The following is a 576716-nucleotide window of genomic DNA, read 5'->3' on the forward strand; positions in this document are numbered from 1 at the left end:
GTAGTCACTTTACTTTGTGGACGTGTTCTGGATTCTGTAGTGGTTAGTATGTGATCCAAGTAAATACAAATTGTAGAATATTTGTGGCTATAATGGTAAACTTTCTTCTGGCATTCTCATTTTTAACAATTTTTCTCTTAAAAGAATCGTGGAATAGTTACAAAAGACCTTAAATGCTTATGTACACTGCATAATCATTTAATATCAGTACCTGCATATCTACAAATGAGTTCTTAAAAGGAAAACAAACGTCTGCTGAAACCTACAGCCTCTGTTCTCCTTGGAACACTCCACCAGTTTTGTTGCCCTCCAATATTTTTGCCTTCAAAGCGTCAACCTATGAGAAATTGGATAAACAATTCAATTTATCTCATAGGTTCTCTATAGGATTGAGGTCTGGGCTTGCCAGTCCAACTGTTCGTGTCGTCGAAGCAACTTGCCACAACGCAAGCAGTATGACTCTTAGCGTGTTCTGATACCGGTATGTTCCTTCCTCGACGTGCTGTCACAACTTTGGTAACGCATTGTCCATGACATCTAGATGGAATTTGGCATTAATGTTCCTTATCCAAGAAACTGTCTAGTCAAACTCTGAAAACTTAGTCGATACAATTCTGCAGGTAGCTTTCTCCTGGCATCAGCCACACCCAGGCACGTCCTCAGACACTTTGAACCATGATTGGTTTACAGCGTGCGCCATGACTGGTCACTCTAGAACGCACCTTTCCATTGTCTACAGTCCAAGATATTAATGGTAGCACATTGTATCCAACCTAATGAAAACATGCATAATTGTCATCCACAACTTCAGGAATAAAGCGTACACTAATATAGCATGCCCCAACCAATACCGAACGAAATCCCATAAATCAATTAGCAACATTTTACTGTTGCCTCCATAAATAAATTTATAGTCATGTTCACTAATTGAAAGTAAGTACGATGTAAACGCGCTCTCTAGCTAATGACTATATTGGGGCAGCGCTTCATGCCAATAGAACTGAGTTTCTGGTGATTGTTTTGTTTAGATTAATTTGTTTAATGATTTGATTTTGATCAAAACGCTAATGTTTTGATTAATTTATTTCAGGTCTACATAGAAGAAACTAGTAAAACTTCACTCTCCTGCAATAAGAGTGATCATCGAGTTATGATACCGTTGATTCACTTCCATCCGGTGAATTCAAAGATCTTCCCCTGTCATGAATAGATCTTTCCATCCACTGGTAGGAAGTGGAATTGAAGTCTTCTTGACTATCTTCAGGAACTTCATGATAGCATAACTTCCAAAAATAAGGTACCAAACTTTTTCCCCCCACTGGAAAAATGTTTTTCAATTAGAACATGAATATTTGGTCACCTGTTTTCAATCTACTTCAAATCTGATCAATATTTTTCTTTTGGTTAGGAAACTGAAGATTTTTAGTACAATCAGCTTCACGATGACAAGAACGTACAAGAACAAGTGGCTTATCCTTTTATTGATGAAGACCACATAAACTAACGTTACGTATTTTGCTTTCATAAGCACAGTCAATCTTAACGTATGAGTGACATTTCTCGTAACGGGAGATTCTGAGCGAACAGATGCAATAAATGCATTTGCTCTGTATAATGTCGAAATCGTTCCTCTCACCATTGTCTCTAAACATGAGACATGCCCAAAATCCAAAGGGCAGCGTACAGAATTTGGTCTATTGGAGAAAGGAACGACAGAGCCAAAGGGTTAGTTTAAGACTTCATAAAACAGATTTGTGTATATGTAAGAGTAATTGTACTGAACTATACTATTGGACAATATTAAGAGTATATTTGTAAATAAAACTGCAGTTGATTTTAAAGTTTTTATAATTAGAACCCTTCCTATCAAACCGTACTAATTTACCACCTACGCAGATGATATTAAGTTCTTCATCATCACAAAATGCCTCCAGTCTATTACCGTGAGCTCCAACCGACAGCTACATGAACTGGAAAACTACCTTCATGCGATTGGACTCTCGATTAATGAGAAAACTGCACAACTCTATCACCAAGAAGAAAAATACCAACGATGTGAACATCATTATAGCGAACTCTCCAGTTAAAAAAAAAAGTCACCCAACAAAGATTTGGGTATCATCTGGGACAAAGACCTCGCCTTCTTGCCTCACTTTAATGCCACTCGAGCGAAAACATATTCGGCTTTATGGGCAGTAAAACAAGAGATCTCCAACTTCCATAACCCGGACCTTATCATCAAATACATTCTTCGTTGCATTTTCCCAATTCCATTATATGCCTCGACTATATGGTCCTCAGCACCCTCATCATACCAAGCCAGGTTCCTCTCCTTGGAATTCTGGATCTTGAAATGGCTAAATAGGGTTGCCTGGCTTAACACCTACAATCTCAATCTGTTCTGGTCACCAATCTTAATACGCTTCCTTGAAGGTATCTCATCTCTAGGAACCTTATTACCCTCTCTCAGCTTCTATCCGGAAAACTGAAGTCACCCGATATATGGTATATCATCGCCAGACCGTCCGACAGAGATGCCAGTCCAACACCTCCCCATACAGATCGAAGCTGCGTAGCATGTCCTCCCTCTACAAGTTTCCACATAACTCCTTCCAGATATTTAATAGATTAGCCATAGACCTTGAGAAACTTTGCAAGGGCAGAACATACAGAGCTTCCATTCTTGCAGACATGTATTCCTTAGTCATGCTCTAGGTGGACTCTGATGCCGCACTATCCACGCTCCGATGTATCCGTATGCACTTTTATTTGTAACTTTATGTTTTTGTATCTTCACCAGTGGCTGTTTAAGGCCGTATATTGTATCTGGCTCTGTATACAATGCATACGTCTGTATTTTATGTTTTATCTCTGTATGTAACTCATGTCCTATAGCTGTAAAGGGACATTTCTTCGGAAAATAAATTGATATTAATAATAATTTCACCAATGTTTACTTCGTTTTTCAATAAAATGTGTACAACATTTATATACCAAAGTCGCAACTAATTTTTTAGGTTTACATATAGATTGGCAGAGAATCGTTTTTTAAAGAAAATATCCTACAGTTTTTTTTTTTTTTCTTCTCCTCCTTACATGAAATAACTGATAAACAAGTTTGTTTAGTCTGAGTTTGCAATTTAGAGAGATTGGAGAGGTTACTTCAGACTATGCACTTCATTGGGTACATAAATACGGGCGACCAGTCCTGGCACGGAACAGGTGTAGAATTTATGGCACATGCATGCTAGTCCGTATTGACTCAATTGCTTCCTGGCAGGTTGCAAATTGTGTAGTTGCAGATTTCCACTCCTGTAAACTCGTTTCATCCCACAGATGCATAGTTGGATTGATCTATCTAGAGGAGGCTACTTCACTAAATGAATTCAGTCGTTTTCGTGGAACCACTGCTATAGTTTCTCTTGATATGGCGCATTTTCCTATTGGAGAACCCCTCACAGCTGGATTCATTGCAACGCGAAGGGATGCCCCTGGTTGGTTGAACTTCCAGATGGCCTGTGGTATGTGTTGCTCGACTGATAGCAATTGACCCAATATGTGCCACAAAGACACTGCCACCACCTTAAATTTTTGACACACGGCAAGATAGGTCCATGGACTGTTGGTTTTGCCATATTCTAATCCTATCAGCGTAGAACTCTGATAAACAAACTTAGAATCCAGTCTATAATTGTTCCCCCTTAATTTTAATTTATGGCATATGCTTTAAAACAACTTATAAACAATATTTTTATTGTTCATAAACTTGAACCATAGCTGCAATCAAAATAAAATGGGCCAAGCCTGCTTAAATAGATTTATAAGGAAGAAAATCAAATCAATGCCATTATTAAAAGATTTTCCATTCAAAGTTCTCGTCAGCGCAACCAACTGAAACTTTTTGTTTTAAGGGGAACTACAAACGATGCCACTGCTATTATTTTGGATAATTCTACCCTCTATATGATGCGGAAGTTCTTTGGTATAGACCCATGTTTGTTCAATTGGACAGTGTCCAATTCATAATTCTGGTTGTTTCAGACTAATTCATGGATATGAATGTATAAAAGTTGGAAATGCAGCCTCAGACTACCTACTTGAAACTATGGAACTTCTGTGGAGTATATCGACAGAAAATCAATTGGTACCTCGTATAGCTTGAAATGCAGACCAACTGATAATAGGGTGTGGAGCGCAATACGCACCGCAGTCCAACTTTGGTTAGTGGAAAAACCTACCTACAACAGTAGCGTTATATCGGCCAAAGGTTGACCAGCATGCTATATCATGGCAATATGGCGTTTATCTGGATATTTTGAGTGGTAGTTTACACTAAGTTCTGCATGTAAACAACACTTGTTACAATAATTTGCTAAGTATTTGGGACTTAGCGTGAAACCGAGAGAAAATCTTGATTGAAACATTAGGATAACATAGCAACTAAATGCAATTTGCCCACCATGATCCTAGGCCAGGGTTCACATGTTAAGCCGTAAAAAGAACAGCAGATTATATACATACGGTATAGTTAAGTACAAAGGGTACTAGGAAAGTTTTGCAATACAGCTTTGTTTATTTAATTTTTTTTCAAAGTAATTTCCTCTACATTCAATACACCTCTCCATCCTCCGAAACCAATCTTTAAACCAGTTCTGCCAAGTTTCACTAGGGAGTAAAGCACACTCGTTGTCCCAAGCCCGTAGAAGGTCCTCATCACTGGAAAACCGCCTCCCTTTTAGCTTAATTTTCACATGCGGGAACAGTGCAAAGTCGCAGGGAGCAAGGTCTGGACTGTAGGGAGGGTGCTCGAGAAGTTTCAGTCCTGTCGTGGTCAAATATTCGGTGTAGGCTTTGGCGCGGTGAGCTGGAGTATTTTCGTGATGGAGGTACCAGGTGTCCATTCTTGACTTTGGCCGCAGGTTCTTCATAGATCCAATGACTTTAGGCAGGCATTGTTCAGTATACCACTTAGCTGTGACTGTCTTCTGCGTGTCCAAAACGACACGTTCCACAATTCCACTCGATTTGAAAAATACAGCTATCATTTTCTTCTTTACAGATCGGGATTTTCTGACAATTACGGGTGTGTCGTCATCAAAGACCCAAACTTTGTTTTGAGCCTTGGTCGGCAGATCGTAATAGTACAGCCAAGTCTCGTCACCTGTCACGATGTTGTTCACATACCGAGATTGTCCCTTATCAAACTTTTTTAACATCTCCCGGCACCAAGTCACACGTCGTGTCATCTGCTCTTCAGTCAGTTGATGCGGCACCCAGAGAGAACAAAGTTTCTTCACGTGCAAATGATCTTGCAGAATCGAACGAATTGCTGGTGCATTTAGGCCCAAAGTATCCTCTATCTGTTGGTAGGTCACTCGCCTGTTTTCGTCAAGCATTTTCCTCACAGCAGTAACGTTTTCCTCCGTAACTGACGTTCGTGGCCTTCCCGGCCTCTCAGAATCCTCCAGAGTGAAATTTCCCCTTTGGAATTCTCTATACCACCTGAATATCGTTGTACGATGTGGACAATCATCATCTAGTGCAAGAGTCATTTCTTCTAAGCACTGGTCTATGGTTAAACCACGCACGAAATTATACCGCAAAACTGTCCTTATCTCATTTCGTGACCACGATGCCATCGCAAGCACTTTACACTCTCACTACTAATGAATAACTGAGCCCATCGACTTGGCGCGGCGGCTACTATGCACGTATGAACATGTCTCAACATGCAGCAACAAGCAGCTTCCTGTGATTCATTGTTGCGTCATATTGCAAAAATTTCCTAGTACCCTTTGTATTAGGCTTTTACACTCGCTGGACAAAAACCTTTAATACGTATATTCCACCTTTTCTCTGAAGTAGTCCTACCATCAACTCCACTAGGTGTCTGAGGGAATTTAGCTCCAGATTTGACCATTCTTCCATCAGGAAAATTACTGGCTGCTATATTTCGGTCACAGAGGACTGGTACTGCTCTTTCCAACACACCCCAGACATTCTTTCCTGCATTCTGGTCTGAATATTTGGGATGTGTTGGAAAGATAAGATACTTTTAATAATTCGACCTCTATACCGTCATATCCCGGACACTTACTGGAACGCGTAGTCTTCAAAGCAAGATCTGTTTAATCAGATGTAAAAACAGATTCTTCCAAAGAGCAATTAATAGTTGGAATTCCTACTTTTAATTTCTTCTTGTAGCGGAGAAAACTCCTCACGTTCTTTGTATTATAACATCTAGTATCCTTTCCATGGGTGAAACCAAAGAAGTGGTATCCTTGTTATCTATAGTCTTGACAGAAGTGAAAACTTACCCGGCCGAAATTTTGTTTATAAGTCACCAGGGATCATTGTTTCCTTGGGTGTCAACGAGGCTCTCCCGGGACTTTCTTGGTTGATAAATTTCCTGGTGATATTTCCTTCGAGCATCCTTATAACTACCTGAATGATGGAGCGAGACCTATCCCGTTTCGCCCATTGATATTTTCGTCTCGCATGCCTAGTTTCCGATTTTGGGCGTGATAGATTTGGAGACCACCATGGAACATAAGGCCTCTGCTTCTTAAATTTCATATTATTCACATGCAGCGATGATATTATTTTGAACAAATCTTACTTGCTCCTCTACACTAAGTGTTGTCAGTAAATTTAAATTTTCCTGAGAAAAGAATTCCCTTATTATAGCATCAAACTGTTCTATTTAGCATGTTTAGTATTAAATCTGGGAACATCCACTGGATCTACAAAAGTCGGTCCACCTGGAAAGTAATGTGACCACTTGTTGATAAACCTGTATGAAGTTTAGGAGTGACAGGAGATGAGAAAAGAGTGAAATCTATAAAAGAAGAGCCCATTGGCGTAACACATGTGGGAGATGGATAGGAGTATTCAATACAGTTAAAACGGTGAGAAAGAATGACGTCTTCTAACAATTCTCCTTTATCATTGGTAATGGCACTCTTCCAGAGAATGGATTTAGCATCAAGCATGACTATTACATTTTCTCCTCTGAGAGAATTTAGTGTGACATCTAAATCAACAAATGGTTGAATTGGGTCTCTGTACTGTGAACAAGGCCTCCGTAGCAGAGTGGTCGGGAGTGCAGTAGCATACGTTCTTTGAGTAGACCGGGGTTCAAACCCTGTCTACTCAAGCGCTGCTAAATATGGTCGATCTGCCACCCCGCACTGGACCAGCGTGGCAGATTATGGTCCGTTTCCCTCAGCATGAATTGTTGAGGAGGCTTCCATCCTGCAGTGGGTTGGTAATGGCTACAGTTTTTACTGTGAAACAAGGACACAAAAAAAAACTCACACCAGCTCAAGTCGATCGTCGGTAACATCATCATGATACGGAAGAGCGAAGGTACCACAGCTGTCTAGCAACACATAAACTATTAAAGTCACCTGGAAAGCTACTACGCTTGAGAATGACTAACTTAGCCACGAAGTGAAAAAAGCCCATAAAAGTTCTTCGCGTCATCGAGGGGATTTGATATCCTCCTCCTCCCCACACTGGGGAAGGAGGGGGCAGTGCTACTGCGCAGGCATCTACCAACACAAAGGAAACTCACTTCATATTAGTTGTTTTTGCAAGGTTTTAGGTGTATGAGCAACTTAGATCATATTGCGCAGTACAATGTCTGTAAATCTCATGTGGTCGGTCGGTTTTCTGTACGAAAACCGGAGTTTCCGGGAGAAGAAATATGCTACACCCGCATGACACAAATAATTCTGCCACCTTGTAAAAAAAAGCCTATCAAAATCCTCATCGCTGAAGGGATTCGAACTCGGATCATTTTTACTCACACATCATAGTCATGGGTAGGATCGCCACCCTTCCCACACCGGATGGAAAAGACCTGAGTTGGAGTCCCGTCGATGACACGAGGAACATTTATGGGCATTTTTCATGTCGTGGCTGACATAGTCTGTGTCAGGGGTAGGTAGCATGCTGTTTTCTCCCTGAAACTCAGATTTTTAATCCAGCAAACAGAAAATCGATTATAGAACACATGCAATTTACATACAGTACACACAGAACAATAGCACGTTAGTCGCTGATGTTCCTAAAACCCCACTATAACAACAACCTTTCCATCCCTGTGGGGAGAACGGTGATTATACCAACTGCACAACCACGCGAGCTACCAGACAGTTCTCAGAAGGTCAGTCAGACCCCTCAGAGATTCCCGCAAAACATTAATCAGTTATTTAAGGTTGAACAAGGGTTGACATCAGTAATGTGGCAGTACATACGCCAAAGATATCATCCAGTTCAGTTTATATCGGTAGTAGGTCGTGTTATCTCCAGTGAACAACTTTTGGTCGTATCGGAGCAACTTCACCTGTGTTTAATTTTTCCCCGAATTGATATGGAGTCTTTCAACACAACTATCCAGCGTGCATAAATTGTATCTGAATGGCTCTCGAAACCTTCCCAGGACTTCTAACATATACTCCTACCTTTCTCTAAATCTGTATCCATTTGAGAATGCCAAGGGTACGTTGGAGAGGGCAGTTCGGCTTCGCAGTTCTCTGCTTACCACGATACCGCCGCTGACAAATATTGTTGCCTACAACAGTATTTGGTCAAAAAACCGAAGTTTCCAGGAAAAAAACCACGCTACCATCGCCTGAGACCGACTAACTCGGCCACATAACGAAAAAGGTTCTTAAAAATTCCTCACGTCATCGACGGGAGTCGAACTCGAGTCTTTTCCATGGGTGTGGAGAGGATGGCGATTCTACCGACCATGCTATTCATGAGGGCCGCTGAAAAATGTCCTGGTGGAAGAAAGCTCAAATCTGGAGCTGGACTCCCTTAGACATTTTGCGGCGTCTATGCCTACTACGCGCACGGACTATAATTTGGCAAAAGATAGCCCTAATAGATACTGAATAAAGGTTTTTAATTTTTTGGACAGTAAGTGAATAGTTCACTACGCAGCTATGGGCTGCGTAGTGAACCAAAAGAAAATGCAAGCTGTAGCACGCTGTCAGCTAACTTCTCAGAAGGAGATAATATTTCATTGTCATAACCTAATCGACGTTACGGGTATATGCCACACTGCTCCAATTTGTACATGGAAGACTGCAGTACAAATTGGAGCAGCGTGGCATTGGAGGCAAATTGCTGATATGGATAAAGGGATGGTTGAGTGGCAGAAGATAGAGTGGTAATCAATGGACACTGCTCTTCGTGGACTAATGTTATTAGTGGAGTCCCACAGGATTCGGTGCTGGACCCATTGTTGTTTTGTGTATTCATCAATGATATTGATGAAGGTATATCAGGCTTAATATCCAAGTTTGCAGACGATACAAAGGTTGGCAGTGTTGTTAATGACATGAAACTGGATCTAGAAAAGTTGGGCAAATGGGCTGGGATGTGGAAACTGAAGTTTAACATTGACAAACGTAAAGTACTGCATATGGGTAGCAGTAACCCCATAGAAATGTATCAACTGTGTGGTAATACACTCATGGTAGTGGAAAATGAAAAAGACTTGAGGGTAATTGGGCACTCAGATATGAAGTTTACTGATCAGTGCAAACAGGCTGCCAGAGCAGCTGGTGGGGTCTTGTCAATGATTTACAGAAATTTTGCTAGCAGGGATAAGGAGGTGATTACCGTTGTATAAGGCATAAGTCAGGCCACACCTTGAGTACTGCATACAGCTCTGGAGGCTTCATTTTCGGAAGGATGTAGAGCTACTGAAACGAATACAGAAGGGCAAGGAAACTGGTGAAAGGGAACAAAGGGTTGCTCTTCCCAAGAAAGGCTTAAGTTTTGCAAATTACAGTGTCCTGAGTCTAAGCACCTGTGAGGTGATCTGATTGAGGGGTATAAAGCCTTCAATGGTTTGAGCAAGCTCAATGCTTATGGGATTCTTCCTCTTGCTCAGGTTGCGTACCTGAGTGGACATAAATTCAAGTTGAGGAAAGACAGTTGTTGAATAGATGTGCGGAAATTTGCCTTTAGCCAGCGGGTGGTTGATTTCTGGAACACACTTCCATCGGTTCCACAGAAATTTAAATAGCTTCAGTGAATTCAAGGAAGAACTGGACAAACTTTTGGAGTGAATGATGAGTGAAATAGGAAGGGTTTTTCTATTGCTCTATAAGCTTGCTTTCTTGCGCCATATGCCTCTACTAAAGGTAATGCTGTAAGATATTCATTTCATTTGCAAATACCTTTTCATCCATACACATTGACAGCTCCTTTTACCATTTCGCATTTAAGATAAAATGTACTATTCTTCAAATGTTTGCACTTTGCCTTTTAATCCACACTTTTATTTATACTGATATAAAATCTGAATATTGTTGGTGTGCTGTGTTTTAAATGTTTAAAAAAAGAAACTTAATGGAAATATTTAAATAATCATTGATTAACATATTAAATAATATATGGGTATGGTAACAAAAGAATACTTCTCGATTATATTACATGTGTGACACAAACACAACGCACATGTAATATAATCGAGAAGTATTCTTCGCTCCAATGTTAAATTCATCAGGTGTTCTTTACCAGGCTATGGCTCATGGAACCCTGTCTCAGAGTTCCAACCTTTGAAACTAAGAAATATTTCATGTTTTATGTAGGATCAACATGAATCTTGATTTGTGCTAAAAAGCACAGTCTCTTTTATGAAATAAGTTACTTTCCTTTAGATTTCTTTCGACAGTCAATGTGAACGATAGGCTTAACGGATCGGGCTGGAAGTGCTCTCAAATTTAAGATATTTCTTCCTAAGTACGCAGAAAGTTGTTAAAATTTAAAAATTCCGAATAGGTTTATTTTACGGAACGGGCCAGTTTTGTAGTACAAACGACATTCATTTCATAGATGGAGCTACAGGAAGATGTTAACTGTTAAACAAACAGTTGTTTATGTTGATAAACCATTTTTTTCTGATTAACAATTTGCACTTTAACTGATTAACAATATGCACGTTTGCACAATCGTGTCCTTTGTTCCTAAAAAAAAAAATAATAATAAAACTCTACTACCAATTGCGAAATTGTGCACCTTAAAAAAAAAAACTAACTGTTAGGATTCCATTGCACTGCTCATTATATGTACCCACGTTACGCATGCGAGCTCATACACTCGATAGGCTTAATTCGTTATATTTAATACGTTCATAATTCATCATTTTATCGTTATCAACTTCGAGTTTATTTCTTTTTTGTTTTGGGGGTAATTTAAGGTAAGTAATTCGGAAGACCTATACGTTGCCATGCTACTCTGACTGATCGTGTTGAATTTATCTCGTTGCAAAGAAAAAATACGCCTTTTCGTGTTTCTGCAAATGTATTCAGGATCGATCTTTCAGAACGATTCTGAATACATTTACACGTTTATATTAATACTACATCTCTTTAGGACAGCTAGAGAAAAACTTTGCTACCAATTGCAAAATTTTCACAACGGGTACAGCTGTAGCAATTGCGTACGATAGGCCTAACTGATTTGGTCTCAAATTGAAGATATTTTTTCCTAGGTGTGCAGAAACATGGGAAAATATAAAAATCCGAATAGTTTTATTTGACAGAATGGGCCAATTTTCTCTACTAGCGCTGTCTACCTTAAAAGAAAGAATAGTTTTATTTTACAGAAATAAGAAAGGATCCACGCGTCCTAGCTTACCTGCTCACGATCAAACAGGGTCTACATTTCGTTAGGGCAGCTAGAGAAAAACTCTGCTACCAATTACGAAATTTTCGCAATGGGTACAGCTAGTTCTTATAAATTGTTACATAACATTACCTACTTCAAAAATAGGATTATAGGCAGATAATAATCACCATATGTTTTTTTTCCCTAAGTGATAGCAAAAATCAGTCGAAAAATTACGAAATAACGGTTATTCTTTCTCACTGCGACCCATCCTTCCTACATAAAACTAGTATACATTCTGACCCTTCAAGGGAATCCCAATCTCGGTTTGTTCTTAATATTAATATAGGTGACAGCAACGTAGAAGAAATTTGATTTTCGTTGCAACCAAAAATCCCTGAAGAACTTCAGTGCACGATTTATGAGAACCTACTGGAAGCAGCAATGCTCAGTCGTTGCCGTGAAAAATGCATTCAAATAGGATTGGTACGAGGTGAACTGAAATACCCATAGATGCTCATTCTTAATATTAAATTACGTGCAGTTGTATCGAGATTTAGAAGAGAAAAGTGCTTAGGTTAAGAGCTTAATTCTACTGGCAGTAGCAAAGAAAGGCAGTCCAGCGAAAGAGAGGAAATCAGAGAAAGTGTTTCCAAAACTGGAAATTCTACTTCCAGTAGCAACTTCAGAGCAACTAATCTCAAACACTTCGGAATCAACTTAGTACTATACCGCCAATAGTTAAAGGTACTCGTCGCAAACATCCATGATCAGCAATATGGCATTCTCAAACACTACAGGTGAACAGACCTAATCGCTTCTAGCATATGAATCTCAAGAATACAATACCACGAAATCTCAAGAATAGAATGTCATGTAGTGGTCCATGAATGAGAGCCAGAATTATTATTCGAATCATTAATATGGATTTTCTGATGGCGATGATAACGCCTGGCACCCTAGTCAGTCATTACTATATCCTATTGATACGAAAAACACCTCAATGGGACCATTTATCATATTCTAATGAGGCAAATAACACCATTCATTGAAATTATGGGCATCAAAGACTAAGCCATATTGCTCCGTGTATACTGTTTGTAAATTGCGTGTATTCTGAGTTCCATTTTCTGTTTCCTGCACGAAAAACCCGAATTTCCCGAAGGCGAGGCATGGTTTTTCTCCATGCTGCCCTCGCCTGAGACCGACTAACTCAGCCACGTTGTGAAAAAATGCCCATAAAAATTCCTCCCTTCACCAACGGGGCTCGAACTCAGGTGTTTCCCACCCGGTGTAGGGAAGGATGGCGATCCTACCAACTGCTACCATTAGGGCTCCCTTCTCTGGTGAACAGAGAAGGTAATCTCATTGCTATATAGTTCTTGGAAGACCAGCAGAAAAGTCTGTAAATGCACTTCTGAGAGATCAAGATGCCATGAGAACTTTAGATATTCGAAGCTTGCGAGGTTGAGTCATGATAATCGAGAATGACATAAGAGGCATAGGTGACCGTAAAGTGCTGTTCCATATAAAACCGCTCCACATCCTTTCATAGTACAGTATTTCGGTTTGTAGTTTGCTCTCAATCTTTGTAAAGAGGACAGAAATAGAAAGAAACTTCGGTAAAATGACAATAAGATTTGAAATGTAAAATGACATAAAGACACAAAAGAGAAAAAGGTTTCGAATTATAGATTCTTTGTAACGGCAAATCAGGGCAACTGATAGCTCTGCTTTGTGTGAACATAAACGTTTGCGATTTGACTCTGTTCAATGCCTTCATTCATGAAGAATACGTGTGGTCGTAATCTTACTAACAGCGGAACCTCAAACACTACAGATGAACTAGCCCAATTTACTTTAGCTTATGACTATGGGTAATATTCTCCAATAAAACTATTAGGGCATTCGATGTACATGTCCAGGTTTGCCATAACGTGTGAAATTGCAATTAGCCCTCAACATATCGCACTCGCGTGTAGAATCGCCATCCACCCCACACTGTGTGGGAAAGACCTGAGTTCGAGTCCCGTCAAAGACGTGAGAAATTTTTATGGGCCTTTTTCACAGAGTGGCTGAGTTAGCCGGTTTCAGGCGAGGGTAGCATGGTTTTTTCTCCCGGAAACTCGGGTTTTCGTCCAGCACAACAGAACACACGCAATTTACAGAAGTTCGGACACGGAGCAATATGGCCTTAGTCGCCGATGCTCCTAAAGTCCAATAACAACAACTCAACATATCTTAATTGTAAGGATAACAAGTTTTATTGCATTCATTCATTACCATATCGAATTTTGAATACCATATTTGAAGAAAACTTTGCTTTTTATCTTTTACTTCACAGTTGCATTCGTAAATAACTTGGTGATAATATTTAAATAATTATTGATTAACACATTAATAATACAAGAGTCATGTAATAATCATTAAATATTCATTACCAACGTCAGTACAAACAGTAGTTCTTTAAGAAATTAATGAAGAAACTCAAAAGAGCTTGAGTTTCTTCATTCAAGAAGGAACTCAAAAGAGCTTGGAAGGGGGATGTCTGATCATTTTTCACAGTCGCAATGAACTCTGTCACACTTTAATCACAACTACTTCCGGCTTTCCCATATTTCGGATTTTTATTTTGTGAAAATCACTGTTATTTTACAGGCAACAATCACTTTCCTGGGAAGCACACACACCATGGGTGACACAATGCAGTCTAGCCAGTGACTAAGGGACTTGTAGAAACCCTGGGCGATAGGCTTCTGGCCGAGCCGAGCATCACAATATTGCTTCTGCAATATGGTAACTAACTTGATTCCATGGTGGACTCTTTCCATGACCAACCGAAAGTCTGACACCCAGGGTTTCTCCAAGATACCTTCCACCCCTTCAGGCGTATTATAAATTTCGGAATATTTGGCACCTGTTTCTCAATTTCCTCTTATATGATCGGATGTGTGATATAATTGGTCGAGAGACATGTGACTATAACACGTGTCATCTAGGAGTGCATTTTTTGACGAGTTTCTTTTGTAGTCATTTTAGACTGATGGATGAGAGACGTTTAACATAAGAGGCCACGATCACGGCTTTTAAAAACGTCATTTTTTTTATTATTACAATTTAGTTTTTCATTTCACCCGTATTACTTGACGAATTATGGTTAAGAAGACAGACTAGTCTTTTGCTTACCTTAGTGAGTTATGTTTTAACTTCAATTCCATCATCCTACCTTCTTTCTGTTCTCAGTTGCTCGATGTTCGATTTAAAGGGTAAGTTCAGATTCCTGTACGTTTTTACTGTTTTAACTTGTTAGTAATGTTCTGTCAACTTGTGGCTCTGCCATAAAACAAAAAGTAAGACTTTGTTTAAGCAAAAGTGCCCAACTATAACTGTTTTCAATGGTTTTAATTTGTTTCTGAAAAACTAGACACTTTCACAAAATAAAGCAGAATATCAGAAACTACAAAATGATTGTGGTTAAAATTAGACGTGTTCACTGGGATTGATGGAAAACGATAAAACTGCCCCAGATCTCTCGGTTTCTTCATTCATTTCCATGCGATTCTCAGTGAATATAGCTGAATTGCAGATGAATTTTATTCTTATTCAAGGTTATCCGCTTAGAAATTAGAAGCTTAATTTTTCTTAAGGTATCTTTAAAAATAGGTATTTTTACTATACATTCAAAATATTAGTATTATACTTCAATAATGATGCCAAGGAAGTGAACTTATTCTACATCTGCCAAAAATAAACTCCTTAATTCCGACCATCAAAAAGTTCTTATCTAGTTCCTCCTCGGCTTTTGCTAAACTTCCACCCTTCCAGATAACATATTCCAACGTTCCATACACGCAGCCCGAGGGTTAATTTTATAAAATTTGGTCTGCTACTCTCGAAATTTTAGTTTTTCCCCCTGGTTCTTGCCTTCCTCACAGTGAGAACATTTTTGCCCGATTCGCTTCATTCGTGCCCTCAGGGCCTTTTACACTTCAGTCAAATTTCCCCGAAAGTGTGTAGTTGCTATTCCTCATTGGTATAATGCTTAGCGTTCTTCACAAATCTAGTCTAGAATTCTACATCTTTCTTTATATGCCGCATCGTGACCTTGATGCAGTATGGTCCCAAGTCTAGTCTTACCATCGCTCTGCTTGATAAATTCCAATAAATCAAAAGTACCAGAGCCTTAGGATGTACCACCGCACTGGCAAAAAAATATGAACCTTGTTACTAAGACAGTAACAGACAGAAGAAATGCAAATAGATGCAAAGAAAACTGTGACATGGGTTGATGAGTTGTTGCCTCGTTGAGTATGAGACTTGCACAGGCTGTTCGACTCCAGTAGTTTGGAGCGAGAATGGTGAAAATCCATAATCTATTAGGCTAGAAAAGTGTCTTATCATGGGCACGTTTAGTAGGAGCCACGATTCAAGAAACGAAAGACAACTGGTTTCTTAAAAGTATCCATCTCAATGGTTTTAATGACTGAAAAGAAGCGGTTCCTCCATATCTCAAAGGCGTAAATGTGGTAGAAAAACAATACCTCAACAGCGAAGTCGTCGTACTCTAAGGAGCACTTTACGGAAAAATACGATATCCAGTATGCAGCACATTGAACCAAGCCCATAACTGCCCTATTTCAACCCACAATTCGCAGCAAATTGGAGAAGTTTGGTATTGGCAGTTAAGGCAACTGACAAAGTTTCCTTTAGGAACCTTTTTTTTTTTCTTTTTTGTCTGGAAAAAAAAAAAAAAGAAAAACTTGTGGTCAGATGCACTTTGTTTTGCGCTGATGGTAGGCAGAAAGTGTGGCGAGAACCTCTCGAAGTAATGGACACTGCTTGTCTTGTAAAGACAACCCTAGCATCTGTAGGCGGTAACATGGTATGGGGAATATTTAATTAGCACGGACTGGGGGTGCTTAGTTGTCAATGCCCGATAAAAAAAAAAAAACTCCGTCCGCTGAATACTGGTCGAAAGTTATCCAGTAAGTATTTGAATTTTGTATCAGATTCACTGCACCTTCTCTTCACCTGCTATGTTGCACTTATAGCCAGAAAGTGATGCCACTTTATGATTGACAATACAACAGCGCATCATGCCAGAAGAGCATGAATTTGTTGAACAGAGTGTTTCAGCAAGGGGGGGGGGACACCAAGCAGTGACCAAGCGACTTAAAGTGAGAAAACCTTTGGTACCGGGATAAAGACCTGTGGGGCGGGGAGAGTGGATATCATGCATTGCAATGATTCCACAAGGATAACGAGTCGTGCGTGTTCGACTCTAGCCTGGCACCTAGAGTAAGTTCATTTTCCATCAGTATGTGCATTGCGCATGCCTCTCCCCACTCCCTCTTAATCTTTGTTTCCATATGTTTATGACACTCCCAACCTTGCGTTTTTAACTTCAGTCTAAATTTCTTACCTTCAATTAGTGTACTCCAGTTCTGATACTTACAAATCCTACTTTCAATATTTGGCAGGATTTATTTATAACTATTAAAAATTAAATGGTTGACTTCATGCTATTTATGCAATTTTTAAATAGTTTTGAGTCACTAAAGTAGAAATTAGATAATCTATGCCGAATGGCAAGCCCAATATACACTGTTCGACAAAATGAACAGAACAAAATGGTTTTCATGAATATTTGATATAATAGACATCCCTAAGACGGCCTCCGTAGCCGAGTGGGCAGGAGCGGGAGGCGGCACGTTGCCTCAGAAGGAAGCAAACTATTACAAGAATAGCAAGTTAGCCGAGGACTACGTCAACCAGAACTGAACGCTATCTGGCTCTAATAGCAAGTTGGAACTATACGATGTCTTTTCATCAACTGTCTCTTGGCGCTACTGGGGCCACAAGTGAAAACATTTCCAACCGGACTGTTAAGCAGGCTCAATTCAAGTGGACTCTACGCAAGGAATCCAGTTGCGTTTTCTACGTGTTCTGTTACAGATATTCAGGTTCACTCAGAAGAAATAAGCCCAGGGGTGGTTAATTTCCCAAATGAGGACATTGATCTTAATATAGATAGTTCTTCCATAGTGGGAGGGAGGAAAAGTACGGGGACGAATGTGGGGGAAAGTGACATTATTGTAAGCAGCACACAAGAAAGAGATCGGTATGGAGATGTATCCACAGTATATGAATTAATGACGACTTTAAAGAAACAGATTGTAGACTATACCGCCAACGAGGGGAACAAGGTAACCAAGCGGTCTCCAATTATATATTCGATAAGTGGATTGATATGGAAGTTATCACAACTGCCCTAATTATAAAAAATGAACGTTTAAAGCTAAGCTAGAAGAATTACAACTAAGAACTGATTTATTTGATGATATTAGGGAATCCAAAAATTTCATTACTTCATACAGCACGTTCCACTCACTTTTTCTTACTATTGAATACACCATGAATTGTCAAACTAATAGAGCAAGCTTATCTGCGAAAAGATCTAAACCTCCCAAACACTTCCCTAATTCATTTCACAAATATACGTCGTCTCAGTTCTAACCTCAACGATGTCCATTTCCACTTGCAGTCTGCCAAACCCCATTTACTTTTTTTTGGCAGCATCTCAGTTATCGGTTGATTCAACCACTGCTTATCTCAGTTGCCCAAATTATTCGCTGTATGATTCCTTTCCCCTCAAAGGAGGTACTTGTGCATATCCGTTCCGATATTCCCTGTCAGAGACTTGGCAATTTGGAATCTCCTCCTTTTCTGTCTCCTCTGACTTAAAATATCTATCTCATTCTGTAAAATTCATCTGTCTCTACCGTTCTCCTAACTCCACTAATCACTTGGAGCTCTGACTTCCTCTCTTTGCAACTTTTCTAACAGTGAGGTAACTTTCCTTGGTGATTTTAAAGTTCACAACTCTAGCTGGCTTTCGTTTTTATGTCACACCGACCCTACAAGAATACCGGACAAGAAAACCTACAAGAATACCGGAAAATCCCAACCATACAGCCAACACGTTGATCTTTTCCTCACAAACAACCCTTCTAAATACACGGTCGAAGTGAGTGGACCTTTAGGCACCTTAGATCACAACTTGGTGATTCTCTTCTCCAATGAAGCCTTTATCTCATGGCTATTCCCAACCTCGTGTTGTTCGGAATTACAAGAATGAAAAATGGGATGATTTCTTTTCCTGCGAGTTTTCTTTTCCTTGGTCGGATTACTGTTTCAAAACTTCTGATGTCAACGTTTGCTCAGATCGAGTCAGTGAAATTATTCTTGTAGGAATGAAATCCTTTATTCCACACTCCACTTTAAAATCTGGTGCTTTATCTAAACCTTGGTTTTCCAATAAATGTGCTAAGGCTGTTCGAGAGAAGAATGTTGCATATCATAATTGGCTTGTTTCCAATTCTTCAGTTTCATTTTCTGCCTACACCAAAGCTCGCAACAATTGTAAAGCAGTTATTAATCAGTCCAAACTAGAGTTTGAACAGGCTAACAGTAGAAAACTTGCTTCTTGCCCTAATGGTAGCCGAGCATTCTGGTCTCTTGCCCAAGCTATTGGCCGCAACTTTTGCCCATCTCTGCTCCCACCACTGTCCAAACCAAATGGTTCTGTTGTCACTTCAGCCAAGGATAAAGCTGACCTGCTAGCATCCCATTTTTCTTCCAACTCATGTATCAATGATCTTGGTAAAACACATCCGACCATTCCTAACAAGCTCCATTTAATGCCTCCTGTGGCTTCCGTCAAAAGGATGTCAGAAGGATTTTGACGAATCTTGATGCTAAGAAAGCTCCGGGTCTTGATGGTATTTCTCCACTTGTTCTCAAAACCTGTGCTCCTGAACTTACTCCTCTTCTTTGCTGCCTTTTTTCAATTTCTTATTCCAAAGGTGTCTTTCCTTCTGCTTGGAAATTTGCTCATATCCAGCCAGTTCCTAAAAAGGGTAACAAATCCCTCCCATCCAATTATCGTCTCATTGCAATTACTTCTACTCTTTCTAAAGTAATGGAGAAATCAATTAACCGCAAACTCTTAAACTACCTAGAAACCTTCCGTCTGATCAACGATCACTAGTATGGATTCCGTCAGTGTCGATCCACTGGTGATATTCTGGCTTATGTTACCCATTTATGGGTAAATTCAATGGAAAGGTTCAGTGAAACACAAGCAGTTGCTCTAGAAATCTCAAAGGCTTTCGATCGTGTTTGGCATAAAGGTCTTCTAAACAAGCTTCCATCTTATGGTTTGCCAACTGTTTTTAGTAATTGGTTATCCAGTTTTCTCTCTGATCGCTCACTGAGGGTGATGGTAGATGGCTCTTCTAACTTTTCCACCAATGCTGGCAGTCGGGTTGTTTTTATTTATTTTTTTTTTCCTGTCACCTGAGTGCGGGATTCAATTATTATTTTTTTTTTTATTTATTTATTATTTTTTTTTTTTTTTTTTTTGCTAGCTTGCAGTTAGGGCACTTGTGAGCAGGAAGGCTGGCACCCACCAAGCTTGCACTTCTTCTGGTGGGTGGGGGACAGATAGTAGATTTGGTCTGGGCTCCTCGTGACAGGGTCGGGCACCAGGGAGCATTTGCCCATGTGGTGACTGCTCCCTGGTGGTGAAGAGGCCTGACTAACAATAACAACAATTACTTTAACATTCTAGCATTTCACACTTTTCAGTCCCCTTGTAGATGTTTTACACCAACTACAGAGCACACAGGTGGAGATGAGAGGAAGCCTAGGGGCCACCATCGACATACGCGTTCTGTTAATTTTATGGAAAAGTGTAATGAATATCGCATTTCTGCGGATCACGGTTGCGGATCCCTATTTGGGAAGTCGCTATTAAGACAAAATTGAACAGGTGATAATTCTATTGCAAATTTTTACTGGTTATACTCCGTGGAACATTTTAACAAAATTCGATTAAACTTGCCATTTCTTTACAGAAGAGATATCTGAGAACGCATCAGTTAGTATTTACGGATCGTTACAGTTTATTTCCTCTGATGGAACAGTCAGTCCGGTTCAAGATGGATGGCTCTTCATTTGTGAGGATAATTCCCAAGAATTGACTTGGTATTTATATCTGCGACTTGACTACTCTCCTGTAGGATATTGTTGTGTATTTGAGGTAAGTCTGATATGCACAAGCTTTTATTTTCCACGTTTCCTTAGCAGAGCTGATATTTGCTAATGAAAATAGCAAAAATAATTGTCATGACCATTTTTGCTTTGTTTTTTAGATTTTCCCAGGAGAAGTAGAGGGTCTGTTTCGGAAAGTAAACTTTGAAAATGAAGGATGGCGTGAAGTGGCAATGATTAAAGTTTACCAGCGTTCATTGTGGCTGAAGGAAAATAATAAGACAGTACCAGGATCTTTTGAGTTGCTTCAATCATTTCTAGTAAATCTTGAGGAAGGCTTTGAGATTCGTAAGAAATATTTCAATAATTATATTATTGATGTACTAATCCATGTTATTTAAATGTTAGCACTGCTTTTTATGCATTTAAAAATAGGAATCCAACAATGGGCACGAAATTGTGAACTGAATTAAAATATGCTTTGAAATATGTCAATATTCCACTCAATCGTAACTGGGAAACATCGTGAGAATGAAATGATCATCCGCGCTTGTATCATGCAATTACTCGTGACAATCAAATGGATTCTACACTGTCCTTCTAAGAAGTCTGGGACAACTCTAATTATGAACAAAATGTGGTTTACTCAAAAGAAATCAATAACAGGTTGGTTCACCTTTGATTGGCTCCACTTACAAAAAGCGCTATCTTGCTGTTGTCCCAATCTGTTTCAGTTCATCCCTAAATATACAGTGTATAGTTAGGTTTAAATTGACTCTCACCTGCTCACTGCAATGTGTCGATGTTTTTCTCTTCAAACTGAGTTCAGTCCTTGGTTTGTTATGGCGTGTTGGAAAGTTCAAAGGCCACTTTCATAAAACTGCCACAGTGTAGAATAAATTTTAAAAAAATAAATAAACTGCAACGATTATCAATCCGCTGCAGGATGGAAGCCTCCTCAACAACTCACGTTGATGGAAATGGATCATAATCTGCCACGCTGGTCCCGTGCGGGTTGACAGATCGACAGTATTTAGCAGTCAGTCTTGAACCCCGGTCTACTCAAATAGTGCGTACCACTGCAATCCCTCTCCTGACCACTCTGCTATGGAGGCCCCTGTAGTATAAATAGTTGCCCAAAACATCAATGTAATATACAGAACATGGTTCCATGCCCTGGAAGAGCTTTTAAAATTGAATGCTTAATTTTTTTTTAACATTAAAATCACAATACTGTGTTCATAAGTAACTAAGTAAAAATAGGGATGTTTCCATTTCAACTTGTATTGATACTTGTATTTTGCTCAATAGGATAGGCTGATTAATAATTGAATCTAAGGTTCTGTGTAATATGGCATGTAGCTTTGCTTTATAAAACCATCCAAATTAGAATGAAACATCTTTTTGAAATGAATTTAAGAGTGAGGACCATTGGATATACTTAAATACTTTCCATTTATTCCAGAACACAAAGATGTGAAAGACGCAGCCACACAGACGAATTTTTCACCAGCCATTAGTGAAACGTAAGGGAAAAAAACCTTCATTAAGTGAAGCATAGTATTATTATTATCGAAATACTAATCATAAATCACAGAACAACTGAAATAAATCTCTAAAAGGAAACATTTAAAGCAGCTGTTCAAGCAAACCTTGAATCTTTTGAACAGTTGCTTTAGAGGCTAGACAAACTAAGAAATGCAATTTTATCAGTTCATCTTGGGTGATAATATGGGTAGAAGAAATCATTCGTTAAAGTAATTTAAGGGTGATGTTTAGCAATCATGGCGGCCATTGTAAAGAGTCATCAATTATTGTACTCTGTATTTTAAAAGTCAATCATTTCGGGACAAGTGGGCTGTGGCATAATCGTACATAAAGCACACGGTTTTCAAGAAGTCTCACATGGTGGAAAAAAAAAAAGGTTAGGTTTTAGATGCATCTACAACCCAGGCCATATTGCCGTCGATTTTTTTTTTTTTTTTTTTTTTTTTGTTGGCTCAACGAAAAACCAGAGTTTCTTGGAGAAAAAACATGCTGCTATCTCAGTCAGATGAACTCGGTCATGTTGTGACAAATACCCTTAAATTCCGCCCGTTACCAGCGTGATTCGAACTTGGTTCTTTTCCAACCGGTGTGGGGAGGACAATGATTATACAAACTGTGCTTGCCACGAAGGCAACAACAAACAAAAGAAAATGTATATATTTAATGAGTACTAACCATCAGCGGTCCAATTATGAGAGTTTGGAGAATTGAATTCAGTCTCTTATAAAACAAGATTCATCTGCAACCAGAACATGACTTCGAAATTGGATCACGCCTACCTTGAAAAATGAGCCACTGACCAAAGTTTCTGCATTTATTCATATCTCGTGGCAGGTGGACTCAAACAGATGCAATTGATCATATAATGTCCTCCATACATTTGAAAATGAAACATTTATATGGCATGACAGCCTTGTGGTAGGAGACTGTTGAACAGCAGAAAATACTTGCTTGTCAACATTTCTAGTTCGTCAAACCTAAAACCCCTACATTTACTGGCAAGAGTAGACGCTTGTCTTCCTAGCATCAGTTTTAACAAATGCTGTGCTGTAAACAACGACATTAGTCATTCTGGAACCTGAAACTTCAGTAATGGACATGTTGACATTGCTAGTGTGTACTCTGCTCCATTGGTTATTTGCAACCGAGTAATTAGTATAATTCAAGCAGTTACACTTTAATGACTTTTGCGACATGTTTATAGGGAATTTTCCCCTTTATTTTTAGTAATTGTTATATTTAATGGAGTAGTTATATTTAATGTTTCTAATTTCAGGTCGGATATAGAGTATTCGAGTCTTCTGTTGCGACGCGCTTATCGTCGCCTCGCAACTAGCGCCACCTATATCTTAAATTATAATACCAAACTTCATTGCGTTAGTAATTTTTCATATGTTTTATTCTAATTCGAATTATGTCAATTAATCTTTTTTAGTTACCAATATCAGTTAGCAGAAAAATAACCAATATTAGAAATCATGGGAATATAACTTTAAATGTTATCATCAGATAAAGCTAAGAATGAGACGAAGTTTCATTTTGATACTCCTATTGTGTGATACTATCAGTGCTCTTATAAAATAGTTGAAAGGAATATTATATAAAGAAAGTTATATAAGAGGAATTACTTTATTTCTTCTGTTTTTGTGCAGTATTTCCGTGTGGGCAACTGCCCTTGAAAAAATAGATTCATTCCTGCTTCCTAGCCAATATACCGGCCTCCCCCCCCCCCTTTCTCTCGGCCTGCAGTTATACCAAAAAAGTATCTTAAACGTTCTAATAACATAAGGAATGAGACTTAAAAGAAGAAATTATAAAGCTGACTAAAGGAACTTAAAAGACGAAAATTGATAATTAAAAGTAATTAATTGATAATTAATTGTAATTAACAAAACTTAGAATATGAAATGTTAACATAAGGAACGAGATTGAGAAGTTAAAGCAGACTAAAGGAACTTAAAAGACGAAATTCGATATTTGAAAGTATACTATGAATTATAACAAACGGAATTTAGAATAAGAAACGTTTACATTGAGAGCATATTATAAAGTTATATAAATGGAACTTAAAGGGATAAGTCTAGCTAGAACCCTCAAAAACCTTAATGAATGAAACTTAAAATAAACTATTTATCTGATCACTGACGCCATTCTTGAGTTCCCAAGCAATTTTGATTACATTACAATTTTTAATGTTTGAATTCATAAGAGTAAGAATAGGGACCTAATTACCTTATCTTTTCTTGTAGTAGAAAAGGGAAATTAGCGACCCTCATTGATTCAGTAGACTAAAACAAGCCAAATGAATGTAAATCGAACTAATTCTCTACTAGTTGTCTAGAGGTCCACATTGATGAAATCTTGTGCTAGAATGTTACTTTTAATGATATTTTTGTATCAATTACGAGCCATTGCCTTGTCATTTTTTTTGTATTTATTTTCCTGATCTATTAAATATGTTACTTTTTATAGTTACCATATTGTTTCTTTCTCTCATTTAACTACCTAAGTGAGTTTTACTTTAAATGAGACCAGAAGGGTCTGTTTCTAGAAAATACCTTGAAAATATCTGGGTAATTGCGGGCTTTATTCCCACATTAGGTCAACTTTTGAAGGAATAAAGTAAATACACAACGCTACCTAATAGATCTGACTTTGCATGGAACCATTTTAGGCATTCCAATAGAAAGCAGACCTGTCCTTAACTCATTAAGAGTTATAACCACTATTCCCCCATTGTCACAGGTTTGTGTCCCCTTTTGATCACGCCACCTCAGCGTAATGATAAATAAATAAGCATCCCGTAAACCCCCGAACCTGTAGTGACGTTTATTGGTGCAAATCAATAAAAGCCACAGACACTTCTATTATTGAGACTTCCTCTCCGTCAACAAGAATGGATAGAGTTGTATGTTGCCGTTACTCCACTTCCTTCGGATGATGAACTGACAAAGCTTTTCTCATCGATTGCAGGAGAAAATGTCAGTGAAGGCGTGAGTCTTTCAAAACTTGACAAAGTGAATGGTCCACAATCAAGCCCCAAATCTTCTTTTTTTTTAAAGAGCAGAAAGTATGATTAGTATCTGATTATTAAAATGTGTTAATGGAATTATTGCTCCACTTTCAATCTATTACATTTTTTTTTTTTTTTTGACAATAGGGCGAATGATTCACAATCAAGCACCAAGATCCACAATCGAGCACCTTTCTTTTTAAGGAGAAAAAGGTAAGATTAGAATCTGAATTATTAGCATTTATTAAAATGGACAATTACTGCTCCATTTTTGATCTATTACAAAATTAATGATTTTTTCTTTCACTAGGAAAATAACGGCAAAAGTGTCACATTCACCCAAAAAGAAAAAGGTGTCGACCTTTCATTACGAGCTCTGTCATCTTTGCTGATTAGGCAAAACTCTTGATTCATCCACTAAATCCCTTCCAGGAAGTTCCAGAAAATCGAGGCGACTTCAGTATCAGCAATTCCTTTTGAATATTTACTGAGAGAAAGGTTAAGGACATCAAAAGGAGAAATCGTAACCTTTGTTACCTCACCTGAATCCCATCAATGGACTTATCTCATAGTGGCTCCCACCTTCATCTTTCACTCGAAGATGATTGGGGAGTGGAAGGGATAGTGAAGCAATTTACTTTTTTTAGATAAATACGTCTTTTTTAATGTTAATTTTTAATTTGTTGAATGTCATTAGTGAATTTTTACATAAAGGACTGTTGTGATACAGTTTACTTGTATAAATTTCAATTAATTAACTCAATATTTTGAGACTGGGATCGACAAGTGGTCATCAGAGTGCACAGAAACGCTGTACATTATCAAAACTCTTCTTGAATGTGAATATTCACAATATTGACCTTGACTTTAAAATCTACAAAAAGATAAATGATATTCAAAGATTCTCATCAAAATAGTTTGATGGCAATCAGAATTTGATGTATTTGTACAAATGAGTTTATAAGAAACACTTAAATTAGGATATTTCAAAAACAATGCCACTGTTTGAATCGGTGGTACAACGAATAAAACGATTGCATCCACATTTTTATTACTTCAGACAAAATGTAAAAAAAAAAAAAAAAACTGGTAATCATGATCAAATCCCCAATGAAGGCATTTATTTATTTTTTACCTTTAAATTTTCCTTTTGGTAGAAGAACTGAACAAAGAAAAGTCGAGATACTCAGTGAGTGATCATTAATTATTACCACTTATCTAATATCATGTTTGGCTATCATTCGCAAGGATGTCTTCACTGTGTTCCTTGAACCACTTGTGCAGTGCAGGCTCGATGACACGTCGTATTATCGTCTTGGAAGATCCTTTTATCTATCCGGAAAAAATTATACAACATGGCAGGGTACACATGGTCTCCTAATAACTGCTGGTAGACCTCACCAGTGAAATGTTGGTCCATACGTACCAGTGGTCTTAGTGCTTTTGCAACAAAACATGCCCCATATTAAGTAACTACCGCCTGAATAGTGTGGTACACAGACTCTGTTGCTTGCGCCACACACTATGTCCGTCGGCGTGTTGCACAGTAACCTGCCGTGCAACACGCTTTGCTCACCACGAACATCCACCTTGCACAATCCTTGACAGTTATGTCATGGAGGTTGTTTGACTTATTCAGCACAATTCTTTTGCACCTGGTCCACAGTGCGCCATGAGCACAAGAAAAAACGTGCCGTTTCCAACATGGAAGCACCAACACACAAGTTCTTAGAATCGTGCCCTTTTGAAACTCTGTGATATCTTTACTACATCCCATAACTTCATCACTTTGACTTGCATGACCAGATGCAAATTACCCCTGCTCTAGTGTATTGAGCTGTTTGGCTTTTTATACTGCTAACTATGCGACATAGTGCATCACGGATGAGGTGATCATAATTCTGTGATCACTGAGTGTATAAAAATCATAAGACAGTACTTTAAATCTTACATCTTGGAACATTGGTTAGGTCAACTTATTGGGGGGAGAGCACCAAGGGATTAGTCTCACTACTTTCGCGATTTAGCTTAATAATTTTTTTATTTACTGATTTAATTAAGCTTAATTCAAATTTTTATATATCTAATGTGATTTCTTAAAATTAAAAAACAAAACATTACTACATCTACTAAATGAGGTGGAATCGGTGAATCATTCGATCAGAGTCCACCTCATTTTAATTAGGACGTGGTGCTCCTTCCAAAAATTCATTATTTATGCAGAATTCTATTTTGTTCTACTTCAAAGTACTGTTCAAACCTTTACTGACGTAGGCAGAAGGATTGCACTTCCAGATGGACCAAACTACATTGTACAACAGGACCAAACCACATTGTAGGCTGCCGGTGGTGATGTAACAATGTGGCAGTGTTTCCGAAGCGTATATCTTTGTCCCCTTCAGGCTAATCAGAAACTTTCTGATGTGCATATCTTCTTAGCTGCATCCTATCGATATGGGAAAACATTTTTCCAACATAATGTCTGTCAAGGCCACGATTGTACAACTGGTTTCAGCAACAAGAAAATGAATTCATCTTACCATGGTTTTGCCCCAAATCACCAAGTTTTCGCAGTCCAATTGGGATGAGGTGAAACGAGCATTTCGAAGTGATTCGCAATCACTCAATTTGAAACAGTTGTGGGAAATATGGACCCGCATTCCTCTAGCTTGCTCGTTGAATCCAGGCTGTTCCAAGGACTAGAAGGGAGGGTCCTACCTTCTGTTTATTAGGCATTCCTAATAAAGTGGTTTCCCAGTTATTAGATCGTATAGTTTTAAGACCAGTCAGTAGAGAAGGAATTTGGCTGTAAGCGTGCTAGTGAATCGGGGATCGACAAGTGGTTTCGTTTGTAGTAACGCTTATTCACTCAGAAACAGTTTCTTCTTTGGCCAATAGTCATGTGCTAATACATTCGTCTTTCTATTCAATTTGAGATAGTCTCAGATCTTGTATGCCTATAAGCTATCTTTTCTGTAAGACTGCAGTGTTATCCAGGGAACTGGATATCTCTCTGGTATAAGTCTGTGTATGTTAGGCTGTCCTCACAATCAGGAATGTCAAGTTCAGTATCGAAAATAAGCCGGTACAGTGGACTTTAAAAAAAAATAAATAAATAAAAATCTATATACACAGGGTGTTTCAAAAGTGATGGTCAATAATTTAAAGGTGAACTGTACAGACTACAATTTGCAGAAAAAGCCTAGTAAACATGGGTGCTTTAGTGAATTGTTTTCGAGATATTGCACATTTCTAGTTGGGATTCACCACTGATTGTTTGTTTGTTTAGGTTAGGTTATACTCATTCTCTCCATTCTCGATGCTCTGAGATGTAGCAGGCATACCAGTACTTTTCAAAGGATAGTCAACATGGAAAGAAGTTACAGTAACGAAGAGTATGCGGACATGCACTTCACATATGGTAAAGCCAACGGCAGTGTACTCGAGGCTGCATGTTTGTACCAAGAAGCATTTCCTTGCCGAAGGCAGCCAAACAGGAGCACATTCAACAGCGTATATCAACGCCTTAGAGAACATGGGTGCTTCGCACATGGAGTACGAGCAGGTAGGTCCAGAAGCATAACACCTGATGTTGATTAAAGGGTGTTAGAAAGAATAGAATAAATTTCAGGAATTTCGACAAGCAGGGTTGCTTTGCAAGAGTGTGTACTGAGTCATAGCAGTGTGTGGCGAATTTTACATAGCCAATTACTGTACTCCTACCATATGCAGAGTGTACAAGATCTCAGCAATACAGACTACCCTCCCAGAGTGCTCCATAGTCAGTGGTGGATCTTAACCACCGCTGACTATGGAGAGATAATGCACATTTTCTTAACAGAAACAGAAAAATTTTCTTAACAAAAAATGTGCATTATCTCGAAAGCGGTTCATTTGCGGCCCGATGTTCACTGGGACTTTTTTTGCATATTTTAGTTTGTACCTTCCACCTTTAAATTATTGACCATCATTTTTGAAACCAACATAATTCCAATATATATATATATATATATATATATATATATATATTGGAATTTTAGTCAAATGACATTTAGATTTAAATATTAAATGGCGAAAATATTGGCTCCAGCGTTAATGCTATTGTCTGTGGACAATGTCTAAATTGTCCACCGACAATAGCATTAACCACCCTGTTTATTTAAAATTAAGTACATATATTCAATAAGATTACTCTTATAATTCCAAATTATCCACCAAGTAATTAACCTAGCAAAACTGGTCTGGAGATTACAGAAATGGGTATGTTTAATACATTCCTCTAGTATGTCTGCTCAAAGCCCCTGAGGAAGTAACAGAGGTATGGCTATGAGGAAGAATGTTAATTTTCACTAACTTTTACTAATTTCTCCAGCTTTCTTTAAAATTTCATTAATTTTGTTGTTTTTATATATGTATCTTATAATTTTATAATACCAAAAGTTTTTTGATTTATTTTGAAAACAAACTTATATAGAGCTGTATAAGTGGTATTGCATTTATAACCAAGTATATAAAAAGTTCTGTGTATAAAAATATCGTTAAATCTGCGATTTTTCTAATGGGGAAATGGGTGCAGCATTACCAACTGCGTGGACACGAATTTTCTGTATTTTTTTAATTCCTTGGATTAGGAATTAACAGTCAAATGAGAATTTTTCCGACATGTGCATCATATTAATATAAGCACAATATAAACTTTTAATATTGTTGTACAATTAATATTCTTTCTTTTGTGAAGTGTTTAAATTATAAATTTTATAGCGTAATACTTAAATTATTATGTAACTTTATTTTATTATCACATGAAACAGCTCAAAGCAATGGGGACACTTTGGCTTGGAATGGACTGCTTTTTTGCAGTGCTTCCATTGGTTTGTCGGCCATCTGTGAAGGAATAGTGAGATTTCTCATGCAAAAAAAAAAAACAAAACACCAAGTGTATATTGTGCTGTATTAGACAATTAGAGCAAGAACAGGTGTACACATACTTACACACAAGTACCATTAGATTGAATTCAAACTACTGCTCAAATCATCACATTTTAATATTAGAAACATAATGGTATCTCTCTCTCTGACAGTGGGGTTGCCAAATTTGAATGATTATAACTTGAATAAAAAGGGAAGTGTTATGCCATTGGTTAAGAAGCGCATAGCATCTAATGTAGTCCACTCAACTGACATGGGTAGCCAGTTTAATGTTCAGTCGTTCTGGTTGTGACAGTCAGAGCATTATAGGCCAAACAATTAAGGAAAGGAAAAATGAACAACTACTGACAAACAGTGGGCTAGTAAATCAGAATGTCTTATAATAGGTGATTTTAACCGACTGGCACTCGTGGTGGTCACATTTTTCAATAGCAGAAAAATTACTGGATGACTGTTTTCTGTACCAGCAATAAGTGAAAGCTTTATTTGATTAGAGGTAGACTGTTAATGCATTAAGAATTTTTAAGTAAAGGAACCACTAGGTTGCAGTGACCACAGGGTACTGATTGGGAGATTTACTTAAAGATATAACTGTTGTCGTTTTATGCATATCAGCTACTAAGACCATATCTTTCCATCTATATTATTCTATAAATAACACATGCTCTGTAGTTGAGGAGTTTTTGTGGGAAAATCAACCACAGATGAGATGTAATGATCGCAGGTGGCCTTCATGACCTTTTGTCCAATTATATTAAAAGAATCAGCAAAAGAGATAAGCAAATCATAATTATGACACCATCCTTTGATCATTTTGACAGGAATCCGGTTATCTGGCAATCCTGGCAAGATGCTAAATGAGAATCTTCCCCCCCCCTCCAACTCTAACAAATGTAATGAGGTACTCTGACATAGCCACAAAACAAATGGATGCGAAAAATAATTTTGACATACATTCCAGCAAAATTTCTAATGCTGCCCCATATGAAAATTTCCTGTACGAACTTCAGCAGCACAGGCCATTGCTCTTCATTGACTATTGCTATTAGAAATATGTATAAGATTATGTTATTAGAATTATGAGAAATTTTGTTTACCACTTAACAGTTTCCAAATGAGCAAAAAACATCGCTTTTCAGTTGGAAACTCCCATTCCCAAGTAGCATCTGTAAGACTTCAGAGACGGTTATTATTATTAGCCATATGGTGCAAGGAAGCCTGAGGCATATGCTGCACCAGCCAAAAAAAATTCCCGCATAATCCTGAGAGAGAGTCAGAAGTAGAAGGGAATCAGCAAGAAAGAGAAGAATGGTGATATCCAGCTCAGGACCCTGGGTTTGCCAAGTCCATACTCACCAGATATGAGCTCCTGGAGTACTTTTGTCTAATCTCTCTGTAGAACTTTGGCTTCACTGGCTAAACACGAACAGCTGACAAAAATATGTCAGTGCTATCTGACAGATGTAACGTGAATGTCAATTTGTTTCAATTCAGAGTAGGAAAATAATGGGTAGCAGTGAACAGGCGTATTGTAAAATATAACTATGGGAGCATTTTTTTTTTAATAAAAAATTGAAGCTTTAAAAGATGAGACAAAATAATTCATTATCACACCCTTCCCTAAATTTTCCACCTTTTCAATGATCGTGGTTTTTTTTTTATTTTTACCTCAGACGTATCCACACTTTTGATTGCTATAGTTGAATTTTTATACACTGCTCGTCAAAATTAACAGAATAAAATGATTTTCATATTTTATTATGAACAGTGTCTCTGAAGGCAAATATTTGTTATAATAGGCATCCTGACATGCAAATTCAGACTATCGAATAGAAATCGATCTACCACTTTACAGTACCGTACGTTATCCATATCTATAAAAACACGGGTTGCGACCACGTCTCTAGTACTCAGGATGGCAAGTCATTGTTTAGGTGATCCTTTGAGATGGTGAGTCGTTGGATGACTTGAAGCCGGATAGTCGCAGGCAGAAGTGACACGGCTTAATGTGTCATGCAGTGTCGTCTCAACACTATGGAAGCAGTTTCAGGAGATAGGAACCATTATTTCAAGAGTAGCTGGCCAAGGGCTACATCAACCAGAATAGACCGATATCTGGCTCTAGCAGCAAAATGGAACCCTACGACGGCCTGTTATCAACTGTCCCTTGAGGTTGCTGCGGCTACAGATGAGAACTTTTCCAACCGGACTGTGTTAAGAAGGCTTAATTCAAGTTAACTCTGTCCCATTTGTATCAAATGGTTAACCTCAAGAAACTGCAGAGCTTGTCGAAACTGGTGCCATGAAGACCGGTGAATGTGACTTGGAGCTCTGACAAATGGGGTACAGTGACTGATGAGTCCCGTTTAAGCCTGCTAACAAATTCTAAATGTTATTTCATCTGGAAGCAATATGGTACTGCTCCCCTAAGCTCAGAGAATGGGACACTTAAGCTGAAGGTCTCGTGTGTGTGTGGGGGGGGAAATAATGAACAACAGCCGCATCCCTCTTTATGTTTTTGATAGGGGTACCGTTACTGTGCAGAAGTATACTGATAACAGGTCCTGGAACCCTGAAACCTTTAGGATGTGGTTGGCCCAGATTTCTTTCATACACGACATCACTGCCCACAGAGCTCAAATGATGGAGGAATATCTTGAAATTGAAGATAATTTCAGGAAAGAAAACTAGGGTGGCTTAAAGTGGTACATGGCCTCTATTAACTGAGTAGTATCTCACAGAGAACGAATATAATTGAATTATGGTATACCTAAAAACATTAATCACAGAAGCCGTGAATGCATATATACCATTAAAAAACACTCCACGAGAGAATTTCAAGTTGGATGAATAATGAATTTTCCAGGTTACTTGAGCAGAAAAAAACGGCATAGAAAAGTTAGAGGAATAAAAAGTACTGAAGCCTATAACAGCTATAAATTGATCTGTAATAGTACCTCAGAAACGGTTAGGCTGGTAAAGGCAAATTATGAGAAATCGCTAGCAAAAACAGCAAAGTGTGAGAATAAGGAATGCTTCACATATATAAATGGAAAGAAGAGGCCAAATCAGATTGTACTCTTATGTAATGGACGTGAGATAGTGTTAGATATCCCAGCTGACATTGCAGATGAACTCGATATTGAAATTTCACATGATTATTTAATGAAAAACCCAGTCTACAGGCGAGTAAGGTATCATCAATACATAAAGGCGGTTATAAGCTTAAGTGTAGTGGGAAATTACAATCTGGTCGGTCTAACTTCAGTAGTAAGGAAACCATGGAGGCAATGATCAAGATAGAATTCAGGACCATTTGAATAGAAATGGAATTCTAAAGGATACACAGCATGGTTTTTGTAAAGGGAAAATCATGTTTAACAAATCTGGTTAGCTATTTTGACAGGGTCACTCATGAACTGATTTAGGAAATAATTTCGACATTGCTTATTTAGATTTCAGCAAAGCATTGGACTCAGTCCCACATGAACTGTTACTTTATAAGCTGGAACAGGTTGGAATCACAGGGAAAATCCTTAGATGGATGGTTTCAAGGCAGGAGACAAGAGTTTTTGATAAATGATTATTCTTCAGATTGGGTTAATGCAAGAAGTGGGTTTCCCCAAGTATCATTATTGGGACCATATTTTTTTCTTAAATTACATTGATGAACGGATAGAGGGCATGATGTCTACATTTGCAGATGATGTAGATTGGTAGAGTAGTTAATGATCACTACCAAACAAAGCTTTTCACAGTGACTGAGACAGACTTTAGGGATGGTCAGTAAAGTGGTAGCTATGTTTTAATTCAGCAAAATGCAAGGTCTAACACTTGGGGAACAGCAACCCCAAAATAACTTATAATTTGGTGGAGTTGAACTAAAGTCAGTATGGAAGAAGGGACTTGAAAGTTATGATACGGTCAGACATGAAGTTCTCTGAGCATTGTAGACATGTTGAAAGGAAGGCCCACGGTGTCCTATCGATGATTTACCAAAAATTTGCTAGTTGAGATAAGGATGTCACAATCCCATTATATAGGGCAATTGTTAAGACCATGCCTAAAAACAGACATCAAGCTGCTTGAAAGGATCCAAAGATAGGTAACTTGTCTGACGAGATTGGCAAAAGGGCATCCATATGAGGAGACTTCGAACATGTAGATTGCACAGCCTGGAAACTAGGCACCTTAGAGAAGACTTGATTGTGGTGTTTAAGGCTGAGAGGCAAAAGTAAAATGAATGAGGACAAAATTTTCATGGTTATAAATTATTCTAGAACTAGGGGCCATAAATTCAAGCTGTGGTGGGAGATGTTTGGATTGCAGAAAGTTTTCTTTTAGTCAGTGAGTTATAAATTACTAGAATAAGTTCCAGTAATTTATAACTCGCTGATATTGTCATATTGTCAGCCTTGAATTTCCCCATATTGTCATATTGACAATATGGGGAAATTCAAAGGTCAGCTGGATAGTTACCTACAGGAGAAGGGAAATGCATAGGTTGTCTATTTCCTCTTATTTTGTTTATTTAATTTAATATTATTATTTTACTTTTTTGTTTTTTTTGCCTGGCAAAGCATAACCCTTAGGCTTCTTTGTACCATATGGCCAATATTAATATTCAGTGACTGCCATGACCAGCACAATCATCAGACTTAAATCCGATTGAACATGTGTGGGATGGCCTTGGGCATTGCATACTGATAGCCAACTCCTCGGTCACTTGGTCAGCTAAGGTCTGTGCTGGTGGAAGAATGGGATTTGTCGCCACAGAACCTTATAGACATCCTTATATCGAGCATGGTTCACCACTGTCAGGACTGTTTAGCCATTGGGAGATGTTAAGCTATACTGGCATCATGTGACCATATTTTTTGGAATCTTGTATTGATTTCTGTAAGTGATCTTTTTGATAATTCTAATACAACTATAAATGTCATGTATACCTATCCAAAGTTACTTGCTGTCTCCTCATTTCATCGTTATTCTATGGTACACCATACCAAATTTTGTCCCACTTCATCACAGCTGCAAGAGTTACACCATGTTTTTCTACACGTTCTGTTAATTTTTTTGAGCAGTGTATTAAAGCAAGGGATGAAGCTAAACATTAAAAACAATTTGCATAATTAATATGCAAAAAGTAAATTATTACTCATATATTAGAAATAATTTCTAACAGCAAAATTTATTTATAAAAATGATTCATTTCAAATAGTTCTGTGATATTCATTAAAACAATTTCAGCACAAAAGTGAATCTTCCATCTCCATAAGGTTAACAGGATTTTACTGTATTTGGCTTAAATACATTGTGGTTTTCATAAACTTTTAAATCATATTTCAGCTTGCTCAATATCTGAAAAATAAAAAAATTTTACTATCATCTTTCATGGCATAGAGTTTCATGGCATAAGTGGCTTTTCTGAATTAAAATGAAATTATTATTATTATCATCGTTAACATCTTTTTATTATAAATAAATAAATTTTTAATATTTTGTTTTTATTTACTTATTTATTAAATAAAATATAAATTAAGTAGTCACCGAACGTTTTTTGTATATGATTTAAATATCTCTTTATGCTCTTCAGTAAATGCCATGAGTAAAAAATGTGTCGAATTCATTAAGTTTCGACAAATTTTCACAAACATTCAAGTATGATTTTAACTTCTCTGGTATCTGTTTCAAAATCTTAGAATTAATTGATAGTTCAGCCATTTATCTTCAAGAATTTATAATCTTTTTATTCCTTATTGCTGTAGAACAGTTTTAATACATGTAATTACAAAATATAATTTTCGTACAAGTTGCAATGTTGCTCTTATATTTATTACTCAAAATAAATGGAGACAGTATTTCAAATTTTTCAGAAACTTTACATAAGGAGAAATAGCATTGTATTTTCTTTATTAACTTTGGTATAAAGACTAGTGTTTAGCAAGAATTGATAATTTATCAAAAAAACAAGCTTATTAGGTGATTAGCAGAGGTGCTTATTAGCTTAATGGGAAAAATATAATTTACCAGTTCATTCTTTCAATCTAAATTGAATCACACTTCCATTGCAAATTTATGCTTGTTTGCATAAACAAACAGTTCACATTCTCTTGTATCAATTTTTATAATCAAATGCTTGATTGCTAATAGGTAAGTTTAAGTTAAAAAGAAAACTCACACCTTTCTGAAAATAACTTTTTATATCCTTGTTTTCAATGAGTTTCATGTTTTGGTCTAGTAAAATTTTAAAAATTCAATTTTTGAATTTTATTTAAAAAACAAAACAGTTTTTAGCTATTTTAGATTTGTTATTAGATTCGGAATTAGAAACACTTGATTCTTTTTCCCAGTGCATCACAAACCATCTGAAATACTAAATGCCCTCTGTACCATATTTTATCCACACAAGATTTGTGCCTACAATCTGTGACACTGAAATTGCAGCATTCTGAAGGAAAAGGAATATAGAGTGCATACTTGGGTAATGATAGCCAAAAGGTTAAAGAACACATGATAAAAGTTGCAGATGTTAATGTGTGTGAACACATTTAATGACACAAAATGATGCTTGCAACGGAGAAATCGATATGATTTAAATCCACCACAGTTGCAGATACATTGAGCTAAGTGTCTGAGCTTTGACTCATTCAGGTGCCTGCAGTAATTCCCACAGTCTTTTGCACCAGATCCGGTAGAACCTTGGCAGCTTGAGCTAGCTGTGGGCATCTCTATAGATGGTGTCCAATCATAGCCCACACATGCTGGATGGGGAGGGGGAGTCCATGGACTTGGCTGGTCATGACAGTATGCACACACCACAAAGACACTCAGAGGAAACCCCTGCAGTTTGTGTTCAGGCATTATCCTGCTGAAAAATGGTATCAGGCATGCCAGTAAGAAAAAGGTCCCTGAATCTCAGCACCATAGCAATGAACAGTCAGATTGCCGCTGATGAACACCAACAATGACCATCAAAATTGATTACCCCCCACAATATTCGCAGGATATGCAACATGACATTAACGATGGCTATAGGATTACTGCATTCAGCACATGTGTGGGGTGATAATTATCACCCTATACATGTGCTGAATGCAGTAATCCTATTCTTCCCACACTGTAGTTCATCGTACTCCACTACCCATTCGACAAGCAGTTGTACCTTCCCACAGCCACTGTTGTCAACATCTGTGCACTGTGATGGTACTGTCATAGGCCACACATTTCACTACACAATGAAGAGGCCATCCAGCCTCTCTAATTATTTATTAAAAGACCACTGAAAAACACAAATCTTTTATTATTCTTTAATAGCTGTAATTTGACTTTACACTTAATATTACTATTAACTAATTACTAAAAGTTTCTGTACTTAATGTATGACATCTCAAATAGTAACCCACCAAGTTTCATGCAATTTTAATAAAATATTTTTTTAATTAAGGGCCAGAAGTCAACAAAGTTGTGTGAATGATGAAAGATGGACAAATCAGTCACCGTGCAGTCATTCAGTATTTGGCAAAAAAGGGACTAATAGCAAAGGCAATTCATGAGGATATGGTTACAACACTGGGGGAGGATGCTCCTTCCTATTTCAAAGTTAAGAAGTGGGCAAAAGAATTTAAACAAGAGAGGGAGAGCCTGGAAGATAAACCATGCTGAGGAAGACCTACAATGTCCATCACTCCAGAAGTTAACAGTGTGGTAATGAGTGAGTTTAGTACACTACCACCATCTTGGGTATCTCATCTGATTATGTCTGCCACATGGTAACAGAGGTTCTCACTATGAAAAAGGTGTCAGCACAATGGTTCCCAAAGTTGTTGACAGCAGATCAAAAAAGCACAAGAGTTATCAAGTTAAGTGGATGTTTGCATTATTTTCAAGCAGATCCAGCAAATTTCTTGCAAAGACTTGTGATCACGGATGAAATGTGGGTCCATTCCTTTCACTCAGAGACAACAGAGCAGGCCAAACAATGGAAAATAGCTCTTCTCTCTCTCTCCAACGAAAGCCAAGTCAATTCCTTCTGCTGGAAAGGTGATGGCATTGCTTTTTGGGATGATGATGAAGTATTGATAGTGATTACCTTCAAAAAAGCTAGACAGTTACGGGGGCATATATAAGCAAAAAAAAAACTGGAAAAGTCAGAAAGTATACATTAATATTCCTATGCCTCTATCTATTCACAAGCTTTTTGACTTTTAATTTTGTTTTTTTTTTCCTTCTTCTTTTCCTCTTGATTCAGACTAAATTATTCACTATTCACTAAATTATTCACAGGCGACAACTCAGCGTTGTTATGGGCCTATATGAGAGCTTGAAGGACAGGGTGGATGCCCTGGAAGGATCTAAATTGAGGGGCCCATCAAGCTTTCAGCTGCCCACATCAATGCCAGAGCTTGCACTTGGTCATCATGCAACACAGCGGCAACCCCCAAGGCAGAATACACTGGTCCCACAGGAACTAGTAGTTGTTGGTGACTATTGTCAGGGAAATGGGGAACATGCTTTGTAAAAAGGATAGGTGGAACAGGACTAGGGTATGTCTGCCAGGGGCAAAGGTTGATGACATTGAAGAGCAGATATCATCTTTTAAGGGCACAAAAGGTGATATAGTTGTACATGTTGGCACTAATGATATTAAGAGTAGGAGACTGGCAGAATTACTTAACAAGTACAGGTCACTGTTGAAAAAAAGCCATGAATTAGATATAAATTTGAAAGTGTCTGCAATTCTGCCCAGACACAATAGGAGGGAGCATATGAAGAGAGCCTTGTCGATCAGTTCGGCCCTGGAAAGATTGTGCAAGGCTCAAGGGGTAGAATTTTTTTCAGCCTGGTCTGTACTTGTTAACAGGAGAGACTGCTTCTACAGGGATGGGATACAAATAAATAGAAAAGGTAAAAAAATATTTGCTGATGCTATCGAGGCAGTGTTAGGTGGGTCAGAAAACTGCTAGATTGGAGGGACACAAGGATTAATAGATTAACAGTAGCCACTGGCAGAGGTGAAAGTGATTCTTGCACTGCTTCTATTGGAATGAGCAGCAGCCTGGAAAACAAGCTGCAGGATATTTCAGTGACTGCTGGGAGTCATTGAAGTACAAATAAACACATGGGTTGTGTTAGGGTTGCTAAGAATAGGAACAGGTGCATGTATACTTGCGTGTACACCAATGCTAGGAGTTTGGTAAATAAATTTGATGAATTTGAGATATTGTTCAAAACAACAAAGGCAAATATTGTTGGGATATCAGAGATATGGTGTCACACAGATATAAGGAATGCAGAATTGGAATTTGGGGAGTACAATGTGTACAGAAAGGATAGACAGGATAGGAAGGGAGGAGGGGTTATGCTATTAGTTAAGAAACACATAAAATCCAAGGAAGTGAAGCCAGTCGACATCGCTCGCTGGACAGTGCAGTGTCGAGTCAGTTTGGTGTGACATAAGCATTGGGAGTAGGAGTGTGCTATAGGCCTAATGACTCTGATGAGTATAATAAGAAACTGTACAGGGAAATAGAGTGAGCCAGTAAATCAGAGAGTCTTATAATGGGGGATATTAATTTCCCAGATATTGACTGGAATTTGTGGGTTGGTCACTCGCACACTAGCAAGGCTTTTGTGGATTTATTGGATGATTGTTTTCTACATCAGTATGTTCGGGAGGCAACTAGAGGGAGTAATACTCTTGATCTGATTATCAGTAGTGATTCTTCATGCATTAAGAATCTGCAGATAAAGGAACCACTAGGTGGCAGTGATCACAGCGTGCTGAAGTGGGATTTACTCAGAGGTAACTACCATCGGGGGTAAATGGAAGGGTTTTTGTTTCATAAAGCATTGAAAGAACTTATGTTGGAACTACTAGGCTTTACATACCAACTAAGAAATATTGTTCAAGGTTTGGGCCTAAATGGATGTCAGATGAACTGAGACATTTGGCCAAGAAGAAAAATGCATGGGATACATATAAATTAATTGGTGACATGGAAGCCTATGATAGATATAAGCTGGTCTGTAACCAAGTCATAAAGAAGATTAGGCAGGCAAAGGCAGATTATGAGAAATCCTTGGCAAAGGATGCAAAGAAAAACAGAAAAGAGTTCTTTACCTATGTAAACTCTAGAAGGAAAAGAATGAATCAGATTGGTCCACTGGATATTGATGGTTCAACAGTTGAGGATCCTGCTCAGGTGGCTAACAAACTAAATGAGTATCTTGCATCTACATTCACACATGAGGAGTTATTCAGGAAGGGGAATGCCAGAAATGGAGTAAACTTGCAGTGAGCTAGATGATTTTGTAATAACTGAGAGGAAAGTAGAGGAGAAATTGTTGAGGATAAACATAAAAAAGGCACCTGGGGTTGATGGGATCTATCCAGTTATATTAAAGGAGGTGGCAAAGGAAGTAAGCAAACCCTTAGCCATAATTATGAGAGCTTCTTTGGACTCGGGGGAGATTCCCACGGACTGGAGATGTGTAAATGTATCTCCAATTCACAAAGGGGGATCGAAGGGTGACACGAGTAATTATAGACCTGTTAGTTTAACTTCTGTTCCATGAAAATTAATTGAGGCACTGGTTAAAGAAACACTGCAGATCATCTAGACAAGACTTCAGTTATAGCTCGAACACAGCATGGTTTTGTTAAGGGAAAGTCTTGCCTGACCAATTTGATTGGATACTATGATGCAGTCACAAAAGAACTGGATGCAGGGAATAACTTTGATATTATATATTTGGATCTTAGAAAGGCTTTTGATACTGTTGCACATGGAAGACTGTTGCATAAATTGGAGCAGTGTGGCATTGGAAGCAAATTGCTGCTGTGGATAAAGGGATGGTTGAGGGGGAAAAGACAGAGTGGTAATCAATGGACACTGCTCATCATGGACTAATGTTATTAGTGGAGTCCCTCAGGGTTCAGTGTTGGGTCTATTATTGTTTTCTGTATATATAAATAAATGATATTGATGATGGTATATCAAGCTTAATGTCCAAGTTTGCAGACGATACGAAGGTTGGCAGGGTTGTCAAGGACACTACTGACACTATGCTGCTGCAACAGGATCTGGAAAGGTTGAACAGATGGGCTGAGAGGTGGCAAATGAAGTTTAACATTGACAAATGTAAAGTACTACATATGGGAAACAGCAACCCCAGAGTGACGTATCAACTCTGTGGTACTACACTGACAGTGATAGAGAATGAAAAGGACCTGGGGGTAATTGTGCAGGCAGATATGAAGTTCTCTGAGCAGTGCAGACGGGCTGCAAGAGTAGCTCATGGTGTCTTATCAACAATATACAGGAAGTTTTCTAGCAGGGATAAGGAGGTGATTATTCCCTTGTATAAGGCAATTGTCAGGCCGCACCTTGAGTACTGTATACAGGTCTGGAGGCCTCATTTCAAGAAGGATGTAGAGTTGCTGGAACGAGTACAGAGAAGGGCAACAAGATTAGTGAATGGAATAAAGGGTTGCTCTTACGAAGAAAGGCTTAAATTTTGCAAATTACAGCGTCTGGAGACTATGCACTGGCGAGGTGATCTGATAGAGGTGTATAAAGCCGTGAATGGTTTGAGCATGCTCAATGCTGATGGGATTCTTCCTCTTACTCAGAATAATCACCTGAGAGGGCATAAATTCAAATTGAGGAAAGACAGATGTAGGATAAGATGTGCAGAAATTTGCCTTTAGCCAGCGGGTAGTTGGTTGGTGGAACAGACTTCTATCCCTTGTTGTTGAAGTTGATAGCCTAAATAAATTTAAGGCTCACCTGGATAGGTATTTCAAATGAATGGAGGGGTGAAATGGAAGTGGGTTTTTTTTTTTTTGCTGATGCTGCATAAGCTTGCTTTCTTGCATCATATGACTCTACTAATGCTATAAAATTTTTGTATAACAATCTTTTATTAGAACCTTTCTTTCTTATAATACATTAATTTTATTAACTAAAATGATTAAACCTAATTTACTATTTCTGCAATGCAGGCTGTAGAAAGATTTTCATTTTTTAAAAGTTTTCTTGGATTTAAAATTTTTTTTTTTTATCAATTTAAGCATTTTTTAAGTTTTCAAGCACAATTTCATCAAATGAAAATGCTATTTTAATTTGGCTTTGAAGATAATACTCCGATTAGATTATATGATGATAAAGGCTAATAGTAACTTTTGGAAGGCTGCAAAATTTTACCTATTTAAATATATTTTTATAAGAAGAAATTTTATCTGTTTATATATTCAGAGCTTTACATTAAAAATTTAGAGCTGAAATTGCACAAAAAGAAAGGGAGACAAATATCTTAAATTTCATACTAATGTTTTAAATTATTTTGGCATTATTACAACAACTGTTTCTCAGAATACACCCTGCAGATATACAAAACTAATTCTTTTCCCATCACTTCCAATGATGTGATCCGTGTATGGCAGTAATATACTTCGATAACCTCATATTTGGGATTTCTATAAAAATAAAAAATAAAAAATTTATAACTGCAAAAGCATGTTAAGTTCAATAATATATAATAGAAAGTTCATAACACGAGACTTATAAGTCTGTAATAATGAAGTGATAAAAATCAAAATTTGAAACAGGAATTGTAGCAATAAAGGTATTGCCACTAGCATGGAAAAATAACCAATAAATGCTAATGAAATACAAAAAATTAACTGTCTCCCAGAATAGCTATTGTTTATTCTTGAAATTATTGGCTTTCAATCCCTACCATTCCTTGAAAAATGATCACTGCAGCGGTGCAAAATATAAAAATATAACAGTTTATAATAAACAGGTGAATTGCTCTTCTCATCTTACAATTATATATTATATATATGAATTTGAATGAATGTGCACTATACTGTGTAAATAAAATTTGGGAAAAAATAGCCATAAGTTATTCTGTTTTTTTGGGCCCTTCTTGGGACTTAAAGGAAAGTTTATACTTGTAATACTTTACAATTCCACTTAATCCTTACTTACAAAAAAAATGGCAATTTCCACTTTATTTTATTCAAATATCTACTAAAACCTATATTAGTTTAGGGCTGCAAGGTCTCAGGCTTACAAGACTTTACAAATAAATTAGTACAAAGCACAATGTCCTTATAATGAGCTGGTAACTTGTTTAGCTTTTTTAAATTTGCTATGCACTAAATTATATATTTCTTAAATATCAACTTAAAAAAAAATAAATAAAATGATGACATATGTGAATACGTAAAATTACGAAATATTTTTACTACAAAAGTAAAAATATTTTCTTCAGTGTTATTTTGAAAGCATATTTTATTATAAGAAATAACTACTCATTCAAAATACAATGTAGTAGAGACAATATATTGTTAACTTTTTAAGTATTAATGTACAATTTTGTTTTTAATTAAATACTGTACTGCAATTTATCAAGATAGCTATTTCAATAATCGTCAAGATAGCTATTTCAATGGAAGAACGTTAGATATTTGAAGTGCAACACCTAACAACCTGTTAGTGATCTTTAATCATAAAGTAGAAATGAGATGCCAAAAGGTTTTGAAATCAATTCCTAATGGTCAGCTTACAGGTCCTAGTTTACAATCTATTCAGCTTGTGCTGCATACCTTTCTCATAGCTATTTCCATGGACACTGGTCTTCTGATTTGGCAGCTGTAATTCTATCCTTTTTCCAAACCATTCCAAACATGTGCCTCAACTATTCAACATCCATTCACTGTTCAATTCCAAACTCATAGAATTAACTTTATCCTTTTGACTTCTGTACTTTGGAACAGCTTTCCTTTACATGTATTTTCTGAAAATTACAATGTACAGAAATTCAATATCAATGACTACCTCCTGTCTTCTCATCCTTCAACCCATATACTACACTTCTAGTACTGTACTAAATGTTTTTGATATATTACTGTTAGTATTGTACTAAAGTAATGCCTTTTACTTTTGTGATCACCAAAAAAAAAAAAAAAAATCAGCAAACAGCATCACAACCTTATACATGAACCAAGCCAAAACTATTTTCATAGCTAAAAGTATAAAAAGGGCAAAACTCTACATTTTGAAAGTCACCAATATAAATTATGAATTTTATATTTTAACAATATCAGACATATAGGAAATTGTTTTGAAATACTACATAATTTAAAAATTTTTTTATCTTCTTTACTAAATGATATATACTCTTCCATTTTCTATAGCCTTTTAGCCAACAACTTGTTAATTGTTGGAATAATTAACAAGTTGCTGTTAATACGAGTCTCAAGCTGCCTCTACGAGTGGTTGTGGCTGACAGCTTGGGGAAATGCAAAGTTCAGCTGAATAGATACCTATGTGAGAAGAGAGTCAAATAAGCAGTTTATTAATTTGTTTTGGCTGGTGCAGCAAAACCAGCCCTTCCTTGCACCATACAGGTAATACTAACCAGTAATGATATATAACATTTTTCATCTTTTTATGGTAATAGTATCATCCAAAAACAGTTCAAAAATACACAAGTGTTGATCTATATTTCAAATTTGTGGTAGGACATATGAATGCTAAAGTTTAAAATGAATTGGGTTCTCAAGCCAGCTACATGGAAACTGAAGAATGGAACGTGTTGTTGAAAACCTCCAAAATACACTCAATGTTCACATTCAAATTCTTGCAAAAGATATGTATCAGTGTTTTAAGTGTAAAAATTTTAGAAAAAAAATTTGCAAGGTAACTGGATAAATCATCGTCTGCCATAATAGATATGAATTGTTGTGATAGTTAAATGAAACATACTTTGGGAATATCTTTCAAAGCCTGACTCAGATCTTCTATCAAATCAGCTTTAGATTCCAGTCCTACAGAAAGCCGGATTAAATTACTTGTAATTCCAAGTTTCCCACGTTCATCTTCAGGAAGAGCAATATGTGTCATCACACATCTGAAATTTTTAATAAGTTTAATTTTGAAATTGGGCTCACATACTTAAAGAGAAAATTTAACTATGTTATTAATGTTATGATTTAAGTATTTTAATTAATTACATCTATGACAACAAGGTTAAGCTATGCATTACATCACAATACACATTACTTGTACATATCATTTATAGGATAATATACCTATCGCAATGTAGTCATGATTTAGTAACTTTTACAGTATATCATCATTATTTTGATATCCGATTATTTGAAATGCGATGTATTTCAAAGTTACTAGTCCCAGAACTAACCATACTGGGTTTTGTGTGCACATTATTATGGATAATTCAAAATACATCTGCAGTGAAATTTGAAGTCTAAATTGGTTCCCATGACTTGAGAGTAGCCTGTCTAATTTGAAAAGTCTGCTAAAACCAACTAGAGTCAAACATCATCATAACAAAAATTTGCTACTGTACAGTATATTTTATATATGTCATCTTTAAATTATATATTTTGTCTCACTTCTTCCAGAACCATTTGCAGAATCATGGAGGAGTTCCTTAAACTCTGACACATCTAATCACATAATACATTTTGTTCACACATTCACACTCAAAAGTTCACACTCAAAATACACTCAATTGCCAATGATATGAAATGTGTGATTTCCTAACACAGCACGTACATCTTTAAAGCATTGCACATATGTACATGCTAAACATCAGAGAGAATGACAATGAATGTGCTTCAGAGAAAATATACTTTCACCAGGGAAAACAAAAAATAAAATTACTCTTTTTAATTCAGAACGAGGCATGTACAGTCTTTCTCAATTTCCCACATAACAAAGATTACTGCGTTGCATTTTTGCCACCAAACTAAAATGATTAGAATAATATACATAGCATAACATATATGAGCTATATACAAGTTATATATGAGCTGCATACAAGCAATATGCTGCTTATTATGTATAATTGTATTTCAGCTATGTGCAAAAAAGGGTGAAATTTCTCTCTTAGTACCATCAGTTATTTACTAAATTTCATAACTTAGCATAAACTGGTCTTGGAAATTACAGCTATGTAAGCTGGTCATAGAATGCTTGGATGAACCCGTGATCATGTTTATCGTTACCTTAGAACAGGTATGTGTGCATGCGTGAGAGAGAGAAAGAGAGAGATCGAATTGGGATTAAATCTGTTTTTTGTGCACACAAATCAAGGCTATATTTACAGATTAAATTAACTATGGAACACACTTCAGCAATTTCTTCATATTTTCAATGCTATTTTGCTGAGCCACATTAAAAGACAAAAAATATACTCCACTCCACTCCACATTCAAATTAGACAAAGTGCACTAATGTAACAGCTGCATGCAACCTTTTCCTTTCAAGCAGCTTCAGTGACTCACTCACTCACACACACACACAGATTTAATCCCATATAACCAAATTAAAACAATGAAACATATACAGGGTGGTCATAATTAAAGTATCCCTATTCAGAGCTCTCTGTAGCTCTAAGTAATAAGTGGAATGCCACCAAAATTAGTAAGTAAACTATTCAAGGCATGGAGAGAAGGATTCTGTGAAAAAAAAATTAGTTCCAAAATCTGCCGATAGAGGGTAAATGGCACTGTACAAGAGGAAAGACATGACAAAGTGCCAACAAATAAATAACTAGGATAAACCTTAATGAAATTACAAATTTTTATTTGTGTTCTTTGCAAAAAAAAACAAAAAACTGTACTAAACTGCCAGAGGAAATGGTTTCACAGCTCCAAACTCACTCACAGTTTACTCCCGATGGCTGATGATGTCGCTGATGGTGGAATTAGCTTTCGATGTGATTACTATTGTTCTGGACCAAAAATTGCATTCAATGCACAGTGTGCTCAACTGCAGAATGCAACATCTCTTTAATGTTCTGCACATGCTGCTTTATGTTGTCCTTTAAGACAGCCAGGTTAGGTACACTTCCTCAATAGACATTGGCCTTGAGATGACCCCACAGCCAAAAATCACACAGTGTAAGGTCAAGCTAACGTGGTGACCATGCAATGGGAAACAAGCAACTAATGACTCTTTCTGCAGTAAAGTGATGCTGGAGAAGCTGCTGTACTGGTCGTGTGATATGAGGAGTCCCAGCTTGCATAAAAATTGTCTCATCCAGGCATCCTCTTTGCTGCAGTTGAGGAATAATGAAACTGCTCAGCATGTGATGATATCTTTGTGCTGTAACAGAACAGGTGGCTACTCCTGCTGGGTACAATTCCTCAAAAAAAGTATGGCCCTAGGATGAAATTTGAAGTCACACCACACCAGACGGTGATTTTTGACGAGTGCAATGGGATTTGCTAAATAGCATGCAGTGCTTCTAAAGCCCATATTCAGCAGTTTTGAGCATTGACAGTCCCATCAAGATAAAAATGGGCCTCATCTCCCCAAAAAACGTTCCATGGCCAGATACCTGGCCATGGAACATTCAGTTAACAGTTAACTGAATCATTCTGGCCAAAAATGTTAGAGCAAATGCCATTCATTTTTCAGGATCATCTCTTTGCAGCTGCTGCTGCTGGCGACTGATCTTGTATGGATAATAGTGGATTAGTTTCCGAAGAATTTTCCACACAGTGGAATATGGGACATCCAATTTCTTCGCTACCCCCCCCCCGTATGCTGTTACTAGTTCCAGCAGCTGTATCCATGGATTAGTCGACAATAGTCGTTGCTACTTCCTCTGTTGTGATCTTAAAATTGCTGAGGTGAAACAGGCTTCCTTCATCTTCCAGGCTTAACAACAAAAGACCCAGTTTCCTCAAATTTGTTAATCGTCCTTCTAACTGCCGCAGCTGATAAAGGACCATGACATAGATTCTTACTTCTAAATTCACGCAGAGCAGCTGCTGCATTGCATCCATTAATGTAGAATAACTTCGAACTTTAATTGCAATCAGGTAGAGTGAGACACACTGTTAACAGTAAACTTACAGAATGCACTTGTGATGTTCGCGTTCTGCCTTTATAGCTCTCTGCTGCTGGGAAAATTAAATTAATTCAGATTTATGCAAATTTTCTGCTTTCTTAGGTGTATAATTTTTTAGTTTGGATTTAAAACTAGTGCAATTCAGTTTCTTTCTGTTTTTTTCAAAGAGCACAAATAAACATTTGTAATTTCATTAAGGTTTGTCTTAGTTATTTATTTGTTGGTACTTTGTCATGTTTTTCCTCTTGTACAGGGCCATATTAGATTTTGGAACAAATTTGTTTTTCACAGGATCCTTCTCCCCATGCCTTGAATAGTTTATTTACTAATTTTTGGTGGCATTCCGCTTATTATTTAGAGCTACAGAGAGCTCTGAATAGGGATACTTTAATTATGGCCACCCTGTATTTTTCTACTTGCACCCACACAATGGGCATTTTCTCTCTTCACTCATAGCTGTTCTAAAGTGCCAAACTTGGTCATCTGTTCACACATGTGATCTATTTATGTAGCTGTAATTTGCAAGAGCATTTTATGATAGGTTATAAAGTAATTCAGTGAATAAGCAATAGTGATAAATGAAATGTCACCCTTTTTTTTTCATGGATTACAAATATTAAACAGAATTTCCCAAATATGGAAACTTTCATTAGCAAGTATATATAGTTATCCATAAACAAAATTGCATTTTAACTTATACATTGAGCTACATCACTGTTATAGTGGCAAAAACAAAACTTAGTAATATCTATTATTACATGCAAGAAATTGACTGAATTTCTCCATAGTACAATTATTATCTTTCTAATCGTAACTAAATTAATGTGTTAACTGATTATAATTCACAAATTTCCACCACAGCAAAACTAAAGAGATTCTTAAAATTTCAATTGATTAATAATTGATCAATTCATCAAATGATTAATATTGTGTACTAATCTTGTTAGAATACTTTGAATTCTGTGAAAAAAAAATTAGTTCCAAAATCTGCCAATAGAGGGTAGTTTAAATCAAAATGAACATAATTTGATCCCCTAAACTTTGAATGAGGATATACTGTAATGATTAAAGTTCTATTTAGATATTATAAAGTAATAATAAAAAAAAACTGGAAGTGATTTAATGCACAAAGTAATAAAAAAAAATAAAAAAAAACTATATGTTGTGTAATCTGCAGAGATTATGTAGCCATCATCAAGTAATTTATTTTTGTTTCTTTAAACATATATAAAATACAAATTATGTAAACTTACGGTATGCTTACTAAGCTTTCAGTTGAACCCAAACTAGGAGCTAGTGTAAAAACTTTCAGTTGTTTAGAAAATTCTTCAGCTTCAGATAAACCTCCTTTGATATAGAAGGCAACCATTCCACTAAATCCAAAACATTGACGACATGCCAATTGATACTGTGGATGGCTTGGTAGACCTAAATGTAATTTTTAAGAAAACATATTAGTCGTAGTAGTGATGGCAAATAATGCAAGAAAGCAAGCTTATATAGCATCAGCCAAAAAAAAAAAAAAAAAAAACACCAACAAACCTACAAAACAGTTCACCCCAAAATACCATATACTAGGAAAAGTCAACTTTACCCCCCCCCACACACACACCACACACATACACAGTATGTGTATGGTGTGGGGGGGGGTAAAGTGTATAAGGAATGTATTGTGATCATGAAAATTTTCGAAGTCAAATTTTTTACATATTAATTTTTACTAATTAATACATAAAAATATGTGGGCGGAATGTCAGCGGATCTACTGATCCAGATTTTTTTTATGTATAATCAAAAACGTTTAGTATTACTTAATATTTTATTAAAGAAGGTAAAATATGAAAAATTAAACATTTTTTTTTTTTAAATTTATAAACTATTTTAATAATGCATTAAAAAATTGTGATTTTTCCTAATATTTCTTAATAACTTCATTTACAAGAGAAGTAATAAAATTCTTTAATTGTAAAATTTTTCAGATAAAAAATGTCCAAAAGAAAAATTGAAGACATAAATACTGTAAATAAAAAAAACCTTACAAAACATTTAAAACGGAGTGGCTTTTAAAACAAATTGATGCTGAAATTCAATCATCAAAAAAGCAAAGCCTAAACTAGGAGATATTTTTCAATACAATAAAGGAAATGGTGTCATCTTTTGTACTTTTTGTGCAGAAGCAAAAGTTTCAAGAGAATTTAGTACAGGAAGAAAATGGGAAGATAAGAAACCAGTTTTTTTAAACAGTCTAAGTCAGAAGATACATATAGATGCAGTTACCAAGTTACATAATCTGAAGGAAAGGAAGAAGTGAATAACTTAAATCAAGGAAAGAAGGAAAAAGGAAAGAGGTGAACAACTGAAATCAAATTTTGATATGGTTAAGGTTTTAATTAATGATGTGATATTAGCCATAAAAATTAATGCATCAATGAACTCTGTACAAGAAATTCATGAACACATGGAAACATTTATCCTTGAGGTTGTCACAGACAATCTCTCAGATATGCCAGACAAGCTGTACTTGCTACTAGGGAGTCTAAAACGCTGATGGAACTGATATTCGGGTGACACTCAAGTCAAGTGGACCCAATTTTGGCGAAGTCCGGACGGTCTGTGACAGCCAAATCCTCTGCTTGCACCTTCATATTAGTCATAGTAGTGACCAATATGAAGTGTTACATGGTGGCACTGTTAGTAATCCTGGGTATAACCTCCATGCACAAGTACATGGTGGGTGACCACCCAGGTGTGAACCAACGTAAGCAGGGATCGAGGTGTGGCGCCCACACCACATGGAGGAACGCCGCCCCTCTATGTTATCAGGCAGTACTAGGTAGTAGATGACTCTCATCAACCAGTGAAATACCACCACTTTGCTTATTGGAGGCTTGAAATGGTGGAACCCATGTTTAGTCTCTAGAGCTAAGTTGCGGTCAACCTTTCCCTATCTCTTCCATCATGCAGTATGATTGATGACTTTTGAGGTTATGATGAACGTCGTGGTGAGATCCAATATTCCTTACATTTCGAGGATACAGCTCTAAAACGGTGTTTGCAGGCCGGCCGCTAGTTAGTACACCAGACCGAACCTATTGGTAACTCTCTAGGAGGTTTCCAGATCAGCTAGTGTATAATCTTGCTACCCCTACTCTGCCAGATAGTGACTGGAGGGAGTCCAAGTAGTGTGTATGCGGGGAGCATTGTCAAGGCCACGTTATGTTAAGGATCTGGGTATATTCTTACCACATGTACGCCATATCCAAAAATTTCATTACTTCATACAGCATGTCCCACCCACTTTTTCTTACCATCGAATACACCATGAATTGTCAAACAAATAGAGCAAGCTTATCTGCGAAAAGATCTAAACCTCCCAAGCACTTCCTAATTCATTTCACAAATATAAAATTTGTATGTGGTCTCAATTCCAATCTCAACGATGTCCATTTCCACTTGCAGTCTGCCAAACCCCGTGTACTTTTTCTGACAGAATCTCAGTTATCAGTTGATTCAACTATTGCTCATCTCAGATGCCCAAATTATTCACTGTATGATTCCTTTCGCCTCAAATGTGGTACTTGTGCATATGTCCATTCTAATATTCCCTGTCAGAGACTTGGCAATTTGGAATCTCCTCTCTTTGATCTTCTCTGGCTTAAAATCTCTCTCCCTCATTGTGTCAAATTCATCTGTTGTCTCTACCGTTCTCCCAACTCCACTAATCACTTGGAGCTCTTTGACTTCCTCTCTTTGCAATTTCACTTTCTCCAGTCCAACTTTCCTAACAGTGAGGTAATTTTCCTTGGTGATTTGAATGTTCACAACTCCATCTGGCTTCCGTTTTCTAGTCAGACCGACCCAGCAGGTCGAGATGCTGAGGCTTTTGCAATTACTAATGACCTAGCACAGATTGTTCATTTACCTACAAGAATACCAGACAATCCTAATCATACAGCCAATACGCTCGATCTTTTTCTCACAAACAACCCTTCTAAGTACACAGTCGAAGTGAGAGGTCCTTTAGGCACTTCAGATCACAACTTGGTGATTGTCTCTTCTCCAATGGAACCTTTATCTCATGGCTATTCCCAACCTCGTATTGTTTGGCATTATAAGAATGCAAAATGGGATGACCTGTAGGACTTCTTTTCTTCTTTTCCTTGGTCGGATTACTGTTTCAAAACTTCTGATGTCAACGTTTGCTCAGATCGAGTCAGTGAAATTATTCTTGCAGGAATGCAATCCTTTATCCCACACTCCACTTTAAAATCTCGTCCTTTATCTAAACCTTGGTTTTCCAATAAATGTGCTAAGGCTGTTCATCAAGAGAAGAATGTTGCATATCGTAATTGGCTTGTTTATAATTCTTAAGTTTCATTTTCTGCCTAAACCAAAGCTCGCAACAATTGTAAAGCAGTTATTAATCAGTCCAAACTAGAGTTTGAACAGGCTAAGAGTAGAAAACTTGCTTCTTGCCCTAATGGTAGCCGAGCATTCTGATCTCTTGCCAAAGCTATTGGCCGCAACTTTTGCCCATCTCTGCTCCCACCTCTGTCCAAACCAGATGGTTCTGTTGTCACTTCAGCCAAGGATAAGGCTGACCTGCTAGCATCCCATTTTTCTTCCAACTCATGTATTAATGATCTTGGTAAAACACCTCCCACCATTCCCAACACGCTCCATTCAATGCCTCCTGTGGTCTTCCGTCAAAAGGATATCAGAAGGATTTTGATGAATCTTGATGCTAAGAAAGCTCCAGGTCCTGATGGTATTTCTCCACTTGTTCTCAAAACCTGTGTTCCTGAACTTACTCCTATTCTTTGCCGCCTTTTTTCATTTTCTTATTCCAAAGGTGCTTTTCCTTCTGCTTGGAAATTTGCTCATATCTAGCCAGTTCCTAAGAAGGGTGACAAATCCCTCACATCCAATTATCGTCCCATTGCAATTACTTCTACTCTTTCTAAAGTAATGGAGAAATCAATTAACTGCCAACTCTTAAACTACCTAGAAACCTCCCGTCTGATCAACGATCGCCAGTATGGATTCCGTCAGTGTCAATCCACTGGTGATATTCTGGCTTATGTTACCCATTTATGGACTAATTCAGTGGAAAGGTTCGGTGAAACACAAGTAGTTGCTCTTGATATCTCAAAGGCTTTTGATCGTGTTTGGCATCTAAACAAGCTTCCATCTTATGGTTTGCCAACTGTTTTTAGTAATTGGTTATCCAGTTTTCTCTCTGATCACTCACTGAGGGTGATGGTAGATGGCTCTCTGTCTTCTAACTTCTCCACTAATGCCGGTGTCCCCCAAGGTTCAGTTCTTTCCCCCACTCTTTTCCTCTTGTATATTAATGACCTTCTTCCATTGACTGGGAATCCTATCCATAGTTTTGCCGATGATAGCACATTGCATTCCATTTTCCATTTTGAGAAACCTTGTCCTGCTCAATCAGCTTTAACTTCTCGAAAATCTGCTACCAATTCCTTAAATGCCGATCTTCAGGTAATTCTCCAGTGGGGCAAAGACAACTTAGTTGATTTCAACCCTTCTAAAACTCAGTCTTGTCTTATATCTCGCAAAAAAGGATTCTTCTGCTGCTATGCTTATCTTTAGTAACACTCCAATTTCTAGGCAAAATGATATATCTCTTTTGGGGATTACCCTGACTTCTAACCTCTCTTGGCACAAGCACATTACAAATATTGCTTCCTCTGCATCTAAAAAACTTGGTTTTCTCTTTCACTCTCGGCATTACTTTTCTTCCAAACAGCTGCTCACTCTGTATAAATTGCAAATCTGTCCTGCCATGGAATATTGTTCCCACATTTGGGGTGGTGCCCCCAAAACCTCTCTCAGGCTTCTTGATTCCATTCAGAAGAGGGCAGTTAGGTTAATTAATGATTAATCTCTAACAGAGTCTCTCCACTCGCTTTCTCATAGCCGTACTGTTTCTGCTGCATGCCTCTTCTACAGACACTTCCATGTGCACTGTTCTTCTGAATTGGCTTCTATAATTCCCGGTCTCTCTCTTTCAAAACAGTCCGAACAAGCGCTGCCACCAGCCAACATCCATTTACTGTCCAACTTCAAACCCACAGAACCAACTTTTCATCTTCTTCATTTATTCATTCAACTGCCGTTTTCTGGAACAACCTTCCTTCATACGTATTTCCTGAAAATTACAATCTACAGGAGTTCAAGTCCAATGTCAACAAATATCTTCTTTCTTCTTCTCAAACTCCAACCCAAGCACAGTACTAAGTACTATAGGTTCTAATACCTCTTGTGTTTGGGGTTCACATAAAAAAAAAAAAACAAATTGGAGAAGCAAAAATTATTCATTGAATTTGTTGAATGTATAAATTCTGTTCTCATAAAAAATATCATGAACGAAATAAGAGAATCTACTTTCCACACATTAATTGAAGTTGAAAGTACTGATATTTCAATAAAAAAGTATTAATTTTGTATTTTAAATTTCGAGTGAAAAATGAAACATATTACAAAACAGTATTTGGAGGTATTTTGAAGCTTACAAACTGTAATAGTATATCCATTTTAGAAAAAATAAAATTATTTTACAACGAATATAATCTTGATATTTAAAATATGATAATATTCACGTCAGATGGAGCAAATGTTATGCTTGGAAGGAAAAATGGAGTATTATTATTATTAGCCATATGGTGCAAGGAAGCCTAAGGCTTATGCTGCACCAGCCAAAAAAAATTTCTGAATTACCCTGAGAGAAAAAGAGAGAAGTAGAAGGGAATCACCAAGAAAAAGAAGAATGATGATATCCAGCTCAGGGCCCTGGGTGTGCCAAGCCCATACTCACCAGATGTGAGCCCCTGGGGTAACAGCAATTCTCAAAAAGGAAATATTACATCTATCTGAACAACATTGTGTTGCACACCGAGAAGATTTAGGATTGGAAAGAAGCATGGAAAAATGTATCTATTACGCAAGATATAGAGACGTTGCTTAGAACTGTATACACAATGTTTAGCAGGTCTAGCATAAAAAAAGGAAAATTAGAAGAACTAGCCCAGGTTACAGAACACGATGTTGTATCTTTTAGACCATTAAATAAAGTCAGATGGTTATCGAGACATTTTGCAGTTGAGGCTTTAGTAAAAAATTATGAAATATTAATTGAATATTGCAATGAGCAGGTTAATGAATGTAATGATCCTATTAGTAAACACTGTTCACAAATTTTGACAAATTCACAATATCATATGGCATTAATTGTGCTCAATGATGTATTAGGAGAGCTTGCCATCACTTTGCAAACATCTACAAAAAAAGTTGTTTAAACATTATTGATGCACATCAATATGTTAAAGCTAAAATAAACAAATTAAGAAGCCAATATCTTGGAAAAAATATTTTTTGGAGTGAAAATGTGAAAGAAGTATTATCAAAAATTCAAAGTGATGGTGACACTGCAGCTATAATTCGCTTTATCAAACGTGTATGTGATCACTTAGATAACAGATTTTCTGATGATGAATTAAACGATTGGAAAGTATTTGATATTAATGCTATCACAAATGAAAGCAATAATTTTGACTTTGGGAAACTTAATGTGATATACTTTGCAAAAAAATATTCACGATTTAATACAAATAATGAAAGTGATGTTATTTCTAAAATATCAAAAGAATATTCGGAATTAAAATTTATAACTGTGAAAAAACTAAAACTGGAACATTTAAAACTTTCAGTGACACTTTAAATTTCATACTTTTTTGTAACATATCCATTCTCTATGATATTATAGGAATATTTCAAGCATCAAGTCCAGACTGCGAGCAAGGATTCTATGAATTCAATTAAGACAAAAAATCGAAATAGAATACAGTAATACCCCGAAGTTACGCGATAGGTGGGTCCGACGAAAATCGCGTAAGTCGAATTCGCGTAAGTCGGGGTACAACTTTGCATATAAATACATATAAATTTTGCTTAATTGGGACCAAGGACTAACAAAAACACTAGTTTAGAAGAAAAACATTAATAAAATTGCAGTTCTTTATACATATTAATACAAAATATGTATTAAAAAAACAAATGACTTACGTAAAAAAGTTATTTCGATGTCGATGGCTTCATAAAATCTAACAAATTCGTCTGACGACACAGCGCCTTCTTTTTTTCACGCAGAATTTCTTCGTAGCAAGCTAATAATTTTTTTATTCCTTGCTTTGTAGCTATAACGCGTTCTTCGTTGGAGTCTATGCTTTCTAAAATTTTTAAGCCCTTTACAATTGAGCCCTTTTAAATTTTCAACCTGTCAAGTTTGCAATTGTCATGTGCTTTTCGCCGTTGCTTCATTTAGGCCTGTAGCACGTGCAATATCACATGGTCTTTCATTTCGCTCAAAGCGTTTCACAATTTCATATTTTTTCTCTATCGACAGAGGCGGACTGGCCATAAGCCTTACCGGGGAAACCCCGGTGGGCCAGTGTGATTTTGGCCATAAACCATAGTATGAGGCCACTATAAATTTTCCCGGGTAAGAATTTTTGATCCAGTCCGCCTCTGTTTATCGATAATTCCTTTTCTTTTTCTCTCTGAATCTGCAGTGTCTTCACCAGGACGCTTCCTTTTCACACCTTTTAATAGTGTATCTCTGCCTTTATGGTGTTGTTTATTCAGTTGCTACATGCGCGCAGCTTTGTTTATGCGTATCAAGCGTGCCTCCTCGTTTTGTAATTGTGCTTTGTTCCCTAAAAATGAGTAAAATACTTAATTAACACCTCACATTTCTAGGGGTTACTACCATAAAACAATAAAAATCCAGTTGCGTTTCGGCTAGTGAAATCTGTTATAAACTGGTACTAAACTCGATCTAATTGCATTTGCGATTATACCGATAGCTGGAATTGTGTTGGTTTTTACGTTATTATGGTGAAATGTGTTTCCCCTTCACTGATATAAAAAACATAAAAGCAGCAAAGTTGAATTTTGTTCATCTTTCGCTCTCATTCTCCGCCGTCGCACCGTATATCGATAACATATGAAAAACGACCTTGAAGATAGTGGGCGGCAGCGTTGCCAAACGAAAAAATCAAGAACCGCGTAACTCCGAGTTCGTGTAAGTCGGGGTAGCGTAAGTCGGGGTATTACTGTACATGAAGATCATTTAAGTGACCTTATGAGAATCAAATTGCATTTAGCTAATGGCACAATAATAAATGTAGATGATGTCTACAAAGTATGGACTTCTACAAAGAACAGAAGAGAAAAATTCCAAGAAAAATAATTAACTAATTGTAAAGTGTAAATTTATTGTTAACCTTTTTTTTTTATTATTATGTATGTCCCTACTTATAATGAAAACAATTTTTAAAAATATTGAAAACATATTTAATCTTTTCTGAAATTTTTTTTACTCAGGTGTATTTCTGCACTGCACTGCACAGCTATAAGAAAAATTAGCGGGAACATTGGTGCCTAATGCACCCTTTTGTTCCCTTCACTAATATGGTTGCCCTTCTCTGCACCCATTCCAGCAGATCCATAATCTTCCTAAAATGAGGCCTCCAGAGCTGTATACAGTACTCAAGATGTGGTCTAACCATGGCTTTATAGAAGCGAAGCACTGATTTCATTTGGAAAAATAAAAATTTGCAAAGGTAATCCTGTTAGGCTCATTATTAGCAGTAAATGCAGACCAAATCAAAATTTAGGCAAATCATTAGTTTAAATTTTACACCCATGAAAATAATCATGTAAAAATTTGATTGACTTCATCAACATTATAAAAGGACAAAAATTTAACAATGCTATCATGGTGAGTTTGGATATAGAAGACATGTTCACAGACATTCTGGTGAGAGAAGCAATAGAGATGGTAAAAACTAAAATAAAGGAGGAATTAGGAGTTAGAATTCTGCAAAAGAATTAGATATAATCTAATACAATGATAAATAAATTATTACAATTGGTCTTGGAACCTGCTTATTTCAAATTCAGAGGAAAATTTATATATGGATCTGGATCAAGTATGTGGATCTCTTTTTTGTCATTTGTGGCAATCTTTTTAGAAGATTTTGAAGAAAGCTTCAAAATCTTCAAAAAGAATGATATTTTTCTGACACGAGAACAAGAGTAAATACAATTAAAACGATTTTATAAGTATATAAACAGTAGGTATAGAACTATTAAGTTCAAGGAACAAGAAGAGAATAAGAAACTGTCATTTTTGGATGTGTTGGTGGAGTGAGAGAGAAAACAATTCTATTATTACTCAAGTGTATAGGAAAAACACAGACTCTGGACATTAATTTTAATTTACCAATGAATATCAAAACTAGCAGCATCAACAAAATGCTAACATGCAGAGCTATAAGAGTTTGTCGTCCAAAAAATTAGATGAGAACTTAGACACATCTCCGTACCCTTTTATAACAATGAGTTTCCACACAGTTTTATTTAGCAATAAAATTGGAAAAAAAAAAATTCCAAAGACTTTTCCAACTGACTTTCAAATCCTGAAAATTGATTTAGCTCCCAGTGAAACTAATTTGTTGTTTACTTTGAAGAGAAGACAATTTCTTATGGTCAGATTTTCAACAAACTTACCGTTTTTGCTCATGGACAATTTTGCATAGCAGTTTCCAGGTCTAGATAATTTTTGTGCAATAACTAATTTTTTTAAAGGATGATATAGTCACACATGTAAAAAGTTATCAAATTGCATTTTTACCAAAGTTCTGTCCCACTAACATCTTAGCTAGTGGTGAAGGAAGCCTAGAAAATGGTTTTTGTAATTACTTTGAATTAATCTTTACTTCTCTAAAATATTTTTGCAAAATGTTTGCTATTGGTACTCAGTATACCTAAGTAAATAAATGCTTTTTAATATTTAAATTAAAAAATATATAATTGTAGTGGCCTTACCAGATTTCTGAACCTCCTCTGAGTGGCTAGCTCAACACACTAACTGAGCAGTGTTAGTGTGTTGAGTTACCTTGCCCTATAGCAAAAGGAGTAGTTTTTTTAAGCCCTAATAGTGACATAATAGGGAATAGACTAATGGTGTCTCACCCAGAAATAAGGAATGACGAGTTTTACTGTTTCCTGTACAATGTGCCAAGGATAAGTGGCAGATAAGCTTTGCTTAAATTCTTCAAAAGGCAAGGTTTTATTCTTGGGAAATAATTACCTCCAAATAATTTATACACTTGGAGGGATTGAATTAAAAACAGTAGAGGAAGAATGAGATTTGGAGATTACGATGTAGACAAACAACACAACTTAAGAAAAGACGTGAGTTTCTTTAAAAAGTACAAAGATGGTCAGTGTGCCTTGCAAGGCTGGCAAAAGGGTGCTTATATGAGGTAAGACTCGAAATATATGGGCTACAGGGTTTGGCAATAGGATACCTTAGAAGAGGATCTGATTGAAGTTTATAAGTTATGAGATGGGACAGTCAAATGAATCAAGGTGAAATTTTAACAGTATTAAGAGGAAGGCTTCCTTTAGAGCAAACTTATAATAATTGGAATAAGTTGTCTCTATATAAAGTTAAATCCAATAGCTAAGTGAAATTTGACCAGGTCCACTACTAGTAAACCAAGAAGAGGATATTAAAACGAATATGAGGGAATAGTAAAATGAATATAGTTAAAATTTTTACATTATTAAAGGAAGGGAGGTTAAGACTAGGTTGTAGAATGTTTTTCTTTACCCAATGAGTTGCTAATTAGTGGAATAAGTCACACTTATGTACCCACCGGGTTTAAAAATTATTGGAATAACTAATAAGAAATGGAATAAGTTAATAAGTAATAAGTATAACATATTCAAATTTTTTCTAATTTGTAGCTAATGGCTTATGGCAATTCAGTCAACTGGATCAGTAGTAAAGAAAGACAAGCTTCTGCTAATATAGCAAAATTACCCTCTGTAACAGTCTGGTTAGTATGATACATTGTCATCTTCCACTCATTTGAAGAGGTCTAGGTTTGATTCTCATTGATGACTAGAGGAATTTCAAAGTCCTCTTCATTCAAGACTGTAGTTAGCTGATCTGGGGTGGGGGATGTAGAGTTATTTCCTGTGAGTTATTGTGGGTTTTTCATGCAAAACATGCAAATTAATCCATGAATACAAAATTCTAAAGATATACATACTACACTTACAGTTATGAGCAAGTGCTTGGGAGCCATTAATCTCAATATATAAAATTTATTTAATATTACTACTACTGCTACATTGTCAAACATGAATTATGTTTTTAATCTTTCACAGTGCGAGTGAGTGCAAGTACGTACAAGGCTGTGCCTGCCTGACAAAAAAAATTTCATTTAACCTTAATGAGTAAATAAACTATAAAACAAACACTTACCTGGATAAACAACCCTTTCTACAGAAGGATGATTTTCCAAGAAATGAGCTACAGCTAAGGCATTTTCCATGTGCTTTTCCATGCGAAGAGCAAGAGTCTTTAGACCACGCTTTACTAGGAAGGAGTCAAATGCTGAAGGGACTCCTCCAAGTTCTAAAATCAAATGAATATTTTTATAGTAAAAAAATATCAATATATTTATTTTAGAAAACTTATTTTTTAATGACACAAAAACAGAATTTATTGTATCTTAATAATTATTACATTCTAATAGTCAGTCTTCATGATACTCTTTTCTTTTAAATAGTCAAGCTTATTTATTAATGCAAATCACTTGGCTTCATAATTTGAAGCACGCTTAAAAATGTATCTCCAGATGCTATTCATATTTTAGGGTCAGTTTATGAAAGAAATATTGCAGCAAAATATGTGAGTTTATGTATATTATTCTATCAAATGTAGCCAGACAACAGCAGTAAAGGAAAACAAGCTTTTGATAGCACAGCAAAACTTGGCTTTCTCCACATAGTTAGTACTGCTATTATTTTCTCCATAGCAGTTTAGTCAGCATGATATAAGGGCTGTTCAATAAAGAGTGTCATACTTTTTATTAATCATCCATATTTTTATTGTCCTTTTGAAAGTAGTCCCTATTTGAATAAATGCATATACTCCAAAGTTTCTGCCATTTTTTGCCATGCATTTGAAAATTGCCTCTGATAACTTTACGACTTCTTCTGATGACGAGAAATGTTTTCCTCCTATTTCTTTTTTCAAATTAGGCAATAAAAAAAACTGTAGGGTCACAATGGATGAGGAACACACCTGACAAGCTAAGTACTCCATGACAGTATGAGTAATATGAGGTCTCGCATTATTGTTATGCAGCATCACCCAACTGCATGCAGTTATGGCTGTTTGTGATGAACGTTATTCCCAAAAAATGTGCAGTACAGTTCACAATTCAGTTCCCATAACAGCTGTATTACATGGCACAACATGCTGTAAACATTTCCTTGAATGTCAAAAATAATTATAGGGATAGCAGAGACACTGTGTCATGCAGACATAAGTGATGCTGAATTTGAATATGGGGGGAACAATGTATGCAGGAAGGACAAACAAGACAGGAGGGGTGGAGGAGTTATGCTCTTATTTAAGAAGCATATTAAATGCAAGGCAGTGTGCCAGTCGAAATCAGTGACCAGTGCAATCTTGAATCAGTTTGGTGTAATATAAGCACTGGGAAAACAAAACTGAGAGTAGGAGTGTGTTACAGGCCTAATGACTGTGATGATTATACCAAACAGGTATACAGAGAAATAGAGTAGACCAGCAGGTCAAAATGTCTTATAATGAGGGATTTTAACTTTCCAAATTTGATTACAGATTACTTGGTTACAATTACAATACTGATTACAGATTTAAGGCTTGGTCACTCAACAACTAGCAAGGTTTTGTGGATTTCTTGGATGACTGTTTTCTACAGCAGAATGTTAAAGAGGCAACAAGAAGAAGCAATACTCTTGATCTTGTTATCAGCAGTGATTCTTCATGCATTAAGAATCTACAGGTAAAAGACCAACTGGGTGGCAGATATCATAGTGTACTAATGTGGAATTTAATTCAAGACTTGACTACTGTCAAAAGTAAAAGGAAAGGCTTTTAGCATTAGGAATGCATAAGATGCAAGAAAGCAAGCTTATACAGCTAGCAAAAAAAAAAAAAAAAAAAAAAACCACTTCCCATTCACTTGCTGGCTAAAGGCAAATTTCTGCAACTATCTTTCCTCAATTTGAATTTATGCCCCCTCAGGTGTGTAATCTGAGCAAGAGGGAAGAATCCCATCAGCATTGAGCTTGCTGAAACCATTCAAAGCTATATACACCTCAAGTAGATCACCTTGCAGGTGCCTAGTCTGCAGGTGCTGCAATTTGCAGAACTTAAGCCTTTCTTAGTAAGTGCACCCTTTTGTTCCCCTCACCAATCACGTTGCCCTTCTCTGTACTTGTTCCATCAGCTCTACATCCTTCCTAAAATGAGGCTTCCAGACCTGTATGCAGGACTCAAGATGTGGCCTGACCATTGCCTTATATAAAGGGATAATTACCTCCTTATTCCTGCTAGTAAAATTGCTGTATATCATTGATAAGACTCCATGAGCTGCTCTGGCAGCCTATCTGCACTGCTCTGAAAACTTCATATCTGACTGCACAATTACCCCAAGGTCTTTTTCATTCTCCAACTACCCTGAGTGCAGTACCACAGAGCTGGTACATTAATCTGGGGGTTACTTCTACCCATATGCAGTACTTTGCATTTGTCAAGGTTAAACTTCAGTTGCCACTTCTCAGCCCATCTGGCCAAATTTTCTAGATCCTGTTGCAGTAGCACACTACCATTACTGTCATTAACAACCCTGCCAACCTTTGTATCATCTGTAAACTTAGTCATTAAGCCACTATACCTTCATCAATATCATTGAAAAATATAGAAAACAACAGTACTAACACCAAACCCTGGGAGACACCACTAACAACATAAGTCCATGACAAGCAGTGTCCATTGGTAACCACTCTGTCTTCTCCCACTCAACCATCCTTTTATCCATAGCAGCAACTTTCCCTTAATGGCATACTCCAATTTGTACAGCAGCCTTTTATGTGCAACAGTATCAAGAGCTTTCCTGAAATCCACGTATACGATATCAATTTTTTTTTTGCATCCAGTTCCTTTTTGATTGGATACTACACCGTAGTATCTAATCAAATTAGCAGGCAAGATTTCCCCTTAACAAACCTGTGCTCTGTCTGAACTATATAACTACAGTCTTGTATAGATAATCCTGTCTTGCTTTTTTAACCAGTAACTCCATTACTTTCTCTGGAACAGAAATTAAACTAGCAGGTCTGTAATTGCTCGTACCCCTTTGTGAATTGGATACAGATTTGTACTTCTCCAGTCCATGGGGACCTCCTTTGAATCCATGGACGCTCTCATAATTATGGCTAAGGGTTTGCTTACTTCCTTTGCTGCTTCCCTCAATATAATTTGATACATTCATCCAACCCAGGTGACTTTTTTATGTTTAATTTCAATAATTTTCCCTCCATTTTCTCCCTTATTACAAAATCATTTAGCTCCTTATCAGAGTTTCATAAACTTCTGATCTCCACTTTTCTACAGAATTTCTCATGTGTGAATGTAGATGCAAAATACTCATTCAATTTGTCAGCTACCTGAGCAGGATCCTTAAGAGTCAAACCATCAATATCAAGTGGACCAATCTGATTCATTCCCTTCCTTCTATAATTTACAAGTACATAAGTAAAGAAGTCTTTGCTATTTTTCTTTGCATCCTTTCCAAAGATTTCTCATAATCTGCATTTACATGGCTAACTTCTTTTTGGGACTTGATTACAGACTAGCTTATATCTACCATAGGCTCCTGTGTTACCTGATAATTTACATGCATCCCATGCATTTTGTACATTTAATAAATTTAGGCCTAAACATTGAACAGTCTTTCTTAGTTGGTATGAAACACCTAGTAGCTTCCAAGATTAATTCCTTGAATGCTTCCCATTTAGCATTTGTTGTTGGTAACGTCATCAGTTGGTCATAATGTGTAGAATTTAAAATTGTCTGAGACCACCATAGTCACCTTCAGGAAAGCAAAAAGCCTTCCCTTTACCCCTGATGGTAGTTACATCTTTAAGTAAATCCTATATAAGTACACTGTGATCACTGCTACCTAGTGATTCTTTTATCTGCAGATTCTTAATGCATGTATTTTGCTTTTGCAAGGGTGACTAGAGTAGTCTCAGTTTTTAAATTCTGTGCAGTGGGACTAACTGAAGATAAGACAAATTATGAAAAGTCTCTGGTAAAGAATGCACAGAAAAGCAACAAAGGATTCTATCCTTATATTAGCAGTAGAAGAAAGGGATTGAAACACTTTGGGTCACTTGATGTCAATGGGTTTGTTGAAAACCCTGCTCAGGTTACTGAAAATTGAATACATATTTTGTATTTACATTCATACACAAGGAATTCTTTAGGGTAGGGGATGCAGAAGTTTATCAAACTCTGATGGAGAGCTTAATGACTTCGTGATTACTGAAAGGAAAGTAGAAGAGGAACTGTCACAGCTGAGCATGAAAAAGGTACATGGGGTGGATGGAATCTATCCAATTATATTAAAAGAGGCAGCAAAGGAGGTAAACAGATTGTCAGATTCACCAACAGATTGTCAGATTTTAAAGGGGGTAAAGAGAATATTATTATTCATGTGGGGACTAATGATATTAAATGTACACGATTGATGATTTGTTGAAAAAATACAGGACCATGCTGAGGAAATGCCGCGAGCTAGCCCACAATGTCTGTGTCTGCAATTCTGCCCAGACACGATAGGAGGGATTACATGTTAAGAGCCTTGTGGATTAACTCAAGACTTGAAGGAATCCACAAGGCTTTAGGGGGGGAATTTCTATCAGCATGGCCCACACTTGTAGGTAGAAGGAATTTGTTTTGTAGAGACGGGATACACTTAAACAAAGGTGGTGCAAAAGTTTTTGCCAGTATTATTGAGGATACCTTAAAGTTCAGAGAAACTGCTAGTTAGGGTTGGGGGGGATGTGGGTAATACTGACACGCGTTTATCTGATAATATTGGTCAAAGTAACTCTTGCACATACCTTAAGAGTTCTTATCTGTTACCCCAACTGAACGTATTATCTAGATGTTCTGGGGGCAGAAACGTTTCACGTGAGCGGGTAGATAATATCAGGGAAGAGAGCCTAAAAAACTTCAAGGGTTGTGTTAGGGTTGTTAAATATACAAGAACAGTAAATCTTAATTGTTTATACAGTAACTTTAGAAGTGTCATCAATAAAATGAGTGAATTCGAACTGCTGGTTAAAACAAGTAACGCGGACATAATAGGGCTTACAGAGACGTGGTGCCACCTGCAAATTGGGAATGATGAGTTTACGTATGGCTTGTATAATGTATTTAGGAAGGATAGGGTAGATAGAAGGGGTGGTGGGATAATGCTTCTTATCAGAAGCAGCCTGAGTGCAACAATAGCTTTCCCAGATTCAGACATTTCACATGCTAGTATAGAGTCTGTATGGTGTGAGATAGTTGGAAACAAAGGTATAATGCGAGTAGGAGTAATCTACAGACCTGGTGATTGTGAAGATTATGACAAAAGCCTCTACATGCAAATGGAATGGGCAAGTAAGCGTCAATGCCTAATTATGGGTGATTTCAATTTGCCTCTAATTGATTGGAGTAAATGGGAAGGAAACTCGACATGGGGAACAAAATTTTTAAATCAACTAGATGACTGTTATTTGTATCAACGTGTCAGGGAAAGTACTAGAGAAAAGAATATCCTAGACCTCATCATCACACATGAATCAGATGACATAACAGGGCTGACAGTAGAGGAACCAGTAGCAGGAAGTGATCACTGAGTTCTACGGTGGATGATGACAAGAGAGGTAGCAGAAGTAAAAGGCAAAGGAATGGGTTTTAATTTCAGAAAAGGAAATTATGATGCCTTAAGGTACTACATGGCCTCTATTAACTGGGTAGATATCGTGCAGAAAATGAATACATTTGAACTGTGGTACGCTTTTAAAACATTAATCACATATGCCTTGAATGCGTATATACTATTAAAAAAATACTCCACGAGGAGGGTTCCGAGTTGGATGAATAGTGAAGTTGCCACATTACTTGAGCAGAAAAAGGTGTCGTGGAAAGGTTACAGAGCAATAAAAAGTACTGAAGCCTATAATAGCTACAAGGTGATGTGTAATAGAGCCACAGAAAAGGTTCGACAGGCAAAGGCAGTTTATGAGAAATCACTAGCAAACAGAGCAAAGAGGGGGTATAAAGAATTCTTCACATATATAAATGCCAAGAAGAGCAGGACAAACCAGATTGGACCTTTACATAAGGGAAAGGGGATAGTATTAAATACACCAGCTGCCGTTGCAGATGAACTCAACAGTTATTTTGCATCGATATTTACAAATGAAAAACCTTTTGTGGCAATGGGAAATTGTGGGAGCGAAGTTAAAAAATATGTAATTAATGATATTGAAATTTCGCAAGGTTGTTTAATGAAAAAACTTTCGAGCTTACAGACCAGTAAGGCTCCTGGAGTTGATGGAATATACCCTATAATCTTAAGGGAGGCGGCAAGCGAGTGCATTGAACCATTGAGTCTAATTATGTGAGCATCACTAGACTCTGGGGAGATTCCGTTGGATTGGAAAAGTGCAAATGTATCTCCCATACATAAGGGTGGCTCTAAAAGTGAAGTTGGAAATTATCGACCTGTCAGTCTGACTTCAGTAGTAGGGAAAATCATGGAGGCAATGATCAAGGGTGGAATTCAGGATCATTTGGATCGAATTGAAATTCTCAAGGATACTCAGCATGGTTTTGTAAAGGGAAAATCATGTTTAACAAATCTGGTTCGCTATTTCGAAAGGGTCACTCACGAGCTGGATTTAGGGAATAATTTCGACATTGTTTATTTAGATTTCAGCAAAGCTTTTGACTCAGTCCCACATGAGCGGTTGCTTTATAAGCTGGAACAGGTTGGAATCACTGGGAAAATCCTTAGATGGATAGAAGGATGGCTTCAGGGCAGGAAGCAGAGGGTTGTGATAAATGGCTATTCCTCAGATTGGGTTGATGTAAGAAGTGGGGTTCCCCAAGGATCAGTATTAGGACCACTGTTGTTTTTAATTTTCATAAACGACATTGATGAAGGGATAGAGGGCGTGATGTCTAAATTTGCAGATGATGTTAAAATTGGTAGAGTAGTTAATGATCACTGTCAAGCTGAGCTTCTTCAGAGAGACCTAGATAGACTTCAGGAATGGTCAGAAAAATGGCAGCTATGCTTTAATCCAAAAAGTGTAAGGTTTTACACCTGGGAAACAGTAATCACAAAAAAACTTATTCACTTGGTGGAGTTCAACTAAACCCAGTACTGGAGGAAAGGGACTTAGGTGTTACAATACGGTCAGACATGAAATTCTCTGAGCATTGTAAACAGGTTGCAAGGAAGGCCCATGGTGTCCTATCGATGATCTATCGAACTTTTGCAAATAGAGATAGGGATGTGATAATCCCATTATATAAGGCTTATGTTAGACCACACTTGGAATACTGTGTACAAGTATGGAGACCGCACCTAAAGAAAGACATCGAGCTTCTTGAAAGGGTGCAAAGACGGGTAACTTGCCTGGTGAGATCGGCAAAAGGGCATCCTTATGAAGAAAGACTTCGAATATGTGGGTTGCAGAGTTTGGAAACTAGACACCTTACAGGAGATTTGATTGAGGTGTTTAAGGCTCTGAGAGGCATCAGTAAAATGAATGAGGACGAAATTTTCAAGATTATAAATGATGCTAGAACTAGGGGACATAAATTCAAGTTACGGGGGGAAATGTTTAGATTGGACTGCAGGAAGTTTTATTTTAGTCAGCGAGTTATAAATTAATGGAATAAGTTGCCTTCATGGGTGGTAGAGGCCGACAGTTTGGAGAAATTCAAAAGGTCATCTGGATAGTACTTTCGGGTAAGGGAAGCGCATAGGATGATAGGTTTAATTTCCTTTTTTTTTTATTAATTATTATTTATTTATTTTTTTTGTTGTTTTTATCATTGTTTTGTTCATATTTTTTTTTTTTGGCTGATGCACCATACGCCATAGGCTTTCTTGCACCATGGGGCCATTACTAATACTAATACAAGCCATTAGCCACAATTATGAGAGCATCCCTGGATTCAACTGAGGTCCCTATGGACTGGGGATGTGTGGATGTATCCCCAATTCATAAAGAGAAATCAAAAGGTGACATGAGTAATTACAAACCTGTTAGCTTAACATCTGTCCCATTGAGAATAAACGAGTCACTGGTCAAAGAAGTAATGCAGGATCATCTGGACAGGAATGTAATTATACTGCAGTCAGAGCATGGATTTGTTGAGGAGTGGTCTTGTCTAATCAATCTGACAGTAATAGATTAATATGATGCAGTGACCAAGGAACTGGATGCAAAAAAAATTTTGATAATATATATACTTGAATTTCAGGAAGGCTTTTGATATTGTTTACATAAGACTGCTGTATAAACTGGAGCAATGTGGCATTAAGGGCAAGTTACTGCTATGGATAAAGTGACGGTTAAGTGGAAGAAGACAGAGAGTGGTTATCAATGGGCACTAATCTTCATGGACTAATGTTATCAGTGGAATACCCCAGGGTTCAGTGCTGGGCCCATTGTTGTTTTCAATATTTATTAATCAGTTTTCAGATGATACAAAGGTTGACAGGGTAGTTAAAGACAACAGTCAGGGTGAGCTACTGCAACAAGATGTAGGAAAACTGGGTCAATGGGCAGAGAAATGGCAGTTGAAGTTTAACATTGACAAATGCAAGGCACTACATATGGGTAGCAGTAATTCCATAGTAACTTATTAATTGTGTGGTACACTCAGGATACTGGAAAATGAAAAATACTTGGGGGTAATTCTGCGGTCAGATATGAAATTCTCTGAGCAGTGCAGATATGCTGCCAGAACAGCTCATGAAGTTTTGTAAATGATATACGAAAACTTTGCTAGAGGAAATAAGGAGTTGATTATCCCTTTGCACAAAGCCATGATTAGGACACACTTAGGTCTAGAGGCTCACTTTAGGAAGGATGTTTATCAACTGGAACAGATACAGTTTACTGTATCTGTTCCAGTTGATGGGCAACCAGATTGATGAAGGGAACAAAAGGGTACTCTTACCTAGAAAGGCTTCAGTTCTGCAAATTGCAGCTTCTGGAGACTAGGCACCTGCAGGGTGATCCAATTGAGATGTTTGAGGTCTTGAATGGATTGAGTAAGCTGAATGTAAATGGCATTCTTCCTCTTGTTGAGACTACACACATGAGGGGCATAAATTTGCAATGAGGAAGGATGGTTGCAGGATAGATGTGTGAAAGTTTTCCTTCAGCTAGCAGGTGGTTGATTGTTGGAATAGGCTTCAATCTCTTGTGGAAGTGGATGGTTTGAATAAATTCAAGGAAGAACTAGACAAATTCTTGGAGTGTATGGATGGGAAAAGTGTGTAGTGTTTTTTGTTTTTTTTTCAGCCGATGCTACATAAGCTTGCTTTCTTCCATTATTTAGTGCTACTACTACTAAAAAAAGATGTCCATAACCTTTCCTGCAGAAGTCACAACTTTTGCTTTTTTGGTGTTAGTGATGATATAAACTTCCAAACAGAGCTTTGTTCCTTACTCTCTGGGTCAAAATGAAGAAGCCAAGTCTCATCCGACCTTATCACCTTGTGCAGAACCTCACCACCTTCAGTAACCATCTGTTGCAGCTCCTGACAAGCCTTCATGACAACTTGCCATTGCTCAGGCGTGAATAGTCTTGGAATCAGTGTGCACAAACATGTGTCATAAGCAAATGGTCATGGAGAATACTGTGTGTGCTTCCCACTGATATTCTCAACATTTCTGCCAGTTGCCTTGCTGGTATACAACAATCTTCTCTCACAATTACTGAAGCTGTGTTTATGGTTTTCTGTGGTGACAGCAGTGGTTGAAACTCCAAGATTGACAAATTAATCAAGAAATATATTTATAAGGATCCTGAAATTTATGTACATATATTGCAACTTGTATAATTTTTGATATTCAAACAATTATGGAAATTCTTTTCTTTAATTTTTTTTATTTTGTGGTAAACTAGGGAGATTTCTCCTTAACCATATCACCATATTATTCTATAAAAACAAAAACAATGTTACTACTTTCATCTCTCTAAATTAAGAGAATAATAATCAAAGATTACATTCACATAAGTCAGAATCTACCTGTTGAAATTCAATCAGATAGTTTTCAGGCAAACAAAAAAAATTTTTTCCTAAATGAATAGGCAGAATATGTCCAAATTATATCACTCTATTTAAAGAGCAATACTAACAAAGGGAAGTGCATATTCGTGTCACCTCCTATTTATTCAAAACTTTTTAGGATAAAATATTCTTTGAAAGAAGCAAAATGAGCAATCAATATAATCTCATATGCAGAAACAGCCAATATAATTTAAAGGTGATTGACCAACAACAAAAATAATTCAAAATGAAAAGTATATTATTCTGTTCAACACTTACCATACTGAAGAAATTTCAGTTTCTCATATATATCTTTTGAGTTTATGGCTAGTGCACCCATTACTACATCAGAATGTCCTAAAAATATATAAAATTTTAATATATACAATATTCATATATAATATAAAATGATTCAAATTTATGAGGTATAAACTTAACAATAAACAATTTTGCTTAACTGTTGAAACTATCGTTTTTTATAGTTTATTACTGACAGAGATAACACAACAGCATAATTTATAATTTACTTATATTCAGTATATTTATACTGCTGTGCAAAAGCTAAACAACATATTAAATTTCATCAATAAATCCATAAGTTAAAATAAATAAAGAGAAAAGTAAAAAATGTGCTGAACATAAAGGACTGAACTGACTTACATAAGTATTTTTAAATGTGAAAAACAAATGAGCAAATGAAAATACTTGTAAAATGATCTTCCCGTTTACTTTGTAAAAACTGTCATCTTGGTCATTTAAGCATTTTTGAAATTGTCACAACAACATTGATTTAACAATTCTTGTGAGAGTGGGGATATGAAGAAAAGTGAGGAAGAATTAAATTAAATTAATCTTCTTGATCTGATGAACCATCTCAAATTGATTGATTGTATCTATTGCATTAGTGTTTTGTATTTATTTTATTAACTGATACTGATAATGATAATAATATTACTATAGCTGCAAGATTCTATAGAATATTAGAATATTCTATAGAACAAAACTGCTAGCTTGGAGGGAGACAAAGACCAATAGATTGACAGTAGCCACTGGCAGAGGTGAAAGAGATTTTTGCACTGCTTCTATTAGAATGAGCAGAAGCCTGAAAAACAAGATGCATGGTATTTCAGAGACTGCTGGGAGCCATTGCGGTACAAGTAAACACATGCGTTGTGTTAGGGTAGCTAAGAATAGAAACAGGTGCAGGTATACTTGTGTGTACACCAATGCTAGGAGTTTAGTAAATAAATTTGATGAATTTGAGGTATTGCTCAAAACATCGAAGGCAGATATTGTTGGGATATCAGAGACGTGGTGTCACACAGATATAAGGGATGCAGAACTGCAATTTGGGGAGTACAATGTCTACAGAAAGGATAGACAGGATAGGAAGGGGGGAGGGGTTATGCTATTAGTTAAGAAACACATAAAAACCAAGGAAGTGAAGCCAGTCGACATCACTGGACAGTGCAGTGTGGAGTCAGTTTGGTGTGACATAATCATTGGGAGATCAAAATTGAGAGTAGGAGTGTGCTATAGGCCTAATGACTCTGATGAGTATAATAAGGAACTGTACAGGGAAATAGAGTGGGCCAGTAAATCAGAGTGTCTTATAATGGGAGATTTTAATTTCCCAGATATTGACTGGAATTTGGGGGCTGGTTACTCACACACTAGCAGGGCTTTTGTGGATTTATTGGATGATTGTTTTCTACATCAGCATGTTCGGGAGGCAACTAGAGGGAGTAATACTCTTGATTTGATTATCAGCAGTGATTCTTCATGCATTAAGAATCCGCAGATAAATGAACCACTAGGTGGCAGTGATCACAGTGTGCTGAAGTGGGATTTACTCAAAGAGGTAACTACCATTAGGGGTAAAGGGAAGGGTTATTGCTTCCGTAAAGGCGACTATGATGGACTGAGACAGTATTTAAATTCTATACAGTGGGACCAACTGATGATGTTACCAACAGCAAATTCAAAATGGGAAGCATTCAAAGAACTTATCTTGGAAGCTACTAGGCTTTACATACCAACTAAGAAATATTGTTCAAGGTTTAGGCCAAAATGGATGTCAGATGAACTAATGAGGCATATGGCAGAGAAGAAAAATGCATGGGATACATACAAATTAACACATGACACAGAAGCCTATGATAGATACAAGTTGATATGCAACCAAGTTACAAAGGAGGTTAGGCAGGCGAAGGCGGATTACGAGAAATCCTTGGCAAGGGATGCAAAGAAAAACAGCAAAGAGTTCTTTACTTATGTAAACTCTAGAAGGAAGGGGATGAATCAGATTGGTCCACTTGATATTGATGGGTCAAGTGTTGATGATCCTGCTCAGGTAGCTAACAAACTAAATGAATATTTTGCATCGACATTCACACATGAGGAGTTATTCAGCGAGGGGAATGCCAGAGGTGTATTCAACTCTAGCAGTAAGCTACAGAATCTTGAAATAACTGGGAGTAAAGTGGAGGAGAAATTGTTGAAGATAAACACAAGAAAGGCACCCAGGGTGGATGGGATCTATCCAGTTATATTAAAGGAGGCAGCAAAGGAAGTAAGCAAACCCTTAGCCATAATTATGAGAGCTTCCTTGGACTCAGGGGAGGTACCCATAGACTGGAAATGTGCAAATGTGACCCCAATTCACAAAGGAGGATCAAAGGCTGACACAAGTAACTATAGACCTGTGAGCTTAACTTCTGTTCCAGGAAAATTAATGGAGGCACTGGTTAAAGAAGCACTGCAGGATCATTTAGACAAGACTTCAGTTATAGCTCAGACACAGCATGGTTTTGTTAAGGGGAAGTCTTGCCTGACCAACTTGATTGGATACTATGATGCAGTCACAAAAGAACTGGATGCAGGGAATAACTTTGATATTATATACTTGGATCTTAGAAAGGCTTTTGATACTGTTGCACATGGAAGACTGCTACACAAATTGGAGCAGTGTGACATTGGAGGCAAATTGCTGCTATGGATAAAGGGGTGGTTGAGCGGGAGAAGACAGAGAGTAGTAATCAATGGACACTGCTCATCGTGGACTAATGTTATTAGTGGAGTCCCTCAGGGCTCAGTGTTGGGTCCATTATTGTTTTCTATATTTATAAATGATATTGATGATGGTATATCGGGCTTAATGTCCAAGTTTGCAGACGATACAAAGGTTGGCAGGGTTGTCAAGGACACTACTGACACTATGCTGCTGCAACAGGATCTGGAAAGGTTGAGCAGATGGGCTGAGAGGTGGCAAATGAAGTTTAACATTGACAAATGTAAAGTACTACACATGGGAAACAGCAACCCCAGAGCAACGTATCAACTCTGTGGTACTACACTGACAGTGGTAGAGAATGAAAGGGACTTGGGGGTGGTTGTGCAGGCAGATATGAAGTTCTCTGAGCAGTGCAGACGGGCTGCAAGAGTAGCTCATGGAGTATTGTCAATGATATACAGGAATTTTTCCAGCAGGGATAAGGAGGTGATTATTCCATTGTATAAGGCGATGGTCAGGCCACACCTAGAGTACTGTATACAGGTCTGGAGGCCTCATTTCAAGAAGGATGTAGAGCTGCTGGAACGAGTACAGAGAAGGGCAACAAGATTAGTGAATGGAACAAAGGGGTGCTCTTATGAAGAAAGGCTTAAGTTTTGCAAATTACAGTGTCTGGAGACTAGGCACCAGCGAGGTGATCTGATAGAGGTGTATAAAGCCTTGAATGGTTTAAGCATGCTCAATGCTGATGGGATTCTTCCTCTAGCTCAGAAAAATCACCTGAGAGGGCATAAATTCAAATTGAGGAAAGACAGATGTAGGATAGACGTGCGGAAATTTGCCTTTAGCCAGCGGGTGGTTGGTTGGTGGAACAGACTTCCATCCCTTGTGGTGGAGGTTGATAGCCTAAATAAGTTTAAGGCTCAGCTGGACAGGTATTTTGAACGAACAGAGGGGTGAAGTGGAAGTGGGTTTTTTTTTTTTTTTTGGCTGATGCTCCATAAGCTTGCTTTCTTGCATCAAATGCCTCTACTAATGCTAATGCTAATTAGCTTGGATTGGAACATATTGCTAACACAGGAGGCACTGTTTCGAGGCAGACTATTTAAGCTGATGAGTAGGATAAGACTGTATAAAAGGTGACCAGTAATATGTACTCTTCAACCTTAGCAAAAAAGAACATTCAACTTGAACTGTAGCTAGTAGCTATACTGAGGTGACAACAGATGGCACTCTGCTTTTCACAGATAAATATTATCCTCTTGCAGGTGTGCTCTGTGTACTTTTATTATTATAAAGACAAATGTGGTTATGTCTCCAAGGCTACTTAGTTACATTAATTATCAAGAAACATACAGCAAATTAATACTGCAATTAGGGTTATGCTTTGGTCCTCTTATGTTACCTGAGTAGCAAGATATAAAAAAAAAAAAAAAAAAAAACCACTAACTACCATGATAAAAGTGCAGCAAATTTAAATATGCTTACCATTCATGTATTTACTGAGAGAATGCATCACAACATCTGCCCCTAAAGATAATGGTTGCTATTTGGGAATTAAAAAAATAAATTTTACAATCTTTATATGAATTTATGAGCACTTTAAACTTTCAAATTTAAATGTAAAGCAGTCATGATGAATAAATATTAGGACACACAAAGTCAATATATTACTTCATTTAATTTTCAGAATTTATTTTTCATTTTTATATTTATAGAATTTATTTTTCATTTTTATATTGTATTAATAAAGATTTTAAATACATGTTTACCATTGTATTGTTAATTTTTTATTTTTACCAAAACAAATATTTTCAGGGAGGTCCACACTAAACTTTGCATTGAGACCCACTTTTTCTGGTTATGCCGCTGATTATACATTCAGTTATTTATTGTATTTTATGTCTTTTATAATTCAAGACGCAAAAAAAGATGTTGGAAATGAGAACCACTTTCTCTTATAGCCTTAACGCTTTTTACCAGTATTCAGTTGCAGTTCTTATATTGTGTAAGAGTTATTTGCAGCTATTTTGTTTTCAGTAATCACAATGGAAAAGGTCAAGTAATAAGAGGTCCAGAGATTTAGGTGTATACCAATACTTAGAAATACGATCACCAAACAACTCTTGAATTTACAGTATACGAGGCTATTTCCCCATTTTGTTCATTTTATTGGCAACCTTCTTTGCCAAAAGAGTAAGAAAATTCCTGATAATTCTTTACATTTCAAAACAGAATCAAATTTTCAAAGGATATAATAGCTATTCATGAAAACTGTGGCGCTTTTTTTCACTCCATGTTTTTCTGTTAACCCACTCAGATCAGGTCACTGGAAACTCATATTCTGTACACACTGTCTGACCCTTAACTATGTGCACTGTTGTCGTTCCACATTGTTCCCTGTTGTTATTTTCCTTATCAAAAGGTTCCTCACTGTGATAAGACTGTAACCTCCTTTGGGGGCGATCTCACAAAAGCTGAATCTATCTGGGGTGAGATGGTTAGTAACAAAGAAAAGTTGAGAATGAGGATGTGCTACGGACTCACTCTCAACTTCCAACTGGAATTGGTATGTTGAAATCTCCTTTTATAAGGGAGATTTAAACTTGCCACTTCTTGATTGGAAATTGTGGACTGAAAACTCACCCATGGAATAAATTTTTTGGATCAACTTTTATCTATATCAAGGGAACCGACATGAAAATCATAGCAAAACCCATGAACAAATTATACACATTCTTCAGAAATTGACCTTCAAACACCACATTCCAATCACAGCATGACCTAGTATACAGCATCCCATGCAAAAATTGTGATGCTGTTTATGTAGGATCTACCATGGGAGTGGCACAGCTTCGAGCAAAACAACACAAAGCTTCGGTGCGGGCAGGTCATTCAAATGCATCGGAACTTTCATTCCACGCAAAAAATGAACGACATTCATTCGGCTTTAATAAAACAAAAATTATAAATATTCAACACAACTACCACAAATTACTTATTGCAAAAACCTTAGAGATGAAACTACGTGAAAATGAAAATTCAATCAATATCCATAGACCATTCCTATTGTCCGATGATTGGTCACTTATACGCATCCATGAAAAACAAACACTATAACATAAGACAAAAGTTTTGGATTAATTGTGAGTTGCTCTATTCCTGTGAACATGACACCCAGAAAAGTTCTAGTCCGACTTAAGGAATGTAAAGAATAATCCTCCCATATCCATTAAGCTTTTTAGACCACTAAATTTTAATTCTAATGTCAAGCTACAGGACCGAAGAGAATAAGTGGGTCCATATTTATTAAGCTTTAGACCTTCAAAATTTAATTTTATGCCAATCCATGTAATGGTTTCCTTGCTGCCAGAGGTATGGTGTTTGAAGACAGAAGTCTTGAGTGCTCAATGTTGAAACCGAGGGGTCTGAACACTAAGGTTCTGACAGTGGGGAAGATGTCCCACATTTTTTATAAAATTGATATCTCCTTCCCAAAGAATTATTAACGTGTTGGACTAGGAGAGTTGGCTGGAAAAGAAGCTTCCTATATCTAAAATAAAGGTAATCCCTGTTGTTTTCATAATATAATAGAATATAGGAATTATCGAGCACTTAATAGCTCTCTATTATCAAATCTGTATCGACATATGAGGGACAGTATAAGAACATCCCTGATCTGATCAGATCATTAGTAACTTGAGTAATATGATGAATATCATAAATATGATGGCACAGGATCATTAGTAACCTGAGTAATATCATAAATATGATGGCACAGGAACTAATAGTGGCAAGTGATCAGTGTCCTGAAGTGGTCAACAACAAATTAAATTTCAGTAGTTCAAGGGGCAAGCTTTTAATTTCAAGAAATGTAATTATTGTAATTATTATGGACTGAGGAGGTTCTTAGCCTCTATCAGTTGGAACAACCTATACAAAAACGAAAGTACATTTTTATTATGGGGAACTTTCAAGGCATTCATCAATGAAGCCACATTTGCATTCCATTTAGGAAGTATAGAACAGGGATGCCAAGATGAATGAAAAGGGATTCAGTGAGCTTTACAGAACAAAAGGCAGTATGAGTTTGCTAAAAATCAACCTATAATTATTGAAAGTTGATTTGTAACAAAACCACAGACAAGGTGTGTAAGTGAAATGAGTACAAGTAATCACTAGCCAAGAGAGTCAAGAGTAAGTACAAGGAGTTTTATTCATAAACATAAATACAATGAGAAAGATTAAACCAGGACCTCTGCACAACAGAAAGAGTACTATAACAGATGATCCAGTTGATGTGGTTGGTGAGCTGAACAGACACTTTGTATCGATTATCACAGTGGAAAGTTCCTTTTGGACTGATAATATCACACTACTATACCTGAACACTGTAGGACAAGTAATATTGATATTACAGAAAAGAACAGAAAACTACTAAGCTGGAAAGTAAGTATTAAGTTCGAAAATAAGTGGAGTGAGTGTGCCAATGGTATTTACCTGATCGTATTGAAAGAATACATCAAACCATTGGACTTATCATGAGGTCATCAATGGATTGGGCAGTAATCCCCTTGGAATGGAAAAGTGCCAACATCTCACTAATCCACAAGAGGGAGTAAAGGATGTCATAGGTAAACACAGACCATTTACTTTGGTCCCCAATAGTGGGGAAGTTAATAGTGTCTATGGTCAAGGGTGCAATCATTTTAACAGTGTAATATTCTAAATGGATCACAATATGACTATGTAAAGGGAATATCTTACTAGACCAAACTTATAGACTACTATGACATGGTCACACAGGACTGGAATAGAAGTGGAAGGATGTGAAATTGAGCAGAAGGGCATAAAGGAAGAGACCAGTGTTATGATACAATGAGAAGTGAAGGCTACCATGCAGTGTATAGGAGTGTCCAGATGCACAATGTCTTTTCAGTGATTTACTGTACCTTTGTAACTAGGAAGAAGGGGGATTTAGTTCCACTACACAAGTTAGTGGTGAGACTGCATTCAGAATATTGTATTCAGATTTGGAGGCTGCATCTAAGGAAATGTGCTGAGCTTCTTCAAAGGTCCAAAGACAGGTGACTTGTCATGTGAGAAGAGTAAAGAGACATCCATATGAGGAGAAAAAAGGGTGGATTACACAGATTGCAAGCTAGGCATCTTGATGTGTGGGGAGTGAATTCTGATTGAAGTATATAAAGCACTGGGGAGGGTGGGAAGCAAATTAAAAGATGGCAGAGTTTTCACAATGAAATTGGAAAACTCCACCATCTGAAAACCAGGAGGCACAGAGTTAAACTTTTTTCTTTTCTTTTTTTATTGTAGTGCATAGTTCCAGTCAGCTTTCCCAGCAATCCTACACCCTATTTACAATGCTGTACCACTGAACAATGTTAATGCACAATTATCCCTCATAGAGGATCAATTCATTCTCAATGTAATGTCCATATCACAATGCAATACTATGACATATCTAACACTATAAAGTCCCAACATAAGTTTGTGATGATCTCTAAGGATCCAACTGACACCAGTAGGCCCACCATGAAGATTCAAAATGAGTAGATGTCCAAACCAGGAATTGTGGTCACAAAGAAGAAGTAAATTTTTTCTCAAAGTTTGAAACTATTAAGGGAAACTAATAGATTAAATCTCAGAAAGCTTATGTTTGGTTAGTGTGTTGTTGATCAGTGGATAAACTGCCTTCTTGGGCAGCTGATATTGATAATATGAACATAGCGAATTTAAGGGACAGTTGAAACTTCTGGCAGTGGGAAGAGTATAATAAGGATGGATATCAATTGTGCAGACAAGTTTTTTTGCTTGAGGTTGCTTGAGGTTGGCAATAAGAATACTGTTATGCATGCAGACATGGTGAATTAACCATGTTTGCAAAAAGCTATAATTGAATCAGAATCTTCTGCTGGTGGGAAGAGTATGATAAGAGTGGATATAGACTCTACCACAAGTTTTTTCATCCTTTTTCTCTGGAACTTACTAATAAAGATCATTTTGAATAACCCTGTATATACAAAGATCGTTATGAATAATCTTTTATATATTTTCAAATGGTAATTTTTTTTAAAATAATAATTCATCCTAAAAATCAGTAATCTTATTATGGTAATATTATTATGGCACATACTAGTACAACGTTAAGCAATACTTACCTGGAAATAAGGTGTCATAAAAGTGTTGTCAACAACCAAAATGATTCCAGAATGTTTTCTGACAATTTCTGAGATGGCTTTAATGTCTGCAAGTTTTATAGTTGGATTAGTTGGAGTTTCCAGCCATACCATCTAGAACAGGGAAACAAAACAAGACCACATAAGCTAATTGTTCACAAAGAAACTAAATTTTTTTAGTATATACATATATAAAATAGAGAGAGAGAATGGTTAAAGAGAGAGATGGGAGGAAAGAAGGCAGCTAGCTAGCTAGCTATAAAAGCATTACAGTTAATCATAAAGGCTAAAAAGTGAATACTGCAACTCAAATAACAATACCAAGCAGTAATTTTGGATAACTTTAATTTTAATTATATACCAATATAAGTCCAAAAAGGACAGAAATCTTATTTTTAAATTAGCATTAGCATTAGCATTAGCATTAGTAGAGGCATTTGATGCAAGAAAGCAAGCTTATGCAGCATCAGCCAAAAAAAAAAAAAAAAAAAAAAAAAAAAAAGTAACATAAATAAATAAAAATAACCACTTCCACTTCACCCCTCTGTTCGTTCGAAATACCTGTCCAGCTGAGCCTTAAACTTATTTAGGCTATCAACTTCCACGACAAGGGATGGAAGTCTGTTCCACCCACCAACCACCCGCTGGCTAAAGGCAAATTTCCGCACATCTATCCTACATCTGTCTTTCCTCAATTTGAATTTATGCCCTCTCAGGTGATTTTTCTGAGCTAGAGGAAGAATCCCATCAGCATTGAGCATGCTCAAACCATTCAAGGCTTTGTACACCTCTATCAGATCACCCCGCTGGTGCCTAGTTTCCAGACACTGTAATTTGCAAAACTTAAGCCTTTCTTCGTAAGAGAACCCCTTTGTCCCATTCACCAATCTAGTTGCCCTTCTCTGTACTCGTTCCAGCAGCTCTACATCCTTCCTGAAATGAGGCCTCCAGGCCTGTATACAGTACTCTAGGTGTGGCCTGACCATTGCCTTATACAAGGGAATAATCACCTCCTTATCCCTGCTAGAAAAATTCCTATATATCATTGACAATACACCATGAGCTACTCTTGCAGCTCGTCTGCACTGCTCAGAGAACTTCATATCTGCCTGCACCACCACCCCCAGGTCCCTTTCATTCTCTACCACTGTCAGTGTAGTACCACAGAGTTGATACGTTGCTCTGGGGTTGCTGTTTCCCATATGTAGTACTTTACATTTGTCAATGTTAAACTTCATTTGCCACCTCGAAGCCCATCTGCTCAACCTTTCCAAATCCTGTTGCAGCAGCATAGTGTCAGTAGTGTCCTTGACAACCCTGCCAACCTTCGTATCGTCTGCAAACTTGGACATTAAGCCTGATATACCATCATCGATATCATTTATAAATACAGAAAACAATAAAGGCCCCAATACTGAACCCTGAGGGACTCCACTAATAACATTAGTCCACGATGAGCAGTGTCCATTGATTACCACTCTCTGTCTTCTCCCCCTCAACCACCCCTTTATCCATAGCAGCAACTTGCCTCCAATGCCACACTGCTCCAATTTGTGCAGCAGTCTTCCATGTGCAACAGTATCAAAAGCCTTTCTAAGATCCAAGTATATAATATCAAAGTTATTCCCTGCATCCAGTTCTTTTGTGACTGCATCATAGTATCCAATCAAATTGGTCAGGCAAGACTTCCCCTTAACAAAACCATGCTGTGTCCCAGCTATAACTGAAGTCTTGTCTAGATGATCCTGCAGTGCTTCTTTCACCAGTGCCTCCATTAATTTTCCGGGAACAGAAGTTAAACTCACAGGTCTATAATTACTTGTGTCAGCCTTTGATCCCCCTTTGTGAATTGGGGTCACATTTGCACATCTCCAGTCAATGGGTACCTCCCCTGAGTCCAAGGAAGCTCTCATAATTATGGCTAAGGGTTTGCTTACCTCCTTTGCTGCCTCCTTTAATATAACTGGATAGATCCCATCCACCCCAGGTGCCTTTCTTGTGTTTATCTTCAACAATTTCTCCTCCACTTTGCTCTCAGTTATTACAAGATTCTCTAGCTTACTGCTAGAGTTGAATACACCTCTGGCATTCCCCTCGCTGAATAACTCCTCATGTGTGAATGTCGATGCAAAATATTCATTTAGTTTGTTAGCTACCCGAGCAGGGTCATCAACAGTTGACCCATCGATCTCAAGTGGACCAATCTGATTCATCCCCTTCCTTCTAGAGTTTACATAAGTAAAGAACTCTTTGCTGTTTTTCTTCGCATCCCTTGCCAAGGATCTCTCGTAATCTGCCTTCGCCTGCCTAACCTCCTTTGTAACTTGGTTACAGATCAACTTGTATCTATCATAGGCGTCCGTGTCACGTGTTAATTTGTATGTATCCCATGCATTTTTCTTCTCTGCCATATGCCTCATTAGTTCATCTGACAAATGTTGATGAATTTCTCAAAACTGAAAGTAAAATATGAAACTTAAAATTTTATTAAAGTAAAAATTTTCTGGACTGAAAAATTCCTTGTATTTTATGGTAAAAAATAAAAGATGCCATCCTTTTGACATCAAAAGGAAACTGGGGGAAACAATGGAGTAAAAATTTAAAAATGGAATCTTGCTGGAATTAAGATAGCAGTTTCACTTAAGTTTTATTTGATTTCATTTATAAAATCACACAATTTTCACATTAAAATAACTGAAAATATTTCATAAGGGAATGTGGCCGCTGCAGATATGGTTCAAGGGACAAAAATCCAGTCACACATCTTCCAGTAGTAACAATCTAGCTCCAGAGAAATCAAATCAAGAAGAAATTCAAAAAGGCTTCAGTAACAAAAACGAAAATAGAAAAGGGTCTCAAAGTACATGAATTCAGTGTATGTGACCTGACCCCACTCTCATCTCAGTCAGACAGACCAGTTAGTCTGATTTCAGTGGTAGGAAAAATCTTAGAGGCAGTGATTCAGAGTGCAATCCAAAAACATTTAGATAGATATGGCATTCTGAAGGATACACAACATGGCTTTGTTAAGGGTAAATCATACTTAACTAATATAGTAGGCTATTTTGACACAGTTACTCATGAGCTGGATTTAGGGAATAATTTTGACATAGTTTATTTGGATTTTAACAAAGCATTTGATTCGATCCCTCATGAGAGGTTGCTGTATAAGCTCGAACAGGTTGGGATTACTGGTAAGATTCTAAGATGGATTGCTGGGTGGTTAACAGAGAGCAGAAGGCAGAGGGTTGTGATTAATGATATTCTTCAGATTGATATAACAGGGTCCCGAGCTGGATATCATCATTCTTCTTCTTCTTGGTGATTCCCTTCTACTTCACTCTCTCTCTCTTGGGGTAATTCAGAAAATTTTTTTTTGGCTGGTACAGCATAAGCCTCACGCTTCCTTGCACCATATGGCTAATAATAATAATAACATCAGGAGTGATTCCTCAAGGATTAGTTCTTGGACCACTGTTGTTTCTCATTTTCATAAATTACATCGACAAAGGGTAGGTGTGATGTCAAAATTTTCAGATGAAGTAAAGATTGGCAGAGTCCTTAATGATCAGTGCCAAACAATACTCCTTCAGGATGACTTGAACAGACTTCAAAGATAGTCAGAAGAGTGGCAGCTATGTTTTAATGCTGCTAAATGCAAGGTCTTACACTTGAGGAATAGCAACCTACAAATAAACTATAGCATTAGCAAAGGCACATGATGCAAGAAAGCAAGCTTATATAGCATCAGCCAAAAAAAAAAAAAAAAACCCTTATTTCACCCATTCATATACACTAGGTGGGGATGAATTAAAAATATTGGAAGAGAAAAAGGATCTGGGAGAGTTTTCTGAACAGTGTAAACAGGCAGCCAGGAAAGCCCATGGTGTCCTATCAATCATCTATTGAACACTGTTCTGTATAGATAGGGAGGTCATAATCTCACAGTATACGGTAATTGTAAAACCACATTTGGAATACTGTGTTCAAGTATGGAGACCTCATTTGAAAAAAAGACATCAAGCTTCTTGAAAGGGTCCAAAGATGAGAAACTCGAATGGTGAGATTGGCAGAAGGATGAGCATATGAGGAAAGGCTCTAATTATGTGGGCTACAGAGCTTGGCAACCAGGCACCTCAGAGATGACCTGATTGAGGTTTATAGGGCTCTGAGAGGGATCAGTAAAATGATTGAAGGTGGAATTCTCACTGTTCTAAACAATTCGAGAACTAGGGGTCATAAATTAAAATTATAGGGCTTAAGTTTTAGTTTAGATTGTAGGAAGTTTTCTTATAGCCAGTGAGTTGTTAATAGCTATATTTATTCAAACTACCCTCACAGGTAGTTTGAATAAATTCAAGGTCTACTGGATACTTTCCTGTGTGAGGAGCGAAGCATATAATTTATGTTTTCTTATGTACTTGGTTGGTTTTTTGCCAGTATAGCAAAAGCATGTGGCTTCCTTGCACTATATCACAAATACTCTTACTATACATATATATACCTTTGTGGAGGGCTGAATGGCATCATCTATATTGCCTGGGTTTCTTGAATCAACAAATGATGCAGTAATTCCCATTTTACATAAAACTGTACGGAAGTACCTCTTTGTACCTGTTAAGAAAACAAAATTAATGAATATTAATAATCCATGACTAATGACTTAATGATGACTACAAATAAAAAACAAAAGATTGCCATTATATGCTATATAACAGCTTTGAGATAACAGAAGAGTAGAAAGAACAGTATGTACTGGAACTTAAGAACACGTTTGAGCTTCTGCAGACGTCTCAGAACCAAGATATCGACGAGGAATATTACAAATTTCTGAAAGTGATAAAGCCCAAGAAACCTATAGGGTAAAAGAAATCCAAAGAAGAAAAAATTAGTCAAGAAACACTTGTTATGATGAACCGAAAGCAACAAATGAAGAGCAAGATAAACACTGACAAAGAGAAAATTTAGCATACTGAGTTATGCAAAGCCATTAGAAAGAGAATCAGAGAGGACATAAGAAGGTTTAACACAAGAAACGTACAACAAGTATTAAGGGAAAACAAAGAACTTAAATCAGCAGCCATGAGCAGTAATACAGAAAGACAAATGATACTGAAACTGAAGAACGGTGATGGTGTACTTATAAATAGCAGAGAAGGCATAATTCAAATAGCAGAAGACTACTATAGAGAATTATACAAGGAGCGAAGGAATGATGCCAGCAGTGGGGAAGATGGATCGGAAATTAGCAACGCATACAACATACCTGATATTCTTCCTGATGAGGTAGAACATGCATTGAAGAAAATGAAGAATCAGAAAGCCCTGGGGGAAGATGAAGCTACTATAGAGATGTTAAAATTGGGAGGAAGAGACATAACACAAAAACTGGCAAAGCTTTTCACAAAATGCATTAGAAAAGGTGTGATGCCTAAGCAGTGGAATAATGCAATCATAGTTTTGCTGCATAAGAAAGGAGATAAATTGGAAATTATAGACTGATTAGCTTGTTATCCCATGTCTACAAGTTGTTCACAAGGGCCATTACTAACAGATTAGAAAGAATACTTGATGAGAATCAACCGAAAGAGCAAGCTGGCTTTAGGACAGGATTCTGAACTATAGATCACTTTCATGTAATATCACAACTAATGGAGAAAGCAAATGAATGTAAAACACCATTATGCCTGGCATTTGTGGATTATGAAAAGGCATTTGACTCCATACAGCATAAGGCAATGTTTTGGGCACTGGAAAGACATGGCATAGGTACCCCATATATTATGATTTTGAAGAAAATATATGAGAACACTACCTCCTTTATAATACTAGACAAAGACAGTACCAAATTTAAAATCGAGAAAGGAGTTCGACAAGGAGATACAATATCTCCGAAGCTGTTTACTGCTACCCTTGAAGAAGCTTTCAGAAGATTAGACTGGTCACAGAAAGGAGTCAATGTGAATGGAGAGTACCTAAACCATTTACAGATGACATTGTGGTCATAAGCCAAGATCCTAAAGAATTACAGGAAAATCTTAATCAGTTATGCACAGTTAGTAAGGATTTTGGACTAAAGATGAATATGGCTAAAGCAAAAGTAATGATGAACAAGTATGCCACCGAAAGGGACATAATGATTGAAGGAGCAGTAATTGAAAAGGTGGAGTCATATACTTATTTGGGACAAGTTATTAGCTGTAATAATGATAAATGGCTGGAAGTCAAGAGAAGAATAAATTTTGGATGGATAGCATTCAGGAAATATAGTCACATACTGACTATATTTCCTGAATATAGTCAGTATGTGACTATATTCCAGTTTGTCTGAAACGTAAAATAATGAACCAATGCATACTCCCCACCATGACTTATGGAAGTGAAACTTGGGCACTCAACAAAAGAATGGAAGAGAAGCTGAGAACTACACAGCGAAGAATGGAATGAATTATATTGGAAATCAGACTGTTAGATAAGAAGAGAAACACATGGATTAGGCAGTAAACTCAAGTAAAGAACATTCTTATCAAAACTAAAGAACTAAAATGGTCTTGGGCAGGACACGTAGCTCAAAGACATGATGACAGATGGACTAAGAAAATAACAGAATGGTACCCAAGAGGAGCTAGAAGAAAACCTGGAAGACAACGGCAGAGATGGATAGATGAAATTCATGAGTTTGTGGGTAGTAAATGGATGGCCATTGCACAAAACAGAAGGAACTGGAAAGTTGCTGGAGAGGCCTTCATCCTGCAGTGGATTGAAAATGGCTGATGATGATGATATATGCTATAAATATTTTAAAAAGTCAACTCTCTTTGGTAATTACAAAATCTTTTTAACCAAATACCTTTATTTTTAATAACAACTGTACATACAGCATTTTCTGTTACTAAACAGTCCACAATAATTAATGCAATCATTAAAATCAATGAAATCATCAATGCAATCATTATGTAAACACCGATGCAATCATTATGAAATTACTGTGTAGTCATTATGCATTCATCATGTAATCATCAATGCAATCATTATGTAATCATCAATGCACTCATTGTGTAATCATCAATGCAATCATCAAAGTTGCTGTGTAATCATCAAAGCAATCATTAAAATCATTATGTAATATTCTTTGGCAGACAAAAGAATATTACATATTTAACATACCACAGAACACAGGCAGTAAACAGAAGCATATGGCTAAATGTGGCTGTAGATTATTAAACAAGCTGTTCCTTATAATTTATTGATAATATTTATCCGTACAAGCATCAACATGATTGGTATTAAACAATTTACTTCTAAAATTTTTCAGTCTCTGAACATTCATCCTGACAATATATGCAGTTTATTATTTGACTAATTGAAGAAAGGTAGTGGGAAACTACATTTAAAACTGAAATGCAGAAAGATATCAAGAACTGTTGACTGAAATAATCACCAAGAAACGTCTTTAACAGGCCAGGTGATACAGCCTTAAATGCTAAAAACACTATGCTAGGTTCAACGGTGTTCCTGGTGAAAGCATTATTTTAAGAAATCATGTGACCTCTACAATCATCTGATTAACATTTACTTTTTTTTTTGTTTAGAAATACATACAATGTAATTATATTCTAACAGTCCTCCTTCATTAGCAAAACACAGACCAATAAGTTTTTTAATTACTTTCACACAATTACTCCTACCTCCATAATTTAAGCAAACGAGGATAGCAATAAATGCATATCACAAAAAAAGGGAAACACTAATAAGCAAACAATGACACTAATAAGTGCTAAAATACTGAGAGTTGAAAGGCCATAAATGGAAATACAATTTTTTCTTTTTATATTACAGTGCATTCCCAGTTTTGAAAGCCTGGTTAGTCTTTACAATCTGGTATCCCCTTCCAATTGATCGGTGCGAGTAGCAGTGATTGACATGCCTAGCCCACCATGATTAGGCTTAGTTAAGGTGTTTATTCCCTCTTTCCGCTAATTTTAAGGGCTTGCACACACTGTTCCATACATTTCGTCCAAGCACAGAAATGTTTATGAACGTCATCTCTGTAAGTCCTTTTAAAACTTTGATCGTCATTTTTCCTGAATGTCTTCAACTGACTGCAAATGGGTTCTCTTAAGTACACTTTTCAGTTTAGAGAAGAGAAAAAAGTCACAAGGGGTCTAGTGAGTAGGATGCATATTCACACAGAGGGATTTGTTTTTGGCCAGAAACTAGTAAACAGAGAGTGCATTGTGATGGGCCATCACAATGCACATCTCTTGATGGGCCATCCAACCATCCTTCCACAATTCAAGTGTCTTCCTTCGAACTTTTTTATGCAGCCTTGTCAGAACTTCAATGTAGCATGTTTGATTGACAGTTAGATTTGGTAGGATGTATTCAGATATAATAAGTTCTATAATATTGAGGAAAACAAGAAACATGGTTTACATTTTTGATTTTGACATTCTTGCTTTTTTTTTTTTTCTGGGGTATTGTTTTGTCTTCCATTGCACTGACTGTCTTTTAGTTTACACATCGTGCTGGAACAGCCATTATAAATAATTACAGTACTTAGAAAGTCTGGATCTTCTTCAATTTTTTTCAAAAGATCTTCACAAACTTGGAGTCTTCTCATTTTCGTTAAAAATTTTTGGCACTATCTTGACATACACTTTTCTCGTGCCTAAATTTTCAGCTAAAAATTGCCTAACTGTTTCTTTGTCCATATTGAGTTCTGATGCAACCATTCTAATGTGAAAATGATGGCCACTTCTAATCATTGTCCTTGTCCAGTCTACATTTTCATCCATTTTCATGGATACTGGATAGTCTGGTCTTTCATCATTTTCCACATTCCCTCTTCCTTCTAAAAATCTTTTATGCCAATCAAATATGCAAGCTCTTGACATAGTATTTTCCCTATAAATTTGGCATAACAACTCATAACTTTTGATTGGTGTTTTCTTTAGTTCTGTTAAAAACTAAAGAAAATGTCTGTAGGGACTTCAGACATTCATTTATACTGGTCATAGACGATGGGGCTCCTTCTGGGTTTGGAAGGTGGTTTGACCAAGCTCCCTTGCTTTCTCTGCTATTGGGAGGGTAGTAGATAAGTCAGCACTACAAGAGCCTGGTGCACATAATGTAGTAAATAATTCTTTGATTAAGCAAAGTCTTGCTTCCACTGCTCCATATCAAGCTAGGACTGGTTCAACACTGCCAACTGGGACTGCCAAAGCATTTAAAACTCAAAGTGACACCTCCATGCATATATAATCCCTGTTTCCAAAACTGTCTGATGCAAAAATGAAAGGTGGCATATTTAGTGGTCCAAAAGATAAGCAAATTTTGGCTTACATAAGAATTTAAAGACAAAATGACTGATGCCAAGTGAAAAACCTGGCAATTGTTTTGCCTTGCAGTGAATGGCTTTCTTGGTAACAATCAAAATTACAAAGAGCTAGTTGACAAGTTGATTGAAAAGTGCAGAAAAATGGGATGCAGAATGTCAACCAAACTCTATTACTTGAACTCTCATCTGGATTTTTTCAAATCAAATTTGGATAACATTAGTGAAGATCACAGTGAGAGATTCCACCAAGGCATGCAATCAATAAAAAAGAGGTGCCAAGGAAGGCAACATGAAGCTGTGATGGAATACTATATCTGGTACCTGGTTCAGATGATCACATTGACCACCAAAGCAAAAGGAATTCAAATTTATTGTTTTAAGAAAAAAATTTTGATTAACCAGAAGAGGGTTTTACTTTTTAATTTGTGCTTTTTATAGCTTGTTATTTACTTTAACTAAGGTTAATGCTCTATTTTGTACAAAAGTTAAACATTTAATAAATTTGATATAGTATTATTGTGTATTTACTTTTCTTTTCTTTCATTTCTGGGCTACTCTTTGATATTACACAAAAACTAAGGTCATATTCAGAATCAGCAATCCAAATTCATAAAGGAACACCAAGGAATGCAAATATACAAATCATGTTTTGAAAATTTGTTGCATTTTGTAATTAATATAATAGATTTTTTTTTTTTTTTTTTTTTTTGGTAGTTGTTGGCGCATCGGCTTCTGTGGCCATAATGCACCTCCCAAGGTTTTTGCAGTACTTTGATCCAAGCCCGAGGCAGGATTCGAACCCGCGACCCTTGGGTTGCCAGGCAGGCACTTTATCCACCTGGCTAGCCCAGTCAGCTAATATAATAGAAAATAAGATAAATGTATACTAGTTTATCTAACCTGGATACAGACTACTTGTACCTATTTGTACAAGTTGGTATATATATATAACTGTATAATATAATTAAGTATGCACACTGGCCAGAAAAATATAAACTTGCACACTTGCTGTTGTTTCGAACAACAGCAAGTGTGGCATGGATTCTAAAAGGTATTTCAGTATGTTTTGGTCTAACTGTAACCATACTTCGAACAAAATATCACATTCCTGTAACAAAGTTGAAGAAAGAGGACTATGTTGTCAAATAGCTCTCTCCAGCATATCCCACATATTCTCAATAGGATTGCGATCAGGTGAATGGGGCCATGGAAGATGATGGAAATCAATGTCATGTTTTTCAAACTGTTCTTGCACAATTCTGGCACAATGTGCTATTGCAATTTCATCCATAGAGTGGCCATCATCTTCGGGATAAAAATGTAACATTGCAGGATGCAGTAGATCTGATGCAAAATTCAGGTACGACCTGGATGACATTTGACCTTCCACCAATATCAACAGATCCAGTCCGTGTCAACAAAACATTCCCAATACCTCCTACAGATACTTCGTTTGTCTTAACAAGGCAAGCAGGGCAAGAGAGTGTGATGAGAACCTCACTTTGTGAGCTTCTCATCACACTCTACCATTGGGCGCCTCCGTAGCCAGGTGGGAAGGAGCAGCAGTGGTAGCACACGCTTCTTGATTAGACCGAGGTTCAAGCCCGTCGCCACCAAATACGGAGAATGCGGAAAGGTCAGGGAATGACCACCGCATATCCCGGAGCAATATGGCCTTAGTTGCTAATGCTCCTAAAAACCAAATAACAACCTACCATCAGTGTAAAACAAAGTTTATTCATGATTCATCTGACCATGACTTTCTTCCACTGTTCCTCTGTCCAATCACAATGCACTCAGCACCAGTGCAAGCAGATTTTTATGTTTTTCTCTGAAAAAAGTGGCTTCTGGATGCTTTTGAGAAACCAATTATGTCTTTTGTTTCTTGAATTGTGGCTCCTGCTAAACATGCACCCACAATAAGACCTTTTCAAAGTCTGATAGATCACACATTTTTCCCTATTCTGGCTTCAGATTACTGCAGTTATAACCTGTGCAGCCTTCATACTCAACAAGACAACATGTCATACCCCGACATCACAGTTTTCTTTTCATCTATTTGCATTTCTTCTGTCTGTGACTGTCTTAATACAGAGGTTTTTTTTTTTTTGACCAGTATGTGTGTGTGTGTGTATATCAATATAAGTAACTCTGACATGAAGTAGCCTTCTTTCAACTTTATGGGTAGTACACTAGAACAAAACTATACTAACCTGTATAAAGATCATCACCACAAATTATATGATCACCAGACTTTAACAAATGACCTAGGCAAACAACTGATGCTGAGCCAGAAGAAAAGCAGAGTGCTGTGGCAAAAAAAAAATGAATAAATATACATAAAGCTTATATAAAATGAGTTACACTATTATGTATTTTGTAATGTACATTCTGACTATTCAATAAAATTGCATAGTTCTTGCACTACAATTAACATTCTATTAGCAAGAATGTTTGCTATGAAATATCAGTTAATAATGCATAATATTACTACTAATTTTTGCATAGTCTACAAGTAGTGTGAATTATACATAATTGGTTTAAAACTTATAACAGTTTTCCTCAAATTTTCTATTTCTAGAGACCTCCCCTCTCCACCCAAGGCGCCTCCGTAGCCAGGTGGGAAGGAGCAGCAGTGCGTAGCACATGCTTCTTGATTAGACCGGGGTTCGAGCCCGTCACCACCAAATACGGAGGATGCGGAAAGGTCAGGGAATGACCACCGCATATCCCGGAGCAATATGGCCTTAGTTGCTAATGCTCCTAAAAACCAAATAACAACAATAACAACAACATCTCCACCCAATCTCTGAAAATAATGATGCTCAGCATTACTTTCAAAGATTGGGTGGAGGGGGGAAGGGGTCTAAATTTGAGAAAATAATACAGAGTATAATTATTTTCTCAAACTATTTCAATACCTAAAATACATAAGAGTATTTCATGAATAGCCAAATGGACAACAGGACAAAAATTTAGAGTTTCACCACTGGATGATCCTGAGGTCACCCACTAATACACAGCACCTATAGTCTATTCGTGAAAAAGAAACAGATGTAAACAAACAACATTGTGTGATTATCACATCATCACCTGTCAGTTATAGGATTGCAACTTGGCTGGTTTTTGACCAGCAGACCAGTTTTTTTTAAGTCAGAGGCCAGTTTGACTGTTGAACTGGCTCTATATAATGATTGTTTTTTTAATTATTTAAAATTACTTAGACTATATAAACAAAAATTAATTCAATACCATTTATATGTCAAATTAATTTTTGAATTAATTTGAGATATAATATAGTTAGGGAAGGACTAAGAATCCTAGAATCCAACACAGCCGTACATGCATTCCAATGTAGTGACACATGGGAATTCAACAATACCAGAATCCTTTCTACAGACAACCAGTACAACAGAAGAAAATTTAAAGAAGCCTTGTTTATAAAAATGTTCAGAGAAATTATCAATTAACAGAAAACAAGAAATCGAATTCAACCTTCAATATTTCCACCTATTCAACAAGAAAATAGAAAAATAAATGGAAAAATTGGAAAAGAAAATAGTCCAGATATCCAGAAGAGCAGCCCACATACAATCCCCTCCGGAAGCCCATAACCCGTTTGCACAACAACCACAGATGATCGGAGCACGAGCACACAAAGTTCATCGTAACCTTCCACTCCAACAAGAACTACTGAATCCAGGACAGTAAACCTCCTCAGAAAAACTAGCCACCTCTTGGTTTCAAATGTCATTTACCAACTTCTGGCTTTGCACATTTGCAACAAAGTAGATAGGCTTACTACACAGACTTCCAGTGAAAATACCAAATTTGTATGGGAACTCATCCAGTAAGTTTATAATTTAACTATTAATCTGCAGCTTTTTTTTTTTTTTTGAGAAAGAAAATGTCTTTCACATCCAAACAATTGAGAGGCATATTAAAAAAAAAACAAAAAAGTACTTTGTATAGATCGATGCTGGAACTGTTATGTTCAACTGCCCATAGAAACTGAAAGTTCACTGATATGGTTGAATATTGGCTGATCAAGAATTGGCAAATCAAGAGTTGGTCACCCTACTTATGGCTATAACATTGTTTCAAGAGTGGTATTGCAAGTTTTCTATTTGATAATGATATTTAATTATTTACAATACTATTCTAATTACACTATACTCCTTTACATGTACAGTTGTCATATAATTATTACACTTTTGCTTATAATTTAACATAACCAAATTATACAGGGTGTTTCAGTTAAACGTTTCAGAACTTCTAAGAGGGGTAGGGTACATCCTGACAACTCGAAATCATATAGCAATGTGGGGTCGGAAATGCTTTCCTGAAGCGGTATTGTACACAGAAGTCGTCGTGCGACGTCGTGCAGCACAGATTCGATTTTCGGTCAATGTATGTGCCGGTATTATGGGAGATCACCTCATCGGACCTTACCTGTTACCGTGTCATCTAACCGGACCTATCTACTTGATCTTTCTGCAGCAAGTATTGCCACAACGTTTGAGAGATGAACAGATTTCTGCATCTACGCAACAGACAATGTGGTTCCAACACGATGGAGCCCCTGCCCATTATAGCGGAGATGTTCGTAACTACCTGGATGTCACATTTGATCAACAGTGGATCGGACGTGGTGGTCCTGTGCGTTAGCCTGCTCGGTCACCCGACCTATCATGTCTTGATTTTTATTTCTGGGGTCATATGAAATCGCTAGTTTATGACACCCCTGTTGACAATGCTGAGGAGCTGGTTGCAAGAATCGCAGTAGCTGCCGAAGAAATTCGAAATTCGCCTGGAGTATTCCAGAATGTTCGGATGTCCATGCGTCGGAGATGTGAGGCGTGCATTGTAGCCCGTGGAAGAAACTTCGAACACTTACTTTAATCCATGTACCTTTTGCTTCTTTTCATGTATTATTAAAACGATTTCTCACTTACGGTCTCTTTTCTTTATGGTGCTTCTGTGTACAACACTGCTTCAGGAAAGCATTTCCGACCCCACATTGCTATATGATTTCGAGTTGTCAGGATGTACCCTACCCCTCTTAGAAGTTCTGAAACGTTTAACTGAAACACCCTGTATAATTAAATTATATTATATTAGAGTTATTAAAAATTACAAATTATGCTATATAATTAAATTATAATAAATTATATAATTTAATTAGTTAATTAAATATAAGCAAAAGTGAAATAACTATACCACAATTGTACATGTTAAGGAGTATAGTATAATTATAATACATTGTATCATAAATAATCAAATATCATCATAAAATTGAAAACCTGCTGTACCACTCCTCAAACAATGTTTTTATCCCCCCCCCCCCCCAATGGGCCTGAAGACGGGAAACAGCGAGTTCCCGATATGTAGCCATCCTTTCCGGCTTGCACAATGACCTCATATTCGGCCCTGACACTGCTCTCAATACGTGCAATGCAATGCTAAGGGGGGATAGGAAGAATCCACGAGTCAACTAGACAATCTTTTTATAAATATATATATAAAGAAAATTATACTATTATACATAGAATATTAAAATATTGCATAAAATAATTATAACGGTGACTAGTGTTGAAAGGTCATTCGATAAATTAAAAATTAAAAAAGAAGCTGTATAGAGCAAACCCAGATTAAACGATCTCTCGCTATATTAGCTACTCTCAACACAAAACAGCCGCTAAATGAAACTAAAACCTTGAAGAACCAATTAGTGATTTTGCAAACATAAATACAATGCAGATGAATATTTAAATAAGAACCAAATTTATAATTATAACACAAAAAAAAAAATCCTCGCATCATCGATGCTTTTCGAACTCGGGTTTTTCCGAGCGGTGTGGGGAACATGGTGATATACCGACTGTGTTCTCCACAGGGATGTGGAGTTCGTTGTCGGCTCTGAGTTTATACAGCAAACACTTGTTTCCCCAGTGGTAGCCGCAAATGCAAATAAATGATTTCAATAATCACATTGCCCTTGAAGGTAACGCAATATATATAAGCATCATCTCCCCAACACTTGGTGAAAATGTCTGGGTTCGAATCCCGTCAATGAGGTGTGGAATTTTTATGCACATTTTTGACGACGTGACTAAGTTCATCGGCCTCAATCGAGAGTTATTATTATTAATAGTAGTACTGGAAGGTTATGCGTACAAGAAAGCAAGCTTATACATCATTAGCCAAAAAAAAACACTAATCTGTCCATCTCATCTAATAATGTCTAATTTTTTCTTAAATTTATTTAAACTGCCCACCTCCGCAATAGGATCAATAACTTCCAACAATCAATAGCTCTCTGGCTGAAAGCAAAATTTTTGCACATCTATTGCATAGAGCTTTTTCTGCATGAAAAACTGGGGTTTTCTTCCACCAAACAAGCAATTCGATCACGGAATTTACAGGCGTACCAGGGATCTCACATCTGGTGAGTATGGACTTTGCATACTCAGGGTCTTGAACTGGATATCATTATTTTTCGCTTTCTTGGTAACTCTCTCTCTCTCTCTATCTCAGGGTAACTCAGGAATTTTTTTGGCTGTTGCAGCAAAAGCCTCAGGCTTCCTTGCACCATATGGCTAATAATAATAATATGGCACAGCATAGTCAAAGTTGCTGATGTGCTTAAAACCCTACATCAACATCGATTTCACTCATATTGAGTCTTTCTGCAGTTACCTGGTATGTTTTTTTTTTTTTTTTTCGTTGATTGGACTCAATAATGGCCTGCAGTTCGATATTGTCAATGGTGATTGGTCAACCCTCAAGAAGTCATCAAGTGACTCATTCCGTGATTAAATTTTTCTAACCATTTTTGTGCTGTGGGAAGATACACTCACTCAATCTTCTTCGAATGCCATACATATCTTATGTGGTGTTTCTGCCCAATTAATATTCATAATGTCACCCCAGGGGCTCACATCTGGTGGGTTTGGGCTTGGCACATCCAGGGTCCTGAGCTGGATGTCATCATTTTTCTCTTTCTTGGTGATTCCCTTCTAATTCTGACTCTTGTTTTCTCTCTCTCTCTCTCTCTCTCTCTGGGTAACTCAGAAAAAATTTTTGGCTGGTGATGTATAAGCCTCAGGCTTCCTTGCACACCATTTGACTAATAATAATAATAATAATAATAACCATGCCATAATAACTGAAATTGTAACAGCCTTCAGGGACCTGCACTTGATAGGTATTTACTCATTCAGTGTCACATGTACTTTTGATGTGAATTGACGGATAATCACCATCTACAATGAGTTTCAAATAATTTTTATTAAATTAGTAACTTTGAAAACACCATGCCAACTTGTTTCGGCACCTCTGAGTTTATTCAAACGTTTATTCAAGTTAAACAAAGAAAGACTCACTTTACAGTAGTAGTGGTGAAGAGGTTGGTTTTTTTTTTTTTTTTTTTTCTTCTTTTGATAGTCTCCAGCAACTGACATTATCTGTTCACAAAGCCACTGTGAATTAATTTTATTGTTTTGTTTTTGTTTAATTTTTGAACATTTAACTTTAGTTTTGTTTGATTTGAACTTGTTGATGCTTCAACTGCAAAACTGTTGCTGCTGTTCCCTGTTTCTAATCTCCCATTTGATGTGCCGCCTGAAGGCTTACGTTGCGATCAGCCTGATTAATTACGTAAACGCAAATTAAAAATAACCCACCCAATGCATTTCTTATTTTATAATTTCTCGCACTGTTTTATCTAAGCACTGACCTTGGTTTATCATCGTTGGCGATAATTCAAGTGATCAGCCTTGGATCTTTCTTATCTGTTTTATAGATGACGTCATCGCATGATTGAGCTCTTTTTAACTGGAAGTTACGCTCTTGCAAAAAAATATAAAATTATACTAATACATGATACTTCATGTATCATGTATGAGCATATTTTTATATTTTTTTACTATAGTACTATAAGCACTATTACTATAGTGCTTCCCCAACAGCACTTCTTGAATCTCATACTAAACTGTATTATATTTAGGCCACCCGAATAATTAAATTCATCTGCCGTGCTGTGTCTTATATCTGTTAATTGCGTGTGTTCTATGGTCGATTTTTCTGTTTGCTGGACGAAAAACCCCAGTTTCTGGGATCTACGCCTGAGACCAACTAACTCAACCACGGAGTGAAAAAAGCCCATTAAAGTTCCTCGCATCATCGACGGGATTCGAACCCGGGCCTTTTCCACCCGGTTTGAGGAGGACGGTGACGATACCACTGTCCGGACGCGCAGACTTGAATCTCATACTGTAAACCTAGCAATAGTATTAATAACAGTAGTGACAAATGATGCAAGCTTATACAGCATCAGCCAAAAACACTACCCGCCTCACTGTCCATTGCCTCTAATATTTTGTCTAATTCTTCCTAGAATTTATTCAAACCACCGTCCACAGCATCAGATGGCAATTGTTTCTAGTAATTAATTATCTGCTGGCTGAAGGCGAATTGCCGCACATCAATCCTGCTACCATTTTTCTTTTCAATTTAAGTTTATATCCCCTTGTGTGTGTTGTCTCTCATAGACTGAAGACGCCATCAGCATTTAATTTACTCAATCCACTTAAAGCCTTAAACAGTTCAATGAGGTTTCCTCACTGATGCCTAGCCTTCAAGCGTTGCAATTTGCACGACTGAAGTCTTTCATGGTAAATGTATACTCTCTCTCTCTCTCTCTCTCTCTCATTTATAGGATTATGGGACCCCTTCTGAGTGGGACAAAGCCATACGGAAGGGCCATTGCTCACAGAACGTGATGTAAGACTACAATCTTCTTTGCCGCGAAGGCCATATTGTGAAGCAAATGGGAACGAGTTACTTCTGTATTGCACCAACGCGCATTTTAAATAAAAAAAAAAAGCACTGTTCCATGGTGGTGTGGGGGGGAACACATTGCTGCTTATTTCACGTGCGTCATAAGCCATATGGACTTTTTAGCGCATTTAGGAGCTAGGTAGGATCTTACTTCGCTATATGTGTAACCTATGCATATATATGCAGTATATTATGTTACAGAGTAATTATAGTGCATTGCAATTACGTGACCTTTGTGCAGAAACAGTGGAAAAATCGAAGCAATGGCCTTAGTTGCTAATGCTCCTAAAAACCAAACAACAACAACAGTGGAAAAATGATGTGTTTGAGATCCACGTTGATTCGAACATTTTCGATTCAGATTTTACCCCTGCATTTTTACCGTATCCACACCACACCACCTTCCAAAAGGCCATTCTTAATGAGGATCATTAAGAATGGCCTTCTATGTTTATTAAATGTTTGTTTTGTAGGAAGACTCACCGTATTCAGCGCCTTCTAATGATGCAATACATTCCTCCAAGCATTTCCGAGATGGATTATCAATTCTTGAATATTCATAAGCCTGAATAACAGAAACAAGAAAAAAAAAAATAATTAAATGGAAATTTATTATTATTATAGGGTTGCCCGTAATTAAATACATTAACCCGTATTTGTGTCTGTAAATTGCGTATGTTCTATGGTCGATTTGCCTGTTTTGCTGGACGAAAAAACCCCAGTTACTGGGGAGAAAAACCTTGCTATCTACGCCTGAGACCTACTAACTCAGCCACGGAGTGAAAAAGCCCACTAACGTCCCTCGCGTCATCGATGGGATTCGAACCCAGGCCTTTTCCACCAGCTGTGGGGAGGACGGTGACGATACCACTGTGCTACTCGCGCAGACAATTAAATGGAAAATTAAAAATTGCATATTAAGTTACATATTAAAGGTTTACATAGTAGTCTACAAAAACTGTAGATGAAACGGAACTGATCTTTCGCCATTCACTTGCCTGTTTTCGTGGCCAATCCCTACAAAAGGCTGCTGAGATAAAATTGAATTTTATACGGGATCTAAGCATGAGATGTACACTGCCCTACCATTAATATCCAGACACCTGCCTTTAGACAAAAAAAAAAAAAAAACAGCTTTTATTGTGTAATTTAATATTTTGTGCTGAAACGTTTTCCTTTTATGACGGCCTTCAATCTTCGCGGCATACTCTCAACCAGCTTTTTATAAATGTCAGGTGATATGTTCCTCCACTCGGCCTTTAACTCAGCCACAGGTTGAGCCTTGTTCTTTGGCCGATCTGGATATGCACGTACCCAATGAATCAATACATTCCAAAGATGCTCGGTAGGGTTCAGATCGCTCTCTGGGCTGGCCAATACAACTTTTCCACATCCATGTACTCAAATAACTGTGTTACAACCCGAGCAGTATGGCATGGCGCGTTGTCTTGCTGATACAGGTATGGGCATTCCCCGAAGTATTTCCGTAATGTTGGAAGTGCATAATTCTCCAGGATGTTCTGGTATTGCATAGCATTCATAGTTTTATCGATAACGACTAATGGGCCCAAGCCAAACCATAAAAAGCAGCCCCATACCATGGCACTGCCTCCACCAAACTTAATTGTTGGGACGATACAATCAGGAAGGACCTGTTCCCCTGGCATTCGCCACACCCAGGAACGGCCATCAGACTGGTAGAGTGCGAAAGTCGACTCGTCTGTCCATATGACTGTTTTCCATTGCTCTACAGTCCAAGATTCGCGCTCCTTACACCACGTTAATTGCCCTAGCCGATTAACAAAGCCGAATGGGTGGCTGCGTTAAAAGCCGGGTGTAACTCAGGTCTTTTCCTCTCGGACACATTCAGTGGCCGCTTTATTAGATATATTTGCTAAGAGTGAGTTCTTCCATAAATTATTATAATTAATATACTCTGAATTACTCAAATTGTAATAACTTATTTGTGTAGTACATGGGTTAGCATTAGCAGAGGCATATGATGCAAGAAGGCAAGCTTATGCAGCATCAGCCAAAAAAAAAAAAAAAAGAAAAGAAAAGAAAAAGAAAAGAAAAGAAAAAGAAAAAAAAACCACTCCTATTTCACCCCTTCGTTCGCTCGAAATATCTGTCCATTTGAGCCTTAAATTTATTTAGGCTATCAACTTCCACAACAAGGGATGGAAGTCTGTTCCACCAGCCAACTACCCGCTGGATAAAGGCAAACTTCCGCCGTCTATCCTACATCTGTCTTTCCTCAATTTGAATTTATGCCCGCTCAAGTGATTATTCTGAGCAAGAGTAAGATTCCCATCAGCATTGAGCAGGCTCAAACCATTCAAGGTTTTATACACCTCTCGCTGGTGCCTAGTCCCAAAAACTGTAATTTGCAAAACTTAAGCCTTTCTTCTTAAGAGAAACCCTTTGTTCCATTCACTAATATTGTTGCCCTTCTCTGTACTCGTTCCAGCAGCTCTATATCCTTCTTGAAATGAGGCCTCCAGACCAGTATACAGTACTCAAGGTGTGGCCTGACCATTGCCTTATACAAGAGAATAATCACCGCCTTATCCCTGCTAGAAAAATTCCTGTATATCATTGACAAGACACCATGAGCTACTCATGCAGCCCGTCTGCAATGCTCAGAAAACTTCATATCTGCCTGCACAATTACCCCCAGGTCCTTTTCATTCTCTAACACTGTCAGAGTAGTACCACAGAGTTCATACGTTACTCTAGGGTTACTTGTTTCTCATTTGTAGTACTTTACATTTGTCAATGTTAAATTTCATTTCCCAACTCTCAGCCCATCTGCTCAACCTTTCCAGATCCTGCTGCAGCAGCATACTGCCGGTAGTGTCCTTAACAACCCTGCCAACCTTTGTATCGCCTGCAAACTTGGACATTAAGCTTGATATACCATCATCAATATCATTTATAAATACAGAAAACAACAGTGGACCCAACACCGAACCCTGTGGGACTCCACTAATAACATTAGTCCACGATGAGTGGTTTCCATTGATTACCACTCTCTGTCTTCTCCCACTCAACCATCCCTTTATCCATAGCAGCAATTTGCCTTCAATGCCACACTGCTCCAATTTGTGTAGCAGTCTTCCATGTGCAACAGTATCAAAAGCCTTTCTAAGATCCAAATATATAACATCAAAGTTATTCCCTGCTATGATCCAGTTCTTTTGTGACTGCATCATAGTATCCCATCAAATTGGTCAGAAAAGACTTCCCCTTAACAAAACCACGCTCTTTTTTAGCATTAGCATTAGCATTAGTAGAGGCATTTGATGCAAGAAAGCAAGCTTATACAGCATCAGCCAAAAAAAAAAAAAAAAAAAAAACCCACTTCCACTTCACCCCTCTGTTCGTTCAAAATACCTGTCCAGCTGAGCCTTAAACTTATTTAGGCTATCAACCTCCACCCCAAGGGATGGCAGTCTGTTCCACCAACCAACCACCCGCTGGCTAAAGGCAAATTTCCGCACGTCTATCCTACATCTGTCTTTCCTCAATTTGAATTTATGCCCTCTCAGGTGATTTTTCTGAGCTAGAGGAAGAATCCCATCAGCATTGAGCATGCTTAAACCATTCAAGGCTTTATACACCTCTATCAGATCACCTCGCTGGTGCCTAGTCTCCAGACACTGTAATTTGCAAAACTTAAGCCTTTCTTCATAAGAGCACCCCTTTGTTCCATTCACTAATCTTGTTGCCCTTCTCTGTACTCGTTCCAGCAGCTCTACATCCTTCTTGAAATGAGGCCTCCAGACCTGTATACAGTACTCTAGGTGTGGCCTGACCATTGCCTTGTACAATGGAATAATCACCTCCTTATCCCTTCTGGAAAAATTCCTGTATATCATTGACAATACTCCATGAGTTACTCTTGCAGCCCGTCTGCACTGCTCAGAGAACTTCATATCTGCCTGCACAATCACCCCCAAGTCCCTTTCATTCTCTACCACTGTCAGTGTAGTACCACAGAGTTGATACGTTGCTCTGGGGTTGCTGTTTCCCATGTGTAGTACTTTACATTTGTCAATGTTAAACTTCATTTGCCACCTCTCAGCCCATCTGCTCAACCTTTCCAGATCCTGTTGCAGCAGTGTAGTGTCAGTAGTGTCCTTGACAACCCTGCCAACCTTTGTATCATCTGCAAACTTGGACATTAAGCTTGATATACCATCATCAATATCATTTATAAATACAGAAAACAATAATGGACCCAACACTGAGCCCTGAGGGACTCCACTAATAACATTAGTCCACGATGAGCAGTGTCCATTGATTACCACTCTCTGTCTTCTCCCACTCAACCACCCCTTTATCAATAGCAGCAATTTGCCTCCAATGTCACACTGCTCCAATTTGTGTAGCAGTCTTCCATGTGCAACAGTATCAAAAGCCTTTCTAAGATCCAAGTATATAATATCAAAGTTATTCCCTGCATCCAGTTCTTTTATGACTGCATCATAGTATCCAATCAAGTTGGTCAGGCAAGACTTCCCGTTAACAAAACCATGCTGTGTCTGAGCTATAACTGAAGTCTTTTCTAAATGATCCTGCAGTGCTTCTTTAACCAGTGCCTCCATTAATTTTCCTGGAACAGAAGTTAAGCTCACAGGTCTATAGTTACTTGTGTCAGCCTTTGATCCTCCTTTGTGAATTGGGGTCACATTTGCACATTTCCAGTCTATGGGTACCTCCCCTGAGTCCAAGGAAGCTCTCATAATTATGGCTAAGGGTTTGCTTACTTCCTTTGCTGCCTCCTTTAATATAACTGGATAGATCCCATCCACCCCGGGTGCCTTTCTTGTGTTTATCTTCAACAGTTTCTCCTCCACTTTACTCCCAGTTATTTCAAGATTCTGTAGCTTACTGCTAGAGTTGAATACACCTCTGGCATTCCCCTTGCTGAATAACTCCTCATGTGTGAATGTCGATGCAAAATATTCATTTAGTTTGTTAGCTACCTGAGCAGGATCATCAACAGTTGACCCATCAATATCAAGTGGACCAATCTGATTCATCCCCTTCCTTCTAGAGTTTACATAAGTAAAGAACTCTTTGCTGTTTTTCTTTGCATCCCTTGCCAAGGATTTCTCGTAATCTGCCTTCGCCTGCCTAACCTCCTTTGTAACTTGGTTGCATTTCAACTTGTATCTATCATAGGCTTCTGTGTCATGTGTTAATTTGTAAGTATCCCATGCATTTTTCTTCCCTGCCATATGCCTCATTAGTTCATCTGACATCCATTTTGGCCTAAACCTTGAACAATATTTCTTAGTTGGTATGTAAAGCCTAGTAGCTTCCAAGATACGTTCTTTGAATGCTTCCCATTTTGAATTTGCTGTTGGTAACATCATCAGTTGGTCCCATTGTATAGAATTTAAATACTGTCTCAGTCCATCGTAGTCGCCTTTACGGAAGCAATAACCCTTCCCTTTACCCCTAATGGTAGTTACCTCTTTCAGTAAATCCCACTTCAGCACACTGTGATCACTGCCACCTAGTGGTTCATTTATCTGCAGATTCTTAATGCATGAAGAATCACTGCTGATAATCAAATCAAGAGTATTACTCCCTCTAGTTGCCTCCTGAACATGCTGATGTAGAAAACAATCATCCAATAAATCCACAAAAGCCCTGCTAGTGTGTGAGTAACCAGCCCCCAAATTCCAGTCAATATCTGGGAAATTAAAATCTCCCATTATAAGACTCTCTGATTTACTGGCCCACTCTATTTCCCTGTACAGTTCCTTATTATACTCATCAGAGTCATTAGGCCTATAGCACACTCCTACTCTCAATTTTGATCTCCCAATGCTTATGTCACACCAAACTGACTCAACACTGCACTGTCCAGCGATGTCGACTGGCTTCACTTCCTTGGTTTTTATGTGTTTCTTAACTAATAGCATAACCCCTCCCCCCTTCCTATCCTGTCTAGCCTTTCTGTAGACGTTGTACTCCCCAAATTGCATTTCTGCATCCCTTATATCTGTGTGACACCACGTCTCTGATATCCCAACGATATCTGCCTTTGATGTTTTGAGCAATACCTCAAATTCATCAAATTTATTTACTAAACTCCTAGCATTGGTGTACACGCAAGTATACCTGCACCTATAACTCTGTTCGAGTTATAACTGAAGTCTTGTCTAGATGATCCTGCAGTGCTTCTTTAACCAGTGCCTCCATTAATTTTCCTGGAACAGAAGTTAAACTCATAGGTCTATAATTACTTGGGTCAGCCTTTGATACTCCTTTGTGAATTGGGGTGACATTTGCACATCTCCCGTCTATGGGTAACTCCCCTGAGTCCAAAGAAGCTCTCATAATTATGGCTAAGGGTTTGCTTACTTCCTTTGCTGCTTCATTTAATATAACTGGATAGATCCCATCCACCCCGGGGGCACTTGTTATGTTTATCCTCAACAATTTCTCCTCCACTTTCCTCTCAGTTATTACAAAATCATCTAGCTCACTGCCAGAGTTTACTGGACCTCTGGCATTCCCCTCGCTGAATAACTCTTCATGTGTGAATGTCGATGCAAAACACTCGTTTAGTTTGTTAGCCACCTGAGCAGGATCATCAACAGTTGAACCGTCAATATCCAGTGGCCCAATCTGAATCACCCCTTTCCTTATAGAGTTGACATAGGTAAAGAACTCTTTTCTGTTTTTCTTTGCATCCTTTGCCAAGGATTTCTCATGATCTGCTTTGCCTGCCTAATCTCCTTTGTGACTTGGTTACAGACCAGCTTATACCTATCATAGGCTTCTGTGTGACATGTTAATTTATATGTATCCCATGCATTTTTCTTCTCTGCCATATGTCTCATTAGTTCATCTAACATCCATTTTGGCCTAAACCTTGAACAATATTTCTTAGTTGGTATGTAAACCCTGGTAGCTTCCAAGATAAAGTCTTTGAATGCTTCCCATTTTGAATTTGCTGTTTGGGTTCTTAAACTATGGTCGCAATCCCCAGGAAGATCACCAACAACGTACAGGGGGTTAGTTTATGGGAATATATGGGAAAATATTAGTTTATGGGAAATATCAAAAGAGACATACCTAGATAAATCTATGGAGAGCACATAAGTGAAGTATGTTACATATACACAAAGGATAATATACAAAAACGTATCGCTATATACCTACAGTATCGGTGACTTCTCCGGGGTTAATCACCCAAATTGAAAGAAAAAAACAACGATAAGGGTTTCTCGGTGTCTGTAATGATCAATGTGCGCTAAGGCAAAATCAAATTTGAGATTATATAAGAAATAATATATATATATATAGTCGAAGAGGGGAATATATTATTATTATTATTATTATCATTAGCCATATGGCGCAAGGAAGCCTGAAGCTTTTGCTGCACCAGCCAAAAAAAATTCTGAGTTACCCTGAGAGAGAGAGAGAGAGAGAGAGAGAGAGAGAGAGAGAGAGAGAGTCGGAAGTAGAAGGGATTCACCAAGGAACAGAAGAATGATGATATCCAGCTCAGGACCCTGGGTGTGTCAAGTTCATACTCACCAAATGTGAGCCCTGTATATATAAATTTTTTTTTTTATTTTGTCTCAGGTTTTAAATGCGATTGTTTTTATTTCTTCATTTATTTATTTCCAATGTAAGATTTTTATTTTATAAAGATTTAAGTTTCTATTATTGTGTTATTTACTATATAAATTAAAATGTAATTAATAAGAGTGAATGATGTTTTTTTAATCTCTTTTAAACTTTGACCAAAATGAAATAATTAATTTTATTTATAGGGGCGCTGGGGTGGCGCAAATTTATTTATTCATTTTAGGTTGGCTGCAGGAATTCATACACTGGTGTGCAAAATTTAAGAACTAGTGAGCTTTCCACTGGTTCTTAAATGGCAACTGTAGCTTCTCATAGGAGTAGCCTGGATATGGGAAAAGCATATCAAAGGAACCTCGTAAGGTACAGAAATGATGAAGGAACCAACACCGAAACAAAACGGTACAGAGGGAATTTATTGAAAAATGACAACATAGCACTGGCTGCCATGATACAGATGCATCACTGCCAAAAATGGAACAAAGGGAAGAGGTGGTCCTCAGTAAGAGATATGGCCACCCCTAATGTCGATGCAGGCTTTGCACCGCCTGTCCATACTTAGAACAATGTTTTTGATAAGTTCTTGCGGTAATATCGTCCATTCCTCTGTCAGGGCCATCTTCAGCTGGTGAACATTTTCTGGTGGGTGTGGGCGTGCCGCTAGGCGTCTCCTCATAGCGTCCCATATGTGTTCGATGGGATTTAGATCGTCGAACGGGCAGGCCAATCCATACGAACAATGTCCTCGCTTTTCAAAAGCATGTCAACAGCTGCAGTGCGATAGGGTGTGGCGTTATCATCCATAAACACGAACTCAGGGCCAATGGCACCTCGGAACAGACGCACATGGGAAAGGATTACCTCAGTACAGTAGCGTGCACCGATTACAATATCGCCTTCCAGTATCTGGAGTTGTGTACGTCCATCCAAGATAACGCCTCCCCAGACGAGAACACTTCGACCGCCATATTGATCCCTTTCAGTGATATTTGAGGGGTGATACCGTATACTAACCTCTCGCCAGATTAACCGACGTCCAGAATCGCTGCTGAGACTGAATCTACTCTCATTAGTAAAGAGTACCTTAAATAAAGATTTTGTGGTTGTAACCTTTAGAAATAGTGTTGGTCCTTAAGTTTTGCACGCCAGTGTATATCGTATTAAAGGATCACTGTATCACAAAGTTTTAAACCCACAACGTCTTATTTTTTCTAACTTGCCTCATCGAAAAACAGCGAAAATTTCGACAACTCAGATGAGCAGTTGTTGAATCAACCGATAACTGGGATTCTGTCAGGAAAAGTACAAGGGGTTTGGCAGAGTGTAAGTGGAAAGGCCACCATTGAGGTTGCAACTGAGACCACATATATTTGTGAAATGAACTAGTAAGTGTTTCGGACTTTTAGATCTTTCGCAGATAAGTTTGTTCTATTAATTTGACAATTCGACAGTTTCTTCTATTAATTAGTTTGACAGATTGTTCTATTGATATAGGCCGCCGTAGCCGAGTGGTCAGCGCGCGATCATAAGTACACGTGCCTTGAGCGACCGGGGTTCAAACCCGTGAGTGCTGAATACAGTGCTGTTTCTTGTATTCTGTCCATTTTTTGTGAACTCCTCTGACCGTTTGGTCGTCGCGGAGTATAAACAGAAAATTTATTTATTTATTAATTCATGGTGTATTCAGTAGTAAAAAAATGTGATGTGAGGGAACAAGCTGTATGAAGTAATGAAATTTTTGGATATGGCATACACATGGTAAGCACATACCCAGCTCCTTGACATAACGTGGCCTCGACAATGCCCCCCCCCCACGCAAACACACTACTCGGACTCCCTTCAGTCCCTATCTGGCAAAGTAGAGGCAGTGAGATTATACACTAGCTGATCAGGAAGCCTCCTAGAGAATGACCAATAGATTCGGTCCGGTAGCCTATCTAGCGACAGGCCAGCGAAAACCGTTTTAGAGCTGTACCCTCGAAATGTAAGGAAGATTGGATCTTGCCATGATGTCCATCATAACCTCGAAATACATCAATCATGCTGCATGATGAAAGAGATGGGAGAGGGTTTGCCAGAACTTTGCTCTGGAGACTAAACATGGGTTCCAGGATGCAACTAGTATACTTGCAAATATAGAATGCAACTACTGTAACCTGTAACTAGTATTCTAGGATGTACTTTGTATCGTTGGCTCTATAGTAGCGCATGTGCAGAGTAAAAAGACAAGCTATGCACAGTGCACTACTGCGTCACGGATAATGCTTAAATGCTTATCGAATGGCCAAATACTACACATGGAGCATTTGGAGATCTGAGTTATGCGGAAGGCAGAAATCAGGCAACCGGAAGCCTTCGTGGACGCTCAGAAGAATGCTCAAAATTCCGTGGACAGATTGGGTAACCAATGAACAAGTCCTTAAGAGGGCAAGGACCACAAGGACACTACCAACTACAATTGCAAAGAGAAAGACTGCCTATCTCGGGCATATTATAAGAGGTCCACAATATGACCTGCAGAGACTAATCTTGCAAGGGAAGATTAAAGGCAAAAGAGCAAAAGGAAAACCAAGAAAAAATAGGCTTGATAATATCAAAGGATGGACAGGGATCTTACGACACAAGAACTATTTCACAAAGTAAGAGACAGAGTTGGATGAAAAATGTTAGTCTCCAAAGTTCAAATTGAACACGGAAGGAACCTGAAGAAGAAATATTATAAAAATTGTTGAAGATAAATGAACCTAAGTTCCAGATAAAGGAAAGAGTAAGTTGCGAATCAAAGAAACAATAAGTTACAGATAAAAGAAACAAGTTACGGATAAGCGAAATCGATGTCCTCCGGTTTCGTTTATCCGTTTGTAAAGTTGATAACCCTACTCATATCGGAAATTCGAAAATAACATTCTTCACATTATGAAGAAATTATTCCGTGAGAAAGACTTAAAATAACCAAGGCACAGGGTTGGCAAGAGTGAGGGATGTTAGGGGGGTCTACAGTGTCTGGACATCAACGAGGCCTAGCAGAGACCTTAATGTTGAATTTTTTGTAGATTATTAAAAATTAATTTAATTACATAAAAATGTAATATTAAGGTCTATGCTGGGCCCCCTTGAAGAATAAAATAATAAAAATGATTTTATTTTATTATTTTTTTATCTTATCTTATTTTAACCTTGACATCTACATGTGGACACAGATGCACACATACATACAAATTTGTATATACAAACAGGGTTAGCTGGCTTTAGTGGGTCAAGGTGAGAAGTGCATAACAAGCCACGCCTTATGTTTTCCACTTCGGAAAATATTCTTCCAGTTCCAAGGAAGAATATTTTTCCGAACTGGAAAATGTTTATAATGATTATTCTTTGCACGTGCAGAATAAACATCATTCTTTATAATGTAGACCATAGTTACTTCGAAGTTTGAAATTGTGGCTTCAACTACGTTTACATCTAGATACATGTATGAGATCAGGGGCGTCAAGAGCTTAGGCCCCCTTGTGTTTGCATGTATTCTAGTGTGTCCATATATAGCCGAGAGGGTTAAAAAACAAGTTCTAACGTAATAAATCAATTAGATAAAAAATAAATAAACTAAAAACATTTTCATTATTAGCATTAGCAGAGGCATATGATGCAAGAAAGGAAGCTTATACAGCATCAGCCAAAAAAAAAAAAAAATTCCCATTTCACTGATCCATTCATTCCAAATGTTTGTCTAGTTCTGCCTTGAATTTATTTAAGCTATCAACTTCCACAACAACAGATGGAAGTTTGTTCCAGCAATCAACTACCCGCTGGCTAAAGGAAAATTTCCGCACATCTATCCTACAACTGTCTTTCCTCGGTTTGATTCTACGCCCCCTCAGGTTTGTAATCTGAGCAAGAGGAAGGATCCCATCAGCATTGAGCCTACTCAATCCATTCAAGATCTTATTTTAAGGTTGTAGAATGTTTTTTCCCCGATTATTAAAAATTAATTTAATTACTTAAATTAAGGTCTTCAGAGCCCCTTTGAAGAATTGCGGGCCCGAGTACTGTAATATAAATTCTTTATTTTTAATATTAAAAAATATTAAACCATTATAAACATTTGATAAAATCGTAGAATTAGTGCCAAGCATCATTTTAGTTCGTAGTAAACCAGCAAATTAGGTGAAATGGCATCGTTTTTACATCTCATAATATAAATGACTTCACAAAGAGTTGCCCTGATATTGCACTACCTCCAATAAGCAACTGTTCGCCAATGGAGAAGACTAATGTTACTCTCGGCGAATACCAACACCCAGAGGTGGTGGGGGTGATGGTATCCGCTGAGAATCTATTGGCGAAGTGTTGCCTATTCGAGAATCCATTGTCGAAACGTTGCTTATTCCAGGTACAATATCAGGGCAACTCGTGGTGAAGGCATACACAATATGACAACCACACGAGCTTGCCGCACGGTAAGCACACCTGCACTGCAGGTGCTTGCTGGCGCGCTACCCCTGGATTTAGAAGCTGTGAAAGCAGGACTGCTCTACTTGCACTCAAAGGGAGTGGCCGCAAATCATCAGGACTTCACAATCAACCCAGCAAGCAGTCAAAAAACGGAAAGAGCCCGACTACAGACCTACCTCCTTCAGGAGTGGCAGCAAAGATGGACAGAGACGACAAAGGGCGAGATCACTCGTAAATTCTTTCCAGAACTGAACAAAATATACCCAAGGCAACCGGGTTGGTTCTTCCCGGGCTTGCACCTGACCTCATTACTCACAGGACATGGACCCTTCAACCAGAAACTGTTCAGCTTCTGCCTCGTCGATGACCCAAATTGCACGTGCGGGGAGGTCGAAAGCTGGGACCACCTGCTTTACGACTGCCCACAATACGAAGACCTCAGATGCACCCTCATCACGAAAATCCATTACCTCCCCAAAGGACTTGAACATCACTTCATTGACACGGAAGAGGAGTACCGAGCGCTCTCCCAGTATGCACAGGACCTCTTCACAAGGAGAAGGGTGTTAATTGCTATACATCGAGACTGATAGTACAGTAACATAAATCGCATAAGACAGAGACAATTCCTGGAAAAGAAAACTGTGGAAGAAAAGAAAATGAACGGAAAAGAAAGGAATAAAGAAAATAAGGAAAAAAGAAGAAGAAAAGAGAATCAACGGAGAAAAAAAAAAAAAAAAAGGGGGGACAGGGATTGCCTCATGAGTGTCCCAATCTGAATCAAGTGGACAAGAATAGAGACAACAAACTGCAGCCTAGCTCCCAAAGCCTCACGGCAGCCTGAAGAGGGCACCCTAGCCCCCCTTCACCTTTAAACCCTACTCCCCCGGGGAGACGATTCTCTCGTCGCCCCCCCCCCCTCATTTCCACTCTGGTGGGGCATGGGCATGCCACACTAAACTTGGGGCTGTCTTCCCTATTGGCTCCATATTTCTGTCTTTCTCCCCCCAGACTTCAGCCTTCCCCCCCTCTCTATCTTCACGCTAGCGAAGTCCCACACACCTAAATTTAAATACATCCAAAATATCTTCACCCACGTTCTGGCCCAATTCAAGCGACGTCAACCCCACGATTGACGTTGGCACATGTATGCACGTTGTGTGTACATATATGTGCTTGTATACATGCATATATGCATGCAATATAAATACATTCTTTTTTTTTTTTCTTATTATCCTTTTATTTATTTATCCTTTTATTATTATTTTATTTCTTTATTTATTTTATTTTCTTTTATTTATTTATTTATTATTATTTTTTTTTATTATTATTATTATTATTTATTTATTTTTTTTTTTTTTTTATTTATTTATTTATTTTATTTATTTATTTATTTTATTTTTTTTTTTTTTTTTTTTATTTTATTTATTTTTTTTTTTTTTTTTTTTTTTTTTTTAGGTCCTAGCCACTGAAATCTCAGGAAATTAGGTGGCAGGACCTGCCAGAGTAACTTAAGTCTACTGGGTTCCTGGTCTGCCTCCACGGGGCTAAGGTGGGGCAACGTTGGGCCTCAGCAGGGGTCCAGCGGCTAAACGACCAGATGAACAACGGTACACGGCACTACACATATACAATATCCATACACTTTTAAATCTCTGGCATTTCCAGTGAACTGGTACACCCACAATGAAAACTACGCGGAGATGGGGGGAACCCCTGGTGCCGTCTGACACTAAATACACCTTACACCTTACACCTTACACAATATGAGTTATCACAAACACGATGCCACCTACTTCGGTGATTTACTACAAACTAAAATGATGCAACGCACTAACTTGTTCGATTAGTCAACTTTCAGATGCTTTCAGCCTTAAAACCTTTTTAATATAAAAATTTTGATATAATGGAAGTGACATATTGCAATTGTTTTCATCGATATCCATCGATATCGATTGCTTCGACCCCGTGAAGCACAGTGAAGCATTTTCCGTTAAGTTCTGATGGTTGTGAACAGTTCTGAATTACTTAGTGGATTGTTGCTCTGACTGATTGTAATTGGGACCTTTTAAACTAAGTTGAAACTCCAAAGGAGCACATCCTTCCAACTTGGTAATGTATTTAATGAACAGATTGTTAATTATCTTTAATTTATGTATGCGTATCTTTTCATTTTTATTTGTTTAGTTAATATTTCATACCCTTAGGGTCATTTTTTCTTCTAAGAAGTTCTAAACCTCCAGTCCCTTGAAAAACTTATTATCCGGGTTCTACAGTAAATAAATCAGATTCTGAGTTGGCAAATGCATATGGTAAAATACCATATACAAACTACATATAGAAAAATCAATGTGGGCAGCATCTCATACAATTTATTTTTATTATTATTATTATTATTAGCTATATGGTGCAAGGAAGCCTGAAGCTTATGCTGCACCAGCCACAAAAAAAAAAAAAAAAAAAAAAATTCCCCAGTTACCCTAAGAGAGAGAGGGAGGGAGAGAGAAATAAAAGTAAAAGGGAATCACCAAGAAAGAGAAGAATGATGATATCCAGCTCGGGACCCTGGGTAGGCCAAACCCATACTCACCAGATGTGAGCATCTGGGTTTATGAGCTGAAGGACACAAGTTTTCAGGTATCCCATACATATATACAGATGTAAACGCTGCTTTACAATAATGTTACAATGTATTATTATTTAAAACTCTAATTGCATTAATGTTTGCGACTACTTACGGAATGATCAGCTGGTTCCGTTTGCTGATATATCGACGAAACTGATATTGAGGGTACGACATCCCTACAAGTCCATTTTGCTGGATTCTGGCCTACATGAATTGCATTTGTTTCAAAATGTGGGTCTACATTTCCTTTTTTTGCTGAAGAAGTGAGACCAGCGTCTTTTGTTGCGTCCAGTTCTTTCGAATATTCGAGATGGTAATTAATAACTGTCTCTTTAAGAAGACGTTCTAATCCGGCCATTTGAAAACTAGAGATACAAAGCAGCAGTAGTGGGTTGAAAAACACACTCTTCTCCGCAGGTCCAGCAGTGTTACTACTTCCTCAAAAAGAGATCAGCTACTATTGCGTGGCCTTCGTTGGTCATGCGTTCTTTTGACCTTTTATTACCGATACGCTGTATCAGTTTTCATTTCTTTTTTTTTTTTTTTCTTGTTTTGTTTCTGAATAAGTTTTTCTTCTTCTTTTTATTTTTTTAATCTCTCCAAAAGTAATACGATTATAATTCAGACAAACATTTATCTTAATTTTCAGCATATACTGACATGACAATTTTCTATATTTTAATTAAATTCATTAAAAATTGGATTTAAAAATTTTGAATGCGAAGTGGTCGTCGCTGTAATTCTCAATAATAATTGACTTTATTTGCTTCTTTTTTTTTTTTTTTTTTCAAACCAGATATAAAAATTATACATTTAATATATTATTATTAATATTATATTATTTCTCCCTGATTGGGGGTTACACCTCGTGACGGGTATTGCTATCAAGTACACAGGGTGGTTGTTTTTATGTCTGGTGTTACTGCTGGTCGAGGAAATCTCTGACTATCCTACAGGTGTTCAGGATTGCGACTTTCTGTAGTTCCTTGTAGGTGTTCTCTGGGAGACCTATTGCTACTAGACTGCTATGTAGAGTCTTTGGTACCATACCGGTGGTTGACACGATGATAGGGATGGTTGATACTTCTTGCATATGCCACATCTCCTTGATCTCATGTCTCAGGTTCGTGTACTTCCTAATTTTTTTCTCATGGGTTTTCTGGACATTGCTAGTGTTCGACACACGCACGCACACACACACGCACGCACACACACACGCACGCATGCACATTCTAATTATCAATGCTATCGCTAATTTCAAAAATTCTGAAGGAAATTATGAAGCTAAAATTGAGAGATGTTGAAGTTGAAAGAATTTGATGGAATCGAAAGTAAGAACACATTTAAAAATTACCTCGTGACACATTATTAAGAATAAGTTATTAATGCAACAGAGTAATTTTAAATTAAATAAAGAAAATAATGATACTATTGACGATGAGGAATTGAAAGAAATTTTAAACGTATGCTACCTGGAATCGTGGAATACGAAATAACTTTCGTCTGCCGTGGCAAGAGAGTGAAAAACGAATAAGAAATTTAAGTTTTCTGATAAAATATGAAATAAAAATTAATGATTTTAGAGATTTTGTCGAAGACAGTTTATCTTTAAAATCGAGTGAAATTCACTCTTCAATTAAAAAAGCGAGAAATATCTTTGAAACCACCGCGATTAGCAGTGCTTTCAGCGTAATGAATAATATTGTTTAAATGAATGAATAATGTTGACCGTACATCTAAATGGAAAACCATTGCTTCAATTTGATCCGGATCGTTACGTTAAATCATTCCTCTGTAATCATCACTCAGCTTGAGCAAAGCAGATCGACAACAAATATTAATAAAGAAGTAAATTTATATATGGCAATTTTTAGAATAAATTTTTCTTCAATATTTGTGTAATAATTTTTTTTATTTAATCTGTGATTTAACCAGGGGGCTCACATCTGGTGAGTATGGGCTTGGCACACGAAGGGTCCTGAGCTGGATATCATCATTCTTCTCTTTCTTGGTGATTCCCTTCTACTCTCTCTCTCTCTCTCACAGCGTAACTCGGGAATTTTTTTTTTTTTTTTTTTCTTTTTTGGCTGGTGCAGCATGAGCCTCAGGCTTCCTTGCACCATATAGCTAATAAACAACATACGCAGCTGTTTGGAGCACTTAACAATGGAATGTTACGAAAATGCGAGACGAAAAAATAAATTGTTTTGCAAATATTTGTATTGTTGCAGTCATACTTACTTCAGGAAGTATGATTGTGACGTAGAAGTAGTAGTGGCATGTGATGCAAGAAAGCAAGTGTATGAGCTTATGCAGCATCAGCCAAAAAGTGTCTGATGCTTCATACTGATGCTGATGACGTTATACTATTAAAAAAATCTAAACAGTTAGAACTCGAGATACTATCGTATACAGGTATCATTGTAAAGAGGGGTGGGTGGCATGATGACCAGGCTGACTCGAGATATCATACCGGTAACGAAAAATGCGTCACGCGTTCTAATCACACTACTAGTGAATGCTCGGCGCAGACTAGTAGTGTGAACGTGGGAAGTGCCTCTGGCTTCCGCCAGAGGCACTTCCCACGGATTCCTTCCTTGCGGATTCCTGCCGCGGATGACGTCACTTCCGTGACATCATCCGCAAGGGCTCGCAATTTGCCGACTTTTTGATGTGAGACATCAAAAAGTCGACAAAACTGCGAGCCCATTGTTAAATTATTCACAGCTCACCACTGCATATACTCATATATGTATTATGTCTTTAAGTTGCGTGTATTCTCTGATCGTTTTGCTGGACGAAAAAAACCCAGTTTCTGAGGGAAAAAGCTTTGCTATCTACACTTGAGACCAACTAACTCAGCCACGGAGTAAAAAAAATGCCATTAAAGTTCCTTGCGTCTTTAACCGTGAATGAGTCAACTGCTGTCAAACAACTAGTTAAAAGTTACACTGTGAGACTACCATGTAAAAGTGTAAAATGTGTTTAGGGTCAAACGGCACCGGAGTTTCCCCAATCTCCACGTTGTTTTTATTGTGGGTGTACCAGTTCACTGGAAATGCCAGAGATTTAAAAGTGTGCAGATATTGTATTTATTTAATGTCATGTACTGTTATTCTTCTGGTCATTTAGCCGCTGGACTCCTGCTGAGGCCCAACGTTGCCCCACTTTCGCCACGTGGAGGCAGACCTGGAAACACCAGTAGACTATGATTTACTCTGGCAGGTCTTGCCGTTTAATTTCCTGAGATTTCGGCGAAAATTACCATGAAGACTACCCATGTGTGGGCATTTTTGAGGCCACATTTTGAACTTTGGGCTCCTTTCATTCAAGAATCGGCATTCAAAAAATTAGATTCTAATTGCTCGACTAACTTTATGCCTTCCCCTACACTTTTTAGTGTAAAATTTTAAAGTTTACAATTTTAATCTGAGATATCATGATCTAAATTGATTTGATTTTACCTCCGATGCCATTTGCACCAAATCCGCTACGCCAGCTTCTTCTTCTACCAGTAATTCTTGAACGTCTTCAGTAATCATATATTTTTTAATTTTTTAGGAGCATTGGCGACTAAGGCCATGTTACTCTGTGTATATTGTTTGTAAATTGCGTGTGTCCTGAGGTGGATTTTCTGTTTTGCTGGACGAAAAACCCGAATTTCCGGGAGAAAAAAACCATGTTACCCGAGACCGAGCCGACTAATTCAGCTACGTTGTGAAAAAGACCCATAAAAATTCCTCCCTCCATCGACGGGATTCGAATTCGGGTTTTTTTCAGCGGGTGTGGGGACGAGGGCGATTCTATGAACTGTGCTATTCACGAGGACTTCAGTAGTATCATCAAAACCTTCCCTTCCTACCGACGTAGCAAGTTCTACTATCACACCGATTCCGTTTTCTGCCCGTTCGATCATATTTCCTGAATGAACTGAGTCTGGCCATACATTTTTCCACACTATGATTCTATGATTCTGATACAGTCCACAATTGAAAGATGTTTCCATGCCTTCATTACTTCAGTGGATTCGGAATCATTTTTTTCCAAAATCCATTGTAACGATTTTCTGATGGAATGAGTTTTAAAGGTGGATATAATGCCTTGATCTGATCTAACTGCTGAATGAAAGAAGTTGTATTAACCCATTACAACTGTAGCGGTAGGAACACATAACTTCAACGTTTGGATGACTTAAATCTGTTGGATGGCTTCGGGTGCTATCCAATAGTAATAAAACTTTGAAATCTAGATTTTCCACAAGTTCAATAGCACAGAACGTAACACGGAAATTTCCCAACAAAATAAAATACACGGATTTTTCAATATACATATATATATATATTTTTTTTTTTTTCAATAGCGAGTCAATAGCGGGGATTCAAAAAGAGTGGAAACGTTGAAAAATTACATCCAACATAATAGCAGAGTCACAAAAGCTGAAAAATTCCCTCTTATGCGAGGTTTACCGAAATTCTCTAACCGTGTTAGAGCGAAACCGTGTTATATAAGTACCGTGTTGTGCGAGGATTGCCCCAATCCATCAATCGTGTTAGAGCGAAACCGTGTTGTAGAAGTACCGTGTTATACGTGTGTTGCCTGTACTTTAAAAACAGTACTCAGACAGTTTTTAAATTCTGTACAGTGGAATCAACTGATGATGTTACCAACAGCAAATTCTAAGTGGGAAGCTTTCAAGGAATTAATCGTCGAAACTACTAAACGTTTCATACCTATTAAGAAATAGTGTTCAAGGTTTAGACCTAAATGATTGTCAAATGAATTAATGACACTCGTAGCAGAGAAGAAAAATGCATGGGATGCATATAAATTATCAGGCGACACAGAAGCCTATGGCAGATATAAGCTAGTCTGTAATCAGGTCACAAAGGAGGTTAGGCAGGCGAAAGCAGAGGATGGATGGCAAAGGATGCTAAGAAAAACAGCAAGGATTTCTTTACTTATATAAACTCTAAAAGGAAGGGGATGAATCAGATTGGTCCACTTAACATATATGGTTCGACTATTGGCAATCCTGCTCAAGTAGCTGATAAACTGAATGAGTATTTTGCATCTACATTCACACATGAGGAGTTATTAAGGATTGAAAATGCCAGAAGGTTATCATATTGTAGAAGGGTACTTAATGATTTCGTAATAACTGAGTGCAAAGTGGAAGAGAAATTGTTGAAGTTAAACATAAGAAAGGCACCTGGGGTGAATAGCATCTATCCAGTTAAATTACAGGAGGCGGCAAAGGTAGTAAGCAAACGCTTAGCCATAATCATGAAAGCATCCTTGGAATAAGGGAGGTCCCTACGCACTGGAAAATGTATCACCAATTCCCAGAGGAGGATCGAAGGGTGACACGAGAAAATACAGACCAGTTAGTTTAACTTCTGTTCCGGGTAAAATAATGCACGGAAGAGAAGTTAGTTCTGTTCCGGACATTATTTTACTTGTTAAAGATGCATTGCAGGATCATCTAGACAAGACTACAACAATAATTCAGACACAGCATGGGTTTGTTAAGGGAAAGTTTTGTCTAACAAATTTGATTGGTATTATGATGTTGTTACAAAGGAACTGGATGCAAACAATAATTTTGATATCATATACTTGGATTTCAGGAAAGCTATTGAGACTGTTGCGCATGGAAGACTACTGTAAAAATTGCAGCAGAATGGTATTAAGGGTAATTGCTACAATGGATAAAAGTATGGTTGAGTGCGAGAAGACAGAGGGTGGTAATCAATGGGCGCTTCTCTTCGTGGACTAATGTTATTAGAGGAGTCTCACAGGGTTCGGTGTTGGGTCCACTGTTGTTTTGTATATTTATCAATGATATTGATGAAGATATATCAGGCTTAGTGTCGAAGTTTGCAGATGGTACAAAGATTGGCAGGGTTGTTAATGACAGTAATGGTGGTGTGCTGCTGCAACAGGGTCTAGAAAATTTGGGCAGATGGGCTGAGAAGTGGCAACTGAAGTTTAAACTTGACAAATGCAAAGTACTGCATATGGGTAGAAGTGACCCCAGACAAACGTACCAACTGTGGAGTACTACACTAAAGGTGATAGAAAAATGAAAAATACCTGGGAGTAATTGTGCAGTCAGATATGAAGGTTTCTGAGCAATGCAGACAGGCTGCCAGGGCAGGTCATGGGGTTTGGTCTATGATACATAGGAATTTTGCTATCAGGGAAAAGTAGGCAATGGTGAGTCCACGCCTTGAGTACTGCGTACAGGTCTTGAGGCCTTATGTTAGAAAGGATGTAGATTTGCTTGAGCGTGTACAGAGAAGGGCAACAAGATTGGTGAGGGGAATGAAGGGATCCTCTTACCAAGAGAGGCTTAAGTTCTGCAAATTGCAGCGGCTGGAGACTAGGCACCTGCGAGGCGATCTGATTGAGGTGTGTAAGGCCTTGAATGGGTTGAGCACGCTGAATTCTGATGGGATTCTTCCACTTGTTCAGATTACGAACCTAAGGGGCATAAATTCAAATTGAGGAAAGACAGCTGTAGAATAGATTTGCGGAAATTTGCTTTTAGCCAGCGGGTGGCTAATTGCTGGAACAAAGTTCCATCTGTCGTTGTGGAAGTTGATAGGTTAAATAAATTTAAGGAGGAACTGGACAAACATTTAGAGTGAACTTGTGTAATTTTTTTTTTTTTTTTTTTGGCTGATGCTGCATAAGCTCATCCGCTTGCTTTCTTGCATCAGATGGCACTATTACTACCACTACTACTACTACTACTGTTCCACGGATCTCGGGATCCTTACTTTTCAACGTATTTTCTCCACGACATAATCTTGGCAATTTGAGGTGGTTTATTTTTGATATTTTTAATAGTATGAAATAGGTTTCCTTTCATCTTTATTTTTCACTTCGGATAGAGGAAGGAATCAACCTGCGCTAAATCTACTGAATAGGGAGTGGAACTAGGCAACACCTTTTTGCGAGAGAAATCTTTGAACAGTTAATATTGATTATGCATTTGCATTGCAGTGCAAAAAAAAAAAAAATATCCAGCCTTTGTTTTCGTGAAAGTTTTATCTCTATGATCTATCGAATTCTTTGCAACAATCAGACCAGTCCTGTCGATTTCATAAAATAAGAACATAAGAATTGGCGTTTGTTACACGACAATGCTTCTGCGCATTCTGCGCTAACTGTGTGAAGAAGTGTTTTGAATATTGAGATCAGTCCCAGTCTCCATTAATTAGATTGGCTCCGGCTGATTTCTTTCTCTTTCCAAAGATAAAATTGAAGATGAAAGAAAGAAATTTCATATCACCACGACACTTAAAACAATGTGACTGAACAAAGGAGATAACGTTGGAGAGATTTTTCAGTGATTAATTGAGAGGTGTAAAAAGTGTACACAGTGTACAAAAGTGTACGGAATGCCGTTCAGTTGGTCATATGCACGGATAATGTGCATAGATGATTATTTCAAATAAAATATTTTATTAACGGATGTTCTGGTTCTAAATTTTTCCATTTCCAGCCTTGGTAGTTAGCATACCTAAGAAGACAAAAGATTTTCTGCCTCAGTAAGGCTTCTGGTAAGTAAAACTCTAAATTCATATTACATATCAAGTTGCTGCTATGGACAAAGGGATGGTTGAGTAGGAGAAGAAAAACAGTGGTAATAAATTGGCATTGCTCTTCGTGAACTAATGTTATTAGTGGAGCCTCCCAGGGTTCAATGCTGGGCCATTGTTATTTTCAATATTTATCAATGATATTGATGAAAGCATATCAGACTTAATGACCAGGTTTTCAGATGATACAAAGGTTGGTACGGTGGTTAACGACCGGAATGACAGTATGCTACTGCAGCAAGATCTAGAAAAGTTAAGAAGATGGACTGAGAAATGGAAATTAAAGTGTAACATTAATAAAAGCAAAGTACTGCATGTAGATGCCAGCAATGGGGAAGATGAATTGCAAAATAGCAACACATACGACATACCAGACATTCTTCCTGGTGAGGTAGAACATGCGTTGAAGAAAACAAAGAATCAGAAAGCCCCAGGGGAAGATGAAGTTACTGTAGAGTTGTTAAAATTGGGAGGTAGAGACATAACACAAAAACTGGCAAGGCTATTCACAAAGTGCATTAGAAAAGGTGTGACGCCTAAGCAGTGGAACAATGCAATCATAGTTTTGCTGCATAAGCAAAGAGATAAATTGGAAATTATAGACCAATTAGCTTGTTATCCCACATCTATAAATTGTTCACAAGGGTCATTACTAACAGATTAGAAAAAAATATTTGATGAGAATCAACCGAAAGAGCAAGCAGGCTTTAAGACAAGATTCTCAACTATGGATCACCTTCACGTGATCACAGCTAATGGAGAAAGCAAATGAATATAAAACACCACTATGCCTGGCATTTGTGGATTATGAAAAGGCATTTGACTCCATACAGCATTAAGGCAATGTTTCGGGCACTGGAAACAAAAGGCATAGATACCGCACATATTATGATTTTGAAGAAAATATATGAGAATGCTACCTCCTTTATTAGACTAGACAAAGACAGTAGGAAATTTAAAATCGAGAAAGGAGTTCGACAAGGAGACACAATATCTCCGAAGCTGTTTACTGCTGCCCTTGAGGAAGTTTCAGAAGATTAGACTGGTCGCAGCAAGGAGTCAATGTGAACGGAGAGTACCTAATACATTTACGATTTGCAGATGACATTGTGGTCATAAGCCACGATCCCAAAGAATTAGAGGAAAATCTTAATCAGTTATGCAGAGTTAGTAAGGATTTTGGACTAAAGATGAATATGGCTAAAACAAAAGTAATGATGCCACAGAAAGGGAAATAATGATTGAAGGAGCAGTAATTGAAAAGGTGGAGTCATACTTATCTCGGACAAGTTATTAGCTGTAATAATGATAAATGGCTGGAAGTCAAGAGAAGAATAAATTTTGGATGGATAGCATTCAGGAAATATAGTCACATACTGACAACATTTCCTGAATATAGTCAGTATGTGACTATATTCCAGTTTGTCTGAAACGTAAAATAATGAACCGATATATACTCCCCACCATGACTTATGGAAGTGAAACTTGGGCACTCACAAAGAGAATGGAAGAGAAGCTGAGAACTACACAGCGAAGAATGGAACGAATTGTATTGGGAATCAGACTGTTAGATAAGAAGAGAAACACATGGATTAGGCAGCAAACTCAAGTAAAGGACATTCTTATAAAAGCTAAAGAACAAAAATGGTCTTGAGCAGAACACATAGCTCGAAGACATGATGACAAGTGGACTAAGAATATAACAGAATGGTACCCAAGAGGAGCAAGAAGAAAACCTGGAAGACAAAGGCAGAGATGGATGGATGAAATTCATGAGTTTGTGGGTAGTAAATGGATGGCCAGTGCTCAAAACAGAAGGAACTCGAAAGTTGCTGGAGAAGCCTTCATCCTGCAGTGGATTGAAAATGACTGATGATGATGATGACTGCATATAGGTGGCAGTAACTCTAGAGTAACTTATGAACTGAGTGGTAATACACACAGGGTACTGGAAAATGAAAAATACTTTGGGTAATTGTGCAGTCAGATATGAAGTTTTCTGAGCAGAGCAGACAGGCGACCAGGACACTCAATGGGTTTTGTCAATGATATACAGTAATGTTGCTAGCAGAGATAAAGAGGTGATAGTAGTAGTAGTAGTGGCAAGTGATGCAAGAAAGCAAGTGCATGAGCTTATGAAGCATCAGCCAAAAAAAAAATAAAAATTACACAACCATTCCCTCTAAATGTTTGTTAAATTTAATTAACCTATAAACGACCACAATGACAGATGGAAGTTACTTCCATAAATTTACCACCCGCTGGCTAAAGGCAAATTTCCGCATATCTATTCTACAGCTGTCTTTCCTTTATTTGAAATTATGCCCCCTTACGTTCGTAATCTGTGGAAGAATAAAGTGGAAGAATCCCATCAGAATTCAGCGTGCTCAACCCATTCAAAGCCTTATACACCTCAAACAGATCACCGCGCAGGTGCCTAGTCTCCAGCCATTGCAATTTCCAGAACTTAAACCTCTCTTGTTAAGAGGATCCCTTCATTTCCCTCGCCAGTCTTGTTGCCCTTCTCTGAACACGCTCAAGCAAATCTACATCCTTTCTAAAATAAGGCCTCCAGACTTGTACGCAGTACTCAAGGCATGGCCTGACCATTGCCTTATACAGTGGGACAATCACCTCCTTCTCCCTGATAGCAAAATTCCTATGTATCATAGACAAAACCCCATGAACTGCTCTGGCAGCCTGTCTGCATTGCTCAGAAAACTTCATATCTGACTACACAATTACTCCCAGGTCTTTTTCATTTTCTACCACCTTAAGTGTAGTACTACACAGTTGGTACGTTTCTCTGGGGTTACATCTACCCATACGCAGTACTTTGCATTTGTCAAGTTTAAACTTCAGTTGCCACTTCTCAGCCCATTTGCCCACATTTTCAAGATCCTGTTGCAGCAGCACACTGCCATTACTGTCATTAAAAACCCAGCCAACCTTTGTATCATCTGCAAACTTCGACAATAAGTCTGATATACCTTCATCAATATCATTGATAAATATACAAAACAACAGTCGACCTAACACCGACCCTGTGGGACTCCGCTGATAACATTAATCCACGAAGAGCAGCACCCATTAATTACCACCCTCTGTCTTCTCCTGCACAACCATCCTTTTATTCACTCTGTAGCAACTTACCCTTAATACCATTCCGCTCCAATTTGTACAGTAGTCTTCCATGCGCAACAGTGTCAAAAGCCTTCCTGAAATCCTAGTATATGATATCAAAATTATTGTTTGCATCCAGTTCCTTTGTAACCACATCATAATACCAATCAAATTTGTCAGACAAGACTTTCCCTTAACAAACCCATGATGTGTCTGAATTATTACTGCAGTCTTGTTTAGATGATTCTGCAATGCATCTTTAACCAGTGACTCCATTATTTTACCCGGGACAGAAGTTAAACTTACTGGCCTGTAATTACTCGTGTCACCCTTCGATCCCCTCTGTGAATTGGGGATACATTTGCACATCTCCAGTCCGTGGGGATCTCCCCTGAGTCCAAGGATTCTCTCATAATTAGAGTTAAGGGTTTGCTTACTTCCTTTGCCGCCTCCATTAATATAACTGGATAGATCCCATCCACCTCAGGTCCCTTTCTTATGTTTAACTTCAACAATTTCTTCTCCACTTTGCACTGTTATTACAAACTTTTTAAGCATCCTGCTAGAATTTGATAATCTTCTGGCATTTTCAAACCTTGATAACTCCTCATGCGTGAATGTAGATGCAAAATACTCATTCAGTTGTTCGCCCTCTGAGCAGGATCATCAAGAGTCGAACTATCATTATAAAGTGGACCAATCAGATTCATCTGCTTCCTTTTAGAGTTTATATAATTAAAGAAATCCTTGCTGTTTTTCGTAGCATCCTTTGCCAAAGATTTCTCGTAATCACCCGTAGCCTGCCTAATCTCCTTTGAGACTTGATTACAGATTAGCTTATATGTGCCATAGGCTTCTGTGTCGCCTGATAATTATATGCACCCCATGCATTTTTCTTCTGTCACGAGTCTCATTAGTTCATTTGATAACCATTTAGGCCTAAACCTTAAACAATATTTCTTAATAGGTATGAAACTTTTAGTAGCTTCCACGATTAATTTCTTGAATGCTTCCCACTTTGAATTTGCTGTTGGTAACATCATCAGTTTATCCCACTGTACAGAATTTAAAAACTGTCTGAGACCACTGTACTCACCTTTACGGAAGCAAAAACTCTTTCCTTTACCCCTGATGGTAATTATATCTTTAAGTAAATCCGACATCAGTACACTGTAATCACTGCCACTTAGTGGTTGCTTTACCTGCAAATGCTTAATACTCGAATCATCACTGCTGATAACCAGGTCAAGAGTATTACCCTCTCTGGTTGCCTCTCAAACATGCTGCTGCAGAAAACGATCATCCAATAAATCCACAAAAGTCTTACTAGTGTGCGCGTGACCAAACACAAGTTCCAGTGAATATGTGAGAAGTTAAATCCCCTATTATAAGACATTTAGCATTAGCATTAGCATTAGTATAGGCATTTGATTCAAGAAACCAAGCTTATGCAGCATCAGACAAAAAAAAAATAAATAAATAAATAAATAAAAAATAACCACTTCCACTTCACCCCTCTGTTCGTTCGAAATACCTGTCCAGCTGAGCCTTAAACTTATTTTGGCTATCAACTTCCACGACAAGGGATGGAAGTCTATTCCAGCAACCAACCACCCACTGGCTAAAGGCAAATTTCCTCACGTCTATCCTACATTTGTCTTTCCTCAATTTGAATTTATGCCCTCTCAGGTGAATATTCTGAGCAAGAGGAAGAATCCCATCAGCATTGAGCATGCTCAAACCATTCAAGGCTTTATACACCTCTATCAGATCACCTCGCCGGTGCCTAGTCTCCAGACACTGTAATTTGCAAAACGTAAGCCTTTCTTCGTAAGAGCACCCTTTGTTCCATTGACTAATCTTGTTGCCCTTCTCTGTACTCGTTCCAGCATCTCTACATCCTTTTTGAAATGAGGCCTCCAGACCTGTATACAATACTCTAGGTGCGGTCTGACCATTGCCTTATACAAGGGAATAATCACCTCCTTATCCCTGCTAGAAAAATTCCTATATATCATCGACAATACACCATGAGCTACTCTTGCAGCCCGTCTGCACTGCTCAGAAAACTTCATATCTGCCTGCACAACCACCCCCGGGTCCCTTTCATTCTCTACCACTGTCAGTGTAGTATCGCAGAGTTGATACGTTGCTCTGGGGTTGCTGTTTCCCATATGTAGTACATTACATTTGTCAATGTTAAACTTCATTTGCCACCTCTCAGCCCATCTGCTCAACCTTTCGAGATCCTGTTGCAGTAGCATAGTGTCAGTAATCTCCTTGACAACCCTGCCAACCTTCTATCGTCTGCAAACTTGGACGTTAAGCTTGATATACCATCATCAATATCATTTATAAATACAGAAAACAATAATGGACCCAATACTGAACCCTGAGGGACTCCACTAATAACATTAGTCCACGATGAGCAGTGTCCATTGATTACCACTCTCTGTCTTCTCTCCCTCAACCACCCCTTTATCCATAGCAGCAATTTGCCTCCAATGCCAAACTGCTCCAATTTGTGCAGCAGTTTTCCATGTGCAACAGTATCAAAAGCCTTTCTAAGATCCAAGTATATAATATCAAAGTTATTCCCTGCATCCAGTTCTTTTGTGACTGCATCATAGTATCCAATCAAATTGGTCAGGCAAGACTTCCCCTTAACAAAACCATGCTGTGTCTGAGCTATAACTGAAGTCTTGTCTAGATGATCCTGCAGTGCTTTTTTAACCAGTGCCTCCATTAATTTTCCAGGAACAGAAGTTAAACTAACAGGTCTATAATTACTTGTGACGCCCTTTGCTCCTCCTTTGGGAATTGGGGTTACATTTGCACATCTTCAGTCCATGGGTACTTCCCCTGAGTCCAAGGAAGCTCTCATAATTATGGCTAAGGGTTTGCTTACTTCCTTTGCTGCTTCCTTTAATATAACTGGATAGATCCCCTCCACCCCAGGTGCCTTTCTTGTATTTATCTTCAACAATTTCTCCTCCACTTTACTCTCAGTTATTACAAGATTCTCTAGCTTACTGCCAGAGTTGAATACATCTCTGTCATTCCCCTCGCTGAATAACTCCTCATGTGTGAATGTCGATGTAAAATATTCATTTAGTTTGTTAGCTACCTGAGCAGGATCATCAACAGTTGACCCATCGATATCAAGTGGACCAATCTGATTCATCCCCTTCCTTCTAGAGTTTACATAAGTAAAGAACTCTTTGCTGTTTTTCTTTGCATCCCTTGCCAAAGATTTCTCATAATCTGCCTTCGCCTGCCTAACCTCCTTTGTAACTTGGTTACAGATCAACTTGTATCTATCATAGGCTTCTGTGTCACGTGTAAATTTGTATGTATCCCATGCATTTTTCGTCTCTGCCATATGTCTCATTAGTTCATCTGACATCCCTTTAGGCCTAAACCTTGAACAATTTTTCTTAATTGGTATGTAAAGCCTAGTAGCTTACAAGATAAGTTCTTTGAATGCTTCCCATTTTGAATTTGCTGTTGGTAACATCATCAGTTGGTCCCACTGTATAGAATTTAAATACTGTCTCAGTCCATCGTAGTCGCCTTTACGAAAGCAATAACCCTTCCCTTTACCCCTATTGGTAGTTACCTCTTTGAGTAAATTCCACTTCAGCACACTGTGATCACTGCCGCCTAGTGGTTCATTTACCTGTAGATTCTTAATGCATGAAGAATCACTACTGATAATCAAATCAAGGGTGTCACTCCCTCTAGTTGCCTCCTGAACATGCTGATGTAGAAAACAATCATCCAATAAATCCACAAAAGCCTTGCTAGTGTGTGAGTGACCAGCCCCCAAATTCCAGTCAATATCTGGGAAATTAAAATACCCCATTATAAGACTCTCTGATTTACTGGCCCACTCTATTTCCCTGTACAGTTTCTTATTATACTCATCAGAGTCATTAGGCCTATAGCACACTCCTACTCTCAATTTTGATCTCCCAATGCTTAGGTCACACCAAACTGACTCGACACTGCACTGTCCAGCAATGTCGACTGGCTTCACTTCCTTGGATTTTATGTATTTCTTAACTAATAGCATAACCCCTCCTCCCTTCCTATCCTGTCTGTCCTTTCTGTAGACATTGTACTCCCCAAATTCCAGTTCTGCATTCCTTATATCTGTGTGACACCACGTCTCTGAAATCCCCACAATATCTGCCTTTGATGTTTTGAGCAATACCTCAAATTCATCAAATTTATTTACTAAACTCCTAGCATTGGTGTACACGCACGTATACATGCACCTGACATTCTGATTTACTAGCCCACTCTATTTCTCTGTGCTACTGTTCATTGTACTCATTCGAGGCATTAGGCCTATAACACACTCTTACTCTTATTTTTGCTTTTGCAGTGCTTATGTCACACTAAACTGACTCAACAATGCGCGGTTCATCTTTATCAACTGGTTGCAATTCTTTTGATTTTATGTTTTTCTTAATTAACAGCATAACATCTCCCCCCTCCTATCCTGTCTGTACTTTGTTTACACATTGTACACCAAAAATTCCAATTCAGCATTCCTAATATCTGTGTGACACCACATCTCTGATATCCGAATAACCGCCTTTGATGTCTTTACTAAAACTTTAAATACATCAAGTTTATTTACTATACTTCTAGCATTGGTATACATGCAAATATACATGCAACTATTCTTATTCTTAGTTACCCTAACCCATCCTATATACCCCCTGTTTCACAATGATTGCCATTAGCATTAGCATTAGTAGAGGCATATGATGCAAGAAAGCAAGCTTATGCAGCATTAGCCAAAAAAAAAAAAAAAAAAAAAACCAACTTCCATTTCACCCCTTCGTTGGTTCGAAATACCTGTCCAGCTGAGCCTTAAATTTATTTAGGCTATCAACTTCCATGACAAGGGATGGAAGTCTGTTCCACCAACCAACTACCCGCTGGCTAAAGGCAAATTTCCGCACGTCTATCCTACATCTGTCTTTCCTCAATTTCAATTTATGCCCTCTCAGGTGATTATTCTGAGCAAGAGGAAGAATCCCATCAGCATTGAGCCTGCTCAAGCCATTCAAGGCTTTATACACCTCTATCAGATCACCTCGCTGGTGCCTAGTCTCCAGACATTGTAATTTGCCAAACTTAAGCCTTTCTTTGTAAGAGTACCCCTTTTTTCTATTCACTAATCTTGTTGCCCTTCTCTGTACTCGTTCCAGCAGCTCTACATCTTTCTTGAAATGAGGCCTCCAGACCTGTATACAGTACTCAAAGTATGGCCTGACCATTACCTTATACAAGGGAATAATCACCTCCTTATCCCTGCTAGAAAAATTCATGTATATCTTTGACAAGACACCATGAGCTACTCTTGTGGCCCGTCTGCACTGCTCAGAGAACTTCATATTTGCCTGCACAATTATCCCCAGGTCCTTTTCATTCTCTACCACTGTCAGTGTAGTACCACAGAGTTGATACGTTACGCTGGGGTTGCTGTTTCCCATATGTAGTACTTTACATTTGTCAATGTTAAACTTCATTTGCCACCTCTCAGCCCATCTGTTCAACCTTTCAAGATCCTGTTGCAGCAGCATAGTGTCAGTAGTGTCTTTGACAAACGACCCTGCCAACCTTCGTATCGTCTGCAAACTTGGACATTAAGCTTGATATACCATCATCAATATCATTTATAAATACCGAAAACAATAATGGACCCAACACTGAACCCTGAGGGACTCCACTAATAACATTTGTCCACGATGAGCAGTGTCCATTGATTACCACTCTCTGTCTTGTCCCCCTCAACCACCCCTTTATCCATAGCAGCAATTTGCCTCCAATGCCACACTGCTCCAGTCCCTGGAACCCCCAGCAGCCCTCACTCCAGGCCGCTGCTTATTCTAATCGAGGTAGTGATCACCTTCCCCTCTCTCTGCCTGTGGCTACTTTAGCCTTTTAGTCTGTGAATCCCCCGAAGCTAGCAGTTTTCCGACCCACCTAACACTGTCTCGATAGCATCAGAAAATATTCTTGCACCCTTTCTATTTAAGTGTATCTCATCCGTGTAGAAGCAGTCTCTCCTATTAACAAGCATAGACCACCCTGAAAAAAATTCTACCCCTTGAAAAAATTCTACCTCTTGTACATTCCCTCCAGGGCCGAATTGATTGACAAAGCTTTCATCCTGTACTCCCTCCTACCGTGTCTGGGCAGAATTACAGACACTTCCAAATTTAACCTTAACTCACGACTTTTTTTGCAACATTGAGTTAAGTAAATCTTCAGATATCCTACTCTTAATGTCATTGGTGCCAACCTGTACAATAAAACCATCTTTCGTGCCCTTAAAAGATGGTATATGCTTTACAACGTCATCAACTTTTGCCACTGGCAGACATACCCTCGTCCAATTCCATCTATCATTTTTACACAATATATTCCCCATCTCCCTGACAATAGTGTCACCAACAATGACTAACTCCTTTGGGACCAGCGCATTCTTCCTTCGAGATTGTCCCATTGTATAAGGAAATGGTCAGGCCACATCTTGAGTACTGCATACTGGTCTCGAAGCCTTATTTTAGGAAGGATTTGGAGCTGCTGGAATGTACAGAGAACGTGTCGAAATTGGTGGGGGGAGCAAAAGGATACCTTACAAAGAACAGCTTCAATTCTGCATATTGCAGTGTTTGGAGACTAGACACCTGCAGGATGATCAGATTGAGGTGTTTAAGGCTTTGAAAGCTCAGTGATGATGGGATTCCTCTTTCTCAGACCACACACTTGAGGTGGCACAAATTCAAATTGAGGAAGGATGGACGTATAACAGATGTGCGGAAGTTTACCTTTAGTCGCCGAGTTGTTTTTTAATGTTGGAACAAACTTCCTTCTGTCGTTGTGGAAGTTAATAGTTTAAATAAATTCATGGAAGAACTAGTCCAACTATTGGAGGTAATGAATAGGTGAAATGGGAGGTGTTTTTTTTTTTTTTTTGTTGATGCTGTAGTAGTAGTAGTAGTGGCATGTGATGCAAGAAAGCAAGTGTATGAGCTTATGCAGCATCAGCCAAAAAAAAAAAAAAAAATCACACCAAATGCCTGTCCAGTTCCTCCTTAAATTTATTCAACCTATCAACTTCCACAACGACAGATGGAAGTTTGTTCCAGCAATTAACCACCCGCTGGCTAAAGGCAAATTTCCGCACATCTATTCTACATCTGTCTTTTCTTAATTTGAATTTATGTCCCCTTCGGTTCGTAATCTGAACAAGTGGAAGGATCCCATCAGAATTCATCTTGCTCAACCCATTCAAGGCCTTATGCACCTCAATCAGATCACCGCGCAGGTGCCTAGTCTCCAGCCACTGCAATTTGCAGAACTTAAGCCTCTCTTGGTAAGAGGATCCCTTCATTCCCCTCACCAATCTTGTTGCCCTTCTCTGTACACGCTCAAGTAAATCTACATCCTTCCTAAAATGAGGCCTCCAGACCTGTACGCAGTACTCAAGGCGTGGCCTGACCATTGCCTTAAACAGAGGGACAATCACCTCCTTCTCCCTGCTAGCAAAATTCCTATATATCATTGACAAAACCCCATGACCTGCCCTGGCAGCCTGCCTGCATTGCTCAGAAAACTTCATATCTGACTATACAATTACTCCCAGGTCTTTTTCATTTTCTACCACCTTAAGCGTAGTACCACACAATTGGTACTTTTCTCTGGGGTTACTTCTACCCATATGCAGTACTTTGCATTTTTCAAGGTTAAACTTCAGTTGCCACTTCTTAGCCCGTCTGCCAAAATTATCTAGATCCTGTTGCATAGCACACTGCAATTACTGTCATTAACAACCCTGCCAACCTTTGTATCATCTGCAAACTTCGACATTAAGCCTGATATACCTTCATCAATATCATTGATAAATACAAACCAACAGTGGGACTCCACTAATAACATTAGTCCACGAAAAGCAGCACCCATTGATTACCACCCTATGTCTTCTCCCACTTAACCATCCTTTTATCCATTGTAGCAACTTACCCTTAATACCATTCTGCTCCAATTTGTACAATAGTCTTTCATGCGCAACAGTGTCAAAAGCTTTCCTGAAATCCAAATATATGATATCAAAATTATTTTTTGCATCCAGTTCCTTTGTAACCACATCATAATATCCTATCAAATTTGTTAGACAAGACTTTCCCTTAATAAACCCATGCTGTGTCTGAATTATTGCTGCAGTTTTGTCTAGATGATCCTGCAATGTATCTTTAACCAGTGACTCCATTATTTTACCCGGAACAGAAGTTAAACTAACTGGTCTGTAATTACTCGTGTCACCCTTCAATCCCCCCTTTGTGAATTGGGAATACATTTGCACATCTCCAGCCAGTGGGAACCTCCCCTGAGTCCAAGTATGCTCTCATAATTATGGCTAAGGGTTTGCTTAGTTGCTTTGCCGCCTCCTTTAATATAAGTGGATAGATCCCATCCACCCCAGGTGCTTTTCTTATGTTTAAATTCAACAATTTCTCCTCCACTTTGCTTTCAGTTATTACAAAATCATTAAGTATCCTGCTACGATTTGATAACCTTCTGCCATTTTCAAACCTTAATAATTCGTCATGTGTGAATGTAGATACAAAATACTCATTCAGTTTGTTTGTTATCTGAGCAGGATCATCAACAGATCATTAACTGTATAAACTTGCTTACTTTCCCCGTTTGCTTCTGCTAATGCTAATGCTAATCAATAGCGTAGCTACCCTTTTTCGGGCCCAGAGGCAAAGGGCATGATCAGGCCCTATTTAATTAATGAAAATTGCAAAAACAGGAGACAGCCAAAGACGCCGGGCTCCTAAAGTGCCCGGACCCGGAGGCAATTGCCTTTCCTACCTACATGGTAGCTAGGCCACTGATGCTAATGCTAATATTACGCATTTGTCTGAGTTAAATTCGAATAGGTGGTGGCTATGAGGCGTCAGTGCATTGTTCTTGCAAGTTTTGTGTGGTTGCTGGGCGAAATACCGAAGTTTCAGACTGAAAAAAACATGCAACCCACGCCTGAGACGGAATAAAGCAGCAACCTTATAAAAAAGCACATAAATATTCTTGCCCTCTTTGAGGGGATTAGAACCCAGGCCTTTTCCACCCACTGTGCCACTTATTTCACAGTGATGGTTTATGCCGCATGCTTGTCTTCATACGTAGCACAGTGGCTCGTCCTTTGTTCTTCGTTGGCCGTAGGATGCTCTCCGTTTGTTTTTCATAGGCCTTAGCTGTTCCTCCTTCCGAGGACTCGCTACATTCTATCAAACAGATTAAAATTATTACTAGCCATATGGTGCAACGAAGTACAGACGCTTGTGCTGCACCAGCCAAAAAAAAAATTTGGAGTACCCTGAGAGAGAGAGAGAGAGAGAGAGAGAGAGAGAGAGAGAGAGAGAGAGAGAGAGAGAGAGAGAGAGAGAGAGAGAGAGAGAGAGAGAGGAGGGAATCACCAAAAAAAGAGAAGAAAGATGATATCCAGTTCAGAACCCTGGGTGTGCCAAGCCCATACTCATCAGATGTGAGCCCCTGGGGTTGAAATGGCTTTGGATTAACCCTATTTGTTTTTTTTTTTTTTTTTTTGTTTGTTTTTTTAAGCAATTGGAAAGCGTTTCTATAAATCTGGTTTTGAATTATTTACACAACACTTTTCCATCGCTTAACTTACTCGCAATATGAATTTTTGCATGATTTTGCAAAGTCATGCAAAGCAGAAGAAAGAATTTCTCTTAGAAACCCATGTTCAAAAATTGTTTTGTAGAAATTTCTTGTTCGAATAAAATTGTCGAATTCTATTTAAATTATAATTTTTCTGGCTCCCCCCCCCCCCCCGTAGGTAATAGTAACGATGCCTAAAGTGCCTAAGTAAAAAGTATACCCCTGGGCTTTACATGGGAAGAATTAGCATTACCATTAGTAGAGACATATGATGCAAGAAAACAAGCTCATACAGCTTCAGTCAAAAAAAAGAAAAAAAAAACACTCCCATTTCACCCATCCATTAGCTCCACGTGTTTGCCTAGTTCTGCCTTGAATTTATTTAAGATGTGAACTTCTACAACGACAGATAGAAGGTTGTTCCAGTAATCACTACCCGCTGGCAAAAGGCAAATTTTCCGCACATCTGTTCTACAACTGTCTTTCCACAATTTGAATTTATGTCCCCTTAGGCGATTAATTTGAGCTAGAGGAAGAATCTGATCAGCATTGAGCTTGCTCAAACCATCCAAGGCCTTATCACCTCGCAGGTGCCTAGTCTCCAGACACTGTAATTTGCAGGGTTGCCCTTACGAAGAGAGGCTCAATTTCTGCAAATCCCAATTTGCAGAAATTGAGCCTCTCTTCGTAAGGGCAACCCTTTGTTCCATTCACTAATCTTGTCGCCCATCTCTGTACTCGTTCCAGCAGCTCTGCATCCTTCCTAAAATGAAGTTTCCAGACCTGTATTCAGTACTCAAGGTGTGGCCTGACCACTGTCTTATACAAGGGGATAATCATCTACTTATCCCTTCTAGAAAAATTCCTGAACAGAAGAATTACCAAAAGTTTACTAGCTTCAGAGTGAACATGAAATATTAGCTATAATAATAATATTATGTATGTTAATTACTGGCATATATAATTAATAACGATGTTAATGATACACTAAGCCCTTAAATTACAATTAACATTGTTAATTAACAATGTTAATTGTACACGAACTAATTAAGCCTCATTCCCTACGTAGTATTGAGCAAACTAAGCATTGATCTTATATTGTGGAGGACTCCTCCACGAGTTCCCTTAGTATTGCACTACTCTAAATAAAACTAACTGCTCCAGTTCAATATATTGCTGTTGTATTTAAGTATGTACCACTACTCAAACCCGGGCTTCGATCCTTTTTGGGATCATCGATGCGCTAACTAACAAACAGTGCATTCAACGTTACGTACAAAATAAGGTTATGCAATCGTAATATGAAGCTTTTGCCATCAACTCATTCGATTAAAGATGTTAACTTAAAAGAATTAAAAAAAAAAGTGCAATGCTTGAATCATTGAATTCCTGGCAGATACTACGTCTGTACGCATTCCGCTATTACGAGAAGTTTTACGCTCTTTGGGGGTGTGGCTGATGCGACGTTGTTTGTTGAAAGCTTGGACTTGATGATTTAAGTTGAATCTCATTATTATATGATTGCATGCCTTTGCTAATTCGCTTTAATTACAACTCCATCATTATAATTCAAATAAAATGAGATTGTTGTTATAATTTTGTCTTTTGTTTTGAGTCATATATCGGTATCAATAGTAGCATCCTCATCTTATATGACTGAAGAACCGGAATTAAATGTTATCTGGAAGATGGACGTCAGTTGCTTTATGTGTTTCGTTGCTGCTTCACATCCCAAGTTTGTTATATGTTTGTTGATTGAGGTGATTCTTTTTGATTCTGTATTTTGAGTGAGTGAGATATGATAAATGGATGACTCATATTTTTTTTAGCAACATAACGTTATTAGTTTTGGAAGTCTGATTTGATGTTTATCTCCTTATTGTAATGCATATACTTGGCTTTTGACAGAGGAACAAATATAAAGAGTACACATATTAACGCTTTACACTGAATGCTACAAAATTAAATTTTAAAATACTATCATTCATTGCACTGCAACTTTAGTTAAATCGCGGTATATAATTGCAGTTTAGGAACTAAAATTAACTTCTAAAGTCCGTATTAGCGAGTGTGTGGAGTTGGTTTGGAATGTTAGTTTAGGTTTATTTATTCATATAAACGAACGTCAACAAATAATTTTCAGTGTATGAAAATATGTTTATTACACATTTCTATTCTTTTTCCTTTAGCAGAAAAATTCTACCAGTTCCTAACAATTGGGCAGTTGCCTTTCATATGTCATGGTAATGTTTATTTAGCATAGACAAATGTTAAATGGACAAATATTTGTTTATTTGCATAAACAAATATTTAACGTGTACAGGTTTTATTATTTATCAGGTTTACCTTTGCATCTTAATTAAAATGTAAAAGAATTAATTCGTTACTTCATTTATTTTTTTTGAGGTTAATCTTTTACAGGCCAGATAAAATTTTAAATTTATGAAGTTACTGGCTTGTGCATTGAATTACGTTATATATAAATGAAATATATTTCAATATATACATCATTATATATTACTATCATTTGATAATAAGTTTTCAAAATGCTCATAATGAAAAATTATAAGCGTTTTTGATATGAATTATTTGTGCTTAAACTTGCACACCTTTTGGAATTTTTTTCTTATAATTGTCAGTTTAATCACAGTATGTAATTTCACAATTTTTAGTATTTTTTATCAGTGTCAGGTTCTGCACTGTTATGAAATTTGATATCATAACACTAAGTGAAGTATATTGTTACTTATTAGTAAATTAGTGCTACCTTTCAGGCAGTCATTTTGGTACCTCATTAGTAGGCAGTCAAGTGGAAATCAGTGGAGAATCAGATAATAAAGTTAAGTTCTGCACTGCATTATGAATAAGGAACAATATACTTAGTATTATTTAGTATTAACTCTTAGTATTATTTATTAGTAGTGCATGTTTTGTTTATCAATTTCTGTATAGGAAGTTCACAAAGTGCAGCTCTCTCTATAGTTGAATATGTTTTTTTTTTTTTTTATTTAAAACTTAGGAACTAATATGAATAGTTTTAATAAAATAACAACACACTACACAAATAAATCAAAAACATTGCCCTTATTTTTGTTTTATTTTGTATTGAAGTCTCTGGCAAAGAATGCAATCAACAGCAGCAAAAACTTCTATGTTTATATTAACAGTAGAAGGAAGGGATTGAATCACATTGGGCTGCTTGACGTCAGTGGTTTAAACCACTGACATCAAGCATCATCACTGACATCATTCATAATGCAGTGCAGAACTTAATAAAGTTAAGTTCTGCACTGCATTATGAATAAGGAACAATATACTTCACTTAGTATTATTTATTAGTAGTGCATGTTTTGTTTATCAATTTCTGTATAGGAAGTTCACAAAGTGCAGCTCTCTTATAGTTGAATATGTTTTTTGTTTTTTTTTTTATTTAAGGAACTAATATGAATAGTTTTAATAAAATAACAACACACTACACAAATAAAACAAAAACACTGCCCTTATTTTTGTTTTATTTTGTATTGAAGTCTCTGGCAAAGAATGCAATCAACAGCAGCAAAAACTTCTATGTTTATATTAACAGTAGAAGGAAGGGATTGAATCACATTGGGCTGCTTGATGTCAGTGGTTTAACTCTGATGACTGCTCAGGCTACTTACAAATAGGATAGGTATTTGCCACCTACATTCACATATGTTGAATTATTTAGGGAATGGGGGATGCCTGAAGTGTATCAAACTCTAATGAGGAGTTAAATGATTATGTGATAACTGAAAGGAAAGTGGAGAGAAATTATTGAAGCTAAACATAAAACAAAGTTGCCTGGAGTGGATGGGATTTATCCAATTATATTAAGGAGGCAGGAAAGGAGGTAAGCGAACTGTTAGCCACAATTATGATAGCATTCCTTGATTTGGTGGCAGGCCCATTGAACTAGAGATGTGAGAAAATGTCCGCAATTCACAAAGTAAAAAGGTAACACGAGTAGTAGTAGTAGTAGTGGCAAATGATGCAAGAAAGCAAGCTCATATGGCATCAGCCAAAAAAAAAAAGCACAATTCACCCATCCGTACCCTCTAAGAATTTTCTAGTTTTTCCTTTAAATTTATTCAACTCATCCACTTCCACGACAGATGGGAGTTTGTTCCAACAATCAACCACCCACTGGTTGAAGGTAAACTTCCACACATCTATCCTGCAGCCATCCTTCCTCTACTTAATTTATGCCCCTTCATATGTGTAATCTCATCAAGTGGAACAATATCAGTAACATTCAGCTTAGTCAATCCATTTAAGACTTTAAACACCTCGGTGAGATCTCCCCACAGGTACCTAGTACTGAGATGCTGCAATTTGGAGAATCAATGCCTTTCTAGGTAAGGGCACCCTTTTATTCCCTTCACCAATCTGGCTGTGCTTCTCTGCACCCATTCCAGCAGACTACATCCCTCCTCAAGTGAGGCCTCCAGACCTGTATATAGTACTCAAGATGCAGCCTAAACATGGTCTTATACAAATGGATAATCATCTCATCCATGCTAGCAAAGTTTCTATATATAGTTAACAAAACCCCAGTGCAGATAAGCTGTACTGACAGCTTATCTGCACTGCTCAGAGAATTTCATGTCTGACTGCACAGTTACCCCCAGGTCTTTTTCATTCTCCACTACCCAGAGTGTAGTACCACACAGTTGATAAGTTACTCTGGGGTTAGGCGCCTCCATAGCTAGGTGAGCAGGAGCAGCAGTGCATAGCACACGCTTCTTGATTAGACCGGGGTTCGAGCCCATGACCACCAAATACGGAGGATGCGGTGCGGAAAGGTCAGAGAATGACCACCGCATATACCCGGAGCAATATGGCCTTAGTTGCTAATGCTCCTGAAAACCAAATAACAACTCCTCTGGGGTTACTGCTGCCCATGTGCAGTATCTTGCATTTGTCAATGTTAAACTTCACATGCCATTTCTCAGCCCATTGACCCAGTTTTCCTAGATCTTGTTGCAGTAGTGCACCCTGATGACTGTCATTAACTACCCTGCCAACCTTTGTATCATCTGCAAACTTAGACATTAAGCCTGATATACTTTCATCAATATCATTGATAAATACTGTATATAAAACAACAATGGACCCAGCACTAAACCCTGGGGAACTCCACTAATTTTTTAGCATTAGCATTGGTAGAGGCACACGATGCAAGCAAGCAAGCTTATGCAGCATCAGCCAAAAAAAAAACTCCGATTTCACCCCTCCATTCGTTCCAAATACCAGTCCAGCTCAGCCTTAAATTTATTTAGGCTATCAACTTCCACAACAAAAGATGGAATAATAACATTAGTCCATGAAAAGCAGTGCTTATTGGTAACCACTGTCTGTCTCTTCTTCCACTTAACCATCCCTTTATCGATAGCAGTAACTTTCCCTTAATGCCACATTGATCTAGTGTGGGCAGCAGACTTTTGTGTCAAAATTATTTTCTATCCGATTCCTTGGTCACTGTATCATAGTAACCTATCAGATTAGTTAAACAAGACTGCCCCTTGATAAATCCATGCCGTGATGTGTATAATTGCAGGTCTGCCCAAATGGACTTGCATGTCTCTGGAACAGACATAAGCTAACAGGTCTGTAGTTACATCACCCTTTGATCCCTCTTTATGAATTGGGGATACATATGCACATCTCCAGTCCATAGGAACCTCTCTTGAATCCAAGGATGCTCTTATAATTATGGCTAAGGGTTTGGTTATCTCCTTTGCTGCCTCCCTTAATGTAATTGGATAGATTTCATCCACCCCAGGTGCCTTTTTTATGTCCATCTTCAACAATTTCTCCTCCAATTTCCTATTAGTTATCATAGTCATTTAGCTCATTTTTTCTTTAGATTTTTGATAAACTTCTGGCACCCCACCCTAAAGAATTCTTCATATGTGAATGTAGATGCAAAATACCTATTCAGTTTGTTTGCAATCTAAGCAGGGTCATCAACAGAGCTCATAGATATCAAGTGGCCCAATGTGATTCAACTCCCTTCTTTCTACTGTTAATATAAGATAGACAGTCATTTTTTCTGTTTTTCTTTGCATTCTTTGCCAGAGACGTCTCATAATCTTCCTTACCTTGCCTAACCTTCTTTGTGACTTGATTACAGACTAATTTATATCTACCGTAGGCATCTGTATTACATGATAATTTATATGCATATCATGCACTTTTCCTTTCTGCTATGTGTCTCAGTAGTTCATCTGACATCCATTTAGGTTTAAGCCTGGAACAGTATTACTTTATTGATATGAGAAGCCTAGTAGCTTCTTTGATTACTTTCCTGAATACTTGCCATTTAGAATGTGCTGTAACTACTGTAAAGGGTAAACTACTGCCTTTAATTAAATTCCACATTAGTACACTGTGATCGCTGCCACCCAGTGGATCTTTTACCTGAAGATTCTTAATGCATGAAGAATCACTGCTGATAACATGATATAAGAGTATTGCTTCCTCTTGTTGCCTCTCTAACACTCTGCTGTAGAAAGCAGTCATCCAAGGAATCCACAAAAGTCTTGCTAGCTTGTGAGAAATAACACAGCCACAAATTTCAGTCAACATCTGGAAAGTTAAAATTCCCATTTATGAGACATTCTGATTTGCTGGCCCACTCTATTTCCCTGTATAGCTGTTTGATATACTCATAACAGTCATTAGGCCAATAACACAATAACACACTCCTACTCTCAATCTTGTTTTCCCAGTGCTTATATTGCACCAAACTGACTCACTATTGCACTTGTCGCCCAAGCCAAATGGATGCTCTGTCTTAGATTTAATATTCTTCTTAACTAAAAGCATAACCCCTTAACCTCTCCTGTCCCATCTGTCCTTCCTGTATACAATGTATACAGGAAGGACAGATAAGATACAGGGAGGAGGAAAAACAGCTGTAGAATAGATATGCGGAAATTTGCCTTTAACCAGCGGGTGGTTAATTGCTGGAACAAACTTCCATCTGTCATTGTGGATGTTGATAGGTTAATTAAATTTGAGGAACTGGACAAACGTTTAGAGGGAATGGTTGTGTGTTTTTTTTTTTTTTTTGGCTGATGCTACATAAACTCATACTCTTGCTTTCTTGCATCACATGCCATGATTACTATTATAATCCCCATATTCAAATTCAGCATCACATATGTCTGAGTGACATCATGTCTCCGCTATTCCTACAATATCTACATATGATGACTTAATCAGTACTTCAAATTTATTTACAATGCACCTAGCATTAGTGTACAGGCAAGTATTAGCATTAATTGAGGCATATGATGCAAGAAAACAAGCTTATAGAGCATCAGCCAAAAAAAAAAAAATATATATATACAGGGTGCAGGCACCTCCGTGGGCAGGAGCAGCAGTGCATAGCACACGGTTCTTGATTAGACCGGGGTTCGAACCCATGACCACCAAATACGGAGGATGCAGAAAGGTCAGGGAATGACCACTGCATATCCCCGGAGCAACATGGCCTTAGTTGCTAATGCTCCTAAAAACCAAATAACAAACAACAAATAATAATACAGGATGCAGAGAAACTCTACCGACAAACTTGAACAGGTGATAGATGGTACCAAAAGAAACATTTTTTGTCAAGAAAACATAGTTCGTAAATGAGTCATTATAGTAGCAGAAGCTATGAAAGGGTTGTAAAAATCAGAACACATTCAGTAATTTAATGTATACAAACAATTTGCTGTTGCACACAAAATAGAAAAAACAATTCGTAAGAAGTGTTCGAACTGGTGACCGTGATGTTCAATGCATAACTCACACCGATGCATCATTGAATGTTTTAGGCGTTGGAAGTTCCTAGGATTGTCTTGTATCTCTGCACTTTCTGCAACAATCTGTGCTATAAGTTCCTCCACTGTGTCAAATGCCATTTCATACACAAGAGTCTTCATGTATCCCCAAAAGAAAAAGTCCAAACAAGTCAGATCAGGCGACCTTGCTGACCAGGCTACAGGTCCACCTCGACCAATCCATCTGCCTGGAAAGGTTATATGTAAGTGTGCACGTACACGTCTGTCAAAATGTGGTGGTGGTGCGCCATCATGTTGGAACCACATTTGTGCTTGGACAATCAGAGGAACATCCTCCAACAACTCTGGAAGTGTGTGCTCTAGAAAACGCAAATAGAGTCGTCCATCTAAACGTGCAGGCAACGTGTATGGTCCAACTAAAACATTTCCCATAATGCCTGCCCATACATTGACACTAAACCTGTGTTGGTAGCCATGTTCAACCATTGCATGGGGATTATTCTCTGCCCACACATGACTGTCACAGCTGTTGAACAATCCCTCTTGGGTGAAACATGCGTCATCAGTGTAAAGCACATTATTGGCAAAATCAGGCTGCAATTTGATTTCCTATAAAAACCAGTAGGAGAACTCAACACGGTGGGCAAAGTCAGCAGGTTCTAGTTCATGCACTTTCTGGCATCGGAAAGGATGTGGTCCGGCTTCGTGCACCACATCCCACACCAAACGATGCTGCACATCCAATTGATGTGCAATGGCTCTTGTGCTGGTAGAGGGAGTATTAGTGAAGATCTGCAAAACCTGTTCCTCAAACTGGGGTGTCCTTACATTCCATCGACGTCCAGTATCATGCATATTCACACTGAAAGAGCCACTGTCCCACAATCTTTGGTGTATCGCAGCAAATGTTGTGTGGTGAGGCAACCTTCTGTCTGGAAAGCATTCTTGATAAATCCTGCGAGCCTCTCTTCCACTTGCTCCACCATACATTAAATGGATAGCCGCCATTTCTGCAACAGTGAATAATATGACATTACACTTTTATGCTATTAGTGGCAGATACGCACCACTCCAAGGCACGTCCATAGCCTGGTGGGCAGGAGCAGCAGTGCGTAGCACATGCTTCTTGATTAGACCGGGGTTCGAGCCTGTGACCACCAAATAAGGAGGATGTGGAAAGGTCAGGGAATGACCACCGCATACCCCCGGAGCAATATGATCTTAGTTGCTAATGCTCCTAAAAACCAAATAACAACAACAACTGATGATGTTACCAAAAGCAAATTCAAAATGGAAGCATTCAAAGAACTTATCTTGGAAGCTACTAGGCTTTACATATCAACTAAGAAATATTGTTCAAGGTTTAGGCCTAAGTGGATGTCAGATGAACTAATGAGACATATGGCAGAGAAAAAAAATGCATGGGATACATACAAATTAACACGTGACACAGAAGCCTATGATAGATACAAGTTGATCTGTAACCAAGTTACAAAGGAGGTTAGGCAGGCGAAGGCAGATTACGAGAAATCTTTGGCAAGGGATGCAGATTACGAGAAATCTTTGGCAAGGGATGCAAAGAAAAACAGCAAAGAGTTCTTTACTTATGTAAACTCTAGAAGGAAGGGGATGAATCAGATTGGTCCACTTGATATCGATGGATCAACTGTTGATGATCCTGCTCAGGTAGCTAACAAACTAAATGAATATTTTGCATCGACACACGAGGAGTTATTCAGGGAGGGGAATGCCAGAGGTGTATTCAACTCTGGCAGTAGGCTAGAGAATCTTGTAATAACTGAGAGTAAAGTGGAGGAGAAATTGTTGAAGATAAACACAAGAAAGGCACATGGGGTGGATGGGATCTATCCAGTTATATTAAAGGAGGCAGCAAAAGAAGTAAGCAAACCCTTAGCCATAATTATGAGGGCTTCCTTGGACTCAGGGGAGGTACCCACAGACTGGAGATGTGACCCCAATTCACAAAGGAGGATCAAAGGCCGACACAAGTAATTATAGACCTGTGAGTTTAACTTCTGTTCCAGCAAAATTAATGGAGGCACTGGTTAAAGAAGCACTGCAGGATTATCTAGACAAGACTTCAGTTATAGCTCAGACACAGCATGGTTTTGTTAAGGGGAAGTCTTGCCTGACCAATTTGATTGGATACTATGATGCAGTCACAAAAGAACTGGATGCAGGGAATAACTTTGATATTATATACTTGGATCTTAGAAAGGCTTTTGATACTGTTGCACATGGAAGACTGCTGCACAAATTGGAGCAGTGCGGCATTGGAGGCAAATTGCTGCTACGGATAAAGGAGTGGTTGAGGGGGAGAAGACAGAGTGGTAATCAATGGACACTGCTCATCGTGGACTAATGTTATTAGTGGAGTCCCTCAGGGTTCAGTATTGGGTCCATTATTGTTTTCTGTATTTATAAATGATATTGATGATGGTATATCCAGCTTAATGTCCAAGTTTGCAGACGATACGAAAGTTGGCAGGGTTGTCAAGGACACTACTGATACTATGCTACTGCAACAGGATCTGGAAAGGTTGAGCAGATGGGCTGAGAGGTGGCAAATGTAGTTTAACATTGACAAATGTAAAGTACTACATATGGAAACAGCAATCCCAGAGCAACGTATCAACTCTGTGGTACTACACTGACAGTGGTAGAGAATGAAAGGGACCTGGGGGTGGTTGTGCAGGCAGATATGAAGTTCTCTGAGCAGTGCAGACGGGCTGCAAGAGTAGCTCATGGTGTATTGTCGATGATATATAGGAATTTTTCTAGCAGGGATAAGAAGGTGATTATTCCCTTATATAAGGCAATGGTCAGGCCACACCTAGAGTACTGTATACAGGTCTGGAGGCCTCATTTCAAGAAGGATGTAGAGATGCTGGAACGAGTACAGAGAACGGCAACAAGATTAGTGAATGGAACAAAGGGGTGCTCTTACGAAGAAAGGCTTAAGTTTTGCAAATGCAGTGTCTGGGGACTAGGCACCGGCGAGGTGAACCGCTTCGAGATGCTGGCCGTGCCCGAGGATATAAATGAAGAAGAAAAGCAGATCTCTGATGCCATCCTGGAATGTGCCAAGCCCCTATGTCCACCTGCCCGACGTCGAACACAACCATGGATATCAGACGAGTGCCTCGACCTCGTGGAGAAACGGAAACAGGCAAAGTTGGTCGACTTTGAACGGTACCGGCAGCTAAACCGAGAAGTCCGACAAAGAATGACAGCAGAAAGAGAAGCATACTGGAACCAAGTGGCAGACGATCTTGAAGTGGCGGCATCCAAAAACGAGTACCGCACCCTCAGATGTCTGAGTGGAAAGACCAAATTGACTAGTGACAACATCAAAAATGCTGATGGGACCTTCGTGCGATCACCATCCGAACGCCTGCAACGGTGGAGTGAATTCTTCAAAGCTTTGTATAATCATGACCCACCTCAGGGACCGCCAGCAACAGCACTCTCGATCGACCCCCCTGATGTCTCCATGGTCGATGTTGAGCCTACAGTAGAAGAAGTGAAAGCAGCCATACAATCCCTGAAGAATGGCAGGGCACCAGGAGTGGACCAAGTCACCACAGAAGCGATCAAAGCCGGGGGAGATGTACTGCTTCGCCGACTACACTCACTCCTCAAAACCATCTGGTGCACTGAACAAATTCCGTTAACATGGAGGAAAGCCATTATCGTACCGATCCACAAGAAAGGTGATAACCGGGACTGCAAGAACTACCATGGCATCAGCCTCCTTTCCATCATCGGAAAGGTCTTTATGAAGATCATCCAGTCAAGACTGCAAAAACATCGCGAGCAAACCAGTCGAGAAGAACAGGCAGGATTTAGACCCGGGCGAGGATGCTGTGATCAAATCTTTGCCATTCGTCAGCTGATGGAGGAGAGGATCCGGTGTGGACAGCGAACCGTCATTGTTTTCATTGACTTTAAGTCTGCTTTCGACTGTGTCCACCGGCCTGCCTTATGGAAACTACTAGAGGTTGAACATGTACCTCGAAAAGTCATCACACTCCTCCAAACTGCATACAATGGTTTAACCAGCCAGGTGCGCATCCAGAATGATTTATCTGAGGAATTTACCATCCAAACTGGAGTCCGCCAAGGGGATGTAGCCTCCCCGTTGCTTTTCAACATCGTGGTCGACGCCATTATGAGGCAAGCATTCAGAAACAGACAGGGCATACAATATGACAAGGATCACTATGTGACTGACCTGATGTTTGCTGATGATAGTGCTATCCTTTCCGGTAACGACGCTGAAGCCACGGACATCCTCTACGACATTGCCCGCATTGCCCGGCCATACGGTTTGAAGATCAATGCTGGTAAGACAAAGGCCCTGACAACAGATGGGTCGCAAGCCACCATCTATCTCGAAGGTGTCCAGATCGAGCAAGTGCAGGACTTTAAACACCTTGGGTCGCTGGTCCAGGAGAAGAAAGTTGCATCCACCATGGAAATCCACAGCAGAATTGGACAGGCGGCCACTGCGTTCGCCTCGCTCAAATGGTGTCTGTGGAAGAGGACCAACATTTCCACAAAGACTAAAATCCGACTCTTCCGGACTTTGATCCTGCCCATTCTTCTTTACGGATCGGAAACATGGATTTGTCTCAAGTTAGATTTGAACAAACTTGAGGTATTCCAAATGCGATGCCTGCGGCAGATCTTGGGCATCTCTCTTCGCGACCGCATCACTAATGATACCATCCGCGCCAGATGCCAACAGCAACCAACCATTGCCGACCAAATCCAGAAGCGAAGGCTCAGATGGTTTGGCCACGTATGTAGAATGGGCACGAACAGAATACCATGCACACTCCTTTGGAGACAACGACCCACCCAATGGAGCATCCAACGGACCGCGCCTAGGAAAACGTGGGCCAAGCAAGTGGAAGATGACTTGAAGAGCCGACGTCTCGACCTTAACCAGGCCAGGACTGAAGCCATGGATCGTAAGGTATGGAAGAACATCACAGAGCAAGTCCGAAACCCTGCGGCACCTACAGCAGCATACTGGTTGCGTGGCCAACTGCCTTCCCCAGCTGCCAGCTAAGGACCAAAGAAGAAGAAGAAGAGGTGATCTGATAGAGGTGTATAAAGCCTTGAATGGTTTGAGCATGCTTAATGCTGATGGGATTCTTCCTCCTGCTCAGAATAATCACCTGAGAAGGCATAAATTCAAATTGAGAAAAGACAGATGTAGGATAGACGTGAGGAAATTTGCCTTTAGCCAGCGGGTGGTTGGTTGGTGGAATAGACTTCCATCCCTTGTCATGGAAGTTGATAGCCTAAATAAGTTTAAGGCTCAGCTGGACAGGTATTTCGAACGAACAGAGGGGTGAAGTGGTTATTTTTTATTTATTTATTTATTATTATTATTTTTTTTTTTTTTTTTTGACTGATGCTGCATAAGCTTGCTTTCTTGCATCAAATGCCTCTACTAATGCTAATGCTAACAGCAGCACCACTCCGAGGTCCTCTCAATGCATGCATACGTTAATGTTGATGGTAGTCGTACGTTCAAGCACTATTATTATTATTTATTATTATTATTATTATTATCAGCCATATGGTGCAAGGAAGACTGAAGCTTATGCTGCACCAGCCAAAAGAAAATTTGAGTACCCTGAGAGAGAGAGAGAGAGAGAGAGAGAGAGAGAGAGAGAGAGAAGGAAGGAAGAATGACGATATCCATCTATTCTCCAACTGTCTTTCCTCAATTTGAATTTATGCCCCGTCATGTGTGGAATCTGAGCTAGAGGAAGAATCCCATCAGCATTGAGCTTGCTCAAACCATTCAAAGCCTTATACACCTCAGTCTGATCACCTCACGGGTGCCTAGTCTCCAGATGCTGCAATTTGTAACTTAAGCCTACCTTGGTACCAGCAACTCTTTGTTCCACTCACTAGATCCACCAAACAATCTATGTTATAGATTGTTTTTTCTATTTTGTGTGCAATGGCAAATGATTGGTATGCATTAAATTACATTAAATTACTGAATATGTTGTTCTGATTTTTACAACCCTTTAATAGCTTCTGCTGCTATAACGACTCATTTACAACCTATGTTTACTTGACAAAAAATGTTTCATTTGGTACCCTCTATCACCTGTTCAAATTTGTCGGTAGAGTTTCTCTGCACCCTGTATATAAAATAAATAAAAATAAAAAAAAACCTTCCCATTTAACCCGTCCGGTTATACATATACGTGGCTTTACTCTTATTTACTCTAACACAGTCCATGTATTATTTATTAGTTCCATGGGAGCCTCCGTAGCCAGGTGGGAAGGAACAGCAGTGCGTAGCAGACGCTTCTTGATTAGACCGGGGGTCAAGGAATGACCACCGCATATTCCCGGAGCAATATGGCCTTAATTGCTAATGCTCCTAAAAACCAAATAACAATAACAACAATTTGTTCCATGATGACCCACAGCAGGGCCTGAAAACCCAGACACCTTGCTTTCCAGGCTGCTGCATGTGCCAATAGTAGCAAGAATCACTTTCACCTCTGCCTATGGCTCTCATTAAACTATTACTCTGTGTATCCTCCCCCCCAAAGCTAGCAGTTTAACAGACCTGTTAGCTTAACTTCTGTTCTAGGGGAAAAAAAATTGAGAAACTGGTTAAAGAGTAATGTATGAACATTTAGACAGGAGTGCAGTTACACTGCAGTCAGAGCATGGGTTTCTTAAGGGCAATCTTCTCTGACCAATCTTATTGGATACTATGATGCAGTAACAAAGGATGCAAAAAATAATTTTGATATTATATACTTGGATTTCAGGACATCTTTTGAGACTGTTGCACATAAAAGACTGCTATACAAACAGGAGCAATGTGGCATTTAGGACAAGTTACTGTTATAGATAAAGGGTTGGTTGAGTGGAAGAAGGAAGAGATTTGTTATCAGTGAACTCTGCTCTTTGTGAACTAATATTATTAGGAAAAATCCCTATGGATGAGTGCTGTGCCCATTGTTTCCTATATTTATTAATGTTATTGATGAAAGTATATCAGGCTTAATGTCTAGGTTTGCAGATGATACAAAGTTTGGTGGGGTAGTTGACGACACTAACTCTTCTGACTGTTTAGTCGTCCCAGAGTATAAACAGAAAAAAAAAAAAAAAAATGTATATATGTGTGTGTGTGTGTGTGTGTGTTTTGTTAGTTTTTGGCGCATCGACTTCTGTGGTCATAGTGCACCTCCCAAAGTTTCTGCATTTTTTACTCTGATCCAAGCCCGAGGCGGGATTCGAACCCGTGACTTTTGGGTTGCCTGGCAGGCACTTTACCCACCCGGCCAGCCCAGTCAGCATATATATATATATATATATATATATATATATATATATATGTGTGTGTGTGTGTGTGTGTGTGTGTGTGTGTGTGTGTGTGTGTGTGTGTGTGTGTGTGTGTGTGTGTGTGTATACAGGGTGTCTCAAAAATACACGCCATAACTTCAGGAATGAATTCCTCATATGTAGACAATAAAAATATTTTATATCAACATAGTTTTTTTTTTGGCTGATGCTGAATAAGCTTGCTTTCTTGCATCATATGGCCTCCTTCTAATGCTAATGCTAGTTCCGAAAATGCTTGGTTTCCGAATTTTGAAGGTCTGTCTATGACACCTAACTGTTCACATCACCCTATAGTAATTGTTCAAAATGGCCACCTTCTGCCTGAATACAGGCATCACGTCGATGTCTCATGGACTCATAAAGACGATGCCAAATTCCTGGCATGTTTTGTATTGTCTCAGAACCTGCCACAATTCGATTGCGGAGAGTTTCCACATCAGCTACAGGAGTCGAATACACCAATGACTTTAAATGGCCCCGCAAGAAGAAATCTAGTGGGTTTAAATCAGTGAGCGTGAAGGCCAGGCAGTTGGTCCACCCTCTACTTTAGGAGCCGTAGATCTTGGTCGTCCTCTATCGGCAGCACAAGGTGTAAAGGTCCCATGTTCACAAAGGCGACGATGGATACCTTCAAACATTTTCCTGTCTGGACATCTTCGTTCTGGGAACCTTTCGTGGTACAAACGACGAGCCTCCAGAGCATTGCCAAACCGTACATAAAGTGCATATCCGCTTGCTCCTGATTTGAGTACCTGGTAGGAATGGAAACCCACCAGATTCTGTCAGTACCTTGTGTTGCAGGAAATCACCTGCGAGAGATAAGACATTCCAGTTAATAACTCGGGAACCAAGCATTTCCGGAACTATGTTGATAAAAAATATTTTTATTGTCTACATATGAGGAACTCATTGCTGAAGTTATGCTGTGTATTTTTAAGACACCCTGTATACACACTCACACACACATACATATGTATGCTGTTGCGACAAGATTTGAAAAAATAGGCTGACAAATGGCAGTTGAAGTTTAACAAGTGCAGGATACTGCAATACAGTAATCCCAGATTAACATACCAAGTGTAGTATTCCACTCAGCTTACGAAAATGAAAAAGACCTGGAGGAAATTTTGCAGTCAGATATGAAGTTCTCTGAGCAGGACGGCTTTTAGGGTTTTGTCACTAATATACAGAAACTTTGCTAGCATGTATAAGGAAGTGAGTACTGTATACTGAAGTTTAACCTTGACAAATGCAAAGTACTGCATATGGGTAGAAGTAACCCCAGAGAAACGTACCAACTGTGTGGTACTACACTTAAGGTGGTAGAAAATGAAAAAGACCTGGGAGTAATTGTGCAGTCAGATATGAAGTTTTCTGAGCAATGCAGACAGGCGGCCAGGGCAGGTCATGGGGTTTTGTCAATGATATATAGGAATTTTGCTAGCAGGGAAAAGGAGGTGATTATCCCTCTGTATAAGGCAATGGTCAGGCCACGCCTTGAGTACTGCGTACAGGTTTGGAGGCCTCATTTTAGGAAGGATGTAGATTTACTTGAGTGTGTACAGAGAAGGGCAACAAGATTGGTGAGGGGAATGAAGGGATCCTCTTACCAAGAGAGGCTTAAGTTCTGCAAATTGCAGTGGCTGGAGACTAGGCACCTGCGCGGTGATCTGATTGAGGTATATAAGGCCTTGAATGGGTTGAGCACGCTGAATTCTGATGGTATCCTTCCACTTGTTCAGATTACGAACCTAAGGGGCCATAAATTCAAATTAAGAAAAGACAGATGTAGAATAGATGTGCGGAAAATTGCCTTTAGCCAGCAGGTGGTTAATTGCTGGAACAAACTTCCATCTGTCGTTGTGGAAGTTGATAGGTTGAATAAATTTAAGGAGGAACTGGACAGGCATTTGGAGGGAATGGTGTGAATTTTTTTTTTTTGGCTGATGCTGCATAAGCTCATACACTTGCTTTCTTGCATCACATGCCACTACTACTACTACAACAGGTTCGGAGGCCTCATTTTAGGAAGGATATAGATCTTCCAGAATGGCTGCAGAGAAGGGCAACACAAATTTCAATTTCTGTTTCTTAGATCATCTGCCTAACCTTTCTAGTCCTGTTCAGTAGTAGCATACCATCATTCCTATCATTAAGCACCTTGCCAATCTTTGTATCATCTGCAACTGCCGGGATAGCTCATGGGTTTTGTAAAGGATATACAGGAATTTTGCTAGCAGGAATAAGGAGGTGGTTATTCCTTTGTATAAGGCAATGGCCTGACCATTGCCTTATACAAATCCTTCCTAAAATGAATTCTGCATTCATTTTAGGAAGGATTTGTTGGTGCTGGAACAAGTACAGAGAAGGGCAATGAGATTGAGTGGAACAAACAGGTTCTCTTACCAAAAAATGCTTCATTTCTGCAAATTGAAGCATCTGGAGACTAGGTACCTGCAAGGTGACCTTATTGAGGTGATCAAGGCTTTGAATGATTTGAGCAAATTTGGTTCTGATGGGATTCTTATCCATTTGAGAATGCATAAATTCAAATCGAGGAAGGACAGTTGCAGAATAAATGTGTGGAAATTTTCCTTTAGCTAACGAGTGGTTGATTGCTGGGACAAACTTCCATTTGTTGTTGTGGAAGTTGGTAGCTCAAATAAATTCAAGGAAGAACTAGACAAACTTTTAGAAGGAATGGATAGGTGACATGGGAAGTGGTTTTTTTGCCAATGCTATGTAAGCTTGCTTTCTTGCATCATATGCCACTACTAATGCTAACTTGGACATAAAGCTGATATTCCTCCATCAATATCATTGATAAATACAGAAAGCAACAGTGGGCTCAACACTAAACCTTAGGGAACTCCACTAATAATATTAGTCCACAAAGAGCAGTGTCCATTGATTACCACTCTTGTCTTCTCCCACTCAACCATCCCTTTATCTCTAGCAGAAACTTGCCTTTAATGCCACTCCATTTTGAAGAGCAGTCTTTTATGTGCAACAAGACTGGTGAAGGGAACAATGGGGTGCTCTTATGAAGAAAGGCTTATGTTCTGCAAATTGCAGCTTTTGGAGATTAGGCACCTGCGAGGCGATCTGATTGAGGTGTATAAGACCTTGAATGGATTGAGCAGGCTCAGTGCTGATGGGATTCTTCCTCTTTCTCAGATTACAAACCTCAGGGGGCATAGATTCAAACTGAGAAAAGACAGTTGTAGCATAGATGTGTGGAAGTTTGCCTTTAGCCAGCAGGTAGTTGATTGCTGGAACAAACTTCCATCTGTTGTTGTCTAAGTTGATAGCTTAAATAAATTCAAGGCAGAACTGGACAGACATTTGGAACAAATGGATCAGTGAAATGGGAAGTTTTTTTTTTTTTTTTGCCTGATGCTGTATAAGCTTGCTTTGTTGCACCATATGCCTCTGCTAATGCTAATGTATCAAAAGCTTTCCTGAAATCCAAGTGGTCTTGGCACATTATAGCCTTAGTTGCTAATGCGCCAATAAAACCCAAACCAACCAACCATCTTGTAATCCAAGTATATAATATCAAAATTATTTTTTGCATCCAGTTCCTCTGTGTCTGCATCATAGTATCCAATCAAAATGGTCAGACGAGATTTACCCTTAACAAGCCCAGCTGTGTCTGAAGTATAACTGCAGTCTTGTCAAGATAGGCCTTCATTACTTGTTTAACCAGTGACTCCATTACTTTCACTGGAACAGAAGTTAAACAAACAGGTCTGTAATTATCTGTCACCCTTTGTTTACTCTTTGTGAATTGCAGATATATTTGCAAAACTCTAGTGTGTGGGGACCTCCCTTTCAATTAAGGATGCTCTCATAATTATAAGCACGTGTTTTCTTACTTCCTTCGCTGCCCCCCCCTTAATATAACTGGATAGATTCCATCAACCCCAAGTACCTTTCTTATGTTTAATTTCAACAATTTCTCTTCCACTTCCCTTTCAGTTATTAAAAAATCATTTAGCTCCCTGTTGGAGTTTTATAAATTTCTGGTGTCCACTTCTCTAAAGAATTTCTCGTGTGAATGTAAATGTAAAATACTCATTCAATTTGTCAGCACCCTGAACAGAATTATCAATTTCAAGTGAACCTACTTGATTCATCCTCTTCCTTCTAGTGTTTACATAAATAAAGAAGTCTTTGCTGTTTTTCTTTGAATCTTTTGCCAAAGTTTTCTTGTAATCTGCTCTTGCTTGCCTAACTTCCTTTGTGACTGGTTTACAGACTAGTTTATATGTACCACAGACTTCTTTGTCTCCTGATAATTTATATGCATCCCATTCATTTTTCTTCTCTGCCACCAATGTCATTAGTTCATTTGACATCCATTAGGCCTAAACCTTGAGTAGTATCCCTTAGTTGGTATGAAAAGCCTGGTAGTAGCTTCTTTGATTAATTCCTTGAATGCTTACTATTTAGAATTAGCAGATGGTAACGACATCAGTTGGTCTCACTGTAGTCACCTATACAAAAGCAAAAAACCCTTCCTTTTACCCTTGCTGGTAGCTATATCTTTAAGTACAACCACTTCAGTACACTGTGATCACTGCCACCTAATGGTTCTTTCGTTTGCAGATTCTTAATGTATGAATAATCACTGCTGATTATCAAGATTATTACTCTCTCTTTTTTCTCTCTAACATGATGCTGTAGAAAAGTCGTTCAGTAAATCCACAAATCTTGCTAGTGTGTGAGTGACCAACCCACAAGTTCCAATCAATATCTGGAAAGTTAAAATCCTCCATTGTAAGGATTCTGATTTACTGGCCCACTCTATTTTTTTTTTTAACAGTTGTTCACTGTACTCATCAGAGTCATTAGTCCTATAACACACTCCTCTTATTTTTGCTTTCCTAGTGCTTATGGCACACCAAACTGACTCAACATTGCACACTACCACCCATGTCAACTGGATACATTGCCATAGATTTTATGTGCTTCTTAACTAAGAGCCTAACCCCTCTCACTCCATCCTGAATTCATATAGATGCAGCTCGTGGTACTGTCTGTAGGATGAATAGTTATATAGGATGTACAGTTGATTGTGGTCTGCATATTGATAACAGATAGTAATCAGTTACACTGAAGTTCTTTAAGTTGCACTCTGTAGTTCTTTGTGTTGCAAAATAGTAGATATGGTAATCAGTTTATGCAGTTCCGTGTGCTGCAATTTGGAGGATGTAATACTAGTTTAATCAGCTCCTTGTTCTGCACAATGGTGGATGAAATGCTATAATCCTCATTTATTGATTACTCTGTACTGAATGTGGACTGAAACAAACTTATGTGTGATGATGTATACAGGGTGTCTCAAAAATACACGGCATAACTTCAGGAATGAGTTCCTCATATGTGGACAATAAAAATATTTTATATCAACATAGTTCTGGAAATGCTTGGTTCCTGAGTTATTAACCGGAATGTCTTATCTCCCGCAGGTGATTTCCTTCATTAGCATTAGTAGAGGCATATGATACAAAAAAGCAAGCCTAGGCAGCATCAGCCAAAAGAAAAACACGCTCCCATTTCGCCCCTCCGTTCGTTCCAAGTACCTGTCTGGCTCAGCCTTAAATTTATTTAGGCCATCAACTTCCACAACAAAGGATGGAAGTCTGTTCCACCAACCGACCGACCACCCGCTGGCTAAAGGCAAACTTCAGCACATCTTTCCTACATCTGCCTTTTCTCAATTTGAATTTATGCCCTCTCAAATGATTATTCTGAGCAAGAGGAAGAATTCCATCAGCATTGAGCATGCTCAAACCATTCAAGGCTTTATACACCTCAATCAGATCACCTCGCAGGTGCCTAGTCTCCAGACACTGTAATTTGCAAAATTTAAGCCTTTCTTCATAAGAGCAACCCTTTGTTCCATTCACTAATCTTGTTATAATTCTCTGTACTTGTTCCAACAGCTCTACATCCTTCTTAAAATGAGGCCTCCAGACCTGTATACAGTACTCAAGGTGTGGCCTGACCATTGCCTTATATAAGGGGATAATCGCCTCCTTATTCCTGCTAGAAAAATTCCTGTATATCATTGACAAGACACCATGAGCTACTCTTGTAGACCATCTGCACTGCTCAGAAAACTTCATATCTGCCTGCACAATTACCCCCAGGTCCTTTTCATTCTCTACCACTGTCAGTGTAGTACCACAGAGTTGACGTCACTCTGGGGTTGCTGCTTCCCATATGCAGTACTTTACATTTGTCAATGTTAAACTTCATTTGCCAACTCTCAGCCCATCTGCTCAACTTTTCTAGATCCTGTTGCATAAGCAGCATACTGTCAGTAGTGTCTTTAACAACCCTGCCAACCTTCGTATCGTCTGCAAACTTGGACATTAAGCTTGATATACCATCATCAATATCACTTATAAATACAGAAAACAACAGTGGACCCAATACTGAACCGTGAGGGACTCCACTAATAACATTAGTCCACGATGAGCAGTGTCCATTGATTACCACTCTGTCTTCTCCCACTCAACCATCCTTTTATCCATAGCAGCAATTTGCCTCCAGTGCCACACTGCTCCAATTTGTGCAGCAGTCTTCCATGTACAACAGTATCAAAAGCCTTTCTAAGATCCAAATATATGATATCAAAGTTATTCCCTGCATCCAGTTCCTTTCTGACCACATCATAGTATCCAATCAAATTGGTCAGGCAAGACTTTCCCTTAACAAACCATGCTGTGTCCGAGCTATAACTGAAGTCTCGTCTAGATGATCCTGCAGTGCTTCTTAAATCAGCACCTCCATTAATTTTCCTGAAACAGAAGTTAAACAAACAGGTCTATAATTACTTGTGTTGTCCTTTGATCTTCCTTTGTGAATTGGGGCCACATTTGCACATCTCCAGTCCATAGGTACCTCCCCTGAGTCCAAAGAAGCTCTCATAATTATGGCTAAGGGTTTGCTTACTTCCTTTGCTGCCTCCTTTAATATAACTGGATAGATCCCGTCCACTCCGGGTGCCTTTTTTATGTTTATCTTCAACAATTTCTCCTCCACTTTCCTCTCAGTTATTACAAAATCATCCAGCTCACTGCCAGAATTTAACTCACCTCTGGCATTCCCCTCCCTGAATAACTCCTCATGGGTGAATGTAGATGCAAAATACTCATTTAGTTTATTAGCCACCTGAGCAGGATCATCAACAGTTGAACCATCAATATCCAGTGGACCAATCTGATTCATCCCTTTCCTTCCAGAGTTTACATAGGTATAGAACTCTTTGTTGTTTTTCTTTGCATCCTTTGCCAAGAATTTCTCGTAATCTGCCTTTGCCTGCCTAATCTCCTTTGTGACTTGGTTACAGACCAGCTTATAATAGAATATATCATAGGCTTCCATGTTACACATTAATTTATATGTATCCCATGCATTTTTCTTCTCTGCCACATGTCTCATTAGTTTATCTGACATCCATTTAGGTCTAAACCTTGAACAATATTTCTTAGTTGGTATGTAAAGCCTAGTAGCTTCCAAGATAACTTCTTTGAATGCTTCCCATTTTGAATTTGCTGTTGGTAACATCATCAGTCGGTCCCACCGTATAGATTTTAAATACTGTCTCAGACCACCGTAGTCACCTTTACGAAAGCAAAAACCCTTCCCTTTACCCCTGATGGTAGTTACCTCTTTGAGTAAATCCCACTTCAGCACACTGTGATTACTGGCGCCTCCTTAGCCAGGTGGGGAGGAGCAGCAGTGTGTGCACATGCTTCTTGATTGGACCAGGGTTCGAGCCCGTAACTACCAAATATGGAGGATGCGGAAAGGTCAGTGAATGACCACCGCATATCCTCGGAGCAATATGGCCTTAATTGCTAATGCTCCTAAAAACCAAATAACAAACAAACAACAAACTGTGATCACTGCCATCTATTGGTTCCTTTATCGGCAGATTCTTAATGCATGGAGAATCACTACTGATAATCAGACCAACAGTATTACTCCCTCTAGTTGCCTCCCAAACATGCTGATAAAGAAAACAATCATCCAATAAATCCACAAAAGCCTTGCTAGTGTGTGAGTGACCAACCCACAAAATTCAATCAATATCTGGGAAATTAAAATCCTCCATTATAAGACTCTCTGATTTACTGGCCCATTCTGGTTCCCTGTGCTATTACTTATTAGCATTAGCATTAGTAGAGGCATTTGATGCAAGAAAGCAAGCTTATGCAGCATCAGCCAAAAAAAAAAAAAAAAAAAAAAAAAAAAAAGTAACATAAATAAATAAAAATAACCACTTCCACTTCACCCCTCTGTTCGTTCGAAATACCTGTCCAGCTGAGCCTTAAACTTATTTAGGCTATCAACTTCCACGACAGGGGATGGAAGTCTGTTCCACCCACCAACCACCCGCTGGCTAAAGGCAAATTTCCGCACATCTATCCTACATCTGTCTTTCCTCAATTTGAATTTATGCCCTCTCAGGTGATTTTTCTGAGCTAGAGGAAGAATCCCATCAGCATTGAGCATGCTCAAACCATTCAAGGCTTTGTACACCTCTATCAGATCACCCCGCTGGTGCCTAGTTTCCAGACACTGTAATTTGCAAAACTTAAGCCTTTCTTCGTAAGAGAACCCCTTTGTCCCATTCACCAATCTAGTTGCCCTTCTCTGTACTCGTTCCAGCAGCTCTACATCCTTTCTGAAATGAGGCCTCCAGGCCTGTATACAGTACTCTAGGTGTGGCCTGACCATTGCCTTATACAAGGGAATAATCACCTCCTTATCCCTGCTAGAAAAATTCCTATATATCATTGACAATACACCATGAGCTACTCTCGCAGCTCGTCTGCACTGCTCAGAGAACTTCATATCTGCCTGCACCACCACCCCCAGGTCCCTTTCATTCTCTACCACTGTCAGTGTAGTACCACAGAGTTGATACGTTGCTCTGGGGTTGCTGTTTCCCATATGTAGTACTTTACATTTGTCAATGTTAAACTTCATTTGCCACCTCGAAGCCCATCTGCTCAACCTTTCCAAATCCTGTTGCAGCAGCATAGTGTCAGTAGTGTCCTTGACAACCCTGCCAACCTTCGTATCGTCTGCAAACTTGGACATTAAGCCTGATATACCATCATCAATATCATTTATAAATACAGAAAACAATAAAGGTCCCAATACTGAACCCTGAGGGACTCCACTAATAACATTAGTCCACGATGAGCAGTGTCCATTGATTACCACTCTCTGTCTTCTCCCCCTCAACCACCCCTTTATCCATAGCAGCAACTTGCCTCCAATGCCACACTGCTCCAATTTGTGCAGCAGTCTTCCATGTGCAACAGTATCAAAAGCCTTTCTAAGATCCAAGTATATAATATCAAAGTTATTCCCTGCATCCAGTTCTTGTGTGACTGCATCATAGTATCCAATCAAATTGGTCAGGCAAGACTTCCCCTTAACAAAACCATGCTGTGTCCTAGCTATAACTGAAGTCTTGTCTAGATGATCCTGCAGTGCTTCTTTCACCAGTGCCTCCATTAATTTTCCGGGAACAGAAGTTAAACTCACAGGTCTATAATTACTTGTGTCAGCCTTTGATCCCCCTTTGTGAATTGGGGTCACATTTGCACATCTCCAGTCAATGGGTACCTCCCCTGAGTCCAAGGAAGCTCTCATAATTATGGCTAAGGGTTTGCTTACCTCCTTTGCTGCCTCCTTTAATATAACTGGATAGATCCCATCCACCCCAGGTGCCTTTCTTGTGTTTATCTTCAACAATTTCTCCTCCACTTTGCTCTCAGTTATTACAAGATTCTCTAGCTTACTGCTAGAGTTGAATACACCTCTGGCATTCCCCTCGCTGAATAACTCCTCGTGTGTGAATGTCGATGCAAAATATTCATTTAGTTTGTTAGCTACCCGAGCAGGGTCATCAACAGTTGACCCATCGATCTCAAGTGGACCAATCTGATTCATCCCCTTCCTTCTAGAGTTTACATAAGTAAAGAACTCTTTGCTGTTTTTCTTCGCATCCCTTGCCAAGGATCTCTCGTAATCTGCCTTCGCCTGCCTAACCTCCTTTGTAACTTGGTTACAGATCAACTTGTATCTATCATAGGCATCCGTGTCACGTGTTAATTTGTATGTATCCCATGCATTTTTCTTCTCTGCCATATGCCTCATTAGTTCATCTGACAACCATTTAGGCCTAAACCTTGAACAATATTTCTTAGTTGGTATGTAAAGCCTAGTAGCTTCCACGATAAGTTCTTTGAATGCTTCCCATTTTGAATTTGCTGTTGGCAATATCATCAGTTGATCCCACTGTATAGAATTTAAATACTGTCTCAGTCCATTGTAGTCGCCTTTACGAAAGCAATACCCCTTCCCTTTACCCCTAATGGTAGTTACCTCTTTGAGTAACTCCCACTTCAGCACACTGTGATCACTGCCACCAAGTGGTTCATTTATCTGCAGATTCTTAATGCATGAAGAATCACTACTGATAATCAAATCAAGAGTATTACTCCCTCTAGTTGCCTCCCGAACATGCTGATGTAGAAAACAATCATCCAATAAATCCACAAAAGCCTTGCTACTGTGTGAGTGACCAGCCCCCAAATTCCAGTCAATATCTGGGAAATTAAAATCCCCCATTATAAGACTCTCTGATTTACTGGCCCACTCTATTTCTCCGAACAGTTTCTTATTATACTCATCAGAGTCATTAGGCCTATAGCACACTCCTACTCTCAATTTTGATCTCCCAATGCTTATGTCACACCAAACTGACTCGACACTGCACTGTCCAGCGATGTCGACTGGCTTCACTTCCTTGGATTTTATGTGTTTCTTAATTAATAGCATAACCCCTCCTCCCTTCCTATCCTGTCTATCCTTTCTGTACACATTGTACTCCCCAAATTCCAGTTCTGCATTTCTTATATCTGTGTGACACCACGTCTCTGAAATCCCCACAATATCTGCCTTTGATGTTTTGAGCAATACCTCAAATTCATCAAATTTATTTACTAAACTCCTAGCATTGGTGTACACACAAGTATACATGCACCTGTTCTTTTTCTTAGCTACCCTAACACAACCCATGTGTTTACTTGTACCCCAATGATTCCCAGCAGTCTCTGAAATATCCTGCATCTTATTTTCCAGGCTGCGGCTCATTCCAATAGAAGCAGTGCAAGAATCACTTTCACCTCTGCCAGTGGCTACTGTTAATCTATTAGTCCTTGTATCCCCCCAATCTAGCAGTTTTCCGACCCACCTAACATTGCCTCGATAGCATCAGCAAACATTCTTGCACCCTTTCTATTTAAGTGTATCCCATCCCTGTAGAAGCAGTCTCTCCTGTTAACAAGTACAGACCAGGCTGAAAAAAATTCTACCCCTTGAGCCCTGCACAATCTTTCCAGGGCCGAATTGATTGACAGGGCTCTCATCATATACTCCCTCCTATCGTGTCTGGGCAGAATTGCAGACACTTTCAATTTCAACCCTAATTCACGGCTTTTTTTCATCAGTGACCTGTACTTGTCAAGTAATTCCGCCGGTCTCCTACTCTTAATGTCATTAGTGCCAACGTGTACAACTATATCACCTTTTGTGCCCTTAAAAGATGATATCCGCTCTACAACGTCATCAACTTTTGCCCCTGGCAGACATACCCTGGTCCTATTCCACCTATCCTTTTTACAAAGCATGTTTCCCGTTTCCCTGACAATAGAGTCACCAACAACTACTAGTTCCTTTGGGACCAGCGCATTCTGCCTTGGGGGCTGCTGCTGTGTTCCGCGATGACCAAGTGCAAGCTCTGGCATTGGTGTGGGCAGCTGAGAGCTTGATGGGCCCCTCACTTGTAATCCTTCGAGGGCATCCACCCTATCCTTCAAGCTCTCATATAGGCCCATAACAACGCTGAGTTGTCGCCTTATCTCCTTACACTCCTTGCATCGCACACACACAAAGACATCCCCCATGGCAGTATCATGTCCCATACTTGACTGCTCCGCAAACATCAAGCAAATAGTGCATCTTACAAGGCTGTGATTCAGAGGACAACTGCCCCCCTCAGTTCTCCCCTGGGCCACAGCATTCCCATTAGCTTGAGCCCTTTGCTTTGCTGCTCTGGTTTGAGTCATGATTTAGATTTACTTTCAATAAAATTTCAATTTCTGTACAAAATTAAATCCTAAACTTGTATCCAAACACAGTTATAACGCTATATTTATGTTTCAGTAACGAGTGTTATCTACGGAATATTTACGTTTCAGTAACGAGTGTTATCTACGAAATATTTACGTTTCAGTAACGAGTGTTATCTGCGAAATCCCTTTATATAACTTTCGTATCAAGTTATGTATTAATTATTTGTTTTTACTAATTATTTATGTTACGTAACCTAAGTGGTTATATGTATAATTAATTATGTTAAATAAAATTAATTATATTACGTTTGTAATCTAAGTCGTTATATGTATTTATTTAAACGTACAATTTAACTGCTAACGAACTAACGCTATCTAGTACGGTATATCGTATCACAAAGGCGGGAAAATTACGAACGGTTAGCGGAGTTGAAACACGTGGAAACCTTTACCGATACTTTTATGCAATTACAAGGCCGAGTAAAGAATAAATACACCAAATTAATCAGAAAATCACAAAATAATGTTATACTACTAAATTTAAATCAAAAGTTTTAGAAAAACAATAATTTCAAATCAATAATTAACAAAAATCCACTTAGCGGCTTTGAAAACGACCGTCTCTAGTAGCCTCGTCAGCAGACTCAGCAGACTTATTATACTCATCAAAGTCATTAGGCCTATAACACACTCCTACTCTCAATTTTGATCTCCGAATGCTTATGTCACACTACACTGACACGGATGTGAAGCCAGCGATGTCGACTAGCTTCACTTCCTTGGACTTTAATATGTGTTTCTTAACTAATAGTATAACCCCTCCTCCCGTCCTATCTTGTCTCTCCTTCCTGTACACATTGTACTCCCCAAATTCCAGTTCTGCATTCCTTATATCTGTGTGACACCACGTCTCTGATATCCCAACAATATCTGCCTTTGATGTTTCGAGAAATACCTCAGATTCATCAAATTTATTTACCAAATTCCTAGCATTGTTGTACATGCAAGTTACAATCACCTGTTCCTATTCTTAGCTACCCTAACACAACCCATGTGTTTACTTGTACAGCAATGACTCCCAGCAGGCTCTGAAATACCCTGCATCTTGTTTTCCAGGCTGCTGCTCATTCCAATAGAAGCAGTTCAAGAATCACTTTCACCTCTGCCAGTGGCTACTGTTAATCTATTAGTCCTTGTATCCCCCCCCAAGCTAGCAGTGTTCCAACCTACCTAACACTGCCTCGATAGCATCAGCAAAAAATTCTTGCAGCCTTTCTATTTAAGTGTATCCCATACCTGTAGAAGCAGTCTCTCCTGTTAACAAGTACAGACCCAGCTGAAAAAAATTCTACTCCTTGAGCCTTGCACAATCGTTCCAAGGCCGAATTGATCAGAAGGCTCTCATCGTATACTCCCTCCTATCGTGTCTGGGCAGAATTGCAGACACTTTCAAATTCAACCTAATTTATGGCTTTTTTTCAACAGTGACCTGTACTTGTTAAGTAATTCTGCCGGTCTCCTACTCTTAATATCATTAGTGCCAATGTGTACAACAATATCACCCTTTGTGCCCTTAAAGGATGATATCTGCTCTACAACGTCATCAACCTTTGCTCCTTACAGACATACCCTGGTCCTGTTCCACCTATCCTTTTTACATAACATGTTCCCCGTTTCCCTGACAAGTTACTGACAGAATCTGGTGGTTTTCTATTCCGACCATATACTCAAATCAGGAGCAAGCGGATGTGCACTTTATGTATGGTTTGGCGGATGACAATGCTCTGAAGGCTCTTTGTTTGTACCACGAAAGGTCCCAGAACGAAGATCTCTAGACAGGAAAACGTTTGAAGATATCCATCGTCGCCTTTGTTATCATGGGACCTTTACACCTCATGCTGCCAACAGAGGACTACCAAGATCTAAGACTCCTGAAGTAGAGGAGTGCCATTCCTGCAATCAGCACATGCAGAATAGCAATGCAACTGGCTGTTCAACGTTCAACTATTTGGAGAGGGTTGTGAGAACACCGACTGTATCCTTACCATCTGTAACAGGTACAGGCCTTGTCACCAGCAGATTACCCTGTGCGAGTAATGTTCTGTCAGTGGTTCTTGCAGCAGTATGGTACAACTCCTCACTTTCCTGCCTTAGTGATATTCACAGATGAAGCACAGTTCACACGAGACAGATGCAAAACTTTCACAATCAGCATGTATGGGCTGAGGAAAACCCACATGCAATTAGAAAATGAAAAAGACCTGGGAGTAATTGTGCAGTCAGATATGAAGTTTTCTGAGCAATGCAGACAAGCGGCCAGAGCAGGTCATGGGGTTTTGTCAATGATATATAGGAATTTTGCTAGCAGGGAGAAGGAGGTGATTGTCCCTCTGTATAAGGCAATGGTCAGGCCACGCCTTGAGTACTGCGTACAGGTCTGGAGGCCTCATTTTAGGAAGGATGTAGATTTACTTGAGCGTGTGCAGAGAAGGGCAACAAGATTGGTGAGGGGAATGAAGGGATTCTCTTACCAAGAGAGGCTTAAGTTCTGCAAATTGCAGTGGCTGGAGACTAGGCAACTGCGCGGTGATATGATTGAGGTGTATAAGGCTTTGAATGGGTTGAGCACGCTGAATTCTGATGGGATCCTTCCACTTGTTCAGATTACGAACCTAAGGGGTCATAAATTCAAATTATGAAAAGACATGTAGAATAGATGTGCGGAAATTTGCCTTCAGCCAGCGGGTGGTTAATTGCTGGAACAAACTTCCATCTGTCGTTGTGGAAGTTGATAGGTTGGATAAATTTAAGGGGGAACTGGACTGGCATTTGGAGGGAATGGTGTGATTTTTTTTTTTTTGGCTGATGCTGCATAAGCTCATACACTTGCTTTCTTGCATCACATGCCACTACTACTACTAATTCTTCCATCGCATCACCAACAGCGGTTCAGCCTCAACATCTGGGCAGGTGTTTTTGGTGATAAGTTATTTGGGCCCCATGTACTTCCAAACAAACTCACAGGGCAGGCATACAGAATTTTTCTGGAAAACAACATGCCTGATTTCTTGGATGACACGCCACTGATCATTCATCAACAAGCACACTTCGTGCACGATGGCGCTCCCGCACATTTCAGCTACCTAGCCCGCCTGATTCAGCAATTCAGTCACCTGAATCTTAGGTTTCCTGGTCGGTGGATAGGTAGAGGTGGACCAACTGCCTGGCCTCCACGCTCACTGATTTAAACCCACTAGATTTCTTCTTGTGGGGCCATTTAAAGTCATTGGTGTATTTGACTCCGGTAGCTGATGTGGAAACTCTCTGCAATCAAATTGTGGCAGGTTGTGAGACAATACGAAACATGCCAGGAATTTGGCATCATCTTCGCAAGTCCATGCGACGTCAATGTGAGGCTTGTATTCAGGCAGAAGGTGGCCATTTTGAACAATTACTATAAGGTGATGTGAACAGTTAGGTGTCATAGACACACCTTCAAAATTCGGAAACCAAGCATTTCCGGAACTATGTTGATATAAAATATTTTTATTGTCTACATATGAGGAATTCATTCCTGAAGTTATGCCGTATATTTTTGAGACACCCTGTATATTATACTAGACTTCTTTGGATCAGAATATAGATGCGTAACGTAACATGAATGGCCTTGATGGGTACAGTAATGTACATAAACATGTGGCCGGTTTGCCATAATCTAACATGGGACTGCCATAACTTAAGAAATTTTTTAAAAAATGTCCTTTCTGTACACTTTGTACTCCCAGGTACAAATTCTGCATCCCATATATCGGAATGACAGTAGGTCTCTGATATCCTAACTATGTCTGCATTTGATGTCTTGACCAGCATTTCAAATTCATCAAATTTATTTGCTATGCTTCTAGCATTGGTGTACATACAAGTATACATGCACCTGTTCTTACTCTTAGTTACCCTTAACACAGACCGTGTATTTACTTGTGTCATGATGATTCCCAGCAGTCCTTGAAATCCCTTTCACCTTGCCTTCCAGGCTGCTGCTTTTTAAGAAGTGTAAGAATCACTTTCACCTCTGCCTGTGGCTATTGTTAATCTATTAGTCTGTTTATCCCCCCAAGTTAGCAGTTTTCTGACCCATTCAACATTGCCTCAAGTGATTGATTGTTGGAACAAACTTTCATGTGTTGTTTTGAAAGTGGGTATTTTTGAATTTTTTTTTTTTTTTTTTTTTGACTCATGCTTTATAAGCTTGCCTTCTTTGCATCATTTGCCACTGCTATTACAAGTATTAAGTCTCTGGCAAAGATTTCTTTACTTATATTAACAGTTGAAAGAAAGGATTGAGTCACATTGGTCCACTTGATGTCGATGGTTTTATTGTCCATAATCCTGTTCAAGTTGCCGACAAACTGAATGGGTATTTAAAATCTGCATTGACACATGAAGAATTCTTCAGGTAAGAGGATGCTGGAAGCTTAGCAAAATCTAAGAGGAAGTTAAATGAATTTGTGATAACTGAGGGAAAAGTGCAAGGGAAATTGAAGATAAGCATAAAAAAAGCACCCAGGGTGGATGGGATCTATCCAATAATATTAAAGGAGGCAGCAAAGGAGGTAAGCAAACCTTTAACCATAATTATGAAAGCGCCTTTAACCATAATTATGAAAGGGGAAGTGCTTATGGATGGAGATGTGTGGATATATCCCCAATTCATAAAGGGGGAACAAAAGGTGACATGAGTAATTACAAACATGTTAGCTTTACTTCTGTTCTGGGGAAAATAAATGAGACAGTGGTAAAAGAAATAATGCAGGACTAACTTGACAGGAATGTAGTTATACTGCAGTCACAGCACAGAGTTGTTTATGGGCGATCTTGACTGACCAATCTGACTGGATATTATGATGCAGTAACGGAAGAACTGGATGCAATAAATAATTCTGATATCATATACTTTGATTTCAGGAAAGCCTTTTATACTGTTGCACATAACAGACTGCTGTTCAGATTGGAGCATTGTGGCATTAAGTGCAAGTTATGGATAAAGCTATGGATAAAGGGACAGTTGTGTGGGAGAAGATAGAGTGGCTATTAATGGACACTGCTTTTCATGGACTAATATTATTAATGGAGTTCCTGATATGCTGTATGCTGGACTTATTAAATAGTGCTAATGGCCTTTTTCACGTCTGCTTGAGGTGCTAAACGGTGATTATTGTGATCCTTTAATGATTATCATTTGTGTCTCATTCTAAATTTCTTTGCTAGCATAGAAACAGAAGTCACCTTCCTTTGCACTAACCAATTACTAACCTTTCTTTTCCTGCCTGGTCTATAGGTGGCACTGCTTCTGCCTTTACATTGGAGTAAAACTGGGAATAAAATTCCCATTGTTAGAGATAAAAGGAACAACCATATATGCAATACCATGAACTTAATAATTCCTGTGGGCCTCTTAAAATAGTTCCATTGAACTAATAATTGTACATTCTACTAGTGAACAAAATATAGGGAAACAATCAACATTTATGATACAGGAAGGAATGAAAGAATAGCTGGAACTCACTGATCTGTTAAATGATTGGTCAGTAGATATACTAATCCAAACTTCCAATAAAAAACAAATAAGAAAACATGGAATGTGACAAATAAAAGTTTTTTTTTTTTATTTAATTAACATCTTAACATTTGCAGTGACTTAGATACTGTGAATTTTAATTCTCCCAAAGTTTTGTGAGTCACTAAGTGGTTACTTACCCCTGTTTAACATTAAATCTGCTGTGAATAGCATTTGCAAAGTGAGTGTAAATATTCTTGTACCTCTTCTGTTCCATCTCAATGTTTTGTCAATCAATTCGGCCCTGGAGAGATTGTGCAAGGCTCACGGGGTAGAATTTTTTTCAGCGTGGTCTGTGCTTGCTAACTGGAGAGACTGGTTCTACAGGGATGGGATACACTTAAATAGAAAGGGTGCAAGAATATTTGCTGATGCTATCGAGAGTGTTAGGTGGATCGGAAAACTGCTAGTTCGGGGGGGTATTCATAGACTAAAAGATTAATAGTATACGCAGGCAGAAGCGAGAGTGATTCTTGCACTGCTTCTGTTGTAATGAGCAGCAGCCTAGAGGGAAAGTTGCTGGGGATTTCAATAGCTGCTAGGATTCATCATGGAACAAGTAAATACATGGGCTCTGTTAGGGTAACTAAGAGTAAGAACAAGTGCATGTATACTTGCATGTACACTAATGCTAGAAGTATAGTAAATAAAATTGTTGAATTTGAAGTGCTGATCAAGACATCTAAGGCAGATATTGTTGGGGTATCAGAGCCATGGTGTCACACAGATATAAGTAGTGCAGAATTAGAATTTGGGGATTACAATGTGTATAGAAAAGACAGACATGGTAGGAGGGGTTATGCTGTTAGTTAAGAAACATAAAATCTAAGGAAGTGCATCCAGTTGACACTGGTGGACAGTGCAATGTTCAGTCTGTTTGGTATGACATAAACACTGGGAAAGAGAAAATGAGAGTAGGAGTATGTTATAGGCCTAATGACACTGATGAGTACAATGAACAGTTGTGCAGAGAAATAGAATGGGCCAGTAAATCAGAATGTCTTGTAATGGGAGATTTTACCTTTCCAGATATTGACTGGAACTTGTGGGTCACTCGCCCTCTAGCAAGACTTTTGTGGATTTATTGGAGGATTATTTTCTACAGCAACATGTTCGAGGGGCAACTAGAGGGAGTAATACCCTTGTTATGATTATCAGCAGTGATGACACATGCATTAGGACTTTGCAGATAAAGGAACCACTGGGTGACAGTGATCACAGTGTACTGATTGGGATTTACTTAAAGATGTAATTACAATCAAGGGTAAAGGGAAGGGTTTTTGTTTTCATAAAGTTGACTATAGAGGTCTCAGACAGTTTTTAAATTCTATAGAGTGGGATCAACTATGTGTTACCAACGGTGAATTCAAAATGGAAGCCTTCAGGCACTTAATCTTGGAGGCTACTAGGCTTATATAAACTTATGTAAACTCTAGAAGGAAGGGGATGAATCAGATTGGTCAACTTAACATATATGGTTTGACTATTGATGATCCTGCTCAAGTAGCTGATAAACTGAATGAGTATTTTGCATCTACATTCACACATGAGGAGTTATTCAAGGAGAGGAATGCCAGATGTTTATCAAACTCAAACAGGGAACTAAGTGATTTTGTGATAACCGAGAGCAAAGTGGAGGCAAAATTGTTGAAATTAAGCATAAAAAAGGCACCTGGGGTGGACAGGATCTATCCAGTTATATTAAAGGAAGCAGCAAAGGAAGTAAGAAAACCCTTAGCCATAATTATGAGAGCTACCTTGGATTCAGGGAAGGTCCCCATCGACTGGAGGTGTGCAAATGTATCACCAATTCACAAAGGGGAGTTCAAAAGGTGACGCAAGTAACTATAGACCTGTTAGTTTAACTTGTGTTCCAGGAAAAATAATGGAATCACTGGTTAAAGAAGCATTGCAGGATCATCTAGACAAGACTGCAGTAATAGTTAAGGTACAGCATGGGTTTGTTAAATGGAGGTCTTGTCTGGCCAGTTTGATTGGATACTATAATGTGGTCACAAAGGAACTGGATGCTAAAAATAATTTTGATATCGTGGATTTCAGGAAAAATTTTGATACTGTTGCATATGGAAGACTTCTGTACAAATTGGATTGGTATGGCATTAAGGGCAAGTTACTACAATGGATAAAGGGATGGTTGAGTGGGAGATAGCAGAGAGTGCTAATAAATGGACACTACTGTATGCAGACTAATATTATTAGCAGAGTTCCCCAGGGTTCAGTGCTGGGCCCATTGTTGTTTTGTGTATTTATCAATAATATCGATGAAGGTATATCAGGCTTAATGTCCAAGTTTGCATATGATATAAATATTGATAGGGTTGTTAATGACACTAAAGACAGTATGCTACTGCAACAGGATCTAGAAAAGTTAGGTAGATGGGCTGAGAAGTGGCAAATGAAGATTAACATTTGCAAATTCAAAGTATTGCATATGGGTAGCAGTAACCCAAGAGAAACGTACCGACTCTGTGGTACTATGCTCAGGGAAGTGGAGAATAAAAAAGACCTGAGGGTAATTGTGCAGTCAGATATGAAGCTCTCTGAGCAGTACCGGAGGACTGCCAGAGCAGGTCATTGAGTTTTGTCAATGATATATATAGGAATTTTGCTAGCAGAGACAAAGGAGGTGATTATCCCTTTGTATAAGGCACTGGTCAGGCCACACCTGAAATACTGTATACAGGTCTGGAGGCAACAAGATTGTTGAGAGGTCTCATTTTAGGAAGGATGTAGAGTTGCTATAACAAATACAAAGAAGGGCAACAAGATTGTTGAGAGGAAGAAAGGTGCGCTTATGAAGAAAGGCTTAAGTTCTGCAAGTTGCATAATCTGGAGACTCGACACCTGCAAGGTGATCTGATTTATGTGTATAAGGTCTCATACACCTGGTTTAAGCAGGCTCAATGCTGATGGGATACTTCTGCTTGCTCAGACTAAGAACCTGAGGGTGCATAGATTCAAATTGAGGAAAGACAGTTGTTGCATAGATGTGTGGGAGTTAGCCTTTAGCCAGCGGGTAGTTGATTGCTGGAACAGACTTCCTTCTGTTGTTGTAGAAGTTGATAGCTTAAACAAATTTAATGCCGAACTAGACAAACATTTGGAGTGACTGGATGGATGAAATGGGAAGGTTTTTTTTTTTTCGGCCGATGTTGTATAAGCTTACTTTCTTGCATCATATGCTTCAACTAATGTTAATCTCATTAAAACAGCATGAAAAGTATTCCCATTGATCAAAAAGTGCAATAACCCCAGAGTAACATATCGACTGTATGGTACTACATTCTGGTTAGTGGAAAATGAAAAAGAGCTTGGGGTAATTATGCAATCGGATATGAAGTTCTTTGAGCAGTGCAGACAGGATACCTCATGGGGTTTTGTCAATAATATACAGGAATTTTGCAGAAGGGATATGGAGGTGATTATCCCATTGTACAAGGCAATGGTCAGTCCACATCGTGAGCACTGCATACTGATCTGGAGGCCTCATTTTAGGAAGATTGTAGAGCTGCTGGAACAGGTACAGAAAGGGACAATGAGATTGGTGAGGGGAACAAAGGGGTGCTCTTACCAGGAAAGGATTCATTTCTGCAGATTGCAGAATCTGGAGACTAGACTCTTGTGAGGTGATTGAGATGTGCACAAGTTTGCCTTTAGCCATCAGGTGATTGATTGCTGGAACAAAATTGTCTTCAGATTTTCTTCGTTTGTTGTTGTTGTTGAAGTGGGTAGTTTGAATATATTCAAGGAAGAGCTGGACAGACATTTTGAGGGGATGGATATGTGAAATGGGTAGGGGTATTTTTTTTTTTTTTTTTTTTTTTCCAGGAATTTGCTGTACTAGCTTTAAAAATTTTTACCCATGAGCCTTGTTAGGCTGGAATTGATTGACCGGAAACTTTTTCTCGTCATGCCTGAGCAAATTTCTGGATACTTTCACATTGTCCTACCTGGCAAGTTTTTTTTTTTTTTTTTTTTTTTTGCAGCAGTACCCCATAACTTTGATGTAGTATAACATTAAAATCATGATATTATTATATATTCATGTTTAATAATATCACTTCTGTATTCTCTAAAGATAATTGTTTTTGTAATATTATTAACCTTTGCCCTGGCAGATATATCCATTTTATATTATTAGCATTAGCATTAGTAGAGGCATATGATGCAAGAAAGCAAGCTTATGCAGCATCAGCCAAAAAAAAAAAACTCTCTCCCATTTCACCCCTCCGTTCGTTCCAAGTACCTGTCCAGCTCAACCTTAAATTTATTTAGGCTATCAACTTCCACAACAAAGGATGCAAGTCTGTTCCACCAACCAACCACCCGCTGGCTATAGGCAAAGTTCTGTACATCTATCCTACGTCTGTCTTTCCTCAATTTGAATTCATGCCCTCTCAAATGATTATTCTGAGCAAGAGGAAGAATTCCATCAGCATTGAGCATGCTCAAACCATTCAAGGCTTTATACACCTCAATCAGATCACCTCACAGGTGCCTAGTCTCCAGACACTGTAATTTGCAAAATCTAAGCCTTTCTTCATAAGAACAACCCTTTGTTCCATTCACTAATCTTGTTGCCCTTCTCTGTACTCGTTCCAACAGCTCTACATCCTTCTTAAAATGAGGCCTCAAGACCTGTATGCAGTACTCAAGGTGTGGCCTGACCATTGCCTTATATAAGGGGATAATCACCTCCTTATCCCTGCTAGAAAAATTCCTGTATATCATTGACAAGACACTATGAACTACTCTTGCAGACCGTCTGCACTGCTCAGAAAACTTCATATCTGCCTGCACAATTACCCCCAGGTCCTTTTCGTTCTCTACCACTGTCAGTGTACTACCACAGAATTGATACGTCACTCTGGGGTTCCTGCTTCCCATATGCAGTACTTTACATTTGTCAATGGTAAACTTCATTTGCCACCTCTCAGCCCATCTGCTCAACTTTTCTAGATCCTGTTGCAGCAGCGTAGTGTCATTAGTGTCCTTAACAACCCCCAACCATCGTATCGTCTGCAAACTTTGACATTAAGCTTGATATACCATCATCAGTATCATTTAAAAATACAGAAAACAGAAAACAACAATGGACCCAATACTGAACCCTGAGGGACTCCATTAATAACATTAGTCCACGATGAGCAGTGTCCATTGATTATCACTCTCTGTCTTCTCCCACTCAACCATCCCTTTATCCATAGCAGCAATTTGCCTCCAGTGCCAGACTGCTCCAATTTGTGCAGCAGTCTTCCATGTGCAACAGTATCAAAAGCCTTTCTAAGATCCAAATACATGATATCAAAGTTATTCCCTGCATCCAGTTCCTTTCTGACCACATCATAATATCCAATAAAATTGATCAGGCAAGACTTTCCCTTAACAAACCATGATGTGTCCAAGCTATAACTGAAGTCTCGTCTAGATGATCCTGCAGTGCTTCTTTAACCAGTGCCTCCATTAATTTTCCTGGAACAGAAGTTAAACTAACAGGTCTATAATTACTTGTGTTGCCCTTTGATCCTCCTTTGTGAATTGGGATCACATTTGCACATCTCCAGTCCATGAGTACTTCCCCTGAGTCCAAGGAAGCTCTCATAATTATGGCTAAGGGTTTGCTTACTTCTTTTGCTGCCTCCTTTAATATAACTGGATAGATCCCATCCACTCCGGGTGCATTTTTTATGTTTATCTTCAACAATTTCTCCTCCACTTTCCTCTCAGTTATTACAAAATCATCCAGATCACTGCCAGAGTTTAACTCACCTCTGGCATTCCCCTCCCTGAATAACTCCTCATGGGTGAATGTAGTTGCAGAATACTCTTGGCCAGCGGGTGGTTGGTTGGTGGAACCGACTTCCATCACTTGTTGTTGAAGTTGATAGCCTAAACAAATTTAAAGCTCAACTGGACAGGTATTTCGAACGAACGGAGGGGTGAAATGGGAGAGGGTTTTTTTTTTTTTTTTTGGGCTGATGCTGAATAAGCTTGCTTTCTTGCATCGTATGCCTCTACTAATGCTAATGCTAATACTCATTTAGTTTGTTAGCCACCTGAGCAGGATCATCAACAGTTGAACCATCAATATCCAGTGGACCAATCTGATTCATCCCTTTCCTTCTAGAGTTTACATAGGTAAAGAACTCTTTGTTGTTTTTCTTTGCATTCTTTGCCAAGGATTTCTCATAATCTGCCTTTGCCTGCCTAATCTCCTTTGTGACTTGGTTACAGACCAGCTTATATCTATCATATGCTTCCATGTCATCCATTAATTTATATGTATCCCATCCATTTAGGCCTAAACCTTAACAATATTTCTTAGTTGGTATGTAAAGCCTATTAGCTTCCAAGATAAATTCTTTGAATGCTTCCCATTTTGAATTTGCTGTTGGTAACATCATCAGTTGGTCCCACCGTATAGAATTTAAATACTGTCTCAGACCACCGTAGTCACCTTTACGAAAGCAAAAACCCTTCCCTTTACCCCTGATGGTAGTTACCTCTTTGAGTAAATCCCACTTCAGCACACTGTGATCACTGCCACCTAGTGGTTCCTTTATCTGCAGATTCTTAATGCATGAAGAATCACTACTGATAATCAGATCAAGAGTATTACTCCCTCTAGTTGCCTCCCGAACATGCTGATGTAGAAAACAATCATCCAATAAATCCACAAAAGCCTTTCTAGTGTGTGAGTGACCAACCCACAAATTCCAGTGAATATCTGGGAAATTAAATCCCCATTATATGACTCTCTGATTTACTGGCCCACTCTATTTCCCTTTACAGTTCCTTATTATACTCATCAGAGTCATTAGGCCTATAACACACTCCTACTCTCAATTTTGATCTCCGAATGCTTATGTCACACCAAACTGACTCGACACTGCACTGTCCAGCGATGTCGACTGGCTTCACTTCCTTGGATTTTGTGTTTCTTAACTAATAGTATAACCCCTCCTCCCTTCCTATCTTGTCTATCCTTCCTGTACACATTGTACTCCCCAAATTCCAGTTCTGCATTCCTTATATTTGTGTGACACCACGTCTCTGATATTCCAACAATATCTGCCTTTGATGTTCTGAGCAATACCTCAAATTCATTAAATTTATTTTCCAAACTCCTAGCATTGGTGTACACGCAAGTATACAAAATATCAATTCTTGTTGCACAATATATATTTCCTGTTTTTCTGAGAATTGACTTACTTAGAATTACAACCCTCCACAGGGCCAACATCTTCTACCCTGGTGACTTACCCCTGCAGCCAGTTAGATGGAAGTAATGCACCTGCACCAAGTTGGGCCTCTAAATATCGACGAGTTGGAGGTTCCTGATTTAATCCTTACCAAGGGCATCAGCTCTTATCCTTGGGCACTTTGTGCCATTCATAAGAGTTATTTTTTTTTTAGCTAAGGATAGATAGGAAAGACCTTGTTTTTAAAGTTCAGTGCATATATTTGATATAGACAATCAGTAAATTCTCTGCATTATTATAGCCACTCAGTTTTATCTGGTAAAATATTAGAAATAGTCTACTGTAAAGTAGAGGCTTAAGTTTGAACTTAACTATAACATATTTTATTACAGAATTAAATGGCTTCATATGGTTACATCAAAATGCCACAGAAAACAAGGAGGACAATACTTAAAAATGGATCTCGAGGAATTACTTTCCACTCTAAAGAGCACCCATTTTCTATGATAGAAAACTTAAATAATCTCAGAAAAAAAAACAAGTTTTGTGATGTGGAAATTCTTGTATGTGGTTCTGCATTTCCTGCTCATCGTGCTGTATTAGCTGCTAGTAGTTCTTATTTTGAAGCGATGTTTAGTAGTGGTTTAGCAGAAGAACAAAAAGACAGAGTAGAAATCCATGGTATCAACCCAGATATATTTTCATTGCTGATGGGCTATATTTATTCAGGTAAGGTTTATTATTTGATGGGTTATATTTATTCAAGTAAGGTTTATTAGAGTTTTCACATATTTAGTCTGCTGAACATTAAAAGCACACAGCATCTTCCATGCTTAAGCCAGATATATTCAGGGGATCAAGAAATATACCTACAGGCATAAATGGAATTTTGTTCTTTGTTGATACATAGATATATAGAAAGTATTCTTTGTTAAATATTGTATATTTACAAAATGTAAAAAAAGTTTTTATAATTATTATTATTGTCCTCCCCTTTGGATTTTAAAATGTGGAAACCCTGATTCATAGGAGCTGGGTGCAGATAATTTTAACATCATATATTTAGATGATTTAGATTATTAAAGTTGGTATACAATACATGTATACCTACTTTAATAAATATTATTAATTTATTAATTGCCCAGAGAAGGTAATTGATTATGTTCATTAATCAGTGGCATTTGATTTACATGTTATATTTATTAAAAGTAGCAATTTCCAAATGGCATGCATTGTAATTTAAATATTCTTGCAATCCTTGTCTGAAATTCTCTATTATTTGCTGCAATAGAGTTATTCTAATCTTCCCAGTAACATCAGTAATTCCATTTTAGAGATCTTTGAAGGTATCAGATTTTTTTTGTATATATTATAAATTACTTATTGTTGGAACAAACTTCCATCTGATGTTATGGAAGTAGGTAGTTTGAATAAATTTATGGAACAATTAGACAAATTATTGGAGGGAATGGATGGATGAGTGTCATAAGCTTGCATCTTTGCATCATTTTCCACTACAATTGCTAATTTCAGTGTGAGAACCTACATTAGACACTGCTATGAAAGAAGAAAGCAAGTGTATATTGATCCTTGGTTAGGAAACTGACAAGTGCACGTGGAAGCTTGAAATGTAACAAATTATTCTAAGTCATGTGTGGCGTTTTAACAGTTCCTCATTGAAAACTGATTGGAATTAATATTTTATTTAATTAATTTTTTTTTTTTTTTGTCAGATGCACCAGATATCCAATTATTTTCATAATTTAGCCATTCATTAATTATGCTAGCATAATTAATGAATATCCTATTGTATAAGGCAATGGTCAGGCCACATCTTGAGTATTTCATAGGTCTAGAAGCCTCATTTTAGAAAGGATGTAGAACTGCTGGAACGGGTACAGAGAAGGGCAACAAGATTGGTGAGGGGAACAAAAGGGCACTCTTACCAAGAAAGGCATCAGTTCAGTTCTGCAAATTGCAGCATCTAGATACTATGAGGTGATCTGATTGAGGTGTTTAAGACTTTTAATGGATTGAGCAAGCTCAATGCTGATGGGATCTTTCTCTTGCTCAGACTGTACACATGAGGGGGCATAAATTCAAATTGAGGAAGGATGGTTGCAGAATAGATGTGCAGAAGTTTGCCTTCAGCCAATGAGTGGTTGATTTCTGGAACAAGCTTCCATCTGTTGTTATGGAAGTGAGTAGTTTCAATAAATTCAAGGAAGAATTAGATAAACTGTTGGGAAGGATGGATAGGTGAAATGGGTTTTTTTTTTTTTTTTTTTTGGCTGATGCTGTATAAGCTTGCTTTCTTCCATAATTTTCCACTATTAATGCTAATAACTGCTAATATTTATCACTAGCAAGATCCCCCAAACCCTGAAACTAACTAGAGGATAGTTTCAGGGTTTGGGGAGGATTGAGTGCAAAATAAGTGTGTAGGGCATGGTTCAAGGTAACTGTATAAGTTTATAGATTAGTATTCAGAGAATCTCATTTATAATATAAATAAATAAAAATAATGGAATATTTAATAACATTATACATTAATAGGTACAATTATAAACTTAAACATTAGATTTTAAAAACACAAAATAATATTTTTTTGGTATATAGGAATGGGTGTTGATGTAGGAACAAGAAGATAAAGTATATAAATATAACCATGTGAAAATGCCTTGTGGACATGTTTTATATTCAAGCCTAAAAATTGTTTAAATTGTTCTTTTCCTCTGTGTGCTTTAATTATGAATATGGAGCCAGGTGCACTGTATCTGTTACACTTGTTTCATGCCAGCTCTGAATAGTTTTATGTTCTCTGATGGTTCTGGCATAGATTATCATTATTTTTAGTACTCGGCCCATTTCACTAAACAACCAGAGAAAAAAAATTGTTAATCCAATCAAAGAATTGCTATCTCTAGTTTGTGACAAATAATTTATGTTTATTGTAAGAATTAAACTTTTAATCTCTCTCTCACTCTCCCCCCCCCTCCTTCTGCCTTTTTATTTTTTTTTATTTTTTTTTTTTTTAGGTACTATGGATATTGATCAAGATAATGTCCAAGATCTTCTGGCAGGTGCTGACATGCTTGGTCTTCCAGATATAGTTGCTGTATGCTGTAATTTTCTCCACCATGAGTTACATCCTAGTAATTGCATAGGTTTGTATTTGGTGATTTTTTTTCTAATAGAGATTACATTATAAAAAACATTTAATTTTTTTTATCTTTCTATATAATTAAGATATATTATCTTTATTACCTCTGTAACCTATTTTGGATTATTATCTTGCTCATTATTGTAACTAAATTCTCATGTCAAATTTTAACTCACATCAGAGATCAACAACTGACTTCAAGTGATTATGCATTGTTACCTGATATTTTTATAAATCTTTCTACCCTTATCTCCTGCTGGTACAAAACATTAGGTTATATACATGAATTGCATGTATGTAACCTGACTTATGTGGAGTTTTAAAATTTATTCATTAAATAGAAATCAGCAACGTTTCTGCAATATTAAACCAGAAAACTGGATCAATAAAATCAAGTATATGAGATTTAGATTATCAAGATATCATTAATCTTACAACTATCACTAATGATTGCATCCCTTTTACTAATTACAGTAAATTCATTTAAGCTTAAAATTAATAATGAATCCCTCCCACTAGTACTTCTGCCCCAGTAATATCCCTATGTTCTTAATAAAAATAGTGTTTACCTGTTATGTACCCTTGTTTTATTACTCAGCAAATGTCCCTCAGAAAATTGCTTTCTCCCATAGTCATATGAATACAAGCTTTGTTCAAACTTAAAAATATTCATTTCCTTTTGGAAACAAGTAACCAAACTAATAGCTCCTGCTTACACTCTATTAAACTACTGAAAAACTATCCTTCTCAAAAAAATAGTACAGATCCTACCATGCATGTATTTTGAGCTTCAAGCTATATCTGTTGTTGCTGATTTGATAAACTTATCTCCCTTAACTCAGCAGTTATTTCAAGAAAAGAAAAAAATTGACAATAGACAACATAGATGCAACATCAATCTCTGTTTAATGAGCTGACCAGTCTCCTTGAAAACTGTGTTTTTCTGTTAGTATAAAATCAATAATACAGAATAATTCAAAAGTTTAGTTTATTTGCCACAAATTTATTTTTTCCTTTTCTCCAACTGCTTCTTAACATTCGTGCGTGGATGAAGGTTAAGTGCATATAGTGTCGGGACACTATGTTCCACTCACTGTGAAAGGAGAAGACATGCCAATTATAAGTTTAAAGAGAATAACACTTCACAGTTGGATTTTGACACTGTAAAAGAGATGATCACCACCTTTCAAGTCTGCATTATTTGTTTTATCATTAAAATCATGAATTATAGAAATATAGTATTAGGTGCAATTTTTGTGTAATGTGATTCATTATATTACTAATTTCATTATTTAATAATTAAATTAAATAATTAAAATAATTAAATAAATTATTAATAATCTATCAGTCTGTTAATTAACGTATTAACTATGTCATGACACACATCTGCGTCATGGGATTTTTAATCCACTTGTGGGAAAAATCACCTGACTTTAGGATGAATTTTTTTCTTATTTGACAGAAGAAAAACTATATTTTTGTCAATCAACCTTCACCAGCAGCTAACTAAAATATTTCTGCTCTCCCCAATCCAGATTTACTCAATCTCATTGTTTTCAATCCAGGATCAAAAAAGTGATTGGAAAAGTATGCAGTGAAAGTGCTAAATACCTTCTGCAATATGAAAAAGTATTTTTGCCCTTGAATTAGCTTGTTATAATAGAAATTTATTATATATTCAATCATCGTATTTAATCTTAGTGCAACCTTAATATAATGTGCCTTGTCATACCTTGGTTTTGCATACACTGTGAGTATGATCATGTCCCCCAAAACGAATTATAAAAAAAAAGTAGTATGTTCAAAGAACTAGCAATTTCATATTGGAAACTGAAAAAGCGAATATAGTACTGTATTCACTTTTTATATAGTAGGATCTACTATATCTGTATTCACTGGATTATATAGTAGGATCTACTATATAATCCTACTATCATAATTCTAAGAGAGGGAAATTAGCAAACAAATTGGCTGTATATTTGCTTCAATGTATTCAGTTATAGAGTAATTTTTGTAAACAACAGGAGTTGTCAGAGACTAATTACTGTAGACACCCAGTTTCTCCCCTCAGCTAGAGATGCAATAAAAGAGTATATCAATGGAACGCTAATTATAAACAGCTATCTCTGGAGGGGAATGCAGCTACTGTTTGTCAAGTGCATTACATTAGTTACAAAGTAAATTTTTGTAAACACTTGATACCTGTCCTTTCTTGAATGAGAAGTTATTGCACTTAGGATAGCAAAAACTGCAAAATGCTAAACTGGACAAAAATACACATGAACTGACAAGTAATTTATGAAGAAATCATGTGACTTCACTTTGGCACTATGGTAGGATCATTTGGTTTTGATTAGTTTTCTCAAAACACACGGTAAATATTAAGACATCAGAAATAAATGCACAGCAAAATTAGTAAATTACCAAGACTGAAATAATGGCCACTAAAAGATAAAATTATACAGTTGAAGAAAAGTTAAAGATTATCAAAAGAGTTAATAGTGGCGAAACAAAATGCACAAGTGTGGAATTCAAGAAGGAATGATCACAGTTGCATGAAAGAGGAATTAAAATTGCATTCATTCATCACCCCGGGTGCCTTTCTTGTGTTTATCTTCAACAGTTTCTCCTCCACTTTACTCCCAGTTATTTCAAGATTCTGTAGCTTACTGCTAGAGTTGAATACACCTCTGGCATTCCCCTCGCTGAATAACTCCTCATGCGTGAATGCCGATGCAAAATATTCATTTAGTTTGTTAGCTACCTGAGCAGGATCATCAACACTTGACCCATCAATATCAAGTGGACCAATCTGATTCATCCCCTTCCTTCTAGAGTTTACATAAGTAAAGAACTCTTTGCTGTTTTTCTTTGCATCCCTTGCCAAGGATTTCTCGTAATCTGCCTTCGCCTGCCTAACCTCCTTGGTAACTTGGTTGCATATCAACTTGTATCTATCATAGGCTTCTGTGTCATGCATTTTTCTTCTCTGCCATATGCCTCATTAGTTCATCTGACATCCATTTTGGCCTAAACCTTGAACAATATTTCTTAGTTGGTATGTAAAGCCTAGTAGCTTCCAAGATGCGCAACTGGAGCTTCCACATCCACCTCAATCCAAGCAGCCAGGTCATTTGCTCCAAGATGCCACCAAGTACATCACAAGCAGCCTTTGCTTCTTATTCTGAAAATGCTGCTATTATTAGTGATTCTGTCCCTTCCAAAACATTTTTCCAGCAGTTTTCAATTGCTGTTGAGCTTAATTTCGCCTACACTAATCCAATATTATATGCAACATCTTTCAGTGTTAATGCTTTCAGAAATTCTAGAACTTCTGATTTCTGAGTTCACAACACTAACAAGTAGCTCACCACAATAGCTTTCCTTTGAAGGCTTAAATAATGCCTGATTAATGGATTGAATTACTGCGGCAGAAATGCAATTCTGACCTTGCCATCTTTCAATTTCAGAACATCAGTCAAAGGATGATGTGGGCAGTGATTCAACAGTAGCAGAGCCTTTCCTTCAAGTTTTTTGGAAAGCAAGTTGGCATTTCACTGATGGTATGAACTCTCCTTCAAACCATGAAGCAAAAATATCACTTGTTATCCGAGCATTGGAGCTATTTTTATAAATCAGGGGTAGAAGTCTCATGTTAATGTGCTTAAAATACCGGGTACTTCGACTTTTACCAATGCACAATGGCTTTAGCTCATGATTTTCAGTCTTTCTGATGTACAGTAATTCTCTCTTTGTTAGTTTTCATGCCACTTTGTTGAGTGTCTTTTTAGTATCCAGTGACTTGTCAGGGAGAAGTTTATAGTACAGTGCAGTTTCATCACAGTTATACAACAGTTCATCTGTGAATTCACCATCTTGAATCACATTACACAGCAATTCAGGAAATGCTTCTGTTGCTATTATTAAATGCAGATTTGCCTACAAGACAAACCTGGGATATACTATGATGAGCCTTCCTATGATGTGGATATCTCCACAGCCACCCTACAGAAGCTTTAAATGTGTTATCATCTCCAGAAAGTAGCTTATGAAATATAAATGCCTGTGCTTTCAAAATTACTCCATTTATCGACACTCTTTCACCATGCTTCCGTAGAAACCACTTGTATAAGCATTGGTCCACATCACTGCTTTCACATAGTCTAGCTTTCTTTCTTTGGAGGCCTACTTCATCTTCTATGGAGTCAGCAAAAGGAGGCAGCAAAGGAAGTAAGCAAACCCTTAGCCATAATTATGAGAGCTTCCTTGGACTCAGGGGAGGTACCCATAGACTGGAAATGTGCAAATGTGACCCCAATTCACAAAGGAGGATCAAAGGCTGACACAAGTAATTATAGACCTGTGAGCTTAACTTCTGTTCCAGGAAAATTAATGGAGGCACTGGTTAAAGAAGCACTGCAGGATCATTTAGACAAGACTTCAGTTATAGCTCAGACACAGCATGGTTTTGTTAAGGGGAAGTCTTGCCTGACCAACTTGATTGGATACTATGATGCAGTCACAAAAGAACTGGGTGCAGGGAATAACTTTGATATTATATACTTGGATCTTAGAAAGGCTTTTGATACTGTTGCACATGGAAGACTGCTACACAAATTGGAGCAGTGTGACATTGGAGGCAAATTGCTGCTATGGATAAAGGGGTGGTTGAGGGGGAGAAGACAGAGTGGTAATCAATGGACACTGCTCATCGTGGACTAATGTTATTAGTGGAGTCCCTCAGGGCTCAGTGTTGGGTACATTATTGTTTTCTGTATTTATAAATGATATTGATGATGGTATATCAAGCTTAATGTCCAAGTTTGCAGATGATACAAAGGTTGGCAGGGTTGTCAAGGACACTACTGACACTATGCTGCTGCAACAGGATCTGGAAAGGTTGAGCAGATGGGCTGAGAGGTGGCAAATGAAGTTTAACATTGACAAATGTAAAATACTGCACATGGGAAACAGCAACCCCAGAGCAACGTATCAACTCTGTGGTACTACACTGATAGTGGTAGAGAATGAAAGGGACTTGGGGGTGGTTGTGCAGGCAGATATGAAGTTCTCTGAGCAGTGCAGACGGGCTGCAAGAGTAGCTCATGGAGTATTGTCAATGATATACAGGAATTTTTCCAGCAGGGATAAGGAGGTGATTATTCCATTGTATAAGGCGATGGTCAGGCCACACCTTGAGTACTGTATACAGGTCTGGAGGCCTCATTTCAAGAAGGATGTAGAGCTGCTGGAACGAGTACAGAGAAGGGCAACAAGATTAGTGAATGGAACAAAGGGGTGCTCTTACGAAGAAAGGCTTAAGTTTTGCAAATTACAGTGTCTGGAGACTAGGCACCAGCGAGGTGATCTGATAGAGGTGTATAAAGCCTTGAATGGTTTAAGCATGCTCAATGCTGATGGGATTCTTCCTCTAGCTCAGAAAAATCACCTGAGAGGGCATAAATTCAAATTGAGGAAAGACGGATGTAGGATAGACGTGCGGAAATTTGCCTTTAGCCAGCGGGTGGTTGGTTGGTGGAACAGACTTCCATCCCTTGTGGTGGAGTTTGATAGCCTAAATAAGTTTAAGGCTCAGCTGGACAGGTATTTTGAACGAACAGAGGGGTGAAGTGGAAGTGGTTTTTTTTTTTTTTTTGGCTGATGCTGCATAAGCTTGCTTTCTTGCATCAAATGCCTCTACTAATGCTAATGCTAATACCTGAGTGAGGAAGAAGTGACGGCTTCTGTGAACAGTGTGAAGACAACTGACAAACAGAAGGCGATGACATAGGGAGTGACTCAGAAGATGTGGATGACTCATTATGGAAAAGCACCAGAAATTAACAGCGCTTGAAAACATGGCATGCCTAGAATATCACTCTGATATTCTAGGCATGATAGTAAACATCTTCATTTATTGCATCTGACTACTCTTAAGAATTATGTACTTAAACACTGCCATCAGTTTTGGAAAACTAAATTACATGACTGTTTCAGAATGGATGCATAAAATGTAAGCCCATAACAGCATTGTTTATTAGTAGAATGTAAAGGGAATGATATAACTTTTAATACTTTTTGTCATTTAGTCTGTATACTCATAAAACATTAGTAAATAAAGTATTTATTTACCTAGTAAAGTGTATTTATGTTAAAAAACTGGGGGGGAAAGGATAAAAAAATTTTCGGCAATAACGCACTTTGCTTATAACATAGGTATTAAAGTTGTCACCTGATACCCGTGTTATATTGAGGTTGCACTGTACTTTATTGTAATAAGTCTTTGTCAGCAAATTTAAGTTACAGTAAACCCTCAATATTCAGAGATTTAGTATTTGCAGGTTATGTCATTGTACAATATATCTGATCCTACCAATGAGTCAGTGACTCATCACAACTGGATAGAGAAGCTCCTCTATATCAGTCAGTGATTACTGAAAAAAGTACGTTGCTGTATAATAACTATAAAGAACTCTCTAGATGAAATTAAACCATTGACTTGGAATGGGTGCCAAAGGAGACTATTGCCTGATGTGGACAAAGACCTTAAAAGCATCACATCAATAGAAGATCTGTAGAGGATTATGAGTTTTGCACATGATGTAGGAATGGGTTTCAACAATCTCAGAAAACAGTGAAGAATGGGAGGGAGAGAGAAGGGAAAAGTTGATTCAAAGTTTCAAATGTCTCTTAAGGCACACTGGCAGAGTTTTGGACATCTATGAGGATCTGGCTGACAAGCCATTTGAAATGAACCCTTGGATGGAACATAATCTAAAATTTTAAATTTAATTACTTTTGCAAGGAGACCTGCAGGAACCTATAGATTTGCAAAGAAAGACAAAGCAACTATCCATAATGAATTTTTTAAGAACATCATAGCTGCAGACTCTTCCCAGAAAGACCTTCAATAGGACCCTACATCTCTGCAGCCCATCCTCCTGCATCACTGTCATCATCATCAGTGAGTTGAATGTTTGATGCATATTATTTTTTATTTATTCTTCATATAAAATATATTCATAATATTTATATTAATATTGTTATGATAAGCTTGCTTATTACATGCTAATTTGTATTGGTCATGAACGATTTACTTTGATTTCCATAACAAAGGGGCGCCTCCATAGCCAGGTGGGAAGGAGCAGCAGTGCGTAGCACAGGCTTCTTGATTAGACCGGGGTTCGAGCCCCTCACCACCAAATACGGAGGATGCGGAAAGGTCAGGGAATGACCACCGCATATCCCGGAGCAATATGGCCTTAGTTGCTAATGCTCCTAAAAACCAAATAACAAACAAACAAACCATAACAAAGGTGGTCTTAAACTTCATGATGAATTTTAGGAACACATCTTTTGCAAATAGTGAGGGTTTACTGTATGTACCATTAATGTAAGGAATATAACTGTATAGAGAAGTGAATTTTTATTGCTTAAGTTGGTTTTTGTTGTTCTTTTAGGAATTTATATGTTTGCCGAGATGCATGCCTGTGTCAATCTTAGATTGGAAGCCAAACGGTTTATTGAACGATATTTCACAGAAGTTATTGTAGAAGATGAATTTTTTTCCCTTCCACCTACTATGCTGAAGAGCTTTCTGAAAAGTGAAGGTCTCAATATCGATAATGAATTTCAGGTTTTTAAGGCTACTATGAATTGGATCCTTCATGATGTTTCTAATCGCAGGAAATACATATTTGAAATGCTAGAATCAGTTAGATTAGCAGTGGTGCCAACAAAACTCTTAGATGGATATATACAGGAGTGTCCAGACTTGAGCCTTAAGGTGGCATTGTTAAAGTTACTTCAAGATCATAAATTGGAAATGCAAATGCTTAAAGTAAAACATAAACTTGGAGCATGTTTTGATGTGAAGTTGCAACCAAGGATGTGTACTCGCAGGAATATATATCTCTTTGGTGGTTTCAATCGTGATCCTGGTCGCCGATGGAGTGAAAGTCAAACTCTAGTGTCAGTAGAAAAGTATGATCTTTTCAGATGTCAATGGAGGACAATGCAGTCGATGAATTTATCTCGTAGTGGACACGGTTCTGCTGTTTTAAATGGAACAATATATGCAATTGGTGGTGAAAGTGATTCTTTAATATTTGACAATGGTGAAGTATATGATCCTGTTACCAACCAGTGGACAATGATTCAACCAATGAATCAACCTCGCTGTATGTTGGGTGCATGTACCTTGGATGGCTTTGTATATGCAATAGGAGGATGGATTGGAGCTGATATTGGAGATATGATAGAAAGGTATGATCCTACAGAGAATACATGGACTGTGGTTTGCAAGGCATCTACACCTCGATATGCTATCAGTGTTATAGCTTATCAAGGTGAGTAATTTAATAATTTTTATTTATAATATTCAATACATAATGATTACTGTTCTTTAAAAAGCATAGTAATGATATATTGATAGGGATAATTACAATACTAGATTTTCCACTATTTTTGTTTTTTTTATTAAATACTTAATAGGTTTAAGTAATATTGAAAGTATTTGTATGGGGAAAAGGCTTTCTTGATATCTGTTTTTTTTTTCTAAGCAGTCCCATAATGATACAATAATTTAGAATTATTAGATAATATTCTTAACGTTCTGTCTTCATGTACTGAAATGTAACATTAAAACTCATCTTACCCATATGTGGCATCCCAAGGTATAAGTGAAAATTTATTTATTTGTAATGAACAAACATAATATGAATATGTAAATATCAAGATAAAGAGAATTAAATTAAAATATTGCAAAATTTCTGAATATTCTGTACATAGTCAAATCTCTATATAGCAAACTTCACTATAATGAAATTTCCTTTTCATTTTTGTTGAACCTTCTTAAATGTCTGAGAAAATTACTTATAATTTTACCTCTGTATAATAAAATGATACTTCTCTATAACGAAATTTTAACTGAAACTTTGGTGTTTTCTGTTGACAGCAGATTAATTAATATTCTAAGTAGGATTGAAGTCAGATGACACTGCCCCTTAATTTGATCACTTTGACCTATTCTGAATTGGCAATCAGTTCATCAAAGGCTAAGAAAGACTGTGATATCTCAAATGCAGAACACTGAAATTTTACCAAAAACCATGAAACTGAAATTGTCTAATGTTTGATTTTAGTTAGTTACATCACCTGTCAGTAATTTTATTCTGTTATAGCTATTATCAGTTGGATGCATGATCCACTTCCCACTCAGGGAAGTGGAGAATGAAAAAGAACTGGGGGTAATTATGCAGTCAGATATGAAGTTTACTGAGCAGTGCAGATGGCCACCAGAGCAGGTTATGGAGTCTTGTCAATGATATATAGGAATTTTGCTAGCAGGGAAAAGGAGGTGATTATCCCGTCGTACAAGAAATGGTTGGGCTACACCTTGAGTACTGTGTACAGGTCTGGAGGCCTCATTTTAGGAAGGATGTAAAGTTGCTAGAATGAGTACAAAGAAGGGCAACAAGATTGGTGAGGGGAACAAAGGGGTGCTCTAACCAAGAAAGGCTTAAGTTCTGCAAATTGCAGTGCCTGGAGACTAGGCACCTGTGAGGTGATCTGATTGAGGTGTATAAATCCTTGGACAGGTTGAGCAAGCTGAATGCTGATGGGATTCTTCCTCTTGCTCAGATTATGAACCTAAGGGAGCATAAATTCAAATTAAGAAAAGACAGATGTAGAATAGATGTGCGGAAATTTGCCTTTAGCCAGCGGGTGGTTAATTGCTGGAACAAACTTCCATCTGTCGTTGTGGAAGTTGACAGGTTAAATAAATTTAAGGAGGAACTGGACAGGCATTTGGAGGGAACGGTGTGATTTTTTTTTTTTTTGGCTGATGCTGCATAAGCTCATACACTTGCTTTCTTGCATCACATGCCAGTACTACTACTACATGTGCAACAGCATTTATATGTGGTTGTTTATACCTTAACTGTTTTAAAATGTAAGCTTCTTAGAACATGGCAGTTCATTGTTACAGTTATCGTGCTATCAGAAGTGTTACACCAGCTGAAATTTATCAATGATTCTAGCCATATACAATGATTGAAACTGTTAATTTCTGCACTGCTCATTACTGGATTTTTATAAGTCAAAGGTAGTGAAGTTGCTAAAGTTATTGCTAATGATCAGATTTGAAGCGGGTGATTAGTTATGTTGACTGCCAAAGCACATTGATAAAAAGCAGATGAACTTATTAGTGATGATCATCCAAATGAAACAGTCAGATTTGTTGCCTCCATAGGGCTTTCTAAAGAATGTATTGAACACATTCTGCCTGAAGTAGGGTACAGAAAAATGTGCCATTGGATCCCCAGTAAGTTTGCACAAAAAATGAAAAGATAACCAATGGAAAGTAATGACTACTTTTGTTGTGTTTTGTTTTAAATGCAAAAGGATGTATTTTTAAACTTTATTGTGACTGGTGATGAATCCCAGATTTGCCACTATAACCTGGGAAACAAGAGACAGTCAAAGGAATTTTGACGGAAAACACCTTTGTATTAAAAAAAAAAAAAAAATATATATATATATATATATATATATATATCAGATGGGAAAAGTGATGCTGACTGCTTTTTGGGACTATATGGGTGTTATCCACTCAAATTTAAAAAGGGACCACAATCAATTCAGTCTGATGCATTGAGACATTGGATGGACTCAAAAGAGAATTATCAAGTAAGCCCTGGCAAGAGAGAGAGAGAGAGAGAGAGAGAGAGAGAGAGAGAGAGAGAGAGAGAGAGAGAGAGAGAGAGAGAGAGAGAGAGAGAGAGAGAGAGAGAGAGAGAGAGAGAGAGAGAGAGTAATGTTGTTACAGTTTAAAGTTCTACATCATTCCTATAATTTTGATTTGGCCCTAAGCAACTTTTCTGTTTCCTAAGCTTAAAGGACATCTCCAAGACAACAAATATGACTCCAATGAAAATGTTAGAGCAGCCGTAAAGAGATTGTTGGAATCTCAGCTAAAAGAATTTTATTTTAATAACCATACAAAACTTAAGTTCTGGATAAATGTATTACATTTAAGTGAGGCATGTGTAGAAAAATTATATATCAAATTAAAGGCAACTTTTGTATCTACAGGTATGTTTTTTTTCTTTTTGATATATTTCTGTTTCTTCAAAAATTATGCAATAAATGTGATTACTTTTCAGCCCGACCTCATCTCATGACATTGTGAATAATTTGAATCATTTCATAAGCTATGTAGCTTTTTATATATTAAAATAATTGCCGCATTGTAACTCAGAACTGCTTCCTTATTCACAAGCTATCAGAAATTCTCCATTTGAGATTGTCTGCTATTTGATGAGAGACTAGCAAGTTTTGAAGCAGGCTGTCATAATGGTGTTCATATTTTAAACAAATAACAGAGAAGTGTTTTTTGGTAATTTGATTTGTCTTAAGGGAATTTGTCTTAAAGGAATAGTAAGAAACCATTTTGGAAAGGGCACTTCAAGAGAGAAAAGGATGTTTGTGGCTTGCATCATAAATAAAATATATATATATATATATATATCTATATTTTTTATATTTATCATTAATGACTTTTGCAAATTGAACAGTGCAGTCGAACTGGGAAAATGTCTTTATTGAGGTGGTCACTGTTATTATATATAAAATATGATTTATGAAAATGTTGAAAGGGCTTACATTTATGTCACTGTTTTGTTGTTGTTTGGAACCTAAATCATGGCAAAAATACCAAATACCACAATATTGTTATTTTTACGAGAGATGAAACTTTTATTCGATTTATATTTTCATGTAAATTATATCACACATTGTAAAGCTAGGTAGCACTTTAAACTAGTGATAAGATATCTTGTGATTAAAGAAGTTGGTTCTGTTGTGGGTATTAAGACCATAGCATTTGCTTATTGAAGTGAAGATCCTTCTGAACACAAAATACATAGATGGACAAGATAGTCCTTAGTTTATTGATTTATTTTATAGGCCATATAGTTTTTTTTCTGTATTAAAACAATTGAAGTTCTAACTTCTTTATGCTGCATGCAACTCGCATAGAACTGTGTCATTATTCACAAAGCATCAGAGATTCATTAATCAAGTCTGCTAATTACCTTTTTTTACATTTTTGGAATTTTGATCTACAGCTTTAATTCATAATAATTTATGACCTGCTTCTTGCTCTCTGTGCCATGTGTTAAATGATATAGAGCACTGTCAGCAGTTGCTGTGGTAGCAGTATAATAATCATAAGTCAGCTCATTTTGCTTATGTAACTAAATGAAAGTAACTGAAAATCCCAAAAAATTTTAACTTGGAAATACAAATATGAAAATGTACTCATAGGTCCCATTAACATTGTACTTTTCTAGCAGGTGATATAATTTATTTAGTTTCAGTAGTTGACTTTTTATATTTTAAGTTTATATATATGTACATTATTGTCCTTCCTATTACAGCAGTCCATCCTGAGTTAATAATATACATTTTATGTTTTTTTTGCTAGGATTAATTTATATCATTGGTGGTTTGGGTGAAGTGAGTTCAGAGCTTGACTTAGTTGAAAGTTTCAATCCCGTTACAAAGGAGTGGAAAAAACTTGCGCCATTAATTACTAGACGAGCATATAGTGGTGTTGCTGCTTTACATGATTATATTTATGTTGTAGGAGGATCACAAAGTCCAGGTTCAACAGCTCTTCATGTAGTTGAAAGATATTGTCCTGATGAGGTAAAATGTATAATTCTTGAATTATAATATAGTGATTACCAACCCTATTTAGTAAATTATTTTTGTAAAGGAAGCAGAAGTCTACAGTGAAGTTCTAAGTTTTCCAATATTTAATATAGTGAAAGCTTTAGAAATAAATTTAGTAAATTATGGACCTTCTTACCCTTTCATATATTTTGACCAAGAGACTTGACTGATAATAAATAAACAAGTGGTCTTAAATATTTTTTAAACATTATTCAAACTACCCATTTCCATTCCACAACAACAGATGGAAGTTTGTTCCAACAATTAACTACCCCCTGGCTGCAGGCAAACTTCCATACATCTATCCTGCAATCATCCTTCCTTAATTTGAATTTATGCCCTCCTCATGTATGTAGTCTTAGCAAGAGAAAGATTGCTATCAATATTGAGCTTACTCAAGCCATTCGAGGCCTTAAACACCTCAATCAGATCTCCTTGCAGGTGCCTAGTCTTCAGGTACTGCAATTTGCAGAACTGAAGCCTTTCTTGGTAAGAGCACCCTTTTGTCCCCTTTGCCAATCTCATTACCCTTCTCTTCACCTGTTCCAGCGGATCTGCATCTTTCCTAAAATGAGGCCTCCAGACCTGTATGCAGTACTCAAGGTGTTGCCTAACCATTGCTTTCTACAATGGATAACCACCTCCTTATTCCTGCTAGCAAAATTCCTTTGTATCATTGACAAAACTCTTGAGCTGTCCTGGCAACCTGTCTGCACTGCTCAGAGAACTTCATATCTGACTGCACAGTTACCCCCCAGATCTTTTTCACATTCCACTATGCTGAGTGTAGTACCACACAGTTGGTTTGTTAATCTGGGATTATCTGGATATGTGGAAATGTACATATTTGCTAGAAAGCTGTTTTCTGTTATTTGTTTAAAATACAGGATACTGCTGTGACAACCTGTTTCAAGACTTGCTGATCTCTCATCATATAGCCGGTTGTTTCAGTCAGCATATCTTTGATAATGTGAATAATGAACACTTCTTTGTAATTTGCTAATGCAATATATTTACTCAATTTACAAAATTTATTTCTAAAACCATGTAGTTTCTGCAGTACTAAATATACGAAGTTTTAAATTCTTTATATCACACAGCAGCTCACAGAGAACTGCTTATTATTATTATTCACAGGTGATCACACTTGTTGTTCACCTGTGAATAATCACTTGCATTCACAAGAATGCAAGTAAGTCTTGAAACAGGCAGTGAAACAATACCTTGTATTTTAAATAAATTATAGAATAGCTTTCCAGTAATGTTGGTTAAAAGTTCAGGATTGAAATTTGCACATTTTGAGGTGACTTGTGGATACCAAAAGTTGCATTATTATGAATTTGTATGACTATACTGTTTACTTATAACATTAAATTTTGCTGACCACCAAGCATGTAGAAGGCCATGATATTCTTTGGTTTACTTTTAAAAAAAAAAAGTAAATTTTTTATACACAATCTAAAGAAGCATACCAATTGAAAATTAATAAAATAGTTTACAGTAAATTGCAGCAAGGTTTCAGTTGTGTATGTAGCCAAGAGAAAACTGAGTTTGCCTAATTTGGTCATTTCTTTCTCATACTAGCACAGAAGTAACATGCAGTAACCCATATGAACTGGCATACTATGATCAAAGTGATTGATGTATTGAAAAAAAAAAAATCAGCCAACCAACCTGCATTAAACAGGGATTATATGACAACAGCATTTCACCATGAGTTGTTTGCACCAGCATGTCAAATAAAAAGGAGAAATATGTTACTATTTATTTTAAACATGGAACATTACTTATATGGCTGTTGCAGTGCTGATCAGTGGGTAACCAAGCACAATTAGTGGAGATCTGACAGCCTAGTGATAAATTATTTCCACAATATGAGAGATGCTTAGTGTTGTCAAAGGTTTAAAGCATAAGTAAATTTAGGGCAGTCTTGGTGGCAGGGAGACAAGTCCGTTACCCTCTCAAGCACCTAAAAAGGAGTGTACAAATTCTTCAAATAACCTCAAGAGTTGTGAAAATAATCTTATAATAACTGCAATAAAATACACCAACCTGATAAATGACAGGCTATTTAATGAAACATAAGATACTAAATAAAGGATAAAACTGTATTTAAAATAATGTAAAACAAAATACAGTACACTGATAAAATGATAGTCAAAAGTTATAAATACAAAATTAAAAGCAATAATGACTGAAGCTTTGAAAGCTTTAGAGTGTTTCAGTGTTTACCACTTTGAACTTTGTATTTTATTTTTATTTAATTTCAGTGACTGCCTCGCTCCTTTTGTCCCCTTTGCCAATCTCATTACCCTTCTTTGCAGAAGTACATCCATAAATAACATATCAGAATCAAATTCAGTGAGTATAACTGAAGGGTCACGGGAGTTATCTTCCACACATGCATGGACAAGGAGTATTGGTCATGAAACCAATAGGTATGGCCTCCATCCTATTGGAATACGAAAGCTTGGCTTTTAGGCTTTCAGCTGCTATGCCGCAAATAGCTGAAGCATGTTTAGCTTTCAGACTGTTACAAATTTTTCTCTAGAGATTTTCTTAAACCATATTGTATTGTTTTATTAGGCTGTTCTTGATTGCCAAATATTGAGTAAAACTTGTTGCATCCAGATAGGCACCTTCATTTCAGCCATCTAAAACTCAAATTTTGCCTTTCTTGATAGGAGTAATTCATAATTCACTCTGAAATACAGAACTTCAGGTGAGAGATTTGGATATACAGTATGTCTGTGTACATTCTTATCTTCATTCATACATAAAAAATTTATAATGCTTCAAAGTTGTTACATTTCAAGCAGACACTATATTTGTTTTCCCTGCATATTCTCTGTGTGAGTGTAGTGGATTTTCTCATTTTCACTGATTTTTGATTTTTGAGAACTGTACTCACTCTACTTAAGTAGATCTTACTGTACTCACTCTACTTAAGTAGATCTTACCCAGTGTTTCCAACTTGGTCATTTCTTTCTCATACTAGCACAGAAGTAACATGCAGTAACCCATAGAATATTAATTCAGCCCACACAACTGTAATTCAGCCATCCATAAAACACGTGCTTCACCCTTTCATCATAATTCACTCTCAAACATCGAATTTAAGGTAAGAAACTTAGATATACATTGTGTTACCTGTTCAAATTCAACATTCTTACCTTCATTTGTGCATAAAAAATAATTATAATTAGCATTATTTTAGGTTGACACCATGTATTAGCTCATAAACACGTACTTTCATAGATGTAAAAAAAGTAAAGTGCAGCCATTATCAACCCACTGCAGGATGGAAGCCTCCTCAACAATTCATGCTGAGGGAAATGGACCATAATCTGCCACGCTGGTCCAGTGCGGGTTGGCAGATTGACCGTATTCAGCAGTCAGGGGCTTGAACCCCAGTCTACTCAAAGAGCGTGTGCTACTGCACTCCCGCTCCTGCCCACTCGGCTATGGAGGCGCAGTAAATCATATGAAGTGGCATATTGCGATCAAAATAATTTAAGTGTTGAAAAGAAAAATCAGCCAACCAATTTGCATTAAACAGGGATTATAAGACAAAATTTCCTTAGAAACTTAAATTTAGTTTAAATCCTTAAAGAATAGATAATTATAAGAACAATAAACAAACCTTTTTTTTTTTTTTTTAAATTTCTTTGAACTTTCATCGCATGTCACAATTTATTGCAATATTGTGATAGATGATAAAAAAAAAAAATTCATGAACTAAAGATATGTTTCTTATAAATAATAAATAAACATGGAATTAATGTTCTTTAGCATTAGCTGAGGCATATGATGCAAGAAAGCAAGCTTATAGAGCATCAGCCAAAAAAAAAAAAAAAAAAAAACCCTTCCCATTTCACCCATCTGAACTAGACAAATGTTTGTCTAGTTCAGCCTTAAATTTATTTAAACTATCAACTTCCACAACAACAGATGGAAGTCTGATCCAGCAATCAACTATCTGCTGCGTAAAGGCAAACTTCCATACATCTGTTCTACAACTACCTTTCCTCAATTTTAATCTATGCCACCTCAGGTTCTTAATCTGAGCAAGTGGAAGTATCCCATCAGCATTGAGCCTGCTCAAACCATTCAAGGCCTTGTACACATCAATCAGATCACCTCGCAGGTGCCTAGTCTCCAGATGCTGCAACACAGAATTTAAGCCTCTCCTGGTAAAAGAACCCCTTTGTTCCTCTCACGGGTACAGAGAAGGGCAACAAGATTGTTGCCCTTCTCTGTACCCGTTCTAGCAACTCTACATCCTTCCTAAAATGAGCCTACCTGCCATGTTTCCTGACAGAAACATGCAGATTTGCAGATACACACTGGGTTAAGTTATTCTTTTAACATGTTTGCTGCCACTTATAATTGTGAGGGTTCTTCCTGTGTGCCTTGGGGCTCCTCTGTGGGTTACTGGAACAAGTAGGCATTGCCTTTTAGCAATTTTTAGTAAATGGAAGGGATTTCATCTCTGAAGAATCATCATTCCAAGTAACACTGGCATCTGTTCCTTGTAGTGTTCTAACATCAACAGATGCAGTTGAATGAGGTTGTATCTATATCAGTATCAGATGACATATTATAAAGAGCTGATTCAGTGTCATCAGCTTCAACATACTGTCCATCCCTCTTCCTTTTCAGTCCTGATGTTCCAGGCTGCAGATCCATTATAAATAACTCTTTAAAGTAAAATTTTATAGGAAGATGCTTTCCAATTCTTTTATTTTTACAAATAAAATAATGAAAATTCAGCATGCAATAATTTTCAAAAATTTTGCCTTTTTTTCTTGTGGAAAATACTAAACTAGATAAAATAACTTCAACATAAGCAAAGAACATATGAAACTGTGAACCAAATATACAGCTTTTATAGCACTCTCTAGACAATGCAATTGTTGCTAAGAAAAATCCTAGCCACAATAGCCCCTGGTTCAATCAGTGTGCCACTATCAAACATTCATTTAATGTGCTTTTCCTTTTGCAGCACTTATTGACTGCAGTTCATTTTGATTGCCGGCAGCAAACGTGTTATGGATGTTATAATCATCTTAAGATAATTCACAATTATCTTTTTGAAGCAATGTTTCTTGCCTTGTGGCCCTGGGTGCCAAGCGTTTCCGTGGCCGTGAGATTGAAAAGCGTTTTCCTCTAAGCGACTAGGTTCTCTTTTGTTTTCTCCCTTGATTATTAAACTTTTTCGTTAAGTAGCCCTTTTTCTTAAAAGCACTAAGAAGAGAGCCCAGAAGAAGGAAAGAACCTTTTTCTTTAATTAAATTAGTCTTACTAATTGTACTAACCTATACGCTTGGCCACAAGCGGCACTGCTCCTGCCTTCCCGTGGCGGGGCCGGTAATCTGGGTGGTAAAAATATACCCCCAGGGCCAAAAGGAGCTAACATGGATACGACTAATTATCCACCTTTAGAGCCATCAAGCTCAAGGTCAGAAATTCCTGACAATGACCGTGACACCAACCAGCCCAAAAGGCTTAGAAGGGAACCTGAATGCCATGATGAATTACCAAATTTCTTGGTGATTCATTCCTTATCCTCCCAACCTGTAGGAAAATTGTCACCGTTCTTGATTCAAAAATATTTGGAATCAATTACTGGATCACCGAAAATGGTGAAAAGACTACAATCCGGAGATCTCCTCATTGAAACTGCCACCGCTAAACATTCTGAGCGGCTCTTAAACACAACATCATTTTGTGGGCTCACAGTATCAATTACTCCACACAGAACCTTAAATTCATCAAAGGGTGTAATCAGTGAGTGGGACCTAATTACAGTCTCCGAAGAAGAGCTACTTCAAGAACTAAGTAGTCAAAAAGTTACAAATGTGAAACGGATTATGACTAAAAAAGATGGAAATCTCACTCCAATGAGATCGATCATCTTAACATTCAGTACGCCAGACTTACCATCCTCAATTAAAGCTGGCTATTTGAATTGTCGTATAAGACCATTTATCCTGAATCCTGTTCGCTGCTTCAAATGCCAGAAATACGGGCATTTGCAGCAGGCATGTAGAGGTGAGGCCATATGTCCCATCTGTGGCTCTAAAGATCATACTCAAGCGGATTGCTCTGTCAAAACCCCTGTTTGTCCCAACTGCAAAGAAAGCCACCCAGCTTTTTCCAAAACATGTGAGCTATGGATTACAGGAAAGAAAATTCAAAAGTACAAAATAGAAAATAAAGTCACCTTTCCTGAGGCACGTAGACAAGTTATGTCGACCCTGCCTAGTAGTCGTTCCTATGCAGCTTGCACTCGGAACTTTGTCTCTACTGCAGCTCAAACAGATGTATCAGTTCCACCTAACACCTCTCTGGCGAACTGGCTCAAATCTATGCTGTCAAGCTCAAAGAAAGATAATCCTCTAAAAAGAATTAGCGAAGCCACAAATACTCCAATCAGCATTCCTACTCATACCCCATTAGCCCCAGTTGGAAAAGAACAATTAAAATCTGAATCAGTCTCTAAAAAAACGAAATCTCCCTCCAAAAGCATGGATGTAGATGAGTTGCTAGACAATGAGGAACCTATTCTAGAACTCCATGCAGAGGACACCATGGATACTGGACGCCCCACATTCTCAAAAAAGGACCGGAAAAAATGTCCCACGTACAGAAAACAGTCAGATGAATCACCCTCAGGTAAACCTAAATAATGAATAAGATCATACAATGGAATTGCAGAGGACTAAGCACTCATTCTGATGACGTAAGAGATTTAATAGCTCAATTTAATCCCATAGGTGTATGCTTACAGGAAACATTCTTGTCGCCCCAAGTTTTGCCAAAATTTTCAAGTTATACCATTTACAGACGAGATAGGAACTCGGTATCACCTGCACGTGGAGGAGTTGCTATTCTTGTTAACGCTAACATACCATCCAAGCCGATCCAATTGAGAACTACCCTAGAAGCTGTGGCAGCTCGCCTTGCAGTTGGTACGTCATTTACCATTGTTTCCATTTATATTCCGCCATCTGCCCCACTTCTGCTTTCAGAACTTGACAACCTCATTGCACAACTCCCAACTCCAATTTGTCTTTTTGGTGACTTTAATGGACACCATCCATTGTGGGGATCGGCCACAATGGATATAAGAGGCAAATTGATGGAGGAATTCATGCATAATAATGATCTTAATTTATTAAATTCTGGATCTCCTACCTACATCCACTTAGCAACCGGATCTGCTTCCGCAATAGACTTGTCAATTTGTTCACCATCCATATTTCCAATGATGACATGGTCGGTATTAACCGATCCCTTCAACAGTGATCACTTTCCAATTATTTGCTCGCTACAAACAGGGGTAACTTCAAATCCTGACCAACGATCCACTTGGCAGTTTAAAAAGGCAAACTGGGGTGGCTATTCTGCCCAGATACGCTTAGACAGATTTTATGTTCAAAGGCAACATATTGATGATGTCAACACTTACAGAACCAATCAGATTCTGACTACAGCTAAGGCCTCCATTCCAAAATCCACACCATATCGAAAACACAGAAATAACTGGTGGAATACAGATTGTTTAATTGCCAAACAGGGTAAAAACCGCGCCTGGAATCATTAGTATTAGTAACGGCCGTATGGTGCAAGAAATTTCCGCAAGTATCCCACCACTACTAACCTAATTGCTTTTAAAAGACTAAAAGCAAAAGCTAGACAAGTTAGGCGGAAAGCAAAACGGGATTCGTGGATTGCTTTTGCCTCCACTATTACCAAAGACACGGACACACAAGTGATCTGGAAAAGAATACAGGCACTAAATGGCAAATTTGCTCGGCCGCCCTCTCCGATACTTCATTGGAAAGGGAAAGACATTTCTACTCCCGAAGAAGTTGCAAATGCATTAGCAGAATCATTTGCAAAAATATCAGCTTCTGCCACCTATAGCTCCACCTTCCAGAAAATCAAAGCAGGTGCAGAACAGTATAAAATTAACTTCTCCACGCGCCGTTCATTCCTGTACAACCAACCGTTTACGTTAACAGAACTTCAAGAATCATTAAACAGATCTTCCAATAGTGCTGCAGGTCCAGATGGAGTTCATTACATTATTTTAAAGCATTTACTTGATGAAGACTTGAGAACCCTATTAATTTTTTACAATCGGATCTACTCTGAAAACGCCTATCCATCTTCATGACGCCATTCATTCATTATCGCCTTACCAAAACCAGGAAAAAATCCTTCCTGTGTTGAAAACTACAGGCCAATATCTCTTACAAGCTGCATGGGAAAAATTTTCGAAAGAATGGTTCATACTAGGCTCACTTACATCCTGGAGTCAGAGAATCTCCTTCCAGATCACCAATATGGCTTTCGAAAAAATAGATCAACCCTAGATGTGCTCATTAAAGCAGAGTCTCATATCCGAAATGCCTTTGTCATGAAACAACATCTAGTCATGGTAAATTTAGATCTTGAAAAGGCATTTGACACTACATGGCGGCATGGTATTATTATGGACCTTTACCATCTGGGGCTTAGGGGTCATTTGCCAGAAATAATTCATAATTTCCTGCAATTGCACTCTTTTCAAGTCCGATACAAAAACGCCCTCTCTACACCTCACATTCAGGAAGAGGGAGTCCCGCAGGGATCAATACTCAGTCCAACACTGTTTTCAATCCGAGTTAGCAGCATGACCCGAGATATCCCAAAAACTGTTCAAACTTATATGTATGCAGATGATCTTACCATTTCCTGTCAATCCCAAAGTATGAATACCATTGAACGGCAGCTACAACTTGCCATAACGAAAATAGAATCCTGGACTTCACGGAACGGTTACAGACTGTCAGAAAATAAATGCACTGTCACTCACTTTTGCAAGAAGCAAGCTCTCCATCCTGAATCTGAATTACAAATAAACAATACTCCAATCCCTCTCGTTAATACCGTTAAATTTCTTGGATTAATATTAGACTGCAAACTAAATTTCCAAGCTCACATCACTTATTTGAGAACTTCTTGCTTAAAGCATTTGAATATACTTCGTTCGGTCTCATCTATGTCATGGGAAGCTGATCGTTGTACTTTGCTGCATCTTTATAGAAGTTTAATCCGTTCACGGTTAGATTATGGTTGTCCAGTGTATGACTCTGCCAGGAGCACTACTTTAAAACGGTTAAATATGATCCATCATAGTGCTCTGAGGACTGCGCTGGGAGCTTTCAGGACTTCTCCGATCCAAAGTCTATATATTGAAGCTCATGATCCCCCATAACACCTGCATAGAAAAACACTACTGCTTCACTACGCTGCTAAGATCCAGAGTCTACCATCGCACCCAAGTTGGGAATATCTCTATAATACTCGTTGGGAAGCCTTCTTTGAGAGCAAGCCAAAAGAAAATAGACCCGCCTCCCTCAGGATCAAAGAGCTTGTTCAGACTTGGAACGTCGATTTAAATGAAATCTTCCAAGACACAACTACACCTGTTGCTCCTTGGACATATGTGTCTGTCTCTCACGATACATACTTCCTCCAGTGGGGGAAAAATATACCTTTCTGCAACATCAGACAGTTACATTCAGCTCATGCTACGTAAAACCATGCCTGTAAAATTTATACCGATGGTTCAAAAACAGAGTATGGTAGGTGCTGCGGCAATTTTTCCTTTATGTACAATTTCAGCCACACTACCGCTTGCTTGCAGTGTCTTCACAGCTGAATTATATGCCATTAAGTTGGCGCTTAGTAAGGTAATTGAGCTTTCCATCTCATCTGCCATAATTTACACAGATTCTCTTAGTGCTGTCTCTGCCATAAGTAAGAATTCCTCCATTCCTCACCCTATATTGAAACAGATTCATTCCCAGCTATTTGCTTGCAGTGTGTCCAATCGGTCAATTAGTTTTTGCTGGATCCCTGGCCATTCAGGCATTCCAGGAAATGAAAGTGCTGACTTTGCCCCTAAACATCCTCAACCCGCTCTCTCACAACATCCTCAGGTTCCTTTCTCTGATTTTAAGTCTGTCGTACGCAAAGCCTGCTACAATAAATGGTCACAGACCTGGAAAAGTGACCCTAACAATAAACTTTACCAGATAAAAGAAGATCCAAAGCTGTGGCTGTCTGGCTTCCGAAGAAACAGACGAGAGGAAGTGGTACTGGCAAGACTCAGAATTGGTCACACTCACCATACTCATCTCTTTCTATTATTGAGTGAAAACCCACCCCAGTGCCCATCCTGTCAGACGCAACTTACAGTCCGTCATTTCCTGGTTGATTGTCCCTTACATTCAACCATCCGGTCAAACAATTTTCAGTCTCTCTCTAAATTGAATATATCACCTGATTTATCTCGCATCTTAGGAAATGAAGCAAATATTGAAGAACTTTTATTATATCTAAAACATATTGGTTTGTATGGAAGCATATAATGTAATTTCTCTAACAATATGCTTTTTGCCAATTAACGCTGAAGAGACACAATTTGGCCTTAGTAGCCCTTGTGTCGTTAAACCGAACAACAACAACTTGCCTTGTTGTTCTAGTGGTTAATTCTTTTCTTTGTTGCATTTGAATGGTTTTAGATTGTGTTGTTGGGCAGTTCTAAACATGACACATAGTTGAGAGATTGATCTAAGATCAATCGGGGATTTTGAACCAGACCACTTGACATCATTGAAACACTAAATTAACAAGACAATATCTCTAAATTTTAACATTTTTTCCTCTTTTTTACATATGATCAAGAGGCAAACTAAAATGTTAGCTATTTTCTTGTTATTGCAAACTAAATTGTTGGTATTGTTAAGTCTCAGTTCTTATGAAGGTCAGTAGTCCTCTAAAACCATGCAACCTAATGTTAAATAAATTTGAAAAAATGTTTAGCTGTGTTTAAAACTATATATTTATTAATTTATATCTATTGGTATTTAGTATTAGTGTTGACAAAATGATACAAGGAAACATGCTCATGTGGCATCAGAAAAAAAAAAAATCTAAATATAACCCCATGCCATCTTCGCTCACTTTGTTTTTTACCTATTTCTCCTAAATATTTATCCAGATCCTCTCTAAATTTAGATAAACATCTCACATTCATAAAAAACTAACAAAACAAAAAAAATAATAATAAATAAAATTATTTCCAGTAAGTTACTCTTTGGCTAAGTGCAAATTTTTATTGCATCTTTTCTGCAATTACACTTCCTTAATTTAAATCAGTCTTCTTTTATACCATACCAGAGAAAGAGAAAAGCTACCCTCAGTATGTTTTTTTTTATTCAACCCAGTTTTCATTTTTCATTCCAAACTCAGTTAATATAAAAATCATTTAAATAATTCTCATCAGCATTAGTTATAACATTATAAATTAATAACAGATGCTTTACCATTAGCATGTGTGTGTTTAATGAGCTTCTGGCATCTGAAGGTGCACACAATCAATGACCAAAAAATAAATTACATGTATTAAAATTTAAATTAAAAAAATTAAATAAATATTTATTTATTTTGTAGGACAAGTGGACACAAATTCCTTCAATGAAAACAGCAAGAGCTGGAGCATGTGTTGCAGCTGTTAATGGAAAATTGCTTGTAATTGGAGGCAGGACTGGTGGGAATGAATATTCTGCACCAAGAACAATTAATACAATGGAAATATATGATCCTGAAACAAACACATGGGAGGAAAACAACATACCAATGTTGACTGGTCGTTGTGAAGCAGGAATTGCTCTTATATAGGTTTCCAGAAAAGAAAGCAGAGGGTTATTTCTGTATGTTATGTTTAAATTTCTTAACATATACTTTTTTAAAGATAATAGCTGGACATTAAAGATTTAATGCCCAGTTATTATCCTACTGTTTTAGATTTTTTCTAAAGTGTCAGAGAAATTCATTAGTAGATCTAATGGATTTCTCCATTTCAAGGCAGTTCAGAAGCTGAACTGCCTTGAAATTTGATAAATTTGATTGTCACAAGTATGAATTCTATCACACTTGATGTGTGATCATCTTACTTATGTCATTGCATCTTTATACAAATTCCATTAACAAATTTGCAGAAAAAAAAAAAAAACTATACTTATTTTTAGTTCTTCTTTGAGCTTCAGTGGTGCCCAGAATGTAACTCACTTGGTGACCAGTTGCCTACCAATAAGGGTTGCAGTTTCTCACAGGTAGCTGCATGCGTAAAACATTGTTTTAGTGAAGGCACAATATATTTGAGTGAAGTAGACTGAAGGATGATTTTTAGCTTAGCAATTTCCTAAAAAGTGGGAAACATCTATACATCTCTACTTAGACCATTAACTGCTAAATTAATTAGTTAAAACAATTTCATCCTCCAGATTTAAACTGAATATGTTTCCCAGAAAATTACAACAGGAAAAAAAAATGGAGTGGGGTGAATTATATGATAAGTGAAACAAGTAACATTTACAAAGATGATGATTATGTGATGTGATGTCTGTCATCTCTTAATTGTAATGACAGCATATGAAGGACACGTTTCCACCTTTAAAAATAAATTGACTAAATAAATAAATGGTATCTCAGTGTAGTACCAGTCTTTTTTTTTTTTGTAACCAGGAAGTTCATTGTGAATAAATGCTAACAAAAGGATTCTTATAACCACCTATTAAGTCTGTTTTTCTTAAATCAGTTCTACAAAAATTGAACAAACCAGTGTTACATAAAACCCTCTGGTTCTTAGAATTTTTCATTTTCAACACAAACTGGCATTACTCATGAAAGCATTGTTTCATAATTTTTAAGTTTCATTAAGTTTCCTTAATGAAACTCATGAATATGAGAGAAAAACAGCAAACATTTAGCAGTTTTCTTCAGAATATTAGGAATAGCACTTAATAACTAGGCTGTGTATTTTTCAGGTTTTAAAAACATCAGAAAATAATTAATGGGTTGTGTTTTTTTTTAATGGGATAGAATCATTTGTATAAATACTCTGGGAATATTGGTTTTACTTTCTTTTTATGATTCACAGACAAAGTCATAGAGTAAAGAAATATGTGGAGGTCCTAAAGTCTCGAAACTTTATTAGCCAGTTGGACAGGCAACTTGAGTAGTCAAGACCCGCTAATTTCATGCAGATGACAAAGTCATCTGCATGAAAGGATCTGTTTGTAATATTACTTTTTTTCCCATTTATGTAAGTGGGTCAAATTACTAAATGAATGCTTAACTATGCAAATCCTCCTTGACATGCATATCAGTTCTAAGATTACCATACTTTTAATATAGGGTATTAGACCAAACATTGTACTATTAAGCGTGACACCATAGCACCATTTTACCTGGTGATGGCACCAGATGGGTTTTTCAGCCAGGTGGGTGAAATACTGGAATGTATTGTTGCTTTCTGACTTAATATGATGCTTTATAATTGGTACATAACCAAGGATTATTTGCAGTATAAAAAGGGTAATAAACCAAGCAGAGTTTTGACATCAGTGATCAATGAAGTATTGGCATAATATGAAAGAAAATTCAAAATAGTTGCTGAAATTAAAATCAATTAGAAAATCATCAGCTCTAGTTGGCTAGTTCAGTTTATTGAAAGTGAAATACAGTACAGCAGGCCCCCGTTATAACGCAGTTCGCTTTACGCTGATTCGCTATAATGCTGTTCTTATATTATAACCCGTATCTGACTATAACACTGTCACAGATCACTATAATGCTCTTTTACAGATTGCATTTTTGGCGTATTTAACGAAATCGTTTCATTTGATGCAGTCAATAGCATGAAAATGAATAGCAAAACAGCATTAAAACGTTTCCCACGCCAACTTGAGAAATTTTCCCACGCTCAGTGAAATTTTCTCGCATGCTAATTTAATTGCAATACAGTCACTTGTTACGTAGTTCCGAGATCAACATTTTAAAAAATGATCAAGTATATTGCTTGTAATATTTGCGTTATATGCATTTATCACTCAGTACAGTACGTATTAGACATCATGTGTAACGAGCAGTTTACTTGAACATTGTATCGTAATTAATGCAATCAACATTTTTGAAGAGTTAATAATGGCTGATAAGAATGAAAAAGCAACATCTGGGTGCAGTATGAAGACTATAAATGTAAGAAAAAGACTGAATTTGAAAATTAAATTAGACGTTTTGAAGCGAATCGATTCTGTTCAACGACAAGCGGACGTGTGCCATAATTTAGGACTTGCAAGTACAATTATAAAAAAATAAAGAATTAATTTTAGCAGCAGGAAAGATAGCTGTTCCACTGCAAGCAACTAGGGCTAGGCCGACTATTAGGATTGAAATGAGAGCTTCCTTGTACTCAGGGGAGGTACCCATGGACTGGAGATGTGCAAATGTGACCCCAATTCACAAAGGGGGATCAAAGGCTGACACAAGTAATTATAGACCTGTGAGTTTAACTTCTGTTCCCGGAAAATTAATGGAGGCACTGGTTAAAGAAGCACTGCAGGATCATCTAGACAAGACTTCAGTTATAGCTAGGACACAGCATGGTTTTGTTAAGGGGAAGTCTTGCCTGACCAATTTTATTGGATACTATGATGCAGTCACAAAAGAACTGGATGCAGGGAATAACTTTGATATTATATACTTGGATCTTAGAAAGGCTTTTGATACTGTTGCACATGGAAGACTGCTGCACAAATTGGAGCGGTGTGGCATTGGAGGCAAATTGCTGCTATGGATAAAGGGGTGGTTGAGGGGGAGAAGACAGAGAGTGGTAATCAATGGACACTACTCATCGTGGACTAATGTTATTAGTGGAGTCCCTCAGGGTTCAGTATTGGGTCCTTTATTGTTTTCTGTATTTATAAATGATATTGATGATGGTATATCAAGCTTAATGTCCAAGTTTGCAGACGATACGAAGGTTGGCCGGGTTGTCAAGGACACTACTGACACTATGCTGCTGCAACAGGATTTGGAAAGGTTGAGCAGATGGGCTTCGAGGTGGCAAATGAAGTTTAACATTGACAAATGTAAAGTACTACATATGGGAAACAGCAACCCCAGAGCAACGTATCAACTCTGTGGTACTACACTGACAGTGGTAGAGAATGAAAGGGACCTGGGGGTGGTTGTGCAGGCAGATATGAAGTTCTCTGAGCAGTGCAGATGGGCTGCAAGAGTAGCTCATGGTGTATTGTCAATGATATATAGGAATTTTTCTAGCAGGGATAAGGAGGTGATTATTCCCTTGTATAAGGCAATGGTCAGGCCACACCTAGAGTACTGTATACAGGCCTGGAGGCCTCATTTCAAGAAGGATGTAGAGCTGCTGGAACGAGTACAGAGAAGGGCAACAAGATTGGTGAATGGGACAAAGGGGTGCTCTTACGAAAAAAGGCTTAAGTTTTGCGAATTACAGTGTCTGGAAACTAGGCACCAGCGAGGTGATCTGATAGAGGTGTATAAAGCCTTGAATGGTTTGAGCATGCTCAATGCTGATGGGATTCTTGAGGAAAGACAGATGTAGGATAGATGTGCGGAAATTTGCCTTTAGCCAGCGGGTGGTTGGTAGGTGGAACAGACTTCCATCCCTTGTCATGGAAGTTTATAGCCTAAATAAGTTTAAGGCTCAGCTGGACAGGTATTTCGAACGAACAGAGGGGTGAAGTGGAAGTGGTTATTTTTATTTATTTATGTTACTTTTTTTTTCTTTTTTTTTTTGGCTGATGCTGCATAAGCTTGCTTTCTTGCATCAAATGCCTCTACTAATGCTAATGCTAATGCTAAATGGAAAGACTTTAACTAATTTTATTGAAGATAATATCCAATGCAGAATTCAGTTAAGTTAAATATTATAAAAGAGAGAGAGATTAGCCAATATGATGATCTGAAGAAAACTCACCTAAAAAAAAAAAATGTGGAACCATTTAAAACTGGTAAGGGCTGGTTGAATAGATTTAAAATCTAGGGAGAAGCCGCAAGTGCAGATCAAGGAGCCGAAACTTTCAAAAAAGAACTTGTTAAAATTATTGAAGAGGGATATTATGTATTATACTTCTCAACAAGTTTTTAACATAGATGAAGCAGGACTTTTGTGGAAACGAATGCCTAAAAGAAGTTTCATATTGAAAGAAGCAAAAAACATGCCAGGTTTCAAAGCGGCCAAGGATCAGGTGACTTTATTGTTGGGTGGTAACGCTACAGGGGATTTAAAATTAATACCCCTTTTAGTTTATTTAGAAGAGGGCCAAAGTTCAACCCAAAATCAACACATTTTTCATGATTAAATTCATCAATTAAATTAAATCAATTTAGATCAATTAAATTCATGATTTCAATTGGAATTTTAAGTTTAATTTTGATACGTAAGTAGTTACTACATAATTATATACGTATATATATAATTAAATATTTTGACCGACATTTGTGCATCTTTTCACTACCATTTATTATTGATTAGGAAATATCCTATGACACCGACCGCATCTTACAAATACATATGTTACCTTATGGGAATGCGGAGCTCGCTTAGTGCGGATTCACTTAGCGCTCTGTTTTTCCAGAACGAATTATCAGCATTAAGCAGGGGTCACCTGTATTTTAATTTTATTAGAATCAAGTTTTTATCAAAAAACAAAATTACCTTAGATACAGGAAAAAGTAGACACAGTGGTATGAAAAGATACGATGCTTGAAAAAGTAGAGGAATCAGAAATAGAAGTAGCAAGAGGAGCAACTAATGGGGGGGGAGAGAATCCTAGTAGGAACAAACTTCCATCGTAGGAGTATGGATTCGGCAGTTTACAGGAAGCTAACAAATAGCTGAGATAGAAAAATTTTTTCTTTATTTTTTACTAAAAGAAAAGCATATATAAATATTCCTTTTCTGCAATATTTAAATCAGCTCAGTGTCTCTGTATAACAGTGACAAAAAGGTTTTTTTTTTTAAATAAGTTATCTTATTCAGTGTAAATAAATGCTAACGAGAGTACATGAAATTAGAAACTGGTGTAGTCATCCTTTAGTACAATATTGTTATCCATCGGCAGCTAGGAAAAAAAGTTCCAAAGTGTTGCTCTGTGCTTGCAAAAGTTATTTCCTATATATAAGCCATGAGAGCAAGTTTAAGGGTGGTATTTTTTTATTCTGATGCCTTACACATATGACTACATTATATAACACTTATTTAGCATTACTAGTGGCAAAATGCTGCAAGAAAGCAAGCTTATAGAGCATCAGCCAAAAAAAAAAAAAAAATTCCCATTTTACCAAAATGGGAATTTTTTTGTCTAGTTCCCTCCCAATAGTTTGTCTAGTTCTTCCTTAAATTTATTTAAGCTGTCAACTTCCACAAGAACAGATGGAAGTTTGTTCCAGCAATCAACCACCAGCTGACTAAAGGCAAACTTCTACTCATCTATTCTGCAACTGGCCCTCCTCAATTTGGATCCATGCCTCCTCATGTGGGTAGTCTAGATCAGTGAATATATGAGAGTGTTAAAGTTACAAAGCCACATGTTGGTGTCATGAATTCTGTTTCTTTTATCTGTTTAGTATCAAATATGTGCATGTCCGACCAGAAGCGTGTGTATATACGAGGTGCTATCAAAATGTTCCTGGACTCCAGCTATGGCATGCCTTCTGCTTGATGACCTTGGTGGCTGCGCAAAAGTGTATGCGCAGTACACTTCATTGAAAATGTAACACTAATTTTTCTCAAATCACTCAGTCAGTACAATGAACAAAACAAATCTAATTTTGATTATGGTCCCTGTACAAGAAAAGGTTGGACACCACTGGTCTAGATCATTGAGCTTGCTCAATCCATTCAAAGCCTTAAACACCTCAGTCAGATCACCTTGCAGGTGCCTAATCTCCTGATGCAATTTGCAGAACTGAAGCCTTTCTTTGTGAGAGCACCCCTTTGTTCCCCCCCACCAATCTCATTGCTCTTCTCTCTCTGCTCATTCCAGCAGCTCTACATCCTTCTTAAAATGAGGCCTCCAGACCTGTATGCAGTACTCAAGATGTGGCAAGACCATTGCCTTATACAATGGGATAATCACCTCCTTATCCCTGCTATCAATATTTCTGTATGTAAGTGACAAAAGTGGGCCAGTAAATCAGAGAGTCTTATAATGGGGGATTTTAATTTCCCAGATATTGACGGGAATTTGTGGGTTGGTCACTCACACACTAGCAAGGCTTTTGTGGATTTATTGGATGATTGTTTTCTACACCAGCATGTTCGGGAGGCAACTAGAGGGAGTAATACTCTTGATCTGATTATCAGTAGTGATTCTTCATGCATTAGGAATCTGCAGATAAATGAACCACTGGGTGGCAGTGATCACAGTGTGCTGAAGTGGGATTTACTCAAGGAGGTAACTACCATCAGAGGTAAAGGGAAGGGTTTTTGCTTTCGTAAAGGAGACTATGCTGGTCTGAGACAGTATTTAAATTCTATACAGTGGGACCAACTGATGATGTTACCAACAGCAAATTCAAAATGGGAAGCATTCAAGGAACTAATCTTGGAAGCTACCAGGCTTTACATACCAACCAAGAAATATTGTTCAAGGTTCAGGCCTAAATGGTTGTCAGATGAACTAATGAGACATATGGCAGAGAAGAAAAATGCATGGGATACATACAAATTAATGGGTGACGTGGAAGCCTATGATAGATATAAGTTGGTCTGTAACCAAGTCACAAAGGAGATTAGGCAGGCAAAGGCAGATTATGAGAAATCCTTGGCAAAGGATGCAAAGAAAAACAGAAAAGAGTTCTTTACCTATTTAAACTCAAGAAGGAAAGGGATGAATCAGATTGGTCCACTGGATGTTGATGGTTCAACAGTTGAGGATCCAGCTCAGGTGGCTAACAATATAAACGAGTATTTTGCATCTACATTCACACATGAGGAGTTATTCAGGAAGGGGAATGTCGTAGGTGAAGTAAACATTGGCAGTGAGCTAGATGATTTTCTAATAACTGAGAGGAAAGTGGAGGAGAAATTGTTGAGGATAAACATAAAAAAGGCACCCGGGGTGGATGGGATCTATCCAGTTATATTAAAGGAGGCAGCAAAGGAAGTAAGCAAACCCCTAGCCACAATTATGAGAGCTTCTTTGGACTCAGGGGAGGTACCCATGGACTGGAGATGTGCAAATGTAACCCCAATTCACAAAGGAGGATCAAAGGCTGACACAAGTAATTATAGACCTGTTAGTTTAACTTCGGTTCCAGGAAAATTAATGGAGGCACTGGTTAAAGAAGCACTGCAGGATCATCTGGACAAGAATTCAGTTATAGCTCAGACACAGCATGGGTTTGTTAAGGGCAGGTCTTGTCTGACCAATTTGATTGGATACTATGATGTAGTCACAAAAGAACTGGATGCAGGGAATAACTTTGATATTATATATTTGGATCTTAGAAAGGCTTTTGATACTGTTGCGCATGGAAGACTGCTGCACAAATTGGAGAAGTGTGGCATTCGAGGCAAATTGCTGCTATGGATAAAGGGATGGTTGAGTGGCAGAAGACAGAGAGTGGTAATCAATGGACACTGCTCAACGTGGACTAATGTTATTAGTGGAGTTCCTCAGGGTTCAGTGTTGGGTCCATTGTTGTTTTCTGTATTTATAAATGATATTGATGATGGTGTATCAGGCTTAATGTCCAAGTTTGCAGACGATACAAAGGTTGGCAGGGTTGTTAAGGACACTACTGATACTATGCTGCTGCAACAGGATCTGGAAAGGTTGAGCAGATGGGCTGAGAGGTGGCAAATGAAGTTTAACATTGACAAATGTAAAGTACTACATATGGGAAACAGTAACCCCAGATCAACGTATCAACTCTGTGGTACTACGCTGACAGTGGTAGAGAATGAAAAGGACCTGGGGGTAATTGTGCAGGCAGATATGAAGTTCTCTGAGCAGTGCAGACGAGCTGCAAGAGTAGCTCATGGTGTCTTGTCAATGATATACAGGAATTTTTCTAGCAGGGACAGGGATGTGATTATTCCCTTGTATAAGGCATTGGTCAGGCCACACCTTGAGTACTGTATACAGGTCTGGAGGCCTCATTTCAAGAAGGATGTAGAGCTGCTGGAACGAGTACAGAGAAGGGCAACAAGATTAGTGAATGGAACAAAGGGTTGCTCTTACGAAGAAAGGCTTAAGTTTTGCAAATTACAGAGCCTGGAGACTAGGCATCGCCGAGGTGATCTGATAGAGGTGTACAAGGCTTTGAATGGCTTGAGCATGCTCAATGCCGATGGAATTCTTCCTCTTGCTCAGAATAATCACCTGAGAGGGCATAAATTCAAATTGAGGAAGGACGGATGTCGGATAGATGTGCGGAAATTCGCCTTTAGCCAGCGGGCAGTTGGTTTGTGGAATAGACTTCCATCGCTTGTTGTTGAAGTTGATAGCCTAAACAAATTTAAGGCTCAGCTGGACAGGTATTTCGAACGAATTGAGGGGTGAAATGGGAGTAGTGGTTGTTTTTTTTTTTTTTTCTTTTTTTTTGGCTGATGCTGAATAAGCTTGCTTTCTTGCATCATATGCCTCTACTAATGCTAATGCTAATGTTAAAACTCCATGAGCTGGCCTGACAGCCTGTCTGCACTGCCCTGAAAACTTCATATCTGACTGCACAATTACACCCAGGTCTTTTTCATTCTGTCTACCCTGAGTGCAGTACAGCACTGTTAGTATGTTACTCTGGGGTTACTGCTGCCCATATGCAGTACTTTGCATTTTCAAAGTTAAATTTCAGTTGCCATTTCTCAGCCCATCAACCTAACTTTTCTAGATCATGTTGCAGTAGCATACCATCATTCCTGTCATTAACCAGCCTGCCAACCTTTGAATCATCTGCAAACTTGGATATTAAGCCTGATATGCCTTCATCAGTGTCATTTGTATATACAGAAAACAACAATGGGCCCAACACCAAACCCAGGGACTCCACTAATGACAATAGTCAACAAAGAGTAATGTCTATTGATTACCATTCTCTGTCTTCTCCCACTCAATCCTTTATCAGTAGCAGTAACTTGCCCTTTATGCCACATTGCTCCAATTTTTACAGTAGTCTTTTATGTGCAACAGTGTCAAAAGCTTTCTTGAAATTCAAGTATATGAAATCAAATTATATTTTGCATCCAATTCCTTTGTAACCACGCCATAGTATCCAATCAAATTGGTCAGACAATATTTCCCCTTAATGAACCATGCTGTGTCTGAAGTATAACTGTAACCTTGTCTAGATGATATTACTCATATCACCATTTGATCCCCCTTTGTGAACTGGAGATATGTTCACACATCTCCAGTCGACTGGATCCTCCCTGAATTCATGGAAGCTGTCATAATTATAGCTAAAAGTTTGCTTACTTCCTTCATTGCCTCCCTTAATATAATTAAACATCCCATCTGCCACAGGTGCCTTTCTTATGTTTGACTTCAACAATTTCTCCTCCACTTCCTCAGGTATTACAAAATCATAGCTCCCTGTAAGGGTTTGATAAACTTCTCACATCCACTTCCCTAAAAATTTCTTGCATGAATACAGATGTAAAATACTCATTCAGTTTGTTAGCTTGAGCAGGATCATCAACAGTTGAACCATCGATATCGGGTTCACTAATTTGATTCATCCCCTTCTTTCTAGTGTTTATATAAGTGAAGAAGTCTTTGTATCCTTTGACAAAATTTTCTTGTAATCTGCCTTCATTTGCCTAACCTCCTTTGATTTGATTATAGACTAGTTTATGTGAGGTGCTACCCAAAAGTTCCCAAACTGTATTTATAAAATAAATTAGACTCACCTTGGGTCTTATTCACCACTGTCACCTTCGAAGTAGTCCCTTTGAGAGGGTAAACACTGATCATAGCGCTTCTCCCATGATTTGAATGCATCCTGAAAGTCCTTCATCATAGTGTTCAGCACTGCCTGCAGTTTGGTTTGGATATTCTCTATGCTGTTAAATCTTCAACCCTTCAGCTTGATTTTCATTCTTGGGAAGAGGAAGAAGTCACAGGTGACTAAATCTGGCGAATAAGGAGGGTGGGGGATGATTGTCGTGTTGGATGCCAAAAACTGTGTCACAGTGAGAGATGTGTGGTCTTGTGCGTTGTCATGATGAAGAACCCAGTTCTTTGTGCACCACTTCTCTGGACATTTCCTCCTGATGACTTCCCTTAACCACCTCAGGATGTCGCAGTAGAACTTTGCATTGACGGTCTGACCAGGAGGGATGAATTCCTTATGGATAATCCCATCAAAGTCCAAAAAACAGATCAGCATGGATTTCATATTGCTCCTCACTTGTCGGGCTTTCTTCGGTTGGGGCAAAGATGGGCTCTTCCACTGGGATGATTGTTGCTTGGTTTCTGGGTCATACCCAACTCTCGTCACCAGTGATGACTGCAGAAAGGAAGTTTTGATCACTCCTGACCCATTCTTGAAGATCTCTGCTAACTTCCATGTGATGCTGCTTTTGGTCTTCACTCAGTAACCATGGCACAAACTTGGCCGCAATCCTTCTCATGATCAACTTGTCTGACAAAATCTACTGATATGTGCTGTATGATAATCCTACAATGCCACAAATGTCATGGGTGGTCTGCCTGCAGTCTTTGTGGATCGCCATCAAAACTTTTGCAACATTTTTCAGGGTGGTGCTTGATGATGGACACCCAGAGCGATCGTTGTCATCAACCAACATTCAACCATTTTTAAAACAATTAAACCAGTAGTAGGTCTGCATCTGGCCTAAACTATTGTCAACAAAAGCTTGATTCAACTTCTTATGGGTTTCTGCTGCTGTATCATTAAGAAGGAAATAAAATTTGATTCAAACACATTATTCTCTCACATCAGCCATTGCAACAATTGAAAACTGCACGAAACACACCACCAAAGAACTGCGCTTAAATATTCAACGATTCTATCCAGCCCGATGCCACTTTTCACAAAGGATGCATGCATTGTTACCTAGCACCACACATCTGTACTAGACATAGTTCCCGTGCAACATTCAAAATTCAGGAACATTTGGGTAGCACCTCGTGTCTACCATTTAAACGTTCTGTATCACCTGATAATTTATATGCATTCCATGCATTTTCTTCTCTACTACGAGTCTCATTAGTTCATCTGACATCCATTAGGGCTGTACCTTGAAGTGTATTTCTTAGTTGGTATGAAAAGCCTAGTAGCTTCTAAGATTAATTTCTTGAATGCTACCCATTTAGAATTTACTGATGGTAAGATCATCAGTTGATCCCAATATAGAATTTAAAAACCCTTCCCTTTACTCTTGATGGTAGTTACATTTTAAGTAAATCCCACATCAGTATACTGTAATCACTGCCACCTAGTGGTTTTTTTATTTGCAGATTCTTAATGCATGAATAATCAATCACTGCTGATAACAAGATCAAGGGTATTACTCTCTCTTGTTGCCTCTCTAACATGCTGCTCTAGAAAACAGTCATCCAATAAATCCGCAAAAATCTTGCTAGTGTGTGAATGACCAACACACAAGTCCCAGTCAATATCTGGAAAGTTAAAATCTCCATTATAAAACATTCTGATTTACTGGCCCACTTTGTTTCTCTGTACAGGTGTTCATTGTACTCATCCAAATCAGTCATTAGGCCCCTAACACAATCATTTATAACATCAGTTATAAATGGAAAATAAATATATATAAATTGTAATAAGTAAAATGAATATAAATCATTGAGTATAAAAATATAAAAGTGTTTATTTTATTTTTTATATCAAATGCTTGTATATTGTAATACTTATTCCTAAATCTAGTCTCAATTATGATTGCTAATTGATACTCTTCAATTTATGGTAACTAATTTATAATATTGAATTTTTTCGCATTCATCTGTATTCAAGTGTATATGCACCTTTCAGAGTATTGAGACTGAACTAATGTTTTTTACTATACATATCTCAAGGTGAAGCATGGCTATTGGGCTCAAATATAGCTAGTAGCGAACTATCATACCCTAGCTTAAAATCACTTTTAAATTAATTTCTTGAACTTAAAATTTGTGATTCATTTTTTCCCACTCTATTTTTCTTCAATGAATAACTTGAACATTAGTCTGCATCAAAGGACATTTTAAGATATCTATTAATCCATTACAACTCTACCTGTTCTACCACTGCATGGCCATATTTAAAAGACAAAACATCTTAACTTTTCAAAGATGAATTTTTAATTTAAATATAAATACTTATACTAATTTTTAAACATTCTTGTTAGTTATGGTGGCTATTTCTAAATATAAGAGTAAAGTTTATAATTCATTTTGACCAAACAATTAAATTATTTTATTGGTCCACTACTTTTTACTATCAGCTAGCTCCATGTCTTTAAAAAATTTATTTGTACTGAATCCCATTTTGATAATTTTTTTAAAGTTTTTTAAATGCTTTCCAAACAAACAGGTACAACAGATGATAGTTAAATTCTTAAAATCTCTTTGGTTTTGCATGTAGCTGAGTATGCAATAGTTGATGAATGTTTACGAACAACTGCTAGTGTAATAAGTTTTCTGACTAGGATCACAATTTGAAAAGTGATGGTGTTATCAAGAGCATTAAAATGGAAAATATCTAATATGTGGTAAGTGAAATAAATTTTCTGTTTTAAACACTGCAGGATCCCACAATTTGGGGCATGCCAGAAGGAAAACCCTATGCTTGGTTGGGAGAAGGGCTATTACACCTCTGCTTAGCAAAGTCAATCTGTTTGGCTATGCAAAAAAAATATGTATATAGCCACCTATTAGTAATTACAAAATTAAGAATGCCAAAGGATCACATTTTGCTAGACAGAGTTTGATTCCTGTATTATTTAACTGATGATTGGCTTTCAATCTTAGTGATAGTTGACTGTGATGAAGTGCTGGAGAGGGTGTGGAAGAAGAATTTTTTTTTTATATATATTTGTATTTTTTTTTATTATTATATACATATATATATTTTTTTCATTTTTATTTTTTTTTTTATTATTATTTTTTTTAATGTTTTTATTTTATTTATTATTTTCCAGTGGTGGATGCCAGCAACCCCTTTCCCAGGCTTCCAGGTCTGGGCAGCCTGGAAAAAGTGGGTTGCTGGCACCCACTGGTATTGCACTACCTTCAGTGAGTGCGGAATTATAACGCAAATTGCACAGACAGCACAGTAGACCCAGTCCCAGCTGCTACCTGTTTTTTTTTTTTTTTTTTTGTTACAACATATTACACACATGTAATACAGATTATACAGGTGGAGATAGACATAGGTCCAGGTGCCACCGTAGACATATATACATGTATTAACTGATGGTTTAAAAAATCTTAAATCCAAAAATCTTAAACTTCAAAGCAATTTAAAAAAAGCTGTAGCATAATAAATTTTCTGACAAGGATCATAATATGAAAAGTGATGGCTTTATCCTTCAGTGATTATATCACAGATTAAGCTGTTATGGTGCTCTTTGGTGTATACCTTTATGGTACTGTATTATGACTTTTGAACATATTTTTATATGCATTTCACAAGCACAATTTCATAAGAAACAATGTGTATACAATGTGCCTTGAATGAATTATTTTCTGATGAAATTTAAATTTTGTGATATAGACCAGTTAAATCTGTTGTTTTAATTAAAGATATCTCAGCTTACTCCAAAATTGATACAGTGTATGCTTAGTTATGAAATCATAATTTTTGGTAAATTATTATTTATTTTATTTGTATTTTGAAAATTCATTTACTTTACTTTAGATTCCATCATTGTTTTGCCATTGTAATATTTTTAAATATTATTAATGTAGTTTTATTTTATATTTAATAGATGCTTCATTTGAAGACAAGAAGTCATATGCAGCCACCTGAAGTTCAATATACCTAAGCAGTGTTCTGTAGTCTTGTGCAAAATTTCTTAAATGTGTTTAGCTATTTTTTTGTTAAGTCTCAAAATTCACTGTAAATTGCATGTGTGTTATAGATTTTCTATCACTGTTGTACAGAAATTCTATGTAGAAAAATAACTTCACCTTCTTTGAATAAGCCTTAAAATCCTTTCATTCTTCTTTTTTGTAATGGATTTCATTCCAGTTACACTGAATTAGGTGATAAAAAAGAGTACAAATATGAATCAGTTTAAGAACTAAAGACAGTTTCTGAACCCAGTGATAATGAAAAGGGAATGCAATAGATTGATTTATCCTTTAATTTTATTTTATATGCTGTTTTTTAATTCAGTTTTGTTTTGTGTCGAATTTACAATTTTTTTTTACATATTAATCTCATTTTATAAGATATGTTGTTTCTTACTTATGTTATTTTTCTTGAAATTGTATAGAATATATTTCCAGAGAACATAGAGGTTATTTAATGCACAATTATGAAAAAATAAAATAAAAAAAATAATAAAATATTTGTTTTTATAAATGAAAAGTCAGAGTCCTTAGTAAATATTTTTCTTAATAATTTTACTTTACAAATTTAAGTTAATTTCATATTAAATATGTATTAAAGATAGAGTAGAAAAGAAGTTTTGTTCCATTTCTAAGTAACTATTCAGCTATTTAATTTCAAAAAATTAAATAATAAATTAATTAAAAGCACAACATATTAGGTTCGACAATGACATCTACAAACAGATTTACAGGTTTACCATGAGATTAGGTTTGTCAGCCCCACTTTCAAAAATTGATTTAGCCATTATTGAGAATCAGATTTTAAATCCTTTTTCTTCAGATATTAAGCCATTCATACTTTACGCTGACGACACATTGCTAGTTGCCAACCAAGCTACCATCAATAATCTCCAACAAAAATTTAACTCTATACACGATAGGCTGAAATACACTTTAGAATTAGAAGAAAATCACAGTATGGTAGACTTTCAGAATAACAGCACCTTCGGGAATTCAAGGTGCTATTATTTCGATTTTTCCATTATCTAGAAAGTTTTATATTTAATACAGAAATAATGAGGCTAAATAAGAAATAGAGAGATTAATAATGAAATTTTATTTAACTGCATATAAAAAATAAACATGTTGACGATCCAATGTTATATTATTATTATTATAATTATTAGCCATATGGTGCAAGGAAGCCTGGGGCTTATGCTGCACCAGTCAAAAAAAAATTCCTGAATCCCCTGAGAGAGCGAGTGAGCGAGCAAGAGACAGAAGTAGAAGGAATAATCATCAAGAAAGAGAAGAATGATGATATCCAGGCTCAGAACTCTGGGTGTGCCAAGCCCATACTCACCAGATGTGAGCCCCTGGGGAATATTCTGCCATTAATACAACAGGGCGTAAGTAGGAGTGTATTAATAGCAGTATTAATATTTTGCTATTAATACACTCTTACTTATGCTCTGTTCTATTTTCTTTATTATATCAAGTTTACCCTGGCACACCTAGGGACCTGAGCTGGATATCATCATTCTTCTCTTTCTTGGTGATTCCTTTCTACTTCTCTCTCTCTCTCTCTCTCTCTCTCTCTCTCTCTCTCTCTCTCTCTCTCTCTCTCTCTCTCTCTCTCTCTCTCACACACACACACACACACACAGGGTAACTCAGAATTTTTTTTTTTTTTTTTGACTGGTACAGCATAAGCCTCAGGCTTTCTTGCACCATGTAGCTAATAATAATAATAGTCTGCAAAGGTAGCACAGTGGTATCGTCACCATCCTCCCCACACTGGGTGAAAAAGGCCCAGGTTCGAATCCAGTCGATGGTGCAAGGAACTTATGGGCTTGTTTCACTCCATGGCTGAGTTAGTCAGTCTCAGGTGTAGGCAGCAAGTTTTTTTTCCCCAGAAATGGGTTTTTCGTCTGGAAAAATAGACAAATCGACCAGAGAACACACGCAATTTACAGACACAATACAGATGGGTATATGAATTAACTTTCCGGGTGACCCTAATGTAATAGTTTGGATTATCTTCTCTTATGTTCTTTTCTTCTCGGTGAATGTAAAACAGTTATATAATCCTGATATCACTGCAGAATTCACTTTCAAAATGGCAAACGTAAACAAATACAGTAAGTACCTCAAGCTGTGAGTCCTAGGACGCACAGCTTGAGGTACTTACAATAATTATGCTTTATTTTAATTGCATTTTATTTCAGGTAATTTGTTTTTTTAGCATACAGGTTTTCTCAATTCTTCCATGGTTATTACACCTGATAGCTCGACTCCCCTACCAAATACACTGATAATTACATTTTTTGTCTATTTTTCCTTATGGTTGCTGGTTTTTTCTACATTTACTGTAGTACCCCGAATCCATAACCCAGTCTTATATATATTTTAATTTCTCATTTTCAGTAATTTCTTGCATCTTTATCATTTTATATATATATAAGCAATTATATAGCCTTAGTTGCTTTGGCACTTTTTAACAGACACCCATACACATGCACACCAGTTAGTCTCAGGTAAGGGTTCCATGGTTTATATCTCCTGGGAATATGACTTTTTCATTCAACAAACATTTCTTTGGCATTTAACACACACACACATTTAACCACCACAAAGTAGCTTCGTGTGAACAACTGCACATAGATTACGTCTTCAGCCTTCATGCATTTGTAAATTTCACATTTCTTTTTTCTCCTAATTAAGAATAGGAGAAAAAAGCACAGTATGTGTGCTTTTTTCTCCTATTCTTAATTTGTACTATATTGTTTCAATTAGTCATAATTATATCTAATTGATTTTCTTATATTCTGTTGGAACAATTTAGGTCTATTGGAGTGCTCTAATTGTTTTCATATTCTTGTTGAAAGAGCTACTATCATTTTTGCAAATTCATATCCTATCTAGTAGTGAGTAGTTTTAATAGTAGTGGCAACTGGAGCAAGGTGACCCACTTCCACAGTACCAATTGTAAGTTTATTCCAACAGTTACTTACTTAAATGAAAGCAAATATTTGCACACATCTACCCTGCAACCACTCCAACATAACAAAATCGTTCCCACAGAAAATAATTCAATAAAATAAGAAAAATCAATTAGATATAATTATGACTAATAATTATATCTGATATAATTTGATTATATCTAAGAGGAGCCTTGTCTGACCAGGTTTATTGGATACTATGATGAAGTGACAAGGGAACTTGTCAAAAAAATATAAGTATATAGGATCAAAAAAATTTGATACCATATACTTAGATTTCATGAAAGATTTTGATACTATTGCACATAAAAAACTGCTGTACAAATTGGAGCAGTGTGGCATCAAAGGAAAGTTGCTGCTGTGGATAAATGAATGGTTGAGTGGGAGAAGAGAGAGAGACAGTAGTTATTAATGGTCACTGCCCTTTGTGTACTAACATTAGTGGAGTCCCACAAGGTTTAATGCTGGGCCCGTTGTTGTTTTCTGAATTTATTAATGATATTGATGAAGGTATATCAGCTTAATGTCTAAGTTTGCAGATCATACAAAGATTGGCAGGGAAGTTAATGACAGTAATGAAGGTATGCTGCTGCAAAAAGATCTAGAGAAATTAGGTGGATGGGCTGAGAAATGGCAATCGAAGTTAAACGTTGACAAATGCAAGGTACTGTACATTAATCCCAGAATAACGTCTCAACTGCGTAGTACTAAACTCAGGGTAGTGGAAAATAAAAAGGACCTGGGAATAATTCAGCAGGCTGCCAGGTCAGCTCATGAGGCTTTGTTAACAATATACTTGAATTTTGCTAGCAGGGATAAGGAAGTGATTATCCTAGTGTATAAGGCAATGGTTAGGCCACATCTTGATACTGCATACAGTCAGTCTGGAGGGCTCATTTTAGGAAGGATGTAGAGCAGCTAGAAGCAACAAAATTGGTCAGGGAAACAAAGGGGCGCTCCTACGAAGAAAGGCTTCAGTTCTGCATATTGCAGTGTCTGGAGACTAGGCACCTGCAAGGTGATATGATTGAGGTGTTTAAGGCTTAGAATGGCTTGAGCAAACTCAATGCTGACGGAATTCTTCCTCTTGCTCAGAGGAGTGTTGTCTGAGAAAGAGTAATGATACCATCAGTATCTAGTTTACTCGATTCATTTAATAACACCTCAATCAGGTCTCATCACTGACTGATAGTTTTAGATTCTGAAATTTTCGGAATTGAAGTGTTTCTTAGTAAAAGTACTAAGTGTTAAGAGTACTTTTTGTCTTTGACTAATTTTGTTGGTCTTCTCTGATGCTTTCCAACAGATCCACATGCTTCCTGAAATGAGGCTTCTTGATCTGTATGCAGTACTCAAGTTGTCACCTAACCATTCCCTAAGGAAATCATTGCACTTCTCCTGCTGACAAAATTCATGCATATCATTTATAGACCCAAGAGCTATCCCAGCAGCCTGTCTGCACTGCTTAGAGAACTTCATAACAGCCTTTATAATAACTCCTAGATCTTTTGTTCTCTGCCACCACCTAAATGGTATGTTATTCTAGGATTACTGTTACTAATAGTTCTCCCTTCCTTGGCACAACCTGTATTGACTATGGCATGGACTTGTTGATCAATGTATCAAAACCATGCTACAGGGGTCCTGGTCCATGGTGACTAAATTGCTTCCTACAGTTGCTGCATATTGAATGGTTCTGATTTATACTGCAGGGAGCTCATTCCACCCAATCCCACAGGTACTCAATTGGAAAATATGTGCCAAGGAAGGCCACCACAGTAAGCCAAATTCACTGTCATGCTCCTGGAACCATTTCTGTACAATTCAAGAATTATGACTTATGTTATCATGGAGAAACCCATTCACAGATAAATACACTACACCTATGGAGGAATGTGCCTGGTCAGATAACCAAGCACATCCCTTCATAACTTGTAATTTCCAGATAACCCGTCACAACCAACTGTTGCTCCACTGGCCCAATGTGCATTAAAAAATCACTCCCCACACCATTAACTGCTGCCTCCAGTCTGCATTGTTGACACCTGACAATGGATGGATTGACTTGGCAGTTTTCTCCCTATTCTGGCCATTCCATCAGAGAATGCAAAGTGTTGATTACTGCCTGTTTACACTACTTGGAAAAGTTCATAGATTGAATTGTAACATTGAAGTCTTTTCCATCTTGATCCACTTTTAGCTCCAGTCCACCTAGCTTACATGTGACTTCAGGATTTCTTTTCTCCAACTTTACATAATCATGGGTCAGTCTTTAAGCCAACCTGGATCAACACTCATAGCACATTTTTTGGATTCACTCTCCTCACATGTATGAGATTCATATGTTTCCATAAGCTTCTCATTTTTGTTTTCCTCACTCACTGTTGGACTGCTGTCTCCTTTTATTGATAACAGTTCTTTCAGTTCTTTTTCAATGCACATTCCCTAGCTTTTTGAGATCGTGTTTAATTGCACAATAGAAAGATTCATGTTGATCTCTAGAAGAAAAATTTTCAGAAGCTGACAACACAATGGTTTCTTCTTCAATTCATCTTTCATTTTTTTTTGTAGACATATCCCATTTGAATTTCCTTCCTGAGTTATGACCCCTTTTAAAACTAGATGTTGGGCATTTTTGCTTTTCTAGAGCTTTACTATTGCAATGCAAGACAACTAAAGTGTTTTTAGGTGTTGGTACACACTAGGTACTCTTCATTCAGACTCTTCACTATTTTATATCAAACATTAAAACATTATGGTGGCCCCTCCATAGCCAGGTGGGCAGATACAACAGTGCGTAGCACACGCTTCTTGATTAGACCGGGGTTCGAGCCTGTGACTACCAAATACTGAGGATGTGGAAAGGTCAGGGAATGACCGCCGCATATCACCGGAGCAATATGGCCTTAGTTGCTAATGCTCCTAAAAAACCAACATAACAACAACTTAAAACATTGCCTGAGTTAAATCCCTCTTTTTTTTTAAGAAATTCGGAAATGTTTCCATAAATTTGGTTATTTCCTCGCACTTATTTCAGCATTAACTTAATTGCAATAAGAGCCATCTGGCCCTTGTGAGTAGCACAGTTGGTAGAATCGCTGTACTCCCCACACCATGTGGAATATACCTGGATTCGATCCCATTGATGATAGGAGGTAATTTTATGAGCCTTTTTCACATGACTGAGTCGGTCTCGAGCAAAGTAGCTTGGTTTCTTCTCCCAGGAACTGGTTTTTCGTGCAGCAAACACAATACATGCAATTTACAGACGGTATATATGGAGCAATATGGCCTTTAGTCAATAATGCTCCTGAAATCCAATAACCAAAATAAAAATAATAAGAGCCACCAAGTGCAGCACAGTTGGTATAATCACTGTCCTCATTACACTTACTAAGTAATGCCAGTGTTACAGGGCAAACCATGCTAAGGAATGATTGGCTGGGCTGCTGAAATAGTGCATCATTGGCAGAAACACCAGAATGTGAGAGTGTCCCTGCCATACTTGAATATGGCTGTATAGGACCCATTGGCTGAAATAACAGAAGGCTTAACATATGGTTTGGTATAGTATGGCAGTGGCTATTGTGTCAACAGAATATATGACTTGGAATGGCAGTGAAGCAGGGCAGACCATGCTAAGGACTCTTTGGATGGTCTGCTGAAATAGTGCATCATTGGCAGAAACAACCACAATGTGAGAGTGTCCCTACCATACTCGTACATGGCAGTGTTGTCCATAATGGCTCAAGTTACAGAATGCTTAAAATTGCAATGTGATCATTGTTTGATGATAGCTCTTGTATTAACAGAGGGTACAAAATACCATGTAAATGGCAGTGATGCATGTCAAACCATGCCAGGGACTGATTGGCTGGGCTCCTGACATAGTGCATCATTGGCAGAAATACCAGACTGTAAGTGTCTGTATCATACTGTACATGGCTGTTCTGGCCACAAAGGCCCAATTAACAGAATGCTTAACACAGAAACACCAAGATGTGTGAGTGTCCCTATCATAATTGTACAAGGCTGTGTTGGCCACAATGGCTCAAGTAACAGAATATTACCATTACAATATGTTTTGTATGATAAGGGCCATGTGTTGGCAGAAGGTACAACTTACTGTGTAGTGGGTGTGCTGCATGGCAAACCAGGCCAAGGACTTTTGGGCAGGGTGCTGAATTAGTGCATCATTGGCAGAAATACCAGAAGGTAAGAGTGTCCATATCATTCAGTACATGGCTGTGCTGGCCCCAATGGCTCAATTAACAGAATGCTTAACAATGCTATATGATTTGGTATGATAGTGGCTACTGTGTCAACAAAATGTATAACTTACTACAACTAACAGAATGCTTATTGTGTCAATAGAATGTATAACTTACTATGAAACGGCAGTGATGCAGGAATAGCGCAATACTGGCAGATACTCCAAGATGTGTGAGTGTCCCCATCATAATTATATTGGTTGTGTGGCCACAATGGCCCAAGTAACAGAACACTTAACAATACAATATGGTTTTGTATGATAGTGGCCCTTTTGTTAACAACAGGTATAAGTTACTATGTAAAGGCAGTGATGCATGGCAAACCAAGACAGGGACTGTTTGGCAGGGCTGCTGAATTGGTGCATCATTGGCAGACATTCTAGAATGTAAGTGTCCTTACCATGCTGGAATAGGGCTAACTTGGCCACAATGGCTCAATTAACAGACTGTTAACCTCACCACATGATTTTATATGATAATGGCCATAGTGTTAACAGAATGTACAACTTAACACATCTAACAGAATGCTTAACTTACAATATGATCTATGTGTGATAGTGGCCATTGTGTTAATGGAAGGGATAACTTACTATGTAATGGCAGTGTCGCAGGGAAAACCATACTAAGGTCTGTTTGGCTGGGCTGATGAAACAATGCATCACTGGCAGAGAAACCAGAATGTGAGAGGGTCCCTGTCATACTGTAAATGGCTGTGTTGGCCAAAATGGCTCAAATACTAGGATACTAAACATTACTATTGATTATTGTATGATAGTGGCCATTGTGTTGGCGGAATGCATCACATACCATAACAGAATGCTTACTGTAATAACAAATGCTCAATCCTACTATGTGTAACGGCAGTGATGCAGGGCAATCCACTGTTCAGCCGGGCCGCTGACATTGGGCATCACTAGCAGAAATACCACCGGAATGCGAAAAACAACCCTAACATAACTGGTATATTAATGGTATTGTTGGTGCATTCTGTTCTGACCACAATGGCTACTATATTAACAGAATGCTTGCCTGGCTTGGGTATTGGCGGTGGGCCGTGCCGGGCTCGCTGAACCTGTCCTAACTAGTGCAGGCTTCAAATAACTATATTATTCAAAATGTTTATGTACTGTGAACATTACTTGTTGCGTGTCCACTCTGGATGGCTGGGCCCTGTTGGAGTGGACATGCAAGGAACAGTCACTACACATCCCCTGCCCTAGGTCAGGACTCAGCCCTGCGAGGGGGTATGTGTGTGTGTTTTTTTTTTTTTTTTTTCATTAGAGTAAAGTAGAATCTGGCTGCCTCCTCGTGGCTAGGGATGGGAGCGGGGGGTTGGGGCATTTCTTGCCTGCGGCCCCCTGCTGCTAAATGCCAGAAGCCAGCCACATACAACACAAAACAACACTTAACTCACACTAAATTACACAATTAGAGCAAACTTCCTTAAAACTAGGGTTGAACTCATCCTCAACTCTAATTTTAATTTTAATTTTAATTTTAATTTATATTAAAATTAATTTATTTCAAAAAAATTAACTTATCTAACTAAAATTAACCTAACTTAATGTTCGCACATAAGGTTCTCTTATCTTATTAATTCTGTTTAATAAAACTATGTTATTATTAAGGTTATTCTTATTCTTCTATTCTTTTCAAAAAAATTTTAAAACTTAAAATTAGAGGAATTTCAACTTACTGCTGGCAAAATAAATGCTTAACACACGGCGGATATAGGGGGAACCCTGGATACCGCCAGTATCATACAAAAATTACTTTGCAGACTTTGTCCTCATTACACTGATGGAAAAGAATAGAGGTCGAATCCCCTCGACGATGCAAGGAAATTTTATTAGTCTATGGCAATGTGGCTGAGTTAGTCAGTCTCAGGCGAGGATGGCATGCTTTTCCAACCCCACACTTAGGTTTTTCACCAAGCAAATAGCAAATCCACCACATAATCTGCAGGTAAAGGGCACAATGGGTGGCAGTGATCACAATGTACTAATGTGAAATTTAATTTTAAGGCATACGTACTGTCAAGGATAAAGGAAAAAGCTCTTGCTTTTGTAAAAGTGACTACAGTGGCCTCAGAGAGTTCTTAAATTCTATGCAGTGGGACTCACTGATGATGTTACCAACAACAAATTCTAAATGGGATGCATTCAGGAAAGTAATCATGGAAGCTACTAGGCTTTACATACAAACAAAGAGATAGTTCAAGGCTTAAATCTAATGAATGTCAGATAAGTGGCAAAGAAGAAAATTACATGGGATGCATATAAATTTTCAGGTGTTATAGAATCTTATGGTACATATAAATTAGTCTGTAATCAAGTCAAAAAAGAGGTTAGAGGTTGGCAAGCTAAGGCAGATTACAAGAAATCTTTGGCAAAGAGTACAAAGAACTGCAGTCTAGACTTCTATGTTTTATATTAACAGTAGAAGAAAGGGTTTGAGTCACATTGAACCACTTGATATCAATAGTTTAACTGACTCTGCTCAGGTTGTTGACAAACTGAGCAAGCATTTTGCATCTACTCAGTATGTCATTCACACATGAGGAATTCTTTAGAAAAGAGAATAAAATAAATTTGTAACACTAACGAGGAGCTAAATGATTTTGTGATAAGTGAGAGAAAGTGAAAGAGAAATTGTCGAAGTTAAACTTAAGAAAGGCACGTGGGTTGGATGAGATCTATCCAATTACAGGGCCATGCCAAGCCATTTTAGTACCTGAGGCAAGAATGAAAAATTGCGCCCTACTATTAATCATGCCAACATTGACAATTATTTAATCTTTCTTTTGGCGCCCCTTTCAGCTTTTAATCTGAGGCAAGAGCCTCGTTCACCTCACCCTTGGCACAGCTTTGTCCAATTATATTAAGGGTGGCAGCAAAGGAGCTAAGCAAACCCTTAGACATAATTTGAGAGCATCCTTGGATTCAGAGGAGATCCCTGCTGTCTGGAGATATGCAAAAATATTCCCAATTCACAAAGGGGAATCAAAGGGTGACAGGTGTAATTATAGACGTTAGTTTAACTTCTATTCCAGGGAAAATAATAGTCACTGGTTAAAGAAGTAATGCAGAATCATCATTTAGACACAGCATGGGTTGCTTAAGGGGAAATCTTGTCTGACCAATTTGATAGGATACTACAATGTGGTCACAAAGGAACTGGATGCAAAATATAATTTTGATATCATATACTTGGATTTGAGGAAAGCTTTTGATACTGCTGGGCATAAAATACTGCTGTACAAATTGGAGCAGTGTAGTATTAAGGACAAGTTGTTGCTATGGAAAAAGGGACGGTTGAGTGGGAGAAGACATAGAGTGTAATTAATGGACAGAGTTAAATTCTGTGCCCATTGTTGTTTACTTCGTTTATAAATTTATTGGTGGAGGCATATCAGGCTTAAAACCAAAGTTTGCATACAACTGTTTGAGATTCAATAAATTTTCGGAAACTCAAACGGGTTGCCCAGTGGTATCGTCACCGTCCTCCCAACACCTGAGGCGAGGAATTTTTAATGGGCTTTTTTCACTCCATGGCTGAGTTAGTCAGTGCCAGGCGTAGATAGCAAGGCTTTTACCCAGAAAAACTAGGGTTTTTCATACAGCAAAACAGGCAAAGGACCAGAGAATGCACACATAATTTACAGACACAATACACACAGGTAGTTGAAAGTTAGTTTCCAGGTGACCTAAACTATATTATATTAGGCGACCCTAATATAATATAGTTTAGTTTTCTGGACTCCATTCAAAAGAGGGCATTTAGGTTAATTAGTGAACCATCTCTTAAAAGTCTGTTCACTTTCTATTTCATGGGCGTTCTATTTCTGCTGCATGCTTTTTCTACAGATTCTATGATCACTGTTGTTCTGAATTGGCTTCCGCACTTCCCCTTCCCCTTTTGAAACTAGTCTGAGCACGTGCCACAACCAGTGAACATCAATTTATTGTCAAACTTCAAACTCACAGAATCAACTTTTCTTCTTCCTCATTTATCCTTTCAACTTTCGTTTTCTGGAACAACTTCCTTTCCTACACATTTCCTGAAAATTTATAATCTACGGAAATTCAAGTCTAAAGTTCTGAAGTATCTTCTTTCATCTTCTCAAACTTCATCCCACGAAAGAACTAAGTATGTAGCTTCTAGTATCTTTCGTGTTTATAGTTTTTATTTTAAAAAAAAAATACTATAATGAATATTACAGATGATGAAAACAAATCAAATCCCAGGGACTCATATCTGGTGAGTATGGGCATGGCTGGATATCATCATTCTTCTCTCTCTCTCTCTCTCTCTCTCTCTCTCTCTCTCAGGGTAATTCAGAATTTTTTTTTTTTTTTTTTTTGGTTGGTGCAGCATAAGCCTCAGGCTTCCTTGCACCATATAGCTAATAATTTCCTCCCATCCAAAAATATCACAAAGTCTAACGTGGGCGGCCAATGGTTGTGTGTCTTCCTGAAGAAATGTAGTTATTGGAAAACCTGTTTTAATAAACAGGATGTTGTTGTTATATTAGGAGCATCAGCGACTAAGGCCATATTGCTCCGTGTTATATTGTCTGTAAATTGCATGTATTCTGTGGTAGATTTTCTGTTTACTAGAGGAAACACCCGAGTATCCGGAGTAAAAACATGCTACCCTCGTGTGAGACCGATTAACTAAATAAGGAAAGGTACTGTAAAACCTGTTTTTAAAACAGGTTTTACAATAGCTTTCCTTGTTTGTTTTTATTTATTAATGATCTTATCGAATTCCAAACAGCAATCTATACAAAAACAAAAGATGAATAAAATTAAAATATTAATACAGTTGTATGCTTAACAGCGAGTTCCGTTTTTAGCTTGTGCAAATCATCGTGGATGTTACTACCTATCTACACTGGTGTTCAAAGAAAGTGCATCAGCCCTTAAAATTGTAATTGTCGTCCATATAACGTAAGTATATGCCAATAGTTCTTACAGATTGCATCAGATAAGATTGACACGCCTATGTGATGACGTAAAATCGCATCAGCTGTTACAGCTATATAAGCACGCTCTTCAAGAGTTCCAGTCATTCCTTGCTTGTATCAAAATGTGAGTTACGTGCAGTTCACGCCACGAAGAAAGAGTGCTATTGTTGCTTTACGCGAGGAAGGATGTTCTTAAAGTTATATTGCTTATAGAGTGTCTTGTAATCAGTCGACACTGAGTAGATTTCTTTCCAAACTCAAGAACACTGGTTCTGTTAATAGGAAAAAAAGGAACCGGACGCAAAGGAGTCATTACGTCAAAACAGGGCCGCGTTTTGAAGCGCTTATGTCTTAAAAACCGTAAGGCTTCTTCGTCTGAGCTGAACAGAGAATGGGAAGTACACACAGGAGTGGTAGCAAGTGCAGTAACAGTTAGAAAACGCCTCTTCAAAAATGGACTTGTAGCCCGTCGTCCTAAGAAGAAACCCCTCCTCACACAAAGAGTGAAAAAGGCCCGATTAATTTGGTGTAATGAGCATGTCAAATGGATCCCCGAGCAGTGTAAGTCAGTTATTTTCTCGGCTGAGAAGAAATTCAACCTGCATGACTATGATGGGAGACAAACGATTCGCCGTAGACGTAAAGAATACCATCCAGACCGTATGGTGTCTACAGTGAAATTCCCTACCAGCCAAATGATATGTGAGTGCAAATGCCAATGGATACCTGGCTATATTGGAAGGCAAATTGCTGCCAACTATTAGAGACCATTTCAACTTGCCAAGTAACTGCATCTTTCAGGACGACTCTTCTCCTTGTCATCGGGCGAAAAGTGTGAGTAGACACTTCTGTAGTTATTTTAGCTTCATTTCTGCATTAGAGGTTCGATAGTAATGTATTTACATTTGTTACAGGTGAAAAAATGGTTGAAAGAACTGTCCACTACAACCCTTAGCTGGCCAGGAAACAGCCCGGACCTGAATCCTATAGAGAACTGTTGGAATCGTGTGGAATTTGCAGTTGCCAGAAAGAAACAAAAGACTCTTTGTGAACTTCAGGAAACCATAATTCGTGTTTGGAACCACGAACTATCAGTTGATTATCTTCAGAAATTGATCTTGTCAATGCCTCGATGGTGTGCTGCTGTCAGCAAGGCCAGAGCCGCCTCTGTTCAACTAAATATTAGTTTGCACCTGGTGAACTTTTCATTTTGTTTTCCATTTAAAATGATAAATTGAGGGCTTCTGATAACATTTCAGCCATAATTGTTGTGTTTTCCAAAACTGTTACATAAATTGAAATGCTCATTTTGGAATATTTTGAGAGCACCTGTCAAATATTACTTAGCATTGCCTTAACTATTAATAAATATCTTTTGTTTATATTTCTATTTGTGATGCTAGTCACAAACAGAATAGATGTAACTATATAATATCGGTGTGGATATAAACCTTTTGGCATCTCTCATATTGTGTGATTATATTCACAACTGGGTAGTCATGTCTGCAATACCAGGGTGTCTGCCCATCCACCGATGATAGGCCAATATCTTTGAAACGGTGCCGTCTGGATGGTGGTGCCCACCCAGTACCATGGCAACTCGTTGTGAAAGATGAATACAATATGAGATACAGAGGAAATGATGCCGCCTACACCACTATCGTAGTTTTTTTCTTAAGAGTTAGCTATGGTGTATCTACACCGATATTATATATATATATATATATATATAACTCTTACTCTTAACATATTATGCCTTGTTGCATTTAGTTATTTTAAATAAATGTAACATACCATCGCGAAAGGTTTAGAAATGTGAAATTCCTATGTCTTGTCTTCCCAGAGAATAAACTGAATTTAATTTATTGTTATTCTTTTTTATTCAAGTTTTCGTAATTTAAGAGTATTCGGTGAACAATCAAGATATGAGAAAAAAAATATTGGCATAATTTGCTCATATACATTATACGCAAATGAACAAACTAGAATTGTTACAAAACTTTTATTATTAGAGTTCTCTGATAAAATCAGGGTTTATCTTTACAAGCGGGTATAAATACCTAATTTCATAACTTTTATTTTTTATTTCTGAATCATAACTGTGATTGCATTCTTTACTTGCTATGGTACATGCATGGCTTCCCTATTCTTTACGCAATTGTAACAGTGGCTTCTGTCTAAATACAGAACACTTTGCCGCTAGTTGTCGCTTTTATGCAGAAATTAGTCTGTAGTAGTATAATGGCTGAATTTTCTCATCGGTATCCTTTACATGAAAGTGTTTTTCATGGCGATATTCGACGTGTTGCAGGATTATTGCGCACTCTTGATGTTGCACAGAAAGACGTACACGGTATGTGGGATTTACTTATTGTCGTTTCTTAAAGTTTAATAATATGAGTACTAACACATCATGTAACAGTAATGTACTTTGCTGAATGGAACTTACTCCAATTAATAATTAAGATCAAAGTGATTTCAAGATAAGCATATGACGGTGATTTACACTGAACTTGGTTATATATAGAATTCGTTCTGTATACCGAAGTACTGGTATATAGAATTTCGTGCCGTTGTTGTTTCTTTTTTCAGTAAGAGTTGAATCCCAGGCTACACTTTGAGAAATGTAAATAATGACATTCGTGTTTCTGTTTTTATCTGTACAAGTATATCATCGTTTAACCAACCCCAGCAGCGAGGAGGATTTTTCTAATAGTAATAATAATAATAATGTCTTCAATAAAAACTGAAAAATGTTACAAATCAGTAGCGGCATATGATCAACTGCTGATCCACCAATCAACTGCTTGCTGGCTAAAGGCAAATTTCCACACATCTATTCTGTAACTGTCTTTCCTCAGTTTGGATTTATGCCCCCTCAAGTGCATAATCTGAGCAAGAGGAAGAATCCCTTCAGCATTGAGCGGGCTCAACTCATTCAAGCTCTTATACACCTCACAGGTGCCTAGTCTCCAGATGCTGCAATTTTCAGAACTTAAGCCTTTCTTGGTAAGTGCACCCTTAAAATGAGGCCTGCAGACCTGTATGCAGTACCCAAGGTGTGGCCTGACCAATAAAAGGGGATAATCAACTCCTTATCCCTGCTAGCAAAATTCCTGTTTATCATTGACAACACCCCATGAGCTGCTCTGGCAGCCTGTCTGCACTGCTCAGAAAACTTCATAGCTGACTGCACAATTACCTCCAGATCTTTTCCATTCTCCACTATATTCAGTGTAGTATCACACAGGTTGGTATGTTACTCTGGCCTTACTGCTACCCATATACAATACTTTGCATTTGGTATTCTTGGAGAATGGACCCCATCTTATCCAGGGTCACAAACTTTGCAAGGAAATTTGCTGGATCTGCTTGAAATTGATTTAAATGTTCATTTGAGAACTCTTGTATGTTTTTGATCTGCTGATACCTTTTTCATTTTCATGTGTGTGTTCCCATAATAGCAGAACCTCTGCTGTTATGGGAACATACACACATTCAGATGAGATGCATAAGGCACTGGCAATGCACTGAACTGCTACTTGTCCCATCTGCTTTAATATACACTGACTCGCTCAGTGCCGTCTCTGCCATAAGCAGTAATACCAACTCCTCTTACCCTATAAAAGAAATACATTCTAAATTACTTACATGTAATCAGTCAAACCAAATTGTGACATTCTGTTGGCTCCCAGACAATTCTGGGATAACAGCAAATGAAAAAGCAGATCTTGCAGCCAAACAACCAGATAGTTACATTTTAAAGACTTTTCAAGTTCCATATACCGATTTTAAACCAATCATCTGTAAAGCATGTTACAATAGTTGGTCAACAGTCTGGAGAGGTTATCCAGGAAACAAACTTTACCAAATAAAACCAGATTCAAAGTTATTGCTCTCCAGCTTTCAGAAAAGCAGACGAGAAGAAATAATTCTAGGAAGGCTAAGAATTGGGCATACCCGACTCTCACACCTCTATCTATTAACTAATGACAGTGCTTCTCGATGCACATCATGTCATGTACAACTGACTATTCATCATTTATTAGTGGACTGTCCTCACCTTCTCAATATCCACTGAAACAGCTTTAAATCATGTGCTAATGCACAGTCTTCACTAACATTATTGCAGATTCTTGGAGATTACCCTGTAGGGGGGTGAATAAAATATTATATAATTATATTATTATATCTTATTAACTGCAATTCATTTCCACCCTACTGAAGTCACAATCCCGCCCCACAAACGCAAATCTGATTGCAATTTACAGAAAATTCCAAATTCTAGGGTGTGAAAAGCAGGTGTCAGCAGAAAATTAAAGAGACATTTATTTACAAAAATTTACAAACCTTTAATGAGCATTAAAGACAACATTTACATAAAAATAACAAATAATTACATACAAGCATACCAATTTCCATATACATATGTAATCCACACTACAGTACACTACACTATCTCTCTCATCAACTATTCTCAATTTACAAATTATTAACATCAGTTTGTATCAATTGTATTTTACTTGAGGTTGTCACGGACATTCTCTCTGATATGCCAGACAATCTGCACTTGCTACCTGGGAGTCTAAAATGCTGATGGAACTGATATTCGGGTGACACTCAAGTCAAGTGGACCCAATTTTGGCGAAGTCCGGATGATCTGTGACAGCCAAATCCTCTGCTTGCACCTTCGTGATGGTGGGACTGTTAGTAATCCTGGGTATAACTTCCATGCACAAGTACATGGTGGGTGACCACCCAGGTGTGAAACAACGTAAGCAGGAGTCAAGGTGTGGCGCCCACACCACATGGAGGAACACCGCCCCTCTATGTTACAAGGCAGTACTAGGTGGTAGATGACTCTCATCAACCAGTGCAATACCATCACTTTGCTTATTGGAGGCTTGAAGTGGTGGAACCCATGTTTAGTTTCTAGACCTAAGTTCCCGTCAACTCTTCCCTATCTCTTCCATCATGCAGTATGATTCTGGCGTGATCCATGCAGTATGATCGTGGCATGATCTAATGTTCCTTACATTTCGAGGGTACAGCTCTAAAACGGTGTTCGCAGACCGGTCGCTAGTTAGTACACCGGACCGAACCTATTGGTAACTCTCTAGGAGGCTTCCGGATCAGCTAGTGTATAATCTTGCTACCTCTAATCTGCCAGATAGTGACTGCAGGGAGTCCGAGTAGTGTGTATGCGGGGAGCATTGTCGAGGCCACGCTATGTCAAGGATCTGGGTATATTATTACCATGTGTACGCCCTATCCAAAAATTTCATTACTTCATACAGCATGTCCCACCCACTTTTTCTTACTATTGAATACACCATGAATTGTCAAACTAATAGAGCAAGCTTATCTGTGAAAAGATCTAAACCTCCCAAGCACTTCCTAATTCATTCCACAAATATACGTGGTCTCAGTTCTAATTTTAATGATGTCCATTTCCACTTGCAGTCTGCCAAACCCCGTGTACTTTTTCTGACAGAATCTCAGTTATCAGTTGATTCAAATACTGCTCATCTCAGTTGCCAAAATTATTCGCTGTACGATTCCTTTCGCCTCAAACGTGATACTTGTGCATATATCCGTTCTGATATTCCCTGTCAGAGACTTGGCAATTTGGAATCTCCTCTCTTTGATCTTCTCTGGCTTAAAATCTCTCTACCTCATTCTGTCAAATTCATCTGTTGTCTCTACCATTCTCCCAACTCCACTAATCACTTGGAGCTCTTTGACTTTCTCCAGTCCAACTTTCCTAACAGTGAGGTAATTTTCCTTGGTAATTTTAATGTTCACAACTCCAGCTGGCTTCCGTTTTCTAGTCACACCGACCCAGCAGGTCGAGATGCTGAGGCTTTTGCAATTACTAATGACCTTGCACAGATTGTTCATTTACCTACAAGAATACCGGACAATCCTAACCATACAGCCAACACGCTTGAACTTTTTCTCACAAACAACCCTTCTAAGTACATGGTCGAAGTGAGAGGTCCTTTAGGCACTTCAAATCACAACTTGATGATTGTCTCTTCTCCAATGGAGTCTTTATCCCATGGCTATTCCCAACTTCGTGTTGTTTGGCATTACAAGAATGCAAAAAGGGATGAACTGCGAGATTTCTTTTTCTTGGTCTGATTACTGTTTCAAAACTTCTGATGTCAACGTTTGCTCAGATCGTGTCAGTGAAATTATTCTTGCAGGAATGGAATCCTTTATTCCACACTCCACTTTAAAATCTCATCCTTTATCTAAACCTTGGTTTTCCAACAAATATGCTAAGGCTGTTCAAGAGAAGAATGTTGCATATTGTAATTGGCTTCTTTCTAATTCTCCAGTTTCATTTTCTGCCTACACCAAAGCTCGCAACAATTGTAAAGCAATTATTAATCAATCCAAACTAGAGCTTGAACAGGCTAAGAGTAGTAAACTTGCTTCTTGCCCTAATGGTAGCCGAGCATTCTGGTCCCTTGCCAAAGCTATTGACTGCAACTTTTGCCCATCTCTGCTCCCACCTCTATCCAAACCAGATGGTTCTGTTGTCACTTCAGCCAAGGATAAAGCTGACCTGCTAGCATCCCATTTTTCTTCCAACTCATGTATTAATGATCTTGGTAAAACACCTCCCACCAATCCCAACACGCTCCATTCAATGCCTCCTGTGGTCTTCCATCAAAAGGATATCAGAAGGATTTTGACGAATCTTGATGCTAAGAAAGCTCGAGGTCCCGATGGTTCTCAAAACCTGTGCTCCTGAACTTACTCCTATTCTTTGCCGCCTTTTTTCACTTTCTTATTCTAAAGGTGTTTTTCCTTCTGCTTGGAAATTTGCTCATATCCAGCCAGTTCCTAAAAAGGGTGACAATCCCTCCCATCCAATTATCGTCCCATTGCAATTACTTCTACTCTTTCTAAAGTAATGGAGAAATCAATTAACCGCCAACTCTTAAAATACCTAGAAACCTTCCATCTGATCAACGATCGCCAGTATGGATTCCGTCAGTGTCGATCCACTGGTGATGTTCTGGCTTATGTTACCCATTTATGGACTAATTCAGTGGAAAGGTTCGGTGAAACAAGTAGTTGCTCTTGACATCTCAAAGGCTTTTGATTGTGATTGTCATAAAGGTCTTCTAAACAAGCTTCCATCTTACGGTTTGCCAACTGTTTTTAGTAATTGGTTATACAGTTTTCTCTCTGATTGCTCACTGATAGTGATGGTAGATGGCTCTCTGTCATCTAACTTCTCCACTAATACCGGTGTCCCCCAAGGTTCAGTTCTTTCCCCCACTCTTTTCCTCTTGTATATTAATGACCTTCTTCCATTGACTGAAAATCCTATCCATAGTTTTGTCAATGATAGCACATTGCATTCCACTTTCCATTTTGAGAAACCTTGCCCTGTTCAATCAGCTTCAACTTCTCGAAAATCTGCTACCAATTCCTTAAATGCCGATCTTCAGGTAATTCTCCAGTGGGACAAAGACAACTTAGTTGATTTCAACCTTCTTAAACTCAGTCTTATATCTCGCAAAAAGGGTTCTTCTGCTCCTATTCCACTCCGAGTTCTAGGCAAAATGATATATCCTTAGTGACACTCCGATTTCTAGGCAAAATGATATATCTCTTTTGGGGATTACCCTGACTTTTAATCTGTCTTGGCACAAGCACATTACAAATATTGCTTCCTCTGCATCTAAAAGTTTTTTAACTTGGTTTTCTCTTTCGCTCTCGGCTTTATCTTTCTTCCAAACAGTTGCTCACTCTGTATAAATCACAAATCTGCCCTGTCATGGAATATTGTTCCCACATCTGGGGTGGTGCCCCGAAAACCTTTCTCAAGCTTCTTGATTCCATTCAGAAGAGTGCAGTTAGGTTAAATAATGATTCATCTCTAACAGAGTCTTTCCACTCGCTGTCTCATAGACGTACTGTTTCTGCTGCATGCCTCTTCTACAGATACTTCTTTGGGCACCGTTCTTCTGAATTGGCTTCTATAATTCCCGCTATCTCTTTCAAAACAGTCCGAACACGTGCTGCCAACATCCATTTACTGTCCAACTTCAAACTCACAGAACCAACTTTTCATCTTCCTCATTTATTCATTCAACTGCCGTTTTCTGGAACAACCTTCCTTCATATGTATTTCCTGAAAATGACAGTCTACAGAAGTCTATTTGCATTTAAACTAAATACCCAATCTTAATACTTACTATCTTTAAATTAATACTCAGGCGTTAATGCTAATCCTCACTTTCCATTGCCCTACCTAGATTTAATTTAGCAAAACAAATATTTCTACTTTAATTTGTAAGATCTACATCTTACAACCCTAATAAAACAGAACTGTTTGCCTTCCATAATAACATAGGAATATGCCATAAAATATAACAGGTATTACAATAAAGTTAGCATTTCCTATTAACCATTAGAAAGACACAATATGGCTCTAGTAGCCTATGTGTTGTTAAATTTCATGACAACAACAACAATGCTACTTGTCAATCGCTCATAACCAAATCAATCATGCACATTGTCGTCAACTTCATGTCCGGTCTTCCACAGTAAAGTCATCTTCCAGGCTCTCCTTCCTTCATTCCACTGTCCACTTCTTAACCAAGAAATAGGAAGATGCATCCGCCCCAATGATATAACCGTATCCTCATGAATTGCCTTTGGCATTAGTCCCTTTTTTTCCCCAAATATTGGATGATTGCATGGCAACTGATTTTTTTTTTTTTTTTTTTTTTTTTTTTCTTCTATCTATCCTCATTCACAAAACTTTTGACTTCAGAGCCTGTAATTAAAAAAAAAAAAAAAAAAACACTGAAACTGCATGATATTTGGTGGGTTACTATTTGAAGTGTTATACATTTAAGTACATAAAATTTTAACACTGTTAAAATGTTATGTACTTAAATGTATAAACTTTTCCAATGCCCCTTGTTGGTGCTTGTTTTTTTTTTCTCCTCCACCCCATAACTAGATATTCAGTCTGGGCCTTAAAGTGATGTAAAAATAACCATCCAGTGAAAAATTTAGAAGAAAAAATTTTAAAAAGAATAATTCAACTTGTCTTAGCAATGGCAGAAGTGGCTAATGAAAGGCATGTAGACAGAACAAATGAAGTGCTTTTGCTCTTCAGGGATATCAGTAATAATCGCTATGAATTACTACTACTGTTTTACGTATACAATTTCTAGTATTCCAGTCCATGTTTACTATGAGTTGTGCATAGCATGTGATCCATACTATGAATGATTAGAAGATATTTGTATTTGATTATTTGTAATAGGTACAAATCAAATGTTCTACAGAACAACATGACCTGATTTTGATGACAAAATGGGCATGTGTAGGCAGTTTCAGAACTGCCAGTAAATCTTAATGTATTATGGGAAGAATTTAAAAATAGGTGATGTTATTGGGAATCTTTGAACATATATAGGATGATAATGGTATAAATTTTTCAGATTAGAAGTCCTGATTATTTTCCATGTGGGAAGAACAAATCTTTGTTTGGCTTTCTCTTATTCTTGCCTATTATTTGGCTGCAATTTCCCTGATAAGTTATTCTTATTTTTGCATAGTATCTGGTTGCAACTCACCTGATAAGCAAGCAAGCATTTAATTAGTTTGATTTAATCCTCTCCATTCAGTTGTTTGTGATGTAATTATGTGCATTCACATGTAAAATTGTATCAGGGTAACTAATTAAATTAAATGTTAATCTCCAAGGAGGCAAACCTTTTTCTATAACTCGTCTTGGCTGTTTAATAACTTTAGAATTGTTTAAAATTGGGTACTTTGAAAAAATGTATAACTTTTTAAAATTGTATAACATAATCCATTTTAAATGAATGCTATAAATAGAGCCAATTAAAAATAAGGTGTGTATTGGGATTGCTTGAACATATATAGGATGATATTGGGATAAATTTTCAAAGATTGGAAGTTCTGATTATTTTCTAGCCAGCCAACCTCCAACTAAAAGTCATGTATAAAAAACTATCAGAAAACTCATCCAATCTGAATTTGTATGGATTTCACTATCAAAACAGTTATTTTTCTATTACCAGTTTAGTGTATTGTTTCCTATCAGTTTATCAATTTTTCGAGATTGTAAACCGAAAAATATGTTCTTTTTTTTTTTTTTTTCAGAAATAGAGAAAAAATTAAAACTTGACATTTGTTTTCATTTTTTTGCATGCTACAGTAATAAATTTTATTTATTTTATCATATTCTTGGTAGGAGTGACGTATTGTCCTGCTTTGAACAACTATTACTTTTCTACTCTTCCCTATTTCTTTCAGAAACATTTCCAAAATTAGGTAATGTAACAAACATTTTCTGCCCTCTTAAATTTCAGAACTTTCCACCCCAAACAGGCAAATGGATTAATTATGCTTTTATGCCAGCTCTGATGTTTATTTTACTTATTGTAAATTTTTCATTGTGGAGAGATTAAAAAAAAATTTTTTCAGAAAAATAGTTATATTTATATAACGTAAATACTAGTCTGTACAACATTTGATATTACGACCAAACATGATGCAGTTTGGTTCTTACATGATTAATACAATTTAACATTTCTGTGTGAAGTATTAAATAAAAATTAATAGAAATTGTCTATAAGTACTTGAAAACATGACTGATTGGCAGTATGACGAAGAAACCAGTAAAATTTTACAGCAACTCATGTTTAGTGTTTTTTTTTTAAGTGTTGGTTGGCATGTGGGAATCATTTTGAGTGTTATATATATATATATTTTTTTTATGCACATTAAAAATCAAGTGTGGGAATCTTTGTTGGGATTCCTGATTAAATTTTCCTTAGATTTTGAACCTATAGAATGGAATACCTAACTGGCAGGCTTAAACAGAATCTCCATCCTTAAACAGATACTCCATCCTTAGTTCTAATGGAGTATCTGCTTATACTGTGGATGATCCTGGAAAATGAAATAAATCTTGGGATTGAAACTGACTGTATACAGTATTTAAATAGTGTAACTTTCAGTTCTCCTAGGTCAGACTCATGGGGTGCATTGTTACCATGGGTCTGACCCAGGACTACAGCACAGCACTGAAGATAATAACCACCAAGGAGCACTGTCATGTACATTCCCTAAGGTATAAATCCAAAACTTATTTATAGGGGTGTCTACGTTTTATTTTGGGCTGAAATCTTGTTAATTTTTATATATAAATTTTGGCGGAACTTTGTAGTGATATGTGGAGGAATCCTTAAAGGAATACCTGTTCTAAGTTGTAAGAAGTGGCTACATTTGACATAGTAGGCCACTATTTGTCTCTTAATTGTTTGGCCATGGCAGAAAAAACAATTCGCCCATCCATGCCCTACAAGAATTTATCCAGTTATCCCTTGAATTTATTGAACCCATCACTTTCACAACAGAAGATGGAAACATCTTCCATGAATCAACTATCCTTTAATTTCTGCCCCCTCATGTGTAGTCTAAGCAAGTGGGAGAATATCATGAACATTTAACTTACTCAATCCATTCAAGGCTTTAAACATCTGAATCAGACTCCCTACAGGTGCCTGTTCTCAAGAAGTGGCAATTTACAGAAATGAAGCCTATCTAGGCAAGAGTACCCTTTTGTTCCCTTCACCAATCTGGTTGCCCTTCTTTGCACCCATTCCACCAGATCTACATTTTTCCTAAGGTGAGGCCTCCAGACCTGTATACACTACTCAAGATGCAGCCTAACCATGGCCTTATAAAAAGGGATAATTATCTCTTTATCCCTGCTACCAAAGTTTCTGTATATCATTGACAAAGCCCCTGAGCTGTCCTAGCAGAATGTCTACACTGCTCAGAGAATTTCATGTCTGACTCCACAATTACCCCCAGATTTTTGATTCTCCACTACCCTGAGTGTAGTACCACACAGTTGATACGTTATTCTGGGTTTACTGTTACCCATGTGCAGTACCTTGCATTTTTCAATGTTAAGCTTCGACTGCCATTTCTCAACCCATCGACCCAATTTTCCTAGATCTTGTTAGAGTAGTTCACACTGATGACGGTCATTAACCACCTTGCCAATCTTTGCATCATCTGCAAACTTAGACATTAAGTCTGGTATACATTCATCAGTATCATTGATAAATATTGAAACCCAACATTGAACCTTGGAGAACTCCACTAATAACATTAGCCCATGAACAGTGCCCATTGATAACCACTCTGTCCTTTTCCACTTAACCATCCCTTTATCTATAGCAGCAACTTGCCCTTAATGTCACATTGCTTCAGTTTGTACAGCAGTCTTTTATGTGCAACAGTATCAAAAGCCTTCCTGAAATCTAAGTATATCATGTCAAAATTATTTTTTGCATCCAGTTCCTTAATCTCTACATCATAATAACCTATAAGATTAGTTAGACAAGACCACCCCTTGACAAATGCAATTTATAATTGCAGTATAATTGCATAGCTCTCCAAATGATCCTTCATTACTTCAACCAGTGATTCCACTATTTAGCCTGGAATAGACGTTCAGCTAACATGTCTGTAATTACCCATGTCGCTTTTTGATCCCCCTTTATGAATTATGGATATTTGTATTTCTTCAATCCATAAGGACCTCCTCTGAAAATCAAGGATGCTCTCATAATTATGGCCAAGTGTTTGTTTACCTACTTTGCTCCCTCCCTTGATATAATTGGATAGATTCCAAACAACCCCAGGTGCCTTTTTTATGTTTATCTTCAACAATTTCTCCTTTACTTTTCTTTCAGTTATCACAGAGTCATTTAGCTCCTCGTTAGAGTTTGATAAATTTCTGGCATCCCCTTCCCTAAAAAAAATTCCTCGTGTGTGAATGTAGATGCAAAATACCTATTAAATTTTTCTGCAACCTGAGCAGGGTCATCAACAGTTAACCCATAGACATTGTGACCCAATGTGATTCAGTCCCTTCCTTCTATTGTTAATATAAGCATAGAAATCTTTGCTGTTTTTCTTTGCCAGAGACTTCTCATAATTGGCCTTAGCTTGCCTAACCTCCTTTGTGACTTGTTTACAGACTAATTTATGTCTACCAGAGGCTTCTGTATCACCTGATAATTTGTGTCCCATGCACTATTCTTCTCTGCCACATGGCTCAGTAGTTCTTCTAACAGCCATTTAGGTCTAAGCCTTGAACAGTATTTCTTTGTTGGTATGAAAAGCCTAGTAACTTTGATTACTTCCCTTAATACTGCCCATTTAGAATTTTCTGTTGGTAACATCATCAGTTGGTTCCACTGCATAGAATTTAATAACAGTCTGGACCACTGTAGTCACCCTTACAAAAACAAAAGCCTTTCCATTTATCTTTGACAGTAGCTATGCCTTTAATTAAATTCCTCACTAGTACACTGGGATTGCTGCCACCCAGTGGGTCTTTTACTTGCAGATTCTTAATAAATGGAGACTCACTCCTAATAACCAAATCAAGAGTATTGTTTTCTCTTGTTGCCTCTTTAACATGCTGCTGTAGAAAACAGTTATCCAAGAAATCCATAAGTCTTGCTAGTGTGTGAGTTGACCAACCCACAAATTCCAGTGAACAGCTGGAAAGTTAAAATCCCCATTATGAGACATTCTGATTTGCTGGCCTAGTCCATTTCCCTGTATAGTTGTTTGGTATACTCATCACAGTCATTAGTCTGTGTTTCCCCCCTATTAGCAGGTTTCTGACCCACCTATCACTGCCTCAATAGCATCAGCAAATATTCTTGCACCCATTCAAATGTATCCTATCCCTGTAAAAACAGTCTCTTCTGTTAACAAGCACAGGCCACACTGAGAAAAATTCTACTCAAGATGCTGCATAAACATTGCCTTATGCAGTGGGATAATCACCTTCATCTCTGCTAGCAAATTTTCTGTATATCATTGATAAAACACTGAGCTGTCTTGGCAACCTGTCTGCTCTGCTCAGAGAACTTCATATTTGATTGTATAATTACCTGCTGGTCTTTTTCATTTTCCACTATGCTGAGTGTAGTACCACACAGTTTGTGAATTTATCTAGGATTACTGCTATCCATATACAGTAAACCCAGACCTTGCTTTATTCTGTGTTAAACTTCAATTTCTTTTCTCAGCCCATCTACCTAATTTTTCTAAATCTTGTTGCAGTAGTATACCTTGATTATTGTTATTAACCATTCTGCGAACCTTTGTATTATTTGCAAACTTGTACATTAAGTCTGATATCCCATCATCGATATCTTTAATAAATATATAAAAAAAAAAAACAATGGGACCTGCACTGAACCCTGGTTGACTCCAATAATAACATTAATCTACAGAGAGCAGTGTCCATTAATAACCACACTGGCTTCTCACACTCAACTGTACCTTTATCCATAGCAGTAATTTGCCTTTAATTTCATACTGCTTCAGTTTGTACAGCAGTGTTTTATGTGCAAACAGTATCAAACGCTTTCCTGAAATTAGCATTAGTAGAGGCATACGATACAAGAAAGCAAGCTTATGCAGCATCATCCAAAAAAAAACCTCCCATTTAACCTCTCCATTCATTCCAAATGCCTGTCCAGCTCAGTGTTAAATTTATTTAGGCTATCAACTTCCCCAACAAAAGATGGAAGTCTGTTCCACCAATCAACTACCCGCTGGCTAAAGGCAAATTTCTTCATATCTATTCTACAACTGTCTTTCCTCAATTTGAATCTGCTCCCTCAGGTTCTTAATCCGAGCAAGAAGAATCCCAACAGCATTCAGCTTGCTCAAGCCATTCAAGGCCTTATACACCTCAATCAGATCACCTCACAGGTGCCTACTTTCCAGGTGCTGCAACTTGCAGAACTTAAGCTTTTCTTGGTAAGAGCACCCCTTTGTTCCCCTCACCAATCTTGTTGCCTTTCTTTGTACTCATTCTAGCAACTCTACATCCTTCCTAAAATGAGGCCTTCAGACCTCTACACAGTACTCTAGGTGTGGCCTGACCATTGCCTTGTATAACGGGATAATCACCTCCCTGTCCCTGCTAGCAAAATTCCTATATATCATTGACAAGACTCCATGACCTGCCCTGGCGGCCCGTTTGCACTGCTCAGTGAACTTCATATTCGACTGCACAATTACCGCCAGGTCTTGCTATCCATGTGCAGTACTTTGCATTTGTCAATGTTAAACTTCAGTTGCCATTTCTCAGCCCATTTGCCCAACTTATCTAGATCCAGTTGGAGTAGCACAGTGTCTTTACTGTCATTAACAACCCTACCAACCTTTGTATCAACTGCAAACTTGGACATTAAACCTGATATACCTTCATCAATATCATTGATAAATATACAGTGATATTGACGAAGGTATATCAAGTTTAACGTCCAAGTTTAATTTCCTTTAATTTCACACTGCTTCAATTTGTACAGCAGTTTTTTATGTGTAAACAGTATCAAAAGCTTTCCTGAAATCCAAGGATATGATATCAGAATTATTTTTTGTATCCAGTTCCTTTGTTATTACATCAGTATCCAATAACATTGGTCAGGCAAGATTTCCCCTTAACAAATCCATGCTTTGACTGCAGTATAACTTTAGCTGATAATGTAAAAGTAATAGGGATAGTAAAGTAGTACTGTCATATGACTTAGGTTGGTTACATATATGGTCTAAAAAATAGCAACTGACATGTAAACCTTTTTTTAAGGAAAAGAATCTGCGAGACTTACAGACTACGGAATAAAGAATTAAAATTAGTTCAAGATAAGAAACGTACATTTGAATTTATCCCTATAATGAATACATATAACAAACTTTTAGTGTGGCAGCATATTATTGCTGAGTAACTGGTGAATTGGAGTAAGGTTATTATTGCATTTAACTTTTAATTTAAAATTAGAAATGTAGTTATTTGTGATTCCCTGATTATGTTGGCAAATTTGTTACTTACCATTTATAATTGCTTAAGAAACCAGTCAACTTCTGCTGCCATTGTTTTCTATCAGTAAGAACATTTGAATTTTGCTACCATTGTTATATTATTGAGTATATGGTAAGTATGGTAAGGAAATTCTGGCATTTTAATTGTGCCAAATAGGTAGCTTGAAAGTTCGAATCATGTTGGTTAGTGTTAGTTAAAGAAATTTATTATTATTATGATTACTTAGAACTTACAAACATAATGGATTGCATAGTACATATGATATAAACTTGATAGGAGATACAAAATACTTTATGTATTTTGTATCTACCTCTACTCATAGTTAGATATGAAATACATAACGTATTCATAACGTATGCGAAATACATAACATTTTGTATCTATGCAGAGTTATACGTTATGTGTAACTCTGCATAGGGACTACCTTGTCCATACTTTGTAAGAGTTATATTTCTTTTTCGATCATATGTGCTTTATTTTCAAAATTTTCTTCTCTTACTCAGCTTTGGGCAAGTATAGGAATGCAGTCCTTTGATGCATGGTCAGGTGCAGTCCCCTAAGGAAATACCTGGTCATGTATCAACTTTTACTTTTGCTGACATCAGATTTAATTGCATTTTGGCTCTACTCCCTCTTTTTTTTTTTTTTTGTATCATATCCAAATTTGCCCACCCTTATCTGATGCCAGCTGCTATAACCTTTATTTTCATGTAATCAATTTTATTTTACCTTTTAATTATTTCTTTTATTCATATTTCGGCCATCTTTTCCTTTTGGCTTTCTGTGTAACTCATATTTATTACAATATATGTGTTTGTATTAATATATTGAATAAAGTGTGCATAAATAGATGTGAAAGTTACACAAAGTGCCAGTAACTAGAAGGGTGAGGATAGTTGAAAAACTGTAGTAGATATGTGAAAGGTGAAAGAATGTTCATATCCTAAAAGTTATGATGAATTAAGAGAATTATGGGCTAAATTACTAAGCAAATAGATTTTTTCTTTACAGTTCTCCAACCTTCTATTGGCTTAGTAATTTAGCTCATAATTTTCTTAATCCATCATAACTTTTATTAACATTCTTTCACCTTTCACATATCTACTACACTTATTTTTCAACTATCCTCACCCTTCTAGTTACTGGCACTTTGTGTAACTTTAACATCCATTTATGCATACTTTATTCAATATATTAATACAGACTTATATATACTCTTGCATCCTTTAATGCTGCTTTACACTTTTAGGTTCATCTGTCATACCTGACTCAATCTTTCATTTACTGAAACCATTTCATCAACTAAATACCTTTTTTATTTAAACATTACCTTTAAGGGGTTACATATAATATTCATATATATATATATATATATATATAAGTATGCGCATAAATAAAGGTAAGAGAATAGATAAAAGTAGTATAAGTAAGAAAAGTAGTGTAGGTAAGAAAAGTTGAATAAAATGAGAGTCGACAATAATAGATAATCTATTCCTGCTGTCTTACCTACACTTTTCAGTTTCAGAAAGCCATTAATATTATCAACCAAAGAAAAGCTCTTTTCAGATCAGTTCAGCCTCAACCATATCATCAACTAGTTAACCCTACTACTCTTCATGTAACTGTCTGTCTCCAGTAGTTTGGTTATGTGTATATATGTATATATTGGCACCTAGTTGCTACTGTTCTCTATGGTAGAAAACATCTATTTATGAATGCTACTTGCAGGATGTTCATACAAATATAATGAATACTGTAGCCCTATCTTCTGGGTGTCCACTTTATATAATTTTATATATTTTTTAAAATCTTTATCTGGGGTATATTCATCCTTGCTTTATTATTTTTTCTGAGTCACATTCCCGGCTAATTGCTCTTTCAGAATAGGGACTCGGCATTTTCTGGGCACGTGTCTAAATTAAATTGTGTATATTTTTATTTATATTTTCATCCTTGTTTTATTATTCTATTGAAATAATTTTTTTTTTATGTTATATCATCCCAGCTAAGTGATCTCTCACATTATGGTCTTGGCGTTTAATGGGTACATTTCTAAATTATTTCAAAACTTCCAAATTTTCAATACGGAAGTTGCTAGTGTGCACATTGTTTTGTTTTTTATGAAAACCCCAAACACAAGAGATCTTAGAACCTATAGTACAGTAAACCCTCGATTTAACGGACTAATAGGGGAGAAGGGATGTCTGTTAATGCCGAAAGTCCATTAAATCGAATGTAACGTTGGGGGTCATTTTTTGTTCTTAATGTAAAGGGGAAAAAAAAAAGCTTTAATACAATATACAGTTACTGTACATAAAATTATATTGCAATTTGGCCTTTGATTTAAGAATATCAGAAACAGTTTGTTTTTTTACGCCGTAAATTTCACAAACACGTGCTACTGATACTCCTTGTTCTAATTTCTGTGCCACATTTAAGTTTTCTGGTCCCTAGCATTCTAGTCCCTTGCCAAAGCTATTGGCCGCAACTTTTGCCCATCTCTGCTCCCACCTCTGTCCAAACCAAATGGTTCTGTTGTCACTTCAGCCAAGGATAAAGCTGACCTAGCATCCCATTTTTCTTCCAACTCATGTATTAATGATCTTGGTAAAACACCTCCCACCATTCCCAAAATGCTCCATTCAATGCCTCCTGTGGTCTTCCGTCAAAAGGATGTTAGAAGGATTTTGAAGAATCTTGATGCTAAGAAAGCTCCAGGTCCCGATGGTATTTCTCCACTTGTTCTCAAAACTTGTGCTCCTGAACTTACTCCTATTCTTTGCCGCCTTTTTTCACTTTCTTATTCCAAAGGTGTTTTTCCTTCTGCTTGGAAATTTGCTCATATCCAGCCAGTTCCTAAAAAGGGTAACAAATCCTTCCCATCCAATTATCATCCCATTGCAATTACTTCTACTCTTTCTAAAGTAATGGAGAAATCAATTCACCGCCAACTCTTAAACTACCTAGAAACCTTCCGTCTGATCAATGATCGCCAGTATGGATTCCGTCAGTGTCGATCCACTGGTGATATTCTGGCTTATGTTACCCATTTATGGACTAATTCAATGGAAAGGCTCGGGGAAACACAAGTAGTTGCTCTTGACATCTCAAAGGCTTTCGATCGTGTTTGGCATAAAGGTCTTCTAAACAAGCTTCCATCTTATGGTTTGCCAACTGTTTTTAGTAATTGGTTATCCAGTTTTCTCTCTGATCGCTCACTGAGGGTGATGGTAGATGGCTCTCTGTCTTCTAACTTCTCCACTAATGCCGGTGTCCCCCTAAGGTTCAGTTCTTTCCCCCACTCTTTTCCTCTTGTATATTAATGACCTTCTTCCATTAACTGGAAATCCTATCCATAGTTTTGTTGATGATAGCACATTGCATTCCACTTTCCATTTTGAGAAACCTTGTCCTGCTCAATCAGCATCAATTTCTCGAAAATCTGCTACCAATTCCTTAAATGCCGATCTTCAGGTAATTCTCCAGTGGGGCAAAGACAACTTAGTTGATTTCAACCCTTCTAAAACTCAGTCTTGTCTTATATCTCGCAAAAAGGATTCTTCTGCTCCTATGCTTATCTTTAGTGACACTCCGATTTCTAGGCAAAATGATGTATCTCTTTTGGGGATTACCCTGACTTCTAATCTCTCTTGGCACAAGCACATTACAAATATTGCTTCCTCTGCATCTAAAAAACTTGGTTTTCTCTTTCGCTCTCGGTGTTACTTTTCTTCCAAACAGCTGCTCACTCTGTATAAATCGCAAATCCGCCCTGCCATGGAATATTGTTCCCACATCTGGGGTGGTGCCCCCAAAACCTCTCTCAGGCTTCTTGATTCCATTCAGAAGAGGGCAGTTAGGTTAATTAATGATTCATCTCTAACAGAGTCTCTCCACTCGCTTTCTCATAGATGCACTGTTTCTGCTGCATGCCTCTTCTACAGATACTTCCATGGGCACTGTTCTTCTGAATTGGCTTCTATAATTCCCGCTCTCTCTTTCAAAACAGTCCAAACACATGCCGCCACCAGCCAACATCTATTTACTGTCCAACTTCAAACCCACAGAACTAACTTTTCATCTTCCTCATTTATTCATTCAACTGCCGTTTTCTGGAACAACCTTCCTTCATGCGTATTTCCTGAAAATTACAATCTACAGAAGTTCAAGTCCAATATCAACAAATATCTTCTTTTGTCTTCTCAACCTCCAACCCAAGCACGGTACTAAGTACTATAGGTTCTAATACCTCTCGTGTTTGGGGGTTCTCATAAAAAAAAAAACAAAAACTTCTAACGTTTTTTGCCGATTGATTTTATCATCTATAGAATGGTATGAAAATTTAAAACTGCACAAGGACTTTATAATGACCCTATATTTTGTCAGTCTTATTCCTTCATTTAACTTCATCTTGGATGTATTTGTCTTCATTTGAAATATATTAGATACCATAGTTACCGTTCCTTAGCTCACAGCTGTTTTCTACTTGCTACTTTTATATTTATGTTTAAGGCTGTCTGTAGTATGGGCAGGGATCGTGCTCCTGGATAACCCAAACAACTACTTTATATTCTTCATTCATATACTGTTAACTTTCCAATATCTATAATTTTTCTCTACTCTGGGCTGTTAGTGTAATACAAGGCCAGGGGTGTCTATTGCTATCCTATAACCTACTTTATTTTGCCTCCATATAGCCATAAGCAATACTATAGTATTGCTTATGGCTATATGGAGCCATATGTAGCTGTTTAGCCATGTAGCCATATGGTTATATGTAGGTGTTTATTGCTTATAAACAGCTACAGATAATTTTTAACTTTTATTAAAAATTTTATATATCCTTTGTTTACGTATCTACAATAGTCTTTGTATACTCGCAACAATAGCCTTTGTTTTTAGTATTTTTGTTTTAGCTTTAGCTTTATTTTCATTCTTTCTTTTTCTTTTTTTGGTTCCTCTGTCGTGTCAACCATAAATTACATGCCAGTTGTCTTTACACCCTTCCTTACAACCTAAAAAAATTTTACTTTCCATTATTATAATTCTAATTTTACTACTTTTACTATTTTTTGATATAATCCTATTTTTCTGTGGCATGTACTTTACGTTAGAAACAGAGGATGCTATATTGTCTTGTCGGGCAATTCTGGTGGTTGACACTTGAAAACGACACCAGGATCGTGTGATATATGACAATATAATCTTTTATAACCACGAATATATCTAATATATATTATTAGTCACATTTCTTTATATGTATAATAATTTTTTTATACTAATTTTTCTTATTGCACAGTTTTTTCCCTCCTACATATTTATCATTAGTAGGCATATGATGCAAGAAAGCAAGCTTATATATCATCAGCCAAAAAAAAAAAAAAAAAAACCACCCTTCCCATTTCACCCATCCATTCATCTGAAACGTTTGTCTAATTCTGCCTTGAACTTATTTAATTTGATGACCTTCACTACAACAGATGGAAGTTGGTTCCTACTATCAACCAATCTGAGCAAGAGAAAGAATCCCATTAGCATTGAGCATGCTCAATCCATTAAGGCCTTATACACCTCAATTAGATCATCTCACAGGTGCCTAGTCTCCAGAAGCTATAATTTGCAGAACTTAAACCTTTCTTTGTAACACCAACTCTTTTTTTCTACTCACCAGTCCCGTTGCCCTTCTCTGTACTCTTTCCAGCAGCTCTACATCTTTCCTAAAATGAGGCCTCCAGACCTGTATACAGTACTCAAGGTGTGGCCTGACCATGGCCTTATACAAGAGGACAATCATCCCCCTTATCCTTGCTAGCAAAATTCTTGTATATCATTGACAAGACACCATGAGTTACTCTTGCAGCCTTTTTGCACTGACTACACAATTACCCCCAAGTCCTTTTCATTCTCCACTACCCCTAGTGTAGTACCACCCAGTTGATACATTACTCTGGGGTTACTGCTAGCCATATGCAGTACTTTACATTTGTCAAAGTTAAACTTCAGTTGCCACCTCTCAGCCCATCTGCTCAACCTTCCTAGATCCTGTTGCAGTAGCGTACTATCATTACTGTCATTAACAACCCTATATCATCTGCAAACGTAGACATTAACCTTCATCAATATCATTGATAAATACCAAAACAACAATGGGCCCAACATTGAACCCTGGGGGACTCCTCTAATGACATAGTCCATGAAGAGCAATGTCCATTGATAACCACTGTCTTCTCCCACTCAAGCATCCTTTTATCCATTGTAGCAACTTGCCCTTAATGCCATACTGCTCCATTTGTACAGTAGTCTTCCATGTGCCACAGTATCAAAAGCTTTCCTAAAATTCAAGTATATGATATCAAAATTATTCTTTGCATCCAATTCCTTTGTTACAACATCATAGTATCCAATCAAATTTGTCAGACAAGACTTCCCCGTAATAAACCCATGCTGTGTCTGAACTATAACTGCAGCCTTGTCGAGATGATCCTATATCGCTTCCTTAACCAGTGAATCCATTATTTTCCCTGGAACAGAAATTAGGCTAACAGGTTTGTAATTATCCGTGTCACCCTTTTTTGAATTGGGGACATATTTGCACATCTTCAGTCCATAGGGACCTCCCCTGAGTTCATGGAAGCTTTCATAATTATGCCTAAGAGTTTGTTTACTTCCTTTCTGCCTCCTTTAATATAACTGGATAGATCCCATCCACCCCATGTGTCTTCCTTATGATTAACTTCAAAAATTTCTCTCTCAGTTATTACAAAATACTTAGTTCCCTGTTAGAGTTTGATAAATATCTGGCCCTCTCCTCCTTGAATAACTCATGTGTGAATGGAGATACAAAATACCCATTTAGTTTGGCATCTATCTGAGAATGATCATCTACAGTCAAACCACTGATATTAAGTGGACCAGTCCGATTTATCCCCTTCCTTTTACAGTTTATATAAGTAAAGAAGTCTTTGTTGTTTTTCTTTGCATCCTTTGCCAAAGATTTCTTGTAATTTGCCTTCGCCTGCCTACCATCCTTTGTGACTTGATTACAGACTAGCTTATATCTGCCATAGGCTTCTGTGTTGCCTGATAATTTATATGCATCCCATGCATTTTTCTTGTCTGCCACTAGCCACATTAATTCATCTGATATCTATTTAGGCCTAAACCTTGAACATTATTTCTTAGTTGGTATGATAAGCCCTTCAAAGATTAAGTCCCCGAAGGCTTCCTATTTAGAATTCACCATTGGTAACATCATCAGTTGAACCCACTGTATGGAATTTAAAATCTCACTGTAGTCACCTTTAAGAAAGCGAAAACCCTTCCCCTTACCCCTGATGGTAGTTACATTTTTAAGTAAATCCCACATCAGTACAATGTAATCACTGCCACCTAGTGGTTCCTTAATTTGTAGATTCTTAACACATGAAAAATCACTGCTGATAATCAGATCAAGAGTATTACTCCCTCTGGTTGCCTCTAAAACATGTTGCTGTAGGAAACAGTCATCCAATAAATCCATAAAAGCCTTGCTAATGTGTGAATGAACTTCTGTAATCTCTCTTTCTTTTATTCTCAACTTTTCTTACCTATACTACTTTTCTTACTTGTACTACTTTTATCTGTTCTCTTACCTTTATTTATTCACCTACTTATTATACTATTATGGTTGCGAGGTCTTTTCTGGCTATGGTCTATAAACAATTTCCTTTTAATTCTTAATTAAACTACTCCAGGGGCTCACATCTGGTGAGTATGGGCTTGGCAAACTCGGGGTCCTTAGCTGGATATCATCTTTCTTGGTGATTCCCTTCTACTTACACACACACACACACACTCTCTCTCTCTCAAGGTCAAGGTAAAGTTGGAATTATTTATTTTATTTTCTTGGCTGATGCAGCATAAGCCTTAGGCTTCCTTTTTTTTTTTTTTATGTGAACCCCAAACACGAGAGGTATTAGAACCTATAGTACTTAGTACCGTGCTTGGGTTGGAGGTTGAGAAGACAAAAGAAGATATTTGTTGATATTGGACTTGAACTTCTGTAGATTGTAATTTTCAGGAAATACGTATGAAGGAAGGTTGTTCCAGAAAATGACAGTTGAATGAATAAATGAAGAAGATGAAAAGTTGGTTCTGTGGGTTTGAAGTTGGACAGTAAATGGATGTTGGCTGGTGGCGGCACTTGTTCGGACTGTTTTGAAAGAGAGAGCGGGAATTATAGAAGCCAATTCAGAAGAACAGTGCCCATGGAAGTATCTGTAGAAGAGGCATGCAGCAGAAACAGTACGTCTATGAGAAAGCGAGTGGAGAGACGCTGTTAGAGATGAATCATTAATTAACCTAACTGCCCTCTTCTGAATGGAATCAAGAAGCCTGAGAGAGGTTTTGGGGGCACCACCCCAGATGTGGGAACAATATTCCATGGCAGGGCAGATGATTTATACAGAGTGAACAGCTGTTTTGGAAGAAAAGTAACGCCGAGAGCGAAAGAGAAAACCAATTTTTTTTGATGCAGAGGAAGCAATATTTGCAATGTTCTTGTGCCAAGAGAGATTAGAAGTCAAGGTAATCCCCAAAAGAGATATATCATTTTGCCTAGAAATCGGAGTGTCACTAAAGATAAGCATAGGAGCAGAAGAATCCTTTTTGCGAGATATAAGACATGACTCAGTTTTAGAAGGGTTGAAATCAACTAAGTTGTCTTTGCCCCACTGGAGAATTACCTGAAGATCGGCATTTAAGGAATTGGTAGCAGATTTTCGAGAAGTTGAAGCTGATTGAGCAGGACAAGGTTTCTCAAAATGGAAAGTTGAATGCAATGTGCTATCATCGGCAAAACTATGGATAGGATTTCCAGTCAATGGAAGAAGGTCATTGATATACAAGAGGAAAAGAGTGGGAGAAAGAACTGAACCTTGGGGGACACCGGCATTAGTGGAGAAGTAAGAAGACAGAGAGCCATCTACCATCACCCTCAGTGAGCGATCAGAGAGAAAACTGGATAACCAATTACTAAAAACAGTTGGCAAACCATAAGATGGAAGCTTGTTTAGAAGACCTTTATGCCAAACACGATCAAAAGCCTTTGAGATGTCAAGAGCAACTACTTGTGTTTCACCGAACCTTTCCATTGAATTAGTCCATAAATGGGTAACATAAGCCAGAATATATCACCAGTGGATCGACACTGACGGAATCCATACTGGAGATCGTTGATCAGACGAAAGGTTTCTAGGTAGTTTAATAGTTGGCGGTTAATTGATTTCTCCATTACTTTAGAAAGAGTAGAAGTAATTGCAATGGGACGATAATTGGATGGAGGATTTGTCACCCTTTTTAGGAACTGGCTGGATATGAGCAAATTTCCAAGCAGAAGGAAAAACACCTTTGGAATAAGAAAGTGAAAAAAGGCGGCAAAGAATAGGAGTAAGTTCAGGAGCACAGGTTTTGAGAACAAGTGGAGAAATACCATCAGGCCCTGGAGCTTTCTTAGCATCAAGATTCATCAAAATCCTTCTGATATCCTTTTGACGGAAGACCACAGGAGGCATTGAATGGAGCGTGTTAGGAATGGTGGGAGGTGTTTTACCAAGATCATTAATACATGAGCTGGAAGAAAAATGGGATGCTAGCAGTTCAGATTTATCCTTGGCTGAAGTGACAACAGAACCATCTGGTTTGGACAGAGGTGGGAGCAGAGATGGGCAAAAGTTGCGGCCAATAGCTTTGGCAAGAGACCAGAATGCTCGGCTACCATTAGGGCAAGAAGCAAGTTTTCTACTCTTAGCCTGTTCAAACTCTAGTTTGGACTGATTAATAGCTGCTTTACAATTGTTGCGAGCTTTGGTGTAGGCAGAAAATGAAACTGAAGAATTAGAAACAAGCCAATTACGATATGCAACATTCTTCTCTTGAACAGCCTTAGCACATTTATTGGAAAACCAAGGTTTAGATAAAGGACGAGATTTTAAAGTGGAGTGTGGGATAAAGGATTCCATTCCTGCAAGAATAATTTCACTGGCACGATCTGAGCAAACATTGACATCAGAAGTTTTGAAACAGTAATCCGACCAAGGAAAAGAAGAAAAGAAGTCTCGCAGGTCATTCCATTTTGCATTCTTGTAATACCAAACAACACGAGGTTGGGAATAGCCATGAGATAAAGGTTCCACTGGAGAAGAGACAGTCACCAAGTTGTGATCTGAAGTGCCTAAGGGACCTCTCACTTTGACCATGTACTTAGAAGGGTTGTTTGTGAGAAAAAGATCAAGTGTATTGGCTGTATGATTAGGATTGTCCGGTATTCTTGTAGGTAAATGAACAATCTGTACTAGGTCATTAGTAATTGCAAAAGCCTCAGCATCACGACCTGCTGGGGGTCGGTGTGACTAGAAAACGGAAGCCAGCTGGAGTTGTGAACATTAAAATCACCCACTAAAATTACCTCGCTGTTAGGAAAGTTGGACTGGAGAAAGTCAAGTTGCAAAGAGAGGAAGTCAAAGAGCTCCATGTGATTAGTGGAATTCTGAGAATGGTAGAGACAACAGATGAATTTGACACAATGAGGTAGAGAGATTTTGAGCCAGAGAAGATCAAAGAGAGGAGATTCCAAATTTCCAAGTCTGACAGGGAATATCAGAACGGACATTAGTATTAGTAGTAGTGGCATGTGATGCAAGAAAGCAAATGTATGAACTTATGCAGCATCAGCTAAAAAAAAAAAAATCACACCATTCCCTCCAAATGCCTGTTCAGTTCCTCCTTAAATTTAGCATTAGCATTAGTAGAGGCATTTGATGCAAGAAAGCAAGCTTATGCAGCATCAGCCAAAAAAAAAAAAAAAAACCCACTTCCACTTCACCCCTCTGTTCGTTCAAAATACCTGTCCAGCTGAGCCTTAAACTTATTTAGGCTGTCAACCTCCACCACAAGGGATGGCAGTCTGTTCCACCAACCAGCCACCCGCTGGCTAAAGGCAAATTTCCGCACGTCTATCCTACATCTGTCTTTCCTCAATTTGAATTTATGCCCTCTCAGGTGATTTTTCTGAGCTAGAGGAAGAATCCCATCAGCATTGAGCATGCTTAAACCATTCAAGGCTTTATACACCTCTATCAGATCACCTCGCTGGTGCCTAGTCTCCAGACACTGTAATTTGCAAAACTTAAGCCTTTCTTCGTAAGAGCACCCCTTTGTTCCATTCACTAATCTTGTTGCCCTTCTCTGTACTCGTTCCAGCAGCTCTACATCCTTCTTGAAATGAGGCCTCCAGACCTGTATACAGTACTCTAGGTGTGGCCTGACCATTGCCTTATACAATGGAATAATCACCTCCTTATCCCTGCTGGAAAAATTCCTGTATATCATTGACAATACTCCATGAGCTACTCTTGCAGCCCATCTGTACTGCTCAGAGAACTTCATATCTGCCTGCACAATCACCCCCAAGTTCCTTTCATTCTCTACCACTGTCAGTGTAGTACCACAGAGTTGATACGTTGCTCTGGGGTTGCTGTTTCCCATGTGTAGTACTTTACATTTGTCAATGTTAAACTTCATTTACCACCTCTCAGCCCATCTGCTCAACCTTTCCAGATCCTGTTGCAGCAGCCTAGTGTCCGTAGTGTCCTTGACAACCCTGCCAACCTTTGTATCATCTGCAAACTTGGACATTAAGCTTGATATACCATAATCAATATCATTTATAAATACAGAAAACAACAATGGACCCAACACTGAGCCCTGAGGGACTCCACTAATAACATCAGTCCACGATGAGCAGTGTCCATTGATTATCACTCTGTCTTCTCCCCCTCAACCACCCCTTTATCCATAGCAGCAGTTTGCCTCCAATGTCACACTGCTCCAATTTGTGTAGCAGTCTTCCATGTGCAACAGTATCAAAAGCCTTTCTAAGATCCAAGTATATAATATCAAAGTTATTCCCTGCAACCAGCTCTTTTGTGACTGCATCATAGTATCCAATCAAGTTGGTCAGGCAAGACTTCCCCTTAACAAAACCATGCTGTGTCTGAACTATAACTGAAGTCTTGTCTAAATGATCCTGCAGTGCTTCTTTAACCAGTGCCTCCATTAATTTTCCTGGAACAGAAGTTAAGCTCACAGGTCTATAATTACTTGTTTCAGCCTTTGATCCTCCTTTGTGAATTGGGGTCACATTTGCACATTTCCAGTCCATGGGTACCTCCCCTGAGTCCAAGGAAGCTCTCATAACTATGGCTAAGGGTTTGCTTACTTCCTTTGCTGCCTCGTTTAATATAACTGGATAGATCCCATCCACCCCGGGTGCCTTTCTTGTGTTTATCTTCAACAGTTTCTCCTCCACTTTACTCCCAGTTATTTCAAGATTCTGTAGCTTACTGCTAGAGTTGAATACACCTCTGGCATTCCCCTTGCTGAATAACTCCTCATGTGTGAATGTTGATGCAAAATATTCATTTAGTTTGTTAGCTACCTGAGCAGGATCATCAACAGTTGACCCATCAATATCAAGTGGACCAATCTGATTCATCCCCTACCTTCTAGAGTTTACATAAGTAAAGAACTCTTTGCTGTTTTTCTTTGCATCCCTTGCCAAGGATTTCTCGTAATCTGCCTTCGCCTGCCTAACCTCCTTTGTAACTTGGTTGCATATCAACTTGTATCTATCATAGGCTTCTGTGTCATGTGTTAATTTGTATGTATCCCATGCATTTTTCTTCTCTGCCATATGCCTCATTAGTTCATCTGACATCCATTTTGGCCTAAACCTTGAACAATATTTCTTAGTTGGTATGTAAAGCCTAGTAGCTTCCAAGATAAGTTCTTTGAATGCTTCCCATTTTGAATTTGCTGTTGGTAACATCATCAGTTGGTCCCACTGTATAGAATTAAAATACTGTCTCAGTCCATCGTAGTCGCCTTTACGGAAGCAATAACCCTTCCCTTTAACCCTAATGGTAGTTACCTCTTTCAGTAAATCCCACTTCAGCACACTGTGATCACTGCCACCTAGTGGTTCATTTATCTGCAGATTCTTAATGCATGAAGAATCACTGCTGATAATCAAATCAAGAGTATTACTCCCTCTAGTTGCCTCCCGAACATGCTGATGTAGAAAACAATCATCCAATAAATCCACAAAAGCCCTGCTAGTGTGTGAGTAACCAGCCCCCAAATTCCAGTCAATATCTGGGAAATTAAAATCTCCCATTATAAGACTCTCTGATTTACTGGCCCACTCTATTTCCCTGTACAGTTCCTTATTATACTCATCAGAGTCATTAGGCCTATAGCACACTCCTACTCTCAATTTTGATCTCCCAACGCTTATGTCACACCAAACTGACTCAACACTGCACTGTCCAGCGATGTCGACTGGCTTCACTTCCTTGGTTTTTATGTGTTTCTTAACTAATAGCATAACCCCTTCCCCCTTCCTATCCTGTCTATCCTTTCTGTAGACGTTGTACTCCCCAAATTGCAGTTCTGCATCCCTTATATCTGTGTGACACCACGTCTCTGATATCCCAACAATATCTGCCTTTGATGTTTTGAGCAATACCTCAAATTCATCAAATTTATTTACTAAACTCCTAGCATTGGTGTACACGCAAGTATACCTGCACCTGTTTCTATTCTTAGCTACCCTAACACAACCCATGTGTTTACTTGTACCGCAATGGCTCCCAGCAGTCTCTGAAATACCATGCATCTTGTTTTTCAGGCTTCTGCTCATTCTAATAGAAGCAGTGCAAGAATCTCTTTCACCTCTGCCAGTGGCTACTGTCAATCTATTGGTCTTTGTCTCCCCCGAAGCTATCAGTTTTCCGACCCACCTAACACTGCCTCGATAGCATCAGCAAATATTCTTGCACCCTTTCTATTTAAGTGTATCCCATCCCTGTAGAAGGGCCCCGGGTGCCAAGCATTCCGTGGCCAAGCGATTCTAGTGCGTCTGTAAAAGCGTTTTTTCTAAAGAGATTTCCAGCGAATAGATTCTATTTTTTGTTTCAACAACCGTTTTTCTTGATTTCTTGATCAAAGTAGCTCTTTCGCACTACAAGAAGTAGGCAAAGGCCCAGGAAGGAAAACCACCTTTCTGTTTCTTTTTATATTAATACTAACTTCCTAACCCAGCCGCTTGGTCACCTTGTGGCACTGCTCCTGCCTCCCCGTGGCGGGGCCGGAAACCTGGGTGGTAAAGCAAACCCCCAGGGCCAAAAGGAGCAAAACATGGACTTTGAAAACTTTCCCCCGATCCAGACAGCAAATCCAAATTCAAAGGATTTGCATCAACCTAATGATGACAAAACCAACCGAAAGAGACTGAAGACGGATGATTCCCTAATAGAACATCCGAGTTTCCTGATCCTGCATTCCTTAGCGAACCAGGCCCTAGGCAATCTATCGCCATTCCTCATACAAAAATGTCTGGAAAATGTAGCAGGTTCCCCCAAAATGGTGCGCCGTCTCAAATCTGGCGACCTGTTGGTTGAGACTACAAGCTCTAAACATTCAGAGTACCTTCTCAAGCTCACAACATTCAATGGAATCCCTGTTAAGGTGTCACCACACGCAACACTCAATACCTCCAAGGGTGTTATCTCAGAATGGGACCTAATGAATGTTTCAGAAGAGGAAATTGTCAACGAATTGCAGGATCAGAAGGTTATACAAGCGAAGAGAATCATGATTAAGAAAGATGGCGAACTTATTCCGACAAGCAGTATCATACTGACATTTAGCTCACCCAACCTACCATCATCAGTAAAAACCGGGTATTTGAACTGCCGCATTCGCCCGTATATCCCAAACCCGCTAAGGTGCTATAAATGTCAAAAATTTGGACATTCCCAAACTGTCTGTAGAGGCGATGCAGTATGCCCTAACTGTGGATCGAAGGAACATGCCCAAGCTGATTGTAAATCGCAGTCCTCACTTTGCCCTAATTGTAAAGGCAATCACCCAGCTTTTTCAAAAACATGCGATCAGTGGAAATATGAGAAGAAAATTCAAAAATACAAGATAGAAAAGAAAGTCTCATTTTCCGAAGCCAGAAAACAATTACAGCAACTAATACCGATGCCAAAACGTACATATGCCGACGCTGCTCAAAAATTTCACTCAATATCAGTTCAAACAGATACATCAATCCCGCCAAGCATCTCTATTTCTGAATGGGCTCGAACTTTACTCTCTACTGTACCTCAGTCCTCAAAGCAACAGACTTCTAATAGATCTAATAACACACCAGTCGCGATACCTCCTGTTACTCTTACAACTCCTGTAAGATCTACTCAAACAGAAAACTCTGATCCCGTTAACAAGCAGCATGCTGAATCTTTCTTCATGGACACGAATGAGACTTGCTCTCATGAAGAAACGGAAGCCATTCTGGAAATTCATCCAGAAGATGTAATAGACGCCAGACCAATATTTTCGAAGAGAGACAAAATAAAAATTGACCGACAGAAACAGACTTCCAAAAAGCAGACAGACACAGCTTCCTCATTTAAATCCAAACAATGAAAAACATCATCCAATGGAACTGTAGAGGCTTTCGCAGCAATATCGACGACATCCACGAGATAATTAAACGTTATAAACCAATTGGAATCTGTTTACAAGAGACATATTTAACACCTCAGGTGTCTACTTCGATAAAAAATTACACTCTCTTTCGGCAAGACAGACCTGCTACTAATAATGCTCACGGAGGTGTAGCGATACTTATAGATGGAAGAGTACCCTGCAAACGCATTCAGTTGCAAACCACTGTTGAAATTGTTGCCACACGAATAGCCATTGGCGTTACCCTAACACTTGCTTCAATCTACCTGCCACCCAGTCGCCCTTGTACCATACATGAACTTGAAGATCTCATTCAGCAGTTGCCAACCCCTTTCTGCTTATTGGGTGACTTCAATGGACACAATCCATTGTGGGGTTCTTCCAATACAGACGGACGTGGAAAAATCATTGAAATGCTTATTGAAAGACGAAATCTAACCATATTAAATACTGGTTCACCAACTTACCTCCACCTCCCAACAGGAACAGTCTCTTCAGTAGATCTCTCTATCTGCTCTCCAATCCTTTTCCCTAGTATCCAGTGGACAACTCTGGATGATCCACTCAATAGTGACCACTACCCTATAATATGTAAAATTGAAACGTCACACTGCATACCTTCAGAAACTCACACAAAATGGAAATTTTCCAAGGCAGACTGGGCAAAGTATACAACTAACGTATCCTTCGACAATCAGATCATCAAATCTCATCCGATTGACACAGTTGCCGACCATATTACAAAACAGATTCTAGCAGCTGCATCCACTGCCATCCCACAGTCAAAGTCAAGCATTCATAGAAACAGAAATTATTGGTGGAACGAGGACTGTAAGAATATAAAAAAAGAAAAAAACCGTGCATGGAATTTATTCCGCAAACATCCTACCACCACTAATCTTATAAATTACAAGAAAATTAGAGCTAAAGCCCGTCATATTAGAAAGAAAGCAAAAAGAGACTCTTGGGTTCGATTCGCAACTACAATTAATAAAAATACTGATGTAAGAATTATTTGGAGGAAAATAAGACAATTAAATGGTAAATTTCCCCCTTTGTCGTCCCCACTTTTCACCGTGAATGGACAGGAGCTATCTACTCCTGCAGAGATTGCAAATGCTCTAGGGACGGTATTTTCACAGTTGTCTGACTCTGCGGCATATGATCCATCATTTCAAAAGATTAAAGCTGTAGCAGAAAAATCCCATCCGAAATTTAGAACAACAACAACCTTCCAATACAATACACCACTTACTTTGGTAGAACTTCAAGAAGCTTTATCCACCGCTAAGAACAGTGCTGCTGGCCCGGATGGAATATACTACATAATGTTACAACATCTAGACAATAAATCATTATCTTCGCTACTGACCTTCTACAATCGTATATTTATGGAGCATTCCTTCCCCAGCTTCTGGCGTCATGCTTTTGTACTGGCGATACCCAAACCAGGGAAAGATCATTCTATTCCGAACAATTACAGACCCATTTCGCTCACAAACTGCCTAAGTAAAACCATAGAAAAAATGATACACCGTCGACTAACGTGGTATCTTGATTCCCAAAATATTATCTCTGACAATCAATTTGGTTTCCGAAAACACCGATCATCTCTAGATCTCATGATCAAAGCAGAAACAGATATCAGGAATGCGTTTATCCAAAACAAACATCTAGTAATGGTATGTCTCGACATAGAGAAGGCCTTTGACACCACTTGGCGGTTTGGTATTCTGAAAGATCTTCATTCCCTGGACCTGAGAGGACACTTACCGTACTTCATACAGAATTTCCTACAACACAGGACCTTTCAAGTTCGCTATCGGCAAGTACTTTCACAAACATACATACAAGAAGAAGGAGTCCCGCAGGGCTCTGTACTCAGTGCAACCTTATTTGCAATTAGAATAAATCAGATGACAAAAAATATTCCAAAAGCTGTAAACTCTTACCTCTATGCTGATGATTTGACTGTCTCTTGCAGCTCGCAAAACATGAGCTTTATCGAAAGGCAGCTGCAAACATCTATAAATAACATTGAATTATGGATGATACACAATGGTTACCGACTATCCTATCAGAAATCTAGAGTCATTCACTTTTGTAATAAACGAAAGATGCATCCAGATCCAGAGATACAACTAACAAATCATCCCATCACAGTGGTGAATAGCATTTGTCTCCTTGGTTTAATTTTTGATAATAAACTGAACTTCCTAGAATATATCACACATCTAAGGACTGCTTGCCAGAAAAAAATGAATTTATTAAGAATTATCTCTTCTACATCATGGGGTGCAGATCGGTACACCTTACTTCACTTGTACAGAGCCCTGATCAGATCTCGCCTTGATTATGGCGCCCCGGTGTATGATTCTGCTAGGGAAAGCGTGCTTGCACGTCTTGCCCCTATTCAACATTCTGCCCTCAGAATTGCTGTAGGTGCTTATAGAACATCGCCAGTGCAAAGTCTTTATATCGAAGCCCATGAACCTCCGCTCAGCCTCAGGAGAAAGATGTTACTTCTGAACTATGCAGCCAAAATTCAAAGTCTGCCTTCTCACCCCAATTGGCCAATACTTAATAATCCACAGTTCCCAATGTACTACAGAAATAAACCTAGAGCAGTTCGCCCTGCTGGCATCAGATTACAGGAATTATCACAAAATTGGAATATACATCTGAACAAAATCCTCCATGATCTGAACAGTTCAGATCCTCCCTGGTCCTTTATTAAAGCATCCTGTGACAGCTATTTCTTAAACTGGGGAAAAAATTCGCTTGCAAATACCAATATACAGCAACTGCATGCCACTCACACACAAAATTACCAAAATTTTACGCATGTATACACTGATGGATCAAAGTCTGGTAGTAAAGTCGGTGCTGCAGCTGTCTTTCCCTTTAACACTATCTCTGTTTAACTTCCCACCGAATGCGGCAGTTATACAGCTGAATTATATGCTATCAAGCTTGCCTTAGAAAACATTCTCCAACTGTCCATCCAAAAAAGTGTAATATATAGTGACTCACAGAGTTCAATCTTGGCCTTGCAAAATTCCTCCTCAACAACGCATCCCTTAATAAAATCTATAAAATCTCAACTAATGCATATCCATGATCACCAACAAGTTGTCATCTTTTGCTGGATCCCAGGTCACACTGGGATATCAGGGAATGAAAAAGCAGACTATGCAGCCAAACATTCATCCAACATAGCATCGCCAGGTTACTATGTTCCATATATGGACTACAGAGCCCATATAAGAAATACATGTAAAGAACAATGGACACTTCTATGGCAATCTCAACTGAATAACAAGCTGCGTGAAATAAAACCTGAACCACAGTTATGGGTTTCCAGTTTTTCTGTAAACAGAAAGGAAGAAGTCATCCTGGCTAGAGCCCGGATCGGGCACAGTCAGCTCACCCATATTTTTCTTCTTACAGGAAATGATCCTCCGCAGTGTATGCACTGCAACTCTGTTCTCACAATAAAGCACATACTCGTTGAATGTACCTTATACACTGATGCCCGAAAAGCTTCATACAGTAATCTTCAACAACCTTTGACACTCCAACAGTTCATAGGTAATAATGCAAATCTCCCGGAATTTTTCCGCTTCTTAAAACGCATAAATCTGTATAATTCTTTCTAACTGTTTTTACAGACACCGTGAAATCCTCATCTCGTTTATAGGCGCAATATGGCCTAAGTAGCCCTTGCGCCAGAAATAACCATACCAATACCAATACCCTGTAGAAGCAATCTCTCCTGTTAACAAGTACAGTCCAGGCTGAAAAAAATTCTACCCCTTGAGCCTTGCACAATCTTTCCAGGGCCGAATTGATCGACAAGGCTCTCATCATATACTCCCTCCTATCGTGTCTGGGCAGAATTGCAGACACTTTCAAATTCAACCCTAATTCTCGGCTTTTGTTCAACAGTGACCTGTTTATTCAACCTATCAACTTCCACAACGACAGATGGAAGTTTGTTCCAGCAATTAACCACCCGCTGGCTAAAGGCAAATTTCCGCACATCTATTCTACATCTGTCTTTTCTTAATTTGAATTTATGCCCCCTTAGGTTCGTAATCTGAACAAGTGGAAGGATCCCATCAGAATTCATTGTGTTCAACCCATTCAAGGCCTTATATACCTCAATCAGATCACCGCGCAGGTGCCTAGTCTCCAGCCACTGTAATTTGCAGAACTTAGCCTCTCTTGGTAAGAGGATCCCTTCATTCCCCTCACCAATCTTGTTGCCCTTTTCTGTACACGCTCAAGTAAATCTACATCCTTGTACAAATTGGAGCAGAATGGGTGCTGCTCTTATGCACAAGTACCACCTTTGAGGCGAAAGGAATCATACAGCAAATAATTTGGGCATCTGAGATGAACAGAAGTTGAATCAACCGATAACTGAGATTCTGTCAGAAAAAGTACATGGGGTTTGGCTGACTGCAAGTGGAAATGGACGCTGTTGAGATTAGAATTGAGACCATGTATATTTGTGAAATGAATTAGGAAGTCCTTGCAGCATATGGCTAATAATAAAATTGAATTTGAACAGAAATAATGGCTCATGGGAGAATTGAGGTAGGTAGTTGTCCTCTGAATCATGGCCTTATGACACATACTGCTTGTTTGATGTTTGCAGATCTATCTGGAATGGGACACGATATTTCCAAGATGGATTTCTTTGTGTGTGTTTAATGTAAAGAGTGTGATAATATTAGATGCCAACTTGGCATTGTTGTAGGCCTTTATGAGAGCTTGAAGAATAGGGTGGATGCCCTCAAAAGATTTAAATTACGGCCAGTGGTGAGCTGTGAATATTTTAACAATGGGCTCGCACTTTTGCTGATTTTTTGATGTGAAACATCCTTTTGGAGGGGGGGGGATACCTACCGAGTAAATCTCATCGGTCACGGAAGTGACGTCACCCGCGGCATCTGCCAGAGGAGCTTCCCACATTCAGACAACTAATCTGTGTGGACACTCACTAGTAGTATGATTAGATTAGAGCGCGTGACACATTTTTCATGACCAGTACGATATCTTGAGCTCTAACTGTTTGGAATTTTTGAATAATATGACGTCACAACCATGTGACATCATATAGTGACGCGAAGGATGTTTCACATAACCGCTCGTGCTCAGCAGACGCGCGACTTTTTTATTCTTTTTTTTTACAACTAGGGAAATATAATGGATACATTTTTTTTTGATAAAATTTTAATATTGCGAATAAAAAATAACAAAAATATTTCCCATATTACAAATAACGAATTATCACAAAACATTCTATAATATAAAAACAAATACAGTATTACATAAAAAACAAACTGTTCTAGAAAAGATACACAAAAATCACAGATTACATGAAAAAAATATTGCACAAATATTCAAGAAAATTTTATTTTAAAAACTGCCATATGAAATTTACTTCTTTATTAATATTGACATAATGATCCTGATCAAATTGAAGCAGTGGTTTTCCCTTTAGATGTATGGTCATCATAATCTGCAACGTGTTTAATTTTCATCATTATTCATTCATTCACATGATATTATTCATTACGGTGAAAGCTCGCTCAGTTTCAGCACTGCTAATCGCAATGGTTTCAAAGATATTTCTGGCTTTCTTAATTGTAAAGGGAATTTCACTCGATTTTAAAGATAAACTGTCTTCGACAAAATCACTAAAATCATTAATTTTTATTTCATATTTTATCAAAAAACAAATTTCTTATTCAGTTTTCACAGCAGTCTTGCCACCAAGACGAAAGTTCTTTTAAATTCCACGATTTCCGGTAAAATATGTTTAAAATTTCTTTCAACGGTATGATTATTTTCTTTATTTAATTTAAAATCACTCTGTTGCATCCTTTAAGGATAAAACAATGCATTTAATAACTTGTCACGAGGTAATTTTACTGTTCTTACTTCCGATTTTGATTCCTTCAAATTCTTTCCACTTCAACATGCTCTCAATTTTAGCTTCATAGTTTCCTTCAGAATTTTTCAAATTATCAACAGCATTGATAGTTCGAATAATTTATTTGCTTTTGCCATAGTGAATCTGTAAAGCTTCTGAAATGTAAGAGAGCTCCTGCAGGATGTCAATCATTAGTGCTAAATGGTTAAGAAATTGCAGATTTAAAAGTCGCTTTAACAATCCCAAATAAAAATAAATTTCCTGTTTATACTCCAGGGCGACCATACTGTCAGAGGAGTTCTCAAGGTAGAGAGAATACAAGAAACAGCACCGTATTCAGCAGTTAGGATGCTTGAACCCGAGTCACTCAAGGCACGTGTACTTATGCACTCTCGCGCCTGACCACTGGGCTACACCAGCATCTGATCCAAAATGTTTGCACAATGCAGGATAATTCCCTTAACCCGCAATTACCATTTGCAAGCTACAAGCTGCTCTTCGTAGCCCGAACACATGACCGATCTTTGTAGTTTCCACATCAAGTTCTTTAGCAATCATCCTTAATTCGCACTAGTTTTTTGGAGATTGGTAATACAGTTTTTTTTTTTTTTTAAATTATTGCCTGTATGCCATTATATTTTAGAACATTTTCTATGCAGTGAAAGGCTCAGTAAAGTTTCAAAATCTGTCAACATTTCATCTGCTTAAAGTTTATATAATATCTTAGTTTCCTCAAATTTCCCCCCCCCACCACTGTCACTAGTTCTTTGAATACAGTGCAAAATGTCTGAATCACTCAGATATTTAGCTATTGTGACCATGTAAACATAGATGGAGATATTTACTGGAAGGAGTGGATCACTCACTTCTCCGAAAAACATACGCCCGTTTGTCGGTAAAGGGGAACCACAACACAGGTTGACCACAGGCTATTATCCGTGTTGGAATCTTCTTAATCCTCTGACTGGCTATGGAAAGCATATTGACTAGCGCTACTTCTCGGAATTTGGCTGCATAAGTTTTACGGAAGCTACTAACATTGTGGAATGGTAATCCCTTTCACCCTTAATTCGCACTTTCTAATTACCTAAAGGCCAGAGGTGAAAACAGTGCATACAAAGTTGTCTCTCCTAATCTGTTTGTTACATGGAAATAATTTTCGTTCTACGGAAACTACTGTATTTTAAATGTAATTACCAAGGGGAATTTTAAAAAAAATTCGGTATAAAGAAGTTGATTAAACAGAGGTCTGAATGTAATTAAATCAAAAATGAAGCAATTTTAAAATACATAACTGATCGATTGCACCATTAAAATGCTAGGAATGGGGCCCCGTTTGCCCTACCGTAGTTTCGGCTCTGGATACTCAATAATTGCGCATTTAGGATTTCATTTGTAAAATAAATGATCATCTCAACAATGGGCTTGCAAATTTTCAAAAAAAATAACAATGGGCTCCCATGAGCCCATGCGAGCCCACTATAGCTCACCACTGATTACCGCCCATTAAGCTCTCAGCTGCCCACCTCAATACCAGAGCTGGTACTTGAACATCAGGCAACACAGCAGCAACATGTGCTGGTCCTCACAGGAGCTGGTTGTCGGTGACACTGTTATCAGGGAAAGAGGAAATATATTATGCAAAAAGGATAAGTGCAATGGGAGCAGAATATATAGTATAATTTCTTGCTTGTACTGACCAAGTGAAAATAACTTTATTACTAAGCAAGAGAGTACACACACACACACACACAGTAAGACATAACATCGAAACTGACACAATGCACAGATATTCAAGAGATAACATATATTATATTTAATACAAATGAAGAACACAACATAGAAGCTTTTGGCTACTGTATGTAGCCTTTGTCAACTAATCGAGCACTGGAAAGCGGTGGTTTTTATGTGTGGCTGACCTTCAAGTACGTAAGTATGCTAGGACCAGGATATGTCTGCCAGGGACCAAAGTTGTAGAGCAGATATGTTCAAGTATGGAGACCTCATATGAAAAAAGACATTGAGCTTCGTGAAAGGATCCAATGATGGGCAACTTGAGTGGTGAGATTGGCAGAAGGATGACCATATGAGAAAAGATTCCAATTATGAGGGCTGCAGAGCTTGGTAGCCAGGCACCTCAGAGCTGACCTGACTGAGGTTTATTAGGCTCTAAGAGGGATTAATAAAATGAATGAAGGTGGAGTTCTCACTGTTCTAAACAATTCCAGTACTAGGGATCATAAATTCAAATTATAAGGCTTGAGGTTTAGATTGTAGGAAGTTTTATTTTAGCCAGTGAGTCGTTGATTGCTGGCCCTCACAAGTAGTTGAGGCTAACATTTTGGATAAATTCAAAGGCCAACTGGATAGTTACCTGTATGAGGAGGGAAGCATATAATTTGTATTTTCTTATATATTTGGGGTAAGGGGGGTTGCATACTTACTTACATACATACTTTCGACCTTATACAACAAGTATAAGGTCGAAAATAAGTTGCGAGTTAGGGTTAGATTTTAAAGTATCTGCAATTCTGGCAACACATGGAAGGAGTATATGAGGAGAGCCTGTCAATCAGTTTTGCCAGGAGAGATTGTGCAAGCCCATGTGGAGAATTTTTCTCAGAGTGGTCTATGCTTGTTAATAGGAGAGACCGCTTCTGCATGGATGGGATACACTTCAGTAGAAAGGGTGCAAGAATATTTGCTTATGCTATTCAGGCAGTGTTAGTTGGGTCGGAAAAGTGCTTGGGGGGAAACACAGACTAATAGATTATCAATAGCCGCAGGCAGAGGTGAAAGTGATTCTTGCGCTGCTTCTATTGGAACGAGCAGCATCCTGAAGGCAAGGTGATGGGGATTTCAAGGACTGCTGGGAATAATCATGGAACAAATAAATATATGGACTATGTTAAGATAACTAAGAGTAAGAATAGGTGCATGTACACCATGCCAGGAGCATAGCAAGTAAATTTGATGAATTTGAAGTGCTTGTCAAGACATCAATTGAGCAGACATTGTTGGGATATCAAAGATGTGGTGTAACTCAGATATAAAAGATAACAGGATTTTAATATGGAGCATACAATGTGTATAGAAATGACAGACAGGATAGAAGGGAAGGTTCTAAGGCAGTGCATTCAGTTGATACAGGTGGCCAGTGCAATGTTGAGTCAATTTGGTGTGACATAAGCACTGGAAAGCAAAAATGAGGGTAGGAGTGTGTTATAGGGCTAAAGACAGTTGAATATAATAAACAACTGTACAGAGAAATAGAATGGACTGGTAAATCAGAATGTCTTGTAATGGGAGGTTTTAACTTTCCAGATATTGACTGGAACTTGTGGATTGATCACTCACGTGCTAGCAAGACTTATGACTTTGTTGGATGAATGTTTTCCACAGCAGCAGCATGCTAGAGAGGCAACAAGATGGTAATACTCTTGATCTGATTATCAACAGTGATTATTCATGCATTAAGAATCTGAATATAAAAGAACCAAAGATGTGGTGTATTATGGAAGTCGTGTGTTGGCGTTTGTACTGACGGTGCTCTCGCGATGATAGGAGCATTAAAAGGATTTGTAAACTTAGTAAAACAGCACAATTCAGATATTGACAACACAGTTTTATACACAGAGATGTTCTAGTAGCAAAGACAGTTGTACCCGATTTAAAGCTTGTACTTGATCAAGCAGTTAAAATGGTGAATTGCACTGCTGTTCAAAGAAAGTGCATCACCTCTTAAAATTGTAATTGTCGTCCGAATAACATAAGTATATGGCAATATTTCTTACAGATTGCATCAGATAAGATTGACACGTGTAGGTGATGACATAATATTGCATCAGCTGTTACTTTCAGCTATATAAGCACACTCTGCAAGCGTTGCAGTCATTCCTTGCTTGTGTCAGTATGGCGAGTTACATGCAGTTGATGCCACGAAGAAAGAGTGCTGTTGTTGCTTTACGTGAGGAAGGATGTTCTTCCCATCATATTTCTTATAGAGTGTCTTGTATTCAGTCAACAGCGAGTATTTTTTTTTCCAAATTCAAGAATACTGGTTCTGCTGATAGGAAAAAAGGAACTGGATGTAAACATGTCTCTATGCCAAAACAGGACTGCGTTTTGAAGCGCTTATGCCTTAAAAATTATAAAGCTTCTTCACCTGAACTGAAAAGAGAATGGGAAGAACATACAGGAGTGGTAGCAAATGCAGTAACAGTCAGAAGACACCTCTTTAAAAATGGACTTGTAGCCTGTCGTCCTAAGAGGCAGCCCCTCCTCACACAAAAAATTGAAAAAGGCCCGATTAATTTGGTGTAAGGAGCATGTCAAATAGACCCCTGAGAAGTGAAAGTCAGTTATTTTCTCGGATGAGAAGAAATTCAACCTGCATGGCTCTTATGGGAGACAAACGATTTGCTGTAGACGTGGTAAAGAATACCATCCAGACTGTATGGTGTCTACAGTGAAATTCCCTACCAGCCAAATGATATGGGGGTGCATTTTGTATCGTGGAGTAGGTCACCTGCAGTTTATAAAAGGTTCTGTAAATGCCAATGGATACCTGGCTATATTGGAAGGAAAATTGCTGCCAACCATTTCAATCTGCCAAGTAACTGCACTTTCAGGACAACTCTGCTCCTTGTCATCAGGTGAAAAGTGTAAGTAGGCACTTTTGTAGTTTAGCTTCATTTTTGCATTAGAGGTTCGACAGTAATGTGTTTATATTTGTTACATGTGAAAAAATGTTTGGAAGAATGGTCCATTATAACCCTTAGCTGGCCAGGAAACAGCCCGGACCTGAATTCTATAGAGAACTGTTGGAATTGTGTGGAATTTGCAGTTGCCAGAAAGAAAAACCCCTCGTGAACTTCAGGAAATTTTATGTTTGGAACCACGAACCTATCAATTGATTAGCTTCAGAAATTTATCTTGTCAGTGCCTCAATGGTGTCCTGCAGTCATCAGGGCCAGAGCCACCTCTTTTCAACTAAATATTAGTTTGCACCTAGTGAACTTTTCATTTTGTTTTCCATTTAAAATGGTAAATTGAAGCAAATTGAAGGCTTCTCATAACATTTCAGCCATAATTGTTGTGTTTACCAAAACTGTTGTATAAAGGTTGCAAATGCTCATTTTGGAATATTTTGAGAGCATCTTTCAAATATTACTTAGCTTTGCCTTAACTATTAATAAATATCTTTTGTTTATATTTCTATTTGTGATGCTAGTCATTAATGTAATATACCATTGTGAAAAAGGGTTAGAAATGTGAAATTCCTAGGTGATGCACTTTCTTTGAACACCAGCGTATATCAAAACTAGACCACAAAAAATACGTATTTTTGGAAAATTATGCGAGAACTGGAGTCAGTCATTTTTCTAATGCATACTGAGATTCGGTGGCTATCAAAAGGAAATGTACTTATGTGTATGTACGATTTGCGTGATGAAATGCTCATGTTTTCACTGGATCAATCAGAATTTTGTTATTATTTAAGTGATGAAATTTGGTTCTGTATATTAGCTTTTCTAGCAGATTTATTAGCACAGCAAAATAAATTAAATATCAGTATGCAAGGCTCGGAGGAAAATTTACTCACTTCTACTGACAAGTTGCCCACCTTTAAAGAAAAATTCAGTATATGGAAAAAATAAGTAAATGAAAAAAATTTATAAATGTTTCCTTTGATTGCCAAAATGAATTATACTAAAATAATTAATGTGATAAGTGAAACATTAGAGCTGTTAAAGACAAAAATTGAGCATTATTTCCCATCCCTTGATACCAAAAAATATTTGTGGGTAAGAGACCCATTTGCAACAAGAAATCTTCCAATGTTAGACCATAATTTGCAAGAGGAAGAAGAATTTACTGAAATCCGTAGTGACTAGTCACTGTAAATTCACTGTAATAACACTAATATGAGCAAATTTTAGATCAAAATGAATTTCCATGAATTTCGGAAAAGGTAATTAGAATTTTATTGCCATTTTTCCACTTTAAACGAGATTAAACAAAAAAAGAGAGAGAGTAAAGTTGGTAGACTTTTCTCTCTCTGTTTTGTTGCTTTTGATTTCATAATCTGATTTGTATTAGTCATTATAGAAATCATTCAGTTATGCCCATCACTACTTATAACATAGTGCATGTGGAAGTTTCTCTAAATTTCTTTACAACTTTTACATTGGCTAATGCACTTTCTCTTTGAACATTTATATTGTGTAAATTGAAGCATTTCTTGAAATTTTCAAACCAGCGTCTACTGGCAGAAAATTCATGAACATGCAACTTTTGTTTGGAAGAGGATTGACTGGTGTCTTGAAGAAGCTTATAAACCTTCATAGCCTTTTATTTGATTACAATGGCATCCGTGGGCATCCACTTTTGGGTGTTGTACTCTATCCAAATCATAAGGGATTTTTCCATTGTTTCCATAATTGAATTTTGTGCATGATATATCAATTTTGCACTGATGGTAGATTTTTTGCCTCTGTTTTTTTATATATATATTTTTTATTATTATCCACTGTTGCTTCATTGAAACCTAAAGCCGTGGCAACTTCTTCAATCCCTCGCCTTCTTTTAGCCAATCTAAAATATGTATCTTTTCCTCAAGAGAAACGGCTTTTCTTTTTAGTACCCTCTTCTTGTTTGACATGGTATTTTGACTGAAATTAAGAAAAATTATTTGATTACCACAAAAATTTATAATTAAATTAAATCTCATTTGAAAAGTAAAAGGTGTGCTTATCTAATTGGTATTATGTATTTTAAAGTAACAATAAAGATTACAACTTCTGAAGATAATTGCTAATAATAGCTATTGCTTGGTATTAGTTATACATACACCTGATGACTTGATTTCAACAGCAAATGCTTTGACACCTTCTCAGAAAGGTTCTTGTATTACTTGTACATGCCTTTGGTATATGTCATAATTGTTACAGTATCTAACAGTAAGCAGGCAACACAAAGAACATGCTTGTATTTTGTGTTGGTAGCTTTGTCCTACCAAGCAGCACCCCATCAATCATGTAAAACCAAGTCTTTTGACTATTTAATCAAAAATTTGCATTTTTTTGATCATGTAAAGTGAAACTGTGTTATTCAGTACAGTGTTAATCAAAGGTTACCTGTATACATATGAGGCTATTCGGATGGATATTCTTCAAAGTAGTCTCTTCGACACCATGTGCAGATTCCAATACTTCCACAACTTCTGATAGGCTCTTGGAATTGCTAATAGTTCCTTTATCCTATGTAAAATGATTTATTCAGTCATTGCAAATCTGTGACTTTTCAAGGGGGCTTTGAGCTTGTTAAAAAAAAAAAAAAAAAAAAAAATCACAAGGAGTTAAATCCATTGAGTATGATGGATGGGGAACCACAGTAATGAAGTGCTTCGCAAAGAATTCTTTAATGTAAATGCCTAGTATGCAGGGACATTTTGATGATGTATGTGCCAATTCCCCGAAACCCACTTTTCCAGCCATTTCCTTCAAACAGAATTGCAGCCACCAATTAACTGGTGCAATATCACCACTTTGCTGCTTATTGGAGGCTTGAAGTGGTGGAACCAGTGGTGAGCTATAGTGGGCTCGCGAGAGCCCATTGTTATTTTTTTTTTAAAATTTGCAAGCCCATTGTTGAAACTATCATTTATTTTACAAATGAAATCCTTAATGCAATTATTGAGTATCCAGAGCATTAACTACAGTTTAACTACAGTGGGGCAAGCAGGACCCCATCCCCAGCATTTTAATGGCATAATCAATCAGTTATGTATTTTAAAATTGCTTCATTTTTGATTATTTTTGATTTAATTACAATCAGACCTCTGTTAAACCAACTTCTTTATAGCGAATTTTTTTGAATTCCTCTTGGTAATTACATTTAAAATGGTTTCCATTGAACGAAGAAAATTTCCATGTAACGAACGGATTAGGAGAGACAACTATGTATGCATTGTTCTCACCTCTTCAATTTAGGTAATTAGAAAGTGCGATGCAGTCACATACTGAGAAGTGGCGCTAGTCAATATGCTTTCCATAGCCAGTCAGTGGATTAAGAAGATTCCGACACGGATAATAGCCTCTGGTCAACCTGTGTTGTGGTTGCCCTTTACTCCAACAAACGAGCATATGTTTTTCGGAGAAGTGAATGATCCACGCCTTCCAGTAAATATCTCCATCTATGTTTACATGGTCACAATAGCTAAATATCTGAGTGATTCTGACATTTTGCACAGTATTCAAAGAACTAGTGAGAGTAGCAACGTAGGGGGGGGGGGGATTGAGGCAACTAAGATATTATATAAACTTTACGAAGATGAAAGGTTGGCAGATTTTGAAACTTTGTAAAGGCTTTTACTGTGCAGAAAATGTTCTAAACTTTAATGGCATACAGGCAATAATTAAAATATAAAAAAAAAACTGTATGCATATCACCAATCTCCAAAAAAACAGCACAAATTAAAGACGATTGCTAAAGAACTTGATGTGGAAACTATAAATATTGGTCGTGTGTTCGAGACGGTAACTGGTAAAAATATCCCCGGTAAAAATGGATTGATTGTACAGTCGAATTTTGTGATTCGGTGAAGGCGAGAGCGTCTTCTTTCTGATTGATTTGTGGTGTCGAGGGGGGGTCTTAGCTGAGGTAGGGTGTTTTCCCCTTATCCAGCTGTTTTAAAATCGGTAAACGAGTTCGTGATTTAAAAACATCGTCAAGTGGGGAAAAACACCCTAGGCTAGGCACCCCGGTAAAAATCACAATTTTAAAATTTGCAAAAAATCATATAAATTATAATCAAACGTTTACGTATCTTAACAAGAAAATGGGATATTTTTCCCGCTTTTTGCAAACATTTTGAATCAGAAGTTAAATATTCCGGATTATTAAATTGACTTTTAATCTGAAATTTTGTAACCATTTAGCACTAATGATCGACATCCTGCAGGAGGGTTCTTACCTTTCAGAAGCTTTACAGAATCACAATGGTAAAAGCATATAAATTAATTATTCAAACTATCAATGCTATTGCTAATTTGAAAAATTCAGAAGGAAATTATGAAGCTAAAATTGAGAGTATGTTGAAGTGGAAAGAATTTGAAGGAATCAAATTCGAAGTAAGAACATATTTAAAAAATTGCCTCGTGACAAGTTATTAAATGCATTGTTTTATCTTTAAAGGATAAGTTACTAATGAACAGAGAGTAATTTTAAATTAAATAAAGAAAATAATGATATCATTGAAAGAAATTTTAAACATATGCTACCGGAAATTGTGGAATACGAAACAACGTTCATCTCGGTGGCAAGACGGTGAAAACCGAATAAATAAGAAATTTGTTTTCTGATAAAATATGAAATAAAAATTAATGATTTTAGAGATTTTTTCAAAGCCAGTTTATCTTTAAAATCGAGTGAAATTCCCTTTTCAATTAAGAAAGCCAGAAATATATTTGAAACCATTGCGATTAGCACTGCCGAAGATGAGCGAGCATTTAGTGTAATGAATAATATTGAGTGAATGAATGAATAATGTTGACAATTAAACATTGCAGATTATGATGACCATACATCTAAATGGAAAACCATTGCTTCAATTTGATCAGGATCGTTATGCCAAATCATTCCTCTCTAATCATTGCTCAATTATTAAGCAAAGCAGAAGATCGACAACAAGTATTAATTTTTTTTTGTCCTCGCCTTTTTGCCATTATATATATGAGGTCAGCGTTTTTACTGTTTTGGCATGAAATTTTTACGGCTGGATGCCCTTCCAGACACCAACCCTCACCCTTTATCTGGGGCTGGGGATCATCATTAGCATTAGCATTAGTAGAGGCATTTGATGCAAGAAAGCAAGCTTATGCAGCATCAGCCAAAAAAAAAAAAAAAAAAACCCACTTCCACTTCACCCCTCTGTTCGTTCAAAATACCTGTCCAGCTGAGCCTTAAACTTATTTAGGCTATCAACCTCCACCACAAGGGATGGGAGTCTGTTCCACCAACCAACCACCCGCTGGCTAAAGGCAAATTTCCGCACGTCTATCCTACATCTGTCTTTCCTCAATTTGAATTTATGCCCTCTCAGGTGATTTTTCTGAGCTAGAGGAAGAATCCCATCAGCATTGAGCATGCTTAAACCATTCAGGGCTTTATACACCTCTATCAGATCACCTCGCCAGCCATCATCAGCCATTTTCAATCCACTGCAGGATGAAGGCCTCTCCAGCAACTTTCCAGTTCCTTCTGTTTTGAGCAGCCGACCGGGCTAGCTGAGTGGGTAACGTACCTGCCCGGCAACCCAAAGGTCGCGGGTTCGATTCCCGCCTCGGGCTTGGATCAAAGTACTGCAAAAACCTTGGGAGGTGCAATATGGCCACAGAAGCCGATGCGCCAACAACTACCAAATCAAAAAAAAAAATCTGTTTTGAGCACTGGCCATCCATTTACTACCCAAAAACTCATGAATTTCATCTATCCATCTCCGCCTTTGTCTTCCAGGTTTTCTTCTAGCTCCTCTTGGGTATAATTTTGTTATTTTCTTAGTCCATCTGTCATCATGTCTTCAAGCTAAGTGTCCTGCCCAAGACCATTTTAGTTCTTTCGTTTTGATAAGAATGTCCTTTACTTGAGTTTGTTACCTAATCCATGTGTTTCTCTTCTTATCTAACAGTCTTATTCCCAGTATAATTCGTTCCATTCTTCGCTGTGTAGTTCTCAGCTTCTCTTCCACTGTTTTGGTGAGTGCCCAAGTTTCACTTCCATAAGTCATGGTGGGGAGTATACATTGATTCATTATTTTACGTTTCAGACAAACTGGGATATTGCTCTTCAGTATGTGACTATATTTCCTGAATGCTATCCATCCAAAATTTATTCTTCTCTTGACTTCCAGCCATTTATCATTATTACAGCTAATAACTTGTCCCAGATTAGTATATGACTTCACCTTTTCAATTACTGCTCCTTCAATCATTATTTCCCTTTCTTTGCCATACTTGTTCATCATTACTTTTGTTTTAGCCATATTCATCTTTAGTCCAAAATCCTTACTAACTGTGCATAACTGATTAAGATTTTCCTCTAATTCTTTGGGATCGTGGCTTATGACCACAATGTCATCTGCAAATAGTAAATGGTTTAGGTACTCTCCGTGCACATTGACTCCTTTCTGCGACCAGAATAATCTTCTGAAAGCTTTCTCAAGGGCAGCAGTAAACAGCTTCGGAGATATTGTGTCTCCTTGTCGAACTCCTTTCTCAATTTTAAATTTCCTACTGTCTTTGTCTAGTCTAATAAAGGAGGTAGCACTCTCATATATTTTCTTCAAAATCATAATATATGGGGTATCTATGCCTTGTTTTTTCCAGTGCCCAAAACATTGCCTTATGCTGTATGGAGTCAAATGCCTTTTCATAATCCACAAATGCCAGGCATAATGGTGTTTTATATTCATTTGCTTTCTCCATTAGCTGTGATATTACGTGAAGGTGATCCATAGTTGAGAATCCTGTCCTAAAGCCAGCTTGCTCTTTCGGTTGATTCTCATCAAGTATTCTTTCTAATCTGTTAGTAATAACCCTTGTGAACAACTTGTAGATGTGGGATAACAAGCTAATTGGTCTATAATTTCCAATTTCTGATTTATCTCCTTTCTTATGCAGCAAAACTATGATTGCATTATTCCTCTGCTTAGGCATCACACCTTTTCTAATGCACTTTGTGAAGAGCCTTGCCAGTTTTTGTGTTATGTCTCTTCCTCCCAATTTTAACAACTCTACAGTAACTTCATCTTCCCCCGGGGCTTTCTGATTCTTCATTTTCTTCAATGCATGTTCTAACCTCATCAGTAAGAATATCGGGTATGTCGTATGTGTTGCTACTTTGCAATCCATCTTCCCCACTGCTGGCATCATTCCCCTGCTCCTTGTATAATTCTCTATAGTGGTCTTCTGCTATTTGAATTATGCCTTCTCTGCTGTTTATAAGTACACCATCGCTATTCTTCAGTTTCAGTATCATTTGTCTTTCTGTATTACTGCTCATGGCTGCTGATTTAAATCCTTTGTTTTCCCTTAATGCTTGTTCTACTTTTCTTGTGTTAAATCTTCTTATGTCCTCTCTGAGTCTCTTTCTAATGGCTTTGCATAACTCAGTATAGTCAATTTTCTCCCTGTCAGTGTTTTTCTTGTTTTTTATTTGTCGTCTTCGGTTCATCATGACAAGTGTTTCTTGACTAATTTTTTCTTCTTTGGATTTCTTTTTCCCTATATGTTTCTTGGGCTTTATCACTTTCAAAAAGTTGTAATATTCCTCGTCGATATCTTGGTCCTCAGCAGTCTGCAGAAGCTCATACTTGTTCTTAAGTTCCAGTACATACTGCTTTTTCTCCTCTTCTGTTGTCTCAAAGACCTTTGTATTATTTAGTCGAGTCAGTTTTTTCCTTTCCTTTCCTACATCTATATCAAGTGTACATCTTACCATTCTGTGATCACTTCCAACATTTACCTTATTCAGGACGGTAACATCATTCACAATATATCTTCTGTTAGTGAGGATGAAGTCGATTTCATTAGTAGTTAATCCATTTGGACTCTTCCATGTCCACTTTCTGTTCACCCTTTTCTTGAAAAAAGTGTTCATTACTGACAGTCCTTGAGATTCTGCAAATTCCACAAGTCTTTCACCTCTTTCATTTCTTTCACCATTTCCAAAATTTCCTATAGTTCCCCTTTCTGCGCTGTTTTGTCTTTTTCCAACCTTAGCATTGAAATTGTTGTTGTTGTTATTTGGTTTTTAGGAGCATTAGCAACTAAGGCCATGTTGCTCCGGGAATATGCGGTGGTCAGTCCCTAACCTTTCCGCATCCTCCGTATTTGGTGGTGACGGGCTCGAACCCTGGTCTAATCAAGACGCGTGTGCTATGCACTGCTGCTCCTTCCCACCTGGCTACGGAGGCGCTTTAGCATTGAAGTCTCCCATAATAATAGTGTAGTGGGTTTTCTGCTCATCTAGAATACTCTCAATTTCGGTGTACATTTCTTCAACCTCTTCATCATCATGGCTCGATGTTGGTGCATAAATCATTATAATCTTTAGCTTGTATCTCTTAGAAATCTTCAGTATTAGTCTTGACACTCTTGGTGATGTACTTTTGAATTCCAAAATGTTGTTTTTAAAATCTTTATGGACCAGAAACCCAACTCCACCTTCACTCCTTTTCCTGTTTCCATTGGTGTACAGCAGATTTCCACTTGATAAACTTATAAGTGATTCATTTCTTCTTCTTGTTTCAGCCAAACCGATGATATTCCAATTCACATTTTCTAATTCCTTTTCCAGCTCTAACATCATGTCTTTACTGATGAGTGTTCTTACGTTATAACAGGCCAAGTTCAGTTTCCGTGCATGGCAGCCTGGTTGTACCTAGAGATTCTTAGCACCCTCTGCTTCCACTCTGATCCTCTCGCTGCCGTAAGAGGGAGAGTGAAAGCTGCTGGGGACTGGGGGCCATTTGTTTCGTCGTGCTTTCATATGCTGGAGGGTTTGGTCTTTTCCTCTTCACGCTGACCAGGCGTCTTGAAGAGAACCACTCTACACGTTCATTGCCACCTAAGTGACGTAATAGGGCTTACCATCGAGAAGGTGTGCATGAGTGGATTTTAGGGAGGCAAGCCAACCGGACTTCTCCTAAATCTTTTGTAAAAGAGAGACATTGGATCCATCAGTGTTTTAGGCTGAGTGTCTGATAAAACACACACAGGATACCTGTTCCCCTCTAAGCCCTGGGCTGGGGATATGCGGTGGTTATTCCCTGATCTTCCGCATCCTCCATATTTGGTTGTCACGGGCTCGAACCCCGGTCTAATCAAGAAGAGTGTGCTACGCACTGCTGCTCCTGCACACATGGCTACAGAGGTGCCCAACAACAAATATTAATAAAGAAGTAAATTGCATATGGCAATTTTTAGAATAAAATTTTCTTGAATATTTGTGTAATAATTTTTTTTCATGTAATCTGTGATTTTTGTGTACTTTTTCTAGAAAGTTTTTGTTTTTTATGTAATATTTGTTTTTATATTCTAGAATGTTTTGTGATATGGGAAATATTTCATGTTATTTTTTATTCACAATATTAAAATTTTATCATGAAAAAAAATTTATCCATTATATTTTCCTAATTGTTAAAAAAAAATACGAATAAAAAAGTTGCGCATGTGCCGAGCAGGCACAACTGTTTTACGAAGATGAAACATCCTTTCACGTTTATTTTAGGTATTTTGATTTGTATTTATTGATTACGAAATAAAAGAGCTTATTTATTCTAAATATTTTATTTATCATTCACAAATTTACATAATTTCTGGAAGACAAGATACAATGAATTTATGATAACTAAAATAAGAAGATGTATACTTGCGATTGCAACGTATCTAAATATCTCTGGAAAACAGCGTCGATTGAAGTACCGATCTTTGTAGTTGAAGCAACGTATGCAGCTGTTAAGGGCACCTAACAATGTAATGTAACGAAAATGCGAGACGAAAAAAATAAATTGTTGACAAATATTTGTATTGTCACAGTCATATGACAAATGCGTGTATTGTTGCAGTCATATGATAAATACTTGTATTGTTGCAATCATACTTACTGCAGGAAGTATGATTGTGACGTCATACTATTCACGAATTCTAAAAAGTTAGAACTCCAGATACTATTGTATCCAGTTATCATCGTAAGGGGAGGCATGACGACCAGGTTTTTAAGCTTTTTTTTTTTTAAGATAGACCTAGGAATGTTTTACACATTCACCTAAACATGGTTAAGGGGATAATAAGGCCCATCTGTCTACCCCCTGAATCCGCCCCTGATTTGAGACATACCGGTCACGAAAAATGCGTCATGCACTCTAATCACACTACTAGTAGTGCGATCGTGGGAAGAACCTCTAGTGGAATCTGCGGATGATGTCACTTCTGTGACCGATCAGATTTACTGGGCAGAAAGTCGGAAAAACTGCGAGCCCATTATTAAAATATTCACAGCTCACCACTGGGTGGAACCCATGTTTAGTCTCCAGAACAATGTTTCCAGCAATCCCCTCCCCATCTCCTTCAGCCCATGGTACTAAGGATGTCATAAAACAAAAAAAAAAAAAAAAAAAAAAAATTGTGAACAGTCCTCAGTGAGTCAAAAAATATAAGCATGATCTTCACGTTTGATCAAGATTGTTTTGCTTTTTTGGGAAAAAAATGGTCTTCCATTTAGAGAACTGGACCTGTGCTTCTGAGTCATAGCCACACACCTACTAGTAATGATGGAAAAAACAGTGGGTCAGCAACAGCAAGAGGACAAAGATCCTGACATGCGAGAACTGAATTCTCTGTGACCATCAGAGAGGGCGAGTCAGACTTGGCTGAATCATATTGCATTCTCAAATCTTGTGTTAAAATTGATTGATATGTTCCCATGAGAAATACCAATGTTACTAGCAACTTTATGTACAGTTAAAGGTCAGTCACTCCTGATGAGAACATGAGTAAGGAATCATTGGTTGTTGAAGGGTGTCCAGAGCAAGGACCACCTTCAACAGCCAAGTGGCTCTTTGTAAATGGGCAGTAAACTGCAGTAAATGGGCAGTTCTTTCATTACTTTATCCTGATGAGTCACTGCACATGTGACAACTATGATAACCTCAATTTCATGACACAAAGTCAGTCCTTGAACTGTTTGATCATACCTGTGCATTTTTTATTCTAATTGGTTGCTTTTGGTAATTACAAAACTATTTTAAACAAAAATTATAATGCACCAGTAAATAGTTTTTATTGGTTGTTTTTTTCCAGTCATGCCTTCTCGATATACTGCAGAATAAAATATCTCATAAAAAGTTCTATTAAAAAAATTTCAACCAAATTGGTTGTTTTTGGTAATCATTGTACTGCATTGTCCAAAAATATATGGCAGCAAATACTTTTATAATTTTTTTTCAGTCAAGTACTATAATAACAAAATATCTGATTACAAAAACATTAGTTAGCTTTGTTTTTATTTAAAAATATTTTTAAATTTAAAAAATTTCAACATAACCTACTCCATTTTCAGAAACTGTAGTGCAGAAAAATAAGTGTGCACAGTACTAAGTATCTTACCTCTCATGCTTGAGGTTCTCATAAAAAATCAAGTGTTGATTTTTTTTTTTTTTTTTAACTGTTTGCAATCTCGGTGTTTATAAAATTATCATAAATTTTTTGGAAATTCTGTGCAGTCACTAACCCTATTAAGGTTTAGTCCCTTTGAGGTGTTTAAAACACTTCATGTGCTATTTATTTAACTCTTGTTCATTCAACAAATGTTGCTTGTAAAATTATAAATTATTTTGTTTCTTAATTGCTTTTCTTAGTGTATCTGAAATACTCAGTTTATTGCTGCATTGTGTGCAGCATTTTATGGCATGGAATTTTCAAATAATACAGCTGGAGTATTTTAAATGCTAAGTGACCATTCATGGCTTAAGAATTATTATTTATTTTTTAATTTTTGGTAGATTGTTTTGTTAGTTTTGGTACATTGAATGTTAAATTTGCTGTTTGCAGTTTAAATTTGCAATGTTAAATATGCTGTTTTAATATGGAGAAAATCTTTAATGAACTTAAAATGAAAAGAAATTCTTAAGATTTTTTGTTGTTTCTCTTCTATCATCAATATTTTTAGATTTAAATTTGTTGATTATTTATTTATATAACCATAACTAGAAAGTTTTTATTTATTTATTTTTTTTTTTTTTTTTTGCACAGGAAATACCCCACTCCATATTGCTGTAATGCTTGGTCATAAAGGTAAGTACAAATTTTTCATAATAGATTTGTATCAAACATTTCTTAGAAAGTAGGATTTTCTCATGTAAATTTAGTGTAAATATATACATTTGTTTATATGCTAGACAGCCAAGGATAGAGTTTATTTCACTGTAACTGTTTCCTCATGGCCAGTTTACCAGTGTAACAGCTGACAGTGACAGTAGCTGTTACACTGGTCAGCATACCACCTTGATCTCTGATTGTGCACAACAGTGTCTTATGTATTGTACCCCAGGACAATCAGCTCATAATAATTAAAATAAATTTGACATTATTTTTAAGTTGCTTCTAAATATTTTTGATCCTTCGTCATATTAGATCAGTTGCATTTTTTATTTTCCGATTATTATATTATCCAGATGATAAAAAACCTTTTTATTATGACCACAGTCTATCATGTGTTCTGCCAAGGTATTTGCTTAGTTAAGTTTGGTGCTGGTTCAGAAGTTGATTTTTGTGGAAAATATGTCCTGTGCTAAATATGGGATAACAGTTTGTTTCTGTTATTTTCAATGTCACTGCAGTACTTTAGCATTAGTAGAGGCATATGATGCAAGAAAGCAAGCTTATGCAGCATCAACCAAAAAAAAACCCCACATTCACTTCACCCCTCCGTTCATTCGAAATGGCTGTCCAGCTGAGCCTTAAACTTATTTAGGCTATCAACTTCCACGACAAGGGATGGAAGTCTTTTCCACCAACCAACTACCCGCTGGCTAAAGGCAAATTTCCACACGTCTATCCTACATCTATTTTTCCTCAATTTGAATTTATGCCCTCTCAGGTGATTATTCTGAGCAAGAGGAAGAATCCCATCAGCATTCAGCATGCTCAAACCATTCAAGGCTTTATACACCTCTATCAGATCACCTCGCTGGTGCCTAGCTGTAAATCTCCAGACACTGTAATTTGCAAAACTTAAGCCTTTCTTCGTAAGAGTACCCCTTTGTTCCATTCACTAATCTTGTTGCCCTTCTCTGTGCTCGTTCCAGCAGCTCTAGATCCTTCTTGAAATGAGGCCTCCAGACCTGTATACAGTACTCAAGGTGTGGCCTGACCATTGCCTTATACAAGGGAATAATCACCTCCTTATCCCTGCTAGAAAAATTCCTGTATATAATTGACAAGACACCATGAGCTACTCTTGCAGCCCGTCTGCACTGCTCAGAGAACTTCATATCTGCCGGCACAATTACCCCCAGGTCCTTTTCATTCTCTACCACTGTCAGTGCAGTACCACAGAGTTGATACGTTGCTCTGGGGTTGCTGTTTCCCATATGTAGTACTTTACATTTGTCAATGTTAAACTTCATTTGCCACCTCTCAGCCCATCTGTTCAACCGTTCCAGATGCTGTTGCAGCATCATAGTGTCAGTAGTGTCCTTGACAACCCTGCCAACCTTTGTATCGTCTGCATACTTGGACATTAAGCTTGATATACCATCATCAATATCATTTATAAATACAGAAAACAATAATGGACCCAACACTGAGCCCTGAGGGACTCCACTAATAACATTAGTCCATGATGAGCGGTGTCCATTGATTACCACTCTCTGTCTTCTCCCCCTCAACCACCCCTTTATCCATAGCAGCAATTTGCCTCCAGTGCCACACTGCTCCAATTTGTGCAGCAGTCTTCCATGTGCAACAGTATCAAAAGCCTTTCTAAGATCCAAGTATATAATATCAAAGTTATTCCCTGCATCCAGTTCTTTTGTGAATGCATTATAGTATCCAGTCAAATTGGTCAGGCAAGACTTCCCCTTAACAAAACCATTCTGTGTCCGAGCTATAACTGAAGTCTTGCCTAGATGATCCTGCAGTGCTTCTTTAACCAGTGCCTCCATTAATTTTCCTGGAACAGAAGTTAAACTCACAGGTCTATAATTATTTGTGTCGGCCTTTGATCCTCCTTTGTGAATTGGGGTCACATCTCCAGTCTGTGGGTACCTCCCCTGAGTCCAAGGAAGCTCTCATAATTATGGCTAAGGGTTTGCTTACTTCCTTTGCTGCCTCCTTTAATATAACTGGATAGATCCCATCCACCCCATGTGCCTTTCTTGTGTTTATCTTCAACCATTTCTCCTCCACTTTACTCTCAGTTATTACAAGATTCTGTAGCTTGCTGCCAGAGTTGAATACACCTCTGGCATTCCCCTCCCTGAATAACTCCACATGTGTCGATGCAAAATATTCATTTAGTTTGTTAGCTACCTGAGCAGGATCATCAACAGTTGACCCATAGATATTAAGTGGACCAATCTGATTCATCCCCTTCCTTCTAGAGTTTACATAAGTAAAGAACTCTTTGCTGTTTTTCTTTGCATCCCTTGCCAAAGATTTCTCATAATCTTCCTTTGCCTGCCTAACCTCCTTTGTAACTTGGTTACAGATCAACTTGTATCTATCATAGGCTTCTGTGTCACATGTTAATTTATATGTATCCCTGCATTTTTCTTCTCTGTCATATGTCTCATTAATTCATCTGACATACATTTAGTCCTAAACCTTGAACAATATTTCTTAGTTGATATGTAAAGCCTAGTAGTTTCCAAGATAAGTTCTTTGAATGCTTCCCATTTGGAATTTGCTGTTGGTAACATCTTCAGTTGGTCCCACTGTATAGAATTTAAATACTGTCTCAGATCATCGTAGTCGCCTTTATGAAAGCAATAACCCTTCCCTTTACCCCTGATGGTAGTTACCTCTTTGAGTAAATCCCACTTGAGCACACTGTGATCACTGCCACCTAGTGGTTCCTTTATCTGCAGATTCTTAATGCATGAAGAATCACTACTGATAATCAAATCAAGAGTATTACTCCCTCTAGTTGCCTCCCGAACATGCTGATGTAGAAAACAATCATCTAATAAATCCACAAAAGCCTTGCTAGTGTGTGAGTGACCAGCCCCAAATTCCAGTCAATATCTGGGAAATTAAAAACCCCCATTATAAGACTCTCTGATGTACTGGCCCACTCTATTTCCCTGTACAGTTTCTTATTATAATCATCAGAGTCATTAGGCCTATAGCACACTCCTACTCTCAATTTTCATCTCCCAGTGGTTATGTCACACCAAACTGACTCGACACTACACTGTCCAGCAATGTTGACTGGCTTCACTTCCTTGGATTTTATGTGTTTCTTAACTAATAGCATAACCCCTCCTCCCTTCCTATCCTGTCTATCCTTTCTGTAGATGTTGTACTCCCCAAATTGCAGTTCTGCATTCCTTATATCTGTGTGACACCATGTCTCTGATATCTCAACAATATCTGCCTTTGATGCTTTGAGCAATACCTCAAATTTATTTACCAAACTCCTAGCATTGGTGTACATGCAAGTATACATACACCTGTTTCTATTCTTAGCTACCCTAACACAACTCATGTGTTTACTTGTACCGCAATGACTCCCAGCAGTGTCTGAAATATCCTGCATCTTGTTTTTCAGCTCATTCCAATAGAAGCAGTGCAAGAGTCACTTTCACCTCTGCCAGTAGCTACTGTCTATTAGTCTTTGTAAGCCCCCCCACCCAAGCTAGCAGTTTTCCGACCCACCTAACACTGACTCGATAGCATCAGAAAATATTCTTGCACCCTTTCCATTTAAGTGTATCCCATCCCTGTAGAAGCAGTCTCTCCTGTTAACAAGTACAGTCCAGGCTGAAAACAATTCTACCCCTTGAGCCTTGCACAATCTTTCCATGGACAAATTGATCTACAAGGCTCTCATCATGTACTCCCTCCTATCGTGTCTGGGCTGAATTGCAGACCTTTCAAATTCAACCTTGATATACCAGGTGCAGGTATACTTGCGTGTACACCAATGCTAGGAGTTTAGTAAATAAATTTGATGAATTTGAGGTATTGCTCAAAACATCAAAGGCAGATATTGTTGGGATATCAGAGACGTGGTGTCACACAGATATAAGGGATGCAGAACTGCAATTTGGGGAGTACAACGTCTACAGAAAGGATAGACAGGATAGGAAGGACGGGAGGGGTTATGCTATTAGTTAAGAAACACATAAAAACCAAGGAAGTGAAGCCAGTCGACATCGCCGGACAGTGCAGTGTTGAGTCAGTTTGGTGTGACATAAGCATTGGGAGATCAAAATTGAGAGTAGGAGTGTGCTATAGGCCTAATGACTCTGATGAGTATAATAAGGAACTGTACAGGGAAATAGAGTGGGCCAGTAAATCAGAGAGTCTTATAATGGGAGATTTTAATTTCCCAGATATTGACTGGAATTTGGGGGCTGGTTACTCACACACTAGCAGGGCTTTTGTACATTTATTGGATGATTGTTTTCTACATCAGCATGTTCGGGAGGCAACTAGAGGGAGTAATACTCTTGATTTGATTATCAGCAGTGATTCTTCATGCATTAAGAATCTGCAGATAAACGAACCACTAGGTGGCAGTGATCACAGTGTGCTGAAGTGGGATTTACTCAAAGAGGTAACTACCATTAGGGGTAAAGGGAAGGGTTATTGCTTCTGTAAAGGCGACTACGATGGACTGAGACAGTATTTAAATTCTATACAGTGGGACCAACTGATGATGTTACCAACAGCAAATTCAAAATGGGAAGCATTCAAAGAACTTATCTTGGAAGCTACTAGGCTTTACATACCAACTAAGAAATATTGTTCAAGGTTTAGGCCAAAATGGATGTCAGATGAACTAATGAGGCATATGGCAGAGAAGAAAAATGCATGGGATACTTAGAAATTAACACATGACACAGAAGACTATGATAGATACAAGTTGATATGCAACCAAGTTACAAAGGAGGTTAGGCAGGCGAAGGCAGATTACGAGAAATCCTTGGCAAGGGATGCAAAGAAAAACAGCAAAGAGTTCTTTGCTTATGTAAACTCTAGAAGGAAGGGGATGAATCAGATTGGTCCACTTGATATCGATGGGTCAACTGTTGATGATCCTGCTCAGGTAGCTAACAAACTAAATGAATATTTTGCATCGACATTCACACATGAGGAGTTATTCAGCAAGGGGAATGTCAGAGGTGTATTCAACTCTAGCAGTAAGCTACAGAATCTTGAAATAACTGGGAGTAAAGTGGAGGAGAAACTGTTGAAGATAAACACAAGAAAGGCACCCGGGGTGGATGGGATCTATCCAGTTATATTAAACGAGGCAGCAAAGGAAGTAAGCAAACCCTTAGCCATAATTGTGAGAGCTTCCTTGGACTCAGGGGAGGTAACCATAGACTGGAAATGTGCAAATGTGACCCCAGTTCACAAAGGAGGATCAAAGGCTGACACAAGTAATTATAGACCTGTGAGCTTAACTTCTGTTCCAGGAAAATTAATGGAGGCACTGGTTAAAGAAGCACTGCAGGATCATTTCGACAAGACTTCAGTTATAGCTCAGTCACAGCATGGTTTTGTTAAGGGGAAGTCTTGCCTGACCAACTTGATTGGATACTATGATGCAGTCACAAAAGAACTGGATGCAGGAAATAACTTTGATATTATATACTTGGATCTTAGAAAGGCTTTTGATACTGTTGCACATGAAAGACTGCTACACAAATTGGAGCAGTGTGACATTGGAGGCAAATTGCTGCTATGGATAAAGGGGTGGTTGAGGGGGAGAAGACAGAGTGGTAATCAATGGACACTGCTCATCGTGGACTAATGTTATTAGTGGAGTCCCTCAGGGCTCAGTGTTGGGTCCATTATTGTTTTCTGTATTTATAAATGATATTGATGATGGTATATCAAGCTTAATGTCCAAGTTTGCAGACGATACAAAGGTTGGCAGGGTTGTCAAGGACACTACTGACACTATGTTGCTGCAACAGGATCTGGAAAGGTTGAGCAGATGGGCTGAGAGGTGGCAAATGAAGTTTAACATTGACAAATGTAAAGTATTACACATGGGAAACAGCAACCCCAGAGCAACGTATCAACTCTGTGGTACTACACTGACAGTGGTAGAGAATGAAAGGGACTTGGGGGTGGTTGTGCAGGCAGATATGAAGTTCTCTGAGCAGTGCAGACAGGCTGCAAGAGTAGCTCATGGAGTATTGTCAATGATATGCAGAAATTTTTCCAGCAGGGATAAGGAGGTGATTATTCCGTTGTATAAGGCAATGGTCAGGCCACACCAGAGTACTGTATACAGGTCTGGAGGCCTCATTTCAAGAAGGATGTAGAGCTGCTGGAACGAGTACAGAGAAGCGCAACAAGATTAGTGAATGGAACAAAGGGGTGCTCTTACGAAGAAAGGCTTAAGTTTTGCAAATTACCATGTCTGGAGACTAGGCACCAGCGAGGCGATCTGATAGAGGTGTATTAAGCCTTGAATGGTTTAAGCATGCTCAGTGCTGATGGGATTCTTCCTCTAGCTCAGAAAAATCACCTGGGAGGGCATAAATTCAAATTGAGGAAAGACAGATGTAGGATAGACGTGCGGAAATTTGCCTTTAGCCAGCGGGTGGTTGGTTGGTGGAACAGACTTCCATCCCTTGTGGTGGAGGTTGATAGCCTAAATAAGTTTAAGGCTCAGCTGGACAGGTATTTTGAACGAACAGAGGGGTGAAGTGGAAGTGGGTTTTTTTTTTTTTTTTTGGCTGATGCTGCATAAGCTTGCTTTCTTGCATCAAATGCCTCTACTAATGCTAATGCTAACCCTAATTCACGGCTTTTTTTCAACAGTGACCTATACTTGTTAAGTAATTCTGCCGGTCTCCTTCTCTTGATATCATTAGTGCCAACGTATACAACTATATCACCTTTTGTGCCCTTAAAAGATTATATCTGCTCTACAATGTCATCAACCTTTGCCCCTGGCAGACATACCCTGGTCCTGTTCCACCTATCCTTTTTATAAAGCATGTTCCCTGTTTCCCTGACAATAGTCACCAACAACTACTAGTTCCTGTGGGACCAGCGCATTCTGCCTTGGGGGTGTTGCCACTGTGTTGCGTGATGAAGAAGTTCAAGCTCTGGCGTTGATGTGGGCAGCTGAAAGCTTGATGGGCCCTCAATTTAGTTCCTTCGAGGGCATCCACCCTGTCCTTCAAGCTCTCATATAGACCCATAACAATGCTAAGTTGTTGCCTGATTTTATTACACTCCTTGCATTGCGCACACACAAAGACATCCCCCATGGCAATTTCATGTCCCGTACCTGATTGCTCCACAAACATCATGCAAGCAGTGCAATTTAAAAGGCTGTGATTCAGAGGGCAACTGCCCCCCTTCAGTTCTCCTCTGAGCCACAGCACTCTCATTAGCTTGAGCCTTTTGCTTTGCTGCTCTGGTCTGAGTCATGATTTCGATTTAATTTCAATTTCAGTACAAAATTATAACCCTGAACTTGTATCTCAACACAGTTATAACGGTATATAAATTTTTCAGTATCATGTATTAATTATCTACGAGTTTCCTTTATATAACTTCCATATCAAGTTAAGTATTAATTAATGACGTTTGTAATCTAATTCGTTATATATATTTAGTTAAAAGTACAATTTAATTGACAACGAAGTTTAACAAGTTTAATAGATTTTACTGATTAATTGACAATATTATACTATACTATACTATACTAACGCTATCTAGTTCGGAATATAACATCGTATAACAAAGGCGGCAAGTTACGAACAAGTTACAATATAGAAAATAATTTGATGTAAAAAATGGTCAATAAAGTGGCTAAATATGGCTAAAAAACTTCTCATTCAGCAGAGCTGCAACTTGTAACAAGCACGTGGATTTGATACCCTTACCTATACTTTTATGCAATTACAAGGCCGTGTAAAGAATAAATACACCAGGCTTATCAGAAAATCACAAAATAATGCTATACTACTAAATTTAAATCAAAAGTTTTAGAAAAACAATAATTTCAAATCAATAAATAAGAAATATCCACTTAGCGGCTTTGAACACGTCTGGCTCCCATTACTACTTATAACCATACTCATAACCACTTCCTTCGGGAAGTGTGTATTCTTTTTTTTTTACCAGAGATAATGAGCAAGAATTTCTCCCATATACTATTAGAGACTGCTATGAGTGTATTTCTAGGTGGGGGGGGGGGGTGTGTGCGTGCGTATTTGAAATCAAATTGGGTTTCCCTAGTCTAATCAGCCAATGGCATTTTAATTGCCTTTAAATGCTTATGTGAGAGCATATCCCAAATATAGTACACTGGTAGAAGTGTTGGATTCATCTTTCAGCAGTGCTTCTTGAAGTATTAGATCCTATTTTGGTTTCTGAAGGATGCAGATGCGATTTCTGGTGCTCTTTACAAATTAGTTTATGAATTATAGCATAGAATATTTTATCTTCTTACTCATAGCTGAAATGAGCTTCTATTTACTTTATACCACCATTCTAAATAATCTAGTTAATATCTGCTATTTTTAACCATTTACTAATCAATTTGTAATTATCTAGGTTATAAGATGAGATACTTAAAAAAAAAAAAAAAAAGGTTTAACAGATTATTTAGAAAGAAACATAGAATATTTTTTGAGTGTTGGAATCTTTGACTGTCTGTGCTAATGATGGAGAGGGATGCCAAATAATCAGAATACAATTTATTCACAATGTAAAATTAAGTTATACCCACAGATAATAGATACAGTTCTGTATACTTAATTTTACATTTTTTTAAAAGATGATTAGAATATAAAATGAACTTGCAGGAAGTAATAGTAATCGTGGCATGTGATGCAAGAATATGAGCTTATGCAGCATCAGCCAAAAAAAAAAAAATTAACACAACCATTCCCTCTAAATGTGTGTCCAGTTTCTCCTTAAATTTATATATATAACCTATCAACTTCCACAACAACAGATGGAAGTTTGTTCCAGCAATTAACCATCTGCTGGCTAAAGGCAAATTTCTATTCTACAGCCGTCTTTCCTCAATTCGAATTTATGTCCCCTTAGGTTCGTAATCAAGGCGTGGCCTGACCATTGCCTTATACAAAGGAACAATCACCTCCTTTTCCCTTCTAACAAAATTTGTGTATATCATTGACAAAACCCCATGACCTGCTCTGGCAGCCTGTCTGCATTGCTCAGAAAACTTCATATCTGACTGCACAATTACTCCTAGGTCTTTTTCATTTTCTACCACCCTAAGTGTAGTACCACACAGTTGGTACATTCCTCTGGGGTTACTTCTACCCGTATGCAGTACTTTGCATTTGTCAATGTTAAACTTCAGTTGCCACTTCTCAGCCCATCTTCCAAATTTTCTAGATCCTGTTGCAGTAGCACACTGCCATTACTGTCATTAACAACCCTGCCAACCTTTGTATCATCTGCAAACTTCAACACTAAGCCTGATATACCTTCATCAATATCATTGATAAATATACAAAACAACAGTGGACTCCACTAATAACATTAGTCCACAAAGAGCAGCACCCATTGATTACCACTCTCTGTCTTCTCCCACTCAACCATCCTTTTATCCATTGTAGCAACTTACCCTTAATACCATTCTGCTCCAGTTGGTACAGTAGTCTTCCATGTGCAAGTGTCAAAAGCTTTCCTGCAATCCAAGTATATGATATCAAAATTATTTTTTGCATCCAGTTCCTTTGTAACCACATCATAATATCCAATCAGATTTGTCAGATAAGACTTTCCCTTAATAAACCCATTCTGCATTCTTGTCTAGATGATCCTGCAATGCATCTTTAACCAGTGACTCCATTATTTTACTCGGAACAGAAGTTAAACTAACTGGTCTGTAATTACCCTTTGTGAATTGGGGATACATTTTCACATCTCCAGTCCATGGGGACCTCCCCTGAGTCTAAGGATGCTCTCATAATTATGGCTAAGGGTTTGCTTACTTCCTTTGCTACCTCCTTTAATATAACTAGATAAGTAATCTGATATTAGCTTTTCTTTTCTTTTTTTTTTTTTTTCTTATCAACTGTTTTCTCATATATGGGCTCTAATTTTGCATAAATATAAAATGACACATTTACATTTGGTTGAAATCGTGAATAGTGAATTTGGTTGAATAGTGCAAAGATCTGTACAGAAGAAAAACAGTCTGATACTTGACTGCTGTTGCAACAAAAAGGTCACATGAAATGCAGGGAGAAGTTGTAGATTCGATTCACAGTATATTCATTTTATGAATTGAATACTGTAATTTCTTTTGCTTTGCCCGTTATGTCAAGCCAATATTCCATTCTCCACTAGCTTCTAAGTAAAATAAATAATATTTTCAAAACAAAAAAGTTAAATTATATTTTAAAAAACAGTGGCCCCTATATGGATTAAGGTTCCACTGCATGTCTTTGTATTAAGTATAATTTTAGTTTTCATAATATTGAAGTACAGTATTCTCTAGAGAACTAGTTTTGATTTCAAAAGTAGGTCACCCATTCCTAGGTTACTTATAAAGTGTATTTATCTTGATAAAGCTAGTTTGACAGAACTTAACAGAACTAAATTTTAGTTTTATGCAGTATATTTTGATATTTTTATAAATTTTAGTTTAATTGTTAAGTGGATACTTTTAAAGGTAACTCGTCAGTGTTCTTTGATATTTTTCTTATTTAAATCTTTATATAATTGCAATTATTGTATGCATAATGGACAAGATAAACATAACATGACACTGTGTCATGATTGACAGAGGACTTGACCTTAAATTAAAACTTTGATGTACTGTTAGATGTGATTGGGTCTCTGTGAGATCAAGTTGGGGACATAGAAAAATTGAACTGGGGGCTTTACATAGCTGAAATGTCTAATTCTATGCCAGTCAGGCACCAGGACTGAACTTTCCAATGCAGAATGCTCTGTTCCACAGGAAGTAGTTTTACTGGGGGATTCAGTCATAAGGAAAACCAGAAATTGTTTAATAAAGACATATGGAATATATCTGCCACATGCTAAAAATGATATAACTGACCATCTAAGTTTTTGTGCACTGATCCATGTGAAAACTAATGACTTAAAACTTGTGGAGTCCCTCAAGTTTTAAGTTATTAGTTTTTTTTTTCCAGCTTGGTCTGCCCTGTTTAGTAGAAGAAATGTCTTTTGTAAAGATTAATTTAATTAGAGGAGGCACAAGAGTTTTTGCTAAAGTCATTGAGGTTCCCTTAAATATGAGACCTTTAAGACATTTTAGGGTGGGAGATTAGAGAGAAAACTGTAGAGGTTATAATCATCACCATACAACACAGAGGTTAGTGACGTGAGCAAAAATTACACTTTCACCCTCCCTGTGCATATTTGTGTGCAACCTGTTATTATCTTATGCACGCAAAGATGTTGAAATGGTACAAAAACCACCAGCACTCACATACCATTGGGAAAACATATTTAGGCAAATATAAAGGGGGTGTATCAGGTTTATAAAAAGCCATAAACTAAAGAATTTACTCTTTCTGTATAGTAAATCCAGGAGTAATGCAGATAAATTTAAATGAATTTGAGCTTTTGTTTGGCTCAACCATTGCTGATACAGGACTAATGAGACATGTTGCTATCTAGAGATAGAGGATGAAGAATTTCACTATGGTGAATGTGAGATAGGGAGGGTCAAAGGAAGAATCATGCTTCTTATCAGAAGCACTCCCAAAGCAAAAGGAAAAGCAGTCATTTATTCAGAACAATGTTGAAAGGGATGTAACGTTAATTTTTTGATAGTATATGTTTTCTGTTAAGATATGAGCTTTATGTTAAGATTCTGAATAAGTTTTTCCTTTGTTTTTAGAATGTGTTCAGCTACTTTTAGCACATGGAGCCCCTGTTAAAATTAAAAATGCCCAAGGATGGAGTCCTTTAGCAGAAGCGATAAGTTATGGGGATAGGCAGACAAGTAAGTATATATCTCAATAATCATTTAGTTGTTTACTGCCGATATGTATAACCTTTTCACATATTCACAGTGATCAGGGAATTCTCTGCAAAGAAGATTCCATTGATATCTTCATGAAACTGGTCTGTACCAATGTAAGATGACATCTATTTTCAGGACCCTAGCTCTAGAGAGATTCTTTCATTTTTCTTTGGTAAATATATCTCAATAATCATTTAGTTGTTTACTGCCGATATGTATAACCTTTTCACATATTCACAGTAATCAGGGAATTCTCTGCAAAGAAGATTCCATTGATATCTTCATGAGACTGGTCTGTACCAATCTAAGATGACTTATCTATTTTCAGGACCCTAACTCTAGAGAGATTCTTTCATTTTGGGAAACATGTTTAAGTCACAGATTCATGCAATGAAAGTATGGTGCATTCTTCTGTGTGGCCCAGATCAATCACTTCAGAAGTTGATTAATAGGTGCTGCCCCATGGCATCATACATCACCATACAGCACAGTGAGTGAAGTGTGTAATAAATATCTCTACTTTTTTGGCACAGTAAGTTTCATATGGTGCAGAAGGAATGAGTGGTAGTACTGCAGTACTACCACTTCAGTGGTAGGAATGAGTGATAGTACTACCACTCATTCCTGCATTAGTACAGTTGTAGTACTTCTTTAGTGAGCAGTGCCACATTGACTGTGGCACTGCTCATTCTGAAAACTGGTAACCCCTCTCATAGGCAACAACTGGCATCACCTTTATGTTGCTGAGCTCTTGCTGGGGTTTTTATTTAAGGAAACTCTCTGTGGTGCTTGTGACTAACCTGTATCCAAAAATGAAAGAACCCAACTGGGGCTGGTCTTTTGAAAGCAAGCAGGATACTTTACCCATACTAAATCATTTTTGCAGATGGATTTACCGTGGGAATAGGAAAAGGTTATATAAAGTGGTGCGATTGTATTCTAAGAATATAATCAATAACCACATGATAATACAGGAATCCTTCGCCAACTGCTGAGTATATGTTCCTGAGAAGTACAGTATTTGGCAAAACCATGGTTGGCAAGACTAAGGTTCCATAGGAATAGGGGTTAGATTGTTTGTTTGTTATTTGGTTTTTAGGAGCATTAGCAACTAAGGCCATATTGCTCCGGGGATATGCGGTGGTCATTCACTGACCTTTCTGCATTCTCCGTATTTGGTGGTGACGGGCTCGAACCCTGGTCTAATCAAGAAACGTGTGCTACGTACTGCTGTTCCTTCCCACCTGGCTATGGAGACACCTTAGGGGTTAGAGAAAAAAACAATAAATATGTCAATAAATTATGCAAAAAAAACACAGCAAACTTCATTTTCAATATGAAAAATAAAAACAAGGTCTATAAGTATGTTTATCTTGTGTTCTAAAATTATAACTTTTCTTATTCTTTTCACACATTCACTTTCAACACTTATTGAACATTGAGGTCTATAATATGGGTTAAAATAAATGTTAGTGTATAAAAAACAATCTTTCAAAGCATTATAAAATCAATTAAATTCTTCCAGGAAAAATAAATGTTAGTCAAAAGCAGAAACCTACAGAGGCAGCACTTTCACTTGCAACACTACATATATGGGATTGATATGTGCATCATTGAGAGGGTAGGGCATAAATAAATTTTGTGCCTTTACACTGCTTACTAGGTACCCCACCCTATGATCTACAGGAGATGAGCAATAATTTTCATGTGATTTTGTTCAATGAGACTGCATTGAACCATGTATAGGTAAGAGATTGCTGTAAATTATATTTTTCTGTTATGTCGTTGCTACTCCTTTTCATCAATCCTTGTACATACATACATAACACACACACACACACACACACTCTCTACTCTGTGTGCAGTTTCTGTGTGGAATCGTGTTGTTTTGAATCACATGATGCCACACAAATTTGTTGATGATGTGTGCATCATTAATTAACTGTATATGCCATCCCTGGACCCAGTCATATGTTACGACAGACCAGTTTGTATTGTCGAAAATGACTGTTTAGAGAATTGATACATATCAATTCTCTGAACAGTCACATGCCTATTAAATATTTTCCATATGTGAATTCTTGAATGTCAGCAGTTCAAATATTTGTGCCATTATAACTAGAGCTATGTATAGGAAAATGAATGGATTTAAGTCACTTGCAGTAATGATTGATATATTTATTCGTGAACTGTGAACTCTGTTACAAGGATAAGGTTTTTTTGGGGGGGGGGAATACCATATCTGGCAGGACTGCACCATATCTGATTGATAGGTTCTGTTCTGATCTCCCCCAATATGTATAAGTTGGGGAAAAAAAGCTTAAAATTCTCTGTAATTTTCTTGATCGCGTACAGACATTCATAACAATATTTTTCTGAACAATAATTCTCATTTGAATTGTGATCACTCAGGATCACATGACCACTCAAACTGATGCATGCCTCTATTATTTTAAACCTTGTGGTTTTATTTTTCTTTTTAATTTACACATTGACCAATAGTGGTCTTCCCAAAAACTAATAGTTTGATTCAAACATTTTTAATGGTCATTTATATAGACAGAATGTCCTGAATAATGTGCATGTTCTTTTAGCAAACTTTTTTGTCTTATTTTAATTTTTTTCACCTTTTTATATTTTTTTGTAAATGATTTCCTCAATATGGCATTAAAGGCTGAATACTATAAAGAATTGTTCAATTCTTAATTATTTGTGAAACTCAACAAGGGACATGCCCTTGGTACCAGTGTATCTAAGTATACCTTTGCCAATTGATATAATTGTATTACTTAAACTTAAAAAAAAATAATAATTTGGAATTCAGCCAAGAATTAAAATGGCTATGTTTAAAACAAAGTTAGCAATCCCACTAGACTATTTCAAAATATAGATTTAAACAGAAACTTATGTTGGTAGAGGTTTCTCTTTTGTTATTTTCCTGTTAATTAATTTTAAGGAACATTTGTAGTAATGAACTTTTTTTTTTTTTTTTTAATCATGTACATATTTTCTCACTGATACATTTATTTTTGCATATTAATATATAGTTTCATCACTTCTTCGAAAACTAAAACAGCAGTCTAGGGAAGCTATTGAAATGAGACGACCAGACCTCATACGTGCATTAAATCAGATGGGTGACTTTTTTATGGAGCTAAAGTGGGATTTTCAGAGTTGGGGTATGTTCTTGATTATATAATTACATTTAGGTTGAAAATATAAATGAAACTACAACTTTCATAACATTAATAAAAGTTTCTGGTTTAGTTAAATAAATGATTTATTTGAATTTTAAAAAAATTGCACTTGAATTATCACTGACCTATCTGAATTAGTTATCTAATTTGAAACAAAATCTGTTTGAATTTTGTAATAAAATAATGCTTTTTTCATTTTTCCACTTTTCTTTTCAGTACCTCTAGTATCAAGGATATTGCCATCAGATATATGTCGGATACATAAAAAAGGATCAAGCATCAGGTGAATACATTATTCTGAACTTGATCATCAGACACATATAGTACCCTGTTTTTTACACTGTTGAAATTCCTTTTTCCACATACACTGCCTAACCATTTTATTAGGACCATGAGCTAGTTAGTGTGTTAGACTTCTGTTGGTCTGAATCAGCTTCGACATGTGTGCCACTTTTCAACACCATGGAATGAACAAGATGTTGAAAAGTGGCACACATAGTATTGAGCCAGTCTTGTGTAAACCTGTCTTCAATTCCTGGCGTGTCATGTGCAAAAGGAGGACTGTGCTGAAGAACACTTCTTTCCAGCTCATCCCACAGATGAACAATGGAATTGAGATCTAAAGACTGGGCTCGCCAGGGCAAATGTTTGAAGTTTCCTCGTGTTTCTCAAGCTGCTCTTATGCACATTTCACACATAGCTGGCTGCATTGTTATTGTGAAAGTACCTCTGTCCATGTGAATAAAAATGTAATATTGTGAGGTGTACCTGATATGATGATATTCAGTTACGATCTGGCATTTATATGCTCTTCAGTAATGAAATTGAGGGAACAAAGAGTATGCCATGAAAACATGCCTGTGCCAGTACATTTCCTCTGTCAGTATGCAACAGGATAGTTCCAGTGCATCGTGTGGTTTTCCTCATAAGGGCACACTGTACTTTCTACTGTTGCTGAAAAGTGTAAATCGGGACTTATCAGATCACATTATGTCTCCAGTCCTCTTGCATCCATCCTTTGCATTCCTGGCACTAATGCAGCTGTATTTTCCACTTGGTTTCAGAGATTATTGGCATTCTACAAAGAATGCACTACATGAGTGTGCATCCTTTGTACATTGTGAGTACTGATGACTTGTGATGTTTCTGCCTTAAATGCAGATTTACAGCTTATTAAATCCAGATTTGCAGCTCCTTGCTCTGTTACCTTACATTTTCAGCAACATCTGTATCTGTTCATGGCTGGTTTCTGGACATCTTTCCATTCATTAAAGACCAATGACACCAGTCTTTGAACATTGACAGATGTAACTATCCTGTCTGCTGTGTTGCATGCTAAGTGTGCAGTGACAATCATAAAAGTCTGTAAGATCCTATCAGTTCCCCATTTCCAGTGAACTGATGCGGTTACTAGTTTAGTTGGACAGCTACCTTAAAGCTGTCCAACTCAATTAGCACTCAAATATTTAAACTGAAGAGGTCACATACCATGTGACTGCTTCAATTTAAATATTTTTTGCATAGATTCTTGCATGTAGCCCAAACCTCCATGGTCTTAATAAATTGGCCAGACTGTGGTATATATTTCTTTAAAGTAGATATATATACAGGGTGGAAACTAAAGCTTATGTCCATGGTTTGTTTATGATATTTATGGCTGGTTATGGTAGACTCATATGATTGTAGCAGCTAAACTGCAATTTAACAGTGTTGATGCCAGTTTTAAATAATTTTTCAGCTTGTTCTCGATACTTCAAAGGCCAGAAGAGTTTATATATTGAATTAAGGGTGGTGCTACAGTACACAATAGGCTGTGCAATTTTTGTAGCAACATATGCACTTAAGCACAGGACCTCTTTACTTGTCCAATGGTTAGCAAATGGTTCTAACCATTGGACCATGGCTAGCCCACTGGTTAGTGTTTGGAGCCAGTTTAAGTGATTTCAGTGTCTATTTCTATAATGGCAAAAGCAGAAAAAATCAATCATAAAGTTGCAGAGCATGATCAGTATATGAAAAGAAAACATTTTCTAGCTGAAAAATTACAAGGCTATAGGTTATAAACTTGAATAAGAGTGTTTCACCTGATTCCTTTTTGTAATACTGGCAATCGGAATGTAAACCTCAAACTTTCACCTTTAGCTTACAAGTTCACATGATTTGTTTGAGAGAAGAGAATGTTAATTAGAACAAATAAAAACAGCCACTTGACTGACTGATGTCAATCCTTCATTATGCCAGCTGTCATTGAGTGCTAATTGGAGGGTATTCAAATGTCTCTCCTGTTTACAAAAGTGGTTCAAAGGGCAAAGTGGATAACTACAGACCTGTAAGTTTGACTTCTCTGCCAAGGAAAATAAGTTAATAATTAAAGAAGTAATGAAAGAACATCTTAATAATAACAGAGCTATAAAGCAATCACAACATAGATTTTTTTTACCCACCAATCAGATTAGCTACTGTGAAGTTATCACAAAGGAATTCATATACTTAATATTTCAGGTAAAGCTTTTGATAGTGTTTCTCATGAACAATTGTTGTTTTAATTGTAGCAGTGTGGAGTGAGGGACAGGTTACTACTGTGGAGAAAGAAATATTTAAGTGAAAGGAGATAAGAGGGGTTATAAATGGCCACTGCTCTTCATGGACTAATGTTATGAGTGAGGGTTTGCAGGGTTTGGTTTTGGGCCCCTTACAATTTTTAGTATTTTATTAATGATATTGATGTTAGGTATTTCAAGTTTGATATCTAAGCCAGTGATAGAAAGGTGGATAGGGCAGTTAATGACATTAATCAAAATATGTCTGGATCAGGGGCTTCCAACCTTTTTTAGTTTAAGGGCCACACTGGTTTTCATGGGCTGCAAGAAAAGTTTTTTGTCACTGATTATGCAATTTTAAAAATAGATTTAATTTTTATTGAACATTATTGAAAACTACAAATACAAAAGCAATATAGAAACATTGAATATTACTGAATGCAGATAATTTAGAAGTCAACATAAAAATATAATTTGTGCTAGTTTTAAACTTGGGGAATCCATGAGCACTTAAGACTGCCAAAATAGCTGGATTGAGCATTCCCTGAGCTAGATAAATTAAGCAGATGTGCTTGAATATGGAAATTGGGGTTTAACAGTGATAAATGCTAGGCTGCATTTAGGTAGCAGTAATCCCAGAGTAACATACCATTTGGGGGTACCAAACTCAGGGTAGTGAAGTATGAAAAAAATCTTGGGGTAATTGTACAGTTCAATGTGAAATTTTCTAAGCAGTGCAAATAACCTGTCACAATAGCCCACAGAGTTTTGTCAATGATATGCAGGAACTTTGCTAGTAGAAACAAAGAGGTGATCATAGCATTTTATTAAGCAGTAGTTAGATCACATCTGGAATTTGTACAGATTGGGAAACCTCATTTTAGGAAGGACATAAATCGGTTGAAAAGGGTACAGAGAAGAGTAACAAGATTAATTGGGTGCAGAAAGTTATGCCTTTATTGAGAGAAGGGGTTTTGTAAATTGTAACATCTGGAAGTTAGGTATCTGCATGATCTAATTGAAGGGTATAGAGCTTTAAAAGGATTAAGTAAACTAAATACTGATATCATCTTTGCCCCTTTTCAGACAACATGCAAGGGGAAAAATTTACATTGGAAAAGGATGGTTACAGAATAAATATGTGGAAATTTTCTTCCAACTTGGAATAAACTTCCATGTAGTGTTATGAATGTGTTAACTTTGAATAAATTTAAAATAGGATTGGTAAAATTATTGGAAAAGAATAGGCAAATGAAGTAAAAAAAAGTTTTTTTTTGGGGGGGGGGGTGATGCCGTTATTAGCTTTGCTTTCTTGCATCAGTTTCCTGATATTGATTATTCAGTTTATAGGATTTAAACTGTAATTTCTTTATTAAATAGACATTTCTTTTATTTGTTTTTTATTTTTTAATTTAGATTAGATACAACCTTAGTTGACTTTAGTGATATGAAGTGGGAAAGAGGTGATATCAGTTTTCTTTTCAATGGAGATGCCAAACCATCTCAGTCGCTCATAGTTTTAGACAATAAACAAAAGGTATATCAGAAAGTGAGGTATGAGGTAGGTCCCTCTATTCTTTTATTTCTCTTTAAAGTGTAAAATATAATATGCTAAGGTATTTGTAAGGTATTTTTGTTGGTTTTAAAAAATATTATCTCTAGAAATAAAATAAATTAATTAATACTGTAAAACTCCTGTAAAATGAACTTCTCTGGGGTGCGTGAATAATTTCATTGTACCAAAATTTCTTTCAAAAGAATATCACTCAAAATTATTTTAGAATCATTTTGTATTCAAATTAGTTCATCTGTGTTTTTATGATAAAAGTCAGAAGGTTGCTTCACTCCTTCTGCCTTGTGTCACACGAACCTGAATTATGTTTTTTAGTGGGGGGGGGGACCCTCACACCCCATTCTTCAGCATTTTTGATTTATTTTCTGTTAATACAAAGATTTTTAGCTGCCTTCAATTGTCCATGCAAAAAACATGGTGACGTTAAGTCAACATCAACCTTAGATAATGTTTGACCTTGACTTTTGTTTATTGTCATACTAAAATCCAATTTCACAGGAAACTGTGTTTGTTGAAAAATGAAGTTATATTCCCCTTCATTTGAATACATATGAACCTGTGAAATATATGCTTCGATCCAGCTCTGTCACCTGTGACATGTTCACAAAACAAACATTTCCTTATTTCCACTACATGTAGTCTTGTGATATAAAAGTAGTCTTTCATTTTTCATATCTTTTCTTTCTTAATTGTGAAGCTTTTAACTTATTATTTTCATATTTTTCAATAATTTCTTTGTTTTCTTCGATATCAGGATTTTTAAACATTGCTTCATACTCAAGATCTTTTCTTTTCAGCCTTTCTGATACATTCTTTCTCTTTTCTATTACCACCATTATTAACGACATTGCTAATAGCTGAAGAAACTTTAGAGAAAATTGAATCGTTGTGTTGAGACATGTAGAATTCTAAAAATTTAAAGACTGTAAAAAATTAAGAGTTCATAAAAGCGTCTTTGAGACAGACCTGTCAATCACTTTGTTGTAGTATGTCGCAATAGCAGTTAGCCCCACCTTGCAGAAAGCAAAATATTCTTTTATGCAGTAGACCCCCACTATTTGCAGTCACTGATTTAATATAAGATGATACCTAAAAAAAATGTGAATTTTAAAAAAGCACCATGAACATTTTCTGCCATAAAAAATATGGGCGTAGCAAAAATCATTTTGCCCAGTCAAAACAGCACTCAGTGGGTGGGGGAGAGATGAATTTTAAAGTGCCGTGAACATTTTCTGCCATAAAAAATGAGCATGGCAAAAATAGTTTTGCCCAGTCAAAACAATACTTAGTAGGTGGGGAGGGGTGACACAATTGCAAGCGCGGATGTTTCCAGCTAAGCCTTGTTTAGTATGTGTTATGTGCTTGTCATGGAAGACTTCGTTATTTGCTTTTAATTGATATGCTTATGAAAGTGAAAAATCTACCATTTTGCAATATGTTAGTGGTGTAAACAGACTTTTTTTCGACTGCGTTAATGGTTAAAAGAAAGTGACCCCTACGAAAATATGGCTACAAATAACAAGTGAATTGTGAAAAGATCAAAGGTTATGACATTAGTGAGTAAAATTGAGTTATTAGACAAAATTTCTAATGACAAAACATTATAAAACATTATTCAGTGGCAAAACATTATAAAATCAGTGAGTCAATGGTACGATCAATCAAGAAATCGAAAGAAAGAATCAGCCGTAGTGTCTGAAAATGCGCTAATTGCTTTAAAAATTTGCTCTGTAATTCGTGATGTTAAATTAGAAAAAAATGGAAAGGCTTTAAATCTGTGGATAGAAGACCAAACTCAAAATAAAATTCCGTTAAGTTCACTCATCATTCGTGAAAAGGCAAAACACCTTTATCAACATTTTAGCAAAACTGGTGATAGCACTGGTGGGATAAAAGGCTGGTTTGAAAGATTAAAAAATCGATATGAGACCTAGAACAATTACTCTTGCCTTACAGAGAAATCCAAAAGGAGCTCAATAAAAAAAAATGAAGAAACAAACTTCGATTAAGAATTATTTTTTGTCCAGCAACCTTCTTGATATGTTTTTGAAAGATTTGTTTGAAATTTCTAATAAATGTTACTTTAATATTAAAACTTCCACAGGAAGTTTTAATATTAAAGAAACAATTTAATATTAAATAAGAAACAATTTAATATTAAATTGTTTCTTATTTTCATTTCGATATCTTATGCTTGTATTTCACTATAATATTATGTAGGTGTGTATACTGTAATACATACATAGACAAAATTTTAGACCAGTTTTTCTTATATATTTCATACTTTGAAATGGAACCCTTTTATTACTATGGGCGGCATAACTCAGTATTTGCATTTTTGGATTTTTGGTATTCGTGCCATTTCTCAAGAATGTTACCCCCTGCGAATAGCGAGGATTTACTGTATATATAGAAGATAGGAATGAGTAATTTCTGCTATATTTTACATAATTGTTGATATAGACTAAAAAATATTTAAGGACAATGGCCTCATGCTACGAGGCAGAATGACTAACATATAGGTTAGTGCAAAAACATCATTTTAACGAAGCCATCTACCAAAGTAGTTAAATTAATTAATTAAATTGGCATCATTTTGGTTATATCTCATATTGTGAATGCCTTCACAATGAGTTGCCATGGTATTGTACTACCTCAAATAAGTAACACTTCACCAGTGGAGAAGACTACTGTTACTTATTCTCAGCGTATACCACCACCACCCAGATGGCACCGTTTCAAAGCTTGTTGGCTTCTCCTTGGTGGGTGGGCAGGTACCCTGAGGTTAGGTTATATCACTGCACACCATCAGGATCTCTCATATTGTGAAGTTATACTTCATAACTGGGTTGTCACTATTGCAACACCAGGGTACCTTCCCACCAATTTAATTAATTAATTTAACTACTTTGGTAGATGGCTATGTTAAAATGATACTTTTGCACTAACCTACGTGTTAATTGTTGATTTAAAAAAAAAATCAATATTAAAAAATAAAATACAAGAAATGTACTATAAAAGTACAAGAAACAGAATCGTATATAATCTTGCAGAAGCAAAATCTTGTATATTTGTACAGAGAGAGAGAGAGAGAGAGAGAGAGAGAGAGAGAGAGAGAGAGAGAGAGAACAATAGACCAATGAGTTCGACAGAAAGGTAACTATAGACCAGTGAGTTCGACTTCTGTAGTGGTAAGATAATGGAATCCATGATTAAGAATGCAATACAAAATCATCTTGATAAGAGTGAATATGTAAAGGGATTACAGCATGGGTTTGTGAAGGGAATGTCTTGCCTGATAAAACTGGTTAATTGTTAATTACTATAATGAATTCATAAAGCATTTAAATGTTGGGAAGAATTTTGATATTGTATCTAGATTTTAGTAATGCTTTTGATTTTGTTTCCATGAGTGGCTTATGTATGGGGAACCAAACCAGCTACTTGTAGTAGCCTCTTATAGAGAAACAAACTGGAGTATGTTAGGATTACTGGAAAGATCCTCAAGTGTTATTGCCTAAGTGGAAGGAGAGAGAGAGAGAGAGAGAGGGGGGGGGGGGTAATCATCAGTTGGTATTTAGCAGAGTGGGCTAATGTAGTGAGCAGGGTCCCTCAAGATTCAGTGGTTGGACCTACCCTCTTGTTTCTAATTTTCCTCAATGATATGAGGATATACTGAGAAAACAGTTTGCAGTGATTTAATGATGATAATTTGATGGTAGATAAAGTGATTGGGACCAGGCTATGCTTCTTCAAAATGACTTAGAATGGTTACATACACTGTGCTGCCACTTTATTAGGTACACTTACCTAGTAGCATTTTGAGCCTCCTTTAGCTTTCAAAACAGCCTGAATTCGTCTAGGCATGGATTGAACAAGATTCTGAAAACGTTGTGCAGGAATGGAATACCATGCGAAATGAGTGTGTCAAGCAGTTCCTTGAGATTCAACGGAGGTATAGCAGCCTGCAGCGAACAGCCCTTTCCAGTTCATCCCAAAGATGTTCAATAGGATTGAGATCCACGGACTGAGTGGGTCACTGCAACAAAGAAAAGTCATTGCCATGTTCTTGGAACCATTCCCTAGTGATTTGGGCTTTGTGCACCGGTGCATTATCCTGCTGAAAGGAACCATCTGACTGAGAATAAGTTGTCAACGTGAGTGGATGCACTTGGTCAGCAACGATGTTTAGGTACGATGTGGCATTCATACATGAACCTATGGGTATTAATGGACCCAACGTGTGCAAAGAAAACATTCCCCACACCATAACACTGCCCCCACCACCTTGCACAGTAGTTTTCAGACATGACGGGTCCATGGATTCATGTTGTTTTCGCCAAATTCTGAGCCTTCCATCAACATGATGCACCAAGAACTTCGACTCATCAGACCAAGCAACTGTTTTCCAATCCTCAATAGTCTGGTGTTGCTGAGCCCACAGGAGGTGTGCTCTCTTGTTCTTCATTGATAACAAAGGTACACAATGTGGTCATTGGCTGTTGTAGCCCATTCGTGACAAAGTGTGACTAGTGGTCTGTTGCGATGTTTTGTTCTGCGCACCAAAGTTGTATTCTGACGTGATGTGTGGCATTGTAGTATGCCTGCTTGCACAATTCTAGCCATCCTCTGACCTCTCTCATCAACAAGCGATTTTCTTCAACAGGAGTGCCACTGAGAGGATGTTTTCTGTTCGTTGCACCATTCTCGATACACTCTTGAAACTGTGGTGCGTGAAAAGTTCAGGAGAACTGCCATTTCAGAGATGCTTTGTCCAGCATGTCTTGCACCTACTACCATGCCACGTTCAAAGTCCATTAGATCACTCCTTTTCCCCATTCTTGCTACAGTTTGTACACTTAACTGATAGTAGAAAGGTTGTTCTGCTGCATTTATATCCACAACTGTGGTCATGTGACTTGCAATGTTGTGGGACAAACCATTTGTGTACACAGCAGGGGTGTACCTAATAAAGTGGCAGCAGAGTATATATGATCTGAAAGATGGAAACTGAGGTTTAATCCTGCTAAATAGGAAGTTTGGCATTTGGGGAAAAAAAATCCAGGTGTGATATTAGACTAGGAGACACTGAATTAAAGGTGGGTTGGGATTATAATACAAGCAGATATGAAGTTTTCCTTGCATTTTATATAAAAGTAGAAGCAGAAGACTAGGAAGGTTCAGGATATACTATCAATGATTAGTGGGATTTATAGGTCTGGCATAGCCAAGTGGTCAGGAGCGCAAGTGCAATAGCACACACACTCTTTGAGTGGACCGGAGTTCAAGCCCGTGACTACTAAATATGATTAAAATTTGTATTGATTGATTTATTGTAAACTCTACTGACCTGGTGGTCATGCTGGAGTATCAAGAACATTTTTCTGCCAGCAGGAAGAAGGGTGTTGTTCCTCTTTATAAAGTGATAATGACACTTCAATTGAAATATGGTATTGAGGTCTTGGAGGCCTTACCTAAAAAAAGGACGTCTACAGAGGGTTCAGAAAAGGGCAGCTAGATTGGTTGGAAGTGCTAAGAGTTTCCCATAAGAGGAACATGTTAGAAGATGTGGACTGCACAGCCTGGAGACTAGACACCTCAGCAGTGACTTAGTAGAAGTGTTTTAGGCCCTTAAAGGAAAATAAGCATAGCGAATGAGAAAGGTTGGTTATGAAAAATAAAACACTTTACCACAAAACATGTAAATGCTACAGTTAGAGTATCGTCTCAGAATGATACCTGTATACCAAGGTAACCAATATTCAAATAAAATCACAAAATAAAAATGAAAAAATCAAAGGAATGTGCTCTTTCGGCAGTGCTAGCTTAAACTCCCCACCCAAGGAGGGACACCACACAACCACTAGAGCACAAGAGCCACTTGCCTATAAAATAAAAAAGAAAGATAAAATCCCTATCTTTGGTTTTTTTATTTTATAGATAAGTGGCTCCATACATCTGTGGTTGTGAAGTATGTCTCCTTAGGCAAGGAACTGTATGTTTGCACTGCTGAGGGTGTGTGATTCTTTGGTATCTTATTTTTATTTCATGATTTTATTTTAATTAAATATTGGGGTGTCTTAGTATAGAGAGGTAGTAATGCTGCATCTTTCTGGAAAATTGCCCTAATTGTACCATTTACTTGTTTCATGGTAAATAGTGTTTTATTTTTCATAATAGTGTAGTAGATAACCATATTTGTTTACTAGTAATAAATGAGAGGTATTTTCGTGTTGGTAGGTGAAATAAGAACAAGGGCACACAAGTAGAAAATTTTGGGAAGCAGAAGAAGGTTAGAACTCATGAATTATTCTTTGCGGAATATTGTTGATCATTGGTGTAAGGTGTTTCCCAAGGTAGTTGAAATAGTCTGACAGGACACCTCAGTGGTGAAGTCAATCACAGAGTTAAGGGTGAAATTGGATTGTTACTTTTTAGAAGTGGGAAAATTGTGATCGACTTGGGTTTTTTTTTTTTATTTTTTATGATGTAGAATATAAGCTCTTTTGCATCATTTGTCTTGATTAATACTAAATATTAAACATCTCAGCTCCTAGTGAATGGGTTTTCTTGAAATTTTATATATGACACTTTTAGAAAAATCTGTCAAGCCATTTCAAATTTCATTGGAATATAACAAATATAAAGGAGAAATATTTCCTATGTATCACATGTTGTTATTTTATATGTTTAGTTATATTCAATGGATTTTCATTAAATTTTATATCAAACTGTTTTGCTATATTTGTTATATATAGTTTGATACATTTAAATACAACTAAATGCAACTGGGCATAATATTTTAAGAGTTTAAGATTCTCTATCTATATAGTATTGGCATAGATACACCATAGTCAACTCTTAAAGAAAAACTATGATAATAGTGTGAAAGGCATCATTTCATCTGTATCTCATATTGTGCTCATCCTTCACAACAAGTTTCCATGTATTGCACTGCTTCAAATAAGCAACGCTTCACTAATAGAGAATACTGTTACTTATTCTCGGTGGGCACCACCACCACTCAGATGGCACCGTTTCAAAGCTAGTTGACTCTTCATCAGTGTGGGGGCAAGTACCCTGGTATTGCAAACATGACAAACCAGTTGGGAAGTTAATCACATTCTCTCATGTTGTGTAATTTCACAACTGGGTTGTCATGTTTGCAGTACCAGGGTACCTGCCCATCCACCGATGAAAAGCCAACTAGCTTTGAAACAGTGCTGTCTGGGTGGTGGTACCCACTGAGAATAAGTTACAATAGTCTTCTCTATTAGTGAAGCATTGCTTATTCGAGGTAGTGCGATACATGGAAACTTGTTGTGAAGGATGAGCACAATATGAGATACAGATGAAATGATGCCTTTCAAATTACTATCATAGTTTTTCTTTAAGAGTTGACTATGGTGTATCTACACTGATATTATATAGATATAGTTTGATACCAGAAAGGTATCTCCATATTGAATCTCTCATGGAGTCACCTTTCTTGTATCAAACTACCATTTTGTGCTAATTGTAATTTACCCATTCTCTAAACAGCTGTGAGGGTAGTGATACATATTTTAAAAATAAAATAAAATCATTAATTTTGGTAGGAACTATTTGTTTGAAGGTAAGTCATTACGAGACCAACTCATTGATGAAATTGGAGTGGGAGAACTAAAACCATATCAAAAGACTTTTTTCTTAAATAGAAAGATCAAACTGCAGCATTTCTTCACTTTATATTATAGTGTTTATTCTTTCTTATAGTATCATTAATTTTTTAAGATAGGCACTTCACAGGTGGCTTGATGTGATTTTTTTTTTAAATTTTCATTTATTTATTTTTTATTTTTTTTATTTTTTGTATAAACAAACAAGGCTACTCAGATTTATTCCACAATTTAATTTTAGTCTGTTCAAGCACATTTGGAAAAGCAACTGATTAGGTGCAGTATTTGAATTTTTCAGCAGTGATTTCCAAATATATATGTATTTTGTCCCCATTGACATTTGTTTGGTATCATACAAATAACTCAATTAACAGAAAAAAAATAGTAATTGTCATAGATTATGTTATGTTCAAGGTAGTCACATTATTATTAAGAACCGCCTCTGTTACTTTGGGAGGCAACTTATTTCACTCTTTGACAATCCCTGCCCATAGGTGAACTTTATGAGATTCACTCTTCTGTTATTCTCTGAGATTTTATATTTTTATCTCCTGGACCAGGCTTTTTTTGTCTTCCTGGGGAAGAAAAACCTCTATCTCCTCTATCTTTTTTTTAATATATTATACATATCATAACAGAGCTGATACAAATAATAATCATCTAGTTAATTTAATGATTTTGTTCCCCATGGCAAGTTTTCCTCCCACTTATTTCAATCAGTTAGAGGCAGATTGCAGTCACCCAAATTAAGGCATTCATGCTTGCTTGCCCATTCCATCTGCATGTAGAGACTTGTTATATTCGTCACAATCTTCTGTTCTGTAGATTATTCCCACTCTCATACTTTGCTTCCAACTAGCTCACAGTACACAGACTATGCTGGCAGGTGTACCTTCTGACTCAGCAAATGCTCTTTTTGTGCTCAGGCTGCTGCTTTTGATAAGAAGTTCATGATCTCACCACCCATCTCCTCTCTTTTTTTTTTTTTTTTTTTTAATATATTATACATACTATAACAGAACTCATCATCCCTAATTTCCAAGTTAAAAGATAGAGGGTATCTGTCATCACAGTTAAATGATCAGTCAGAACTATTTATCCAGTTAAGGCAAAATATAAGATGGAAGCCTGTTTTGAAAACCCTAATGCCAAACGTAATGAGAAGCTTTAGAAATATTGAAACAGCTGCTTGAGTTCTCTGAACTTTTCCATGAAATTTGTCAAAGTTGTGTAACACATACTATCACCAGTGGATTGATACTCAACAAATCCATATTGGCAGTCATTAATCAGATGAAAGGCTTCGCAATAGTGTATGAATTTGGAGTTGATAATTTTCTCCATTGCTTTGTAAAGTGTTGAAGTAATTGCAATAGGATGATAGTTGGGAAGGCTGTCACCCTTTTTAGGACTTAGCTGAATGTGTGCAAATTCACACAGTGGAATAAGAGTGTAAAAAATAAAATAACATAAAACAAGTTAACTCTGGAACACACATCTTAACAACAAGTGAAGAAATGCCATCAGGACCTGAGTACATACTTCTTGTCATCAAACTTGTTCAGAATTCTAATGTCTTTCTGCAGGAAAATCAAAAGAGGCATTGAATGTATTGTTTGGTGTGATAAGTTGTGCCAAGATCATCATTGCAAGAACTAGAGGCATCTCCCATTTCAGACCTCTCATGCTATTTAGTGTGAGGCTGGACATAGTCTTGGAGGAATGGATGCCTTCTGGACTGGTTATGCCTAAATTTTGACAGTATTGTCTAAATAGCAATGAAATAACAGTTTCTGTTTACCACACACAATGCCTTGAGAGAGAGAGAGAGAGAGAGAGAGAGAGAGGGGATTAAGTATATCAGTTTTCCTGGTAATTCCTAAATTAGCATGACTAAAATAAGCAGCAAATAACATTCAATAAAGTTATGAAAAAAATTACTTTGTTCTTCTGTATTACAGGAAACAGAAGCAGAACTAGAAGATGAAGTTGACATCTTAATGAGTAGTGATATAATGGCAGCCCAAATGTCAACTAAATCCATTACATTTACTAGAGCTCAATCTGGTTGGTTGTTTAGGGAAGATCGTACAGTAAGTAACTGATTTTGCTTAATATCTTAAAAATAAATTTAGTAGACTCATTTGGAAGCCATCAGAACCAATTTATTTTGGTATCAACCCTTCCTCCTTTCCTTGTAAACTGATTGGGCACATTTGTAAATTAATTAACAAATTTTCAAAAAGGATCTGCTTATCTGCATTTCTTAGGTGTTTATAAATTGGGCATGCTGATTCCAAATATGACTTCAGTTTTTGCATAGAATCAATAATTTTTCCCAAATTAGCCTGAAATCAGTAAGATGCATTAGTCACATTTTCTTGTAGTCATATGGTGGTGCTCTACTTAGAGCACTTTTTTCTTTCTATTCTACTTAGAATAGGGGGGGAAATTTTAACATTGTAAAAAGCCGGGAGAAATTACTGGCAGGTAATAATCGGTTACATATTTTTATGATAGTCTTTAGTTTAATAAAATGTGTGTGTATTTCACCTATTCTTTTTACAAAATATATTTCCCTTTTCCAACAATAGCTACTCCTTCTGCTGTGAAGGATTTTGTTGTTTCATGTGATACATGAGTGTATCACATTTTTTAATATTAATAATCCTATTAATTCTTTAGAGGGGAACAGGTATCCTGTGTGTTATCAGACACTCAGCCTAAAACACTGATGGATCCAATATCTCTCTATTACAGAAGATTTAGGAGAAGTCCGGTTGGCCTGCCTCCCTAAAATCCACTCATTCACACCTTCTCGATGGTAAGCCTTGTTACGTCACTTAGTTGGCAACGAACGTGTAGAGTGGTTCTCTTCAAGACGCCTGGTCAGCGTGAAGAGGAAAAGACCAAACCCTCCAGCATATGAAAGCACGACGAAACAAATGGCCCTAAGTCCCCAGCAGCTTTCACTCTCCCTCTTACGGCAGCGAGAGGATCAGAGTGGAAGCAGAGGGTGCTAAGAATCTCTGGGTACGACCAGGCTGCCATGCACGGAAACTGAACTTGGCCTGTTATAACGTAAGAACACTCATCGGTGAAGACATGATATTAGAGCTGGAAAAGGAATTAGAAAATGTGAATTGGAATATCATCGGTTTGGCTGAAACGAGAAGAAGAAGAAATGAATCACATATAAGTTTATCAAGTGGAAATCTGCTGTACACCAATGGAAACAGTGAAAGGAGTGAAGGTAGAGTTGGGTTTCTGGTCCATAAAGATTTTAAAAACAACATTTTGGAATTCAAAAGTACATCACCAAGGGTGTCAAGACTAATACTCAAGATTTCTAAGAGGTACAAGCTAAAGATTATAATGATTTATGCACCAACATCAAGCCATGATGATGAAGAGGTTGAAGAAATGTACACCGAAATTGAGAGTCTTCTAGATGAGCAGAAAACCCACTACACTATTATAATGGGGGACTTCAATGCTAAGGTTGGAAAAAGGCAAAACAGCGCGGAAAGAGGAACTATAGGAAATTTTGGAATTGGTGAAGGAAATAAAACAGGTGAAAGACTTGTGGAATTTGCAAAATCTCAAGGACTGTCAGTAATGAACACTTTTTTTCAAGAAAAGGGTGAACAGAAAGTGGACATGGAAGAGTCCAAATGGATTAACAACTAATGAAATCGACTTCATCCTCACTAACAGAAGATATATTGTGAATGATGTTACCGTCTTGAATAAGGTAAATGTTGGAGGTGATCACAGAATGGTAAGATGTACACTTGATATAGATGTAGGAAAGGAAAGGAAAAAACTGACTCGACTAAATAATACAAAGGTCTTTGAGATAACAGAGGAGGAGAAAAAGCAGTATGTACTGAAACTTAAGAACAAGTTTGAGCTTCTGCAGACTGCTCAGGACCAAGATATCAACAAGGAATATTACAAATTTCTGAAAGTGATAAAGCCCAAGAAACCTATAGGGAAAAAGAAATCCAAAGAAGAAAAAATTAGTCAAGAAACACTTGTCATGATGAACTGAAGACGACAAATGAAGAGCAAGGAAAACACTGACAGGGAGAAAATTGAGTATACTGAGTTATGCAAAGCCATTAGAAAGAGACTCAGAGAGGACATAAGAAGATTTAACAGAAGAAAAGTAGAACAAGCATTAAGGGAAAACAAAGGATTGAAATCAGCAGCCATGAGCAGTAATACAGAAAGACAAATGATACTGAAACTGAAGAATAGCGATGGTGTACTTATAAACAGCAGAGAAGGCATAATTCACATAGCAGAAGACTACTATAGAGAATTATACAAGGAGCGAGGGAATGATACCAGCAGTGGGGAAGATGGATTCCAAAGTAGCAACACATACGACATACCCGATATTCTTCCTGATGAGGTAGAACATGCATTGAAGAAAATGAAGAATCGGAAAGCACCGGGGGAAGATGAAGTTACTGTAGAGTTGTTAAAATTGGGAGGAAGAAACGTAACACAAAAACTGGCAAGGCTCTTCACAAAGTGCATTAGAAAAGGTGTGACGCCTAAACAGTGGAATAATGCAATCATAGTTTTGCTGCATAAGAAAGGAGATAAATCAGAAATTGGAAATTAAAGACCAATTAGCTTGTTATCCCACATCTACAAGTTGTTCACAAGGGTCATTACTAACAGATTAGAAAGAATACTTGATGAGAATCAACCGAAAGAGCAAGCTGGCTTTAGGACAGGATTCTCAACTATGGATCACCTTCACATAATATCACAGCTAATGGAGAAAGCAAATGAATATAAAACACCATTATGCCTGGCATTTGTGGATTATGAAAAGGCATTTGACTCCATACAGCATAAGGCAATGTTTCGGGCACTGGAAAGACAAGGCATAGATACCCCATATATTATGATTTTGAAGAAAATATATGAGAGTGCTACCTCTATTAAACTAGACAAAGACAGTAGGAAATTTAAAATCGAGAAAAGAGTTCGACAAGGAGACACAATGTCTCCGAAGCTGTTTACTGCTGCCCTTGAGGAAGCTTTCAGAAGATTAGACTGGTCGCAGAAAGGAGTCAATGTGAACGGAGAGTACCTAAACCATTTACTATTTGCAGATGACATTGTGGTCATAAGCCACGATCCTAAAGAATTAGAGGAAAATCTTAATCAGTTATGCACAGTTAGTAAGGATTTTGGACTAAAGATGAATATGGCTAAAGCAAAAGTAATGATGAACAAGTATGCCACGGAAAGGGAAATAATGATTGAAGGAGCAGAATTGAAAAGATGGAGTCATATACTTATCTGGGACAAGTTATTAGCTGTAATAATGATAAATGGCTGGAAGTCAAGAGAAGAATAAATTTTGGATGGATAGCATTCAGGAAATATAGTCACATACTGAAGAGCAATATCCCAGTTTGTCTGAAACATAAAATAATGAATCAATGTATACTCCCCACCATGACTTATGGAAGTGAAACTTGGGCACTCACCAAAAGAATGGAAGAGAAGCTGAAAACTACACAGCGAAGAATGGAACGAATTATACTGGGAATAAGACTGTTAGATAAGAAGAGAAACACATTCTTATCAAAACGAAAGAACTAAAATGGTCTTGGGCAGGACACTTAGCTCGAAGACATGATGACAGATGGACTAAGAAAATAACAGAATGGTACCCAAGAGGAGCTAGAAGAAAACCTGGAAGACAAAGGCGGAGATGGATAGATGAAATTCATGAGTTTTTGGGTAGTAAATGGATGGCCAGTGCTCAAAACAGAAGGAATTGGAAAGTTGCTGGAGAGGCCTTCATCCTGCAGTGGATTGAAAATGGCTGATGACGATGATGATATTTCAAGTTTTAAAGGACTTTGAAAAGATTAATAATTCTTGTTGGAACTGAAACATCATTCCAAGAAAAAAAAAAAGGAATGGAACAATAGGTGAAATACAGCCACTCCCCGACTTACATAAACGTTGCATTCCATGGAACTCTATGTAAGTCTGAATTTTCTTAAATGCTTATGCATCACTCACAAATTTGATTGAAGCAAAAAAGAAATGTTCAAAGAACATGTAAATAGAATTATTTATTCAATTTTGTTATCTCATAAGCAGGAAAAATTACAAAAATTTCAAACTTATAAACTTACAAAAAGAGAGGAGACAGGCATAACATCGGCAAGTTTTACCTTTTGAGCATCATTGCCAGAATTAACTCTCCAGCTGATAAGCATGCTGCTGTGGAAGTTGAGGGTTGTGGAGATTTAGAAGGGGTTTTTTCCAACACATCACAAAAAACTCTGCAGCTGCAGAATCGGCACTGGTGACTTCACCGCATACTTTAATGTTTTAGAAACCAGCAGGATGCTTGAACCTATTAAACCACCTGTTGCTTGCCATGAACTTGGCTGGGGGTTTGCCATATTTATCCTTAATATCTTCATAAATACTTCTTGCTTTTGCTTAAATGGCCATTTGACTTGGTCTTCTGATTTTCCATCCATGTATTATTAATAGCTTTTCCACCTTCGATATAGCACCTGAACGCTGTTTTGTGATCACCGTTGATCTTAAATGCATTGATCCTTTAACATGTTCTTTTATATGCGCACTGTCCCTTAAAATAGTATTCACTGTTGAAACAGCGAGACCTAATTCCATGCAATAGATGACAAACTTTGTTTTGTTTCCTAGCACTGCCAGCACTTGAACTTTCTGTTGGTCCCTTTCCCTTCACCGTTGTAATAAATAAATAGGAATGAAGAGAAGATTCTGAAAATTTATTTGTTTTTTTTATATTATTGAAGATTTTGGTGAAGGCGAACTCACTTCACCATAATACCGTAACGTAAAAACCCACACAATTCCAGTTATCGATATTATCGCAAATGCAATAAGATTGGGTTTACTACCCTTTTATAATAGATTGTGCTAACAGAAAAGCCCAATGAACTGGAAAGTGCAAATTGTTTTTATTGTTTTATGGTCTTAACTTCCAGAAATGTGTTTTAGAAAAATATTACAAAGGCATTCAAAATTGATTCTTATAACAGAACATAGTAGTAGTAGTAGTAGCATGTGATGCAAGTGTATGAGCTTATGCAGCATCAGCCAAAAAAAAAAAATCACACTATTCCCTCCAAATGCCTGTCCAGTTCCTCATTAAATTTATTTAACCTGTCAACTTCCACAACGACAGATGGAAGTTTGTTCCAGCAATTAACCACCCGCTGGCTAAAGGTAAATTTCCACACATCTACTCTACATCTGTCCTTTCTTAATTTGAATTTATGCCCCCTTAGGTTCGTAATCTGAACAAGTGGAAGGATCCCATCAGAATTCAGCGTGCTCGACCCATTCAAGTCCTTATATACCTCAATCAGATCACCGCGCAGGTGCCTAGTCTCCAGCCACTGCAATTTGCAGAACTTAAGCCTCTCTTGGTAAGAGGATCCCTTCATTCCCCTCACCAATCGTGTTGCCCTTCTCTGTACACGCTCAAGTAAATCTACATCCTTCCTAAAATGAGGCCTCCAGACCTGTACGCAGTACTCAAGGCGTGGCCTGACCATTGCCTTATACAGAGGGACAATCACCTCCTCCCTGCTAGCAAAATTCCTATATATCATTGATAAAACCCCATGACCTGCCCTGGCAGCCTGTCTGCATTGCTCAGAAAACTTCATATCTGACTGCACAATTACTCCCAGGTCTTTTTCATTTTCTACCACCTTAAGTGTAGTACCATACAGTTGGTACGTTTCTCTGGGGTTACTTCTACTCATATGCAGTACTTTGCATTTTTCAAGGTTAAACTTGAGTTGCCACTTCTTAGCCCATCTGCCCATATTATCTAGATCCTGTTGCAGTTGCACACTGCCATTACTGTCATTAACAACCCTGCCAACCTTTGTATCATCTGCAAACTTCGACATTAAGCCTGATATACCTTCATCAATATCATTGATAAATATACAAAACAATAGTGGACCTAACACCAAACCCTGTGGGACTCCACTAATAACATTAGTACACGAAGAGCAGCACCCATTGATTACCACCCTCTGTCTTCTCCCACTTAACCATCCTTTTATCCATTGTAGCAACTTACCCTTAATACCATTCTGCTCCAATTTGTACAATAGCCTTCCATGTGCAACAGTGTCAAAAGCTTTCCTGAAATCCAAATATATGATATCAAAATTATTTTTTGCATCCAGTTCCTTTGTAACCACATCATAATATCCTATCAAATTTGTCAGACAAGACTTTCCCTTAACAAACCCATGCTGTGTCTGAATTATTGCTGCAGTCTTGTCTAGATGATCCTGCAATGCATCTTTAACCATTGACTCCATTATTTTACCCGGAACAGAAGTTAAACTAACTGGTCTGTAATTACTCGTGTCACCCTTCGATCCCCCTTTGTGAATTGGGGATACATTTTCACATCTCCAGTCCGTGGGGACCTCCCCCAAATCCAAGGGTGCTCTCATAATTATGGCTAAGGGTTTGCTTAGTTGCTTTGCCGCCTCCTTTAATATAACTGGCTAGATCCCATCCACCCCAGGTGCTTTTCTTATGTTTAACTTCAACAATTTCTCCTCCACTTTGCTTTCAGTTATTAGAAAATCATTAAGTATCCTGCTACAATTTGATAACCTTCTGCCATTTTCAAACCTTAATAATTCCTCATGTGTGAATGTAGATGCAAAATACTCATTCAGTTTGTTTTCTATCTGAGCAGGATCATCAACAGTCGAACCATCAATGTCAAGTGGACCAATCAGATTCATCCCCTTCCTTTTAGAGTTTATATAAGTAAAGAAATCCTTGCTGTTTTTCTTAGCATCTTTTGCCAAGGATTTCTCGTAATCTGCCTTCGCCTGCTTTACCTCCTTTGTGACCTGATTACAGACTAGCTTATATCTGCCATAGGCTTCCGAGTCGCTTGATAATTTATATGCATCCCATGCATTTTTCTTCTCTGTCACGAGTCTCATTAGTTCATTTGATAACCATTTAGGCCTAAACCTTGAACGATATTTCTTAATCGGTATATAAAGTCTAGTAGCTTCCACGATTAATTCTTTGAATGCTTCCCACTTAGAATTTTTCTGTTGGTAACATCGTCAGTTGATCCCACTGTACAGAATTTAAAAACTGTCGGAGACCACTGTACTCACCTTTACGGAAGCAAAAACCCTTTCCTTTACCCCTGATGGTAATTAAATCTTTAATTACCATATGATAATGATGAAAGTATAGTGCAATTTCCATTATAAAAATGACCTTTCAGAGAAATAAATAGCTTAGTTATATAGCAAAGATTTCAACTTCTGAGGTCTTGAAACGAATTACCGAAAAAAAAAAAAGTGTGTTATTGGGTTCACATTACGATATTTTCAGGCATCTCCGTAGCCAGGTGGGAAGGAGCAGCAGTGCGTAGCACACGCTTCTTGATTAGACCGGGGTTCGATCCCGTCACCACCAAATACGGAGGATGTGGAAAGGTCAAGGAATGACCACCGCATATCCCCAGAGCAATATGGCCTTAGTTGCTTATGCTCCTAAAAACCAAAAAATAACAATAACAATAACGATATTTTCATGATACCTCCATTTATTCCTATGGAGTGCAAAATACATTTCCACAATTTTTTTTTTAAGTTTGCACCGGTCGCAAAAACTTACATAGTCGAATTTCTTTAAGTAGTGTATTACATAAGCTGGGGAGTGGCTGTATATATTGCTTTCCTCCATAATTTTTGTGCACAAAACTAAAGGTTATAAATGCTACAAAAAACACAAAACACTTTGCTTAAAGAATGAAGACTAATTAGCAAGGTAATTGTGGGTTTCTTTTTTTAGCTATCCTTAAATTATAAGAAGGTTCTGCAAAGTACATCTTTATTTTTTATTTGAGAATCACAAGGAAAAATGTTTCTATTATAATACATTTCAGTCATGTTAATTTTTTTTTTGCTTCAGTTATTGAATTTTTCTGTGCTTTATGGAAATCAAAAAGTAAATAACCAACTGTGTATGAATTAATTATTATATATAAAATTAATAAATAAAATTAATTCTTTTCACTTCACTGCACATACTTTAGTACATAACATTCACTCAGTTTTTTGTAATACTTATTTTCCTCCTGCATTTTAATAAAAATTAAAATGTAACACATTTCACAGATCTGTGATCATTAAAATAAAAATAGTGATATTTTATTATTTATTTGTCCAGTAAATTGATTACAAAAAAAACAGCTCTTCAAAAAAACAATCACTTTTGTAATCAGTGTTTAAACTGAGAATTTTTCTTTTCTGCTCATCCAGATTTCTATTACTTTAATTTCAATGAAATTTGAGATATCTTAATGGACCTTTCTAAGAGAACTGGATATAAAATTTCATGAAGATCCCTCCACTGGAAGTTGATTTATTTTGTGCAAATGGACAGGCATGGGGATGTCATTGTAGTCTTTATGTATTTGTAAATGCACCTAAAGGAGCTAAACAAATGATAGAACAGTGGCTGCCAAAGTTTAATATGCAGAACTTATATATGCTGTACATATGTTTTGGTTTGAAATTACTATATTTTCCACACTGCTGCAGGTGGTAGATGACTTTCATCAATCGGTGAAATACTACCACTTTGCTTATTGGAGGCTTGAAGTGGTGAAACCCATGTTTAGTCTCTAGAGCAAAGTTTCCGGCAACCCCCCCCCTCCCCCATACTTCTCCTTCAACCCATGCACGGTACTAAGTACTATAGGTTTTGATACCTTTCGTGTTTGGGGTTTTCATAAAAAAAAAAAAATACATACTTTTTCACTGGGAAATATTGCCTGAAATTCTCATGTCTTATTATCTGTATACTAGATACATACAATGTCTGTGTCTTTAGCTCTAACTAGAAGTAGTATAAACAAAATGATAAAAAATTTTATTGTGTGACCATTTCAGACCACACACATGTAATAGAGGCAACAAAAAGGACAGTTGCTGAATTAAACATGGAATTAGGAGTAACTCCAGGAGGCCTTAGTTGACTGCAGCCATTGAGCATCTCATTAACAAACCCTTTAAAGTATTTATTCATGTGTGAGAGGAGCAAACCAGATGGATGGAGGCACCAGATCATGATTTGGCACTAATGGGATGAATGAAGGGACTGATCACTTTCCAGGTGTGTAGTTTGGTGAAAAATTAGTCAGAGTTCATGAAATATGAGACAGTTGCCATTTCCTTTGAGCAGTGTAAAATCAGCAATGCTTTGATTGCCCTGAAGGTGATGCACTCTTTGAAGAAAGTGAAAATTCAGACCACACCATCAGTAATGACGAGTGTGATAATAGTGATGACACAATACAATGAATAAAAGTTTTTCATTATATGCTAACATTTTGCTTACTTAGCACTCGTGAAAATGTGTTTGAAAGATGTGCAGTAAAATATTTTTTTCCAAAAATTTCCTTTCTAAAACGTAGGTTCATCTTATCATCCAGAAAATATGGTATATATGATCGACTTCTCTTGTTGTGATCACTTCAGGACTCAGCTAAACTGATAACAATAACCAATTGATAATAATAACCAATAAAATAAGAATTAGCATTAGCATATAATCCAAGAAAGCAAACTTCAAAAAAAATTTCCATTTCACCCATCCATTCGCTCCAAACGTTTGTCCACTTCTTCCTTGAATTTATTAAAGTTATCAACTTCCACAAAGACCGATGGAGATGGAAGTTTGTTCTAGCAATCAACTACCCGCTGGTTAAAGGCAAATTTCCACACATCTATTCAACAACTGTCTTTCCTCAATTTCAGTTTATGCCCCACTGAAGTTTGTAATCTGAGCAAGAGGAAGAATCCCACTGGCATTGAGCCTGCTCAATCCATTCAAGGCCTTATACACCTCAATCAGATCAACTCGCAGGTGGTTAGTCTCCAGATGCCACAATTTGCAGAACTTAAGCCTTTCTTTGTAAGACCACCCCTTTGTTCCCCTCACCAGTCTTGTTGCCCCTCTCTGTACTCGTTCTAGTAACTCTACATCCTTCCTAAATGACGCTGCCAGACATATACACAGCACTCAAGATGTGGCCTGACCATTGCCTTATACATGGCAATAATCACCTCCTTATCCCTGCTAGCAAAATTTCTGTATATCATTGACATCATTAAATGCAGCTGTTCAGTGTTTACGGATGCAGAGTTTACTGATGTGGAAGTAAAAAGCATAAAAAGTTGGAAAGAACAGAAAGAAAACATTAAAATCAAGCAATATAAAATACTTTAATTTGAGTGACCACTGTTTCTTTCAGAAGTCATCAGTAAAAATAAAGTAGATTTCCAGAAACTCAATGTTTCTGGAAATCTATTCAAACTATTAAAAACAAATAAAGAAAATATTACAATCAAGAATTGGAAAAGGGTTAATGCTCTACAGTAAAGCAGTCAGATTGGTAGGTGTATAGATACAGTACTTTCTTTCATGGAGTAATGACACTGACAGACCATACAAACTGTACAAAGCAACAACAATGACTATACATGTTGGAGTTCAAGAACAAATTGGGATGTTATGTAATCACCTCCACTGCACATGCATAAACCCTGATGAGGCAAAACAGGGATAACATAAACTGAAGTGTTGATTATAATAGACATTTTTTTTTAATATGTATTAGTATACATCTGATTGGGACTTCATAAAAGTGATAACATATCTGTGATCACAATAAGCAGTATGCACTGTATTCTTTTTAAACTCTGAAAATTTCTTTTGTCTCACAAGTATGTGTCATCTTCATTCATTTAGCAGTGATGATAGAAATGTGGAAAACACTTGAGCTATGAGGCATCCAATTTTTGGATGCCAAAGGTAGCACACATCCACAGAAATTCACTGTGGTGACTTGTGCTTGTTGATGTGTATGATAAACATGTCCTTAGCAGGAATCAGGTATTACAGCTGATCCTGCTATTGCATGCCATCTTACACCATGTTTAAAGTTACTACATGAAACCCACATGCTGCTGTTACCTGCTTTCAAACTAGTATCATTTCAGTTTGGTTGTCTGTGAGTGTAATGATAGCATTTAAAAATGAAAAAAAAAAAAAAAAAAAAAAGAACAGAATGCATTAAATATTAAAATAAAAATAAGCTTCTTTATAAAAAATACTTTCTGACATGGATTCAGATATCAAAAGAAGCTGCACATCCAAAAGAAAATTAAACTGGATGATCTGTTGAGCAGTTACACATTTATTTTTAGAAGAGACAGAGAAGACATAAAGCAAGCTAGGATGCTGATTTTACATTTTTTTCTTTAAAAAAAAAAAAAAAAAAAACAGCCCAATACAAGAAAATTACTTCCCCTTCCTCCAGTTGAAAAATTAGCTGCCTAAAATGAAACAATATTGTTAATGTATGTTTTTTCAATAAATTTTTATTCAATAACATTGGAGTTTTAATATGTTATTTACCAATCATAGCATAATATATCAATAAAAATAAGCTTGAAAATTGGATCACTAGTATCAATTTATAGAATTTATGGAACCTATTCCTGAACTAACAGACCATTTGTATGAAAATGTGCATGTTATAGCATGCACATTTTCCACACAAATTCAGGGAAAATGTCCATGCCATAATGTGCATTGGTACTGCATGCTTTTTTTTTTTTTTTTTTTTTACCTAAATTGTTCATTATAGCAGGGGCGAGCTGTATTTTGATCTTGCTCATGAGAGTGCCACACCACACACACAGCTGTGGAGATCCAGAAGTAGTTTAGATGGTACTGATAGGGTTTTGTTACATCCACTGCATAGTCCAGGCCTTTCTCCCTTGGAAATGCTATCTCTCTGGGCTGTGAAACACTTTTTAGGGAAGAAATTGACAATGAATGATGTACAGATTTTGATGGTCTTAGTTAGTTTCCTGAATCATGGAGAAAAATAATGTTATATTTCCTGTATCATTAAATGAATCTTACTAGTCTTAGTATCTTTACTTTCTGGATAGCCCTCATACTAACTTTCAATATAATTAGAGTATAAGAAGTTAATATTTTGTGTACTTTATTTATGCAGTTGTGTGCATAAATAAATGCAAAATTCTTTGTTCAAGTAATAATTTCTAAAATTGCCATAAATGCAAAAAATATGTACACTCCCACCTAAAAATTTGGAATCACGTTTCATTTTTCTTAATTTTCAAAGTTTTTATTAAAATAAGATCACCTTGTTTACCAATTTTTTATTGAAATATTTTCTATTATGACAAAAATCGAAGAACTTAAATAATATTTAAGAACTTTCTAGAATATTTGAGAATAATCTAGAAATTTCTTAAAGATTAACTTTATATTTTCTTCAGTTGCTCTTTCTGATCAACTGAAGAAAAAAAAGTAACTTAAAATGAACATTTTTAAAATATCCTACTTAATTTATTGAATTTTTCTAATTTATTCTCTTAGGAAATGGTTGGACCTTTTCTTGCTGACTTCTATTTTATCAATGGCCTTGTCTTAGAATCAAGGAAAAGGTGAGCTGTCTTTATCTTTGAAATAATTTTATTATCATTATATCTTTTATGTGTGATATTGTAAAAACTTATTATAAGGTTCCTGACATATTGCAACTTATAATTAATTTTATTTTATTTTTTGTAATTAAATGCAGTACAATGTTCAAAGTAAAGAAAAATGCTGGATGTCTTTTTTTTTTATTTAATTTTTGTTTAACTAAAAACCTACTTGGTTATATTTATAATTTCATATTTGCTATTGCCATCTGATAGCATCAAAACTCAATTTATTTCATAGTACAGAATTGTGCTTTACCTTATTTCCCATCACCACCTCTGTTCACATTCTATATAAGTTTTCTCTTCCTTTAATGTCTGTGTTATCCTTGTACAAATTCCTGGTGTTTCAGTTATCTGCACTTTTTTGTTTATTTTATTAATTGCATATAAAATATTTTTTAAATTTGATTTATTGAATTTTTGAATGCTGTATTTTGGTAGTTGACTTACTCATAACATACATGTTGTCATAACATACATAACATACATGTTGTGTGGGGTTGTCTAAATTTTCTTCCAAAGCAGGTTTCTTAACAACATTCTCTTTAAAAAGAACATGAATTATATGTTAGAGTTGATAAATAGTTGAGAGAATGGAATAGATAGATAGGTAACAGCTTTGAACTTCAGTTGGTAATTGAATGTACTGGAAATGTAACACAATTGTGAACTTGACCTAACTTGTTAGTTTTTATGATGCAATATTATGTAGCTATGGTCAATATTTTAGGAAAATAAATTCTATTAATTTTTCTTCTTTGGTATTTGATAAAAATTAGAAAAAAAAATTGAATTATTTTGATGATTAAGTTTATAGAATTTTTTAAATTATTATTAAAGGTGTGCTTCTGTTACTACACATGGGTTGATAAAAGTCTCAGTTGTGTATGCAATAAAAAGCAAACTAAATTTGTTCTTTGCACTGAATAATGTTTTTCAGCACTTGTGTGCCCAAAGTTGTTGCTCTAAATTCATTTGTTATCTCAGCTTGTGCTTATGTGCACAAGCTAACAAATTTTGCATATCATTAAAGATGGGATATTGTTGGTAAAAGCAAGTACAGTAAACTCCAATTGCAACAAACTTCTCAGAGAACATAATTACTTAGAAAAAATCACAGTTATATAATTATTCAGCTAGGGCTTGAAGTACTGTTAACTTTCTCATTAATTTGAGTGCTGCTATAATAAGCCATTGCTGAATGAATTAATTAATTAGAAAGCATTGCTATTTGTTCTTATTGATTTTACTGCATTTTTAAAATCTGAAGCACAGTAATTATCCAGCTTCATTTTATTTATAGACTTTGAAATTATTAATAAATAGAGAAAAAAAATACATAATCTAAATATTTTTAGTTAAACTGAATTTGTACAGAGATAATTTTGAAAGCATATTTTATTTATAAGAAATACAATACCATATAAAATTGTAATAAGCAACACATTCAGAAGTGCAGTTTAGTAGCTATAACTTCATTAATTTTCATGTATTGTGTTAATTTATTTTTATTTTTCATTGTTATTATTAATCAATAATTTTTAATTATTGATTAATAATAATTAAATTTTATTGAAATCTAAAATGTGTGATTTCAAATTTCACTAAAGTTGAATTGGATTTTAAATGATTGACAAAACCAAACTAGTCTTCTAATTTAAAAATTGTATCCATTTCTGCATTCAATCCTTGGTTTGAGACACCTTGGTCCCTCCATTGACAGAGGTTTATTTCTGGCCATAATAGCTTGGGTTTGTGTTCATATTAGCAATGACACTGTTATTCATGAGTCAGTCTAAATGTTTTAAATATTGATAGCATCAGTTATTTATTTAAAATTCAAGCATCAGAGGAGTTAAATAAATAGCAGATTTACCTTATTGGTAGTGCTTGGAAACTTCTGAAAAATAGTGAACTAATTCCAGTTCCATTTCAGTTCTCAAAATATGATCCAATTCAAGCTGTTAAAAAAACAAACTTACTAAGTTCCAGTTAAGTTAAAAAGGAACTAAACACTTCCTTTTAAATTATAAGGATACTAAAACGTTTGGTGCCTCCATACCCAGGTGGGCAGGAGCATCAGTGCGTAGCACACGATGGAACAAAACGTTTAATAAATCAAATTAACAGTAACATAAGTTTTATAAGCTAATACTACTCCCTCCTTTACTTGTTCTCCCTCCCCCCTTTTTTTTTCTGTTCATCTTAACTGCAGAAAAGCATTATCATGCCACTTCAATTGCTTATAATTTCTAATAGCTACTGAACTTATTTATATTACTGATCCAAGTGCTTTTTTCAAGCTTTTAGTCAATTTTATTCCATAGTTCACCTACTTCATACAACCAGTTCTACTTCTTCTACTTCACTTATAATATGAAATGCCAACCACATTCCTCTTTAGTTCAGTCTCAAGTTTTTAGAATGATTTTTTTTTATTTATAAAAAAAAAAATATTTTTTTATAAATAAAAAACTTTTCATACCATCAGGCACTTGCAGACCATGGACATTTTGATTCTGTTTATACATTTCCTGTCAAGGTCGTGTAATGTACTGTGTCCTTTTTTTTTAATCTTAATACAGAGTGCAGTAGTAAAACTATAAGTTCTGAGCCCCCACCAGATTCCTGAATGACTCCCCTTGTGATCTTTAGCAACCATAACGAATCAGCTATTGGGCCTGCTGACTTCTTGTCCCCTCCATGGTGATGGACTTGTTGATACTAGTTTTGCCACCAACAGAATGATGATTTTTAATGAGAACCCATGTAAATGCAAATAATTTGAGTAAGAGAGTGCTAAAGACATGAAATTTACAAACAACATTCTTTATTCTGTGCACGAGTTCCCAGCTGTTGACAGCTTGCAAATATTGCAAGCTGTCAACACAATCTTCTATCTAAATGCATGTTTGCACTTGTATTGTGCAAGTGCATATGCACAATACAAGCACAAACATGCATTTAGATAGAAGATCATGTGTTTATGGTGGAATATTACCTGAATAACAGTCATTTAAGTGTTTAAAGTGATGTTTGTAGGCAATTTTGATGTCATAAGGCTCATCAAAATCTGATATGGAAGCTTATTTGTCATGTTCCCAAATTGACTGTCATGACTGAGGAATGTTTAATGTGTTTCAAACATGCTATGTTGTGATCATAGCAATCATTTTAGCAAATGGAAAATGATCACTATGATGACATTCATCATTTGTTACTAATTGAGTAACATCAAAGAATAAAATATATTACTTGGTGATTTTGTGTCTCAGGCACTCTTTACTCAAGATGATTTGTATTTTCGTGGGTTCTCGTTTAATATGATCACTCTATATAGTGAGTACTGAAAAGCTAAAATTTTTACTTTAAAGATAAATTTAGTTGTCTTCTGACAAAAAAAAGATAACAACCCACTACATACGCTTTTTTGCTTTTTGCTTCAAGAAGCTAATCTTGCTTCTTTTTCATATCTCAGTGTTCTTCATCTTGAAAGATACAAATTATGTAATAACTTTCTTTTTCAATTTTTTTAAATACCCCTGTGTATCTTCAGGCTTAAGTATACATTGAATACATTAACTTACAAACTATGACACAAATGTAAAAGATAGTTTAGGCATTATGATGTCCAAGTTCATTAATAAGTTTTAATTGCTACTTGTTACTGAATTAAAATCAGATCAGTCCACAAGAGTCTGTGCTAAAATCATTTTTTCATGAAATACATAATTTTGAACATTTTATAAGCTACTGGTTTAACTCTGCTGCTATTATATCTCTGCTTTCAGAAGGGAGCACCTAACTGATGAAGATCTACAGAAAAATAAAGCTTTAATAGAAAGCTTCACTAAAGGCAGCAGTGTTCATTTAGATAATTCTGAGGTAGGTTATTGCCTTCACTAATTGTTTATTCATGGTTTGCTCATAATAATTGAGCTTATAAAAATGATTTTGATATATTGAGAAAATAATTATGAAGCTCTAAGTTAAAATAAGTTACACTTATTTTGGTAATTTGCTTTCAACTTATCCTCTCAAAGACTGTAGTGGGCATAAACTTTTATTTCAAGACTTGCTAATACATGGGGAACACCAACATCCAGACTATACAGGAATTATGCAGGGTGTTTCAAAAACAGGTTTACAACTTTGAAAGAGTATATAAATTTATTTAGAGAATGTACATAATATTTTGAAATGTCAGAATATAGCAATACACTTCAAGTGTAATGCACGTTGACTCTAGCACCCAATGCTACCACTGCAAGTGCTCCTGAGCAGTTGAGATCAAGATGGCAACTTTTACAGTTGCAGAGTGGGCTCGTTGTGTGTTTTGGTTCAAAGAAATGAAGTCTGCTACACAAGTTCAAAGGAAGTTTGGCACTCAGTATTGCAAGGAACCTCCCAGGTAGGCCTACAATGTACACGTGGCACAAATTTTTTTGAGACCTAATGCTCTGTGTGGCAGCCAAGTCATCCAGTCAGCCACATGTTCTTGACGATGTCGTCGAAAGGGTTAAGGATAGCTTCTTTCAAAGTCCACAAAAGTCAACACAGCGTGCATCTCGGGAAAGTGGTATTCCACTTATGACTGTGTGGCGAGTGTTATAAAAACGTTTACACTTAAAAGGTGTACAAATTATCCATTGTGCAACATCTTACGAATGCAGATCAGCCTGGTTCATAAGGAATTCTGTATGCAAATGTTGCATTGGATAGAAGACGATGAGGATTCCTGGACTATAATTTTCAGTGATGAGAGCATATTTCATGTCACTGGTAAGGTCAACACCCACAACTGCAGGATTTGGGACACTGAAAATCTACATGCCTCCCTGGAACGTGTTTGTGACAGCCCAAAGGTGAACGTTTTGCACCCTCAGCAAAGAAAAAATGTACGGCCCCTTCTTTTTCGTGAAGACGACCATTACCGATATCGTGTATTTAGACATGCTCCAACAGTTCCTCATTCTACAAATTGATATGACTTCCAAGAAGGATGCATTCACTTCCAGCAAGACAGTGTACCCCCCTCATTACCTTGGAGAAGTGCATGAGCACCTCAACACCACCCGTTTCCCAGGTCGGTGAATTGGTCGAGGGGTGCCGATAGCATGGCCACCTCGTACACCTATGGTTTTTTTCTTATGGGGATTTGTTAAAGATCTAGTATATATACCACCCTAACCTAATGTGCATGTGTTGCTGAGCTCTAAACTCAAATTACCGTAATTTCTGGCGTAATTTCTGCAACTGCAGAAATTACGCCAGAGATGCTACGCCACATGTGGCAAGGAATTGACTACAGGTGGGACGTCTGCCACATTGCAAATGGAAGTCATGTTGAATCATAACTATCCGAGGTAAAACTTGAAGTGCTTTGCTACATTCTGACATTTCAAAATATTGTGTATGTCCTCTAAATAAATTTAGATACAACTTTCAAAGTTGTAAAGCTGTTTTTGAAACACCCTGTATATTATAAACTATACAGAATTAAAAATACTATACAGGAATTTTCCTAGCAGGGATAAGGAGATGGTTATTTCCTTGTATAAGGCACCTTGAGTACTGCATACAGGTTCGGAGGTTTCATTTTAGGAAGGGTGTAGAGCTGCTGGAATGAGTACAGAGAAAGTCAATGAGATTGGTGACTGGAACAAAGGGATGCGGTTACCGAGAAAGGCAAATTTCAGTGCTAAGTTCTGCAAATTGTAGTGCCTGAAGACTAGGCACCTGCGAAATGATTTGATTTATGTGTATAAGGCTTTGAATGTCATTGAGCAAGCTCAGTGCTGATGGGATTCTTCCTCTTGCTAAGATTACTCACTTGAGGGGACACAAATTCAAATTGAGGAAAGACAGTTGTAGAATAGGTGTACAGAAATTTGTCTTTAGCCAGCAGGTGGTTGATTGTCAGAGCAAGATTCAATATGTTATGTTGTAGTGGAGGTTGACAACTTAAATAAGTTCAAGGCAGAACTAGACAAGCATTTGGAGTGAATGGATGGGTGAAATGGGAAGCGGATTTTTTTTGGCTGATGCTACATAAGCTTGACTTCTTGCATCATATGCTTCTGCTAATGCTATCAGAAGATGACTATTTCTTTGAATAGTCAGCTTTTAATAGTGAGCTGATCTCAGGTGGAAGTACAGGACCCCTTTAATTTATGGATTTTTCCCCAAATTGTCCAACGAATGTATACTTGTAGAGCATGATACAGTCTCAAAAAGATGTGCATGCACTTTCATCATAAATATTTAATCATGTGTTATAGTTGGACTTGAATTTTTTCATCTTTCATGACATTTTTTGATAACAGATGCCGCTATTTGTAAAAACAAAAGTGATACTCATAATATAAAGCATAAATGACATTGCAGCTGAATGTTTGATGTTCAAGCAATGCAAAGCAATTTTAAAGTGGTACTAAAAATCTGAGAACGAGTGTGAAATTCAAAGACACTGGAAATGTGAATTTGCAACAAAACTGCCGTAATACAAAGAGTAATGAATTCATGATAAATTTGAGGTATAGGATAGTGCACAGGATTTGTGCAAGGAAAATTCTCTTATGGAGTTGCAGTCATTTGCAGGATCATCACAAAAAAAATCTATAGGGAAAGCTACTTATGAGACTAGAATCAGCAGGGGAAGTGTATACCACACTCTAAAAAGATGTAAATGGAAATTTTTGGTCAAGATTGCTACCTGCTATGAATGAGAATGACCCCAGTCACTGTGTTGAATTCTGTGAGTGGTTTAAAGGGGAATTGGATGACGCAATGCTCAAAATCAGTGGTACAGTGAACTGACATAATTGTTGGTTCATTATGTATTGATTCCCTGATATTGGTTCCCCTCCTATGCTAAATATATCATGTTCATATTCTATTCAAAGGGGTCAGGGTTGCAAATTTAACTTCTTTTCAAGGGCTCCCCCTTATAAATATAGTTACCCTTTATAAATATGGGTAAGCAATATAAAGGTTATAGGAATCAGGTACAGGCAGTACCCGCTTTACGAGTTCCCGGGTTTGCGAGTTTTTTTATTTTCAAGTATCAACAGAATTGAAAATATGAACATTAATTGCAATAAATAAATGCTAAACATTCATAAATATGGCATTTTAAACCACACGTGTAGCTATACAATACATTACTACTATGCATTCGTTTATTTGTTCAGGCAGAGATAAGGAGGGTGGTCCAACTCTTAAAGAATTTTGGAAAGTATTCCATATTTTAGATGCAATTAAAACAATAAAACAAGCCTGGGACAAAATTACAGAGAACATGAAGGGTGTTTGGAATAAACTCTGTCATCAGTTTATTGATAATTTTGAAGGATTTCAAGAACCAGCAGAGATTGTACAAAATGAAACAAGCGGTTGTTAATATTGCTAACCAGTTGCAGCTCGAGGTTTCTACATCTGATGTCACCAATCTTCTTCAAACACACAATGGAGAGCTTCAAATGAAGACCATCTTGAAATGGCAAAATGAGAAGAAGCAAGGAAGAAGAAGATTTAACAGCTGAAACTGCTGTTCGTTCCTTCACTCTCAAGGGGCTTGAGGAAGCTTTTCAACACAGAAAAAGCAATTAAGATTTTCGAGTCACAAGATTCAAATTTTGAGTGCACTAGAAAAGTTGCTACAGATTAAAAAAATGGTTATGCATGCTATCGGGAAATTTATAAATAAAAGAGAAGACTGTCTTGGAAACAAATGACTCTTAAAATATATCCAAAGAAGAAGACTACTCCTTGTGCTTCCAACAAACCAACAAGTGCCGAGCCAACAATGAGTGAAGAACCATCAATGATTGTGCATTTAGTCGATGGTGATGAAGAATAAACGTTCTTTAACATTTGTATGACATAATTTCTTTATTATTATAATTTGCTTGATTTTAAAGGTTGCTATGTTTGGCTATGTTTTCATTTCTTTGGATAAATAATTATTGTATAAGCATAAACTATTGTTTTGTTGACCTTTATTTAACATTACTATGGTCAAATTTCATTGTTGAGAATGTAACCCCTGTTTTAACATTACGTCTGTGGGAAATAAATTCCCAAGTGTGCATTAGGAACGAATTAACTCAAAGTCGGGAACTACCTATACATTACTATATCATGTAAGAACATTAGCATGCACTTAACTGGATTATAATAGCATCTTGAACTTGTAAACACAAAAACACTGAAAAATAAAATCTTTAACTGATGACCCTAAATTCTTAAAAAAAAAAAAAAAAAAAAAAAAGGTTAAAACATAAGGATGGAATCTAACATGTGCACAGAAGTAGCCAAACACTTTGAAGTTTAGGGTGGCTGATTACTGTCTTCTGATTTCCAGAGTTACACGATAAACAAGACAAATGAAAGTCACAGAACCTATTAGAAGTATGATGTGATTTGAGAGTTTTGGATGATTTGAATAATCACCCAAAACTTTATTGTATTAGTATTTCTTTGACCATATTACGATAATTACAAAATATACCGGAAATAAGCGATGGCCTCTCTTGTAGCAATGCTTAGGAGACCTGAGTTATGTTAGAGACTCTTCTCAGTTTTTTTTTAGTATTAGTTATTATCCATAAGTTGCAAGGAAGCCCAAGGTTTTTTGCTACACTGGCCAAAAAAATAATAAAAAAGAAAAATAATTAATTAATTAAAAATAATAGATAAATGATAAAATAAAATAAACTGCCTATATGACTCCTCTCCCTCCTCACATAGGTAGCTATCCAGCTGACCTTTGAATTTCCCCAAGCTGTCAGCTCAGCCTCAATCTCAACTGCCAATGAAGGCAACTTATTCCAGTAATTAATAACTTTTTTATAGATTTTTATAATCTGTGAGAGTTGGTTGAGTAATTTTATTAAAGTAACCCTGGTGGGGAAATTGGGTGGCAGTAGATCCATATGTCTTAGTGGTCACCAAACAATATTCAACATTTTCATTGAGCTGGCAGTATTTAGGGTTGTCCCATGTTCCTGGATCAGGTGGTCTTGATTACTAAACTTTGAATCAGAGATATCTCAGATCCAAAAGTTAGTAATTTAAAAAAAAAAGTTAATAGATCTCTTCATTCAGTGTATCCCTGAATGAAAGAGAGTCAACTAGATCTCTAGAGAATTCTTTCAATATCATCACTGTTGAGTTTGCAATATTTACAAATGTCTCATCTTCTTAATCCTCCAACATACATTATTAGTATCAAAATTATGCAAGGAAGCAAGCTTATGTCACATCATTCTTGATGAGGAGAAATTAATCAATGTCTATATGAACAGCTTAGAGGGTGTTGGCTTCCAAACTTTGCCAACTTAGACACCTTGGAAGTGGGGACAGCTTGATACAGGTATACAAGGTCCTGAAGGGAATCAGTAAAATAAATTAGGAAGTATATTTAAGAGAGAACTGGGGACACATACAAAATTTTTGGGAGTAACAAAAGGCCTAATCTCATGAAGTTTACTTTCAGGCAGTGTTGGAGACTATTGGAATGCATTGCTTGTCACGATGGTTGAGTCACAGGGCTTGGTCAAGTTCAATTAGCAATTGGATAACTACTTTTTTGGCGACAGGGAAAGTGTGAAGGTTTTTTTTGAATGGGGGACGAATATTCCTTGCCTCTCTAGCCATTTCAGGCAGTGTTGGAGACTATTGGAATGCATTGCTTGTCACGATGGTTGAGTCACAGGGCTTGGTCAAGTTCAATTTGCAATTGGATAACTACTTTTTTGGCGACAGGGAAAGTGTGAAGGTTTTTTTTGAATGGGGGACGAATATTCCTTGCCTCTCTAGCCATTATAAAACTAATCAGCTAAATAAACACTATCCATTTATAATACTAGTCAGCCAAATAAATAAATAAATAAAATTTTAATTAAATTAAAAAATTAAGTAACCAGTGTCACCTTTCTTTACTTCCCCTTTCTCAGACTACACATCAGGGGACATAAATTCAAATTGAGGAAGGATGGTTGCAGAATGTGTGCGTGGAAGTTTGCCTTCAGCTAATGAGTTGTTGATTGTTGGAACAAACTTCCGTTTGTTGTTGTTGAAGTGAATAGTTTGCATAAATTCAAGGAAGAATTTGACAAATTATTGGAGAGGATGGACATGTGGTGTGGGAAGGATTTTTTTTTTTTTTTTTGGTGCTTTATAAGCTTGCTTTCTTGCATCATTTGCCACCACTAATACTTCACTATTTCTCTCAAATATTTCTCCAGTACCTCTTTATATTCAGATAAACTTCCAGCCTTCAAAAGAATAGATGGGAGTTTATTCCTGCATTTTAGTCAAATTACTCTGACTAAAAAAAAAAAATTTTTTTTTTTAACTCTGTTAAGCACAACAAAATTCCTTCAGCATTTAGTTTCTAAACACTAAATTTAGTTCCTCAAACAGCTTACAAAATTCAACCTTGATCAGACCACCTTGCAGCAGATACTGGTTTTTCAAACACTAGCTTATGAAACTTGAGCTCAAAATACTTGAGTAAAAATACTCAACCGAAAACAAAATTTTTGTTTTTTTGCAGATTTTTCCAAAAAAAATTGGAAATTTTGGTATTCCTGGCGTATGATATTTGTCCCTGCCCCAACTACATCATTAATTATTTTTTAATTGGAGAACTAAAGCTATAAAAGATTCTTTAAGACTTTTGGAGTAAAACAGTGCCTGCCATATTCATTTTTTTAGAATTTTGTCTTGTTTTTGATTTTGCTTACTTCCCGACTGAAAGTTGATTTAAGGCAATCAGAGGGAAAAAAAATTAACTTATTTTCCGGTATAACGTCTGAATTAGAACAAATGTTTAAATTTTCTCGTTTTCTAATCTTTCGACCATTTATCCCAAAAAACATAACTGGTGAGCCCTGAGACCCATTTGCTTGACCCCCCCCCCTTTTTTTTTTTCTGAAAACATAAGCATCTACTAAAGGGTTAATGTTTCCCTAATTTTTTATTTATGAAAATCTCAAACATGAGAGGCATTAAAACCTGCAGAACTTACTACAGTGCATGGGCTGAAGGTTGAGGAAGGCAAGCAGCAGAAACAGAACATCTATGAGACAGAGTGGAGAGACTCTGTTGGACTTGAGTCATTAATTGACCTAACTGTCCTCTTTTAAATGGAATCTAGAAGCCTGAGTGAGGTTTAGAGACACTGCTCCAGATTTGGGTACAAATCTGGGACAGTGCCTCCAAACCATGGTAGGATGGATTTGCAATTTGTACAGAGTGAACAGCTGTTTGAAATAAAAGTAACGCGAAGAGCAAAAGAAAAAAAACAGTTTTTTAGATGCAGATGAAGCAATATTTGTAATGTGTTTATGCCGAGAGAGAGAGAGATTAGAATCAGTATAATCCCCAATAGAGATATATCACCTTGCCTAGAAATCAGAGCATCGTCAAAGATAAAGCATAGTAGCAGAAGAAACCTGCAAGATATGACAGGACTGAGTTTTAGGATTGAAATCAACTAAGTTATCTTTGCCTCACTGGAGAATTACCTGGAGATCAGCATTTAAGGAATTGGTAGTAGATATTCAAGAAGTTGAAGCTGTTTTTTCAGGGCAAGGTTTCTCAAACTGGAAAGTGGAATGCAATATGGTATCATAGCAAAACTATGGATAGGATTTCTGGTCGATGAAAGAAGATCATTAATATACAAGAGTGGGAAAAAAAACTGAAGCTTGGGAAACACCAGCATTAGTGGAGAAGTTAGAAGACAGAGAGCCATCTACCATCACCTGCAGTGAGTGGTCAGAGAGAAAACCAGATGCCCAATTACAAAAACAGTTGGCAAACCATAAAATGGAAGCTTATTTAGAAGACCTTTATGTCAGACAGGATCAAAATCCTTTGAAATGTCAAGGGCAACTGCTTAAGTTTCACCAAACGTTTCCATTGAATTTTTCTGTAGATGAGTAACATAGACCAGAATATCACCAGTTGATTGACACTGATGGAATCCATACTGGCAATTGTTAATCAGATGGAAGATTTCTAGATAGTTTATAAGAGTTGGCGGTTAATTGATTTTTCCATTACTTTAGAAAGAGTAGAAGTAAGTGCAATGGGATGATAATTGGATGGGAGGGATTTGTCACCCTTTCTAGGAACTGGCTGGATATGAGCAAATTTACAAGCAGAAGGGAAAACACCTTTAGAATATGAAAGTGAAAAAAGGCGACACAGGACAGAAGTTCTGAAGCACAGGTTTTGAGAACAAGTGGAAAAATACCATCAGGACCTGGAGCTTTCTTAGAATCAAGATTATTCAAAACCCTTCTGGCATCCTTTTAACAGAAGACCACAGGAGGTATGAATAGAGTGTACTGAGAATGTTTTAGAGCTGTATCCTTGAAATGTAAGGAAGATTGGATCTCTCCATGATGTCCATCATAACCTCAAAAGACATCAACATACTGCATGATGGGAAGAAATTGGGGGAGGGGAGCTTTGCTCTTGAGACTAAACATGGGTTTGACCACGTCAAGTATTCAATAAGAAAAGGAGCAATATTGCACCGGTTGATGAGTCATCTACCACCTATTATTGCTTGGTAACACAGGGGTCATTTCTCCATATTGTATGCATGGCCACTTCCAGTATGCTAGGTGCCATATTTCAGGACTTAGACATGGGTGTTATACACAGGGTTACTAACAGTCCCACCATCGTGAAGGTGTAAGCATAGGATTTGACTGTTATACAGTGAAACTTCCCTTTAACAGCCATGGGGAATGAGAATGTGTCCATTAGAGAGAAGTGTCCGCTAACAAGAAGTCTGAGGGAGAAAAAAAAAAAAGAAAGAAAGAAAAATTGTTAAACGTTTAATGTAAAATTAAATTATATACAGATTTTGCACAATATTTTTGTAAATAATATACATACAATTGTGCTATGCATATTATGACTTTATCTTAAGAAAAATACATACAGTAATCATTTATTTTTTTCTGCACCTTCTTTCGGCTGATAATTTTGTTTTCAACATTTGTTTGGAGTGAAGAAACCATCGAAAGTCCTTCAGTATCTTCTTCAGCAGCGAAAAACATTTTTAAACGATTGATTTGTATGAGCACTTCTTCTATTTTCATCGGTGGTTCGTCATTAATATGTTCTTCGACAGAATGACCTCCTTCCATTTCTTCATCCTCATGAGGAACTTCTTGAAAAATATCGATGATAATGTGGTTGATATCTAGAGCACCATCTTCTGTAGTGAGGTTTGAGTCTATATCTTTGTAGCCAGGGTCACTTGTAGCGGAAGTATCATACATTCTCAATACAGTCGGTCCTCGTATAACACATGTTTACATTACACGAATTCGATCATACACGATTTATAAATAGCGGGACGTTATCTTATATAACACGAACCGAATTCACTTATGCACGATCCGCCTTTGTGTTTACAAGAAATGGCAGTCGAACGCGGAATCACCCCAACCGAACGCAACACGATAGGAATGAAGAAGATTCTGAAAATGTATTTATGTGTTTTATTATCAGTGAAGGGGAAACACATTTCACCATAATAACGTAAAAACCCACACAATTCCAGCTATCGATAATTTGCAATTGCAATTAGATCGAGTTTACGACCAGTTTATAACAGATTCCACTAGCAGAAACGCAACTGGAAATTGTTTTTATTGTTTTATGGTAGTAACCCCTGGAAATGTGCTTTAGGAAAATGTGAGGTGTTAATAGTGTATCTCGGTCTATACGGTGTTGTTTATTCAGTTGCTACACGCGCGCAGCTTTGTTTATGTGTATTAAGCGTGCCTCCTCGTTTTGTAATTGTGCTTTAAAAATGAGTAAAATACTTAAAAGGTGTGAAAAGGAAGCATCCTGGTGAAGACACTGCAGATTCAGAGAGAAAAAGGAAACAATATCGATAAACAGAGGCGGACTGGTCAAAAATTCTTACCCGGGAAAATTTATAGTGGCCTCATACTACGGTTTATGGCCAAAATCACACCGGCCTCCGGCCCACCGGGATTTCCCGGATATGGCTTATGGCCAGTCCGCCTCTGTCGATAGAGAAAAAATATGAAATTGTGAAACGCTTTGAGCGAAATGAAAGACCATGTGGTATTGCACGTGCTACAGACCTAAATGAGGCAACGCCGAGAATTACAAAGAATGCAGAGAAAATAAAAACAACTTTCATAGCGGGAACAACTCAAAGTATAATTAAAATCCATTAGATTAAGACACAAGAATTGGAAGAGATGGAACGGCTGTCTTTTCTATCTGTTTTTCGATTTTCTATCTGTTTGGATAGAAAATCAAACAAAAAACAAGTTTGCTTACGATAGAAGCAAAAGCATTAGCAATATTTTATTACGTAATAGTCGTAATAAAATACGTAAGCATTTTATTACGACTTACGTATTATAATTTTATTACGACTATTTTATTTAATATAATAAATTTTTTACGAATAAAATACGTATTTTATTCGTAAAAAATACTTTTTAGTATTAAAAAATACTAAAAATACTTTATTATAATATAATAAATAATAAAAATATTTTTTATTATTTATTATATTATAATAAAAATGTATTATATTTTTTATTACATATTTTAATCGTTATAAAATACTTATGTATTTTATAACGATTAAAATTACCTGATTATTTATTGTGTTTGGTAATGTTTTGGTTCCAAATGTGTGTTCAATCTTGGGTGGTCGGCACCTAACCCCACTTTTCCCATAGGGCCTGTTGTTTATATTGCACGATTTTGCATTGCACGAGGGTTTCTAGGAACACAACTATCGTGCTATACGAGGACAGACTGTAGATGTTGAAGTTCTTGTTCTTCTTGGTGCTCCACATTGCTGTTCACAACTTCAATTTTTGCGTTTGAGAAGCCAGACTTTACAAAACAATTCACTACAGTTTGTTTTCTAATTGCGTTTACTGAAGAGACAATCCATTAAACGCATCTAGGATACTGAGTTTCTTTGCAAGGTCACTCGCACATGTTACATCGTTCATGTTTGCAATGAGATGTCTTAAAACACATTTTCTGTAGTGAAGTTTAAAATTTTTTATTATTCCTTGATCCAAGGGCTGACACTCTGCAGATGTGTTTGGTGGCAGAAAAATGATTTGAATGATACAATTAAATGTGCGGGTGAGATGCAGCATTATCCATGAAAAGAATAATTTTTCTGTTCTGACGAATCATGTTTTGGTTAAAGTGACTTATCCATTTGCTCATGATATCTCGTGTCATCCACGCTTTTTTATTAGACTTCCAGTCAACATTCAGAAGATTCAACTTTATGCCCTTGAAACAACGAGGATTTTGTGGTTTTCCTATAACAAGAGGTTGTTCAAAGTTTCCCAGCATATTTGTATACAATAGTACAGTCAAGCGTTCCTTAGAAATTTTTCCGCCCTAGCACTTTTCATTTTTTAGACTCATTGTTTTTTCAGGAAGAGCTTTAAAAACAACCCTGTTTCATCACAGTTGTAAATATCCTTAGCTTCAAAATCACGACATAAATCTTCCAATTTGACGGTCCACTCTGTTACAACCCCAGTATCAACAGATCCACCTTCACCACTTACGGTTTTCCAAGAAATTTTATGCCAAGTTTTGAACTTGTCTAGCCATCCCACAGAAGCTTTGAACTCATTTACTCCCATAGATTTCGCAACCTCCAAAGCCTTTTCCCTAATAATAGGCCCATTAATGAGAATTTTTTTAGCACGTGCACGACAAAACCACTCATACGTAACATTGTCAATTTGAAGTCCAACAGTTTTCGGGAATGATTTTTGAACCTGATCATTTACGTGTTGCCAAATTTGTTTGAGCAGTTCGTTTTTTTTTCTTTAGGATGTCGCTTACCTGCGTCTTCCCGATTTTGAATTTTGCAGCGAGATGATTGCGAACACTATTTTTTTGCCGATCATACGCATTAATGAGTTCGACTTTATCTTTTAAAGTTAAATGTTTACGAGAAGACATTGTGCACTTCACACGATACTGAACAAAACTGAAAACTGAAACTCAAAAGACGAAAGGCCGACCAAATACACCCCCCCCCCCCCGCACACACCAAATTCATCAGAAGTTTTACACGTGCCTTAAAATTCTTGGAAAAGGGTTTAGAACCGCGACGTAAACCTTGATAAAATTCAGAGAATCGGAAATAGAAAATAAACACACGATTGAGGCAATACGTGGAAGAAACGTTCCTAGAAAAAGGTCCATGAGCTCACCCACTGTCCGTTATGGGGAGATCAAATTAAGTGCTAATCTAAATGAAACAGTGCAGATTGCCTGTCCGCATCCGTTACAGAGAATGTCCGCTAGACAGAAGCTGAAAACATGTTAAAACCAATAGAGGAGAGTTGGGGAATTTGAAAATGTCCGTTGTAGAGAGATGTCCATTAGGAGAAGTTTCACTGTACATAAACTGGACTTCACCAAAATTATGTCCACTTGACTTGAGTTGTATCAGTTCCATCAGCATTTTAGACTCCCAGTTACCAAGCCCAGCTTGGCATACCTGAGAGAATGTTTGTGACAGCCTCAAGGACAATTGAGTAAGAAACAGCTACATGCTGGTTCTCGCTCAATTTTTAATATGTATGGTAGTTGCAATGATTATTGTGGGAAATTTTTTTACCACATATTCTGCTATTCTCATTACTTTATATGTCCTCTTACGTAAACCAATTATGTGTTTAAAAACTTTCAAAATACTTCAATTCGAATGAAATATTAAATCCAGTGACAGCATCAATTTTTTTTTTACCTTTGCTTGGTACCAAAAGATAATTCATAACTAAATGAATTAAAATTAATTTATCCATGATATATTCTGATGTTTCACACTATTCAAACTTATATCTCAGTATCTTCATTACTGCCATTAACCAAACCTGCTAACCTTTGTATCATCTACAAACTTCAACATTAAGCCTGATATATCCTCACCAATATCATTAATAAATACAGAAAACAACAGTGGGCCCACCAGTAGACCCCATTGGACTCCACTAATAGCATTAGTCCACAAAGAGTATAGTCCATTGGTAACCACACCCTGTCTTCTTCCACTCAACAGTCCTTTGTAGTAACTTTCCATTAATGCCTCACTGTTTCAATTTGTATAGTAGTCTTTTATGTGCAACAGTATCAAAGGCTTTCCTGAAAACCAAGTATATGATATCAAAATTATTTTTTGCATCCAGTTCCTTTGTTACTGCGTCGTAGTATCCAATCAAATTGTCAACAAGATCTCCCATTAACAAACCCATTCTGTGTATGTAACTGCACTACTGTCTAGATGGTCCCGCATTACTTCCTTAACCAGTGAATCATACTTTACCTGAAACAAAGGTTAAGCTAACAGGTCTGTAATTACTCATGTCACCTTTGATGATCCCCTTTGTGAATAGGGGATGTGTTCACACATCTCCAGTCCACATTGACCTTCCCTGAATCCAAAGATACATAATTATGGCTAAGGGTTTGAGTAGCTCCCATGCACCCCAGGGCCTCTTTATGTTTAACTTTACGCAATTTCTCTTCCACTTTCCTCTCAGTTATCATAAATTCATTCAGCTTCCTGTTGGAATTTGATAAACTTCTGGCACCCCCCCCCTCTCTAAAGAATTTCAGTGTAGATGCAAAATACCTATTCAGCCTTTCAGCAACCTGAGTAGGATCATCAACAGTTAAACCATCTACATCAAGTTGACCAATAAAATTAAACCCCTTCCATCAACTGTTATTGGTGCTTTTCCTGGCATTTTTTTCCAGCAACTTTTCATAATTTGCCTTAGCTTGCCTAATCTCCTTTGTGACTTAATTGCAGACTAGTTTATATCTATACTGCAATAATTAAAGACAAACACCAGCCTTCTTCAACAGTTGAAGAAGGAGACAGCAGTCTCCGGTATATTTTTAACGTTTTATTGTAGTTTATTTTATCGTAATTTATTGTAATATTTTAGTCTTCCGATAGTGTATCACATTATTTTATTATTTTTATAGTAAAAATTTTTTATTCCTTGGCTGGTGTTTGTCTTTAATTATTGCAGTATGGAATTTCCCAGCCCCATAGGCCTGTTTTGAAGATATAGTTTATATCTACCACGGGCTTTGTTTTGTGTCACCTGATAATTTATATGCATCCCGTGGATTTTTCTTCTCTGCCCCATCTCAGTAGTTCATCTGATATCGATTTAAGTCTAAGACTTGAAAAGTATTTTTAGTTGGTATGAAAAGCCTAGTAGCTTCTGATTATTTCCCCAAATGCTTTCCAATTAGAATTTGCTGTTTGTAACGTCATTAGTTGATTCCACTCTATAGAATTTAAAAAGTGTCTGGGACCACTGTGGTCTCCTTTATGAAAGCAAAAACCCTTCCCTTTATCCTTGATGATGGTAATTATATCTTTAAGTGAATATCACATCAAAACATTGTGGTCAATGCCACCTTGTGGTTCTTTTGTCTGCAGATTGTTAATGCCTGAATAACTGCTGCTGATAATCAAATCAAGCTCTCTGTTGTTGCCTCTCTGACATGCTCCTGTAGAAAACAGTCATCCAATAAATCTACAAAAATGCTAGTCTGTGAGTGACAACCCACAAGTTCCAGTCAATATCTGTACCTGTAAAGTTGAACTCTCCCATAAGACATTCTGATTTACTGACCCATTTTATTTCTCTGTACAGCTTTGTTATACTCATCACAGTGATTCGGCCTCTAACACTCTCCTACTCTCATTTTTGTTTTCCCAGTGCTTCTGTCACACCAAACTGACTCATCATTGCACTGGCTACTCGTGTCAACCAGATGCACTGCCTTCGATTTTATGTGCTTTTTAACTAAGAGCGTAACCCCTCCCCCACCTGTCCCATCTGTCCTTGCACTATCTAAAGCGATTTACTAAGGGACATTACTGTAGATGCCATCAAAGAATGGACATAACCACCTCTGACTCCAAGTATGTCCTCAGCCTCTTCGTCCACTTCAAAGAGGCCTTTGATATCGTATGGTGGCAAAACATCCTGGGGTGGTTCGGGGAGACCAGGGTCTCGGCTCCAATATATCGACTTGTAGCAAATTACTTTGAGAAAAGAAACCTGGTCATCACCACAGGCACACGTAAAGTAACCAGAGAAGTCATAAGAGGCTGCCTGCAGGGATCGGTTCTAGGCCCCTATTGCTGGAATGTGGTCTTTGACGGGTGGCTAACACTACAACACAACAATGCCATCAAGTTGGTGTATGCAGATGATTTGGCTGTGATCATATTTGGAAATTCTAGGCATGACCTGGAGATCCAAGCCAACATGATCCTAGCTGATCTACCTGAATGGTGCAGCATGCACAAACTCCAAATTTCGATAGAAAAAAAAAACAAACAAATGTTGCTGAAAGAAATATTAAGTGTAAGTAGACCACCTAACATCAGGTTAAGTAACACATCAATAAAACTAGTTCTGCAAATACCTGGGAGTAATCCTATATAACTGACTAAACTTCGTAGCCCACGCCAAATATGTCGTCCAGAAAATAAAGAAGATAACAGGCCAACTGATCAAAATCACTAAAATAGCCTGGGGAATCAGGCTATCTACTGTGAAGTTCTATTATGACTGTATTCTCATTCCTATTATTTGCTACACCGCCAGTGCCTGGGGCCAAAAGATTACCACAGCCTGATAAAGAGACATCTGTTCCCGTCTCTATGCTAGCTCTTCAAGTCATCAACCGCAAAACTACCGATACAGTACAGTGGCCTACCATTACCTACAATATATCACAGAGGACAAATACCAGCTAGGATACACAACTTCACCATAAATCTACAAATATTATCAAAAGAAGATAACACCAGCATGACCATAGCCTGGAGGCAAGAAGAATGGACTGGATCAGACTTGGGCAGAACTACATTTTAGTTCCTTCCAGCAGTTAGTCTTTACAAAACAGGAAATTCAATGGTTCTGCCCAAGCCTAAATCTTATGTTCCTGCTGATAGGGCATGGGAGCATCAAATCCAATCTGTTCGCTCTCGGGCTCTCTGACACTCAGAATTGCTCCTGTGGCCTCCCAGAACCAGTATCTCACGTAATCTATGGCTGTCATCTCTGCCTGGACATCAGAATGGAATTACATCTGGAGGCAAATATTTGCAGCTTGGAAGAAGCACCACAATATTTTGTCCAGTAAAGAAACCTTCACTGCATTCGCCAAATTTGCAGAAGAGGTTTTCAAGAGAAGATGCAGTATACTGCACTCAACACGAAACTGAAAAAAACCTGCTACTGCTTTTGCCTACTGTCCAACTACTTTCTACTTCTCAAATTCTTTGCAGGGATGCTTCAAATCTATCTCTCCGCTTTACCTATCACCTATTCCCACTCCCATACCCCCTCTATTCCCTTCTGAAACCCACGCTCCTTTCAGGATTTTTTCCTTTTGGGGGGGGGGAGGCTAGTGGCAGGCTCCTCTCCTGAAGAACCTCTTCCTGGACATACTGTCAGTGTACTGTGCACCCTGGTGCATTTCTTTGTGGCTAGGGATGGGAGGCAGGGGGCAGTGAACAAATTTGTTCTATGCCTACAAAGGTGCCAGGAGACAGCAAACAATGCTTAACAAAACAAACTCACCACTCTATGCACTCACACTTACCACACTGCCGGCATTGGCACATGCCTCATACAGATGCTACAGCAGCTAATAGGGCAGGGGGAACCCCAGAGACCACCACGAAACTTAAACACATTTTGACATTTTGTATTTTCTGTATACATTGTACTCCCCCCATATTCAAATTCTGCATACCTTTTATCTGAGTGGTGCAACGTCTGCATTTGATTACTTGGCCAGCACTTCATATTCATCAAATTTATTTACCATGCTCCAGCTTTGGTGTACATTCAAGTATACATACGCTTCTTCTTACTCTTGTTATCCTAACACAGCCTTGTTCTGTGATGATACACAGCAGGCCTTGAAATCCCTTGCTTTCTGTGCTTCTGCAAGTGCCAATAGAAGTAGCAAGAATCACTTTCATTTCTGTCTACAGCTATTGTTAATCTGTTAGTCTGTGGCCCAAGTTAGCCGTTTTCCAACCCACCTAATACTGCCTCATTACCATCAGCAAATATTGTTGCTCACTTTTTATTTATGTATATCCCAACCCTATAAATTGATTTACAATGCTCTCATCATGTATTCCCTTCTATTGTGTCTGAGCAGAATTGCAGACACTCAAATTTAATCCTAACTCATAACATTTTCTTAACATTGCCCTGTACTTTTAAATAAGCCCTCAGATCTTCTACTCTTAATGTCATTATTGTCAACATGTACAACATATCACCTTTTGTGTCCTTATAAGATATCTGCTTTACATCATCGAATTTTTGACAATAGAGAGCTATTAAATGCTTAATTATTCCTATATTCTGTTATCTTATGAGATGCAACAGGGATTACCTTTATTTTTTTGCTATAGGATGGCTTCTTTTGACCAACTCTCCTAATCCAATGTGTTAATGATTAATTTGTAAAAACGATATAATTATAAGGTTAATTAAACGTCTTTTCCACTGTCAGAACAGTAGTGGGACAACCCCGTGGTATCAATATTGGACGTCCAACTCAACCCAGGGTTCCAACCACCACCCCGCCAGTAAGGAAAACATCTGGTACAAGATCATTAAAACTAAATTTAAAATTAAAATTGATGTAAAAAAGCTTAACTGCATATAGAGCGATATTCTCTTCATTCCTTAAGTTGGACTAAGGCTTTTTGAAACTACATGTTCACAGGAAGAAGAGCAAACCAAAAAGTTAACGAGAAAAAATTTTGTCTTATGTAGCGCTTTTTTGTTCTTCATGCATACGCATAAATGACCAATCATCAGCTAGTAGGAATGGTCTACAAATATTAATTGAATTTTTACATAACTTCATCTTGAGGGTTTCCGCAATAAGTAATTTATAGTAATTGTTGGATATTTCATCAACTTTTGTACCCTGGCAGGCATATCCTTCCTCTTATACTTCAGATAACTACACTTCCCTATTAGAGAAGTGTTAGTTATTCGCAGTTGAATACCACCACCCACACAGCACCATTTTGAAACTGTTTGGCCTATCAGTGGTGAGCAGGTAGGTACTTAAGGTGTCCACTTTCCTTTTATACTTATTTAAAGTATAAGAGGGAGGCAACATGTGAAGGAGTTTGCAATATGAGATGTTATGACACCTAATGTACAAACTTTGCTAGATATAAATTCTTATAAACACCAACCGATTTTCAGTTCATTGTAAAATTCAACCATGTAGTAACGATGCATTAATTGTAGTAATTCTACTAAATGACTAGACGATGTTATAGTTTGACACTATGTAGTTTGATACCAATAGAAAAGAAAATCCATGCAGTGAAATGGAGACATTTTAGAACTATAAGTTTGGTACTGCATACAGCAAGCATAATGCCCAGAATATTAAGTAAAAGTATGGAGGAAAATGTGGAAGAAGAATGGTTTGGTTTCAGGAGGGAAGAGGGAGGATTAAAAATACAATAGGTGCAATGAGAATGTTGACAGAAAAATATCTGGGAGTGACCAAAGATGTATGTATGTTTTAAGTCTTTGGAGATTAGTTTTTATCAGGTAGTCTGGGTTATATTATTGGAAGGGATAAGAGTAGAATGGAAATACAGAATTACTAGTAGAATATTTTGATGACAAAAGGTAATAGTTAGGGTGGGCCAAAGTGATACTGAAAGTATAGAGATAGGAAGAAGTATGGGACAGGGTGTTGTCTGTCCCTTCCTTTATTTAATATGTATGTAGAAGATATGGTTAAAGAAGCATTTGTTAAAGGAAATATGGATGAGGGAAAATTGTATGAAGTGAAGTAGAGTGGAAGGTTATTGAGTGTTAGATTTGCAGATATAATAATGGTGATAGATTCTGAGAAAGGATTGCAGAAATTGTTTAATAGACTAAAGGAAAGTTGTGATAGGTTTTCAACAAGAATAAGTGTTGAGAAGACAAAGGTTATGAGAGAAGAAAGAGATGAGTTAAATAATGAAATAGGCGGAGAGGAGAGAAAAGAATATGTAACAGAGTATAGGTATTTGGGAAGCCTAATAGAAAAAGCAAAGAGAAGCAGAGATAAGAATGGCATTGGTAAAAAAGCTTTTGAGAAATGAAGAAGAATATTATGTGGGAGATTTGGAATTAATGCAGCATGGAGTGTGTTGCTTTATAGAGCAATTAGATGGGAAGATAAAATTGAGAAGTTTTGAGATGTGGGTATGGAGGAGAATTGAAAAGATAAGATGGGTTGATAAAGTGAGATGAGGAGGTTTTGAGAAGGATAGGTGAGAAGAGATATTTAGTTTAAATAATCAGAACACAGAAGAGAAGTTGGACACATTAGGTGAAAGATGTGATGAACAGAAATGTTGTGGGGGGGAGGACTGTAGGAGATTGAGGAAAATTGTGATTGACAAATTGAGAGAAAATAGTGGATATACAATATTGAAGAGGGGGGGCTGAGGAAAGGGAGATATGGAGAAGTGGTTGTTGAGTTGTTTGTGTGCACCTGCCCTTGGCAGAATTGATTGATGATGTTGATTGGTCTCATAATGATATCCAATGAAGCCTCCCATGGTAGTCTGAGGGTTATAGAGAGAAATCATTTCAACAAATTTAATTATATATTTTACATTTTAATAATAATCTGAATAATTCTACTTACTACTATTTGGTGGCTGCCACTTTTTGTCCTCCCTTAAGTTTAGCTGATCTACAGTTCATTTCTCTGATTTCCCTTTTTATCTTTGAAGACAAGAATCCAGAAACTGAATTTGCAAATACTGCATTCTATAAACCCAGCATATCTATGCATGCATATTTTTCTTCTTCAGAATGTTTCAATTAGTTTAAAAATTTTTTTTGTTATTATATAATAATATTTTTGTTTTTTTCTCTTCTTCACAGCCACAAAGAAGAAAATCATTATCCCCGCCTACAATTCGTTATATATCATGGGTAGAGTATATCACTGCTCCTCCATCTAAGCCAGTGCATCTTGGGCGCACAATGGTGTGTAAAGAAACAACAAAGGGGTTTAAAGCAACTCTTGCTATGGTAAGCAGATACATATTGTGTAATTTTTTAATATCATTTGATGGTAAACTAACACCTTTTAGTTTGTTTCAAATGATGGAATGTTGTCTTTTCTTGGATGCTGCCCTCAATACTCCTAATTTTCCAGTTCAGAAATCAAGTTTTCTTTCCTTCCTGCATAGGAACTTGGAAGGAATACATACCTTCATATATAAGTTTATATAAGTGTTAGAGTTGTAGTAGGAGACTATTTTTTTGGAGGAAAATTTATCATAATACTTGATTGGCACTCTGTGTAATGCACATGTTATTGTATTGTGCAGTACCTGTAAACATTACAGTTTTTAGCTCCTTGCATGATTATCTTTGAGAGCAAAATTTGCTAATTTCAAAAGTGGACCTGATTTTTTTTTTTTTTTCCTATAAATAATCATTTAAGAGTCCCAAACAGGTATGTCAAAAGCATCTTTTAAATTATCATCATGGAAAACATACTATAATGAACAATAGTCAGCTTTCTGTAGGGCAGTTTGGCTTGTGTTCCCATACTATGTACTTAATCAACATGTCTTGAAATTTGATGCTTTGCCCAAAGATATAAATGGACCTATATAAATGGATGAATATTGTAATTAAGTGTTAGTCCCCAACATTGCTGCTGTGAAGGGGAAATTGTATGTATCACTTTTGTATACAATAAAGATTATATATGTACATTTAATGTGGATAAATTAAACTGTAAAAGAAATTAATTAATATGCCTATTTATTTATTATGTTTTTGTTTTTATTTTTTTTGTCCAGAGTGAAGAATTTCCGCTTTCAGTTGATTCGTAAGTAACATTTATTGTTTAATTTTACTTGAAGTGTTTTAAATATTAAAATATGAAATCAAAGATTTACATATGAAAAGAAAAAAAAATCCCTATAATTCTGCAATGTGAATTTTTTTTTTTTTTTTTTTTTTTGTTTTGATAATTGCATTCTAAAATGTTATAATCCTTTGAGTTTTTAAGTAATGATATTTTAATGTGATTACAGACTGGAAAAGTTTTTTGCTGTATTTTTGTTGGGTTCTTGTATTCTTTATTGATGAGCAGTATGAGAGAAAGCTGTATAAAAATAAAATCCCCAAAACAGAAAGTAGAAGCAGGATGTATTAGTAGTGGCAAATGATACAAGAAAGTAAGCTTATAAAGCATCAGCCAAAGAGGAGGAAAAAGAAACCCTACCCACCTCATCCATCCCCTCCTAGAATTTGTCTAGTTCTTCCTTAAATTTATTCAAACTACCCACTTCCACAACAGCAGATGGAGGTTTGTTTCAACAATCAACTATCTGCTGGTTGAAGGCAAACTACTGCACATATGCAACTATCCTTCTTCAATTTAAATTTATGCTTCCCTCAGAGGTGTAGTCTCAGGAAGAAGAATAATGCCATCAACATTGAGCTTACTGAATCCATTCAAGACCTTAAATGCCTTAAAGTCTTGCAGTTTTCAGAACTGAAACCTTTCTTGATAAGAGCACCTTTCTGTTTCCCTCACCAATCTCGTTGCCCTTAACTGCATCTGTTCCAGCAGATCTATATCTTTCCTAAAATGAGGGCTCCAGACCTGTATACAGTACTCAAGATGTGGCCTAACCACAGCCTTTCACAAAGGTATAATCACATCCTTATTCCTGCTAGCAAAGGTTCTGTATATCATTGATAAAACCTTATGAACTGTCCTGGTAGCCTATCTGCACTGATCAGAGAACTTCATATCTGACTGCACAATTACCTTCAGGTCTTTTTCATTTTCTGTTGCACTGAGTATAGTACCACACAGTTGGTAATCTGGGATTGCTGCTACCCATATGCAGTACCTTGCATTTCTCAGCCAATTGGCCTAATATTCTTAGATCTTGTAGCAGTGGCTTACCTTGATTACTGTCATTAACCACCCTTCCAACCATTGTATCATCTGTAAATATAATGGCCCTAGTAATCCTTGTGCCATAAAAAATGAAATCAAATCTGTAAATGTAGATATTAAGCCTGATATACCTTCATCAATAAATATTGAAAAAAACAATGGGCCCAGTACTTGAACCCCAGGGGAACTCCACTAATAGCATTAAACCACAAAGAGTAGTGCCCATTGGTAACCACTTTGTCTTCTCCCACTCAACCATCCCTTCATCCATAGCAGTAACTTTCCCTGAATGCCACACTGCTCCCATTTGTATAGCAGTCTTTTATGTCTAACAATATCAAAAACTTTCCTGATATCAAAATTATTTTTTACATCCAGTTCCTTTGTCACCAGATCATATTGAGCAGACAAGATCTCTTAATGAACCCATGCTGTGACTGAAGTATAACTGCACTCATCATGTCTAGGTTGTCCTGCATTCTTTAGTTAGTGATTCCATTATTTTACTTGGAAGAAAAGGTAAGCTAACAGGTCTGTAATTACTCATGTCACCCTTTGATCCCTCTTTGTCAATTGGGCATGCATTTGCACTTCTAAGTATGCCCTCATAATTATGGATAAGAGTTTGCTTACCTCATTTGCTGCCACCCTTAATATAATTTGATAGATCCTTCATCCCTAGGTGCCTGTTTTTTGTTCAGCTTCAACAATCTCTCTTCCACTTTCCTGTCAGTTATTGCAAAAACATTTAGTTCCCCATTAGAGTTTGATAACTTCTGGCATCCCTTTCCCTAAAGAATACCTCATGTTTGTCAGCAACATGGGCAGGGTCAACAATTAAACCATTGACATCATTTCCCACTGTGATTACACTCCTTCCTTCTACTGTTAATATAAGCATAAAAGTCTTTTCTGCTGTTCTTTGCCAGAGACTTCTCTTAATCTGCTTTGACTTGCCTAACTTTCTTTGTAACTTTATTACAGACTAGTTTATATCTACCATAGACTTCTGTATTTCCTGATAATTTATATGCATCTCCTGCATTTTACTTCTCTGCCACAAGTGTGTTCAGCTTCTCCTTGCTGATATTAAAAATCATGAATATGTTATCTGTATTTTTTAACTACAGCTTAGATGTGCATTGGTGATTGCAGGTCAGACATATTTGCAGACTAACTACCACAACTGGGTATGCAAGCAGCTCTCAAATTATACTGACCATCAAACTTCCCTTCGATGTGACAATCTTCTAGTAACTTTTATATGCAAATTTGCTGTTTGTTTATTTTTCAAAATTATTATAATATGCTTATTTCAACTTAATAGACTTTAATGTAAATTTTTTGTCCCTTTTGTTACAGTTTACTCCTTGGCAGACATAAAGAATGCTGGGAAGACCTTTATCAAAAAAGCATATTAGAATACCCATTGACACACTTGTATCTGTTCTAATTTATAACCCCTCACTACTTCCTTCCTTCCTTCCTCCACACTAGTGCCAAGGCTTACATCAATGAAGGACCTAGCCTTTGAGCTCACAACAGCAAATGGAAGTTTGTTAGAAGTAGAACTTTACCATGGTAGGCACATTTTACTAGCAAACAACAAACCCATTCATTCCTGACTTCATTAAACATATTATGGAACATCCCATAGAGCAGCAGTATCCATATTCCTCATGGTGTTGTCAGAAAAAGAAAACTTTAAAACCTTAAAAACCATGTCTCCCCATTCCTCTTCAATTGATTCACAACACATTTTTAAAAAGAACTAGTTTATCCAAGGCAGGGTCTCATGACTGTATGGAAACTCTTCCTACAGAAAAGGCGGAATTAGAGCAGGGGTCAGCGACCTGTGGCTCTTTGAACGTGTAACTGCGGTTCTTTAACGTTTAGCCCTCATGTATGAAAAGCACAGCGGGCACGGGCGGCGATGTGAATATAGCATTAGTTTCAGCGCAAGCCACAAACGCTTCTCAGTTTAGTTTGCCTGTGCATCGCGAGCAGAGCACGCGTACTGCAAGGTGTTGGAGGGTAATCATTGCAGCGGTGGCGAATATAAAATAGTTAAAACAGGAACAAAATATTCGTGTGTACATAGTGTTTGTGATAGGTACGTGAATTCATATTTTAAATCACTTGAGCTTTTTAAATCAGTGATGTGGTATAAGTAATATTTCAAAAATATATATATCTTTTGAAATATTTGAAGGTATTTGAAACACCTTCCCATTCTTTTCCATTTCTTAAAAAACTCCCCCCTCCTCTCAGCTTGAGCTGCAGTTCTTCAGATTCTTTTTTTTTTTTTTTTTTTTTTTAATTAGATCAAAAATGGCTCTTTACTCAAAAAAAGATTGCCGACCTCTGAATTAGAGATTTTTAGATCTCTGAACTCAGCGTTGAATCCAGAGTGTTTGCATTGGGGGAAGAATGTACACCTTTGGAGATGACGTGTAGTATATAACTGTGTGTGTGTATGTATATATATATCTTTATTATTTTAGTATTTACAGCATATGTATGTTAATGTAAATATATAAACAAATCTGTATAGAAGAAGAAAATAGAGTAGAGCCAGTGGAAGCAGTAACTAAAATAAATTTGATAAGTTTTTATTACGACAAAGAAGCTTTCATTAGGTTTCTTTGTTGTATTAAAAACTTATCAAATTTATTTTAGTTACCGCTTCCACTGGCTCTACTATATTTTCTTCTTCTAAACCATGGAAACCAGTGCCACAGGCCCATTCTCTTTTATTCAAATCTGTATATTTATGAATGTTGTTATAAGAAAATATGAGAAAACAAAATAGGAAACAAAAGGAAATATTTATTATTTAACAGCTAAATATTAATTTATTTAATTACCATGATTTGAGTTACTGAAAGCTTAAAATGCCGAAGTTCGTGACAGGGAATATGTACTTAGTCAAAGCTTAATAAAAACAGCACTCATCTCAATCTGTTATGGTTACATAACAGATTGAGAATTACGAAACAGTGGTGTGGGAAATCTCTGATTGAAACTAAAATCAGAAGTTAAGAATCGTGATTAAGAAAGTGTAATTTAAAAAACTTAGCCCAGAGGAGGGGAGGTGCACCACATCATCCTCTAGTTGTCATTTACAATACTGTATAAATAAAATATCTTAAAATTAAAAAAGGAATAAGGCCAATAGTCATGAACGACGGACTTTCGTAGATTCACCTTCAGTTGTCATTAAAATGAAGGGCAGAAGATTGCTGTTTATCTTAAGTACCCAAAATGTTTTGCTGGACACGTGGTAATTTAACTCGTGTGAGGTTCCAAATGGAAGACAAGGAAACCGGAAGTTTTGTGTTTAAGACATCAAGATTGGTGTTGAGACAGTACCATTCTATTATGAGGGTTTCATATAGAAGGAGTTTATAGTTTGAATTTAATTTGATAATGGTTATTGTGACATCAACTGAGGGGTTGTGGTTATGAGTGTGTACGTGCTGAGACAGTTCATTATTTCCTTGTTGTGTCCAGAAACTATTAATGTGGTAGTAGGTGCGTGCGTTTGCGATGGTGAATAATCCAAATATATTGGTAGTACTCCCAATGTAACGTGTTACAATCAGGTTGACATTTGATTAAATAAACTGTTATTAATGTCCTTAGTGTCATATATGCAGGTTTCTTTATATTTGTTAAAAGGGGTTCCTAATTTATTATAAGTAGAAAAAATTATAGAAATATCAGTAAAGATTTGACGTAATCATCTAGCGATTTGGCAGTGGTAAGGAAGGACAATGCGGATGTTGGATGTATTGGATTTTTTATAACTGAGTTATTAAAATCATTCGAATTACTAATCTTACCTTTAACAGTTGAAATAATTTGTTGGATTAATTTGATGGGATGTTTTCTAGCTGTGAATTTTTCAGTAAGATATTTTAGCTCAAGAACTAAATCATCCTGTGATTGGCAGTATTTAAAAGAATTAAAAACTTGGTTGTAGAGAACCGATTTTTTTTTTTTTTTTTTTTTTTACGCTAAGGGAATGGTGTGAAAGAAAATAGATATTGGCTTGTATTTGTTTTTTTCTTATAGATTTTTGTCTTTAGCCTGTTATTTTGTTTATATATTAGATTAAGAAAATGAATTGTATTATTAGTTTCTAGTTCTAAGGTGTATTTTAATCTGGGGTGTACTGAATTAAATCTGGTAAAAAGATTGTTGATGGTGTTTCGGTTATTATTAGAACATCTAATAATAACCGAATTATTAGAACATCTGCATAATTAATTAATGAAATTAATTCATTGTGCTGAAAGAATGTTCAGCACTAGCAGTTGAAACAGGAATACAAGCTTAGCTTGAAACATATCTATAGCTCAACATATCCAATATTTGATTTCAAAATTGAATGTATAAGATTGTTGCTGAATTGGTTTTTTTTTTTGTCACATATTTAAATGAGCGAATGTTATTGTACAAAGGATCAAAGTTCAAATTTAGACAAGACAAGATTATCTTTGTCATCTTGTGTTAGTTTGCAGTAACGTTGATGATTGACACATTTCTTTATCATTAAAACGATCCTTCACTGAAAGAGTATTCTGTCCCAACTGCACTGTCTCTATGGCTTTGAGTGATATTATTTGTAAAAGGCAGCAAGGATAAAAGAATCAAAGATTGGAAATCCCTGTGATTGGCTGAATTTTTCTTGTTTCAGTTCCTGCACATTTTTTTCTTTGTTTCAGTTTTTCGTACATGTATATAGTTTTATTATTTTTGTCCTTCAAAGTGCATTCATCGAAGTAACCTGGCAACAAATAATTCCACCACAAATCATGTATAGTACATATACATATATAATAAAAAGGTTATAAAATAAATTGTTTGTAGGCTGCAACAAAGTCATTGTCTTGTTTGTGGTATACAAATGAAGAATTGGCCACAAATACTCTTGATATGAAAAAAACAAATAAACGGAACCTGAAAACCATAAAGTGAAATTGCCAGATATTATTTAGCCCTTCCCCCTGAAAGCCGCTGGACTACTCTCTAATTACGAGTAGTATCTGTCACTGTGGAACCTATTCACGGCCTGCTATCCAGTCATCTTGTTTATGATTAAAAAAAAAAAAAGAGAGAGAGAGAGAGAGAAAATTAGTTGCAGGTAGAATGTGTGAAACACTATCAAAAAATGATTTGTATAAAAATAAATGGGAACCTGAAAACCATAAAACAAAAATGCCTACACTTGTAACTTGTTACAATTTGTACAGCCAGAAATATTGCCCATTTAATTATTTTGAAAATTTCATGTCTTTTGAATTTTAGTGATTTATTTTTGCCATGTATCACCTAAAACCTTCCACATGCCACTGGGGGTGCAAGTACTACACTTTGGGAAACACTGCTTTTATTGATGTGATTTTTTGTATTGTGTTTATTTGACATAAATTAATTGAATTTGTGTTTTATAATTATAACATTGAGTAAATTGATAATATGGTCCCTAGAGAGTGCAGTAAGAAGAAAATTTCAATTAAAATTAAACAAAAGATGTGGCAAATTTCAATGTCTGAGATCTTGGAACGAATATATTAAAAAAAAAAAAAATATATATATATATAGTATTTTTCATCAGCTTGCCCAAGGGGAGAGGGATTTTATTCCACCAGGGGCAAAACTCATCCTGAGTCACCCCCCTGGATTCAACACTGTGTCAACTGCACACGTGATAATCAGTATCTGTGGTGCACTATGGCCATAGTTGCCGATGTGCCTAATAAATCCCTAAACCAACAACAATCAGTATCTGCATTTTTCGTCCAGAAATTCTTCCCCTTTTTCCCAGTTCGCATGCAACATACATAATATTTGTCATATCGTTTCAGTGTACTTTTTTCTTTAATGGGAAAACTTTATATTAGATGTTATCACATACAGTTTCCCTTCAATGCATTAAGGGCTTATGCTTGAGGCATAAGCCCTTAATGCATTAGAGTTCTAACTTATATCATACCCCATCAGGCATCTCTCATATTGTGGAGATATACTTCACAACTGTTTTGTCATCATTGCATCACTTGGGTACCTACCCACCCACCGAAGAAGGGCCAAATAGCCCTGAAATGATGCCGTCTGGGTGGTGGTATCCACTGAGAATAAGTAACAACAGTCTTCTCCTTTGGGTGAAGCGTTACTTATTCGAAGTAATGCAATGTCATGGCAACTCGTCGTGAAGGTATTCACAATATGAGATGTAACTTAAATGATGCCGCTATTGCAAATTTGCTAATCTATAATTGGTTGTGTATAAATGATGCAAGTGCACTAAGATATACATTGGATAGACTATAAACTTCATATTAGTGTAGGGAAATATTATTCTTCACTGTCATACTGTTATTATTTTACAGGCTTCTGAACGTTCTAGAAGTAATTGCACCCTTTAAGCATTTTAGTAAGCTAAGAGAATTTGTACAAATGAAGCTACCAGTTGGGTTTCCTGTGAAAATAGGTAACTTGATGTTTCAGCATTTTTTTTTTTTTTTTTAAATAAAAATGTAATTTGTAGAATAATAGTTGTTTGGTTAAAACATGTTCTACACAGACAGTTCTCAACAGGGCATGAGAAAAATAGAAACATACACTTAAACCAATATGGTGATGTGTTAGTTCATGCCAAGACCTATTTTGTATTGTTTTCTCTATATTGTGTATGTGTGGGTGTGTGTTATTTTTCATTTGTCATCTCAAATAGACAAAGTATTCGTAATGGATCAGCATCAAGGTTCTGATTTTAACTGCTGAAGAGTAAGAAGCACAAGAAAATAATAACAAAATGTTGGCTATGTTTAGTGAAGATTTCCATTCAAAAATTGTCTGGCCAGAGATTTAAGGGAGGAGAGAAAAAGAAGCTCAGTTAGCCTTTTCAGAACAGCTCTGTCATGAGAAATCGACCAACAGTGTTGAACTTCTTAAAATTCCATTTCAGAGTAAGAGATGCATAATGACTAGAGAACTTTCAGAATTGCTGAACATCAGTATAGAAAGTATCTGCTGCATTATTTGTGATCTTCATTACCATGAAGTTGCAACTCAGTGGATTCTCAGGTTATTGAAAGATTAACAGAATTTATAAATGGGATTATGGTTTTAGCACTTTTTATGCCTTTCATGAAGTGGACTTTGGATTTTTGATAATATTGTAGTAAGTGATGAGTTTTTCCATAATTATTTTGAACTGGAGTGAGCTTTTCATTGTTCAATGGAAGCATCTTTGGTTTTTAAGTGTAAAAAAAAAGTTTCATTTAAATATTTTTGCAGGAAAAGTTATGACAACAGTGGTTATTTGCTTTAGACTTTAAGAATCTGAGACCAATGTTAATTAAAAATGATATTCAGAAATTTTGAAGTACCTTCACTCAGCATAAAATGCAAGTGACTGGAACAGCTAACAGATGTAGTCATCCACAAATTCACATGTTGTCAAGCCGACCGGGCTAGCCGGGTGGGTAAAGCACCTGCCTGGCAACCCAAAGGTCGCGGGTTCGAATCCCGCCTCGGGCTTGGATCAAAGTACTGCAAAAACCTTGGGAGGTGCATTATGGCCACAGAAGCTGATGCGCCAATAACTACCAAAGAAAAAAAAAAAAAAAACATGTTGTCAATTAGATTCTGGCTGATAATATATGGAGATATATGTGCTTTGCATAGATAAGCCGTGACCACCAAATACGGAGGATGTGGAAAGGTCAGGGAATGACCACCGCATATACCCGTAGCAATATGGCCTTAGTTGCTAATGCTCCTAAAGAAAACCAAATAACAAATAACATAGATAAACATGCCAGGAGCCATTCATATGTTCTGCATGCAGTCCAAATTTGTCACCATATGACTCATGTTTTTAGTCAGTTGAAAAAAGCTATAAAAGGATCACTTCAATATGGATGCTGAAGTAAAAATAGCTTTTGCTGAAAGAATTTTTTTGAAAAAAGGAATACATAGAATAGTAGAGCAATGGGGCACATGTCTAAATTCCAAAGGTGATTTTTAAAAGTTTTTAAAAAATAAAATTTCTTAAAAACCTTAATTGTTTTAATTGAACAAACCTTTACTTTAAAAATTAAAAATGAAGTGCTCTATTATGCTTCATTATCCTTATTAAATAAATCAGTATTTGATAAATTCAAATAAAGTTAATTTATTTACATAATATATGTCACTTAAAAATCATATAGTTATTATTATTGTTGTTATTATTAAAAAAACTTCTCCTTTCTGTCTATGACAGGTACTGCTACCAAGTGCATGGGGTTGTTGGTTGTATCCAATTGCTATTATTGCTATTATTATTACTGTTGATCAAGAAACTCATTACTATCCTACAGGTGTTCAGGATTGTGGCTTTCTCGACTTCCGTATAAGAGTTCTCTGGGAGGCTTATTGCTGCTGGTTCTTATTGAGGCACATGTCTTTGGTGCCATGCTGGTGGGTGACACATGATCAGGATGGTCATTGCTTGTTCCATATGGCCTTTGACTTCCTTTTGTAGGTCTGAGTACTTCATAATGTTTTCCTCGTATGTTTTCTGGAGGTTGCTGTGTTGATCAGGTAGGTAGGTATCTATTTCTTTCTTGTCGATGAGGGTTATGTCTGGTCTGCTATGTGGGATCATCTTGTCTGCTATTATGGCACAGTCCCAGTATAGTCTCTCAGTTGAGGTCTCTAGTATGACCGGAGGCTCGTACTTGTAAACTTTCTTTGATCACCTAGTATTTTTCCAATAGGTAGCTTCTAATATGTTATCCTGGTTGTGTTTGTGAATGTACTGCAACTGCATGATCATCCTGCAATTGATTGCTGGATTGTTGCTGTGATCGATGACACGTTGTCAGTGCCACCTGGCATTCACACATTGTCAGTGCTACGTGGCATTGATAACATGTGTCATCTGTTACTCCAGGGTTCTTGGCAATGAATTTTCTGTAGTTCCTGGTGTTAATTACCTAGTCTTAATGGTCAGAGAGTATGTACAAGTTATTCCTCCCTTCTTTTAGGATATACCCATACTTGCTGTTATTGAGCATAGTGGGCTGAGTGCTAGAAAGAACTACAGTAGGCTCAGGGCATCTCCCTGAAAGATTCCTCTTCTGATGGGTATCAATCTGGTACATGATGTTCTCAACCTTGATGGTGGTCCTCTATTTTGCCATGGTTGCTTCTAGGAAGTGAGTCAGGTTGACTTTGTAGATCTTCAATGTCTCTATGAGCCAATGAGGCATGGAGTCGAAGTCCATGTGGTAGTTGATGTAGGCGATGTACAAGTTATGGTGCTTCTTGTAGGCTTTCTCCATAACTGCAGCATCTGTGGTCAATTGCTCCTTGCATCCTCTGCTCATCTGTCTACATCTCTTCTGCTGCTCAGGCATGATATTCTGGTTCTCCAAATGTTTTGATATCTTATTAGTTACGCAGCTGGTCAGTATCTTGTACATTGTTGGGAGGCAAGTGATTGGTCTGTACTTTTCCAGGTTTGTGGTGTCTTTGTCCTTAGCTTTCAGGTAGGTTATTCCTTGAGCCAAAGACTCTGGGATTGTGTCAAGGTACCTTATTATCTGGATGAACTGCTCTACTATGTGCCTGTGTGTGCAGCTGAATTTCTTATACCCGTAGTTGTGGATGTTATCTATTCCTGAGGTTTGCCATTTGTCAGACTTCCTGATCAATTGTTGTATTTCTTCCTCTTGAATCTCCCATTCTTGTATGTTCTAGGTCTATCCTGGGGATACAGCTTATGGCTAACTTTGCTGCTCTGCAGGTTTTCCCAGAACTCATATACCTTCTGTTTGGGGGTCATTGCCTTCCTCCTCCTCCTCCTCCTCCTCTTGTCCAATTTTCCTTCGTAGAATTGTCTGATTTTCCTATGGTTTTCATCCAATATCCTGTTGTCTTTCCTCTGAGCACTCTCCCTGTAACGGTGAAGTTGAGTGCCAGGAGGTTCTGCTTTGGGTATCAAAGTATTCTTCAATCCTCTGATTATAGCTCTCGTGTTTGCTATGGATGTTGTCCTTCTTGAGAATGACTTTTCTGATCAGCTTCTTACTTCTGTTATCCCATTGGTACTGGGGTAACAGAAGTCAGTCAGTTGGCCTATCTTCACTCATCTCTTCTATCTTCTGCTATAGCCTTCTTTCTCAGGCTGGTAATTCCTTGTCTTCATGTTTTGTTTTATATTGGTCTCTGGTTTCCCTTTAATCCTGGTGGCTGCTAATGCGGCACAGTAAATGGCTGTGCGGATGGTGTCTAGTGTTACTTTGTTGTTCGTCTCTGCTTTGGTATGATATGGATCTTTGTGGAGTTCATTCTCTTGAATTCTGCTAGTGCTTTCTTCCACTCTTCTTCTTCTAATCTGGATATTGCAATCTTGCCTGCTTGCATTTTGGCTGCTCTGGGTTATAGTTCTCATTCTTACTGGTTCCATTATGGCCGTATTTGTTATTGTTTGCAGTTGGTCATTCACATCCTGCTTGACTTTTTCCAAGATTACTGGAGCTATCAGGTTCATCTCTAAATGGTCAGTCTCTCGTCTGTTATTCGCTGTACAATGTTGGAACGATTCCTGAACAGTCAGGAATCATTCCATCCATTTGGTGTGTGGTTTCATCCTGTACATTGTCATGTCTGCCTCTAGTTTTGCTACTTCGTAGTATGCCCACATGATGAATGTATTCATTTCAATGCTGCACTTCATGCGTTGACCTCTTCTTCCCTCCTGTGTGGTCACTAGTTGTAGTAGCCGTATGCCGCCTCCGTAGCCAGGTGGGAAGGAGCAGCAGTGCGTAGCACATGCTTCTTGATTAGACCGGGGTTCGAGCCCGTCACCACCAAATACGGAGGATGCGGAAAGGTCAGGGAATGACCACCGCATATCCCGGAGCAATATGGCCTTAGTTGCTAATGCTCCTAAAAACCAAACAAATAACATAATGTAGTAGCCGTACGGGAGACAATTCCACTTGCTTGACTGTTGTCCACGGGAGACTGTCTCCAACTTTTCAGACAACCCCTCTCCCTAAAGCTTGAACATGAGTGACTTTATCCAGCACCACACTCACAGTATATTATAATAAAAAATACTTTTTTTTTTTATGGGATTTTTTGTCCTGTGACGGGTACTGGTACCAAGTGTGTGGGATGGTTGGTTGTGTCATTACTATAATTGTTACTGTTAGTCAAGAAAATCTGTTAGTATCCTACAGGTGTTCATTCAGGATTGTGGCTTTCTGAAGTTCCATGTAAGTATTCTCTCAGAAGCCTATTGTTGCTAGTTTTTTATGGAGCCTGTTTGGCACCTTGCCAGTGGTCGACATGATGATCGGGATGGTCATTACTTGTTCCATATGCCACATATTTGACTTCTTGTCTTAGTGCTGAGTACTTCCTGATCTTTTCCTCATATATTTTCTAGTGGTTGCTGGTGTTGGGCACTGCTGTATCAGTCAGGTTGGTAGTCATTCCCTTCTTGTCAATGAGAGTTTTGTCTGATCTTTTGTGCAGGATCATCTTATAGCCCAAATATAGCCCAAGGCTCGTACTTATATATTTTTTGCTGGCTTCTGATGTATTATCCTGGCCACCTAGTATATGGACTGCATTCTGCGGTGATGTGCTAGATTGTTTCTGGATCTGGGTGGTATCGTTAACATGTGTCATCTGTTACTCCAGGGTTCTTGGCCTTGGTCTTTAGCATTAGTAGAGGCATTTGATGCAAGAAAGCAAGCTTATGCAGCATCAGCCAAAAAAAAAAAAAAAAAAAAAACCCACTTCCACTTCACCCCTCTGTTTGTTCAAAATACCTGTCCAGCTGAGCCTTAAACTTATTTAGGCTATCAACCTCCGCCACAAGGGATGGAAGTCTGTTCCACCAACCAACCACCCGCTGGCTAAAGGCAAATTTCTGCACGTCTATCCTACATCTGTCTTTCCTCAATTTGAATTTATGCCCTCTCAGGTGATTTTTCTGAGCTAGAGGAAGAATCCCATCAGCATTGAGCATGCTTAAACCATTCAAGGCTTTATACACCTCTATCAGATCACCTCGCTGGTGCCTAGTCTCCAGACACTGTAATTTGCAAAACTTAAGCCTTTCTTCGTAAGAGCACCCCATTGTCTTGGATGGCAAACATGAATCCTTCAGTCTTTGAAAGGAGCCAAGTGTTGGAAGCCATCTTATCTATGTAGTTTTGATGAAGGTCGTTGCAGTGTTTGCCGTGGAGTATCTTCTTCACCCATCTTTCTGTCTGTTTCTTCTGTCTGTCTGTGTTCCCCTTGTTGAGGTTGAGTGTTATGTGCCATTCATCTGTCTTATGGATTGATAAATTGGTTCTGTGTTTTCCTGGAAATAATCCCACAGGTTCTTAATTGCCTTCTCTTGTTCAATGATATCAGTCAGTCTCTTGATGGCCAACTTCGGGTAGTGTTGGTGCCTCTTAGTCATCATTATCCTGCCCAATCTCGTAATCTCCTTCAGCTTGGTGTTTGTCCATCTATGATCCTGTAGTATGTTAATACTGCGACTGCATAAGTGTGTTTATGGCAATGACTATGTTCCCACCATTCAGCTTTGATTTTAGCAGGCTTCTCAGTCTCTGATGGCTTTTCTCAGTGAGGAATTTGATATCCTTGTTTACTAACTGGTGGGCCTGTATCATCACCAGATATTTGTATGTGTCTCTCCTTCTGTCATGGCTTCAATCTCTTCACCAGTCTTCAACTGATAGTTTCATCTGACTGGATGCCCTTGAAGCAATCCATGGGTCTTGCATTTTACTAGGCCAAGTTGCATTCTGATGTCAGTGCTGAACTCTTCAGTGATCCAGAATAGCCGTTGGAGTTGATTCTCAGTTGCAGCATACAGTTTGAGTTCATCCATGTACATCAGGTGAGAGAAGGTGTACAGATTCTTCCTCCCTTCTTTTAGGGTATATCTGTACTTGCTGTTTTTGAGCATGGTGGACAGTGGATTCAGTGCTAGGCAGAACCATTGTGTGCCCAGGGCATCTCCCTGACAGATTCCTTTTCTGATGGATATTGGTCTGTTTATGGTGTTCTCTAACTTGGTGGACCTCCATTTTGCCATGGTTGTTTCTAGGAAGTGTCAGGATCATGTTGACTTTGTAGATCTGCAGTGTCACTGTCTGCCAGCTACGGGGCACAGAGTTGAAGGCCTATATCTAGTCGATGTAGGCATTGTACAGGTTGTGCTGCTTCTTGTAGACTTGCTCAATAACTGCAGCATCAATGGTCAATTACTCCTTGCATCCTCTGCTCATCTGCCTATGTCCCTTCTGCTGCTTGGTCACGATTTGGCTTTCCAGATGTTTTGATATCTTCTTAGTTATGCAACTGGTCAGTATCTTGTGCATTGTTTGGAGAAAGGTAGTTGGTCTTACTTTGCCAGTTTGTTGTGTCTTCATTTAGGTTATTCCTTGAGTCAAAGACTAGGATTGTGTCAGGGTACCTCATTATCGGCCTCTGTAGCCGAGTGGGCAGGAGCGGGAGTGCAGTAGCACACGCTCTTTGAGTAGACCGGGGTTCAAGCCCCTGACTGCTGAATACGGTCAATCTGCCAACCCGCACTGGACCAGCGTGGCAGATTATGGTCCATTTCCCTCAGCATGAATTGTTGAGGAGGCTTCCATCCTGCAGTGGGTTGATAATGGCTGCACTTTACTTTTTTTTTTTTTTTACCTTATTATCTGGGTGAAATGCTCTGCTATGTGCCTGTGTGTGCAGCTGAATTTCTTATTGTGGATGTTATCTATTCCTGGGGTTTGCCTGTTTCGGCACTTCCTTATCGACTGTTGTACATCTTTCTCCCAAATCTCCAATTCTGTAATTTTTACATTTTTGGTTTTCTTCCTTTCTAGATCTACCCAGGTGGTAGATCTAGAAAGATTGTGACTAACCAGGTGGTAGATTGTGGCTAACTTTACCCTCCACAGGTTTTCTCAGAACTCCTTGAGTACTTTCTGGATGGAGGGATCCATTGCCTTCCTTCTCCTACTGTCTGATATTCCTGTAGAAGGTTCTCTGGTTTTCATGAAATATCTTATATGTTTTCCTCTGCACACTCTCTCTGTAACTGTGAAGTTGAGTGCCAGGAGGTTCTGCTTGTGGGTATCAAGGTATTCTTCGATTCTCTGATTATAGGTCTTGTGTTTGCTATGGATGTTGTCCTTTCTTGAGAATGACATTCACTTTTCTAATCAGCTTCTTACTTCTGTTGTTACCCAGTTGGCCTATCTTCACTCTTATCTCTTCTATCTTTGGCCTTCTTTCTCGGGCTGGTTGTTTCTTGTCTTTCTAGTTCTTGTTCCGTTGTCTGTATTCATTGTTCTCTGTAGTTGATCACTCACATGTTATGTGGGTCCCTAGTTTCGCTTTCTTTAATCCTGGCGGCTGCTACTGCGGCACAGTAAATGTCTGTGTGGATGGTGTCTAGAGTTACTTCTTTGTTGTGACAATCTGGTATTATTCGAATATTGAGGTGATCTGTGACTTGCCAAAGGATTCTGTTTGGTCTCTGCTTCTGTATGGTGTGGATCTTCGTGTGGTCCATTCCCTCAAATTCTGCTAGAGCTTTATTCCATTCTTCTTCTATTTTGGATATTGCGATCTCATCTGTTTCCACTTCAGCTTCTCTGGGTTACAAGAACTATAACCCGGAGCAGCATCTGTTTCCACTTCAGCTGCTCCGGGTTATAGTTCTTGTACTTACTGTTCCTCCTCCAGTTCTGGTTCCATTGTGTCTGTATTCATTGTTCTCTGTAGTTGGTCACTCACATCCGGTTTGATTTTTTCCAAGCTTGTAGAAGCTATCAGGTTCTTGATGATGGTCCACCTCTGGTCTGCTGTATAGTGACTTTAATAGTCAGGAACTGTTTCAACCACTTGGTTTGTAGTTTTGTCCTATATATTGTCACATCTATCTCTAGCTTTGTTACTTCTTAGTATGCTCGCATGATGAACGTATTCATATCGATGCGTAACTTCCAGTTGGGCTGGATTGTCTTGCCCTTCAGTTGTAAACATATGGGAGACAGCGCTACTCTCTCGACTGTCATCTGTGGTAGACTGTCTCCCACTTTTTGAGCCAACCCTTCTTGCTAAGGCCTGAACGTGAGTGACTTTATCCTGCACCACACTCGATGCAGTATGTTCAATATTTCTACAGCTCATCTTTATCCAGCTATGGAGGTGGACTTGTTTAGCATTGAAATCCAGTGGTGGGTGGTTTAGATCCACCACTGGATTTCAGATGGCATTGCTCTGTGCCTCAGCTGCCACTTCGACCTTGGGGAGGGGAGATCCAATGAAGCGACTTTCGTGATTCCCCTCCACCCACTGTGAGATTTGAACCTGGCCAATGAATTTGGTGGTCCAGCATTGTAACCACTGGGGGCTAATCGTGCCCCTTTTGTTTTATTATTATTATTTCTTCTTGCCAAAAGAAAGACAAATAGCATAATATGGCATACAGAAGGTCATTTGGGTTTTACTATATTAAAAAAAAAAAAAAAGTAAATTAAATTATAAATTATTTTTGGAGAAAACTGTTTATATATTGAATATGTGGAGCCCTCACACAAATACGGTCATTTCCGGTTATTTAGGACACATCGGGACTAGTGCATTTTGGTCCTATTAAGCGGCTGCCCCAATTATCTGAAGTTTCACACAAATAGTTAAAAATACAATGGACTCCAGCTTTACAATCAAATCACGTTACGATGGACTCACATTAGTAAAGTACCGTTTGCTATACGATGTGTAGTAAGCTCCAGTCATTGTGATCACGTTTGTGTATTGAATTTTAATTCTATAAACAGCGATTCTAATTAGCGAAAATAGGAGAAATATTATCCACAGGCTATAAAAGTAAAGCTATATTAAGCACACATTTACCCTTTATTAAATTATTAAAAAATTAAATATGTGAAAATTGGAAGAATATATGTGATAATCAGAATAATTAATAAGTACTGTAATATGTATATACTAACTAGTTGACATTTGTGGGTGGGGGTTAAAATTTAAAAAAGTGAAAAGAGAAGCAATCAATAACAAAGAACATGGTACACACAAATTGCAAGTAACAAGATACGCGCAAGTGAGAACGGAGTAACAAGTTACGAAGATTTAAAAATAGGAATGAAGAGAAGATTTCTCTTCTGAAAATTCTGAGAATTCTGAAAATTAATTTTTTTATATGATTGGAGATTTCATGGAAGTGTAAACACATTTCACCATAATAACCCACAGAATTCCAGCTGTCGGTATTATCACAAATTCAATAAGATCGAGTTTACTATCTGTTTATGATAGATTGCACTAATAGAAAAGCCCAATAAACAGGTAACTGCTAATTGTTTTTATTGTTTTATGGTTGTGACCTCCAGAAATCAGAGCGAACCACGTATGGTTGGAGACAATCATAGGGTAATCTCCAGTGCTGCAGTCTCTTCTGCCCCGTCATGTTGTCCCAATTAAGAGAAGTAAATCCTGGCTATTTTCTTGATTGGGTTCTGTTTTTTAAGATTTGCCCCAAATAAATGGCTGCCTCGATATCGGTGGCCCAAATAACTGGAATCTACTGCATATAGTTTGTGAAAGTGTTACAATGGAAATCATAGTTGTATCATAAATCTGAAACTAAATATCTCTCTTGAACTAGACAGCAACATGATTTATCTGGTTTTACAGTTTTGGAGGTTGGTGATTGGCTTTAGCTAACTACAAAGAAACCCAAGAAGTATTCACCAAGCTATGATGATATTCGAAATGCTGATATAGTTGATTGGGCTATTGAAGAGTTGCATGGAGGCTTGAATGGATTTATATTTCTACCAATGAAGAAGGAACACATATCACCTGAGGTTTAATATTAGTATATTAGTTGAGTTTGTGAGTGAGGTAGATGAGCTTTGAAGTTGACTATTTTAATACCTAATATTCATCTGCTGACAGAGACTGCAGGTTTGATATGGCATGAATGGTTAGATTGGCACACTAGTATGGTAATGATGGTAGTCCGTGGTAATCTGCTTGAGGGAGAGAGAAGAAAAACCAAGACCAAAGATCTGAATATATTTATTAAATTTGTTCAAAGATTTAATGAATACATTCAGTTCTTCGGTGATGAGATACTGAAGCTTCCATCATCTGCATATGTGATAAAATGTGGAAAACATTCAAGAAAATGAATAAGTAACTGAGAAAAGCAGGACAAATAAAGTTGCTTTGAGGAATACTGACCTTCATATTCCTGTGTCAAATTTTATGATGAAACATATACTGAAGCTTATGATAAAATTGGGACTTATATAAAATGACTCCTAGGAAGTGAAGTTGTAGATCTGATATTATAAATGAAACTTTAGAATGTGATTAGTGCCAGATTTATGGATTTATTAAAAGGTTAAAAAATGGATAATAACGAGTTATTATCCATTGTTATGAAGTATTAGCATTAGTTGAGGCATACGATGCAAGAAAGCAAGCTTGTGTAACATCAGCCAAAAAAAAAAAAAAAATCCTCCCGTTTCACCCCAAATGCTTTCTCAGCTCAGCCTAAAATTTATTTAAGCTATCAAATTCCACAACAAGAAATGGAAGTCTCTTCCAGCAATCAACTACCAGCTGACTAAAGGCAAATTTCCACACATCTATTCTACAACTGTCTTTCCTCAATTTGAATCTATGCCCCCTCAGGTTCTTAATTTGAGCAAGAGGAAGAATCCCATCAGCATTCAGCTTGCTCAAACCATACACCTTAATCAGATCATCTCAAAGATGCCTCATCTCCAGACTCTGCAATATGCAGAACTTAAGCCTTTCTTGGTAACCAACCCTTTGTTCCACTCACTTGCTCTTCTCTGCACCCATTCAAGCAGTTCTTCATCTTTCCTAAAATGAGACCTGTATGCAGTACTCAAGGTGTGGCCTGAGTATTGCCTTATACAAGGGGATAATCACCTCTTTATCCCTGCTAGCAAAATTCCTATATACCATTGACAAAACCTCATGAGCTACTCTTGCAGCCATTTTTCACTTCTGAGAAAACTTCATATCTGACTGCACAATTAACCCAGGTCTTTTTCTTTCTCCACTACCCTGAGTGTAGTACCACACAGTTGGTATGTTACTCTGGGTTTACTGCTACCAGTATGCAGCAGTTTTCATTTTTCAACGTTAAATTTCAGTTGCCACCTCTCAGCCCATCTGCTCAACTTTTCCAGATCCTGTTGCAATAGCATACTGTACTTACTGTCATTAACAATCCTACCAACTTTTGTATTGCCTGCAAACTTGGACATTAAGCCTGATACACCTTTATTATTGGTAAATACAGAAAATAGTAATGGGTCCAACTGCTACACCACTAATAACATTAGTCCACGAAGAGTAGTGTCCATTGATTACCACTATCTGTTTTCTCCCACTCAACCATCCCTTTATCCATAGCAGCAACTTGTCCTTAATGCCATACTGCTTCAACTTGTATAGTAGTCTTCCATCTGCAACAGTATCAAAAGCTTTCCTAAAATCCAGGTATATACCTGGATTTTGGGAAAGTTCGGAGTTAGGAAATTTTCCTAAAATTCCTAAAATTTTAGGAAAATTCTAGGATTTTAGTTGAACTATCAAAATTATTTTTTGCATCCAATTCCTTTGTGACCACATCATAGTATCAAATCAAATTGGTCAGAGAAACCCTTAATAAACCCATGCTGTGACTGAATTATAAATGCAGTCTTGTCTAGATGATCCTGCAGTGCTTCTTTAACCAATGACTCCATTATTTTCCCCAGAACAGAAGTTAAACTAACAGTTCTGTAAGTACTCCTGTCACACTTAGATCCATCCCCCGTTTATAAATTGGTGTTACATTTTAACATCTCCAGTCCGTGGAGGACTCCCCTCAATCCAAGGATGCTCTCATAATTATGGCTAAGGGCCTGTTTACTTCCTTTGCTGCCTCCTTTAATATAACTGGTTAGATCCCATCTACCCCAGGTGCCTTTCTTATGTTTAACTTCAACAATTTCTTTTCCACTTGACTCTCAATTATTACAAAATCATTTAACTCCTTGTTAGTTTGATAAGCTTCTGGCCTCCACTTCCCTACAGAATTTCTGATGTGTGAATATAGATGCAAAATACTCATTCAATTTGTCATCTACCTGAGCATGATCATCAACAGTCGAACTATCGATATCAAGTGGACCAATCTAATTCATCCCCTTCTTTCTAGAGTTTTATAAATAAAAGAAGTCTTTGCTTTCTTTGCCAAAGATTTTTCGTGGTCTGCCTTTGCTTGCCTAACCTTCTTTGTGACTTGTTTACAGACCAGTTTATATCTACCATAAGCTTCTGTGTTGCCTGATAATTTACATGCCTTCCATGCATTTGTCTTCTGTCCCATAAGTCTCATTAGTACATCTCACATCCATTTAGGCTTAAACCTTCAAGAGTATTTCTTAGTTGGTATGAAAAGCGTAGTGGCTTCCAAGATTAATTCCTAGAGCTGGAAAAGGAATTAGAAAATGTGAATTGGAATATCATCGGTTTGGCTGAAACAAGAAGAAGAAATGAATCACTTATAAGTTTATCAAGTGGAAATCTGCTGTACACTAATGGAAACAGTGAAAGGAGTGAAGGTGGAGTTGGGTTTCTGGTCCATAAAGATTTTAAAAACAACATTTTGGAATTCAAAAGTACATCACCAAGGGTGTCAAGACTAATACTCAAGATTTCTAAGAGGTACAAGCTAAAGATTATAATGATTTATGCACCAACATCGAGCCATGATGATGAAGAGGTTGAAGAAATGTACACTGAAATTGAGTCTTCTAGATGAGCAGAAAACTCACTACACTATTATGATGGGGGACTTCAATGCTAAGGTTGGAAAAAGGCAAAACAGCGCAGAAAGAGGAACTATAGGAAATTTTGGAATTGGTGAAAGAAATAAAAGAGGTGAAAGACTTGTGGAATTTGCAGAATCTCAAGGAATGTCAGTAATGAACACTTTTTTCAAGAAAAGGGTGAACAGAAAGTGGACATGGAAGAGTCCAAATGGATTAACAACTAATGAAATCGACTTCATCCTCACTAACAGAAGATATATTGTGAATGATGTTACCGTCCTGAATAAGGTAAATGTTGGAAGTGATCACAGAATGGTAAGATGTACACTTGATATAGATAAAGGAAAGGAAAAAACTGACTCGACTAAATAATACAAAGGTCTTTGAGATAACAGAAGAGGAGAAAAAGCAGTACGTACTGGAACTTAAGAACAAGTTTGAGCTTCTGCAGACTGCTCAGGACCAAGATATCGACGAGGAATATTACAACTTTCTGAAAGTGATAAAGCCCAAGAAACCTATAGGAAAAAAGAAATCCAAAGAAGAAAAAATTAGTCAAGAAACACTTGTCATGATGAACTGAAGACGACAAATGAAAAGCAAGAAAAACACTGAGAGGGAGAAAATTGAGTATACTGAGTTATGCAAAGCCATTAGAAAGAGACTCAGAGAGGACATAAGAAGATTTAACACAAGAAAAGTAGAACAAGCATTAAGGGAAAACAAAGGATTTAAATCAGCAGCCATGAGCAGTAATTCAGAAAGACAAATGATACTGAAACTGAAGAATAGCGATGGTGTACTTATAAACAGCAGAGAAGGCATAATTCAAATAGCAGAAGACTACTATAGAGAATTATACAAGGAGCAGGGGAATGATGCCAGCAGTGGGGAAGATGGATTGCAAAGTAGCAACACATATGACATACCCGATACTTTTACTGATGAGGTAGAACATGCATTGAAGAAAATGAAGAATCGGAAAGCCCCGGGGGAAGATGAAGTTACTGTAGAGTTGTTAAAATTGGGAGGAAGAGACATAACACAAAAACTGGCAAGGCTCTTCACAAAGTGCATTAGAAAAGGTGTGATGCCTAAGCAGAGGAATAATGCAATCATAGTTTTGCTGCATAAGAAAGGAGATAAATCAGAAATTGGAAATTATAGACCAATTAGCTTGTTATCCCACATCTACAAGTTGTTCACAAGGGTTATTACTAACAGATTAGAAAGAATACTTGATGAGAATCAACCGAAAGAGCAAGCTGGCTTTAGGACAGGATTCTCAACTATGGATCACCTTCACGTAATATCACAGCTAATGGAGAAAGCAAATGAATATAAAACACCATTATGCCTGGCATTTGTGGATTATGAAAAGGCATTTGACTCCATACAGCATAAGGCAATGTTTCGGGCACTGGAAAGACAAGGCATAGATACTCCATATATTATGATTTTGAAGAAAATATATGAGAGTGCTACATCCTTTATTAGACTTTGACAAAGACAGTAGGAAATTTAAAATCGAGAAAGGAGTTCGACAAGGAGACACAATATCTCGGAAGCTGTTTACTGCTGCCCTTGAGGAAGCTTTCAGAAGATTAGACTGGTCGCAGAAAGGAGTCAATGTGAACGGAGAGTACCTAAACCATTTACGATTTGCAGATGACATTGTGGTCATAAGCCACGATCCCAAAGAATTAGAGGAAAATCTTAATCAGTTGTGCACAGTTAGTAAGGATTTTGGACTAAAGATGAATATGGCTAAAACAAAAGTAATGATGAACAAGTATGCCACGGAAAGGGAAATAATGATTGAAGGAGCAGTGATTGAAAAGGTGGAGTCATATACTTATCTGGGACAAGTTATTAGCTGTAATAATGATAAATGGCTGGAAGTCAAGAGAAGAATAAATTTTGGATGGATAGCATTCAGGAAATATAGTCACATACTGAAGAGCAATATCCCAGTTTGTCTGAAACGTAAAATAATGAATCAATGTATACTCCCCACCATGACTTATGGAAGTGAAACTTGGGCACTCGCCAAAAGAATGGAAGAGAAGCTAAGAACTACACAGCGAAGAATGGAATGAATTATATTGGGAATCAGACTGTTAGATAAGAAGAGAAACACATGGATTAGGCAGCAAACTCAAGTAAAGGACATTCTTATCAAAACAAAAGAACTAAAATGGTCTTGGGCAGGACACATAGCTCGAAGACATGATGACAGATGGACTAAGAAAATAACAGAATGGTACCCAAGAGGAGCTAGAAGAAAACCTGGATGACAAAGGCGGAGATGGATAGATGAAATTCATGAGTTTTTGAGTAGTAAATGGATGGCCAGTGCTCAAAACAGAAGGAACTGGAAAGTTGCTGGAGAGGCCTTCATCCTGCAGTGGATTGAAAATGGCTGATGATGATGAACATCATCAGTTGGTCCTGCTGTATAAAACTGTGTTTCCCAACATTTTCCTTGCTGCGGCACACTACTATACTCATGTATTCACAAATGGCTAGTTATTTCTGTTGAGTATATTTAATAATACACTTAATATTTGAGTAGCATAGGTGAATAGATCTGGTAATAGGAATTAAAAATGTCACATTTACAGCCAGAAGGTGCTCGAATTGATACAATGTAAAAAATGAATGTTTTGTTTGAATTAATATTTATTATTATTATTTGTTTATTATTTTTTTTTTAATTTGCATTTTCCGCCGCACACCTGAATCATACTTGCAGGACAATAATGTGCCATGGCACACAAGTTGCGAAACACTGGTATAGATTTTAAAACCTGTCTGAGACCACTGTAGTCACCTTTACCAAAGCAAAAACCCTCCCCTCTACCCCCGATGGTAGTTACATATTTAAATAAATCTCACATCGGTGCGCTGTGATCACTGCGACATAGTGGTTCCTTTATCTGCCTGTTCTTAATGCATGAATAATCAGATCAAGAGTATTATTCCTTCTGGTTGCCTCTCGAGCATGCTACTGCAGAAAACAATCATCCAGTAAACCCACAAAAGTCTATTTTGCTGTGAAATAACTTTTTTCTTTTTCTTTTTTTTACCAGTAAAATACAAATCGCAATCCCTATTGAATTAACTTACATCCGATAACATTAAATTACATTGCTGATGCATAATAGTCAAATTTCTCAAATCCAGCAACCTTAGAAAAGGATTGTTTCCAGATTTTGGGGTAATCATGTTACAGCCATCCAAAAAAGAAGAGGAATAAAGCTACTACATTTCTCTATTTCATCTTATTATATATAGTACTAAACATGAGCAAGAGAAAGATAATGTACAATTATTTCTGGTACTACAGGCTGAGCAATATTGAAATTGCAACTGATTGTTTATTTGAAATTCATTTAAGCCTATTATTATTATTAGCCATATGGTGCAAGGAAGCCTGAGGCTTATGCTGTACCAGCAAAAAAAAAATTCTCAAGTTACCCTGAGAGAGAGAGAGAGAGAGAGAGAGAGAGAGAGAGAGAGAGAGAGAGAGAGAGAGAGAATCAGAAGTAGAAAGGAATCGCCAAGAAAGAGAAGAATGATGATATCCTAAAGGCATGTAAGGCTCCTGGATTTGATGGACCCAGTAATTTTTAGGGAGCAGGCAAGAGAGAGAGAATGCAGTGAATTTAAGATTAATTATGAGGGTGTCATTGGACTCGAGAAATTTCCCTATATCACCACTACATAAAGGTGATTCTAAGAGAAAAGTGGGTAATTACAGACCAGTTAATCTTATTTCAGTAGTAGGGAAAATCATGGTGGCAACAAAGAGAGCAATACAAGGATATTTATATAAAGAAATAGAACTTTCAAGGATACACAATACTGGTTTTGACAGATTTATTCATGAGCTGGATGTGGTAAATTTTGACATAGATTTTAGCAAAGCATTTGATTCAGTGAGAAAGGATGGTCAGAAAAGTGCAGCTGTGCTTTAATACAGCAAAATCCAAGCATTATATACTTGGTGAGATTGAATTAAAAATAGTAAAGGAAGAAAGGGAATTGGTATTTACAATAAAGATGGATACTAATTTCTCCAAGCAGCTAGAGATGTAGGAAAGAAGAGTAGTTTCTTTAATGCCCCCCCTCTTTTTTTTTGTTTTGTAGTTTTATGTATGGGGATAGTCAACTAGTTGATGTAATAATATCAATATTCCACTAGAATTCACTTTTATGCAAGGCCATAGTAGTGATATGATATAGACTCATAAATTTAGTAATGCCACGTAATGAGAACTTAAGCCATCGATATCTTTATGCATTATATGTTGAAATTACTGTTCTTGTGGATAATATACATTTGTTTTGTTAAAAGATTTACAAAACCTCACCACATTTTTTTATTTATTTATTTTTTTAATTTCAGATATTCCCATTCTTCCAACAGTTACAGCTCGAATTACATTTCAAGATTTTCAGTTCTGCAATGACATTTCAGATTCTCTTTTTGAAATTCCATCAGAATATCAAGAGGATCCTAACAGGTTTCCTGATTTATGATTCCCAAGTGACTTAACTGTTTTAACTTTAGAAGTAAGAACACCATGGCAGCACCGAAAATGTCGGCCATTTAATCGTTCTAAAGGCACCGTAAAAAAGTTTTTCCCACCACATTCTTCAAATGCTCAAGATGGAGAGCAAAGACTGATAAATGCTGAAGAAAATGCAGGACACTCCATTATGGCTGTTTTGGATGTCCCACTGTTTTGGGGCTATGGTAGTACATATTCATCTTGTGTATCTGTTTACTTTGAACTCTGAACAAGGTTTCTTTTCTATGGGTATTTTGTTAGTTTGGTCTTGCTCTTTAACTTTAGGATTTATAAGAATTTATGAATTCTGTGTAAATAGTAGGCATCTTTATTTGAATAGTAGATGAATATGTCATTATTACTACCTACATTAAACTACGATTTCTCCAAGCCAGAACCAGTGTCTTTTAATCATGAAAAATGTCACAGTTAAAAAAATCTTAGCTTGATCTAAGTCTCTATGGACAAGATTTAGATCAAGCATCTAGTAATAGATGAGCAAGACACACACTAGGACCTCTGAATTACATTAAACTATAGATTATAAAAGATTAAGATCTATATAATATAAAACTTGTATTATCCATGTTTAATTGGATTAGATATAACTCATTGTTATTACTATATAAAAATTATAAACTAATATTGGAATCCAGAGATTTCTTTTGAATGAACTTGAGTTATCTTTTCAGCATATAATTTGATTTTTATAATTTATAAAAACATTTTATCTGATTTTAGTCTGTTATGTTTCTTAAAGAAAACAGCTACTCAATAAGCAAAGTTAATTTTATTGTATTTCCAAAAATGTAAGATTGTTTAATTATTATTTTAGAGACAGTTTTACTACAATGGATGAATTGTGTATTATAAGGTTGCAATATTATTAGTTGCCCATTAATTTGCTTTATATATAGCTGAAACACTGCTGTATTAAGAAAGTCTTTTCTATTATATCCCTAACAATTTTTGTTCCAAGAATTACAGATACATGCACAGATAGCCCATTTTGCAACCATATGATCAGAAAGAAAGTTTAGAGCAATGTGGAATATTTAGATTGGTATGGCATTCAAGATTAAGACATGAGTTGAAATTTACTTTATTGTGTTTACCCATGGATCTTGGCAACCAGGAGTGAAGACCTGTCCTAGCTCTGCCCACTGGTTCACAGTGACTGGATGATTTATTCTCGTTTTCCAATTTTAAACCAGCATCAAGGGGGAAACCCTGTGACTATTTCCCCCATTTGGCACTGGTTTAAAATCAGAAAAGATCCCCCTTTGTGGCTAGTTTTAAATCTTGAATAGATTGTCCAATCACTGTGAACCAGAGGGCAGAGCTAGGCCAGCTCTTCCTTGTTGCAAAGATCCATGGGTAAGCACCATAAAGTAAATTTCAACCACAAAATTTTATCATAATATCTTCTTCCTGGTGCTCTTGATTGTTTCTATATCCATTAGTTTTTTTTGTCAAGATTTCATCTTATTACAATTTGAGCTATTTCTGAAATAGTTGAAAAGTATGTGGAACACAGGTTTCTTTTTTGCAAATAAACTGATGAAGTGTATATGTTTGTAAAGTAAAGCTCTCTACTAAACCATGGCTTACTCCCAAAAGTAATTTGACCTTTAAGAATCATTCTTCCAGACAAGTTTTTAAAGATTAAATAAAATAAGTCTTTGCGTATTTAAGTACAGGCCTTTGAGTTCAGTTACAAAGCAGTTTAAAAATGTCATCCGAAGGTTTATATAAATATATATACAGGGTGATTCACTACCAGTGCGACAAACTTGCAGGAGGTGTAGGGGGCACAAAGACGAATCGGAATCACATAGCATTGCAGGGTCCGAAATGCCTTCGTCGTGCGGTAGAGGAGGTTGAACGGGAGGTTGCGTGAACAGCGATCCCGCTGGAAGTCAGCATTTGTGAACCGGTTCCCGAGGCAGTAGGATGGACTAGTATTCAAACGTTGAACTGGCCGACATGCACCTCGCGTATAAAGCTGCGGACAGTGGCAGGCGTGCCCATCTGCGCTTGTACCAGGAACGTTTAACGCACAGGCACGCTCCTCATCATACGATTTTCGCACGTGTGCACAGAAGGTTACATGAGACTGGTTGTTTCATGAGAGGTACCATGAATCGAGAGCAAACGATGAGGATGCTAGACAATGAGGAGAATGTCCTACGTCTTGCAGAAGGCAATCCGAGTACAAGTACTCGAGCGATAGTCCAACGATTGGGTATTTCCTAATCCACTGTATGGAGGATACTGTCAACAAACCAAATGAGTTCATACCATCTGCAACACATCCAATCATTGGAGCCTGCGGATTATCCACTCCGGAGGACTTTTGCTACTTGGTTTCTTCAACAGAAACGGTTTGCAAATACTGACTTCCAGCGGGATCGCTGTTCACGCAACCTCCTCTACCGCATGACGAAGGCATTTCGGACCCTGCAATGCTATGTGATTCTGATTCGTCTTTGTGCCCCCTACACCTCCTGCAAGTTTGTCGCACTGGTAGTAAATCACCCTGTATATACATTGGATTCTGGTTATTTGGGACACATTGGGATAGTGCATTTTGGCCAAATTAAGCGGCTGCCCCAATTATGCGAAGTTTCTAATAAAATTTTAAAAATACAATGGACCTCCGATTTACGATTGATTCTCTGTATGATCAAATCACATTATGATGGACTCACCATAATAAAGTACGTTCACTATACGATATGTAGTAAGTGCCAGTCATTGTGATCAAGTTTGTGAATTGAATTTTAATTCTGTTAAACATCGATTCTAATAAGTGAAAATAGGTGGAATATTATCCACAGGCTATAAAAATAAAAATATATTAAGCACAAATTTACACAGAAAAGCCCAGTAAACTGGAAACTGCTAATTGTTTTTATTTTACAAATCCAACCGTACCACGTGGTATGGTCGGAGACAATAGTAGGGTAATCACGAGTGCTGCAGTCTCCTTCCCCAATTAAACGGCATGTTGTCCCAATTAAGCAAAGAAAACTTTATTTTCTTGATTAGGTTCTATTCTTTAAGATTTGTCCCAAATAAACAGCTGCCCCAATTAGCCAGTGGCCCAAATAACCGGAATCCACTATATATAAATGAACTATTAAAATATGTAATTATTTCAATCAAAAACCTCATGAAAATAGTTTCTGGCAAGGACTTTACAAAACAGGGAAGAGTTTTTATGATTTCTAAGTTGGAAAATGATTTTTGTTTTAGATTCCTAAGATGGAAAATGGAAATTTAATGAAAGTTTTTATAGAGTCATTTTATAATCAAATAGGGTGCAGTGGTTTAGCTATCTGTGCACATATAATGTGCATTGTTGTTCTTATATTAAATTAGAGAGAGACAAAAGGTACATGTAGAAAATGCAGATGTTAGTTTTTTTTATAATGCACTGCATTCTTAGTTTTGGAACACCTTTAAAAACTAGAAACACGGTGCTGTGGGGAGAAAAAGAAGTTATTTTTTTATTGATTCCCAAGTAAAAAAATGAAGATTTGTAAAAAAGGAAAGAAAGAAGTCAAAAATGAGATACATTTGACAAACAGAGATATATTCTTAGTATTTCTTTATCTATTTGTACATATGTAAGATGTACAAGCAAATGGGTGAACTAACTTCCTGTGTTTACATCCATGAATAGGATATAGAATATTGACCCATGTGGAGCAGGACCCCCCCTCCATTCTGTAGTTCAGTACTGCATGCAGCTCTTGTACTAGATTTATGTGTCCCTTAGCCTTCTCAGATGACATAGGCTGCTGCATGATAAAGACTTATATTGCTATGACTTTTTCTTATTGATAATATATATGCTTGAAGGATTTGGCAATTATTGTGGAAATAATTACTTTAAAATAAGTGTGTATTTTATTGTATTGGAACATTATAAAATTTGGACAGTTCAGTTTCATCATTATCATCATCCAAATCTGCTATACCCAATAGGTGCAGGCCACTGTGATGCAAAACCTATTTCTTGTACATGTTTAGCCTCAAAATAAAGCCCTCTTTCCTCTAATGCTTGCTTAAAAAAATTTATTCACCTTCCTCTTGGTTTGCCTTTGGACTTATCATTCATTTCTGCTTAAAATATCTGTTTTGTTGCATGCTTTCTAAGCCCATACATCTAAGTGTACATCACTTACATTTGATTTATTGGCTTCCGAATTGCTGAATAAAAATCCTGCCATACACTTCTGCAAATGACAGATTTTACACTCTGACCTTGGATTATAGATAAAGAACAGTCTAATGCAGATTACAAATGCCATTAGTTTTTTGAGCTTAATTGCAGATAGCAAACTTTCAGACACATCTCTGGATGATGTGCATACAGAAACTCATTAGCCTTTCATCAGTATTAGTTACATCATGGAGTGCAGACAGTCTCACAAGTGTTACACCCTGAATCAGACTGTGATGGTATAGCCCTCACCCATTAAAAGCATTTTACAATGTCTCAACACCATTCAGCTTAATTCCCTATGGAATTATGCTGAATGGTGTTGAGAACCTTCGCAAAACAAAGCTTGTATGTCAAAACAAGCGAATCCACGGCATTTCTCAGAAGATGAACCCACCTATCTCTTTTTGTGACAGAGATACAGTTTTCCTACTCATCTCAGCATGGAGATATCTCCTATAATCCTTATTGGTTTCATTTTTAGGAAACAAAGCCTTGTGAACCTTGGCTTGTGACTCACAGAATTGTTGCATAACTAACTGGAATCTGAGTAATGTTAACAGGATACTGACACAAGGCATCACCACAGAGGACCCTTACTTCACACTGCAGTGATTTCTTTACACAATGAGACATTGCCATCTCATAGTTTACAACATTTGCATGCTGCACATACTTCAGAAAATGTACATAAATGTGAAATGGACACAGATGGAGTGAAACTGATAATCATGAGGGTGCAGTAGGTCGTTCCTTTTTTATTAGGCTCTTACACCACCAGTTGAATATAACATACTAATGGCTGAGCTATGTGCAGTCTAGGTTAAAATCTCCAGCTTTTTCTTATTGCCTGCTATAATTTATACAGATTTTTCCATCACAGCATTGGCTGTACAAAGTAATCCCCCTTTTCATCCTGTGTTTGTTGAAAGATAATTGATCTCAACTTTGTTACCATCACAAAAAGGATGCAGGTCATTCAGCTAAAGACTAACTCTCTCTCTCTCTCACAACCCTTTCTAAATGGATTATAAGAGCATTTGAAAAACATGTCCACATATCTGATGTGAACAAATTCACTAGATTAGACATAAACTCTAACTGTGGTTATACAGCTCTCAGTGAAACACATGAAAGAAAGTAATATTAGTGTGGTTGTGCATTGGTCACATAATTTACCTTCATTTACTCATAGGCAAAAATCTTCCTCGGTGTATTTCATATCCAACATAGATCTCAGCTAAGCATATATTAACATTCTGGGTAGTGAGTACATTATCCATATGTTAGGTTCCATACTTTCCAGATTCTTTCAAACTTAGAGCCCTTTTGACTTCATCCATTGATTAAAAACAATTTATTAAACTGAATTATAGATCTAATATTAACATTTAAATTTAACACTAAATTTAAGGATATCAAACTTTACAACCCCTCTTTCTCAGTGTATTAAGAATTGAATAGTATTTTTACTTACTTTCCAAAAAACTAACTTTCTTGCCTTTCACTGAACATTGCAGAGTCCTTCAAACAGGCCTCTGAGGTTGGGTATATCCATACTGTGACTTTAGTGTTTTGCACCAACCTTGCGTAGAAGTAGAAATAAAAACACCAGGGAAACTAAACTTTTGATAACTGTATTTATAATAAGTCAAAATAACCCGCATCTACAATAAATTTAACTTTACAATAAACTCTACATGTAAAATATTAAAATCTGCTACATTACAATCAATAAAATGTATAAATATACAGATTAAAACGATAAAAACCGTAGCTTTCAAAGGCTCAGCCTAACTTTACAATAAACTCTACATGTAAAATATTAAAATCTGCTACATTACAATCAATAAAATGTATAAATATACAGATTAAAACGATAAAAACCGTAGCTTTCAAAGGCTCAGCCTTCTTCTTCAGCGGTAACTCTTGCTATGCAGTACAACTTTAAATATCAGCAGGCTAACGGTACTCCTCACGTGTTTCCATTCTCGTGTGCCTCGTTCTCTCGCGTTGTGGAACTGGAAGTGGCCCGAGTGGAAGCCACACGGAATCGTTCATCTCTTCTGAGGATAATGGTCTCAAAGATGGGATGAATCCGCGTACCTCTATCCCTATTTATGTTAATTGTAGAACAAATCCGCAAACTCTCGAGCCACTTACGGTCCCAAAACTTATGCGCCCGATCGGTGATGATAGCATCGTCCGGGGAGATCTGGTGTTGTTTCTCCCAAAAATGCTCGGCCACGGCGGACTTGCCATATTCCGCATTTCTTATTGCCTTAGTGTGTTCCCCCAGACGATCTTTAAGACGGCGTTTTGTTTCCCCTACATAACACTCCCCACAATCCGGGCATCTAATGCTATATACGACCCCACTAGTGTTCTCTTTTTTAATGGGGTCTTTGACCTGAGACACGATAGTGCGCAGCCTCCGTCCCGGAAGCTGCACACAACGCATCTGGTACTTTCTTAGTATTCTAGCTATATGATCAGTTAAACCCGGATAGTAGGGAATGTATGCAGTGGCTATCGGTGTAAATGGCTCGCCTCTCCTCTGATTTCCTTTAACATATTTCTCTATAATCCTCCGGGGGTAACCACATTTTGCAAGATCCGTTGCGACCCGTTCATACTCTAATTTTCTATCATCGGAGGCACTGCAATGTGACTTTGCTCTTTCAACTAAAGCTCTTACCACACTGTTCCTATGATGGTTGGTTTGGGCTGAGCTGTAATGCGAATACTGCCCTTTACACATGGACTTCCTATACACCCTAGTCCTCAGCTGTCGACCTTCTCTACAGACCAACACATCCAGGAACGGCAAGACTCCTCCTTCTTCCACCTCCGATGTAAATTGTATGAATGGGGAGAAGCCATTTAAGCTGTTCAACACTTGATCCTCACTCCCCTTTCGAATGATTGAAAACGTATCATCCACATACCTTTTCCAGGGGCGCATAGGGAGAACACTAGCATTAAATATTCTGGCCTCGAGCTCCTCCATAGCTAAATTAGCTATAATTGCGCTGATGGGGGAGCCCATGGCTGCACCATTAACCTGCTTATACATAGTATTACCAAACACCATAGTGGTACTTGAGAGGCATAACTCTATTCCTTTCTCAATATCCTCTAGCTTTAGCTGTGTTCTAGTACTTAGGGTGGTGTCCCTCTGTAATGCCAAGCGTGCACACCACACCCCATGATCAATCGGAATACATGTAAATAGCGATTTCACGTCGAAAGAAATCATGATCTCATCTTCTTCTATGGGTTGGCTTCTAATAAACTGAACAAAGTCTTTACTATCTTTAATACTGTATTCTGAAAGCCCCACTAGTGGGGATAATAATTTGGCTAAGAAACCAGACAGTGCATAGGTTGGACTGCCTATAAATGAGACTATGGGTCTAAGTGGCACATCCACTTTGTGAATTTTAGGCAAGCCATAAAATCTTGGCATTTGGCTACCTGTAGCGCGCAACATCCAATACTGTTCCTTAGAAATTTTGTTAGACTTAAGCCAACCCTGTACCATACCGTTCACTTGGCGTTCCAACCTAAGAAGAGGACTTCTCTGAATAACTTTATAAGTCATCTGATCTTCCAATAAACACAACGCTTTACTTCTATATGCTTCCTTATCAAGAACCACAGTTGCTCTACCCTTGTCCGCGGGTAGGACTACGATGCTATCATCCTGTTTAAGGCTTCTTAGCGCAATTCTTTGCTTCACATTAAGATTGGAGGGGGCATCTTTAGCTTGACTCAGGATCGCTGCTACTTTTACTCGAACTTCATTAGCTGTAGTTTCGGGAAGTTTGCTTATAGCCCTTTCCACGCCCATAGCTACTTCTGCAACGGGTAATCTGGGCGGCACCATGGCAAATTCCGGTCCTAAATTTAGAACCTCCAACTGCTCCTTAGTTAACTGTTTATTGCTCATATTCACCACAAAATTCTTGGTGGTGCTATCACTACTGCCCCTAGGCTTGGTTCGTTCTTTAAGCTTGTCAAACTTCCCCATTTGCCTCCGTCTATAACTGTCCGAAATTCGTTTTGCTTTAGCTGTTACTACACTAACCTTACCTTTAACCGTAGCTTTCAAAGGCTGAGCCTTTGAAAGCTACGGTTTTTATCGTTTTAATCTGTATATTTATACATTTTATTGATTGTAATGTAGCAGATTTTAATATTTTACATGTAGAGTTTATTGTAAAGTTAAATTTATTGTAGATGCGGGTTATTTTGACTTATTATAAATACAGTTATCAAAAGTTTAGTTTCCCTGGTGTTTTTATTTCTACTTCTACACAAGGTTGGTGCAAAACACTAAAGTCACAGTATTGCAGAGTCCTACAGCGCTAAAACATTTTCAGGAAATACAACAAGATTTTTTGAACTTCTCTTCCCTTGACAAGTAAACCCATGTGCCTTCATTAAGCTACCCTTGGCCTACTGATTACAAGCATAATTTTAAAATGAATTGCAGAAAGGCACCTTTTGACCTTAGTTGCCCTTTTGACTTTAGTTATTTCCTAAACAACCCAATCAATAATTGTCTAACCTCCTAATGCCATAATAACAAAAATAATCAATCCCTCATTAAACATATTTTTCCTTTGCTCTATTGTTTTATTCTTTTATTTAAAGGGTATTAATGTCACTGCAAAAGTTAGTTGCTCCCATCATAACAGTAACCTTTGAAAGGATATTAGTTACCTCAAGGTTCCCTTATTTCTTCATTTGAAATATAGGGAACAGTAAAAAAAAACTGTACTGATTTGATTGTTTTACTTGCTCGTCCTTACTGCAGTGATAAATTGCACCTCTTTCCTCTAATTCTTGCTTCTCTTTGAGGGTCACATTGAACTTGTATAAAAATTGTCTTAATATTTTCTGGTACATACCACCATCTGTTACCTGTGTTTCCAACTAATTGTATGCACAATTTATAATAGATAGCAGTAGAGAAGATTGTACCTGTTAACCTCAGTTTTTGGGCTTACAAAAGCCAAAAGCAGAGAATTTCTTTGGAATACAGATCCAGAATTTGAAACTGAATCAGGTAATATATAAAGATGTAAATGATATTGTTGCATCAAGAAAGTAATGGCAGATTTTATTTACAATTTCTTTTTTTATATATATTTTTTTTAAAACTCTGATTTGATTTCTGAAAATAATTTTAATATAGTGAGGCCACTGAAGTCAAATTTAGAACGTTTAATATTTTAAAGCATTACATAGTTTTATGCTTCTACAAAATTTCAAAATTCCATGAAATAACACGTACTCCACATTTTAAACTCACTGCTTGTGAGTTAAAAAAGAATTAAATGATCCATGAAAATAATAAAAAGTAACAATAAGATGCAACAGTACATTACTCTTGAGTTTAACCTTAAATCATTTTCCAGTGCTTTCTTTAATTCTCAGTGCACATTTGCCATTTTTATACAGACAAAAATTTTTATTCTTAAAAAAAATTATTCTTGTTGCCATATTTTCTGTAATTTGAAGGAACAAATTTCTAAGTACTTTTTCATTTATTTTTCAAGACATATTTTAAATACAGGTTTTTATTGTTTCCATAACTTTCTGTAATAAGTCTCTGATTATAGTACATATTCTATTCTAGTTCTCCTGTTTGATTTTACCTGACTGGTCTTTCCCAAAGCTATATTCAAAATACATCTTGTTGTTATTTGGTTTCTAGGAGCATTAGCAACTAAGGCCATATTGCTCCGGAGATATGCGGTGGTCATTCCCTGACCTTTCCGCATCCTCTGTATTTGGCGGTCACGGGCTTGAGCCCCTGTCTAATCAAGAAGTGTGTGCTATGCATTGCTGCTCCTGCCCACCTGGCTACGGAGGCGCCAAATTACATGTGACCGTCTTCTACTTCTAAAGTTAGATGTAGTAGAAGATTAGAAATATTATAAATTATAATAATTTACATTGCCATGCCAATTGTTCATAAAAAAAATAAAAAAACTGTCTTTCTCATCACTTGCAAAAAATGAAAGTAATTTAAGGTAGACTTATTTACATTTTTCTGGTGAAAAGCAATATACACTATGACTAAAATTGAATTGCTTATCTCAAGATAAAGTGCATTAATGATATTAATTTATTAATGATAGAGCAAAGGAAAAATGTTTAATGAGAGCGATTATTTTTGCTGTTATGGCATTAGGAGTTTGCACAATTATTGATTGGGTTGTTTATGGAAATAACTTCTAGTTTTCCTAAAAAGAATTAACAGGGGATTGCAGAGGAATAAATTGAAGCTTGCAAGTTAATTTTGCATTATGGTCTCTACTAGTAGTATATTTTTATGAAGCTTTCTTTCAGGATATTAAAAAAAAAAATGAGCAACCCAACCCAAAGGACTAGTAGCAGCCCTCTACTTCAAAAAAAAGACAATAAAATAAGAATTTTACAAACTGTGTAATAAATGGGAAAATGATTACTATTATTTTTTATTCAAGGAAAAGCAATTTGCCTCTTATATCATTATGAAAAAGTCAAGTGGATTTTGCTTTTATGCTCACCAAGGAAGATTTCAGTTGAATTTTTCTTAATATTAAATTACATGTCTCAGAATTTCAGTGATTTAGAATTATACATTAAAGCTGTGGTGAGCAGAGCAACTTTTTTTTTTTTTTTTTTTTTTTTTTGGCATAAGGGCCAATTCAGGAGTTAAACTCTTTGCAGGTCACCTTATAAATGACATCTGTATTTTTTATTTGTCATTAATGACATTACAAATTGACCATTGGCATTAAGCTACACAAGTGCCTGTATCAAGGTGGTCACTATTATTATTTATAAAATAAAATTATGAAAATGTTGAAAGGATTTTCCAGAATCTAAACCAAAGCAATGAAACCAAGTACCATGATAGTGATGTTTTTATGAAAAACAAAATATTTGTTGGATTTATTTTCATATTAAAAGTATTATTTGTATTATAAGTAATACAATATAAACTTTATTTTTATAGAAATATAATAATTATTCACTGACTTTATTTCTTTGTTTCTTGTCACTGAAATTAGATTGTAGGCTACATTATAAAGATAAATGCATGTTGCTCATCACTGCATTAAGGTATATTCAACAGCATCTCTAATTAAATTTTCTTAATCTAGTTATGAGATTGAAAACATCATTCACTAGGTTCTGTTTCTTGGCGTAGAATTTCTTTTAAAAATTCTACCACATTCGACCATTTATTGTCATCCACTTGTGCAAAAAGGTTGGGAACTACTGATGTAGGGGCATTCCCTTTCCATTGCCATTTATTTAAAAAAAAATAGTTCTCAATGAATCAAAAGTCATATCTAAATAGAAATATCATTTCTAGTGATCTTTAATTTCAAGGGATTCATAGTGTACAGGCTTTATAGATTGTTTTGTTCATATAACCTACAGAAGTTTGGAAAAATAAATGAGGTTTGAGAGTGGGAACCATTCCACAGTGTCTACATCAATGATACTTGTCAGGTAGCTTTTTAAATATAATTATCAACAGAACTCATTAGGAGATGGTGAGTTTAGTTCCTCATTAAGAGATAGTGTTAAAATGGCATTTTTATTTCAATATAACCATACACTAAGAAATCTTTACTTTGAAATGAAATCTTGAGGTGCAGAATGAAGTCTATTTTAAGTCGCCTTGAAAATGATTTCATTTAGGTTCTTAAATGAAACCGTACCAGAAAACAATTCTTTGTCTTCCTTAAAAAATGCCTTAAAAGTGTTAGATTTATAATATAACTTTTGAAAACTTTAGTCATCAGTTTTAAAATATTGGATACATTCTTATGGCTCAGGGTTGCTATGCAAATTTCATTCTTTTGTCATTGATTTTGTCAAAAAAAAATGAAAAACATCTAGATTTTGGAATTTTACCGTGTAAAAGTGTTTCAGTTTTGGAATTCTATATATTCTAATGTTGTAAATGCTGATGGTTTAGTATTATTATTATATACATATTTAAATAGGATATGTATTTGAAAATAATTATATTACTTAAATACATTCCAAAGTTTAAAAACAGTTATTTTAACTGTGCAAAAATAATCTTTCTAATAGATGTTGGTTCTGGCTTAAGATGTATAAGGTACTCAGATGGAAAAATTGACAGAAATTTGCTTGAATTTTATCATGTATAGTTTTTTTTTTTTTTTTTTTTCTCTCCTCCTCCCCTCAATTTTACATTTGCACTTTGTGATTTTTATGAACTTTAGTACTAGCACTGTAACAATATACTTATATGTACATAGTAATATACACACTTTGCTTACACCCAGTTTTAATACAGGTATTTACTATAGAAAATTTTCCATATTATAAAATGCTATTTTTTCATAAACACAAAACTGGGACGTGATATTTTGCAGCACTTTCAAACATTGAAGGTATTCAGTGTATTCAGCAAGTCACAAAAAAAATACTTTGACATAAAAGCAAACTTAACTTTCAGGTAAAAATCATAAAAATATACTTAAACCATTTTTTAAAAATTCTTCCACAGTTTTTTTTTTACCTTTCCAGTACACAATTAAATTCTGTAAAGTACACAAATATTGAAGTATATATATTGTAAACATATGCAGATTTTATCAGTCTTTAAATTAATATGAGCAGCATTTTAGGAATATTTTTATTATCAAAGTTTGTAGATCGAATTTTAAATGAAAAATCATTAGCACTGTTTGTTATAATGTAAATTTATTTTTCCCCATAAATGTATTTTCTGTAAGATTTACAGTTTTTATTCAAAAATAATAGAGCCATACATGTTTTAAATTTAATTTTTCTTGTAATGCCTTGCTTGTATATCTTGTATAGCAATAATAGTTATAATAGTATCCTGCAATATTACACATCCACAGTTTATTCGGAGTGTCATGACTAGTCATGAGAAAAGTGCTTATTTAGGTCAAAGATCCCACTTTTATATTTATAGTAATAATATCAAAAGAAAATTCACTCCAATGGATGTCAAACTGTTGTACAAATGAAAAGCAGAATTTGAATTTACATATCATCTACCACAAGACATTTTTCCCAATTTTTGTCCCATTTCTTCTTTACATGTGAAAAGCAATCTGTGCATTCATGTGGATATCTCAAGAAGCCAAGAATACAGTAGAAAAATATTTTAAAATCTCTTTTCTTCTGCTTTTATATTTGCATGTGTTTTCATTATGTGGGCCAAAATTTTATAATGAGTTCCTAATTATTCTATTTACTTAATTCTTAATTATTACATGCAATTGACTAACAGCAGTGGTAAAACATTTTTTTTAAATTCTTTAGATCCTTTCAGTTGCTTGTTATCATAGTCAGTATCATTAAATATATTTGCATATGGTATATATAATTTGTATCCTACTGAAGCGTAGTTTATTTATGGACAAAAGTGACAGACTCCTGTAGTACTAAGGGAATGCTCTTGTTTTTTTTGTTTTTTTTTTCACTTTTATAAATTTACTTATTTTGAATATTTATTTAATAATCATGTCATCAAATGATATTGCTTGACCATTTTGTAAGTGTGTATGTATTTTTCATGTAGGCTTTGTGGAGTGTGTGTGTGTTTAATGTGTGGGTTCTTTGGAATACATATGTGTATATATATGATTTTCATGTATTGGATCTGTGTATGGATAATGTGTTTAAGGGTTATTTCTGATAATGTGTCAATTATTTGACACATTTGACACAATTATGAGATTAGAGAGTATACATTAGTCTCTAATCTCATAAATAAATCTGAAAGAAAAACTAAAATGAAGGTTTTGTTTTGGTAGCATTTCGGCAGTCTCAAGCACATTGTTGCCCTGGTTAAGTATTCTCGGCTTTCATAGTTTTAGTGGAACAGTAATTTGTAGAAATGCTTTTTCCTGTGAAGTGAAAAAGAAAAGGCTATGGATCAGGGGATCATTTTCACCTTAAAGCAATATTATTTGAAAAGAACCATGGTTCAGACTATTGCTGCTATTGACTGAGATTGCCTCATTATAACCCTAGTTGCTGATGCAGCAGTGAAACTCAAACAAACTAACTGAGAGAAAGCAACAGCTCTCATGCAGTTTCAGAAGTGTTATAACAGTCTTGGCAGTGAGAAACACTTCTGCACTACATCAAACAATTTACTGTGTGAGGGGTTGTTGGAGAAAACTTTGCTTGCAGTTTGTTCATGACTATGAAGATTTGAAAAAAAAAATGCAAGAAAATGTAATAGGAAATTTTATACACAATAAATCGCCTTAACCTGAAAGTAGATAATTAATTACCTTTATTGTACATAAAAGCTACAATGCAACATACCCATCACAGTGCATTTCTAGGGGTTTCACATGGAGATACTAGAGAGTTGAGTGTTGCTGGAATCTCATGGAGGAGACCCTCACAACCAATGATTTGGGTTATGGGCATAAATGAAAACTGAAACAAAAAATTATAATGATGAAATATTCAATACCACCTCAAAGAGCCCAAACCTTGAATTTTTAAGAGAAATCATGATGGTGGAAGAGACAGCAGGAGTTGTAGAAGATTATAATCCCAATATTGAAAGAAGCAGTAATGTCAGACTTTTGTGATGTTGGCATTTGCTATATGATTCTTTGTGACAAAAAGAAAGCAACTTGCCTGTTGTTCTTTGAATGCATTTTTCAAACAAGATTAGTTTATCAGGTATGTATAGTAATTGTATTTATTCATATATCATTATTAAAAAAAATCACTTGCAAGTTAATAGCAAATCTTTGGGAATATATCACAGCAAGTGCACTTAGCGTAGTTTGGTTGATGTAGGTTTTCCAAGAATGCATTGCATACATTAACCGAGCATTAGGTGTATATTATAATTACTGATTAGAAGTAGTGATGTGCTCTTTTTGAAATATATTTTTCAATTTAGAAAGGGAGTTGTGGAACCAAAAAGGTTGCGATCAGACTGATTACTTTTTAATTATTATTGAGAAGTTAAAACTTTTATGAAAAAACTGGAGATAATCAGTGTTATAACAGCAAATTTTGAGCACACCTACAAAAATATGAAGTGATCCACCAAAACCATTAATAAATCTGCAGTTATTTAAGAGGTTTTGTAGCAAAAAGTGTCCAAAAAAAATAGATGACAAAGTGTAATAGTTTGTAAAATAATTTACATGCCATAGGAGTACAAATTAGCTCATGTATTTCAGAAATTGAATATTAGCAAAGGAAATTGTAGGTATGTGTTACCTACTTAAGGTTTATGTTACTCCTTTCAGCTAGATAACACTTAATAGTGGACTTGCATGTTCTTAATGAGATTCTACAAGAGTCCTAGTAGTGTCAAAATGCAGTCTTCCAGAGAGTAGTTTGTAACTCTTATATGATTCTGCATATTGTTAGACTTTTTGCCTTTCTAGAGTATCCCAAACATACCCAGTGGAAATCAAGCCTGGTGACCTATGGCCACTCTATTTGGGAAATAACCTCACTCTGAAAAAAAATTATTTACCAGTTTCCCTCTGTAGAAAGAGAATATTGTCATTCACTTGAAGGAATTCAGGCACTAGCATCTAAGGCACTGGTTCCTAACCGGTACTTCCCAGCACTTTGGTTTGGTCTGCCTCAACCTTTTTCCAGTGAACCGTGAGATTAGATAAAACTCCACTCAATTCGATGGCAGTCACTCTTCAGGTGTGCTGCATACATAGCGTCTTTTAATCAAAGTGTGTCAGGTGATAAAAGGTTGGGAACCACTGATCTAAGGTCATATTACACTGGGTATATTATGTCTGTACAATTGCTTGTGTGTTCATGTGACAATTTGAAAACTGTACTCCCTTGGCCTGAGTCTGGTAAGGGTTAAAGGATTTCATCCCTATACTTCCATAGCAGTCACAGTTCTCTTGAAGATATGGCTTTCTATATATGCATTGTATATTATGCCTGCCCAGACCATCACACTGCCTCCTCTTTCTCTAATATTTATGTTTTGTTTTTGATACTCATTTTCAAAACTGGCATGCTTTAGCTAGTTCACACAAAGTACTTGTTGTTTCATACCCCAATGTACAAGGAACATTCATGTTTAAAGTCTGCATTTATTCAACAGAAATGATACATGATAAAGGAATGAAATTCCCTATGTTTTTCAGCATAGTCCCAAAGAAGGCTCACATAGTTGCATTTTTTTTCCCCTCAGCTGTGAAGGATGCAACAGTCCATTGTTTAAGGACGAGTTTAGCCTGCTGGCAGGTATGCCATAACAGTGTAGTGGTTTGTAGCTTGTCACTTGTTTGAAGATGCTTGGGTTTAAATCCTGTTGGAAACTGGTGGAACTTTTAAAGGCCTTGTCATTTGGAGTTGTAGTTAGCTGATATCACATGGAAGGAGTAAACCTTCCCCCCCCCCTTGAGTTATTCTGAGTTTTTTTAGGTGATGCAGCAGTCACATCATTCCATAAACATGCACATGTACAGACAAAATGCACAACAAAAAATAAATTAGTTCCATATAAACTAGTAAGAAGAGGTGCATAATATGCCTGAGCAGCCAATGTACTAAAAATTTCTCAAGAATAACAGCAACAAAAACCCACTGATAAATGCCACTAGGTGCATTTCTAAGGCTGATCACCTTGGAAAATGTCATGCTACTTAGGGCCTAACTTGATTATATGCAGGCCCTAGACAAAAGTATTTTTGGGGCTCCTGTAAAGATGTTTATTATGAAGTGACAGTTAATGTTTTTGTATTAAAATAATAATGGTAAATGGATAGTTTTGATGCTGTTTTATGAAGTCATGGCACCAGTGGCGCATTCAAAAAGTAATATTGTAAATAATTCTTGCTTGAAACTGCTTTTTAAATTACTGATATTATACTATTCTCCTCAAGATAAGGCAGCTGTTTGTTCAATACCATACAGTTGAATACTTGTTATTTGATACAGATGAAAGTTTCCGGAACGTGTTTTGTGCAGCCATAATCGTTAAGGATAAGGAGACACCAGTTGATGTCTCCTTATCCGTAGTTTTAAGGCCCTCGCAGCAGCAGAGGGCCTTAAAACTAGGGATAAGGCACTATGGTAGAATTTTGTGTTTTTTGAATTGTAAATAAATTTTATTTTATGATTCGAGGATAGGCCCATGATTTTACATGCCTTAGGCCTTGTTTGCCAAGGGGGTAGATAGGCCTCGATGCTACAGAGGAAGTCTTCTATTATTAGAAACAACCAGAAATCACTTGGTGCAAATCACCAAGTGATTTCTGGTGTAGAGGGAATGGGATGAGCTCAAACTTGTTTTCTCCTAAAAAAAAAAAAAAAAAATTCTTGCACTTCGGCAGTACAATTATTCTGGTTGAAGAAAGGATGAGTCATGAGATAGGGCATTTCTGTTGCAAAGCTTTGTAAAATCTCCCCAGAACCACTGGATAGTTATTTCCTTTAACTTTAGTGCTTTTAGGAATGCAGTGTTGCAAGGGTGATACCATCAATATCCCAAAAGGCTGTGACCATTTTCTTTGCACTTGTAACAACACAGAATTTCTTCAGTGGCAGTTGAATCTGTGGGCTTCCATTGGATAAACTGGTTCTTGATCTCTGGATTGAATAGCAGGACCTGGTCTCATTCATAGTTGTAATTGTGGTGAAGAAAGCACTGTTCATTTAGCATCTTGCATCAGCATCACTTGGCAAATGTTAAAATGATTATTTTTTTTCCTGAGTAAGTATTCTGGATATCCAACCAGCTGTAACAGCTCATTTTGATGTTTTCATCTAAAATTTTTTGCAGAGTCCACTAATATGTCTAACGATAATACAAGTTTACCCACTACCTGTCATCAGCCAAGACTGGTTCACAGTCTTGGCTGATGATTCGAGGAGAGGCTTAAGGTAATTAATTAGTAATTAATGACCCTAGGGGACAGTGTTAAATGACTCAATGTGGAGTCTATGCTGGAACATATTTTGAAATATGAATTTACCATTGCTAAGATAAAAACTTGTTACTTTTCTTTATAGACTTAATCTGATTTTTAACCTTGACAAAATCCACAAAATTCTTGGAATAATCATGTAGTTTGGATTCATCCCCATCCAGGCACTGTCATCTGCTATTCCGTGTCGTAGTCAGGTGGCATGGGTGCATAGGTACATGTGCTTTGAGTGACCAGGGTTCAAGCTCGTGACTGCTAAATATGGTGCTGTTTCTTGTATTCTCTATCTTATGACCTCCTCTGACAATGTGGTTGTCCTGGAGTATAAACAGAAAAATTTAAGGAATTATAATTCTGTTATAACCATTTCAACAACCCCAGATGAAATCTTGTTCTAACAATCAATTACTCTGTCTGAAAGGAAACTTTTGCACATCTATCCTACAACCATCCTTTTCCAATTTAAATTCATCGGCATTTAGTTTTCTCAAACTATTTAAAGCCTTAAACACTTCAGTCAGGTCTCCTCACAAATGTCTAGTTTCTAGACAGTGTAATTCTTGATAAAAGTACCCTTTTGTGCCCCTGAATACTCTTATTGCTCTTCTCAAAACTGTTCCAATAGATCCACATCCTTCCTAAAATAAGGCTTCCAGACCTGTACATACAGGTCTGGAAGCCTTACTCAAGATACTACCTAAACATTTAGCAGTCTGGAGTGTTCAGTGAATTTCTGACTGAACTGTACAATTACATTTGAAATCTGAAATTTCAGTACTGCTAATTTCATGCAGCTTATCCTTACTACGAATGGTCTTTCTTGTGTAAATAATGACGCAAAGTACATGGAAGCAAGGTCTACTTTTAGGTGTTAGCTGTCAGGTGACCCACTAATGCCAGGTTAAGAATATCAAATTGTCTTAAGAATAAATAAAAGTTATCTGTAAATTTTAAATTAAAATATTGTTTTATTTTGTGTGTGTGTGCACACACTGTGCTTATTTTTTTTAATTGAAGACCATAATCTAGAATTGTTATGATGTATTTGGTTAGAGGAAATTGCAAAATAAAGTTAATTTGATGTAAATAATGTAGTTAGTGTACCTTAATAGTTAATAGTGCTGAAGCTTATTATTATTTGTCACTGTGACTTTGTCACTTTTTTTCTTTTTTTGATCCCTTAGTTGGTCCCAATGTCAGTATAATTGTATTGTTTAGTTATATTTCTACTTCAGTGGTCAATTTGCTTTTTATGAAATATTAGCACTCAGTTTTCTACTGTGGGCCTGGCTTCTTGATATTTATGAAAATACAGGTAACCCTCGTATAACAAGGTAGTTTGGTTCCTACAAAATCTCGTGTAATGCGAAACCATGTTATATGGGACTAAGAACCAGTACAAAAAAGGGGGGTTACGTTCCAAAGGCTAACAAAAATACACCTTTTTTTTTTTTATATATAACTATCGGAAACTTAAATTTTATCGTAGTAATAACTTAATATTTTAACTTTATTTTTATAATAGTAGTAACTTAAATAGTAATAACTGAACAAATGTCTTACCTTACAAACTGTGATACTTATATGTCAGATAATGTACATTCATTTAATTTTCTTCCTCTTCATCGCTGCTAAGCACAATCTCTTCTGCAGCATCTAGATTTCGTGTACCTTCCTCTCTCTTTAAAAGTCACAAACTGCACTCTTCGAAGAAATTTTTTTATGGTCTCAAACAAGCACAAGTTCAATAGCACAGAACCTAGTTTACTACCCATTTATAATTGATTACACTAACAGAAAAGACCAATAAACTGAAAACTGCAAATTGTTTTTGTTTTATGGTCCTGACCTCCAGAAATGTGCTTTGGAAAAATATCACGAAGGCAAACCCTGCTATTATGTTAGATGTAATTGAAAATTACATCTAACATAATAGCAGGGTTTTCCCAGCACAAAAGCTCAAAAATACTGTGTTATGCAAGATTTCCAGCAATTCTCAAACCGTGTTAGAGCGAAACCTTGTAGAAGTACCGTGTTATACAGGGGTTGCCTGTGTTTATTTGCAGTAGCCAATTGATACAGTTTGTAAATTGATGTTTCTTGTAAAAAACTGATTTGTATTCTCTTTCCTTCAGTATTTCTTAGAAGAAATCAACACTTTATTGCTAGTCTTGACTAGTGTACTCTGTGATTTTCAATGATTTTGGTCCTGTAAGTAGGTCATGTAATTATTCAGAAATGTTTGTAGTTGCTGCCATATTTTGTACTATTTATAATGTATTTGTGTTGATGCATAATATTGTTATTTGTAAGGCTGTATACCCATTAGGGAAGCTATTCATAAAGGTAGAGAAAGATGCACACAGTGGAAAAATGGTGAATAACCTTGAAGAATCAACCTCAGAAAATATTTTAAATAAGACAGACTGTTGTATTGTTCAGAACAGTACATATTTTGGAAAGGAAACACTTATTAAAACCATGCACTTCATTTCTTCCAAATAAATTAATACATTTCTCAAAATGTAATTTTTGAAGTCATATTGTTAACCATATTTTATATGATCATCAAATCAACTGCTGCTTTTTTTAGGCAGTTGTATGAAATTGTACAGTGTAATTTCAGATCTATGCTCTTGTTAAATTTGTACTATATGTTTCAGATTAGTGTCAGTATAATGTCCTCTATGTACATATGAAATAGAAAGATGGAAATAATTTAATTTTTATTCTTCTCTTGGTGTGTAATGTGACACAGTTTTCTTTTGTGTTATTGTGGCGTGAAATGAGTTAAGTTTTGTTTTGTTTTTTTTTTTTTAGCACCTAAATTATGATATTCATTTGTCACTTCATGTTTTGTAAAAATGTGAAACTTCTGTAAAATAGTGTGTACAATAAAATTGTAGTCTAGGTACTATGGAAATGAAAAATGTTTCATTTTGAGTCATTTATTCCAAGGTAAACGCAAACCCAAGTTGGCCCATAGTTCGATATAAAGATCTCAAATGTTGAATGGGGTGGTGAGTCTCCTCAGTTGCCCAAAATCATATAAAACACCTGCTTTAGGGCTGTTTCTACCCTATTCAGTAGAGGTTTTTTCAAATTTTTAAGAGACTCTTGGGGAAATAAATGATCTGGGAAAGCACTATGAATAAGTCCTGGATGAATAGTGGTTTTAGAATGCAAAAGTGATATTACAAAAAAAAGGGAAAAAAAGACAATGACAACTAAGCACTAAACCTATCCATTTTCCTGTCCTTACAAAAGACAGGAAAAAATTGATGGGTCAATTGCATAATTGCAGGAAAATAATTTTTGGGCTAATTGCATAAAAGGGCTTTTATCCAAAACAAGGTAGGAATCTGGAAATAATTAGTTATAAGTGTCATGTATTCAAAATTTTATAAATATAAATGCTGGTACTGTTTACTAGGCAAGACATGAAATAATCTGAACAAGAATTATTAAGACAATTTACTCTCTCGAAACTCGGCTTTACTCTCAAGAAATGTATTCTGGTTTGGATATTGAAGGAGGTTTAATATAAGTGCTACTTGAATGAGTGGAAGATCTCAGGAGAGTATAACCTGTTAAGTATTGTTAAAGTAATTGAAGTTGAATTCTTAGTTCATTAACAGTGGGTAATGTAAAACCCAACTTTGTCCATAATTTTACTACAAAAATATCAGTGTATATAAGATAATCAGGATGTTGTCCATTTTTTAGGCCATTCACATATGTGTGTGTATAGTATTTTTCTTCACCATGCCCATCAGCATGTAATAAGTTGACTTATCAATAGATGGGTTTCATGAAATTTTTTTTGACTCTTTTAGAAAAATTTGTTGTCATCCCAAATTGTATTAAAATTGGAAAAATAGAAATCCAGCAGTTATTTTTTTCATATCACTTAGTCTATTCACCTTTTGCCCAGATAAGGGCAGTCACATGGCAAGGCATTGAATCCATTAGGTCGTGAAAGCGTTCCACAGGCAATTCCATCCATGCTTGCTGCACCGCTGTCCATAATTCCATCATATTCGTGGGTAGAGGATCCAAAGCTCAGATGGACCTTTCCACAGCATCCCAAAGAGGCTCTACGGGGTTCATGTTCGGTGAATGGGGAGGCTGTTCCATGGTGATAAAATCTGCGGAATGCTCTTCGAACCACGTTCTAGTCAGCTCTGTGGGGGGAGGTGCATTGTCCTGCTGGAAGAGTCCATTACCCTGTGGGTGCATGATTATCATGAAGAGATGCAGATGGTCTGCAAGGATGGACATGTATCAGAGATGCATCTAGACATCAGAGGTCCTAACATCTCCCAGTTGAATACGCCCTAGACCAATACTGACTGTCCACCTGCCTGAACAGTTTCTTATTGACATGATGGGTGCATAGCTTCATGTGATTTCTGCCAGATACGCACCTCATCTGCTTGAAATAACTGGAAACAGGAATCATCGGACCGAGAGACCCATCTCCAATCATCCAAGGTCCAGTGCCAATGTTCTTTCCCCCAGTTGAAGCGTCAAGTCGTGTGTTGTTAGCAATGGAACTCTGGTGGGTCAGCAGCTCCTGCTGTGGCTAACTATCGCCTGATGGTCTGGGTGGACACATTTCAGGCACCTCCCTCATCATCAGCCGACCGGGCTAGCCGAGTGGGTAAAGTACCTGCCCGGCAACCCAAAGGTCGCGGGTTCGATTCCCGCCTCGGGCTTGGATCAAAGTACTGCAAAAACCTTGGGAGGTGCAATATGGCCACAGAAGCTGATGCGCCAACAACTATCAAATCAAAAAAAAAAAAAAAAAAACCTCCCTCATCAAAGTCAGTGGTGATTTGTGCCACTGTTGTTCTCCCGTAGGCTGAAACAGCACGAGAAATTAGCGGCCCCTTTTCATCCAGCACCTTTCTCCGCTCACAGCGCTATCCACGATGAGATGTTATTCCAGAAATGGTACATTCCTGATACACCCTTGATACTGTTGAATGGGGATAGTGCAATTTCTGTACCACCTCCACAATAGTGACCCATGCTTCGGGCATCCACTATCATCCCTCTTTCAAAGTCTGTTAACTCATGATGTTTATCCATATTGACATTGAATTACTGTCTACGCAAATGCAGTGTAACCATATACCTAACAAGCAGTGGGTTTGCCCACTAGCGAGAGGGGTTGACAGTGTTGCATTGCCCAGGGACCCCATGAATTCTGTCCTTTCAGTGTAATGTATTTAGCTGAACACTGCTGTTTGTTACCAGCCACTGATTGGAAGAATGAAGGCAGTATGGTGGATGTGCAGAAATGTTCTCGATTTGCACATGTGAAGTGTTTGCTTTTTGATGGCCGCATTTTTTTGTTTTCTACATAATTTGTGAATTATTACTATTTTCTTATATTAATCCCAATGGAAACAAATTGTTATTCAGTTGTTATTAAAATCCAGGTTGACTGCACACTGATCTGAGGTAAGTGTTGCTATTTATGTTATTAAATCTCAAAAGATGTGTGAAATATTACATTGTGAGGCATCTGCATGACGAGAAAACAATTACTTTTATATATACCATTAGTTAGTAATTAACTGGTAAAAAGAAAGCTATTTACAGTTCACTTCTATTAATTACAAAAAAAAATGCAGTTCATTTAAGAAATAAAAACAAGTGTAATTCTGCACCACTCCATTGTAATACATTGCATGCATTACCTCCAGAAAAGTGACAATTCCAAAATGAGAAATGTCACTATCTGAATTTGTGGCCAACCGTTTTCAGAAGGAAAGTGACACATCACTCTGTAGTGATGAGTACTGTAGTTACTTGTAATGATTTTCCAAATAAAACTTGTCTTTTTGCATTATTACTTGCACTAATTAAAAAATATATGCATTTTTAACTTGTGCCACTTTTCATAAGCAGGTATGGTTTATAAATAGCATTTGTAGCAGTTGTGTGTGCATGAACTAGAAAACATGCCTGAACTTTCTGTGGAGAAAAATGACTTGTTCATAAGTACAACATACAGGGTGTGGCAATAAAGTTCCCAGATTGGCACTGCTATGGTCATGCTCAATAGATTGGAAAATAAACAGAAGGGGTACATTGTAGTTCAAACTTCCTCCAGATTGAGGAAGTTTGAACTACAATGTACCCCTTCTGTTTATTATCAGAAGTCCAGGATCATGTTTTTCAACAAATGGTGTGATTCACAAGGAATTTGTACTTGAAGAGAGAGAGAGAGAGAGAGTGTGTCAATGCTGTGTTCTTCATACAGGTACTTCAAAGATTACTGAAAAATGCATTTCACAGGTGAGGCCACAATTTCAAGAGAAAGGCAGCTGGTTCTTGTAATACTCCACATCCTGAAATCTCGAAAGAGATTTAGGAATGTTGAGGACATAAAGAAAAATGTAACTGCTGAACTGAACATCTTTTTGGATGCTTTCACTGTTACTCTTCAAACTTTTAGAATTGTGTAATAAGTGCATTCAATCAGGTGGTGTTTACTTTGAATAAAAATAAAACCTTTTTTGAGCTCCTTCACTTTGTGTTCTTTTTATTGCCACAACTTGTGCATTTATTGTTAAATGTTACTTTTTCTTTCCTTAAACTGGCAAAATGCATTTCTGTACTTGGATTTTCTGAATAAATCAATATATTATTGATAATTATAAAAAAAATATATACCCAAACAAAGGGAAAGAATTTCAAGATTGTCACTGATTCAAATTTTATTTTAACTTTCATGGACATCTTAGATTTTTTTATAAGATGAAAGTTTTCAAAAACCTTGCCTGGGTTGCAGCTGAGTGAGTATGAAAATAGCCAGAGAATTTTGTAGTATAGAAAATTTTGTCGTAAAAAGCCACAGGATTAGCTTAAATATTGAAGATAATTTACTGTTTCTTACATTGATTTCAGAAAGACATTGGCCAGCAATAGCAGTCCCAGATACAGGCCAAAGTGGGTTATGGGGCCTCTTTATTATAAAATGTAATGTGGATTTTTTTTTTTTACTGCTATGCTCATTTATTTCCTGAAACAAAACTGCTTTAGCTTCCTTTCAGAAAATCCTGGGACTACCTTTGGTGTCCAGCATTACCAGGAATTAATGACTTGGTTCGCTTTGATGCTGGAAGTCAGTAAGATGGGAAGCCATACTTATTATTATTATCAGCCATATGATGCAAGGAAGCCTGAGGCTTATGCTGCACCAGCCAAAAAAAATTTCCCAAGTTACCCTGAGAGAGAGAGGTACGACTGGTAAATGCCTTATTTCTATTTTTGACTCCCAGATCTATCACCATCTGCTGTTTCTTTGTAGTCATTGTCAAATATTACAGGAACCAAAGAAACATCATGATGAATATCACAGGCCCGATGGGGAAGCATTAGGGGTTTATGATGCCCGAGCCCGTGGTTCTTCAAGGGACCCAGCTGAGATCTTAATATTACATTTAAGAAATTAAATTCATTTTTCATCTGGTGGTTGGAGAGGCCATTGCAGTAAGCTGAAATAACTTCCATGTGCCTGAAAACAAATTAGTATTGGCAAATAATGCATGGAAGCCAGCTTATACAGCATTAGCAAAAAAAAAAAAAAAAAAAAAAACCCTGCCCACTTCCACAACAGAGAGTAACTTTTTCTTACAGTCACCCTGACTGAAAGCAAACTTTGCTTATCTGTCATATAGCCATCCTTTTTCAATTTAAGTTTGTACCCTTGTATGAATTGTCTAAGAGTTTGAATACTCTCATTTACTCAATCCATTTAAAGCCTTAAACACTTCAGTTAGGTCTCCACACAAATACCTAATTTCCAAGTGCTGCAATTTGCAGAATTGGAATCTTTTGTGGTAAGAGTACCCCTTTGAGTTCTTGACTAATTGCCTTGCTCTTCTGTGCACCTGCTCCAGGAGACGCACCTTTCTTAAGATGAGGCTTTCAGACCTGTAGTACCCAATGTGACCTTATACAATGGGATCATCATCTCTTTGTCCCTGTATATTATTGACAGAGTCCCATGACCCCACGAGCTGTTCTGGTAGCCTGTCTGCTGTTCAGAGAACATGTCACTGCACAATTACCCCTAGGGAACTTTTGTTCTCCACCTAACTGGTCTGTTATCCTGGGATTACTGCTGCCCATATGCAGTACCTTGCATTTACCAATGCTAAACCTCAACTACCACTTCTCAGCCCATCTGCCTAGGTCTTGCTGCAATAGAAGTCTTGATTCCTGTTATTAACCTTTGTATCATCTAAAAACGTAAGACAATAAGCTTGATACATGTTCTTCAATACTAATAAATACTATAAATAGTAAGGGGCCAAGCATTGATTCTGAGAGACTCCACTCATTTTATTACAAGAACAGAAGTGCCCATTTATAACCATCTGTCTTTTGCCACTCAACTTACTGTTATATTATGGTTGAGTGGCAAAAGACAGCAAGTGGTTATAGATGGGCACTCATTTTGGAGGAATATAAGTGGAGTCCCTCGAGTTCAATGCTAGAGCCCCTTACTATTTATAGCATTTATTATTAATATTGAAGAAGACGTATATTTGGAGATTATTGGCAATGATCATTCTCTCTTCATCGGTTTCTGTTGTAGCCTGATTGCCAGCTCATGCTGTAGCTGAGAGAATGCCCATTGCACAGTATAGTTGATTTGTTATGTGATGATTGAATTGATCAATGATATACAAACGGCCTCCGTAGCCGAGTGGGCAGGAGTGGAAGTGCAGTAGCACACGCATGCTCTTTGAGTAGACCGGGGTTCAAGCCCCTGACTGCTGAATACGGTCGATCTGCCAACCTGCACTGGACCAGCGTGGCAGATTATGGTCCATTTCCCTCAGCATGAATTGTTGAGGAGGCTTCCATCCTGCAGTGGGTTGATAATGGCTGCATTTTACTTTTTTTTATACAATTCTTACATATACACCGGTGTTCAAAGAAAGTGCATTACTTAGGAATGTCACATTTCTAACCGTTTTTCATGATGGTATGTTACTTTAATGACTAGAATCACAAATAGAAATATAAGCAAAAGATATTTATTAATAGTCAAGACAAAGTTAAGTAATATTTTACCCCTCAAAATATTCCAAAATGAGCATTTGCAACCTTTATACAACAGTTTTGGTAAACACGGCAATTATGGCTGAAATGTTATCAGAAGTGTTAACTTGTGATAACATTTCAGCCATAATTGCGGATTGTTTCAGCCGCAATTGCCGTGTTATTACATAGAAGCCCCCAATTTGCTTCAGTTTACCATTTTAAATGGAGAAAAAAATGAAAAATTCACCAGGTGCAAACTAATATTTAGTTGAACCGCCTCTGGCCTGATGACAGCAGCACACCGTTCGGGCATTGAAAAGATCAATTTCTGAAGATTAACTGATCGTTCGTGGTTCCAAACACAAATTATGGCTTCCTGAAGTTCACGAAGGGGCTTTGGTTTCTTTCTGGCAACTGCAGATTCCACACAATGCCAACAGTTCTCTATAGGATTCAGGTTCGAGCTGTTTCCTAGCCAGCTAACAGTTGTAATGAACCGTTCTTCTTCCAACCATTTTTTCACCTGTAACAAATATAAACACATTATTGTCGAACCTCTAATGCAGAAATGAAGCTAAAATAACTGCAGAGGTGCTTGCTTAACACTTTTCACTCGATGACAAGGAGCAGTTGTCCTGAAAGATGCAGTTACTTGGCAGATTTAAATGGTCTCTAATGGTTGGCAGCAATTTGCCTTCCAATATTGCCAGGTATCCATTGGCATTTACGGATACTTTTATAAACTGCAGGTGACCTACTCCGAGATACAAAATGCACCCCCATATCATTTGCCTAGTAGGGAATTTCACTGTAGATCCCATACAGTCTGGATTGTATTCTTCAACACGACTGCGGCGAATCGTTGTCTCCCACCAGAGCCGTGCAGGTTGAATTTCTTCTCATCCGAGAAAATAACTGACTTTCACTGCTCAGGAGTCCATTTGACATGCTCCTTACACGAAATTAGTTGGGCCTTTTTCATTTTTTGTGTGAGGAGGGCTTCTTCTTAGGACGACAGGCTACAAGGAATTAATCTTGGAGGCTACCAGGCTTTACATACCAACTAAGAAATATTGTTCAAGGTTTAGGCCTAATTGGTTGTCAGATGAACTAATGAGACATGTGGCAGAGAAGAAAGATGCATGGGATACATACAAATTAATGGGTGACATGGAAGCCTATGATAGATATAAGTTGGTCTGTAACCAAGTCACAAAGGAGATTAGGCAGGCAAAGGCAGACTACGAAAAATCCTTGGCAAAGGATGCAAAGAAAAACAGAAAAGAGTTCTTTACATATTTAAACTCAAGAAGGAAAGGGATGAATCAGATTGGTCCACTGGATATTGATGGTTCAACGGTTGAGGATCCTGCTCAGGTGGCTAACAATCTAAACGAGTATTTTGCATCTGCATTCACTCATGAGGAGTTATTCAGGAAGGAGAATGATGTAGGTAAAGTAAACATTGGCAGGGAGCTGGATGATTTTGTAATAACTGAGAGGAACGTGGAGGAGAGATTGTTGAGGATAAACATAAAAAAGGCACCTGGTGTGGATGGGATCTATCCAGTTATATTAAAGGAGGCAGCAAAGGAAGTAAGCAAACCCCTAGCCATAATTATGAGAGCTTCTTTGGACTCAGGGGAGGTACCCATAGACTGGAGATGTGCAAATGAAACCCCAATTCACAAAGGAGGATCAAAGACTGACACAAGTAATTATAGACCTGTTAGTTTAACTTCTGTTCCAGGTAAATTAATGGAGGCACTGGTTAAAGGAGCACTGCAGGATCATCTAGACAAGAATTCAGTTATAGCTCAGACGCAGCATGGTTTTGTTAAGGGCAGGTCTTGCCTGACCAATTTGATTGGATACTATGATGTAGTCACAAAAGAACTGGATGCAGGGAATAACTTTGATATTATTATTTTTATTATTATTATTATTATTATTATTATTAATATCCATATGATGCAAGGAAGTCTGAGGCTTATGCTGCACCAGGAAGAAAAAAAAAAAAAAACAGTTCCCAAGTAACCCTGAGAGAGAGAGAGAGAGAGAGAGAGTCAAAATTAGAAGGGAATCACCAAGAAAGAGAAGAATGATGATATCCAGCTCAGCAGCCTGGGTGTGCCAAGCCCATACTCACCAGATGTGAGCCCCCGGGGTTATTATATATTTGGATCTTAGAAAGGCTTTTGATACTGTTGCACATGGAAGACTGCTGCACAAATTGGAGCAGTGTGGCATTGGAGGCAAATTGCTGCTATGGATAAGGGGATGGCTGAGTGGCAGAAGACAGAGAGTGGTAATCAATGGACACTGCTCAACGTGGACTAATGTTATTAGTGGAGTTCCTCAGGGTTCAGTGTTGGGTCCGTTGTTGTTTTCGGTGTTTATGAATGATATTGATGATGGGATATCAAGTTTAATGTCCAAGTTTGCAGATGATACAAAGGTTGGCAGGGTTGTTAAGGACACTACTGACGCTATGCTGCTGCAACAGGATCTGGAAAGGTTGAACAGATGGGCAAATGAAGTTTAACATTGACAAATGTAAAGTACTACATATGGGAAACAGTAACCCCAGAGCAACGTATCAACTCTGCGGTACTACACTGACAGTGGTGGAGAATGAAAGGGACCTGGGGTGATTGTGCAGGCAGATATGAAGTTCTCTGAGCAGTGCAGACGAGCTGCAAGAGTAGCTCATGGTGTCTTGTCAATGATATACAGGAATTTTTCTAGCAGGGATAAGGAGGTGATTATTCCCTTGTATAAGGCAATGGTTAGGCCACATCTTGAGTACTGTATACAGGTCTGGAGGCCTCATTTCAAGAAGGATGTAGAGCTGCTGGAACGGGTACAGAGAAGGGCAACAAGATTAGTGAATGGAACAAAGGGTTGCTCTTACGAAGAAAGGCTTAAGTTTTGCAAATTACAGAGTCTGGAGACTAGGCACCGGCGAGGTGATCTGATAGAGGTGTATAAGGCTTTGAATGGGTTGAGCATGCTCAATGCCAATGGGATTCTTTATCTTGCTGAGAATAATCACCTCAGAGGGCATAAATTCAAATTGAGGAAGGACGGATGTCGGATAGATGTGCGGAAATTTGCCTTTGGCCAGCGGGTGGTTGGTTGGTGGAACCGACTTCCATCACTTGTTGTTGAAGTTGATAGCCTAAACAAATTTAAAGCTCAACTGGACAGGTATTTCGAACGAACGGAGGGGTGAAATGAGAGTGGTGTGTTTTTTTTTTTTTTTGGCTGATGCTGAATAAGCTTGCTTTCTTGCATCATATGCCTCTACTAATGCTAATGCTAATGCTAAGTCCATTTTTGAAGAGGCATCTTCTGATTGTTACTGCACTTGCTACCACTCCTGTATGTTCATTCCATTCTCGTTTCAGTTCAGGGGAAGAAGCGTTACGATTTTTAGGGCATAAGCACTTCAAAACGCAGTCCTGTTTTGGCATAGAGACTTGTTTGCGTCCGGTTTCTTTTTTTGCTATCATCAGAACCAATATTCTTGAGTTTGGAAAGAAATCTACTCACTGTTGACTGAATACAAGACATTCTATAAGAAATATGATGGGAAGAACACCTTCCTCACGTAAAGCAACAACAACAACACTCTTTCCTCGTGGCATCAACTGCATGTAACTCGCCATATTGACACAAGCAAGGAATGACTGCAACGCTTGCAGAGTGTGCTTATATAGCTGAAAGTAACAGCTGATGCAATATTATGTCATCACCTACACGTGTAAATCTTATCTGATGCAATCTGTAAGAAATATTGCCATATACTTACATTATTCGGACGGCAATTACAATTTTAAGGGGTGATGCACTTTCTTTGAACACCAGTGTATAAGAATATTGTTAATATTGTATACGGTACCATGTCTATATGTATGGAGGATTTGTCAGATTTTTTGGTTAGGATTCGCTTTACCTAATAAATGAAAAAAAAAAAATGAAATTGTGTCAACCATCATCACTTAAATCCCATTCTTGTTTTGAATTTCATACATATATTATTCTCTACTTATCTGCCCACCTGCTTTTTATTGCATCGTACGAACATGTGATACCATTAATGAAGGAGCATTCCATTTCCTGCAAGAGGTAGCTGTATCTAATAGTGGTCACTAAGTGTAGTAAAATGAAATTGAAATTATTCACCTTGATTTTCCTACACTTATGACCTCGGGTGCCAAGCGATTGTGATCAAGCGTTTTCTCTGTGCTTAAAGTGTGATTATCTAAAAGTTTTTCCTGTCCTTAAGAAATTTATTTATTTAATACCAGCTACTGTTACAAAAGTACTTGTACAGAGCAAGAAAGAAAAGCTACCTTTCTTTATTTTTCATATTTCTATTACTAACACATACTACTTTACGCTTGATCACACCGGGCACTGCTCCTGCCTCCTGGCGGGGCCGGATACCTTGGCAGAAAAGCTAATCTGCCAAGAGCCAAAAGGAACAAACATGGATCAAAATGCGTTTCTACCTCTAGAGCCGACAAGCTCTCAGCCAGAGTTAGACATAGAGCATAACACGTCGCAATCCAAGAGGTTGAAAACCACTTCTTCCTCAGCGACAGATTGTCATGCATTTCTTATAATGCACTCTCTTGCAGATCAGCCTCTCAGTAAGCTCTCTCCATTCCTTATCCAGAAACACCTGGAAAGTCTGGCAGGATCTCCTAAGACAATCAAGAGACTGCAATCAGGGTACCTTCTAGTGGAAACAATGAACCGTAAACTTTCAGAGAAACGGCTAAAACTTCCAAGCTGTGCTGGAATTCCAGTAAACATTTCTCCCCACGCAACCCTAAATACATCTAAGGATGTTATATCCAGCTGGGATCTATTGAATGTCTCGGAGGACGAGATAATACAAGAGCTTCGAGATCAAAATGTCATTGTTGTGAAAAGAATTATGGTTAAAAGAGAAAATACACTCACATCTACAAGGAATATTATTATAACCTTTAACACGCCACATCTACCACCATCGATAAAAGCAAGCTATCTGTTTTGCCGCATTAGACCATACATTCCTAACCCATTGAGATTTTATTATTTATTATTATTATTAGCTATATGGCGCAAGGAAGCCTGAGGCTTATGCTGCACCAGCCAAAAAAAAAATTCCAGAGTTACCCTAAAAGCGAGAGAGAGAGAAGAATGATGATATTCAGCTCAGGACCCTGTGTGGGCTAAGCCCATACTCACCAGATGGGAGCCCCTGGGGGTCAAGTGCCAAAAGTATTGCCACTCAAACGGCGTGCAGAGGAAACCAAATTTGTCCCAATTGTGGATCCTCTGACCACACCCAAAGTGACTGCTTGGCAAAAGAAATTACTTGCCCCAACTGAAAAGGAAACCATCCTGCTTATTCAGGGACATGTGACAGATGGAAAACTGAAAAGAAAATCGTTAAATATAAGATCGAAAATAAAGTAAGCTTTCAAGAAGCACGGAAATTAATTGCTCCAAGTATGAATAAACGTACATTTATTCATACTTTATACAACACTAACGGTTAATGAACTTGAGGAGCTCATTTGTTCCAACTGTGAGGATTAGCATTAGCATTAGTAGAGGCATTTGATGCAAGAAAGCAAGCTTATGCAGCATCAGCCAAAAAAAAAAAAACCCACTTCCACTTCACCCCTCTGTTCGTTCAAAATACCTGTCCAGCTCAGCCTTAAACTTATTTAGGCTATCAACCTCCACCACAAGGGATGGGAGTCTGATCCACCAACCAACCACCCGCTGGCTAAAGGCAAATTTCCGCACGTCTATCCTACATCTGTCTTTCCTCAATTTGAATTTATGCCCTCTCAGGTGATTTTTCTGAGCTAGAGGAAGAGTCCCATCAGCATTGTGCATGCTTAAACCATTCAAGGCTTTATACACCTCTATCAGATCACCTCGCTGGTGCCTAGTCTCCAGACACTGTAATTTGCAAAAGTTAAGCCTTTCTTCGTAAGAGCACCCCTTTGTTCCATTCACTAATCTTGTTGCCCTTCTCTGTACTCGTTCCAGCAGCTCTACATCCTTCTTGAAATGAGGCCTCCAGACCTGTATACAGTACTCTAGGTGTGGCCTGACCATTGCCTTTTACAATGGAATAATCACCTCCTTATCCCTGCTGGAAAAATTCCTGTATATCATTGACAATACTCCATGAGCTACTCTTGCAGCCCGTCTGCACTGCTCAGAGAACTTCATGTCTGCCTGCACAACCACCCCCCAAGTCCCTTTCATTCTCTACCACTGTCAGTGTAGTACCACAGAGTTGATACGTTGCTCTGGGGTTGCTGTTTCCCATGTGTAGTACTTTACATTTGTCAATGTTAAACTTAATTTGCCACCTCTCAGCCCATTTACTCAACCTTTCCAGATCCTGTTGCAGCAGCATAGTGTCAGTAGTGTCCTTGCCAACCCTGCCAACCTTTGTATCATCTGCAAACTTGAACATTAAGCTTGATATACCATCATCAATATCATTTATAAATACAGAAAACAATAATGGACCCAACACTGAGCCCTGAGGAACTCCACTAATAACATTAGTCCACGATGAGCAGTGTCCATTAATTACCACTCTCTGTCTTCTCCCCCTCAACCGCCCCTTTATCTATAGCAGCAACTTGCCTCCAATGCCACACTGCTCCAATTTGTGTAGCAGTCTTCCATGTGCAACAGTATCAAAAGCCTTTCTAAGATCCAAGTATATAATATCAAAGTTATTCCCTGCATCCAGTTCTTTTGTGACTGCATCATAGTATCCAATCAAGTTGGTCAGGCAAGACTTCCCCTTAACAAAACCATGCTGTGTCTGAGCTATAACTGAAATCTTGTCTAAATGATCCTGCAGTGCTTCTTTAACCAGTGCCTCCATTAATTTTCCTGGAACAGAAGTTAAGCTCACAGGTCTATAGTTACTTGTGTCAGCCTTTGATCCTCCTTTGTGAATTGTGGTCACATTTGCACATTTCCAGTCTATGGGTACCTCCCCTGAGTCCAAGGAAGCTCTCATAATTATGGCTAAGGGTTTGCTTACTTCCTTTGCTGCCTCGTTTAATATAACTGGATAGATCCCATCTACCCCGGGTGCCTTTCTTGTGTTTATCTTCAACAGTTTCTCCTCCACTTTACTCCCAGTTATTTCAAGATTCTGTAGCTTACTGCTAGAGTTGAATACACCTCTGGCATTCCCCTTGCTGAATAACTCCTCATGTGTGAATGTCGATGCAAAATATTCATTTAGTTTGTTAGCTACCTGAGCAGGATCATCAACAGTTGACCCATCAATATCAAGTGGACCAATCTGATTCATCCCCTTCCTTCTAGAGTTTACATAAGTAAAGAACTCTTTGCTGTTTTTCTTTGCTTCCCTTGCCAAAGATTTCTCGTAATCTGCCTTCGCCTGCCTAACCTCCTTTGTAACTTGGTTGCATATCAACTTGTATCTATCATAGGCTTCTGTGTCATGTGTTAATTTTTAAGTATCCCATGCATTTTTCTTCTCTGCCATATGCCTCATTAGTTCATCTGACATCCATTTTGGCCTAAACCATGAACAATATTTCTTAGTTGGTATGTAAAGCCTAGTAGCTTCCAAGATAAGTTCTTTGAATGCTTCCCATTTTGAATTTGCTGTTGGTAACATCATCAGTTGGTCCCACTGTATTGAATTTAAATACTGTCTCAGTCCATCGTAGTCGCCTTTACGGAAGCAATAACCCTTCCCTTTACCCCTGATGGTAGTTACCTCTTTGAGTAAATCCCACTTCAGCACACTGTGATCACTGCCACCTAGTGGTTCATTTATCTGCAGATTCTTAATGCATGAAGAATCACTGCTGATAATCAAATCATGAGTATTACTCCCTCTTGTTGCCTCCCGAACATGCTGATATAGAAAACAATCATCCAATAAATCCACAAAAGCCCTGCTAGTGTGTGAGTAACCAGCCCCCAAATTCCAGTCAATATCTGGGAAGTTAAAATCTCCCATTATAAGACTCTCTGATTTACTGGCCCACTCTATTTCCCTGTACAGTTCCTTATTATACTCATCAGAGTCATTAGGCCTATAGCACACTCCTACTCTCAATTTTGATCTCCCAATGCTTATGTCACACCAAACTGACTCAACACTGCACTGTCCAGCGATGTCGACTGGCTTCACTTCCTTAGTTTTTATGTGTTTCTTAACTAATAGCATATAGGATGAGGAAGAACCATGCAAAGAGAAGTTCGAATTAGAAAACCTAGCACAGACAATGCGTGACGCCAAACGCCTTGCAGACTTCTACGAATACACCTACTCGTGTAATGAAGGTCAAGGAAAGCCTCGACGATATTTTAACTCCATACAAAGCCATGTTCAATGAGTTCAGACAAAAGAAGCAGTACCTTCCCATTACAAGGTTCCTGAAAAGAATAACTTTTACATTGACGCGTAAAACTCCTCACCCCCCCGAACTGGGTCTCGATGTCAGCCAACGCTGCTTCTTCTCCAGCCTCTGAGACACCTACTACTGAATCCTGTGATGAATATCCTGGTGCATGTCTGTCTTGTTCTGATACAGTATTTTCCAAACATGGGTCTAAAATGTTATTCATTATTGTAAAACACAATTAAAACCTTTTAAACACATTTAAATGTTTTTCGGTTAATTGTAAATGGTTGTGAAGCGTTTAGGCATGCATACATAGAAAACATCTGTGGCTATTTGGGCAAGAGTACAGATTTTCGCAGACATTTACATTTTCGCGGGAAGTGTTGACACCTAACCCCCGCAAATATGGACAGCCGACTGCATGTATGTATACAGTATTAGGCACTTCTCGTAGAACTGTTGATCAGTCTGTGTGGGTAGCACAGTGATATTGACACCATTCTCCCCACACCGGCTGGAAAATGACCGGGTTCGAATCTCATCGATGACGCGAGGAACTTTAGTGGGCTTTTTTCACTCTGTGGCTGAGTTAGTCAGTCTCAGGCGTAGACAGCAAGGTTTTTCCCCCAGAAACTGGGGGTTTTTCGTCCAACAAAACAGGCAAATCGACCAGAGAACACACGCAATTAACAGTCATAATACATATATGGTATATGTGAGAGATTACGGGTGGTCCTAAAATAATAATTTGAAATTTGAAGAACTGTTGATCTGTGTCTTAAAATATGTGCTCTGAAAAATATGTACCCATAGTTGTTCTATAGGGGCTCATATCTGGTGAGCTTGGCACACCCAGGGTCCTGAGCTGGATATCATCATTCTTCTCTTTCTTGATGATTCCTTTCTACTTTTCTCTCTCTCTCTCTCTCTCTCTCTCTCTCTCTCTCTCTCTCTCTCTCTCTCTCTCTCTCTCTCTCTCTCTCTCTCTCTCTCTCTCTCAGGGTAACTCGGAAATTTTTTTTAGCTGGTGCAGCATAAGCTTCAGGCTTCCTTGCATCATATGGCTAATAATAATAATAATAATAGGAAGGAATATACAGTAAACCCCCGCTATTCGCGGGGGTTACGTTCGTGAGAAATTCCGCGAATACTGAAAACGCGAATACTGAGTTATGGCGCCCATGGTAATAAAAGGGTTCCGTTCCAAAGTATGAAATATATAACAAAAATTAGTCTAAAATTTTGTCTGTACGTATTATGTGTATTTACCTTCATAATATGACTATGTACATAGACAAACGTAGAGAGTAAGTACATAAAAAAAAAAAAAAGCATAAGGCATCGAAATGAAAATAAGAAACAATTTATTAAATGTAATACTGTACATAGTTATTAGACATTTTAAAGAAACCTTTCAAAAACATATCAAGAACATGGGTTGCTGGGCGAAAAATAACCATATCGATTTTTAAATCTTTCAAACCAGCCTTTGCTGGCTAAAAAACTTATCCCGCGAGTGCTATCACCAGTTTCACTAAAGTGTAGTGTTGATAAAGGTGTTTTGCCTTTTCACGAATGATGAGTGAACTTAACGGAATTTTATTTTGAGTTCGGTCTTCTATCCACAGATTTAAAGCCTTTTCCATTTTTTCTAATTTCACATCACGAGTTATAGAGCAAATTTTTGATGCAATTAGCGCGTTTTCACGGACACTACGGCGGATTTTTTCTTCCGATTTCTTGATTGATCGTACCGTTGACTCATGGATTTTATAATGTTTTGCCACTGAGGAGACACTTTCACCATTAGAAAATTTGTCTAACAATTCAATTTTACTCGATAATGTCATCACCTTCTTTGATCTTTTCACAGTTCCCTTTTTATTCGCGGCCATATTTTTGTAGGATTAGAAAAGAACTTGTCCACAATAAAATCACTTTCTTTTAACTTTAACACACTCGAAAAAGTCTGTTTACATCAACACACTGCAAAATGGTAGATTTTTCACTTTTGTAAACGTATCAATTAAAAGCAAGAGATGAAACCTTCTATGACAAGCGCATTACACATACTGAACAAGGATTAGCTTGAAACATCCGCGCTCGCGATTTTGTCACCCCCCACCCATTGAGCGCAGGACACTTCCTTTTTACACCTTTTAAGTTATTTTTACTCATTTTTAGAGAATAAAGCACAATTACAAAATGAGGAGGCACACTTGATACACATAAAGCTGTGAGCGTGTAGCAAAACGAATAAACAACACCATAAAGGCAGAGACAACTCTATTAACACCTCACTAGCTCACATTTTACATTTCTGGGGGTTACTACCATAAAACAATAAAAACAATTTCCAGTTGCGTTCCTGCTAGTGGAATCTGTTATAAACTGGTAGTGAACTCTATCTAATTGCATTTGCGATAATACCGATAGCTGTAATTGTGTTGGTTTTTAAGTTATTATGGTGAAATGTGTTTCCCCTTCACTGCTATAAAAAAATAAATACATTTTCAGAATCTTCTCTTCATTTCTATGGTGTTGCGTTCAGTTGGGGTGATTCCGCGTTCGACTGCCATTTCTTGTAAACACAAAGGCGAATCGTGCATATGCGAATTCAGTTCGTGTTATATACAATATCGTTCCCCTAAATTGTGTAAGATTGAATTAGTGTAGTGTAAACACGTGTTATAAGACGACTGACTGTACTACTCTGTGGACTGGGCAAAATGATTTTAGCCACACCCATGTTTTTTTCATGGCGGAAAATGTTCCCGCGCTTTAAAATTCACATCTTTTTAGGTTTAAATCAGCGACCGCGAATACGCGAAACCGCGAATACAGATACCGCGAATAGCGGGGGTTTACTGTATATATATTTTTTTTTTTTTTTCACGCATTTTATCTTGTCCAGAGGTCGCCTTTGTTCATATCGCTTTAATTGGTGGATGCTATTTCTGTAATCGCATATGTCAGTAGAGGGAGCCTTGAACTTTCTTTCGTTTCATGCTGTAGCTGTGATGTAACTGTAAAATTTTTGCCTTTTCCTAAAGCTTGATGGTAGTTATTTTTTGCATTTTCTTAAAGATTGTCTTGCGGTGTTTGATTCTAGCTATTACTACGAAGTTCATTTATGCATTTAAGTCGTTTATTCTTAGTTGTAATGATACATGTTTCTTTACACAACGAATTACCAGGAACCATACTAGGGTCGAGGATTTACACCCCCGGTAATTTTCCGAAGTAGTTTGCTGTCTTTGCCTCTACTTTTATCTCTTTGCTTTCTAACTTTTATATATTATGCTTCAAAATCTATTAGAGTAATTCGAGGGAAATTGAGGTGCTGCTGCTATTCTTATTGCCATTTCCTTTCGCCTATTTCTTGGGCTTATGCCCTTGCCTTGCATTTTCCTACCCATTAAGCTACAGAAACAGAAGCACTCGTGTAAATATTCTAATAATGTAAGAGTAAAGCTATCTGTAGGGCTAGCAGTTATATTTTGTCAGTGAGCCGTTCGTATTTTTATTGAGTGTTATATTTTGCACGTTTAGCAAATTATGCTATTCTCAACATAAATTTGATATTGTGTATACTATATTTAGTATATATGAATATGGGGAGACTGGCATATAACTCGGAGAAACAAATGGCTCGTGTTGTTACTACATTGAGAAGCGTCAGCTGCCCCCAGTTGACGTGCAACTGCCGTGCAACTGGGGGCAGTTGACGTGCCTTTCAATGTAAGCCTTATGCAGTAATGACATTATGATACTTCAGATTTGTTAATATTTGATTTAGTATGGCTTCACTGTTTATAGTGACTATTAGGAGCCTTGTAGGTCATGGTTACATACATCTTAGGCTATAATGTTAAAAATAAAAAAAACATAGTTGTAGTATTTCTGCAGGCGTATGTAATATTTAATCATATCTGATGGCATTAATTCGTCCTGGCAATTTTACTTTGCAGTTGTTTATATCATTTAGATATTAGAGATTTTATTTATTTTATATTAATATCGTTACTATTGTGTTCTGCCTGTGTCTTGACTTGTCTACCAGGAGATGCATATTGCTAATATTGTTAATAATAATGCTAACATTGCAAAAAATTATGATAGTGTACTTTCCTTCGGCTTGTGAGTGCAATTTTGTCCTTTCCATAGTAGGGTCAATACTAGTTCATCTATAAAGTTGAGTTTTGTTATAGGTTTTTTAATTTATATAGTTTTTGAGGCCATGAGTTTTTACACTGCTAAAGATAATAAGATACTAGGTCGGTCGCATAGGTTAAACTGTACCGCGGTTTCCATTGAGGCTCTGTGTGAACCGATAGGTGACTTTACTGGCCAAGTAGCATTAGATGCTCTTAAGTTCTAATGATGGATCCAATTTAGTGTTGCCTGGTAGAGTTGATAGTAACAATAACATGCAGAAACATTCTGTAATCTGCAAAGGACATATTAATGATCTTAAATTTAGAAGTTATGGTAATGAGCTCTGTCTAGCCTGTTATGAACCCGTCACAGTTGAATACTGCAGATAACTTCACTGCCTTTTGCCATGCTAGTAGGGTAGTCTATCTAATCAAATGTGGTGAGTGTGGGGCCAGATATGTAAAACAAACAGGAGGGCTGTTGCATCTAAGAATCAAAGTTCATAGATCACATATCAGGCCTTTCAGGAATAAAAATGATATTGAGCTGTAGCACTTTCAAATTCATAACCTTAATAACATTTCTATCCTCTATCCTTGCTATTGAAGGTAAATATAATGATAGGCTGAGTTTGGAAGACTTACATGTTCTTATTTATTATTATTTGGTTTTTTTAGGAGCATTAGCAACTAAGGCCATATCGCTCTGGGGATATGCAGTGGTCATTCCCTGACCTTTCCGCGTCCTCCGTATTTGGTGGTCACGGGCTCGAACCCCGGTCTAATCAAAAAGCATGCGCTATACACTGCTGCTCCTGCCCACGGAAGCGCCTTACATGTTCTTAAGCAAAAATCACTTTATCCATAATGAATAGCATGTTTAATGGACATTGCTTTGCTAGTTACAAGCATGAACAATGTATTTATAGTGCATTCCAATTGGTAAAAACAGTAGCGGTTTGACGTTATGGTCAAAAGGGTTTGCAAGAAAGTAGCAATAAGCATTTATATAAAGCAGATTTGATAGACTTAGGATCAACCTTTTATCAGTATTAAGACTGTTCATGCAATGGTGTTTGGTGTGAAAGTTAGCCGGTTGAAGGCATTGCTTAAAGTAAGCAGAGATTATAAATTTATCAATGAGCACCTGGAGCATTTATTTTTGGATATTTTTAAGTTTAAACTGGGTAACGTAAAAGAGGGCTCTAAGGATTTCATAAGTTATAAACTGCATAAATCTAGAGCAGATTCTAAATCATTTTAACTATGCACTGCCATTATCTAATTCTAGTATTGTAACTAGATTCAGCTACATTAGGCCTATTGGACTTAAGGTCTGTAATTATAAGCTAGAGGCTATACAGCTGAATATTACAGAGAATGATGCCCTTTGCTTATGCCATTTGCCGAAATATCATTCGTATGCTGATAAACATAACAAGAGACCTGAGTATTGTCAAGCAGGTAGAACTTAGGAGGTTGTTAGCCTATGGTTATAAATTTTGGCCGTTTTTAGGATTAGTGTTAAGCAAATTTGTAAGTAAATCCACATGGATCTAGCGCGCAATTTGGCCTAAAATTGGCATACCAATGGAGGCTTTCTGCATGTGCACTTGCCTTGTACACGAGAACAAGTTCATTGTAAGTTCAAATGATATGATAGGGACGAGATGTTTGATTTAAAGTTAATTAAGCAACAGTTGTTAGATTTGCAATCAAGATTTATTATAACCACGGTTGACAAAGCAACCAACAACTATGGGATTATTTGTAAAAAGTTTTATATTGCCTCTTTGGCTAATGAGCTTAACAACAGTACACGTACAAGATTGTGGATACTAACAGTAGTATTACCAGCAAAAGACTGACTGCTATGAGAAAAGTTAAAACTTAGCTGCCATAACACTAAGTTTCCATATGTGCATTGGATCCCTAAATTTCATAAGTCCCCCTGTTGCATTTAGGTTTATAACCTGTAGAGATAGTTATGTAGGAGTACCACATAAAACCTTTCCCCCCACTAAAAGAGTGTTTTTATTTCTTTCTCTGTCTCTTTCCCTTAGGGTCAGACTAGAAAGGTGAACTCCCTCCCATATATGTAGTGCATACCCTGACATGTAATTAGCACTTTGCTGTCCTGGGGTGGTTTCCTTTTGTGGAATAAACAGATGATAATAATAATTATATCATCAAAGAAACAAGCTAGTTTTTCCCACAATTAATTTTTCAGATTTCTTGCTTCTGTGCAATGAGAGAACTTTATTTAGGTGTATGACAACCTCTAGTTCATCATTTCATTTCAAACTTGTCTAAAATTTTGAAGATGTTCCTGAAAGCAAAAAAATATTTATCGGAAATTCCTTACAGGAACTATTCAAGAAGAAAGATCAACACCAGAAATGGAGGATGACAGTGACTTCTGCGAGCGACTTGTACATCACAGCAGCACTGAGACTGAAGGAGATGACACAGATTATGACAGAACTGAAGGGGATGTGTATATTGGGAGGGACAAAACCACAATATGGAGAAATGTTGCATTTGTACAGCTCAAAGCAATATCATCACACGTTTGCCAGGTGTGAAGGCTGCAGGTAAGAATGCAAAAGCACCAATTGATTGTTTTCTCTTATTTTTTGACAATGAAATGATAAATCACATAGTGATATGTACTAATGAATATATTAGTCGTATAGCAGCAAATTATTCATTGAAGGATGCTAGAAGAACGGATGAGATGGAAATTAGAGCTTTAATTGGAATATTAATTCTATCAGGAATGTGTTGTGCAGGGGGGCAAAACGTGGCACATTTTGTGGCATAAGGATGGATTAGGTTGTTGATGACTATGGCCCAAAAGAGGTTCTCGTTTCTTCTCTAGGCCATACAGTTCGACAGCATGAACAACAGACACATCAGAAAAGAAACTGATCGATTGGCAGCATTTCGTGAATTTTTGTCCATGTTTTTGGATAGATGCCAGAGATATTCGCTTTTGCAATATGTTACTGTCGACAAATAGCTGGTAGTGTTCAGATGTGCATTCTGCCAATACGTGCTGAGTAAGCCGACTGAAGATATTTACGTTATGCGATGCGAAGATGGAATACACACTGAACATGGAAGTTTGTGGGAAGACAAATCTCCTGGGCCTTATGTGTTTTTAAATGCGGCCCTCGATGTGATTTTGCAGCTTGTTCATCCAATCGAAGGAACTAACCGCAATTTGACCACAGACAATTGGTTTGCCAGTGTGCCTCTGGCTTTTAAATTACTAGAAAAAAACATTACCCTTGTTGGCACACTTCGGAAAAGTAAACGTGAACTGCCAGCTGAATTGGTGAATGTGTAGGAACATAAACTGAATAGTAGTTTATTCGCGTTCCAGGATCACACTACAATTGTGTCCTACGTACCAAAAAAAGAACAAAAATGTGCTCTTGCTCATCCTAACCGGCAACAGAAAAAAGCTGGAAATTATTTCCTTTTACAATATGACAAAAGGTGTGGTAGATCTCTTGGATGAAATGTGTGAGATGTATTCCACTTCTCTGAAAACTAAAAGGTGACAATGGTACTTTTTTTTTTTAGGATTTTAGACATTGCTGGAATGAATGCGACTATATTCCGTGGCAACAATCCTGAAGTGAAATTTGTTCAAAGCGAGTTTCTCGCAGAGATTGGCAAAAGTTTAGTGAATCTACAGCTCCACAAAAGAGCTGCCATGGTAACTCTTTCAAAACCTCTTCGTGCTCAAGCTGTGAAACTTAAGTTGCATTCAACCTGAAGCAATTCCTGGACCTTCTCAACAGCACCCACCTAAACGAGGGAGGTGTTATCAGTGCTCCTGAAAGATAGATAGGAAAACAAATTCTGCAATGTTTATGGTGAATTTGTAATGATAGACCTTGCATGAAAATACCTGAAGCAAACATTGCTAGTAGTGACAGTGATGAATAATAATCTAATAAACAATTAGGCTTTTTTTATTTAGCTATACTGTTGTATATTTGTATACATAATTTTTTATGTATATGTACATATGTACAGTACATTTATTTATATATATATAGTAACGAATAATGGTACTAAGAAGCTAATTAATATAGGGGGGAAGTGCTTGTACAAAAAAGATAATAATAGTAATATAGCTTATGGTTCATTTTTGATACAACCCTTAAAGACTGGGACATAGATAACATATGTACAATATATACATAACTTACTTTTCAGCACTAAACACAGTATACTGAAAGCACTGCACAAATTCATACTCATTCAACTTCAAGTCCAGACACCTCTTTCATATAATAGACGATATCTGTAAATTGTAAATTCAATCTAAAAAACCCACACAATATAACTGATACAAAAGAATCCATCATAATCTTAAATTTCCATAACAAAATAATGGATAACATCAACATTAATAAATATATAAATCATCATAATGACCTGCTTCCTAACAATAGCCAATGCAACATAAAAGTTAGATATAAATATAAGAAACCTTTTGGAATATTAGCCTAAAACTACAAATCCATAGCAACTAATTTAATATCCTATAATACAGACATTAACGACTGCATATGCAAACAACGTAACATGCAAAAATATATTGATCCAGACCATGGGCACATCATCACAGGAAATTTAAACATTGTTGCAGACCCAACACTCAGATATATACTAGCACAAGGATTCAAATTCAGACCTTGTACCAAAATAAATCTAACCGCATTCAATAAACAGCTATATCAAGACCTAATAAATTACTGCTATCGACTAGCATATAAACATAGTACATAGTGACGTAGTGTTTTGGTAGGTTACTAGCGGTATCCAGGGTTTCCCCTATATCCGCCGTTGTTTAAGCGTTTATCTTTGCCAGCATAAAATTTTTTAACAATTTCTCTAATGATAACGTATACAATTTTGAATTTTGTCTAAAAAAAAAAAAAAAAAAAAGTATGTATATATATATTTACTTAGGTCTAGTTATGCTTATGTTATATATAAAAAAAAAAAAAAAAAATTTTATTTTACCCTTTAATTTGTATTTTAGTGTATGTAGTGTGTTGTTCTCGTTGTTTGTGGCTGGCAACTGGCATTTAGCAGCAGGGAGTCGCGGACTTGTAGTGTCCCGACCCCCCGCTCCCGTCACTTGCCACGTGGAGGCAGCCAGTTTCTCTTGCACTCTTAATCATTTCCTTATTAAACAATATTTTGGTAGTACCCTGGCTCTCGCAGGGCTCAGTCCTGACATAGGGCGGGCGTTTTAGGATGTTTTTAGTAGCCGGACCCCTGCACATGCAGGGCCCAATCCTGTCCTTGTGGAGAAGCCCGGCATTCTAGGTTATTTTATATCTATTTCAATTCTTTATCATTTACATAGGCATATAGTCAGTCAGTCTTACATAGGCATAAAAGTCAATCAGGCATTCTAGGTTATTTTATATCCATTTCAATTCTTTATCATTTACATAGGCATAAAAGTCAATCAGTCTCTTATAATCACTGTTGTTTTCTTGTGTGCTAGGTGAGTTTTTGTGTGTCACGTACAAGTTTGTGTGTTCCCTGACCTTTTCATGTGGTCAGCAGGTATACTGTCTTACTTTTCAAGCCATAGGTCCATGGCAGACTGTTTTCCTTGTCCTGCCCTTCTTCCTTTCACTTGGTAATTATTGACAATACAACACACGTTACCTTCACAGTGTAGTGTTGTCGCAGAACACGGTTACCTGCTAGTCTGGCAGGCCTAGGAGAGTCCTTCTCTGGAATGCTCTCTGCAAAGTTCGCCAGTGCTTGGAAGGTTTCCAGTGATTCCGTCACTTTGAAGAAATCCTCCGCGTGGTACACCTCTGTTATTAGCTGGAACGGTTGCCTCAGGTCCGTGTAGTTAATGCAGTCCAGCATTATGTGTTGCACTGTTTCGTGCAACCCACATTTGCAGTCAGGAGAATCGGCCAGCCTCAGAGCATGTAGTCTTGAGTTTAAGCTTCTGTGGCCCGACATGAGGAAAGTAGTGTATAATCCTGGTTGCAGCCAAGGTTTGTTTGTCTTGCTTATTTCTTGTGCAAGGGGGAAGAACTGATACGTTGTCCTCCCCTTGGTCTCTTCCCTCTATTCTCTTTGCCATTGTATAGTAAACATTTCTCTTAGTCTTCTTTGATCTTCTTTGTCTGTTCCATTAAGATTTATTGCATATTCTTCAAAGGCATGTGGGATTCTTTGTCTCCTGTAGTAATTTAGATATGCTTGTATGATTTCATATTTTATGGGTAGCTTTCCACATATTATCTGGAGGGCTGAAGTTGAGATGGTTCGACATGCTCTGGAGGTGGCCAAAAGAAAGATTCTTTGTGCCTGTAATAGGTATTTGTTTACTAGGCTGCGTTTGATGCCAGGTGCCCAGGCACCCGCTCCATAGCATATAATGGGGAGGAAGAGGCTTGTATAATACAATGCCAGTGTGGATGGTTTTATGTTCCATTTTTTCCTTGCAATTCTTAGTAATTTTCCGGTTAATTTTTGAGTTTTTTTTTCTTTAAGTATTTTGCATGCTCTATGAAAGTTAAATTTTCATCTAATATTATCCCTAGATACTTGTATTTGGATTCCCTGCCTATGCTCTGTTCATTGATTTTAATTAATGGAGGTCTATTTCTATTGAGCTTTCCCTTGAATAGGACTTGTTTTGTTTTTTCTGCTGATATTTCCAGTTTATTTATTGTGCACCAGGACATTAGATCTTCCAGGGCCTCTTTTGCTCTGGATTCCAGCTCGCGCCTTGAGTTACCCTGTAGGATCAGAACAAGATCGTCTGCATAAGCTATTTTCTCTATTTGGGGGAGATCTTTTGCGAGCCACTCATCAAGGACAGTGTTCCAGCAGACTGGGCCAAGAACAGATCCCTGTGGGCAGCCGCGGGTCACTGGTCTTGTTATGGAGCATGCTCCACTTGAGACCACGAGGTGCCTGTTTGAGAAGTAGTCTGTAATTAGACGATAAATCGGAATTGAAACCTCTGCCTCTCGAAACCTCTCCAGCACACTTTGCCACCATAGGGTGTCAAAGGCACCTTTAAAGTCTACAAAGAGACCTAGGACATACTTAAATTCCGAGGGAATAATAGTGTTTAGAACCTGCTTGATAGCTCCCACGGCTGACTTGCCAGGGGTGAAACCGAATTGGCAGTTTGAGGATAGATTTTTCTTAGTATAGTATTGTAGGAATCTGCCTACTATTAGTTTTTCTAGGACTTTACCTATGACAGAGTAGGGCAATGGGGCGGTAGGAGGAGGCTAGGTTTGGGGGCTTGTCAGGGTGTTTAATTAAGACTTTGAGATTTGCTATTTTCCAGGGGGCAGGGAAGATGCCTTCATGTAGGCATTTATTGAAAAGGGTTTCCAGTACTGTGCTGTTCTTCTTCCACAGTCTTTTCATGATAGTCACCTCTATTAGATCCAGTCCTGGGCATTTTCCATCACTAAAGGAGGGTATTGCATCATTAATCTCCCCGTGTGTAAAATTGTCCTCTTTATCTGCTACCCTGTATGTCAGGTGTTGAAGTCGGATGGCTGTCTGCGTCGGGCTCTCAGAGATTGTTATATCCTGCTTTATAATTCCATCCAGGATTTTATTTACTGATTGTTCCCATGTTAGTGTTTCGTTGTTCGGGGAGCATGTGATCGTGGAGAATACTTCTCCTGGATGCTGTTTTTCGAATACTAGCCTGTAGATCAGGCCCCATGGGTCTTTTCCCAATGTGACTTCAACCAGCTTTTTCCAGGCTAGGTGTTTTTCTTTGTATATTTCATTATTGTATCTGCGTCTGTTCTCTTTATATATTTCTTGCAGTCTCTCTATTTGGTCCTGTGGTCTATTTGTTCTCCTTGCATTCCTCAAGTCTTTTCTAGATTTTTTCGTTAATTTCCGTAGGGTTGTTAGGTCATTGGTCCACCACGGCACCTGGTTTGCTTTCCTCCGTTTTTTCTTTAGTGTGGCATCGCATATGTCTGTGAGGAGAGACATTGTTCTTTCCACTATTTGTTCCGTAGGCTGGTGCTGTATTGTTTCTAGAAAGGTGGTAGTGAATTTGTCTGTCACCTGTTTATCAAACTCGTCCCAGTTTATATTTTTTGTTTTATATCTGGGAGAGATCTGAGAGATCTTACTACCCTGAGGGGTCAGCGCTTTTGTATAGTCAAAGGTTATTACTGCGTGGTCGCTTGTTGACCAGTTTGGATGTAACTTCCAGTTTGTAATCGCATTCGCCAGTGAGCTGCTGGTGAGGGTGATATCTATGTATGATTCTCCTACTTCCGAGGAGAATGTTGGTGGATGCCCTGGGGTATTGTGTACCATCAGATTTTTCGATATGATGAGCTCCTCCAGTAGCTCCCCTTTTGCATCTAGACTGGGGCTGTTCCATAGTGGTGAGGATGCATTGGCATCCGTCATTATTATGATTTGTTTCCCAGGAAGGGTGTTTAGCAGTGTCTCTAGGAAATTTAGATATGGGGTAATTTCTTGGTTTCTACCTGGGCATCGCATGTAGATTGAGGTCACATATATCTGCCCGTACGGGCCCTCTAGGCAGGCTGTTGCCGCATACTTTGTGCAGAGGCAGTTTATTTTTGTCACTGTTATTTTTGGGTTTATCACTGCGAGTGCAGCCCAAACCCTTGTGACCGCCTCTCCCTTCACCATCAGTTGAAGGTTCTGCTTGAATTATTCTTGTGTTGGGTGGCATTCCTTTTACCTTGTCCCTATAGTTGTAGGGTTCCTGTAGGCCTAGGATGTCGAACCGTTTCTCAAGTGCTAGTTTTGCGAGATCTGAAGTCACTGTAGCCGAGCGTCGGCAGTTCAGTTGGCAGAAGGTTAGCTTGTCACGACTTAGATTATTATTGATAGTATTAAACATAATTGGTCTTTTGTTTTGTGTTCTCTTTGGCCCTTATGAAGTCCGGGCATGTATTATCTCTATATGAGTGATTGCTGTCTCGCTTCCGTATTTTGCAATTTGGGCATGTTGCTGGTCCATCCGGCTTTGAGCAGGAGGCCTGCTGGTGTCCAACCTCGCCACAGTGACCACACGTGTGTTCACTCTGCCTGCAAAACTTTGCTGAATGCCCATATGCCAGGCATTTAAAGCATCTGGTCGCTACAAGGAAGTCTTTCAAGTAGTGTGCTGACCACCCTATATATATGCGCCCATCGTGTTTGAGTAGGTGCGTGCGTATGCGTCGTGACACCTCCAGTACTAGGTGCTTGTTGTTTCTTTGCCTTGCATTCATTCTGAATCGGACTTTTACTTCAATGGTAAATTCCTCTGAGGAGATCTTGGAGTCCTCAAAATTTTTTCTGTATAGGTCTTCCATGAATTCATTGTCCGGAAGGTCCTTGGTAGTCAATCTTAAAGTTGAATTGCTTCAATTTGTTTAAGTCATTGAGTGATGCTGCCTCGATGGCCACTCCTCTGTCCCTCAGTTTCCTTATTGATTTTATTTTTATGTTTTTGAGATCCGTCTTGAAGTTGTTTGTGATTGTATTGCTGACCTCTTCACTTGTTTTTATCACTGAGTCATTTGTTGCCTTAATAATAATTGTTTGTCCTGTCCACTCGGTGGGGTCAATTCAGTGGCACTCCTCACTTCCTTTCCTGATGCTGCAACACTGACGTATGATGGGCCAGGGCTAGGTGAAGTTTGTGCGCCTTTGTTTGCTCTGAGGATCTCATTCTCTATTGTCGTATCAATGACTATTTTCTCCATGTGACCCCATAATCTGCACAATTCCGTTACCATATGGGGGGTGATTTCTTGTCCCGCCTGGAGGGCATCCAGGAATTTATTTTTGAGTACCGACATGGTCTCTATTTTTTCCACCTTGCTTGCTATGTGGTATTGTTGTGGTGGACATTCGACTTGCTTGTCTGATGTTGCAATCAGTGATTTTACTGACGCCCTTCCACCTTGGGTTGTTTCATCTTCCTCTGTTTCTGTTACTGCCATTTTTTCCTCCCTTAGGTTTTCCTTTTTATTGGCTTGGTCCTGGTAATTGGCCTGTTTTAAATCCTTTTATCCTTTTCCTTTTGCAGGGGTCTTCTTCTTGGTAGTCCTACTTCCCTTGTGGGGTTTTTTGTTATGTTTAAATTTGGCAGCAGTTTGCTGGCTTATTAGGGGGATACTTGTTGGGTGTGACCTCCCTCGTTGATTCTTTAGGGTCTCCTCTTCAGTACAGGTAGTACACCTACAGAGGCATACCACATGTGGATTAGCTATACTTTCAACCTATTAAAACATAAATATGCATCACTAAGTTCAAATATATATAGCCAGTACAAAACCAACTACTATAACTTAGCTAAACTAAAACAAAAACTACTAGATATACACAAAGACTTTATCATTACACCTGTGGATAAAGCATCAAACAATTATGCCTTTATTTGCAAAACTTTTTATGCACACACCTTGAGAACCGAACTTAACTCCAGCAACACATACAAACCAATATCCAGTACCTGCAATATTATTACAAAGAAACTCACAGCTTTCAACAAAAAATTAAAACTGAACATTAACAATTACAACTTACCATATATATATATATTTTTTATTCCAAAATTCTACAAAAAAACCCATAGGATTCAGATTTATAATGTCCTGCAAAAATAGTTATGTACACAAACTGGGAAAAACACTTGAACAGCTACTGCAACCACTATTATACATTATACAAAACAGCAGAATCATAGGCAACAACCTACCAGTATTAAATTTCTTACAGAATAATAGTTACTAATATACAAACCTTTGACTTCCATAGCTTATTTACCATCATAAACCAAACTAAAAACAGTACTCAAAGATATTTATGTTAAATATAGAGAGAATATAACCTGCAATACCAATTACTGGAACAACCTACTTAACCTGTGTATATCCAATAACTTTGTATACGACGGTAAAACAGTATATCAGCAAACTAACAGAACACCCATGGGAAGTCCTGCTTCGTGCATTATAGCTAACCTTTATCTATACTGGTCTGAAAACTCATTTCCACAGAACCTTAACTTCTACAGATATATAGATGACCTTATAGTTATTAACTGCCCTAATTTCATCACAGATTATGGACACTTATACCCCAATGAACTCATACTAGAAAAAACAAATAACAACGATACTACAGCCCATTTCCTAGATCTAGATATTACATTAATAAACAACAAAGCTGCCATCAACCTATACAACAAATGTGACGCCTTCAACTTTAATATAGTCAACCTCACACAGTGGAACTCCAGTATTTCTAGAGTACATGCCAACGTTATACTAACGCAAAACATCAGAATAGCTACCATTTGCAGCAACAAGGAAACAACTATCGATAACATCCAGATACTATACAATAAACTAATTAACAACCATTTTCCTAAATCATATCTTCGCTACCACTTCAGTAAAGTCCTTAACATCTTAAAACATAAAAAACTATGGGACATTAAATTAAACAGCATAATTTTTAATTAATAACTAAACCCATACACACCAAGTATGTATATAGTGTATATACAATACACTAGGCCTCTGGTGTCTTACAGTCTAGCAAACTTGTACCCACCAATTGGCCTAATACAGTGTATTAAACATTTGTAAGCATATTTAATTTTACCTTATTTCATATCATTCCTATCTATACAAACACCTAAAATTTCCCCCCCCCCCACACCTAACACTAGGAGCCGCTAGCGTTCCCCCACATAAATATACCGGCACCCCACCATATTGTTCTTTTGGTCAGTATTACAAAGTAACGGCAAGTCCCTTTCTTCCAGCCTATACTGATATTCCTTATTATAGTTTATCTGGTTTTTCAATTCTTTTCACTTGCTTCTGTAAAGTCATCCATGATCTGTATGCACTATGTATTATAACTACTTTTATTGGCACATCCTTTATAAACTTATTAATGCAAAATTCATATCTAAATTTACCTTCACAGCACGTGACGTGCACTATAGCATACAGATCATGTCGGAAACAGAAGCAAGAACATTGCTGTCTTTTTCATAATTTCGGTGGATGACCTCTGATGATGACACTGAAATTGTGAGAAAAACTGCAATGTTATTCCATTTTAGTCGCTTTTTCACTTTTTATTTTAATCTCCAGTCCATTTCTTCCTCTTTTTCTTTCCATATATCGCTCCCAGTGTATACTGTATTTTCATTAGACTTAAACCAATTAAATCTAATCTACACGTTCTACTTACAATATTATATTTGTATATATAACATACACAATACACTTTTTTCAATTAAAAAAAGTAAACTAAAAGCTGTTAAAAATATATATCAAAAACGAAAAACCCAAAATATACACCTCAACAATATCCTTGAAGATATATTTAAATTTAGAATAGGCATGAATTGTGATGAACACAACAAAAAAGAATACTGCATAATAAAATACCAAAACTGATCATACGACAAAGTTAACATCATTAACAATAACAAAATTTACCTACCCATCAAAAACACACAAATCAAAATTAGATACAGCTACACTAAACCAATAGGACTAACTATATGTAATTACAAAAACACAATTGATAAAATGAATGTAGAAGAACAACCCTGTCACTGCCAAGAAAGTAGATATAAAGACTTCATCAATACACATTACAACCATATAATTACAGGAGATCTCAATATCATGGAAGGTAAAGCACTAAGAGAAACAATGAAAAAGGGAGCTAAATTCGGAACTAACACCCCAATCAGGTTAGAAAATATTAAAAAATCAATATACACAGATCTATTACAATTTGCATTCAAAGCTACATACAAACACAATGAATCCATTGAATCATTCCAAAGATGGATAAATGCCAACACTGAAAGCATATTAAACAGCTTCAGGGAAAACATAACACTACAAAAATATGATAAACAGGACTAGCAATTTAAATTAAGAAACATCAACAGCAAAATAAAAGAAATGCAAAACAAATTCGCGATCACAAGAACAGACAAGGCAAACAACAATTTCAGTATCATTTGCAAAAAATTCTACGTTGAAACCATAAAAGAGGAATTGAATCACAATGAAACATAGTAAGTACATAGACACAAATCCAAACAGCATCAGCAAGAAAATTTTGGCCATGCATAAAAAACTAAAAATTAAAATAGACAGGATACAATACCCTTACATATACTGGATACCAAAATATCACCAAGTGCCTACAGGAAAAAGATTTATCACTTCTGGAAAAAAACAGCTACATAAAATATACTAGTAAGATAATGGAAGATAAATTAAAAGACATTACTAATGAAATCAAGAACAGAATTATCAACATCAAAGAATATCTGGACGACATTAAAAATCAAAGCAATAACATAAAAAGTATAAACACATGATTTCAAAAACCTCTTTACAAGCTTAGCACACGACAACCTAATAGATGTACTACAGCTATACTACCAAAAATATCACAATATCATACAATGCAATAAACAATATTGGAATGACCTCGTCAAAGGCAACTACATACTAATGGTAGGTAATATATACATGCAATACAGGGGGATAGCTATGGGCTCCAGCAGTTCTTGCTCCATAGCTAACCTTTACCTGCACCACTATGAAAACAACATCACAGATATTATTAAATTCTACAGATATACAGATGACGTCCTTGTGATCAACTATAGCAACTTTGGAACTTTAGCACAGTATACTTGCCCAACAGACCTAAACATTGAATGCATAAACCCGGATAACAGCCAACAAGCTGTCTACTTAGACAGCGAGATAACCATCAACCAAAACAAAATATATACACATCACTATGATAAGAGATAATAGTGATACCTAAGAGGTACAAGCTAAAGATTATAATGATTTATGCACTAACATCGAGCCATGATGATGAAGAGGTTGAAGAAATGTACACCGAAATTGAGTCTTCTAGATGAGCAGAAAACTCACTATACTATTATTATGGGGGACTTCAATGCTAAGGTGGGAAAATGACAAAACAGCGCAGAAAGGGGAATTATAGGAAATTTTGGAATTCGTGAAAGAAATAAAAGAGGTGAAAGACTTGTGGAATTTGCAGAATCTCAAGGACTGTCGGTAATGAACACTTTTTTTCAAGAAAAGGGTGAACAGAAAGTGGACATGGAAGAGTCCAAATGGATTAACTACTAATGAAATCGACTTCATCTCACTAACAGAAGATATATTGTGAATGATGTTACCGTCCTGAATAAGGTAAATGTTGGAAGTGATCACAGAATGGTAAGATGTACACTTGATATAGATAAAGGAAAGGAAAAAACTGACTCGACTAAATAATACAAAGGTCTTTGAGATAACAGAAGAGGAGAAAAAGCAGTACGTACTGGAACTTAAGAACAAGTTTGAGCTTCTGCAAACTGCTCAGGACCAAGATATCGACGAGGAATATTACAACTTTCTGAAAGTGATAAAGCCCAAGAAACCTATAGGAAAAAAGAAATCCAAAGAAGAAAAAATTAGTCAAGAAACACTTGTCATGATGAACTGAAGACGACAAATGAAAAGCAAGAAAAACACTGAGAGGGAGAAAATTGAGTATACTGAGTTATGCAAAGCCATTAGAAAGAGACTCAGAGAGGACATAAGAAGATTTAACACAAGAAAAGTAGAACAAGCATTAAGGGAAAACAAAGGATTTAAATCAGCAGCCATGAGCAGTAATTCAGAAAGACAAATGATACTGAAACTGAAGAATAGCGATGGTGTACTTATAAACAGCAGAGAAGGCATAATTCAAATAGCAGAAGACTACTATAGAGAATTATACAAGGAGCAGGGGAATGATGCCAGCAGTGGGGAAGATGGATTGCAAAGTAGCAACACATATGACATACCCGATACTTTTACTGATGAGGTAGAACATGCATTGAAGAAAATGAAGAATCAGAAAGTCCCGGGGGAAGATGAAGTTACTGTAGAGTTGTTAAAATTGGGAGGAAGAGACATAACACAAAAACTGGCAAGGCTCTTCACAGAGTGCATTAGAAAAGGTGTGATGCCTAAGCAGTGGAATAATGCAATCATAGTTTTGCTGCATAAGAAAGGAGATAAATCAGAAATTGGAAATTATAGACCAATTAGCTTGTTATCCCACATCTACAAGTTGTTCACAAGGGTTATTACTGACAGATTAGAAAGAATACTTGATAAGAATCAACCGAAAGAGCAAGCTGGCTTTAGGACAGGATTCTCAACTATGGATCACATTCACGTAATATCACAGCTAATGGAGAAAGCAAATGAATATAAAACACCATTATGCCTGACATTTATGGATTATGAAAAGGCATTTGACTCTATACAGCATAAGGCAATGCATTTCGGGCACTGCAAAGACAAGGCATAGATACCCCATATATTATGATTTTGAAGAAAATATATATGAGAGTGCTACATCCTTTATTAGACTAGACAAAGACAGTAGGAAATTTAAAATTGAGAAAGGAGTTCGATGAGGAGACACAATATCTCCGAAGCTGTTTACTGCTGCCCTTGAGTAAACTTTCAGAAGATTAGACTGGTCGCAGAAAGGAGTCAATGTGAACGGGGAGAGTACCTAAACCATTTACGATTTGCAGATGACATTGTGGTCATAAGCCACAATCCCAAAGAATTAGAGGAAAATCTTAATCAGTTAGTAAGGATTTTGGACTAAAGATGAATATGGCTAAAACAAAAGTAATGATGAACAAGTATGCCACAGAAAGGGAAATAATGATTGGAGGAGCAGTAATTGAAAAGGTGGAGTCATATACTTATCTGGGACAAGTTATTAGCTGTAATAATGATAAATGGCTGGAAGTCAAGAGAAGAATAAATTTTGGATGGAGAGCATTCAGGAAATATAGTTCTGAAGAGCATACTGAAGAGCAATATCCCAGTTTGTCTGAAACGTAAAATAATGAACCAATGTATACTCCCCACCATGACTTATTGAAGTGAAACTTGGGCACCCACCAAAAGAATGGAAGAGAACTGAGAACTACACAGCGAGGGATGGAACGAATTATATTGGGAATCAAACTGTTAGATAAGAAGAGAAACACATGGATTAGGCAGCAAACTCAAGTAAAGGACATTCTTATCAAAACTAAAGAACTAAAATGGTCTTGGGCAGGACACATAGCTTGAAGACATGATGACAGATATACTAAGAAAATAACAGAATGTTATCCAAGAGGAGCTAGAAGAAAACCTGGAAGACAAAGGCGGAGATGGATAGTGAAATTCATGAGTTTGTGGGTAGTAAATGGATGGCCAGTGCTCAAAACAGAAGGAACTGGAAAGTTGCTGGAGGGGCCTTCATCCTGCAGTGGATTAAAAATGGCTGATGATGATGATAAGAGAGACCACTTTAACTTCAATGCAATAAAACTCACACATTGGGATCGCAACATAGCGAAGCATATACATGGTATTACAATCAGAATTCAAACAGACTATTAAAAATCTGCAACACTATAGAAAGCGTACATGTGGCTATACAAAAACTCGTCAAAACTCTCAATATTAACAAAGTTCCCAGCCGATATAGTAGGTATCACATAAAAACAGCCATTCACGCAAATCTTAGAACATACCACCCCAAGGTAGACCCACAAATATTCATTGAAAACCACCAAAAAATTTAACTAATGTATTCCCATGTTTATACGGTTTTTTTACTCAGACGAGGCTCGTCGTCTGACTGCACTATAACCCTTTTGCCAAATTTAACAACACCCCCCCCCACACGCACAGAAAACATCACCTAGTAAGAGGCTGTATATATGTATATATAGCCTTACCTTTGGACAAACATGTGCTGTTACACCTTAGAAAAGCAGTACCGGTACAGTCCTAGGTAAGGCTTTTATGCCTTACCTAGGACTTACCTTTTATTTTTTACCAATGTAAAAAATAAAAACATGAAAATATAATGTAAATACAACTGTAAATAAAAATTAATTCAACATATTTCACATAAAGCTAACAGACAATCAACCACCCAGCAACCAACCTCCACTGCAAACATTAGCTTAGAAAGCGGGGCCTGAGGCTAACGCACCATCACGACACGGGGTAACACAAGTGCGACTGCGCTGTAAAATCTTCGCTGACTATAAAACAAATAGAAGGCGGGAATTCCTCCTTTCTATTCCACGACCTCCTCTGGACAACAACAGTAAGTAGGAACATTCACAATATCGGATACTTTCCCGTTGGGCTTTGTGTACCCTATCACAGTTTGCTGAAGAGATCGATAAAAAAAATAAGCTAACTAATAATATTTAAATAAATAATATTTAAAAATTTAAGAAAACTAACCTAAAAATAAAAGAAATTAGGAAAATAAAATAGCAAAATTGGCAAAACTGGTATAGGTACAGACAGAAACGAGTAAGTATGAGGCATTACATCAAAAAGGGCTGTCAATCCACTCAAAGCCCCCGATGAAGTAGGGGATTGACGGCCACGTGGTGTAATGCAATACGTTATATTATTTAAAATAGTATGATATAAATTTGTACAGTTTTTAAGATTTAGTACAGATATTAAGATTTAATAATTATCTAGCTACAGATAAAAATGTTTTCATCAGTAAAATGTTATGGAAAATCATCGTTTAGCATTACACTTCTTAAATTAAAATGCCATACGGAATGAAGATAACCTAAACTAGGCTAGCTTGATTACACAAATTGTACGAACACTAATACATATATGAAAAACACCAACAATCGGTAACAATCCACAATTAAACTAAAACAAATAGAAATGTGTGTGTGTAGAACAGAATAGGTACAGGAGTTGTAATAATAGGAATGTAGACCTGGGTTACTACTATGTAGAGTAGAAGGCAACCAACAACTATAAATAAATAAACAATAGGAGGTTATTCTTTAGTATGGAAAGAGAACAGCAGTTAGTGTAATCAACCAACGGGTTAGCTAAAATGGAAGGCAGTCATAAAATAACACAATTCGAACCTGCAACACAGAAAGTCAAAAATATTATATTATAAGTACTTAGTGCTGTACTTCAGATGATTTCAAAGTTGTTAACGAGGGTCGGCCATCAAGATGCAGCAAAAAGTAATGCCTCTGTTTCTAACATGAAATACATGTAAAGAGATACCAGTTTTTTAGTTTATTGTTAATGTTCAGAAGCCAGGTTAATCGTAATGCTAATGTATATATCTTGTGCCATTAAACCCCCAACAACAAGAACGTATATATCATGGCTGACCCGACAGGTGGAGAAATGATAGATAATAGGCAATGTATAGGTAGTAAAAAAAATTACTAACGATCATTGAAAGTTGAAATCGCGAGATGGAGCAGACGGTCATGAATCGTACTTACCGATTTTGCAAGCCGTAGCATTCTTTCTCTCCCTGCAGTATACCGGATGACCGTCCCCACTGGGGACGGTCATCCGGTATACTGCAGGGAGAGAAAGAATGCTACGTGCTTGTTTCAATGACTATATGGTATGTAGAAGCAACCTCGGGCGTTGGAAAGCAATAAGATGTACAGGGTTGACGGGGATTAAACAGTGGGGCCATGAGTTCTAGGATAGGGGAGAAGGCATAACGTACAAAATAGCGTGAAAAAGATGCTGAATTTTGTATGAGGTTGAAGTCAGTATGTATAGCAGTAAAATAGCTTCTTGATATTGCTTTCGAAACCTAATCGCACACAAGAAATAAAAGATAGGGATTCAGAACAGTAAAAAGGAGACTAAGGATGAAAGGAAATAGTAGTACTCGGGTAATCCAGGGTCGCTAGCCCGTTCCTGTAGTAGGACCCTGAACGTGATTTCTGGGACTGTCTCAAGTCAATGTTAATGATGGTGGAGGTAGACCATTATAGTAGTGATGGTCCACCTCCACAACTTTTTTTTGATTTTGTGTTGCAGTTTCGATTGTGTTTTTATGACTGCTTTTCCATTTAGCTAACCTGTTCTCTCTCCATACTAAAACATAACCACCTATCGTGTGTGTGTACAGGGTGTCTCAAAGATACATGGCATAACTTCAGGAATGAGTTCCTCATATGTAGACAATAAAAATATTTTATATCAACATAGTTCCGGAAATGCTTGGTTCCCGAGTTATTAACCGGAATGTCTTATCTCCCGCAAGCACACTTCATGCATGATGGTGCTCCCGCACATTCGGAAAAAGTAAAATAAAATATATTTATTTATTTATCTCATTTCATTTCATTCTAACTTTTAAAGTCATTATTCAAATATAAATCAGGTGGTAGTAGTGGGTTTGATGTGCTAAAGCTGCACCTATACTGCCATCTATATAAGCTGGTTTACCTTACATTGTCGGTAGTGTGGCTCTGCTTTGGAGTGCTGGTTCTGTTCTATAGTTTATTTCTCGCTGCATGAGGACCACCGCTATGCAAATCCTCTGCATTTGTGGATTGATCAGGGGATGAAGGGGTAGTTTGATCCTTCGATCGGTTAGTCTTTGCGACGATTTGTTTAGCGATTGAAATGCAGCAATTCCATGACCATTATTGGCCTCATGGTCCTCGGTCGATATGGGGCATAATGGTCAGTCTATTATTTTGTTACTTTGTTTTATTTTAGCAGTTCGTTTTAGTCCCGCTTTGGTGATATTTCATGTCTCTCGGAACTGGTACCTTACAAGGGGCTGCCGCTAAATTATTATATAACTGGCTTTATATTTTAAATTTAAAATGGATTTATTATTAATTGGGTTTAATCGAATTTCTAAATTATTTGGAGACTTTCAGCTACAGATTCAGTCTTGTTACCTTTACTTTTCCCCTCCCTGTTGATTTAATTTTTATGTTAATTTTTTGCTCTACAGTTTGCTATGCTACTGGCATAGGTATTATTTTTATTTTTTTTATATATTAATTATTATGTACAGGACATCATGTGGAGGATGTGCATTTTGCTGCCTCTAATGATTGCTTTATATTTATTTATTTATTTATTTCATTTCATTCTAACTTTTAAAGCCATTATTCAAATTATATTTATATATATATGTATGTGTGTATATATGTATGTGCACTGATATTTTTCAATATTATTATTTATGTCACTACTACAATATTTGCAGCAGTTCACTTCTGATAAGACATTCTTTCAGAAGTTTATTCTGTCTTCCAGGTACACCAGTACATAGTTTCCTGTTTAGGTGTGTAAAGTTGAAGGCCCAGAAATCTTCTTTTGGTTGAATATAACTGAAGTTGTGCAACTTTTACATGAAGCAGTTTTGGCAGAAGATTGAATGGCTGTTTGTTTGTAGACTTTGTTGGCTTTCACTACGGATGTCAATTTCTGAGAAACTCACAGATTTTTGTTCTGTGGGATATTTATGGTATTGATTCCTGTAATGTTAAGAATCCTAAAAAAAAAAACAAAAAAAAAAAAAACAGTGGTCATTTTCCGAGACATTTATTTTTTTCTAGTATCACCACTATTATTATCTATAGACTTGTCAAAGTGGATGGTGTAGGAGAGCATTTGTTTCTTTTTTTTTGTACTTTTCAGCTGGAAGATCGTGTTTTTTTTTTTTTTTTTCCAGTGAGCCAACAAACTGTTTCCCGATGATAATTTAGTAGTCAAAGGAATAATGGTAGAACCAGTTGTTATGAGGTCATATTGTGATTAGTTTCTTCAATAGGGCAAACAAGTTAATTCATTACATCCAGATATGTTTGAAAAGGTGTCTTCCTACATGAATCTTCATATTCAGTGTCTATTCGGTCTTCATATTTGCATAATGTAGTATGCAGTTCCTATTTTGCTATTTTACTGGTACATATTTGGGGAAAAAAGAATGTTTATCTCTGAACGAACTAGCTGTTTAACTATATAATTTCTTTGGCATCTAGCTAAAAACATCTAGCTGTAAATACTGCTAATCAATCTGTTTTTTTCTCTTTTGTGACTGTTCCTTCTTGTTTTAACTTCTTGCTAGAAAGCTAATTTGATCATCTGTTCTTCTAACATCTGATATGAATCACTATGTGCATTAACATTTCATTTTCGAATAAGACAATCCTGTAGAGATTGGCGTTCTTGCTGCAGCCCTCGTACCTGGCAGATGACTTATGTTGTGGGCTGTGTGGATATTTTGGAGACCAGCAGTTTTGCTTCATTTGGTGGTTTTATTCTTTTCAGTATTGTCATACTTTCGGTTTGTGCTGCTGTTGAAGTTCACGTTCTCAAAAGTCACTTTTTCAACGGATGCTGATGCTTTGATTCATCAGTTTCATCATTGATGCTGAAGTTCTCATACATGGCAGCCTCACCACAGATGCCTCCTAATTTTTTACTTTGAAATGATGCACCATAGTTTATTTCTCATGTCACTATAGGCCAGTGACAACGTACAAGAGGAGCTGGATTGACACTGATCAAAGAGGACCGCTGCATCGCAACAGGCGAATTGTGCAATGCAGTGGGTATAGAGAAACCTGCTGTGATTACCATCATGAAGGAACTAGGCTACATGTGGTTTGCACCCGGTGGGTCCCGAAAATGCTGACACATTAGCACAAAGAAGCGCAGAAAGTCATCTTTACGGAACTTCTTTGGCACTAAGAGTGAATGAGGTTTTTCTTTCATGCATAGTCACAGGTGACGAGACCTGGGTCCACCATTATGACCCTGAAACAAAGACAGTCAATGGAGTAGCACTATCAAGATTCACCGCGCAAGAAGTTCAAAAGACAGCCTTATGTCGGTAAAGTCATGGCGACAGTATTTTGGAACAGTCATCCTTGTGGACTTGTTGGAGCATGGCACCACAGTCAACTCATATGTGGAAATGTTGAAAAAGTTAAAAGCATGCATCTGTAGAGTTAGACCGGACAAAAACCCGAGGTTCTCCTTCTCCATGACAACGCACTGCCCCACACCAGGCTGCACACTACGGAGGCCAATGTGAAACTAGGGTGCACTGTTCTTCCTCACCCCTCTCACAGCCCAGATTCTGCACCTTCCAACTATCACCTCTTCTGCCCACTGAAGGATGCACTCTGTGGAAACCATTTTGCATACGACAATCAGCACAAGCACAGTGTTGTGAGGCCATCCGGAGCAAGAGTAAGGACTTTTACAGGATTGGAATACAGCGTATGACTTGTAGATGGAGGAAATGTGTAGAAAATAATGGTGACTGTGTGAATAAATAGTAAGTTTGATTGAGGATTAATTGATGTAATATATCGTGTCAACTTCGTCACAGGTGCTGAAGTTCTCCAAGTGCCAGCGTAATCAACGGATGAAATAATAAATGTAATGGAAAACATCATGGGCAAATGTACAATTCCAGATTCTGTGGACTGTTATTAGATCTAGATGCATAGGAACTGAGAAATTGTCCAAAAACTGTATATAATGTTAAATGTTTTGTAAATTCAGTTTCAAAAATTATGAAGAGAAATGTTAAGATTTTTGATTTTTATTTATTTAGAATGCTTACCTTCTTATTATAAAAATAAATATAATTTGAACTTCATTTTGTTTTACTCTGTAATTTAATTGCACAAGACAAGAAAACTGCACACAAATCTTATTCATGATAACATTGTTTATTAATAATATAATGTATTGTTTTCTCAAATAATTATTACACTATTTTAAAACTGACAAATCAAGATTTCATTTATCAGACGTGTGTGATAAAAATTCAAATTTTCTCTTAATTTTTTTGATGGTATCAAATGCATATCAAGGAAATGTCAAAGTATTGTAACAATTACTTAATTTCCCAATCCGTTACTCGTAGCATTTTTTTTTTTTTTTTTTTTTTATTTACACGCCAGGTGAGATGCATGCAAAGTTCCTTCAACATCAGTTTTCAAAGTTTATAACGCAGCTGTGAATGGAAATATTTTCTTGAAATTTCGTAAGATCAAATATACATCCATGAAACTGCTATTCCAGTATAGTCCTCTAAAAACAACTACATTAAAGTGAATTTTTTTTTTTTTTTTTTTTTATAAAATGCACATTGTAGTGATCAGTTTTACCAGTCTTTTTCTTCAGTTTCCACTGGTTTCCAATAGATGAATTTCCTTGGTTTTTTTTTTTTTTTTTCTTTCTGTTAGTAGATTTAATACATATCAAAGAAAGTAAATATGTTTTTGTTTTTAAAAAAACAATTCGTTGCAATTCTTTCGTACAATAATTACGAAAAGCAGTAAAGCAAAATGTGACAGAGTGATGCAAAATATTGTTCAAGTAATGATGCTCAACTGTTTTCCAAGAAAGTTGGTTACATTTTTATTTTCTCCTTGGATCACCATGGTAACGCTAATGACATAAGCTTGACCAGTCAATTATATCTCCGCATGTGTTGATTTGTTTTAGCCAGCAGCACCAAATTCAGACAAATGCAGTAACTTGTTGCATCATCAAAGCATCGTCCGGTGTTTTTTGGCAGTCATAATTTCATAAATTGATATGTGATCTTACATTTTGCTGTTTTCAAGTGAATTAATGGTTTTTGCTGCAATTTAAAGGTAGGAAATCAAAGAATATACTTGTTTCTATTGAGAGTTTCATTGAGTAGAAATTATGGAAATTATTAGTTTTTTTCAGGGGGGGGACAACTTTCAGGTTGTGGGTTCAAAGTAGGCTTAAAAAGGGCCAGACTGAATAAGCATTAATACCAATACCACAAACATTAGCCATATCTGTACTATGGCTTCAAAAATCTGTTTACTAGTATATCGCATGAAAATTTAAGAAAAGTTTTAAATGAATATTATAGGGTTATCCCTTGCGATAAGTATTTAATAGACTTGATAATTTAGACTATTTAATAGATAGTACACTTCAAGTTTCTTCTGTTATTTAAAGCGTGTGATACATACTTGCCAGCTTGACAATTTTCCATTAAATTTAACCAAATAAGTCTTCAGTTATTTCAGTTCGTACTATTAAAATGGACATTGATTGGAGCATATAAAAATTGATTGTCAGTCAATTTTGGGTGTTGAAAAATGAATTACTTATCCTCCACTTAATTTGTCTTTAATTTAATTTGCATCTGCCCTTCATGGAACCAGTTACACTGAACAATAAATTTTGGGTTATATCTTGTTACAAGCATGAAAGATAGTTACCTTTAAATCACTACATATCTGCCACTCACACCTGATAGTGTACACCTAAGAGGATGTTCTCCATGTCGGCCCACTGCCACTTACCACAACCCTTAGACATCTCCCCTCTCTCTACCCTTTGGCTCCCGTTTCTTTTCTGTGGGTGGCATACAAATGAGGTATTGAAGGTATATTTCCATTGTGTAATAACACAGCCTCAAGGATGATTGAAATGGGCTTCAACATCCACGGAGTTCCTTCCATCCTGACAGGATTGGATGATTAATATAAAAGTTTTTGAGAAGTGCAATTTAACATTATGGCACACACAGATGTTTATTGTTCCTGTAGGTTAGCTTCTGCAGTTAACCTTTCTGCATGTCCTCTACACTTCAAAGCTACTTATAATGCTGAAAAACAAATTTTGGGTCATAAGTTTCAGGAATGAAAATAAATTAACTATGCAGTTACTATAGTATTGAAGGAGAGCAAACAGGCAATGATTCACTCCTCTGGATCGGATTAAATTCAGTCTTGAGCACATGGTCCATTTTCAATATTTTCGAACACAACCTGCTGATTAATAATAAAGTGAAACGATTGCAATTTTTGTTTTTCTGGATACTCGTCCTTCAGTTTTGCTTCTAGCGTTGACAAATTATTTGACTTTACCTGTCATCACTGGAGTGGCATTGGCAGTCACACCCACAAGTCTCTTGAGTTGATAGCTTGTATTTCTCCAGAATGCACCATATTTGTAGGTGGTAGATGACTTTCATCAACCGGTGAAATACCACCACTTTGCTTATTGGAGGCTTGAAGTGGTGAAACCGATGTTTCGTCTCTAGAGCAAAGTCCCCCCCCCCCCTTACTTCTCCTTCAACCCATGCACAGTACTAAGTACTATAGGTTTTGATACCTTTCATGTTTGGGGTTTTCATTAAAAAAAAAAAATAATAGGATAATTTAATACTTGTTTATTTGTTTCATCTTCAATGGAAGTGTGGTTTATAGGCAACATATGGGTATAGCGATGGGTGCATATAGTTCATGTATTGTGGCCAATCTATATTTGCACCACTTTGAAAGTAAGTTTAATAACAGTGCCAAACTTTATAAATATATTGATGACCTTATCGCAATTAATGAGCCAGATTTTCTGCAAGAAATAACTATTTTTTATCTTTCGGATCTGGAGCTTGAACGTACCAATAATGATAGTTTTATTGTTGCCACATTTTTAGATATTGATATTAAAATTAAAGTTGGGAAGGTTGATACTAACGTTTACGACAAATGTAAGGATTTTAATTTTGAGACTATAAATCTATTGCACTGGCATTCAAACATCTCACGTAGAATTCATAGTAATAGCATATTGCAAGGATTAAGAATAACAAGAATGTGTAATAGTAGTGTTAATATTTTACTATCTGTGACCAATTTTATCAACAAGCTTTGTAAAAATGGCTTCCCTCTTAAATTTATATTTATCTAAGTAGAGCTATTTTTATTGCTATAAAATTATGGCATGTCAATATTTGCCCACAAGATAATTAGGAATTTGGCGAAAAGTTTTGCTAAAGAGGTCTTATGTATATATTAGGTACTTCTCATAGAGCTGTTGATCTGTGTCTTACACCTCTGAAAAAATTGTACCCATAGTTCTATAGGAAGGAATATATATATTTTTTTTTCACGCATTTGATCTTGTCCAGAGGTCACATTTGTTCATATCGCTTCTAATTGGTGGATGCTATTTCTGTAATTGCATATGTCAGTAGAGGAAGCCTTGAACTTTCCTTAGTTTCACGCTGTAGCTTGGGTCAGTCCATGTTTTGCTAGCTCTGATGTATCGGTAAAATTTTTTGCATTTTCCTAAAGCTTGATACTAGCAATTTTTGCATCTTTCTAAAGATTGTCTTGTGGTGCTTGATTCTAGCTATTACTATGACATTCATTTATGCATTTAAGTCGTTTATTCTTAGTTGTAATGATACATGTTTCTTTACACAACGAATTACCAGGAACCCTACTAGGGTCGGGGATTTAGACCCCCGGTAATTTTCCGAAATAGTTTGCTGTCTTTGCCTCTACTTTTATCTATTTGCTTTCTAACTCTTATACCTCAAAATCTATTAGAGTAATTAGAGGGAAATTGAGGCATTACTGCTATTCTTGTTGCCCTTTTCCTTTGGCCTATTTCTTGGGCTTTAATGCCCATTAAGCTATAGAAACACTCTTGTAAATATTGTAATAACGTAACAGTAAAGCTATTGTGGGGCTAGCAGTTATATTTTGCCAGTCGGCCATTCATATTTTTATTAAAAGTATATATTGCACGTTTAGCAAATTATGCTATTCTTAACTTAATTTAAATCTTAAAGCTATTTGTATACTATATTTAGTATATGTGAATATGGGGAGACTGACTAACTTGCAGAAACAGATGGCTCATGTTGTTACTGATGGCATATATTGAGAGGTGCTTGCCCCAGTTGACATGCCTTTCAATGTAAGCCTTATGCAGTAATGACATTGTGATACTTTAGATTTGTTAATATTTGATTTAGTATTGCTTCACTATTTATAGTGACTATTAGGAGCCTTGTAGGTTATGGTTACACACATATCTTAGGTTATAATGTTAAAAATAAAAAACACAGTTCTTGTATATAGATTGCAGAAGGTACATGCATCAAAAAATAAACAAAGGGTATTTTTTTATTTATTTTTTTTTAAACTGTGATACAAATTTTGGCAACGTTTCACTCTTAAGTTTGGGCAACCAAGTCAAAATAAGATCACATTAATATTTAAAATTTTTATAAATTTTCAAAAATCAACAAACTTGCTCCAGAGTCAGAGCAAATAGAAATTATCTGTCTGAAAACCTTTTTAAACTGTTTACCTGTTTTTCTTTTTATAATGGCTTGTAATGTGGCAAATAATATACACTCACCCTGCATCATAAAATGCAACAGAGCAATGTTAAAAATGTGGAAATTTCAGTATACACAGAAGGATCTGCAAAGTGGTACTGCACTTTCATCTTTGGAGGGTTTTTTTCATTAAATAAAATTCAAGGGTTATCTGTATTTACAGTTAATTTAAATAAAAAAAATCTGTATTTTTCACAATTCCTTTGAAAGACTAATATAACAAACAGAATATTAATCAAATGGCAAAAGATTTTTTCTAAGATTTTTATTTACTTAAATAGAAATTATTGTACAAGAAAAATGTACATATTACATACATTTCAAAATATCATATTACATGTCATATCTTAATGAATTATTCATCATATGTCATTGTAATGAGTTATTCAGTGACAGTTCTTAGGGGCCAGATACTTGGCATATCAGTCCCACGGGATGCTGTGGTTGCATTCCTGGAACAGGTAACAATATTTTGAAAATTGCATAAGAATAAAACTATTACATTTTAAATTGTTACAACACACTTAACTAAGATATAAGAAAAAATGGCTACTGATATGACCACCATACTTTCAAAAGAGCAAATTCTTTCCTAATTGGGGATAAAAAAAAAAAAATCCTTTATTCAGATTAATACTAATATTTTTGAAAGAGTTATGGGCAAAAATGATGTTTGCATCATTTTTACTTAAACAACAACTTCCAAAATATTTCTGCTTAAAAGGATGAGGTGAAAAAGAGGAGGGGGAGAGAATCCTAGCATATACTGAGGAATAATAATTGAAATATTAATTCTAGAGATGGCATATACATCCTTAATCTGATAAACTCAACAAGGAGTAGGAACTCTTTTGGATGAATACGGACCCATTTTTTCTCCATACAAGTAAATCCTCGATAGCTTGAAATGATGGTGGCAGCAGTAGATAATAGGCACGTAACCTTTCCAAGAGCTCCCACAAATTCCTGATGAGAATGAGATGATTTCCTGTTGACTCTTCATGCACCTTGAACCATTACTGGATGAAGTCGACAGCCTGAAAGGGGGCACTGTCATCCTGAAAGAAAACCTTCATTTGTGAAGAAATTCCGGAAAAATTGAATCAGCTAGGGGAAGAAAAAAAAATTCTGGTAATCAACTATCATTACCCCCCTCTTTACGGGAGGAGGGGTTTCCATCCATGCAAAATAAATAAAAATAAATTTATTCAGAATAACTGGTTACAAAACAGTTCATGCATCTAAGCTCAAAAGCACTGTTATCTTTCCTGTCCACTTCACAAAATTGCATATTTTAGGAGTTTACATAAGAGGCTGTGAATACAGTTTTAGCCCTGCTTCTGATTACACCTGGACAAAGCATCATAACCACTTACTTTATCATGCAAACTAAAAAATATCCAAATATCTGTGTAGATATGTATCACCATAGATAACTCTTAAGAAACTACAATAGTAGTGTGGGTGGGGCATCATTTGCTCTGTATCTCATATTGTGCTCTTCCTTCATAAAGAGCTGCCATGGTATTGCACTACCTCGAATAATGCTTCACTAATAGAGAAGACTTGTTACTTATTCTCAGTAAGTGCCACCACTCAGATGGCACAGTTTCATTTGACTTTCAAGCATGTTTTGACTGATTAGGAATTTAACCAATCCTCAACACAATGTTTTCACACTTTCCCCAGTTCAAAAACCTTTTATAAACAGTGAGAATTAGTCAAATGTAATTTCTCATTAAATTTCACTGTAAATGTAGTTCCATTTGTATGAAATTAGAGCAAAATTATTTAAGCCAGTTTTACAAATTAAATCTTAAGGTTTGGAATTAAATTTTTTATGGAAGAGCAGAATCAGTAGGTGTGAAAACTTCTGACCACAGCAAAAGTAATCACATTATGCAAAGGAAATTACAGTTATCCATCAAATTATAATGGGGTTCCATTCCACTTTTGTCACAGGTTGAATATGATACAAAAATATAAGTATTAAGTACAGTCAGCCCTTGTATAACACGTGTTTACACTACACCAATTCTATCATACACGATTTATAAAGAGTGGAACGATGTCATACATAACACCAACTGAATTCACTTATGCATGATTTGCCTTTGTGTTTACAAGAAATGGCCAAGGAATCACCACAACTGAACACAACAGGAATAAAGAGAAGAATCTGAAAATTTCTGTTCATTCCTATTAGTAAAATGTGAGCTGATAGTGTCTTTCTGCCTTTATTGCATTGTTTTTTTTTATATATACGATTGAAGATTTTATGGAAGGGGGAAATTCATTTCACTATAATGTAAAAACTAGAATTCCAGCTAGCAGTATTATTGCAAATGCAATTAGATCGAGTTTACTACCTGTTTATAACAGATTCCACTAGTAGGAATGCCCAATAAACCAGAAGAAACTGCAAGTTATTTTTGTTTTACTGGTAGTGACCTCCAGAAATGTGCTTTAGTAAAATGTGAGCTGATAGTTTTTCTGCATTGTTTATTCAGTTGCTGCATTCCAGCTATCGGTATTATTGCAAATGCAATTAGATTGCGTTTACTACCCAATCGTTTATAACAGATTCAACTAGCAGGAAAGCCCAATAAACCATAAACTGCAAATTATTTGTTTTATGGTAGTGATCTCCAGAAATGTGAGCTGGTGTGAAGTGAGTGTCTTTCTGCCTTTACTGTGCTGTTTATTCAGTTGCTACATGTACATTGCCTTGTTTGTGTATAAAGCGTGCCTCCTCATTTGTGTTCTTTTTAATGTGTAATTGTGCTTTATTTCCTAAAAATGAGTAAAATACTTGAAAAAAGGAAGTGCCCTGGTGAAAATAGTATGGTTTGAGAGAGAAAAAGAAAAGCAATATCGATAGAGGAAAAATAAGAAATCATGAAACTTTAGGCAAAATGAAAGAACATGTGATATTGTGCATGCTACAGGCCCAAATGAGACAACACTGAGAACAATTAGATATAATACACAGAAAATAAAAGCAACTTTCATAGTAGGAACAACTCACACGGTAACAAAATCCATTAGATCATGACAAAGAATTGGAAGAGATGTCTTATCTGTTTGCATAGAACAGGGGTGACCAACTTAATTTGTGATGCAATCTACTTTTTTTCTTCAAAATGTGCCGTAATCTACCATCTCAAGAATTTCATTGCACGTGGTTAAAAAAGTTAATCAAAACATACTGAAAAATGTTTATAAATTTTAAAATTAAATACAATTCAGATTTCTTATTTTAAATTCACATGTATTTAAAATTTTAATTTGTGAAGTTTGTGTCTTCATGTCATCTGCCAAGTTTTCAAAATTGGGGATATACTGTGATAAAAATCTTCTGTATGCAAGTCCGAAAGAGTACAGCAATTCTTTGTTTTTGTTTGTTTCAAATACAAAAAGGCCGATTCACATAGAGATGTGTAACCAAAACAGGAATTTAAAAATTCCATTCATTTTTTTACATTTGGGTACTTTTCTCGGCAAACATTTCCAAAAGTCTTTCTGATGATCTGGCAAGATATCATTTCGCAATGTAATAATTTCATTTTCAAGTAATATTTTCTCCATGTGAAAAATCTCAGATTTTTTCTGCAATTTGTTTCGTATCTAAGTCGACATTAAATGGATAAGAAATGTATTGAACAATTTCAATTGTTTTAAAATCACTGAATCTGGTTTTAAAATCAACTTTCTCAATTTCAGAAACATTTCTCACTATTAAATTCAAAAACAGGATATTTTTGCAAATGATCTTAATATTTGCAAAATGATCGAATTTTCTTTCTTTGAGATCTTTAGCCATTGCAAAAATTGATATTATATGCAGAAATACTACTAATCATGCCACCCACATTTTTATTTTTTTTTACCTTGTAATTCCAAATCCAGATCACTTAATTTGCTGGTGAAATCTGCCAAAAAAAAACAGATCGCACAACCACTCTGTATTTTCTGCTGCTGATAATCATCTCCCCTTTAATCAACAAATTTTTTTATTTTATTCAGCAAATTTCGAAATGTCTGTAGAAACTTGCTCTGACTCGGCCACCACACATAATATCAGATCTGGTTCATTTTCATAGAGTTGCATTTTGAAAAGTCTCCTTTGAAGAGATTGTGCCCTCTGATGGAATTCACAATATTTAAAGCAATGTTCATAACACTTTTAGTATTTAATCTTTTGATGGTGGATGATACAGCGGTAACTCAAAATTTGAGAATTCATTTGGCAGAATGCGATGAATCTGTTAAGATGCCCCAATTAAGATTAGCTTCATCTTAGATAAGATCTGTTAAGATTAGCTTCATCTGTTGTTATTGATATGAGCTTAAATAGTGGAAATTTAAGTTGTTCAATATTTTGAATGCATTAAATATATCAAGACCTCCAGTTCTTTCTTTTAATGAAACCACACCCAGCAGTTCTTCTCTAGTGGCAGAATCATCTGGCACCTCTGTAGCCAGGTGGGAAGGAGCAGCAGTGCGTAGCACACACTTCTTGATTAGACCCGGGTTCGAGCCCGTCACCACCAAATACGAAGGATGCGGAAAAGTCAGGGAATAACCACCGCATATCCCGGAGCAATATGGCCTTAGTTTCTAATGCTCCTAAAAACAAAAAAATAAAATAATAATAATAGCAGAATCATCAAGCACCATACGAATAAAAATGAGCAATTGAGCTGTGTCAATGACACAGCTCAATCACAGATTCATCCAGTTGTAAAGAAAAGGACACTCAATTAGCAATATGAGCACGCAATTGTTCCCTCACATTTTTACTAATTTTTTCGATGCATCACATAACAGTATTTCGAGATAATTGCAGATATTGAAGAGCACTTTTAATTTCATTTTTGTCTTTAAAATTTTCAAGAGAATCTATTTCTAAAAATTGCTTCTTTGATGAATTGACCATCAGAAAATGGTTTGCATTTTTTTGCAAGATAATGCTGCACTTCAAATTATGCTGCATTTACTGCTTTAGATTGTAAATTAGGTGTAATAAAGAAATTGTGTGTGAATAATCTGGATTTAAATTCTTTTAATTTTTATTTTTTCTAAGGTCACTATTAGGCGGATAATCCGATTGGTATTTACCATGGAGTGCGTTGAAGTGCCTTTCTAAATTTCCCTTTTTGGGTATAGCCACGGAAGCATTGCAAATCAAACGACTTTACAAAAAAGTATTCTAGTTCCCATTCTTGATGAAAATGATACATTTTACTCTATTTCGTAGTATTTAATTTAAATCAGAGGGTATTAAATTAACGTATGTCCAGTTAACATTAATATTAAGTAAGCTAAATAAGAATTCGACACATACATGATGCTCTCCACAATGTAACTGTGTGAATTTTCACTAGACAAACTTAGCAACTGCAGGGCAACAAGAGTAGTCACGTGGTTCAGCGGATTTGTAATAAGCTTATGCAGTGGGGCGCATAATAATAATATTTAGATTTTGACTAATCAAATTTTTTATATATATTTAAAATTCATTGTGATCGACCAAAATTAAAGGCGCAATCAACTTGTTAGCCACCCCTGGCATAGATCAAACAAAGAAATCAGGAACAAGTTTGCTTACGATAAAAGCATTAGCAATATTTTATTATATAATCATCATAATAAAATACGTATTTTATTGAGATTATTTGTGTTTGGTAACTTTTTGGTTACAGATGTGTTCAAGCTGGTGTGGTTGGCACCTGACCCTATTTTTCCCATAAGGCCTGTTATTTATATTGCACGATGGTTTCTAGGAACACAACTACAGTGTTATACAAGGACTGACTGTACATACAAATACATAATGAAAAATAATAAGAAAATTACCTAAATATTAATGGACTTTTTCTTTTAAAATTTCATATACAAATTTATTGCCAACATAATTAAAATAAGTGGAAAAGGCAATCATCTAGATCAGGGATCCCCAACCCAGGCCGCCAGATGATTTCATCCGCCTCGTGAAATTTATTCTATAGAAATCTTTTTTGGTTGTTATATATCATATATAAGGATATTTTTAATCAAAATATAATTTTGTAACATTGTTGTAACTCTGTGCACTTCCACTTGGCAGCAGTGTTTCTTGCGATGTCGGAGATCCCAACAGTGCGACTGCCCAAGGCTATAAGTTTATAGCCTCGAGCATTTCCGGCAAACACGAGTTGTCAAAAAGTGAAATAGTAAAGTTAAAATAAGCGACTGTTAAAACAATTGCTAAACACTAATCTAAATATTAATCAAGTAAGCATTAGTGAAAGAATTGTATGCAATGCATTCTTTGCAGTTTGCAATGTACAGACGAGTACGCGTATTAATCTTTCTCCTGGGCAGCTATTCTCATTCGGACCGCTGCACCAATTATCACGTGCAACAATTTATTAGTGCTATTTGTATAAATGCATATTATTTTTAATTTTAGCGAATCAAGATGTCAAGGAAAAGAAAAATTGATTCCAAATGTCGTGTCTTCAATGAACTTTGGTCAATTAATTTTTTTTATAAGGGACAATAACCGATGTACCTGCCTTATATGTAAGGAAGCAGTTTCTGTGTTGAAAGAATATAATTTGAAATGGTATTATACGACAAAACATGCCTCAACTTGCGATAAACTTCAAGGAGAGTTGCGAAACAAGAAATTACAAGAGCTGAGCTTTGATTTCAAGAGGCAACAACAACAGATGACGTTTCACTAATCAGAATTTAAATTTAATTAGAGCTAGTTTGCGAGCATCTCAAATCATTGCTGAAGAAGGGAGGACTTTTACTAATGGCGAGTTTGTGAAAAGAGTGTGCCTATCAATTGCAGAAGAAATATGCCCTGATCAAGTTAAGCACTTCGCCGCTATAAGTTTATCAGCGTCAACTTTAGCAAGAAGAATCGAAGACGTGTCTGCTAATGTTAAAGATCTGCTGAAACAAAAAGTTACAGATTTTATAAATTTTTCGATTGCAACTGATGAAAGAAGATATTACCAACACAGCACGGTTACTTATTTATGTACGCGGTATAAATCAAAATTTTGAAGTCGCAGAAGAACTGGCTGCACTTGAAAGCTTGAAGAATAGAACCTCTGGTGAAAACATATTTTATAGCTTATCAAAAGTGTTTGAAGACCTGCAGCTTGATTGGGAATTGTTGACAACAATTACAACTGATGGTGCAAAGAATATGGTTGGAAAAAATATTGGTTTCATCAGCTATGTTAATAAATACTTTGATTCCAAAAACATCGAAAGACCTATGCAATTTTATTGTGTTATTCACCAGCAATCGTGCGGTAAATTTTTGTCTTCAAACTCAATCATGTCGCCTATAATTAGCATTGTGAATTTTATACGCAAAAATGGCCTGAACCATCATCAGTTTAAAATTTTCTTGGAGGAAATCGAAAGCAAATATGGTGATTTGTTGTATTACACGTAGGTGCGATGGTTGAGTCGCGGTAATGTGTTAAAAAGATTTTTTCAACTCAGAACCGAAATAGACATATTCATGAACGAAAAATTAAAACCAGTCCCAGAATTAACAGACTAAATGGTTATGGGAACTTTCATTTTTAACAGATATTTGAATACATTGAATAAAAAACTTCAAAGTCGAGATCTACTTGTAAATTGTGTAAACTTGTTCTACAATATTAAAGCATTTCAGACAAAATTATAATTATTTAAAAATCAAATTGAACAAAATAATTTTTCCCATTTTTTGTGTTGTGAAAGTTTATATAATAATATGCCCAATTGTGATTTTACTACCGACAATTTTGTCCGAAATCTTGAATTATTGATGGAAGCGTTTGTTGATTTCGAAAACAATAGAAAATTTACATTATTTCAGAATCCATTTGATGTAAATGTTTCACAAATAGCTAAAGATCTACAATTAGAAATCATAGCTCTTCAAAGTAACGATAACCTGAAAACATTAATTAACTTTTATAAAACTTTGACAGAAAATGAATTTCCAGAATTAAAAAAATTAGCAAGAAGAATAATTTCTATTTTTGGTAGCACTTACCTATGTGAACAAACATATTCAAAAATGAAATATATAAAATCCAAACATCGATCAAGAATGACAGATGAACATTTGCAAGACTTTTTAAGATTGGGAACTTCTATTAAATCTAACATTTCAATTATTGCTAAAATCAAAACAACTACAAACATCTCATTAATTTGCTATTTCTGTAATATCAAATGTGATTATTAATATGACTGTCTTTATTTACAATAAATATCCCTTGTTTATAATTTTTTATAGTTTTTCTATCTTGTACACCCCGTTTGACCTGGTGAAGTCGCTAAAATTGTGTTTTTTGGTTTACAGTGTTTTTAGTCGTCAAAATTGCACAAGAAACCGACCCACCATTTGTTATGAATTTTCTATGTGGCCCTCCGACGAAAAAGGTTGGGGACCCCCGATCTAGATCATCTTCTTCCTCTGTGTTTTTACTTGAAAAAGGCTTGTTCATCAGTGAGGGAGGTAGAAGCATTAGTTTTTTTGAAGAACATGTCCAATTTTATCTGAATAGTTTGCTTTTTTTTACATTATAAATTTCTCTATAACATGCAAGAGAGTCTTTGTTTAAATTGTTTACCTTTGAGAATCTCAATATATTTGAGTCCATACTTTCAAATTTTTGCATTCCATCATTTATTCAGCTAAAGGCTGCAGACATTCATTCTTTTGAGCACCAACTTTTTATGAGGTTCTTTTTGTTATCTCCCTCATCTTATGCAACTTGCTGTGCCCTGAGCCTCATCAAGTCCTCATTGGTGAACTACTCCACATCATTTCCAACAAATTGATCGATATCTTCATTTTTAATGTCAAGTTGAGCAAAATTTACAATATCATTTGTAATCTTTCCAATTTTGTTTGCTTTATCAAAGGTTAAACTGTTATCAGAACTTTTAGGGCTATACTAGATGAGTGCTTAAAGCGTGGCATTGGAAACACTTTCGAACGCCCAGTTTTACAGGAAACAGAGGGAAAAGCTATGCAAACTAGACAGACATTACACATGCCGCATTGGACGATGTTAACTATCGTTCAACACCTGTTAACACCATTGGAAGCATTACAAAAACCAGTGACTTGATGTTTATATTGCCTGTGGAGAAATTCTCACTGTAAGCCTTCATTCATTTGTTTGTTTTTCTTTGGGGAGGACAATGTTTGACACAAATTTATTTGTGAAGTGGAAATGAGGCCTGCCATGTACAACATGGCATTAAAAGAGTATTCCAACAAAGAAATAAAGGCAAAGTGTTGGATTGAAATTGGAAATGTTTCTTAACTATCTAATGCTGAGAAGAATCATAAGGCAAGTTCTGAACCTTATATTTAATGTAAATATTACTTCTATTTTAGTACTATTTCATTAGTTAATGATATAAAAGTTTGTTCACCTGTATAGACAATTCATTGTTAGACTCCTCTGGTTATCTATGTACGGAATCACGAATGCATATAATTTAAGTTAGTAAAGAACCTTATTATTATTAAATAATATCAAAACAGTAATCGGAAAACTGCTGCTGAGGAATATTTACTGCAACAGTAGAATTAATGTCAGTGTTAACAAAAAATTGCATGCAATCTTTCTTCTTCCAAAAAGAATTTTGAACCTTTTGCATCAAAACATAACTTTGGTTATGTTTGATACTGTATCTGAAGTAATTTGATAACATCACACTCTCATTTTCTTTCTTTTTTTTTTTTTTTTAAGTATTTTAAAAGGAAGCAGTAAGCAGCAAATGTACAGCGTCACTGTGGCTTACTGCTTCCTTTTTTGTATCCCTCCCATATCAGGCTCACAACGTACAGCAAGCCTGATACTGAGATGAAAAATTCACACAACTGTTTCATGGCATAAGAAACATAACCGAAAGAATTGCAACAAATTGTTTTTGAAAAACAAAAATATCGTACTTCCTTTTTTAATGTGTATTGCATCTAACACAAACCCAAGGAAGTTCATCTATTGGAAGCCACACTGGAAATGGGATAAACTGATAACACTACAATGCACATTTCATTAAAAAGAAGTTTCCTTTATAGTAATTGTTTTTAAAGAACAATATAGCATGTTTTCTGGATGTATATTTTAATTTCTAATGAAATTTCAAGAAAATATTTCTATTGATAGCTGCATTGGGCTCACATCTGGTGAGTATGGGCTGGGCACACCAAGGGTCCTGAGCTGGATATCATCATTCTTCTTTTTCTTGGTGATTTCCTTCTACTTCTCTCTCTCCCTCTCGGGGTAATTCAGATTTTTTTTTTTTTTTGGCTGGTGCAGCATAAGCCTTGGGCTTCCTTGCACCATATGGCTAATAATGTAAAGTGGTGTGAAGCCAATAACAATAAGTGTTTTATCCTGAGAAGTCCCTTGCAGTAAAATCAAATAGGAAGTTACCCTTTGTTACTTACCGAAAGTAATTCTGTAAGACTTATATCTTAATCTCTGAATAACAAGAGTGGGTAGAAATGAAGTAATTTTACAAAGAAATCATTTCTGAAATATTTCACTTAGTGGGAGTTGGCCTGTTGGTACAGTACAAAGCATACGAGGTGTGACAATAAAGTTTTGAGAATAATTTTGTTTCCATCAAAGTGGCCAGACTGTAAACCATTACATCCTCCCGCTGTGTAGCCTGAACCCCCCCCTCTACCTGCATGCAAAGGGTAAATGTCATCAGTCATTGTACAAGTTGGTTCATGCAAAGAAGTGTTTATGTGAAAAATGGAATGCAATTTAGAGCAGTTGTTTTAGAATTTTTGGTGAAAAGTGGCAGATATTTATGAAATGTTTACCAGAGTTTATGGAAATGATACCAAATTGAAACTACACATTTTCAATTGGACAAAACAGTTTCGAGGACGTGAATCTGTCAAAGAAGCTGAGTGGTCAGGGCATCCTTCCACGACTTGACATGACGAAAACATTGTTCATTTGCATGATCTGGTTCGAAACAATAGGCGGTTAACCACAAGAATGATTGTCGAAAAACTAAACATTAATCGGGAAACTGTTAGATTAATTTTGACTGAAAATTTGTTGATGAGGAAAGTGTGTGCGAAGCTGGTACCAAAAATCCTCATGAGCAGAAAGAAATTCGGTTGTGACATTCTCGGGAGATGTTGGAAAGCATTTAAGATGGTTCAGATTTACTTTCTCGCGCGATTACAGGGGATAAAAGCTGGGTATTTGCTTACAACCCCAAAACAAAAAGGCAAAGTCAACAATGGAAGGGAGCTTCCTTGCCAAGACTCAAAAAAGTGAGAATGTCAAAAGTGAAAACCACGTTAATTTGCTTTTTTGATCAAAAAGGAATCGTCCACAAAGAAATTGTTCCACCTAATGAAACTGTCAATCGACAATTTTACCTTCAAGTTTTGGAAAGGCTTCGCATCTGACCTGAAATTTCTTCGTCGTGGATTTGGCAGCATGAAAATGCTCCCGCACATTCTGCCATTGTAGTGAAAGAGTTTTTAACTTCAAAATCGATCGCAATGTTGCAGCACCCTCCGTTTTCGCCTGATTTGTCTCCTTGACTTTTTTTTAATTTCCTCAACTAAAAGGAACGCATTTTCAGTCAGTTTCTAAAATTCAGAATAATGTAACTCAGGTATTAAAACAGATACCAGAAATGTTAAGATCGATGGATCATACACTGGAATGCGTATATACAGTCTAAAGGGGGCTACTTTGAAGGCGATGGCCTCACATCTGTATAATTTTCAAAATTTTTTAAATGAATTATCCTCAAAACTGTCACACCTTGTAGATGCAAACATTGATATGGTAGAGTGTAGGATGAGGGCAAAATTAAAAGCATCTGAAACATAAACAAAGCGAAGTAGCAAAGTAGAAAGACAGCAAATTAAAAGGTACTGAAAGTTAACATTAATTTAATCCCTGTATCATACTGCACTTAAGTCATATTGGGAAGGGTGATGGTGTTTTCAAAAGTATACTCAGTAGGAGGGGTCTAACAGTAGAAGATGAAAGGGTTCCGGTGAACAGGAAAAACAAAGTTGCATGATAGTAAAGTATGAGAATAATAAGTTTTAAAATAACAGTGATCGGATGAAGTTCGATTTAATAGGTGGAGACAAGAAGGAAATAAATGAGGTTTTCAAACAAAAAGAAAGGGTGAAAAAGAAGAAACGTAGTTGTGAAAGTATGATAGATATTGGAGAGAAAAAAGTGATATCAGAACTTTGTTAAATTTAGGAACAGAACTGACCAGACTTGTGTATAATGTTAATGGAATGTGAATAATATAATAATTACTATGATCACCTAGAGGGATGAAATGAGCTATTGATGGATGAATAACAAGACGAAGCAGTGTAGGTCTACTGGGAATTAAAAGAGATAAAGGAACGATTCTACATGGGTAAAAAAATGAGTTTTTTGGAGGTTTTAAGGTATGAAGTCAATGAAAATTTGTTTCTAATAGACAGTACCTTAAAGATAAAAGGGGAAAAAAAAGGGAAAAACTGGGATAATAGATGTTGAGCAGAAGAATCTGAGAACAGAATATAATATGATGGATATCAATCAGTAGCATTGTGGTTTTATTAAAAATTATCACTGAAAATATAAATGAAGTAAATTTCATATTTAACTATGATGACGTACAGATAACATGGCCAGTCATCATAGTTAAATATGAAATTTAGAAGATGAAATGCACAAGACATTTAGGACTCTGGGCGTGCCAAGCCCATATCACCAGATGTGAGTCCCTGGGGTAGGTTTAGGTAATGAACTATATAATATCGGTGTAGATACACCATGGTTTACCCATAAATTTTAACTAAGTGTGTGGTGTCAAAGGCATAGTTTTAATTGTATCTCATATTGTGGGTGCCTTCACAATGAGATAGCTGGTATTGCACTACTTCAAATAAATAACGCTTCTCTAGTAGAGAAGACTACTCTTATTTTCAGTGGATACCACCACACCCAGATGATCGTTTTGAAGCTAGTTGGCTTCATCATCAGTGAGTGGGAATGTTGTATTACCAGGGTACCTGCCCACTCACTGATGACAAAGCCAACTAGCTTCGAAACGATCGTCTTGGTGATGGTATCCACTGAAAATAATAACAGTAGTCTTCTCTACTAGAGAAGTGTTATTTATTTAAAGTAGTGAAATTCCAGCTATCTCGCTGTGAAGGCACCTACAATATGAGATACAATTAAAACGATACCTTTGACACTACATATTTCAAATTTATGGGTAAACTATGGTGTATCAACACTGATATTATATAGTTAATTACCTAAACCCATAAGAAATTATGCCTTGTGCATTTCATCTTCTAATACATTATTATTTATACACCATTTGGTATCTCTCATATTGGAGAAATAATTTCAACTGTGATGGCATGTTGCATTACCATGGTACCTGCCAGCTAGCTTTGAAATGATCATCTGGGTGGCGATATCCACTGAAAATAAACAGTAGTCTTCTCTGCTAGAGCACATTATTTATTTGAAGTAGTGCAATATCAGCTATCTCATTGTGAAGGCACCCACGATCCCTCCCCCACACCTTTTCCCATTATTATATGGGGGTCAGCATTTTTTTTTGTTTTGGCATGCAATTTTTTTTTTATGGCCGGATGCCCTTCCTGGTGGCAACCCTCACCCTTTATCTGGGCTGGGGATATGCGGTGGTCATTCCCTGACCTTCCGCATCCTCTGTATTTGGTGGTCATGGGCTCAAACCTCGGTCTAATGAAGAAGCGTGTGCTACGCACTACTGCTCCTGCCCACCTGGCTACAGAGGCGCCATGAAGGCACCCATAATATGAGATACAATTAAAACGATGCCTTTGACACAACATACATAGTTCAAATTTATGGGTAAACTATGATGTATCTTCACCGATATTATATAGTTAAACTGTATATGTATATATAATATTATTTCTTGCTTGATTTGCCTCAGCGGGAATGTATATCTGTGAATAGTTTGTATAATAAATGTCTTTGTTTTTCAATGTTGTGTGGCTCATGAGGAACTTACAAATTACATTAATAACATAATACATATTATGTGAAAAAAGAATCCCTCAGCTGCTGAAAAATTCTGATAATTTTATGTAGTCAGGTAGCTTGTGGGCCTTGAGGGAAGCTGTTGCACAAAAAATAATTGCAACAATTGCCATTAACAGCAATGCTATGGTACAGGGGTAAAATAAATAAGTAAATAAAAGAAAGAAAAAGGAAAAATTACTTCCCACAGATTTCCTTCATCATGATGGGGCAATGTAAACCATTTTCTGCTTCTTTAACAGATGTAAGTAATAGCTAATATTCCCAAATAGAATATTGCAGCTCAGAACAGGAAATGAAGACTTTGTAACAGCATATGACACCTGGATGGCAAATTTTTTTTTCTTGTGTACTCAAAAAGAATTTCTTCCTTGAAACATAACATCAAATGCACACCAAGGAAATATTGAAATATTTTGTACCAATACAAATAACAATATTTTGTGAACAATCCATTAGTCATAGTGTTCTTTGTATTGTTGCAAAGATTATTTAAAAAATATATATTTATTAGCTGAAATTTGAACAGGGTAAATATTACTCCACAGGATTAACAAAGGATTTTAATGAAATTTATTATATGTGAGGGAAAGTATTAAATAATTTTAAAAATAGTTTGATTGCCACATACATTTATTCAAATTCACTGTACATAGTTTCTTATTTTAATTTTCTACTAAATACTAATATTTATTTTAAAAATAGGATAAATTTTATTGTAATTATATTCTTGCATCTTGCCATGAAAGGGCTCACCGTTGAAATATGTAGAAAAAGAATCCCTTATTGACACACCTAAAGACCGTCCTCCTACTGCTGTTCTTTCCATTCCCCTTCCATCTCAAGTTAATGTGCCTCCAAAAACATATCCATCCCTTCTTACAAAATTATGGAATATGCAACAACTTTTTATGTCGATAGCAGAATGGAGATTCTGCTATCGACATAAAACGTAATATGCTGGAGTGAAAAATGCACCACTTATTGCTCAGTATCCCAAATGTGCATTCTACAAGTTGTCTTGCTCCAAGTTAATCTACAGTTGAAATTCTCGTTGCTCAAATTTTTTTATGGGTATGGTTGCATTAAATTTTCAGTCAGTGCAAATGCTTCTTCCCTTACAAAGACAAATGGCATTGCCGGCTCATTTGTACCAGGAAATTAAGTTGTTTCATTAGCAATCTTCTTCCAAAATATTTGAATCACCATCGCATCCATAAGCACCGTCTGTTGCAGTGAAACAGTAGTTTGTATCTGCCACCCTTAACACAATAGAAAAAAAAAAAAACTTTTTATAATTAAAATATTCTGATCCTGAGTTGGGAGGGCAATTAATTCTGATGTGCTTTCCATCCACTTTCCAAAGCAGTTTGGAAAGTGGATGGTATCAAAAACCTGTTGTGCAATTTTTATCCATAATTCTTCATTTGGAACTGGCATTCCTAGAGGTGATAATTTTCCCAATTGCTTTGCTTGTTTCTTTTATTATCAACAGCATGGTTTTTCTCGAAATGTAAAAATCCAGGTCTGTAAATGTCATTCTTGATGCTAAATATCTGTAAAAAAAAAAGTAAAACTGAAATTAATCCAATGTATAGTTTCATACATAATGGATTTCTTTATTATTAATTGATTAATTAATTATGTTTTATTTGTTCTATGGAAAGACCTAATGAAAAATTCATGACAATTCTGTTAGATTTGAAACTACAGAGAAAAACCACAAGTGGACAACTGGCAATTAAAATAAAAAGGTATATTTACTTCAATCAAATGAAGTTTTTCATTCCTATTGTTACAAATGAAACTCAACTGAATCAAACATTCCATCGCCTGAATGTATGGATGAAATGAACAATGAAAGTGCTGCAACGAAGACAGGAACTAATGAAGAAAGTACTGGTTTCATAAATAAACCACTTTCTCAATGTTCAATGTCAGCAACAATGAAAAGAAAAAGGGAAGATTTGTTGGTCACCGCAACAAATAACATTACAAATATTCTCTCGGAAAGCATGGCACTGCAAAAGGAGGAGAGGCAAAAGGACAGCTTAACATCATAAAAAGCAGTTGAAATGTGTTGTCAAATTACAGAAGTGTTCACAAATATTTTGGCCACCTCAAGAAACAGATAAGCCAAAATGCAGATCCATCTGTAGCTTCACCAGCAAACTTGGAATCATCACCATTTTCAGTAATAAGTACCGGAAACGAATTAGAAGATATGTATAATTCAGTTCAACTTATTAACTTTATTTCTAATATTCATTAATAAAAAATAAAAACGTTTCAGAAAATTGTTTGTATTTATTTATTTTTAACTTACCTTAATGTAACAGCAACTCTCTCGACAGGATGTATTGATTTCTGCATCACAGTATGAGACTTTTGCTATTTTTTCACAAATTAACATTAAAGTTCATCAAAACTTTGTATCAACATTCTGTAAAATAAACTTCTTGGGGAAATTTCCTGTGTGTTTCAAACAAAATACAAAACTGTTCTGTTTTTAATCTACTTGAATTTGATAGATGAATCCACCACTGTCATTTTCTCTTTCTACTCGCAATCAACTTTATACATAAATGTGCAATACATCCAACTTGAACAACGTCCATCTTGCAACTGAGAATAGAAAAGGTGAGTTGCTGGTGGTATTCAATGAAACATTAGAAACACCCCTTCTAGTTTGAAATGACTTGATGTTAGGAATGCTATATATAGTTTGTTGTTTTGGAGTCAAAAGGCCAGCTATGCCGGCAATTTAAGCATCTGTCTAAATTGCTGGTGAGTTGCTGGTGGTATTCAATGAAACATTAGAAACACCCCTTCTAGTTTGAAATGACTTGATGTTAGGAATGCTATATATAGTTGTTTGTTGTTTTGGAGTCAAAAGGCCAGCTATGCTGGCAATTTAAGCATCTATCTAGTACCCCCCCACCCAGAGATTTTTCCATATAACCATTCATGGATTTAGGTCAATCCAATTATATTATATCAAAATTATTTTTTGCATCTAGATACTTTGTGCACATTGTAGTATCCAATCACACTGGTCAAAAAAATTTTCTACTGAATTCAATGCTGTGTCTGAAATATAATTATGGCCTTGTCTAGATGGTCTTGCATTACTTCTTTTGCCAGTGACTCCATTATTTTTCCTGGAACAGAAGCTGAACAGGTCTGTAATTACTTTAGTAAGAGTATTTCTTAGTTGGTATGACAAGCCTAATAGCTTCTATGATTAATTCCTTGAATGCTTCCTACTTAGAACTGGCCTGGCTGATGGTAACATCATCAGTTGGTCCCCCTCTAGTCACCTTTACAAAAGCAAAAATCTCTCCCTTTATGGTAATTACATCTTTAAATAAATCCAAAATCAATACACTGTGATCACTGCCACCCAGTGAATCTTTTACCCACAGATTCTTAATGCATGTAGAATCATTGCTGATAACCAAATTAAGACCATTACTCTTTCTTGTTGCCTCTCTAACATGCTGCTGTAGAAAAGTCATCCAATAAATTTTACTTCTGGAATAAAACAATTGGTAAACCAATCTTTAAAAAGGTTTGAAGACTGGTTTACCAATGTTCAAACCTTCACACCTTATTTGAACAATAATGTACCATTAATTTGGCTTTACTAAGTGTTTTGAATGCTGTAGGGTTTTGTGAGTGATAAATCATAAATGGCTTCAACTCATAGCCAGAAACATTTCCAAAAATGTTTCTGGCCATGTACGCTTTGAAACCTAGCATACATTTTGCTTATTTTTGTATGCATGTAAGGTCAGGCATCATTTTTCAGCAGAGAAAAAAATTTGTTCTTTCAAATAATTTTCTTCTTTAAGCCATGTCAAAATAATTTTTGAAAACATTAGCAGCTTTCCAATTTGCACTTGCTGCTTTCCCACTTATCTTCACATTATGAAAGTTTCCACAATTTTTGAACTTTTCAAACCAGCCATGGCATGGATTAAAACTCTGGTCAATAACCATCACCTTCTCTTCTTTTTAAGTTTTCTAAAAGACTGTGCACTTTAGTTTGGATAGTCATGAAACTTAGCGGAATACGTTTTTGAATTAGATCTTCCATCCAAATCATAATCTGTGTATGAGATTTTTTCTTTTTTGGAATTATTGTAGATTTTATTGGTACCGATTCTCTCACTATTCCATAATTCGCTCTTTGTTCTTGAAAATGGTAGATTTGTCGAATGGAACTTCTAAATCATGCACTAAGTCTGAGACTGTTTTTACCACTCTCATCTTGTTTTGTTAATTTAATTTTCATCTCTAAGTCTACTGTATTTCTATTTCTTTCATCACTTTTATCCCTACTGGCCATAAGCATTAGATATAAACAAATTAAAAATAATTTAAAAAATTAATTATTTTGAATTTTTTAAAATTAAAAACTGTGTGTAAACTGATGAAAAATGAGAGACAGACAGCCACACAAGAATACTATCCCTTGGTGACTAACCAATATAAAACAACTGATTGCATGATGGAATATGTTCTCGTGTGATCAACTGCATCATCAGCCAATATTCCCATGCAATCTCAAAAAAATCTTGTGGCTGATAGCAATAAGTAGCAGCCACTGTATAAGTGAGAGTTTGAAGCAGTTTTATAACTACATGCTAAGCAAGTATGAGAGAGAGAGAGAGAGAGAAAATAACTTCTTTGATACTTGTAAGTTTACCAGATCTATGACATTGCATATCTGGTAAGACTTTTTAGGATATGCATTATATTGCTAAGGCATCCAGATACCCCTGTGATTAGGGAAAAATGAACTATACCCACTACCCACATGCCCAGAATAGCTATAAAAGCAATTGTTAATTATATTCATGGTAGAAGCAGCTCAACAAAACACAAGGAGCTGAACTTCGGACTTCCAACACAGGGAGTCATCAATAGATCCCACATTATAAAACCCCTCAGTTTATAAGACATCTGCAACACCTTGAATTAACGTGTCTGACATAATCACCAAAAGGAAAAGTTAGTGCTACTACAGCTGATTGGGAACACTGCAGAGGGAGATCAGAAGAGTAGTATATAAATCCCACCAGTCTTTTAAGTGCAGTCAACCAGGAGTTTGGGGCGGGCATAGGAAATGATATTAGTACAAGGACAATATGCATGGAGCTTCATAAAATTGAATTTTACAAAAGAGCTGCAAGGGACAAACCAAACCACAGCATGCACAATGTCAACATGTCTGATGTGCATCCAATTGATTCCTGGAATATTGGAAACCAGTGTTCTGGAGTGAGGAATCACAATACATGGATCTTCCAATCTGTTAAGTGTTTTGGTCTAGTGACTGCCTGGAGAATAATATTTACTAGACTGTGAAGCTTTGTAAGAGGTGCTGTCAATATGAAAATATTATTTACTAGATTGTGCCATTCCAATTGCTGAGAGAGAGATAGCAGTTGTATATAACTATGCTAAGCAAGTATCAAAGACTAACTTATTTGTATAGTGCATAGTTATATAAAATTATGGTCATAATCCCACTGCACAAGGCAGGTGTAAGGCCACACTTAGAATACTGCCCAAGTATAGAGGCTGCACATAAGACATCAAGTTTCTTCACATTGCCACCTTTCACAAAGGATGAAAGGTGGCACAATGTGACTAGTGAAAATGACAAAAGGGTGATGTAGAATTCCCTGTACAGTAAACCCTTGCTAATCTGGATTGAAATATGAAAAATTCTGTTCACAGTTGAGTATTTTGAAAGACATGGGATTTAGGAAGGTAGATAAGTCCTCTGACCGTGCAGAGAGAGAGAGACGGAACATACATTACATTGTCTTGCATGTTGTTGAGTATCACTGTTGACTCTGAGTCAGACAGATGTTATTGCTTCATTTGCATACTTCTTTATACGTATATATGTACATAAGTTAACATATTTTATATAATTATTGGTTTTATATAAAGAAAACACGTTACTTTAACTATCATTAACAAACTCAAAGTAATAGAACTTAAAAATGGTTTTCCTGGAAAACAAATTGCTGACCAATTTGGTATTGGCCAACAGACTGTGTCAGATATTAAAAAACAAAAAAGAATCTATAAAGACATTTGCTTCAAAATTCGATGTGGGAAGTGATAAAAGCAGTGTATCAAATAGACAGACATTAAAAAAGCCAAAAGAAGTGTTGCTGGAAGAAGCTGTATTTAAGTGGTATTGACAGCAACGATCAAGTGGCATCGCCACCTGATAAATGTATAAAAAGACAATACATTTATTCATCTATAAATGGATAATTGCATTGTATTTTTATAGTTTTTAAATAAAGGCTCTGCAGTGATATTTTTTTTATTTATTTTCATCAGCACTACCTATATTTTATTAATAAATTTTCCATTTACAGTAAACCCCCGCTATTCACGGTATCTGTATTCGCAGTCGCCGATTTAATATAAAATGAAACCTAAAAAAAAATGTGAATTTTAAAGCGCCGTGAACATTTTCCGCCATAAAAAACATGGGTGTGGCTAAAATTATCTTTCCCGGTCAAAACAGCGCTCAGTGGGTGGGGGAAGAGGGGTGACAAAATCCCAGCGTGGATGTTTCTCGCTATTCCTTGTTCAGTATGTGTTATGCGCTTGTCATGGAAGGTTTCGTTGTTTGCTTTTAATTTATATGCTTATAAATTTAATAAATTTATCAATTTATAAATTGATATGCTTACAAAAGTGATAAATTTACCGTTTTGCAGTGTAAAACAGACTTTTTCGAGTGTGTTAATGGAAGAAAGTGACTTTATTGTGGACAAGTTCTTTCTAACCCGTACAAAAATATGGCTACGAATAAGAAGGGAAATGTGAAAAGATCAAAGAAGGTGATGACATTAGCAAATAAAATTGAGTTAGTAGACAAAATTTCTAATGGTGAAAGTGTCTCCTCAGTGGCAAAACATTATAAAATCAATGAGTCAACAGTACGATCAATCAAGAAATCGGAAGAAAAAAATCTGCCGTAGAGTCTGTGAAAACACGCTAATTGCTTCAAAAATTTGCTCTGTAACTCATGATGTTAATTAGAAAAAATGGAAAAGGCTTTAAATCTGTGGATAGAAGACCGAACTCAAAATAAAATTCCGTTAAGTTCACTCATCATTTGCAAAAAGGCAAAACTCCTTTATCAACACTTTAGCAAAACTGGTGATAGCACTGGTGGGATAAGTTTTTTAGCTAGCAAAGGCGCTGGTTTGAAAGATTTGTTTGAAATTTCTAATAAATATTACATTGTTTCTTATTTTCATTTCGATGCCATATGCTTGCATTTCACTATGTACTGTCTATGTACATAGTCATATTATGAAGGTACCTATAATACATACATAGACAAAATTTTAGACTAGTTTTTCTTATATATTTCATACTTTGGAACGGAACCCCTTTATTACTATGGGAGCCATAACTCAGTATTCGCAGCATTTCTGAGAAACGTAACCCCCGCGAATAGCGGGGGTTTACTGTATTTGTCTTCTAAGTTTTTGTTCTTTTAAGGCTATCTATTGCTTCACTAATCCGGATTTTTGCTTAATCTGGATGATCTTTCCCCAATTAATCCGGATTAGTGAGGGTTTACTGTATATATATAATTTTAAAGACCACTTTGCATCTGACTCAAATCAGAATTGCAATTTAAAGATTTGGTTTTACTATAATTCAGTATATACAAGGGTAACATGCTACTGGCTATAACAGCTTTATTATCTGAGATATTGTAACCATACTTCACATACATAAATTATCTTTCAACTTTGTGAAAATTCAATGAAGAACCACCACATGCACATTTTCTCCAGTGTTCTTTCCAGGCAGTGAATGCATTTTGGTAAAAATCAGGAGACTGATGTTTACACCAATGCTTAATGTAATTTTTTTTCTATTTTTTTGGCTGGTACAGCAAAGCTTGGGGCTTCCTTGCTATAACTAATCCTACTGTATTATTTAATCATCCTAATACTTAATGCTAATAACAGAATGAATTATCCTTGATAACAGAGTTGAGCCCTAAAATGTCTCAGATCACACAATTTTTCCAATCACCTTGGACTACCATGTGTACAGACAAGTTGCAGAATGTGCCAATGCTTGATAACTATCCTCGCACATTCCCTACAGATAGCTTAAGATGAATTCTAAGTGGTTAACAGCAATGTCTGCTATTATTTAGTCCATTAATAATATATGCCTTTTTTTTGCTACTAAAATCATTTTCTGCAGTCAATATCACCCTAAGAATATGAATTTCTTATGCCCAGTTTTTTGTTCATCACACACACACACACACACACACACACACACACACACACACACACACACACACACACACACACACACACACACACACACACACACACTTTAATATGTATTTCTCAGCTAATAATAATAAAATGTTTTGAAAAAAGAAAGATTATATACATGACTACATGAATGCTTAGTAGACCCCAATGAATTTTTTATATTTTTATTTAGGATCTAAAGACAGAGAAGATAAATCAGTTATTCCCAATTTATGGAAGGATTAGTCTTTTGTACTATAAAAGGATAAAAAAAAAAATACATACACACTAATAATATAAAAAATAATATATAATAAAATAAATTAGGTGCAAATCATGAAATGCAATTTATTTTTTTTCCTATTACCATTAAAGCCAAAACCATTAAAGGCAAAACCAAACACATTAACAAAATTTACCCAATATACTTGAAGATACAGGAGGACCCGAAGGAAATGACGAATTCTGGCCCATTTTATTCGGACGCAATAAAGGTCGAGATCCTAACATATTTGGTGGTCCATTGGGCATACGCATGTTTGATGGAAAAGTGGGGCATGGTCCTCTTACATTAGGAGGACCCATCATATTTGGAGGAAAAGCTGTGGGAGGTCCTACTGGTGGCACAGGAGATGGTCCAAATCTGGGCCTAGGGCCAAAAGGTGGTATTCCTTGAGGCGGAGGAACAGGTCTTGGGACTGCTAAATTATCAAAGAAGACACTAAATGTAATAAACTAGAAAGTAAAAAATATTAAAAAACAAATTATATACACAGGATTTATCAAAAGTATGTGGAAAAAATTCTGGGATGCATTCTAGGGTTTTCAAAATAAGCAAACAAAGATGTGTTTCCAATTCTGAATATTTACAGACTATGGTTATTTGAATATCAAAAAATGGCTACTGAGTTCCAAATAGTTAAATAATAAAATTATAAAAAAAAAAAAATTTTTAAAAGACATTTACCTAGTATAAATAAACATTTTACTAGATACACATTTGTTTCTTCTCATTATTTATTTTTTTCTTTTTATTTTAGAAATGGACCCATGTGACTTTTTGATGTGAAAACATCTTTGGCAGCACCTACTAAATTTCAGACTAAAGTGAAACCAATTTGTTGCAAAAATGATGCAAATTATGTCACATCCTAAACAACACTAATGCAGTCATTAACATTGATTCAGTAAAGTAGCGGGCGTGAGCATAAAATGTTACATGATTCATACTAAATATTTCAGACTGAAGTAAAACCGATTGGCAACAAAAATGTGATAAAATTTAGCAAGTATGCGAGATGTTATTTAGAAAGTAGCGGGTGTGAGCATAAGCTCACGCCCGCTACTTTCTAAATTACTAACTCAGTCACTAACATTGATTCGCTACTTTCTAAATTACTAACTCAGTCACTAACATTGATTTGCTACTTTCTAAATTACCAACTCAGTCACCAACATTGATTCGGTAAAGTAAGTAGCAGGCGTGAGCTTTCTGCTCACGCTTACATCATTACATCGTTCATAACTTCAGTTCTAGCTGTTCAATTTTAAAACGGTTCCGATTTTCTTCAAAGATATTTTCACATAAAACATCTTTCGTGTGTACAGGGCACACAAGGTTTTTTATTCTTATTTTGGACCCTAGATTGCATTCCAGAATTTTATACACACTTCTGAAACATCGTGTATGTGTACACATTTTTAAACATCAAAACATATTTAAATTGGCAGTATACTACTGCATCATTTAAATTTAAAAAGAAAAATGAAAAAGGGTGAAAACAGCAAACCTCCAAAATTTTAATCACCTAATTTTTGATTTGTATAATAAATATTTGGCATTTAAAACATTAAAAAAACTATGCAGAGCAAGGCGAGATAAAAATCAGCATTTCCTGGATAGCCCGGGAAGAATCTACACTAAAAAGAAAGCTTACAGAAACCAAGTTCAGTTTAAATCTTTTTTTTTTGGGGGGGGGGGGGGGCATAAATAGCAGTACACTTAATACTAAATTTAACAGCAGCCTCCAAAGAAACATCCACACAATTTAGTTTCCTCAGCATAATACTAACAGTAGTAGCTTTCCACAAGACAATCCTTCCAGAGAAAAGTCAGCTAATCTCAATCAGAGATCACTCATGACTGATACAATTTGAGTAAAGCCCACTCACATCTAGTTGATGATACCCACCCACATCTAGTTCATTAATGTGATCCACAGCTCCTATCTTACTTCACTGTACGACTACAGTAGTGACTTATGAAATTTTTCTGCTCAGCTGTACTCCCAAACTGGCAAAAGTAGCAGCTATTTATCCTTTCTTTCAATGTTTTCAGTCATTAGTTTAAATTGGCACAACTTAATAGTTTTGTTGCTATTAAGGCCACCTATGACTGCCATCTTCCAAACCATGTGGGAAAAGACTCAGTTCAAGTCTTGTCTAGAGTGATGGTTTTTTTTTTTTTTTTTTTTTTTAACACCATGGCTGAGTTTTATTTCGGGCTGGGGTTAGTGTTGCTAGTTCATAGACATCACAAATCCATGTTTTTCTTTTTTTTTTTTTCCCTGCCTATCATCAATTGGGTGAATAAAGATTTTTCACTTGATGCATTATCAGCATCAAGAAGCAATAAAATTTAATAAAGTTAACATGTACACACAAAAATAAAGACAACATAGTTTTTCAAACAAATAATAGCTATTCAACATGAGAATAAAGTACAACAGATTTGAATACAAATCTCAAGCCTCTTTATCTGCTTATACTAAAGCTTGCAATAATTGTAAACTAGTTATTAATACATTTAAACTTTATTACTTCATCTTTTGTACTAATGGTTCTAAACATCATTAACTAAATTTGATTTATAAGCATCTTACTTTTCCTCCTACTCCAGACAATGAGCTGTTCATCTTCTCCTATCATACCAAACACATCATTCCATCCTTGCTTTTCTGATTGACACAGACATTATCAGAATCCTGAACCCATCTAAATGCAAAGGAATTTCCAATTTCTGATAGCATTTCTTCGCTTGCTATTCTTGAAAAGGGTAACAAATTCCTACCTTCAAATTATCATCCAATTTTGCTTACCACAATCCCCTCTACAGTAATGGGGAAATCTGAATGGTCAAGCTCAAGGGTACAAAAGTGCCTGTGCTTTGAGTGACTCTTGTAGTTTATCTTGTGAACTCCTCTCACCTTATGTGATTATCCCAGAAAATAAATAGGAAATTTATTTTTATTTTAAATTCATTAACTGCATCTTTTACATTAAACCTTTTTGATTACCGATCACCAATATGGATTCCATCCATCACTGCTCATCTACTAGTGTTATCTCAGCTTATATTACTCAAACTGTGGACAAATTCCAGAAAAGTGAAAAAAATTTAAGAAAATTTTCTACTGTTCCATAAAATTGAAGAAAAACTGAAGAAGTTCAACATTTCTAAAGCTTTCAACTACATTTTGCATAAAGGCCGTCTAAGCAGACTTCCATCTTATAGCATGTCCACTGATTTTGCAATTGGGAAGCTTGGTTCCTCCTTAACTGTTTACTACCTGTAATAGTAGAGGTCTCTGTCTTCAAACTTTTTAACTAGTGTTGTATATTTGAGAAGTTGGTTTCTGTTTGTACAGAGCAGGGTTTCAAACTGAAAAGTGGAATGGAGCGTTTGTGGTTGTGACTCAGAATTTCTAAAAATGTAGTGACAGGAGATGAAATATGGAGTTACCATAGACAGAATCTCATTTCTTTTAATGTAAGTTTCTCATGTATCCCAAAGATAAAAGCATAATTCATTATGAATTTATATCAGGAGGTCATAGTGTTAGTATGACTCCATACTTTATAATTATTAAGCACTTGGGAAATGCAATCAGAAGGCAGAGACCTGATCTGCAGGCAAGGATCAATTAGAAATAACTCCAGACAATGCTGGTTGTCATGTGGCAATCTATATAACAATTTGCTTATGTCCCCTCTTCTGGAATTTTCCAATCCCAAGAATTTATTTAGCTTCCAGCAAAACTACTCGCCATTTACTTTGAAGAGAACACAATTTCTTAGCCTTTGTCATCACAATCAACAATTTCAAGGTCAGACCAACAAAGTTGGAATTTTTGCTCATGGACAATTTTATGTAGCAGTTTCCAGGTACAAATAATTTTTGTGCAATAACTGTAATTTTTTTAAAGGATGATATAGTCAGACATGTAAAAAATTATCAAACTGCATTTTTACCTGAGTCCATTCCACTGACACCTTAACTAGCAATGAAGGGAGCCAAGGGAAAGGTTTTGTAATTACTTCAATATTAATCTTTTTCTTCTCTGAAACAGTTTTGGCAAAATATTCGGCATGGCTAATCTAGTTTCTGAATAATATACTGTTCCAAATGTGCTGTAACTGTCTTGCATCTTCCTTATTCACCTGATCTCGCACCACATAACTTTTATTCACCCCAAAACTAAATAACTTATTAAAGGGATGATATTTTTTACAGTGAAGCAGAGATTACAGCAGCTAAACTCAATCAATGAACTTTCAAAAAGGACTTTACTAACTCTAAAACACTTTATCGTAAATAGTTAAGGTAATAATTTGAAAAGCTGTATGAATCATCTTTATATTATTTTTATTAAAAAAAATTTGGACCAGGAACTTTGTTGGTTCTACCTATTATATGGAATGCATGGAGCATGCCAAAATATTCTCTACATATGTGTAGAGAATATTTTGTCAATAAGATAACCAAACTTTTTATCTTATTCAATAAATGTTCATCAAATAGAGAAATTTTTATAAACAAATACAGTAACAATTTAATTTTATTCTGAGGAAATTTGCATACCCTGAATTCCAAGTGCAGGTGGTGGTGGTACCATTCCAGGTACAACAGCTGTAGGTGGCATCACTGCTGGCTGACCAGGAAGAAATCCAGGTGCTAAAAAAATGTTTTAGGGTTAGCTTTACAAATAACCACTTTTTGACAAAAATGAACAATGACAAGTTTATTTCTAAATGACATTATGGCATGAGCGTGGCACTTGTTCCTTTTCCAGTGCATTCTGGTTAATGTTCATTATAATGTAAATATGATTTTCTGTTAGTGCTTTGCATCATACAATGTTTTGATTTATTTTCTGTAGTACTTTAAAACAGAACAGAAGAGAGGGGAGGCAGAGTTTACTTCCCAAATGTTTTTTTTTTTTTAAGACCCTGGAACTCAGAATTAATTCCTTTGAAGCTATAGCTGTTAAATACCAACATTCATATATTAAATCTCGAATTCATAGTGAATGTTGAGAATTTTGCTACACCTAACTTGTGATCTCTGGCTTAAAGCAAAGAATAATTCAATTAACTGAATGTGTACTTATTCCTACCTCCCCATCCAATAGACAAATATCTTGATAAATTTTCTAATGGAGCTGTTAAATTTAACTTTTAACTCATAGTTAAAGGTTAAAATTAAGTGTGTCTGTAAATGATCCAACACAAAGTAAATAATGGTAACTAATATTTACTTTGTGTTGCATCAGACACATTTAATCTTATTACATGAATATTTCAACAGAAAGATGGTTCCCTATTTTTATTTCCAATGTTTCTGTGGGTATTCTTAATACCAATTCCACTTAAAAGACACATTATTTTAACTTTTGTGCCAATTACAATTTGTGGCAATGCATACAGGGATGAGCATAGCAAGTCTTTCAGCTGATTTGAGTCATTGAGTCAATTTGAAATAAATCTTCATTCAGCATTAGCACTAGTGGCCATTGAGTGAGGAATTTAACTGAATCACTGATTTGAGTCATTGAACATCCTGGGACTCATACTAACCTAACTGAGGGAAATGACAAGTAACTTTATATGCAAATGAATGATTCTGTATAGTGAACTGAAACAAATAAAATTACTGGGGAGAAGACATGGTATGTGTCAGTCTAGGTATTAGATAAACAATAGATATACTACCAACTGACTGCACATCAAGCAATAAGCACAACTAAAGAAAATTAGTTCTGGAAATTCAGAAATCAGAGGCCCCTAATCATTACAAAAGAAAAAGCAAACAAAAAATTAACTGACTACATTAAGTCCATTCATTGTAATACCTGTTAAAATTTTCAATAAGTATAACCTGCATTCCTCTCTCTGTGTGCTAGGCAATATCTGACTTTATACATGGATTCAGCTGACCAAAATTCATGAGATGCCTCATATTTCGGGATGTAAAAAAATCCAGTTATTTTTGAGAGGAAATTCTGTGAGATATAGGAGGACTCAAAGGAGTTAGAATCAGTCAAAATTTTTATTTCAGTGGCATAGGATCATATTAGGATGACTACAGGAAAAAGGGAGGGGGCAGCTGAAGAACAGAAGAAAACAGAAGTGCCAAGAAAGACCATCTAATTAGAATGCTAAAATGAAACAATCACATTCCTCTAAAAGCTATTAACAGCAACATTTATAAAAAAATAATCCTACAGAACCTAAAATTTCAAAAGGAAATAAGGACTATTGATTGAATTTTAGCACTTTATTCCTGGATTTTATTTCACAATTTTATTTCTGCAACAAACTACGAACACGTAATTTGCTGCAGCTAACTGTGATACAACCAAGTTCTTCTCAAATTTTCCCAGAATATCATCCTTAAAACAGGACATCCAGACTAAATCACTTAACTACGTTGCCAAGCAATATTTTGCCTTCCAGGGCACCAAATAACAGAATACTATCCCTTGCATAAGAAATCCTCCTTTCCCACTGCTAGTCATCTCCATAGCAGAATCTAAACTCTGCTGCCATTACTTAGAGTACAGGTAGTTTCCACTTTACGAGTCCTTTTTTTTTTTTTTTTTTTTTCAAGTATCAAGTATCAACAAAATCGAAAGTATAAACATTAATTGCAATAAATAAATGCTAAACATGCATAAATATGGCATTTTAAACCATGCGCGTAACATGCCTAGCATTACAATACTAGTATTAGTTGTCCGATGGCACTAGGGGTCCCCCCCCCCAGTACTACTATGCATGCATGCATTTGTTTGTTTGTTCAGGCAGATAAGAACATCTCACATAACATAAAGCAGTTACCAAGCTGACAATACAAAGAATGGTTGTGTTGCTCTTCATTTTCGCTGTCTTGTCTTATTTCAAATTTATCCCCCTTATTAATACTGTACAGTTAGTTAGTTAGTTATTTGGTTTTTAGGAGCATTAGCAACTAAGGCCATATTGCTCCGGGATATGCGGTGGTCATTCCCTGACCTTTCTGCATCCTCCGTATTTGGTGGTGACGGGCTCGAACCCCGGTCTAATCAAGAAGTGTGTGCTACGCACCGCTGCTCCTTCCCACCTGGCTACAGAGGCGCCTACTGTACAGTGTCCATAATGAAGTAATACTATAGAGAGTGATGTTAATAAAAAGAAATAGCGAATGGGAAAAACATTGGAAACAAAATATGAGATCGTAAGTAAACATGCAGTCTAAATGATTGTTAAAGATCTCTGTGCAAAATATTACCTAAGCACTTCAACTGTGAGTACAATTTTAAAGGATAAAGAAATATATTTAAAGGAAGCTAAAAATGCACAACCTGTGCAGTCTACATGGTTACATACTAAAGAAGTTGACAGCTTTATTCCTCAAATAGAGAAACTTTTTAATAGATATCAGGCACAAATAGGCCTGATATCTGTGCTACTATTTGTGCAGGAGCTTTATCCATTTTTGAGATTCATAAAGAAGAAACTTTCAACTGTGAATAAACTTTCAAGGTAGTAATAGAAGAGGCATGTGTTGCAAGAAAGCAAGCTTATGTAGCATCATCCATCACACATCCATTCCCTCTAAAAGTTTGTCCAGTTCCTCCTTCAATTTCTTTAAGTTATCAACTTCCACAACAACAGACTGAAGTTTGTTCCAGCAATCAACTACCCGCTGGCTAAAGGCAAATTTCACACATCATTCTACAACTGTCTTTCTCAATTTGAATTTATGCCCATTGAGGTTCGTAATCTCAGCAAGAGGAGGAATCCCATCAGAATTGAGCCTGCTCAACCCATTCAAGGCCTTATACACCTCAATCAGATCACCTCGCAAGTGCCTAGTCTCCAGATGCTGCAATTTGCAGAACTTAAGCCTTTCTTGGTAAGAGGACCCCCTTTGTTCACCTCACCAATCTTGTCCTTCTCTGTACTCTACATCCTTCCTAAAATGAGGCCTCCAGACCTGTACGAAGAACTCAAGGTGTGGCCCGGCCATTTCCTTATATAAAGGGATAATCACCTCCTTTTCCCTACTAGCAAAATTCCTGTATATCACTGACAATACCCCATGACCTGCTCTGGCAGCCTGTCTGCACTGCTCAGAAAACTTCATATTTGACTGCACAATTACTCCCAGGTCTTTTTCATTTTCTACCACCCTAAGTGTAGAACAACAGTTGGTACATTTCTCTGGGGTTACTTCTACCCATATGCAGTACTTTGCATTTGTCAATATTAAACTTCAGTTGCCACTTCTCAGCCCATCTGCCCAACTTTTCTAGATCCTGTTGCAGTAGCACACTGCCATTACTGTCATTAACAACCCTGCCAACCTTTGTATCATCTGAAAACTTGGACATGAAGCCTGATATACAAACTCGTGAATTTCATCTGTCCACCTTCATCAATATCACTGATAAATATACAAAACAACAGTGGGCCCAACACTGAACCCTGAGAAACTCCACTAATAACATTAGTCCACAAAGAGCAGCATCCACTGATTACAACTCTCTGTAATTTCAACCACTCTTTTATCCATTGTAGCAACTTTCCCTTAATACCATACTGCTCCAATTTGTACAGTAGTCTTCCATGCACAACAGTATCAAAAGCTTTCCTAAAATCCAGGTATATGATATCAAAATTATTTTTTGCATCCAGTTCCTTTGTAACCATATCATAGTATCCAATCAAATTTGTCAGACAAGACTTTCCCTTTACAAACCATCCACTTCCTGTAAGAAGTGGATAGTCTGATCGTTATAAAAAAAAAGAGCTGGTTGGCATAACAATCGTGTGCAAGGAGCATAGCATGACAATAAAAAATAAACATTCTTTAAGATTTGTATGACATAAATAATGCCTTTATTATAATTTGCTTGATTTTAAAGGCATTACTTACCCTTAAAATCAAGCCATAGTAATGTCAATTACTTGACATTACTATGGTCAAATTTCATTGTTGCCATCCATTTAACCTGTTTTGAACATTACATCTATGGGAAATAAATTCCTGCTTTACAAGCACACACTAGGAACAAATTAACCCATAAAGTCGGGAACTATTCATACTCAAAAGCCTAAACGAGGGACATGGTATGAACACTATACCCTAATGCAAGGGGGAAGAACTGTTGGGGCTGGGAACACAGCCCCAACAGCTCTTCCCCCTTGCATCAGTATCTTAACAACCAACATCCCAATATCAACTTTTAGACAGAAATGAAAACTAATAATCACTTATTTTGCCTCTACATTCTAATTTCCACACATAAATATACCCTCAACATTTCAACCCAGAAATCAACTGATACAGGTTTTGCATTTTACTTCAAATCATTTCAATTATATCAAGGCAGGCAGTCAAATTCAGTGCTGGGGCTCTCAGGACTGAGATAATGATAAGCACTGAACAAAAGCACACACAGCCTTTAGAATTGAAATTCACTTTTAAGAATGACCACCCTCTTAGTTATATCAACAAACTAATAGATAAAAAACAGTTTTTTTTTTTGCATAGCATAATTATGTCCCCCCCCCAAAGATCTCCATCTAGTGATTCCCTACTATATAACCACCCTCTTAGTTATATCAACAAACTGATAGATAAAAAACAGTTTTTTTTTTTGCATAGCATAATTATGTCCCCCCCCCCAAAGATCTCCATCTAGTGATTCCCTACAATGCTGCACTGGTGACAAAATAGCCACAGCAGCAGGATCCATTAGCATTAATAACAGCCTCTATCAATAACCTCTAATGACGTTGCAAATAAATCAATCATAAGCTAGATTTTCAAAAATACTTTACAGATGCCTCAGAGAAAATGAGGAAGAATCTTTTTATATTAGATCACCACAAAATTTACCCATCAGAGTTGTCAACATTGATTCTATGTGAACCATTTCTTTAAACATATTAATTTTGAATAACTCAACTTGAACACAAAGCTGGTAGTTACAAACCATCCCTACATCAGTCCAGCTACTCAATTCTCTACTGTTTCTTGTTGATTAAAAATTAAGTAACTGTTAACAATTTTAAATATTTTATCTGTGAATATTAATATTTTCTTAACAAAATCAGAATGATGTGCAGACTTCTGTGGCTATTTTCATATCACTTTATCCTTAAAACTTCTTTTAACTTATGAAATATAAAATACTGATGAGACAACTTTTATTAATAAAATAGGTTTTACCATATTTGATTTTATTAGTTTATAAAAGTAATTGCACAAATGCTTTATTCAGTCAATAAATGATATTTTAATGAATTGTTAAGAACACAACATGCATGTACAGATATAGTAATCTGTCACTTGACATGCTGCTAGTTATCACCTCTGAAATGACATCTTATGGATTAAATGATTCTTTAAATTTATTCAAACTATTTCTAACAACATCAGATGTTTGTTCCAGCAATCAACTACTCTCTGGCTGAAAGCAAATTTTTTTAGGAACTTAGTTACTAGAAGCTGTAAATTGCAGAAATGAAATCTTTCTTGGTAAAAGTAGTATTCTGCGCCCTAATTGATCTTGTCACTTTTCTTTGTATCCATTCCAACAAATCAACAAACCCTTCTTTAAATGGAGTTTCCAGACTTGTTTGTGATACTCAAGATGCAGCCTATCCACTGCTTTATACAACAGGATAATTAGCTCTTGTCCCCAGTGGAAAATTCCTGTATATCAATAAACAAACCCCATGAGCTGTTCTAGCAGCCCATCCCCATGCTCAGAACACTGATCTGTCAGACTATTCAATTACCCCTAGATTTTCTCCATTCAACTGAAGATCTAAGGGCAATGAATAGTCTTACTGGTATTGACAATCAGCATTTACTGTACTGAGTGATACCACCCCATTGGTATGTTATTTTGGGATTATTGTTACTCAAATTCAGCACTTTGTATTAGTCAATATTAAACTTCAATTGTCACTTCTCAGTCCATTTGCCAACTTTTCTAGGTCTTGTTGGAGTAGCATATCCTGATTACTTTTTATCATTGACAAATTTAGCTAAAACTTGATGTGCATTCATTAACATTGTTAATAAATAATGAAAACAGTAAGGGGCCCAGCAATGAACCCTGAAGGACTACCAAGAAGAGCAGCAGCCATTAACGATCACTGCCTCATACCATTCAGCCACTCCTTCATCCGTAGCAGTAACATGTCCCTACTGCCACAATGCCTCCGGTTGCAGCAATCATACTTGTGGAAGTGTCATTGAAATCTAAGTATATGATATCAACATTATTTTTTGTATCTAGTTCTGTAGCTACATCACAGTAACTAATCAGATTGGTCAGAAGGTTCCCCTTCCCCCTCTACAAATCTGAACTGTGATATAACTGCATTCTTGTCAAAGTGTCCTGCATTATTTCTTTAAACACAGACTCCATTATTTTCCTCAGCACAAAGTTAACGTTAGAGGACAGTAATTGCTCTTTAACTCCTTTACTACTACTTTACTTCACTTTTTAACTCCTCCCCTCCCACCATTTGTGAACACGAGATATGCAGATCTCAGTTCCAGTGCACATGGACCTTCCCTGAGTCCAAGTGTGCTCCCATAATTACGGCTGAAGGTTTTCTTACCTCTTTCACTGCTTCTTTTAATATAATTCGGTAGATTCTACCAGCCCAGGTTGCTTATTTACTTTTAGTACCACCAACTCTTCTTCCAATTTCCTTCTCAATTACCATAAAATCACAGTTTACTGTTATAACCTGATATACTTCTAGTATCCAAATCCTAAAAACTTCATGTGTAAATGTGATGCAAAATACAGTCAGACCTCTATGTAACAAAATTTTAAAGAGAAATTTAGTTATAAAGAAATATGACCTTTGCCACAATGAAAAATATTATAATTCAACATTCAGAAATGTAGTAAAAGATGGGAAATAAATCAGAAATAAGTGGGAATGAATAAATTTTCTAACATTAAAATAATTAAATTATTAATAGAAACATATTAAGAAATGACTATTTACATTATGAGTACACTTTAGTACACTTAAGAATTATTTCATAAAATATTTTTTTATTTATTTATTTTTTTTTTTGTACACTGGATTTTACTGTACATTATTCATGAAAATGTTCACATTTGTTTAAACACTCAAATATAATTTCTGGCACATTTTCTTCACACTTGAAGGCTTTGAGGCAAAGTTTCAAATGTTGCCAACATTTCATGTTTGGAAGATTTATTTTCATCCAACCCTTATTTTCATCCAACTCATCATCAACATTGTCACTAGTTCTTTGAATACTTTCAAAAACATTGAAGTCACTTGGCATCATCATTAATGAAGCTACTATGGCATCATTATCAACTCCTAAAAATTTTGTCAAGAACAATTTCTCCACTGATCAAACCTCTTGCTTGGAGTTCTTTCCAAGATTTCTCAATATCTTGTAGTATAATTTCATTGCTCTCATCACTGTTAATTGGCATTTTAGCAAAACCTGCTTTTGCAAAACAATTCTTAATCACTGTTTCCATCACATCTTGACTCCACACCTTCGCCAACTCTGATACACACACACACCATAAATCTATAGAGAATTTATAGATTGATTGGTTTCTATTCTCAGTATAATTTTTTTTCAGTATGCGCCTTCATAGTGCATTTTCACATTCTTGATAATGCCTCGGTCCATTGGCTGCAGTTTAGATGAGGTATTCGGAGGAAAGAAAACAGACTACACAGCTGTAATTTTCAAAATTACCGAGTGAAGGTGGCCAGGGCAGTTATCGACAATCAATGCTATTTTTCTGTTTTCTTTTGTCATCTTTCTATCAAAATTTAAAATCCACTGATCAAAAATTTCACTTGTCATCCAAGATTTTTTTATTGTAGTCCAATTCTAATGACTTTACTCCTTTGAAACATCGAGATCGTTTACTTTTGTCTATTACCAAAAGATTCAGTTTTTCATTGCTAGCCATATTTACACCAACCAAGACTGGAATTCTCGCCTTACTATTTTTACCACTTATACACTTATCAGCTTTAAAAATCAATCTTGTTCGACAAACATTTAAAAAATAGACCATGTTTCATTGACACTGAATGTGTCTTTTGGCTCGTAGTCCTCCATAATTTTTTCAAAACTGTTTCTTTCCAATGGGTACAGTCTTCTTCAATTACAACTCCACTTTCACCAGAAATAACTTTTTTGAATAAGCCATGGCGCTTTTTAAATTTGTCCTGTCAACCAGAACTGGCTTAGAATGTTTTGTGCCCCAGAAAATGTGTACTCCATAGCCTTATCTTTTATTAATGGCTCTGATATCGGCATTTTTTTTTTGTCTTGAATCAAACTTCACACACTTAAAAACAGCTTCATCTTCATACAAGCACACTTTCACACGCTTTTGACTGGGTCCCATTTCCTCAAACAGTTTTATGGAATGACTGACATACTACTGGCAGGGATACCTAATTTTAAAGTGATTTCTCTTTTTTTAATGCCCTGATCTGCACTATTAAGCACTTCCACTTTTTCTACTACACTCAAGGAGTTCCTCTTAGATATTGTAAGGTTACTTGCACAGCAGCTGAAGCAAAACTGATTTAGTGACCACTTGTACCACTCATGTAAACAAACAGGTGAAATTTAGTGAAAGTGTGGACTCATTTCTGCAAAACAACAGATGAATTTCTGGGATAAAGGAAAATCACTCCCTCCTAATTCTCTAATAGGGTGCTTACAGTAGAAAACAGGTTGACCAAGGCCAATGTCCATGTTGGAAATACAAATTTGTATGACAATCTTTGCCAATGGTTGTAGACATATAGCAGTTGACCAGTGCGACTTCTCAATACAGTAGAAGCTGTTGTATAGGTTTTATGAGCACCACTAAATTGTGGAATGTTTTAGTTCTTAATTCGTGCTCTTAAGAATTAATAGCTTATGGCTCTTAATTGGGCTTTCTACAGCATCAATTCTATAGCCTAAAGGCCAGAGGTGTGAACAATGCTTACCCAAGTCTCTCAAAATCAGTTCATTATATGGAAACTTTTCAAAGTAATGACCAGGGGGAAATTGAAAAAAATTCACTAAATAGAAAAATTCACTTTATGGAAGTTCGTTAAAGAGAGGCCTGACTGTATTTATTCGGTTTGTCAGCAATCAACAGAACTGTCAGTAGTTATGCTATTCATAACCAGTGGATCAATGTGGGCCATTCCAATTCTTCTAGTATCAATGTCAGCAAAGAATGCTTTGCTACTTTCTTGGCATACTTAGTCAAAAGCTTTACATTACTACAGGCCAGTTTACACTTACTGTAAGCTTCCGTATTACTGATAATTTATAAGAATTTTTCTTCTCTGCCACTCTGTCTAATCAGTTCATATGACAACGGTTTATGTCTAAACCTTGAAAAATATCTCTAGTCAGTACAAAAAACTAACTAATTTCTATGATTGCTCCCCTGAACACTTCACATTTAGAATTTGCAGTCATTAACAAACATCAGCTTGTCCCATTGAAGGTAATTCAGAAACTGCCTAAAACCACCATAATAACCATTATGAAAATAAATTCCCTTCTTTTTATCCTTGAGAGTAGTTATATCTTTAAATAAATCATATATTGATAAAATATGATCATTGTCACCTAGTGGTTTCTTTAACTAATGATTCTTAATGAATGAAGAGGCACTGCTAATAATTTACATCACAAGTACTGTTTTCTCTTGTTGCCACCCTTACATGCTGGTATAGAAAATAGTCATTCAATAAATCCAGATATGTTCTACTATTGTGACTGACCAACCCACAAGTTCCAGTGAATGTTTTGAACTTGTTAATTGGTCACCCACAAAATCTCCCATTATAAGATTCTGATTTACTAGCACATTCTATTCATCTGTACATTTGTTCATTATACTCATTATAGTAATTTGGCCTAAAACATACTCCTACCCTCATTTGTTTTCCCAGAGCTCGTCACACAAAACTGACTCAACATTACACTGGCTACACAAGTCAACTGGGAATATTGCTTGAGGATCTGTGCTTCTTAACCAAGAGCATAACTCCCCTCCCCACCTGTCTGTTCTTTCTGTATACAGTCGGTACAGTGGATGACTCTGTCTTGTGTGGATGCCAATTCTTAGTCTCTTGGATTTTACTATTTTTAAACTGTGTTTCAGGTCTTCCCCCCAAGTATGTTGGTGTGTCCCCTAAAGAGTAATGTGTGGTGAGTTGTGTGACATATTTTTCAGGTCAAATAGTGAAGGAATAGCGCTGTGCTATTTATTTCAAATTTCCGAGATTTTTAGCGTTCTTAAGCCTACATTATAATGCAAACATGGCTGCCACTTAACATTGATTCCTTCACTGTTTGTTTTATTTTCTTCTGGCGTCTTTGACCTCTAATTTTAGAGTGTCCAGGACTTTCAAACATCTTTTGGCAACACCGGGTGACTGTTTGGAGCAAGGGGTTTTCAACTATATATTTGTCTAGTGCTCATACCCAGTCATTGAAAAAATATGAATAAATTGGCCTCTGCCTTACAGACTTTGAAATTGTTGTAATTTGCTTTATTTTGGTAGCCATATTGTCTTCCCCAACGTGGGAGCCAATGAAATTGGTCTTTTACTTTTTTGGCGGGAATTGATCTTAGCATTACTGCGTAGTTTTAGTGGGGTTACATATGTTTTTCCAAGGGCTGGTGACTGTTGCTTTTCCCATACTGCTTAGGTTTTTGGTTAGTAATGGCTGCCTCTAGTAGAGGCTGACATTTTGTTCTAGCGTTATAAGATTTAATTACCATGACGTCTTTCCTGCTTTTCGGCCATGTTGTCATAAATATGTATCTCTCTACAAAAGTATTGGGAACCCTCTTTGTATAATTTGTTACTCTGAGGTATTTCTTATTTATATCTTGCTTGGGTGTTTGTTTTTGGCTTGTATATACTATATTTAGGTTATTGGTTTTCTTTGGGGGTGCTCATAGTGGTTTTTGGGCTACTTTGGGCTACAAATTTCTTTTCTAAATTACTCAGCTTGTATGGGTCCTAGAGTTCTGATCTTAGGTTCTTTGGTCTTATTTTTTCTTCCTCTTTCCTGCCAAGGGGTTTTCAGCTCCCCCTGGTGGTAAGTTTCTAAGTTCGCTTATAACTTCTTTTAATTGCACCGAAACTTTTGGCAAGGGTCTGCCCATTAAACTAGACATACTTTTCTTTACCATATCAAAATTTCAGCTCATTTCTCCCAATAGTTTTTGCGTTAGAGGGTTTTCTAAAAAACCAGGTTTTCATCCAGGTAAATTTGCTATATTTTCACAGGTATTTCAAACTCTTATAACTTCTTTTCTATTGGTCCGATTTCTTCCAAATTTGATTTCTAGGCTATTCATCTCTTTCTCTTTCTGGTGGCACAGGTGGCGCCCTCTGGTGGAGACTTTTAAAAATTTTCAGTTTTTGTTTTTCGCTTTGGCTTTTCAATATGGCTGACTATTCTGCTTCACTTGACATCTTATCTCCTTCAGAACTGTTTCAAGCTCTCTCGAGGGGTTCTGTCCCCCCTTTTGTGACTCCTGACTCTATTGTTGTTCAGGAATCTTCTTGTGATCAGTGCCACGGGAAGCCTAGTGACTTCCCCAGATTGGTTAAGTTGTTTGATGAATTTAAAACGTGTAGAGATTCTTGTGAGTATCTTGAATCTAGACGTCGTTTGTCCCGGGAGGATGTGCTCATGGTTACGCAGGTGTTCGAACGTGTTGAGACTTTGTTTCTCACTTTGAATACCCATTATAACCATGCTTCTAGGCACGTTGATCTTCTACGGAACGGTCTCAAAAAGGTTGAAGTTAGTTATGACACTTTAAAGCAGTATATGGATACTGCTATAGTTCAAATTCCTCTAATTACTGCAGACTTAGCTCTTAGAGAGCAGGATCTAGTTCAAAAGGATGAAGAAATTAAACGTTTGGAATCTTCTACTCGGTCTTTGGCGGAGGTGTCTTTAAGGTTGGACCAGGTTTCTTCGGAACTTGCGGACCGTGACTTAGTAATTCAGCAACGGAACGAACAAATTTCTTGTTTGGAGCGCACTATTTCTTCCCTGGAGGCTTCTCTGGCTTCCTCGGGGGAACTTTCACAGAAAAATCAGTACTTATCTGACTTGCTTCAGTCTAAGGATCTTCTTTTGGAAGAACTGTCAACAAAAACCCGTATTCAGGCAGAGTTTCTTGATAGATTTGAAAATGTTTCTGCTTCTATCGATTCTCAGGATACCCAGCTTAGAGCCATTCAACTAAAACTAAATGATTTCTCCGAACAACTAACAGATGTTCTTGTTAAAATAAATCAGCTTCCTGATCCCGTACTTCCCCTGCCACAGGAAGAACTTATTAATAGGTTTGAGAAAGTAACTGCTTCTATCGAATCTCAAGATTCTCAGCTCAAAGTTCTTCAACAGACACAAGACACATTTTTAGCGAAATTATCAGAAGTAAGTGTTACAGCGGATCAGCTTCCTGACCCCGTTCCACCCGTGATTCCCCAAGTGCTCCAGCCTTCTTCATTGTTGCCTTCTACTGTTCCTCCTCTCCTAGCTGAAAAGTTTATCCTTTTAGTGAAACCGGACGTCAACTGCACCTTAACATCTAGTGCTGCTATTTGTTCCGCTGTCAAAGATAAATTAAAGAGTGTCTCCGGTCATGTTAGGTTCATTTCCATTCGGCCTACCCGAGAAGTTGGGCTTGTCATCGAGACTGCTTCTGCCCATGACCGCGACTCCATCAGACACTGTTCCATATTACAGGAACTTTCTCTTAAATGTGATATTCCCAAAAAGTTAAATCCGACCATGATCCTCTACGATATTCCTCGGAACACGGATAATTCCGTGCTTCTTGCTGATATCTACGGGAGGAATTTTAATTCTGACTTTCTTTCTTTTGAAGACTTTACACAGGAATTCACGTACAGATTTTCAATCAAGGCAAAGAACCCGAAGAATTTGCATTGGGTTTTTGAAACTTCTCCTCGTTTGCGTCGTCTTTTCATGGGTATGCGCAATCGCATTTTTATCGAATGGTGTGCGCATACCGTAAAGGACTTCGTTATCACTACTCGTTGTACTAACTGTCTTCAATATGGACACTCAGCTCGCTTTTGTAGGCAAAAATTACCCAGATGCGGCCACTGTGGCTCTGCGGGACATCAGATTTCCTCCTGCAATCTCCTGAATTCTCCACGTTCCTGTTCCAATTGTAAATTTCGGAACTGGACTCACGATCACTCCTTTAAGGACACAAGTTGTCCTGTTTATCAGTTAGCTCTTGACGCTGTGCGGTCTAGGACTGCCTACGCATAGCGTTCTTCTACACTTGTATATATGTTCACACTTAATCCCTATTTAAGTATTTCTTTAGAATTTTAGAAGTGTATGATATCTTATTGTTTGGTTAAGCTCTTTGCTGACCTCTTACGGTGCTAGGAGCACTTATTGATTAGATATAATTGTACTTATAGGTTCTTCATTTAAATTTAATGAGAATTTACTCTACTGTAATGTTATCACTTATGTTCTTTGAGATACTTGCTTGTTATTGCTCTTCGTCTGAAATATTTCAGGACGTGTTGTTTGGGTATACCTATGTTATGCTTACTCTTACTGTAAATGTAATACCTCGGCTTATCTAGTCTCACCAGTATATATATTTGGTGTAACTTTCTTTTGTTTAACGTATTGCTAGGATTACCTTGTTTTTTGTTGGTATATTTATTTGGTGTAAATTTTCCTTGGCTTATGATGTGTGGGGGTTGCAAGTGTCGACTTCCCACATGTCATGGGCTTTGTTGTTTTTGTCTTTCTTAGTATTATTTTGGTGGTGGGGGCCCTGCCAACATTGACGTGTTTTCTATTGCGAATTTGCAGCAGACTTTGCTCGGGGAGCTATATTTTGTTGTAGAGCTTGTCTTTATTACCTAGCCTTGTAGTATAATTACCTTACCGCTTTCTCTTCTCTTGATTGATGTTTCTTGCTTCTGCCGTGTGGTGGGTGGGAGTCCAGTTTGTCTGCTCTCCCATCTACCATAGGCATTAGCTGTTTTTCGCGTAACAGTGCTTTGTCCTTGTAAATAATCCAAATTTATTGCTTTGTTGCTAATATTCTTTTTACTGTATATCCTTCTTTCCACTGTAGTCTTTGGGAATTTCATTCAAATTCCCCTTACCTTCTATTGATAGTAGTTCCTGGCTACCTCCTCGTGGTTAGGGACGGGAGCGGCGGGTTAAGATAACTCTTTTCTTGGCCCCCTGCTGCTAAATGCCAGGTGCCGGCAATACATACAACGCGAACAACATATTACACTGCACTAGTTTACAAACTTTTAAATTATCTATCCCCTTCTTTCTTCTCTTTTTTTTTTTTTTTTTTTTTTTTTTTTTTTTCCTGCCGGCTTTTGGCGCTTTGCCTTACAACTCGCGGAGTATAGGGGACACCCTGGTTCCCGCATGTAACTTACATAAATACTTGTATACAGTCGGTCCTCGTATAACACGTGTTTGCATTACACGAATTCGATCATACACGATTTATAAATAGGGGAACGTTATCTTATATAACACGAACCGAATTCGCTTATACACGATTCGCCTTTGTGTTTACAAGAAATGGCAGTCGAATGCGGAATCACCCCAACTGAACGCAACACGATAGGAACAAAGAAGATTCTGAAAATGTATTTATGTGTTTTATATCAGTGAAGGGGAAACACATTTCACCACAATAACGTAAAAACCCACACAATTCCAGCTATCGGTATTATCGCAAATGCAATTAGATGGAGTTTACTACCAGTTTATAACAGATTCCACTAGCAGAAACGCAACTGGAAATTGTTTTTATTGTTTTATGGTAGTAACCCCCAGAAATGTGCTTTAGTAAAATGTGAGGTGTTAATAGTGTACCTCGGCCTTTACGGTGTTGTTTATTCAGTTGCTACACGCGCGCAGCTTTGTTTCTGTGTATCAAGCGTGCCACCTCGTTTGTAATTGTGCTTTATTCCCTAAAAATTAGTAAAATACTTAAAAGGTGTGAAAAGGAAGCATTCCTGGCTAAGACACTGCAGATTCAGAGAGAAAAAAAAAAAAAAGAAGCAATATCGATAAACAGAGGCGGACTGGATCAAAAATTCTTACCCGGGAAAATTTGTAGTGGCCTCATACTATGGTTTACGGCCAAAATCACACCGGCCTCCGGCCCACCGTGGTTTCCCCCGTAAGGCTTATGTTGTTGTTGTTTGGTTTTTAGGAGCATTAGCAACTAGGGCCATATTGCTCCGGGATATGCGGTGATCATTCCCTGACCTTTCCGCATCCTCCGTATTTGGTGGTGACGGGCTCGAACCCCGGTCTAATCAAGGAGCGTGTGCTACGCACTGCTGCTCCTTCCCACCTGGCTACGGAGGTGCCCGTAAGGCTTATGGCCAGTCCGCTTCTGTCAATAGAGAAAAAATATGAAATTGTGAAACGCTTTGAGCGAAATGAAAGACCATGTGATATTGCACGTGCTACAGACCTAATTGAGGCAACGCCGAGAATTACAAAGAATGCGGAGAAAATAAAAACAACTTTCATAGTGGGAACAACTCAAAGTGTAATTAAAATCCATTAGATTAAGACACAAAGAATTGGAAGAGATGGAACGGCTGTCATCTCTTTTGATAGAAAATTAAACAAAAAGCAAGTCTGCTTACGATAGAAGCAAAAGCATTAGCAATATTTTATTACGACTTACGTATTATAATTTATACTTACGTATTATAAAATACGTAAGTATTTTATTACGACTATTTTATTTAATATAATAAATTTTTTACGAATAAAATACGTATTTTATCAGTAAAAAATACTTTTTTAGTATTAATACTAAAAATTCTTTATTATAATATAATAAAAAAATAAATTTTTTATTATTTATTATATTATAATAAAAATTTTATTATTTTTTATTACGTATTTTAATCGTTAAAAAATACGTAAGTATTTTATAACGATTAAAATTACCCGATTATTTATTGTGTTTGGTAATGTTTTGGTTCCAAATGTGTGTTCAATCTTGGGTGGTCGGCACCTAACCCTACTTTTCCCATAGGGGCTGTTGTTTATATTGCACGATTTTGCATTGCACGAGGGTTTCTAGGAACGCAACTATCGTGCTATACGAGGACAGACTGTATCTTGTATTCATATTTTGTATCCCTATATCTGAGCTACATCATGTTTATTATATCCCTATAATGCCATTTGATGACTTAATCAATAATTCAAATTTGCTAAGTTTTATTTACTATGTTCCCAGCATTAGTGTACAGGCAAGTATATATGTGTGTGCAGCTTTCCTCTTAGTAAACCTAACACAGTCCATGTAGTTTCTTGACCCATGAGGAACCCAACAACTGGCATTGCAATCTCCACCCCACACCTTGCATTCCAGCTGATGAATGTCCCAACATAAGCACTACAAGAACCAATTTTGCCTCTGGCTGTGCCTCCCACTGAATCATAACTATTACAACTGACCCAACACATCTAATGCTGCCTGCCCGGACAGCATCAATAAATATTCTTGTACCTCTTCTATTTAAGTGTATCCCATCTCTATAAAAACAGTCCCTCTATTAATATGTACAGGCCACACTGAGAAAAATTCTATCCCATGAGATTTACACAATATCTCCAGAACTAAACAGACTGACAAGGCTCTTATCATGTACTCCTTTTTATCATATCTAGCAAAATTCCAGATTTCAAATTTATCTCAAACTCGTGACTTTTTCAACATTTTATACCCATTAAGTAAATTCTCGGATCATCTGTTCTTAATATCATTATTACCAATTTGTACAGCAAAATAACCTTTGCACCCTTAAAAGGTAACTTCTACTTCATGAACTTTTGCCCCTGGCAGACATTCTGATTTTTGCATAGCATATTCCTTGTTTCAGTAAGAGAACCACCAACAATGGCTAATTTTTTGGGGGGCCAGCTCTTTCTGCTTTTGTATATCTCGCTGTGCTGCCTGATATGCTAATGTAGACTCCAGCATTGAGGTGGGGAGTTGAATGCATGATTGGTTCCCTGATCTAATTCTTGTGAGCCATCAACCTTTTTGCTCAAGCTCTCAAATTTTGAGAGCTTTTCCTCAAAATGAATTTTCCATCAAAAATTTTTGCTTAATCTCTTCACACTCTGTTTATAAAGCACAAAAAGTAATCTCCTGTGGTCTGCTACAGTTAGCTCTGCCAACCTACCAAAAGCAGTACAAACAACAATTAGACCTTGATTTATAAGTGAACTGACCCTAGCAATTCTCCAAGCCAAAACATTCTCACTGTTCTGGGTTCTCCATATTGGTATAGTCTGAGGCATGATTTTATTTAAATTTAAATTAAAAAATAAGGGCACTATATTAAACACTGTAATTATGAGAGATATGCAAGTGCAGTAATAACACTTCATTATTCTCAGTTACTACAGAAATATGTACATATCATGCTATTAAATTGTATTCCATATTACATTAATAAAATTTACAACTTACAGGCTTCATAAAAATACTTAATAAAAATGAAGTATTAAGGTATATTAATTATACACCTATGGATCTGCACAAAGAAGTGTCTTCATATGATGTTTATACTGATACAATGATCACAATGGCAACAAAATTCTCTCCCACTTTTTTTGGAATAGACTACTGTTAACGCAAAAATTCTTCACCCAAGTAGTGAAATTCGTTCTTACTCTAACATTTTCACTTCTGGCTTTTCCGTTGACCTCAAACCATGGGATTGAGTCGGCCTCCAGCAAAGGTTTTTAAGTGTTAAATCAGATGAATTTACATTCATTTGATTTAACACTCTCACTACTTCATTATGCAAATATCAATTTCATTACAAATTTGAAACAAAAGAATATCAGAATTAATGGTATACAGCAATAATTAATAAATACAGCTGCAATAATGTACTATCAAAGAAAGTTTAGTGATATAATATTTCATTAAAGTTTGTAATCACATACCTGGAATACAAGCAAAGGGACCAGTCATTCCATTCTGTCCAAATGATGGCAATTTCCCTGCACGGAAAGCAGCAGCTAAAAAAACAAAGCAAGGGGAAAAAATTAACAGATTATTTCAGTTTGGCTATCCATTAAGTTAGCAGTCTTCCATGGCTTTTACCACGAAAGACTACTAAATTAACAGGCAGAAAAATGGATAATATGCTATCATCTAGTATAACAAGGAAGTTCACATTATATAATGTGAAGTAGCATGTAATATTTTTTATTAACACCTAATTACATGCATATTTTTAGCATATATTTTTTATTAACATCTAATTAACATTAATTAGATCCAATTCTACACTATTCACACAAAGAATTCAAAGGAATTACTTGTAATTACTGCATTTAAGCAATAATAGCTGATGACTAATTCAATAAATAACACACAATAATACACCAATGAGCCAAAACATTATGACCACCTACCTAATATGATGTTGGTCCTCCACGTGAAGACAAAATAGCTCGTACCTAGTGAGGCATGGACACTACAAAATTTCTAAATGTGTCCTGTAGTATCTGGTACCAACATGTAACCAGCAGATCCTTTAACTTCTGTAAGGTCCATGTTGACAATCTTATTCAGGGTGCAGACATTATTATCCTCTTAGTTGTTCTGCTGTCATCCATTCTCATAACATGTCCCAACCAGGCAAGGATAATGGAATGGAAATCTATCGGTAGGAGGGCAAGATGAAGACCACGTAAAAAATGGATGGATGACGAAGAGGACTTAAAGACCATGAGAATAAGAAGTTGGAGAAGTTTGACTTCTGGGAGGGCTTACTGGTGGAACATCGTTGAGAAGGCTAAGACCCACCCTGGGTTATAACAAGAGAAGAAGGTCTGTGGTTGAGACGCAGCAGATTGGAGTTGCTGTTCCAACACAAACCACAGATGCTCGATGGATTTAATGTCAAGGGAATTTGGAGGCCAGAGCAATACCTGGAAGTCTTCCTCATGTTCTGTGAACCAGTTTTGAACAACCTGGGCGGTATGGCATGGCACATTATCCTGCTGAAAGACGGCACCACCAGAGGGGAAGACCGTTGTAGTTGTTATTTGGTTTTTAGGAGCATTAGCAACTAGGGCCATATTGCTCCGGGGATATGTGGTGGTCATTCCCCGACCTTTCCGCATCCTCCGTATTTGGTGGTCACGGGCTCGAACCCCAGTCTAATCAAGAAGCATGTGATGCGCACTGCTGTTCCATAAAAATACAGGTGAAGATCCATGTACTTCTAATGAAACAAATCACTGTGAAATATGTTAAGTATGGGGGATAAAAATACAGGTGAGGATCCATGTATTTCTAAATTAAAAAGGTGCAGGCTGAGAGGGAGAAAGCAACCTATGACCAATCCAGGGAAAATGAGTGGTTCTAAGACTTGTACAGACTTGAAAAATACAGGTAGGATTGAAACAGATTGTTCAGAAAGGAATTCAGGGACTTCAATTCACAGTTACATTGTGGAAGATAATGAAGCGTGGGGAGTCGTGTGGTATGGATGAAATTTCTAAGCTTATTGGTGGTGCAACGGGAGATTCTTCTAAGGGAGAAGTAAACCTCCCCCCAATAAATGAGAGAATAATGCACTGTACCTGCCAAGGTCTGGTGGGATCCAGAGTTTTGGAGTAAATGCAATAACTGCACTGAAGTCATTCCACTCTGTGTGTAAGCTACATAGCTTTACTTGACAAGAGGATGGTACAAACAAGTAATAGAATGGTGGGTAATAACCTACATGATATCTTCAATTTTAAGGTTGTACAGTTAGGTGAGGTACTGCCATGGATCCATAGGAACGTAATGAGTAATTTGAATTCAGTGAGACTGGATGGGGAGAATCGTATGTTCCTTGGGATTAGAGACAGGTGGAAATTACTGATGGGCTTTGCGTATCAGATGTTCTCAACAGGGTGGTAACTCATTTGAGAGTGACGAGATAATGAGGTACATCTGCTGACTTTGGTAAAATGAAAGGAGATAATGATAGTACAAATTTGTCAGCTGATTTAAGTTCATTGGAGAGAGGAAGTGGAGTATTGGAACAGGGTGAAGATGAAGGGGGAAAAGTGCAGTAACACAGAGTTATAATCGATCTGAGGATAAGGAATGTAAAAGCTTGGGTGGCTTTTTCATGGAAAATGGACAGAGTGGAGAAGGGAGGAATAATACATTGCAATTCAGTTGAGACTAATAAAGATTTGTTTTGCACAAGTAAGTTATCTAGCCCTTCATACACCAAAGAGTTTCTCTTTGGTGTATGAAGAAGATAAGAGGGGTAATGATAAATGTATGTTTGATTCTAAGATGGTGCACTTGGAGCATTCACAATGGGAACTGGAATATAAGCAAGAGGTGATTAGGCAGCCATTATTGGGTATTCAGCAGATTCTGCAAAACAATGGAGGTAATGGACTTGAATACACCTCTCACTAGTGAGACTCCTTTGGACCGACAAAGTCTTGTAGATGACAATTCATTACAAAATTAACAGGATAGAAAGATTAAAAACACACCTTTAGGAATGTTGCAAAGCAAAAAGGATAAGCACAAAATGTGGTTGTATATGTGTAGACTTTCAGCAAGGAAGTACTCTTTCTATGCAAACACAAGATACTGTTGTTGCAATGGAGTGAGGATATCTGAAAAATTGTAACAGAGGATTGTAGCCAGGCCTCCAGTTCTTTGAAGGTGAAGAGGATAAATGATTGTGTTGGAGGAAAAGTGATTATGGTATTAGATATGCTGAAGGATGTTAGTAAGGTTGAAAATAATGTGCAACTAGAAGAGGACCTGGGAATAACAATGACCAGAGCATTATGAACGACGCTGCAAATAACATATTTAATGTAATAAAAGACATGTAGGAGAAAGGATAATTAAATGAAGTATATGAATGGAATTCGTCAGAATATAATATTTGGAAAGATGAATTTTTTTAAAGAGCATGTGGTGTCATTTTTTAGAGTTAATAGGTCAGGTGAAAAAAAGAATTTGATCTTAGCAGTTAGTCACTGAGTGTGGGGAATTTCTTGAATGTTCTAACAGGATTTTTATTGGGTACAGTGTTTTAAGAGGTATTACCTGACAACGATGTGTCATTGGTGCTTAAAGTACAGCCATACTGCAGGTTGCTGTAATTTGCAAAAGGAAACATGTTCAGACTGTGCACACAGTGACCATTCTTACATTGATTGTTTAAATAAGCACAATCCACCAGCCAGGGGCAAAGTTTGATGACGTTGTAGAGCAGATATCATCTTTTAAGGGCACAAAGGGTGATATTGTTGTACACGTTGGTACTAATGATATTAAGAGTAGGAGACCGGCAGAATTACTTAGTAAGTACAGGTCACTGTTGAAAAAAAGCCGTGAATTAGGGTTGAATTTGAAAGTGTCTGCAATTCTGCCCAGACACAATAGGAGGGAGTATATGATGAGAGCCTTGTCGACCAATTCGGACCTGGAAAGATTGTGCAAGGCTCAAGGGGTAGAATTTTTTTCAGTCTGGTCTGTACTTGTTAACAGGGATGGGATACACTTAAATAGAAAGAGTGCAAGAATATTTGCTGATGCTATCGAGGCAGTGTTAGGTGGGTCGGAAAATTGCTAGCTTGGGGGGATATAAGGACTAATAGATTAATAGAAGCCACTGGCAGAGGTGAAAGTGATTCTTGCATTGCTTCTATTGGAATGAGCAGCAGCCTGGAAAACAAGATGCAGGGTATTTCAGAGACTGCTGGGAGTCATTGCGGTACAAGTAAACACATGGGTTGTGTTAGGGTAGCTAAGAATAAGAACAGGTGCAGGTATACTTTCATGTACACCAATGCTAGGAGTTTGGTAAATAAATTTGATGAATTTGAGGTACTGCTCAGAACATCAAAGGAAAATATTGTTGGATATCAGAGACGTGGTGACACACAGATATAAAGAATGCAGAACTGAAATTTGGGGAGTACAATGTGTACAGGAAGGATAGACAAGATAGGAAGGGAGGAGGGGTTATACTATTAGTTAAGAAACACATAAAATCCAAGGAAGTGAAGCCAGTCGACATCGCTGGACAGTGCAGTGTCGAGTCAGTTTGGTGTGACATAAGCACTGGGAGATCAAAATTGAGAGTAGTCATAGACCTAAATAGAGTGGGCCAGTAAATCAGAAAGTCTTATAATGGGGGATTTTAATTTCCCAGATACTGACTGGAATTTGTGGGTTGGTCACTCACACACTAGCAAGGCTTTTGTGGATTTATTGGATGATTGTTTTCTACATCAGCATGTTCGGGAGGCAACTAGAGGGAGTAATACTCTTGATCTAATTATCATAGTGATTCTTCATGGATTAAGAATCTGCAGATAACGGATCAACTAGGTGGCAGTGATCACAGTGTGCTGAAGTGGGATTTACTCAAAGAGGTAATTACCATCAGAGGTAAAGGGAAGCATTTTTGCTTTCGTAGAGGTGACTACGGTGGTCTGAGACAGTATTTAAATTCTGTACGGTGGGACCAACTGATGATGTTACCAACAGCAAATTCAAAATGGGAAGCATTCAAAGAATTTATCTTGGAAGCTACTAGGCTTTTCATACCAACTAAGAAATATTGTTCAAGGTTTAGGTCTAAATGGATGACAGATGAACTAATGAGACATGTGACAGAGAAGAAAAATGCATGGGATACATATAAATTAATGGGTGACATGGAAGCCTATGATAGATATAAGCTGGTCTGCAACCAAGTCACAAAGGAGATTAGGCAGGCAAAGGCAGATTATGAGAAATCCTTGGCAAAGGATGCAAAGAAAAACAACAAAGAGTTCTTTACCTATATAAACTCTAGAAAGAAAGGGATGAATCAGATTGGTCCACTGGATATTGATGGTTCAACTGTTGATGCTCCAGCTCATGTGGCTAACAAACTAAATGAGTATTTTGCATCTACATTCACCCATGAGGGGTTATTCAGAAAGGGGAATGCCAGAGGTGAGTTAAACTCTGGCAGTGAGCTGGATGATTTTGTAATAACTGAGAGGAAAGTGGAGGAGAAATTGTTGAAGATAAACATAAAAAGGGCACCCGGAGTGGATGGGATCTATCCAGTTATATTAAAGGAGGCAGCAATGGAAGTAAGCAAACCCTTAGCCATAATTATGAGAGCTTCTTTGGACTAAGGGTAGGTACTCATGAACTGGAGATGTGCAAATGTGGCCCCAATTCACAAAGGAGGAACAAAGGGCAACACAAGTAATTATAGACCTGTTAGTTTAACTTCTGTTTCAGGAAAATTAATGGAGGCACTGGTTAAAGAAGCACTGCATAATCATCTAGACAAGACTTCAGTTATAGCTCAGACACAGCATGGTTTTGTTAAGGGAAAGTCTTGCCTGACCAATTTGATTGGATACTATGATGTGGTAACAAAGGAACTGGATGCAGGAAATAACTTTGATATCATATATTTGGATCTTAGAAAGGCTTTTCATACTGTTGAACATGGAAGACTGCTGCACAAATTGGAGGCAATTTGCTGCTATGGATAAAGGGATGGTTGAGTGGGTGAAGACAGAGTGGTAATCAATGTACACTGCTCGTCGTGGACTAATGTTATTAGTGGAGTCCCTCAGTGTTTAGTATTGGGTCCATTGTTGTTTTCTGTATTTATAAATGATATTGATGATGGTATATCAAGTTTAATGTCCAAGTTTGCAGACGATACGAATGTTGGCAAGGTTGTTAAGGACACTAATGACAGTACACTGCTGAAACAGGATCTAGAAAAGTTGAACAGATGGGCTGAAAGGTGGCAAATGAAGTTTAACATTGACAAATGTAAAGTACTACATATGGAAAACAGCAACCCCAGAGCAATGTATCAACTCTGTGGTACTACACTGACAGTGGTAGAGAATGAAAAGGGCCTGGGGGTAATTGTGCAGGCAGATATGTAGTTCTCTGAGCAGTGCAGACAGGCTGCAAGAGTAGCTCATGGCGTCATGTCAATGATATACAGGAATTTTTCTATCAGGGATAAGGAGGTGATTATCCCCTTATACAAGGCAATGGTCAGGCCACACCTTGAGTACTGTATACAGGTCTGGAGGCTTCATTTTAAGAAGGATGTAGAGCTCTTGGAACGAGTACAGAGAAGGGCAACAAGATTAGTGAATGGAACAAAGGGTTGCTCTTATGAAGAAAGACTTAAATTTTGCAAATTACAGTGTCTGGATGTTTGTTATTTGGCCATATTGCTCCGGGATATGCAGTGGTCATTCCCTGACCTTTCTGCATCCTCCGTATTTAGTGGTGACGGGCTCAAATCCCGGTCTAATCAAGAAGCGTGTGCTATGCACTGCTGCTCCTGCTCACCTGGCTACGGAGGCACCTACACAGTGTCTGGAGACTAGTCACCTGCGAGGTGATCTGATTGAGGTGTATAAAGCCTTGAATGGCTTGAGCATGCTCAATGCTGATGGAACTCTTCCTCTGGCTCAGAATAATCATTTGAGAGGGCATAAATTCAAATTGAGGAAAGACAGATGTAGGATAGATGTGCAGAAGTTTGCCTTTAGCCAGTGGGTGGTTGATTGGGGAACAGACTTCCATCCTTTGTTGTGGAAGTTGACAGCCTAAATAAATTTAAGGCTGAGCTGGACAGGTACTTGGAATGAACGGAGGTGTGAAATGGGAGAGTTTTTTTCTTTTTTTGGCTGATGCTGCATAAGCTTGCTTTCTTGCATCATATACCTCTACTAATTCTAAAGCTAACTTGTGTGAACTGTTTGTCTGAAAATCAAAGTGCAAATCATTCTGTACAAAACCACCTTTGTCCATCATTTCAGAAGGCTCTATGATTTGTCATGGGCAATACAGAAAGTGCAGATCTTTTTGAAGCTTGAACTTCTTGAGTTGAGTAAGACGGTGCAGATAAGTACTTCATTTTCTGTTTCACATTCCTCCCCTTATCTTCCCTCAGTTTTCTTTACTGTCTTGCTTTGTACTGGTCTTTCTCTTCTCTTCTTTAACTCTGCATATATCATGCTGCTATAGTGTTTTTGATCAGTATGCTGGGTTGACGTGTACATTGGTTTCAGTGATAAATGGTAAATCTCTGGCCTGGCTCCACATGCCAGGGATGGTAACTAACTTGCAGCAGGCTAGGGTAAGACACCAGCCATTCAACACGAACAACTTAACCCAGCACTACACTACGATACAAATAAGCCACTACACTGATTGGCCTTTATCTGTATGATAACTACACACATTAAATGCAGTTTTTGCCATGGTTTGGCTGGAGCTGCATGCACACCAATAAATAAAAAAAATAATAATAATAAAAATGTAGTCCTCTGAATTCGGGTTAGAGATCCTACAAGGACATTTTGAAAATATTACGAAATCTGGCTACTGAAGTCTGATGGCCTCTACAGAACTCTATTTTGTTGAGTAGCTTTGCAACTTCTTTAAAATGCCTACAAGATAAACTTTATCTGAAGTTTTAATTTTATATTCACGGAACCACAAGTCTAGCGCCAGGTGGGCAGGAGCAGAAGTGCGTAGCACACACTTCTTGATTAGACCGGGGGTCGAGCCCGTGACCACCAAATATGGAGGATGCGGAAAGGTCAGGGAATGACCACCGCATATCCTCGGACCAATATGGCCTTAGTTGCTAATGCTCCTAAAAACCAAACAACAACAACAAGTCTAGCATTTTCATGGTTTGCCCTATAAAACTATCACTTATGTAGGACCAAACCTGCATGCAGCTATAAACACAAACTTTGTCATTCTGGCAATTAAATTTTTCTTCAGTTTTAAAGATTGAGAGAATTTTGGATTTCAAGATTTTGAAGGAATTTTGATTTTAAAGGAATGTTGGATCTCACAAGATTGGCAAGATTCAACACTCCTTTACATCAGAAAGGTAAAACTTTAAAAATCATTTTCACAAGATGGCTGCAATTCAATCCACAAAAAACTAATTAGTAATGCTCTAGGAGACATGTAGATCAGTTAAAATGATATAAGCTAAAATATTTAAGTTACAGAGGAAAGGAAAATGGAAGAGTATGCTAGCAACAAAATTGTAAATCATGATGTGCTGGGCATACTTAAAATCTCTACTAAAACCTTCTCAACACATCCCAAAAACATATGCAGTCCTTAAAACTTTATATAATGGAATATAAACTTAAATAACTTATCATAACTTAAATGCTTAAGAAAAGATATTTCTTTGAATTGTTGTCTCTCAACGACTGGTCTACAGTTTCCCTTGTTTACTAAACAGAGGTAGAGGACACATTAATGAACTTTAATTGAACTTTTTTTTAATGAAATTAAGTGGCATGAATAAAAAAAAAAAAAAAACCTCTTATAGAAGTAGCAAACAAATAAGTATATTTTCCTCTAGCAATTTTTGAAGGATAAGAATATACTTTAGACAACTTGGTATCTAATGATATTTTAAGATATCTTAAAATATCAATATCTATAATTATTTAAAATGTCTACATATATTTTAAATAATTCTAGGAATTAAAATTTAATGCATAATTGTTTAAATCTAAAGATAAAGAGCATTTCAAGTATTGCAAAATTATACTAACATTTGTATGCATGAATTAGTCCCTTAATCCAATTTAACAGACATGCACTGTTCCAAATAAAAACTGTGATGTTGACATATAAAATGTTATGATGTTGACATATAAAATGTTATTGACCACCTTTATGAGTGTGAATGGAGAACATGACACATCATTACATGTTATGCTAATATATTAACTGTAATAAATGTTACAACGAAATTCTTCTGGCTGCAGTAATTGTACTCGATAAAAAAAATGGAAATTTATTTAATCAAGGTCCCCTGCATTTTTCATTGGTTCCCCACATTATAAAAATAAATAAATGAATGGAAAAAAAATACACTTTAGAAAACAGGCCTTGAGCGTCGGGCTGCATCACTATAATATAATTTCTAGTAATGACCGACAAACTGGTTTAAGTGTTTAACTTAAACCAGTCTGTCAGTCAGTAGAAATAATATAGGAAAAATACACTTGTTGACATTTTCATTATAAAAGGATATTGTACTTACTAGTTTCATCAATGAGTTTTTGTGTATTCTCCTGCAGCCAATTTTGGTAGTACATCCTCACATTATCTTTATGTTTTTTGCCATTGCAGTGAGTTTTTCTTACTGAAGGCTAAAAAGAAAAGTAGAGAAAAAGAATAATAAGTCAAATAATTTCAGTCTCGAAATTCAAATGTATGTTAGTATTTTAAGGTTAACTTATCCGTGTTTTACTTTAAGAATTAGGCCATGTGACTATGTAGCATCACAGACAGCATATTCTTTGATGTAAAGTGAATCCAGATGGCCTGACAGACCCAAATAATTTTGGCTTCCCCCCCCCCCTCAGTAGATCATGGTAAATTACATTTTTGAAGGGAAAAAGGTCCCCACCCACAGGAATCTATTTTTTATCAACATCATGGTGATTAATGTGTAAAAATCTTCAGTAATCAGGAGAAACAATATGGTAGTTGAGCTGTTTACTTTTAGTTAACAAATGCAACAAGCCTGATGTAACCAGAGTAGAAAACTAAACTGAAACAGGCTCTTGGTGTAATCAAAAACTAAGTGCATAAATACTGAAGAAAAAATATTTTTTGAAAATCTGTTGCATACCTTCTTCTAATCCCCATTGCAATTGTTGTTTGAGTGCAAATACTCTTGTTGCACTCAAACAACTGTGAAATAAAAACAGCTAATACAGTAACTTGCAATTAACATTACATAATTCAAGTCCACATTTTTCCATTATTTTATATCTCGTTATTAAACTTTACCTTAAAATATATCTTATACATTTTCCTAAGGAAAGGAACCTCAACAGAATTTCATAAAGTACAGTAAGTCCCCAACATAAGTAACAGATACGTTCCAGGACTTCTTACGTAAGTCTAGTTTTATGTAACTCGGGAATGACTAATAAAATGCTGCTACTATATGCCTGATATCTCATCATGCCCCTATTCCTGGGCCTAGTCTCCAGCCACTGCAATTTGCAGAATTTAAGCCTCTCTCGGTAAGAGGATCCCTTCATTCCCCTCACCAATCTTGTTGCCCTTCTCTGTACACACACTCAAGTAAATCTACATCCTTCCTAAAATGAGGCCTCTAGACCTGTATGCAGTACTCAAGGCATGGCCTGACCATTGCCTTATACGGAGGAATAATCACCTCCTTTTCCCTGCTAGCAAAATTCCTATATATCATTTACAAAACCCCATGACCCGCCCTGGCAGCCTGTCTGCATTGCTCAGAAAACTTCATATCTGCCTGCACAATTACTCCCAGGTCTTTTTCATTCTCTACCACCTTAAGTGTAGTACCACACAGTTGGTACGTTTCTCTGGGGTTACTTCTACCCATATGCAGTACTTTGCATTTGTCAAGGTTAAACTTCAGTTGCCACTTCTTAGCCCATCTCCTCAAATTATCTTGATCCTGTTGCAGTAGCACACTGCCATTACTGTCGTTAACAACCCTGCAAACCTTTGTATCATCTACAAACTTCGACATTAAGCCTGATATACCTTCATCAATATCATTGATAAATATACAAAACAACAGTGGACCCAACACCGAACCCTGTGGGACTCCGCTAATAACAGTCCACGAAGAGCAGCACCCATTGATTACCACCCTCTATCTTCTCCCACTTAACCATCCTTTTATCCAATATAGCAACTTACTCTTAATACCATTCTGCTCCAATTTGTACAATAGTCTTTCATGCGCAACAGTGTCAAAAGCTTTCCTGAAATCCAAATATATATCAAAATTATTTTTTGCATCCAGTTCCTTTGTAACCACATCATAATATCCTATCAAATTTGTCAGACAAGACTTTCCCTTAACAAACCCATGCTGTGTTTGAATTATTGCTGCAGTCTTGTCTAGATGATCCTGTAATGCATCTTTAACCAGTGACTCCATTATTTTATCCGGAACAGAAGTTAAACTAACTGGTCTGTAATTACTCGTATCACCCTTCGATCCCCCTTTGTGAATTGGGGATACATTTGCACATCTCCAGTCAGTGGGAACCTCCCCTGAGTCCAAGGATGCTCTCATAATTATGGCCATTGGAGGCAAATTGCTACTATGGATAAAGGGATGGTTGAGTTGGAGAAGACAGAGTGGTAATCAATAGACACTGCTCTTCATGGACTAATGTTATTAGTGGAGTCCCTCAGGGTTCAGTGTTGGGTCCATTGCTGTTTTCTGTATTTATTAATGATATCGATGATGGTATATAAAGCTTAATGTCCAAGTTTGCAGACGATACGAAGGTTGGGGTTGTTAATGACACTAATGACAGTACACTGCTGCAATAGGATCTAGAAAAGTTGAGCAGATGGCCTGAGAGGTGCCAACTGAAGTTTAACATTGACAAATGTAAAGTACTGCATATGGGAAGCAGTAATCACAGAGTAATGTATCAACTGTGCAGTACTACACTGACAGTGGTAGAGAATGAAAAGGACCTGGGGATAATTGTAAAAGCAGAAAAGATGTTTTCTGAGCAGTGCAGATGGTCTGCAAGAGTAGCTCATGGTGTCTTGTCAATGATATACAGGAATTTTTCTAGCAGGGATAAGGAGGTGATTATCCCCTTGTATAGGGCAATGTCAGGCCACACCTTGAATACTGTACACAGGTCCATTTTAAGAAGGATGTAGAGCAGCTGGAATGAGTACAGAGAAGGATAACAAGAGTAGTGAATGGAACAAAGGGTTGCTCTTATGAAGAAAGGCTTAAATTTTGCAAATTACAGTATCTAGAGACTAGGCACCTGCGAGGTGATCTGATTGCAGTGTATAAGGCCTTGAATGGTTTGAGCATGCTGAATGCTGATGGGATTCTTCCTATTGCTCAGAATAATCGCCTGAGAGGGCATTGTTTGTTTGTTTGTTTTTTTGGTTTTTAGGAGCATTAGCAACTAAGACCATATTGCTCCGGGATATGCGGTGATCATTCCCTGACCTTTCCGCATCCTCCGTATTTGGTGGTGACGGGTTCGAACCCCGGTCTAATCAAGAAGCGTGTGCTACGCACTGCTGCTCCTTCCCAGCTGGCTACGGAGGCACCCTGAGAGGGCATAAATTCAAATTGGGGAAAGTTGCACGGTAGATGTGCGGAAGTTTGCCTTTAGCCAGTGGGTGGTTGATTGCTGGAACAAACATCTGTCATTGCAGAACTAGACAAACATTTGGAGCGAGTGGATGGGTGAAATGAGAAGGATTTTTTTTTTTTTTTTTGGCTGATGCTATATAAGCTTGCCTTTTTGCATCATGTGCCTTTACTAATGCTAATTAGTGGAGTGCCCGAAGGTTCAGTGTTGGGCCCATTGTTGTTTTGTATATTTATCAATGATATTGATGAAGATATATCAGGCTTAATGTTGAAGTTTGCAGCTGATACAATGGTTGGCAGGGTTATTAATGACAGTAATGATAGTATGCTACTGCAGCAGGATCTAGAAAAGTTGGGCAAATGGGCTGAGAAGCAGCAACTGAAGTTTAACACTGACAAGTGCAAGGTACTGCATATGGGTGGCAGTTACCCCAGAGAAATGTACCAACTGTGTGGTACTACACTCAGGGAAGTGGTGAATGGAAAAGACCCGGGGGTAATTGTGCAGTCAGATATGAAGTTCTCTGAGCATTGCAGACAGGCTGCCAGAGCAGGTCATAGGATCTTGTCAATGATATATAGGAATTTCACTAGCAGGAATAAGGAGGTGATTATCCCCATGTATAAGGAAATGGTCAGGCCACACCTTGAGTACTGAATACAGGTCTTGAGGCCTCATTTTAGGATTTAGAGTTGCCAGAACAAGTACAGAGAAGGGCAAAAAGCCTGGTGAGGGGAACAAAGGGCTGCGCTTATAAAGAAAGGCTTAAATTATGCAAATTGCAGCATATGGAAACTAGGCACCTGCAAGGTGATCTGACTGAGGTGTATAAGGCCTTGAATGGATTGAGCAGGCTCAATGCTGATGGGATTCTTCTTCTTCCTCTTGCTTAGATTACAAACCTGGGAGGCATAAACTCAAACTGAGGAAGGACAGTTGTTGAACAGGTGTGCAAAAATTTGCCTTTAGCCAGCGGGTAGTTGATTACTAGAACAAACTTCCATCTGTCATTGTGGAAGTTGATAGCTTAAATAAATTCAAGGAAGAAGTGGACAAACTTTTGGAGTGAATGGATGGGTGAAATGGGAAGGTTTTTTTTTTTTTGGCTGATGCTGTATGTACAAACTTGCTCTTTCTTGCATCATATGCCTCTGCTAATGCTAAATATCAATGAAAGTTTATGGTTTCTGTGAAAAAAGATAGGTCCCACAATCCAACAGTAGGTCATTTCACACCATACACCAACTTCCACAGATATTGAGGAGTTTCATGTGTTGTAGAGTTGCATGTGTAAGAATTTTCCATACCCAATTCAGATGAAACCTTGTAAAAAAAAAAATAAATAAATAAATAAAGTCCAATCTAACATCTGGACTTTCTTCACCCATTTTTTCCAATAATCATCCATAATCTCATGATGCTCTGAATTTGATTTTAGTGTTTATTGCGCGGTCGCAATAGCCATGCAGTGCTTAGTCTAAGATGTGCCAAGTCAAAATTCCAACCTAGAAATAGATTACCATGTCCATACAGCAAAAGGTTACTAAATATCTATAAAAAATAGTAAATAATAAGTGTATATCATAAGTATTAAAATGCATTTATATATATAAATTTACAGAATGTAAAAACTGAAAATTTCAGGTAAGTTGTCCCTGTCAAATTAAATCTGAATGACAACTGGTTAAATATACTAAAACATGTCATTCATTGATAAAATTGACACGTTCAATCAACATGTGTTTGAAAGCCAAAATGATGTCACATACAGGAGAGCCAACAGCCCTTGGCAGAAAAGAATGTTCAAGATGACTGTCCTATACAAGTTGATAAAGCAACTTTCTCGTTAAAATTTCTGTGCAAACCAGACTGCTATAGCTGAATTACAGACTTTTGTCTTGTATTACTTGTTTGAAGCTTGTGTGTGCTGTGAGGGTTGCCACTGGGAAAAGAGATTCATGTAACTGGTAGTCTGCATAGAGGACTAGCAGATAAGGATTATTTGAGGTCAATGATGATTTGGTGATTTGGCTGCAACATCAGCCAAATCATTTTCCCTGATTCCAATTTCGCTGGGGATTTGGCAGAAATGAATATCAAAAATCAGGTTTCAGCCTTTCAGCCATGAAGCTTTTAGGGAGGCGGTTTTCCAGTGATGAGGACCTTCTACGGGCTTGGGACAACGAGTGTGCTTTACTCCCTAGTGAAACTTGGCAGAACTGGTTTAAAGATTGGTTTCGGAGGATGGAGAGGTGTATTGAATGTAGAGGAAATTACTTTGAAAAAATTAAATAAAAACCTAGTACCCTTTGTATAACTGGATAGATCCCATCCACCCCAGGTATCTTTCTTGTATTTATCTTCAACAATTTCTCCTCCACTTTACTCTCAGTTATTACAAGATTCTCTAGCTTACTGCCAGAGTTGAATACACCTCTGGCATTCCCCTCGCTGAATAACTCCTCATGTGTGAATGTCGATGCAAAATATTCATTTAGTTTGTTAGCCACATGAGCTGGAGCATCAACAGTTGACCCATCGATATCAAGTGGACCAATCTGATTCATCCCCTTCCTTCTAGAGTTTACATAAGTAAAGAACTCTTTGCTGTTTTTCTTTGCATCCCTTGCCAAAGATTTCTCGTAATCTGCCTTCGCCTGCCTAACCTCCTTTGTAACTTGGTTATAAATCAACTTGTATCTATCATAGGCTTCTGTGTGACGTGTTAATTTGTATGTATCCCATGCATTTTTCTTCTCTGCCATGTCTCATTAGTTCATCTGACATACATTTAGGCCTAAACCTTGAACAATATTTCTTAGTTGGTATGTAAAGCCTAGTAGCTTCCAAGATAAGTTTTTGAATGCTTCCCATTTTGAATTTGCTGTTGGTAACATCATCAGTTGATTCCACTGTATAGAATTTAAATACTGTCTCAGTCCATCGTAGTCGCCTTTACGAAAGCAATACCCCTTCCCTTTACCCCTAATGGTAGTTACCTCTTTGAGTAATTCCCACTTCAGCACACTGTGATCACTGCCACCTAGTGGTTCATTTATCTGCAGATTCTTAATGCATGAAGAATCACTACTGATAATCAAATCAAGAGTATTACTCCCGAACATGCTGATGTAGAAAACAATCATCCAATAAATCCACAAAAGCCTTGCTAGTGTGTGAGTGACCAGCCCCCAAATTCCAGTCAATATCTGGGAAATTAAAATCCCCCATTATAAGACTCTCTCATTTACTGGCCCACTCTATTTCCCTGTACAGTTTCTGATTACACTCATCAGAGTCATTAGGCCTATAGCACACTCCTACTCTCAATTTTGATCTCCCAATGCTTATGTCACACCAAACTGACTTGACACTGCACTGTCCAGCAATGTCGACTGGCTTCACTTCCTTGGATTTTATGTATTTTTTAACTAATAGCATAACCCCTCCTCCCTTCCTATCCTGTCTATCCTTTCTATAGACATTGTACTCCCCAAACTCCAGTTCTGCATTCCTTATATCTGTGTGACACCAAGTCTCGGAAATCCCCACAATATCTGCCTTTGATGTTTTGAGCAATACCTCAAATTCATCAAATTTATTTACTAAACTTCTAGCATTGGTGTACACGCAAGTATATTGTTGTTGTTGTTGTTGTTGTTGTTGTTTGGTTTTTAGGAGCATTAGCAACTAAGGCCATATTGCTCCAGGATATGCGGTAGTCATTCCTTAACCTTTCCGCATCCTCCGTATTTGGTGGTGACGGGCTCGAACCCCAGTCTAATCAAGAAGCGTGTGCTACGCACTGCTGCTCCTTCCCACCTGGCTACGGAGGCGCCTCACGCAAGTATACATGCACCTGTTCTTTTTCTTAGCTACCCTAACACAACCCATGTGTTTGTTTGTACCCCAGCAGTCTCTGAAATATCCTGCATCTTATTTTCCAGGCTGCGGCTCATTCCAATAGAAGCAGTGCAAGAATCACTTTCACCTCTGCCAGTGGCTACTGTTAATCTATTAGTCCTTGTATCCCCCCCAATCTAGCAGTTTTCCAACCCACCTAACACTGCCTCGATAGCATCAGCAAACATTCTTGCACCCTTTCTATTTAAGTGTATCCCATCCCTGTAGAAGCAGTCTCTCCTGTTAACAAGTACAGACCAGGCTGAAAAAAATTCTACCCCTTGAGCCTTGCACAATCTTTCCAGGGCCGAATTGATCGACACGGCTCTCATCATATACTCCCTCCTATCGTGTCTGGGCAGAATTGCAGATACTTTCAAATTCAACCCTAATTCACGGCTTTTTTCCAACAGTGACCTGTACTTGTTAAGTAATTCCGCCGGTCTCCTACTCTTAATATCATTAGTGCCAACGTGTACAACTATATCACCTTTTGTGCCCTTAAAAGATGATATCTGCTCTACAACATCATCAACCTTTGCCCCTGGCAGACATACCCTGGTCCTGTTCCACCTATCCTTTTTACAAAGCATGTTTCCCTTTTTCCTGACAATAGAGTCACCAACAACTACTAGTTCCTTTGGGACCAGCGCATTCTGCCTTGGGGGGCTGCCGCTGTGTTGCGTGATGACCAAGTGCAAGCTCTGGCATTGGTGTGGGCAGCTGAGAGCTTGATGGGCCCCTCACTTTTAATCCTTCGAGGGCATCCACCATGTCCTTCAAGCTCTCATATAGACCCATAACAACGCTGAGTTGTCGCCTGATTTCCTTACACTCCTTGCATCGCGAACACACAAAGACATCCCCCATGGCAGTATCATGTCCCGTACCCGACTGCTCCACAAACATCAAGCAAGTAGTGCATTTTAATAGGCTGTGATTCAGAGGGCAACTGCCCCCCTCAGTTCTCCCCTGAGCCACAGCACTCCCATTAGCTTGAGCCTTTTGCTTTGCTGCTCTGGTCTGAGTCATGATTTCGATTTAATTTCAATTTCAGTACAGAATTAAAACCCTAAACTTATATCCCAACACAGTTATAACGCTATATTTATGTTTCAGTATCGAATGTTATCTACGAAATCCCTTTATATAACTTCTGTATCAAGTTAAGTATTAATTATTTATTTTTTACTATTTATTTATGTTACGTAACCCAAGTCATTATATGTATAGTTAAAAGTACAATTTAATTGACAATGAAGTTCAACAAGATTAATTATCTGATTAATTGACAATATTATGTACTATAGTATACTATATTAAGCTTATGCTATCTATTTCTAGATATTTTGTACTGCTTAACAATGGCGGCAAATTACGAACGGTAAACACGTGGATTTGATACCCTTTCCGATACTAAGTAATACCTACAAAATCTCTATCTAAGTTACTTTAATCTAAGTATCGTAAATAGGAATATAAAGCTACTCTAGAAAATAAGGTAATATGCCAATTTAAACTATTAAAACAGAAAATAAATCAGAAAAAACTTCTCTGTTCCAGGAGCGGCAAAAATGTACGTCCGCACAGGCTACTCACGTTCTCAAACTCAAACTTTAATCTAAGGGTTTGATTAGATTACATTAGATTTAATTAGATTAAATTATGGCTAAGGGTTTGCTTACTTCCTTTGCCACCTCCTTTAATATAACTGGATAGATCCCATCCACCCCAGGTGCCTTTCTTATGTTTAACTTCAACAATTTCTCCTCCACTTTGTTACAAAATTATTACAAGTTATTACAAAATCATTATGCACCCTGTTACAATTTTTTTTTAACCTTGTGGCATTTTCAAACCTTAATAACTCCTCATGTGTGAATGTAGATGCAAAATACTCATTCAGTTTGTTTGCTATCTGAGCAGGATCATCAACAGTCGAACCATCGATATCAAGTATTTAATAATAGGATTATTAAATACTTAAAGAAGTTTCTGCTTTAATTCCAATTCTACAATACAAATAAAATAAATTTTTCAAAAAGAAAAAAAAAAAAAAAATCCTTACAAAACACAATATATTAACCTCCACTTTCATTCTTCTAAGTCAGATAACTTGTCAGGTAGGTACCTGATTGATATTAAATTCTGTTAATTTTATTAACAATTACATTAAATTTTTAGATCTTTTTTACAATTTTATTTTACATTTTACAATTTTTAACGTACAGTAGAATCCCATTAATCCAGATTTGACTGGACTGCACTTGGTCCAGATTAACCGGAAGCTATCTTTAACATTCCAGTTTTTATTTAAAGTTACTATATAACAAAATTTTACCTAAATTGGTTTTTATATTAAATTAATAAACAATACTTTAAAGTAAAAATTATAAAAAGTAAAAGAATATGGTAAGTAAACAAAATACTGTACAAAGCAACAGTTTTAATATAGAACATTATATTACACAAAATTAAACACAAAAATATTACGACACAAAACAAATAAATATTTTCAATAAGTATACTTGAAATAAGCCTCAATGTTTTTTTTGCTATAATTTTGAAACTCGTTTTCGGGCTGCATGATCTCACAGATGCTTCAAGGTCAAGGTGTGTTTGTTTCATTTGCGGTCTCCAGGGTTTCCCCTATATGCCGCTGGAGCTTCAAGGTCAGAAGCTCACCAGCTGATGTGTCATGCTGTCTCTCGAAATAAATCAGTAGCTTCTCCAGCATTCTGGATGCTTCAGTGTGACTTGCACAAGTTGTTTCCTCACACACTTCATCATCGGAGTTGTCATCTTCATTAGCTTGCAATGATGATGATGATGAGCATGCTTGCACGATGTCTTACTTGGTGAGGATCTGATGTCCTAGATCATTATCACACATTATCTTCATTTGTTACATCTGAACAACCCCCCTAAACGTTGAAATAACTGAACAAAATCATTATCATCATCATCATCAGGATCCGAAGAAATATCCATTTCCTCCCCAGATCTTCCCATATCACACATTATCTTCATTTGTTACATCTGAACAACCCCCTAGACGTTGAAATAACTGAACAAAATCATTATCATCATCATCGTCAGGATCCGAAGAAATATCCATTTCCTCCCCAGATCTTCCCATTGGAACATCAGGCCAAAGATTTTTCAAGCATTTGATAAGGGTAGGCTTGTCAGTTTCATCCCAAGCTGCAGCAGAAAAAATAAATGGCTGTCTTTATGTTGAGATTTTTAAGAAGGTCCGTAAAGTTTGATTTTTCTTCAAGCGCATCTTGTTGTTCTAACAGTGAGATTATCAACTTCTTTCTGTACCGTCACTTCACACAGCCTCTATAATTCCTTGATCCATAGGCTGTAATAGTGCAGTAACGTTGGATGGCAAAAATTTAACAAAGATGTTGCCAGATCTCAGTGGTTCTTCTGCTGGGTGGGATGGAACATCATCAATGAATAAAACTGCTTTTTCTTCCAGTCCTTGATCCCTTAAATATTTTTTTTAACTAAGGAAACAAATGAGAAGAAAAACCAATCTTTAAAAAGATCTGAGCTCAACCAAACTGATTTTTGTGATTTGTACTTAGCTGGGAGGGCATTTATGTTCACATTTTTAAGAATGTGAGGCTTAGCAGATTTTCCTAACACTAACAGTGGTAACATTAAATTCTTGAATGCATTACTGCACAAAAGCAATGTCACTCTTTCCTTACTCAATTTATGTCCTTTAGCTAAAGAGTCAAGTTTTGAGGGAAGTGTTTTTTTGGGTAACATTTTGAAAAATAAACCAGTCTCGTCAGCATTAAAAATTTTGGGATGGAACTAAATTTTCTTCACTAATAAACTTGAGAAACTGTACTTTAAATTCTTCGCTTACAACACAATCAACAGAAAGACTTTCACCTGTAATTCCGAGCTGTCAGATTCCATGATGCTCCTTCCACCTTGATAACCACCCCAAACTAGCAGTAAAAGATGGGCCACCTCCTAATTTTTCGTTAAGTCTGAGAGCCCTTGATTGAAGGATTGGGCCTGAAAGAGGAACCCCTTGCTCTCATTCTTGACAAAACCAAATGTATAAGGCCTCATCTAAATTTTCATTTTTTGCCTGCTTAATGGTAACTCTATTTGCTAAGCTGTCTTTGGCCACCATTTTTGCACAAAAGTTTGATTGCTTTCCTATTTTTTTTTCCAATGAGAAACAGTTTCTTTTGCCACCCCTATATCAAGAGCAATCTTTTTTAAACTTTCCCCCTTATCAATGCAAAAAAGCGTGTTCAGTTTTTGTTCCATTGACATGGCAACACTCTTTCTTTTTGTTGCCATCTTTTGTTAACCCAAAACCACAAAAAATATAAAACAGAAAATAAAATAAAAACACAGTAAACACAAAGCAATACAGCAGGTAAAGAACTGAGGTCAGGTGTACGCGTGGACAATGCTAGCGGCAGCTGTCAACTGAATACAATAGCTGAGCGACTGATTTTTGAGCCATTTCCAAGAATGCATGATTCATCCCCCTCCCCATCACTGATCACGTGTTACACGGTTCTTATTCTTCTGGACTTGTGTCTCATGGATGTGACCAATAAGACAATCTCCTAGATAAAGACTGACAATGCCACCGGCATGCCATTGGATGTCAACTTCTTTTCTTGGCCAACTAGCATTCCGAACCATGTACCCTAACTTGGTTCACTTTAATACCCCCTCCCCTGGTAGGGAGAGGGAGGGGACGGGTTTCTGTCTCCTCCCCCTCCCTGCTACACCCTTTTTTTCCCTCCTGGTGGGGCCAGTCTCCACTGACCTTTCTGGGGTTGCCTTCCCTATCATCCCCATATTTCTATCTGTCCCCCCCCTTCCTCAGTCTTCACCCCTACTCTAACTAAATATGCATTTTATTCTATTTTATTTTTATTTTATTATAATTTTTTTTTTATTTATTTATTTATTATTACTATTACTTTTTTTTATTTTTATTTATTTATTTTTTTATTTTTATTTTATTTTTATTTTTTTATATTTTTTTATTTTTTTATTTTATTTATTTATTTTATTTTTATTTATTTATTTATTTATTTTATTTATTTTTTATTTATTTTTATTTTTTTATTTTATATTTTTTTTATTTATTTTTTAATTTTTTTAATTTTTTTATTTTTTTATTTATTTTTATTTTTTTATTTATTTTTTAATTATTATTTTTTTTTTTTTTTTTTTTTATAGGCCCTTGCCACTGAAATCTTAGGAAATTAGGTGGCAGGGCCTGCCAGAGTAATTACTTCTAATGCGATCCCTCTATGCCTGACCTGCCTCCTCGGGGTTAAGTGTGGGCAACGGGGGGTCCCACTAGGGGCCCAACGGCTAAAAGGTCAGAGGAACAACACAACATGACACTACACAACATAAACATGTACCTTCCACTTTTTAAAATCTCTGGCCTTCACAGTGTTCTGTGTTTCACAAACAGAGTACACAACACGGAGATGGGGGAAACCCCTTGGGCCGTTAGACAATGAACACTTTACACTTTACACTTTTTGATCACGTGTTACAGCGCACCATCACATTTACTCTTATCCAGTGCATCGGGCAGTTACTGCTTAGTATACATGGACTAGTTGTAGTCCCTTTATCCCTGCTCTTCTTGTTTACAATGACACCATTAATATAAACTTAGCTAGGAGAGCTCACGCTTGTAAATATATCGTACAATTTGCAGAAACCCCTCATAAGTCAGTTATTTTTATAATTCCTTCCATATATTTTTTTTCAATAGTTAGAATTTTTCCCCTGACAGAAAATCCAGTCTGGATTAAAAGGATTCTACTATAATTTGCTAAATTTTACTGGTCCCCTGTGGAATGTTTATAACCTTTATCAGTCCACCACTGGTTTTTAGTTGAGAAATACTGACCTAGAGGACAGCCAAAGTACAACTGGTAAATTTTATTATTATTATTAGTAGAAGTAGCATATAATGCAAGAAAGCAAGCTTATACATCAGCCAAAAAAAAAAAAAAAAAAACTTCCACATCACCCATCCATCCCCTCTACTGAATATGTCCATGATTGTATGCCAGTGCGAATTTAGTTGGTTTGGTTTTTTTTTTTTTTTTTTAGGAGCATTAGCAACTAAGGCCATGTTGCTCCGGGGATATGCGGTGGTCATTCCCTGACCTTTCCGCAACCTCCGTATTTGGTGGTCACGGGCTCAAACCCCGGTCTAATCAAGACCAAAGCGTGTGCTATGCACTGCTGCTCCTGCCCACCTGGCTACAGAGGCGCCAGTGTGAATTTAGTTAGTAAGAGTCACACAGAAAGCAGAATTTATTGAAGAATGACGATGAATGTGTTTCAGTAATCCACTAGATCTTACCTGAAATAATTTATAATCAAATAATTAAATTGCGAAATAACAAGGATACAGATGTATTCATACAATTACATAAATATGAATGTATAAACAATAATAAAAAATAATAATTATATCCATGTAGGTTGGCTGAATAGGTATTTGAATGATATAATCAGTCTCATCATATCTGTGTAAGCAGTTTTCACACGTATTCTCTCTATCTTGTGAACTCCTCTGACTCTGTGGTTGTCCTGGATACATTTCAATAATACATTTCAGAAATTGTTGGAGTATAAACAGAAAATTTATTTATTTATTGTTTTCACCATGTCCATAAGAAACAATTCCATTCCCAGTGGACGGATTCTCAAAAAATTTTATATTTGGGACTTTTAAATATATTTGTCAAGCAATTTCAAATTTCACTGAAATCGAACAAAGAAATCTGGTAACTGTTATTTTTTCCATATAATTTATATGTAAAAAAGAAATCTTAAAAAAGAAATATTAAATCACGAATCATCAAAATATAACTATGGAAACTACTTTGAAAGGGACAAAGGCTAATAATTGGCACATATAATTTTAACTTATTTAAAAAGAATTTCTAGGATTATCCCTTGTGGAAAACTGTTGTATTCTGAACTGTATAATACATTTCAGAAATACATCTTAATAATGAAATAAAATACAATATTTACCTCCAGCTTTTCAAAATAGAAAATATGCTACTTCACTCATCAATTTAGATAATTTATTGAACGCCCCTCGTATTTCATGCCAGTAAGGCTGTTTTGTTAATTATCTCCATTTCACCAACAGAGTTTTAGAACACGTGCAAATTACCACAACTTGATTTCAGTGGTCACTACTCCATTGTTATGCATGTCGAAGAAATGGTGCAGCATACAAGTTTGGAACAATCACATATTATAAAAATCTTATCTTCAGCTTAAAACTACTGTTCCACTGCATTAAAATGCTTTAAACTTAAACCTAAATTTAAACTCCAACAAATGTTTCTGAGGCCTGGAGACGTGATAAAGCATGACTTCCAGGTTTATGTAACAAATAATAATAGATCTACATATGCATCACAAAATACATCATATACTCTTTTACACAAGGGCTTTACATGCTCTATAGCTGAATATGGGTTTCTATTCAAAAGTTTTATTGGAGAACTTAAGTTTTTACCATTATCATAGTATTAAATACAATAGTTACTTACAGAATCATGAGTCAGAAACGTATCACAGTAATCACAGTAATACCTACAGAAAGAGAAATATACATACATTAATATTTCAATTTAAAATAAGCTATGGTATAATACAAAAAAAAAAAACATGTGAACAAATAAATTTATGGATTAACTATAAATTCTATATAAAGGATGAATAAACAGTTTCCAGCAAGTCAATTTATGAAATTAATATCAATATGCCATAACAACACTTTTCAACCTATATTCCAAGGAATCTTCATGAGTGCATGTTGTGCAGATTTAAAAGTCATTGTAGTTTTGTTATTTATTTATTAGTTTAGTACAGGATTTTCACCCACGGACAGCAACATTACTAGAAGGGTGTTCATTCTCTCTAACAATTTTTCAGTTAAGAAATATATCATTTGCATTTAAAAAAAAAAAAAGTCCAAAATAACATATTATAAATACATATATAGGTTGCTAGACAAATGTCTCTTCAAATACTGACAGTTCAATATTTGGATAATCTCGTGACAAAAAGAGAAAGTTTATTCAATCTAACAAGCTCTTAAGTTATTAATGGCAGAGTTGCTGGAAATAATCAACAGGAAGTCTACAGTTGGATAAATTGATATATTTCCTGCAGCTTTAACGTCCTATATTTCTGTCAGAACAAAAACTCCCAGAATCAATTTGAAAAGAATTACAACAATCCACTAGGTTGTTTGGGGATATGGCAGAATGTCGATTATCCAAACCACCACCCAAAAAATTACAGTATCTACTTTTAGTACACTGGTTCTTATGTTGAAATATTTCTCCTGCTGTTTAATGCATTCGTTTCTGATTATTTATTCAAAGATATATGCAGTTTAGCAGACAAACAGTAGTCTTAATTTGTCATTACTGGAGTTAAAAATCAAATGTTCGCTTTAGCTACTGTGGACCCAGGACAGTTTCTCATGACCTTGATACACCATTGTCCGTTGCAAATGCAGGAGTATGGTGGAAATTTACAAAACATTTCCTAAATCAATTATTTTTTAGAATACTTCATATTTCAAAATACAGTAGTAATAACCTTGCATACAATAATTTAATTGTAGCCTAATTACACCTTGTTTCATATAAACTTGGTATTCTCATGTATGTTTGATTATCTGAGCTATTTGATTAACCGAACCAACCTTGATCCCAATTAGTTCGGATATCGATGTTCTACTGTAATATATTTAAACATCTAACATTTGTAAGTCTGCTTCTTAACTGATTTCTCTCTTTCCTGGTTGGATCATAAGACACAATATTGTGAACTGCAGGTGCATCCATCTCTTGGGAAATTAATTAGTAATCGTAGCAGTAGTAGGGGAAAATGATGCAAGAATGAAAGCAATCTTATATTGCATCAGCCAAAAAACAAAAAAAAAAACACTTCACCCATCCTTACCCTCCAAGAATTTATCTAGTTCTTGAATTTAATCAAACCATCCACAACAACAGATAGAAACCTCTTCCAACAATCAACTGCTCACTGGCTGAAAGAAATCTTGCACACATTTATCCTGCAACCATCCTTCCACAACTTAAATTTATGTCCCTCATGCATACAGTCTCAGCAAGAGGAAGAATACCACTCAATCTCGATTAATTCAAGACCTTAAACACCTCAATCAAATCATCCCATAAGTGCCTAGTCTCCAAATGCTACAATTTTCAGAAGTGAAGTCTCTATAGCTAAGAGCAATCTTTTGTGCAATGGGACAATAATTGGATGGGATAGATTTGTCACCCTTTTTAGGAACTGGCTAGATATGAGCAAATTTGCAAGCAGAAGAAAAACCATCAGTGGAATAAGAAAGTGTGAAAAAGGTAACAGAATAGCAGTAAGATCAGGAGCATACATTGAGAACAAGTATTAGCATTAGCAAAGGCACATGATGCAAGAAAGCAAGCTTATATAGCATCAGCCAACCCCCCCCCCCCAAATTTCACCCATCCACTCGCTCCAAATGTTTGTCAAGTTCTCCCTTGAATCTATTTAAGCTATCAACTTCTACAAAGACAGATGGAAGTTTGTTCCACCAATCAACCACCCGCTGGCTAAAGGCAAACTTCCGCACATCTATCCTACAACCGTCTTTCCTCAATTTGAATTTATGCCCTCTCAGGCCTCCAGACCTGTATACAGTACTCAAGGTGTGGCTTGACCATTGCCTTATACAAGGGGATAATCACCTCCTTATCCTTGCTAGAAAAATTCCTGTATATCACCGACAAGACACCATGAGCTACACTTGCAGCCCATCTGCACTGCTCAGAAAACTTCATATCTGCCTGCACAATTACCCCCAGGTCCTTTTCATTCTCTACCACTGTCAGTGTGGTACCACAGAGTTGATACGTTACTCTGGGATTACTGCTTCCAATATGTAGTACTTTACATTTGTCAATGTTAACTTCATTTGCCACCTCTCAGCCCAGCTGCTCAACTTTTCTAGATCCTGTTCACCAGTGTACTGTCATTAGTGTCATTAACAACCCAGCGAACCTTCGTATTTTCTGCAAACTTGGACATTAAGCCTGATATACCATCATCAATATCATTTATAAACACAAAAAACAACAATGGACCCAACACTGATCCCTGAGGGACTCCACTAATAACATTAGTCCACGAAGAGCAGTGTCAATAGATTACCACTCTCTGTCTTCTCCCACTCAACCATCTCTTTATCCATAGCAGCAATTTGCCTCCAATGCCACTGCACCAATTTGTGCAGAAGTCTTCCATGTGAAACAGTATCAAAAGCTTTTCTAAGATCCAAATATATGATATCAAAGTTATTCTTTGCATTCAGTTCCTTTGTGACTACATCATAGTATCCAATCAAATTAGTCAGACAACACTTCCCCTTAACAAACCCATGCTGTGTCCGAGCTATAACTGAAGTCTGGTCTAGATGATCCTGCAATGCTTCTTTAACCAGTGCCTTCATTAATTTCCCTGGAACAGAAGTTAAACTAACAGGTCTGTAATTAACCATCTCCCTTTGATCCTCCTTTGTGGATTGGGGTCATATTTGCACATCTCTAGTCCATGGGTACCTCCCGAGTCCAGGGAAACTCTCGTAATTATGGCTAAGGGTTTGCTTACGTCCTTTGCCGCCCCCTTTAATATAACTGGAGAGATTCCATCCACCCCAGGTGCCGTTCTTGCGTTTATCTTCAACAATTTCTCCTCCACTTTACTCTCAGTTATTACAAGATTATCTGCCTTACTGCCAGAGTTTAACTCATCTCTGGCATTCCCCTCCCCGAATAACTCCTCATGTGTGAATGTCAATGCAAATATTCATTTAGTTTGTTAGCTACCTGAGCAGGATCATCAACAGTTGAACCATCGATATCAAGTGGGCCAATCTGATTCATCCCCTTCCTTCTAGAGTTTACATAAGTAAAGAACTCTTTGCTGTTTTTCTTTGCATCCCTTGCCAAAGATTTCTTGTAATCTGCCTTTGCCTGCCTAACCTCCTTTGTAACTTGGTTACAGATCAACTTGTATCTATCATAGGCTTCTGTGTCACATGTTAATTTATATGTATCCCATGCACTTTTCTTCTCTGTCACACGTCTAATTAGTTCATCTGACATCCATTTAGGCCTAAATCTTGAACAATATTTCTTTGTTGGTATGAAAAGCCTAGTAGCTTCCAAGATTAATTCTTTGAATGCTTCCCATTTTGAATTTGCTGTTGGTAACATCATCAGTTGGTTCCACCGTATAGAATTTAAATACTGTCTCGGACCACCGTAGTCACCTTTACGAAAGCAAAAACCCTTTCCTTTACCATTGATGGTAGTTACCTCTCTGATAAATCCCGCTTCAGCACACTGTGATCACTACCACCTAGTGGTTCCTTTATCTGCAGATTCTTGATGCATGAAGAATCATTATTGATAATCAGATCAAGAGTATTACTCCCTCTAGCTGCCTCCCGAACATGCTGCTGTAGAAAACAATCATCCAATAAATCCACAAAAGCTTTGCTAGTGTGCGACTGACCAACCCACAAATTAAAGTCAATACTTGGGAAATTAAAATCCCCCATTATAAGACAATCTAATTTACTGGCTGACTATTTCTCTGCACAATTGCGCATTATACTCATCAGATTCATTAGGCCTATAACACACACCTACTCTCATTTTTCCTTTCCCAGTGCTTATGTCACACCAAACAGAATCAACATTGCATTGTCCACCAACATCAATTGGATGCACTTCCTTAGATTTTATGTGTTTCTTAACTAACAGCATAACCCCCTCCTCCCTTCCTGTCCTGTCTATCCTTTCTGTACACATTGTACTCCCCAAATTCCAGTTCTGCACTGCTTATGTCTGTGTGACACCATATCTCTGATATCACAACAATATCTGCCTTTGATGTCTTGACTAGCACTTCAAGCTCATCGAATTTATTAACTATACTCCTAGCATTTTTGTACATGCAAGTATACATGCACCTGTTTCTATAATGTGTTAAATACATGGGCTGTGTTAGTTACCCTAACACAGCCAAGGTATTTACTTGTTCCACTATGATTCCCAACAGTCCTGGAAATTCCCATTGCTTTGCTTTCCAGGCTGCTGCTCAATTGCATTTCAATATAAGTGGAGAAATACCTTCTACCATTCCCAGTACACTGCATTGAATGGAGTGTGATGGGAATGGTAGGAGGTGGTTTATACAGATTATCAATACAAGACCTAGAAGAAGCGTATGATGCTAGCAGGTCAGCTTTACCTTTAGCTGAGGCAGCAACAGAACCATGGGGTTTTTAACAGAAGTGGATAGAAATGGGGAAAAGTTGCAGCCAACAGCTTTGGAAAAGGACAAGAATGCTCAACTACCTGTTCAAAATCTAGTTTGGACTGATTAATAAATGCTTTACAATTATTGTAGGCGTTGGTTTAGGCAGGAAATGAAACTGGAGATTTGCATGCAAGCCAATTACAATATGCAATCTTCTTATTTTAAACAGCCTTAGTGCATTTATTGTAAAACCCAAGGTTTGGATAAAGGATAAGATTTTAAGGTGGATCATGGAATAAAGGATTTCATCCCTACAAGAATAATTTCACTGCCATAATCTGCACAAACATTGACATCAGAAGATTTAAAAGAGTAATCTAACCAAGGAAAAGAAGAATAAAATTCTTACAAATCATCCCATTTGCAATCTTGTAATGCCAAACAACAAAAGATTAAGAATGCCACAACAGAAAGGAGGCTCTGCTGGAGAAGAGACCATCACCAAGTTGTGATTTCAGGTGCTCAGAGGACCGTTCACCTTGACCTTGTACTTGAAAGGGTTGTGAGAAAAAAAATCAAGCATATTGGCTGTGTGGTCAAGATTATCTGGTATTCTGGTAGATGAACAATGTGTTCATTTATCTGCCAGACAATTTTGTGTAAGGTCATTAGTAATTGTAAAAGCTTCAGCATTCAACTATCTTGTACCATGTGACTGGAAAACAGAAGCCAGCTGGAGTTGTGAACATTAAAATCACCAAGGAAAATTATCTCACTGTTAGAAAAGCTGGAATGGAGAAAGTCAAGTTTCAAAGAGAGAAGTCAAAGACTTCCAAGTGAGTAGTGGAGTTTGAATTTGACAGAATGGGGCAGAGAAGATTGGAAAGAGGAGATCCCAAATTACTAAGTCTCTGGCAGGGAATATCAGAGCAGACACATGCACAAGTACCACCTTTGAAAAGAAAGGAACTGTACAGCGAATTAGGACAACTGAGATGAGCAGTGGTTGATCAACCAATAATTGGATTCTGTCAGAAAAAGTAAGTGGGGATCATACTCAACATTATATCTGAAACTGGAGTATAATCAGGCAGAGTATTTCATCACAGTTGAAAGCCATTCGCATCTCCAGTTTTAGTTTCTGATACACTAAAGTTCACAACAGTTTTAAAAAGTTATTAATAAATCAAACCTCTATTCTGAACATGCTAAGAGTAAAAAATTTGCTTCCTGTTCAAATAGTAGCTATCCCCTTCTGGTCTCTGACCAAAGACACTTCTGTCTATCCACACTTCCTCAGCTGTCAACATCATTAAATAAGGCTTACTTATTAATAGCTTACTTTTATTATTATTATTATTAGCTACATGGAGCAAGGAAGTCTGAGGCTTATGCTGCACCAGCCAAAAAAAAAAAAAAAAAAATCCTCAAGTTACCCTGAGAGAGAGAGTCAAAAGTAAAAGGGAATCACCAAGAAAGAGAAGAATGATGATATCCAGCTCAGGACCCTGGGTGTGCCAAGCCCATTTTCCTTTAACTTGTGCAGCAATTATTTTTGTAAATCTCTTTCCATCATACCAAACATATTCAATTAAAGACCTTTCTTGATTTTCCAACAGAATAGTATTTGCCATATAGTACAAATAAGGTCACAGACTTTTTCTGCACTGGCAAAAAAAAAAAAAAAAAACCACCAAATCAATAAGAAAATACAAATTATGTGCTTCTCTCTTGATACAGGTAACTATCTAATTGACCTTTAAATTTATTCAAACTGTCAGCCTCAACTACCTGCAAGGGCAACTTATTCTAGCATTCAACAACTTGCAGGCTAATAGAAAACTTCCTACAATCTAATCTACACCTTAACCCCTGTATTTGAATTTATGGTTCTGGAATTCTTTATAGCGGTGAAAATTTCATGTTCATTCATTTTACTAATCCCTCTCAGAGCGTTATAAATCCCAATCAGGTCACCTCTGAGGTGGATAGTTGCCAACCTCTGTAGCCTACATAATCGGAGTCTTTTCTCATAAGTTCATCCTTTTGCCGATCTCACCATTCAAGTTGCTCATCTTCAGACACTTTCAAGATGCTCAATGTCACTTTTCAGATGAGGTCTTTATACTTGAACACAGTATTTCAAATGTGGGCTTACAATTGCCTTATACAGTGAGATTATGACCTCCCTATCTCTACAGATATTGTTCGATAAATCATCGATAGGATGCCATAGGCTTTCCTGGCTGTCTGTTCACACTCTTCAGAAAACTTTATATCTGCTCATATAACTCCTAGATCTCTTTCTTCCTCTACTGCTTTTAATTCAACCCCACCAAGTGTATAATTTATTTTGGAGTGTTCTTCCCCAAGTGCTCGTCCCCATTTTGCTGCATAAAAACATAGTTGCCACTTCTCTGACCATTTTTGAAGTATGTTGAAATCATCCTGAAGGAGCACTGCTTGGTACTGATCATTAACTCTCTACTAATCTTTATGCTGTCTGAAAATTTTGACATCACACCTATCCCTTCATTGATGACATTTATGAAAATGAGAAGCAACTGTGGTCCAAGAATCGATCCTTGAGGACCCCACAGCTGACATCACATCAATCGAAGAATATCCATTAATTACAACCCTTTGCATTCAGCCCTGCAGCAACCCAGCAATCCACCTTAGAATCTTACCAGTAATCCCAACCTGTTCAAGCTTATACAGTAACCTCTTATGAGGGACCAAGTCAAAAGGCTTGCTAAAATCCAAATAAACTACAGTATGTCAAAATTATTCCCTACATCCAGCTCATGAGTAACTGTGTCAAAATAGCCTACTAAGTTAGTTGAATATGATTTTCCTTTAACAAAACCATGTTGTGTCCTTCAGAATGCCATATCTATCTATCTAAATGTTCCTGAATTGCACTCTTAATCATTGCCCCTAAGATTTTTCCTATCACTGAAGTCAGACTAACTGATCTTTTTTATCTTCGCCTTCTTCCCACATTTATATGGGGTCAGCTAATCAGACTAACTGATATGTAGTTACCAATTTCACTCTTAGAGCTGCCTTTATATATTGGCGATATGTTGGCACTTCTCCAATCCAAAGGAATCTCCTCCGTGTCCAAAGATGCCCTCATAATTAACCTCTAATAAACAATCATCTGTAATTATGAAATCATTAATTTCTTATAGCTCCACCTCACTCACACAGTCTTCTCAGCATGAAGGGTCTTTTGTCAGTAAAGACTAATGCAAGGATATTAAAAGAATCCTGAGCAATCTTGACACCAAGAAGTCTCCAAGTAATGATGGAATTTTTCCATTTGTTCTTAAAGCTTGTGCCTGAGCTTATTGCTGTTTTGTGTTGCCGTTCACAATCTCTTAGTTCAGTACAATTTTTCCCAGTTGCATGGAAATTTTCTGATATACAGCTAGCTTCTAAAAAGGTGACATAGCCCTCCCAATTACTGTCTCATAGCACCTACTTCAACTATTTCTGAAGTAATGGTGAAATTCATCCATTCTTACACTTGAACCTTGAAATCTTACACCTGATTAGTAAGAGATCCATACAAAGTCAACAGATTGTCAACATGAATTTCACAGTCTTGATCTTCATGTACGTTATTACATCTTCATGTACATTATTCATCTTTGGGCAAATTCAATGGAGAAATTTGGAGAAACTCAAGCTGATGCTCTAGGCATTTCTAAGACTTCTGACTGTGTGACTGGCACAAAGGTTTTCTAGACAAGGTTCCTTTATGACCTGTTTTTTTTTTGCATTTTTTGAACTGACAGCAAATCCTGTCCACAGTTTTGCCAATGACAGCAACTACAATTCATCTTCTAGTCTAAGAAAATATGCTTTTAAAAAAAACAGTTACAACTTGTCAAATATTCATCTCAATTCATTAAAAATACCAGTCTCCATGTATACTAATCAAAAAAGTAACCAAGCACCTGCATGTTTCAAAGAACATTTGGTGCTACTATAGTGTGCAGTCTACCATGTCTACCGGACGCTAGAGTGTGAGAATACACTACCGGCACTATAGCTTGCAGTTTACTAGCACTATAGTGGATGCTAAAAATATGATATATGAATAAATATGAAAAATATGAATGTGATAAAAACACAAAAGACTAAATATTATTTACTCTAGTGCAGTATTATGATAAAAACACAAAGTTATGTGCTGAATGATTTTTGATGCGACATTTACACTATAGCGTGTAGTCTACCTTCGGCTAAAAATAAGAAACCTAAAGTTCGAGAATAGAAGTCTAAAAATTTTACCCTATGCAATGCTGTCGAAAGATTGAATGCAACTGCAGTGTCTTCTGTCACCTTGACAGAAGACACTACAGTTGCATTTCAATGTGAACACCACCTTCTGGACATACCACAAGATGTAAGGCTTTTTCATCGATGTGGTAGCATCATGCAAGAAAAAAGAAAACGTGACAGATGTGGAAAATAGAGGCCTATACTTCACTGTCCTCATAAAAGCATGCCAAACTACATGTTCTGTCCGGAAAGGCAATGCATTCTTCCATTATACGGACATGAACAACATATTACACTACAATCTGAGTTTGTGCAAAATTTTAGAACTGGTGTTCTTTTTCATACTGGAAATTCCAATGGACACTACAGTTATTCTAACAGGAAAGTCTTACAATACTATAACTGACTGGTATGACATGTGCAGAGAAGTGTGTGGAGCCACTGTTTCTCACAATACATGAGGTAAGATGGTTGGTAAAGAGCTTAACACCATTCAGATTGATGAAGCAAGATTTGCTGGTCGATGGAAATATAATCATGGGAGAATGCTAAATGCAGACCAAGCTCCTCTCTCTGAAGATGGTAAAGTCCGTTGTACAAAACAACAGGCAATATGGACCAAGAATTGATGGGCCTTGGGCTTTTGGTCTCAAGCAAGGCCCTGATTGTCATTATTTTTATATGCAATGGCGTGACAGAGGCACCTTGATCCCCATCATTGAACGGGAATGTAAATCTGGTTCAGTGGTTCATTGGAATGAATGTCATGGGTTACCGCAAAATGTTAACACTAAATGTCATGGGTTACCGCAATTTTATGGTGAACCATCAAGAAATTTATGTGGATCCAGTGGCAGGAGCAAACACTCAAGCAACTGAATGGTCATAGTTGGATTCCAATACACGTATTCTAAAGAAAATGAGAAGCATTAACATTAAGCTTTTTCAATCTCACCTTGATCACTTTTGCTGGAAAGTACTAAGAAAAGATGTAGATGATTTATTTGACATTTTTAAATGATATTCGAAGTGTATATGATTAAAGAGCATAACAGTTTAAATTAATTTAAATGTACTGTTTAACCTGTTTGTGTATAATTCATAAAAGACATCATCTAAGCTAATATCTAGTCATTATTTAAAATAATTTAGCACATAATTTTGTGTTTTTAACCCATTCATATTTTTCATATTTATTCATATATCATATTTTTAGCAAACACTATAGTGTTCGGTAGACTGCATGCTATAGTGTATTCTCACACTATAGCTTCCGGTAGATGTGGTAGACTGCATGCTTTAGTAGCACCAAACATTTAATAGTGTGTCAGCCTGCCAGTGGCCTTAATTATGCATTGTGTCCTTATTGTGGGCAATGAACTGATTTTTGGTAACAGAAAGGCAGCATTTTGGCCAATGAAATCTTCTCCAACACATTGGTCAATTCAGCTACTCAATGCAAGTATGCTGACCTGGCACAATGTTCTAGTTCAGCATTTCCCAAACTGGGGTCCGTAGACCAGTTCCAGGGGGGGGGGTCTGCAAAATGCACCCTCCGGAACTGGTAAAATTATTTGTTCTATGATGTATAGCAAATTGATGATAAATAAGATTATTATTATATATTTATGTAAAAATAAGAATAAAGTAAAAATGAACAAAGTTTTATGTTTTAAACATAAAATTTTGAATTTCCTTTTCAGAAAACCCAGTGTTCATATATATATATATATATATATATATATATACACACACAGAGTAACATATGAATATATATAGGGGTCCGTAAACTTTTTTTGATTTTTGAAGGGAGTCTGTAAACATTTTTTTTATTTTTGAAAGGGGCCATAGATCTCAGTAATTTGGAAACCACTGTTCTAGTTAATGGCAAAAATATTCAACAGTGTTAAGGTCAGGGCTCTGGGCAGTGTAATCAAGTTTTTGCATGTCTTCAAGTGCAGTATGAAAGGGTAAATTATCAGGCTGAAACAAAAATTGCCCTCTTCCCCATCTACTGTCACAGTACAGGAAGAGCAGAATTTTCCAGAATGTTAACGTACTATATAACATCCATAACGTACTCAGACATAGCCACCAAAATACAAGAAAGGGTAAAACTGCAGTTTATGGGTACCACTCTGTATTTCGGCAAAAAAAAAGAGAGGAAGAAGGCAGTAATTGCATCACAATTAGTCCCTCCTCACCTACCCATTACAGGTGGATGTCACATGACATCACAATATGTCAGAGCTGAAATGAAAAAGAAACGGCAATAGGGAGCAAAAAAATAGGTAAATACAAATGCAAATTTTTTTTCAAGCAAGTAGCAAAAATTAACGCCAGACACAACCACTAATACTTCTTGCCCGTGCATTAACAATGAGAACTGCTCATTCACGTCTACAAAACTTTTTTTTTTTTTACACTTTTCTTTTGCTTTTTTTTTGGCAGCGGGGGCTGCTGCCAACAGACCCCCACTTCTGTCAAGAAAATCTTACACTAACAACTAATACAATAACTGTGAAAACAATCAAATCATCAAAGAACTACTTGAATACAAAGAAAACTCACCTCATCATAAGTCACTGCAGCAGAGCACACGGCAGCAGAGAAAATATCCAAGAGCACAAAAACCACTAAACAACATGATGAAACAAAGCAAATGATAATTTCGCATTTACCTCTAACTTCGCATTCACCGCTAATATCAAAAGCGGATTTGCATCCAATCAAACATTTTCATTTTTTTATTAACATATATACAAATATACATACAGTTGTGCCCCCGTATCCGCTGATTCAGTTAATCACGGAAAAAAAAATGAAAAAAACTTAACACGTACTACTCGCATGTCCAATACAATGCTTCCCTTTATTTTTTACGATGTCGATTTTAAATCAAATAGCTTCCCTTTATTTTTAACAATGTCATGTATGGTTTGATCACCAACATTATAATGGTTCTTTAGAGATTTAATGGATGCACCGTTTTCAAACGTTTGAATAATTTGAAGTTTTTGTTTAATTTGAAAGCACAACTCTTGCGTTTGCCCATCATTTTCACAATTTCTAAACAAAAAAATATTTGCTATAAAAAAAAAATTCCGACATCTCTGACATAAATAATGAAACAAAATTTGTCCTTTTGCAGTGCGACGGAACACAACAATCGATGTGATACACTAAATCAAACTAAACATTTGGTTTTGAAGTGTCCCGGTTAATCCAATCAAAGTAAATAAATCGAGAGTGCTGTACTTTATTATTACTGTATTTAATGTTGGTAATGTCTTACTGTGTGTTTAATTTATCGATTAAACTTTATTATATGTGTGTATGTACAAGAAAATCATGATATATATGGGGTCAGCAGGTGTTCGCTTATATCTGCGGTTTCAGCCATCCACAGTAGGTCTTGGAACATATCCCCCGTGGATACGGGGGTCTTACTGTATATACAAACACTTTTCTTATACAATCATCTGGTTCCACAGGGAAACTCCTTCTGATTATACACCATCTCATACAAATCCATAAATAACAATAAAACACTCAAAGAAAAACATGTATGCAAGTATACACGTAACTGTTCAGTGCAGCAGCTGCACCTGGAACAGAGTTCAACTTCGCCAATTATCACTGTATTGTTTAGAGAATATTGTAGTTTGACCAATTGTAAATCACATGTGATTCATATGTGCCACCTTAACAGGGTAGCAGCAAAGTGATACCCATCCACAAGGAGGTGGGCCTGTATTAACTTAATTACCCAAAAAGGGGCAGATCCCCCACCCACTAGGCAGTGCTAAATCAGTGGGTGCCAGCAGATCACTCTAGTTGCCCAAACTAGAGAAAAAAAAAAAAAAAAGAAAAGAACAAAAGAAAGAAAGAAATCACGGAAGGCTTTGTGAATTTCAGTACTACTAAGGATAATCCTGAAGGCAAGCAAGATGCAAGAAGAAAGCATCCATTCATAATGATATGTCATTGGAACTAATTATGGAAGTTGTAACTGCTTCGTTCTGTTGAAAACATCAACAGAAAACTGCTGAAAATGGTTAAAATTGGAGACAGTTTCAATCAAAACTTTTACATTGTCAGGCGAGAACTGCAGAACTTTTTCCAGTAGGAAATTCTAAAGTCACAACAATAAGGGCAGCAGAAGACAACATGTGCCCAGTCTTCTCGCTGCTGACAAAGGCAAATGTCATTATTTTCTAAACCCAACTGAACAAGTTTCGATTTGATGGAACTGTGCCCAGTGATGAGAAAAGACATAGATATTTGGAGAGAAACTAGATGAAATCTGCTGATCAGAGCAAACAGTACATTACTGATAAATTTGTATGTGATTCTGCCTTTGACTGACGTCGTCCAATGATCTTGCCAGATGTTGATAAGTTCCAACCAGATTTGACATTTTTCCTGCTATCCAATCAAATAATAAGAAAGGCAAATTATATATTCACAATAATCAGCCAATCACAGAACTTGACCAGTCAATCACTCCGTTCTTCATCCACACCCACAATGCGGTGACAAGGTATACCCATAAAACAGAGTTCAGCCCAAGAAAGAACTCCAGACAGTGAATTTTGCTGCCAAGTGTGAATTTTTAAGCAGCTCTGCCAAAATTCTGTTGGACTAATACATTGGTAACTGATGTTCTTCAGGCAATGATGTTCCTCATACATAATGTTCCTCAGACATAGCCATCACTTCAGAAAAACTGTATACTATGATTTATAGTACAGCTTTCCAATGTTTCAAGGTCTAATCATGGTGAGCTACACACCAGGCAAGTTGATATCACACCAGTACCTACCTGAATTCCTGGTTAACAGTATTCGATGAGGACCAACTGGAACTACGAAATGAAACAATTTTTTTTTTTTTTTTGTGTGTGTGTGTGTTTTTTTAATGACTGTTATAGTTCATATTTTATATTTGGACCATTGAGTAAATGACTAGATTAAAAAAAAGTAATTAAAAAATTCATATACAGCCACATAAGCTACTAAATGCTCCTATGAAAATCTCATGCAACCATTTATATTACAAAAATAGACTGAAATTCAGAGAAGGGTACACCATCCAGACTGTGTACCGATTGTTTGCGATATGGCAGTGATTGACAGGAGGAGACTCCGCCCACTGTTTTCTCCCTCTTCTCGCTGTACGTTCCAGGACTTTGCTGTTCGGAATGTCACATGGGGTTAATATTTGTCTTTTTGTCTCTGTTTGTTCGTTGTCTTTTTGTCTCTATTTGTTCGGATGTTTATATCTGATTGGCTGATTAGGAATGCGTAATTAAAAAAAAAAAAGAAAAAAAAAAAGAAAAGGTGTTTGGTTTGCTTGTTCGTGCCTGACTAATACCAGGAGTGTAGGGGCAGGAATCCCCTCACAAAAAAAAATTAAGAAATGTTAACTGATGAAAAGTGACTAATCTTCCCCTCTCCTGAGCTGTTGTTGTTGTTGTTGTTGTTAATTGGTTTTTAGGAGCATTAGCAACTAAGGCCATATTGCTCCGGGATATGCGGTGGTCATTCCCTGACCTTTCCGCATCTCCTGAGCTATCTCATTGACTGATTAGGAATATGTAATTTCCTACATTTGCATATTTGATTGCTTGTGATTTACTTTTTGGTTAGCCTTGGTTGAGTGCGGGTGTCTGTCCTACTGCTTCCTTTGTCTTCGTTTTTTTTTTCTGATTCTTCTCAGTTCAGCCCCAATGGAGTGAATCGGTGTGAGAATGTTAAGACATTTAGAAAATGAAGGTTGCAAGTGTGTGATTGATTAGTGCCAGAAAATGAATTTGATTGCATGTAAGTATAAATGTTTTCAGTGTGGAAGTATGATGAGCTTCGCAGAATGCAAGGATTGTTCGGATAGTTGAGTGGGTGTACAGAAAGAAAGGGGTCAATCCTCATTATATTAAAAGGTCAGGTCTGTGCAAAAGGGGTCGTGGTTTTTGGAGAGCAAGCTCAGTATCATCGATGTGCTCCTTCTAACTTATTGGGTTCTGAAGGCACCCATCAACTTTACCACGAGCTTGGTGTTGGATACAAGACCGTGATTGGAGAAGTTTTTGCTGGGAGGTATATTTGGAAGTGTGAATGTTATTGTTGAGATAGATCAAAGTAAGTTTGGGAAGAGAAAGTACAACTGTGGTAAAAGAGTGAATGGGAAATGGGTGGTTGAACGAGGAACAGGAAGGTGTTTTTTCCAGGTCATTGAAAACAGGAGTAAAGATAATCTCCTAGACATCATTAAGACTTCCATTTTACCTTGTACTACCATAGTATTGGATTGTTGGAATTCTTATGACTGCCTAGGGGTTGAAGGGTTTAAGCATCTAGCTGTTAATCGCTCAATTCATTTCAGCGATCCGGAAACTGGCACTTACACAAACAGCATCGAGGAGTGCTATTAAACAGCAACTGTCATCAAGCAAAGTCAACGATCGGTTCAACTCCTATCTCATAGAATATATGTGGTGAAGGAAGCATTCCGGTAGTAGCGACCTTAAGATGGCCTTCCTGAATGAAATTTCAGAAGTATACCAGCCTGCAACTCAGGACTGAATGAGGGCTTTCTACTGATCAGGTGAGTGGTTTTCTTTGTCTTTTCAGCATTTCTGTTGAAGTGCATCACCAATTTTCATTGTTAATTCTCGTGAAATTGTCTAGTAATCAGTGGTTGCATGTGGTATTAAAATTTGTTGCTTGTCTTGGTCTTTTTTTTATCTTTAGCTCGTGAAATTGTGCAGTAATGTTTGGGCACAAAAGCAAGGGAAGCAGCGCCACCAAAAAGTAAAAAAAAAAAAGCATTTCTGTTGTTTACCTGCATCAGCAATTCTCGTTGTTAATGCTCGCGAAATCATCTAGCAATGTACAGGCAAGAAGAACCAGTAGTTACACGTGGTGTGAATTTTTGTTACTTGTTTTTTTAAAAAAAAATTGGCATTTTGCCTTTTCTTTTTCTTCATTTCAGCTCCGATATTGTGATGTCATGTGACATATTGTGATTCCCGAATAACGTGCATTTTTGTTACTTCATTTAAAAATAAAATTGCCCTTTTGGCATTCCTTTTTCTTTATTTTCAGCTCCTTGTTATGTTACGTGACATTATTGTTATGTTATGTGACATCCTGTATTGTGCAGTCGAGGAGAAGAGGGGAACACAGTGAGTGGGTGGAGTCAACTCGTCAATCCCTACTTTCCCCCCTCTTCTCCTCGCCGCCATTTTGGAGGGTGTACTCTTAACTGAACGTTTACCCAAAAATAATTTTTCTGAGTGTTTTTTTTTTTTTTATATATATATCTACTACGTTTGTGAATATGATATTGTACCTTGATGACTAAAACACCATTAAGCAGAATAAACTTCAATCATAAACCCACTGGAAGCTGAAAATAATAAACTGATCTGATGACTGTGTAATGCAATTGAAGATTTAAGCAGCACAAATTTATCTATTAGAGCAATGTCAATGTGAATTTTAGTATCCCTTTATTATTGGTTTGACTTTCAATCAGTATCATTAATTCTTCTGCCACCAAAGAAGTTTGGACATAAAAAAATAATAAAGGGAAAGGTTTTGTTAGGCTTTCTAAAGCCAAATTCCTGCACATAATTATCAAGTCCACTGAAGCAAGAATTTAAAATTAGCAGAATCGAGCATTCAATAAAAGACATGCCAATGCATGTCTTTTATTGGTTGCTCGATCTGACGCAAGCTTTGATCTGAAGCAAGCAAATGGAAAAGTTTACTAGAGTTAGATGTTTACATCTGAGGAAAGCTTCTTGAAACTTCTACTCACCAGTGTGCAGGTTTTTTCAATTTTTGTTTCTTTCAAGTTTCACTTGCCAACAGTGAAAGCAACGCCCAAATGCAGACATTAAAAAAAATGTTATAAAAGGTCGTGTGCAAAGCACATCAGAGGAGGGGAGAAAGGGTATTTTAAAAGAATTAAAAATATGCATTTTCAATATTAAAAAAATGGATTTTCACATTTGTGCTCATAATAGACTGAAAATAAAGGTGGCTTCTTCAAAAAGTTAACAATTTTGAATTATTTTAGCCTTTATTCCATAATGACAGAAAAATCTACCAACATGCCCAGTTTGATTTGATTTATGCTTTTCTGGTACAAAAGCAACAGGCCATAACCAACATGCCCAATAAAGGGCTAACTATAATCCTAGAATTAGTATACAAATGTCTCTTTTATTTTTTGTTCACCAAGACAATGTAGTTGCTGATGAGATGAGGCCTCAGCAGATGAATATTTTACATAATTTCTATAAATTATTTTATTTTTACTTTGTCTTATTTTGCATTAATTACAAAGGTAATGTGTGATTCAAGAAAGCATAGTGTACTTTCACATGTGCCTTCCAAATATATGTACTTTCTTTCCAATTTCAATAGTGCAGTGCTGTGTAAAATGCATATGGTGTATTTACTGCAGAATATATATGAACACAAAAAAGGTGCTAAATTGGTGATAATTCACAATTTATCAATAAATTTTTGCATTATGATCAACGTTTGTAAAATTGAGTGTTTAATATTTTTTCTGTTTCAATACTCTACAACTTTTATTGTTAAACTTTATTAAATTTCAGCATGATGCCTTTCTTTAATGTGCAGAAGTGTGTAAATGCCTCATCCATACATAGCCAAAAGCATCTGCTACAAAATACAATCTGATATTGTGAAGCAATACACCACAAATTGTTTCAGACTTACACTACAAATAAACAGATTCTGCCTAAGAGAGGTATATTCCCATTTACCTGTAATGTGAACCATTATTCAACCATCTCCCATATCTGAAATACTAATCAGGTAACATTACAAATAAATAACATACTTCTCCATAAGGAGAAGTATAAGGAGAAGTGCTGTATGCTGTTAAATAACATACTTCTCCATAAGGAGAAGTGCTGTTCATCCAAGGGCAATGCAGACCGTTTAAAGCAACTTGCTTCTCAGTCAGATTGGTGCATTCTCTACAGTTTGCATCTGGGTACATATTCAGGAAAGGCCAAAACATGTGCTTTAATATTTTAGAGCCCCTCTCTCTGGCCCAAAACGTTTGCTATAAATTTACTTGAGTTTCTAAAAAGTGAAATTATAACTAAATTATTCATAGTCTTATAATAGTAAGCAACAATTCACTCATTTATTTATTTTGTTATAATATTAATTACCTTCCAATAATGACATGGTAAGTGCTATTAATGGTATGAAGTCATTCATTTCCAACCAAAACAAGACAGGGATCTTCCCCCTAACAGAATAGGCAAGCTAGAGGTGATTTTGATCCGATTAGACATAATAAATAAAATAGGCACAAGGCTCTAATAAAAGGAACAAAAAAATTAAAACGTAAAAAAAAATTATTGAAGCTGAAGACATGCATACAGTATGATAAGTTATACTACATTAATTCACTTTTTCTCTCTTTTATGGCCATAATAAAATTCAGAAAATAAATTTTTACTTTTGAGATCCCAATTATTGCTGCTCTAGGGGCACAGTAACGTGAAAACGCGAACGTTCTAGATTTCATTTGTAAATTTTTCATCTTAACATTCCTAGATTTTTGATCTAGGAATGTTGACTAACATGCACCAATTATTTTCTTTAAACATACTCATATAACAACTCATAATAATATGCCTTAAAAATTACATCGGACTCTATGGCTACATATATAAAACGCAAAATAGCCGATTTCTATTTCGAGTCTCAGAATCTGAGATGCATTTCGAGTTTAGGTTGATTACGAATCAACTTGTTGGATGACAAACTTCCTCTGATGAAAGCAAGCCATATGAATTTAAGCCTAAATTTTATTGGCAAACAAATCCATTTTCGAGAGCTTGAATTTGTTCATTTACTTTCACCATATTTTCTCTACGCTACGAAACTAAATTATATAAGTAATTTCAAATACTTACTTTGGCATTGCTAAAAATTCAAACACAACCAGGACTATAGAATAAACGATAAGTAAACCACAGAGTATTACTACTCTGTGCAGCAAACAATATAGTTTATGACATAGAGGTCGCAGCTGAAAAGTTCCCCGGTAACCAGGATAATTTTTTAAAAGGCATACGTACTTCTCAATATCAAGACACCACGCGTAAGTATTGTTGATAGTTTCTGTTTACACTTTCTTAATAGTTTGGCAGTGGTCTGAGAAAAACCAGAAAAAAAAAAAAAAAACTAAAATATTATATTAGGGTTACCTGGAAAGTTACTTTCAGCTACTCATGTATATTGTGTCTGTAAATTTCGCGTGTTCTCTGGTCGATGATGTTGGCAAAATACTGGCTTGGGTCCTCCTTTTGGGGGCCCGCTCCCAAAGAGGAAAATAAAAAATTTCCCGTGTTGTTAAAAAAAAAAAAAACTCTGGAGCCGAGTACAGAAGAGAAAAAAAAAAAAAAGCTGTAAACTCCATCACAAAGTTCCTTAGGATCACTTCACTACACCAAAATACTGATATTATTCTTAGTTCCTGGAAGTCTAAATTCCAGGAACTAAGAATTAGTTCCTGGAATTTAGACTTCCAGAGTTATTTAGTTATTTAGACTTCCAGAGGGAGCCTCTCTCTGGAAGTCTAAATTCGTGGTTCCTGGAAGTTCTTCTTTAGCTCAAAAATTTCGGTTCTTCTTTAGCTCAAAAACGTTTTGGCAAACTTCTGAAATTTGCAAAAAATCCTTTTTTTCAGATAAAAAACTCATTTCCTGCCCTGGCGTAAATGACACTAATATATCTTCAATTATCGTTCTAATACTCTCTTAAATGATACTTTCATACAGTATATGGTCACAAGTTTCCCTTACTCCACAAAAACACAAATCCATGTCAAGTAATCCTAACGCAAATAATTCGGCATTAAATGACCCATGTCCAGTTATAAAAAAATAGTGACGGCAAGCTAGGTGTGAACCACCTTCTTATTTTGTTATTTACTAAAAATGTAACCTCGGGAATGAATTGTTTTATAACTCTTTTCAGATGATCTGGCAATTACCGTGTTCCATCTAGTTTGCTATAAGTTTACCCATTCGTTCATACATATATTATTTTCACGCTTAACATCTGAATCTATATTAATTTCAATACCTATAATATTAGTCGGTATCCGTCTCTTAACCCTTCTCAATTAGCTCAAGTGCAGTGGGATAGCACCGGCCAAACCTGATGAACAACAGTAGAGACAATTCTGCATATTCTCAATAAACAAAGAAACATGGTGAGTTGTTGGAATTGAGTTAGGAATGAAAACTGACTATAAACGCTCTACGAAACCATATTCCAGCAGCATACGTCATCATAGGCAGAAATACTGAAACATAATATAAGCGCAGGGTTCTCAATGACAGTCCACAATTCGATTTAGATATTCTGACAATGGACCCTGAAAACTTCCTAACCTTGTGACTTAAATATTGTAAATGTAATATGACAGTATATTATAAATAATAATTCCTAAATATTTTGTTTAAGTGACCATTGGCAATCGTACTCCATTTAGTTTGGACGGTTAATATCTAATTTAGTATTTAATAACATTATTTTAGTCTTGTGAGGGTTTATACTTAACTTATAATTATGTGCCCAACTGTTCAAATCTTCCAAGACAGTATTAACATTTTGCTCCAGATTTGATCGCGAATTTCGAAAAGCAATAATTGCCAGATCATCTGCAAATGTTATAATTTTACAGTTGGAAAACACTTGGTTCAACCAATACTGCAGAACCAGGTTCCAAATAAGTTATCCCAGCACAGAGCCTTGTGAAAATCATCTTGAAACCAGCTGTTTTATATGAAAATACTTAGATCGCACTATAATATATCTATTAGAAAAATAATTTATATAATTTCATTGAAAAAGCATATCTCAGTTGAGAAAGAGCGGCCTCCCACCATAAACGATCAACAGTTCCGTCAAAATCAATAAAAACTGTCAATCCACACTTAGCAGCAGAAGCCTCAATATGCTTGTGAAAATCCACTAATGCATCCTCACAATTTTTACCAGTTGTAAACCCATATTGATTCCGAGATAACATTCCACGTGGTTACAATAGCTCTATAACACGTCCTGCCATCAACTTCTCAAAAAAATCTTCCCAATATTAGCAAGGAGAACTATCAGACGATAGCATTTAGGTCCCATTAATGGTTCCCTTATAAGTTTAAGCAAAGCTATCTTCTATTCAGTTGGAAAAAGACCCTTACAAGGCACTTATTATAAAGCCGGAGAAGCATATCCGGGAATAGCTTATAAAACCGAGCTATATAATCGTTCTCTATAATGTCCATCCTTGGACAAAGTATTTAAGCCCCAAATTCTATAAAGTATTTAAGGGCAAATGATGCATTTGCACTAACCTGCATATTAGCAATTCAAATTCTTAATAATATCAGCGAGATCTTCCATCTTAAACTCGACTGTTGACTCTTCATTTACGTACTGGTGATTTTTCTTCTCAACTCAGCCTGACTCTGCATATTTTGAGCACAATCATCAGCAGGAAATAACTTAGAAAATATAACTTTAAACGAATCTTCCCAACCAACAGTTTCCCCATCTTTGTTTGAATGGTTCTAAATACTTCTCAACTTCTGCCCAGATATTTTTATATAATAATTTTATAGATATTTTATATAACCGCCAAGTTTCCCATTTCTGTAGGATTATAGCCTTCCTGTAATTATTGTTTAAGAAAAAACTATTTATTAGAGTCACCCAGAATGTTAAATCAACTACCCATGTGTATTGTGTCTGTAAATTCGGTGTGTTTTCTGGTCGATTTGCCTGTTTTGCTGAACGAAAACCCCAGTTTCTGGGGAGAGGGACTTTCTATCTACGCCTGAGACAAACTAACTTGAAATATCTAGGAATAATCCTGGACTCAGGACTTACATTCCTCCTACAGTTGAAACACTTGCAAACAAAGTTAAGGAACTATACTGCCTTGGTCGCCAGAGTTACGCGGCGGGATTGGGGCTTCAATCGCCGCACTCTCTCGCTGTTCTACAGAGCAGTATTTCTACCGGCGATTACATACGTTGCAGAGATATGGTATCCAAGAGAAAAAATAGCAGTAAACAGAAAGAAGCTCAAACTATTCAAAGATTTATCCCCTTACCATTGCCAGGGCGTGCCGTACTGTTAGCACCCATGCCCTTCGGGTGCTGGCAGGAGCCCTCCCTTTGCAACTGGAGGTGATACGATACGGTTTCCTCTACCAACTATCAAAAGGCACATCGGTGACCTTCGTGGACCATACCATTGATCCCACTAATAACTGGAAGGCTGAAAAGAAGCGCCTTAGCCTCCATTTACCAACAGACCTGGCAAGATAGATGGGCTAACTCCACTAAAGGAGATATCACTAGGAAATTTATTCCGAACGTCAACAAGGTATATCCCAAGTCTCCTTCATGGTTCTTCCCCGGCCTGCAAGCAACTTTCATGCTAACAGGTCACGGATCCATCAGACCCAAGCTTTCAAGTCTTGGAATTATTGATGATCCCCTCTGCCACTGCAGAGAGTTGGAGTCACCTAATGTATGATTGCCCATTGTATGAGGACCTTCGCTGCATTCTGATTACCAGAATTAACTTTAATCCAAAACACCAGGAGCATTACTTGTTCGACATCAACAGAGAGTACAAGGTCTTCTGGCAATACTGCCAGGAGCTCTTCACAATAAGAGGATCCCTCCCACTGGAACGACAACATATACCTGACTAACTCATCTTACCTAAATTCAAACAGGATTGTCAAACTCACTACCATCAATATTTGGACGGGACCTCTGTCCCATGAATGAGTTAACACTGTTTTGGACCTTCCTGATTTATACTCTTCACTAATTCTGATATTATGCAACTCTACTGACCCAGCGACTAAATGGACAGGAGCCCTGAAACCGCTCCCAAGTCAGACTGCAGTGAACGTATATCTCTAATTTTGAATTACCAAACGGGAAAAAATCCCAGGAGAGACCCCTACTAGTTACACAGTCCAGTGATAACCACACACCTAACGACCATTTTTTTTCCATTTCCATTTATTTACATACACAATTTTATGTACATTCTCATGATATAAACAATTTATATACAAGATTATATACAGTTTTATAGACATTATCATATATATATATATATACGTGTTGGTTTGTTTGTGTCAGGCTATTATGCCACCAGGGTGCAGCCAACGTATGGGCAGCTGCTGCCTGGTGCTTATCGCAAGCACAGGGCCTGCGTCAACAGTCCTCCTGTAGCGGCGTTATTAACACCGAAAATCTCGCACCCGCTAGAGGGAGTGCAATACTGGCGAGTGCACACCTAACGACCACATCTGAAAGCGCCGAACTCGTAGTGACCAGTATACATTGGACGGGACACATGATGTACAGTCCCAAGTGTGACCACAATGATTCGCCAGACTCTGATAAAGAAGACAGGATGGGACCTTCGTCCCAGGTATGACACTCCACCAGCACAGCTCAGCTGCTGCCATTAAAAAAAAAAACCAAACTATTATTTTTAGGCCACCCAAATAATTAAATTCATCTGCCGTGCTGTGTGTCTTATGTCTGTTAATTGCGTGTGTTCTATGGTCGATTTGTCGGTTTTGCCTGACGAAAAACTGCAGTTTTTTGGGGGAAAAACCTTGCTATCTACGGTAAAGGACCGACAAACTGAGCCACGGTGTGAAAAAAAAAGCCACTAAAGTTCCTCGCGTCATCGACGGGATTCGAACGCGGTCCTTTTCCACCAGTTGTGGCGAGGACGGTGACGATACCACTGTGCTACCCGTGCAGACTGCTGCTGCTGCCATTAAGAGAAGGTGACGCCCGCCATTAAGCTTTCCTTGCCATGCTCCCTTGTGTGGTCCTTTGCCTACACCCCCAGGCGGGGGAAGTTACCCATTCTCTCCTCCCCCTCGCCGCCCCTCTTTTACCTCTGGTGGGGCACGGGCCTGTTCCACTGTTTTGGGGGTCATCTTCTCTATGGATCCCTTATCTCTGGCTTTTTCCTCCAGCCCTCAGTCTCCCTCCCCTTCTCTAACTTACAACCAGCGTCCGAATCATCTCTAAATTATTTGAGCCCTACACCCAAAACTGAATAATAACATCATATCGCATAACCAGTACTCCTTTTGGCTGACCCTTCTATAGCGGATTTTTTTTTTTTAGGTTCTAGCCACTGAAATCTCAGGAAATTAGGTGGCACGACCTGCCAGAGTAAATGACTATAATTCTGGTGTACCTAGCCGGTGCTGTATTTAAGAACCTTCCAACCTCTAAACTGGGTGCCTCCATCCAAGGGCATCCACCAGAGACCAGTCAACAAAACCCCCAGCATATAAAAAAGAGAACCCTGATAAAACAACAGAATCTGGTCGTTATCAGACCCATTAACTCCAAAGAATCACATACAAGTGAACAAATCAAGACCAAAATAATGACAGAGTTGAAAGATGATCTCAAAACTACGAAAATAAAAGCAATAAGAAAAACTAGAAATACAGGCATAGTGATCGAAACGGAAACTAAAAAAGAAGCTAACAAAATTATGACCAATGCAAAAATAATGACAATGGGTCTAAAGGCAGAGCTGCCAAAAACGTTGGGGCCCTCTATCATCATTTTTGACCTCACTGACAACCTGACCCCGCAGCAACTCACTGAGGAACTATACTGTAGGAACTTGCAGGAGTACTTCCCAGACTTAGAAGCAGATGCCTTAATCACACCTAAATACTCAAAAAAAGTCAAAGGAGGAAGAGGCAAAAACTGGATTGTTCAAATCAACCCAATCGCCTGGAAGGTCCTTAACAATCAAGCAAGGGTCTACATAAACTGGGGCAGCCACCGCTTTCGCGAACATGTGGCTGTGCCTAAATGCTTCAAGTGTTGTAGGTTCGGCCACACCTCACACACTTGTATCCAGACAGTGCCAACGTGCGGCCATTGTGCTGAAAAAGGCCACGAATTTAGCAGCTGTCCTAACAAAACCAAAGATCCTATTTGTGTGAACTGTAAGAGTTTCAAAATCGACTCAGCACATTCCATCAGAGACAGAATATGTCCAACATATATTAAAGCCAAGGGTCAGCACCAACAACGGATCGATTATGGGGAGACATCTTAAAAAATTTAACTTCGAAGAGGTAAAAATAATGCAAATTAACGCGCAGCGGGCCCGGGCTGTGGTCGGCCAAATCAGGATTCGGGCAGAAGAGGACAACACGGATGTAATTATCCTGCAAGAGCCGTACACCCATAAGAACCAGGTCAGAGGCTATCCCTTGACCTGCAAAGTCATCCAGGTGGAAGGGGAAACCCCCTGGGCAGCAATAGCTGTAAGAAACCCTGACATCACAGCCACAAAGATAACACAACTTTGCACAGCCTGGGCCGTATGTGCCCACATTATTACAGCGCTTGGAAACTTTTACGTCGTTGCCCTATACTGCCGTCCAGGAGAAGATATTATCAGGGCTATAAGATACCTTCAAAGTGTACTAAATACTCTTCCTGGAGGGAGAATTATCGTTGGGGCAGATGTAAACTGCAGGTCTCCCGCGTGGTACAGCACAACACCAGACAGTCGAGGAGCAACAAACGGCCAAAGACTGGAGAACTACCTGGGTAACTCCCCTTTCGGAATCCTCAATCAGCCAAACAACCTCCCCACTTTCAGCAGCACCCTTTGGGAAGCCACCATTGACATTTCTCTTGCTACAAGAAACACAGCCAGCTATATCTCCGACTGGAAGGTCCAAGATGATTGGACGACCTCGGACCACCGAGCCATTACATTCAGGATCACAAAAAACTGTAATAGACAACCAATTTCCCGAGTAATGCAACATAGATATGCAATAGAAAAAACAAACTGGGACGCGTTCAGGGGTGCCCTGCTGGAAATGGTGGGAAAACAGCAGCAGAAACTCAGGCAAACTCAAAATCCAAACCTTCTTCAAAAAGAGATTACCACCCTATTAACACAAGTCTGCAATGCCACAATTAAAAGGAAAAAACCTTCTCCGGGAGCGGTGCCCTGGTGGAATGAGGAGCTTCGAAGGATGAGAAAGGAGGTACAAGCCAAACGAAAAGCGTTCCAAAGGGCGAGAAGATCTTGGCCTGATGTGGAGGTCGAAGAACTTAAACAAGTATATCGAACAGCAAGAAACGTGTATACGGAAAGAATAAAGAAATCAAAGCAGCAATCCTGGGAGCAACTTGTCTCTTACACGGGGAATTCTGACCCCTGGGGGGTGGTGTACAAAATCACCACAAACAAACTCCCCAGGGGGGAAGTGAACACCGCTACAGAAACCCCGCAGGGAAACCTAACCACCACCTGGAGGGACTCAGTCTCAAACATCTTAAACAACGTTTTTCCTCCAAACATTAATCCAACAACAACTGAGCAGCATGAGATCTGCAGAGAAAATGAAACCTATTGGACTGGACAAGTTGAACCGCAGTTCACACATGAAGAACTCCTAGCCGCAGCAGCTCTTATCAAAGGGAAAAAATGTCCAGGGCCTGACTTGTTCGAGCCTGAGATTGTGAAGAAGGTTGTGGAGCTTTCCCCGGAGCTATTGCTGCACCTATTCAATCTCTGCCTACACACTAGCACCTTCCCTGATGACTGGAAAGTTGCAAATATGAAACTTATCCTTAAAAATCCGACAAAACCACCACATCTACCAAGTTCGTACAGGCCCATAGCCCTATTGTCCGTATGCAGCAAGCTCCTAGAGCGTCTCCTCCATGTACGGATCCAAAGCTATGAGAAAGCAAACCTAATATCTCCAAACCAATATGGTTTCAGACCAGGGCGTTCCACGGTTGATGCTCTACAGGCACTGCTCACTGAGGCCCACCAAGCAGACAGAAAATACTTCCTGATGATTACAATTGATTTCGCGGGAGCGTTCGACACCCATTGGTGGCCGAGCGTCCTCCGCAGACTCAGGCAAGCAAATGTACCGGACAATCTGTTCAATATCACGAAAAGCTACCTCTCAAATAGGGTAATCACAGTAAATGCACCTTATCAGAAACTCACAAGACGGATACACCGTGGCTGCCCCCAGGGCTCGGTCCTGGGGCCGACCTTATGGAACATGGTGATGGACGAATTTCTATGCCTTGACCTCGGGGAGGTTCGTTCACAAGCCTTTGCTGATGATCTCATCCTGATGGTGACTGCAAATTCCAGGGCCCAGCTTGAGACATTGGCAAACCATGCACTCCAAATCCTCCAGGACTGGGCAAAAACACACTGCTTGACCATATCACCATCAAAAACAAACTCTCTGCTCCTTAAAGGAACTCTCTGTATTACAAGACCACCACAGATTAAAATTGGAAACAAGACCATAAAGTTGTCAGAGCAACTGAAATATCTTGGCATAGTACTAGATAGAAAACTCTCCTTCCAAGCTCATCTCAAATACATCAGAACCAAAGTGAGAAACTATACTGCCATGGTTGCTAGGATATCCCGTCGGGACTGGGGTCTCAGCAAGCGAACCCTCTCGTTGTACTACAAGGCTATCTTCATCCCTGCGATTACGTATGCAGCCGGAATTTGGTTTGGCAAGGCTACGACTGCAGTAAACAGACGAATCCTGGATTCCACTCAACGCACGGTCCTGCTCTCCATCTCTCGTGCCTGCTGCACTGTGAGTACTCACGCTCTCCAGGTCCTGGTGGGGGCCCTCCCCCTCGACCTGGAGGTGGTGAGAAATGGAATGTTGTATCATCTGTCTAAGGGCGTGTCTCAGACCTGCTTGGGATTCGAGCTGAATCTTACCAACAACCAAAAATTTGAGAAGAGGAGACTTCAAGCACACATGCAGTGGGTGTGGCAGGACCGCTGGACAAATTCAACCAAGGGGGAAATCACCAGGAGATTCATCCCAAAATCCCCATTATGGTTTTCTCCAGGCTTGTATGCCACGTATTTGCTTACTGGCCATGGTTCAATAAAGGCAAAACTAACAACCTTTGGCCTAGAAGAGGACTCAACATGCGCCTGTGGAGGAATTGAGGACTGGGATCACCTCATGCACGAGTGCCCCCTCTACGATGACCTCCGCTGCCAGCTTATCACAAAGTTGACTTATATACCAAAAGGCAAAGAAAACCACTTACTGGATACTAAGGAAGAGTATCAAGCTCTCACCAACTATGCACAGCAGCTTTTCTTGAGGAGAAGACAACTAATTGCAGCAACATGATAACCCTCTACTAAATGAACCCAGGGACCCTGATGGTACTGGAACCAGGCAGCTAAACTTAACCAGCATTACCATCATTGGTGTGAACTACTATACATTCTCCAAAATGTCACCCACCAAAGATAACTACCTTTGAATAGAGACAACCCACAAATTAAGACAATCTAAGAAAGACAAAAGGTTCTTATTCTTCTGGACTTGTGTCTCATGGATGTGACCAATAAGACAATCTCCTAGATAAAGACTGACAATGCCACCGGCATGCCATTGGATGTCAACTTCTTTTCTTGGCCAACTAGCATTCCGAACCATGTACCCTAACTTGGTTCACTTTAATACCCCCTCCCCTGGTAGGGAGAGGGAGGGGACGGGTTTCTGTCACCTCCCCCTCCCTGCTACACCCTTTTTTTTCTCCTGGTGGGGCCAGTCTCCACTGACCTTTCTGGGGTTGCCTTCCCTATCATCCCCATATTTCTATCTGTCCCCCCCCTTCCTCAGTCTTCACCCCTACTCTAACTAAATATGCATTTTATTCTATTTTATTTTTATTTTATTATAATTTTTTTTTATTATTTATTTATTTATTATTATTTTTTTTTATTTTATATATATATATTTTTTTATTTATTTATTATTTTTTTTATTTATTTATTTATTTTTTTTATTATTTTTTTTTTATTTATTTATTTTTTATTTTATTTATTTTTTTTATTTTATTATTATTTTTTTTTTTATTTTTTTTATTTTTTATTTATTTATTTATTTATTTATTTTTTTTTTTTTTTTAGGCCCTTGCCACTGAAATCTTAGGAAATTAGGTGGCAGGGCCTGCCAGAGTAATTACTTCTAATGCGATCCCTCTATGCCTGACCTGCCTCCTCGGGGTTAAGTGTGGGCAACGGGGGGTCCCACTAGGGGCCCAATGGCTAAAAGGTCAGAGGAACAACACAACATGACACTACACAACATAAACATGTACCTTACACTTTTTAAAATCTCTGGCCTTCACAGTGTTCTGTGTTTCACAAACAGAGTACACAACACGGAGATGGGGGAAACCCCTTGGGCCGTTAGACAATGAACACTTTACACTTTACACTTGTACCTAGTCTGCCTCCACGGGGCAGAGTATGGTCAACGTTGGGACCCATTAAGGGCCTAGTGGCTAAATGACCAGAGGAACAGTGGTACGCGACACTACACATATACAGAATCCATATACCTTTAATTATTATTATTAGACGGGGAGAGAGAGAGAGAGAGAGAGAGAGAGAGAGAGAGAGAGAGAGAGAGAGAGAGAGAGAGAGGTTTAAACCTCTGGCATTGACACTTTCTTTTCAAATCCACAATGTATACTATGCGTAGATGGGGGGGGAAACCCCTGGTGCTGTTTGACACTAAACACATTCTACACTCTGGCCATTGTTTCGAGAGGTCAGGCCCAGCTTAATTGCCTCTAATAGGACTAAGTCACAGTTAGGAGTTGGTGATCTAAGTTTCCATTTCTCAAGGACAACCATGGTGCATCTCCAGTGGCTGTGCTGGCTCCGGATCGATAGAGTGACTCATTTTAAATACCTTGGTAGTTAAACAATACAGAACAATGCTCTCACAAAGCTCTAGATCTGTCAATCAGACTGAAAATCGTTAGGTGCTACGTGTGGGCCATACTATTATACGGAGTTGAAACTTGGACGCTGAAAACATCAAGCATTAACAAAATAGAGGCCTTCGAAATGTGGATCTACAGACACATGTTAAAAATATCTTGGATAGACAGAATCACCAATATTGAAGTCTTGAAAAGAGCAGGCAGAAAACGAGAATTGTTGAGCTTAGTGAAGAGAAGGAAACTGCCTACCTGGAACACATCCTTAGAAATGTAAAATATAAATTGCTTCAAGTAATAATAGAGGGGGAAATAGAGACGTGGGGAGGGGGAAACTTTCTTGACTGAAAAACATCTGTAACTGGACTTGAAGATCAGCTGATGATCTTTTCATCTCGCCCGAGACAGAGAGAAGTACAGTGTGGTGATCGCTAACCTCCAATAGGAGACGGTATCAAAAGAAGATACGAAAGGATGGGCAGTTGAGTGAGTGATACTGTATAAGCTTGGTTTCTTGCATATTTTGGTAAATAGCGTGTATTCTTCTTTTATTTATAGATGAATCATGGCGTTTTCAGGAGTAAAAGCAAGGCAGACCTATACTGATTATCTCATACAATATATAGAAAAGCCTCAATAACTAAATTCGTACTACTGCGGGAAAAATAATGAAATACAAGAGGGTAACGAAATTTTTTGATATGAGATAAACAAAAAAACAATTACTCTTTCCTTTCTATAGCCCATATCTAGGATCTCGCAAACTGATTATAACCATTGTACTAGATGCGAGAGCGGTAGGAATAATTGTAGAATATTGCTAATGTTATTATTATCAATCTTATTAATTTTAGAATATAGTACTGTTTATACTGTATATATTGTTGACATAAATTTGTTCTTCAATCTAAAAAAATAAGTAAGTAAAAAATATAATTATTGAAAAAAATATATATATAAAATATAAAGTGAAAAATAAAAAAACAGAGTAGTAAGTTCAACTTACTACTCTGTGATCCACATTGTCGTAACCGAAGTTTTGGAATGAATGGTGGCGACCTCAGAGTTTGACGCGGCTTTCACGCTTATGATACATGAAAACTGTTTATTATGAAAGAAAGTGATTTTTATTATTTTTGAAATGCCAAAGTAAGTGAATCACTCACTATAAATTAACGTAATACATACTTATATAATATTTCTATAGTAATTGGCAATAGCGTATTGTAGAATATCGCTAATACAAAATAAATGGCAAACTTGATCATTTTTGGGTATGTAACTTTACTAAATCGGCGTTTTAAATAATATTCTGTTTAGCCTATAAGAAACTATGGGAAAAGAAACGCGAAAACAAATGAAAAGATAAACATATCCGTTTATTATAAGTGACAACTACTGGGTGCCATAGGATCAGAGCGACCCATATTAAAACAATTTAAAGTACTCAATAAAACAATTATACATATGGCTCAATCATTCATTCGGAGGATTAAAAAAAAAATTACAAAGTAGTAGTTGCAGTCTAGTCTATGCTTGCTTTGTTGCAAATGAAGCGAACCAATACAGCATCTGCCAAAAAAAAAAAAAAAAAAAAAAAAGAACACCTAATTTCATTCATTCTATGACCTGATCAAAAAAATAAATAAATAATAACACCTAATTTCATTCTATAACATCATCACATTTTTAATGTAATGAGTCACTGCTGGTAATCAGATCCAAATAGTTTTCAACAAGGATATTTCTTTCTTTTAAATATACTACAGAAAATGTACTGCTGTAGAGAACAGTCATCCAATAAATCCAGAAAATGTCTGCTATTATGTGAATGACCAACCAACAAGTTCTAGAAAGTTAAAGTCACCCGTTATAAGTCATTCTGATCTACTGGTACACGCTACCTGTCTGTGCAGTTGGTCATGCATTAGAGCAGGAGTCTGTTACACTCCTCAGTCATTTGGCTGATAAGACTCCTACTCTAATTTTAGTTTTCCCGGTGCTTAATGTCATACCAAACTGAGTCAACATTGTACTGCCCTCCCCATGTCAACTAGATACATTTCCTTAGCTTCTGCATGCTTCTTAACCAGAAGCATTATTCCTCCCCTCCTTCCTGGCCTACCTTTTCTTTCTGTGCACATTGTACTCACCATATTCAAATTCTGTATTGCTTATGTCTGAGTGGCACCATCTTTCTGATATCCCCCACTGTCTGCATTTTGTGACATTACCATTACATCATATTCGTCATATTTGTTTCGATACTTGAGCATTAGTATACAAAGAGGTGTATATTTACCTCTTTTTGCTTTTAATAACACTGACACAACCCATGCATTTGCATTTTGCACAATGACCCCCAGAGGCCTTGTAATCTCTGACACTTCACTTTTCAGGCTGCTCTATATCCGAAGAGAAGCAGCACAAGAATCACTTTCACCTCTGCCTGCAACTTCTGTTACTCTATTAGTCCATGTATCCCCCATTTGCTTAGTGGTTATCAGCCATTCTGGTGTCATTGCTCTCGGAGCAACATCATCATCCACTTTAAACTCCCAAAATTTATGAGCAAAATCCATATTCTCCTCAAAGTTCCACCCCTCATTATTGCTATCATATTCATTTTCTGGACCACGTACTGAGTGTAGAATTGAGATCTCCCCCGAAGCCACCCTTTTTGAAGCATTTGATTATTGTACTTCATGCAGTAAAATCAGGAGTGATTTTAATGCTCTTAAGTTATAAATAATACCTTAGTTGAGTTCTGATGGTATCCAAAGGTAAGTTCTTCAACTTTAAATGTTTCAGCAGAATGTTTTTTACATTGATCTAGAATCATCAAAACAGTCTTTTCTAAAACCATTTGTCTGTCCACTCTCAGTAACTGACTGAAAAATCTTGACTGCAACTCCCATAATCCTATGAAAGTTGGACAGCTATTTTAAAGCATCTTGGTTTGGAAAATTACCTGATCACAACTAGGGTGCAGTTTTGTACTGCCATCTGCCTTTAACAGAAATAGTAATGTTAGCATTTCATATCAATTGCTGTTCATGCAAATATGGTGGTGGGGAATCTGAGTTCTTGCACACAGTTTGAAAGAAAAAAAAAAATCCTAAAAAATGACTTCAGAAACTATTTCAGTAAAAGTCTGACTATATTTAGGAAGATAGAAAAAATTTTAGCTTTTTAATCATTAATTAACGCAAGACTGTTATTTCGGAAAGGCGCTTGTCAGGTACCCTGTCACCACCACCACTGGGTTTACCAATTTCTCCATGAAATTATGACACCAATAGAGGTACTTGACTTGCATTCAAAATTTTTCAGTCGTGATTATTGGGAGTGGACAGAAGAATGACTTGTAAAAGAAAAAAAAAAAAAAAACATTTCGATGATTGTACATTTGATGATGACCTAATTATATGCAAGTATTGAGCAGCATTATGTACAGTTATTCATAGCAAGCTGGCTTTACTGTAATGCCCTCTTGCATTGTGACATTGAAACGTCATCTGGAATCAAACTGTTGATGCACACACATAAGCTTTACATTTTGTGCAACAGTCACTCCATTCTAGTAGGAGACTAGACATGTATAGAACGTTCTTCTGACACCCTTAAGCCGAAAATATACCTTCTTGTACCCAGTTTTATACAGCAGCTAGATCAAGACATTATAACTTCAAGAGAGCATATAATATAAAGCCTCCCTGATAAGATACTTGATCTATAATATAGAAGGAGAAATATGTAATTAAAAGTTTAAAAATCAGGTATATACTGTAAAGGAAAGCATAAATTATTAAAACAACAAGCATGACTTATCACAAGTTCCGTAAATTAGCCTTTAACAAATGTATGCATTAAGAGAAAGGCTTAATTAAGATCTTAACCTGAGTCAGACTTGCAGGAGTCAATGAGACCCCCTCAGGCTGTTTTTGAAAATTCCAGAAATCTGTTAATTGTTACACAATTAGGAAAAATTCATGAATTAAGTTAAACCTAATTATATGCATGTATTGAGCAGCATTACATACAGTTATTCATAGCAAGCTGGCTTTACTGTAGTGTCCTCTTGCATTGTGACATTGAAGCATCATCTGGAATCAAACTGTTGATGCACACACATAAGCTTTACATTTTGTGCAACAGGCACTCCATTCTAGTAGGAGACTAGACACCTGTGAGGTGATCTGATTGAGGTGTTTAAGGCTTTGAATGGATTGAGCTGAGACCTGATGGAATTCTTCCTCTTGCTCAGACTTCACACATGAGTGAATATAAATTCAAATTGAGCAAGGATTGTTGCAGAATAGGTATGCAGAAGTTTGTCTTTGGCCAGCAGGTGGTAGATTGCTGGAACAAACTTCCATCTGTTGTTGTGGAAGTGGATAGCTTGAATAAATTCAAGAAAGAACTAGACACTATTGGAGAGAGATAAAAAGGGAAAATGGGAAGGGTTTTATTTATTTTTTCTGATGCTGTATAAGCTTGCTTTCTTGCACCCCTACTAATATAAAACCCTTACCCCATCATTCCTCAGATCCCCTTTCACTTTACATCTTATCTCACACAATCCCACAATATCCATTTTACCTTGCTCTTTTTCCCATTTCATGTTCTCTAATTTTCCCATCATATTCATTGCCCTAATGTTTCAGCTAGCTGTCTTTCTCTTCCAAACATTTTTCCTGTAGTTCCAACTTATAGTTTAGGGGTTTTGTTGATAATGATCTGGGAGACTTAAGAACTCGCTTACTTGGTCTGATAGCTTGGCTCACTGCCAAATATCATTTTTCAGTTGTATGCCAATAGCATTAACATTTAGTATTAGTAGAGGCATATGATGCAAGAAAGCAAGCTTATACAACATTCACCAAAAAAAAAAAAAAAAAAAAAAAATTCCGACTTTATCCATCCATTTGCTCTGAAAGTTTGTCCAGTTCTTCCTTGAATTTATATAAGCTATAAACTTCCACAATGACCGATGCAAGTTTTATTCTAGCAATCAACCACCCAGTGGCTAAAGGCAAATTTTGCACATCTATTTTACAACTCTTTCCTCAATTTGAATTTATGCCCCTTCAGGTGCATAGTCTAAGCAACAGAAAGAATCCCATCAGCATTGAGCTTGCTGAAACCATTCAAGGTCTTATACACCTCAATCAGATCACAATGCAAGTACCTAGTCTACAGATGCTGCAATTTGCAGAAATTAAGGCTTTCTTGGTTCCCCTCACCAAACATTCTTCCTAAAATGAGACCTCCACACCTGTATGCAGTACTCAAGGTAGCCTGACCACTGCCTTATACAAGGTGATAATCACCTCCTTATCTCTGCTATGTCAATAATATACAGGAATTTTGATGCTAGCAAAATTCCTGTATATATATCATTGACAAGACCCCCCCATGAACTGTTCTGGCAGCCTGTCTGCATTGCTCAGAAAATTTCATATCTGACTGCACAATCACTCCCAGGTCTTTTTCATTCTCCACTACCCCACAGCAATTTACCACACAATTGGTACATTACTGTGGGGTTGCTGCTACCCATATGCAGTACTTTGCATTTGTCAGTGTTACAATTCAGTTGCCACCTCTCAGCCCATCTGCCCAACTTTTTTAGATCCTGTTGCAGTAGCGTACTGTCATTACTGTTATTAATAACCCTGCCAACCTTTGTGTTGTCTGCAAACTTGGACATTAAGCCTGATATACGTTCTTCAATATCATTGATAAATATAGAAAATAACAATGGCCCAACAACAAACCGTGGAGGACGTCACTAATAACATCAGTCCATGAAGAGCAGTGTCCATTGATTACCACTCTATCTTCTTCTATTCAACCATCCCTTTATCCTTAGCAGCAATTGCCCTTAATGACATACTGCTCCAGTTTGTACAGTAGTCTTCCACATGCAACAGTATCAAAAGCTTTCCTAAAATCCAAGTATATGATATCAAAATTATTTCTTGCATCCAGTTCCTTTGTGACCACATTGTGGTATCCAGTCAAATTGGTCAGACAAGACTTCCCCTTAACAAACCCATTCTGTGTCTGAACTATAACTGCAGTTTTGTCTAGATGATCCTGCAGTGCTTCTTTAATCAGTGATGCCATTATTTTCCCCAGAGCAGAAGTTAAATTAACAAGTCTGTAATCACCTGTGTCACCTTTTGATCCTCCTTTATGAATTGGGGATATATTTGCGAATTTTCCAGTCTGTGGGAATCTCCCTTGAGTCCATGGATGCCCTCCTAATCATGGCTAAGGGCCTGCTATTAAAGTTATATTAAAGGAACCTTTGCTGGGTTCCTTTGCATTCACCTCACTACCTCCCAGGTAGTGAGGTGAATGGGATCTGTTATTAGTGAGGGGAACAAAAGTGTACTCTTATCAAGAAAGGCTTCAGTTCTGCAAATTGCAGTGTCTGGAAACTAGGCACCTTCAAGGAGCTTTGATTGAGGGTGTGTAAAGCTATGGTTAAAAAGGCCTATGCGCTCCGGATTCATACTTAGTAAAATAAATTACGGCTTTCTCAGAGCGAATTGTAACAGGTTTAATAAATATACATAGAAACATACAAAGCTTTCGGTTGGTTAGACAACCTTCTTCAGTTGAAACAAAAACATAAAATGACAGTTAGAATGGAGGCGTGTACTGCCAATATGGTACATGAAGCGCGTGGCTAATTGTTTGAGGTTGAAGCCTGTGGCTGTGATGTATGTGGACGTGGCCAGCGCTTGTCAATGGACAGGACTATTGCTTCGGTGATAGGGTGGACTTGACAACCACTGTTCCTGTTCATTGAGGTATTGAAGCATTTGATGTTTAATGATTCCAACCAGGCGTGGCACAGATAATGTCGGGACTTATCCACAATCACGACATCGCGGTGTGGGTCAATGTCGTGGTGGGTTGCCCAGACGTGTTCAGCAATTGCTGAGTGCTCCACATCCACCAAACGGATCGCCCTCTTGTGTTCGGAAAGGCGTTTTTCGAGCTGCCTTCCGGTTTCCCCGAAGTAATAAATAAATAAATAAATTTTCATTTATTGCAACTACAGCAAGCCCATCACAGCACTAGGCTAGGGGCATTAATTCAGTACAAAGGAGACAAATATATATATATAAAATTACATAGCATATTCTATATATACATTAACAACGAATATGAATTATAATGATACTAGTGCAGTCACGGCAAGAGATGCGGTAGACTAACCCGCTCTGCAGTAGGGTGGGGACAGGTGTTTTTACGTTGGAAATGAGGGATTGTAGTTTCCTGCCTTGGAGTTGGAGGCACTTTATCCCATGCAATTTTAAGATCCCTCATTTCCAACGTAAAAACACCTGTCCCCACCCTACTGCAGAGTGGGTTAGTCTACCGCATCTCTTGCCGTGACTGCACTAGCTGCTACTTCGGGGAAACCGGAAGGCGGCTCGAAAAACGCCTTTCCGAACACAAGAGGGCAATCCGTTTGGCGGATGTGGGGCACTCAGCTATTGCTGAACACGTCTGGGCAACCCACCACGACATTGACCCACACCGCGATGTCGTGATTGTGGATAAGTCCCGACATTATCTGTGCCGCGCCTGGTTGGAATCGTTATACATCAAATGCTCCAATACCTCAATGAACAGGAACAGTGGTTGTCAAGTCCACCCTATCACCGAAGCAATAGTCCTGTCCATTGACAAGCGCTGACCACGTCCACATACATCACAGCCACAGGCTTCAACCTCAAACAATTAGCCATGCGCTTCACGTACCAGATTGGCAGTACATGCCTCCATTCTAACTGTCATTTTATGTTTTTGTTTCAACTGAAGAAGGTTGTCTAACCAACCAAAAGCTTTGTATGTTTCTACGTATATTTATTAAACCTGTTACAATTCGCTCTGAGAAAGCCATAATTTATTTTACTAAGTGTGTAAAGCTTTAAATGGATTTTGTAAGCTAAATGCTGATTGTGTCCTTCCTCTTGCTCAGACAGCACACAAAGGTATAAATTGAGAAAGGATTGTTGCAGGATAGAAAATTTCCTGTTGGCCAGTGAGTAGTTAATTGTTAGAACAAACTGTGATCTGTTGTTGCAGAAGTGGATAGTTTGGATAAATTTAAGGAAGAACTGGACAAATAATTAGCACGGTTGGATAGGTGATGTGGTATGGTTTTTTTTTTTTCTTTTTTTGGCTGATGTTGTTTAAGCTTGCGTTCTTGCATCATTTCCCGCTACTAATACTAATAACAAAATATACAGAAATTGTCAAGTCTTAGTCTAATGCCAGAATTATATCTAACTTATTCCACGTTATAGTTGATAATTAGCATTGCTCGTGAATTAGGGAGATTTACATAGGGTCTGTTAGTCGTGGACCATAATTCAGAACAGTCGTATATATTCTATAGCCATATCATTTTGAAATTTCTTCCATTCTCAGTTGTCTGAGAATTAATTTGCTTTATTCCAAAGTGATGGCAAATATTCTCAAGGATTATTAAATCAGATTTGGATTTTCTAGTTCAAAATGCATTTTTCTTGTTAATAATTGTAAAAGGATGACTTGATTAAACTGGTCAACACATAAAACGTTACAAAAATGAAAATACCCAATCTTGACTAATTTTATGCTGCTGAACACGAAAATCACATTAAAATTTGTCGATTGGTTCTTGTTTTCAAATTACAGTTGGGTTCTCATATTAGCGAGTTACTCTACATCAGCAGTTACCAACTGGTGGTTCACAAACCCCCAGGGGTTCGCAAAAGTGTTCCAGGGGGTTCGCACTAAAAAATTTGTAATGGTGTCTGCTTAGATTTACATAGGTATATTTTTGTAAACTACAAAATATAACTAATAATAAACAATAGAGTAAAATAAAATTAAATATAAAGTAAAGAATTGCCAACGAAAGATATCACATCTCCCACAATTCCTTATAATTAGTTTACTATCTTCTAAATAAATTTTTTTTTCATTCTCTCTCAAAGACCCATTGTTACGTGTAATTTTATGTTATTACGCAATATCGCTTATAAAACATAGTATGTACTGGAAATATTTTATAATAAAAATTCAGAACTATTATATGGTTTCAGAGAATATAGGCTTAATGGTTTTCAATAAAAATATTATGTTGAAAGGGGTTCGCGATAAAAAATAGGTTGGGAACCGCTCCTCTACATTATCAACGGTGGCTCTCGGCAAAATGCATGGCAACACTGCAGTTTCCGTACCACTGCACTCTTATCATGTGATCGGCAACTATCGCCTCGCTCTGCATCATGTGATAAGTTGTCTCAAATCCATCTTCATCTCTGTTGCAGTAATCTTCATATATGGCTAGGTACCGGGTGATTTATACTCAGCTAGCGGTTGTTCTCTGTGAGATTCCTACTTTTTGCACAGTATTTGTGTTGAGTATAATATGCCCTGTAATTGTGTGAATAGTCCGGATGACTTCTGTTATGAGGCGCCTCCGTAGCCAGGTGGGAAGGAGCAGCAGTGCGTAGCATATGCTTCTTGATTAGACCGGGGTTCGAGCCCGTCACCACCGAATACGGAGGATGTGGAAAGGTCAGGGAATGACCACCGCATATCCTGGAGCAATATGGCCTTAGTTGCTAATGCTCCTAAAAACCAAATAACAAACAAACAAACAAATAACTTCTGTTATGTATGTGGAGAAGCCATGTTAGCTTCAAGAAAGCATCCCTTAACTCGAACCATAAAAAAGGCCTACTTCTTGTACTTTGGGTGTAAAGTAGGTGACCAGAACAAGAACTGGACTCCACACATATGCTTCACTACCTGTTCATCAAAACTAAATGCATAGGTGAATTAAAAGGGGCATTTTATGCCTTTTGCAATGCCCATGATATAGAGGGAGCTAACAAATCACGTCGCAGACTATTGCTTCTGTATAGTGCCTCCTATTAGAAAAGGGAGATGACGGTGAAGAAAAAGGACAGTGACATACCCAAATATACCATCTGCAATTTGTCCCATGCCTCACAGTGAAGTACTACCTATTCCTGAGCCACCCGACCGTTTTTCTGTACACTAATGACAATGAAGACACTGAACATCAACTTGATATACACAAAGAAGTGCAGCAGCTGTCTGCATTTTGTCCAAACCTTTACCCTTCTGAATCACATGAGATCACAGAAAGTGAGCTTAATGACCTCATCAAGGATCACGAACTGCCAAATAAGGCAGAACTTTTGGCCTCGAGGCTACAACAGTGGAATCTTCTAGATTGTTCTGTGAAAGTGACAACATTTCATACTCAAAATAAAAGACTATGATAAATTCTATCAAATAGAAGTGGAACTCATTGTTTGTAAGGATCTTGATGGCCTGATGGCAATAAACATGAGGCATGTTCCCGAAGAATGGTGACTATTTATAGACACTTCTAAGATTAGCCTTAAGGCTGTGTTATTACACAGTGGAAATATGCTGCCTTCAATACCTCTTGTGTATGCCATCCACAAAAAAGAAACATACGAAAACATGGAGAACATCCTCTTAGGTGTACACTATCAGAAGTATGAGTAGCAGATATATGGTGATTTTAAAGGTACTTGCCATTTTATTAGGACTACAAAAGGGTAACACTAAGTATTGTTGCTTTCTCTGCAAGTGGGATAGTTATGCCAAGAATATGAACTATGGCAAGAGGAGTTGGCTTCAACAAAAATCATTAACACCTGGAATGAAGAACATAGTATTTGAACTTCTGGTAGAGGTTCCAAATAAAGTTTTGTTTCCACCACTCCATATCAAACTGGGACTCATGAAAAATTTCATGAAGGCTTTGGAAGTGAACAGTACTGCATTCGCATACTTGCAAGAAAAATTTCCAAGACTTAGTATAGAGAAGATTAAGGCAATCATTTCCATTGGTCCAGAACTAAGGCAACTTTTCAAAGACGAACGGTTTGAATGTGGCCTTAGTAATGAGTATAATAGCAAGAAATCAGTGTGGAAAGCCTTTCAAAATGTTTCGACTGGTTTTCTAGGAAATGTTAAGGCCAGCAACTTGTGGAAGATCTCATTACTTCTTACAAAAAACTGGGGTGCAACATGTTATTGAAGATGCATTTCTTGCCACCAAACTGGTGCCATCAGCGATATAGAATATGTTGAGCTCTTCCATCAAGACATTGCAGCGATGGAACAAAGATACAAAAGCAAATGGAGGGCTGGCATGTTAGCCGATTATTGTTAGATGGGGAAAAGGAATTATTTTGTTATTTTTTGGTTTTTAGGAGCATTAGCAACTAAGGCCATATTGCTCCAGGGAAAAGGAATGCTCCAGAAGCTGAGTATAAGCGAAAGGTGAAAAGGTCCCATGTTTGATTCTGGTATGTTTGTAGTATGTTGGTGGTATGTTCATAGCTACATCTTACAGCCATATAAATAAAAAATACCTTGTATAAATATAAAAAACTACTTTTTTCAAAAACAAGAGCCAACCTGCCATGTGAAGCACTATTTCCATGTTTTGAACCCCAAAATCTATAAAGTAAACTTACTTTCATGCCCGTAACAAGATATGACCCGAAATTTGTTGTTTCAGTGTTATTGAGATTCATGGTATCTTTTAGATTAAAAACAGATTTTCTCTGTTTTTATATGTTGGATTTATATGCACATATTGCATAACTCATCAATTACTAGGGCTCTTGGAATAGCAAATCATGATTATCCAACAGGGATATAAGAATGGTAACAACCAATTCTTATTACCAATATAAGAATGGTAATATAAACTCTAAAAGGAAGGGGATGAATCTGATTGGTCCACTTGACATTAATGGTTCGACTATTGATGATCCTGCTCAGATAGAAAACAAACTGAATGAGTATTTTGCATCTACATTCACACATGAGGAATTATTAAGGTTTGAAAATGGCAGAAGGTTATCAAATTGTAGCAGGATACTTAATGATTTTGTAATAACTGAGAGCAAAGTGGAGGAGAAATTGTTGAAGTTAAACATAAGAAAAGCACCTGGGGTGGATGAGATCTATCCAGTTATATTAAAGGAGGCGGCAAAGCAACTAAGCAAACCCTTAGCGATAATTACGAGAGCATCCTTGGACTCAGGGGAGGTTCCCATGGACTGGAGATGTGCAAATGTATCCCCAATTCACAAAGGGGGGGATCGAAGGGTGACACGAGTAATTACAGACCAGTTAGTTTAACTTCTGTTCCGGGTAAAATAATGGAGTCACTGGTTAAAGATGCATTGCAGGATCATCTAGACAAGACTGCAGCAATAATTCAGACACAGCATGATATTAAGGGTAAGTTGCTACAATGGATAAAAGGATGGTTAAGTGGGAGAAGACAGAGGGTGGTAATCAATGGGTGCTGCTCTTCGTGGACTAATGTTATTAGTGGAGTCCCACAGGGTTCGGTGTTGGGTCCACTGTTGTTTTGTATATTTATCAATGATATTGATGAAGGTATATCAGGCTTAATGTCGAAGTTTGCAGATGATACAAAGGTTGGCAGGGTTGTTAATGACAGTAATGGCAGTGTGCTACTGCAACAGTATCAAGATAATTTGGGCAGATGGGCTAAGAAGTGGCAACTGAAGTTTAACCTTGACAAATGCAAAGTACTGCATATGGGTAGAAGTAATCCCAGAGAAATGTACCAACTGTGTGGTACTACACTTAAAGTGGTAGAAAATGAAAAAGACCTGGGAGTAATTGTGCAGGCAGATATGCAGTTTTCTGAGCAATGCAGACAGGCTGCCAGGGCAGGTCATGGGGTTTTGTCAATGATATATAGGAATTTTGCTAGCAGGGAAAAGGAGGTGATTATCCCTCTGTATAAGGCAATGGTCAGGCCACGCCTTGAGTACTGTGTACAGGTCTGGAGGCCTCATTTTAGGAAGGATGTAGATTTACTTGAGTGTGTACAGAGAAGGGCAACAAGATTGGTGAGGGGAATGAAGGGATCCTCTTACCGAGAGAGGCTTAAATTCTGCAAATTGCAATGGCTGGAGACTAGGCCCCTGCGCGGTGATCTGATCGAGATGTATAAGGCCTTGAATGGGTCGAGCACGCTGAATTCTGATGGGATCCTTCCACTTGTTCAGATTACGAACCTAAGGAGGCATAAATTCAAATTAAGAAAAGACAGATGTAGAATAGATGTGTGGAAATTTGCCTTTAGCCAGCGGGTGGTTAATTGCTGGAACAAACTTCCATCTGTTGTTGTGGAAGTTGATAGGTTGAATATATTTAAGGAGGAACTGGACAGGCATTTGGAGGGAATGGTGTGATTTTTTTTTTTTTTTTTTTTTATTGGCTGATGCTGCATAAGCTCATACACATGCTTTCTTGCATCACATGCCACTACTACTACTACAACAAAAGCTGTAATAAACTGTGTTAACCATACATTTTCTTAGATTGTATTTGTTTGTAATTCATTAGTAAGAGGTTATGGAATCTTGATAATTTAGAACTGTAATATATATAACTTATACATGATCAATATTTATCTTGATAATTTAGAACTGTAATATATGAAACTTTTACAAGATCAAGATTTATGCTTATTACCATGCAGAGATTATTATTATTATTGTTGTTGTTGCTCTTATATTATTTCTCCTTGATTTTTCTCCCTGATTGGGGATACTGCTACCAAGTACACAGGGTGGTTGTAATGTCTGGTGTTACTGTTGGTCGAGGAACTCTCTGATTATCCTACAGGTGTTCAGGATTGTGACTTTCTGGAGTTCCTTGTGGGTGTTCTCCTAATAATAATAATAATTATTATTATTATTAGCCATAGAGTGCAAGGAAGCCTGAGGCTTATGCTCTGCACCAGCCAAAAAAAAAAAAAAAAAAAATTCCAAGTTACTCTGAGAGAGAGAAGTAGAGGGAATCGCCAAGAAAGAGAAGAAATGATGATATCCAAGTCAGGACCCTGGGTGTGCCAAGCCCATACTCACCAGATGTGAGCCCCTGGGGTTAAGGTAGTTATCAACTTTATGAGATAATTCATTCCTATCGTGCACTCATAAAGTGGGAATTTGTATCCATAATATTAAAAAACAGGGGGTACGTTCTCAACAGTGAAATTTGACCATAATAATGTTAAATAAAGGTTAACAAAACAATAGTTTATACTTAAAATAAAAATATTTAAACAATGATTTATTTATCCAAAGAAATGAAAACATAGCCTTTAAAATCAAGCAAATTATAATAATAAAGAAATTATTTATGTTATACAAATGTTTAAGAATTTTTATTCTTCATCATCATCAACTAAATAAACACTCGTTGATGGTTCAATACTCGTTGGAAGCACAAGGAGTCGTTGTCGTCATCTTTGAAAAATTCTTCAAGAGTTGTTTGTTTCCAAGACAGTCTTCTTTTTACTTTATAAATTTCATGATAGCATGCATAAGCATTTTTTAAATCTGTATCAACTTTTCTAGTGCACTCAAAATTTGAATTTTGTGACTCGAAAATCTCAATTGCTTTCTTGATGTGTTGAAAAGCCTCATCAAACCCTTTGAGAGTGAAGGAACGAACAGGAGTTTCAACTGTTAAATCTTCTTCTTCCTCATCTTCAAATTTTGCCATTTCAATGAAGTCTTCATTTGTGAGCTGTCCATTGTGTTCTTGAAGCAGATCAGCGATGTCAGAAACTGACGTCAGTGTCGTCAGAAACCTCAAGCTGCAATTGGTTAGTAATATTAATGGCCACTTCTGTTTAATTTTGTACGATCTCTGCCAGTTTTTGAAATACTTCAAAATTATCAATAAACTGAGGACAGAGTTTATTCCAAACACCCTCCATGTTCTTCTCTACATGAAGGGCATTTATTACAAATACCCTTCATGTTCTTCTGCCTGGGACAAAATCTATAATTTTGTCCCAGACTTATTTTATTATTTTGATTGCATCTAAAATATGACATTCTTTCCAAAATTCTTTAGGAGTTGGACCTCCTTCCTTATCTATTGCATTAATTAGCATATCAAATGTATCCCAATGATAATGTACTTAAAACATTGAAACAACACCCTGGTCCCTTAGCTGCAAAAGTGGTCTCATATTTGGTGGCAAAAATGATTTGGCCAAATTCCAGTTTATGGTGCACCTTGTCACTGCATTGTGGGCATGGCCGAAGAACTGAGTGATTGTCTGGTCAAGTTCTGTGATTGGCTGATTACTGTGAATGTGTACTTTGCCTTTCTGATTGTTTGATTGGATGCAAAATTGCTTCTGATTGTAGTGGTAAATGCGAAATTATCATTTGCTTAGTTTTCTCGTGTTGTTCTGTGCTTGGTTATTGTTTAGTCATTGCCACTTGCTGCTATTGAATATTTTTCTGTGGTGAACCAGCCAGCATGCCAGGACTAATGAGATAAGTTTTCTTTGTATTCAAGTAGTTTTTTTAGTGATTTGATTGTTTTCACAGTTATTGTACTAGTTGTTAGTTTAAGATTCTCTTGATAGTAGCAGGGGTCTGGGCTCCCCAGAAAAATAAAAATAAAAAGCATTTTTGTAGACAGGCATGAGCAGTTCTCATTGTTAATGTCTGTGGAATTGTCTAGTAATGTAAGGACACAAAAGTGGGGATTTGGGGGTAGCAGCTCCCAAAAATTTAAAAAAAAAATTAGCAATTTTGTTGACATTGTGGATTAAACAAAGAGCAATTTCATTGTTAGTGCACTCAAAATCGTATAGTAATGTACAGGAGAGAAGTATCAGTGATTTGTCTGGTGTTATGTCTGGTCTTGTGGGCCTATATGAGAGCTTGAAGGACAGGGTGGATGCCCTCGAAGAAACTAAATTGAGGGGCCCATCAGGCTCTCAGCTGCCCACATCAACGCCAGAGCTTGCACTTGGGCATCGCGTGACACAGAGACAACCCCCAAGGCAGAATGCGCTGGTCCCGAAGGAACTAGTAGTTGTTGGTGACTCTATTGTCAGGGAAACGGGGAACATGCTTTGTAAAAAAGATAGGTGGAACAGGACCAGGGTATGTCTGCCAGGGGCAAAGGTTGATGACGTTGTAGAGCGAATATCATCTTTTAAGGGCACAAAAGGTGATATAGTTGTACACATTGGCACTAATTAAAGATTAAAGGAGGCACTGGTTAAAGAAGCACTGCAGGATCATCTAGACAAGAATTCAGTTATAGCTCAGACGCAGCATGGTTTTGTTAAGGGCAGGTCTTGCCTGACCAATTTGATTGGATACTATGATGTAGTCACAAAAGAACTGGATGCAGGGAATAACTTTGATATTATATATTTGGATCTTAGAAAGGCTTTTGATACTGTTGCACATGGAAGACTGCTGCACAAATTGGAGCAGTGTGGCATTGGAGGCAAATTGCTGCTATGGATAAGGGGATGGTTGAGTGGCAGAAGACAGAGAGTGGTAATCAATGGACACTGCTCAACGTGGACTAATGTTATTAGTGGAGTTCCTCAAGGTTCAGTGTTGGGTCCGTTGTTGTTTTCGGTGTTTATGAATGATATTGATGATGGGATATCAAGTTTAATGTCCAAGTTTGCAGATGATACAAAGGTTGGCAGGGTCGTTAAGGACAATACTGGCACTATGCTGCTGCAACAGGATCTGGAAAGGTTGAACAGATGGGCTGAGAGGTGGCAAATGAGGTTTAACATCGACAAATGTAAAGTGCTGCATATGGGAAACAGTAACCCCAGAGCAACGTATCAACTCTGCGGTACTACACTGACAGTGGTGGAGAATGAAAAGGACCTGGGGGTAATTGTGCAGGCAGATATGAAGTTCTCTGAGCAGTGCAGACGAGCTGCAAGAGTAGCTCATGGTGTCTTGTCAATGATATACAGGAATTTTTCTAGCAGGGATAAGGAGGTGATTATTCCCATGTATAAGGCAATGGTAAGGCCACATCTTGAGTACTGTATACAGGTCTGGAGGCCTCATTTCAAGAAGGATGTAGAGCTGCTGGAACGGGTACAGAGAAGGGCTACAAGATTAGTAAATGGAACAAAGGGTTGCTCTTACGAAGAAAGGCTTAAGTTTTGCAAATTACAGAGTTTGGAGACTAGGCACCGGCGAGGTGATCTGATAGAGGTGTATAAGGCTTTGAATGGTTTGAGCATGCTCAATGCCAATGGGATTCTTCATCTTTCTCAGAATAATCACCTCAGAGGGCATAAATTCAAATTGAGGAAGGACGGATGTCGGATAGATGTGCGGAAATTTGCCTTTGGCCAGCGGGTGGTTGGTTGGTGGAACCGACTTCCATCACTTGTTGTTGAAGTTGATAGCCTAAACAAATTTAAAGCTCAACTGGACAGGTATTTCGAACGAACGGAGGGGTGAAATGGGAGTGGTTTTTTTTTTTTTTTTTTTTTTGGCTGATGCTGAATAAGCTTGCTTTCTTGCATCATATGCCTCTGCTAATGCTAATGCTAATGCTAATGCTAATAATATTAAGAGTAGGAGACCGGCAGAATTACTTAACAAGTACAGGTCACTGTTGAACAAAAGCCGAGAATTAGGGTTGAATTTGAAAGTGTCTGCAATTCTGCCCAGACACGATAGGAGGGAGTATATGATGAGAGCCTTGTCGATCAATTCGGCCCTGGAAAGATTGTGCAAGGCTCAAGGGGTAGAATTTTTTTCAGCCTGGACTGTACTTGTTAACAGGAGAGATTGCTTCTACAGGGATGGGATACACTTAAATAGAAAGGGTGCAAGAATATTTGCTGATGCTATCGAGGCAGTGTTAGGTGGGTCGGAAAACTGCTAGCTTGGGGGGAGACAAAGACCAATAGATTGACAGTAGCCACTGGCAGAGGTGAAAGAGATTCTTGCACTGCTTCTATTAGAATGAGCAGAAGCCTGAAAAACAAGATGCATGGTATTTCAGAGACTGCTGGGAGCCATTGCGGTACAAGTAAACACATGGGTTGTGTTAGGGTAGCTAAGAATAGAAACAGGTGCAGGTATACTTGCGTGTACACCAATGCTAGGAGTTTAGTAAATAAATTTGATGAATTTGAGGTATTGCTCAAAACATCAAAGGCAGATATCGTTGGGATATCAGAGACGTGGTGTCACACAGATATAAGGGATGCAGAAATGCAATTTGGGGAGTACAACGTCTACAGAAAGGATAGACAGGATAGGAAGGGGGGAGGGGTTATGCTATTAGTTAAGAAACACATAAAAACCAAGGAAGTGAAGCCAGTCGACATCGCTGGACAGTGCAGTGTTGAGTCAGTTTGGTGTGACATAAGCATTGGGAGATCAAAATTGAGAGTAGGAGTGTGCTATAGGCCTAATGACTCTAATGAGTATAATAAGGAACTGTACAGGGAAATAGAGTGGGCCAGTAAATCAGAGAGTCTTATAATGGGAGATTTTAATTTCCCAGATATTGACTGGAATTTGGGGGCTGGTTACTCACACACTAGCAGGGCTTTTGTGGATTTATTGGATGATTGTTTTCTACATCAGCATGTTCGGGAGGCAACTAGAGGGAGTAATACTCTTGATTTGATTATCAGCAGTGATTCTTCATGCATTAAGAATCTGCAGATAAATGAACCACTAGGTGGCAGTGATCACAGTGTGCTGAAGTGGGATTTACTGAAAGAGGTAACTACCATTAGGGGTAAAGGGAAGGGTTATTGCTTCCGTAAAGGCGACTACGATGGGCTGAGACAGTATTTAAATTCTATACAGTGGGACCAACTGATGATGTTACCAACAGCAAATTCAAAATGGGAAGCATTCAAAGAACTTATCTTGGAAGCTACTAAGCTTTACATACCAACTAAGAAATATTGTTCAAGGTTTAGGCCAAAATGGATGTCAGATGAACTAATGAGGCATATGGCAGAGAAGAAAAATGCATGGGATACTTACAAATTAACACATGACACAGAAGCCTATGATAGATACAAGTTGATATGCAACCAAGTTACAAAGGAGGTTAGGCAGGCGAAGGCAGATTACGAGAAATCCTTGGCAAGGGATGCAAAGAAAAACAGCAAAGAGTTCTTTACTTATGTAAACTCTAGAAGGAAGGGGATGAATCAGATTGGTCCACTTGACATTGATGGGTCAACTGTTGATGATCCTGCTCAGGTAGCTAACAAACTAAATGAATATTTTGCATCGACATTCACACATGAGGAGTTATTCAGCAAGGGGAATGCCAGAGGTTTATTCAACTCTAGCAGTAAGCTACAGAATCTTGAAATAACTGCGAGTAAAGTGGAGGAGAAACTGTTGAAGATAAACACAAGAAAGGCACCCGGGGTGGATGGGATCTATCCAGTTATATTAAAGGAGGCAGCAAAGGAAGTAAGCAAACCCTTAGTCATAATTATGAGAGCTTCCTTGGACTCAGGGGAGGTACCCATAGACTGGAAATGTGCAAATGTGACCCCAATTCACAAAGGAGGATCAAAGGCTGACACAAGTAATTATAGACCTGTGAGCTTAACTTCTGTTCCAGGAAAATTAATGGAGGCACTGGTTAAAGAAGCACTGCAGGATCATTTAGACAAGACTTCAGTTATAGCTCAGACACAGCATGGTTTTGTTAAGGGGAAGTCTTGCCTGACCAACTTGATTGGATACTATGATGCAGTCACAAAAGAACTGGATGCAGGGAATAACTTTGATATTATATACTTGGATCTTAGAAAGGCTTTTGATACTGTTGCACATGGAAGACTGCTACACAAATTGGAGCAGTGTGACATTGGAGGCAAATTGCTGCTATGGATAAAGGGGTGGTTGAGGGGGAGAAGACAGAGAGTGGTAATCAATGGACACTGCTCATCGTGGACTAATGTTATTAGTGGAGTCCCTCAGGGCTCAGTGTTGGGTCCATTATTGTTTTCTGTATTTATAAATGATATTGATGATGGTATATCAAGCTTAATGTCCAAGTTTGCAGATGATACAAAGGTTGGCAGGGTTGTCAAGGACACTACTGACACTATGCTGCTGCAACAGGATCTGGAAAGGTTGAGCAGATGGGCTGAGAGGTGGCAAATGAAGTTTAACATTGACAAATGTAAAGTACTACACATGGGAAAAAGCAACCCCAGAGCAACGTATCAACTCTGTGGTACTACACTGACAGTGGTAGAGAATGAAAGGGACTTGGGGGTGATTGTGCAGGCAGATATGAAGTTCTCTGAGCAGTGCAGACGGGCTGCAAGAGTAGCTCATGGAGTATTGTCAATGATATACAGGAATTTTTCCAGCAGGGATAAGGAGGTGATTATTCCATTGTATAAGGCAATGGTCAGGCCACACCTAGAGTACTGTATACAGGTCTGGAGGCCTCATTTCAAGAAGGATGTAGAGCTGCTGGAACGAGTACAGAGAAGGGCAACAAGATTAGTGAATGGAACAAAGGGGTGCTCTTACGAAGAAAGGCTTAAGTTTTGCAAATTACAGTGTCTGGAGACTAGGCACCAGCGAGGTGATCTGATAGAGGTGTATAAAGCCTTGAATGGTTTAAGCATGCTCAATGCTGATGGGATTCTTCCTCTAGCTCAGAAAAATCACCTGAGAGGGCATAAATTCAAATTGAGGAAAGACAGATGTAGGATAGACGTGCAGAAATTTGCCTTTAGCCAGCGGGTGGTTGGTTGGTGGAACAGACTGCCATCCCTTGTGGTGGAGGTTGATAGCCTAAATAAGTTTAAGGCTCAGCTGGACAGGTATTTTGAACGAACAGAGGGGTGAAGTGGAAGTGGGTTTTTTTTTTTTTTTGGCTGATGCTGCATAAGCTTGCTTTCTTGCATCAAATGCCTCTACTAATGCTAATGCTAATGCTAAAATGCTAATGCTAATGTTAATGTTTTCTACTCGTTTTAAAAAATTGCTTATATTCACCTATTTTTTGCTCCCTTTTGCCATTTCTTTTTCTTCATTTCAGCTCTGACCTATTGTAATGTCATGCCCGTAACATGCGAGCAAGGAGGAGAGGAGAAAGCAGTGAGTGGGAGGTGCCTTCACCTGCCAATCACCGCCTTCTTCCTCTCTTTCTTGCCAAAGTATGGAGGTGCACCATAAACTGGAGTTTTACCCCAGGCCTGACGTAGCCGAGTGGTCGGGAGCAGGGCTCCCACTCGTGGGTTTTTCCACCCAGATCTGGGTTTTTTGATTGTCATCTGGGTTGATAGGTTTTTTTCACAAAAATATCTCATTATCTGGGTTTTTTCGGTAATTTTTAATTTTAAGTCAAAATTTATTTTTATTTCTTGTAAATAAATAAAATTTAATACATTTAATAAATGTTTATGAGAGAGGCAGTCCTCTCATTTGAGAGGGGAGGATGGTCATGACAGTATCGTGGTGTGTGTGTGCGGGAGCAGAGACGCTTGCCGACGGCAATGAGTCTTAAATGTGAGCCGTCACCAGAGCACGATTCTATATTGAATAATTGGGTACAGCAAAGACTGTCCCAGCGACCTAGCCAGTCGCTTGAATGTATGAAAAATGCGCCGTACGTTGCGATCACCGAAAAAGAATGGTGAGAAACGTTTACACAAATTGCCGATACACGTACCGCCAAGTAAATTACAAGCAGAACACACATGAAAAAGAAAATATGAGCCCAAAAGGGACGGTCTGGGGCCGCCTGCGCTGAGAAGTGTATGGCGGTCCGATGTCTTCCTCACTCTAAAATCGCTGGGTGTTCGAAGAGAAGCCCCTAGAAATGAGAGCGAATAAAGCAGATGCTGACACCGATAAGAGAAGTAATCGAAACGAATGGTGAAAAATATGTTTGGGCTGATCAATACCGATGATGGCTAATCAGCTCTTGATAAAGTGCAGCGTACCTGTGAACCCCTGCCATGTGTTACACCTCTCCTCTATGCCTCTCGTTCCGTTTGCGAAGTAGTGCCCGTTGGTCTACACAGCAAATCCAGTCGCCTGTTCCACCCGAAGTGCTGATCGGGCGGCGTTCTGGATTCGAATTTCTATTTATTAAGTTTGCTGCCTATGCGCCCGAGCACCGAGATTTCTTTCGAAGTCGAAGCATTCTTCCGCACCACGAGTTGGAGAGCGGAGCGGGGTCGAGGCTAACTGCTCCTCATTGCGAGGTCTTATTTAAGACATTCTCATTTAAGACCTCTCTCAATACATTTAATAAACTTGGACATTAAGCTTGATATACCATCATCAATATCATTTATAAATACAGAAAACAATAAGGGACCCAACACTGAGCCCTGAGGGACTCCACTAATAACATTAGGCCACAATGAGCAGTGTCCATTGATTACCACTCTCTGTCTTCTCCCCCTCAACCACCCCGTTATCCATAGCAGCAATTTGCCTCCAATGTCACACTGCTCCAATTTGTGTAGCAGTCTTCCATGTGCAACAGTATCAAAAGCCTTTCTAAGATCCAAGTATATAATATCAAAGTTATTCCCTGCATCCAGTTCTTTTGTGACTGCATCATAGTATCCAATCAAGTTGGTCAGGCAAGACTTCCCCTTAACAAAACCATGCTGTGTCCGAGCTATAACTGAAGTCTTGTCTAAATGATCCTGCAGTGCTTCTTTAACCAGTGCCTCCATTAATTTTCCTGGAACAGAAGTTAAGCTCACAGGTCTATAATTACTTGTGTCAGCCTTTGATCCTCCTTTGTGAATTGGGGTCACATTTGCACATTTCCAGTCTATGGGTACCTCCCCTGAGTCCAAGGAAGCTCTCATAATTATGGCTAAGGGTTTGCTTACTTCCTTTGCTGCCTCCTTTAATATAACTGGATAGATCCCATCCACCCCGGGTGCCTTTCTTGTGTTTATCTTCAACAGTTTCTCTTCCACTTTACTCGCAGTTATTTCAAGATTCTGTAGCTTACTGCTAGAGTTGAATACACCTCTGGCATTCCCCTCGCTGAATAACTCCTCATGTGTGAATGTCGATGCAAAATATTCATTTAGTTTGTTAGCTACCTGAGCAGGATCATCAACAGTTGTACCAATGTACCAATTTACACTTGATAGAAGTGTAAATTGGTACACTTCTATCAAGTGTACCAATCTGATTCATCCCCTTCCTTCTAGAGTTTACATAAGTAAAGAACTCTTTGCTGTTTTTCTTTGCATCCCTTGCCAAGGATTTCTCGTAATCTGCCTTCGCCTGCCTAACTTCCTTTGTAACTTGGTTGCATATCAACTTGTATCTATCATAGGCTTCTGTGTCATGTGTTAATTTGTAAGTATCCCATGCATTTTTCTTCTCTGCCATATGCCTCATTAGTTCATCTGACATCCATTTTGTCCAAGTTTGCAGACGGTACAAAGGTTGACAGGGTTGTCAAGGGCACTACTGACACTATGCTGCTGTAACAGGATCTGGAAAGGTTGAGCAGATGGGCTGAGAGGTGGCAAATGAAGTTTAACATTGACAAATGTAAAGTACTACACATGGGAAACAGCAACCCCAGAGCAACGTATCAACTCTGTGGTACTACACTGACAGTGGTAGAGAATGAAAGGGACTTGGGGGTGGTTCTGCAGACAGATATGAAGTTCTCTGAGCAGTGTAGACGGGCTGCAAGAGTAGCTCATGGAGTATTGTCAATGATATACAGGAATTTTTCCAGCAGGGATAAGGAGGTGATTATTCCCTTGTATAAGGCAATGGTCAGGCCACACCTAGAGTACTGTATACAGGTCTGGAGGCCTCATTTCAAGAAGGATGTAGAGCTGCTGGAACGAGTACAGAGAAGGGCAACAAGATTAGTGAATGGAACAAAGGGGTGCTCTTACGAAGAAAGGCTTAAGTTTTGCAAATTACAGCGTCTGTAGACTAGGCACCAGCGAGGTGATCTGATAGAGGCGTATAAAGCCTTGAATGGTTTGAGCATGCTCAATGCTGATGGGATTTTTCCTCTAGCTCAGAATAATCACCTGAGAGGGCATAAATTCAAATTGAGGAAAGACAGATGTAGGATAGACGTGCGGAAATTTGCCTTTAGCCAGCGGGTGGTTGGTTGGTGGAACAGACTTCCATCCCTTGTAGTGGAGGTTGATAGCCTAAATAAGTTTAAGGCTCAGCTGGACAGGTATTTTGAACGAACAGAGGGGTGAAGTGGAAGTGGGTTTTTTTGGCTGATGCTGCATAAGCTTGCTTTCTTGCATCAAATGCCTCTACTAATGCTAATGCTAAAAAAAAAATAACAGTTTACAATTTTCTTAATTTTATATTCTAACAATACTGATCATAATTTGTAATATCTCAAGTGCTTGTACAAAATACTACAAATGTAAAAGGATTTCAAAGTTTTCGCAGGGTTCTACACTATGAAATTACGCTTACATGTTCATACATGTAAGCATACATGTTCGTGTTACTAACATATATGCTCAGCCTATTGAGCAGGCGGAAGGCGGTCTTTACTGCACAGTCTTTCGTGATCGTTCGTGGTATTATTGCATTATTTGGTGTGATTTTTACATTTATGCGTGTACTACGTACAGTGATATAATAAATTTAAATTGTAGTGACTATTTCTATGTTATGTTAATGGATTAGTGATTTATTTTTTATTTTATAGAACATTTTAAATAAGATAACTGCTAATTAGCCATACCCACAAATTGTCCACAATGTCTGAAACTTCTTCCCCACAGAGAAAGATGAGTAAACGGTGGTATACTCAAAGTTTTAGAAATGAATGTTTAAAAGATCCGGAATTAAAGGATTGGTTGAAAGAAGACAGTAATGAAAAAGGTGCGTCTTACTGTATTTGTTGTGAAATGAAATTAAAGAATGCCAATAAATCGATGTTACTAGCGCATAAAAATACAGTTAAACATAAAAAAGTGCAAATATTGCTAAGACAAGTTCAACGTTAGACACGTTCTTCAAAAACGTAAACCTACAGAGAATGAAGAAGTAGCAAAGGCAGAGTTAACAATTGCTGCACTCATTTCTGAGCATAATATTCCATTTGCGCAATGTGATCACCTTATAGAAACATGTAAGAAAGCATTTCATGATAGCAATATTGCAAAACAAGTTCAGATGAAGGCGGCTAAAGTCTCTTATCTTATACAAGATGGCATAGCCTATCATGAAAAAATATACATTTCTAACATGTGCAGAAACAACAAGTTTTCAATGATAATAGATGAAAGTACAGATTTATCTTTATCTCAAGTTCTAGCTGTTGTTGTTAGATATTTTGATATTCAAAAACTTGATGTTGTAGATATGTTACTTGACACTGTTTGTGTCGAAAATGGTACTTCAGAAGGGCTTTATCAAGAAGGTAAAAGATCTTTTCATAGAAAAAAACATTCAAATAAGTAATCTCGTTGGCTTTGGAAGTGATAATTGTGCCACTATGATGGGTACTAAGAGTGGGTTCCAGTCATTGCTAAAAAAGGATTGTTTGTTATTGTTATTTGGTTTTTAGGAGCATTTGCAACTAAGGCCATATTGCTCCGGCATATGCGGTGGTCATTTCCTGACCTTTCCGCATCCTCTGTATTTGGTGGAGACGGGCTCGAACCCCGGTCTAATCAAGAAGCGTGTGCTATGCACTGCTGCTCATTCTCACCTGGCTACGGAGGCGCCCCTAAAAAAGGATGTACCATCAGTATTTATAATGGGATGTGTTTGCCATTCTTTTGCATTATGTGCTAGTCATTCAGTCAAGGTACTACCGTCATATCTAGAAATATTTATAAAAGATATATCTTGTTATTTTTCCTGTAGTAGTAAAAGATTAAACGAGTTCAAAATGATTCAAGATGATTGTAGATACTGCTAAGCATAAAATCCCCAAATTAGCACAAACACGTTGGTTATCCTGTGGCAATGTAATAAAAATTATTATTGAGCAGTGGGATGCGTTAGTTCTTTATTTTCAGTCTCAATCAAAAATTGACAAAATCGATGGTGCAGGGAATATTTACAATATTATGATCACCAAAGGAACTAAGCATATGTTGTTGTTTTTAGGATATGTACTGGAGAAAATAAACTGCCTGAATATTGAATTTCAATCTGAGCACATTTCAGATTGCACTTACTTCATTCAATGGTTTCAATTGAGTATAAAAATATTCTTAGTTTTTTTCATAAAAGAAGTCATTATTTCGTGCAAGCTGGTTGAAATTGATCCAAGCAATGCAATAAATCATAAGCCTCTGAATAAAATATATTTGGGAGGCCGTTGTATGGCCTTATTAAATTCAACACCACTTGGTGACAGTGAAAGCAGGTTTAAAAATGACTGTTTAAAATTTCTTGTTGAACTTTGTATGGAAATCAGAAAAAGATTTCCTCTAAATGATGATGGAATTATCGCCAGTCTCAATGTTCTTGACCCAGCAGTGATACATGATCGTGCCAATTCGCCATCCTCAATTTTCCATTCTGAAGACAAACTAGATCTTCTAGATGATGAATGGAGATCATTTCGTTTAAATCAAGATTTAGATTTCTCTTACAAAACCATCCCTGAGTTTTGGTATCTGTTACGTAATGTAAAAGATGGCTTTAATAATTCTAAATATGAGATTTTATCTAACTTTATGACCAGTCTAACTATTTTACCTCACTCTTCGGCAAGCGTAGAAAGAATCTTCTCCCAAGTAAACCATATAAAAACAAAAGCCACAAACTCCCTTAAACCAGAAACTGTGAAAAATCGACTAATGGCAAAACAGGCGATAAATAGATCTAATCAAAATTGCTATACATGGAAACCTAAATCAGAATTGGTAAAAGAAGTCATACAAGGAACTTGTCATAAAAGATACGAAGAACGTTTGAAAAAAATGAAAGAATTTAAAAAAATAAATGTGGAGGGAACTGAATGGGATGAAAATTCTGATTACAATTAAATAAAAGATATTTTTGCATGGTAAGTTTTATCTTATTTGTGTTGCTATACTATATGATGAAAACTAGGTTTTTTTTGGGTTTATTTAAGTTGCAATCTAAGTTTTTTTAAAATTTGTGAGTGGGAGCCCTGGTCGGGAGCGAGAGTGCATAGCATGCGTTTCTTGAGTGGACCGCGGTTCAAGCCCGTGATTACTAAATATGATAAATATTTGTATTGACGATTTATTGTAAACTCTACTGACTTGGTTGTCGTACTGCAGTATAAACATAAAATTTATTTATTTACTCTTTGTAACATCAGAGTGGTAACTGCTTTATGTTGTGAGTCAGTGAGATGCCGTTGCCTGCCTGAACAAACAAATCCATGCACTGTAGTACTATGCACGTGATTTGAAATGCCTTATTTATGAATGTTTCTCATTTATTTATTGCCCAATTAATGTTCGTATTTTTGATTTTTTTGATACTTGAAAAAAATAACTTGTAAAGCAGGAACTGCCTGTATATTTTATGTGCATGTTTATCTCCACTTCTCATTATTTTAAAAAAAGAATGAGAGACATAATCAGTGGGTGTGCAATGCTTTAAACAGTTAATTTTTTTATTATTATCATTATACTGCTGCAGTGAGTTATTACATATGTGGATTATAAAAACTTAGTTTATTTCTAAGCATTTAAGGCAAGAAATAAAGATAAAATTGATATTCATCAATAAGAGTTAACTGGAGTATTATTGCCTTTAGTTGTCCTTCTGCCATAAAGCCATTTAACAATTAGTAGTTGAGTAGCATCATGATATTAGATACATTTTGTATATTCTGAATCTTTTACAGAATAAGAAATGTTCTTTTGTTAAAAAGTTAGTTCCTTAAATGTTGATTAAAATGTGATAATTCTTAATGAAAAATCAACTCTCCTGTGAAAACCAACAGCCAATTATAGAATTAATAATATTAATATTAATCCCAAAAACTTTGTAGTGAAAGAAATGTTGCAATCTGTATTTTTGGCTTTATCATTGTCATTCACTTTTCTGTTGATTTTAGTAGTAATTTTAGGTATATTATATTTGATCACTTGTTATCTCAATTGATTTCTTTCTCTTTCCAGGTACTATTGTGATTACTGCGATACTTACCTTACACATGATTCAGTAAGTTTTTCAACTGTATTTTATAACTTTGATAATGTGTGCTATTTAGATTGCATTTAAATAAATTATAAGAGGATACAAAGGACAATAAGTATATGCTATGTATGGTTAAGAGCATTTGGACAAACAAAGGTAATTGCAAAAAAAGGACTTTAATTTTGAAAACCTGATACATAAGGCCACCTTTAGCCTGTGCAGCCCTCAACCCCCATGGACAATACTTTCTGCCAACTGCTAGCAGGGGTTGTGTAGAATTCACCTTGTGACCTTCGGGATTCTTACTGATTTCTATCTTCAGACCAAAAGTAGATTCGAGGATCTTTTCCCAAAGGGCGGTTCTGACTATATATTCAGCTTAATTCAGACTACTTCTACAGGAAGAAGTCCTTGAGTCCCCTTTAGTCCAAAGGCAGGATTCAGTAAGAATCCTAAAACAATATAGTGTAGATATTGAGCTTGTAATTTATATAAGTCAGTAAAACCTATTTTGTTTACCATTTCATGTGGTAAAAGTGTCCTTAATTATATATATGTGTGAAAAGGAGTTTCCAAGAATCACAGATTTGAAAGGTGTAATTTTTGTTATTAAAATAAGCTTCTGTCTTAACAGAAAAAAGGAAGAAAGAAAAGAAAAACAAAGTATATTTGACCACAGTACTCAAGTACTGTGCGGATAGATGTGCGGAAGTTTGCCTTTAGCCAGCAGGTGGTTGATTACTGGAACAAACTTCCATCTTGTCGTTGTAGAAGTTGATAGCTTAAATAGATTCAAGGCAGAACTTGACAAACATTTGGAGCAAGTGGATGGGTGAAATAAGGATGGTTTTTTTTAGCTCGGACACAGCATGGGTTTATTAAGGGGAAGTCTTGTCTGACCAATTTGATTGGATACTATGATGTGGTCACAAAGGAACTGGATGCATCGAATAACTTAGATCATATATTTGGGTCTTAGAAAGGCTTTTGATAGTGTTGCACATAGAAGACTGCTGCACAAATTGGAGCAGTGTGGCATTGGAGCCAAATTGCTGCTATGGATAAAGGGATGGTTGAGTGGGAGAAGGCAGAGCGTGGTAATCAATGGACACTGCTCTTCGTGGACTAATGTTATTAGTGGAGTCCTTCAGGGTTCAGTGTTGGGTCCATTGTTGTTTTCTGTATTTATAAATGATATTGATGATGGTACAGGCTTAATGTCCAGGTTTGCAGACGTTACGAAGGTTGGCAGGGTTGTTAATGACACTAATGACAGTACACTGCTGCAACAGGATCTAGAAAAGTTGAGCAGATGGGCTGAGAGGTAGCAAATGAAGTTTAATATTCACAATTGTAAAGTACTACCTATGGGAAGCAGTAATCCCAGAGTGACATATCAACTCTGTATTACCTCACTGACAGTGGTAGAGAAAGAAAAGGACCTGGGGGTAACCTAGGTGCAGGCAGATATGAAGTTTTCTGAGCAGTACAGACAGTCTGCAAGAGTAGCTCATGGTGTCTTGTCAATGATATACAGGAATTTTTCTAGCAGGGATAAGGAGGTGATTATCCCCTTGTGTAAGGCAATGGTCAGACCACATCTTGAGTACTGTATTTCTTTCCGCACATCAAAAACAATATATTGTTATGTTAGAGTTTTTAATATCACAACCTAAAACCAACATTTTATTATTTTTTAACAACTCCAAATGTAAAGATTTCAAATCAATGCAACTAATAAAGTATCATTGGCCACCTCTTAAAATATATCTCCTACTAATCAGTATGTATTTCTTTACACAGTTTAATACCTTTTATACCAAAAATACAACTAATCATTTAGTGAAAGTCAAAACAAATAGTTTTGACAGAAATAGGAATATCCTTTAGTAGTTGGAATTCTAATGAAGATGGTAGAAAATATAAAGAAAGATCTTACCTTTGAAGAGCATGCTTGAAATTCTTCCATTAACACTGCATATGGGTAGCAATAACCCGAGAGAAACATACCAACTGTGTGGGTACTACACTCAGGGAAGTGGAAGGTGAAAAAGACCTGGGGGTAATTGTGCAGTGAAATATGAAGTTTGCTGAGCAGTGCAGATGGGCTGCTAGGGCAGGTCAAGGAGTCTTGTCAAAGATATATAGGAATTTTGCTAGCAGGGACTGGGAGGTGATTATCCCATTGTACAAGGGAATTGTCAGGCCATACTTACAGGTCTGGAGGCCTCATTTTAGGATGGATGTAGAGTTGCTAGAACGAGTACAAAGAAGGGCAACAAGATTGGTGAGAGGAACAAAGGGGTGCTCTTACCAAGAAAGGTTTAAGTTCTGGAAATTTCAGAACCTGCAGAGTAGGCACCTGCAAGGTTATCTGATTGAGGTGTATAAGGCCTTGAATGGTTTGGGGAAACTGAATGCTGATGGGATTCTTCCTGTTGCTCAGATTAAGAACCTGAGGGGGCATAGATTCAAATTGAGGAAAGACAGTTGTAGAATAGATGTGCAGAAATTTGCGTTTAGCCGGCAGGTGGTTGATTGGTGGAACAGACTTCCATCTTTTGTTGTGGAAATTGATAGCCTAAATAAATTTAAGGCTGAGCTAGACAGGATTTGGAACGAATGGAAGGGTATAATGGTATTTTCTTTTTGGCTGATGCATAAGTTTGCTTTCTTGCATCGTATGCCTCTACTAATGCTAACACCAGAACAATACCTGATGCAGGGCTTCAGTTTTGTTTTTATTTTTTTTTCTTCATTTGATGTTAACACTTAACTGGATATATGATAAATTATCTCTTTTTTTTTTTTTTTTCATATTTTAAAGCCTTATGACACAGATATTATTTTAATGTTAAAACATATTCAGCTTTTTATTAGTAAGACATTAATTACAGCTGACCTTACTCTGAAAACAAACATTTCCTTATGATTCATCCACACAGAAATCTTCCTATCTTTTTTTTGTTACTACCTTCTTGTTTATCCCACTCTGAGCACTAGCAATAAAAAGTAGATATTCGAACATTCAAATTTTCCTGTTACAGTGTACTAGATTTCCACAGCAGAATGAAAACAGTGTTTCCGTTTTACTTTTGTTTTATAATTTAAATATGATAATAATAATAATAGAAACATATATAAGTTTTTAACATAAAGGTATTTTCTATTTATATTTTACAATGATGGGCTCTCAAATGCAGAAAAAAACACAAAGGATCTTAAAAACACAAAGGATCTTAAAAAGCTTAAAATCTCTCTACCTCATCGTGTCAAATTCATCTGTTGTCTCTACCGTTCTCCCAACTCCACTAATCACTTGGAGCTCTTTGACTTCCTCTCTTTGCAACTTGACTTTCTCTTGACTTCCGTCCTAACAGTGAGGTAATTTTCTTTGGTGATTTTAATGTTCACAACTTCAGCTGGCTTCCATTTTCTAGTCATACCGACCCAGCTGGTCAAGATGCTGAGGCTTTTGCAATTACTAATGACCTTGCACAGATTGTTCATTTACCTACAAAAACACCGTACAATCCTAACCATACAGCCAAAACGCTTGATCTTTTTCTCACAAACAACCCTTCTAAGTACACGGTCGGAGTGAGAGGTCCTTTAGACACTTCAGATCACAACTTGGTGATTGTCTCTTCTCCAATGGAGCCTTTATCTCGTGGCTATTCCCAGCCTCGTGTTTCTGGCATTACAAAAATGCAAAATGGGATGACCTGCGAGATTTTTTTCCTTCTTTTCCTTGGTCGGATTACTGTTTCAAAACTTGTGATGTCAATCTGGAGGAGAAATTGTTGAAGTTAAACATAAGAAAGGCACCTGGGGTGGTGGGATCTATCCAGCTATATTAAAGGAGGTGGCAAAGCAACTAAGCAAACCCTTAGCCATAATTATGAGAGCATCCTTGGACTCAGGGGAGGTCCCCACAGACAGGAGATGTGTAAATGTATCCCCAATTCACAAAGGGGGATCGAAGGGTGACACGAGTGATTACAGACCAGTTAGTTTAACTTCTGATCCGGGTAAAATAATGGGGTCACTGGTTAAAGATGCATTGCAGGATCATCTAAACAAGACTGCAGCAATAATTCAGACACAGCATGGGTTTGTTAAGGGAAAGTCTTGTCTGACAAATTTGATAGGATATTATGATGTGGTTACAAAGGAACTAGATGCAAAAATTAATTTTGATATCATATATTTGGATTTCAGGAAAGCTTTTGACACTGTTGCGCATGGAAGACTGTTGTACAAATTGGAGCAGAATGGTATTAAAGGTAAATTGCTACAATGGATAAAAGGATGGTTGAGTGGGAGAAGACAGAGGGTGGTAATCAATGGGTGCTGCTCTTCGTGGATTAATGTTATTAGTGGAGTCCCACAGGGTTCGGTGTTGGGTCCACTGTTGTTTTGTATATTTATCAATGATATTGATGAAGGTATATCAGGCTTAGTTTCGAAGTTTGTAGATGATACAAAGGTTGGCAGGGTTGTTAAAGACAGTAATGGCAGTGTGCTACTGCAACAGGATCTAGATAATTTGGGCAGATGGGCTAAGAAGTGGCAACTGAAGTTTAGCCTTGACAAATGCAAAGTACTGCATATGGATAGAAGTAACCCCAGAGAAACGTACCAACTGTGTGGTACTACACTTAAAGTGGTAGAAAATGAAAAAGACCTGGGAGTAATTATGCAGTCAGATATGAAATTTTCTGAGCAATGCAGACAGGCTGCCAGGGCAGGTCAATGATATATAGGAATTTTGCTAGCAGCGAGAAGGAGGTGATTGTCCCTCTGTATAAGGCAGTCGTCAGGCCGCGCCTTAAGTACTGCGTACAGGTCTGGAGACCTCATTTTAGGAAGGATGTAGATTTGCTTGAGCGTGTATAGAGAAGGGCAACAAGATTAGTGAGGGGAATGAAGGGAACCTCTTACCAAGAGCCTTAAGTTCTGCAAATTGCAGTGGCTAGAGACTAGGCACCTGCGCGGTGATCTGATTGAGGTGTGTAAGGCCATGAATGGGTTGAGCACGCTGAATTCTGATGGGATCCTTCCACTTGTTCAGATTACGAACCTAAGGGGGCATAAATTCAAATTAAGAAAAGACAGATGTAGAATAGATGTGCAGAAATTTGCCTTTAGCCAGCGTTTGGTTAATTGCTGGAACAAACCTCCATTTGTCGTTGTGGAAGTTGATAGGTTAAATAAATTTAAGGAGGAACTGAACAGGCATTTGGAGGGAATGGTGTGATTTTTTTTTTTTTTTTTTGGCTGATGCTGCATAAGCTCATACACATGCTTTCTTGCATCACATGCCAGTACTACTACTACTACTAATGTTTGCTCAGATCGTGTCAGTGAAATTATTCTAGCAGGATTGGAATCCTTTATTCCGCACTTCACTTTAAAATCTCGTCCTTTATCTAAACCTTGGTTTTCCAATAAATGTGCTAAGGTTGTTCAAGGGAAGAATGTTGCATATCGTTATTTACTTGTTTCTAATTCTTCAGTTTCATTTTCTTCCTACACCAAAGCTCGCAACAATTGTAGAGCGGTTATTAATCAGTCCAAACTACAGTTTGAACAGGCTAAGAGTAGAAAACTTGCTTCTTGCCCTAATGGTAGCTGAGCATTCAGGTCTCTTGTCAAAGCAGTTGGCCGCAACTTTTGCCCATTTCTGCTCCCACCTCTGTCCAAACCAGATGGTTCTGGTGACTCTTCAGCCAAGGATAAAGCTGACCTGCTAGCATCCCATTTTTCTTCCAACTCATGTATTAATGATCTTGGTAAAACACTTTCCACCATTCCCAACACGCTCCATTCAATGACTCCTGTAGTCTTCCGTCAAAAGGATTTCAGCAGGATTTTGACGAATCTTGATGCTAAGAAAACTCCAGGTCCTGATGATATTTCTCCACTTGTTCTCAAAACCTGTGCTCCTGAACTTACTCCTATTCTTTGCCACCTTTTTTCACTTTCTTATTGCAAAGGTGTTTTTCCTTCTGCTTGGAAATTTGCTCATATCCAGCCAGTTCCTAAAAAGGGTGACAAATCCCTCCCATCCAATTATCATCCCATTTCAATTACTTCTACTCTTTCTAAAGTAATGTAGAAATCAATTAACCGCCAACTTTTAAACTACCTAGAAACCTTCCGTCTGATCAACGATCGCCAGTATGGATTCCGTCAGTGTCGATCCACTGGTGATATTCTGGCGTATGTTACCCATTTAAGGACTAATTCAATGGAAAGGTTCGGTGAAACACAAGTAGTTGCTCTTGACATCTCAAATGCTTTCGATCGTGTTTGGCATAAAGGTCTTCTAAACAAGCTTCCATCTTATGGTTTGCCAACTGTTTTTTGTAATTGGTTATCCAGTTTGGTCTCTGTTCGCTCACTGTTGTTGTTGTTGTTGTTGTTATTTGGTTTTTAGGAGCAGTAGCAACTAAGGCCATATTGCTCCGGGATATGCGGTGGTAATTCCCTGACCTTTCCGCATCCTCCGTATTTGGTGGTGAAAGGCTCGAACACCGGTCTAATCAAGAAGCGTGTGCTACGCACTGCTGCTCCTTCCCACCTGGCTATGGAGGTGCCATTCGCTCACTGAGGGTGATGGTAGATGGCTCTCTGTCTTCTAACTTCTCCACTAATGCCGATGTCCCCCAAGGTTCAGTTCTTTCCCCCACTATTTTCCTCTTGTATATTAATGACCTTATTCCGGAAATTCTATCCATAGTTTTGCCGATGATAGCACATTGCATTCCACTTTCCATTTTGAGAAACCTTGCTCTGCTCAATCAGCTTCAACTTCTCGAAAATCTGCTACCAATTCCTTAAATGCCGATCTTCAGGTAATTCTCCAGTGGGGCAAAGACAACTTAGTTGATTTCAACCCTTCTAAAACTCAGTCTTGTATTATATCTTGCAAAAAGGATTCTTCTGCTGCTATGCTTATCTTTGGTGACACTCCAATTTCTAGGCAAAATGATATATCTCTTTTGGGGATTACCCTGTCTTCTAATCTCTCTTGGCACAAACATATTACAAATCCTCTGCATCTTAAAAACTTAGTTTTCTCTTTCGCTCTCGTCATTACTTTTCTTCCAAACATCTGCTCACGCTGTATAAATCGTAAATTCGTTCTACCGTGGAATATTGTTCCCACATCTGGGGTGGTGTCCCCAAAACCTCACTCAGGCTTCTTGATTCTATTCAGAAGAGGGCAGTTATGCTAATTATTGATTCATCTCTAACAGAGTCTCTCCACTCACTTTCTCATAGACGTACTGTTTCTTCTGCATGCCTTTTCTACAGATACTTCCATGGGCTTCTGAATTGTCTTCTATAATTCCCATTCTCTCTTTCAAAACAGTCCGAACACGTGCAGCCACCAGTCAACATCCATTTACTGTCCAACTTCAAACTCACCGAACCAACTTTTCATCTTTCTCATTTATTCATTCAATTGGTGTTTTCTGGAGCAACCTTCCTTCATACATATTTCCTGAAAATTACAGTCTACAGAAGTTCAAGTCCAATGTCAGCAAATATCTTCTTTCGTCTTCTCAACTTCCAACCCAATCACGGTACTAAGCACTATAGGTTCTAATACCTCTCATGTTTGGAGTTTACATAAAAAAAAGAAAATGCTACAACTAATATTTGTTTGGGGAATTCCTGGAGAAAGCACCACTACAAATAGTTGGAAAATGCATATCGGTACAAAGAATGTAAAATAGCTGAACTATCTCTTACATGTTGACATACTAGTGCCATAAGTTATAGTTAGTAAATCCGATGAATTTTACTGCTTAAGTTGGCAAATACTGGCATAAAGGGATTACCAGAAACATGGTACTGTTCTAATATATTTTTATGTAGAAGTTGAATATGGTAATTATAGATTGTGCAGAAAAGATCATAAAGCGTGTGATTCTGGATGAGTATATCTGTTGTTTGGGGAATATCAGAATAACATTGAATAAGTCTGGTGTATGATTTGAAGAGTTAAATCTCTCTCTCTCTCTCTCTCTCTCTCTGTGCGTGCGTGTGTGCGTGCGTATGTCCATAAAACTGGACACAAAACAGGACATTACCACTGCCAAGTAAAGGAATGAGTTCTACCAGAATTAGATAGTGTATAGTGTCTAAGAACTTGGATTTTTTTTTTTTTTTGAAAGGCATTACTCAGAAGTTAAATTAACTGAATTTGAAATTGCAAACCCACCCACCCACTTAATATATTCAGTAATTTCATTCAGAAGCAAATTAGAATTGTGGATTAAGCATTCAAACAGTTTTTCTCCTATTTTCATAATTTATGGTTACAGCCAGTAATGAAAGAGAATTTGACCTTGCTTCTCTTATTTATCACCTTATTTTTCTTTTAGGAGGGTTTAGAAAAAGATTTATTGATTTTTCTACCATTGAATTGGTAGTTATTTTTGTATTAAATCCATTCCTTCAGATATATGTTAGTAAAATTGTTATTGCTGTGTGTAAACTTTTC

General features: G+C 37.2%; 4 protein-coding genes across 8 annotated transcripts; 2 read left to right on the top strand and 2 right to left on the bottom strand.

Moving 5' to 3' along the window:
- Positions 1–42485: 42485 nt before the first annotated feature.
- Positions 42486–112895, bottom strand: LOC150086481 (cystathionine gamma-lyase-like). 3 transcript variants are annotated; one of them, XM_090371421.1, is made up of 11 exons: positions 112558–112895; positions 98240–98321; positions 91129–91224; positions 84080–84189; positions 79558–79689; positions 74867–74924; positions 70645–70722; positions 60438–60590; positions 49327–49501; positions 44956–45100; positions 42536–42656 (listed from the first exon to the last, which is right to left on the bottom strand). In XM_090371421.1, exons 1-11 carry the CDS (start codon positions 112801–112803, stop codon positions 42642–42644), a joined length of 1290 nt encoding a protein of 429 aa, XP_090227547.1. In that variant the 5' UTR covers positions 112804–112895; the 3' UTR covers positions 42536–42641. The 3 variants fall into 3 exon arrangements, with proteins under 3 accessions (XP_090227548.1, XP_090227547.1, XP_090227546.1); XM_090371420.1 differs by lacking the exon at positions 42536–42656 and adding an exon at positions 43883–43984; XM_090371422.1 differs by lacking the exon at positions 44956–45100 and having other exon boundaries at positions 42486–42656.
- A 21429-nt stretch (positions 112896–134324) lies between these two features.
- On the top strand, positions 134325–215097 carry LOC150086482 (actin-binding protein IPP). Its single transcript, XM_090372597.1, has 7 exons — positions 134325–134646; positions 173516–173852; positions 176162–176290; positions 183747–184634; positions 188777–189000; positions 200539–200798; positions 214874–215097. The coding sequence occupies exons 2-6, from the start codon at positions 173522–173524 to the stop codon at positions 200764–200766; spliced, it is 1800 nt and encodes a 599-aa protein (XP_090228723.1). The 5' UTR covers positions 134325–134646; positions 173516–173521; the 3' UTR covers positions 200767–200798; positions 214874–215097.
- Positions 215098–229423: 14326 nt separating this feature from the next.
- On the top strand, positions 229424–373547 carry LOC150086483 (ankyrin repeat domain-containing protein 13C). The gene is made up of 13 exons (XM_090371423.1): positions 229424–229535; positions 281448–281489; positions 293251–293355; positions 296424–296555; positions 296790–296856; positions 300530–300674; positions 310306–310437; positions 322871–322938; positions 326772–326865; positions 347025–347174; positions 347957–347985; positions 355470–355570; positions 373402–373547. The coding sequence occupies exons 1-13, from the start codon at positions 229424–229426 to the stop codon at positions 373533–373535; spliced, it is 1311 nt and encodes a 436-aa protein (XP_090227549.1). The 3' UTR covers positions 373536–373547.
- A 67247-nt stretch (positions 373548–440794) lies between these two features.
- Positions 440795–529287, bottom strand: LOC150086484 (uncharacterized). Of its 3 annotated transcripts, XM_090371426.1 has the most exons (8): positions 529203–529230; positions 521801–521865; positions 510142–510184; positions 495532–495640; positions 486368–486442; positions 467861–467953; positions 463419–463700; positions 440795–441604 (listed from the first exon to the last, which is right to left on the bottom strand). In XM_090371426.1, exons 2-8 carry the CDS (start codon positions 521806–521808, stop codon positions 441600–441602), a joined length of 615 nt encoding a protein of 204 aa, XP_090227552.1. In that variant the 5' UTR covers positions 521809–521865; positions 529203–529230; the 3' UTR covers positions 440795–441599. The 3 variants fall into 3 exon arrangements, with proteins under 3 accessions (XP_090227552.1, XP_090227551.1, XP_090227553.1); XM_090371425.1 differs by lacking the exon at positions 521801–521865 and having other exon boundaries at positions 529203–529287; XM_090371427.1 differs by lacking the exons at positions 521801–521865; positions 529203–529230 and adding an exon at positions 528450–528520.
- Positions 529288–576716: the final 47429 nt, after the last annotated feature.

The sequence above is a fragment of the Mastigoproctus giganteus genome, chromosome 4 (assembly GCF_048544385.1).
Source record: "Mastigoproctus giganteus isolate SK-2022 chromosome 4, ASM4854438v1, whole genome shotgun sequence".
NCBI classification, from domain to species: domain Eukaryota; kingdom Metazoa; phylum Arthropoda; class Arachnida; order Uropygi; family Thelyphonidae; genus Mastigoproctus; species Mastigoproctus giganteus.

Coding starts and splice junctions, on each gene's coding strand:
- LOC150086483 (XM_090371423.1), top strand. CDS start 229,424: ATGGCTGAATTTTCTCATCGGTATCCTTTACATGAAAGTGTTTTTCAT. Junction 296,857..300,529: donor AAAAAAGGATCAAGCATCAG/GTGAATACATTA, acceptor TTTTTAATTTAG/ATTAGATACAACCTTAGTTG. Junction 322,939..326,771: donor GTCTTAGAATCAAGGAAAAG/GTGAGCTGTCTT, acceptor CTCTGCTTTCAG/AAGGGAGCACCTAACTGATG.
- LOC150086481 (XM_090371420.1), bottom strand. CDS start 112,803: ATGGCCGGATTAGAACGTCTTCTTAAAGAGACAGTTATTAATTACCAT. Junction 70,723..74,866: donor TCTCAGTAAATACATGAATG/GTAAGCATATTT, acceptor ATATATTTTTAG/GACATTCTGATGTAGTAATG. Junction 45,101..49,326: donor GAAAGCTTAGTAAGCATACC/GTAAGTTTACAT, acceptor TAAAAATTTCAG/ATGTGTGATGACACATATTG.
- LOC150086484 (XM_090371425.1), bottom strand. Junction 486,443..495,531: donor AAAACTCATTGATGAAACTA/GTAAGTACAATA, acceptor TTGTTTTTTTAG/CTGCTGCTTTCCGTGCAGGG. Junction 467,954..486,367: donor TCCCTTTGCTTGTATTCCAG/GTATGTGATTAC, acceptor ACATTTTTTTAG/CACCTGGATTTCTTCCTGGT.
- LOC150086482 (XM_090372597.1), top strand. CDS start 173,522: ATGGCTTCATATGGTTACATCAAAATGCCACAGAAAACAAGGAGGACA. Junction 173,853..176,161: donor GATGGGCTATATTTATTCAG/GTAAGGTTTATT, acceptor TTTTTTTTTTAG/GTACTATGGATATTGATCAA. Junction 176,291..183,746: donor ACATCCTAGTAATTGCATAG/GTTTGTATTTGG, acceptor TTGTTCTTTTAG/GAATTTATATGTTTGCCGAG.